Genomic DNA, 491,502 nt, shown 5'->3' with positions numbered 1-491,502 from the left:
AGAATTTATCAAATGTGTCTATATTTCTACGCATATAATTCATATAAAGAACATGTAGTTTAAATCATTGCACATTTTATGCTTTTAATCAGTTGTGATGGTCATTAGTATTTTTATCGCATTTCCCCAAAGATAGGCTAATCACTGTTATTATTTTCAGCTAGAAATATAAAAGGTATTTTCTATTTTTGATGACTTTGAAACATAACCCTTGGAATATAATATATGTGTATAATATCTGTGGAAAGCATGAAAGTAATATTCAAACAGTATGCATTTTTTCCAGAATGAAAATTTCCTCTACAATAACATTCATCCTTTTTTCCTGATGGACACATAACAGTCAACATTTCTAACATTGCTGGATGTTATTTACATTAAACTTCCTCAGCTTCAGGTGTTGCAGAAACTGGGCAAGAGGCCACAAGGTACCCAATACACACACACAAAAAAAAACTTGTATTATTATACTTACCTAAGTGTCTAAAGAGGTGGATAAATATATTAGATTGCTCCAGAACAAGGATTTTTATGGGGCCTATTGGAAAATATGACTGCAGTTTGAGTGAGATGCCTGTAAGAGATTCAATTTGGCCACTATTTATTGAGTATCCAATTTTAAAAGTACTGACAGAAGGCTCATGAGATAGAAATTTTCACCTAAGTCTATTGGAAATGTGCTACTGGATGCTGTAGTAAAGAGTGGTGTGGTAATTGTAAAACACATCTGATATCTAAACCTTTGTTTGTTTTTTACCTGAAATCTTTATGGGGGTGATTGTGTATGTCAATTTGAATCTTCCCGTCAACAAGATAAATAAATAAATAGCCAGCCTACCTCAATAAATTAGTTCACCTTTTCGGCAGTGCTTCTCCTCCTTTGACAGCCACAAGATTCGCCCGGGGATCTCCTTAAAATGCAAAACCATAGACCACACTTTGACTAGCTTGGATAAGGGGCCAGAGCATTGAAATGAGTGTGTAGGTAACTGTGCTAAGATTCTCCTGCTCATTTGGGAACTGGCTCACCATATAAATAAAGCTTAGGACCTCTAGTCCTTGCTGGAAAAGAAATACACATACATAGGATGTGACTGTGCATATGGAATATCTGTTGTGTTCTGGACATTGTGCTAGACAACAGAGATAAGGAGTCAAATAATCCCTTGTCTGTATCTGAAAAGAGCTTCTGACACAGTGGCTTCTGAGGTCTTTGAAACGAGATTCACTTTCAGATTTGATTATTTTATTTACGATTTGATATTTTCATTGAACCCCATGATATGATAAAGTTTTCCAGAACCTGCTAGAACAATTGACTTTGCTTTCAGCATTATGAAGCCACTGGGGCATATAAGTAGTTCATTTATGTTTGTATTTAACCAGACAGGAACAAGTTGAGCTACTTTTCTGGCCACCTTCGTTTAGACCTGTTTTTTTTAGTTATTTTTGTTTGTTTGTTTTTGAAACGGGTCTCACTCTGTCACCTAGGCTGGAATGCAGTGGTGTGATCAGAGCTCACTGCAGCCTCTACCTTCTAGGCTCAAGCAATCCTCTCACCTCAGCCTCCTGAAAAGCTGCGACCACAGGCTCATACCACCATACCCAGCTAATTAAAAATATATTTTTTTGTACAGACAGGGTTTTTCCATGTTTCCTAGACTTGTCTCCAACTCCTGAGCTCAAGCAATCTGCCTGCCTCAGCCTCCTAAAGTGTAGAGCTGTGTTTTTAGTCTTTTTTGAGCTGTTTTACAATGCAGTTTTGAATTGATAAGTTTGGATTCATTCTGATATTTACAGATTTAACATCCTACTTCACAAGATGCTCATAGCCTTGATCCATTACAGTAGCCACCTTGTCCATCTCTGCTCATAGCCTAAACTAACAGAAGCCAGAGGGAAGAAATGGAAGCCAACATGAGTCCAGAACACACATTTTATAAGAGCATAAGAAATTTAAAAATAGCAAAGTATATCATGAAGTTTTTAATAGATATGCGTGGCTAAAATTTATTCTCAATCAATATATTCTATAAACTGGGAGAAAATATTAAACACATGAAAAGTAAGGAACTTGGGCTGGGCGCGGTGACTCACGCCTGTAATCCCAGCACTTTGGGAGGCTGAGGTGGGCGGATCACAAAGTCAGGAGATCAAGACCATCCTGGCTAACACGGTGAAACCCCGTCTCTACTAAAAATACAAAAAATTAGCCAGGCATTGTGGCGGGTGCCTGTAGTCCCAGCTACTCGGGAGGCTGAGGCAGGAGAATGCTGTCAACCTGGGAGGCGGAGCTTGCAGTGAACCAAGATCGCGCCACTGCACTCCAGCCTGGGCAACAGAGCAAGACTCCGTCTCAAAAAAAAAAAAAAAAGAAAGAAAAGTAAGGAACTTTTATCATTATTATATAACTAATATGGGTAAGCTATTGATTATTGCCACAATTTCAGATCCTGTTATTGTCTATTCAGAGATTCAACTTCTTCCTGGTTTAGTCTTGGGAGAGTGTACGTGTCGACGAATTTATCCATTTCTTCTAGATTTTCTAGTTTATTTGCGTAGAGGTGTTTGTAGTATTCTCTGATGGTAGTTTGTATTTCTGTGGGATCGGTGGTGATATCCCCTTTATCATTTTTTATTGTGTCTATTTGATTCTTCTCTTTTTATTAGTCTTGCTAGCGGTCTATCAATTTTGTTGATCCTTTCAAAAAACCAGCTCCTGGATTCATTAATTTTTTGAAGGGTTTTTTGTGTCTCTATTTCCTTCAGTTCTGCTCTGATTTTAGTTATTTCTTGCCTTCTGCTAGCTTTTGAATGTGTTTGCTCTTGCTTTTCTAGTTCTTTTAATTGTGATGATAGGGTGTCAATTTTGGATCTTTCTTGCTTTCTCTTGTGGGCATTTAGTGCTATAAATTTCCCTCTACACACTGCTTTGAATGTGTCCCAGAGATTCTGGTATGTTGTGTCTTTGTTCTCGTTGGTTTCAAAGAACATCTTTATTTCTGCCTTCATTTCGTTATGTAACTAGTAGTCATTCAGGAGCAGGTTGTTCAGATTCCATGTAGTTGAGCGGTTTTGAGTGAGATTCTTAATCCTGAGTTCTAGTTTCATTGCACTGTGGTCTGAGATATAGTTTGTTATAATTTCTGTTCTTTTACATTTGCTGAGGAGAGCTTTACTTCCAAGTATGTGGTCAATTTTGGAATAGGTGTGGTGTGGTGCTGAAAAAAATGTATATTCTGTTGATTTGGGGTGGAGAGTTCTGTAGATGTCTATTAGGTCCGCTTGGTGCAGAGCTGAGTTCAATTCCTGGGTATCCTTGTTGACTTTCTGTATCGTTGATCTGTCTAATGTTGACAGTGGGGTGTTAAAGTCTCCCATTATTAATGTGTGGGAGTCTAAGTCTCTTTGTAGGTCACTCAGGACTTGCTTTATGAATCTTGGTGCTCCTGTATTGGGTGCATATATATTTATATAACTAATATGATGAGAATGTGGTTTATGTTTTTATCTTTGCAAGATTTAGGAACATTTAGTGCAAAGAGGAAGAATTTATAATCATGGGGATCATGTATGATACTGGAGGGACCCTTCTGACAAGGGGGAAATGGCATCACGAGACATGCTATGGTCATAGCTTTGTGGGAGCACAGCTAGCTATGATCTCCCTCATCAAACCCATTGGGCAGTGTTCAGTTACCAACATTGAGATAGAGCTCACCCACCCAGGACAGAAAAGAACATATACACTGCAGTCAGAAGCCACTGAGTAGGAAGCTCCTTTCAGATAGAGGCAAGGGATATTTGACTTTTTATCTCTAGTGTCTAGTACAATGTCCAGAACACAACAGACATTCCATATGCACAGTCACATCCTATGTATCTGTATTTCTTTTCCAGCCGGGACTTGAGGTCCTAAGCTTCGTTAATGTGGTGAGCCAGTGCCCACATGAACAGTAGCATCTTAGCACTGTCACCAAGACATCCATTTAAATGCTCCTATCTTCGCTAGTCAAAGTGTGGTCTATGAGTTTCCATTTTAATAAGATCCACGGGTGAATCTTGTGCATATTACAGAGGAAGCACTGTCCTACATCATATGTGACAGGCTCTCATACTCACCATCTTGTACATGTTACAGGGAAGCACTGTCCTACATCATATGTGACGGGCTCTCATAGTCACCATCATCACGGGAATCTTCTGCATGTTACAGGGAAGCACTGTCCTACATCGTATGTGACAGGCTTTCATAGTCACCATCATCACGGGAATCTTGAGCATGTTACAGAGGAAGCAGTGGGGCCCTACATCATATGTGACAGGCTCTCATAGTCACCATCATCACGGGAATCTTGTGCATGTTACAGAGGAAGCACTGTCCTACATCATATGTGAAAGGCTCATAGTCACCATCATCATGGGAATCTTGCGCATGTTACAGGGAAGCACTGTCCTACATCGTATGTGACAGGCTTTCATAGTCACCGTCATCACGGGAATCTTGCACATGTTACAGGGAAGCACTGGGGTCCTACATCGTATGTGACAGGCTTTCATAGTCACCGTCATCACGGGAATCTTGCACATGTTACAGGGAAGCACTGGGGTCCTACATCATATGTGACAGGCTCTCATAGTCACCATCACCATGGGAAGCTGCATTTAGAGCATTTTAACTATATGGGCTCTGAAATCAGATGACCTAGGTTTAGACTTCCTTCTACTTCTTACTAAGCAGAGAACTCTGGGGTGAAAACTTTACGAGGCCCAGTTTTATCATGTGCAAATTGGAGGTATAGGGAAATTATAGCATTTTGCATGGAATATTGTTTTAAGTATAAAATGAAATAGTACAGAGGAAGCTTCTGCCATACCTTAACTACACAATAAATATTAGTTAATATTAACTCATTTAATCCTAAGAAGAGGTCTATAAATTTGTACACAATAATTTTTTGTGGCTACTCAAATTTTCATAATTAATCTAGATTTAAAATCAAGGAATATTCTTACTTGTAGTTGGCAATCAATATGACATGCCAAAATTATATGTAAGTATTTTATTGTTGGTGAGGATATAAGAAATTTACCATCAAAAGAGAGACGATAATCTATGCTTGCAGACTCCGGAAAGCTGTCTCTCACATAAGAATTTGCAATTTCTGGGGGAAAAGAAAAAGTTGATTGTGCAAATAAACATTACCATGGAGTCTTCTCTATGGCAACATCAAAAATGGAAGCTAATTCTCATCTTCCTAACAATCTGCAAAGACGAGTGAAACACAACCTACTGAGCATCAAGTTAAAGAAGGAGAGAAATTTGAGTGGCACAGGAGGAAATCATGTCACCGCTAGCGAAATCAATATGACGAGTGCTCCTCTGCCCTCCTCCGAGGCTAAGGATGGGTTAAATATCAGTGGCTGACCTCAGGTAATGGAATAAGCAAAAAAGCTATAAAAATGCATGCATTACGTAATTAAGAGGGTGGGAAGGTATTTTTTTAAAAAGGCAATTCCTACTTGGGTTCCTTCCTGTTCACCCCGTTGGCAAAGAAGCTAGTCTTGTCCTAGAATTCTGGGAATGGCTGCAGACAAAACAAACACTGAGCAGACGAAATTCCCAGTAATTTAAACAAAACTCATGATATCCTTGTGTACAAGATGGAAGAAGAGTGGACCAGATGACAATATTTAGATGGAGTCATTCTTAACCCCCGTTGCTCTCCCAGTGGTCTAGCTGGGGTTTGTATAAAGTGGAATGGGAGGAATAGGGAAGGAGCCCCCACCTACCCTCTCCCCTTGTCCACTTGTCCTCCTTCACTAGTGGATAAAGTCCACGGGAACAGGCAAGTTATTTTAAATCTGTATCTTCTGTTGTCAAGATCTATAATCAGTTCTGCTTGCTGGACTGGGGACAGGAACCAAGGGAACATGAGGGTTGACGTGGAGTCCAGGAACACACTGTGCCTACATGCAGAATGTTTGTGCCAGGAAAGCCAGTCAGCACGCAGATGGTCTCAGATACCAAGCTAGTGTTGGGAAGCAAGATTCAGTCTCTTGAAGGCGGTGTTCCTCATTCTGTGGTTTGTATCACTTGCTTCAGAATGACCTGGAGTACTTGTTAAAATGCAAATTTTGAGCCCAATCCTAGACCTCCTAAGCCTGCATCTCTACGGATGGGTCTCAGTAGTCGATATTGGAAACGTGCAGGTCCCTAGGAGATGCTTATGCATATAGATTTGAACTGTTGTGTTTAAGGGTTAGGGAGCTGGCAAAAGCAAGGAATAGACCAAGCCCTCGGGTGGGAAGGCTCCATAACCTTGGCACTGTTAGCATTCTGGGCGGAACAGGATTCTGCCACATGCTTCGCAGCATCCCTAGCCTCTACTCTCTAAGACCGTATTCCAGTTGTGAAAACGAAAATGTCCCCTGGGAGGCAAAATAGTCACCAGTTGGGAACTGGAACCACTGCTTTGTGAGATCAGAGTGGTTACTTTGTTCCCAATCCAAGGATCAGAACACACGATGAGAGAAAGTCCAGCTATTGGAACTGGAGTGCCAAGTTGGAGCTAGACCTACAACAAAAGCTCCAAAAGCTCCTTTATAGAGCTGATCCCATGCCTCAGCTACCTAGCTTGTACAGATGCCATGTAACTCTAGATTTGGTGACAGAAGGAATTTAAAGGCTAGAACTAGATAGGGTCTTTCAGGTTAGGCCAGCACACAACGTGGACTTTTGACGTCATCCAGATGCTTGAACCAACCTCAGTCCTGAGGCAGAATTTCCCGTGGCATCTGATACACAGCCTGGATTTGGAGCACTCACTGGGATTAGATGCCACGGGAATATTGTGTTTAGGAACTCTGAAAGAGACATGCTTCAACAAAGCAGACCTAAGCAACACGTAGCGTCTGAACTTCTTTATCAGCTTCCATTCCAGCCCATGAGGACAAAAGCATCACATACATATCCACTGTGGCAAACCTGTCCTCAGTAGGGAGTTTCCCCAGTATTACTCTCCCCTCTGTTCTGAGCCTACTTGCTCCTTTGTAATGTTTCCACTTTCTGTCCCACTCCCTAATAGATGATTTGTCCTCTCTGCCCAGCCCCCTAGTTCTGATATTTGGATTGTCTGTGATCTGGGTAGTACTTAGGAGGTAGAATCAAAGCCTTGTTGATTGGATTGGGAGTTTCTAACTTCCTATTAAAGGCACTGATTAAGCATCTATTGTATAAAGTAAAGTAAGATTATGATCCAGTAAGAAAGATTCCACAAGTAGCGCAGGAAGAATTGGTTTCTAGTACACTTCATGCTTCAGGACCAGAAATCCAGAAAAAAATTCTGTGGTACGTTAAGTGTTTACTGTAAGTTTCATTTCCATGTGAAAAACTGTAGTTAGCTAAAAAGTACATCCATGAAGAATCCTGATTAAACTTGTTTAATCCTGGTTAAACTAGCTACTAGCTAAACAATAAGTTCACAACAACTCAAGAACTCTGTAAAAGCATTTCCTCTGAATATTTTATTCAGAAAAAAAACACAAAAAGATAAGGCAGAAACAAAAATCCCAGTCATTTGCAGTATCTGTCAGCTTTCAATTTGGTTCTCTTGTTTAAATAAAGAAAAATAGTAAAATTAATCTATGTAAAACATGTCATATATATTCAACTGCTACTAAATATAAAAAGCTTTAAAACTGTGTGTTCAATTTTGGTTAGTGTATTACCACAACACTTATATTAAAATATGTATACTTTTAAATTTGGTTTCTATAAAAAATGGATTCTAATCTTATAAAAGTTATTTCCTAATATTCAATAAATGTTGCCTAAGGGCTTTTTCAATCCAAATAGCAATTTTAATTATTCTGGAATTTAAGGGTGCTCTAAATTTCCATTTAACAGGGTGAGAACACTGTATTATTACAAGTGAAAAAAGTTACAGGACATAGAGCTTATTCCGTTTTAGACTCCACATCCTGATTATATTTTATATCCTCTTCTTGATTTCTTACAACTAGATACATACTCATTTGCTCAGCTGGAAAAAGTTCTTAACGTTATTTACTGACTTTAGGTATGAACTCTACCAGCTAGTTAACAGGAAATACGTAATTAAACATTGACTTTATCAAGTAATGTAAAAAAAGGGTAAGAGTAACTTTCCAACATAGGACTTGAATGAGCGGCTGGTGATTATCAAAATCTGGCACTTAATTGATTTATACTTGTACACTCACAGCTAAACGTCTCTACCTGTTTTTCTATGTTGTAAATCTAGGACATCACTTATCTACATAGGAATAGTAATAAATATTAATAATGTGCTATGATAAACATCCTGCACTCTTCCAAATCTTACAGTAAAACTGCTTCAATTTCACTTGTTTAGCTTTTATACTTAGTTTTTTAGTTGATCTATGCTTATTTTAAGGAACCTGAACTACTCTAACAGAATCCACATAATTTTTATATTAGTCAAACTGCTTCTTTCTAACTCTGGTTCTAATAGTTATAAAAAGATAATGATAAATTTATGAAGTAGATACAGTCAAACCTGAATTTCTTAAAGTATATGTTTAGAATCGGTTATAATTTTTAGATATTCTTTCTTGAAAGTCTTTTCCCAAACTCATGATGTCCTCTCTAGGTAATATTGCCACACTCATAAATTAGAAATAAAGACAAAAATGTGAAAACTACAGTAATTTAAGAGAATGTAGGTTTTCTATATGCCATTTCTATTGGCTACTGAAAATAGTGGAAATAAGTACATAAATAGCTACCTGTCCAGAAGCGTCTCATGCAAAAATCCATCTTTCTGCGTCTTTTTAAGAATTTTACTGCTTCTTGACTTATTTTAAGTTTGTGGTCTTGGAAGCTCTGAAATTTCTTTCTGCAAAGAAAATGCCTTCATTGAAAAAACCTCAAACTCTGATTATACATATTTACTATTAAATTTATAAATACTGTTAATTTCTTTTTCACTTATTAAAAAAGTCTAATTGTAGGCCAGGCGCAGTGGCTCATGCCTGCAATCCCAGCACTTTGGGAGGCCAAGGCAGGCAGATCACTCGAGGTCAGGAGTTCGAGAACAGCCTGGCCAACATGGTGAAACCCCGTCTCTACTAAAAATACAAAAATTAGCCGAGCGTAGTGGCGTGTGCCTGTAGTCCCAGCTACTCGGGAGGCTGAGGCAGGAGAATCACATGAACCTGGGAGGTGGAGGTTGCGATGAGCCGAGATCATGGCACTGCACTCCAGTCTGGGGGACAGAGCGAGACTCCGTCTTGGGGGAGAAAAAAAAAGTCTAATTATATTTTTTTAAATAAGCTGGAGCTTTTGAACAACAAAGGTGACCTCTCAAGAGGAGGGCCACTCATTGACTGGGTAGCACAAGGCCCCATTTCTATTAGGGCATGCTGGCTGGAGTCCCCTGTGTCCTGGCCATAGCACAGCCTTTGACTGGCATCACTCCCATTGTATGAATGAATAGAGAGATTGACTAACCCGACTGACTAGTTTTGGGAGCTGGTAGGATGATTAGGAAAACTGAACCCTCAAGAAAAGAAAAGCATTTAGCTCAGTGCTCTGTCCCAGAGGCTACATTGTGTTGCCTCTTCTTGTCCATCAGTTTTCATTTTTTCAGACGGGGTCTTGCTCTGTCACCCAGGCTGGAATGCAGTGGTGATCAGAGCTCACTGCAGCCTTGAACTCCTGGGCTCAAACAATCCTCCTGTCTCAGCCTCCCGAGTAGCTGGGCCTACATGCATGCACCACCATCCCCAGCTAATTAGGTAATTTATTTTGAAAGCACTTTGAGAAGCACTTCACTGTCAAATCTGTAGGTCTAAAAGGAAAAGCATACATACACATAATTGATTTCACATTGTTTTACATTTCCTTTGTCTTCTTCTGGAATGTCATCTTTTTTCTTGGTTTCTCTTTCAGCACAGGATCTAATCTAGATATTGGAAAAGAGAATCCAATGGGTTATATGTTTATCTTCCACCTTCCCCACTTTACGTATCACATAAGAACATTCGAGATGATTTCTTATGCAGAAGAAAAAATTAACTGAGCAACTATATTCAGAAAAAGACAGGTTCTGGCTATGTGTTTTTACTTCATATATATAATCTATATGAGTAAGTGCTATCACATGCTTCCTCCACAGCCCTTGTGTCAGAAACACTACAGACAAAATTATTTCAGAAACATTTTACACATCAGATCTGTTAGGCAGTAAAGCAATCATTAACTAATTTAATTTTGTCCTCCAAGTCAATACACTAGGATCAAATTATCCCTAGTAGACAAGTGTTCATTTGATCAGATTGAAAGCTTAATAGCTATTTTAGATTGCACAGACTATTACCAAAGTATTAAAACTTTTAACATTACACAACTTGTTTTTAATTAATTGGAACCCACCTCTTTTACTAGCTTCTTATATCCTCCTAAGTTTGGATAGATGTTTACTATCACATGTCATAAGTTAATTGATCTGCATTCAACAATTAGGATCGCCCACAGAACAGGTAATTGGCAATGGTAAGGACTCATGTCTCCTAAGGGATCTCTGTGGCCAGAGTCTAGTTCCAGGGCTGCTTAGAAAGTGATGACAAATAACGTGTTTGTGCCAATGACATCTTTGTGACAGTTTTGATTAGAGGGGTCCCAGACCTGAAAACATTCCCTGCTAGAGCCTGTAGCACAATGCTACCTTTAGTAAGAGGGATCTGTGTTCTGGTAGATAAGGCAAGGTCATAAAGGTGAAGGGCTGACAGAGATTAGGAGAGCCTGCAATTAAATGGTACGAAAAGAGTCCTAAATAATCACTGTTCAGAGCTTCCAAGTACTTGACTAACCAAAGAGACCCAGAAAACTTTGTATTTCATCTGAAAATTGCTTTAAATAGTGAAAAATGCAATCTTTGTGTAAGTATCTTTGTATCTTTGTATAAGTGCAAAGCACTGCACATATATTTGCAATTGTTGCCTTCAATAACACTTTTGTGATGATATCCAGATGAAAAATAATTTAAACATGATACAATAAAATATAAATAAATTAAATTAAATGTAAGTCACAAACCCATCTGCATTTCCTCCATGACCTGTTTCCTGAGAAGCAATGTGCTATGAAATACTGAGACTGGCCTCTGGAGTCAGCTGGGCCTGGGTACACATCCTGTCTTGCCACACCTTGAAATCACTGTGATTTCCATGAACTGACTGACAAAAACCACGAGGATGTAAGGAGGGTCAGAGGCTGTCTTACTGTCTGTAAGGCTGAGCTCACATCCACCTCACAGGAGCATTATGGAAATTCAAGACTGCAACGCATGTGCCGGATGCATGCAACGAAAAAATATAACACTTCACTTCTCTAACTGTAAGAAAATACCTACATTTTAGATTGAAATTGTTTGAGCTTTAGATTTGAAATTATCTGAAATCAAGACTATTCTAAAAAGAAAATCAAACATATGACCGGAAATCTAACATGAAGCACATACAGAGAATTGATAGATGCTTTTAAATTACACTGGTAGTAGAGAAAAATGTAACATAAATTTTTATGCTCTGATTATAAGAACAAAGGCCGTTTTAGAAAAGGCATTTGCCCCCTCTCTTAGAGCCTTCCACTCTGGCCCCCACAATGCCTGACAGAGTAAATCTGGGTCAGACTGGATGCAACCTGTGATTCCCAAAAGAGACAAACAAAGCAAGGTTCAGGATGCTCAGTACTGCGATGGAATGCCAAGACACAGAAAAGCCATGTGTCAAGAAGGGGGGAGTTATTCTTTAGACACATCCTGATATATGTTTATCATTAAAGATCAGTGGCTTTTGTGAGTCTAAAAAATTAAGCCTTAAATGTTTTCATCAAATTCCAGTTAACTACCTGATTTATCTAGGTTATATTAACAGTATTATTTAGAATTTCACCTTGATATGAAGATGTCTGTGTAACTTTTACAATGATGTAAAACAAAGAGTAGGATTAGGGAGGGCACAGGCCACTGGTGTAATGGATAACGCGTCTGACTACGGATGAGGGAATTTAGCCTGGAATAAGGAACTTTTATTTCCAGCTTAGTGACGCACACAAATTTTAAAAATAAAATAAAAATCATGTTTTATGTGATTCATGTTTCTCCTAATGCAAAGAAGATGGGTACTATTACTAAAAATATTTTTTAAATGTAAGGGCTAAGGCCCCAGAAGTTCTGCTATGATTTTTTATGTTTCATAGAGTGATTATCATCACAGAAGCTCAAGCATTACATAAATACAAATGCGTATACCCCGACCTGGTAATTCTGCTTCTTGAAATTTATCTTCAGGTCCACCCGCACATCTACAAATTGATGCATATTCAATGTTATGTACTGCAGCACTGTTTATAAGAGCAAAAGACTGGAAACAGCCTAAATTTCCATCTATAAAAGACTAAATAAATAAAGGTACATCCCTAAAATGGAATATTATGTGGCGTTAAAAAAGAGAGAGAGAGAAAGAGAGGAGAAGCAAGAAAAAGAGAAAGCTTTCTACATTCAAACTAATAGTAGAAAACTCTCCAAGATACAATTTTAAAGAAAAAAAAATCAAAGTCGAGAAAACTATAGAGGAGGCTGCCTTTAGTGTAAGACAGTTGAAAATTATAAATATATTCATATGTTTATAAAGAAATTTTAGGAGGCTATAAAAAAACAAAACAAAGGGAAAGAGGAACAGGAGCTGGGACACAGGTGAGCAAGATGCATGGCAGGCATATGTCTTCATCTTCGTATGCTTTTATTTAAAAATGTTGGACCATGTGTACATGTTATCTATTTTAAAAATTAGATTTTAAAATACAAGCAAGAAAACAAGAAAATGAAAGCATAAAAAGAGCATGTGGAACTACCAGTAAAAGATACTAATCCATGGAGATAATGGCAAGGTAGCTCCTAGATGCACTGATTTCTCTACCACATTGTATAAACAAGCCATCAACTATGCGATTTGTAATTAAAAATGAGTCTATTTGAAACACCACATTATAAAAAGCTATTAAGTAAATCTTCAAAGTGACAGTAAATGATGACTTAACATTTTAAAGAGATACAGTCACATCGCATGTGTGAATGCAGTCATCTGTATAAAATGTCATCATTACCTTCATCATTTCTTCTTCTCCTGCTGTTTTACTTTTTGCTTCTATGTCCCCTGCTTCATTGCATCTAATAAAGCAGCTATTTGAGGCCAACAAATCCATTTTCCCCTAAGTGAAACGAAATAACAAAATAGCCATGAGGATACTTCTTGTAGAAGAAATATTAAGTGTTTAGACTGAATGAATTTTTCCTCCCTGATTTAAAAATCACAGAAAAGAACTTAGAGAAAAACCTGAAAAATATAATACAAGAACATATAGAAAAGGAAACCAAAATCACCTTTCATTTTGCTATTCAAAGATTGCCACAATAAATATTTGTAGTGTATCTTCCTAGTAGGACTAAACTCTAATTAGATGAGGTAGGATTGCTTCCTTTCTAAAAGATCTACTGAAGATAAAACTGATTTAGTTCTGTTTGAAAAATTAACTTTAAAGACAAGAACATAATTATGAATGCATACTTTATTCAAATATTAGCATTTTAAGTAAAATTTATTTTCCTCACAATTAGAAAACATGAAAAGGCATATACAATGCCTTTGGTGTTTTGAATTTAAGAATCAATGTCTGAGGGACTTTTGTGTGTGAAAATAAATATTCATGGCCGGGCGCGGTGGCTCACGCCTGTAATCCTAGCACTTTGGGAGGCCGAGGCGGGTGGATCACGAGGTCAGGAGATCGAGACCATCCTGGCTAACATGGTGAAACCCCGTCTCTACTAAAAATACAAAAAATTAGCCGGGTGTGGTGGCGGGCACCTGTAGTCCCAGCTACTCGGGAGGCTGAGGCAAGAGAATGGCATGAACCAGGGAGGCAGAGCTTGCAGTGAGCCAAGATCGTGCCACTGCACTCCAGCCTGGGCGACAGAGCCAGACTCTGCTTAAAAAAAAAATAATAAATAAATAAATAAATATTCATACACATTTTTCGTTGTTTAATGTTTGATGTATTACACTGCTTTCTATTAAACAAAACTTTAAAAACTGATTTTCTTGTGTATCTAAATCTGGGTTATAAATGTGGTTAGCTTAACTCCCGTAACAAATATAGTGTTTATTTATAACTTGTATTTGGTTGATTCTTTTGGAAAACTTGGAATACAATAACATTTAGACAAAATATTTATAAATACAATGATTACAAAATATGTTAACCTTATATCACATCCAGTTAAAAACGTGCTGATAATATGGATTTAATTTCTTAGTCAAGTCACAAGGGCTGGGTGGTCTCTCATCTCGATGGCTCCTGGTGAGCCCTGGAACATGGCGGTGTGGTCCAAGGCGATTTAAACCTGTGCCACAGATTATTCAGCTGAGTCCTTTTTGCAACAGAGATTTAAGACCCTCTTTCATTTAAATTTAAATTTTTGAAACTTAGTGTCAAATGCTAAAATATCATTGGAACATTACTTTAGATTAGAAAATATTTTATTAATAATTCAGACAGAGTGTGATATGGTTTGGCTGTGTCCCCCCCAAATCTCATCTTGAATTGTAGTTCCCATAATCCCCACATGTTACCCAGTGGGGGGTAATTGAATCATGGGGGCGGTTAGCCCATGCTGCTATTCTCATGATAGTGAGTGAGTTCTCATGAGATCTGATGGTTTTATCCAGGACTTTTCCCCCTTTTGCTCAGCACCTCTCCTTGCTGCTGCCATGTGAAGAAGGATGTGTTTGCTTCCCGTTCCGCCATGATTGTAAGTTTCCTGAGGCCTCCCCGAACTATGAGTCAATTAAATCTCTTTCGTTTATGAATAGCCAAGCACTGTGAGAATGGACTAATAAATACGAGTGTCTTAATCCATTTTGCATTGTTATAAAGGAATATCTGAGGCTGGGTAATTTAATAAAATAAGACATTTATTTGACTCACGGTTCTTCAGGCTCTGCAAGAAGCATGGCACCAGCATCTGCTTCTGGTGAGGACCTCATGAAGTTTCTAACCATGGGGGGAGGCCAAGAGAGAGCAGGCATGTCACATGGCAAGGGAGGGAGCAAGAGAGAGGGGAGGAGTGCCATGCTCTTTTAGGCAGCCAGATCCCACAGGAACTAAGAGTGAGAATTCACTCAATCCTAACATAATGACACCAAGCAACTCATGAGGGATCTGCCCCCCTGACCCAAACACCTCCAACTAGGCCCCACCTCCCACATTAGGGATGAAATTTCAACATGATATTTGGAGGGAACTAATATCCAAACTATGTCATAGAGGTATGTGTGTAACCTCATTCATTTATGCATTCATTCAACAAAATATGTAGTGAGCACCTGCTATGTGCCAGGCACTGTGCTAGGCTGTAGATATGACTCATAAATAAGATGAATATTGCCACAGTCCTTAGGAGCCTAGTGTAGTTGGGGAGTAAATAAGCAAACAGATAATTTCTATACCTGGTAATTACTACTTTGATAGGGCAAAGAGGATTCTGTTTGTGCTGTAAAAGCACATGAAAAGTACAAAGTCAATCCTTGGGAGGTCATGGAATCTTTCCTAGGAAATGATATATAAGGTGGATAAAAAGGTAACCAGATACAGATGAGAAGAGAAGGTGGGCCAGAAATTTTGAAATACTGAACCAACTGGATGTCATTCACTGACATAGGGTAATAGTATAGATGACTGGATTGGAAAATGAAAAAGGAACTAAAAGTAATTAAATGAGCTGCAGACATGAAAATGAACACTTGGGAAGTCCTGGCAGGAAGTCATCAATAAGACAACATAATGAAGTGGAAAGTGGTTGGGAGTAAGGCTGACTTGGATTCAAACCCTAGTTTCACCACTTAATAGACGTGTTAAGTTGAACAAATCCTTTAACTTTTCAGAGCCTCAATTTTCCTCTTTGTAAAATACAGATAATAACATGGACACTATAAGGGTTTTGTTGTTGTTGTTGTTGTTTTGAGACGGAGTCTTGCTCTGTTGCCCAGGCTGGAGTGCAGTGCCTCAATCTTGGCTCACTGCAACCTCTGCCTCCTGGGTTCAAGCGATTCTCCTGCCTCAGCTTCCAGAGTAGCTGGGACTACAGGCGCACGCCACCATGCCTGGCTAATTTTTGTATTTTTTGTAGAGACGGGGTTTCACCATATTGGCCAGGCTGGTCTCGAACTCCTGATCTCAGATGATCCGCCTGCCTTGGCCTCCCAAAGTGCTGGGATTACAGGTGTGAGCCACCGCACCTGGCCCAGACACTGTAAGTTTTGGGGAGGATTAAATGGGATCATCCATGTAAATGCACCTATCCCAGTCTCTAGCACACACTGAACACTCAAAAGTGGGAGGTTTTGGTATTTCAGAAGAAAATCAGGTGTCGTGGAGTGTTAGTCGTAACCTTGAACTATATGCAAAGACTAAAGCTAGGAAGATAGGAAGAGTTTTACAAGATCCTTTTGGCTATATAGTTAAAGTTATTAGCAGTTAGAGTTTCCCTTACAGTTGACAAGTGAACCATAAAAGTGAATGACTTGTGGTTCCTCAGATAAAAGCACGAGTCAGAGTTGTAATTTCTGTTTTGTGGACGTAATTGTTGACCAAGTGCACTGAAGGTAGGGATGGCCAGTAGCAAAATTATAAAGCAGGCCTGTTTGTCTTCAAACACTCCTGAGTAAACTTGTCATTTCCTTGTAAAAATGCAAAATAGACTACTGAGTAGAGGTGATCAATTACAGAAATGCACTTACTTTGGCTTTCTTCTGAAACCTAATAAAATGACAGTAAAGGGATTATTTTTTTAAGGCAGAAACCCACAATGATGATGAAATTAGAAAGGAAGACAAGAACAACAAGGTTGTGGAATTCAGAAGCCATATAGACAAGAGGTAACACACCTGAGAAAGATGATCCCTAAATTTGTCTTGGAGAAAACTCAGAAGTACCTGACTACATCATAGACCTCCCAAACAGCTTCCAAATGTCCAGATACCACTGAAAATGGGGATAAAGGTAGGGTCAAAAATAGGAGGATTGGGTTATAAGTCTGTATAAGAAGTTGTTAGATCCCTACATCCTCTCTTCAAACCTGTATAGCCAGATAATGGTCCCTCTCCCAGCCTGGCAGAGGCTGGAAAAGGTAAATAGAGAAAGTTACTTCCTGGAGAACATTTGGCACATTTGGGGATGGAGTTCAGTAATATAAATGAAGGGGTAGTGAAAATTTATGGGAACATTTATAACCTAACAGAACCCCATGTCTTTTACCCCATTCTAATTCCAGACCACTAGAGATTAGAAAATTATTCTCTGGGGTATCTGACCACTTCCAGAGGAAAGACATAAAGATGCTGATGTCGAGAATGACCCAACTAAATGGCCCAGCCAGATGACCCAGTTGAAGCTGGTGGACAAGAAGTTTCATTCATGGAATCAGAACTTCCAATAAGGTCTTTTAGTACCTCACTCCTAAATTTGAATAGACTACCAAAGATTATCAGACATCTAAGGGGAACTACCAGCATGAAAGGTAGAGACCAAAGCAAACAAACAAACAAAGAAAATAATTTGGAACTAACCAAGACTATGCTGGGAGAAGAAAACTATTATTAATATCCACAGAGCGTAGTACAGCCACTATGGAGAACAGTATGGAGGTTCCTCTAAAGACTAAAAATAGAACCATCATATAATTCAACAATCCCACTGCTAGATATATACCCCAAAGAAAGGAAATCAGTATATTGAAAAGATATCTGCACTCTCATGTTTACTGTAGCACTATTCATAATAGCCAAGATTTGGAAGCAACTTAAGTGTCCATCAACAGATGAATAGATTTTTTTAAAATGTGGTACATATACACAATGGAGTACTATTCAGCCATAAAAAAGAATGAGAAATGTCATTTGCAACAACATGGTTGGAACTGGAGGACCTTATGTTAAGTGAAATAAGCCAGGCCCAAAAAAGCAAATTTCACATGTTCTCACTCATTTGTGGGACCCAAAAATGAAAACAGTTGAACTCAGGGAGATAGAGTAGGATGATGGTTACCAGAGGCTGGAAGGGTAGTTGTGGTGGGAGGTGGGTGGTTAATGAGTACAAAAATATAGTTAGATAGAATGAATAAATCTAATAGTTGCTAGCACAACAGGGTGACTACAGTCAACAATAATTTACCGTACATTTAAAGTAACTAAAAGAGTATAATTGGCATGTTAGTTACACAAAAAAAGGATAAATGCTTGAGGCAACGGATATACCATTTACCTGGATTTGGTTATCACACATTGTATACTTGCATTAAAATACCTGCCGGGCACATGGCTCATGCCTGTAATCCCAGCACTTTGGGAGGCTGAGGTGGGCAGATCACCTGAGGTCGGGAGTTTGAGACCAGCCTGACTAACATGGAGAAACCCGTCTCTACTAAAAATACAAAGTTAGCTGGGCATGGTGGCTCATTCCTGTAATCCAAGCTACTCGGGAGGCTGAGGCAGGAGAATCACTTGAACCTGGGAGGCGGAGGTTGCAGTGAGCCGAGACCGCACCATTGCACTCCAGCCTGGGCAACAAGAGCACAACTCCGTCTCAAAAAAAAAAAAAAAAATCTTATGTTCCCCATAAATATAAATACCTATTATGTACCAATAAAAGTAAAAAGTAAAAAGTTTCAATTGATTCACAACTTTAAAAAATATCCACAGAGGTGTAAGAGGAGATATTGTATTGCACCCACGAACCAGTCTTATGCTATTTCAGAAAGGGACATTCAAGAAACAAAAAGGGAGCTCTGGGAAATTTGAACAATAAATAATAGTAGAATAAAAAATTCAGAGAAAGTTTGGATGATAAATTTGAGCCAATCTCCCAGTAAGCAAAGCAAAAATATAGAAAATGAGTTAGAAAAGAAAAAGAAAAAAATTAAAGGACTAAAATAAGAAGTCCAACATCTAAATAAGAGGAGATCCACAAAGAGCAACAGAGATAAGAGAAGAAAGGAAATAATCAATAAAATAATTCAAGAAAATCCAAGGACATGAGTTCTCAGATTGTAAGAGACTACTTGAGTGAAAAAAAAAAAAAAAAAGAATGGAGTTAGACCCATCCCAAGGCACATTATTTGTGCGATTTTAAAATACTGATATATTAGTTTGCTAGAGCTGCAGTAACAAAACACCACAGACTGGGTGGCTTGAACAGCAGAAATTTGTTTTCTCATGGTTCTGGATGCTAGAAGTCTAAGATCGAGGTGACAGCAGTTTCGTTTTTTCCTGATGCTTCTCTCCTTAGCTCACAGATGGCTGCCTTCTAGTTGTGTCCTCATACTGTCTTCCCTTGGTCAGTGTTGTCTGTGTCCTCGTCTCCTCTTCTTAAAGGGACACCAGTCATATTAGGTTAAGAATTGCCCATTAGACCTCATTTTACCTTAATTACCTCTTTAAAGGCCCCACGTCTAAATACAGTCATATTCTAAACTACTGGGGGTTAGGGCTTCACTGAGTGAATTTTGGTGGAAAGTGGGGCAGGGGACACAATTCAGCCTACAAAAACTGGAAACAAAGTGAAAATCCTATGTGTTTCTGTGCTCAGAAGACAGGAAGTAGTCATACCCAAGAGTCAATAATTAAACTGGTTTCTCACCAGCAATTTGGGAGACTGGAAGTCGGAAGACACAGAGCAGTGCCTACCACATTCAAAAGAGAAAAGAGGCCGGGCATGGTGGCTCACGCCTGTAATCCCAGCACTTTAGGAGGCGAAGAGGATGGATCACCAGGTCAGGTGTTCAAGACCAGCCTGACCAACATGGTGAAATGCTGTCTCTACTAAAAATACAAAAATTAGCTGGGCATAGTGGAACACGCCTGTAATCCCAGCACTTTGGGAGGCCACAGAGGGCAGATCACCAGGTCAGGAGTTTGAGACCAGCCTGACCAACAAGGTGAAACCCCATCTCTACTAAAAATACAAAAATTAGCCAGGCGTGGTGGCGCATGCCTGTAATCCCAGCTACTCAGAAGGCTGAGACAGAAGAATCACTTGAACCCAGGAGGTGGAGGTTGCAGAGAGCCGAGATCATGCCACTGCACTCCATCCTGGGTGACAGAATGAGACTCCGTCTCAAAAAAAAAAAAAAAAAAAGAGAGAGAGAAAAGAATTCCAACCCAGAATTCTCAACTTCACTGTGTCAGAACATATGAAGTAAACAAATATTCATCTCTACATTTGCCAGTCCCTGTGGACTTAGACCAGATAGTATAAATAATAGTCACAAAAGGAGTATGAATGGGATAAGAAGCCACTTCTAGTCTGAGACAATTAAGAGTAGTAGTGCCTTCTCTGCACTCTCACCGCCTCATTCTGACAGCTGGAGTGAAGGACTCCCAACTTCTGGAACTGCCCAATGAAAGTAGCCTTGTGTGAGTGTTAGCTGGCCTGCTTTGGTCTGGGATGCAAGTAGAAATAAACTCCTCTCATATTAAGCCACTAAGACTTTAGGGATATGTTGCTGTAGCATAGCCTAATGTAGCCTGATTACTGAACGAGCCACCCCATCAACTGAATCTATGTATATACTAAAAACATTTTAAGATATGCAAGGTCTCAAAGAGTTCACTCGATGCACACTTTTTCTCAGGAAGCTACTAGAGGATGTGCTCCACAAAAAATAAAGGTATAAATTGTGAAAGAGGAAAACATAGGATTTAGGAATCAAGGGAATTCAGCACAAGACAGAAGAAAAGGGAATCTGCAGCAAGATCCCTGAGCTGTGCATGTAACATAAAGGGCAACAATTTCCAACACAGAGCAGATCACAAGACCCTAGGATAGATTTCTTGAAGAAAATGAAATTAAAAGAATACTGGATTCATCTGAACATACGAAAAGGAGATTTAAGCAACTTTTTAAGAGCTTGGGAATGAATTAATGATAAATATATGGTATTATGCAACCAAAACTACAATAAAAACATTAAAAATTATAACTCATAAAATTATTAATTTCAGGGAAAATAAAAAGTTGAGTAGGAATGAAAAAAGAATCAGAGGATACTATAAAGCTTATCTGTGGATATTGTTTACATAGTCATGATAATGAAAAAGAAATAATCTAACCAAAATTAAACGTTGGAAGTGTGGGGAGATAGAAATGGTAGTGTATTCGCTATTTATGTGTTGGGGAGGATACCTGTAACTTTAACATTAGTGAGCTTTACTTTACTAAGGCTAAATAAACAAACTCAAGTGTCCAGAAAGGCTAGAGAAGGAGCTTATAAGAATGAAGCTATTGTGGTGTGATTCAATAGGGAATAGGTGGGGCCTTGGCAACATCAATTTGTAGTATCCCTGCCAATTGATACTACAACATCAATTTGTAGTATCCCTGCCAAAATTTAACTATGGAAAATAGTTAAATTTTAATATGCACACATCTGTGGTTGTGGTTATACAGATATATATATATATATATATATATATATATATAAAATAAAAATTTATATATAAATAAATACATAAACAAACTCAAGTGTCCAACAGGGCTAGATAAGGAGCTTACAAGAATGAAGCAGTTGTGATGTGATTCAATAGGGAATAGGTGGGGCCTTGGCAAACCAAAGAACATATTCTATCTAAAGTGGATGGCCACAACTTGCTCCAGCTGTGGAAACTTGGGCCATGTACTGCTAGATCTAAGGATTTTCTTTTGAGAGATGCTAGATATATACATTTTTTAAAAATAAAATTATCCTGATTTTAACAACATTGCCTTATTATATAAAACATACCTTGGAGGGTGTGGGTAAGACACAATGTCCTTGAAATTATATTTCACTGGGTTAATAAAATTGGCTCCGGAAGAAAATAATTTTAAACAGCAAACCAAAAAGTGAAGGCCTTCAAAACTAACAAACCAAAGGAAAACAAAACAAAATGACAACAAGAAAAAAACAAAGAAACAAAACCCCTGGACCTTACCATTTTTCTAAGGCATGTTGACATGATAAAATCAAAATTGCTTTGTGCTTATAAGGATCAAAGGTTATGCTTTTGACTTTATAAATTCAGAGAAAGAATTTAATTGGAATTATTTTTATGAATTAACTGAAGATCTAAGGCAACTGGATAATTTAGGTTCTGCTAGTATCTAGAATATTCAAAGTTTATGTTTAGTCTGACACTAAAGAATCCATTATTTCTCTTGACTTCCAGGCTGGTCAGTGTCTTTCCTGTGTCATATACCAAACAATGTGTTAGAAATTGTCTTCTCACTCATAAACTAATATTTGTTCAGAGTAAAAAGTCAAGCAAGTAAATAATGAGAAAAAATTCAGTGTATTGTATAAACAAAGACAGAAGGCAGACCAATGGTTACCTGGGGCCTAAGCTAAAGAGATTAATTGTACACAGTCACAAAGGAATTTTTTGGGATGGTGAAAGTGTTCTAAAACTGGATTGGGATGATTGTGGCACAACTGTATAAATGTTATTAAAACTCATTGAGTTGTACACTTAAATGAGTGGCTAAGTTGTGCCTTAATAAAGCTGTAATTTTGAAAAAGAATAATGGATGATCAACTGTGAGCTAGAGTATGATGAAAACACAAGACATTTACATAGCTTCAAAGTATCTCCCCATCAGGTACTTATTAACTGCATCAGGGAAACAGTAATTTTATTGTGGCAGAACCCTGCTGACAAAGTTAACATTCTAGTAAAAGCACAGGTGGATGTCATGTGCCTCCTGAAGTGATGCACAGAGAAGGATGCAACATCAACTTGTAGTATCCCTGCCAAAAATATATAACCTGAATTTAACCATGCTGAAACATAAGACAAATCCAAGTGAAGGAACATTCTACAAAACAACTGACCAGTACTCCTCAAGAGTGTCAAGGTCCTGGAAGACAAAGACTGAGCAATGCTTCTGATTAAAGTAGACTGAGAGGTGACAACTGAATGCAATGTGGGATTCTGGATTAGGTCTTGGCCCAGAAACAGGTCTTCGGTGGGACAACTGGCAAAATGTGAATAAGGTCTCTGGTTTTGTGAATGGTAGCGTATCGACACTCATTACCTGCTTTTGAACATGGTAGTGATAGTAAGATATCAACATTCAGGAAAGTACAGTGAAGGGTATATGGGAATCTCTACTATTTTTGTAACTTTTGTAAGTTGAAATTGTTTCAAAATGAGTTAGAAAATTAAAAGGAAGTTTTCTCTTTCAGCTGGGAAAACAGCAATGGATTAATAAGAAGAAATTAATGGTGAAGTGGTGACGAAAATTCTACATTGCTTAGAAAGCAAGTAAGAAAATCAGTGGTTGTAGAGAAGTTCTTACATGAAGTAATAAAAATAAAAATTGTTATGTTAAGCATTTTCTATTTTCTTTTCCTCCCCTCCAAATGAAACAGCATACTATTCTGCATGTTTTTCTACCTAACAATGTATCTTTTTAATGACTCTTGTATTTTAAACCTAAAATTTTGATTAAGCTTCACTTAATATTAAAAAAGATAGTATAGGTCACGATGTTATTTGATGCAAACGTTGGAAAGACAGAATCTTCTTGATCCAAGAGCTTTTAGAATTCAAAGTCTGATTCTGGTTATTACTCTGCTCATTTAAGATAGTGAAATGAACATTTACATTCTGGCAACCTCAGAAGTACAAAGAACAAAGGACACCAGCCAGGTAGGGCAAAGGCCTGTGCACCCCCTTTTGCTGTTACATGTTTATCAGATGCGTGCTCTGTTTCTGTTATATTACATTACTTTTCTCTTCAATGTTTACTGAGGAAGAACAAGTAGCTCCTCAGGCAAATCAACTGTTAACTTTGCTGTTTTTATTTAATCTCCCAGGAATGTAACCCTTAACTTTAAAGAATGTAGTGACCATAAAACTTATAAAGCATGTTTCTTAAGGAAATTGTACCTGTTTATTTAATCTATCAGATATGAATGTTATAGAAAATTTAATTTGTCCACTTAAGCTGTAGATGAACTTTTCACCTTTCTGATCAGAAATTCACCATCTTATAGTATAGGTTCTGTTATTAATCAGAATATTTCATTTAGACTCTTTCTATCCAACTTTTTCTTAGAGGCTATTCAAAATAAAGGTGCTTCTAACAGTTTCATATCGAAATACGATGCAAAGCCTTGCTCTTCCATGGTATCCTTTGAGTGAGCCAAACTTATTTAGCCATTCCCCTATAGTTAAATAGCTAGGATGTTTCCAACATCTCACCTTTAAAACAATAGTGCTATGAATGTCATAAATGTTTGTATATGTAAATATGTGGGATAAATCCCTATCAGTAGAATTTCAAAAGGTATACGCAATCAGTATTTTCATACATATTTAAAATTTTCCATCCATACAAAGGTTGCTAACATATTTATTTAAAATTTTAAAAATAATTTTATATGCCTCTTGTAACCAGTAATAGGATGCAAAGTTTTTTTTTAAGGTAACATTGCTCCTCTTCCCCCATTGTCTCTGTCATCTACAGTACTCCCTGAGGTAGTTCATGTTATTGCAAGGGTGTGTATCATCACAAACATATTGCTTCCACATACATATATCAGCATACATATATATATATATATGTATAGCATATATATATATGAGCACATATTAATATATGCCCATGCACATACAAGCATGTTTTTGTTAATTTTTACTGAAATGGAATCATACTACATACTTATGAACAAATTGCTTCTTTCACCTTATATCACTTATAATTGTTATTCTACAAATCAGTACATATAAAAAATACATATTTACATATGTAATACTCTATCTTTCTGTTATAATTTTCTGCATGCACATGTATGCATATACATATATTCATAAACATAAAACTTAATCTAAACGGGATTTTTTTTTGGGGGGGTGATATGGTTTGGCTGTGTCCCCACCCAAATCTCATCTTGAATTCCCATGTGTTGTGGGGGGACCCGGTGGGAGGTAATTGAATTATGGGGGCAGGTCTTTCCTGTGCTGTTCTCGGGATAGTGAAAAAGTCTCACAAGATCTGATGGTTTTAAAAAGGTGAGTTTCCCTGCATAATCTCTCTTCTCCTGTCTGGTTCCATGTGAGATGTGCCTTTTGCCTTCCGCCATGATTGTGAGGCCTCCCCAGCCATGTGGAACCGTAAGTCCAATAAACCTCTTTCTTTTGCAAATTGCCCAGTCTCAGGTATGTCTTTATCAGCAGCATAAAAATGAAACAATACAGTAAATTGGTACAAGTAGAGTGGGGCGCTGCTGAAAAGATACCTGAAAATGTGGAAGAAACTTTGGAACTGGGCAACAAGCAGAGGTTGGAACAGTTTTGAGGGCTCAGAAGACAGGAATATGTGGGAAAGTTTGGAGCTTCCTAGAGACCTGTTGAATGACTTTGCCCAAAATGCTGATAGTGATATGGACAATAAAGTCCAGGCTGAGGTGGTCTTAGATGGAAACAAGAAACTTGTTGGGAACTGGAGCAATGGTGACTCTTCTTATGTTTTAGTAAAGATACTAGGGGCATTTTGCCCCTGCCATAGATATATGTGAAACTTTTAACTTGAGAGAGATGATTTAGGGTACCTGGCAGAAGAAATTTCTAAGCAGCAAAGCATTCAAGAGGTGACTTGGCTGCTGTTAAAGGTATTCAGTTTTATAAGGGAAGCAGAGCACAAAAGTTTGGAAAATTTGCAGCTTGACAATGTGCTAGAAAAGAAAATCCCATTTTCTAAGGAGAAATTCAAGCTGGCTGCAGAAATTTGCATAAGTAACAAGGAGCTGAATGTTAATCCCCAAGACAATGGGGAAAGTGTCTCCAGGGCATGTCAGAGTTCTTCATGGCAACCCCTCCCATCACAGGCCCAGAGGTTTAGGAGGAAAAAGTGGTTTTGTGGGCTAGGCCCAGGGTCCCTCTGCTGTATGCAGTCTAGGGACTTCATACCCTGCATCCCAGCCATGAATGAAAGGAGCCAAAGTACAGCTCTGTCTGTTGCTTCAGAGGGTGCAAGCCCCAAGCCTTGGCAGCTTCCACATGGCTTTGAGCCTGCGGGTGCACAGAAGTCAAGAATTGAGGTTTGGGAAACTCTGCCTAGATATCAGAAGATGTAGAAGTTTGCTGTAGGGGTGGGTCCCTCATGGAGAACCTCTGCTAGGGCAGTGTGAAAGGGAAATGTGAGATTGGAGCCCCCAAACAGAGTCCCTACTGGGGCACCATCTAGTGGAGCAGTGAGAAGAGGGCCACTGTTCTTTAGACCCTGGAATGGTAGATCCATGGACGGCTTGCACTGTGCACCTAGAAAAGCCACAGACACTCAATGCCAGCCTGTGAAAGCAACCTGGAGAGAGGCTGTACCCTGCAAAACCTCAGGGGCAGAGCTGCCCAAGACCATAGGAACCAACCCCTTGCATCAGCATGACCTGGATGTGAGACATGGAGGCAAAGGAGATCATTTTGGAGCTTTAAGATTTGACTGTCCCACTGGATTTCAGACTTTCATGGGGCCTGTATCCCCTTTGTTTTGGCCAATTTCTCCCATTTGGGATGGCTGTATTTACCAATGCTGTACCCCCATTATATCTAGGAAGTAACTAACTCGCTTTTGATTTTACAGGCCCATAGGTGGAAGGGACTTGCCTTGTCTCAGATGAGACTTTGGACTTCGGACTGTGGACTTTTGAGTTAACACTGAAATGAATTAATGCTGAAATGAATTAAGACTTTGGGAGACGGTTGAGAAGCCATGACTCATTTTAAAATGTGAGAACATGAGATTTGGGAGGGGCTGGGGTGGAATGGTATGGTTTGGCTGTGTCCCCACCCAAATCTCATCTTGGATTCCCATGTATTGTGGGAGGGACCCGGTGGGAGGTAACTGAATCATGGGGGCAGGCCTTTCTCATGCTGTTTTTGTGATAGTGAACAAGTCTCATGAGATCTGATGGTTTTGAAAAGGGGAGTTTCCCTGCACAAGCTCTCTTCTCTTGTCTGCTTCCAGGTGAGACATGCCTTTCACCTTCTGCCATGATTGTGAGGCCTCTCCAGCCATGTGGAACTGTAAGTCCAATAAACCTCTTTCTTTTGCAAATTGCCCAGCAATGTGAAAACAGACTAATACAGTGGGAGATTACTTCTCCATACCCTCTTTGTCTGCCAACCATATCACCTCTGCTGTTTCCTCTCCCCAAAAGGTAACCCATGTTAACCTCTGATTATGATCAAATAATTATATGTATTTATTTATATAAATACCATTTCTTTATATATTTTGAACATATTAATGCATACACAAGTGTGCTAAAATTTATATTTCTACTGCTGTCACCATCTGTAGCTTGTATGATTTACAGAATTTCATGAACAAAAATACATGAAGTAAAAGGAACCATTATGATGTAAAAGCATATAGATTAATAATATTCTGCTTACTAACAGTTTCTTTTTTCTTTTTTTTTCCTTTGGAGATGGAGTTTCTCTGTTATTGCCCAGGCTGGAATGCAATGGCATGATCTTGGCTCACTGCAACCTCCATCTCCTAGGTTCAAGCGATTCTCCTGCCTCAGCCTCCCGAGTAGCTGGGATTACAGGAGTGTGCTATCACACTCGGCAGATTTTTGTATTATTAGTAGGGACACGGTTTCACCATGTCGGTCAGGCTGTTCTCAAACTCCTGACCTCAGGTGATCCACCTGTCTTGGTCTCCCAAAGTGCTGGGATTACAGATGTGAGCCACCGTACCCGGCCTACCAGTGGTATTACCCAGGGATATGAATAGCTAAGCTATACTTTAGGCACAAACCAGCACTATTATCAAGATGCAATATGTGAACTCATCTTTCTTCTAGCATCAGTTCAGAATTAATTTTAATCTGTGTATTGTATACTGCTGCCAAAAACTCATTAACCACAATTAAATTATGAAAGTACATGTGTAAATTTATGGATAGCAATACACAATCCAAAATATGAGTTTGCTATAAAAATAAAGCATATGGGTAGAATCATATTAATTATAAGTAACCAGAACTGTTAATAAGAAATTAATATTAAAATATATTGAATTTGATATTTCCATAACTGAAGTAAACTAATTTAATAAGCGAAGCTAACCAGTCTAAAATATCAAAGGAGAATAAGAATAAAGTTTATTATTAAACATACAAGCTATGGCTAATCAACATACTTTCTTATATTTCTTGATAATATGTTGAATTTACTTTCGAGCATGTTTTGAAGAGGTAGTTAGTCAATCTTTATGTCCCTTTTGAAGATATGATGAAATAGTTACATCTCTATTATGGAATAACATGAAGTGGTTTAAAAAATGAGTGATGTATGATCTGGCATGGTGGCTCACACCTGTAATCCCAGCACTTTGGGAGGCCGAGGCAGGTGGATTATCTGATGTCAGGAGTTCAAGACCAGCCTGGCCAATGTGGTGAAACCCCATCTGTACTAAAAATACAAAAATTAGCCAGGCGTTGTGGCGGGTGCCTGTAATCCCAGCTACTTGGGAGGCTGAGGCAAGAGAATTGCCTGAACCTTGGAGGCAGAGGTTGCAGTGAGCCAAGACTGCACCATTGTACTCCAGCCTGGACACCATGAGCAAAACTTTGTCTCAAAAAAAAAAAAAAATGATGAATGATGTATTTCTAATTCTAGTGAGAAGGAAAGAGTATCAGTGCATATTGTCAAGTGAAGAAAGCAAGCTCCAGAACAAAGCCTATGTATGTTCCTATTTATTAAAAACAAAAGCCACATATGTATACAAATGTACTCTATCTTTCTGTTATAATTTTATGAATGCACATGTATGCAAATACATATATTCATATACATAAGACTTAGTCTAAACAGGAATATTCTTTCAGGAGGGAATCTTGCTTCTCCTACAGAAAAATACCTAACATGGCAGGGGCAAAGGTAATATTGGACCAAAAAAATCTGGACCTACGTCTATTAAATTGCTCACAGTGTTTATATAATATCGGTGAAGGGAAGTAAAATTGAGGTTAGTGAAAGATACTCCACGTTTTACCCTAATACTTTTCTACTGTTTGAATTTTTTATAGTTATAATACATTCAGGTATAATACAAAATTTATATATAAATACTATATATATACACATACACACACATATATATATATGTGTGTGTATATATATTTTAATAAGAAACAAGGTCTTTCTCTCTCACCCAGGCTGGAGTGCAGTGCAGTGATCATAGCTCACTGTAACCTCAAACTCCTAGGCTTGCGTGATCCTCCCACCTCAGCCTCCTGAGTAGCTGGGACTACTGGTGCATGCCACCATGCCCAGCTAAGTTTTAAAATTTTTGTAGAAACAGGGTCTTGCTATGTTGCCCAGGTTGACCTTGAACTCCTGGCCTCAAGAGATCCTTTCCCCTCAGCCTCCCAAAGTGCTTGTATTACAGGCATGAGCCACTGTGCACAGCCTACTTATATTATTTAAAAAACAATTAATCAAATAAGTTGGTTAGGATTAGTTTCAGTGGCATAAACAGAAACTTAAACAATGTGAAAGCTTATTTCTGTCTCCTTCTGCCAGGTGAACACACATTGTTCATCCCCTCAGGAGGACACAGCTTTTGAGATACCATCTTGGAAGCAGAGACCAGCCCTCACTAGACACAAACTTCCTGGCACCTTGATTTTGGACTTCATAGCCTCTAGAACTGTGAGAAATAAATTTTTATTATTTATAAATTACCCTGTATTGGATATTTTGTTATAGCAGCACAAAAGGTCTAAGACAATGACTGAAGGACGGAGCTATAGGACTCAAAAGACCCTGGTCTTGAAGCCAGAAAGACCTGGCTTTGCCAGTAGCATGGTATTTCAATTAAGTATGATTAAACACTCTTCGAGGGAATAGAAAGGGGAAGGAAGAATGGAGATGGATCATTTGTTTCATGCCTTTTACTTACGTGTAAGGAATTATGAGCAGGTGCCTATGGATTTTGGAATATGCTTCTCTAACACTATAAAAATTAGAAAGTGAAACTTGTAGCCACAAATGTCCATTTAAAATTTCTAATGACAATGGAAGAAATTATTTAGACTCTCTCCTAAACTATTACACCATACATCATTGCAAAACATTTTTTTTCATTTTGCCCAACCTCCACTCCTGTCATTCCACCACTCCTATAGTATCTAAAATATAGTTTCTTTTAGAGAGATTGGTGCACCACTCAACTTGTCAGCTTGAGGGCTTTGAATGGTGTTTTCTTTTTTTTTTTTTAATTTCATGGCAAGCTGACTTACAAGTGACTCAACTGTAAGCTAAGACTTATTAATAGCATGGTTTAACCACCAAAGATAATGAATTCAAACAATGTTACTTACAGCCTTTAATGTCACAGCCCCTAAAAACATTGAAATGTACATTTTTCACCTGCTAGTCATCTTCAATATTCTGGAGAGGAAATATTCTTTCCTGTCCTTACAGTGGTTGTATATCTTAAAAGACGACTATATGACACTTGAATATTGATATTCAACCTTAACCAAAGCAGTCACAAGAATACAAGCCATTGACCTCTGGCCTTTTAGATATGTTCCCAACAAGTTCATGTGTACCCAATGAAAAATGTTAAATAAACTGATAAACTTTAAACATTTAAAAATATTTTATTTATTTACTTGCCACAGCTAGATAAGAGGAACTGGGTTAATTTTGAAACTCTCAGCTTCCTTTCCTCTAAACCAGTAGCTATTGCTGGCCACTAGTATGTTGTTTCCTTTGCAGGAAGTTGCAAAAATGAGAAAGAAAAAAACGAAAAACAAAACCAAGTTGGTATTATTTTTAGCTTTCTTCTTATTTGGATATAGCTACAGTTCTTTTTCTTATGGTGATTAACATAACTATTCAAGAGAGAAGAACCAAGCAAAGGGGAGTAGTAGGGAATTAGTAGGGAATTGTGCCAAAGGACATATGGCAAGGTTATTGTCAGAAAGCTGAGCTGCTGAAATCCAGACAGTTTAAGAGCTTATCTGCTCTGCTCTGCTCCCACCTAGGAGGACTCCTACTACAATGCAAAGACTCAAGTTTCACCTTAATTAGGTCTTTCCCAGGCCAGGTATTAGTGACCTTGGGAAAAAAGTTTAAGCTTCTCAGCTTCAGATCTTCCTCTGAATATTAGCACTGTGGTAATTGGCACAGTGGTACCTAACCCTTTGAGGGTCCAGGATTGTTTTAATGGTGAGTGATTTACAAACTGAGTTTAAAAGAGCAAGGAGGATCCAATTTCTCAAAATTTCATTAACTCTGCTTAAGAAAACAGTATATTATATTAGCTTAGATCAGGAGTTGGGAATCTATAGCCTGCTACCATTTATTGTGTAGCCTGCAAATGGTTTTTACATTTTTAATACATTGGAAAAAAAATTAAAGAAGATTATTATTTCGTGATGTGAAAATTATACATGTTGAAAGGAAAACTTTAGAGTTTAATTGAGTAAAGAATGATCTGTGAATTAGGCAGCCCCCAGAACCAGAGTAGGGTTGGTTACAGCTGAGCATTTGCCTTATTTGAACCTGGTTTGAAGAGTTGGCTGCCTGTGGTTGGCTGAAGTTCAGCTGCTGTGATTGGCTGAGACTCACTACTTGTTACAAGAGTAGGTTACATATCAAGTTTTACATATCAAGTTGAAATATAGTTTTTTATGTACTGGGAAACCTTTAGGGTAAACTTAAAATATGTAAGGAGGCAGCTTTAGGCCACAATGAATTTAACAATTCCTCCTTTTGGTCAACCTGTCAATTTTGAGAGGATGATTAATTTTGAGGTTGCCCAAAACTTTAGGCATTGACATCACTTTTTATCATCATAAATAGAGTTATTTGGTCTCTAATCCCATTGGAAAATAGCAGAACACTGGATTTTGTAAGGTGGGAACAAGGAAACAGTATAGAAAAAAAAACTGATTGGTTAACATCAGATTACTTTTTTATTTTTTTGTCACCCAGGATGGAGTGCAGTGGCACAATCTTGGCTCACTGCAACCTCACCTTTCGGGTTCAAGCAATTCTTCTGCCTCAACCTCCCAAGTAGCTGGGACTACAGGCGTGTGCCACCACACCCAGCTAATTTTTGTATTTTTAGTATAGATGGGGTTTTGCCACGTTGGCCAAGCTGATCTCAAGCTCCTGACCTCAGGTGATCCACCCGCCCTGGCTTTCCAAAGCGCTGGGATTACAGGCATGAGCCACTGTGTCTGGCTGAGATTGCTTTTTTGTAAGTAATCTGTTGTTACTTTGGGTTACTTTTCTGTAAGGGATAGAGCAGAGGGGACTTCCTTATTATACTGGAATCTTCTGTCTTCAGGAGAAGAAAAAAAAAACTCGTCTATTTTGGGACCTGTTTTTTAAAGTTTTAGTTTGATTTTGTGGTGCTTAGCATGAGCGACTCCATTTTGGTTTGGTCTGGTCTGCTTGGGATTAGTGCAGGAGCTCAGTCCAAAACAATGGCCTCTCATAATTTTGTTTAATACATGAAATTCAAATTTCAAACTTGTAGACATTTGCTCTCTCTCTTATTATATAAGTACCTACACAATGTCCTCAAATTTGCTTTTTGATCTGTAAAGACTAAGATATTTATCATCTAGTTTTACAGAAGAGTTTGCAGATCTTCTGGTTTAAAAGAGCAGGAGATTTAGTGTCAGGCAGGTTTGGATTGAGCCCAAGGGCTGCCATTTACTGATTGTATGACTTTGAGCAAGGTATTTATCTTTTCTAAGCCTCAATTTCCTCATCTATAAAATGGGCACACAAATAGTATTTACCTTGGAGAGTTAAATGGGATAATGCATTTAATGTGCTTAACACAGTGCCTATCAGATGCTTAGGGGCTCAAAACATTACTATTGTTGTTGTTGTTGTTGTTTTACCCTAAAGTAAATGAGACAAAATAGCAAAGCTAAATGAGGAGGAATTTTTAAGTTACATCAGAAACTGCAATAGATTCTAAAATATTATAATTAAGAAATTTCATACTTATTTAAAAAGGCATTTTCAATTTAACAATTTAACAATTTAACCCTCTTATAAGTTAAAAAAAAAAAAAAAGCCCGGCACAGTGGCTCACGCCTGTAATCCCAGCTCTTTAGGAGGCTGAGGTGGATGGATCAGGAGGTCAGGAGTTCAAGACCAGCCTGGCTAACGTGGTGAAACCTCGTCTCTACTAAAAATACAAAAATTAGCTGGGCGTGGTGGTGCATACCTGTAATCCCAGCTACTCAGGAAGCTGAGGCAGGAGAATCGCTTGAACCCGGAGACAGAGGTTGCAGTGAGCCAAGATCGTGCCACTGCACTCCAGCCTCGGCAACAGAGCAAGACTCCATCTCAAAAAGAAAAAAGAAATAAAAATAAAAAGTCAAGCCCAGCTATTTTGGGAGAACTGAAATTACAACTCTATCTGAGAAAATAAAATGACAGGACTCCACAGAATCCATAGATAAAAATTTAACTGAAGAGGAATATGGAACAGACTAAAGGAAAAATTTTATCAAGCTGTAATCTTTATACTTGTGCCTAAGGCCAGAACTTGAAACTGCTGAAGACAGTGTTTCTCTACAAATGCACACAGGCACCCCATTTTGATGCACAGATAGGTGTTTATTTCTTTTAAGAATAGCAGCTTTATTGAGATAAATTTCACATATGATACAATTCACCAATTTAAAGTGTACAAGTCAATGGTTTTCAGTATAATCAGAGTTGTACTACCATCACCATAATCAATTTTAGAACATTTTCATCACCGCCCAAAAACCACTGTAGTCTCTCCCCAGTCCTCTACTCCTGGGAACCATTAATGTACTTTCTGTCTCTATAGATTTGCCTATTTTGGTTATTTTATATAAATGGAATCATACAACATGTGGTCTTTTGTGAATAGCTTTTTTCACTTACCATAATGTTTTCAAGATTGATTCATTTTGTAGCAGGTATCAGTCCTTTTTCCTGTTTATTGCCAAATAATTTTCCATTGTACGGATAGATCATATTTTGTTTATCCATTTGTCACATTTTGGTTGTCTATCAGTTGATAGATATTTGTGGTGCATTTAATTTTTGGCCAATGTGTAAAACTTATTTTGCTCTCATTGAGGCTACATACTGTTACAACAATGCTATTTGGTCAACTTGACTGAGCTGGCCTCATAGGTTACAGGTTGTTCATTGTTAGAGATGAGACTTTAGACCAGACTGGACAACATAGTGAGACCCTGTCTCTACCAAAAAGAAAAAGAAAAATTAGCCAGATGTAATGGCATATGACTGGAGTCCCAGCTACTTGGGAGGCTGAGATGGGAGGATCACTTGAGCCCAGGAGTTTAGGACTGCAGTGAGCTGTGATCGTGCCAATGCAATCCATGCTGGGCGACAGAGTGAGACCCTGTCTCAAAAAACAGAAAGAGGGATTTTAGTATAACATTCAGCCAGTGCCATATTGGGAACCCACAAGAATGTACTTTTAAAAATATGTCAAAGAAGATGGTGAGGGCTGTAATAGCTGCTATTCAGGCAGTAATGCAGTGCTGAAGGGACATCAAGCAAATAGTGTGATGCCTGTGGGTGCAATGTTACTCCTTCCCTTAGGTTGCCAAAAAAATCAATACTTCATAGCATTCCTGAAACGAAAAAGCTTATGAACCATTGTGTTTAGGGCGTAAGCTATCTATTTTGGGCTACCCATCACAGCTTCTCTCCTTTGGCAGAATACAGTGAACTGAACCACCACGCCTAAGGTATTTGCCTTATTTCTTCCTCAGCTGGTTCATGGTTACATTGTCAAAGCTGGCAAAACATTCAAGACCTGATTTCTCAGACCGAGTGTATGTGTGAATATAATATACTCATTTGCACAAATATAAACCCTCTGTCTTAACTGTGTTCTGCAAAAGGCGTGATAAATACTTTAAAGTTATATGTACTTATCAGTAGAACTAATGGAATACACACAGTATATTTTATGGGGAATTTCAGAGAAGGAAGGAAAAGTCAACCTTTTATTTGGCATCAGGATAGTAGTAAAACATTCTACTTGTGCATCAGATAGATTTTTATGACCTAACCTGGACAAGTAACTTAACTCTTGGTGCCTCATGTTTGAAAGAGGGATAACACTCTACAGGGTCATTCTAAGAATTACATATTGCCAAAACACATGAAAAGATTCTCAACCTTGTTAGTAATCAAGGAAATGCAAATGAAGATCACAATGAAGTCTTCTTTTGTACTCAATTGATTGGTGAAAAATGCATGCCTGATAATATTGACATACAGACCAATGAGATCTCTTATAATTTGCTGGGAAAATGTATCAATTTGTACAAACATTTTGAAAAATAATTGTGCATTTTCTTGTGAAGTAAAACATTTGAATAATCTAGGACCCAGCAATTCAACTCTTACACAGACACTCAAGAGGAAGTTGCACACACATATGTCAGGAAAAATGTTCATAGCAGCCCTGTTCATAAGAGCAAAACCTGGAACAATTGAGAGGAAATGAATAAATTGCCGTGTAGCCACACAATAGAATACAAGACAGCAGTGATGCTGAAAAATATAGCAAGCCTCAGGAGTTTATATATTATATGGATAATTTTATGAAGCTCAAAAACACCCAAAATTAAACAACATATTCTCTAAGTACATACGTGGGATATGTGATAAAACTAAAAAGAAAACAGGGAATGATCAGCAATCCAGAACCAATTCATGACTGTTGTTACTATCTTATGGGGCAGGCTGTGGATTGGAAGCGGGGGCGGTGCACATAGGTACGTGTAGCTTACTGGTAATGCTTTTATGTTAGGAATGAGGTCAAAGGAGTTCACTATAAATTTATATTAGAAAGAAGGGCTATCTATGGATTAGTGATGAGAGTGTCATGCACCAGCAAATATGATTAATGAACTTAGGTTACCTGAGGTCCAAATAAATAATGAGAAAAAAGTAAATAAAAGTGATGCATGAATACTAAAAATTTGGAATTACATATATAATATGTAATAATAAAAAAAGAAAAAATTGTCACTGGTTATCCTTCAGGTATAAAAATTACAATTAAAATTGTAATGTTATAACCTTCCATTCTTTCCCCTATGAATTAAAACTTTTTTTTTTAACGAGACTAAAAAATCAAGTTGATAAAATCTATGCCCTGTGGGAACTGGTTAGGTCAGGCTACCCACTCCAGATTTCCAGCAGGCTGGCCTCAGCTCTACCTACAGCCAGTAGCTTATTAAGGCTCTAGGCGCCAGTGACACCTTCAGACAGGTGGTTAGTGCGCCCTAAGGACTCTCCGCAGCGTCGCTCAGGTTCACAGAACACGCCCAGGGGCGTGTCCAGCTGTCGTCGGGGAGAGCCCACCTCCCCGGGGGGTGTGGCTAAGGGACGAGGCAGTTCTCGTCCAGAGCCCAGGTAATCCGGGCGGGATCAGCTAGCGTCGCGATGTGATGACGTCAGGCCCCGGCCAGGCCGGGAGTGGCGTGCTGGGCGTGCGCGGCTGCGGTACGGCGTGTTGGTCCCAGCGGTTCAGCTGAGGTAGGGACGTGCTGTAGGCCGGAATGTTACCGGCTGTTGGATCTGTGGATGAGGAAGAGGATCCTGCGGAGGAGGATTGTCCTGAATTGGTTCCCATTGAGACGACGCAAAGCGAGGAGGAGGAAAAGTCTGGCCTCGGCGCCAAGATCCCAGTCACAATTATCACCGGGTATTTAGGTAACTAACCATCCCAGTCACAAAATGCCGTGAACTCTGGTGTCATGGGATTTTGCGGGCTGCCGGTGCCTCTTCTCCTGAGGCATTGGGGCCTCATGATCAAGAGCAAATGTCTTTGAGGTAGGGGCTGGGTCACTTGCTTCTCGTATGGGTTACCTCTCATCTTGGGAGTTAATGATGCCCGGTCCCCTCTGCGTTAGATTCCCATTTCTCAAGTGAGATGGAAAGTTAGCCTTTGAAACAAGGCTTTGAAGCTAAGACACGCCCCCCTAATTGTCTCTGTGACCTCTTACCAAGTTATCTTACCTTCCTGACGCTCATCTACCTCACCTGAAAATGGAAAAATACCTGTCACCTGTGAAATAGGGCCGGAACAACCTACCTATTGCCATTAAAGGATGTCCCGTCTGTAAAATGCCCGACACGTGGGGCTTTCGTCAGCAGATTCCCCTTCCCCAGGAGCCAAAGTCCTCCAGCCAGTTGGCAGGAAGTGCTCCTATCTTAAACACTTTTCTTTTGAGGTCTGTTTGTAAACCACTGCGTAGGAAGTAAGAATAAAATCTCTGTCCTCCAAGACTATTTCTCAAACTAAGAACGTTTAGAGTGTACAGGGATACTCGAAACCACAAGTTTGTGAACTTGGTAGTTTCGTGAAGGGCGGTTTATGCACTTACACTAGAAGTTTCTTACTGGAAAAGTTTGAGAAATATATTTTTAAACCTTACAGTTAAATAGAAGGGCTAGAACAAATATATGACTGTATTAGAAGTTTGGAAAAAGTTAAGAAATGTAAATAAAATAATACTGTTTCCGGGAAATAATATTCCTAGTTGTTGCTAGAGACAGGTACAGACTTGGGCCACTTCGTGACCTTTTATGTAAAAATAAGAAATAACTGCTTTTGTTTTTTTAAAAACTTTGTAGACTGTAAGTTTATTCCCGTTTTTTGCTCGGAAGTAATTTTATAAAGGAATTTATTTTTGGCGTTTCCCCACAGTTATTCAGAGGCTGCTCTACTGAGAAGATGAACAAATTTCTTGTCCAAAACAATGTATTTCAAACGTGCCCCTCGGGCCTTTCCCGTGTTGCTCACTGGTAGGTCAGTAGATCATTGGAGAAAATGATCTGAAGCTCAGGAGTGAGAATTAATACCAGCAACCTTGTTGCTGAATCTAGGGATAGTTTCACTCCTATCCCTGACCATTTTCCCTTTTTGAAACACTGTTCCTTTGGCTTCTATTACATTTTTCTTCTGATTTTTCCACCTGCTTCTCTGGCTTCTTTTTAAGGCTCCCTCCTCCTTCCCCCTTTGTCCATCTTTAGCTACACACCTGTGTAATTTCTATTTTGATGTCCTACAACTTAAAACTTAACATGTCTGAAACTTCGTCTGTTACCATCCCCCCAAATCCTGCTTCTGTGATCCCAACCATTTGGAATACTCTAAAAGCCTCCTGACTAATCTGGAGTCTTGCTGCCCTTTAATTTATTAGTTGCATGTTAGCCTTAATGATCTTTATAAATGTCAATCTGACTGCGTCACACCTTTCAGTGGCGTCCCTATGGGTTAAAATTCAAATTCCTTAACATGAATTACAAGGACCTGTAGGATCTGGATCTTGCCAACCTTTCCAGCCTGCCAAATTGGCCCCGCACAATAAACTAAGGTTACTTCAAAGGTGCCAAGTGTTTTAGCCCCTTGGAATAGGTACTTTTTTACTGTGACTCCTCTGGCTAGATGTCCCTCTTAGGTTCTCCATAGCATTTTGTGCATCTCCTATTGAATATGTCACCCTGTGACATAATTGCCTCCTTATTCACTGAATTCCCCTCCATTCCCCCCTTCCCTTAATATTTCTAAGCTCTATGAAGGCAGAGACTATCTTGTTCACTTTTTCACCAAGGCCCAGCATAAATCTGTAACGTATTAGAAACCTTTGAATGAATGAACTATGTCTTAAAGTGTTTTTTTTTTCATAATATGGTTAAAAAGCCCTAGTAAATCTTCTCTTAGAAGATTTCTTACATTCACCCTTTCCTTTCAGTTTTCACATCACTGCCCTGCGAAACACTCATGTTCAGGGCCTCTGTCTCAGGCTTGGACTGGTTTTAAGATCTTCCTCATTGCCCTAAGTCTCTCTCTTCCATACTATACTTCATATTTTTGTGATGTTGAGCTTCCTAAAGTACTCTAAATATAAGCCTTCATCTCTTAAAAAGCTTTGAAAGGAATATGACCTAAAAGATATTAATACCCTAATACTCCGTAAAATCTTCCTAGTTGTAGGAAGATCTAGTTATATACTAGAAAACTTTATTTCAGAAGACATGTATAGCCTACATGTAAAAGTTTTTAGCAGCACTGTAATAGTAAAACACTGGAAACAAACCAAATGTCCAACAAAAAAAAGATAAAGAAATGATATAGTCATACAATTGAACTACAATACTATGCAGTTAGGATTTTCTTTTTTTCCTCTATGAATTTTAGTGTGTACGGTTCACAAGACTTTTTTTTCTACTGGAGATTGACATATTGGGTTTCATATGCCACCTGCTGGATAAAGTTGGTATAGCTTTATGAATTTATCTTAACTGAACATTCTGTTCATTGTTGACACTACCTGGCTCTATTCCCCATTTCATAAAAACTTTTATAGATTGTTTAAAGCATACTATAAGTAGCCATATAGTCAGCCTGAAGTTGCGTCTCGTTAATGTTGAAATAAAAGGTCACTATAAATAAAAGATTGTGTGTCAATTTTAGGGAAGGTTAGGCTAGGTTGAAGAAACTGTTTCAACTTGTAGGAGTGTTTGTAAATATTTATAAAATTTTATGTCTACATAAAGTATTTTGCAACAGGTTTCAAAGGATGCTTTAATCTTATCCTCTAGGATATTCTATACTAAAATAATATATGAAAAATAGCATGCAAATTCTCAAAAATGTTAGGATTCTTTATATGTTTTTTGTATCTTTAAAATTATTTTGAATTTTTTTATTTACAAAAAATATGTTTTATAGGTGCTGGGAAGACAACACTTCTGAACTATATTTTGACAGAGCAACATAGTAAAAGAGTAGCGGTCATTTTAAATGAATCTGGGGAAGGTAAGTAAAGTTCAATAAATGTCATGTTGCAAGATTTTGTGTGACTGTTTATTCCTCTGGTGAATTGATATTCCATATTTAAAAATGAAAATGCAAGGTATTGTATTGATGTGGATAGCTTTAGAAAAATTAGATTAATTTCTGTTAAGATTTATATGGGTTGAGATACTGAAATTAGTTTTAATAAAATTTTATTTTGTATAACTTTGGAATTCTTATTAACAGAATTAAACTACATTTTTACATGAAATAAATGACTCCAGAAGTAAAAATCTAGACATATGAAAAAACGTTTATTTTTTATTTTATTTTATTTTTTTTGAGATGGAGTCTCTCTCTGTTGCCAGGCTGGAGTGCAGTGGTGCAATCTCAGCTCACTGCCACCTCTGTCTCCCGGGTTAAAGTGATTCTCCTGCCTCAGCCTCCCGAGTAGCTGGGACTACAGGCATGCGCCACCATGCCCAGATAATTTTTGTATTTTTAGTAGAGACAGGGTTTCACCGTGTTGGCCAGGATGGTCTTGAGCTCCTGGCCTTATGATCCACCCGCCTCGGCCTCCCAAAGTTGCTGGGATTACAGGCGTGAGGCACCATGCCTGGCCAAAAAATGTCTTTTTTAGGAATTAGAAAGGCAGTTTTGTATGGACTCTATTGCAACTCATGAAAAATATTTGAAAATGCTTCTGTTATTAGTTAACTTTGTTTAATGTTTATTATCTGCAATGCAGTTAAAACTCAATATTTTAAAAAGAAAGTAAACATATGGTCTTTATCCTCATGTATTTTATCTGTGAAAATAAGTGTGCTTAACTTCTCAACTCAAATATTAAACTGTAGTAAAAAAAAAAATAGCTCTAGACACAGTACTTCTGTTATCTTTATAGGAGTTTTTCTTCATAAGTATGAATTGTAATCAAAGCTCACTTCTAGCCAAAAAACAATATCTATTAGACGATTTCTTTTAAAATGTACTATTTTTTTCAGTTGTAAAAAGTAAAAGAGCTAGGTTTTATGAACAGGATGGGAAGCCAGTTATATTCCAGTTATATTCGATTTCTGATTTTAATAAACTAAAGAGAAAAGTGCTTTTTAGGCAAAAATCCTGAGATTTCTAATAACAGACTGTTTTTTTCATCATCTTATTAAATAACCTATTGCACACTGATTACATTTATTCTTACTATTTTCTTTATTTTTTCCTGGATCATTTTCACAATTTTATTTTTCACAGCATTCTCAATACTTTTCTTCATGTTTCATTAATGTTCTGTATATAGTCCGAATTCTGTAGCAACCTCTTTAGAAGCTCTTTATTAATACCTAGCTGAAATATAAAAAATATGTAAGTGTAAAACTACTCGATTTTATGGGAGCTCATTTGCTTAGTGGACTTTTAGAACTTCACCGTTTGGTATATTTCTTTATTAGGGGAAAAGTAAAACATTTAAAATAATTCTTATAGATAACAAGCATTTCAAATATAGTTTATTCTTTCTTAAGTAAGTATTGCTAGGAAAATATGTGAATTTGACTAAAAGTTTAGGTTTTTTTTTTTTGAGATGGAGTCTCGCTGTGTTGCCCAGGCTGGAGTGCAGTGGCACAGTCTCGGGTCACTGCAACCTCCGCCTCCCGGGTTCACGCCATTCTCCTGCCTCAGCCGCCTGAGTAGCTGGGACTACAGGCGCCCGCTACCACACCTGGCTAATTTTTTGTAATTTTAGTAGAGATGAGGTTTCATTGTGTTAGCGAGGGTGGTCTCGATCTCCTGACCTCGTTATCCGCCCGCCTTGGCCTCCCTATAAATTTAATTTTTAAATGAGCACATGGTACACTGGCCAAAAACCTTCCTCAGGATGAACTAGGGTTTTTACTCATTGGGAATATTCAGCAGTTTGTCTAACAGAAACAATTTAGAAGAAGAATGAAAAGAAAAAGATAGATAAGGCAGTCTCTTAAGAGGTTGAAGGGCATACAGAATCCAGTATATAAAACATACTAGTCGATTTAGAAAGTTTACCCTGGACAAGAAAAAAATGCCTTCATTAAGAAATGGGGGTGGCCAAGTAAGAGGCCTAAGGAGGAAGTAGGTATGTTTATCAGTTTAGGATGTGTCTTTTTCAGGGCTTAAGACATCTTAAATAAAAGCTAAAATAATGTAGTGTACTGTAATTTAGGTATCAAGGCTGCATGAATAAAGTGAAAGAATATAAGTTATAAAATATAAGTTTCTGCTTTAAGATCTCCATTATTGAGTTATCCTCATCTTTGTTTTTTGTTGGCTAATGGACATAAGCTAAAGAGTTTGTTTATTTATTGTTTGTTATTTATTCTAGGAAGTGCGCTGGAGAAATCCTTAGCTGTCAGCCAAGGTGGAGAGCTCTATGAAGAGTGGCTGGAACTTAGAAACGGTTGCCTCTGCTGTTCAGTGAAGTGAGGAATGTGTTTACTGTGTACATGGTTTACTAGAAATGTTTATTGATTATATTTCCAGCTTTAATTTTCTTGAGTAATTTAACTGAATTTACACAGTTTGCTTCATTGTATTTTCAAACAAATAGAAAATAAACTTATTAGGAAGCATTTTCTTAAAGTGTTTCTTGCTGTCTTTTCTATCTGCTCTAATGTTTTGGTCCTTTTATTGAGTTTTTATTGCTTTTGATGTCAGGGCTTATTTAATCTCTAGTGCATGAAAGTCTCATATGTAAAAAATGATTATTCTGAATTTAATCTGTCATTGGTCATACTTCTAAGTGTTCAACCTTATAAAAAAAAAAATGACTATCAAAAAAGAAAAACCTTACATTATGTTCTAGTAGTTAAGTTTCCAAGGACAGTGATCACTAGTCTACCATAGACCCTAGAAGAGTTACCCAACACATAGTAGCACTCAAATATTTGTTGAATGAATTATAAAAATGACTACTTGTATTGTTAATTTTGTGTATTCTAGTGAATTAAATCTCTTCGGCATCATTTACTCCCTTAGGTATTTGACTTTGTGTCAAATGTTTTGGCAAGGATAAAATTATAACAGACTTTCTTGAACAACCAAAATGTAATCTATTAAGGATTTTCCTTCACTTTTGATAAAATAAGAAAAAAGGAATTTAAAACCTTGCATCCTAATGTAAAATAGAATTATATGGTGTTTAATATCAGTGTCCCTTTAGCTATTATATTAAACTACTATAGTTAATAAATTTTATCATTATTTTGTATGTTGGTTTTTAAAAATTTCATAAAGCTATAAAAAGATACTTGGTCAGATAAAGTTTCCTCTGCTTTTAATTTTAATAAAGTATTATTATGTATATGATTTCTTTTTACCTATTATATATATGCATCTATTGTTTTCTCACTGGTAAATATGGGACAGACATTTTGTTAGAAGGTTAGAAGTGAGTTAAATTTTCACATTCCTAAGGATACTTTTGTCTCGGGTTGTTGAATACATTTTAAAGTGTTTATAATAATCACTTCAAAATATTTAGGTAATTAACTGTAAATTATGTTTTGGTATTCTCCAGGGACAATGGCCTTAGAGCTATTGAGAATTTGATGCAAAAGAAGGGGAAATTTGATGACATACTGTTAGAGACCACTGGATTAGCAGACCCTGGTAAGAAGTGAGATTATTAATAACCAGAATATAGTTCTGTGATATATTGTAAATAGATGTATTAGAGGAATATCTAAAATGAGTATTAAAGCTTTTGTTAGTATTAAACCAAAAACTTTTTTTGGTTTAAAAGAGGAAAAGTACTTGGTTGTCATTTTCTTTGGCAGTTGAATGAATGATCAGAGTATTTCTTGGTGCTTTTAAGCTGTTAATAGAATTTGAAGTTTTATTGATTGACTTAGGATTATTTGTAAGAACAGAAGTTGTTAAAAATAAGGACATGTAGGAAGAGCAGAGACGTTCTACCTCTAAGTACAGTTGTCCCTTGGCATCCATGGCGTATTAGTTCCAGAACCTCTGAGGATACCAAAATCTATTAATGTTCAAGTCCCTTACATAAAATGGTGTAGTATTTGCCTATAACCTATGCACATCCTCCCATATACTTTAAATCATCTGTAGATTACTTATAATACCTAATACAATGTAAGTGCTGTGTAAGTAGTTATTATACTGCATTGATAAGGTAATCATGACAAGAAACTCTAAACTCTACTATGGAAAGCTACACAGAGTCAACCTGTTTCTCACAATGGGTTTCTGTTACCTTCTTACCAAGCTCTAATTCTTGATAAAGTCTGCTTATTTTCCCCAAATAACTTTTAGATAAAATCTTTATTTTCAGTTTGCATAAAAGTTAGTGCTTATTCTGTGAATCTGACCCATACCATTATTTTCTTTTTGATCTGGGTCTCTGGCATTGGGGCGATTTGTAAAACTATATTAAAGTATTTGGGGGTAATTTACTAAACAGGTCATAGTTGTCCAAAAGAAATATTGAAGTATCCTGAGAGTTCAAATGTGATCAGTGGTTATTGTACTTAAAACAATTACGTAGTAACATCATCCCCATGTTTTCAAAGTAGTATTGAATTAGGCTATTTTGGTCCTTATAGTAGGCATGGGTTTTCATACCTTTCTGATAAATCTGACTGATGATAGGACTTGGACTAATATGTTGGCGTTAAATATTATTTGAATCTGGTAAGAAAGAATATATTGTATGCTTTTATTAGAAATAGCAAATATCAGTTTATTTCATCATAGCCAGTTTTGCCATTTTATAGACAAAAACTTGATACTTTTGAGAGTTTAATTAAACACGATTCAGCTTTTCAGAGGAAGAAAGAAAAACTAAAGATCACAGAGAAAGCTTTTATACAAATTGTAGTTATAAAAAATGTTAATGTTTCTTGCTTCTAACTTTCTTTACAATAAAGATTTTATTGTTTGGGTAAAGATGGAACATTCATTGTAAAAAAATTTAAATACCTAAAAAATACAAAGAAGAAAGTTGAAAAGTAATCATCTCACTATTGTGATATACAAGTAAGGGCTGGGCATGGTGGCTCATGCCTGTAATCCCAGCACTTTGGGAGGCTGAGGCAGGTGGATCCCTTGAGGCCAGGAGTTCAAGACCAGCCTAGCCAACATGGTGAAATCCAGTCTCTACTGAAAATTCAAAAACTAGCCAGGCGTTGTGGCGCACCCCATAATCCCAGCTACTCAGGAGGCTAAGGCATGAGAATCGCTTGAAAGCTGGGAGGCGGAGGTTATGGTGAGCCGAGATCACGCCACTGCACTCCAGCCCAGGCAACAGAGCAAGACTGTATACACACACACGCACATGCACACGCACACACACACACACACATTCATACACACACACACAAGTAGGTAAATTTTATTCCAGGGATCTCTCTATGCCAGTGCTACTTGGTAGTATGTTGAATGGCAGCCTCAGCCTCAGCTGGGAGCTTGTTAGAAATGCAAATTCTTGACCAACCCAGATCTACTGAATCGGAATCTCTAAGGGAGGGGGTCAAGCAAGCTGTTTTTAATAAGCCCTTCAGGTGATTCTTATACTGTACAGCCATACCGCAGGGATATTGTGGGCTTAGTTCCATATCACTGCAGTAAACTGAATATCACAATAGAGTGAGTCACACACATTTTTTTGTTTCCCATTGCATATAAAAGTTATGCGTTTTGGCCGGGTGTGATGTGACAGGCCTGTAGTCCCAGCTACTTGGATCACTTGAGCTCAGGAGTTTGAGGCTGCAGTGAGTCATGATTGCACCACTGCACTCCAGCCTGGATGACAGCATGAGACCCCATTTCTTAAAAAAAAAAAAAAAAAAAAAAAGCTGTGTTTATACTATACTGTAGTCTATAAAATGTGTAATAGAATTGTCTAAAAAACATACATACCTTAATTAAAAATATTTATTGCTAAAAAATGCTAACGATCATCTCAGCTTTCAGCAAGTCATAATCTTTTTGCTGGTAGAGGGTCTTGCCACAATGTTGATGGGTGCTGACCAATCAGGGTAGTAGTTACTGAAGGTTGGGGTGGCTATCGCAATTTCATAAGATAATAATGAAGTTTGCTGCATTAGTTGACTCTCCCTTTCATAAAATATGTCTCTATAGCACATGATGCTATTTGATAGCATTTTACCCACAGTATGACTTCTTTCAAAATTGGAGTCAGTCCTCTCAAACCCTGCTTTATCAATTAAGCTTCTGTCATATTTTAAATCCTTTGTTGTCATTTTGACAGTGTTCATAGCATCTTCACCAGGAGTAGATTCCATCTCAAGAAACCACGTTCTTTTCCCGTCCATAAGAAACAACTTCTCATTAGTTAAAGTTTTCTTATGAGATTGCAGGAATTGAGTCACATCTTCAGACTCCCCTTCTAATTCTAGTTCTCTTACTGTTTCCACCATATCTGCAGTTATTTCCTCCGTTGAAGTCTGAAATCCCTCAAAGTCATCTGTGAGGGCTGGAATCATCTTTCAAACTCCTATTCATGTTGATACTTTGATCTCCCATGAATCACGAATGTTCTTAATGGCATCTAGAATGATGAATCCTTTCCAGAAGGTTTTCAATTTACTTTGCCTAGATCCATCAGAGGAATCACTATCTATGGTAGCTATAGCCTTATGAAATATATTTCTTAAATAAGACTTAAAAGTCAAAGTTACTCCTTGATCAGTGGGCTGCAGAATGGATGTTGTGTTAGCAGGCATGAAAACAACATTAATCTCCTTGTACATCTCCATCACAGCTCTTGGGTGATCAGGTGTGTTGTCAATGAGCAATAATATTTTGAAGGAATCTTTTTTTTTCTAAGCAGTAGATCTCAATGGTGGGCTTAAAATAAACCATGCTGTAAACAGATGTGCTGTCATCTAGGCTTTATTATTTATAGAAAACAGGCAGAGGAGATTTAGCATAATTCTTAATGGCCCTAGAATTTTCAGGATGGTAAATGATTATTGGCTTCAACTTGAAGTCACCAGCTGCTTTAGCCTCTAACAAGAGAGTCAGCCTGTCCTTTGAATCTTTGAAGCCAGGCATTGACTTCTCTATAGCTATGAAAGTCCTAAATGGCATCTTCCAAAAGGAGGCCATTTCATCTCCATTAAAAATCTGTTGCTGGCCGGGCTCGGTGGCTCATGCCTGTAATCTCAGCACTTTGGGAGGCCGAGATGGGCAGATCACGAGTTCAGGAGTTTAAGACCAGCCTGGCCAACATAGTGAAACCCCATCTCGACTAAAAATACCAAAAATTAGCCTGGCTTGGTGGTGGGAGCCTGTAATCCCAGTTACTTGGGAGGCTGAGGCAGGAGAATGGCTTGAACCCGGGAGGCGGAGGTGGCAGTGAGCTGAGATTGCACATTGCACTCCAGCCTGGGTGACAGAGCGAGACTCCATCTCAAAATAAATAAATAAATAAATAAAAAATAAGTCTGTTGCTTAGTGTAGCTACTTTCATGAATGATGTTAGCTACATCTTCTAGGTAGTTTACTACAGCTTCTATATCAGCATTTGCTGCTTTCCCTTGCACTTTTATGTTATGGAGATGGCTTCTTTCTTTAAATCTTGTGAACCAACCTCTGCTACCTTCCAACTTTTCTTCTCTAGCTTCCTCACCTCTCTCAGCCTTCATAGAACTGAAGAGAGTTAGGGTTGCTCTGAATTAGGCTTTGGCTTAAGGGAACATTGTGGCTTGTTTGATCATCTATCCAGACCACTTCATATCAGCAATAAGGCTGTTTTATTATCATTTGTGTGTTTACTGGAGTAGCACTTTTAATTTCCTTCAAGAACTTTTCCTTTGCATTCACAACTTAGCTAACTGGCTCAAGAGACCTAGCTTTTGGCGTATCTTGGCTTTCAACATAACTTCCTCACTAAGCATAATCATTTCTAGCTCTTGATTTAAAGTGAGAAACAGGTGACTGTTCCTTTCACTTGAACACTTAGAGGCCATTGTAGGATATTAATTGGCCTAGTTTCGTGTTGATCATATTCTTTATGTTGTCATGGTTCTGTCATAATTCTTTTAGTTCTATGTTTTAATAGTTTTGGTGCTCATTACCAGTACTGTTGCTTCTCCATTCCCGAGTTAGTCCATCTCCTGATTGAATTTCATTGTCAGGCAGTCTTTTCAAGTTACAGGTACTGCATGCATTCTTTGGGTTCTTATACACTTCATTGATTCAAAATATTTGTCTTTTGTTTTTATATTACTTGAAGGATTACTTGGCTAGGTATAAAATTTATCAGTCACACTTTTTTCCCCCTCAACTTTGTAAATGTTGTTCCATAATCTCCTAGTGTTTGATTGGCTGGATTTCTTTGTCCAATGTTTTCTCCTTTTATTAGGAAGAATTTGTGAGTATTATAGTCTCTGAGTTTCAATGCTTGCTGTTTTCTTTAATGCTTGAGAATGTCTGTCTATTGCTTTCGTTCCTGAAAAATAACTTGTTTGGGAACACTTTCATTAGAACTTTGTGGTCACTGTTTTATTATTTTGGGACATCTAGTGTTACTGTAGAAAAGTCTGATTTTTCTCCCTCCCTCCTTGAAGGCACTTTTTTTTTTTTAATCTAAAATGCCTGAGAGTTTTCTTCTTTATTTTTGAAATTCAGTAATATAAACAAGGTATATCTAAGTGTCACTTATAATCATTTTTCCCTAAATTATAATATGCCCTTAGTTCTTCTAAGAACATTTTCCTTGTTTATTACCATGAATACTTTTTTTTGGTCAAATTATTAGATCCTCTACTTCATGACACCAGTTTTTTTAATACTGAATTTTCTTTTGTTCTTCGTATGTATTCTAATTGCTTTGATTTGTCTTTTACCTTTGCATTTACTGTGATCATCTGAAGCCTTTCTTTTTGTCAATAATTCTGTTTTCTCCAGTATCTGTCCTGTTTTTGATATTTTAAATGAATTAATTGGTTAAGTCATTGTGTTATATAGGCTCTAAGTTTCTTTAGCACTACAAACTGCATTTTCATCTTATTCTGCTTCTTGCTTTTGAGCTTGTTTATTATAAGGTTGTATTGTTTTCAAGTTCTTCATTATGATGAAGTTGTTGAGAATTTTCTTTAGTTTTTATTGGGTTATGTATCCTTCCAGAATGGGTTCTTTGCCACTTGTATGCCCTATTCATTTCTTCATTTTGTGTTCTTTCTTGCTTTTTATTCCCTGTATGTGTGTATTTCTTTTTGTCAGGCTGTAATACATATGCATACATGTTTCTTCTTGATATGGGAGAACTTCTATGTGGTGCTGATGGGAAATATTTTTAATACTCCACTCTCCTTACCCAAGTTTGTTTTTCTCCTGAGCCCTAGTTTGAAAGCTGTATATTGTTGGAGTGGAGGGAAGGAGAAGGGAAAAGTGGTGATTCAGAGAGCCAAATGGGGCAATGTGGCTTTTAGGCTCTGCTCTCTTGAAGTACCAAGTATTTCACTCTTGGGTCTGCCCAACTGCTTATGAATAAAATTCCTTTGCCTTGTATGGGGACATCATTCGACCTCAGACCTCTCATTTCTCTTTGTTCTGAGCCCTAGAATGTGACCTGACCTTCTCCTTCCCAAAGCATGGAGATGGTTAAAACTCACTCTTGAAATTTTTTTGTTGACTTTTCCCTCTGTTGCTTATTCATTCCTCGGCTCTACTTTTTGCCATTTTGGAGTGTATTTCTGGTAAGTGTTTAGGATTTTGTAAACTATTTCCCTACAACCTCTTACTGGAGGTAGGGGTAGAGTTGGGAATGACCATCAATCACATATAACTTTGTTTCTTATTTTGACTATCAGTCTTCAAAATTTATGGCAGGCCCTTTTATATTTGGTTGCTGCTAATAAAATGTTGGCCTTTTTGTTTTATTTTTTATTTTTATTTTTTGTTTTATTAGATTTTGAAGAAGGGAGATTCTAAAATGTAGTTCAGGTTTTCTCAGTGTCAGCACAAATAACATTTTGGGTTGGATAATTATTTGTTGTGAGGGGGTTGCCCTGTGCAGAGTAGGATATTTAACAACATCCCTGGCTTCTACCCACTAGATGCCAGTAGCATTCCCCTAGTTAAGAGAACCAAAAACATCTTCAGACATTGCCAAATATTCCCTGGGGAGAAAAGCACCCTGGTTTGAGAGCCACTAATCAATTTTGTTCATTCATCTTTACTCCTCCTAAATACCTACATCCAAATTTTAAATAGATCTTTCTCATGTAGTCTGGCAAGTATTATATCAAAGATAAATACCAGTTTTAGAATAAAGCATTAATATACTCTTACATTTCAACTTAAGAGGCAAATATTAACAGTAGGATTTGTAAACTATTTATTAGACTAAAAATCAATGAATTTTTAAAAATTACAAAATGATTTATGTATGTTAGATATTTTACTGAGTGAAAAAATTCATGCTTTTTTAAATGACTTATTGTTTGGAGTAGTGATACAGTAGATTTAATTTTCCCCCTCATTAATTAAAATCATGTTTTAGCCAAGAAAGTGAACAGAATTCTTATTGGCAATTCAGTTGTTTCCCGTTTTGGAGACTGACACTCTCCAGTTCTAAGTTAAATAATTGTCATGGTAAAGTAATTTCCTTGAAAAGAACGGACATTGATTCAGCCCCTGTTACTCACAAATCCTATTTGAGTCAAATTGGAAAACTATTACGTTTTTGGGAAAAAAATCAATAGGTATCAGGAAACCATTAGATCTTGTGGCCCTTGCTATATCTTGCATGAGTAATCACTGTAAACAGCTGACCGTTATTTCATTGTTGACACAGAGTGATGCTTGGGGGACCACATCTTGTCAGAGCAGGTGGACAGCTTTAGACTTTGGAATGAGTTTGATTATCCTTGTTTTTCTCCTACACTTATTCTTTTAGACAGCCCTGTCACTAACTGGGCCTGTGATGCTTTCAAAAATCAAATACTTTCCTTGCTGTCAGTTTTCTTTTTCTTGCGTTGTGGCATACTAATCAGGGTACGTGGTTTGGTACTGAACCAATTTCTGTCAAAAGCAAGTTTTAATTTATTATTTAGGAAAAATTTTTCCTAAGACCCAGGTTTTATACAGTCCTAAATAATTAGTGTGAGGAATAATTAGTAATGCCATAGAGTATATAATTTTACTTCTAGTTCTACACAGATTACAAGTAAATTTTTTTTGGGCAAGTGATTTTGGAATTATCTATGTTTTGTTTTCCTTTTCCTTTAGAGTGATAATTCACTATTTATGATTGAATGATTATCATATTAAAGAGGTGAGAAAATAAAAATAAGTCTGATGTGCACAAAGCCATACTGCTCAAATTGTTTGATAATATCTGTTAATTAAATTATTATGGCATCGGTAGAAGAATGATGTTTTGTTTATATGTGGTTAGAATTGGTCTTTTTTAAAGGAAATAACAAGAGAGATGGAAATGGAATGGGTATAAATAGTAAAAGGTTCTATCACTATAATTCCCTTTTGCTATAAATAGTTAAAGCTTCTATCACTATAATTTCCATAAGAAGATATATGTGTTTACCTGTTAATTTTATCAGGGCAAATTAAAACATGGATAGAATCATGTTTCTCAATGTGAAGAAATATTTTTATTTGATGAATATTATATATTTTCACGTGCAGTGGCTTCTATGTTTTGGGTTGATGCCGAATTAGGGAGTGATATTTACCTTGATGGTAAGTTAAAAAACAGTTTTCTTTTATCTTTCTTGTTTTTTTTTTTTTTTTTTTTTTTTTCTGAGACAGAGTCTCACTTTGTTGCCCAGACTGGAGTGCATGGAGTGCAGTGGCATGATCTCGGCTCACTGCAACCTTTACCTCCTGGGTTCAAGTGATTCTCCTGCCTCAGCCTCCCGAGTAGCTGGGACTACAGGCGTGCACCATCGTACCTGGCTAATTTTTGGATTTTTAGTAGAGACGGGGTTTTGCCATGTTGGCCTGACTGGTCTTGAACCCCTGACTTCAGGTGATCCGCCAGCCTTGGCCTCCCAAAGTGCTGGGATTACAGGCGTGAGCCACCACACCCTGCCTCTTTTGTTTTTTAGTAAAATCTTTATGGTTGAGCTTATTGTTGTTCATTCATATTATAACTTTAATTCCTTGCATTGTTGTTCTTTTCACACTTTAGTTTAATGATGAAATCTTTGTTCATATAGATTAAAAAACCCCAGACAGTGGTGGAACTCGATGTCACTCAACTTCCAATTTAGTGCTTCCACTAAGGTTTTCTTTAAAAAAAAAAAATGCTTTGTAGGTTTTCTGTATCCTCTGTTGTTTGATTTATGCCCTTAATATAATGTTAGAGCCTTTTATTTTAATCCTCCAGGCAATATGAGGATCATATTTTTGCTTTTATTTTCTCTTGAAGATAAGAATTAAACACTCCTCCCTTACTTTATTTACCTGAACACTTTTGGGCAATGATATGCCTTCATTTAAAATATATTAGAAACTTTCTTAGTTAAGCGACTATGTTTTCTCCCTTTCTCTTTCCCTTTTTCACCTTTTTAAAAACCAGTCGAAATTTTCTTACTTTTTCAAAAGTAATAATCATTAAGAAATTTAAGAATTATTAAGCTGGGCCCCATCATTGAGCTCTAATATATGTGGCGGGTAACTGGTTGAATTCCTTAGGCATAATTAAACTCATTCTTTTGTTATCAGCATATATTCAGAGATTGCAAAATGAATTGGTAGTTTGGAAACTTAGGCATATGTTATGTAAAACATTTATGAGTTGGATTTGGATTTGGTGAGAGATGTTAGGAATGATACCTTAAGATGTCTCATTCTTTAGGCAATAATTTAAATCTTAAGAAAAGTCTTGATTTTGATTATGTGAAAATAAACTAGAAATAACCTGTCTTATGTACTTATCACATTTGACTATGTTATGAAATTTGACTTATATTTTGGATTGTAAGCTTTTTCAGTGCCAAGGAAATCTTATTTTCTTATTTATTTAATTTAAAATTTTTATTTGTTTTATATCTTCTCTAGTGCCTTAAAATAGTGCTAGCCACTCAGGAAATGCATTGACTTATTACTGGAATTTAATTAAATGGCAGCACTGGCAAGAGAAAAAAACAGTACATTGTTTTATTGAGTAGTATTTGTGAACTGAAATAGGTTAGTTTTAATTTTCATTCTGAAGTATGGTTGCACAAGTATTAATAAGCATTCTTTTTAAAAAGTGATTAAAATGTTTTTTCCTTTGTAGGTATCATAACTATTGTGGATTCAAAATATGGATTAAAAGTAAGTTGAAAGATTGCTATGAGTGGCTCATTATTGAGAGCTGGGAATATGGGGATTGATTGTTTAATTTTCTTTATGTTTGTATCTGAAATTTTCTTTAACAAAAACCTTTCTCAAAAAGATATCCTGAACAATAGGTGAAATTTGTGTTTTAATTATTAGTTTGTGTTAAATATTTCTTTTCTATTACTCTGAGTTTGATTTGGTGATAAAATTTGGAATTATAATTTGTAATAAGCATATGGGGTTAGGATAGAGTTTGGTATGTATAGCTCTTCACAAGGATTCAACCCCAATATTGGTAAGTTTTTCTGTTCCATAGAAGAAGCTGAGCTTGATAAAGCATCTGAGATCTTATTTTTCTTGTTAAATTACTATTAAACACACACTGGAAATGAGTTTTTAAAAAATATTGAAGACCTAGGTGATGGGTTAATAGGTGCAGGAAACCACCATGGCACCCGTTTACCTATGTAACAAACCTGCACATCGTGAGCATGTACCCTGGAACTTAAAATTTAAAAAGTACATATTGAAGAAAATCAGGATATACACATAGGATTAGTAAGAAGACTCTCTCCATTAAAAGGCATCTTGCATCGCTTCTTGGTCTTTTGGCTAAGATCAAGTGTAAAAGACATCCTGCTATGAATGTTTTTGTTAACTTCTAAGGTCCTAGAATGCATTTAAATGAGGTTTAATTTATAAAATGCATTTAGTAAGATCTTTAAAAGTATGTTGTTACATACAGTAAAATGATGTTTCTCAACTTCCCAGGTGAAATACCACTAAAGGCAGAAGAGAATGAAATCATCCCACCCACTGACCCGTTCCCAATCTGAGCATATGGATAGGGCCCAAAGCAGTAAGTTCTTAGAAGTTTAAATTCAGTGTTTAAAAATTAGTGTCTGTTTTGTATCCAACCTCATATCTGAACGTGTTAATTTTTTTTTTTTTTTTTGAGACAGAGTCTCACTCTGTTGCCCAGGCTGGAGTGCAGTGGCACCATCTTGGCTCACTGCAACCTCCACCTCCCAGCTTCAAGCGATTCCCTTGTCTCAGCCTCCTGAGTATCTGGGATTACAGGTGCACACCACCATGCCCAGCTAATTTTGTATTTTTAGTAGAGACAGGATTTTACCATGTTGACCAGCCTGGTGATGAACTCCTGACCTCAAGTGATCCACTTGCCTCGGCCTCCCAAAGTGCTGGGATTACAGGCATGAGCCACCACGCCCGGCCTGAACTTGTTAATGTTTAAGTTTGCTTTTTTTTCCCAAATCTTTGCTGAAATTATGCTCTAAGGGGATATGTCAGGTTTGTCAAATAGCTACCAATACCTCTTCACTGGGCCTTCTCTCCCTCGTTGATAGAGTGCCCTAGTTTGAAAAGTTTGGAAGAAAACTCGTTTTTTAGAGTTTAAAATCTCAATTTATGAATTTATGAATATAATTTAAGAATCAAAGAATGATCCCAAATACAGTATTACAGTTTCACGCAGAAAAATTCCAATGACTGTTGGAAATCATATTTCTTGCAAAATGCTTATGGAGGTAGCAAAAAAGCCCCAAATTATTCATTTTGAATGTTTATTATAGGCATGTTTGAATCTACCTCTTCCATAAATTTATTACAAAATTTGATATACCTATGTGACAGATAACTGCTAAGACATTTTGTTTTTTTTTTATTTTGATAGACTGAAAATGCCATGCTAAAAGTCAAACTGTTTATGTATTTTATGATTATAGGAAAAATTTTATATGTATAGTTGGGTATGGAGAAGAGTTAAATAGAATCTATTATCAGCATGACGGAGGCCAAAAAAGCAAAGCAACATTCTGAATAATGCAAACACAGTAAACGTTTAACCTTCTGCTACCTTGATAAAACCTCTTAAATTATTAAATCAATATACCTACATGAAACTGACACACTGTCAGGATAATGGAAACTTTAAATTTTCTAAGTCGGATGCCAGATAAATAACTTTGCCTTGATATAAAGAATTTTCCAACTTGTCCAATTCCTCTGGTTGCAAAGCTTGACCTCAGTAGCTGCTTGTGATTCAGAGAATTCTGAGGCAGTACAAGTAATGACACTTGGATAATGGGCAGCAATTTAAGAATGTCATGCTTCACAGAGCCAGCCCATGACAAGTAAAGTTGAGAAATGGTACCCTGTGGCCAGCCAGCCAAATTGAAACTGAAGTGGTAATTGATATCATGGGGTATCACTCTAATGGGATTGTCACCCATTGATCTGAAATATTCATTTTTTAATCATAGGCAAAGAATTGGACAACTTAAAATGACAGCTCTCTATTCTGAGGACTTGACACCCGGGCTACTGACATTGTTCTTTTCAGTTCTACAAATGTGACAGCATTTAATGCAATAGAAGCAATGAATGAAGTTACCCAGAGAAGGTCAAGTGAGAGGTTTCTTCTTGGTTCCTCTGTTATATTGCACAATCTGTTGAAACAATTCAGTCAGAAAACAGTTAGCTTGGAAAAGGCCAGAACAATAAATAGACTGACATTATGCAATAATTTTTTAAAAACTAAAATAGTGTTACATCTGTAACCAATCCATTTGAAAGAAATAGTTCCTGCTGCTGCTTTTTAAAAATGACACCAGACATCTTTGACACTAGATTTATTTCCACTCTGGTCAACAGCAGTGTTCTTTCATAGCCAGTGGGTTTTAAGATAGTTTTTTCTTTTCTTTCTTTCTCTTTTTTCGGTCCGGCTTCTTTCTTTATTTCTGCAGAAAAGGACACCCTATAGCCCTTCATGAAGTTAGGTCTACAGTGGTGTTATTTCAGAGAGTTCCTTTGTTTCTCTCTCTAACCCCCCAGCTTTATTGAGGTATAATTGACAAGTAAAAACTATATATATTTAAGGTATACAGTGTGTGAATTACATTATCAAACATTATCCATCACCTCACATTGCTATTTTTTTGAGAGGGGGTGGTAAGAACAATTAAGATCTATGTTTTAGCAGATTCAAGTATACAATAGAATTAACTACAGTCATCATGCTGTAATTAGCTCTCCATGACTTATGCATCTTGTATAACAAACTTTGTATTCTTTGACCAACATCTCACACCACTCCCCTTTAATTTCCTTTGTTTCTTGTGGTAAGTTAAATTGGGGTTTTGATCCTTAGCCTTTTGAATATGTTGGATTAATTAGTATCAAAATTATTTTTGTCTTTTTTGATATATAAGCAAAAGCCATAGTTGTTAAGCAGAGATAAGGAATACTTTGGACATCTATGTAATATAAAATATTTAAAAAATATTTTGCAAAAATTTTTTCTTCATTTACTTATACAGGTGGAATAGAATGCCAAACTTTCCATTTTGTTTTATTTTATAAATGAAAGTCATCTGACTTAATGACCAAATGGTATATAATGTATTATTGGAGAATGTTCTTTTGAATAGAAGACATTGATTTTATACTTTTTGCAGAGTTTGATTTGGGAAGGTAGGAAGTCACATGAGGGAAATGCAGGGCTGATGTCTAAAGAAAATAAATGTTAAGATGCACTTATTTTTTTAAATGTTTGTATAGCTTTCCTATGGGCATAGAAGAGGACATTTATCTCTTCTGCTATAATTGTATATGATTACATATAATTTTAATACAGCTGTAAATATTGGCAGGCTCTCATTTGGGGTGATTTTCATTTATTTTTATATTTGATACTTTCTGACTGCCTGGAAGTAGTAAAACGTTAGTCTACCACTGTTAGCTTTGAGTGAAGAATTCTAATATTTTGGAGAGGTAAATGCATTTAAAACATTGCACATTACCTTGTGAAACTAACATTGTATTAGTTACATTTAGGCATGGAAATGCAAAAACAAATCTGTAATTCTTCTGTCATATCATTTTTATGCCTCACAAACTCATAGCCAAATAACCCCAATTTCATATGTTAAAAAAGCTTTCATAAGGTCAATAATATAATATCTTGAAAAATATTTCAGTTTAAAAAGAATTTTCAGTACTATAGGATCATTCAGAGGCAGATGCCTTGACAAAAATATATCATTGTTAAGTAGATTTACTGCTTAATGGGAAGAGATTTGTTGCTGCATGTTAGATGGCATTTTTCATGTAACATCTTTTATGTATCCCCACAACAGGAGGTGTTAATTACAATTCATTCAACAAATATTTCTTGAGCCTTTGTGCCAGGCACCATTCCAAGGTCTGTTAGCAGCCTCATTCTCTAGAGGCAGAGTATATAACAATAGGACTTGTAGCCTCAGGCCAAGATGAATTATGAAAAAAATATTAAACTTGATCTTTTGGCATGGAATGATTTTTGATACAATACTTGTCAAGTTCTGTGACTTCCATAATTGCAGAGTGGGTCTGCAGTTGAATTGAACAAAATTTTGCCTGAAGTAGAAGTATCATTGCCATGATTTTATTTCAGTTTTGTTTTCCTCAAAATAGAATTTGCTGAACTTTTAGAAGGAAAAAATGTTTCTTCTATAGACCTAATCAAGCTTGTTAAATAAAATTATTACCTGCTTGCTCTGAGGTTCCAAACTATTCAGATACCCCTAATGATCATCTCCCCATGAATTATGAAACTGGTTTGGCTCTGATATATGGTTATTGACATTTGTGTAGCATTGTACACAGGCTGATTTTATGTGGCATAAAAGATTTCACAAAGGCTTTAAAATTATGTTCATTTTACTTGATGGGTGTGTGTTCAATTAAAAAAAAAAGTCCCTGTGATTGCATATAAAATATAGTATCCTGTGATGATGAGGGTGTTAGATTTAGTTTCTTCCTTTATAAATGAAAATAGCCATCTCCCATAATTATTATGAAAGCTAAATGAGAAAAATGTATATAATTTATAAAGTTAGATTCAAGGATTTAATTCATTTGTAAAGTTGGCTTCAAATATAGAGTATTACTATAATCTAGTTGCCTCTAAACCTCAGTAGCCAGCTTTTTATTGTGACAGGGAACCTCTATTGAGGTTTGAGGTAATGAGGGTAAAAGTGTAATTTCCCAGAGAAGAAGCTTGTGATGTTGATGACGTTAGGGATGTAAACAGGATTATGAGGGGGAAAAAAAAAAACAGACAACAAAACTTGCCTCCAGAGAGATGGAAACTACCACTTGGGCTCTAAGTCAGTGTCAAAATATTTTTTGGAGTTAGCCTGACTCTGGAGAGGTCAGTAAAATAAACAGTTGCACTGAGAGGCCAGATTAGCAAGTATGGGTTTCTAAATGATAAACTGCTTTTAGGCTAGAATCAGGGCTGAATCAGCCTTCCCACCACTTATTTGTTTCTAGGGTGTTTGAAAGGCCTAGTACTGAGTTCACGTGGTGCATGATTGTGGGCTGGGGTGTAGGGAAGTATTTTAGATTCTAATATGGGGGTTTGGTGTGAAGGGAAGTATATTAGATTCTAAGAAACTATATTTCAGTGGTTATCCTTTTTTTAAAATAAGTAATAATGAATATTTAGAACCAGAACAGTTTTGTAAGAAGGAAAATACCTAAAATCTGAACTGTAATCTTCTATGTTTTTATGACATTATGTGAATCAAAGGGGTTTTCCTTTTAAGTAAAAGAAAAGGTCAGGAGTATGAAATCCTAAGCCCTCTTCCTCCCCCTATAAAACCCCACAGGTTCACTTGTAGAAAAAAATTGCAAATGGGGAAGAAAAATGCTTTCAGCTAGAAAAGTTAGTTTTGGATTTGTGTATTCAGTAACAGAACATGTTGAAGTTTTTATTAAATGCAAGAAAATGTCTCTAAAGTAAAATCCTTTGTGTTGACATTAGATTTTTTATTGTATTATAGTAACTTTATTCAAACTTTTTTTTGTTTAGCATTTAACAGAAGAGAAACCTGATGGCCTTATCAATGAAGCTACTAGGTATTCATATTTAAAGTATATATTGATTGCTGGCTAATCGTAAAGAGAAAAATCACTAAGATGAAAACCAAAAACAAACTAAGAAATTTTAAAACATAGTCAAGGAAAATTTGTTTTCTTTTTTTCCCTTAGTTGAATTATTGCTATCTATTTATAATGATCTCATAACTAAACTTTTACTTGAAGTCATTTTTGTCGTAGCATAAAGTGAATGCTGAACACAGGAGTTCTGTAATTTTGAGGAACTCGGGAAATATTAACATTTAAAAATATTTTCTTGTTATACAATTTCTTTGGGATTGAAGATTTTATATATATATATATATATATATATATATGTATAATAATAATTATTATTATTATTTTTTGAGACAGAATCTCACTCTGTCACCCAGGCTGAAGTGCAGGCTCACTGCAACCTCTGCCTCCCAGGTTCAAGCGATTCTCCTGCCTCAGCCTCCCAAGTAGCTGGGATTACAGGCACCCGCCACCATGCCCAGCTAATTTTTGCATTTTTTTATTTTATTTATTTTATTTTATTTTATTTTAGTAGAGATGGGGTTTCACCATGTTGGCCAGCCTGGTCTCGAGCTCCTGACCTCAGGTGATCCACCCGCCTCGGCCTCCCAAAGTGCTGGGATTACAGGCATGAATCCACTGCGCCTGGCTGAACTTAAGTATTTTTGTAACTTTTTTCCTTATGAAAATATGGTTATTATAGAAAATATAAATAAGCCAAATAGAAAATAGCCAAATTGGATTTGTGATGTACATACTGTTGAAACCTGCTCTTTCAGTGAACTAAAGTTAATTTAGTTTTGAGAATTTAGTTGTATTCTTTGAGATAAAGCATAAGACCCTGAATAATTGAGGAAAATTGAAAGAATTTCCAGTTTTACTATCCTGTTAATAGAAAATAGAGCTTCTGATTATTATCATCTACTTTGTTATCTAGCATTCAGTCAACTGGATTCTTTACAGAGATAATATACAGTATATTTATAGTGATAAAGAAGACATTTGTGCAATATCCTGATATATCTTCTGAAGTATAGCTTATTTTTTTTAAGAAATGGAGTCTTGCTATGTTGCCCAGGTTGGACTTGAACTCCTGGGCTTAAGGGATCCTCCCTCCTCAGCCTCCTAAGTAGCCAGGACTACAGGTGTGCTCTACCATGCCCAGCTCTGAAGTATAGTTTTAAAAAACCTGTTTAATACAGTTTTTAGTATTAAGTGAAGTTATTCTATTTCTTTGAAAATTTTGGTAAATATTACAGTATTTTAGTAGGTAAACTCTTCTTCTTTTTACCATATTGGATATCTGAATTTTATGCTTTTCTTCACAAAGAAAATTATGAGTTTAAAATCATCCTTTTGATTGTAAACTTTTTGAGACTTATCTTTGTAGCACAAGAGTAGCAAGTAACAGAACTTAGTAAATACTTTGCAAATGGGTAATGTGAAATCTGAACTTGCATAGTAATGAATACAATTCATTCACATTGAAAAATTAGCGGATTAGGAGTAAACTGAATCACTCCTATAGAGCACTATATAATCCTTAACTGATATATTGATCTACATGAGGTGTTTTTATTTATTTTTAATTTGTTAACATTTCTCTTTTGATGTATTAATCTGCATGCGTGTATATTATTTAAAATTTCTTAACATTTCTTTTTGTTTGCTATTTTAGGCAAGTTGCTTTGGCAGATATCATTCTCATTAATAAAACAGACTTGGTCCCAGAAGAAGATGTAAAGAAATTAAGAACGACACTTAGGTACAAAATGATGTGTGTTAAGTGCCTACAGATCCATATTGTATACACAGAATGTTTTTTACTCTGATTGTTGCCCTGTAGAAACTTAAGGTATAAGGTTGACCTGCTTCAAGAACGTTAGGGAATCACATATATTGTTGATGGCTAATTGTTATATAAATGGTAATACATAAAATTAGTCCCCAGTGCTTGCAGAATATAGTTCACAGTTAATAGACTGATATTCAGGGTCTTCGCACTCCATCTTTCTTTTCCTGTCTTCTCTTTGACTCTTTCCTAATGTCAGTCTTCCCTAACTTTACCCAGGATGGTTAATTCACTTTCCCATGGATGCATCCTGTCAGTTCCTGTCTTTACTCATAATGTATTCTCACTCTGCCAATCCCTGAGTTCTTTCTTGTTCTGTTTTTTTTTTTAATTTATTCTATAGAGCCTATTCTGTCTCTCCCCCCTTCCTATGTGAAGTCTTCCCTGACTCAAGTGGTCTCAGTTTTCCCTGAACTCTTGTTGACTTCATCTTCCTTAACTGTCAACCATGCATTGTCTTCCAGCTTGCTTGTATATCTTCTTTGTCCATAGCCAAGGCTGATCAGCATAGGACAATCAGGACAATATGAATGATGCTGAAATATGTGCTAACAGTCATTTTGCTGACTGTTCTGGAGACTCCCATTCCTTTTGAAAACAAAGATGGACTTTTCAAATGAAGTTATAGTTCAGGGACTTTGTTTTGAATTATTTTGTAAGACCTGAACTAATAAAAGCCCTATACAGAGAGACATTCGGTAGCTATTATTATTGGTTATCTTTAATGTGTACAATGCTTTGAGCGTGATGGCTCAAAATTACTATTCTTAGTATTTATAAGTTCTACTGACTAGATTTTGAATGTGTCATCTCAGTTCATATAGTATATATTATAAATTGAATCAATAAAAGTAAGGCTCATTAGGAGATTATTTGCCATGATTAATGATTGTGGAAGAAAGAAATTCATATTTTTTCCACATATTTCATCTTATTTTAATAGTAATGTCCTTAAACTTTACTATAAAAAAATATAATGTCTCCATGTGGAGGGTAGGTATTGTTGCGTAGTGTTGAAGATCACAGACCTTGGAATCTGCTTGGGTTCTAATCCTTGGTCTGTTTCTCATTGTCTTCTTAGGGAGCTTATTTACCCTTTTAAAGCCTCCTCTGTAAAAGGCATAATGCCTATCATAAGTTTGCTTTGAGTATTACATGAGACAATGTTGGTAAACTTTGCACAGTGCTGACACATAGTAAGTGCTCTGTTAGCTATTATTATGTAATTTTTTTCTTAGCTTACATAGTAAGTTCAAGGTATAGTAAAAAAGGGAAGAAAGAAAAAGATGGCTGATTTTGAAAAGGAGAAAGTGATGAATGAAGATTGCTTTTACATTTTTTGACACTGGTCTTCTAATCTTGTTTCTCTTCATAAATCTTGTGCACCATTGTGATTGCTAAGAAGAACACAATCTATTTAGCAAACGTTTTTGGCATAAAAGGAATGATAATTATTACTTGACTTTTATATCCTTATAGAGACCTAAGCTAAATCTCTGACACTGACAATATTGACTATTAGCCAGCTTGTTAACAGTACTAGAAATGAATTTGGTAGAAGCAATTTGGTAAATTACACACCCTTTTGGCTTTTACCCTCCGTTTATATCAGACTTGTGACTGACTCAGAATGATATTTGGGGAGGTGAAAAAAGGTAAACATGTTTGAGAGGAATTAGCCATCAGACTAGAGTGTATTCAAAAAAGAAGATTTAAGAATTTTGTAAAATAGTGGAGAGACTTGCCTCAGAATCATTATATGTGGGAAGCCTTACCCATGAGAACAAACTTGAACAAGTAGCAAGAATCTTGGGTAAGTAACCCTAAAGACAATTGAATTCATGATAGAGAATTGATGATTGATGATAGGCAATGGAAAAGATAAATAGATGAGGTGTACAGTGTGTTGAAAAGAATTTAACAGGTACTTTCTGGTTCCATACAAAGCCATATTCTATAGTATCAAAAGAGGGAGAACAGGCATAACGGGTAGAGAGCCTAATTAGGGAACTGACGAGGTTATTCTATAAAGGAACCTGGGATGTGTGACTTAGAATTACTGTGAATACTAAGGACAGGCTGGGGGCAAAGCAACTTACAACTAGGTTTTTATTTTTAGTGTGTATATAGCCATTTCTACCATGTATGCCTGAGGAAAAAAGTGACCACCGTAAAAATTTTGAGTATCTGCTCATTTTTAAGAACACTGGGATAACTGACTATTTATGAATGATTTTTTCTAAAGTGAAGCGTCTTTTTATTAACCACAAAGTATCCCTTAATCTGACAGTTGTGTGAATTTTTGCATATATGTTTTATTGATGTATGAGTGGAATATATGTGATTTATTGTTTGAAGGAAAATCATAATTATTTTTTAAAGCAAGTTTTGTTTTTCTGTTTTTAATTTTTTTCTGGTTCCAGATGTATTTGGGTATGCTTATTTCCCGTTTTAGAAACAATATACTTTGTATACTTTTTTAAAAAGTTAATTTTTACTTTTAAACTTTGTCTTCCTCATTTATTATTTATTTCAGATCCATAAATGGACTAGGACAAATCTTAGAAACACAAAGATCAAGGTACTTTAAAAAAGCTATTCCTATTAATAACAAATCATTTTAGTTATTAATAATAAACATTAAGTAATTGACAAATATGCTTGATTCTGATATAAGAAAGATCTAAGTGCATTTAAAAAGAATTGGATCCAAAATGTTGTTTGGAATGCTCTTAATAAGTTAGTTTGGCATATTTGGCTAGTACATTTGCCTGTCTTCAAAACTAAGATTACAAAGCCATGATAACACTGTGTAAGTGTTTGCTTAATGAGGAAGAAAAGACTTCCAAACACTCGAGAGGGTAACTCAGTACAGAAATCTGAAGTATATTGAGGAATCTTAATTTGAAGTGTTTAAATGGCTTTTTAATATTTAAAAAGCCTTCTTAGTGTTTTATAGTTGCCAAAAAATACATGGAGTCTTTACCTTGAAGTTCCTGACAAATTCTTTTATTAAATTTTGACTTTCATTTTCTCTAGGTTCTGTTCCTAAAACATCTGTGAAGTGTATTTCTGTAGATTAAATTCTGTTTTCCATTGAATGTTATCTTAATTTCAGAAAATTTCTGTGCAGGGTTATTTTATTAAGCTCATTTTTTTTTTTTTTTTTTTTTTTTTTTTGGTGAGAAAGGCTCAGCAGCTGATAGACTCAGCAACAGGCAGCCAGGAGCTCTGAGGCTCACAGCTGGCAGTCTAGTTCCACTCAGTCTCTACTTGAGAAATTCTTTCTTTGGAAGTACAGCAGAGGCCTTAGGTGAGTGGCTTGTCTGCTATGGCAGAGATTAGAGGTGCTGACAGACTGCCATAAGTATTAGGCAGTAACAGCAGCAGCTGCTTATATGCATGTGAACAGCTGGGGAATTAATTTGGTATGCATTCTCAGGAGCCACTCATCTGCTGGCAGAGGTAGCAGAAGAATGCCCTTAGTGTAAGTCCTCTACAACCATACACCAAATGTGCTCCCTGCGTTTCAAATTCCATTGTAGAGAGTCTCTGATAATCTCACTTATACCATGAGCCATTCCTCAGTATCTGTCCTCTTCCTGTTAGTGTTCTACAATTCCTTTCTCCTTAATTTTTCTCCGCTTTACAAAATGTCACACAGACAAGTGCATGATACTTAAACAAGCTTTTAAAAATAATGCTCATAAATAGCTTTGGTTCTGTCATAATATTCGTATTTATAAACATTTTAAGTCAATTCTCTTCTTTTATTTTCATTTCAGAAATATCCATGTCCTGAATAAAAGTTGTGTCTTGATTAGTTTATTATGTAACAATTTAGTGTGTTTGACATTTCTAACTTTTATTTCTAACATTTGCTTTATTATAGAACAATAAACATGCAGTGATTGATTTTTCTTACTTCAAGTGGATGAGTGAGCAAGTGACTAAAATCTTCTGTGAATTCTTCAGTGTATGGTGCTTGCCAATGCATCTGAGAATCTAGGGACTTTCTGAAATAGTACTTCCTTGCTATGAGGACTGAAGTTGGATTAGAATCCTTTTCAATGAAGATCAGATGTCCTGAGTAGAATTCTTACTATTGGGTCCTGAATCTTATATTAAATATTCTCTCAAATTCCTTGAGGCATAGCAACTTGAGCTTACCAGTTTAGAAACTGGAGATTTGGGCTGGGCGCGGTGGCTCACGCCTGTAATCCCAGCACTTTGGGAGGCCAAGGTGGGCGGATCACGAGGTCAGGAGATGGAGACCATCCTGGCTAACACTGTGAAACCCCATCTCTACTAAAAATACAAAAAATTAGCTGAGCCTGGTGGTGGGCGCCTGTAGTCCCAGCTACTCAGGAGACTGAGGCAGGAGAATGGCGTGAACCCGGGAGGCGGAGCTTGCAGTGAGCTGAGATCGCACCACTGCACTCCAGCCTGGGTGACAGAGCGAGACTCTGTCTCAAAAAAAAAACAAACAAACAAACAAAAAACCCGGAGATATGGTTAACAAAATAGTCAAAGTCACTCTTATAGAAGTTTTGTTTTATTTTTTGTTTTTTAAAATTTTTTTACCATTTTGTAGCTGACAAGTACTGACAATAAACTGCTATAAGCATGTGTAGAAAAAGGCTCACCTTGAGTAGTTAAGAGTAAGGAAAAGGAATAGTGTGTAGCATCGTCTTAGTGGTAAGACTTAAGTTGATTTAGTAGCAAATGGAAGTACTAGTGAACCACATAGATTTCAGAAGTAGGAGTAAAAGGTTAGAAGATGTGTCATTTTAATCTTCTCTAGACTTTTTCTTAATTTTTAGAAATGTAAGTGGACTGAACAGAGGAAAACCAAAACACAGCTGGTCAATAATAAGTTAAATTAATTTGACAAACTGCCTGCTATGCATTTCATAGCATTTTAAGGACTATATAAGCAATGGATAAGGCAAAAACTCTGCCTTTAAGGAGATCAGTCATTGGGGGGAAACAGAAGCAAACAAACAAAAAGGCAACATAATAGATATTAATATTAATACAAGAATTTTAAAAGCACAGAGTTCTATAATAATAGGAAAATAGAGGGAATGATTGCTCAACTTTTCTTGAAAAAGAGTCAGGAAAATATTGACCGAGAAGGCAGTCATTGACCTGAGTCTTAAAGAATGAATAAGGTTTTTACAGATGGAGTAGGGTAGGGATAACTTTCCAGGTATAAGGAAGATTTTGTATTCCAGGGACCTTTGAATATTTTAGAATGGCTAGAAAACTTGGTATTATGTAGCACAGAAAAAGTGGTATGACTGAAGAGATAGAGAACTTACCACAAAGGGTCTTGAATGCCATGATACATAGTTTGGATTTTCTTCTGTAGGGAGCAAGGAGTTAGTGAAGGATTTTAAAAGCAACATGCCTCTTGGGAGGTAGATTCAATGTGAGACTAATCTCCGAGGTATAGGAAATACAGGAAGGAGGAGCAACAGGTCGGGTAGTGGTGGAAGCAGGTTTGGAAAATGTGATTAGTTTTGTAAACGTTTTTGAGTTTGAAGTGCCACTGGGGAAGGCTTTTGGAAATTTATTTCCAGAGTTCAAGACTGAGCTATCATTGCAGTTTGCTCAGCTATTTACTGAGCTATCTACTGTCAATTTGGATAGTATCTACAGTTTGCATTGTAGATACTGGATACTTGGATTGGCTGGTGCACCCTGTTTATGAGACTCACTGGAGTTTGAAGAGATGACCACTGGAAAATATCCCTAAGCAGTAGCTGCAATTCCACCCCCACCGAGGAGAGCCAAAACCCTCTTCGTTTTCACTTTCCTGTCCTTGGTCTTAAGCTACTTAAAGCAGCCTTTAGACATAGGGAAAAATTGAAAGCCTCTCTTTTAAGAAAAACATTAGGTACTTCTGGAATAGAGAGTTCAAGAAATTAGGAGAAAAATGAACTTTTGAAGCTTTTTCTTTCCCTTTTTTGTTTACTTCATTCTCTTACTCAGTTTTAAAATGCTGGTAATGGTCTTTTTTTTCCTTTTTTTTTTTTTTCTTGGCGATTTTAATGCTTTGGAAAAGATCTCATGGTTTTATCTCCAAAGGAGGAAATTAATTTGATGCCATGGAAATTAGTTTTCTAGTCGTATGCCTTGAATGAGTGAAGAATTTCTTTTTCATGGTGGTACTAAATTTGGGGAAAGCTATAGAAACTTTCATCTGGAAGCTTACACTTTTCCTCTTTTTTGAAAATTTGGTGAGAGACTTGGATATTTTATTATTTTCTGTAAAAGAGTGTAATTTGTTATACAGGTCTAATATTGATCCTTTTTTGGAAGTATGGAAAGAATCTGAGTATAAAGCAGAATTACCTCTGGATGGCATGTATTCTCAAGGACACTGTCACAGTGAAACAGTTTATTTAGAAGCTTGTGTTTCCAAACTGTTGAATTTGATATTCACAAAATTGGCATGTGTAAACTTTATTAAACTTTAAGCTATTTCCTAAGATGAAGATGACAAACTTGGAGGGAAACTTCATTCATTTGGTTTATTTTTATTTTTATTTTTATTTATTTTTATCTTTTTGAGACAGAATCTCACTCTGGTTTGAGACAGAATCTCACTCTGTCCCCCAAGTTGGAGTGCGGTGGTGCGATCTCGGCTCACTGAAACCTCTGCCTCCTGGGTTCAAGCGATTCTCCTGCTTCACCCTCCCGAGTAGCTGGGATTACAGGTGTGCACCACCACACCCAGCTAATTTTTGTATTTTTAGTAGAGACGGTTTCGCCACATTGGCCAGGTTGGTGTCAAACTCCTGGCCTCAAAGTGATCCGCCCACCTTGGCCTCCCAAAGTGGAGCCCCCGTGCCCCTTGTTTGTGACCTGTCAATATAAATATGCTCAGTAGCGGGGGGAGGGGTGGGGGGTGAAAAAGGAAATATGTTTAATATTAAGACTTTGGCCTTTTAGTGTAAACTGATATTCAAAAATTTCTTCATAGAACATTTGCTTCTTTGCTTGATCATTTTTCTAATTCTGTACATCTAAAATGCCCAGAATTTGAGTTGCTGTTATAGTCTACTAACATAGAACTTTGGAGTAATAAGATGGGAATTTGTCTCTCTTTTGCCAAGACAAGCATTCGTAATCTAACACAGTATTGTTGCCACGAGTACGAGTATGTGATAGACTGTTGAGAATAAAGAAAGCAGGCACAGTTGGTCAGTCCTAAGATAAAGGAGATGTTTTTTCTTATATGTTTGTGCATTAAAGAAAAAAAAATCTTGAATCTGACCAATGATGTTTTTTTTCCTTGTAAGAAAATTTAACAAATGTTTGGCAAGCTTCTGGAATCTAAATTTGAAATTATACATTTGTCATTTTCTTTAAATATTTCTTCACCTTAGCTTTGATTATGAGAAATCACTGTCCTCTGCTGTTCTTTTTTTTTTTTTTTCTTTTGAGGCGGAGTCTCACTCTGTGCCAGGCTGGAGTGCAGTGGTGCAATCTCGGCTCACTGCAACCTCCACTTCCTAGGTTCAAATGATTCTCCTGCTGCAGCCTCCCGAGTAGCTGGGACTACAGGTGCGTGCCACCACACCCAGCTAATTTTTGTATTTTTGGTAGAGACAGGGTTTCACCACGTTGTCCATGGCCAGGATGGTCTTGATCTTGACCTTGTGATCCACCCGCCTCGGCCTCCCAAAGTGCTGGGATTGCAGGCGTGAGCCACCGCGCCCAGCCTGTCCTCTGTGATTTTCTGGGCTTATGTTAAAATTATAACTCAATCACCAGTCTTTATAAATTTGCTTTTTTATATTTAAACCAAACCTAATGCTAATTGTGATATGTTATTTATTCTCACCTGATTTGAATCATTGGATTCAATTAAATGAGTTTAATTATCATTAAGTAATTCTAAGAGAAATAATGTCTATTCGGATGGTGGGAATTTTCTTTCTACATGCAGCCCCATTCTGAATGAATGAAATCAAATCACGTGAAGATCAGGGTCCTAGAGTAACTTAATATTTTGTACATTGGTTATTTGACTCCTCATTTTTATATTACATGTTATATCAAGGGAGGGGGTATAAAAGAAATACAAAAATTGCAGAGGTATCTGGAATGTACCTATTTGTTAATTCTATTTGTCATTTCTTTTGTTTCATCTTTTGAGTAATAAGCTGCTTGGAAAAGTTTCTGTTCTTTAGCTGATTTTTTAGCTATAAAAATGTATTTGAAAAGCTCATAAATTTCAGCATTGAAAAGATAATTGAAAGTTTAAAAAAAACCTAATTCATTGAAGTAATAACCAAATAATTTTCAATCTTGATTCAACTGTGATTCAAATCTTACACCATTTGCCCACTTCTATGAATTTTATGTATAAAATTTTTTAAGAGTCAGAGTTTTTTTTTCTTGATTAATTGGATGTATTTCACAGAATTTCCAACTGCTCACGTTAGTTTTCTTCCTTTTAGAGTTGATCTCTCTAATGTATTAGATCTTCATGCCTTTGATAGTCTCTCTGGAATAAGGTATGTTTTGTATGATTTGGTTACTTTTATTGTTATGTACCTTTTTTCCCCATAGTTAACAGGAATGATTTGCACAATTGCATCCATGATTTAAGCTTCCTGCCATTCCTTTGGCATACAAGACCATTCTTAATGAGGTATATTCTTGGAAGTTTTACTAATTGGTTGTTTGGAAATCATATTGCATTTTCCTGTAGAAATTATAGTGTAAATGATAGTTAATTTTAGAGGCTAATCGTTAACACTTCTACACCAAACACTATGTCTAATACTCTTTCTATGAGAAAATGCATGAAATACATAGAAAATTTTAGCTTAGCGTTTTCACACAAATAACTCTCTTCACTTTATTTTTTTATTTTTTATTTTTTCTTGAGATTTTTTTAAATTTATTTATTTATTATTATTTAAGTTTTAGGGTACATGTGCACAATGTGCAGGTTAGTTACATATGTATACATGTGCCATGCTGGTGCGCTACACCCACTAACTCGTCATCTAGCATTAGTTATATCTCCCAATGCTATCCCTCCCCCCTCCCCCCAACCCACCACAGTCCCCAGAGTGTGATGTTCCCCTTCCTGTGTCCATGTGTTCTCATTGTTCAATTCCCACCTATGAGTGAGAATATGCGGTGTTTGGTTTTTTGTTCTTGCGATAGTTTACTGAGAATGATGATTTCCAATTTCATCCATGTCCCTACAAAGGACATGAACTCATCATTTTTTATGGCTGCATAGTATTCCATGATGTATATGTGCCACATTTTCTTAATCCAGTCTATCATTGTTGGACATTTGGGTTGGTTCCAAGTCTTTGCTATTGTGAATAATGCCGCAATAAACATACGTGTGCATATAGTCCTTTAGGGTATATACCCAGTAATGGGATGGCTGGGTCAAATGGTATTTCTAGTTCTAGATCCCTGAGGAATCGCCACACTGACTTCCACAATGGTTGAACTAGTTTACAGTCCCGCCAACAGTGTAAAAGTGTTCCTATTTCTCCACATCCTCTCCAGCACCTGTTGTTTCCTGACTTTTTAATGATCGCCATTCTAACTGGTGTGAGATAGTATCTCATTGTGGTTTTGATTTGCATTTCTCTGATGGCCAGAGATGGTGAGCATTTTTTCATGTGTTTTTTGGTGGCATAAATGTCTTCTTTTGAGAAGTGTCTGTTCATGTCCTTCGCCCACTTTTTGATGGGGTTGTTTGCTTTTTTCTTGTAAATTTGTTTGAGTTCATTGTAGATTCTGGATATTAGCCCTTTGTCAGATGAGTAGGTTGCGAAAATTTTCTCCCATTTTGTAGGTTGCCTGTTCACTCTGATGGTAGTTTCTTTTGCTGTGCAGAAGCTGTTTAGTTTAATTAGATCCCATCTGTCAATTTTGGCTTTTGTTACCATTGCTTTTGGTGTTTTAGACATGAAGTCCTTGCCCATGCCTATGTCCTGAATGGTAATGCCTAGGTTTTCTTCTAGGGTTTTTATGGTTTTAGGTCTAACATTTAAGTCTTTAATCCATCTTGAATTGATTTTTGTATAAGGTGTAAGGAAGGGATCCAGTTTCAGCTTTCGACATATGGCTAGCCGGTTTTCCCAGCACCATTTATTAAATAGGGAATCTTTCCCCACTGCTTGTTTTTCTCAGGTTTGTCAAAGATCAGATAGTTGTAGATATGCGGCATTATTTCTGAGGGCTCTGTTCTGTTCCATTGATCTATATCTCTGTTTTGGTACCAGTACCATGCTGTTTTGGTGACTGTAGCCTTGTAGTATAGTTTGAAGTCAGGTAGTGTGATGCCTCCAGCTTTGTTCTTTTGGCTTAGGATTGACTTGGCGATGCGGGCTCTTTTTTGGTTCCATATGAACTTTAAAGTAGTTTTTTCCAATTCTGTGAAGAAAGTCATTGGTAGCTTGATGGGGATGGCATTGAATCTGTAAATTACCTTGGGCAGTATGGCCATTTTCAGGATATTGATTCTTCTTACCCATGAGCATGGAATGTTCTTCCATTTGTTTGTATCCTCTTTTATTTCCTTGAGCAGTGGTTTGTAGTTCTCCTTGAAGAGGTCCTTCACATCCCTTGTAAGTTGGATTCCTAGGTATTTTATTCTCTTTGAAGCAATTGTGAATGGGAGTTCACTCATGATTTGGCTCTCTGTTTGTCTGTTGTTGGTGTATAAGAATGCTTGTGATTTTTGTACACTGATTTTGTATCCTGAGACTTTGCTGAAGTTGCTTATCAGCTTAAGGAGATTTTGGGCTGAGACGATGGGGTTTTCTAGATATACAATCATGTCGTCTGCAAACAGGGACAATTTGACTTCCTCTTTTCCTAATTGAATACCCTTTATTTCCTTCTCCTGCCTAATTGCCCTGGCCAGAACTTCCAACACTATGTTGAATAGGAGTGGTGAGAGAGGGCATCCCTGTCTTATGCCAGTTTTCAAAGGGAATGCTTCCAGTTTTTGCCCATTCAGTATGATATTGGCTGTGGGTTTGTCATAGATAGCTCTTATTATTTTGAAATACGTCCCATCAATACCTAATTTATTGAGAGTTTTTAGCATGACGGGTTGTTGAATTTTGTCAAAGGCCTTTTCTGCATCTATTGAGATAATCATGTGGTTTTTGTCTTTGGTTCTGTTTATATGCTGGATTACATGTATTGATTTGCATATATTGAACCAGCCTTGCGTCCCAGGGATGAAGCCCACTTGATCATGGTGGATAAGCTTTTTGATGTGCTGCTGGATTCGGTTTGCCAGTATTTTATTGAGGATTTTTGCATCAATGTTCATCAAGGATATTGGTCTAAAATTCTCTTTTTTGGTTGTGTCTCTGCCCGGCTTTGGTATCAGGATGATGCTGGCCTCATCAAATGAGTTAGGGAGGATTCCCTCTTTTTCTATTGATTGGAATAGTTTCAGAAGGAATGGTACCAGTTCCTCCTTGTACCTCTGGTAGAATTCGGCTGTGAATCTATCTGGTCCTGGACTCTTTTTGGTTGGTAAGCTATTGATTATTGCCACAATTTCAGATCCTGTTATTGGTCTATTCAGAGATTCAACTTCTTCCTGGTTTAGTCTTTGGAGGGGGTATGTGTCAAGGAATTTATCCATTTCTTCTAGATTTTCTAGTTTATTTGCGTAGAGGTGTTTTTAGTATTCTCTGATGGTAGTTTGTATTTCTGTGGGATCGGTGGTGATATCCCCTTTATCATTTTTTATTGCGTCTATTTGATTCTTCTCTCTTTTTTTCTTTATTAGTCTTGCTAGTGGTCTATCAATTTTGTTGATCCTTTCAAAAAACCAGCTCCTGGATTCATTAATTTTTTGAAGGGTTTTTTGTGTCTCTATTTCCTTCAGTTCTGCTCTGATTTTAGTTATTTCTTGCCTTCTGCTAGCTTTTGAATGTGTTTGCTCTTGCTTTTCTAGTTCTTTTAATTGTGATGTTAGGGTGTCAATTTTGGATCTTTCCTGCTTTCTCTTGTGGGCATTTAATGCTATAAATTTCCCTCTACACACTGCTTTGAATGTGTCCCAGAGATTCTGGTATGTTGTGTCTTTGTTCTCGTTGGTTTCAAAGAACATCTTTATTTCTGCCTTCATTTCGTTATGTACCCAGTAGTCATTCAGGAGCAGGTTGTTCAGTTTCCATGTAGTTGAGTGGTTTTGAGTGAGATTCTTAATCCTGAGTTCTAGTTTGATTGTACTGTGGTCTGAGAGATAGTTTGTTATAATTTCTGTTCTTTTACATTTGCTGAGGAGAGCTTTACTTCCAAGTATGTGGTCAATTTTGGAATAGGTGTGGTGTGGTGCTGAAAAGAATGTATATTCTGTTGATTTGGGGTGGAGAGTTCTGTAGATGTCTATTAGGTCTGCTTGGTGCAGAGCTGAGTTCAATTCCTGGGTATCCTTGTTGACTTTCTGTCTCATTGATCTGTCTAATGTTGACAGTGGGGTGTTAAAGTCTCCCATTATTATTGTGTAGGAGTCTAAGTCTCTTTGTAGGTCTCTAAGGACTTGCTTTATGAATCTGGGTGCTCCTGTATTGGGTGCATGTATATTTAGGATAGTTAGCTCTTCTTGTTGAATTGATCCCTTTACCATTATGTAATGGCCTTCTTTGTCTCTTTTGATCTTTGTTGGTTGAAAGTCTGTTTTATCAGAGACTAGGATTGCAACCCCTGCCTTTTTTTGTTTTTCATTTGCTTGGTAGATTTTCCTCCATCCCTTTATTTTGAGCCTATGTGTGTCTCTGCACGTGAGATGGGTTTCCTGAATACAGCACACTGATGGGTCTTGACTCTTTATCCAATTTGCCAGTCTGTGTCTTTTAATTGGAGCATTTAGTCCATTTACATTTAAAGTTAATATCGTTATGTGTGAATTTGATCCTGTCATTATGATGTTAGCTGGTTATTTTGCTCGTTAGTTGATGCAGTTTCTTCCTAGTCTCGATGGTCTTTACATTTTGGCATGATTTTGCAGTGGCTGGTACCGGTTGTTCCTTTCCATGTTTAGCGCTTCCTTCAGGAGCTCTTTTAGGGCAGGCCTGGTGGTGACAAAATCTCTCAGCATTTGCTTGTCTGTAAAGTATTTTATTTCTCCTTCACTTATGAAGCTTAGTTTGGCTGGATATGAAATTCTGGATTGAAAATTCTTTTCTTTAAGAATGTTGAATATTGGCCCCCACTCTCTTCTGGCTTGTAGAGTTTCTGCCAAGAGATCCGCTGTTAGTCTGATGGGCTTCCCTTTGAGGGTAACCCGACCTTTCTCTCTGGCTGCCCTTAACATTTTTTCCTTCATTTCAACTTTGGTGAATCTGACAATTATGTGTCTTGGAGTTGCTCTTCTCGAGGAGTATCTTTGTGGCATTCTCTGTATTTCCTGAATCTGAATGTTGGCCTGCCTTGCTAGATTGGGGAAGTTCTCCTGCATGATATCCTGCAGAGTGTTTTCCAACTTGGTTCCATTCTCCCTGTCACTTTCAGGTACACCAATCAGATGTAGATTTGGTCTTTTCACATAGTCCCATATTTCTTGGAGGCTTTGTTTGTTTCTTTTTATTCTTTTTTCTCTAAACTTCCCTTCTTGCTTCATTTCATTCATTTCATCTTCCATCGCTGATACCCTTTCTTCCAGTTGATCGCATCGGCTCCTGAGGCTTCTGCATTCTTCACGTAGTTCTCAAGCCTTGGTTTTCAGCTCCATCAGCTCCTTTAAGCACTTCTCTGTATTGGTTATTCTAGTTATACATTCTTCTAAATTTTTTTCAAAGTTTTCAACTTCTTTGCCTTTGGTTTGAATGTCCTCCCGTAGCTTGGAGTAATTTGATCGTCTGAAGCCTTCTTCTCTCAGCTCGTCAAAGTCATTCTCCGTCCAGCTTTGTTCCGTTGCTGGTGAGGAGCTGCGTTTCTTTGGAGGAGGAGAGGCACTGCGTTCCTTTGGAGGAGGAGAGGTGCTCTGCTTTTTAGAGTTTCCCGTTTTTCTGCTCTGTTTTTTCCCCATCTTTGTGGTTTTTATCTACTTTTGGTCTTTGATGATGGTGATGTACAGATGGGTTTTTGGTGTGGATGTCCTTTCTGTTTGTTAGTTTTCCTTCTAACAGACAGGACCTTCAGCTGCAGGTCTGTTGGAGTACCCGGCCGTGTGAGGTGTCAGCCTGCCTCTGCTAGGGGGTGCCTCCCAGTTAGGCTACTCGGGGGTCAGGGGTCAGGGACCCACTTGAGGAGGCAGTCTGCCCGTTCTCAGATCTCCAGCTGCGTGCTGGGAGAACCACTGCTCTCTTCAAAGCTGTCAGACAGGGACAGGTAAGTCTGCAGAGGTTACTGCTGTCTTTTTGTGTGTCTGTGCCCTGCCCCCAGAGGTGGAGCCTACAGAGGCAGGCAGGCTTCCTTGAGCTGTGGTGGGCTCCACCCAGTTGGAGCTTCCTGGCTGCTTTGTTTACCTAAGCAAGCCTGGGCAATGGCGGGCGCCCCTCCCCCAGCCTCGCTGCCGCCTTGCAGTTTGATCTCAGACTGCTGTGCTAGCAATCCGCGAGACTCCGTGGGCGTGGGACCCTCCGAGCCAGGTGCGGGACACAATCTCCTGGTGCGCGGTTTTTTAAGCCCGTCAGAAAAGCGCAGTATTCGGGTGGGAGTGACCCAATCTTACAGGTGCAGTCTGTCACCCCTTTCTTTGACTAGGAAAGGGAACTCCCTGACCCCCTGTGCTTCCCAAGTGAGACAATGCCTCGCCCTGCTTTGGCTCGCGGATGGAGCACGCACCCACTGACCTGCGCCCACTGTCCGGCACTACCTAGTGAGATGAACCCGGTACCTCAGATGGAAATGTAGAAATCGCCTGTCTTCTGCGTCTCTCACGCTGGGAGCTGTAGACCGGAGCTGTTCCTATTCGGCCATCTTGGCTCCTCTCTCCTCTCTTCACTTTAATAATGGATTAGTTTTCTGCCTTCTCCTGTGGGGAATCTTTTTGGTAAGGGAGGGAAGAAAGATTAGTTATTCTTGTGCATCAGTATCTTTTTCTTTTTTTATTGTAGTAAGAACATCTAACATGAGATCTACCCTCTTAACAATTTTTTAAGTGTACAATACAGTATTGCTAACTATAGGCATGAGGATGTGCAGCAGATCTCTGGAACGTTTCACTCTTTAGAACTGAAGCTTTATACCCCTTGAATAGCAGCTTCCCATTTCCCTGTCTTCATAGCCCCTGGCATCCACCATTCTACACTCTTTCTGTGGGGTTGACTATTTTAATTACCTGACACAAGTGGAATCATGCATTATTTGTCTTTCTGTGACTGGTTGATTTCATGTAGCATAAAGTCATCAAGGTTCATCCATGTTTTTGCATATGGCAAGGTTTCCTTTTTAAGTCTGAATAATATTCCATTTTCTACATATACCACATTTACTTTATCCCTTTTTCTGTTAGTGGACATTTAACTTGTTCTCACAGCTTGGCTATTGGAAATAATGCTGCAATGAATATCTCATAAGTCTCATATATGTCCATACAAGATCATGAAAATGGACATGTCTCTGGGTATTTTGAATTGGTGGGACAATTTTGCTTAAGGGTAGGCATAGTGGGTGGCTCTACATTTGAGAGTTCTAATTCCCATTCCTATATATATTTCTTTTCTTTTTATTTATTTTTTTGAGATGGGGTTCTCTGTCACTCAGGCTGGAGTGCAGTGGCACAAACATGGCTTACTGCAGCCTCAGCCTCCTGGGCTCAAGTGATCCTCCCATCTCAGCCTCCCAAGAAGCTGGGACCACAGGCATGTGTCACCATGCCTGACTAATTTTTTTTTTTAATTTTCTATAAGCATGGGGTCTTGCTATGTTGCCTAGGCTGGTCTCAAACTCCTGGGCTCAAGTGATCCTCATGCCTCAGCCTCCCAAAGTGCTGGGATTACATGTGTAGGCCACCACACCCAGCCTTATAAATATATTTCTAATTTTGGCTTAGCCATGCCCTTAAAAACTAATTCTACTTTCAACTAGTTTTTTTTTCCACCTTCAGTCTGTAGTATTGTTCACATTTTGAAAACAATACCTACAGTAACCTGTGAGGTAGGACATGATAGTGTTTTATTGGACCCCTTTTACTTTATGAATTGGAAAAATTAAATTTGCATGTAGTTTGTAAAAAAAAAAAAGAAAGAAAGAAAAAAGAAATTGATTGAGATTATTTCAGCAGCCAGAAGTGTGGGACAGGCAGGGCAGTTATTCCTCCTTCTCAGTTTGGAAACTGAAGCTCAGAGAGTAAACTTGTCAGTGACACAGTTATTCAAGAAGTTGTCTTCAGTTGAGAGATATGTTTTTCACCTGTAGCTTCTGGTATTGGAGGAGTACCTTTTTAGACTAAACAAATTACGGTTAAAATTATAAAGGTATTTTTGGAGTACCTGGAAAAAATCAACATTTTGCTTTTCTAGTTCCATTTAGTAGGAAGGCAGGAAAGTTTGGTATACCTGAATTACATGTGAGTTATTTCTATTTTTCTAAAAATTCTTATAAATTGTGTAAGGTAAAAATGACTACTTCTTGTTTTATGGTAAATATAGTTATATCCTTTCAAGCCACTGCTGTACAAAGTTGTGAAATCTCCCTGAGGCTTTTTCCCTCATGTCAGCTTCAGGTATCCAGTATCACTTATGCTTGATAATGATTGTATGAAAATCATTCAGAATTATACTATGTTTTTTCATATAAAGCTTTTGTTTTACTAATTTTGAAATGACTGTTCCTCCATTAAGCGAATACAGCCCTAAGCATAAATTTGGTTTGTTCATTTAAAAATGGTCTTTTTTTCCCATCTTAGTTCTGGCTTTACTAGGGAGATAGATTGGCTGAGGTTGTCACCTAATTCTGGGAGGTTAAGAGCCTTTGTCTTTTGCTACCCATTTCTGAAATAACCAGAAGTCTAGCCCATCCTAACTTTTCTCTCGATGATCCTTTTCTTCTTTTTACTTCAAGGTTCCAGCCCTTCATTTGACTATCAGTGCTGTTTCACTAGTTAGCCATGATCGCTTTCATCCGCCGTGTCTGGATTAGAACTGTATTTTTAATTTGATGCTGTGGGCAGTTTTGATAGTTACAGATCCTGTGATACATTTAAATGTGTTTACAAGGGGAACCAATGAAACAATGCTGCATGAAATTTGCCTTTCTTTTTTTTTTTTTTTCCCCTTGGAGACAGGGTCTGGGTCTATTGCCCAGGCTAGAGTGCAGTGGTGCGATGTCAGCTCCCTATAGCCTCTGTGTCCTGGGCTTAAGCCATCTTCCCACCTCAGACTCATGAGTAGCTGGGACTATAGGCACGCACTACCATGCCTGGCTAATTTTTTATTTTGGTAGAAGATGAGGTTTTGCCATGTTGCCGAAGCTGATCTTAAACTCCTGGGCTTAAGTGATCTGCCCACCTCAGCCTCCCAAAGTAATGGGATTATAGGCGTGAGCCACCACACTTGGCCTTTTCTTTTTTTCATATTTATTTAATTATTTTATTTTATTGAGACAGAGTCTCACTCTGACACCTGGGCTGGAATGCAGTGGCTATCATGGCTCTCTGCAGTCGTGAACTCCTGGACTCAAGTGATCCTCCCATCTCAGCCTCCTGAGTAGCTGGGACTACAGGCTTGCACCCATGCCTGGCTAATTTTTTTATTTTTACTTTTTTGTAGTGACAGGCTCTCGCTACGTTGCTCAGGCTCATCTTGAACTCCTGGCCTCAAGTGATTCTCCTACTTGGCCTCTCAAAGTGCTGGGATTATAAGCCTGAGCCACTGAACCCAGCAAAATTTGCCTTTCTTAAACTAATTTATCTCTGTTGGGTCCAAGAGCTTACAAGTTGGTTGTCATTTAATATGTTAAACACTAGAATATTTTTTAGTTGAAGTTTTATTTTTTCCCTTTACATATTGTATCCTTTAGTGCTTTATTTCACTAATAAGAATTATAGTATGCAATCATTTCCCACCTCTATATTCAGTATATCAATTTTTGTTTTTCCTTTCTACTTCTGTCTTTTGCTATAATTTGCTGTAATACAGGTACTTTCATCAAGGCATCCAGTTCTTTATATCATTCTATATTTTTACTTGGGAGAAATAGAAATGTTGCTAATTCCATCTTACTGACAATACCTAAATTATTGTTTGTTATAGAACATAATGATTTAAATATACAAAACACTAAACTGTTTGAGATTTTTTACATTTTATGCGTGCAGAATTTACATTTTATGTGTGCAGAGACAAAAATTGTTATAAGATTACAAGTTAATGTGCAAGATGATTTCCGATTCATGAGTTTCAGGTTTTGATAGCATATCCTTATCCACTAGATTAGTCTTTTAAAAATGTGTATGATAGGGAAAAAAATCGAGGGCATGAAATTCTGAGACTTATGGGAACTAAACTTAAATGTTCGTTGTTAGATTTTTTTTTTTTTTTTTTTTTTGCTGCGTATGAAGTTTTAGGCAGTCATTGTCCAACAACATTAAATACTGAACATAAGGAAAAGCATATGATTTTTTGAAATGTTTTTCTAAAGTAATCTCATTCTACATACACTTAAGAGCAGTTATAATGCTTTAGTGACACTTGAAGTAGCTATTTAATGTGATCTCACCACTATAGGGAAGGCCATTGCATGACTTTTTTGTGTGTGCTTAACTGCTAAACAGGAGAATCTTTTCCTGAGCAACCAGCTGGGAAGGATTTAATTTGACATTCTCCTTACTAGGACCCCCCAAAGAGACTCATTCCCTCCAATAGTTCCTACAAGTTCTTTCTCTTTCCTAAACTTGCTGTTACTAATTTACCCCTCACTGTTCTTCAAGGCAAAGCATCTGCAAGGTTTTCAGTCCTTTCCCCCTCCCGTCCTGTCCCCATCAGTGTTGAAATGTATGCTACAGTTATTATGGTTGTAATTTGTTATGCCATGTTGATCTTCTTGTGCTTTTCATATCAGAACAATGTATTTTTAACATTCTGACTTTCTTTTTCTCTCAATTGGTAACTGACTATATAGAAAATTTATATTTATGGATACTATTTCTTTTTTAATAAGTTCAAGGGAAAACATTGATAAAGGAAAATTTATCCTTTCAACTTTCTTTAGGTGCCAGCATTATTTTCATATTAGGAAGCAGGAGAAAGTTAAGGAACTCTAAACAATACTAGAATGGTTATATATATATTTAAGTTTGTATTAAACCTGTTGGAATGGTAAAGAAATTTACTGACATATTTAACCATACAAAATAGTGTTGCTAAAAGACTAGTTTTTCTCTTTATTCTGTGCATATGTATATATATGAATGTGTGTTTTTTTTTAAGAAATTTTAAAAAAACTTAATCTGCCAGCTTTTCTCTATTGGAATTTGCGAACAACTTGTAAAATTGGAATTACAGAATATTAGAATAGTCAGTTATGGAAAGTCACTTCATTATCCTTGTGTCACTAAATAACGTATAAAGTTAAATCAGAAGTGTATTCATCTCTGAATTTCTAATCAGTTGTTTTTAGTTTGCAGAAAAAACTTCAGCATGTGCCAGGAACACAACCTCACCTTGATCAGGTAAAGAAAAAAAATCTAAATCCAAAATTTCTAATCAATGTTTTTAAAGGACCTCTTTAACTAGATAGGCTATGTTTAGGACTATTTTATTATAAACTTTTTCTAAAATGGTATTTTTGAACTGTGTTGATAATTTTTGGAATCTTAAATGCTTTTGACATAGTCTAATTCTATTTCTTAACACATAATAGGAATTCATCAAACCAGATTTGTTTTAGAATCTGAGGAAACCATGCTTTCTAGCCTTTCCATTCTGTAGATTGCTTAGCATATTGGTTAGTTCTGATAGGGATTACTCCTTAAAAGCAGCCTGGGGGTTCTATAGGCAGTCTGTTTTTAAGTATGTTGAATTGTTTAAGGAAAGGTCTGATATAAGCATGGCTTATTTAAATAAAAATTGACTTGGAGTTTCACCTTCAGGTAGCACTATAAATTTGAACTCCTTAAGATGTTTTTCATGCTCTAAAATTCTAATCCCTAAGGTAAATATCTAAGATGCTAGGAACAATTTAAATATAATTTTACTGTACCTGCGTTTCTGTTAAGCAGATCATAGATCATAGAGCTTTAGGATAACTTCTTTGTTCCTCTTAAAACCCTGAGGGGTGGAGTGGGGGATGTGTAAGTGAGCAGTGTGCCTAATCTTCCTTCCTCTCTCTCAAGTGATCACTCAATTTTTGAATTGCTGTTGGTTGTAATAGGGCCAAGATAACAGCTACTTGCATTTGTATTCATTTTGGTTCACATTTATGAGCAGGTTTGCTACTATGTTTGTGGCACCTTTCCCTGTGAAACTTTTGTTAATAGGATATTCCTCTTCACTTATCTTTAAAATGAATAAATGAGAGAAATACAAGTCCTTGGAGATAGAATTTATGGTAAAAAAAAAAAAACTCAGTTCTTTATGATAGTCGGTATCTGTCATATAGTTGAACATGAAGCACATTTGAGCTTCTGGGTAAAGAACGTGATACCAAGAATCATAGGGATGAAAAGATGAAGCAAACGCAGTACTCACTTACCATGAACATTTGGAGCAGCCAGTGTCTCCATCCATAGAATCTCGAATGAACCCCTATTGTGGCAGTTATGATGCCTTGTAGTTTGGTTGAAATGCTTTTGCCTTGCATTAGTCTATAAATTCCTTAAATATAAAATCTTTATTGCTTAGTACAGGGCTTGGTGGATACTCAGTGAATATTTGTTAAAAGAATGAAAAGCTGTGTTTCTCAAATGAGGTATAAATCAGAATCACATGTGGAGCTTTTTTAAAAAAAAATCGATAATTCAGTAGTTCTCACCCCTCAGTCTCCAGGATTGGGACTTGGGTATGTGTATATTAATGTATATTTTTAACATTTTATTATGGAAGATTTCAAAGATATAAAAGAATAAACAGAATAGTAAAGTAAACCCCTTGTATGCATCACCCAGTTTAAATGGCATCAACATTTAGCTGATTTTATTTCACCTATCCTCCCAACATTTCTTTTGCCTGGAGTATTTTAAAAAAACAAATGTATTTTAATAGGAAATTTCAAACGTGCATAAGAGTAGAATAGTATAATGAGCCTGTATGTACCTATTGCTCTTGGTGTAGTGTATTAAAGCAAATTCCAGACATTATGTCACTTTACTACTAAATAGGGCATATCTATATTTTTGTAGCCTCTGTAGGAGATTCTGATGCACTGTCCTGCTTTAGATAATATAAACATAGGGAAAAATAGTATCACAGCCAAAGGGCTATGGGATTCAGAGGCAAGAACAATTTCATTTGGTTTAGTGGATCTGAGGTGTAAGGGAGGAAATTTATCTTTTCCTCGCCTATCACTAGATTCATGGCTGAGGTCTCTCTAACAGAAGACCAACTATCAAGAGAAATTTCAACATAGAAATTTATTTAGTAAGTTTTACTTGACACAGGAGCCTTCATAAAACATACCTGTGTATGTTTTCTGTTAGTTATGGTATGGAAGAGGATAGTTAATGGAGAAGCATAATTAGATAAAACAGTATGATCTAATAATAAACTGGGAAGAACTTAGCAAGGCCTGTTTGTTCAGATTTTTCTCTGTGACCCTTCATATTCAGACTTAAGGATGTTCTTTTCCTCTGTGTATAGAGAGGGCACCTCTTAAATGAGGGTCTTATGACCTGCATCAGCGGAAGGTCAGAAAATCTTTCCTAGGTTTTATGACCTGCTTCAGGAGAGAAGGTGAGAGTGACCTTCCTGATTCTGCCATTTTCTCAAATATTGAGTTGCCATATTTTGGGATAGCATGTCCTGAACCCCATCAAATGCTTCATGAGGATAGTTTTTTGTTTGTTTGTTTTGGTTTTGGTTTATTTATTTGCATAAAGCATGTAAATGTGTAATTTTAGTGTACAATTCAATGTTTGGGTTTTGTTTTTGTTTTTGTTTTTTTGGTTTTTTCTGAGACGGAGTCTCGCTCTGGCTGGAGTCTCACCCAGGCTGGAGTGCAGTGGTGTGACCTTGGCTCACTGCAACTTCCTCCTTCTAGATTCAAGTGATTCTCATGCCTCAGCCTTCTGAGTAGCTGGGATTACAGGCATGTACCACCATGCCTAGCTAATTTTTGTATTTTTTTTTTTTTTTTTTTTTTTTTTTTTTTTTTAGTAAAGATGGGGTTTCACCATGTTGGCCAAGCTGGTCTCAAACTCCTGACTTCAGGTGATCCACCTGCTTCGGCCTCCCAAAGTGCTGGGATTACAGGCGTGAGCCACTGTGCCCGGCCTCAATGTATTTTTACATATATTTGTACCTATATATCTGTCTATATGCACATTCAAACACATATCCTTCTAACTCCCACTCAGGTCAAGATACAAAAGATATCCAAAATTGTAAAGAGTTCCTTTTTGCCCCTTCCTAGTCAAAGAAGGGGTAAGTGCTATTCTGACTTACTTAACAAAAAATAACCTTGAACTGGTAGGATTTTTTTTGACGGTAGGATTTTTTTTGACAGGAAGAAGTAAGGAAAAGAGCAATATGGATGTTTAAAAATGAGAAGGTGAGAATCTTATAGATGAGTAGGTCTCTGGTACAGAAGTCTTAGTGGAGAGTTGGTACTGGAATCCTGGTCTAAGGTATTAGGTTTTAATTTGCTAGACAAAGAAAACTCAAGCAGTGCTGTCTAGGAGTGTTATGTAAGCTAGATTGGACTTTAGAGTCAGGAGACCATGCGGGAAGTTACTGTGTGATAAGGGCCTGAAACATGTTGGTTACAGTGAGACTAGAAATGGGATAAATCCAGAGCTGTTTCACCAGTAGACTTGCCTGAATATCCTGTCTGACTGAGTATGGATCAGAAAGAAAAGAAGGGGTGATGGGAAACAAGCCTAGATTGACTAGAGAAACCTAGAAATAGAAAAATCGGGACGGCAAAGTGATTTGGATGATAATGCCATATATTCAGTTGTCCCTGGTGGCCAGATATTATACTATAGATATTATACAGGCAAAGAAGAACAGAGGGATAGAGTGTGAAGGTACAGATTTTGAGTTTAAGCACATTAGGGGGCTTAGTGTTCTGGATGAAGAAAACATATAAAAGTTATTGTATGTTAGGTATTGTTTGCAAAAGAGTAGAAAATGGAGAAATAACCCAGTGGGTTAAAGAAGAAACGGACTAAATAAACAAACCTGAGTAAGTTGTTCCTAAATTTTATTTTAGAGACAATTCCTCATTTTGCTTTAGTTTTCTCAATTATTGCCTCACTTTTCTGTTTCTTTCTGTGTCAGCATACATGGAAAAAGGAGTTAATTTTAGATTCAAAACAAAAACTGGAAAAAAAAAGTCTGAAATGGGTAATACCTAGGACCTAGTATATATGTGTTATTAAGGCTCTATCCCTGAATTTTTAATGCAGTTATCTATTTTTCATGGATTCTTTGTTTATTCCCCATAAGGAACACCTGGGTTTGGAGAGCGGGAAGGTAGATGAGAAAACCCAAGTGACAAATAATGTTTAGTTTATTATTAGAACCAACTATGAGTTGTGACCCTTATCTTCTGCACTGGGAATTACAGATTTTTTCAGGGTTTTTCTAACATGAAAAGAGTTTATTGGTGTAGGAAAACATCTGGTTCCAAAATATAGATCATCCTTCTTGAGCTTTAATTTTTAAAGCCTTTTTTGTCTCATACTGGAGTTTATTGTACCCCTTAAAAATATTAAGTCAAAAATATTTAACCTGTTAAAAGCAAAAATCATTATAAAAATCTTTAGGCTGGGTGTGGTGGCTTATGCTTGTAATCCTAGCGCTTTGACAGGCCAAGGTGGGTGGATTGCTTAAAACCCAGGAGTTGTAGACCAGCCTGGGCAACATGGTGAAACCCCATTTCTGCAAAAAATACAAAAAATTAGCCAGGCATGGTGGCATGTACCTGTAATCCCAGCTACTCGAGAGGCTGAAGTGGGAGGATTGCTTTAGCTTGGGAGTTCAAAGCTACAGTAAGCCATGATTGTGCCACTCTACTCCAGCCTGGGCAACAGAGTGAGACCCCATCTCAAAAAAATTTATTCAGTTAAAATCTTTAACAATAAAGCAATTTTGAGTCGTATTTTGCGACATTCTCAATATAGTTTTCCAACTTGCATTAAAATACATTTTAAACATTTTTGAAGACTAAATTTATTTTTTTTTAACTGACAGTTATGTTTCATTTGACAACCTTTTGCTGTATATTTTTATGTGGACTTTTAGGTATTGTAGTGATTCCTTTAATGAAGAAATAAAATAATTGTCATTTAAAAATGCATATTATTATTACCTTATGCTATAAAAATAGTTTTAAAATAGAGTATGTTTATTAAGATTTAAAAATAAGTATAGTCATGCACTGCATAACAGCGTTTTAGTCAGACTGCATAAGATTATGATGGAGCTGAAAAATTACTGTCACACAAATACCATTGTGTTATTATTTCGATACACTGTTCAGTACAGTAACATATATGCTGTACAGGTTTGTAGCCTAGGAGCAACAGGCTATACAGCATAGCTTAGGTGTGTAGTAGGTTATACCATCTAGGTTTGTGTAAGTACACTATCATGTTTGTATAACAACAAAATTGCCCAACAGCTCATTTCTCTTTATGTATCCATGACTGTATATTTTTTATTGTGGTAAAAAACACTTAACGTGAGACCTACCTTCTTCCACAAATTTTTAAGGGTACAATATAGTATTGTTAACTGTATGTACATTGTTATATAGCAGATCTCTAGAACTTTTCATCTTGCATGACTAAAATTATACCCATTGAACAGCACCTCCCAATTTTCGTCTCCCTCTGACCCCTGGTAACCACCATTTTACTTTCTGATTTGATGAGTTTTACTGTTTTAGACACCTGATATTAGTGGATTCATGCAATATTTGTCCTTCTGTGACTGGCTTATTTCACTTAGTGTAATGTCCTCAAGATTCATCCATGTTGTAGTATATGACAGGATTTTTTTTAAGGATACATAATATTTGGTTGTATGTATATTACCACATTTATTTTATCCATTCAACTGTCCTGGACATTTAGGTGGTTGTTAGTGTCTTGGCTGCTGTGACAAAATAAGTACTTTTAAAAGTCTCACATTTGCAAGTTCAATTTGAATCTTTTTTTAGTCTGCTTGTACTTCTCTTATCAAGCAAGAAAGCACTTTTCCGCTTTTCCTATTACTAGTAACAGTGGAGATTAAATATCTCATGTTTTTGGGCGTTCTAGAGCCCAACACATCACCTGTTCCTTTCCATACTACCACAACTGACACTCTCTGGAAAGTGCCACCTCCCTGCAGCAGGCCAACCAGCACAAAAATAGTACATTAAACCAGCAAAGCTAAGAACCCTCAAAGAGTACATTTCACCCTCCTACCACCTCCACTGGAACAGGTGCTGGTATCCACAGCTGAGAGACCCACAGATGGTTCACATCTCCCGACTCTGTGCAGACTACCCCCCAGTACCAGCCTGGAGCCTGGTAGACTTGCTGGGTGGCTAGATTCAGAAGAGAGATAGCAATCACTACAGCTCAGCTCTCAGGAAGCCACATCCATAGGAAAAGGGAGAGAGTACTACATCAAGGGAACACCCCGTAGGATGAAAGAATCTGAACAACAACCTTCAGCCCTAGACCTTCTCTCTGACAGAGCCTACCCAAATGAGAAGGAACCAGAAAACCGACCCTGGTAGTATGACAAAACAAGGTTCTTTAACACCCCCCAAAAAATCACACTAGCTCACCAGCAATGGATCCAAACTAAGAAGAAATCCCTGACTTACTTGAAAAAGAATTCACTAGGTTGGTTATTAAGCTAAGGCACCAGAGAAAGGTGAAGCCCAATGTAAGGATATATATATAAAAAAAAAAGATACAAGAAGTAAAGGGAGAAATATTCAATGAACTAGATAGCATAAATAAAAAACAATCAAAACTTTAGGAAATAATGGACATACTTATAGAAATATAAAATGCTCTGGAAAGTCTTAGCAATAGAATTGAACAAGTAGAAGAAGGAAATTCAGAGCCTGAAGACAAGGTCTTCTAATTAACCAAATCCAATAAAGACAAAGAAAAAAGAATAAGAAAATATGAAGAAAGCCTTCAAGAAATCTGGAATTATGTTAAATGACCAAACCTAAGAATAACCGGCATTCCTGAGGAAGAAGAGAAATCTAAACGTTTGTTAAACATATTTGGGGGAATAATTGAGGAAAACTTCCCCAGCTTTGCTAGAGACCTAGATCCAAATACAAGAAGCACAAAGAACATCTGGGAAATTCATCGCAAAAAGATCATCATCTAGGCACATTGTCGTCAGGTTATCTAAAGTTAAGATGAAAGAAAGAGCTGTGAAACAAAAGCACCAGGTAACCTGTAAAGGAAAACTTACCAGATTAACAGCACATTTCTCAGCAGAAACCCTGCAAGCCAGAAGGGATTGGAACCCTATCTTCAGCCTCCTCAAACAAAACAATTATCAGCTGAGAATTTTGTATTCAGCAAAACTAAGCTTCATATATGAAGGCAAGATACAGCTTTTTCAGACAAACAGAGAATTCACCACTACCAAGCCACCAGTGCAAGAATGCTAAAAGGAACTCTAAATCTTGAAACAAATCCGGGAAACATATCAAAACAGAACCTCTTTAAAGCATAAATATCACAGGACCTATAAAACAAAAATACAATTAGAAAAACAACAAAAAACAAAAAAACAAGGTATACAGGCAACAAATAGCATGATGAATAGAGTGGTACCTCACATCTCAATACTAACATTGAATATAAATGGCCTAAATGCTCCACTTAAAAGATACAGAATTGCAGAATAGGTAAGAATTCACCAACCAACTATCTGTTGCCTTCAAGAGTCTCATCTAACACATAAGGACTCACATAAACTTAAGGTAAAGGGATGGACCGAGACATTTCATGCAAACGGACACCAAATGTGAGCAGGAGTAGCCATTCTTATATTAGACAAAACAAACTTTAAAGAAACAGCAGTTTAAAAAGACAAAGAGGGACATTATATAATGAAAAAAGGCCTTGTCCAACAGGAAAGTATCACAATCCTAAACATATGCACCTAACACTGGAGCTCCCAAATTTATAAAAGAATTACTAATAGACCTAAAAAATTAGACAGACAGCAACACAATAATAGTGAGGGATTTTAATACTCCACTGACAGCACTGGACAGGTCATCAAGACAGAAAGTCAACAAAGAAACAGTGGATTTAAACTATACCTTGGAACAAATGGAGTTAAAAGATATATACAGAATATTCCATGCAACAACCACAGAATATACGTTCTGTTCAACAGCACATGAACTTTCTGTAAGATAGACCATATGATAGCCAACAAAATGAGCCTCAATAAATTTTAAGAAAATTAAAATTATATCAAGCACTTTCTCAGACCACAGTGGAATAAAACTGGAAATCAACTCCAAAAGGAACCTTCAAAACCATGCAGATACATGGAATAACCTGCTCCTGAATGATCATTGGGTCAAAGATGAAATCAAGATGGAAATGTAAAAATTCCTCAAACTGAATGACAATAGTGACACAACCTATCAACCTCTGGGATACAGCAAAGGTGGTGCTAAGAGGAAAGTTCATAGCCCTAAATGCCTACATCAAAAAGTTGGAAAGAGCACAGACAATCTAAGGTCACATCTCAAAGAACTAGAGAAACAAGAACAAACCCAGCAGAAGAAAGAAGATCAGAGCGGAATTAAATGAAATTGAAACAAAACAACAAAAAAATCCAAAAGATAAATGAAACAAAAAGCTGGTTCTTTGAAAAGATAAATAAAATTGATAGACCGTTAGCAAGATTAGCCAAGAAAAGAGAGAAAATCCAAATAAGCTCAATAAGAAATGAAACGGGAGATATTACAACTGACACCACAGAAATACAAAAGATATTCAAGGCTACCATGAACACCTTTACATGCATAAACTAGAAAACCTAAAATAGATGGATAAATTCCTGGAAAGATACAACCCTCCTAGCTTAAATCAGGAAGAATTACCCTGAACAGACCAGTAACAAGCAGGGAGATTGAAATGGTAATTAAAAAATTACCAACAAAAAAATGTCCAGGACTAGACGGATTCACAACAGAATTCCACCAGATATTCAAAGAAGAATTGGTACCAGTCTTAAAGACACTATTCCACAAGAGAGAGAAAGAAGGAATCCTCCCTAAATCATTCTATGAAGCCAGTATCACCCTAATACCAAAACCAGGAAAGGACAACCAAAGAAGAAAACTACAGACCAATATCCTTGAACATAGATGCTAAAATCCTTAAGAAAATTCTAGCTAACTGATTCCAACAACATATCAAAAAGATAATCCACCATGATCAAGGGGTTTCATACCAGGGATGCAGGGATGGTTTAACATACACATGTGCGTAGCCAAAGCAAGACTAAGCAAAAAGAACAAATCTGAAGGCATCACATTACCTGATTTCAAACTTATACTATAAGGCCATAGTCACCAAAACAGCATGGTACGGTTATAAAAATAGGCACATGGACCAATGGAACAGAATAGAGAACCCAGAAATAAACCCAAATACTTACAGCCAACTGATCTTCAACAAAGCAAACAAAAACGTAAAGTGGAAAAAGGATACCCTTTTCAACAAATGGTGCTGGGATAATTGGCTAGCCACATGTAGGAGAATGAAACTGGATCCTCCTCTCTCACTGTATACAAAAATCAACCCAAGATAAATTAAAGACTTAAATCTAAGACCTGAAACTATAAAAATTCTAAAAGATACCATTGGAAAAATCATTCTAGACATTGGCTTAGGCAAGGATTTCATGAACCCAAAAGCAAATGCAATAAAAACAAAGATAAATAGCTGGGACTTAATTAAACTAAAGAACTTTTGCAGAGCAAAAGGAAAAGTCAGGAGAGTAAACAGACAACCCACAGAGAAGGAGAAAATCTTTCATAATATATACATCTGAAAAAGAACAAATATCCAGAATCTACAATGAACTCCAACAAATCAGCAAGAAAAGCAGTCCCATCAAAAAGTGGGCTAAGGACATGAATAGACAATTCTTAAAAGAAGATATACAAATGGCCAATAAACATATGGAAAAATGCTCAACATCACTAATGATCAGGGAAATGCAAATCAAAACCACAGTGCGATACCACCTTACTTCTGCAAGAATGGCCATAATAAAAAAATCAAAAAAATAGTAGATGTTGGCATGGATGTGGTGAACACGGAACACTTCTACACTGCTGGTGGGAATGTAAACTAGTACAACCACTATGGAAAACAGTGTGGAGATTCCTTAAAGAACTAAAAGTAGAACTACCATTTGGTCCAGCAATCCCACTACTAGATATCCACCCAGAGGAAAAGAAGTCATTATACAAAAAAGATACGTGCACACGCATGTTTATAGCAGCACAATTCGCAATTGCAAAAACGTGGAACCAACCCAAATGCCCATCAATCAATGCGTGGATAAAGTAACTGTGATATATATACATACAATGGAATACTCCTCAGCCATAAAAAGGAGTGAATTAATGGCATTCACAGTGACCTGGATAAGATTGGAGACTATTATTCTAAGTGAAAGAACTCAGGAATGGAAAACCAAACATCGCTATGTTCTCACTCGTAAGTGGGAGCTAAGCTATGAGGATGCAAAGGCATAAGAATGACACAATAAACTTTGGGGACTCAGGGAGAAAGGGTGGGAAGGGGATGAGGAATAAAAGACAGAAATTGGGTGCAGTGTATACTGCTCAGGTGATGGGTGTACCAAAATCTCACAAATCACCACTAAAGAAGTTAACCAACACCACCTGTTCCCCAGTAACCTATGGAAAGAAAGAAATGTCTCATATGTTTCTGCCTAAATTGGTCTTTAATACTTTAGCGATTCTCTTGAGTTTGGATTATAAAATAGTTTTGGTCTTTTTGTATTTTCTGCTGTAAGCCTGTATGATTATGTAATGGTGAGTAAAATTGCTAGGCCAGATACGCAGTTCTAGGAAGTTATGCAAAGATGTGCTTTAGTATATTATTTTCTACCTTTTTAAATTCATTTTGAGCTTGGCTTTTGAGCCTCTATTTTCCAAGGTGGGGTGTATGTTTTTATAATGTTATGCTTAGCCCTTGTGTATTTTCATCTCTGAGTTTGAAATTTGGGGTTATATTGGCAAAGGGAGGTTTGGGTTTTAATTAGGTGACCTGTTAGAGGAAATGTTAAGCTTCTGTTTCTTTAGGGTAGACAGTGAGAGATTTATCAAGATAAAGAAGAAAAATAAATCCTAAAGTTAATATTCAATACATGATGATGTCACCCTTACTAAAGCCAAAGAGGGCATTATCCTATCATTCTCATCACTAAGAACTCTTCTCCTCTTGGCACATGCTTATTCAGTTAAAGATAAGCCAAGCCTTTCTTTTGTATTTTTTTTTTAAGAGAACAAATTTACTTTGGTTCTGAGTTTTATTCCTGGCTCTGGGTAGCTTATTTTTTTGACCCTTATTTTCCCCAATTTATAAAATGAAATAGTTATCTTCACTCCCCAGGATTGTTGTGAAGAGTAAGTCAAAAGATACAATGAGGTGACTCAGGCAAAAGTACCTGGCCCTGTATAGTGAGTACATTGTATGTGTTACATATATTCTTATTGCTGAGAATCCACGAAAGAATGAATTAAATAATGAGGACCCTTTCATCAGGGTTTTTGAGTGAGTTTTTTAAAATACAAGGTAGTAGTTTGTGTAAATACTAAATCCATTGGTACCTGTGCAGAATGTAGGAAATGGAGTTGCTAATTCCAAAAAAACAGCACATATGCTGAGGAAAGTATAATACCTAATATATATGGTTTAAGCAATGTAAAATTCCATGAATATGTTCCTTTCATCTTAAAATTTGTGATTTAAAAAACATTGATATCACTATAAAGAATTATTATTATTTCCCTTGATTTACAGAGTATTGTTACAATCACATTTGACGTACCAGGAAATGCAAAGGAAGAACATCTTAATATGTTTATTCAGGTGAATGCAATTTTTAACTGATTAATGATTTATCAATGGTTTTGTTACATAGTTGTTGCTATTAGCGATGGTTGGTCTTATTAAAATATGTCACTTGATACAGAATCTTCTGTGGGAAAAGAATGTGAGAAACAAGGACAATCACTGCATGGAGGTCATAAGGCTGAAGGTACAGTTTACTGTTGCAGACTTTTGGACAAAGTCCTTTTCTTGGCTGTTATAAAAACTATATTTGGTTTTAAACAGAAACACTGGTTTTAGTACAAATCATCTTTGTCTACTTTCATTTTTCTTTATTATTTTCATGACTGAAAAGGAGCTTTGGAAATCACTGCATAAGGCTTGATTTATTTGCACAACTTTCTTTAGGGTTGCAGCTAGAACAAACCTGTGTGCTTTGAAATGTTACCTTCTGCTCTCTGTTCCCAAGTACAGAGAAATAATGTTGCAAATCTCACTTCTGCTGAACATTATGCTTCCTGATGCATTTAGCAGACACTAAACATTTGTTGTACTCTAAACAAAGTTACAAAGGACTAGAAGAATTCTTGTTCTGTATTTAGAAACCCACTCACATTACTTGATATTTGGGTATTTAAGTCATGAAAGGTATTTCTTCTAGGAAGCAGTGATTCTAAAGTGTATGCTTAACCAGTCAGTTGAGTGTCTACTCTTGTGTGTTCACAAGTGTGCACAAAGTTTTTGGTAAATTAAGAATATTATTTCAAATAAATTAATTTCATCCCCATAGGAGCCAGTTTATCAGATAATTCGTTTCTCATTTCTGCAAATCAATACACAATGAGCTCATATTCAGATAAATTGAGCTCATATCCAGATAAATATAATAGTTTTTCTTTATTTCAACATTGTTCATTGATTGCAACCCATTTCTAAAACAAATTATTTAATATAACCAAACTCCTTTAACTTCTCAACTTTTCCCACTAAAACTGTGAAACATTATATAAAATCTTTAATCAATAGGATATGATACATATTTCATCATTTTGTTTCAGGTTTTGGTTGTGATAAATAACACTGAAAAACCATCCTAATATATGTATTAACTTTATCATTAGAAAAGGGGATTGTTCAAAAAAAAAATCAATACACAGAAACCTTTTTTGAAAATTAAAAACATTAAGAAACTTCTTGTAATTCACAAATAATTGGAATTAAGTAATTTTCTCAGCTTAAGAGTTTGTATTTTTTAAGTGAATATCAGTAATTAATCCATTAACATTGATGCTCTATTTCTGCTTTTAAGTTTGAACTGAGGCTGATTAATGTTCAGTCAATTCTCCTTTGAGCAGGGATTGGTGTCAATCAAAGACAAATCACAACAAGTGATTGTCCAGGGTGTCCATGAGCTCTGTGATCTGGAGGAGACTCCAGTGAGCTGGAAGGATGACACTGAGAGAACAAATCGATTGGTCCTCATTGGTAAGTCTCAAAGGATTCACAGTTTTGAAACAAAGTGAAAAATATATTTGAAAGGGATATCATGTGCCACTTAAACAGATTAACCATTCAGGTCCTCTTTTAAAACTAAATAAGCTTGTGGTCAATGTTTCATCTTTGTCACGTTACAATGTTCGTAAAAGCTTGTTAGGACTTTTGTTCTTCTTCAATTTTAGAAAAGTGGTTAATCCAAGGACCAATGTGACTTTGATGTACTGACCTGGAAAGTTAAAGATGGAATCACTCAATTACTATTCTTTTTGTAAATTTTTAAACACCATAAAGCATTTAATGAACTGGAATTGATAGGTGAACTGTGTCATTTTAATAAGCATAATGTAATCACGTCATATTTTGTTTTGTTTGCAGGCAGAAATTTAGATAAGGATATCCTTAAACAGCTGTTTATAGCTACTGTGACAGAAACAGAAAAGCAGTGGACAACACATTTCAAAGAAGATCAAGTTTGTACATAACACTAGAGGCATTTCTTATCAAAAGGATTGGATAATAAAAATAAGTTTCTACTGGGTATATTTCAAGCATTTATTTATTACTTTAGTTACGAATTCCAATATACTTTAAAATGGTATTTGTTTTACAGCATACATAAAATGTAGCAAATCAGTACTGTAAAACATTTAACATTCATACAATTATATACAATATCCTTTTTTTTAAAGAATGGTATTTCACAAAAATATCTTTTGAAATTGGCTTTGGAGTTTACATATACTGAACATGAAAGTTTATAATAATGATGATACAACTTTCAACATTGTCATTTTTTCTTAGAACTTCAGCTGATTGCAGAGATATAATGATTACATTGTTATTAAATTTTTTTAACACAAGTAAGTGTCACCATTTTATGACATGAAATAAAAGGTTATGACTGTTATTGATGTTGATGTTGACGACCTGATCACCTGGCTGAAGGAGTGTTTGTCAGGTTTCTGCATTGTAAAGTTACTCTTCTCCCCCATTTCATACTGTGCTCTTTGGAAGGAAATCACTATGCACAGCCCACACTAAAGGAATGGGGAGTTGTAGTGTACTTTCTTGGGAGTGGTCTACATAATTAATTGAAATTCTTCTGCAAGGGACAGTTGTCCCTTTCGCTTTATTAGTTCGATCATTTATGTTTATCAGTGTGGACACATGAATATTTTATACTTTGGGTTACAATTTAATACTACTTTATTTTGTTGCTCAAATTATCCCAGCTTTGACCATTGGGAACTCTTTCCGTTATCTCCTGTTCCCCCCTTTGACATACCCCCATCAGTGTGGGTTTTGTGTTTTGTTTTTGAGCGCCTCCTTATTTTTCTCCTGTATTTTTAAATAACCCCAATCCCTATTGAAGCTGGCTCTAGGAAAACTAATACTCCCTTTCCCAGGTCATCCGATTCCTATGCTGATGGAGGAAATTTGCCTCACATGCTGGGGGGCGCTGGGGAGGAGGCGTCTGGGATTATGTGGTTGAATAAGACACCTGGCCTGGCCCTCCTGGAGCTTAGTTTAGTAGGTCACACAAGCAGTCATTGGTAAATTTGGGATTCAAACAAATCTGTTAGGCTCAAACCTGTCTGTTATTTGTCCTCCAAGCTTCATATAAACTGAGGAGCCTTAAAGGGTAAAAACTTCAGGAGCAGCAAAGTTTCAAAAAAAGATCAGCAAGAAAGCTCTTTTCCAGATTTTATCCTGAAGGCACTAGCTACTTTAAGCTATTTTTTATTATATTTTGCCCTTGCAGTTGGCGTTTGATTTCTCACTGAACATTCATTGTCATAATTATAGACACTATGTGACTATCAAGGGCATAATATTCTTTCATGCTGCATTTTTATTAGATGGCACCTCAAAGTTTTCCCAAGTAGGTGGGTTTTAAATTATGAATATATACCGTGGCATAGTATCTTACTTAGTATTTTAATAAGATTCTTATTTATATAACAAATTTTTTTTATTCCTCTGTAGTGCTACTTTAGTCTCTGAGCTAATTTTCATGAAGCCAATCTAAAAATCGTGTTACTTCTAAGGATGTGGAGGGAGTGAGATGAACAGTTGTGCTGTCATATTGCCCCTCCCCAGTGCAGATAGTGAATGAGGACCCACTGATTTAAAGGCAACACTGCAGCCCCTTCTTGCCTCATTGAAGTCCCAAGTTTTATTACAGTAAAAGCACTTAATGTTGACATTTCTGAAAGAATGAAGAGGCTGGGCATGGCGGCTCACGCCGGTAATCCCAGCACTTTAGGAGGCTGAGGCAAGCGGATCATGAGGTCAGGACATCGAGACCATCCTGGCTAACACGGTGAAACCCCGTCTCTACTAAAAATATTAGCCAGGCGTGGTGGCGAGCGCCTGTAGTCCCATCTACTTGGGAGGCTGAGGCAGGAGAATGGCGTGAACCCAGGAGGCGGAGCTTGCAGTGAGCTGAGATCGCCCCACTGCACTCCAGCCTGGGCGACAGAGCGACTCCGTCTCAAAAAAAAAAAAAGAAAAAAAAAAAAAAGAATGAAGAGCCAGAGCCAGGCATAGTGGCACGCCTGTAGTCCCACCTACTCAGGAGGCTGAGGCGGGAGGATCACTTGAGCCCAGGAATTCAAAGCCAGCCTGCGCAACATAGACCCTGTCTCTAAAAATGAATTGGTTATAAAGGATGAAGAAAGGAAGGAGGAAAGGGAGAGAGAGAAGCCCTTATAGAGTGGGTGCATTTCTTGTATGTGGGGCCACTTTGTAAGAACAGGATTTTTCAAACTGGGCCCATACTGGTATGTGTGAAATCAATTTAGTTGGTTATGGCCATTTTTTTTTAAAAGGAAATATCAGTGATCACTATAGTGTAAGTATATTGTTTCGTGAAACCCATCTTAGTTATGTATTATGTCTGTATGTGTGAGATTGTGATATAAAATGTATTTCTGTGGTTAAATATTCAAAGAAATTGGAGAACCATTGCTACAAGGGGACAGAGGACTCCGTGTGAGCTCTCCTGCCTTCCCTGAGTAAACTTACACAATTTAGTGCTGGGACATTTGAGCCTTTTCTGAAAATTTGAGTCAGGGAGAGCATCTTGAGGAGGTGGGAAGGAAGGTAGAAGGAGCAAAGCAACACCCCCCTGAAGCCTGGGAATATTGTCAGAACCTTAAATATAATTCAGCTCACCATTCTGGGTAAGGGCAGACTCTACCAATGAAAATGGGTGATTACCAGCTGTGAAACACAAAAACATACTTTTACGGTTACACATTCCTTTACAAACAACCGTGTACATTTCAGCCTCCTGCCCCACCATTTCTTTTCTCCAGGCGGGAAGGCTGCATGTTGAGGTGGTCATAGAATGTTGAGTATCATACTTTCCTACCTCGCTTTTATTTGCGCGGGTTTAAATGCGCCTTAACAGAACCCGTGCAAAGGCTTGCCAACTGTCTGGCTGCACCGGATGAGTAGAGCATCTTCCTTGGTGGCAGGTGGGTGCGAGGAGGAGGGGGCTGGGCTTTTCTCCGGACGGGTGTTTGCCCAGAAGACCATCATCCCTGGACTACGTTAGGAGGAAGTGGCACCGCTCCGAGGTAGGGGAAGAAGGGTTATAAAGGGGGGAGTCCACCACACATGGTCTTGAAGAAGCTTTTATAAAAGGCAAAGGCATCTTTGCCGGACGTTGTTGCAAAGGAGTAGAAACAAGCAGACGAAAACATCCCAAAGGGTAACCACTAGCGTTCCTGCTTCTTGCAACATTCATCCCAGGCTTCCAGCTCAGCCCGCCCCAGGCTAGGTGATCGGTCGCCACATCCCCTGCGACTGAAGCACCTGCTCCTCCATGAACCTGCCAAGAGCTGAGCGCCTTCGCTCCACACCGCAGCGCAGCCTCCGGGACTCCGATGGGGAAGACGGTAAAATCGATGTCCTGGGAGAGGAGGAAGATGAAGACGAGGTGGAAGACGAGGAGGAGGCGGCGAGCCAGCAGTTCCTAGAGCAGTCGCTCCAGCCGGGGCTGCAGGTGGCCCGGTGGGGCGGGGTTGCGCTTCCCCGAGAGCACATCGAGGGCGGCGGCGGCCCGAGCGACCCCTCAGAGTTTGGCACCAAGTTCAGGGCACCGCCAAGGTCTGCGGCGGCCTCTGAAGATGCCCGGCAGCCGGCAAAGCCCCCCTACTCGTACATCGCGCTCATCACCATGGCCATCCTGCAAAACCCGCACAAGCGCCTCACGCTCAGCGGCATCTGCGCCTTCATTAGTGGCCGCTTCCCCTACTACCGCCGCAAGTTCCCCGCCTGGCAGAACAGCATCCGCCACAACCTCTCGCTGAACGACTGCTTCGTTAAGATCCCCCGCGAGCCGGGCCACCCAGGCAAGGGCAACTACTGGAGCCTGGACCCCGCCTCCCAAGACATGTTCGACAATGGCAGCTTTCTCCGGCGTAGGAAGCGTTTCAAGCGCCACCAACTGACCCCGGGAGCCCACCTGCCCCACCCCTTCCCTCTACCTGCTGCACACGCCGCCCTGCACAACCCCCACCCAGGCCCTCTGCTTGGGGCCCCTGCCCCGCCGCAGCCAGTCCCGGGGGCCTACCCCAACACCGCCCCCGGGAGACGCCCTTACGCTCTGCTGCACCCGCATCCTCTTCGCTACCTACTGCTCTCGGCCCCCGTCTATGCCGGGGCACCGAAGAAAGCAGAAGGCGCGGCCCTGGCGACCCCGGCACCCTTCCCGTGCTGCAGCCCTCACTTGGTCCTCAGCCTTGGGAGGAGGGCAAGGGTCTGGCGTCGCCACCGGGAGGCGGATGCATCTCTTTCAGCATTGAGAGTATTATGCAAGGGGTCAGGGGAGCGGGTACAGGGGCTGCGCAGAGTTTGTCCCCGACCGCGTGGAGCTACTGCCACCTGCTCCAGCGACCATCAAGCCTGTTGCATCCCCAGACCGCTGCCCCTTTGCTGCAAGTGTCCGCCGCCGCCGCTGCTCGGACAATTTTGCAGCAATAGCAGCAGCATCAGGAGGAGGACTGCGCCAACGGCTGCGCTCCCACCAAGGGCGCGGTGCTGGGCGGGCACCTGTCGGCCTCGTCGGCCCTGCTGAGGTATCAGGCAGTGGCAGAGGGCTCTAGGCTGACATCGCTGGCTGCCCCTTTGGGCGGAGAGGGGACCTCACCAGTTTTTTTAGTATCGCCCACGCCCAGTTCCCTGGCCAACTCCGCAGGGCCCTCCTAGAGCCAGGTGGGAGTGGGGAGCGACCCGCAGCTGCTCACTTCACCTTGCGCGGCCCATTCAGGGCGTGTGCATCTGAATCCCGCTGGAGAGCAAACACGAACTTCTGTTCGCTGCAAAATGGTTAGAAAGAAACAGCTGGATTACGTTCCTCTAAAAACCACCTGAACGTAACCTTCGCAGGGCGTCAAGTCATCTTTTCTTGCCTTCGGTTGTGGCTTCTATGGCTGTCCCGATTTGCGCATTTCCTGGGGTACTATGAACGTGAGTGGGGTATTTTGTTCTGGCATTAAAAGAAAAACAAGCAAGCAAACAAAAACACAGCCTCCGATGCCAAACATGTTCCCCCTTCTTCACTTCCTTGGAGCTGGAAGTATTATTCCTAAGTCTAGTGCAAAATGCTTCTACTCTCTGTGTCTTCCTGATAGGGATGTTTAATGTAAGTAGGATATTAATTTCAGAACATTGATTTCTTATCTGTGTGTCTGACGTGCCATCTTTAATGTTAAAATTAAGGTGTTAAAATTAAGCCTAGTTATATAGACGAAATAAAATGCTAAGTCACTACACTACATCGTTTATTTTCTATTACATCTCATTCTTCCCTTTCTAAATGGAACTTTTTAAAACCTACGTTACTTTCCCTCAAACAATTTATTTTCACAATTCATATTTATTATAGATAGCAGAAGTAATCCATTTTAATATGGCCTTTAAAAATTCCAAATATTTGAGGTTGAAAATGTCCTGGCTTTTAAAATAGGAAATTTACTATTTATGAGACTTCTAAAAGAAAAGAATAGGAGGGCATGTAAATATATTCTCCATTTATTTTTCATCACCCCTCAACAAGCTGGAAAACCATTTGAGATCAATTTGGAATGTAGTGGCCAACATGTACTCAGAGAAAATAAAAGGCTATAAATTATATATATATATATATATTTTAAGCACTAGAATTTTCAAAACTTATTTCTTAAAAAAAAAACAACTCTGAAAAGACTTTGCAACTAGAAAGGTTTAAGTGTTACTCGGCGTCAGGGGACGGAGTGGGGGGAAACCAGACAAGAACGCCCATCATGAATTGCTCCCCACAAAGAAAACAAATTTCTAGGAACTTGGCCGTTTTCCCCTGTCCTGAGTGGGGTTCCCGATTCCGTGCCGCTTTGAGGGAAGCTGCTCCGTGAATGTGAGAAAGTTTTTCCCCCAGCCCCCATCTACTCCCCACCCCCAGCTATGAATTTCTTATTTCAGGAGGGAGGACAAACATGGAGACACACATTTTTACAAGAGTCTAATTGGCCGATTTTTCTCCGGCTTCTCTTCTCCATCCCGTCTCTTGGAATTTCTTGGCACGCCCTACCTGAGATCCCCTACGGGAGATTTCCTCTTGGCTCCTGCGGTTCTGAGGACGTTCTGAAAAGTTCCCAAGCCCCACCTTTGGTAGCTGCCCAGACCCCAGCTTCCAATTCTTCCCTCTTCTTTGCACAGGTAGCCGTCAGCCCCATAGCACCACCAGCGTCCAAAATAGACCACTTTTAGCAAATCCGGCAGGGCTGGGGCAGTCTAAGAGTTTGGAAACAAACTGAGAATAGAGGGGTCCTATTTCATGCCAGGTTCTCGCTGGTTTACGGTCCAACTCCCCTCTGTCCGTTGTGCGAAAACGTCTCCAGGCCGACCTTCATTCATTTATTGTCAACAAACGTCCTGGGAGAGCGGCTACAGCCGGCCGCTGAACCCAGAAGGGACTTTCTCTAGGCTTTCTTGGCACCCTCCCAATTATCTTCCTTCTCTTGCCCGAGGGCAGACCAACACAGCTACGAACATGGGTGACTGAGGGTCAGACCCCTTCCCGGAACCGCCTCCAAGCTCCTAATTTTTGCCTAATGTTAAACCATATCCAAAGATGAATATTTAAACAATCAATTCAGTGGCGGAGTAAATTAAACGTTATTCTCCGATCAAACAGGAGCTTCGGGTCCACCTGTTTGGAAGCACCCAGGCAGCTTGGAGAGGTCCGGCCTTCGGGTGCGACCCGCAGGGGTTGCCCTGCCCGGCTCGCGGAACGGACGTTTACCTGTCGCAGCTACGAACCCACCAACGACACCAAGCACTTGCCGGGCAGACCAGGCGTCGTGGAGGCGCCCCAGCCCCCCCACCCCCCCCGCAACGACGCGTCCCAGGGGTGCGTAGTGCTTGGCGCGGTGACCAGACCTGGCCGCCTTCCTGACTGCACAGAGCAAGAGGCCACACTCTGGATCCCAGGCCGGGTCCCTGTGGTTCTGGGAGGGAGGTCCCGGATGCCTCCCAGATCTCGGGCTTCTGTAACCCTGAGGCTGGGTTTTAAAATCACGGCTCTTCCAAGTTACACGAAGAGTCCATGGTCAAGGGTCAAGGGTGGTCTTCGACCCTCGGGGTCGTCTTCTTGAGAAATGGCTGAGAGCTAAGCCTAGAGCTGCCCAGGGAAGGAAGCCAAAGAGCTGGAGCCGAGCGCGAAGGGCTGGGAGGCGCGGGGAGGCCCCTTACCCCCGCCCGCCCCCCACACTGTCCTGGCCGCTAATAACGCTGATAATAGTAACAGTATCGGCCAACTGTTTCCCCCCTGCTCCTGGTCTGCCAGGCACCGGATCCTCCTTTAGCACTCCCAGCACTCACTGAAGAAGACACTATGGAATTCTCCGTTTTCCAGACTAGAAATAAGTAACTCGGAGAAATTAAGAAACTCGCCCGACGACCCTCAGGCAGTAGCACCTGGCCAGGTTTGCTTTCTGAACCACTAACTCCACTCGCGCACGCCACCTTTCCTGCCTGGGCCTCTTGCGGGTCGCAGGGGTGGAAGCCTGACCTGGGCCAGGGCCCGGATTTCTTCCTCCTGGCCTCTGTCCCACCGCCCCCGGTGCCAGGAAGCGCTTTTCTCTCCCCGAGACCCAGAGGCGCCGAAAGACTCGCGCGGTCAGTTCCCTACCCCACGCCCTGGGCTGTGCGTTTTCTTGCAAGCCTCTGCCGAGTGCGGGGAACGGCGCCGCCAGACTCCCCCAGACCGCGCTCCGGCTCACGCCTGACTAGAGCACTCTGCTTCACAGAGGGGCGTTCTGCGCGTTCTTCCTCCCTGGTGTGATTTTCGTTCTTTTTCCTCTCATGGTCCCCAAGAACCCAGGCACCCCTCGACGTAGGTGCCGGCGGTACCGGGAATCCCTCCCCTGGACTCCCTGCGGGCCCGAAGCCACCTTCTAATCCCAGCCGCCTTCCCAAGGCGGCGGAGGTGGGCAGCTCCGGGCTCCGCGCCGCCCCGCGAAGCCGGAATTTCTCTTCGGAGTCTTGATACAGCTCTCCACTTCGTCGCCCCGCACTGGATCCTGGTAGCGTGAAACTTGCCCAGGAAGCTGGGCTGCGCTGGCCTGGGGTGAAGGTCCAAGAGACGAGGAGGCCGGGACGCGGGGCTGTCGCAACGACTGGCCCTCTGCGAACCCTCAGGCCAGCAGGTTCGGGACTATAGGAGTGGGAGTGGAGGTGGTGGCCACTGGAGAGTAGAGAGAACGTCCAGGAACCGGTGGACTAGGGGTCCCCGGCGGCTGGCCGAGGGTTGCAAGCAGAGGGGACTATCGGTTGCCAGGAAGTCCCAAGCAGATGCCTTCTGGCAGGGCAGTCACATTCTACAGTGCCGATTCTGTGTACATTGAGTATCCAAAATGAATAAAATCTGTTTATACATTGGAATGTAGCTTATGATTCCAAAATCTCATCTCCAGGCTGCCTAGATCACACGGCCCCGTTTCATTCATTTTTACTTAATAACGGTCGTTAGACAATTTAGAGAAACAGCAGAAACCACGAGAAAAATAATGGAATCAAACGGCGATAAGGACTAACAAGGCTGGCGGGGAGATTTAGCAAATGGTGGCTTCTGAGAGTTTGCACCAGTCCTTCACCACATTTTATTGGAAGTGTGGAGAGTCATGATTCTCATTCCTCCCCAGCCTTCCGGAAAAATGCTCAGAAATTTCTTTCCACATTGACACCTGATTACAGTCTAAATAGTAACCTTATTCTGATTGTTAATGTAACCTTCTCGTAATTTCTACAAAAATACTTTAGTTTTTCTAGCTGTGTTTTCATGTAATCACTGAAATTATTTTTAATTGGTTTTAAGCATTCATTGATTCCATATACACCACCTGCAAAAAGGTTACATAGGTGATCGCTAACAATACTAGAATTCGCCCCATCCAAAGGAAACATTAGAGTAGAAAAAGAAAAAGGATTTGAGAATCCAGTATGAAATTCAGTTAATCATTACTTCCCTGTTACTCAACTACCTTAACATTGTCAGGTTTACCTGAACATAAACTTCATTTTCTTAGTTGTTCTTAGAACGAAGGGATATGTTTATTGAAATCAGTAATTAAGAATATTTTGGGACAGTTATGATTTACTTAGCCAGTGAAGCAGTTTCTATTCCCAAATCCAGGCAAAGAGAACAATAAGATTAAACGTAGCCTAAGAGATTTCCTTTTTGTCAAATAATGTGATTTTGCTATGTATAGAGGAGATGTCTATATGTAAGGGCATATTTATGACCAGTAGTTCCTAAAATTAAGGGGACTATTATTGTGTTACTCAAGGTATCAGTTGTATAGGATACATTATGTCATATTTCAAACAATGTTTATAAAGAGATTAGTATAATTAACCTGTATGTACTTCTCCTCTGGGCCAACCTTGTGTCTTCTTTATCTGCTGACAGTCCCCTCCCCACTGAATTATTTTGAATCAAATCCCAGATAGTCTATCATTGTATTGTATTTTTGAATATTTCTCTAAAAGATAATAATTCCATCAATGAGACTGGATGCAGTGGCTCCTCCCTGTAATCCCAGCTCTTTGGGAGGCAGAGGTTGGAGGATCACTTTAGGCCAGGAGTTCAAGACCACCCTGAGCAACACAGCAAGACCCCATTTATAAAAAAGAAGATTCCCATCAATGTAACCACAATACCATTATCACACCTAAATAATCCATTAATAGCATCGGTTTATCCAGGCAATATTTAAATATCTTCAATTGTCTAAAAACTTTTTGTTTAGTTGGTTGGTTTGAATTAGAATGCTAATAAGGGTTACGTATTGTGTTTGGTTGATATGGGCTATTATATCTCTTTTAGATTTCCTCAATCCTCTTTTTTTGTTTCCCTTGCATTTTTTATGGGAGAAACTGAACTGTTTGTTCTGAAGAAGTTGACATTCTGGACTTTGTAGCTGCAGGTAATAGTTTTTTGGCAAGATATTCCCAGGGATAAGGTCGTTTATTCAGACTTTTGAATATTGGCAAATAATAATATTGTTTGTAGAGGGAGAAGGATTAGTCAAGATATTTTTAAGAATCAACTATTGAAAAAACAAATTTTTATCAGAGTAAGCATGGATCTGGTAAAGATTATGTGAAATTTTCCTAAATGCAAATACAATCTAAAATTGTAATGTCTTACAATTAAAAAATAGATTATTTTCCATATATTTATAGAAATATAAATGATCAATCAACTATTTCACTGACAATTTTAAATCTAGTTTTATCTTGAGGAGAATAAAGTTTTTTATATCTTTAGTATTTTAGTTGAAGATCCAAAGACATTTTATGTTAAAACTTTAGGTTTTATATTGTTTTGTGTTTTAAAACATAAAATCTAAAATGTGGTAATATCCATGAGGTGCAGATAGAGTAATAGCACAAATTCTGTGTTCATGAAAATTCATTTTAGGATAACTTAATTAAAAGGACTCAGGATTTGAATGATATTAGATTAGACAGAAAAAAGTTCACCTGAGTGTAAGACATAAGTAATAAAAACCAAAGGTAGCTAACTTTTTTAGGCTTCTTCTTTCTTTAAAGAGTATGCATATGAAATAAAATTTCCATGTCAATGTCCATTTTTCCATGGTACATAGGGCTTCTATAATTTCGTCTATTTCATCCTGCAGTTATTTTCACGGGTTTCTGTGTCCACCACTATCTGGAATCTCTGAGATGGTGAAAACGAAATCTTATTCTTCTTTATATTTCAAACAATTCCTAGCACATTATCAAAAATACCTGATAAAATTTATTGTGTCTGTAATACTGGTAAGCATTACCACCCTTTTGGGTGGTAAATATATAGGCTTTAAGTTTAGATAGATCTAAATATTATTAAAATTACCAAATTATTGTTTTTAAAAAGTATTAGTTTCCTAGGACAAATAGAGATTTTTCGATAAGGCTGGATTTGTAATACTTTAAGCAACAGGTCACAGTGCTTAAGTATTTAATGCCGATTTGGCAAGCAGCTGATGTTTTACATAATGCTGTCGGGTATTTTATATTTGCGTGTATTTTCTGATGCACTGGATCCAGCACTTCATGTCACGTCATATATCTGTTTATAATATATACAAATGTATTTTCATATATATTTGATGTTTGATGGCTTTGAAACTTTAATCTTGAAATAGATTTTAAATTTTTATTAAAACTATTTAAATAATTACCGTAAGGAAAGAGCTCTTATTAGTTGAAAGAAAATGTAGATTCATGTTTCCTTGGAGACTAGTCTAGTTTCCAAGGATAGACGGCAGTGAGGAGTTGGGTATCTAGATGGAATTTCTGTTGGTTTGGATTCCAGCTCTGCTGCTTACCAGCTTTGTGACCTCAAGCAAACAACTTAACCTCTCCAAGCCTCAATTTCCCCATCTATATAATGGTGATATTTATAAGTTTCACCTTATAGGGCCATGGTGGGGATCACATGAAATAGTGTATGTGAAGTGCTTAGCACAGTGCCTGGCACATACTCAATGCTCTATGCATGTCAGCTAGTACTTAATGATGCTAATAAACATGTTGTGTCCCTAAGCACGGGTGGAATCTTGCCTGACGTCCTTCTCTCTGCGTCCTGGTCAGTCTTCACATGGTGGGCCTCCTTTATTTCCGGTCACACACGGGTGGTACACAGAGCATGCTGTTTCTTTCCTGCCAGAAGGTTCCTGCTGCAGCTCTCCTGCTAGTTTAGCTTAGCCTTCTGGTTTGAGGGATGAGTCACATGTACCATCACTTCCCAGGACCAACAGGACCTTTCAGGAAAGCTATCCCTGCTTACACAGAGAATTGCCCTTGCCTAACACTGAAGCCTGGCAGAGTAACATGAAATAACCACAGCAATTCTAAAATTAGAATTAGCATGCCTAGAATAACAGGTATAACCTTCTCTTGTACTTTATCACTTGCTTCATTTCTGCTCAGCCTAATTTTCACTTGATGTGTAGATTTATTTTTTGTTCACCCATCCAGAAAATGTTGACTGAGGAATTACTCTGTGTTAGGTGCTGTTGTAGGAGCAAGGGATACAATGATGATCAAGGCAGATGCAGCCGTTACCTTCAGGTTGTGGAGTCCGGATACAGACTGGAGGCAGGCAGCTGTAAGATGTGTGAGAAATGCTGCGCTGGATCAGCCCATGGTATTAGGAGAGCAGGTAAGGAAGGGTGGGGACAGGAGCGGACAACCTGGAGGAAGAGGCACCTAAGCAGAGTCCGGAAGGCTGAGGAGGAGTCAGCAGGTAAAAGAGAGGGGAATCATGACATGCCATCTCAACTGTAGGGCACGGCTAGCTGGCTGACTTAGCTGCTGTAACACCGGATTTTTGCAAGACTCCCTGAGTATTTCTCGTGGACTTGCGAACAAATCTGAGCAAGAAAACCACGTAATTTCTTTTATGCCTTCCCCAAGAAAGCCACCTGGAGGGGCAAGGGGACCTTAGCAGAAAGAAGCTGGAGGTGGGGGGAGAACAGGGTGATATTACTCTCCATATGGTGGGGGGTGGACACCTCCCTGTCATATGGCTCGTAATATCCAGCGGGGGAGAGGGGGTTGACTTTCCCCTACGTTATTGGTAATATCACCCCCCTCTCTCCCGCTAAATATTAAGTACAATATCACAGGTGGGGTGTACACCCCCGGCGATGTTTGAAGTAATATCAACTTCTCCCCCTCTGGATGTTAGAAACAATATCACAGGGGGGTGTACACCCCCCTGCGATCCTGGAAGTAACATCATCCTCTTTCCCCCGGATATTAGGAACAATATCACGGGGAGGGGGGTGCACACCCCCTGCGATATTGAAAGTCATATCATCTTCTTTCTCCCCGGATATTAGGAACAATATCACAGAAGGTGTTTACAACTTTTGCAATGTTGGGAGTAATATCATCCTCTCTCACCCTAGATATTCAGAACAACATCACATGGGAATTGTACCCTTCTGTTTATTGAGAGTAATATCATCCTCTCCCTTTCTGTATATTAGAAACAATATCACAGAGGGCTGTGTACACCCCCAGGAATGTTTTGAGTAATATTATCCTCTCTCTGCCTGGATATTTGGAACAATATGACAGGAGTTGTGTACACCCACTGTGATATTCGGTTTAATATCAACTTCTATCCCCTGGATATTGGGAGTAATATCTATCTTTAGCCCCTGGATACTAGGGACAATATCACAGGAGGGGTGTATACACACGGCGCTATTGGGAGTAATATCATTTTCTCCACCCCTTGATATTAGGTACAATATAACAGTGGGGATGTGTACCCCCTGGGATATTGGGAGTAATATTAATCTCTTCCCCTGTGGATGTTAGGAACAATATCACAGAAGGGGTGTATACCCCCAGCGATATTGGGAGTAAGATCATCCTCTCCCAACTTGGATATTAGGAATAATATCACAGGGGAAGTGTATAACCCCTGCGATATTGTGAGTAATATCATCCTCTCCCAAAATGGAGATTAGGAACAATATCACAGGAAAGGTGTACACCTCTTCTGATATTTGTGGTAATATCATCTCCTCCCCTCATTGATATTAGGAAAGATATCACAAGGTGTGTACAGCCCCTGCGATATTGGGAGTAATATTATTCTCTCTTCCCCTGGATATTAGAAATAATATCACAGGCGGAGTGTACAGCAAACCCCCTGCGATATTGGGGGTAATATCATCCTCTTTTAACCTGGATATTAGGAACAATATCACAGGGGGCTTGTACACTTCTTTTGACACTGGGAGTAATATCATCCTCTCCACAAGTAAATAGTAGGAAAAATATCAAAGAAGGTGTGTACACCGCTTGTGATATTGGGAGTAATATCATCCTACCTCACCTGGATGTTAGAAAAAATATCGGGGGGCGTTTACACCACCTGCGATATTGGGAGTAATATGATTTTCTACCCCAGCGGATATTTAGAACAATATCACAGGGGCAGTGTACACCCTCTGAGATATTGCGAGTAATATCGTTCTCACCCCGCCGCCCCCACCCCAGATATTAGGAACAATGTAACAGGCAGATTATACACCTGCTGCAACATTGAAAGTAATATCATCCTTTTCCCCCTGGATATTAGGAACAATATCTTATGGGGGGTTTACAGCCCATTCCATTTTGGGAGTAATATCAACTTCTTCATTGCTGGAAATAAGAAACAATATAGCAGTTCTGGTGTACACACCCTGTGATATGGGCAGTAATATCATAGACTCTCCCCCGGCATATTAGGAACAATATCAGAAAGGGGTGTATACCCACAGCGATTTTGGGATTAATATCATACTCTCCCCCCTGGATATTAGGAACCATATCAAAGAAGGAGTGTCTACCCCTTGCGATAGTGACAGTAATATCATCTTCTCCCTCCCTGGATATTAAGAACAATACCACAGAATTGGCGTACACCCACTACGATCATGGGAGTAATGTCATCCTCTAACCCCTGGATATTAAAAACAATATCACAGAGGAAGTGTACACCCCTCGCGATATGGCCAGTAACATCATCGTCTCCTCCACTGCGTATTAGGAACAATATCAAAGGGGTGTGTACACCTCCTGCGCTATTGGGAGTAATGTCATTCTCTTTTCCCCTGAATATGAGGAATAATATCACTGATGGGGTGTACAACTCCTACGATATAGGCAGTAATATCATCCTCTCCCAACCTGGATATTAGGAACAAAATAACAGGACATCTACACCCCCTGCGATACTGGGAATAATATCATCCTCTCTCCCACTTAATATTAGAAACCGTATCCCAGGAAGAGTGTAAACCCTCTGAGATATTGAGAGTAATATCATCCACTCCCTACCTAAATATTAAAAACAATGTCACGGGAGGGATGTACACCCCTACAATATTGGGAGTAATATCATCCTCTCCCTCCCGAGATATTAGAAACAATATAAAAGGGGTCGCGTACACCCCCTGTGATATTGGGAGTAATATCATTCTAATCCCCCCTGGATATTAGGAAGAATATTATACAGGGGATGTACACCCCTTGACATATTGTGAGTCATATCATTTCTCTTCCCTTGGACAATAGGGACAACATCACGGAGGGGGGTTGTCCCCTGTTATATTGAAATTATTATCATCCTCTCCCAAACTGAATATTAAAAACAACGTCACGGGGCTGCTGTGACCCCAGTAATATGGACAGTACTATCATTGTCTCCCTCCCTAAATATTAAGAACAGTATCACAAGAGAGGTGTACACCCCCTGCGATATGGCCAGTAATATCATCGTCTCTACCTTTGGATACTAGGAACAACATCACAGAGGGTGTGTACACCCCCTGCGATATTGGGCATAATGTTAGCCTCTCTTCCCCTGGACATAAGGAACAATATCCCTGGTCGGGGGAGGTGGAGTACATTAAGAACAATATCTGAAGGAGGTGGGTGTACACCCCCTGAGATATTGGGTGTAGTATCATCCTCTCTTTCCTAGGATATTAAGAACAATATCACAGGAGGTGTGTACAGCCCCTGCGATATTGGGAATAATATTACCCTATCCCCCTCTCGATATAAGGAACAATATCCCAGGGTGGGTGTACATCCCCTGCGATATTGGGCGTAATGTCATCATCTCCCAACGTGGATATTGGGAATAATGTCCCAGGGGGGTGTACACCTTCTTCGATATTGGGAGTAGTATCGTCCTCTCCCCTCGGGATTGTAGGCAAAATATGGAAGGGGTTTTACAGCTCATGCGATATGGGCAGTAATATCATCCTCTCCACCTAGATATTAGGAACTATATCACAGGCGGCTGTACACTTGTTACGATATTGGGAGTAATATCATCCTCTCCCATCATGGATATTAAGAACAATATTCCAAAGGAGGTGTACACCCCCTGCGATACTGAGAGTAATATGCTCTCCCCTTCGGGATATTAGGAACAATATCGCAGGAGGTGTGTACAACCCCTGTGATATTGGGAGTGATATCGCCTTCTCCCCCTGAATATAAGGAACAATGTCACAGGAGGATGTACACCCCCTGGGATATTGGGAGTAATATGATTTTCTCCCCCTCGAGATATTCGGAACAATATCACAATGGGTGTGTATAGCCGCTGCGACATTGCCACTGGTATCATCCTCTCCCTCCCAGGATATAAGGAACAATGTCACAAGGGGTGTACACCCCCTGCGATATTGGGGGTAATATCTTCCCCTCCCCCGCTGGCCATTAGGAACAATGTCACAGAAGAGGTGTCCACTCCCTGCTACATTGGGAGTGAGATCATCCTCTCTGTCCCTGGATATTAGGAACAATATCCCTAGGGAGTGTACACCTCCTGCAATATTGAGACTAACATCATCCTCTTGCCCCCTGGATATTAGGATCAATATCACAGGGGTGGTGTACATCCCCTGCGAAACTGGAAGAAATATCATCCTCTCCACCTTTGGATGATAGGGACAATATCACGGGGGAAGTCTACGCCCCCTGCGGTATTGGGAGTCATATCATCCTCTCCCACCCACGATATTAGGAAAAAAGATGACCGAAGGGATGTATACACACTGCGATATTTTTCATAATGTCATCCTCTACTCCCTGGCAATTAGGAATAACATCATAGAGGGGTGTACACTTTCTGTGATATTGGGAGTAACATCCTCTACCCCTCGGATATCGGGAACAATTGTATTAAGTATTAATATTCATAAATATAATAACAATTAATAGAAATCATCGATATAAATAATTACTATAAAGATAGTAAAAGTTAATACGGATTAAAAATATTAATGTTTACTATTAATAATTAACAGCAACCTCACTATTAATAATAACATAATGATATCGGTAATTAATGTTACTTAATTAAATCAATAAGTGATGTTGGTAATAAAACAATAATTAATATTAAGGTTAATAACGAATATTGAAAAATGACAATACTAATAATTAATTTTAACCATGCATAATCATATTTAAAATAATCATTAATGATTAATAACGTTATACTATTAATTAATATTACCATTGATAATTATTAAGACTGATGTTTAATAATTAGTAATATTATTAAGACTGATGCTTAATAATTAATCATATTATTTCTCCTAATACCGTAGGGGGTGTACACCTACCTGTGATATTGTTCCTAATATCCAGGGATGGAGAGCATGATATTAGTTTTAATACCTCAGTAGGTGTACACTCACCCTGTGACACTGATCCTAATATCCAGGGGATAGAGCATGACATGACTCCCAACATAGCAATGAATGTACAGCCACCCGGTGATATTGCTCCTAATATTCACGGAAGAAGAGTATGATATTACTCCCAATATCGCAGGGAGTGTACACCTCTTCTGTGACATTGTTCCTGGTATCCCGCCGGGGAGAGGATGATAAAAATTAAGTATCGCAGGCTGTGTTCACTCACCCTGTGATATTGTTATAAATATCCTGAAAGGGAGAGGACGATATTACTTCCTATAACAGATAGATATTACTCCCCATAATAGAGCAGGAGGTGTACACCCACCGTGTGATACTGTTCCTAATATTCAGAGGCAGAGAGGTCGATATTACTCTCAATATCGCAGGAAGTGTACACCCCCGTGTGAGATGGTCCTTAATAATATTCCAAGGCAGAGGGGGTGATATTACTACATTTATCGCAGAAAGTGTACACCCCCCCCAGGGATGTTGTTCCCATGATCCTGGAGAGAAGAGGATGATATTAGTTTAAATATGACAGAAGGTGTACACGCCCCAACTGATATTGTTTCTAATTTCAGTGTGGGAGAGGAGGATATGACACCCAATATCGCAGGGAGTAGAAACACACCTGTGATACGGTTCTTAATATTCAGGGTGGAAGAGGATGATATTACTCTCAATACAGACGGGTGTACAACCTGCACACCGAGGGTGTACACCCATCTGTCAAACAGCACATAATTTCCAGAGGGGGAGATATTACCCCCAATATAGTAAACAGGCTGTGAGTCCACCGTGGATCGTAATAACTCGGGGGGGGAGAGGAGGTGGCTCTTACTCCCCATATCGCGGGGGGTGCCTCACCCCACTGCGAGGTGGATCATAATAGCGAGGGGGGGGAGAAGGGGTGGCTGTTACTACCCATATCGCGGAGGGTGCCTCACCCCCGACATGTGGATCGTAATAAATAGCCGGGGGGTGGGGGAAGGGGGTGGCTCTTACTCCCCATATCTCAGGGGGTGCCTCACACCCCTGCAATGTGGATCATAATAAATAGCTGGGGGGGAAAGGGGGTGGCCCTTACTCCCCATACCGCGGGGGGTGCCTCAACCCCTGCGATGTGACCTGTGTCCGTTGTGAGCATTCTCTTTTTTCCTGCTATTAGGAACAATTTCACAGAGTGTGTGTACACAGCCTGCGATATGAAAACTAATATCCTCTGCACCTCCGCATATACGGACCATATCACACAATGGGTGTACACTTTTTGCGGCATTTGGGGTCATGTCATCCTGTGTTTCCCTAAATAGTCGGGGAAATATCACAGGCCTATTCGGAGGCACATCCTACTTTTGCTACTGGAAATTAGGATTAATATCTCAGATGGGGTGTAAAGCCGCTGTCATATTTGAAGTAATATCATGCTCTCCCCCACTAGTTGTGACGCACAGTATCACAGGGGGTATATACCTTCTGCGGTATTGGGAGTAATATCATCATCTCTTCCTTTACATGATAGGAACAACATCAGAGTCGGGGTGTACACCCCGTGTGTTTTTGAAAGCAATGTCATTCACTCTTCTTCTAGATTTTACGATTCATATCACAGGCGGGGTGTGCACCCCTTCTTATATTGGGAGTCATCGGATCCTTTTTCAAGCTGTATATTTAGAACAATATCCCATGGGGCTGTACATGTCTTCGATACTGGTCGTAATATCATCTTGTCCTTTCCTGGATACAAGAAAAAATATCACAGACGAGGTGTACACCCCTTGTAATATTGGGAGTAATATCACCTCTCCCCATGTGGTTATTAAGGACAAAATCACAGGGTGGTGTACAGTTCCTACTTTATTGAGAGTAATATCATCCACTCACCCCCTGGATATCAGGAGCCATATCACAGAAGAGTTGTACACCCCCTTCGATATTGTCAGCAATATCACCGTCTTCCCACCTAGATATTAGGAACAATACCCCGGGGGGGCTTGGGGGTGTACACCCACTGCGAGATCCAGAGTAATATCAGCCTTTTCCCGCTGGATATTAGGAAGTATATCACAGGTGTGTGTGCATCTTCTGCAATATTGGGAGTAATATCAGCCTCTACCCCGCTGCATATTAGGAACAATATACGGGGGGCGTGGGGGTTACACTCCCTGCGATATTGAGAGTAATGTTATTCTCTTCTCCCTGTACATTAGGAACCATTTCCGGGGTCGTGGGGGTTACGCTCCCTGCGATATTGAGAGTAATGTTATTCTCTTCTCCCTGTACATTAGGAACTATATCACGGGGTCTGTACACCTTCTGCCATGTTGGGATTAATGTAATCCTCTCCCCCCACTGAATATCAAAAACAATATCACAGACGGGCGTACACCCTCTGCGATATGGCCAGTAATATCATCGTCTCTACCTTTGGATACTAGGAACAACATCACAGAGGTTGTGTACACCCCCTGCGATATTGGGCGTGATATTAGCCTCTCTTCCCCTGGATATGAGGAACAACATCCCTGGTCAGGGGAGGTGGAGTACATTAAGAACAATATCTGAAGGAGGTGGGTGTACACCCCCTGAGATATTGGGTGTAGTATCATCCTCTCTTTCCTAGGATACTAAGAACAATATCACAGGAGGGGTGTACAGCCCCTGCGATATTGGGAGTAATATCATCCCCTCCCCCTCTCTATATAAGGAACAATATCCCGGGGTGGGTGTACATCCCCTGCGATATTGGGCGTAATGTCATCGTCTCCCAACGTGGATATTGGCAATAATGTCCCAGGGGGTTGTACACCTTCTTCGATATTGGGAGTAGTATCGTCCTCTCCCCTCGGGATTGTAGGCAAAATATGGAAGGGGTTTTACAACTCATGCGATATGGGCAGTAATATCATCCTCTCTCCACCTAGATATTAGGAACTATATCACAGGCGGCTGTACACTTCTTGCGATATTGGGAGTAATATCATCCTCTCCCATCATGGATATTAAGAACAATATTACCAAAGAGGTGTACACCCCCTGCGATATTGACAGTAATATTTGGCTCTCCCCTTCGGGATATTAGGAACAATATCGCAGGAGGTGTGCACAACCCCTGCGATATTGGGAGTCATATCATCCTCTCCCCCTGAATATAAGAAACAATATCACGGGAGGATGTACACCCCGTGCGATATTGGGAGTAATATCATTTTCTCCCCCTCGGGATATTCGGAACAATATCACAGTGGGTGTGTACAGCCGCTGCGACATTGCCACCAGTATCATCCTCTCCCTCCCAGGATATAAGGAACAATGTCACAAGGGGGCGCACACCCCCTGCGATATTGGGGGTAATATCTTCCTCTGCCCCGCTGGCTATTAGGAACAATGTCACAGAAGGGGTGTCCACTCCCTGCTATATTGGGAATGAGATCTTCCTCTCCATCCCTGAGTATTAGGAACAATATCCCTAGGGAGTGTACACCTCCTGCAATAGTGAGACTAAGATCATCCTCTCGCCCCCTGGATATTAGGATCAATATCATAGGGGTGGTGTACACCCCCTGCGAAATTGGAAGAAATATCATCCTCTCCACCTTTGGACGTTAGGGACAGTATCACGGGGGATGTCTACGCCCCCTGCGATATTGGGAGTCATATCATCCGCTCCCACCCAGGACATTAGGAACAAGATGACTGAACGGAGGTACACCCGCAGCGACATTTTCAATAATGTCATCCTCTACGTCCTGGCAATTAGGAGAAACATCATAGAGGGGTGTACACTTTCAGCGACATCGGGAGTAATATCCTCTCCCCCACAGATATCGGGAACAGTTATATTAATTATTAATATTAATAAATATATTAATAATTAATAGTAATCATCGATATTAATAATTGCAATAGAGATAGTAAAAGTGAATATGGATAAAAATATTAACAATTACTATTAATAATAGCAATATCACTATTAATAATAAAATAATGATATTATTAATCAATGTTACATAAATCAGTCATAAGTGATGTTGGTAATAAAACAATAATTAATATTAAGATTAATAACTAATATTATTGAAAAATGACATTAATACAGATAATTTTAATCATGCATAATTGTACATTTAAAATAATCATTAATGATTAATAACGTTATACTATTAATTAATATTACCATTGATAATTATTAAGACTGATGTTTAACAATTAATAATATTATTAAGATTGATGCTTAATAATTAATCGTATTATTTCTCCTAATACCGCAGGGGGTGTACACCTACCCGTGATATTGTTCCTAATATCCAGGGATGGAGAGCATGATATTAGTTTTAATATCTCAGTAGGTGTACACTCACCCTGTGACACTGATCCTAATATCCAGGGAGTAGAGTATGACATGACTCCCAACATAGCAATGAATGTACAGCCACCCGGTGATATTGCTCCTAGTATTCACGGAAGAAGCGTAGGATATTACTTCCAAAATCGCAGGGAGTGTACACCTCTTCTGTGATATTGTTCCTGGTATCCCGAGGGGGAGAGGATGATAATAATTCCAGTATCGCAGGCTGTGATCACCCACCCTGTGATATTGTTATTAACATCCTGAAAGGGAGAGGATGATATTACTCCCCGTAATAGATAGATATTACTCCCCATAACAGAGCAGGAGGTGTACACCCACCCTGTGATATTGTTCCTAATATTCAGAGGCCGAGAGGTCGATATTACTCCCAATATGGCAGGAAGTGTACACCCCCGTGTGAGATGGTCCTTAATAATATTCCAAGGCGGAGGGGGAGATATTACTCCCAAAATCGCAGAAAGTGTACACCCCCAGGGATATTGTTCTCATGATCCTGGAGGGAAGAGGATGATATCACTTTAAATATCACAGAAGGTGTGCACGCCCCCACTGATATCGGTTCTAATTTCCACGTGGGAGAGGAGGATGTGACGCCCAATCACACCTGCAGTAGAAACACAGCTGTGATACTGTTCTTAATATTCAGGGAGGAAGACGATGATATTACTCCCAAAACAGACGGCTGTACACCCTCTGCACACCGAGGGTCTACCCCCATCTGTGAAATAGTTTATAATTTCCAGAGGGGGAGATGATATCACTCCGAATATCGTAAACAGGCTGTGAGTCCACCGCGGATCCTAAAAACCAGGGAGGGAAGAGGGGCTGGCACTTACTCCCCGCATCGCGGGGGGTGTCTCAACCCCTTGCGATGGGGGTCCTAAGAGCCAGGGGGGGAAGAGGGGCTGGCTATTACACCCCGCATCAAGGGGGGTCCCGTCGATGGGGGTCCTAAGAGCTAGTGGGGTAAGAGGGCCTGGCTCTTATTCCCCGACTCGCGAGGGATGCCTCCCCCCTCTGCTATGGGGGTCCCAAGAGCCACGGGGGAAGAGGGGCTGCCTCTCAGTCCCCGCCTCGCGGGGGGTGCCTCCTCCTCCTGCGATGGGGGTCCTAAGAGCCAGGGGGGGAAAGGAGCTGGCTCGCAGTCCCTGTCTCGCGGGGGGTGCCTCCCCCAACTGCGATGGGGGTCCTAAGAGCCGGGGGGGGGGAAGAGGGGCTGGCTCTCAGTCCCCGCCTCGCGGGAGGTGCCTCCCCCCACTGCGATGGGGGTCCCAAGAGCCAGGGAGGGAAGAGGGGCTGGCTCTCAGTCCCCGCCTCGCGGGAGGTGCCTCCACCCCTTCCCATGGGGGTCCCAAGACCGAGGGAGGGGAGAGGGGCTGGCTCTCAGTCCCCTCCTCCCGGGGGTACCTCCTCCGCCTGCGATGGGGGTCCCAAGAGACAGGGGGGGAAGAGGGGCTGGCTCTCAGTCCACGCCTCGTGGGGGATGCCTCCCCCCCCTGCGATTGGGGTCCCAACAGCCAGCGGGGGAAGAGGGGCTGGTTCTCAGTCCCCGCCTCGCGGGGGATGCCTCCCCGTGCTGCGATGGGGGTCCTAAAAGCCAGGGGGTGAAAAGGGGCTGGCTCTCAGTCCCCACCTCGCGAGGGGTGCCTCTCCCCCCTGCGATAGGTGTCCTAATAGCCAGGGGGGGAAGAGGGGCTGGCTCTCAGTCCCTGCCTCGCGGGTGGTCCTTCACCCCGCTGCGATGGGGGTCCTAAGAGCAAGGGGGGGAAGTGGGGCTGGCTCTCTGTCCCCGCCTCGCCGGGGGTGCCTCGCACCCTTGCGATGGGGGTCCTAAGAGCCAGTAGGGGAAGAGGAGCTGGCTCTCAGTCACCACAGCATGGGGGGCCTTTCTGTTCTGGTTTTGCCCAAGAGTAAGCTTATTTGCATCTGGTTCTAGCAAGGGAATTGCTGCGAAGGCCCTCAAACAGGGGGGCCATCCTTTCGAATCCCTATCTAGTTGTTTAGAGATGTAGGCCACCGGCCTCAGCCAAGGCCCCACAGTTTGGGTTAAAAGTCCAGCTGCCATCTTTTCTCTCTGACGCATACAATGGAAAAGGCTTTGTGAGATCGGGTAGCCCCTCGGCTGGGGCTTTCAGAAGTTTTTCCTTTAAGTCATGAAAGACTTGCTGTTGTTGGAATCCCCATTCCAAAAGTTCCCGGTCCCCGCCCCCATTGTGACCTCATACAAAGGCTTGGCTAATACTGCAAAGTTTGGGATTCCCAGTCTACAAAACCCCACAGCTCCTAGGAATTCTCTCACCACCCTTGTGCCTTTAGGCTTCGGTAGATTGCAAATGACCTGCTTTCTTTCGGATCCCGGGCTGCTTTCGGACACCTGTCGAATAGTAAATCCCAAGTAAGGTACCTGCGGTCGTCGGCAGATCTGAATTTTCTTCTTGGACACCTAATACCCACAGTCCTCCAGGTCGGTCCTAAGGATCTTAGAATCCGCGATGGGGGTCCTAAGCCACGGGAGGAAGAGGGACTGGCTCTCAGTCCCCGCCTCGCGGGGTGTGCCTCCCCCGTGTGATGGGGATCCTCAGAGGTGGGCGGGGAAGAAGGGCTGGCTCTTAGACACCGCCTCGCGGGGGGTGCCTCCCCCGCCTGCGATGGGGGTCCTAAGAGCCAGGGGGGAAAGAGCGGCTGGCTCTCAGTCCCCGCCTCACGGGGGGTGCCTCCCCACCTGCTATGGGGGTCCTAAGAAAAATGGAGGGAAGAGGGGCTGGCTGTCAGTCCCCGCCACGCGGGGGGTGCCACCCCCCTGCGATGGGGGTCCCAAGAGCCGGGGGGAAGAGCGGCTGGCTCTCAGTCCCCGCCTCGCGGGGGGTGCCTCCCCCCCCTGCGATGGGGGTCCCAAGAGCCAGGGAGGGAAGGGGTCCCAAGAGCCAGGGGAGGAAAAGCAGCTGGCTCTCAGTCCCCGCCTCGCGGGGGGTGCCTCCACCCTGCGATGGGGGTCCCAAGAGCCAGGGGGGAAGAGCGGCTGGCTCTAATTCCGCGCCTCGCGAGGGGTGCATCCCCCCACTGCGATGGGCGTCCTAAGAGCCAGGGAGGGAAGAAGGGCTGACTCTGAGTCCTTGCCTCGCGGGGGGTGCCTCACCCCCTGCGATGGGGATCCTAAGAGCCACGGGGGGAAGAGGAGCTGGCTCTCAGTCCCCGCCTCGCGAGGGGTGCCTCCTCCCCCTGCGATGGGGGTCCTAAGAGCCAGGAGCGGAAGAGGGGCTGGCTCTCTGTATCCACCTCGCGGGGGGTGCCTCCCCGCCCTGTGATGGGTGTTCTAAGAGCCAGAAGGCTTAGGGGGGCTGTCTCTCAGTCCCCGCCTCGCGGGGAGTGCCTCCCCTTCCTGCGACGGGGGTCCTAAGAGCCAGGGGGGGAACAGGGGCTGGCTCAGTCCCCGCCTTGCGGGGGGTGGCTCGCTCCCCTGCGATGGGCATCCTAAGAGCCAGGGGAGGAAGAGGGGGAGAGGATGATAATAATTTCAGCATCGCAGGCTGTGTTCACCCAGCCTGTTAAATCGTTATTTATATCCTGAAAGGGAGAGGATGATATTACTCCCCGTAATAGACAGATATGACTCCCCATCGTAGAGCACGAGGTGTACACCCGCCCTGTGATTTTCTTCCTCATATTCAGAGACCGAGAGGTTGATGTCACTCCCAATATCGGAGGAAGTATACACCCCCGTGTGAGATGGTCCTTAATAATATTCCACGGCGGAGGGGGTGATATGACTACATACATGGCAGAAAGTGGAAACCTCCCAGGGATATTGTTCCCACGATCCTGGAGGGAAGAAGATGATGTTACTTTCAATATGACAGAAGGTGGATGAAGTGGTGGACTGCCCCTCCACACCTGTGAGTATTTCTAGTTGGGTGGGTGGGAGGAGAGACTGAGAAAAGAAATAAGACACAGAGACAAAGTGTAAAGATACAACAGTGGGTCCAGGGGACCGGCGCTCAGCACACCAAGGACCTGCACCGGCACCAGCCTCTGAGTTCCTTCAGTTTTTATTGATTATGATTTTCATTATTTTAGCAGAAAGGAATGTAGTAGGAAAGCAGGGTGATGATAAGGAGAGAGTCTGCAGAAGACATGTGAGCAAAAGAATCTATGTCATAATTAGGTTCAAGGGAAGGTACTATGACTGGACGTGCACGTAAGCCAGATTTGTTTCTCTCCACCCAAACATCTCAGTGGAGTAAAGAATAACAAGGCAGTGTTACTGCAAACATGTCTCGCCTCCCGCCACAGGGCAGCTTTTCCCCTATCTCAGAGTTGAACGAATGTACAATCGGGTTTTACACCGAGACATTCAGTTCCCAGGGGCAAGCAGGAGATAGTGGCCTTCCTCCACCTCAGCTGCAAGAGGCTTTCCTCTTTTACTAATCCACCTCAGCACAGACCCTTTACGGGTGTCGGGCTGGGGGACAGTCAGGTCTTTCTCATCCCATGAGGCTATATTTCAGACTATCACATGGGGAGAAAGCTTGGACGATACCCTGCTTTCAAGGGCAGAGGTCCCTGCGGCTTTCCACAGTGCATTGTGCCCCTGGTTTATTGAGACTAGAGAATGGCGATGACTTTTACCAAGTATACTGCTGGTAAACATTTTGTTAACAAGGCACGTCCTGCACAGCCCTACATCCCTTAAACTTTGATTTTATACAACACATGTTTTTGTGAGCTCCAGGTTGGGTCAAAGTGGCTGGGGCCAAGCGGCTAGGGCAAAGCTACAAATTAACAACATCTCAGCAAAGCAATTGTTTAAAGGACAGGTCTTTTTCCAAATGGAGTCTCTTATGTCTTTCCTTTCTACATAGACACAGTGACAGTCTGATCTCTCTTTCTTTTCCCTACAGGTGGACACGCCCCCACTGATATTCCTTCTAATTGCAGCGTGGGAGAGGAGGATATGACACGCGATATCGCAGGGAGTAGAAACACCCCTGTGATACTGTTCTTAATATTCAGGGAGGAAGAGGATGATATTACTCCCAATACAGACGGGTGTACACCCTCTGTACACCGAGGGTGTACACCTGTCTGTGAAAGAGTTCGTAATCTCCAGAGGGGGAGATGATATTACTCACAATATGGTAAAGAGGCTGTGAGTCCACGGAGGATCCTCAGAGCCAGCGGGGGAAGAGGGGCTGGCTCTCAGTCCCCGCCTCGCGGGGGTGACTCCCCCCAGTGCGATGGGGGTCCTAAGAGCCAGTGGGGGAAGAGGGGCTGGCTCTGAGACCCCGCCTCGCGGGGGGTGCCTCCCCGCCCTGTGATGGGGGTCCGAAGAGCCAGAAGGCTTAGAGGGGCTGGCTCTCAGTCCCCGCCTCGCGGGGGGTGCCTCCTCCCCCTGCGATGGGGGTCGTAAGAGCCACTGGGGGAATAGGGGCTTGCTCTCAGTCACCGCCTCGCGGGGGGTGCCTCCTTTCCTTTCTACATAGACACAGTGACAGTCTGATCTCTCTTTCTTTTCCCTACAGATGGACACGCCCCCACTGATATTGTTTTTAATGCAGCGTGGGAGGGGAGGATATGACACGCGATATCGCAGGTAGTAGAAACACCCCTTTGATAGTGTTCTTAATATTCAGGGAGGAAGAAGATGATGTTACTCCCAATACAGACGGATGTACACCCTCTGTACACCGAGGGTGTACACCCGTCTGTGAAGGAGTTCGTAATCTCCAGAGGTGGAGATGATATTACTCACAATATGGTAAACAGGCTGTGAGTCCATCGCGGATCCTCAGAGCCAGGTGGGGAAGAGGGGCTGGCTGTCAGTCCCCTCCTCGCGGGGGGTGCCTCCCCCACTGCTATGGGGATCCCAAGAGCCAGTGGGGGAAGAGGTGCTGGCTCTCAGTCTCCGCCTCGCGAGGTGCCTCCCCACCCTGCGATCGGGGTCCGAAGAGCCAGGGGGGAAGAGGGGCTGGCTCTCTTCGTGGATGATTCTTTTTCCATTCTCAGGCAGTTTTCTTTTTTCTTTCTTTCTTTTTTTTTTTTTTTGAGACTGAGTCTTGCTCTGTTGCCCATGCTTTGCTCGATCTCGGGTGACTGCAACCACTGCCTCCCAGGTTCAAGAGATTCTCCTGCCTCAGCCTCCTGAGTAGCTGGGACTAGAGGCGTGTGTCACCACACCCAGCTAATTTTTGTATTTTTAGTAGAGATGGGGTTTCACCATGTTTGCCAGGATGGTCTCTATCTCCTGCCCTTGTGATCCACCCACCTCAGCCTCCCAAAGTGCTGGGATTGCAGGTGCGAGCCACCGGGTCCAGCCTCTCAGGCGATTTTCATACCTGCATACTCTGGTCACTACTCTGTTAAACAGTCAAGGAGGGTAAGTATTATCTTCAGATTTCCAGAGCTCTGTCTCTGTACAGCCCTCTCCTCCTCAATATTCTGCCCTATGAATTCTAGCCACATTGGCCTTCCCAGGCTCACAGTTCTGTCTTCTCAACTCAGGAAGATCTCTGAGTTCCATCTGCATTCTTTCTTCCTGTGCTGTGGCCTGGAAAGTTTTCTAAGGTGTTAGGGAGGTCAATTGTGGGGCTAGCCTCATTTGTTTCTCATCTCTTGAGGATCACTGCCCTTTGATGCTTGATTCCAGTGATTGATTCCCTTTGTTGCTTGAGGGCCATAGTTTCATATATTTTGTCCAGTAGTTTTGTTGTTTTAGGTCAGAAAGTAATTTTGGTCTCTGTTACTCTATCTTGGCCAGAAGTGTAAGACCTAAGCATTTACACATCAAAATACTGCACACATAATTTTAGTTTAAGCTACTTTTTAAAAAATCTCCTTCATTTTCCATTTAGCATTCTATTTAGGGTATTACATTGGTTTTTTTGAAATTCTGTTATTGGCAGTTTCTATTGCCTATCAATCCCATTTAAAGATAGTGCATAGGGTATTCTAAAATAGCTGTTAAGCAAAGAGAAAATTGGGCCTGATAGGGTGAGAATCACAGCTCTAATACCTAGAGTGACCTTATAATGTATTGTCCAAAGGAGATATTTTTGACAGTGAAAGAGGGTGTTGTTAGTAATTATATCAGGACCATGGCCTAAACCAGGACTATCCCAGGAAGCCTGGGACATATTTGTACCCCATCTCTATTTAATGCCTTTATACAATTCTTTACTTAATTCTACCAGCCTTTATTGAGCCTGCTTTCTTTGTCTAGCTGAGTGCCACGTGCTGACGTCACTAAGATCAATACAGCAAACTCTGAAAGATGGACAGAGAGACAGGAGATGGTCCTTTATAATGCAGTGTGATCTGTGCTGCAATAGAGGTGAGCACAAGGGCCTTACGAAGGTTCAGTGAAGAGCATGCTTGACTGCAGGGGAGGGTACTTAGGTTAGAAAAGATGAGTTGAAGTATGTTCATAGGGAGCATGAGATGAGAGGTGGTGGGAAAGGTATTCCAGACAGTGTGTGTCAAGGCCAAGAGCCAGGGGAACACAGGTAGGGCTTTTTTTTTTTTCTTCTAAGATGGAAGAGTGTTCTGATCGGCTGGAAAACAACGCACATGGGAAGCTGTACAGAAATGAGTGGGGAAAGGTAATACTTAACAGCAACAGCAGTTAATATTTAGTGCCCACTTACGACATGCTGGACACAGTTCCGGGTACTCTGAACATATTTGCTCATTTAATCTTTACAACAACCCTATGAGGTAGGTACTATTATTATCCCCATTTTCAGGTGAGGAATCTGAGGCACAGAGAGAGTAAGTATGTTGCCCAGGGCCACGCACCAAGTATGTGGTAGGTCCTGGAGTTGAATGCAGAGCCCCTCCACTCTAAACTCCTGAAAGCCAGATGCTACAAGGCATTGTTATTCCAAGTGGAGGAATGCTAAGGACATCATCCTGCAGGTGACCAGGAAACCCTGAAGCATTCGAAGCAGGGGAATGGCTTAAAACAAGATGGTATAGGAAAGTGCTCCCAGAGCAGCATGAAAGTCTGGTGTAGTGGAGGTCTCCGCTAGCCACAAGAGGTGGTAAGAGGCTGAGCTGAAGCAGCTGCAGCAGGGATGCAGAGGATACATTCCCCAAACCCTTATGGGCAGAGTCCTTTGGCTTCAGTGACCACGGCCAAGGGTGCAGAGGAGAAGCCCAAGAAGATGCCAGGTGTCTGGCTTATGCCCCTGTGTGAACGTGAAGCCTCTCATTGACATGCAGGTTACAGGAGGAAAAGCAGGTTTATTTGGGAAGGAGGCTTCTAGACCATGACTTCCATTTTAGCCATGTAGTTTTTGAAGTGCTTGTACAAGTTCTAGGTGGAAATGTCCAGGAGGCAGTGGGGAACTCAAAGTAGATCTCAGGAGAGAGGCTTAGGCCAGAGGGCTTGGGGAATCATCAGCATGAGGGTGGGAGGAGAGCTGGTATTTGGATGAGATTGCAGTGGAGCATGAACAGAGTGGGAAAAGGTGGTGATGAACCCAGGGACTCCAGTATGCGGTAGCTGGCTGTGAGATTAGGAAGCAATGAAGGAGGCCGAGAAGGATGTGGGGGAGAAGCATCAATAAGGAATAAATGAGTTGCACGTGCTCCAGAGAGGCCAACTAAAGACTGGATTTGGCTCTCGCAGGTCATACACGAAAGAATCTTGGAACCAAAAGGAAAACTGTGGTGGTTTAAAGGGTATATTCTGTTTCTAGGTCTGCTGTCACAAAATACCAGAAACTGGGTGTCTTGTTAAAACAACAGAAATTTTTTCTCTCACAGTTTTGGAAGCTAGAAGTTCAAAACGAGGTGTTGGCAGCACCATGCTCTCTCTGAAGATGCTAGGAAGAATCTGCTCCATGCCTTTCCATTCGCTTCTGGGGTTTCCTGCAAGCCCTGACATTCCTTGGCTTGTAGATGCATCACCCCAGTTTCCGCCCCCATCATCACATGGCCTCCTCTCTGTGTGTGCCTCTGCGTTCCCTCTATTCTTCTTCTAAGGACACCGACACCAGTCATAGTGGATTAAGTGTCCACTCCTAACCAATTACATCTGCAACAACCCTATTTCCAAATAAAGTCACATTCTAAGATTCCTAGGGAGAACATGAATTTTTGGGGGTGTGTGGATACTGTTCAACCTGGGACATGGAGTAAATAAATGGCAAGGAAGATTACAGATGACTTTAAGCTAAAGAGGGAGATAGGGTTAAATGTAGGACTTTTTTTTTCCAGGACGGGAGAGGTTTAAACATGTTACTACATTGAATAAATGAAATAACCATGGACATGGAGTGGCTAAAGATTCTGAACTAAGTGCAAGTAATTGATAGCGCAAGCTCCCAAGGGGCTGGGGCCTGGAGCACAGATGGATGGATCCATTGTGGGCAGAACTGGGGCGTGGGAGGGGTGTGCCGATGCAGATGTGTTTGAGTGTGGGGGGCCAGAAGCTGATTGGGGCGAAGCGTGACAGTGCAGCTCCAAGCACGCTGGAGGTGTTCACCAAGCAAATCAAGAGCAGATGGCAGAACAAGCAGCTGAAATAACAGCTTGTGAAATCAACCCTACTTTGTGGGGAGAGGATTAGTTAAGGATTCTAGCCATGAGAACCAAGAAGAGGAGGATAATCTGTTCATGCCTATTATGGGGCTTTGGGGGAGCAGTTTCAGCCTCAACCTGGAGAATGTTTTAGAAGGCCAGAGAAAGGAACCCTGCAAATCATGTGAGCTGGCCCCTCACTTTGAGATGAAGTGTCCATACAGCAGTAACGCCACCCTCTGTAGTGGTTCTAGAGTGTGGCAATCTGGAGGGGTCATTATGGAAAAGGGCTGAAGCATAAGAATGTAGGCCCAATACTGAGATAGAAAGAGGATTCTCTGAGATGACTTAGGCAGGGTGATGGTGGTGGAGGTGGGTGTAAGAAGCCCTCTGCTGCCTCAGTCCGAGCATGGGATTCAATTGGTCAAGAGCAGAGCCAATCACCATTTAGGCCCCCTTGTTAGCCTTAATTTATTCCTCAGGTATGGAGAATACTCCTCAAGATGCATTCAGAGTGTAAGCTCCCTCTTCCGCAGCAGAGGACTGCCCTGCAGGTTTGCAGTTCTGTCATTTGGAAACTCCCTGATGTGTCCCTTGGCTCTTCCCATTCTTTTGCTTCAACACATTTTAAGACCAGGCACCTTAACTGCAGAAACAGCATGAAAAACAAGTAGGTTTCAGGAAAAATTATCCCAAATGGAGTCTCTACTGTGCTCTGTTTATCAGATGTAAAGCTTAAAACAGTGTAAGAGTTTTTACAGAGTGTATTCATATCACACCAGTTTTGGGTCCATAGACAGGGGCTTTTTCTAGATCAAACCGTTCAATTGTCCTGTTGATCCTGGCCTAAAATCTGAGTGGATAAAAAATATTTTAGGAGAGATGAGATTCTAACCCTCAATGGCAAAAAGCAGGGCTGAGCCCTAAGCCCACGTTTTTACACGTATTTTACAATTGAATGTGTTGCACTACCGCTAGAACACTAGTTCTCAACCAGGGGTGATTTTGCTTTCCAGGGGACATTGGCAATGTCTGGAGACATTTTTTTTTCCATTTTCAAAAATTGTGGCAAAGCACATAACATAAAATTAGCCATTTGAACCATTTTCATGTGTATAGTTCAGTGGCACTAAGCACCTTCACACTGATGTGCAACCATCACCACCATCCATCCATAGAACTCTCTTCATTTTGCAAAACTGTAACTCTGTACCCATTAACACTAACTCGCCATTTCCCTCTTCTCCCAGCCCCTGACAACCATCATTTGACTTTCTGTCTCCATGATTTTGACTACTCTAGGTACCTCAAATAAGTGGAATCATACTGTTGAGGGATTTTTGATGGTCACAACTTGGGATGGGGTGCTGCTGGTGTCTAGTGGGTAAAGGCTAGGGAGGCCACTTAACATCCTGCAATGCACAGGATGGTCCCCACAAGAAAGCAATAACTAACCCCAAACGTCAATCCTACCAAAATTGAGAAACTCTGAGCTAGAAAAATCCCATGACTAATCTTACACCATGGAGTATCAGTCAATAGAGACTAGTTATGTTGTAATAAGAAACCACCTCCAAATTTCTGTGGTTTAAAACAACTTATATTTTTGCTCTAACATGGAGCATACTTAATCAGCAATCCAGGCTGGTGGGAGTTCCATCCTGACCTGGGCTTCTACGATGACTGAAGCAGAAAAAGGATAAGTGATAAATCGTGCACTGGCTTTTAAAGCTCCCATTGGAAGTGTCCAGGTCATTTTCGGTCACACTTTCTTGGCCAGATCAAATCACAGGTCCACATCTCACTTCAAAGGGAGGAAGGAAGTGCATTTTTACTCTAAGGAAATACAACCACCACACCTAGCAATTAAAAATAAACCTCATAGTGTTATCACCTGCTTGAAGTGCTGATATCAGAGCAAGCCTACCAGTAGGAGTGGTGCAGGCTGCAGGTTTTTTGTTTTGTTTTGTTTTGTTTTGTTTTTTGAGACTGCACTCCAGCCTTAGTCTGTCATGCAGGCTGGAGTACAGTGGTGTCATCAGAGCTTATTGCAGCCTTGACCTCCCCACACAAGCGATCCTCCCACTTCAGCCTCCTGAATAGTTGAGACTACAGGCCCATGCCACCACGCCCGGTTAATTTTTTGTATTTTTTTGTAGAGATGGGGTTTCACTATGTTGCCTAGACTGGTCTTGAACTCCTGGATGCAAGTGATCCACTTGCCTCGGCCTCCCAAAGTGCTGGGATTACAGGCGTGAGCCGCCATGCCTGGCCTAGAAGCTCATTCTTATTGGCCAGAAGCTAGAGAGTGATCTAAAGGCTCCAAGCCAGGCCAGACTGGTTTCAAGCCTTAGGGCTAGTGTATTAATGAATGAGGTTCGAGCTTCTATGGCATGGGAACTGAGGGGCACCACAACACTCAGCTTACTCAAGGGACCAATTCTAGCAGCCTTCAAAGGAGTCTGAAAAAGGTAGCCTTGAATTAGTTTCCGGGTGAAAAATATTTGTCCCAATTGAAGCAAGTACTACTAGTGACTGCCTCTGCTATGGAAGCAGGGGTTACCTGCTTACCTGTGAGCAACAGGATTTCTTGGGGTTGATTTTGCAGGAACATGTACCTCCATGTGGCCAAACAAGCAGGCTTGCTTAGATTTGCACCACAGGATATTAAAGTGGAAAGGAATCTTAAACATCTAATTGAGGGATGGCAAATTGGGTTCATTGTAAGGGTCACCTCTGACCCTTTGGTTGTGGCTGCTAGGAGCATTGGGTGGGAAGAATTCCATAGTTTTTTCCAGAGAGAGACAGCCACGCTTCATTAGAGAGTCTAGTGGGCATGGAAGGGAGGGGGTGAGTTGTTGTGCCTGTAACAGGATTTTGCCATCCCTAGTTCTAATCCAACATTTTGAGAGCTGAGGCTCAGCTCCATGAGTGATTTATAGAGGTCCTTCCTTTATTGCTTTTATGTCACCACATCTAGAATTAGGTCTTCTGCTTCCAAGAAAGTCAGCTGCCTCATTACCATGTAGCTTAGTTAGATTCCCCATTTCATCTAGAAAATAAACATTTATTGAGGGCTGGCCAAGTGCGGTGGCTCACGCCTGTAATCCCCGCATTTTGGGAGGCCAAGGTGGATGGATCATTTGAGGTCAGGAGTTCGAGACCAGCCTGGCCAACATGGTGAAACCCTGTTTCTACTAAAAATACAAAAATTAGCCAGAAATCCCTTGAACCCAGGAGACGGAGGTTGCAGCGAGCCAAGATCGCACCACTGCACTCCAGCCTGGGCGGAAGAGAGAGATTCCGTCTCAAAAAATAAAATAAATAAATAAATAAATTCACAAAAATATTTATTGAGGGCCCACTTGGTTTTTAGCACTGAAATAGGAGCCGAACATAGAGCAGTGAATGAATAGGCCAAGTCCATGCTCTTCTTGGCCTTACATTTTGGGGGAGGAGACAGATTAGTAATTATTAGGAGAATTATTAGTAATTATTAGGAGAAAGCAGGAAATTTCTGCTTTCATGGGTGGGATACCAGAAGGTAAATCATTATGAAAGGATATTTTGGGACAAGTTTCTATAGCATAGATGTATTTTAGGATGATTGGTGCTGTGTGTTGTGAGCACGGGATCTCTGAGGCAGTCAAAGGGCACCAGGAACCTCATCTCTTAAGATGTGCATGCACCGTAGGCTGCCGTTTGTGTCCCTCACTCTGGCCAAGCTCCCTTCTTCATCATGGCCTTTGCACTTGCTGTTCTCTGTCTGGGGAAGAATGCTCTTTCCCTAGAGATCCAAATGGCTCACTCCTTCAGTGCCTTCAAATCTCTGTCAAATATCACCTAAACAGAGAGGCTTTCCCTGGCCTCTAGAGGACAAAGTAGCACATTTTCTCACCCACTTACCCTGCTCATCCTTCTTTATAACACCCCTCACCACCTGCTGTATTATTTGTTTATCGTTCAGCTTTCTCTCTAAAATGGAAGATCTATGAGAACAAGAACCTGTCTGCTCATTGAGGTGTTACTCTAGAAAAATGTCTGGCCCATGGCAGGTGCTTAATCAACAATTTTTGAAGGAAAAGTGGAGGAAAAAAAGATAGGAGAAAGCAAACTCATGAAGAAGAGTGCTTGGGTGGGGTGGGAGGAGAAGAGGGCAATGGATCCAGGCCCTACAGGGATTCACTGTTCAAGCAGAAAGTCCAGGGAAAGCCACATGGCCTCCTTCAATCGGATGAGCTGGAGCTGCTGACATCCCCTGCAACCTGGGAGCCAGTGCATGCAATGCTCCAGCTGGGTCTAAGGACAGAAGGAGGCTAATGAACAGCCACCTTCGGAGCAACAGGGTCACTTCAGTCCTCCCTGTTTACTTCCAAGCTGCTGGGAGTCTTATGCACATTTCCTCTTCTCACTTGCCTCTTCACATCCCTAGCTGCCGCAGGAATTTATGGCTTAATTAAAGTGGGAAGCAGGGTTTATACATGTTTATATAAAGTTATATTTTCCTCCACCTCTTTGTTGGAAGAAAACTCAAATGTTAAAATTCTTAGGAGCCCAGGAGTTCGAGACCAGCCTGGGAAACATTGCAACCCCATCTCTACAAAGAATAAAAAAATTAGCTGGGAGTGGTGGTCCCAGCTACTTGGGAGGCTGAGGCAGGAGAATCATTTGAACCCAGGAGGTTGAGGCTGCAGTGAGCCATGTTAGTGTCATTGCACTCCAGCCTGGGTGACAGAGTGAGATCTTGTTTAAAAATAAAGAAAGAAAGAAACACCTAGAAAGGACACTAGAGATAAATCTAGTTCATGCTCCTTGTTTTCTATGGGAGGACACTGAGGTCCAGGGTCACACAACTCACAAATGGCCAGCCTACGGAAACCCTGTAAGAGGCAGAGTGTGAGGAAAAGGCAGGCACTTGTGATAACCCCACTGGTGGGCAGGAGCTAAGCCTCCATAGGTGGGGAAGGGAATTAACCCCAGGACACAGGCTCCAGTCTGGGGGCTTGAGATGCTCAGGGGACACCAGTTAGAACTAAGGCAGGAGGCCAAGGCAGAAGCTGTGCTCCTCTGCCTGGATGTATGAGGGCAGCAGAGGAAGAAGAGTTGGCAAAGCAGCCCAGAAACACATGAAGAGGAGGAGTGAATGTAAGTAGAGCATGCCAGAGATGGCAGATCAAGGCAGGGAGTTAAATTGAAGGAGGAGGTGGCCACGGCCAAGGGTGCACTGTGATTCAAAGTTACAGTTGGTTATGGGCTGAGGAAACAGCTTTCTGTTTCACTGCTGTGAGAGGCAACCAGGTTGCAAGGAAAGGAGGGGAAGAGGGAGGCGTTAACATGGAGGAGTGAATGTAGACAGAACCTTCCAGATGTTGGCTGAAGATAGAAAGGAGAGGGAGGAGGGGTTCTGGAGGGAGAAAGAAGTTAAAGAGTATTTTTTTATGTGGGGAGATATGGGAGTTTTGGGTTTTATTTTTGGCTTGTGAGAATGAGCTAATCTTGTATAAAGGGATTAAAGATTTTTTAAAAAATTTATCTCTGAGCCTTAGGTCTTTCAACTTTAAAACGAAGATAAAAAATCTATGTTTTTGGCTTATGAGAATTAAAATGTGAAAGCACATTACTCCAGTGCCTGGCACATTAAAAACACATAATACATGGTAGCTATTTTAAATATTTTATTATAAACTTATGTAGTGCTCATCTGGAGGCCTAGGAAAGTGTTATTGAAAGTATTTTAAATCTTAGTATCTTATATTTATCATTTATAGGGTATAGTAGATTAAGAAATACTTCACGTATTTTGAAAGATTGGGCTGGAAACATACCCGAAGAAGCATTCTTTTTATCTCTCATGTACATGTGGACATTATACATTTTAATTAAGTGTTATTATATGAGCCAAATTCCCTCCTCATGGGTGTTAGTAGGAGTTGACCTTGAAGGAGGGAGGATTTGGTTGTGGATTTATGACTCACATCTGCGAAAGGAGTAAGGGCGAATAAGAACAGGAAACTCTCTGATAAGCAATTTTACTATGTTTTCATTTTTATCTGAAACTCTGTAATCCAAGACTGGGGTAACTTTTCATATTTTTTAAAAATACTTTTTTATAGGCTGGAGTGATCTTGTGTAAGCAAGGATAAATCATAGACGTTAGAGAGACGTTTGTCTCTGTGCTGTTTGGTGCAAATTCCATGAAAAAGAGCCAAGGCAGGGGGTGGGGGTGGTTGTCAGGAAACCAAGGGATGAGATGTTTTTCTTTTTCAAAGATGACATCTGTGATGCCAACTAGTGAGCATGGGCGAACAGAGCGGAAAGGAATTCATTACAGTCCTAAAGAGGGATAAATGCATCTGGTGTCAGATTAACTCCAGCGAACAGCCTCACTCAGTCCTAAATACTGACTCAAAAGCATGTTGATTTCAGTGTGAGAAACAGATGTGTAAAGGTGACTTCTCATGAGGTAAAATATAAAGCAACATGCCTAGGTCTTAAAATCATGATGTTGAGTGCAACTATAAGAAAAAAATGGGCTTACTGATATAATGTTATTATGTAATTTAAAGCCACATTTGCATATCAAACAACCTTGCCTATTTCTACAGAGATAGTTGTTTTTTCTTTTTTTTTTTTCTTGTGACAGGGTCTCACTCTGTTGCCCAGCCTGGAGGGCAGTGGCGCCATCTCAGCTTACTGCAGTCTTGACCTCCCAGGCCCAAGTGATCCTCCCACCTCAGCCTCCCAAGTAGCTAGGATTACAGGCACAGGCCACCATACCTCGCTAAATTTTTTTTGTTTTTTATTTTTAGTAAAGATGAAATCTTACTATGTTGCTCAGGCTGATCTCAAACTCCTGGGCTCAAGTGATAGACCCACCTCCATCTCCCAAAGTGCTGAGATTACAGCCACCGCGCCCCCGGCCAAGATATAAAGTTTAAGGACACATATCAAACATACTAGAGAGGTTGCTGATGGGATAGGGAGGATGAGTGTGAGCATCACAGACGAGGGAAAAAGCAAAATGAGACAGCGGCTTTGCCCAGATGGACAATGAAAATGTGCTATGAGTTAAAGAGCATGATTTTTAAAAGGAGAGAAATCTTTTAGTCATTGGTCTTCTCTTTGTTCTGGCTTAATGAATCTGCTGCAAAGGCAAATAGCTTTCAGGCAAACTTGCTGCCCTAGTGGTAACATTGGCTTCAAGGACTCCTCGAGCGGTTTGGGATGGCTTCCTGAGGGTGACAAAGAGGAGCTGTGTTTTCAGCCAAATATACCAACCAGGGCCACTGCCTGCCACCAAACCCCAGCGGGCACCCCTACTTTGTGTTTATCTGTGGTGGCTACACTCGCCCACCTGGGTGGGAACCCCGAGAATGACTCCAAACTTTTCCAGGGACTGCATGCCAGGGTATTTTTACAATTTATGTGTAGACTTTGTTCGGGTGGAAAAGTTATTTTATGAAGACGAAACAAGCAATTGGGGTACCTACCTTATGGCATTTTTTACATTGAGAGTGTTAAAAATACCCCTCCCCTAACCAAAACCCTGACAAATAGAGCCAGGGAAGGCCATGCAAAAAAGGATTCTTGGGCTTGTATGCCTGATAACAAAAACTTATCACAGAAGACTGCAAAAAACACAATCTTGCACAAAGCCCATCGCAACTTTGCACACAACAATGCTTCTGAAGGATATTTGTCCAACAACTGCCTGTCCAACCTGGGCCTGGCATCACCTTTGTTATTGATCTTTGTAGCCAAGGATAATCATTTCCAAATGATCATATAATCTTCCTCATTTTTTCTTTTGTCTTCCTTTACCTCCGTGAATATGCATATAGTTTACTCTGGCTTGCCTATTTCTATTGCAAGGCTCTGTTTCCAAACGAATATCTTTTTCTTGTGGAGAGCCTCTCTCTGTTTGTTATTTAGGTTGATAAGAGAAATGTGAACATTTGAGAGCTCAGGTAAAAGGCCTTAGTCTACAGTGAAACTTTTTTGCACCCTTAGATGCTTACTTCCACTACAACTTGCAGGTGGGCCTTGAAAAGTTCTTGGAATAAGTTTGAGCTTTGATCTTGTCCGGTTCATTTAGCATAGATTCTCAAAATGTGGTCCCTGGACCCACAGCATTAGCATCGCCTGGAGATTGTTAGAAATGCAAATCATCGGGCCTCATTCCAGACCCTCAGCTGGAAACTCTAGGGGCATGGCCAGACCCTCTGTAGCTGAACAAGCCATCCAGGTGGTTTTGATGCAGCTAAAGTTCTGGAACAACTAATGTAGCCCCATTTGGAAAACTTGGCTGTACAGGCCTCCCTAGCTGGTAAGCTGCTAGCATTTTTTGTTTGTTTGTTTTGATACAGGGTCTTGCTCTGTTGACCAGACCGTGACCTCCTGGGTTCAAGCGAGGACTCAGCCTCCTGAGTAGCCGGGACTACAGGTATGTGCCACCACCATGCCCAACTACTTTTTGTATTTTTTTTTTTGTAGGGATGGGGTTTTAGCCCGGGCTAGTCTCAAACTCCTGGACTCAAGCAATCTGCCCACTTTGGCCTCACGAAGTGCTGGGATTATAGGCATGAGCCACTGTGCCCGGCCCTGCCAGCTTTGTATAAGCTGAGGAGTTCTAAAAAATACCTAGACTCAGGGCAAACCCCAGACACTTAAATCAGATTCTCCGGGAGATGAAGCCCAGGCACTGGTATTTTTAAAGTCTCTACAGATGGTTCTAATGTGCTGCTAAGTTAGAGAACTGCTGATCTAGACCAGGCCTTTTCAAACTTAATGTGCACGTGAATTACCTGGACCTTGTTAAAATGCAGATTCAGTCTGCATAGGCCTGGGGTGGAGCCTGAGCTTCTGCATTTTTAACAAGTCTCTAGGGGATGCTGCTGCATCTGGGCTGCTAACTACACTTGGAGATAGGAGGTTCTGGAGAGCAGAGGAAAGAGCATGAACCATAACCTAGGTCCTGACTTCCGAGCCAAGGTTTGCCTTTATGTGGCTGGCAACTTGCTTGGACTCCTACCTCAATTCTTTGGGCCCAAGGTTTGTCCTGCCTCAGAAGGATGTCAAGAAAATTGAGTGAGTAATGCAGAATTGTTTCTTAAAGTGTGTGCAGATGCTCCATGAATTTAGAGAGTATGTGGATGCACATTACTAAATTTTAATAGTTGTGAATATGTTGTTATGAGTACTTAGAACAAGTAATAATGGCTTTTGATGTATAGTAGTAAGAAAGCTTCCTTTTAAAAGGCATGTATTTAAGTTTCAAAAGTGGGGCTATTTAAAAATATATGAAATAAATAATAGTAGAGGTAATTGACAGAGCAAAATTATGAAGGCAGGATGAGAATGACTCAAGTTTGGGAAATGCTGAGAAAGCAGATGCCCAAGGGCTATGAAAACTTAAAAAAATAGGTAGCACTTGATTTTGATTGGCTGAATGAGATGATGTGTTTGATCATTTATGGGGTTGGCATTTGGCAACATGCACTGGGTGGCTGGGATCACTGTTTATTAAAAAATATTTGAGTATCTACTTTGCACTAGATACTCTTTTAGTCTCTTGGAAAAGGGATTGGGGGGGCAGGCAGGATAAAAACAAATCATTTATGCCCATAAGAAAATTGCAGGAAGATAAAAGTCATGAAATAAACTCTGTGCTTCTAATTTAATATTTTTTTATAGATTATGAGAAAAAAGTTTTGCTCACTATCAGCTAGGAAAGCTGTCTTAGCACAACCATTCATTCTTGCACAAATCAAAATCAAGATGAGCCAGAAGGCTCCATTCTGACAGCTTCTAATGGAGAAGCTACATTTACTGGACATGGGGAAAGTTGCTGGGCTCTAAGGACTGTGCTCATTTCTTGAACTAGATAAATGGTCTTGGTGTAGCATAATACCAAAACTTCTTGTCGCAGCCTGTAAGGACAGAACTCAATCAGCCTGAAAAGGAAGTCAGTGACTCCAACTCAACACAGGAATGTTCTGTGATTCCTAAAGAAGGATGTAGGAGTGTGGCACAATTCAACCACAGTCTGTGGCCCTGTGCCTCTGCCTTGACATGAGTGGGATTTCCCAGCTGGTCATTTTCTTCTTATCTAAGACATTGGGAACAAATTACTTGACCTCCTCTGGGCTTCAGTACTCCCACTCATCAAATTAGAGGACTGGGCAGTTGCTAGGCTCTCTTTAGGCATCATATTTTAGTTTCTGTGATTTTAAATTTGAGAAGGGGTGTCTAAGGGAGAATACATAGGGGAGGGGGAAAGGCTTATTAAAAGTGTAGTTAGACACTGAATTTTTAAGAATTGCATTTTGTAATAATACCTTTACCTAATCAGGACTGACAATCTTACCTGATGATAGCACCTGGAGGAATGGCTGCATTCAAAAATAAAAATGAAATAAAACAAGACCTTATTTGAACTTAGCAATAATGCTGATTCCTCTTTTTGATTTGAGGAAGTTATAGCTGTTGTAAATGCTTGAATTGGGTCTGCCCAGGCAAAACGGAGTCAAGAGTCCATGTCTGATGAATTTTAACAATGTAGACAACAAAAAAGGGTTGCTTAAACTGCCCCTCTTTTACCAAAACACATTTACAAATGAAAGAACAACACTTCCATTTTTAAAAAACATTTTTTGAGATGAAGTCTTGCTTTGTCACCCAGAGTGGAGTGCAGTGGTGCGATCTTGGCTCACTGCAAACTTTGCCTCCCGGGTTCAAGTGATTCTCCTGCCTCATCCTCCCGAGTAGCTGGGACGACAGGCTCCCACCACCATTCCTAGCTAATTTTTGTATTTTCAGTAGAGACAGGGTTTCACCATGTTGGCCAGGCTGGTCTCGAACTCCTGACCCCAAATGATCCGCCGACCTCGGCCTCCGAAAGTGCTGGGATTACAGGCGTGAGCCAACACGCGTGGCCAAAAAATTTCCATTTTTAATTGCAGGGTCTGGGCAATTAAAATGCATCCATAATTTCTTGCATCTCTCCGCTCGGGCTTGCATGAATGCAGAGGGATGGGGAGGACTTCTTGAGGCAAGCATCCCCCTCTTGTCGCCTGCCATCTGGAGAGAGAGGGCTGTGATTTATCTCACTTTAATCAGGAAGGACCCGATGGGTGGATGGAGAGGTCTGATGGCTTTGTTGCTCCATGTGGGAAAGAAACGGACAGAGTGAATTTGTGTATGATCCCTAAGGAGAAAGCGTCTTTGTGCTCTATTTCTTTTTGACCTGGAGCCCCTGAAAGCAAGCTAGTTACAAGTTGAAATAAGCCGTTTCTAAAGTGTGATTTTGTTTGTGTATGAGCCTTGATTACAAAGGGGAAAAAAACCCGCTTAATTTACATACAGCAGATGTAGTGCAGGATCACCTGGGCTATCTTTTCAGGTATCAGGAAACTTTGATGAAAGTCACTTGTCTCATCTAGGAGTCATTTCATATTGTTTAGCAGAGCCTGGTATTAACATTTCCTTCCAACTGTTTACTGGAATCTGTGTGTTCCCTTCAAGTGATGCATACTAGGTGCACAGGCTTCCTGCCACTGTCATCCTAATCTTTCCGTGCAGACAGGAGCAGAGGGGAGAGCTCTGAGCCAGGCCCCAGCTTGCTTTTCTTTCCTGACTCAGCCCGGCTCCGCTGCACTTCTCAGCTCTTGCTGTAGGTGGTGCTGTTTGACCATTTTCTTCATGTGACCCTCCACTCGGTAATATAAATTCATTCGGAGGATGACCTGATATCAAAAAAAATTCCTTTTGATTAGTAGAATCAACTTATTTCTTCACACGATACTCTTCCCACTGAGACACATGGAGACAATTCTGACTCCAGGTTTGCAACCTTGAGATTTCTCTCAGATGCAATAAAAAAACAAAGCATTTTGAGTGGCACAGTGATGCCTAGTGCATGATCATGTTTGTCTGCTCAAACATAAAAGGGAAACTGGTGGGTTTGAGGATGCCCAGCAGCACGACAGCTGCCAATGTAAATGAGCGGTATAGAGAGAGAGGGGACGGGAGGGGACTACAAACTTCGGAATATGAGCTGATCGTTTATAAGTTAAAAAAAAAAAAAAAAAAAAAAAGTCAAAAGGGAGCCCAGGATGGTGCAGGAAAAAGGAGAAAGGAAGATTTTCCTTGCAGCTAATCAGGAGAGTTCATAAGGGCTGATTACATGTGTGGAAGCCTTAAGTTCTTTTTTTAAAAAATGTGAAAGTTTGCATGTATGTATGTATGTATGTATGTATGTATGTATAGCTTCGTGTATTACCATTATTATTGCAATCAGCAAATGGATTTACTTCCTTTATCTCATGGGCTCCTTCCCACTCACTTCTGGCAGCACATTTTCCTTTCTCCTTCATCCCAGAACACCAAAGAACAGATGCGCTTCCTAACCCTGGCTCCAGGGGACTTTATACAATGTAAACAGTACACCTCTAAAGTGGTTCACCGCTTAGAGAACGTGTGTCCCATTTTAAAACTGTGAGTCCTTTATATTTTGCAGTGCTTATTTTAATAAGAGACATTGGACTTGTGACTTATTTTTCATGGAGGAGTGAGCTTAATGGTTGAAAGTAATCGATAAACTTGTTTTTCTTCTGATGCCATCAGCCAAGATCCTATGGCAATAGTAAGAGGATGACACTGGGCTGGCACCCCCTCCATAACATATTTGGACCATTTTTTTCTCCCAGAATGCACATGCAATAGCTTTGGTTTGGTAAGAGAGAGATGGTGTACTTGGTTTCCTTCTGTCACACTTTTGGTGAAATGAATTAGACTTTTAAATCAGGAAATTCAGCGAGATGAGTTAGATTTTTACACAAGAACAGTGGAGGACTTCCAGCTGGTTGGGGGAATGATACGGAAATATCTTGCTAAATCAGGATCTGGTGGAATGCTGCTCCCTGGCAGGCTCCTCTTCACAGGGAGCAATCTGTGGGTTGCTTATAGAACAGAGCGAGCAGGAGGAATAGCATGGTCTTGCTCGTGGGAAGACCTGGTGTTCAGATGTTTGTCATTAGGAACTGAGTGTGGGCTTTTTCAAGCTAAACTGAAGCAGCAGTTCTATTAGGAAGAGCCTCCCAGATCAGCATCTTCTGTTTCTGGATACTCTCCCTTTGAAAATCCAGATTTCAGCAAAAAGCTTTGCTAATGGTGAAATTGCACAACTGAAACCCTATGGGAGCAATGGGAAAGATGGAGAAAGAGGTGGTTATATCATGTACTTCAACAGTTTATTTAGAGGCTGTTGACGTTAGAATAACAAGCCAAGACAAACAAAAATACTCATTTTGGATGAAAATATTGTCTTTTCATGTTATTATAGATAGCTGAGTCCTAAGACTTATACAGAAACACATTTTCCTAATGAGTGGCTGATTTTTCTGGTCGTGCAAGTAATATCCAAATTATTGTACAAATTTTTGGCTCAGGAGCAAACATTGTATTGCATATTGAGCTAATCACTTGCCCTTTCTAAGGTAAGCCCTTACCTCTGCTTTCCCTTCATCTTGTCATTTCTGTTTGTTGGGTACAGGTTTCCTGTTGGTTCTTTCTTTTGGCTCTGATGTAACATGAATGCAGTTCTTAACATCCTTTCAGACATAAACACAACTTAGCTCATTGTTTCTGAGTTCATATAGAGGTTTTCTTGCCCCTGAGACTTTCATGTCAGACAGCTGGATGTTGCTGTGTTCAAGGCTCTATATGTTGATTTTGTATCCTACAACTTTACTGATTTCACCTATCAGTTCAGTTCTAACAGTTTTCAAATTTTATTTATTTGTTTTTGTTTTTTAAATATTGTACGTTTCATTTTAGAGTCAGGAGGGTAGATGTACAGGTTTCTTACACAGGTATATTGCATGGTGCTGAGGTTTGGGCTTCTAATGATCCCACCACCCAAGCAGTGAGCATAGTAATCGATAGGTAGTTTTTCAACCCTTGCTCCCACCATCCTTCCCTCCCACCTTTGGAGTCCCCCAGTGTCTATTGTTCCCTTCTTTGTGTTGAGTTCTAACCTTTTTTTAGTGAAGTTTGTAGGGTTTTCTATATATAACAAGATCATGCTGTCAGTAGAGACAGTTTCACTTCTTCCTTTCCTATTAGGATGCCTTTTATTTCTTTCTTTTGCCTAATTACCCTGAGAAGTGGTGTCCGTGGGCATCCTTGTCTTGTTCCTGATGGTAGAAGAAAAGTTTCAACTTTTCACCACTGATTATGCTGTTAGCTATGGGTTTGTCATATATGGCCTTTATTTTGTTGGGATACAGTCCCTCAATACGTGATCTGCTGGGTGTTTTTTTTTTTTTTAACCATGAAAGGGTTTCAAATTTTGTCAAAAGCTTTTTCTGTATCTATTGAGATGGCCATATAGTTTCTATCCTTTATTTTTCTAATATGGTATATTATATGTATTGATTTGCTTATGTTGAACCATGACATGATCATGGTGAATGATTCTTTCAATGTGCTATTGAATTTGGTTTGCTAGGATTTTGTTGAGGATTTCTGCATCTATGTAGATCAAGGATATTGGCCTGTAATTTTCCTTTCTTGTAGTGTTCTTGTCTGGCTTTGGAATCAGGGTAATGCTGGCCCTGTAAGATGAGTTTGGAAGTATTCCCTCCACTTCAGCTTTTTGGAAGAGTTTGAGAAGGACTGGTATTAGTTCTTCTTAAAATATTTGGTAGAATTAATCTGGGAAGTCATCTGGTTTTGGGTTTTTCATTGATAGGATACATTTTCTTACTGATTCAACCTCCTTGCTTGCTATTAGTCTGTTCAGATTTTTTAATTTCTTCATGAGTCAATCTTGGTAGGTTTTATGTGTCTGGGAATTTATCCATTTCTTCTAGATGATCCAATTAGTTAGTGTGTAATTATACCTAGCAGTTTCTTAGGATCCTTTGTATTTCTGTGATATTGGCTATGATGTTTCATCTTTCATTTCTGATTTTATGCTATATTGAAAACATGAGGCATAGCAGGTAGGGGGCACTGGTCAGGACTTGGGGTATAAACTGGCAGATGTTAAGGTGGGTGATTCTGGTTAACTCAGAAACTCCGAAGTCCCGTGTGGAAGAATTAACTGCCTGTACTCACCTAGTAATGTATATCCTTGGTCAAAAAGAGATCCAGCTGAGAATGTTGGATGAAGGGACCAAATCAATATTCATCATTATATTGAAAACAAGTCAGATTGGCTGTGGTCTTTTGACAGCAGGTCAGTGGCTAAGTCTATTTGAACAAAGTTAGGGCAGGTTCAAGGGAGAATCCTGAGATCGGTATTCTTTGTTCCATACAACCTTGCCTTTCAGTTTCTTCTCCCCATGCCTCCAGGATGTCCCTGCACAGCCTGTAGGGCCCCCTCCTTCAGTACCTTGCCTTACGAAGGGGAGAAAATGAGTTTTCCAATGTTAGCATATATTTAGCCTTCCAAAATTTCTATTTCTATTTTAGGGGAGCTCTAGGAGAACAGCAGATTACTCTAAATCCCCAGGTAAAAATCTGAAATGGTGGAATTTCATATGACCAGGAGACATATTTTGGGGCAAGTGGGCTTTTCACAATCACTTGGACATGAAGGCATCTGCTTCTTCTATGCCTAAAATATTCCTTCAATTTAGTAGTTTAATTCCTCTTCCTCTTTTTCAAATTTCAAGACAATACATGTAGTGACTGAACAATTTGGATCCAAGTTTCACTATTTAACTGCCAGTGTGACCTTGGGCGAGTCACTTAATCTTTTCAAGGCTCAATTTCATCATGTAAAGTGGAAGTACAAACAATCCCTGACTTACAATATTTTGACTTATGATTTTTCAACTTTAAGATAGTTTGAAAGCAATACACATTCAGCAGAAGCTGTACTTTGAGTACCCATACAACCATTCTGTTTTCCACTTTCAGTACAGTATTCATTATATTACATGAGATATTCAAAGCCCACTTTATTATAAAATGGGCTTTCTGTTAGATGATTTTGCCTAACTGTAGGTTAATGTGAGTGTTTAAGGTAGGCCGAGCTAAGCTATGATGTTTAGTAGGTTAAGTGTATTAAATGCATTTTCAGCTTACAATATTTTCATAAGTTTATTGGAATATAACCCCATTGTAAATTGAGGGGTATTTGTAATAATGATATCTCTTCAAGGAGACTTTGTGAGCCTCTCATAGGAAAATGCATACACAGATGCATATAAATATATAATCTTTCTTTTCCATACATATGATATTCTTTAAGGATATTCAAAAATCTGGAAACAGTTGCCTCCAGGGAGATAAAAGGTAGTGGGTTGGGAAGCTTTTAACTGTATACGCTTTTGTACCTTTTGCATTTTGAATCAGATGAATGTATAATCTACATAAAATATTAAGATTAAAACATCACCAAATAACTTATCAGGAGTTTGGTGAACATAAGGGAAGGACACCTATGGTGGCTGTATTTTATTCAGTGTTGGTCACTGTTGGGCACTTCATAGAGCTTATTTCATTTCATCTTCACAAGTGCCATAGGAGGAAGGGGCCCCAGAGGGATTCATGGTTAGAATAGCAGAGTAGGAGCATTTGGCAGCTATATTCTGTGTAGGTGATAACTTTAAAGATATTTTTGTTATAAAATGTTTCAAACATACAAAAAATATAGAGAAGCAGTTTTCTATAGTTATTAAATATTCTTAATGGGTAGTCACAGAAATTATCATCCAAAGTGGGATATTCTTGAGAGAAAAAGGAGGTTCTATTTATAATTATGGTGGGATAACAAACTTAAGATGAACAGCTCTAGACAAACTGGGTTGTATGGTCCCTGGAAAACAAGGATTACTGTAAATGTGAGTCCCGCCTTGTGCTTCTCTCTGTCCCACCAAGAAAATATGATCTTGATACAGATGTTCATTGTGTCAAGGCAACCATGGCAACCATGATCTAGATACACTGTTCAAGTTTTATGCTGATCCTACCTATATATGTCTCAGGAACTTTCCAGAGTTTCCTTTGAGTGCTTCTAAATTTTGCATAAATGGTATGTTGTCCCTTGTCTCTTTTTAAAACCAGTAAGCCATTTTCCCTTATTTTCCTGGAAAATTAAAGGAACAAAGACCAGGAAATAACAATGTATTAGCTAAGGTTCTGTTGATTGAAAGCAACAGAACCTAATTCTGGCTAGCTTAAACCATGCTAGGATTTAATGAAGAATACTGCAGAATCTTAGATATCTTATGACTGGGAAAGAGGAGGTTCAGGCAGTTCCTGGGATGTCAGCAACAGGTAGCTGTCAATTAACTGCCCCCACACCACCCACTGCTGCCGTCATCAATATAGCACACCACAATGGCTCCCAGCCTCTGTACGTCTGGGTTCCGGTGTTCAAATTCTAGAGACAGCAAGAGAAATCCCATTGAGTCAGGGATCCTTCCCTGGGTCACACTCCCTGCATATGGTCAGAAATGCAGGATTATGTACTAAAGACACAGCTAAAGAGGACCCACTTCACTGTTTTGGGACCATTTGCAGGGGAGGCAAAATTAAAGAGGTGATAACCATAAGTTTGCAGGAAAAAAAAAAAATTGGAGAAGAGAAGGATAACACTATGCTACAGTTTCTTCTGAAAATGGACGAAGGGAATAGCATTTCCATTTGGAAATTCTCTCCTGGCATTTCAATATTTATGGATTCTGAATTCTGAGAAAAATCAGTTGAGAAATTAGGAAAATGGGAAGGAACATTCTAATTTTCCTGTGAAAATTACAGCTTAATAGTCAGTATAGAGAACTTACTGGCTTGAAGAAATGCACTGACTTCAAGTCAAGCAAGATGAGGAAGCACTGACACGTGGAGATGAAAGTTAAGGTGAACAGGACAGGAGCAGTAATGGAGCCTCAGTCACACTTTCTTGTATCTGTTGCTGTGTTATAAGTGTGTGTTCATGGCCTTGTCCACTGCTAACAGTGAATCATTTCTGCAAATAAATATTAATGTGTTCGTAGGCATAGTATATGTTTTACAAATCCTATGAGAGGTTTTCTAAGAAATGCCAAGTTTTAGAAACAAAATATGCCCTTAAATCGGCAATTTTGACAGTTGCTTCTTTCTAGTGCTATTCGTCTTGCCAGGAGATCAGAATGTTATGTTATTTAAATGGTATTGGAGGGGATGATTGATGCCTTGTTTAACAATGTCATGTAAACAATGATTAAAGCATTAAGTATTTGTGGTGTTACCTTTCAATCTTTAAAGGACTTTTCTTTAGCATTTATTTTGTGATAATATTCATTTCTTTTTAATGTTTTCTCTATTAATGCTATTGGATTTTATAATCTTGTTACAATATGTTGGCTCATAATAATAATAAATCATCATTTGTTATCATATCTTTTTAAAACAGAAGACTACTAAAACTTTTCATATAATCCTGTTACAGAAAAAAAACGACTATTTGCTTGTTATTATAGTCACTTATTATTTTTCAAAAACTTGTAAGTGAAGTGTTATGAAAATCATATGAATTTGGGAATTCCCAAGCATTCTCAGAAATTCTATTTCCTTGTTCCCAAATCCCAATGATTAATATCTGCCAGGAGTCGGAAAACAGTGAAAGGAAGTAACATCCTATGTTGGATACCTGGTAGGGTTAGTGAAGAAACGTTATTGCTGAGCTCTGTGTTACGCTCACAAATGATGCCATTGAGGAAGTCACACTTGTTGAAAGGAACGCAGATACACAAAGAGTTTTGCTGCTGTCTGTTGGATAAGAACCCCCTGGTCGATTTCAGCTCCTACTGCAAGTTAGAAAAATCAATCCAATGATAAATGAAAAGTGACCAGTGTGCTGGGAAATAACTTATTTTTTGGCTTCAGAGGAAATTTTAGAAACAGTGCCAAGTGAAACGTAAAAACAAACTATGAAGACGTTCATGAATTTCCCTCTGAAGCTGACAGCCGTATTTTAGCAGATGGAACTCCTACTATTAGCCCAACTCTTGGGTTGAAACAGTGTGTCCAGGAAACCCTATGTTAAAATGCAATGTGTTGGGGATATTGTTCCTCTATTTGCTTGAGTTAATTTTCAAATTAGTGTACTCTTGCTTAGCTGTGCTCTGAGGGAATGAACAAAAGATTGGTAAACTCTGATGGAGAACACTGGTCAGGCAGGGCACATAGAATCCCTGGGGATGGTGGTTCCTGACAAATGGGGGAGGAGGACCTGAGCCAGGCTTGGGCTGGGCTGGAGGAACATGAAGATGGGATCTACTCACAACCCCCAAAACTGAGGGCTCCTGATAACACATTATTTCACCCTCAGCCATGCAAGTTCATTATTTTTATGGATAAAATAGCTTTAAAAAACTAATTTACATTGAAATGTTAAAATATTTATATAGAGATTAGAAATATTTATATAGAGATTATTGGGAATCCCCTCCTAAAGCCCAAACATAAAAACTACCAAAAAAAAAAAAAAATTCCGTGTAGGCTAAGATTGCAAATGACTGATGGAATGTAATTTAAATTAAACATGGAAAATATATTTCCTCTTTAATAAAGATCTAAATTCTATTCTTTTTAGGAGCCTTCAGAAATGAAATTCAACTATTAAAAAAAGTATAGAGAAGCCTTTAGAAAAGAAACTTTTCTTTTGCTGTATTATATAATAAAGAACTTTGATGAGAATAGTTCTAAAGTGTTTAATAATCGATTACACTGATGTTTCTAGGTATTGTGGGGAACACCTAGAAATTAAATCTTCATCTTTGGCAGATCAGAGGCCTATTAATTTTAGGTAAAACAATTAAAATCTGCTTTTAATAAATCACAAATTTTGCAAGTTAGCCATTAATAGTAAGCGCTTTTCAAAGTTGGGCCCAATACATGAAAAAGCCAGAAAAACATACCTGCATTAGTTTTGCCCATCACCTTCTTAGGAGATTTATTAACAGCATTCAATATTTTAGGGAGGCTGGATGTGGTGGCTCATGCATGTAATCCCAGCACTTTGGGAGGCTGAGGTGGGAGGATGGCTTGAGGCCAGGAGTTCAAGACCAGCCTGGTCAACCTAGTGAGCCCCTCGGTCTCTCTGAAAAGAAAAAAAAATTTAGGTATCCTGTGGCTACCTCCAAAAACAAACTCCAGAGGAACTGAATTTTTTTTTTATTTCATGTGTTGGGATAATGGCTTCTTTTGCAGTTACTTATGAAGAATTTAAGGGTCAGTAAAAATATTTTTTCATCCTTAATAACATGAATTCTCTAATTTGTATGTGATATAATGCTAGATATTGTGCCAAAAGTGTTACATAGACATAATCCATGCCCATTTTCAAAGATAATACTAATATAGAGAATAAGAATCATTATTATTGTAGTAATTATTATTTTAGTAATAGTAGTAATAATCAAAACAATTACATCAAACACTTATTAAACCCTTATTATGTGACAGGTACTGTGTAAGCAATCTCCACATATTAGCTCCTTAAATGTGATCACTAACCCCATGAGGTAGGTAGCATTATGTCCGTTTTATAGATGCAGAAACTGAGCTTTGAAGAGGGAAAGCAACTTGCCCAAGGCCATGCAGGCAGTCATTGATAAGGGTGGGAAGCGAGAAGTTGAAGTCTGAGATGTAAGTTCACAGACACGAGTACGCAAACGTGTACAAGATACTCGTATGACATGTGGGGTTGCTTGAAATATGTAATTGACTTTCCCCAGCACAAGAAAGTGTTTGGACAGATTTCAAAGGGATCTAACACTTCCTCAGAGGACTGCCCTACGACATTTTTCCGTGTGCTTTTCTGCCTCTTGTCCTATACTTTTGGCATTTCTTCTGCTCTTAGAGGCAATGAGTCAACAGCATATTTTTAGCACCTCCTGTGTGCATAGAAGTGGCCCCTAACTCAATGGGAGTGTATAACTACCATGGGCCAAATCAGTGTGCTTTCCTGTCAGCCAGGGGATTATAGAAGAACACGCTCCCCTGATTCCAACAGAACTTGCTGCCACTCTGATGTCTTCATTGTAAGGCCTCTAAATGAATGTTCAAGAAATTCATGTTAAAGGCACGTGTCATATGTGTAACTTGTAAACATTTGTGTACTTGTCTCTGTGTCCTTACACCTCAGGCTTCAACTCTTGTTTTTACCTTTATCAATGACTACCTGTGTGCTGTGTGGCTTTGGACCAATTGCTCACCCCCTCTAAAGCTCAGTTTCTGCACCTGTAAAATGGATATAATGCCATATATACATAGATATAGATATACATACACAAATATATATACACACATATATATGTGTGTATATACATATATATATAATATACAAACTGAAATATATAGTTATATAAATATTTCAGTTTAAGTTTCAAAAATCACTGGAGGGTATTTTTATAATACCCTTCGGCAATTTTACCTGCTGCCTTTGCACATTCTGGTGAATTTCTAAATGGAAGTCTGATAGAGATTAATCTTTTAATGCATCATAAATAAAAAAGAAAATCACAGAATGATGTAGCTGGAGAGGACCCTGGGGATCTAAAGTGTTTCATGAGAGATTAATGTCCTTGATCTGTTTGTAAGTGTTTTGGAAAAATCTTCCATGGTCAAATAAAACTTGGCAATGTTGGATTAAAGTTAAATAGGTTTTTTTTCCGGCAGAACTTCATAGTCTTTAATATGCTAATGTGTTTTGTGAATCTACAAGGAATGAAGTGTTTCAATACTTATTTTACCCAGATTCTCATTTTGGGACAGGCTGGTCAAGCTGAGTCAGCTAGTATATTCTCTAGATGGAGATGATGGCTGATGCCTTTTTGAGAGCAAGAGAGTCCCCAGGGGAAGCAAGGGTATATCAGTTGCTCCTATTTCATGCCAAGGATCCTCAGTCTTTAGAGGCTCAGAGAAGGCTGAAAGGCTACTCTAGGCTATCAGGGCTACCATTCATTGTGACCCATGCTACAGAGAAGCTTTGAGCTCAGTGCAAATGAGTGACCAGCCCTTGAGAATCAGGAAAATTTATTTATTCCTGACCTAGTCCACTGAGGACATACAAGGAATGGGGCAGGGGAGTGTCACCAGCTTTGGTTACAAGCTAGTCTGATTCTCTTTCGTTAAGAAAACTGGTCCCTGTGAGTTTAGATTGGGAAGCACCAGGTTAAAAAATTTTTAGGCCAGGAGTGGTGGCCACTGTACTCCAGCCTGGGTGACAGAGTGAGAATCTGTCTTAAAAAAAAAAAAAAAAAGTTAAGTGATGTCTTCTGTTGAGGACCTCTCAGAACTTTTAATATGAAAGTGTGCATTGTGAAGAATGGGAGTAGAGTGTACAGGAGTTTTAAAAGCTACTTGGTCATGAAACTCTTGCTTTGTGCAGGATTCGAGGGGCACTAACATTCTGAGGAAAATATTTTGGGAAACATTGATCTAATCCAAACTTCTCATTTTACCAGCAAACAACTGTGGGGCCCTCTAAGTTTCCTTTCTCCATCATTGTGACAAATTCATTGGAATTAATTCAATTAAACCTGGGGTCAGCTTTGAAGAGATTTATTTAGCAGGTAAATCTGTTTTGTACATTTTGAGGGAGTTCTGAGTTTCCATAGTCAAAAACCACAGATCAATTTAACCAACCTTTATGGAATATCACCTATGGCCCAAAGACCCTTTAGCTACAGTGATGGTCTACGAAAATATAAACTGTAATTCTTGCAATACAGGAGATGAGTAATAATGGTAAATATAATGATGATGACATCATGAATAGCTAACATTTATTGAATGCCTTTCTATTAGTCAGGCACTTTACTAAGTATTTTAATCCTCCCAACAATTTATGAGGTAGGGATTATAATAATTCCCATCTTATAGTGAGGACACTGAGGTTAGGAAATTATCCTAGCCTAAATGTTAAGTATAAGCATGAATAGAAAGGTGTTATCAGCCTATAAGACATTCCTTTATGAGTGATACAAAGTCCTATATAAATTCAGAGAAAAGAAAAGTGGTTTTAGAAATCCTTGATCAGTGAGTGTGAAGCACGTGGTGGCCCGGTTACTGTTTGGTTGCCCATCTGTCCTCCCTCTGGGGATCAGCACCCCCTTACTTTGGAAGAATTGTTTTCCTTTTCACTGTAAGGTTCTTTCTGGCTATGCGGTGGGGCACATTGCCTCAAACTAGCCCTGTTCCAGTCTTTGAGAACCTTGAAATTGGAACCAAGGGAAGAGGATTGCCTCTTGAATGGTAATTCTCTGAAATCTAGTCTGAGGTGCTGGTGCTTAATCCCTGGGTCTGTGGAAGGAGCTGGGCTGTGAGAGGGGAGAATGATGTTGATGTCAAGAGAGAGGCAGGTGCTAGGAGCAGAGAGATGGAGGCCTGGAGAGTTTCTGGGCTTCTCTGAGGCTTAGGGTTTGGATCATTGTCTTTGTTACTGGAACAAAGGATTTACCATACCTGCTCTTCTGGGAATGAAACTGTCCTGCTTTGCAAAATAAAGTGTCATTAGAAAGAGATCTTAAAAACCCCACACCATAGACAGGTGCACAGATCCCTAGAAGTGTTAAAGTTCTGTCTGTTGGATGCTAAGCCAAGACTCTTAAGTATGTTCTAAAGAGAAACTGGTGTGTGTAGGCTGTGCACTCCCAGGGAGATAAAAAGTTAGGAACTTTATGGGTTGGGCTTGGTGGCTCACACCTGTAATCCCAGCACTGTGGGAGGCTAAAGTGGGCAGATTGATTGAGCTGAGGAGTTCGAGACCAGCCTAGGCAACATGGTGAAACCCCATGTCTACAAAAACTACAAAAATTAGCTGGGCGTGGTGGCATGTACCTGTAGGCGGGAGGATCGCTTGAGCCCAAGAGGGAGAGGGTGCAGTGAGCCATGATTGTGCCACTGCACTCCACCTGGGTGACAGGAACTTTATGGGGAATGGGATCTTGGAGACTGAGTAGAGACTAGAGGAAAAAAAAAAAAAAACTACCTCCCCAACTGGCCACACTATTCTTTTAAAAAAATGTTAATTGACAAATTAAAATTGTATGTATTTACGGAGGTATAATGTGATGTTATGATATATGTATACATTGTGGAATAATTAAATCCAGAGAATTAATAGATTCATCACCTCAAAACCTATCTTTTTTGTGGTGAGAACATTTGAAATTTATTGTCTTAGCAATTTTGAAATACACAATACTTCATTGTTAACTACAGTCACCATGCTGTGCTGTAGATCTCAACAAAATATATTCTTCCTGTCTCAACTAAAACACTGTACTCTTTGACAACATTTCCCCATTCCTCTCACCCCCTCCAAAAACACCCATTCTTTATGTTGAAGAGAATGGCTAAAAAGTCCCAGCAGGTTTCAACTGACGGCTTCAGTGGTTTTCCCATCACACTTCAATGTTATTAATAAAAAGGGGAGGGGCAATACATAATTCGGACAGGCTGAAAGTACCATTGTAACCACTTTCTTGACTTCACAGAAAAAGTCCTCTTGTTTTCATCTGTAAAATGGGAACTGCGTGAATACCATTCTTCTTTTCTTCAGCCTCCAAAGAAAAAACAGATGCAAAGCCTTTTATCAATTGCAAAACAGTATACAATGTGTGTTATTACTCACAGTTGTCTTACTGTGACCAAACACTTTATAAGCCTGCTGCAAGTCAGCCTTACTCTCAGGAAGTGGACAATATTTGGGGAAGGAGAAGCAGCAGGATATTTCAGGACAGTAGCCTTGGTGGGTCCAAAAATTCATTGAGAGAAATGGGAGATAGAACTTTCTTCCTGCTTTGGGTTTTATCCTGTTAGTCTTTTCTCTCTTCACTCCTATTTTCTATGGAGAATTTCCTGGTTTTGGAGTTTGGGTGCGTTTTATGGAGAGGAGGCAGAAAATCTTTAGCTCCAGCAGAATGAAAGGATACATGCAAAGGAACCTAGCACAGTATCTGGTACCCAGTTCTCCTTTAACTTGGCTTTATTCATTCACTCCTGGTAGGGCATTAATAAGGGATTTAGCCCCCTCCTATTGAAGACGATTAATTCAGGGAAGAGTTCAGACAGTGTGGACAGATACAGTGTAGGACAAGCCTGTTTCTAAGGCAGGAGCTGGGTAGGGAGGGTGAGAAGGGCGAGAAGAATAGGGAGATATGTGTCATCTGTGTTGCTGCTGTTGCAACCACCACAACAAACAAGCAAGTGAAAAAAAAAAAAAAATTGTCCATACCGGAAAGTGTGCTGTTTTGGAGGAGGCTGGGGAAAGTGTGGATGGCTTGAGTGGGTCCTGTTGGATTGAAGTCTGACAGTGGTGATTCCCTTCAACAAATGGTCGGGGTGGGAGGGTACGTACACACACACACACACACACACACACACACACACACACACACACACACACACACAGCACGCAGCGCCCAGCCTCCGATTTCAGCGCTGGCAGGAGATAACCATTCTTAGCTCGCCTTTCCAGGGTTATTTTTGGCTGAGGCTGTTCGCTGATGGCAAAAGGTTTCAGCCCCCTCCCAAATCCCTCCCCGTCCTTGTTCTAAAGAGAAACTGGTGCGCACTCCCAAGGAGATAGGGAGACGGGCCGGGCGCCGGAGAGGAACCCGGACTCTGCCCAAAGTCTCGCCGCCCGCCGGCTGTTTTCTGGCGGAGGGTGTGTCCCGGAGGGCGGCGAGCGCGGGTGAAGGCTGGGGCCAGGCGCGGGTGGAGGCGTCACCGGGGTCGGGCTAGCAGGCCCTGGAATCAGGCTTTTGGGACATCCCGAAAGTGAGTCCAACTTGGGGAGAAACTGAGGGCACCTCGGGCGGTCTGGCAGCGGAGAAGGTGGGCGGGAGAAAACTTTACAGGAAGGCAGAAGCAATCTCTGCCGAGGGAGTCAGCGAGCGGCCGCGCGGAGAGGAGGGGCGGGCGGTCCCCAGGCGGGCGGGCGCAGGGCGCAGGGCGCCGACCTGCTGGAGAGGGGGCCCCGGGCGCGAGGCGGAGTCCCGGCGCGCAGCCAGGCTGGTGGGGGCCCCCGGCAGGCTGCAGATTCCCTCCGGCTCCGGGAGCCGCAGCAGGACCGGCCAGGAGGCGCCATAGAGGGGAGCCCCATCCCGGTGCTGACAGTGCCCACCGCGCCCTACGAGGACCAGCGGCCGTCCGGCGGCGGGGGTCTGCGGCGACCCACCGGCCTCTTCGAGGGCCAGCGCAACTACCTGCCCAACTTTATCCAGAGCGTGCTGTCGTCCATCGACCTGCGCGACCGTCAGGGCTGCACCATGGTGGTGGGCAGCGACGGCAGGTACTTTAGCAGGACGGCCATCGAGATCGTGGTGCAGATGGCCGCGGCCAACGGGGTGAGTGTCCGGATGCCCTTCGCTTCCCGCCGCGCCGTCGCCATGCCCTCTCCTAGCCCTTGTCCCCCTGCTGCCTCCGGGCCCAGTTGGGAGGCCCCTGCCCGGCCCCAGCTTTGCTACCTCACTCCCACGTCCTCACCCTCCAGCGCCCCACTCCCGCCGCGCTCGCAGCCTCCCCGGCGCACCCCGGACACTGGGTTCTATTAGTACCCACCGCCCCCAAAAGCCTTGAGGGGTTTCCGTCGTTCCTGGAGCCACTCCGGGCGCCCTGGACTCTTCTCTGACTCTGCGCACATCCCGCACCTGCTCATTTTTCTTTCGGACATTCTCTTACCCGGCCCTGTAGATTCCAAGGCAGCTCCCAGTTTTCCATATTGTTCCCAACGCGTTCACTGCCCACAGTCCCCACACAAACTTCTTTCGCAGGCTCACAACATAGTCCTTCTGCCCCGTGCCCTTTTTGCAATAATCTGCCAGTCCCCTAAGTCTTAGCTCTGCCTATTTAACAGTAGTGGTGTGTCAGAACACACACACACACACACACACACACACACGATCCCTGACATATTTGGCAAGAGCAGGCCCTGAAGGTTTTTAATATTTTGGTTCTTTAACCCAGTGGAATTACTGAATGATTTATTTAATTAGGGTAGGGATGGAGTGGATCCATTTGTTTGATGCTAAACAGCCTGAGCTCGCAGTTCCCAGGGGGCATATCTCTAAATGGTCTGAAATGAGATTTGCAGTGGTTTTCTTAATGCAATTCCCAACTTCTCTCCAAATGCCTTTTTGACATTTGACAACATTTCATGCCTCTTCCCCTTTCGGTTTTCATCCTTGTTTTCTCTCCCTTCTCCCACGAACTCGGTAGTCTTCTGCAATCCAGATTCTCAGACTTCGGGTTTTTCTCCCTCTGCCCCTTTCCTCTCTGTCCTATAACTAGAAGCACCTTTTGGCATAGACCCATATCCCAGTTTCCTCTTTCCCAGGTCCAGCAGCATCTCAAGGACATCTACAAGAGGGATACCTAATTTCAGGGGTCTCTGAATTATATGTGGGAAACATCGTCTAAAAAAGTAATTTTATCCTTATTCATGCAACCAGACCCACACTCATAGAACTTTTCTTTAAGGGGAGTGTCTTGCAGATGTATAAATGAGTGTTAACATCTTTAAAAGCGAAACTGAACAATTCCCTGGCATTTGAATTCCCTCCTTCCTTCCCAACCCTCTCCTTTTCATTTTCTCATTTATTATTAAAAACAATTTTAAAGGATTTCCATGCTTCATATTTATCTACTATAATTCCTCCTTCTCGGTGTTGCAGGGATGGGGAAAGAGGATTTTTTTAAAAACACAATAAAAAGCAATTGGGAGAAACAGGGCCAGTGGTGTTGGGGTGGGTAGTGGAATTGTGATTTTTGACTCCAGTAGACAATGATGCTGGATATATGGGGTTTGATTTCTCTCTGGCTCCTCACTTGGGATTGATGAAGTTTGGCTAGAATCAGGGAGTTGAAGAGAGGTTGACAAATGGTCTTTCATATTTTTTGAAGCTACGGTTGTTGATTTGCATGGGAAAATTATTATGTCTTATTATTTCTTGTCCCACTTTACCATAAGGGCTCCTCAGCTTCTTACTTCAATGGGCCTTCTATGACAAACACACTTTATTAACTCTAAGAGTGGAATTTATTTTAACAGATAATTAGCATAGGTCAATATATGCTTAAAATAGAGTCAAATTAAACCTACTAGCTGTTATAAAGGACAGATGACAAATTAAAATCCACATAGAAGCATCGACTCTTAAAGAATCTGAAAGTACTACTTCTAAGAGGGGTGGGCATGGGTGAAGGGAATGGTGGACATGTTTCAGAATTTCAAACAGCCAACTTTAACCAATCTTTTCCTCATTTTGTTCACCTTCTTGGGGGCTTATGCTAAAGTGAAGTGAATAGCCATAAGGCTGGCTTCAGGAGAAAGGTGGTCTAAAAGAACTGGATAATTATAAGCAAAATTGGTCTTGAATGATTGAAAATTGATGAGAATGTGCTTGTCTCCTGATTTGGCATTCTGAGTTAGACTCAGGAATACTGAACTTGGATCCCAAAGGCTTTGGTCTTTTTTGATATCCTATTGGATAATCATAAGCAGGCTAGAAAAATAGAAAACTAGAATTTATTATTTTTGAACTGACAAATCTGACCAGTGGGCTGCATTCTCTATATCTGAACAATCTTGGTTTTGATGGAAAAAGTTAATTTTAAAAAGCAATTTTCATTTTTTAAATTAAATTTCATTTTTTTTTGAGACAGGGTCTCACTTTGTTGCCCAGGCTGGAGTGCAATGGCACAGTCTTGGCTCACTGTAGCCTTGACCTCCCCAGATTCAGGTGATCTTCCCACCTCAGCCTCCTGAGTAGCTGGGGCTATAGGTGCATGCCACTATGCACAGCTTATTTTTGTGTTTTTACTACTCATAGGGTTTCTCTGTGTTGCCCAGTCTAGTCTCAAACTCCTGATCTCAAGAGATCTGCCTGCCTTGGCCTCCTGAAGTGTCATGAACCACCATGCCCAGCCTACAAAGCAATGTTCTAGGAAAAACTAGTTACTCTTTGATTATGTAATTGCTGGAGAAGAAAAACATGGCATTTCTAAAATGATGAACTATATTACTTATATTTTAATATCTCATAAAGTTTGAAATAGACATTTCAAACATAAACATGTATAAAAATTTTTATAAATTAAAAATATAAAATCAAAAACATTTTAAAATTATTTTATTATAAAATTATTATAGAATCAAAAACATTATAAATTTAAACAACTTTTAAAAAAAATTATTTTGGGATTTCCCATGGAGTGATGGAGAATAATGAGCCTTGGGAGAGCTATGGCAGCTCTCATACTCCTTCCTGGGCCAACTTTTTTAGGAAATGGGAGAAATATACCCTGTTCAATGTTTATTGTGGGTCAGGATATTTTTGAAGCTATAGTTGTTGATTTGTTTCAAACTTTAAAAAATTTATTATAAAATTATGGGATGTAAAAAAATTTATTATAAAACTTTGAAATTTTCAAACTTTCAGAAAAGCAGAGAGATGAGATTAATGGCACTCATAGGCAAACATAGAACATAGATTGTAAACATTTTGCTATATTTGTGTCATGATTATTTTTTGCTTGTGTTTGAAAATATATTAAAGAAAATTATATTTTACCCCTAAATTCTTTAGTACAGATTTCTAAAAAATAAGAACATTTTCCTGTATAGTTACAAAATCACCTTTTCAAACAAAATAAAAAATGTTTTTTATATCATTTATTACCCAGTCCACATTCAGATTTCCTCAATTATTATGAAATGTCCTTTTATTTTTTGAGACAAAGTCTTGCTCTTTCACACAGCCTGAAGTGCAGTGAAACAATCATAGCTCATTGCAGCCTCAAACTCCTGGGCTCAAGTGATCTTCCTGCCTCAGCTTCCTGAGTAGCTAGGACTATAGGTGCACACCACCATGCCCAGCTAATTTATTGTTTTTGTAGAGATGGAGGTCTTATTACGTTGCCCAGGCTGGTCTCAAACTCCTGGCCTCAAGTGATCCTTCCAGCTTGGTCTCCCTGAAATATCTTTTGTGGCTGGTTTGTTCAAATTAGTTTCTTCTAATCAAGGGACACACATTGCATTTGATTATTTAGCTCAAGACTTTTTTAACCTGGAAAATACCCTTACTCTTTGTTTATGTATTTATTTAGTGAAATTGACTTGTTGAAAGACTAGTCAATTGTCCTGTAGAATATTTCCCCTTCTGGAATTTTCTGGTTGCTTTTTATGGTGTCATTTAACTTTTCACTCTGTTTTTTCCTGGTTAACTGGAAGTTAGTTCTAAAGGCTTTTAGGCCTGCTATAACAAAATACCAAAAACTGGATGACTTATAAAGAACATAAATTTATTTCTCACAGTTCTAGAGACTAGCAAGTTTAAGATCAAGGAGCATGCGGTTTTGATATCTGGTTAGGACCAACTTTCTGGTTCATAGATTGGCCTTCTTGCTGGGCCCTCACATAGTGGGAGAGACTAGCTAGCTCTCTGGGGCCTCTTTTATAAGGGCACTAATTCCAATCATGAAGGCTCTGTCCTTATGATCTAATGACCCCCTAAAGGCCCCACCTTTTAATACCAGCACCTTTGGGGTTAGGATGTCAACATATTAATTTTGGGAAGACATACACGTTCAGCCCATTGCAAGGTTTAGTTAGATTCAGGTTCAACTTCTTTTTTTAAAGACTATTTCATAGGCAATAATGTGTATTCACATTCCATCATTAGTGATGGTGAGATGATCGCAAGGTTAGGGTGATCACTGCCTATCTCCTCTGCTATATTCCCCCTTGGGTCAAGCCAGTAGTCTGTGATGTGAACTTTGTACCATGTGTATATTCAGTTATATTCTGTATCAATAGTTACTTGATTGTTTTAGCATTTATTAATGATCCTTGCTTGAGTTGATTATTTCATTAGGGGTTTCAAAATGGTGAATTTCTAATTCTCTAATTCTATCTACATGTTTTAGCTGGCATTTTTCTATAAGCAGACCATTTTCTTCACAACTGGGTTATTTGGCTACCCTGAAACATAGTTCCTTCTGGGAAGGCAGAACATATGTTTATTTCTGTCTTTTAAAAATTACTGGTGTTTGGAGTGAAGATTAGGTGAGGTAACTACCTCCACAGGTGACAAATGAATTTTGTTTTGTCTCACTTTTGCTTTTTTGAATATCACTGTGGATGCTTGGATTTTTATATTTAATTTGAATGGATTAGGGAATAAATGAGAAGATAGGTTTTGTCTGTTTCTGTAGTTTTTATGTGGCTGTGTGAACTTACTTTTAAAAATTCCCAGAAATATTTTAATTCCCCTTTAAAGATATAAACTATGTCATACTATAAAGCAAAAGAAAAACCAATCATGTGAAGAGTAAATAGTATCGTTTAAACGAATTGTGGTTAAGCTTAATTTGTAACTAATTAGTTTTTTATTTTCTTTCTACTTTTATCTGCTTCAGAGCCTCTTCAGTGGTTTAGATCTTCTATGTGTCAAATTATTCTAATCTCTTAAAAAGTTTAAGAGCTAAAATACAACACAATGACTACAGGAATGCCTTTGTCCTTTTCTGGGTGGGTACACCTAAGGCAATTTCTTTTTCTCTTCTTTGTTCTCTTCTTCTTTCTTATTCTTAAATCATCTTCAATATTGGACAGATGACAGCACTGTGCCTGCCTCAAGATGTTTCTGACTTTTTCTTTTTCTTTTTTTCTTTTTTTTTTTGAGATGGAGTCTTGCTCTGTCACCCAGGCTAGAGTGCAGTGGCACAATCTTGGCTCACTACAACTTCCGCCTCCTGGGTTCCAGTGATTCTCCCAACTCAGCCTCCTGAGTAGCTGGGGTTACAGGCATGCAACACCACGCCTAGCTAATTTTTTTGTATTTTTACTAGAGACGAGGTTTCACCATGTCGGCCAGGCTGGTCTTGAACTCCTGACCTCAAGGGATCTGCCTGCCTTGGCCTCCCAAAGTGCTGGGATTACACGTGTGAGCCACTGCGCCCGGCCGTTTCTGACTTTTTCTAAAGTCTTCTTTCTCTGGAGATGACATTATATAATAGCACTGTTCAATAGAAGTTTCTTTGATGATGGAACTGTTCTGTAATCTGCATTGTCCCAGCCACTAGCCATATGTGACTACTGAACACTTGAAATGTGACTAGAGCAACTGAAGAACTGAATTTTGCATTTTACTTAATTTTAATTAATTAAAATAGAAATGCAAATAACCATAAGTGGTTAGTAGCTACCATACTGGACAGCAAAGATCTATAATTCAGCATTTAAAATCGATTTTGTTTTGTTTTCAAAAATGGAGTCAGACTGTTACAACCCACAAGAACTGTAGGTTAAATTAAGGTAAATCACCAAATACTACATACACATTTGGGAAATCCAAACCAGATTTTTTCATGTGATAACCACACCCTCTTTTGACTTTAGCCTTGGAGGTAATGGAGTATGGCAGAAAAAACCCTGTATCAGCAGCTGGAAGACTCACCTTCTTTTCCTAGCTCTGCCATATATTGACCAAAAGAGTCAAAGTCCATTCAGATGGTTGAGGGGCCTTGGAATTTTGTTTTTGGTTTTCACATACAAGTTGGAGGGCAGATGTGTTAGCCTCTTGAAATACCCAGAAACCACTTGTTTCCTCATCTAAAAATCAGGTATGACAGGATCATTTAATTATCCTGGAAATCAGATGAAGCACTGCATATGAAAACACTTTGTAACATTGATAGCACTGGGAAATGTAAAGACCTTTTACTGAAATATAAAGGTGTATGGTCAACTGAATATATCTCAGATAATTATGATTTGACTGTATGTATTGAATATAACCTGTAGTGGGCCCCTTGGTAAACAGCTTACAGTTTTGTTGCAAGTTTTAGCCAAGAGAAAATTTATTTGTTGACTAGTCATGCCCTTTATTGGCCACATGATGAGCAGCAATGGTATTAACACACAGTGCACCTTGCAGAATTCAAGAATGTCTCAGTGTCTTGTGAACTAGGAAGCTGAAATGCAGTGGTATGCAGAAGGCTGGCTCAGTAGGAGCCTTGGGAGTGTCCTCCAGATAGATGTTTGTGCAGGTTGTATTTGATTCCAGTTGGCCATGAAAAGCTGGTTGCTCTAAAGAATGAGAATATACTTGGTTTTACATTTACTAGAACTATCTGGGGAACAAATCTTGGGGTGGAAGAAAGAAGGGAGGGAGGGAAAGCTGTGCTTCAATACCTAGGGCTTCTTTCCTGGAATGGATCTGAGAATCTGGGATTGGGTGGCTAATATCTCATCTCTAGAAGGGAGAAAGAACTGGGTGGTGATGGCTTTGTATTTTCTACTGGAGTTCACTACAGAATAGGTGAATGGAATGGGCTGCTATGATCCAGACATTAGGGAGGACAGGTTTGTGATACATTAGAAAACTTGAACGAGCCCTTCTATGATTCTCTCTTCCCTCTTTCTGCTTCCCTTTCTGAATCACCATCCCCAGGTTGTGGAATTAGCAAATCTATTATGTGAGCAATAGCAAACTTACAGGAGCCCTCGGCTCCATCTATCTCCCTGTTTGTGTCAGTTCATTCTGGATGCTTTTAGTCTGTGGTCTTCATTCACTCTTTTTATGGGGAAGTAAAAGGAGTGGGACAGATTATGAGAACAGCTGGGTCCTCCCAGTTGCTGGGGTGGTTATTTTAAGCTTTGTTTAATGTGTCCAGAGACCCAGATGGCATTTTTAACTAAGCTGCTTTATTAAATCTTGTGATAAAGCATAGTGATGTTTATTGAAAAGGCAGACACACATCAGCAACATTATGCATGAAACTTGCTCTAAGAATTTTCTATAAAACATCTGTTCTCTTTGAGCCTTTGTGAACTCTGGAAGTTTGCTAGTTTCTATACAGACTTGAGGACAAGAAGTTGGAACCCACTTTTGGAGATGTCCAAGCATAGGTATTGGAATCATTAATCCTAACCCTCTCAGTTTTAAGGCCCCGGATACCCTTCTGTTAGACAACAGTAACATGAGCAAGCACTGTAATAACATTTAAACAAGATTATTTGGAAATAATGGACAAGAAAAATTAGTATAAATTGTTTGGGGATTTTAAAATTAAAGATAAAAAGCTAGGGCTTCAATGACCTGTGCCAGGCTATAGCCTTAAGAGTCAATTTGCAAACACTCAAGATTTGGCCAATATGCCTCTACTACTTCTACTTAACACAGTCAAAGGGAAATTTTTAGATTCTTTCATCTGATTTGACTCTCTTAGTTACGAATAAGAGGATATCTAGAATATATATGTGACTTGTTAAAATGAAAATCCACCTTCTCTGAGTCTTCAAATATCTTTCATATCTTACATTTTTAGTAACATCAACTTTTGAAGTCATGTCCATAGTTGTATGAAAAGAAAAATTTCAGGAACATTCAACCTCAAAAGTTCTTTTTCTTAGTCTGAAGTCGTAGAAGCATTTGACTTTTACTTTTTCTTTTTAAGTTTGTACTAGTAGGTATTTTGTATAAATATAATATTTAGTTATTGCCTTTGTATTCTTTTTCTCTAGTAAACATCCTGGTTTTTAGCTATCAATATGTAGTTTTACATTTAGGGATTTCTAATGGAAAGAGAAAGGAATCTGAAATCAGAGGACAAGAGTTTATTCTACTTGACCAAACATATACAAAATACTGGAAGGAGAGTTTTACAACAAATATTTAATATCTATGACATGTAAAAAGGTTTTCCAAATCAAGAAAATTCAAACAATTCAATACAAATATCATCAATAATAACACATGAAGAGGTGGCCAACCTTATTAATAACCAGAGAAATATAAATTAAAACAATCCATCAACTTGTAAAAAAGATGAAATTACCCAGAGTTGGTGTAGGTGATGGAAAATTGTCATGTTTGTATACTGTTCATAGAAGTTAAATTGACATAACTTTTTGGTCAGGCAATTTGGAAGTATATATCTAAATTAATAGAGAAGTTTTCTAATAACCTGGGAATCTCTTAATCTAAGAATCTTTACTGTAGATTTTTCTAGAACAAATGTACAAACATCTATGTACAAGGGTACTCACTGCAGCATTTTGCTAAGGAAAAACTCAGAAAAAAATCTATATGTTCAACAGAGAACAGGTACATAATTTATGACACAACCGCACAATATACACCACTAAAATAAAGGATATAAATTTATGTATAGTATGAAAAAGATGTGAATGATAGCTTGTTGGTGAAAAACAGCAATGACTGGAATATTGTGTGTAATGTAATCCTGCTTTTCTGTATATAATGTAGGCATAGAAAATAGGATTGAAAGGACATACTCTAGTCAACAGTGGATATAGCTTGGGTGGAGGGGGTGTATAATGGGGAAGGAGAGTCCCTTTTCCTATCTATTCCATATACATCTCTGGATTTAAAAGATCATACATGCATATGCATTACCTTCAGAATTAAAATGATAAAGACAAAAGGAGAAGCTTTGTATTTGAATCATGATACTACTGTTTGCAACTTATATGACCGTGGGGAAGTCGCCTAGCCTCCTGGGGTTTATTTCCTCATTTATAAAAATAGGGAAAGTAATAATACTTGTCTACATATCTTCTAGGGTTGTTGGGAGGATTGAATGTGATAATGGGTTACAGCATTATGAATTATTTATTCATATAACACAATTATTATAAAAATATTTTGCTCTGATTAAAATAAAAGAAGGACGAGATCGTGTGTGTTTTTCAGTCCCAGTAGCTTTACTAACCAGAAAGCGCCTGCTGATGTGGTGATCACAGTTGCTTTGGTGCAGCTTCCTCTTGACTTTTGGCATTTCTCCATGCTGCTAGCTAAGGCTGAGGTGGCGACTGTGGAAGGTGTGAGCTCCTCCCCCTCCCAGCACACATTTGTGTGCGTACTCACACTCATGCACACACACACACATGCACACTCTATCACAGTACATGAGGTGGCAGCAGCTGCTCCGGCATAGACTTTCACACAACATAAAGGGCTTTTTTGCTGTGGTCTGTGCATTATTTCTTGTTAAGCATGAGCTGAGTCAGTGCCATGCTTTTCCATCTGAAACCTTTCTGAGGCTCAGGCTGTGTTAAGAGCAAACCCTCTCCCCTCCATGCCCACCCCTTGGCCCTCTACTGAAGCCAGATCTTAATCTGCTCATTTCATGAGGATTTTCAAACCGAATGGACTGGGCCATGTGAGAGATCACTGAAAGGAACAGACCAAGCAGAGGCTAAGAGACTCCACGCTAATCTGCTGAGTCGTCTGAAAATGCACAGCTGTGGGAGCTTACGGTGCTTTAAAGTACTTTGGCAGGATGTTTGTTCAGGGGGCCTGTTCCTGCAGCCCTGCTGAATGTTTGGTTAGGAGGCATAATCTTTTTTTGGACAGGATCTCCCAAATGTAAAGTGATAGATGCTAATGTGGAATATAATACAGAAGATCCAGCTTGGATGTCATAAATAACAATAAATTGTTTAATCTTGCTGAGTTGTAAATCTATGATTGCCAGAGGTCTTTAGTTCACTGGAACATAGTATGGGGGCAGGGGCACTTAGCAAATAGGCAGTTATTACTTTCCAACCAGACAGAAACTGGTCTGATGGAATTTATCTAAAAAGGCATACACATGTATTTTAATTAATTGTGACAATTACTCAGAGAAAACACATGGCCCTAAAGAGGCTGAGGGGTTTTTTTGTTCTACCTATGAATGTATATGTATATTCACCTATATTCTACCTATGTATAAGTAAGAGAATGAGTTTTTGTTTTGGGGATATATATTTATACGTATCTATACAGATAGATATACACATACTTAATTTCTGTCTACCTATTAAGGTGCAGTGCCAGATGGAAAGTATTTTTAAGCATTTAGATAGCTTATTCTATAGCATATGTGTGCATATAGCCCCCCCATAAAGCTTTGTCTCTTTTCTGGATATATTTAACAAGAGGCTAGAACAGAGTCCAAAATGTCAGAAATGTTTGAACATTCCATAGAAATGAAGGAGGTGTTTCCAAATGACCTATGTTTCTATGGCAATAAATAGAACTTGTGCTGCGTTGGATGCGTCAGGAGTAAGGAATATAAACAGTGTAAGTATGACTATTCCAGGCAGAAATCTACCTTGTAAGAACAGCTTTGTGCAGTGAGCTCAACAACATTGATCAGTTAGCAGTCTGGTTCAGTACAACATTGATCAGGTAGCAAGCCGGTTCGGCAGTGCCAGTCGGAGACACAGATGGGGACAATCAAAGAAGATGCAGGTCAGGACAAGGATGCAGACATGTACCTGTCACTACCATGGACTTCAGCACTTCTTAGTGAGCAGGTTTATGATTAAAGAAGAAAGACATCGTTGATATGTAAGCATGTTACAATTAATTTGCTGTTTAGTTATTAGCAAACTACATCCAGTTTTTAGTTTTTAGGTTTTTTTTTTCTTTTTTCTTTTTTGAAACAGGTTCTTGTTCTGTCATCCAGGCTGGAGTGCAGTCGTTATCCAAGCTCACTGCAGCCTTAAACTCCTAGGCTTAGTGGATCCTCCCACCTCAGCCTCCCAAGAAGCTGGGACTACAGGTGCACGCCACCATGGCCAGCTAATTTTTCTTATTTTTTTGTAGAGATGAGGTCTTGCTGTATTGCCCAGGCTGCTCTTGAGCTCCTGGCTTCAAGCCATCCTCCTGTCTTGGTTTCCCAAAGTGCTGGGACTATAGGTGTGACTCACCATGCCTGGCCTACATCCAGTTTAATTTATACTACACTGTGGGTTTAGTCCTCAAACATGTTTTTGTTTTACATATAAAAATTTGAGGTAAAAGAACATTTTTACATTGGTCAATAATGGTACATTTAAACAATGGACGACTATATCCATTAAAATCGTGTTGTGGAAGAATATTCAGTGACATGGAAAGACTGACTCAAGGGCAAGTGAAACGTGTCAAGAGTCTGTTAGGTACTAGACACTGTAAACTGGGTCTTGGCTGTGTTACTTGCTTACATCCTCCATCATGTGATCTTTTAGATAACAAAATCGAGATACATAGGGATAATGGGTGGGCTGATTGAAGAACAGAACTTGGGCCACACTTCTAGATGCCTGTGACTTTTCTGCATCTATTCAGATATTAGGAATTGATTATGAAATCCATGGTGGTTTGATGCTAATGAACTCTCCTCTATCTCTCCAGCATGTGTGTAAAGACTTCCAGAGGTACAGGAAGTTGAGGATGAGCTCTCTTACTTCCATCTGGTCTCCATGTAACAAATCATATAACTGCACAATTATCCAAATGCAAATGAAGGAGTCCCTTGATGTTTGGATAACCACATTCATGCCTTGAGTTTGTTATTTCTTGAAATTGCCCTTATCCGTCTCCTGTTTACCCATGAACAACACTACTTAAGGGCTGGCACTCTGCAACCCATGGCAGCTTGGCTTTTTCCGGTGTTTTGTTTTTGTTTTTAACCGAGAAGACAGGAAACAGGCATCTTTGTGTATATGGCTTGCCACAGCCCTTCGTAGATGGACATGGTGGAGGCTGTGTGGTCCCGGAGAACACTTCCTCTGTGAAGCATCAGGGAAGTTTCTGTTCATTGTGTCTTCACTCTCTCCAATTCACTTGTGGAGTGATAGGGATTATAACACAGTGAGCAGAGGATATTGGGGAATGTCATGCTTAATTTTCTTTTCTTTTTTCTTCTTAAATGACATTTAAAGCTAAAAGAGAATCACAAAGGGTAAGTCTGATTTAAGACATTTCACACATGAAAGAAATCCTGCTTTCATGCGTGTTATGTCACAGGAAAAACTCATTTAGAGTCAACATTCTGCACCTACTCCGAAATTTTAGCCTGAGGGTTTAAATATTACCTCGCTGCTCTCTAGGACTTTAATTTGAGCTAATTAGAAATGGAACTCATACTAAAACTAATTTAGGAAAGAAGCTGTTGATGTTCTGAAGAAAAACAGCTGTCAGAAATAAGATCATTAAAAAACCATAGTTGTATATGGCACAAAATGTAAAGGAATAGAAATGCTGGGAGAAAGCTTTTATAGAATAACATTTTATCTTTCTTTGGACACTGGTCTAAGGCATGTGAAATGGCATATTGATTCCCTTGGCACCTGGTATGCTCATTTATGGATGAAAAAGCCCAATGACATAATTTAGGTGAGGTTTAAGGCTTGATGGGAGGCATTGGTGCCATTAGAAGGACGGACACAAAGAGTTCTTAAGTAACGGCATCATGGGAAATGATAATTGCACACTCCTTTCTACTATGTCTTGGTTTCCCCAAGCATTTAGAAGTCATGGCTGGGTAGGAACAAATTTATCATGAGTCTGTCTGTGTGTTTGGGAATGCATATGCCTCACAGATGTGTCTGCAGGGGTCTGTGTGATAATGTTCATATATGTGATAGATGTGGACCCTGGGATCTGTATCTGTGTGGACCCTGGGATCTGTACATGTGTGTGAGTGACAGTGGACTAGGGTCCACTTTGCCCCCTTTTCCACGTGGGAGTTGAAGGAAATGCCCCTTAATGGCAGTAGCATCCACTTGGGTGTGTGCACCTTCTGGAGGACTGGGTGAGGTTGCCCTTCTTCCAGCCAAAGCCAGACCCTATGGTGTGGGACGTTCAGTGGGGAGCAACAGAATGCCATGGCTTGGTCCTCCCTGGGCTGTGGTCTGGATTTCACTCAGGAATGAAAGTCAGATATTGCCTGCTTCAATGTTGTAAACATAACTAAGGATAATTATGTAAGTAGACCATCTTTTCCTTGCAAGGTAGCGGTCTGCTGCATTGACAGAGGGTAGTATTTCTAGGACTTTTTCAGAGAGTAAAATGGTACTTTAAGGGATAATCTGTTATCTAAAGATGAATTTTAAATGTTGGAGGGGGTTGTGGGATTCGGGGAAGACAATAGAATAATTTGTGTCATGGTTAATTTAACAAAGAGTTTTTGTTTATAGAATCTGATCTTCGGTGGATTTTAACAACCCTCTTCTTCCTTGGCTTTTCAGATAAAGATGCAGAGCCTCAGAGAAGTTAAATGATTGATCCTATGTCAGGGGGTAGAGTCAAGACTCATACCTATGCCTTTTAACTTCAAGTTGAGTGCTTTTTCTTTATACAAAAGGGCTTCCAAAAGTTATATTTCTTTTTATCAATGACTAGATCTTGAAAGCCATACCTTTTCTGATGGCATTTATCCTGGGCTAATTGGTAGAGAGAGGGTGAACAGAAGAGAAGACATAGACACGCAGAGAAGAAAGTGATGTGAAAACAGAGGCAGAGATTGGAGTGATGTGAACACAAGCTCGGAAATATGTGGAGGCAACAGAAACTGGAAGAGGCAAGGGAGGATCCTCCCCTAGAGCCTTTCGATGAGGCAGACCCCCACTGACACCTTGATTTTGAACTTCTGGCCTCCAGAACTGTAAGGGAAAAAATTTTAATCGCTTTTAGCCACCAAGTTTATGGCAATTTGTTATAGCAGCCTTGTGAAGCTAATACAAACTTTGTATTAGATTACAAACTTTGTATTCATTTCCTAGGACTCCCATAACAAATTACCACATATTTGGTGGTTTAAAATCACAGAAATTTATTCTCTCACAGTTCTGGAGGCCAGAAGTCAAAATCAAGGTATCAGCATGGCCACACTCTGTAGATGCTCTAGGGAGAATCTGCTCCCTGCCTCTTCCAGCTTCTGGCAGCAGAATACATTCCTTGGCTTCCCGGGTGTGGCTGCATCACTCCAATCTTTGCATCTGTCTTCATATCTCCTCTTCTTTGTGTCTATTCTAGTAAGTACAAAGTGCTGCATCTTCCATGATGGAAGTGGCCCAAATTAACCAATCTACCACCAGGTAGCTGGCTGATCATTTGGGGAATGGTACCATAAGGAGACTCAGTGTTGGTCCCTGCTGCTGGTAGAGTAGGCACTCTGCAGTGGCCATAGCCAGGTCAGCCTTGGTGAGTGAAAGTCCATGTTGTTGAGCCCATGCATAGCCTTCATCCCTGCCATCACGGCCATGGTATTACAGCATTCTTGCATTGCTATGAAGAAATACCTTAGGCTGGGTAATTTACAAAGAAAAGAAGTTTCCTTAGCTCATGGTTCTGAAGGCTGTACAAGCCTGGTGCCGGCATCTCCTTGGCTTCTGGTGAGGCCTCAGGAGCTTTTACACATGGCGGATGACAAAGTGGGAGCAGGCATATCACACAGCAAGAGTGGGAGCAAGAGAACAAAAGAGAAGGTGCCACATACTTTTAAACAAGCAGATCTCATGTAAACTCAGAGCGAGAACACATTTATCATCAAGGGCATGGTGCTAAACCATTCATGAGGGACTCGCCCCCATGATCCAAACACCTCTCACTGGGCCCCACCGCTAACACTGAAGATTACATTTCAATATGAGATTTGGAGGAGACAAACATCTAAACCATATCAGCCACTTGGCTCATGAGCCCATTGGACAATGACAGGAATGGCTGGGGGAAAGCCACTCATTGACATCCACAGAACTGGTCATCCTATTATTAAAATCCTCCTCTGCCTAGGTCACCATTTGGTGAGTGTCCATAAGGGACACAAATATCTTCACAATTTTCCATGTCTTACCTTAGAAGCCCCATCACCCTCTCTTTCACATCTCCTCCAGTACTTATCCCCCAGATGATAGGACCATGTCCAGCAATACCTCTTCTCTCTGGTATTGATGGGTTAATGAGCAGATCTCACATAGGTAAAATTTCCAGATATCTAGAATTTAATCTTCTGTTAATTCTCCAATTATAACTAAAGTATTTCAGGTTGAAACTTCATTCAAGTGTAATTACTCACTTTAACCTTCTTAAACAGAATGTATATTACCTTTTCAAAAATAACTGAAATTTAATAAGATAAAAATGTATCTATAATCATTCCTACTTAATAACTTTACATGTTTATTTCTGCATTTTTCTAAGTCCTTGCCCCAAAGTGGACATAATTTTATACTGTAATAGCATAAAATAATTTTGCATTTGACATTTTTGATTTGGCATTAAACTATTGTTTATGTTTCTTTCGCTACTGCTTAAGAAAATGTGGGTGATTGTAATAAATAAACCTGAAATGTAGGCAATTTTTATTGCCTTAAAAACAATAGAATGTTATTTCTCACTCACACAATAGTCCAATGAGGATGTCCCTGGTGGGCAAAGACTCTTGTCTACCAAATGGGATGGGGACTCAGTTTCCTTCCCTCTTGTGACTCTGGCATTGCCTAGAGCCACATGATTACCTGTACTGAATCTGTAGAAAGAGAAATAAGCAGTGTAGAGATGATATGTCTGTTTTCTGATATCCTCAGCCTAGAAGAAACACACATTACTTCTGTTCTTATTCTCATACTAGTTTATCACCCATTGTCCAAATGCACCATGTGGCCACACCTAGATGCAAGGGTGGGGTGGAAAATGTAGCCCCTGGCTGGGCAGCTGTTCCTCAGCATTGACTCTGTGCTATGGAAGGGCTTCCTAAGTTTTTGTGGACTGCTATCCCAGTCTGTCACCACTATACAATCTTCATAATTTTCCCTTTAAATGGCTGAGAGAAAATTTTGAACAAAAGCTACAAACATTTTTCAGATTCTTGATTCTCCAGACTTATTACTTGAGGGCAGTGACTAAATTATATTCAGTTCTATATCAGAAGGTTCTTCCATATTGCCGGTTTCATGGTAGATATTCAATAAAATGAGTTGAATGACTACATAAATTTTAGCAAGAGCATATGGAAAATAATTTATCATGACTTTGGGTAATACTATAGGTGTAATTATTGTCCTTTCTCTTTCCTGACTTGATTAATAGCACCACTATCCATTAAGTTATTAAAGGTAGAAAGCTGAGATTATTCTTGACTCCTTTTCTCACTGGTCCAGTATTAGTTATTTATTGCAGTGTAAGAAATTACCATGAAACTTAGTGGCTTAGTTGGGGCTTGATGGGGGCTGGAGGATCCACTGCAAGATGGCTCAGTCACTTGGCTGGCAAGGTGGTGCTGGCTGTTAGCCTCCCATCTGATCCTCCTCTTTCCGCTCCTGCCACTCTTCAAGGTATTTTTTCCAGAGCAGCCATTCATCATTCATTTATTTTTTCCCATTAATTAATTCAACAGATATTTATTGTATACTTACCATATGCCAGATTTGTTCTAGGTTCTTGGAATATAGCAGTGAAAAAAAAAAACAGTCCTTGGATCTTATATACAGTGGGGAAATAAACATATATTGTAGAAAATTAGATGGTAATGTGTGTGAGCACATATATTTATTATTTCTCATCATTTCTGAGACAGGAGATGGGTATTCTGGCTTGGGGACTCACATGAGGTCACAGTTACATGTTGGTATTGGTTTGGTCATATGAAGGCTTGGTGGGGGCTGGAGGATCCACTGTGAGATGGCTCAATCCCTTGGCTGGAAAGTTGGTGCTGGCTGTTGTTGGCAGGCCTTGCTTCCTCTTCACAGGGCTTCTTGAGTGTCTTCATGACATGGCAGCTGGCCTCTCCCAAAATAAGCTGTCCAAGAGAGCAGGGCAGAAGTGTCCATGCCATTTATGGCCTCACCATGGAAGTCACACACAAACACTTCTGCAATATATACAGATTACCCAGATCTGCATCGTTCAGTGTGGGAGGGGACCACAAAAAGGCACAAATGCCAAAAGGCAAGGACCATTGGGGCCATTTTGGAGGCTATTTACCACAGCCCCTCTCTTCAATATTCCAGTCCACCTGCATATTCTGTTCATCCTCCTTCCAAAAATGTATCTCAAACCAAATGACTAATTTTCATTTCTGTTGGCTCTAGCCTAGTCCAAGACTCTATCAACACTCGACTTGAAGAGTGTCCCGTCTGATATTCCTCTTTCTGCTCTTGCCCCCCTTCAAGGTATTTCTCCCAGAGAAGCCATTCATCATGCATTCATTATTCTCCATTCATTAATTCAACAAATATTTATTGTACGCTTACCACATGCCAGATTTATTTTAGGTTCTTGGGATATAGCAGTGAAAAAAAGTCCTTGGGCTTTACATACAGTGGGAAAATAAATAATATGGAAAATGTTAAAGGCAACATATGTGATCCAGAAAATTATAGCAGGGTGAAGGAAATAGGAAACAATAGAAAAGTTAGGGACTTCTGGCTATAGTATTATATAGGGCTGTCAAGGGTGCTATCTCTCATTAGCTTACATTGAAACAGAAACCCAAAAGACAGTAGAGGGCAGGTATGTTAATATCTGGGCAAGTATTCTAAGCAGAGGAAAAAGAAAATGCAAGGGCCCTGAGGCAGGATCATGTTTGGTATGTTTGAGGAATAGCTGTTCTGTTCCGTTGTGGCTGGAACAGAAGAAGGAGGGCGGGAGGGCGATAGAGAATGGTACATGATGGAGGTCAGATTATGTAGGGCCTTGTAGACTACAATGAAGACTTTGGCTTTGTTTTGGGTTGGTGGGGGACAAGGAATGCTATTGGAATGTTTTAGTGACTTGATGTGACTTACTTTTTAATAGGACCATTTGGGCTGCTCAGCCCATGATGTTTAAAAATGCAATCAGGTCACTTCCACTGTTTAAAACCTTTCAATGGATTCTGGTTGTACTTAGAATAAAATCTAAGCTCCCTTAGCTATTATTATTATATTATTATTAAAATTGACGTCCTTTATTCTCTATTACAGCAGTCTAATTCCTTCCTAATATGTACCTCACTAGTAACTATTATTATTATTATTTGTTTATAATCTGTCTCCTCTACTTTAAAATATGTAGCCTGGGGATCTTGTGGATTTCCATACTAAATCATCCCAAGGCCACTTTGCTTTTGAGCTCTGTGTGTGTGTGTGTGTGTGTGTGTGTGTGTGTGTGTGTGTGTGTTTTGATCTCTTCTGTAATTTTTTTCCCCTGATCTCGCTGATTGTTATATTTGGTCAGTGACTGACCTCTAGCAATGATGGTGCCAGGGCAACTTTGTTGTTGAACTGTATGTTAAGGTTTGTTTTGGCTTGTTGGTTATATCAGTACTTATCAAATGAATTATCTGGGAAGAGAGGAGAGGATCTTATTAAAATACAGGTTCTTATTAGGTAGGCCTTGGGTGGGCCTTGAGGTTCTGCATTTCTTTCTTTCTCTTTCTTTCTTTTACTATTTCTTTCTCTTTCTTTCTTTTTCTTTTTTCTTTCTTTCTCTTTCTTTCTCTCTCTTTCTTTCCCTTTCTTTCTTTCCTTTCTTTCTTTCTTTCCTTCCTTTCTTTCTTTCCTTCCTTCCTTCCTTCCTTCCTTCCTTCCTTCCTTCCTTCCTTCCTTTCTTCCTTCAGACAGAGTCTCACTCTGTAGCCCAGGCTGGAGTGCTGTGGTGCCATCTTAGCTCACTGCAACCTCTGCCTCCCAGGTTCAAGCAATTCTCCCACCTCAGCCTCCGGAGTAGCTGGGACTACAGGCGTGCACCACCATGCTCAGCTAATTTTTGTATTTTTAGTAGAAATAGGGATTCACCACGTTGGCCAGGTTGGTCTCGAACTCTGGAGCTCAAGTGATCTGCCCACCTCAGCCTCCCAAAGTGCTGGGATTTCAGGTGGAGCCACCATGCCCAGCTGAGGTTCTGCATTTCTATCAAGCTTGCAGGTGATGCCCATGCTGCCAGCCCTTTGAGTAACAAGGGGGCTTTATTACCGAGCTTGGCTGAACATTGGAATCATCTGTGGAGCTTTAAAACTACTAATGCTGGGCTCTCAACCCCAGAGATTGCAATATCATCAGTCTAGAATGCAGTTTGAGTACTAGGATTTTAAAAAGTTTCATAAGTGATTCTATTTTGTAGAAATATTGAGAACTACTAGATTGGATGATATTGAATCCAATTTTAAAATAAGGTGTAGCAATAAATGTTCTTCAGCGCTGTGTTGCTGACTTTTTAGAAAGTCAGTTTTGTAGCTCTAGAAAGAATCTGGCTGCATCCATGGATGACCTCCAGATCTCTGCTTAGCATGACTGGGTAATTTCTCCAATGTCTCCAGCACATGCTGTCACTTAACAGCAGAAAGAGAATTCCTACTTTCAGGAGAAAAGTCATTCCTGAAGATTACAGTTAAAATATGCCCACAGATCATGAGGTTGTACTAAGTCAGTCCCCTTGCTCTCTGAGCTTGTTCTAAGTTACAGGAAGCAGAAGAAGCAGAGAAGCACTCCATTTCTTTTTTCTTGTAATCTCTAGCATGTTCACATGCATAGTTTCTGAGTCAGTAGCAAACTAAGAACTTCTTGTGTGATTCAAGCTAACCCCTCGATTATCAGAAGCAGATGTTTCAAACGACTGAAGATCAATGAGGCATATCCTATTTACAGGTTAATAATTGACTACTAGATGCAGGTGCCCCAAATGGTCTTAGAGACATTAGATAGGAGAGACAATGTCAGTGCTCCCCCTACCCTGCCTCCCCTAATCTAAAGCCTACTCTGTTTCTTTTATCAAGTGATTGGCTGTATGTTAACAGAGCCTGGGGCACTTTCCTGTTGAAATGCCTTTAATCCCAAGCAACTGTATTGATTTTTTTTTTTTTTTGGATGGTTTAGATTGGATGACTGATTATTGGACAGAATGGCATCTTGTCAACACCTGCGGTCTCCTGCATTATCAGGAAGATCAAGGCAGCTGGTGGAATCATTCTAACAGCCAGCCACTGCCCTGGAGGACCAGGGGGAGAGTTTGGAGTGAAGTTTAATGTTGCCAATGGAGGTATGTGGTTCAGTATATGCCTTAATAATCACGATTTCCTTCCTCTTATATTATTATAGTCTCACAGTGACCCTTTGATGATAGACAAGCAAGGTGCAGAGGACCTAGCTCAGAAAAATTTAGTGAGGTGCCCAAAGTGATCCAACAAAGAAGTGGCATGATGGGCTCATGAACCCATTTGGGTGGTCTCTTGGTCCCCTGTACTCTTCAGCATAAACTATTGAATAGTTGATGCTTATCTGATATGGAAGGACTCTGAATTTTAACATTAAAACATACCCTGAAGGTCGTTGTCTAAATGACAATGACCCTCATTTTACACATGAACAAATCAAAGGCCTGAGAGGCTGAGTTACTGCTGAAGGCCACAGGGTTGATCAGGGTCAGATTAATGATTTTTAGCCCAAATCCTGGGCTCTCTTTTTCCTACAGTGTTGACTTTCTCTCAAAATCATAGAATTGTTTCACTTTTTCTTATATTCACAGCAATTTATAGTTTGGGGGTCCTTAGTGGAGGGGGTGGCATATATGTATGGAGTAAATTTCTTTTAAAAATTGAACACACAAAAAAATAGGGAGAATAAGAAATAGATAACATGTACCCATTATCTTGTTTTTCTATTTTGCTTATCTTTTTTTTCTGAAGAATTTTAAAGCAAATTATAGCACAAGAACATTTCACACCCAAATATTTTTGTATGCATCTCTTAAAAAGAAAGACACATTGCTGCATGACCGTGCTAACATACCTAACAATAATAACATTAATTCTCCAATATCACCTGAAAACTAATCTATAGTCAAATTTTTCAATAATCCCAAAAATATTATTATTTATAGCTGTTTTATTCAAATCAGGATACATCTAAGGATGCCATGCATTTGCCTGGCAAGTCTCTTAAATCTCTTTTAATCTAGAACACTGAGTTTGCATGAATGTGGGTAGGAGCCAAATTTTAACCAGCAACAGTTACCATTATAAATTATTCCTCATCCCAGGCAAAGCAGTGCATTCTGAAGGGAAAACTTATTATCTATCCCTCCTTGTAGACGTTTTACATGTTATCCAAACAAGAAAGTGTATTCATGTTGAATATTTAAAAAACAATATTGTAACCACAAAGCAGAAAACTAAACCACCAAACCACAAAGGTAGACAACAATAGAGGAAGAAGAGAACAAATTATCTACAAAGTAACCAGAAAACAATTAGCAAAATGGCAGGAGTAAGTCTTTTACTATCAATAATAACCTTGCTGGTACATGGGTTAAACTGTCCAATCAAAAGATATAGAATGGCTGAGTGGATCAACAACAAGATCCAACTAGATGCTGCCTACAAGAGACCCATTTTTAAACTTTAAGAATAGGCATATACTGAAAGTAAAGGGATAGAAGGAGATATTCCATGAAAACAGACAGTTACCAAAAGAGAGCAGGGATGCCTATACTTATATCAGATAAAACAGACTTCCAGTAAAAAGCTGTTCCAAGAGACAAAGAAGGTCATGATTTAATGATAAAGAGGTCATCTTATCAAGAGGACATAACAATTGTAAACATATATGCATCCAAAATTGAAGCACTTAAATATGTAAAGCAAATATTAGTGGACATGAAGGAAGAAATATACAGCAATATAACACTAATAGGGGACTTCAGTACTCCACTTGCAACAATGGAGAAATCAACCAGACAAAAAATTAACAAGACAACACTAAATTTGAACTATACTTCAGACCAAATGGACCTACCAGACCTACATTCATCCAACAACAGCAGAATATACATTTTTCTCTAGCATACATAGAACATTCTCCAGGATAGACCATATGTTAGGCCACAAAATAAACCTTAACAAATTCAAAAAGATTGAAATCATGTCTAGTATTGTTTCCAACCACAATGGTGTGAAGCTAAAAATCAATAACAGGAGGAATCTTGGAAAATTTACAAATATGTGGAAATTAAAGAACATGCTTATGATGAACTAATGGGTCAAAGAAGAAATCAAGAGGGAAATTAAAAAATATTTTGAGATTAATGACAATGGAAACACAATGTATCAAAACCTACAGTATGCAGCAAAGTCAGTTCTAAGAGAGAAGTTTATAGCAATAAATGCCTAGATTAAAAAAGGAAAAAGATATAAATAAGTAGACTAACATTATGCCCCAAGGAGCTAAAGAACAAACTAAACCCAAAGTGAGCAAAAGGAAGGAAATAATGAAGATCAGAACAGAAGCAAATAAAATGTAGTATAGTAAAACTATAGAAAATATAAATAAAATCAAAAGTTGGTTCTTTGAAAAAATAAAATCTACAAACTCCTAGCTAGATTCACTAAAAAAAGCAGACTCAAATAAATAAAATCAGAAATGAAAGTGGAGACATTGCAATAGATACCTCAGAAATAAAAATGCTCATAAGGGATTATTATGAACAATTTTATGCCAACAAATTGGAGGACCTAGAAGAATTGGATAAATTTCTAGAAAAACTAACCCATCAAGATTGAATTGGGAAGAAACAAAAAGTTTGAACACTCCAACAACAAATAAAGAAATTGAAGAAGTGATTAAAAACTTTCCAAAATAGAAAAGCCTAGGACCAAATGGCTTCATGGCTGAATTTTATCAAACATTCAAAGAATAATTATTACCAACACTTCTTAGACTCTTCCAAAAATTAGAGCTACAGGGAATACTTCCAAACACATTTTGTGAGGCCAGCATCACCGTGATACCTAAAGCCAGACAAACATATTGTAAGAAAATAAAACCACAGGCCAATATCTCTGATAAATATTGACGAAAACCAAATTCAACAACACATTAAAGAAATTATGAATCATGGCCAAGTGGGATTTATCCCTGACATGCAAGACTGGCTAAACAGAATGAAAGATAAAAGCCACATGATCATCTCAATTGGTGCAGGAAAGGCATTTTACAAAGTTCAGCATTCTTTCTTAACAAAAACTCTTAACACTTTAGGTATAGAAGGAAAGTTTCTCAACATAATAAAGGTCGTTTATAAGAAACCCACAGCTAACATCATAATCCATTGGGGACAACTGAAAACTTTTCCACAATTTAGTACATGGCAGGGATGCTCACTCTTGCTATTTCTATTCAACATAGTTTTGGAAGTACTAGCAAGAGCAATCAGACAAGAAAAATAAATAAAAGTCATCCAAATTGGAAAGGAGAAAGTAAAATAATCTCTATTTACAGATGATATGATCCTATATATAGAAAATTCTAAAGATTCTACACATGCACACACACACACACACACACACACACAAACACACACACAAATTTTTAGAACTAATAAATGAATTCAATAAGTTGCAGGATACAAAATCAACATACAAACATCAGTAGCATTTCTATACATAAATAATGACCCAGCTGAAAATAATCAAGAAAACAATGCCATTTATGATAGCATCAAAAAAATACTTAGGAATAAATTTAACCAAGGGGTGAAAGTATACTGAAAACTATAAAACATTGATTGAATAAGACACAAATAAATAGATATCCTGTGCTCACTGATCATGGATCAAAAACATTAATATTATTAAAACATTCATACTACCAAAAACAATATACTGATTTAACACAACCCCTATCAAAATTTCAATAACATTCTTCATGGAAATAGAAAAGCAATACTAAAATTTGTATGGAGCCACAAAAAACCAAAGCAATGTTGAGGGGAAAAAAGTTGGAGGTACCACACTTGCTGATTTAAAATTATATTACAAAGCTAAAGTAAAACCAAAACAGTATGATACTGGCATAAAAACAGAAACGTAGACCAATGGAACAGAATAGAGAGCCCAGAAATAAATCAAGACATATATAGTCAACTAATTTTGGAGCAGGGCACCAAGAGGACATAATGGAGAAAGAAAAAAACCTCTTCAATAAATGGTGCCTGGGAAAACAAAAATGTAAAAGAATGAAATTGGACCCTTATCTTACACTATACACAGAAATAAACTCAAAATGAATAAAAGAACTAAACATAAGATCTGAAACCATAAAAATCCTAGAAAAGAACATAGGGAAAAAGTTATTTGACATTGGCCTTGGCAATGATTTCTTGGATATCACATCAAAAGCTCGGGCTACAAAAGCAAAAACAAATAAATGGGACTACCTCAAATTAAAAAGCTTTTTAGCTTTTCCATTTTTCATTTATTTATTTTATACACTTTAAAATCTCTGGGTATTCTTTTTTAGCATCTTAAAATTTATTTTTATATGAGTGCCTGTAGATTTGCCGTATCCTTTAAAAAACAATTATTTTAATATATATTATAATTGTACATATTTTCGGTGTGCATATGGTGAAAGTCATTGGAGTGGAAGATAGCAAGGAGCTTGGAAATTGAAAAGGAATTCAGAAGTTGTTGATGAACTCTGAAGTTATCAGCATGGATGGTTGAATGGCATCATAGACAACTATCTAGAGAGACAGTACTTGCTTTACTTTTGGAAATCAGTGTGCTGGCATTAAAACTCAGGGACTTGAAAATGATGGACACAGCCAAAGAATATAGTATGGTGCCTGGGGTGTAGGGAGTGGAGGGAGATATTCATGCATTCTGTAATCTGGCAAGCATAAAATAATGCAAAAATGAAACAAGACTACCTATTCTTTAAGTTTTGTGAAGGGTAAAAAATGGTAAGGAGTGAAGCAAAGGGCTATTTTTATTTCTTTGAGGTCTTCACTTTTCCCACACAACAAGAAAATTGTTGGTAAAATCTTCTGGGCTGTCTTCTCTCCCACTTACTAGAATAGGACTATTGCTATTCTTTTTTATGAGCATTTATTGGAATACAGTGATGGTGCTACACTCTAAGGCAGCATTGTCCAACAGAAAAATATTGTGAGTCACATACATACTTTACATTTTTAGTAGCCACATTAAAAAAGTGAAAAGAAACAAGTGAAATTCACATTGTGTTTTATTTAAACTACTATATCTAAAATATTATTATACCATGTCATCGATATAAAAATTATTAATGCAATCGATTGCATTTTCTACTAACTCTTCAAAATTTGGTGTGCATTTACAATTGCAGCACACCTCAACTTGACTAGCCACATTTTAAGTGCTCAACAGCTAAATGTGACTAGTAACAATTGTATTGGACAATGCAGTTCTAAGGATTGAGATATTTTAAAAATCAAGAAACAATTTTTGTTCAGTAGAAAGTTACAGTATAGTTGACAAGTAAGATTCATACAGAAAACTATCTATACATCTAGCAATCATTTATACTTTAGATCTTTCAATCTACTTATTTGTTTCTCAACCTTGTTGCAAAAAAAAAAAATCTGAAATGGCTTGCATTAAGATATACAAGGTAAAAAAAAAAAAAAAAAAAGCAAAACCCCAAAAGGTGAACAATTATTGATTTCATGTTCAATTTATTTAAAGTCTAATACTACTTGTCAATTTGGCCTTCCGAGGAAATGCATCATATATTTTTAGTTGAGCTTCATTTTAGAAGTGATTAGAGATTGTGAGTTGGGGAAAATAATTAACTTACCCTGCTAAGCTCACACATCAATTAGGTAGCAGAGCTGGGAATAGAAAGCATAGTTTCCTCTTCTAGATGCACTGGGGAAGCTGCATGGAAATCTGGAATCCCTCACTTCTGTCAAATGCATATCCTGTTTGTGTCTCATAACCTGAATAAAGCTGATTACATAACCAGGTTTCCCTGGCAGGTGTGAAACTATTTTTAGGAAAGATGTGTCATTGCTTAGAAGTGGATTAAAACAAACAAACAAACATATGGGTTGTTAGTCTACATAGAACAGGTGAGGCTGATCAAATTTCCCCCATAGTGGATGAGTACAGTATAAGAAATATCAAGGCTAATTGAACTGTGAACCATTGATCATTGTTTAGAGAACAAATGAATCTTTCTCTGCCTGGTGGAGGAGGATGGTAACATTTCACTGCTTGAAACTCACGAGACTTTTAAAAACATGTATTTTTGGTGTTCAAATTTTAGGTCCTGCACCCGATGTTGTCTCAGACAAAATCTACCAAATCAGCAAAACGATTGAGGAATATGCTATATGTCCTGATCTCCAAATCGACCTATCTCGACTAGGAAGACAAGAATTTGACCTAGAGAACAAATTCAAACCATTCAGAGGTAACAGAGATTTTATTTTGAAGAAGTCAGAGTAACTATGTGGATGGGGCTGACTGGTTTCTGTAGGGAAGTAAACTCATGAAAATTATTGCATTGTTAATCTCAGGGGTGACTCGATAAATGTGTGTAAACTTAATATGGTGTAGAGAGAAGACATGAGAGCAGCCAAGATATTCAGAACTGGAAACTTTCAAAAACCACTTCCCAAACTCGATATCATTTTCAACATAGGAAAAGTTTTATGGTTGACTTCATTATAGCATTCCAAAAATAGGCTGTGAATTGCCAAAACTTGTCTAAGCAATTAAGGTGAAGATGCTGGAATGCCTTAGTTAAGAAGAAACCTAACAAGTCAATGGGTTATTAAATTTCTCATGAAAGGTAGGAGTTTCTTTTCCAAGCCATAACCAAGCTTGGAATAATTACGCATCAGCTTATTGAATGCATAATTATTGATCACTTGCCCTATACCAAGCACCGTGTTAGGAGATTTTACAAAGGAATTCAGTAACTACCAAATATATTTAGGCAAGTGATTCAAAAATTAAAGAACCAAAATGAGATTGTCAAAAATATTATCTTATATTGTAAAGCAAATATAACTTCTACAGTATTCAGAAGATAGCTTTTTGTTTTATAGATTAATTTTAGACCATATGACAACAACATTAATAACATGTATGTATACAACATTTTCCCCCTATATTTTATCATATTGCTTTTTCCTAGAAGGCATAGAATAGCAATAGATCTAATATGTTTTACTTTTTTAGTGCTTCTATAAGCTTGAATGCAGTTTGTGTTAAGATGGTATCCTCATTTTATAAGTAATTTAACTTAGCCCAAAAGAGGAAATACCTGGTTTGTGTCCATGTGATATTTTAGGGATAGAGAAAAGATTAAAATGGATTGTGTGGGGGTCACAGTATTTGCCCAGTGTTACCAAATCTTTCTTGAGAAGTTTTGAGTCAGTTGTTTGCTTAGGTAATGAGCAGAAATTTACAGAGAGCCATGATACTCACTGGAAGCAACAGGGCCTGCTTTTGCTAATCTAGCTGGGAGAATGCATAGGCATATGTGTGCACACGCATGGGATGGCTGGACAATTAAAGGCAAGGGGTACATTATATTAAGCAAAATGATTTCAATACGCTGATTACATATGGTTGGAAGGACTAGGCTTATTTTTGGCATCTTCACAATTTTTATAGTTGTCCAAGAGACCCGAATCTTCGTGGGCTCTCATTCAGGCTCATTGCTGCAGCCACATTGCTAGTTGAATGAGTTTTCTAAAAATGTTACTGATACCAGGAGATAGGTAGAGGGATTCCCTGGCTTCCAAGAATTTGGAGATAATCGTTTGGGATAATTTATGTGCTGTATTCTTGCTGGTTCAAGTGTTGAGCAAAGCTTGAGTTAATTAGGAACAAATAATTCCTTTGCATTTCACTTTAAAGTGTCAAGAGCATGAACTATATGATGTGAACTTTCAATTTTTACTGACTTCTTGTTCCCTCGTTTTTCACATTTGTTTGGTACTGTGTGTTACCTATTGTAAATACCAAATGTATTTAGGCAAGTGGTTCAAGAATTGAAGAGCCAGAATGAAATTGTCAAAAACATTATCCTATAATGTAGAGTGAGTAAAACTTCCAAAGTACTCAGGGCATAACCTTTTGTCTTACAGATTAATTTTTTTATGGCAGTAAAATATACATAACAAAATTTACCATTTTAACCACTGTCAGGTGTACACTTTATACAGGTTAATTTTTAATTACTTCGTAGATTATTATGCTCCTCATGTAAAAAGATAATTTAAAAGTATCCATGTTACAAATATAACTATATTTGAATGAACACATAGATTACATTGACTTAAGTGTAAGAAAAAATATTTTTAGATATGTATTTGATCAGATGAAGGGATAATATATGGCATATTAAGATCTCATCCATTAAATATCACACCTGGATTTACTAAAAATTATTGAAAGTGGGTTGGTAATATCTTCAGTGCAAGTTTAAAAGTATTTCAGGGTTTCAAAGTAGTATGTATTTGAAAAATCTGAAAACAATATACATAAGTTTCAAAATTTAGCTAAGAATTTAAAAAAGCAGGGCTCCTGGACAAATTTTAGCACCTAAAGAATTGATTTACTACTTCTTGGAAAAGTACTTTCCGAGCATTAATTATACACTGATTGACAAGTATGAAAAATGTATTCTGAGCTTTTTGGTATGTCACATAAATGAATAAAACTTTTTGGATTCTTGGTTACTGGGTGGTGCTAGATACTGGAAAGCATTTGTGTTTAATGAGAACTTCTAGATATTTGCCATTCACTTGGAAATTGGGTGCTAGATTGGGCATGAATGAGATTTCACGCAAACCCAGGAATATATTCATCACCAATTCTGCACTCGAATCTGGTAGGCACAATGGCATTTGGAAAACAGGGGTCACTACTGAGGTCACTTGCTGATTTGTTTCATACCAGCTGAGTCAGTCTTTGGCCAGCCCCCACAAGAAAGGCAACTGGATATGCCAAAATGCCTCTAAACATTGAGATGTGTGCTGTGTGCATTTTTTTGGGAGGGGAAGTGGGAGCAGGAGTAACAGGGCACATTTTAATCTTAATTTATTCTTGTGGTTGATATTTTCCTTGCAAAGAATAATTTATAACTTGGTATCATTTGTACCCATTGAGCACCTGAAAAGCTTGTAGTATCTTGATTGTGCCCTGATTTGTGATTTTTGTCAACAAATGGGCACTTCGCTTCCCACGTCATGTGTAGGGATATGATGGGCTTGTGACCAGAATTTCATGCTGTTAAGGTAGTGATTCTTTTTATGCTTCCAAGTATCTTTCATGGGTACAGTCAATGACATTTTCCTTTGTTTTTCTATCTTTAGTGGAGATAGTGGACCCAGTGGATATCTATCTTAACCTCCTTCAGACCATCTTTGACTTTCATGCCATCAAGAGTTTGCTGACTGGGCCCAGCCAACTGAAGATTCGCGTTGATGCAATGCATGGAGGTAAGCTTGTGATTTTCTCCAAATCAGTGGGCAGGAAATATTGAGACCTCTACACCTGTTGGGTTTCAGAGGTTAAGAGGAAAGTTGGATTCATAGATATTCACACAACATGTGTATGTTCAGATATTTGGAATGCTCTGGAAAACTTCAGGACCCTTATTTCTGTCTTTGGATGTAAATGAAAACAAAAGTTGAACAAATGAGTTTGAGGCTATGCATGTTCAAGTGTGGAGTATAGTAAAACTGTTATTTATTTGATCATATGCATGGCATAGTTTAAACAGTCAAATAAATAGTTCAAGATTTATTGTGAAAAAAATCTGTACCCAACTCCTATCTTCCCCCAATTTGTTACCTTCCAGAGTTAAATTTTTCAATTTTTTCAGCTGTTTCTTTTTGTATTTATCTCCCTATCATTAAATATTATGAATATACAGACCCTTGTTGATTTTTCAGTTTTGAGCATTACTGAATTCATACTACAGGAACTGGAGCTGCAGCTCTTTTTCACCCTCTCCACCCACCACCCACCTCTCCACCCACCCTTTCCACCCACCAGTTAGGGAATCCTAGCATGCTTCCCTAATTATATCACCAGTTTGGTAAGATCATTATCTAGTGTTTACATTACCACAACACTGCTGAGCCATGCAATATGCTATAATTATATTTCCTTTACAGTACAACTTTTTGATTTCCTTGGAAACAGCAATTATCTTGTTTTCTCATTGCTTGCTTTTAATCAAGTATGTTTACCACTCTTAATCCTCAAGCTCTCCGCTAGTGTCTAAATCTTCCTTCACTTCATTTTCCTGGAGACTTTGATCTGCCCCACTCTGCCCTGGTTGCTCTCTGAGCATGCTGTCATCATGAAATCTCCCTTTATCACCATGGTAGTAATTCTTTTTACACATCTCTTATGTTAAATGTCCTGTCCCCTGGTTTCTTTGTCTGACACCTTGATTTACTGGTACATTTTGGAGGAACACATTCTCCAGGAACTCAGTGAGAGAAAGCTCATGGTAGGTAAATATTTTGTGTATTGTATATCTGAAAAGGCCTTTTATTCTACACTTGCCCTTGATTAATATTTGACTGATATGGAAATCTATGTTGGATATTATTTTTCTTCAGAAGTTTGAGGGCATTGCTCTACTGTGTTTTAGCTATTATATTAAACTTGAGAAATCCAGTGCTATTTTGATTTTTAATCCATTGTCTTTCCTTTTTCTTCTCTGGAAGCTTTTAGGACCTTTGACTTATCTTCAGTGTTCCTCTGTTTTACAATAATGGATCTTAGTGTGGGACTCTATCTTTATTATATCGGACACCTGATGGACCCTTTCAGTCTGAACACTTGTGTCCTTTAATTCTGGAAAAGTTTTTGAATTACTATTTAGTAACCATTCTGGTTATTTTTACTACTGAATTGATCCTTTAATTATTCTATTTCCCCTTCTCCTCCCCAGTTTTTCATCTCTTTATTTTGTTCTACTTTCTGGGAAATTTCCTTGACTTTATCTTCCAGTCCTTTAGTTCTACCATTATATTTTTAATTTCCCAAAACTTTTGTTTGTATTTTCCAAAGATTCTCTCTTGTAAAAATACATCCTAGTTATGTTTCATGGATACCGTATCTTTTTAAACTTAGGTTTACTGAGGTATAATTTATACACAATAAAACTCACTCCTAGTAGATATACAGTTTGATAAGATTTGACGAATATATACAGCCATGTAACCACTATCACAATCAAGATTGAATATTTCCATCACCTCAAAGAGTTTTTTGCAGCCCTTTGTAGTCAAACCTCTCCCCTTATCCCCAGCCCCTGGCAACCACTCATCTGCTTTCTGCTCCCATAGTTTTGCATTTTCCAGAAAGTTATATAAATGGAAGCATACAATATGTCACCTTTTGCTTCAAGCTTCTTTCACTCAGCATAATAATTTTGATATACATTCTTGGTGTTGCATGTATCAGTAGTTCAGTAGTTGTTCCTTTTACTGCTGAGTACAATTTTATTGTGTTGTCGATATACCACCATTTGTTTATCTATTCACTGGTTAATGAAAATTAGATTTTTCTTCTAGTTGTTGGCTATTGTAAAGAAAGATACTGTGAACATTCGTGAACAAGTCTGTACGTTTTCATTTGTCTTGGGTAAACAGCTAGGAATGGGATTGCTGAGTCATATGATACGTGTATGTTTACCTTTATAAGAAATGGCCAAATCATTTTCCAAAATGCCTGTTCCATTTGCACCACTGGCAATGCATGAGGGCTCCAGTTTATCTGTATCTTCACCAATACTTGGTACTGTCAGTCTTTTCCATTTTAGCCATTCTACTCTATCTTGTTAATCTCTATTAGGATATTACTGATATATTTTAAAAAGTTTTCTTCTCCCTGTATAATTTTTGTTTCCTCCAGGTTTCTCTTTACTTTTTGTTTATTTTCACCTCATCTCAAATACATTCCTCAAAATTTTGGTGATCCTTGGCTTTCTGGCATATTTAAGAATGAGGCACTAAAAATCTGCTGGGAGCTCTGAGCCTGCTGTGGGTCTTCTCCATGGGCCTTACTCTAAGGGCTTCTGGCTAGGCTGTTCTGTTCTTTCTTGTTGGGCTGATCATATTCCTCAGGAAAAGAACTTTCAGGTTCTTGCCTTAGCATTATCTGGCCTACAGGGAAGACAGCTTTGCTTTTTTTCCAAATAGTATGAGCAATGATTCTGGGTTTCAGCCTCATTGCCTGGTTTATACTGTATGTCCATCTTTGAATCAATTGCTCTGGCTAGAAGATGGAGGACGCTGATTGCGCAGACCTAGGTCACCTCCTTAGCCTTGGGGAGGTGGGATTTAGCCATACCCAGACCCCATGAACTGAGATGGGGAAGGGAGTTTTTCTCCAATAGAAATCCCAAATGCTGTATCCAGAGGAAGAGGAAATGTGTGCTGGGCAGGCACAATCAAGAGATGTTCACTATTGGAGGATTGTGTGTTGTATTGGTGGAAAATAAGTGGAAAGCAATATCTTTCAGATATTTCAGCTAGGAGGATTACATGCTGTTCCACAAATGTGCCTTATGTTCTACCTCAGGCTCTGTTCCCTTGCTCATAATGTTCCTTCGATTTAGATGGGCTTCCCACTCCAAACCCAAACACTTGCCAACTTTATATTATTCTGTCAAGTTCCACCAGAAATGCTGCTTCTTCCTTGAAGCCTTATGTGTGGTTATTGCTTCTCTGAAGCCATTGGATATAATTATTTCATCAATGTGCATTGTTTAGTCTTACCACTGCAGTCATTCATTTGCAGCTTTGACTCATCCCACTACTAGATTACAAGCCCAGGAATGTAGAAACTATGTGCTTTGCATCCCTTCAATATGATCCCTTCATTTCCTAGCAGAGCAGCTCCATATTGCATACTCCATAATGTTCATTGAACTGGAAAATACTATTCCTTGGCATGTATTTTGGTAAAATGTGCTTGTTTTTATATGCTTCAGTGGTTTATAGTGTTTAATTATATACTTGGCAAAGTCCAAATGATTGCAGAAACAAAGAACATTGCTAGAGCCCTTTAATGCTTTTGCATATATTCAGCTAAAGCTTTTAATACATGAAAAGCAACAGGCAATGAATCATTATTATGTAGCTGATTTCTTTCTGGCAAACTTTTAGAAAAATTTCAGGTGAAAAAATGTATGTAACTAGATGATTGAATACATCTTCTGTATTCCTACCACAGTAACTGGCACATAGTAGATGCTCAATAAATAGTAGTTCAAGCAAATATTGTTCTATATTGTATCTTTAAAACGATTGTAAATTTATATTTTTCTTCTGGGTTATTAAATGGTGTTTCCTGTACTATTCAGAACAAAATACTCTGGGGAGAAGGTTCTGCAAATATTTAATATTGCTGTGTATCTATTTTTAGTTATGGAACCTTATGTGAGAAAAGTTCTGTGTGATGAGCTGGGGGCCCCAGCCAATTCTGCAATAAACTGTGTTCCCCTGGAAGACTTTGGAGGGCAGCACCCTGACCCAAACCTGACATATGCAATGACTCTTCTGGAAGCAATGAAAGGAGGAGAATATGGATTTGGAGCTGCATTTGATGCTGATGGGGTAAGTAGGAAAGCTCTCTGTCTGCTGACCCTTTGATCATATAATGAGCCATGCACTGGAAAGCAGAGAATTAATGAACACATCTGGAGCTAACATGTATGGGGCATGTGTGCCCTAACTGGCTCTGCATCTGCCCTTCTGTTTAATGACTAAGTATTGCAATTAAATAGCGATTACTTTTCTTAGTTCCAGATTTACATTATGGCATACAAAGGTTGTTTATTTAAAAATATATATTATTCAATAAATCTTTATTTATGGCTGGTGTTGTTGAAAGCACCAAGTTAAGAAATCAGCTATTTCTGCAAGAAGCAGTGTTCTCCATTATGTTTGGGAGAAAGAAAGAATTAGGTATTTGGGGGCTTCTAAAGCTTGAGCCACATTTCAACAGGTGGAACATATTCCTGGTGTGTCAAGAATCTGGGCCCTTGGTACTCAGAGATTTTGAAGAATGTTTCCCATGTTCTCTTTGGCCTCATTCAAGTTGTTAGATTGTTAAATATAAGATGGCAGTAAAGTGGATTGTGATGATTATGGGAATGGGCTGCTAGCAGATGCTTCTGTCCGATCATTTTTACGCATTCCTTCCTACAGGACCGTTATATGATCCTAGGCCAAAATGGCTTCTTTGTGAGCCCTTCTGACTCCCTGGCCATCATTGCTGCCAACCTCTCTTGCATTCCATATTTCCATCAGATGGGGGTCCGCGGGTTTGGGAGGAGTATGCCAACCAGCATGGCCCTGGACAGGTAAGCAAGGATGTCACCGTGAAAAACTTTATGGTAGACCTTTGGCGTCGATGTCTCCTTTGTTGGTTGCTGGCGCTTATTCTCCCCTGCTCCATTTGGGAATGTGTTGAAAACATGGGAACACGGTATAGTGTATTGGGTAGAAGCTGGAGAATCAGGTGGCCTGAGCTTAATTCTTGGCTCTGCCACTTACTAGCTGTGGGAATTTAGATTTATTTAGTCTCTGTGCCTCAGTTTTCTTATCTGTAAAATGTGGATAATAATAGTGGTATCTTTATATGGATTGTCATGAAGTACAAATGAGGTGCTTCATGTAGAACATTTAACATGGTGCCTGGTACATAGTAAATACTACATAAATGTTTAGCAACAGAACTTATTAACCTGAAAGTATGTATGTATAAGTGAGGGAAAAAAAGCATGGGTTTTGAGGTCAGATTATATTATGTTCAAATGCTAACTTATAGCCTTATTAGCGCTGTACAAATAGAAAAATGATACTTCATAGGTTTATTGTAAGAATGAAACGAGACAGTGCATGGAAAATACCCAACAAGAGATTCACTCAGTAGGGCTCTAACTAACCCTATTAGGTTTCATTCTTCTTGCTCTATCCATCCCTCTTGTCTATCACCCTATATTATAAAACATTGAATTTCAGAGTCTGACATTTTCAACCAGCACGTGTTATTATAGAAACAGTGTATGTGCCTGGTGGAAAGTTAGAAAACACAAATAAGAGAATGTAAACATCTTATCCCCTACCTTGGGTTACCTATGTTAATAGAAAAACTTATATTCCTTACTGTATCTCTTTCTATACATATACGTTATACACATATAATTAAAATACATAATATAATATACATAATATATATACATATATAATTTATTTGCCTGTGATAATACCAAAGACATCAAAAAGTACATTGCTTGTAACCTGCTTTTTCTTTTCCATCAACAATTGCCAACTACCAATTAATAAATTTTGGCCGGTCGTGGCGACTCACACCTGTAATCCTAGAGCTTTGAGTGGCTGAGGTGGGAGGATCACTTGAGGCCAGGAATTCAAGACCAGCCTGGGCAATAGAGCAAAACCCTGTCTCTACAAAAAATTTTCTTTAATCAATCAGGTGTAGTGGCATGTTCCTGTAGTCCCACACCAAATGTTGATTAGGATAGGAAGCAACCAGAACTTTCATACATTGCAAACAAAAGTGTAGAATGGAAGACAGTTTGGCAGTTTCTTGTAAAATGGAGCCTACAGCTGACCAACATTCCATTCCTAAATATTTACCCAAAAATAATGGAGATGTGTCCACAAAAGACCTGTATAATAATATACATAGTTGCATGATTCATAATAGCTAATAACTGGAAACAATACAAATGTCCATCAACAGGAGATTGCAAAAATAGTGATATATTTATATATTCGTATACTACACAATAACAAGAAGGAATGAAATACTGACACATGCAGTGGGTGTGGATGAATAAAAAAAAATTAAATGATAAAAAGCCAGTAACAAACAAATACATAATATATAATTCCATTTCTGTGAAGTTTCAGAACAGGTAAACATATATGTGGCAATAGAAATTATTACAATGTTACTGTATGAGGGGTAGGAAGAAGGCACCGGGAAACATTCTGAGGTGACGGGAATGTTCTGTGTCTTAATCTGGGTGGTGGTTACATGGATGTGCACACTTTTCAAAACTCATTGAATTGTACCCATAAAATGCATTTCACTGTATATAAATTTTACCTTATGAATGAATCAACACCATGAAAAAATAGCCACAAAATCCAGAAGATGAGATTCTATGGGACAAATTAGCTAGGTATGATGACGCATGCCTGTAATCCCAGCTACTTGGGAGGCTGAGGCAGGAAAATCGCTTGAACCCAGGAGACAGAGGTTGCAGTGAGCCGATACCATGCCATTGCACTCCAGCCTGGGCAACAAGAGAACAAGAGTGAAACTCTGTCTCAACAACAACAACAACAAAAAAATACTGAAGGGCCATAACACGTGGTTCTAAATGAGATACTACATTGGGCAAACCATTCAAAAAAGACATTCTGGAGACACTGAGGGAAAATTTCAGTATGATCTTAGTTTCAGATGACATAAAAATTATTTATTTGTTTATTTTAGAGAAAGGGTCTCACTCTGTTGCCCAGGCTGGAGTGCAGTGGTACGATCATAGTTCACTGTAACCTTCAACTGCTGGGCTCAAGCAATCCTCCCAACTCAGCCTCCTGAGTAGCTAGGACTACACATGCGCCATCATACCCAGTTAATTTTAAAAACATTTTTTGTAGAAATGAGATCTTGCTATGTTGCCTAGGCTGGTCTCAAACTCCTGGCCTCAAGTGATCCCCCTGCTTCAGCCTCCCAAAGTGCTGGGATTATGGGCATGAGCCACTGAACCTGGCTACTTTTAATCTTATTAGTATCTTTTGATGAGCAGAAGTTTTAAATTTTGATGAAGTCTAGTTTATTTTTCTTATAATTAATGGATTATATGATTATTATATATGTCTTTGTCAACTACAAGAAATTTTTGCTTCCTCCAAGGTCAGAGAGATATTTTCTCTATATTTTCTTCTAGAGTCATTGCAGTTTCAACTTTTACATTTATGTCTAGAATGATTTTGAATTAATTTTTGAGCACGGTATAAGGTAGGGGTCGAGGTTCACTTATTTCCCTTATCCAGTTTTTCCAATCCCATTTTTAAAAAAGAATTTTCTTTCCCCTGAATAGCCTTGGCACCATTATTAAAAATCTGTTGGCCATATATATGTAGATCTATTTCAGGATTCTCTATTCTATACCACTGATCCATTTGTTGATTCGTATGTAAATATTACACTGAAATTAGGTGAGCTTCCCAACATGTTTTTCTTCTTTGTCAAATTAAAGGGAAATTATATATTCTAGGTCCTCTGCATTTTATTTCATTTTAGAACCAACATCTCAATTTCTACCAAAGCCTACTGGGATTTTGATTGGGATTATGTTGAATCTATAGAGCCATTTGGGGAGAATAGTATTTTAATAATCTTGAATCTTCCAATCCATGAATGTGGTATATCTCTCTATTTAGGTTTTCTTTAATTTCTCTTACATGTATTTCATAATTTTTAATGTAGAGATCTTATACAATTTTTGTCAAATTTATTTCTGAGTATTTTCTTTTTTTTGACGCTATTATAAATGTTTTATGAATTTAATTTTCCAATTATTTGCTGCTGGTGCTTTTTTGTAAATTGACCTTGTATTCTTCACTAGAGGGGAGAAGAATCACCTACCTTTTGGATGCCTCCCACTCTACTTGTCTCCCTGAGGTGATATGGACCTTAAGTCCACGATGGTGACCTAAACTCAGTTTAAAATTCTTGCCTAGCAGCACCAAAGAGTGGTATGTGATTCCATGTTTTCTCCCATTTACCTTTGCCTACACCCTTCCTTTAAAAAAAAAAAAGACTCCGTAGAATTGTAGGGAACAAAGTAAAAATGGGACCATTTCTAGAAATTGAGAACTCAGAGTCATATAGAATCCTGAGTGATACGTAGGGTATTTAATAATATGGGAGTATATTTAACCCTTCCACTTATACAGAATCTTATAATTTAGAAATAATTTGTAACATATCAACTCACTTGATCTTTGCAATAATTTTATGAGGTAATTGAGATAGGCATTACTCTCCTCATATTAAAGATGTTGAACCAATGATCAGAGAGCTTAAGTGACTTGTACAAGGTCACACAGTGAATTAGAAGTTGACTCAGGATTTGAAACTAGGTCTTCTGATAATAGGGTACTACTGTATCTGCCCAATAACTATAATTGGATCAAAAGGGTCCCTGATAAACCAGTTGAGAATATTGTCCCCTGTGGGCTAGCAAATAACTTTCCAAACCATGGCTAGGGGAGGCTGGTTTTACTCTGACAACAAAAACCATTTGTCCTTGTTTCTTGTGGAAATTTCCCAGCAGTTCTTGATTTCACTTTACCCCTCCTTCTCAATAAATCTCTGTTTCAGTCAGAAACCAGAGGCCTTGCTTAGAAATTTCACAAAGGACCTGTTCTGATATGTAAGTGACCATTTAAAAGGATTACTCATGCTTGTTGGTTGGGAATCAGAATTCTGTGGGGCTCTGACGTGGTGATTTGTTCTGGGTATTTGATCTGTTGTGTAGGTCCCAGGTGGATTCTCATGATGGACACTTTATAAGCTTCTTTCTTCCTAGGTAAAATCAATGCAGCTTCAAAATTTTGACCTTGACAGTGGTTTCCCATATAGCTTATTTTTTTTTAATTAGTAAAATTATAGGAATGTGCCCATAAATGCCAGGCCCTGGAATAATAACAACTGAGGACACAGTTGAGACCCATTAAATGACACACTTGCCTAAACTCCTGGGATTCCAGAATAAGGGGAGGCCTGTACCCTTGAGGCTGATGAATTATTCAGACAAACTTTCATTGTTCACAGATAATTGTGGTTCCCCAAGGGAAGATTTTCAGTGTCTTTAATTTCTACTCTTACAGTGTCACTAAAACAAGGATTCCATTTAGCCCAGAATAATACAGTTTCAGCCTTGAAAATGGCATTCTTTTGGGGCTTTGTCATTCTAAATGTGTCTGATTTGTGGTTGCAGATGAATCTGTGTTGCTGAAACATTCTGGTTCAAATGATTTCAGAAGTAAAACACATTGAAAGTATGTTTGTGGCCTGAGGTCAGAGGTATTAAATAATCCTTTGTGTCATCATCCTTCAACAATATTTATGAAGCACCCATCTGTGCTTGGGGCTGTGCCGAATTCTGTGCAAAACAAGGCAAACACACACAGCCTGAAGCCCTATTCACTAGACATATTTACAGTCTCAAACACGGCTAGCATCCTTGAATACATCCCAAGAAGGCAGATCTAAAAAGTATGTTTTGACTATGAAAAAGGCCATCCAAGGTCCACCACCCATAAACAGGGTGGTGAATGGATTAGTGCTCATCTACCCTCTATTTGCTCTTATGCCACCCCTATGGTTCACCATTTATCCACTCAAGAAATATTTATTAAGGACCTCCTATGTCCTAGACACGGTCCCCGTGGCGGTGCTTTCAGTCTAATGGGGAAGACAAAGAATAACAAGTAAGGGAAACATACAGAAACACAAATTGTAACACAGGCTAGTGGAAATGAACTTGGTGCAGTACTCATTGGTGGGCATCGAGCATCTTGCTTAGATAGGAGATCCAGGGAAGGACTCTTGGAGGAGATTAGGCATAGGACCAAAGATCAGAAACAGGTATCTGGACCTGACTGTGATGCTGGGATTAGAAATGACACCCACACATGTGAAAACACTTATTCCTCAGAAGGTAGTCTACAGCTATTTGTTGCCAATTCCCAATCTAAAATATGTACTATAGCTTTATCTTGAACATACTCAGCTGATCGTTGGAATCCAGACAGTGTTAATCCTCCAAGTATGCAAGTATCTACTGATCTCTGGTGATCTCGATTCTTACCACGTCCTTTAGATCTGTGCTGTTTCATCTCCCAGATCAGTCATGATGGATGACAGTGGTGGAAGAGATAGTGATGTGAGCTCATATGTAATTACTCAGTCTCCCATACATTGCTTCTGCTATAGAATGATGGGAAACATTTCGCTTTAGCAGATAAATATGTTCAAATGTAACCTATATTAACATAAAAGAAAAAAAGAAGAAAGCCCTTCATCCTGTAAGTTATTGCCCTGAAACTCTGTATAGCTGATTCAGTTAGGATCAAGGCAGGAAAGAGATGGCACCCTCAAAAAGGTCTTACTAAAGAGAATTTAGTAATTGTAACTTAATAACCTGGTCTAAGGAACGGATGAGGTTAAGGAAACCAAAAAACACAAGAAGGAATGGGGAGGTACCTTAGCAACAGCAATAGCAGGAAGCTGTTAACACCCCTAGGACTAAGAAGGGTCCAGGGGAGAGGTCAGGGTGACCACAGCCTAGTGAGATCTGGAGTTGTGAAAAGTGGGCGGTCAGACAAGAGCTGAACTTGGCAGGGGGGAGAAATGCCCCAACTTGTCTCTTCTCACCCTCCAACCTCCTGCTGGTGCCTCCTATAACCAAACCGCACTGGAAGCCAGAGGGCAGCCTATGGAGTTCTGCCTCCTGGGGAAGAGAACAGGGCATTTGATGAAGTGGGGATTTTGGGGTAGAAGGGGACAAAAAGCCACCAGCATAAATGGCACAATGGCCCATCTTTTTGCTTATTTCTACTTGCTTATCTCCTAGTCTCATCCTCTTCCCTCTTTTTTGGACTTCAGGCATAGAGAGTCGACTTAATCATACTCATCATTGAACAATCCTTTAATAATTGGTCTGATTGAAGGCTCATTTCTTATTACTTTAAAAATGATAATGCATTTCTTTTCTCTCTGTTTGACTGCCCCACCATAGACAACCACAAAAAATGTGTTTATTGGGTTTTGTGTATATATTTTTTGCATATATTTTTACTTAATATGACTAGTACTATATAAGAGATTGTATTTGATTTCTTACCTTTTTTTCCACTAAAGACCACACTTTAAGATCCTCTTGATGGCTGTACATCCATCTAGGGTGTTGCTTCAAACTGCTGCTTATTTGTCCATGAGTGCATCCATGATATTTTGCCCTTGATTCCCTCAGCAATGAACACTCAGACTGCTTCTCACTTCCTATCACAGTGAATACTGCTGCACAGGCACCCTGTGGATATGTGTGAGAATCTCTTCAACACGTGTATTCAGAAGCAGAATTATTGGGCCAGAGGGGGTGTCTATACTTAATTTAGTCAATTTTAACCAAATACTGTCAGATTGCACTCCAGAATGCCCATCTCTTGCCTGCTTCTCCAACCGGTCTCTAAGTTCCTGCATCTTCAAATCCAGGCCAACACTTCATGTTGTCTAACTTTCTAATTTTTATCCAGTAGACTAGATAGAGAGTAACATACCATTGCAATTTTAATTTTTCATGTCTCACATTACTAATGAGCTTAAGCATCTCTTCATATGCTTGAGAAATTTGGGAGTTTCCTTTTCTATTAATTGCCTATTCCTGTCCTTTGACCATTTTTTTTTTTCTATTTAGGGTTCTTCTTTTTAGTCTGATGAATTTGCAGAAGTTCCTTGGATGATCTAGATACTAGACCCGTTGTCAGTTTTAGGCACTTCTAATTTTCATCTTTTATCTTTAGACAAAATTTTACTCCTGATTTCGATAGCCAAATTGATATCAGTAGACAGATCTGTTATAGACAACTCAAATTTAACATGTATAAATAGCAACTTTTCTAATTTTTCCTGAAAATTGTTTTTCCTGTGTTTAGTCTCTGCATGAGTCACCTATTATCTAAATAATAAACCTTGGAATAATCCCTCATTCCAGATGTACCACTAATCACTGGGTTTTGTTAGAAGGATCCCTTAAATGTTTTTAAATCATTATTTCTTCTCCATTCCTACTTTTCCTTTCCTAATTTACGTTCTCATTATCTTTTGCTTGGACTATTGTAATAGTCAATAAACTGTTCCCACTTCCTCTAGACTTCCTCTTCTTCATTTCCTCTTCTGTACTGTCCCAAGGGCAGTTGTTCTAAAGCAGAAAGTCGTGCATTTTCTTCCCTTGTTTAAAATGGGTTGGTGGGCTTTGAATGCCTGCAGGAGATTCCGTCTCCTGATTATACAACATGCATAATCTCCTGATTATAGAACATGCATAATCTCCTGATTATGAACACTTCACTCCTGCAGACATTCTTATCCTACACTCTAAACATGTCATGCTGCTTACAGTTCCCCAAATTCGATGCCCTCACATTTCTATGCCTTTGCATGCACTTCTGTCCCTGAAATGTATTCCCTTTGCCCCACCTCATTCCACTTTGTTCTTCTTTATCTTTTATGGCTTGAGTCAAGCATCCCCTTCTCAGTAAGTCCTTTGATACCATGTTCCCTCCACCCCAACAGATATTTCAAAAAGTTAACTACTATGAGCTATCAACATGCTTCTTTTGACTTTGGTACAGAGAGACATCTGGTGATACTATCTGTTGATTGCAAAGAAAAATATACCCGACTAATAAGAAGAAAATGAATGGTGCATAATGACCCAATCTCCTTTGGATATAATAAAACTATGCCTGATTTGTGGTCTTCATTTACATTTAGGTGAGTTTGTAATGAGTTGGATTTTTAGTAATGATATGTGGGTACTGACGCTCTTAGCAAATACAGCTTAATCAATGTGAGATGAAAGGAAGCAACTGCATTGTAGTTATTTCCTAGTCGATAATGAAAAACTCCCCACAGCCTGAACTTAAGCGCAAGGTTGTTTATTCCCTGCCCTGGCAAATTGAATGAGGACTGGATTCACTACCAAGGCATTTACAAGATGCATAAGGTGGCCTTCCTTTATGGTTTGTGTGTTGACCTACTGGAAAGGATGCTGAGACTGGTTCAAGTCTGTAATTGTGTGTTTCTAAGAGTTGGTGTCTAATGGGAAAGTGATCTCAGGCCTGTAGTTAGTAAAAAGCATTTATGTATTAACTGGCTAGAGTGAGAGGAATAAATTTTTAACACTTAAGACTATAAACTGTAGGAGATTTGGAGATAGTGGCTAAATCCTCTTGGAAATGCTGGATGCATCATCTTTTATTCAATTTTTCTGAGCCATCTTGGGTTTCTGCTATCTGAGTTAGTCAGAAAAACACTTAGATGAATGTTAAGTAACCCAAGTGCTAAAATATATAGTCGTCATCACTCTCCCATGAGAACTGAAAGACGAACCTTTTTTGGAAGTCAGCTCTCTTTTATCTGCTGTATTTGTGAGGACTCTTTGATACTCAGATTCTGTCTCGGGAAGGGCATTGTCATTATTTAGGGTGTCCAGCAGCCTATTTTCAGCCCTCCCACCGATGTGGCCCTTCTTGGTCTAAACAAGTCACTTTGACCAGTGGTGGATGGATCCAATACTGAAAGAAGCTCCTTAGAATCGCCCTGTCTGATTAGGGATTCAAGGCTACTTTAAACTGGGGTTTCAATGCCATCCAGTCTCAGTGCCACCCAGTCTCGAACATGTGGCGTGCTGTTGTTCTCCAACGGGAACATTAACTTCATGGCCTGCCTTTGTAATCTCAATTTTGGTCTTCCGAGGCTACATTTGGTTAAATAACCTCTCTCTTTTATTCCTTGTGACTTAAAATATTTATTCAATTTAAAAATCAATCCCATTGATTACTGCAAAGAGGCATGAGGTATATATTTTGAGCTGATAAAAATGTTCCATATCTTGATTACAGTGGTAGTTACACAGCTATATATATATATGTGTGTGTGTGTGTGTGTGTGTGTGTGTATATATATATTTGTCAAAGCTCATGAAACTGTACACTTAGAAGTGATGAATTTTGGCTGGGCGCGGTGGCTCACGCCTGTAATCCCAGCACTTTGGGAGGCTGAGGCAGGAGGATCACTTGAGGTCAGGAGTTCAAGACCAGCCTGGCTAACATGACGAAGCCCCTGTCTCTACTAAAATTGCAAAAATTAGCTGGGTGTGGTGGCGCAGGCTTGTAATCCCAGCTACTTGGGAGGCTGAGGCATGAGAATCGCTTAAACCTGGGAGGCAGAGCTTGCAGTGAGCTGAGATCCTGCCACTGCACTCCAGCCTGGGCGACAGGGTGAGACTCCTTCTCAAAAAAAAAAAAAAAAAAAAAAAAGAAGTAATGAATTTTATTTTATATAAACTATACCTTGATAAAGGTGATAAAAATAATCAAACTCTATTTATTTAAAAATAAAACAAAGCTTCTCTCTTGGAACTTCTTTTCTGACTAGGGGCAAGAATCATTGCTCTCTTTGAATGACTCTAGTTCCCAGCATAGAGGTTTGTATTTACTAGACCACCAATAAACATTGGTTAGGTTCAGGTGAGTTGAATTGTCTCTGGAATCACTGTTTACTGCTTTCCTTTTTGTTTGAACCAGGACATAAATATATGGCCTGCAATCTTGTCTTTGGAAAAGACATAACTTACACAGTTGGAGGTTCTCAGATATCAGTCATTAGTCAAATTTATTGGTGATATAAAAGATATAAGGAAGGTAGTTTAGCCCGGCCTAACTCTCAATCATATGCTTTGTCAAGCCACCAGAGAAGTTTGGTGCTTGACAACGTTTTAAAATGAAGGAGGATAATGTTAAGTCATCTTAGGCCTGAAGGTACTTCTGGAGTGAAAGAGCATTGCAGTTCTTGTGTGTGCTTTATATTTCAAAATGTATTTTGTAGCTCTCCCCACCAAAAAAGTTTTAAAATGGATTTCAGCTTCAACTTTCTAGGGTAGTGTTGAGCTGGGTCTATTGAAATACTGCTTAAATGCTTGCTAAATATCACTGATTTCACTTTACCTGTCATGCTGAGGGAAAGATAGTATCTAAGATAGATGTGCAGGGTGAATCAAGATGCTGCCTGAAAGTTTTGTGTGCTCAGGAAAGCATTTTTATTTACAAGTGAACTCTATTACAGCAGAGATCCCCAACCCCAGGCCACATAGCAGGTGAGTGAGCATTACTGCATGAGTGCCACCTCCTGTCAGATCGGTGGCAGGATTAGATTCTCATAGGAGAGCAAATCCTACTGTGAACTGTGCATGTGAGGAGTCTAGGTTGCATGCTCCTTATGAGAATCTAATGCCTGATGATCTGTCACTGTCTCCCATCATCTCCAGATGGGAACCATCTAGTTTCAGGAAAACAAGCTCAGGGCTCCCACTGATTCTACATTATGGTGTGTTGTATAATTATTTCAGTATATATTACAACATAATAATAATAGAAATAAAGTGCACAATAAATGGAATGTTCTCGAATCATCCCCAAATCATCCCCCTCCCCGAGTCTGTGGAAAAATTGTCTTCCATGAAACCGGTCCATGGTGCCAAAAAGGTTGGGGACCACTATGTTATATAGTATGTTGTTTGATTGTCATACAAACCTTCAGAAGTATTTGAGGCAGGCACTATTATTGACATTGTATTTACAGAAAAATATGATGATGAGACGTTAAGTAATTGCCCAAGGTCACACAGAATAAATTAGTCAATATTGGTACCAGATAATCTGGCTCAAGCCTCATAATCTCTTCACTATTCCTTATTTGTGAGGGCAGCAAAAGTTCTGATTATACTCCGAGTGAAAGTCATTCGTGTGGGTTGGTGTGGGGGTAGGGGTGGGGGTAGGGAGAGAGACCTGTATTACCCCCAAGGTGGTAGATAACATCAGATAAGCAGAATTAATTTCAACCCAATACGTCTGTAACTTTGACGTTGAATATCACTACTGTTTAGTAAAACTCTGGAAGAAGCAGTCCTGGCTTTAACTTAAGACTTCCAGGAAAATGTTGACCGTAGTTCAAGGTAAGGTTGGAAATTTACATCTTTGCCTCAGGATCTGCTTGAAGATCATCAGCAGCAGCTGCATTAAAAAGTATTTATTAGGCTTCAGCAGCTTTTCTCCCTTATATTCTGGGTAAAGTGGGTTAAGCAGGTATGATTCCTTCTAGAGGTTGTTTTGTTTTGTTTTGTTTTGGAGATGAAGTCTTGCTGTGTTGCCCAGGCTGGAGTGCAGTGGTGCAGTCTCGGCTCACTGCAACCTCTACCTCCTAGGTTCAAGCAATTCTCATGCCTCAGCCTCCTGAGTAGCTGGGATTACAGGCATGTGACAAAATGCCTGGCTAATTTTTTTGTATTTTTACTAGAGACAGGGTTTTGCCATGTTGGCCAGGCTGGTTTTTAACTCCTGGCCTCAAGTGATCCACCCACCTTGGCCTCCCAAAGTGCTGGGATTAGAGGTGTGAGCTACTGCACCCAGCCTAAGTTTTAAATCTGAGATAGACAACACTGATGACCAGAAACATAAAAGATATCGATTAAGTACAATGAGATCCTCTAGTAAATAATGTGTTAGCAGTTGGATATGAGATGCCCGAGCCTAGGAAAAAATGAAAACAAATCTTGTCAGCCCTATCTATATGCCCTACACAGGTGAGGGCGGAATCCAGACCTGGGAATCCAGTCATCTCATCTCTGATCAAGTTGCTGCCTGACGGTTAAATTTGTCATTTGGAGTTCCAAGTTCTTTTAGAGTCCCTGATGGCATTGGTGGTTTATATTCTGGCATGAGGGAAAACTCCTTGTAAGTTGATGCCTGTATTTAAGAATGCAAGATCCACCAGGACTCACAGAGAGATCATATCACTTGGGATCTTTGTGCAGCAAATTAGAGAAAACTAGCTGAAATGGGGCCTAAATAGCAAAAGGAATGTGTTGGCCCACGTAACTGAAGTAGATTGGCCTCAGGTGAACCGTGATCCAGCAGCTCACATGATACTACCATTTGACCTGGTATTCCCTCTTGTCTGCTTTGCCTTAGATGGTATCACTCTTATCCCTAGGCTCTGAGCCTCTGACTGTCTGGTCCAGATAGCAAGTGTCTGCAGGATTTCTAGACCCCATGCTCTTACACCAGCTTGTCTATGAAGATGGAAGACAAAGCTTTTCTTTCCAAGAAAAAACTGAAAACATCAACTCAAGTCTTGACTTTGGTTGGGGTTTGTACTTTATCTGACTCATTGATTCTCTGGGGCTATAGACGATGGGATAGACTGACAGTCTTAAGCCTCCTTCCCCTCATTAGGTAGAGCTAGGAGGAGGGTCATTCCTTCCCAAACTAAGTGACTAAGAATGGATACGTTTGTCCTCCAAAGCAAGATCTTTCTTTTTTCCTTCCAGAAAGAGTAACTGCAGTAATTAGGACCCAATTGATGGCAAAGGGATATGATCTAGGTGAGTCCATTGGGGTGCAGTTCTGGAGGGGGAATTCAGGACCTTCTTCTTACCTCCTCCTACCCCTGCAAATAGTCTGAGACTCACTAATAACTGACAGTGGTATTCAAATTGGAACAGTGGTTCTTGCCTCTGACCTTTGCATATGCTCAAGTAGTCATCTGTCCTTCTTTCTCATCCTCTCCTCTTTATTCCTTTCTTCCTTCTTCCCCTTTCCCTCCATCTCTATTCCTCCCTCCTTCCCTTCGCTTCTCCTTCCCTTCTCCCTCCTTCCTTCCTTCTTTTCTTATCTTCCCTTCCTCCCCACCTTGCCTACCTCTCACATTTCCATTTTCCAAAAAACCTTTTTTAGCCCCTTTTGTGTGCCAAGCACACTGCATGGTACTGGATATTCCTGATGGAGCTCATCTTCCCTTCCATGTTCCCTTTTCCTTTAGCAAACTTCACTGCCAACAAAATGTGTTAATATTCTCTGTGTAAGGTGTTCTGCTAGATTCAGGGAGGTCCGTGGCTTCAGCGTGAATCTGAAGGATAGAGCTGGGGAGTGTTTTTAAATCATGATGACATTGTTCATAAAGATTGTGTCACACAGATTCTACTACCTATATTTTGGGGTGGGAGGGAGAGACAGGGAATGTAGTTTAAGAAAAGCAAGCATTTATGTCTGCCAGTGTTCTCAAATGAGCTCATGTATGAAGTGGGACATGGAACTCGCTGACCTTTATTGGCCTCTGCATTCAGACTACCTGGGGTTGAATTCTAACTCCTCTGCCTTCTGACTTTATGAGCTTGGGCTGTTTACCTAACTTCTCAGGGTGTCTTAGTCTATTTTTGGTTTCTTATAACAGAATACCTGAAACTTGGTAATTTATGAAGAAAAGGAATTCATTTCTTACAGTTATGGAGGCTGAGAAGTCCAAGGTCCAGGGGCATAACAGGTGAGAGCCTTCTTACTGTCGAGGACTCTGCAGAGTCCCAAGGTAGTACAGGGGGTGAGGGGGCTGAGCATGCTAGCTCAGGTCTCTCTTCCTCCTCTTATAAAGCCACCAGACCCACTCCCATGGTAACTCATTAATCCACTAATCCATGAATGAGTTAATCCATTCATGAGGTCAGAGTCCTCATGACCAAATCCCTTCTTAAAGCCCCCACCTCTCGATACTGCCACACTAGGGATGAAGTTTCAACAGAAATTTTGAAGGGGATAAACATTCAAACCATAGCATGGGGTCTCGTACTGAGGATTAAATTAGGTTATATATATATATATATATATATATATATATATATATATATATATATATATATATAGTGCTTAGAGCAGTGCCAGTCCACAGTATGCGTTCAATGAAGTTAGCTATTATTGTCATGGCGATGGGGCTTTATGGATAAGAGAGTGAAGCATAGGCAGTGGATTCTCATGAGTAGTCTCCCGTGCTTCCACATTAAGGACTAAATGTTGGCCAGTGGCTGTGCTCAGGCCCCGTCTTCCACATGTGGATGCTAGTGAGGCAGGGGTGCTTTCTTGCTGTGTATATTCACATTTCAGAGTCCCTCAGAGCTTCCAGAGGACTCTGCTGTGTGAACCTCACATATCTCTATTTTATAGTTTTTCAGATTACTTTGTAAATAATTATTGTTAATTTTCTTTAGCTTTTTAAAAATATGTATTAATATATTGAGCCTTTCAGTTATGACCTAGGAATAGACCTACGTTTTTTTGGGGTGGGGAAGGGGTCTGTCTGTTGCCTAGGCTGGAGGGCAGTGGCACAATCACAGCTCACTACAATGAACTTCCAGGCTCAAGTGATCCTCCCATCTCAGCCTCCCAAGTAGCTGGGAACACAGACATGCACCACCCTACCTGGCTAATTTTTTATTTTTATTTTTTGTAGAGACAAGGTCTCACTATGCTGCCTAGGCTGGTCTCAAACTCCTGGACTCAAGCAATCCTCCTGCCTCAGCCTCTCAAAGTGCTGGGATTATAGGCGTGAGCCACCATGCCCAGCCCCTATTGCCTTTTGATCCGTACTTTTTGATTAATATCCTCTAAAACACATGAAAATTCATTGTTCCCTCTGTTAGGTGCTTCCATAGAACACATATAGGACCCTAGAAGTCCCATCTCTTTAGAAAAATTATCTTTCTGGGAAAATACAGAGTTTCTTTTATAACACATCTGTGTCTCTGTATGCTGGCCAAAAGCCTCAAACCCCCGAACAGACCTGAAATGTTTATCCCTACCACTACTTCTGATAATAGGGGTTTGACTTTGTATTGCCCACACATCCCATTAAAACATATAATGTGATTTGTGCGCATATTGTGAGCATTTGTTCATTTTATAACCTGTTTAGTAGTTCAGCCAAAAGCAACAAAAGTGAAATAAGAGAAACATCCTGAGCAAAAAGAATTGCTCTTTGATATACCTGTGCACTGGCATGAGAGGACAGAGGAGAGATTTGTGAAAGTGGACTCCTTTGTTACTAATATAACATCGGCTACTTTCTTTAACAATTAACATCTCAACCCCAATTTATCGTTATTGTGGCTGTTTTTTTGCTTTCATAATGACTTCAGAAAAATTCATAACATCATCTGGAGTCCCTTTATCTGCAAAGCGATTAGTCAATTTCACTGGTACTCTAGGGAGAGACTTGGGAAGTGAAAGGTGGACATTTCCCACCAGATGGGGTTTCTTTACATGACTCTTATCAAATCAGGTGGGTGTTAGGAGCCTGAGAAATGTGAGCGTGAAGAAATGTGAAATGTGAGATTTGGATAAGGTCGTTTGGATTTAAAGAGGAAATTTCCATCAAGGGCCAACTCCTAGAGGAGATCACAGAGCAGAGGCTGGGGTGTGGCTGCAGGTAGCCATGCCATTGAGCCAAGGTGGGCTGACTCGAGGAAGAGCTCAAGCAGATGCTTTAAAACAAAGCATAAATGTCTTCTTTTGAGAAGTGTCTGTTCATGTCCTTCACCCACTTTTGGATGGGGTTGTTTGTTTTTTTCTTGTAAATTTGTTTGAGTTCATTGTAGATTCTGGATATTAGCCCTTTGTCAGATGAGTAGGTTGCGAAAATTGTCTCCCATTTTGTAGGTTGCCTGTTCACTCTCATGGTAGTTTCTTTTGCTGTGCAGAAGCTCTTTAGTTTAATTAGATCCCATTTGTCAATTTTGGCTTTGGTTGCCATTGCTTTTGGTGTTTTAGACATGAAGTCCTTGCCCATGCCTATGTCCTGAATGGTAATGCCTAGGTTTTCTTCTAGGGTTTTTATGGTTTTAGGTCGAACGTTTAAGTCTTTAATCCATCTTGAATTGATTTTTGTATAAGGTATAAGGAAGGGATCCAGTTTCAGCTTTCTACATATGGCTAGCCAGTTTTCCCAGCACCATTTATTAAATAGGGAATCCTTTCCCCGTTGCTTTTCTCAGGTTTGTCAAAGATCAGATAGTTGTAGATATGCGGCGTTATTTCTGAGGGCTCTGTTCTGTTCCATTGATCTATATCTCTGTTTTGGTACCAGTACCATGCTGTTTTGGTTACTGTAGCCTTGTAGTATAGTTTGAAGTCAGGTAGTGTGATGCCTCCAGCTTTGTTCTTTTGGCTTAGGATTGACTTGGCGATGCAGGCTCTTTTTTGGTTCCATATGAACTTTAAAATAGACATTTTATGCAGCCAAAAAACACATGAAAAAATGCTCATCATCACTGGCCATCAGAGAAATGCAAATCAAAACCACAATGAGATACCATCTCACACCAGTTAGAATGGCAATCATTAAAAAGTCAGGAAACAACAGGTGCTGGAGAGGATGTGGAGAAATAGGAACACTTTTACACTGTTGGTGGGACTGTAAACTAGTTCAACCATTGTGGAAGTCAGTGTGGCGATTCCTCAGGGATCTAGAACTAGAAATACCATTTGACCCAGCCATCCCATTACTGGGTATATACCCAAAGGACTATAAATCATGCTGCTATAAAGACACATGCACACGTATGTTTATTGCGGCATTATTCACGATAGCAAAGACTTGGAACCAACCCAAATGTCCAACAATGATAGACTGGATTAAGAAAATGTGGCACATATACACCATGGAATACTATGCAGCCATAAAAAAGGTTGAGTTCATGTCCTTTGTAGGGACATGGATGAAATTGGAAATCATCATTCTCAGTAAACTATCACAAGAACAAACAACCAAACATCGCATATTCTCACTCATAGGTGGGAATTGAACAATGAGATCACATGGACACAGGAAGGGGAATATCACACTCTGGGGACTGTTGTGGGGTGGGGGGAGGGGGGAGGGATAGCATTGGGAGATACACCTAATGCTAGATGACGAGTTAGTGGGTGCAGCGCACCAGCATGGCACATGTATACATATGTAACTAACCTGCACAATGTGCACATGTGCCCTAAAACTTAAAGTATAATAAAAAAAAAAAGAACAAAGCAAAAAAATGTGAGTGTGTGACTGAAGTGGTACATCTGACTTTGCCACTGATTCTCATCACTTCTCAGGGCCTCGCTTTCCCCATCTAGAAGGGCTGGGATAGTGGCTGTTCTGCAAAGAGCCCCCAGGGGCCACATTGCGTCTAGCTCATAGCTCTGCCTCCCTAGTAGGATGCAGCCCTTGTCCTCAGGGTTCCAGGCAGTGGGAGCTCCGGCCACCATGCCCATATTTAGGCAGCAACTAGAGAGAGGATGAAGAGGAAGGGCAAAGGACTACACTATCTTTTAAGGAGATTCATGGAAGTGGATAGTTGACACTTTTGCATATATCCTATCGGCCAGGACTTAGTGATGTGGCCACACATAGCTCCAAGGGAAGTTGAGAAATGGAGTCTTCATTCTGAATGGCCATGAGCATAGCTAAAAATGAGGGGTTGTCTTATTAAGATAGAAGGGGATGAGAGTTATAGAGGGACAACTAGCTGTCTGTACTGTGGGTTTAGATGATGTCCTAAACATTCAGTGTAGAATATTGCAGTCTTCGAAGATGTAAAATATCTTTAATATTTGATTGCTAATTTTTTTCTTTAGACTAAAGAATTTAGGATGCTGACATAAACTATGATGATGATATTTTTGATGATGGTGATGAGGATGATGATGATGAGGAGGAGGAGGAGGAGGAGGAGAGGAGGAATATCTACCAGAGAAAATAGTCCAGGGTGTTATATATGACAATTTACAACCCGATGAGAAAAGTATTTTTCCCATTTTACAAATAAGTAAATTGATGCTCAGAGTGGGCAAACCTCTGAGGCCAAACCAGGTCTTACGAATGGAGTCATGATATAGCCACAAAGATTGGGAACAAGGTTTTTGGGAAGCAATGTGGCTCTCTGTTGCAAGTAAAAAAACTGAATTCCAAATGACATAAACAACAAGGAAAAAGTTACATCTCGTATTAAAATGTCTAGAAAGGGCAGCAGCAGAGGTGGGTAATTTATTGCCTCAGCAATGTCTTCAAGGAACCAGGTTCTATCATTCTCAGGATGTGGTCTTTGACCTTGATGATATTTCCTCATGGAAAGGCCCCAGCAGTGCGAGCTATTACCCTCACATACGATGTGGTCTTATGGCAGAAAAGAGACTGCCTACTGTTTATGTGTCTTTTTAAAGTCGGGGAAACTTTTCCAGAAGTCCTCCTGTGCCATATTTGTCCTATTTTGTGTAAATTCACCTTTGCTGAGGACTAGGTACCTGAATAAAGTCATGATTCTCTTAATATGAAAAGCAGTGGGAATGATTTTGGGTGGGAAACTGTCAACACCTCTAATTCATTCATAGGTTATTTGCCCATTAGCTGGGTGTGCCTGTAGTCCCAACTACCCCAGAGGCTAAGGCTGGAGGATTGCTTGAGCCCAGGAGTTCAAGACCACCCTGGGCAACACAGAGACATACAGAGACCCTATCTCTTTAAAAAGTATATATAAATATATATATACACACATATATGTAGTGTGTGTATGTATTAAATATATAATATGTGTGTGTGTATATGTGTGTGTCTATATATATATATATATATATATATATATATATATATATATATGATTTTCCCAATATTTAAGGACAATCTAGAATTCTAGAATTATGGATATTTCCCTGAAAATGTCATTACTTTTGGATGTCACTTGCTTATTATAACTTACTCACTTGCTTATCAATAAACATTTATGGAAAACCTTCTCTGGGTCAGATAGTGTATGAATAATGAAATTCATGCTTACTGTCAAAAAACATTTTATGATTTAGTGACAGAGTCAGATATCCTCAGCAACATTTACAAAACAATGCATGGAATGCCACAATAGAGGCAATGAGGATGCTTAGAGGAAACCACTTATGTTGGCCTGGGGAATCGGAACTTGTGGCTGTAATAAAGCTTTCTTCTCTTAGATTATGAATGTTGCTCATGGGGAGCACTTAAATGAGCTCCCTGAGAACAGGGACCACAACTTCTTTGTTTTTATTTTTTAGTCTGAGTGTAGTGCTTTGACTATAGTAGTTGATCAATGTGGTGAGCAGAAAAGGTAGCTTCCCTACATTACAGCTAGTAGTGGTGTTTGCTGGACTTCAGCAGGTCTTTGTAAATTCAAAGCCCAGGCTCTCTAACACCATACATAGCACTTTGTTACTCACAATGAATGGTTTGCTACAGAATGCTTTCTCTTTTCTAATCTGCTTCTTGTCTGATTGTCATGCAAACTTGAATGGGATAATAAATGTAAAGTAATTAGCATAGAAGAAGCACTCAGTGACTATTACCTGCTATTATTACTTTATAATGTAGTCTGCATTATTTTTTTCCTTTATTTAAATCTTCAACTTTGCTGAATTGCTTATTGAAGAAAATGCTGTCTCTAAACATAACATTACTGGCAGCTGGAAGTGAAACTTACACATTATGCTTCATGGTATCTGAGAGTCATGAAGTTTACAAAGACATTTCTGGTCTTATTCTGATAAATATCACATGCTAGTATTTCCTACATTCCCATTTACTCAGTGTTCCCTACTTCCTAAAGGAGGGAAAAGCGCCGTCGAACAGTTGTCAAATTTTCTTCACAAACAGCTTGGTTTTCCTTAATGGATGAAATCACCCTTCGTTGATGGATCCATTTGCACAGGAATTTCTAGATCATCTCAGGGCTCACACTCTGGGTCCCACCTCCTGCTCTGCTACAAACGGTTAGGTATCTTTATGCATCAGTATCCAGCTGGCCATAGCGGCCCTGTGTCAGAAATTATATTTCCTCTAATTGGCTAAAGGGACCATTTTCTTAATAGTTTCTTTCTTTTATAGGGCCATGTGCTATATTCCATTTATATACACATTCTGGAACACAGTATTCCAGAGCATGTTAATTGTTCAGAGATAATGGACCTAACAAATAGAATGGTGCGGTTAAGGAGAAATCCAGTTGCATGGAGGTCCTTGGTCTTTTGTGTGGCTTGAAGAGGTTGAGGATGCTGATGTGTTCTTTGGGAAGAGATTCACAGTTGACAGGAAACATCTGCTTTAATTTGCTCCAACATCAACAAGATCGATGTGGTAGGAAACCTGTTGTTACTGTGTGAGTTCCATTTATCAAGGCAGGGCTTGGCCTGAAATCAGGGCTATTTGGACAGGTACCACAATGGGTCAAAATATGGACATAACAAAGCAGCATTACTTGAGAGTATCGTGTGGCTGTTTCTCTATTTAAAGGGAGTCATGTTCCTTCTATACCTGTCTGGCTATCTTCATTTCTTTCTATGTCTTTCTCGTTATGTTTTTCTTTTTCAGCACATTTCCATTCAGGGCCTCAATTACGAGTGTAACAGTTCTCACCCTAAATTCTGCCTCCATATCCTCTCTCCTGGGTAAGAAAGGCTCCCAGTGATGGCGACTCTCAATGGAGGGGGATTCTCCCCAAGGGTTTCCCAAATATTTTCAGAAACAGCTATGCAAACACACAGACTCACACACGCTAGTACTCACCAAACCTTGGAGATTATCCACTACCCCTAAGGTATACCTGCCTCTTCTGGCTAACCTTCAGAATCGCTTACCTAGAATTAATTAAAGATGCTCTTACTTTCAGGAAAACTGCCTTGGTTTTCATTATTTGGAAAAGTAAAGTTTGTATCTGACGCTTAAAATATGCCTCTGGAGAACTCAAAGAATTCAAAGCATTCTTATATCAGTGCATCTGTGATACTAATCTTTTAGAAAATTATTACACTGCTAATAAAATGTGCAGTGTGGATTCATGCCACTGAGCTTAGGTTATTGCCTCCACTATTTTTGAAATGCTAGTGCCCATGATGTCCTGATGCAGGAACTCATCTCTTAACAAAACAACACAGCCATATACAGAAAAAATAAGGTCCTTTTTCACCCATTCTGGTGTAGGGTAGCTCAATCAATTAAAAGAAATTGCAAAGGCTATATGCTATGGTTTGGGTGTTTGTCCTCTCCAAACCTCATGTTGAAATATGATTCCCAGTATTGAAGGTGGGGCCTAATGGGAGGTGTTTGGATCATGAGGACACATCCCTCTTGAATAAATTAATTCTGTCTCTTGGAGGTGAGTTCTTACTCAGTTCCCATGAGAGCTGGTTGTCACAAAGAGCTGGTATCTCCCCATCTTCTTGCTTCCTCTCTCTCCATGTGATCTCTGCACATGCCAGCTCTCCTTCACCTTCTACCATGAGTGGACACAGCCTGAGGGCCTCACCAGAAGCTGAATAGATGCTGGCACCAGGCTTCCCGTATAGCCCGCAGAACCATGAGCTAAACAGACCTCTTTTCTTAATAAATTACCCAGCCTCAGGTATTCCTTTATAGCCACACAAAATGGACTAAGACACCCTATCACTGGAGTCCACTCAGACTACCAGGTGAGATAAATCCAGGAGCTTCCAGGTTCTTTGTTCTTGATTCTGGCAATGGGTCCAAATAAAAGACAATGAAAGGATATGCTATTGGCTACTTTGTCATTTCATCTTCCTGCTTCCTACCTAATGACCTGAATGCACATGTGCTCCCGCTGTCAGTCTCCCCACTGTGAACAACTCTCCTTTCTCTTTACGAACCTCCTCTGCCCTGGGCAGGCTGGTGACCACACTGCTCTGGGCCAGATACTGTGCCCAGTACAGAGAGGAGGTGCACGAGGAAATGATAAGGCACATCTCTGCTTTGGAGAATCTCATTGCCCAAGAAGACATATAGACAAGTAAACCAGTTACAGAAATAATGGTTAAGGTACACTGGTGGTACGAAGAAGGGACGAATCAGTTTTGCTTAAGATTGGAGGATGCTGGGCAAAAAAGGCTTCAGAGAAGAGGAGGTATTTGGAGAGTGCATTGAAGGTTGAATAGAAGGTTTAGAGAATCAGAATTTGCCTAGTGTACAGAAAGAAAAATTGAAAGGCAGTGGACGGCCATCAGTAGAAGGGTGTGAGGCACAAGTTATTGAGGTACATGAAGAGACTGACAGTCATGATCATTATGAAGCATTAGTTGAAGGGTCACAGAGGTACGCATAAGTATACCAGTGGTAATGCTGCTGGAAGAGTAGCCAGGGGACTGGAGAAAAGAAGGCACCATGTTATGTGCTGGGACCTCATTCATTCTTCATGTCATAAGGAGCCAATTCTTCTCTGGACTTTTCCACATTCCATGCAAAGTCTGTCTGGCTTCCTGTCCATTTACTTTCTGGTCATTCAAGGCCTACCACTGTCCGGTGTCCAGTTGCTCCTCACATGCAGATGGAAAACCTGGGCCAGGTCAAAGTCTGAAGACCTAGAGAACTGGGCAGAGCTCTGGGCAGTGTGGGATCTGCCCACACCTCTCAGAGAGAGGAACTGAGGTGATTGTTCTGAGAGGCAGTGAGCAGGGAGACCCCGAAGCCAAAGGCTGGCAGGATCCAGCAGGGCAGAGGCCAGCAGGGGAATTCAGGGAAGAGCCTCAGGGCTGACAATGGGGACACCTGACTACAGTCAAGGGGATTCAAAGCACAGCCTGGAACCTGGAGGAATCCCCTGGAACATGGACACAGAAATGCGGACAGCTGAAGCCATGAACGTGACCACAGGTAGGGAGCTTGCAGTTAGGGACAGGAGCCAACTTTACTTAGACATAACTCAAATTCATTTCATTTCTGAAGGAAATGAAATTTCCTTCTTTTTCACCTGGTTGGAATTTATTGCTCTCTCCTTAATGGTGCATAGCACCTTGTTTATTTATGCTTTGAGTAATTGTAATATGCCTTGTTTTATAGTATTTTTATACATTTCTACTTCAACTCTTGATTATAAATTTGTTAAGGCAGGGAATATCTATCTATCTATCTATCTATCTATCTATCTATCTATCTATCTATCTATCTGTCTATCTTATCTATCTATCATCTACACACACTAATGGTATTTTAGCTATAGCATACATAAATACATAGGTACATTTTGTTGAATTGAAATTAAGTGAATTAATCCCATCCTCTTTCAGAATAGAAATTATGTTTTCTGGGAGCTAGAAACTATTGTGAGAGATGTTAGTATTGTTGAAATTTAAAAGGGGCTGTCCAGTTCAGTTGTGGCCTGGTGTGTACTGAATGACATCCAAATTCTAAGTAAGTGGAATTGCTATCAGATCTGAAATAAATTAGCCATGCTCGTGAGAAGATGTAGAGTGAGGAATTCCTTCCACAAATGCTCTGCTTATCTGATTATTGGTTAGCCAGTGATTTCCTGTCATCCACAAAAAAAGATGAAATAGTAAGAGAAAAGTAAATACTAGGTGAAGTGCTTTGAGCCAAAGGGAGTCCATATAAGAAGTGATGGATGGCTCTGTTGGGATCCCAGCAGTAGTGCATGATGATGTTGTTGTATAAATACGTCAGCTCCTTTAACCCTCGGGGGACCCTGAAGCATGTGTTTTTCACGGGCCCCTAGCGTGCTCATGCGGGATTAAGTTTCAGTTGCCTACTGTGGTAATTGGCTTGAGAAGCCTATCTTTATTAATTTTCTCCTCTTCCTTGTCTTATTTCTCTTCTCCCCTACCTGTGTTCTCTTCATTCCCTTCCTCCCTACAAAATAAACTCTGTGAGTTTGAATTCTTGTTTCAGGATTCAAGTTTGCTCCTGGGGAACCAAATTAAGACTAAAGAATATGTATTCTCTTTCTTCTCATTTGGCGTTGAGACATTTTAAAGCCTCAACAATTTTCCCTATATAAGCAGTTCCAATTATTTGTGCCTGACTTATAAAAAGTAGGTAATGAGAAAATTAAGGCTTGCAGACAAATCTTACACAATTGCAGCAGAATATCTCAGAAATGTGCCCAATTCTGAGATAGAAAGAAAAGAAAAAAAATCCCACATCTTTATTATGGTTTCCCAATGCCTCTTCAAAGCGCATTAAGTAGGTGTAATCCTCGCCCCTCCCATACGATAGTGGGCAGACCCCATGACTTTTACTAGCCAAGATAATAATCAAAACTCCACCTTATCTTTAATGGCAAACCTTCCTCCAGTTGGAGTGTGCTTTGGGCTGTCCACCTGTGGTGGGAAAGAGAGGAAAGGAGGTATGGTCGGTGTCTTCTCTCCACTTTGTGCCATTTCTCTTTTCTTCTCCCATCTCAGCTGGCCCACCATTTCTGACCTCTTGCTGTTGGAGGAATGGTAAGGAACAAGAAAGCTCTTACAGAATGGACACTGATGTAATCTGGTTTTGCACATTCTATGCCTGGTGGTTGTTCAAAACTGACGCTTTTCCTGGGGCTTGCTTGGGTCCTTTGGAAGACGGTTTTCCAGAAGACTTCTCTCCTACAGGTCATTGTACCTGGTTCATGCATCTCTAGTTGCATGCATTCTTGGTGTTTACTTGTGACGCATTTGTAGCCCCCGTCTAGCTTCCTGCTGGTAGGGCGCTCCGCTCTCTAAGTGATTGTACTGGACAGAACCCCAAATGACCCTTGGCTGGATCTCTCCCACATGGCACACATCTGCTCTACTGAAAATGCTCATGACTTTCCTGGCCCGAGAAGCCTTGCTGATTCCAATACCACCTTACCCTGGTGCCCCAGGCTACTTTAACATCATTGGGCCAAAGTCAGGCAGCATCCTCTGGGTCTCCCAGCTCCATTTAAGTTCATGAAAATGGTCATTTAAGCTTTCTGAAAGGTGTCTTAAGAAGCCTTGTTAGAAGTAGCAGCCCTTCCTCATTTTTCTTCCCTATAAGCAGAAGTGGGAATTCTCCTTGATAAAATCCTCCCCCCAAAAATATCTTCAAAAATCTTGTGGAATCCAATAGTCATGGAAATGGTTCTCAGAATTTTCATGATAAGGTCTGCATATGGTGAGCTGGTTTTGGAATACCCCTTTTGTTGTATTCGATTATCCCAGGGAAACTTTTTTTTCCAACATCCTGTTACTATAGTTTCAGATATCCTGCCATTAGGCCATATTTGGGGTCATAATTCAGGGCACTTTCACCTGTATGGGGGGCCTCTTGGAGAGAGGAGCATATTATTGAAAACAGTAAGCAGTTAATGCTTTATTTTGCTTTATCATTTTATTGGTAAAATTTATTTCAATGCAAAACATATACAGAGACAAGTACACGGTGGTAAATGTATAGCTCAATAAATCTAATGAAATAAACACACCAATGTAACAGATCAAGAAAGAGGACATTACTAGCTTCCAGATGCCCTATCATGTGGCTTCCCAGTTTAGTTCCCTCAAGGATAATGAATATTCTGACTATTAATGTCATAGATCAGTTTTATCTTCTTTTGAAGTTTATGTAAGTGGAATCTTTTCTGTCTGGTCAATATCATGTTTCCGAGATTCATCTATATTGTTGCCTTTAGTTGGAGACTGTTCATTCTCATTACTGGATGGCCATCCTGTGAATATACTTGGGCAGTTAATATTTGATCAATTAATTTCTTCCCTCAAGGGTAGCTCAAAAGTTGACCATGGCCTCCCTACACCGTCCCTGATTTCAATCTGAATCCACAGGAAGAGTCTCACCTTACTCTAATGACTTGCATTGAATATCAGAACACAGAAGTAGGATTTTTTCCAATTTTTAAACAATGTGCAGAGGTAGGCTTTTTCAGGGTAGCAGTTTATTATTTATTTCCATACTTTGTGTTTTATCCCATCAATCTGCTCTTTCAATTTGGCTTAGAGTTATAGAATGTTCGAGCTGGAGAAACCACATTTTCTGAGAAACATTTTATATAAATTCTGATAACAGTTGTATGAACTTCTATTTCTTCAAGAATCATGATAAGTTTTATCACATAGGTCCCAAGAAAAATCTAGGTACAGTAACAACTGGAGATCAGGAATATTTTTCTAAATATTTCTTGCATTGTACTTTTATAATGAGTCTTTTTTCAATTAAAGTGAAAAGCATCAAAGCATGATAGATTTTTTTACCTGAGAAAATGGTCTTTTCATTTATATTTGAATAAAAATTCAAATTTAAAACTTCACCATAAAAGTCAGTAATGTTGACAACTTGTCAGCACCTACTTCATAGATTGATACCCACACTATAATTTAGAATGTGGAAGTTAAAATAGTATCTACACCCTGAATAATAAATAACATGCACTAAAGACTTTTCTTTTATGGAACTCTATTAGTGTCCTTCCTAAAAATAAAATGAAATGAACTTTCCTAAAGTGTTGTAATATTAGTACTATCTAAGTCATCATCCTGGCCTTATGAAATATTGGCATTTTCTACTGGTGTAACTTTTATTAGAAGCATCTCATCATAACTAGTAGGATCATCTCAAAGGGGTTGCAACACATTAGCAGGTAATGAAATCAACGTAGTGTTTCCTGAACGGTATCGGGTGGGTGGGGGGGAAAAAGAATACACACACACACACAGAGGAAGGGGTAAAAGAGAATAAGAAATATCAAGATGCATAACACACGGATAAGTAAGTATTGTTAAGTACAACTCTTGCTTCAGTTATACATATGTGTGTGCTGGGCTGCAATGTAAAAATGCATTTCTCAATGGATTGGGTCAAAATAGTTTTCAAGTCACTGACTTAAGATTTTATCCTAGGGGATGAGGAAATTAGTCTAAGTGATTACCTCTTTCTGGTGGGATGTTTGTTTAATCTGTCATCTTAAAACACTGCTGAGTTCCTATTTTCAGTTCATTTTTGTATACTACCAAAGCTGCTACTCAAAGGCTGAGCTTCTATTTGCTTGTTCTGCATGGTGCCCACTGGTCCTTACTGTTTTTGATATAGTTATCTACTTTTTAAAGACAGTTTAGCACTCACATATTTTTGTTCAATCTTTACTTCTCACACAAACAGAAAAAGGAAATTATATATTCTGTATCAACAAAGATTTAACAAAACATCCATACACTACAACTGTCTACTTACTAAAATTAAGAATTAGTATATTATCTTTTTTCTTCTTATATTAAAACTATCTTTTCATACACTATTTTAAGTTTATGAACTGAAAGTCTTTTAGAGATAATTTACTTCAATGAACTATTATTATTTATATTTTATAAGCAAATTGTCACAACTTGGTATTAGCTAGCTCTACTGTTCGCTTACAGTCTCTAAAGTTTCTGAAAGCATCCATGATTTCTGCCACAAAGAAGATACTTAGGAACGATTCTGTTTTCCTACTCTGTGACCTAAAATTGACTGGTTCTTCAATGGAAATGAGATCCATATCGGGCACTAAGGGTATACAGAAATAATTGTGGGCAAAAGTACTAAAGCTATTTTTGTTGCACTATATTTTGAGATCTCTTTAAGGCTCTGTGTTCTTACTGATTTATTCCAATTTAATGTATTGTACTATTGCATCCTACTTTTTCTTTTTAAATATATTATTATTGACTGCTACAGACTTTGTGTTAAACTGACAGGAAGTTTTTATAAACAATAACAGCACTCACATTTTGAAAGACTGGTTCCCATTGTTCTCTTGGTCCAATTGCATCTGAACGCCAACAACAAGTTCATCTGAATTTATACTAAGATATTTTCCATAGCCAGGTTTCAGGGCGATTCTGTACATTAATAAGATAGATAAAAGTTAAAAACTAAGAGAAAATTAATTATAGGACATCAAAACAGGACATGTGTATGTGTGTGGGTGTGTACATATCTAAAATTCCAGACTGGACATATTCCAAGTGTTCAAAAGATGCATGTGGCTGAGTGGTGACTCACTCCTGTAATCTCTGTGCTTTGGGAAGCCAATGGGAGAAGTGCTTGAGGCAAGAAGTTCAAGATCAGCCTGGACAACATAGTGAGACCCCATCTTTACAAAAAATTTAAAAAGTTAGCTGGGCATGGTGGTGTGCACATGTAATACCAGCTACTTGGGAGGCTGACGCAGGAGGAGTGCTTGAGCCCAGAAATTTGAGGTTATAGTGAGCTATGATCACACCACTGCCCTCCAGCCTGGGTGACAGAGTGAGACTCTGTGCCTTCAAAAAAAAAAAAAAGCTACATGTGACTAGTTGTTGCCATATTGGACAGTACAGTTTTAAATTTAGTTTTATATTTTGCTTTTTTAATATAAACATTGTACCTTATATATTACATAATAAATATTTTCAAAATTCATCATGCTTCAATTATACCTCTTTAGTTATAAACTTCAATAATAAATTACTAAAACTTTATGTCATCAAACTGTTTTCCAGAAAATGCTGCTTCCATTTACATTCTTACCTCAAATTAACAGAGTATGTTTTGTATCATGGATTTTTTTTTTAAATGTTATGACTCTAAAAAAATACTTGAAAACCTGATATGAAAAAAACAGTATCCTATTAATTTGCATTTTAGTAGTTAACTAGAATAACAATTATTTTTCTTTTCCTTTCCTTTTTAGTTTTTAGATTATCTGGTAATGCCCCTTGTCCATTTTTCTATTCAGATCTGATTGTTCGCAATTTTTCTACTGGGGTCTTCAGTGCTATGAATTCTATACAAGATACATATGAAGAGTAAGAACTCACTGCCTATTAAGATTGTTGCAAATATTTTCTCATTTGTCAGTTTTATTTATAATCCTTTTTTGTTTATAATTGTAAAGCAGTTTAAAACTATTGAGTTTTTCTTCCTCTGCTTTTATTCTTTTTCACCCTACTTATCACTTTCAAAGAAAGTATAGAAATAATCATCTTAATGTGATTTTTTAAAATTATGATTTCTTTTACCTTACCAAGAATCTCCTCGGATGCCAGAATTGACTTTTACTCCCTTATACATTAATGATTATATAACAGAAATCATTATCATGTTGATGTAACCAATTACTAAAATATGTAAATTCACTTTCAGTATCTTTTACCCAAAGAATCATTCTATACTTCTGCACAAGGTGAGAATAAAAAATAAAATGACTGTAAAAATAGTGAGTACAAATATTCTTTTGGTCGTTATGATGCTGTAACATTCTCTGCTGGTTTCAACAATATTCCTTTTTTTTAGTCTTCCTGTTTGTCTTTGGACTTCCAAACAGTGAGTTTAAATATCATAGCAACAGTGAACCAGGTTTTGTACTATTTGATTTATTTTTTAATCTATCTTATTTGCCGTATAAAATTATTAATCTTCATCTTTTAACTTACATATCTTTTCTCCAGCCTAGCATTATATATTGAGAGGAAATCCACTAAAAGTAGATCACAAAATCTACTTTTCAAAAAAGCTATTTTGTTTTTTATATCAAAATTACCATGGGCTTAAGACAGATACTAAAATTTTTAATGAATACAATTAAATTTTTAAAATAACTGGTTACTAATTATATTACAATATAAGTTCACCTGGAATCAGATAATTTGACAGCCATAAACTGCTCTGGAGGACTAGGGCCCTCATCAACTATTGGAGAAAAAACATTTGAAAATAAATTTGACATATGCTATAAATATAAAGACATTATTTTGCTTTAAAAAATGTGGCTATTTTCTTCTGCAATTAAATGTAAGAATATTCAGATATACTGATGTCACTGTAATACTGTATCTTTGGAATCAAGATCTATTTTACCTTCTTTTAACTATAGTGCTAATTGTATACACTGAGTAAGACAGGGTGATATAATGCTTATTTAATAACTTTCGAGATAGCTTCTCTTTGTTTTAAAATACAGTCATAAATAAGCACTTATTTAAAAAAGCTAAATGCTTTCATTTATTCAATGGATGGCCTTGCTGACGAAATGATACTGCTTTTTATCTTCTAATTACTTCGTATCTCATTAGTGCTTCCTCTAATGGGCTAAAGAAAATGTGGAAACTTCAAACTGTTAAATGCACCCAGGTTAGTTTTGGTAATAGGTCTGAATAAAAAAGAAATTCAAATATGTTTGACTCAAATAGGTTTTCTTTTTTCTTTCCACTTACTATTTTAATTATTCATATTGTTTGGATTTCCAAAGATACTCTTCTGGAACTATACGGAATGTTTTCAAATGCTTATATTAGAAAGAGGGACTTGCCAATGGCTGGTACATATTAAGGAATTTAAAAAAATGGAAGAGTCAAATGCAATGGTTCCATTCCTTTGGAAAATGTTTGAGACTAGTTAGAGTTTGGCCTAAGTGAATGAATGTCCTAAAATCTACACTTGTGGCAGGATCTTCCGTTCCAGACACAAACCTTCTTTGTGTGGAGCTCCCAGGGTAAAAAGACCATTGTTGAGTGCATGTATATAGGTTCCCTCATCCACTTCAATGGCTATGGTTCCTGAAATTTCACCAAAGTTTGTTACTGTTCACCAGATTCCTAAAAAATAAAATTGATATTTCAACTTTATATTTTAGTTTTGACACAGAGTTCTTTGTTATTGTAACTGAGTTTTAAAAACTTTTTATTTTGCAGTCGTAAGAAATACTATGAAGATCTCACATATCCTTTACTCGCTTTGTCTCAGTGATAACATCTTGCATAAGTATCATACATTGTTAGAATCCGGAAACTGACATTGATATAATCCATGAAGCTTATTCAGATTTCACCAGTTTTACATGTACTTGTTTGCACGTATGTGCACAGATTCATGCGACTACCAGCACAGTCAGGATTAGGTTTTTAAAATACACAATAGCAACATACAGCCAGGCATGGGGGTGCATGCCTGTAATCCCAACTACTCGGGGAGCTGTGAAAGAGGATCACTTGAGCCCAGGAGTTCAAGGTTATAGTGAGCTATGATCATGCCACTGCACTCTAGCCTGAGTGACAGAGCAAGGTCCTGTCTCAAAAAAAAACCAAAACAAAACAAAAGGCAACATATGAAGGTACAAAGTGATATATGGAGAACGGTCTCTCTCATGATAGACCCCAGCCATCTATTCATGCCTGCTTTCCAGAGGCAATGCCTATCATAATGCTTCTTAAAAATGCCTCTACAGGAAGACTTTCTAGCATAGTAATTTTTATTTATTTATTTTTTTTGAGATGGAGTCTCGCTCTGTTGCCCAGGCTGAAGTGCAGTGATGCGATCTTGGCTCACTGCAACCTCCACCTCCTGGGTTCAAACAATTCTCTGCCTCAGCTTCCCGAGTAGCTGGGGTTACAAGAGCCTGTCACCATGCACAAATAATTTTTTTTGTATTTTTAGTAGAGACAGGGTTTCACCACATTGGCCAGGCTGGTCTTGAACTCCTGACCTCGTGATTCACCCGCCTCTGCCTCCCAAAGAGCTGGGATTACAGGTGTGAGCCACCGCGCCCAGCCAGTAATCTTAACTATGATTTTAGATTGAAAGCAAAATGAGCAGAATCTATGCCTATGTATACTAATGTCCAATTTGCCAATATAAATGTTAGACTCTAGCAACAATTATTTTAGCAGTTGTTATAAAAGTTTATATCTTAATGTTAAAAAATATCCTCAAACCTCCTCCTAATTTGTACCTTAACTAGAGTAGAAATGAGTCAATCATTAACTGGATATGACATATTAAGGAATTCTTGTTAATTTTACAAGGTCTGATAATGACATAGTATAATATAAAAGTAAAGAACAAAACAGGTGATGAGAGAAAGACATACCACGTTAATTAATGTACATTTATTTTTTTCAAAGTTTTCAACTTCTTTGCCTTTGGTTTGAATGTCCTCCCGTAGCTCAGAGTAATTTGATCGTCTGAAGCCTTCTCTCAGCTCTTCAAAGTCATTCTCCGTCCAGCTTTGTTCCGTTGCTGGTGAGCAGCTGCGTTCCTCTGGAGGAGGAGAGGCGCTCTGATTTTTAGAGTTTCCAGTTTTTCTGTTCTGTTTTTTCCCCATCTTTGTGGTTTTATCTACTTTTGGTCTTTGATGATGGTGATGATGTACAGGTGGGTTTTTGGTGTGTGGATGTCCTTTCTGTTTGTTAGTTTTCCTTCTAACAGACAGGACCCTCAGCTGTAGGTCTGTTGGAGTACCCTGCAGTGTGAGGTGTCAGTGTGCACCTGCTGGAGGGTGCCTCCCAGTTAGAATAACTAATATAGAGAAGTGCTTAAAGGAGCTGATGGAGCTGAAAACCAAGGCTCGAGAACTACAGGAAGAATGCAGAAGCCTCAGGAGCCGATGCGATCAACTGGAAGAAAGGGTATCAGCAATGGCAGATGAAATGAATGAAATGAAGCGAGAAGGAAAGTTTAGAGAAAAAAGAATAAAAAGAAACGAGCAAAGCCTCCAAGAAATATGGGACTATGTGAAAAGACCAAATCTACGTCTGATTGGTATACCTGAAAGTGATGGGGAGAATGGAACCAAGTTGGAAAACACTCTGCAGGATATTATCCAGGAGAATTTCCCCAATCTAGCAAGGCAGGCCAACGTTCAGATTCAGGAAATACAGAGAACGCCACAAAGATACTCCTCGAGAAGAGCAACTCCAAGACACATAATTGTCAGATCCACCAAAGTTGAAATGAAGGAAAAAATGTTAAGGGCAGCCAGAGAGAAAGGTCGGGTTACCCTCAAAGGGAAGCCCATCAGACTAACAGCGGATCTCTCGGCAGAAACCCTGCAAGCCAGAAGAGAGTGGGGGCCAATATTCAACATTCTTAAAGAAAGGAATTTTCAACCCAGAATTTCATATCCAGCCAAACTAAGCTTCATAAGTGAAGGAGAAATAAAATACTTTACAGACAAGCAAATGATGAGAGATTTTGTCACCACCAGGCCTGCCTAAAAGAGCTTCTGAAGGAAGCACTAAACATGGAAAGGAACAACCAGTACCAACCGCTGCAAAATCATGCCAAAATGTAATGACCATCGAGACTAGGAAGAAACAGCATAAACTAACGAGCAAAATAACCAGCTAACATCATAATGACAGGATCAAATTCACACATAACAATATTAACTTTAAATGTAAATGGACTAAATGCTCCAATTAAAAGACACAGACTGGCAAATTGGATAAAGAGTCAAGACCCATCAGTGTACTGTATTCAGGAAACCCATCTCATGTGCAGAGGCACACATAGGCTCAACATAAAAGGATGGAGGAAGATCTACCAAGCAAATGGAAAACAAAAAAAAAAGGCAGGGGTTGCAATCTTAGTCTCTGATAAAACAGACTTTCAACCAACAAAGATCAAAAGAGACAAAGAAGGTCATTACATAATGGTAAAGGGATCAATTCAACAAGAAGAGCTCACTATCCTAAATATATATGCACCCAATACAGGAGCACCAAGATTCATAAAGCAAGTCCTGAGTGACCTACAAAGAGACTTAGACTCCCACACATTAATAATGGGAGACTTTAACACCCCACTGTCAACATTAGACAGATCAATGAGACAGAAAGTCAACAAGGATACCCAGGAATTGAACTCAGCTCTGCACCAAGCAGACCTAATAGACATCTACAGAACTCTCCACCCCAAATCAACAGAATATACATTTTTTTCAGCACCACATCACACTTATTCCAAAATTGACCACATACTTGGAAGTAAAGCTCTCCTCAGCAAATGTAAAAGAACAGAAATTATAACAAACTGTCTCTCAGACCACAGTGCAATCAAACTAGAACTCAGGATTAAGAATCTCACTCAAAACCACTCAACTACATGGAAACTGAACAACCTGCTCCTGAATGACTACTAGTTACATAATGAAATGAAGGCAGAAATAAAGATGTTCTTTAAAACCAAAGAGAACAAAGACACAACATACCAGAATCTCTGGGACGCATTCAAAGCAGTGTGTAGAGGGAAATTTACAGCACTAAATGCCCACAAGAGAAAGCAGGAAAGATCCAAAATTGACACCCTAAAATCACAATTAAAAGAACTAGAAAAGCAAGAGCAAACACATTCAAAAGCTAGCAGAAGGAAAGAAATAACTAAAATCAGAGCAGAACTGAAGGAAATAGTGACACAAAAAACCCTTCAAAAAATTAATGAATCCAGGAGCTGGTTTTTTGAAAGGATCAACAAAATTGATAGACCACTAGCAAGACTAATAAAGAAGAAAAGAGAGAAGAATCAAATAGACGCAATAAAAAATGATAAAGGGGATATCACCACCGATCCCACAGAAATACAAACTACCATCAGTGAATACTGTAAACACCTCTACGCAAATAAACTAGAAAATCTAGAAGAAATGGATAAATTCCTTGACACATACACTCTCCCAAGACTAAACCAGGAAGAAGTTGAATCTCTGAATAGACCAATAACAGGATCTGAAATTGTGGCAATAATCAATAGCTTACCAACCAAAAAGAGTCCAGGACCAGATGGATTCACAGCCAAATTCTACCAGAGGTACAAGGAGGAACTGGTACCATTCCTTCTGAAACTATTCCAATCAATAGAAAAAGAGGGAATCCTCCCTAATTCATTTTATGAGGCCAGCATCATTCTGATACCAAAGCCGGGCAGAGACACAACCAAAAAAGAGAATTTTAGACCAATATCCTTGATGAACATTGATGCAAAAATCCTCAATAAAATACTGGCAAACAGAATCCAGCAGCACATCAAAAAGCTTATCCACCAAGATCAAGTGGGCTTCATCCCTGGGATGCAAGGCTGGTTCAATATATGCAAATCAATACATGTAATCCAGCATATAAACAGAACCAAAGACAAAAACCTCATGATTATCTCAACAGATGCAGAAAAGGCCTTTGACAAAATTCAACAACCCTTCATGCTAAAAACTCTCAATAAATTAGGTATTGATGGGACATATTTCAAAATAATAAGAGCTATCTATGACAAACCCACAGCCAATATCATACTGAATGGGCAAAAACTGGAAGCATTCCCTTTGAAAACTGGCACAAGACAGGGATGCCCTCTCTCACCACTCCTATTCAACATAGTGTTGGAAGTTCTGGCCAGGGCAATTAGGCAGGAGAAGGAAATAAAAGGTATTCAATTAGGAAAAGAGGAAGTCAAATTGTCCCTGTTTGCAGATGACATGATTGTATATCTAGAAAACCCCATCATCTCATCCCAAAATCTCCTTAAGCTGATAAGCAACTTCAGCAAAGTCTCAGGATACAAAATCAATGTACACAAATCACAAGCATTCTTATACACCAACAACAAACAAACAGAGAGCCAAATCATGAGTGAACTCCCATTCACAATTGCTTCAAACAGAATAAAATACCTAGGAATCCAACTTACAAGGGATGTGAAGGACCTCTTCAAGGAGAACTACAAACTGCTGCTCAAGGAAATAAAAGAGGATACAAACAAATGGAAGAACATTCCATGCTCATGGGTAGGAAGAATCAATATCGTGAAAATGGCCATACTGCCCAAGGTAATTTACAGATTCAATGCCATCCCCATCAAGCTACCAATGCCTTTCTTCACAGAATTGGAAAAAACTACTTTAAAGTTCATATGGAACCAAAAAAGAGCCTGCATCACCAAGTCAATCCTAAGCCAAAAGAACAAAGCTGGAGGCATCACACTACCTGACTTCAAACTATACTACAAGGCTACAGTAACCAAAACAGCATGGTACAGGTACCAAAACAGAGATATAGATCAATGGAACAGAACAGAGCCCTCAGAAATAATGCCGCATATCTACAACTATCTGATCTTTGACAAACCTGACAAAAACAAGAAATGGGGAAAGGATTCCCTATTTAATAAATGGTGCTGGGAAAACTGGCTAGCCATATGTAGAAAGCTGAAACTGGATCCCTTCCTTACACCTTATACAAAAATCAATTCAAGATGGATTAAAGACTTAAACACTAGACCTAAAACCATAAAAACCCTAGAAGAAAACCTAGGCATTACCATTCAGGACATAGGCATGGGCAAGGACTTCATGTCTAAAACACCAAAAGCAATGGCAACCAAAGCCAAAATTGACAAATGGGATCTAATTAAACTAAAGAGCTTCTGCAGAGCAAAAGAAACTACCATCAGAGTGAACAGGCAACCTACAAAATGGGAGAAATTTTTCACAACCTACTCATCTGACAAAGGGCTAATATCCAGAATCTACAATGAACACAAACAAATTTACAAGAAAAAAACAACCCCATCAAAAAGTGGACAAAGGGCATGAACAGACACTTCTCAAAAGAAGACATTTATGCAGCCAAAAAACACATGAAAAAATGCTCACCATCACTGGCCATCAGAGAAATGCAAATCAAAACCACAATGAGATACCATCTCACACCAGTTAGAATGGCAATCATTAAAAAGTCAGGAAACAACGGGTGCTGGAAAGGATGTGGAGAAATAGGAACACTTTTACACTGTTGGTGGGACTGTAAACTAGTTCAACCATTGTGGAAGTCAGTGTGGCAATTCCTCAGGGATCTAGAACTAGAAATACCTTTTGACCCAGCCATCCCATTACTGGGTATATACCCAAAGGACTATAAATCATGCTGCTATAAAGACACATGCACACGTATGTTTATTGCGGCATTATTCACAATAGCAAAGACTTGGAACCAACCCAAATGTCCAACAATGATAGACTGTATTCAGAAAATGTGGCACATATACACCATGGAATACTATGCAGCCATAAAAAATGATGAGTTCATGTCCTTTGTAGGGACATGGATGAAATTGGAAATCATCATTCTCAGTAAACTATCGCAAGAACAAAAAACCAAACACCGCATAGTCTCACTCATAGGTGGGAATTGAACAATGAGATCACATGGACACAGGAAGGGGAACATCACACTCTGGGGACTGTTGTGCGGTGGGGGGAGGGGGGAGGGATAGCATTGGGAGGTATACCTAATGCTAGATGATGAGTTAGTGGGTGCAGCACACCAGCATGTCACATGTATACGTATGTAACTAACCTGCGCAATGTGCACATGTACCCTAAAACTTAAAGTATAATAATAAAAAAATAAATAAATAAAAAAGAAATGTCCATTTATGTACTTATGGATAAAATGATGTAATATCTGTGATTTTACTTAAAATTTTTTAGGAAAAAACGTGTGTGGGGGTGTGTATGTAAATGAAACGAAATTGGCAAAATATTGATAATTAATGCTGGGGCCTGGGCACATGGGGGACTCATTATATTCTTCTATGTATGGATTAGTTTGGATATTTCCATAATAAAAAGGTTTTAAAGATTCAGTTAATTCCACTGCACAAAATTTTCTATTCAACTAAACATTTCATGCTTTTCATAATCAATTTTAAAATACATAAAATTTTAGCTAAAATGAAGTTGGACCCTTATCTAACACCAAATACAAAAAGTAACTTAAAATAGACCAAAGACCTAAATGTAAGAGCTAAAGTTAGAAAACTTTTAGAATAAGATGGAAAAAGCTTCACGACAATGAATTTGGCAATGATTTCTTATATAGAACATCAAAGGCACAGGCAACAAAAGAAAACACAGACAAACTGGACTTCATCAGAATTAAAAACTTTTGTGCATCAAGAACCACTGTCAGAATAAAAGGCAACCCAGAGAATGGAGAAAATATGTGTAAACTACATACATTATAAGGAATTAATATCCAGACTATGTAGAGAACTCCAAAAGGACAAATACCACAATTCAAAACTGGGCAAAGGATATATACGGACATTGCTCCAAAGATGATATACAAATGGCCAATAAGCACTCGAAAAGACGCTCAACTTCACTAGTCACTAGGGAAATATAAATCAAAACCATAATGCAATACCACTTCACACCCATTAGAATGCTATTATCAAAACAAATAAAAAACAGAAATCAAGAAAACCAGAAAAACAAATGTTGGGCAGGATGTGGAGAAACTGAAACCCTGTGCAATGCTGGTGGGAAGGTAAAATGGTGCATGTATTTAAATGCCACTGAAGTGTACACGTAAAAATAGAAAAACTGGCAAATTCTATATTCTGTATATTTTACCTCCACAAACACACGAAACCAATGGAGAAAAAGAAAATTAATCAAAATAGACAATTAAAAAGAAATAAAACTAATAAGCAATTTAGATGATTGAGTTATAGCTACAATTGTTTTCAGGAAAAGAAATAATGCTTTATTCAGAATCATTATCAACAGTGTTATGATTAGCAAGTCTTTCTTATAAATGTAATAGTTAATAATTTTAAATTAGTTTTATTTTGTATGTTCTATGCCACATTCACCAAGTACACTTAATATTAAACAAAATTATTTAAATATAATATCTCATTAATGTTTTGCAAATGAAGAAGAAATTTCTGGCAGACAAGCTCCTCAAAATTTTCACACTCTGTCCAAGTAGGGAAATGATACAATAACATTACTTATAATATTGTCAACTGAAAAAGAAATTACTTTGAACAGATGCCAGTATTTCTTCTCAATGAGATTTCAAAGAATAAGAAAGCTAAACACAGTATTATCAAGAATTAAATGTGAGCATTCTGCCTACTTTCTGCAAGTGGCCTACATTCAACCTTTGGAGGTATGCTTATACGTTTAACGACTAAAGTAACATAACATAATACTTAACAGTGCCACTCAGGGGTTTTAGCTGTGAAAAAGCAGTGGATCCTAAGAACAGTGGGCACTGAAGTTGCCTGTCTCTATGTCAGGTTACAGCTCAAGCTGTGTATATGCTGCAGACGCACAAGCTGAATTTAAGAGAATCCGCTCTAAAACATTACTTCCTATTTAGACACATGCTTAAAGTTATTTCCTTTTAAACCTTAGGCAGATGGTGAAATATTCCTGCTGTATTGTCTCACAATGCATAACAAAGCTTTTCACGTATTTTCAGATAGTTGAGAATGTTTCCATATGTCTGGCATGCCTGTAATCCAGCACTTTGAGAGGTGGAAGCAGGAGAATCACTTAAGCCCAGGAGTTCAAAATCAGCCTAGGCAACAAAAGGAGACCCCCATCTCTACAAAAAAATTAAGAAATTAGCTGGGTATGGTGGTACAAGACTGTGGTCCCAGCTACTCGGGAGTTCGAGGTGAGAGGATTGCTTGAGCCTACGAGGTCAAGGGTGCACTGAGCCATGATCGTGTCACTGCACTCTAGCCTGAGTAACAAAGCAACAGCCTGTCTCAAAAAAAAGAAAAAAAAACAAACCTGGCCCGATGCACCAGTGTCATGGCTGATAAGACACTATCAGGGCACCCTCATTCTAGCATCAAGGCTGTGTGACAGCTCACCTCACCTTCTGACTAACCCAGTGCTTCTGTGCTAAGGGCCCCCTTAAACCTCTACCTTCATTATGTGCTTGGCACAAAGGAATGATATATCTTAGATTTGGAAATGGAATTTTCTTCCCCAATCTTACTGTAGTCTAAGTACCCTTCACAGACCTTCTATTAACCCATAGCTTACTCAGCTTTAGTTCCTGGGTAAATCAAATCTGTGTTTTGCAAACTACGATGTAAGTTCAGTTGCTTCTGATTCTAGCAGAGCTCAGTGAAACTCTTTGCTTACAGACATGCTCATTTTTATTAATGTCACACACGGTATTCTCCATGTGAAAGACAGAATTTCTTTCATCCTATTTACCAATCCCTTCAGATCCTTGTGAGGAACCAACAGAACAGCTTCAAAAAATTAAAAGGGTTTTTTCTTTCCCTTCACAAATAGGCACATGCTTACTTATATGGCAAGTTTAGAAAATCCACAATGCAAAAGAAGGTGGAAGGACAAGGAGAAAAAGACGCAGAAGGACTTCCTCTTCCAGCCAAGATGAACTTGCCCTCCCACCATGACCAACGACTGAAGCTGGATAGAATATTTGAGAAAACTGTTTTCAGGGATTGGAACACAGGCAGAACAGGACTGTGATATTTGAGAACAGGAAAACACAGGAGGCAAATCTCACACACACTTCTGTTTTCTGCCCAATGGCAGTTTCTCGACCACACAGAGAGAGGTAGAGACCTCCAAAAATGAGGCAATGTCACTGTCACTAAGCTGAGAGTCTTGCAGTGCTAACGTGTTTGGAGTTCATAGAATAAGGTACTGGAGAAGAGGGAACTACATACAGGTGAGGCCTCAAAAGAGAATGCAAAAGTTCTCTGCAGGTCTGGGGCCAAGGGCTGGGGGGAGTGCATACAGCAGGCAGGCTCCACAAGGCCTCTGCAGAGTGGCTGGCACTTCTGAGGGCTGACTGGAGATGCCAGAGAGCACACAAATTTGGGACATAGCAGAGTGGAGAGAACTCATCAAGTATACCTAGAACATGTGGCTGAGGCCCATGAGGATGAACCTTTCCTAGAGTAAGAGTCACTGTCTAAGTCTACAGGCAAAAACCTAATAAATAAGCACAAACTAACAAAGGCCCAGGCTTGACAGGAGCAAAAGGGTGGTCAAATAATATAACTAGGCATCAAGACATTTAACAGAAATAAAGGTTAAAATGTTATGAAAATGAAAGACTGAATTTATAAGGAAGAATTAACAATCCTAAATGCGTACACATGACAGCTTCAAAATACTTTAAGCAAAAACTGCTCAAGTAGACAGATCTAGAATTACAGCTGGAGATTTTAACATAACTCTCAATACATTGTAGGATGAGTAAAAAATCAGTAAGGACACAGAAGATGTGCATAGTCACAAGCTCCACCAGTTGATCTAACTGACATCTAAAGAACACTGAACCACCGGGCACCACGGCTCACGCCCGTAATCCCAGCACTTTGGGAGGCCGAGGCGGGTGGATCGCCTGAGGTCAGGAGTTTGAGACCAGCTTGGCCAACGTGGTGAAACCCCGCCTCTATTAAAAATATTAAAAAAATTAGCCAGGCGTGGTGGCAGGTGCCTGTAATTCCAGCTCCTCCAGAGGCTGAGGCAGGAGAATCACTTGAACCTGGGAGGCGGAGGCTGCAGTGAGCGGAGATCGTTCCACTGCACTCCAGCCTGCTGGGCAACAGAGTGCGACTTCATCTCCAAAAAAAAAAAAAAAAAAAAAAACCCTGAACCAACATCTACAGAATACACATTCTTTTCAAGTGTACATGGAAATTCACTAAGAATGTATGTTCTCCAACTATACTATAAATGAATTAGAAATCAGCAACAATAACATACCTATAATATCTCTATGTAGTAGAAATTAAAAAAAATACACTTTTAAATAACTCAAGTGTCCATGAAAAGAAAAATCACAAGGAAAACTAGATGATATTTTGAATGGAATGAAAACGAAAGCAAAATGTGTTGACTATAACTAAAACTAACGTGGAATGAAGAGATCTAACTCTCTTCTTAAGAAGCAATAAAACAAGAGCAAAGTAAACTGAAAATAAGTTAAAGGGAGGAAAAAAAAAGACTGAAAATAAATGAAATAAAAAATGAAAAAAAGAAAATAAGTAATACTGAAACAGGCTTGTCCAACCTGAGGGCTGCATGTGGCCCAGGCCAGGTTTGAATGCAGCCCAACACAAATTTGTAAACTTTCTTGAAACATTATGAGATTTTTTTTCCTTTTTTTTGGCTCATCAGCTTATCGTTAATGTATCCTATGTGTGGCCCAAGACAATTCTTCTCCTTCCGTTGTGGCCCAGGGAAGCTAAAAGAGTGAATACCCCTGTACTAAAAGATCATTAATGATCTAAAATAAGTGATCTTATAAAGAATTGATAAATCTCCAGCTAGACTGACTGATCCAGGAAAAAATAGAAAAAACACAAATTACCAATATGAAGAGACTGCAATACAGATTAGATTCTACAGACATTAGAAGGATATTAAAGGAATATTCTGAAAAATTTTATGCCAATAAATCCAACAACTTGGATGAAATGAAATTTTCCTAAAAGACACAAATTACCAAAACTGACAACAGAAAAATCTGAAAATATCTCTTAAAAAATCTTAATTCTCCCACAAAAAACTAAAACCAAACCAAACAAAACCCTCTAGGTTCAGATGACTTCACTGGTAAATCCTATCAAACATGTAAAGAAGAAATCATACCTATCTTACACAGCTATTTCCAAAAACAGGGAAGGAGACAGCACTTCCCATCTAATTTTATGACACCCAATATCACCTTGACACCAAAATCAAATAAAGACATTACAAGAAAAGGATACAAAAGTCCAATATCTCCATCAACACCAATATAGAAATCTTAAAAAAAAAAAAAAAACCTAGAAATCAACTCTAGCAATATTCCAAAGGACAATGCACCACAACCAAGTGGGGTTTATCTCAGGGATGTAAAGTTAGTTTAAAAGTTGAAAATGAAACCAATGTAATTCACTGGCAGAATGAAGAAAGTTGTATAATCATCTCAACAGATACAGAAGGAGACATTTGACAGCATTAAACATCGTTATGATAAAAACTGCCGAGAAACAAAGTTTAAAAGGAATGTCCTCATTTTGATAAAGGTTTTCTCTGTAGATCGTACAGACATCATACCATATGGTGGACTACTGAAACCTTTCTGCCTAAGCTTGGAAACAATGCAATTATGCCCATTCTCGTGACTTCTGTTCAACACTATGGAAGTCCTGGACAGTATAATAAACCAATAAAAAGCAAGACAAGACATTAAGATTCGAAAGAAAGAAGTAAAATGATAGTCACAGGAAACATAATTGCAAATTTCTTAGTTTTCTATATAAACAAACCACTAGAAGTAATAAGTGAAACAGACTTATCAGACTATAAAGTCACTATACAAAAATCAATTGTATATCTACATACTGACAGCAAACAACTGGAAAGTCAAATTCAAAAGTTCTACACAGTAATGTAAAATTATAAAATACTTAAGAATAAATTTTTAAACAGGCATGCAAGACTGCTACATTGAAAATTATGAAATATTGAGGCCCAATATTAAGATGTTGATTCTCCCCCAAATGATCTGGACTCAATACAATTCTCCGAGAAAATCCAACAGGCTTCACTGTAGAAATTAATAAACTAATAGTAAGTACAAAGTTGGAGGACACACACTACCTGATCTCAAGACTTCATGAAATTATAGCAATCAAGAGAAATATACCAAAAGAAAAACAGACAATCGATAGAACAGAGTCCAGAAATAGACCAATACATAGAAAGTTAATTGACTTTTTATGAAGATATGAAACTGGATTAATGGAAAAAGGAAACACCAGTGGTGCTGGCACAAATGGCTATCAAGATGTTAAAAAAAAAAAAAAGTAAATCTTGAAACCAAACTCACACCATGCCAAAAATTAATTTGAGATTAATGACAGATTTAATGTAAAAACTAAAACTATGATGCCTCTAAAAGACAATGTAGAATATCTTCCTGACTTTGGGGTAAGCAAAGATCTCTTAGATCAAAGAGATAAGGCAGTAACCATAAAAGAAAAAAAAATAAACTAAGCTTTATAAAAATTAAAAGCTTCTGACCATCCTGGCTAACATGGTGAAACCCTGTCACTACTAAAAACACAAAAAATTAGCTGGGCGTGGTGGCAGGTGCCTGTAGTCCCAGCTACTTGGGAGGCTAAGGCAGGAGAATGGCGTGAACCTGGGAGGTGGACCTAGCAGTGAACGAAGATTGCGCCACTGCCCTCCAGTCTGGGTGACAGAGCAAGACTCCATCTCAAAAAAAAAAAAAAAAAAAAGCTGTCCATCCAAAAACCACCATTAAGAAACTGAAAAGGTAAAACTCAGACTGGGAGAAAAGACTGATAACACCATCAACTCTTGGCAAGGATGTAACTGGAGAACTAATTCATTCTTGTTGGGAGGATAAAATAGCACAACCACTTTAGAAAATTTTTGACAGTTTCTTATATAGTTAAACATTCAACTATCCTTTGACACAGCAATTCCACATCTACATATCTACCCTAGATATTTACCCTAATTTTAGAATTGTTGATTTGCCATTTCAAAAGCAATGATCTTCCAGAACATTAGCTTTACACCATTCCATATTTTATATATTTTTTAAGCTACCATAATTTATGAAGATTCAAAATGCAACTTGCCAAGTTTTAAAAAAGAAAAAAAAGTATGGAAACAGCTAAACGGAAAACAGGCTGGTTAAGTGTGTTTGGGTCAGTTTATTTCTAGTATCATTTACAGGCCACCCTGATATTGTATTTAAAATTTTCATTCATTTCAGAGTTCACAAAATAATGATTTTTCCTGTGAAGATACTTCGTTTAAGAGACAACTGACTTCTACAACTAAAATGTACAGATGTTCAAAGAAAATAGCTTGTAAAATATATTTGGTTGAATAACATTTACATTAAGCCTTTAAAATTATGTATCAGAATCTCCGGCTATTAAGCAGTCTAATGGTGCCTACTAAGTCAGAGTGTTGTAATTCTTCTCTCCTGTGCTCTGTTCTGATAATGAAGTAAAGGCATCAGTAGCATCTACTGTGCTAAAGAATAAATGGAATTTACAACTGTAGGCAATATTTAAGCACTTTAAGACAAATATGAATACATCATAAATTTCTAACTAGGAAAATATTTTCAATGAGATCTCAAGAAATGTTAACTTTTTTCAGAATAAAGCACTGAAAACTGACTCACCAACATATCAAGCTGGGTTTCTTCATCTTCTCTTTTTCTCTTCTTATCTTTGCTCTTTTTCTTCTTACTACAGGAAATAATTTATATAGATGAGTTTAAGTATATTGATTTGTGTGATAAATAAATATCGTAAGATTGAAACTTGGAAGTCTTTTAAGTTGTTTCATTTATAAATTATTGATTTAGGAAGACTTACATTGCTATGCCCTCTTAAATACAGTACTGAGAATTTGCTTCAGGCTTTGTACATATTATGTTAAAGTTCAAAGCAGATTGTAGAGCCACACCGCCAGATTTTAAATCCCGATTCTGTCACTTCTTAGCTCTGCAATTTTTGGAAAAGGTACTGAATCTCTCTGTGAGTCAGTTTCCCCACTTAAAAAATTAGGATAACAACTTAACTCTTAAGTCTATTGTGAGGATTAAGAGGTAATATGTATCTTCACACATTGCTGGTGGAAATGTAAAATGGTGCAGCATCTACAGGAAACAGTTTGGGGTTCCTCAAAAAGTTAAAGAGTTACCATATGACCCAGCAATTTTACTCCTAAGTATGTATACCCAAGGGAAATGAAAACGTACACCCACAAAAATACTTACATAAGAATATTCACACTAGCATTAGTCACAATAGTCAAAAAGGGGAAACAATCTAAATGTTCATCAACTGATGAATGGATGAACAAAATATTACATCCATACAATGGACTACACTACGCAGCCATAAAAAGGAACAAGTGCTACAACAATGATGGACCTCAAGAATGTTGTAAGTGAAAGAAGCCAGATACAAAAGGCCACATGTTACATGATTTCTTAGGAAATATTCAGAATAGGCAATTTCACATAGATAGCAGACTAGTGGTTGCCATGGACTAGGAGAGGGGGAAGATGGGATGTGACAGCTTTAATGGGTAGGAAGAGATTTCCTTTTGAGATGACAAAAATGCTGAGCAACTAGACAGTGGTGAACCTCTTGGATATATACTAAAAACCACTGACTGTACAAAAGGGTGAATTTTATAATTATGAATTACATCGCAATAAAAAAATAAAAACCCAAGAGGGATTTGAAAAAAGTTAATGTGCAAAATGCCTACAATTTCTTGGCGCATTGAAAGTGCTATATAAGCATTAATTATGATTATTACGATAATCTTAAGATACTCTTGTCTGCATTTTCATCATAAAGTTTTCAGAAGATAACTCACCACTCCTCACAGGAAATTCACAGAGTAAAAATCTCACATTCATTCAGGATATACCTGCCATTTATTCTGGCATCTTCATGAGGCCAGACTCCTCGAGAGGGTTCTCAAGGGCAGTGGCTTCAGCTCACTCCTTGATACTTTCTTTCCATCTCGCCTAACAATATCAAAACTTCTGTTTATCACGGAGGCCAGGAGGAAAGCTCAATATTTGCATGTACAGTCAACCTCAGGCAAATCTGCCAGTTAAAAAAGAAGCGGGGATATGAATGCACAGGTATTTTTCTCCTAAAGAGCTAATAAATTACCACTACAACCTCCTCCTCACATTTGGCTCAATTTATTTACTGCATGTATGTTCTCTCATTTAATCCTCACAGTCTTCTAAAGGTATAAAAAATGGTCTGAAAGTATAAATGTGTAAACGGAGGTTCAAAGATACTTGATCTCTTAATGAGTAAATGGAAGTTCAGACATATTAACCAATTTGCCACAAATTACAAAATTAGTAAATGACAGAGTGCAGGTTCCAGCCCATATCCCTATCAAAGTCCATATACACCTCAACCACTGTGTGATTCATCCTGGTTTCACTCTACATATTAGCTTAGAAAAAAATTAATAATTTTTCCAGGAAGAGACAATGGAGAAAAGAATAATTCCTAATAAAGGAAGTTATTATAATGAACTACAAGATCAGACTAACGCAGACCCACCAGGCAGAGGCCTGGAGAGATGCCTCAAGGGACCCAAACTCGTGGGTACGGGGTCACGGGTCACCCGCCCGTCTATCCTGTTTCCAGGGTCGTCCGCGCAGGAGGCTGCCCCTCTCTGCACAGGCGCCAGGAAGGGCGGTCCGGCCTCCATCCAGCCCAGACAGGGTCAGAGCGAAGCCTGGGAGGCCACGAAGCCGGCTCTCCGCATCACGGCTTCCACCGGATTCGCGGGGGTGGAGTGCGTCCGAAAAGAACTGAGGAGGCTCCCGCCGGAGCTGCAGGACCCAGCTCTTCACCTCGGTTCCCTTGAGCACAAGCTTGGTAGACTTCACATAAGAATACTAGGCCATGGCTCCGGGAGACTTCTGCGCGGAGAGGCTGAAGCCGGCTCAGGAAGAGTATGTGACCTGGAGCAGCACCAGGGCGGGGAGGAACAGAAGTGGAGGCGAAGTAAACACTCCCCGACAGCGTAGGTCTGTCCAGAACCCGCCTCCGTCTTCACCCAAACACTGAATGGCTGAGATTTCCACTTCCGGGTTTCTGCTGGGGAGCTATGGCGGCTGCAGAGGGCCGAAAGGTGTCTGCGCGCATCTGCTCCCTGGCGCCCTCTCGAGGAGCCCCTGAGGATTCGTGCCTCCCAGAGGTGGGGAAAGCCCGCCCGAGGCGCCGGTGCTGACGGTGGCGGGGCTGCCGGGCACGCTGTGGAACTGCCTCCCGCTAGAGCTGCGGGCTGGCGACGGTCCCGTGGGGGCGGGAAGCGGCTCAGGGTGCCCTCGCCGGCCTGCGGCGGCGCGTCTGGGAGCGCAGGCCACTCGTGCGCGGGTCACTCGGGGCTGTGCCTCGCGCGACTGTGTGTGCAGGAAACAAGGAGGAAATACCCTAAAATGGAATGAAGCGCCATGTTGAGGGCCGCGGATGTCGCGAGTGCTGTGGGAATGTGGGCTGAGGTGGAGAGTTATGGTGGAGGAAGCTAGTCCTGTCTGATGGAGGAAACAGGGCAGAGGCGTGGAGGGAGACGCACAGTGCTGGTGTGAGGAGCCGCGAGCAGGCCAGGCCTGTAAAGCAGCGTGATGGGAACCAGGATAGAGAAGGCAAGTCGGGGTCCTGTGGTCGCTGAAGAATTTGAATGAAATCAGTAAACAGGTGAGAGGGATCCATCGCAAGAGCATGGGATGAAACGAGCAGTAGTCCACGGTGATTCCTCTGCAGCGGTGGGTATTATTAATCGCGTATGTGACACCAAAACGTGGGTATTATTGATAGCTTATGTGACACCAAAACCACCCCATTTAAGCTGTGGCTCTTTCCCTAAAGTAGAAAACAGAGATCAGTTGGGTTCCAAGCATCCACGAAGATCTTATTAAATTCGTGATCCCTGGTGGCACCATGGAGTCAGGATTGGCTCATCTCAAACCTGACTCAGAAACAAAACCATCTCAATGGGCAGAGATGAGCGTCCTTACCCGCTATCATAACGTATTTTCTGGTGTTTTCACAGTGCTGCGCTTCCTAATCCCCATTCTAGGGCAATCTACATGCCATGATGCCCAGAGGCATTAACAAAGGAGACACACAGGGGCTCCTCACGTTGGCTTTCCATGGTTTTGATGAAAATCTGTTTCCTCATCTCATACAATGTGGTCCGTAATAGTATCATTTAGGGTTGAAGAATTAAATGGTACAAATTATATAGGGTGCTTATGATAACCTACATGGAAAATGCCTAGGATATGTTAGCTATGCTCATCACCAACATCGTTATATGATGGTAATAATCAGATAGTCAGGAAGGCTGACACCAAGAAAATGGATACATGCTCTGAGGGAATGAATGTGGAGAGATCAGAAGGTCAAGAACAAAGCCTTACAACATGTCTGCAGTAAAGGGATAGAGAAAAGAAAGGCTATAAAAGAAGGAATGAAACAGAGTAAAATTATAAAATCAAAGCTAAGGAGAATTTCCAGAAAGGGTAATATCATTTAATATCATAGAAGTTTAGGAACACAAGATGGAAAAAAGGCCTCTGGGTAACTGACATTGAGGCAGTCTTTAGGGAAGCTCCATTTCTGACAGAGTAGACACCAAGTCAGCTTGAAGCAGGGACAAGTTGAAGAAGCTGTTGGCTGGTCGCATGGGGAAATAAATAAGGGATGGCATATGCCATATTTCTGGATTTCTTTCTTTCTTGCCCAGCCTCTATATATGCATAGAGTTTGGTGAAAACTTACAAAAAATAAAAATGAAACCAATTTTGTTTGTTGACTCAAATACAATGCTTTGTGTTAGAATCAAGATAAATTCATGCCTCTCCCTTCTATTGTCACCGTCAGTTTTGAAATTAAACATCAGCTTTTCTTCTTCATTAAAATCATTTTCAACTCCTCCCAGGTGTTGGTGGTTTGGGGGAGTTACATAAGCAGTCAGGTCTTGATGAGTAGAGGAGGAGGGAACAAACACTTTCAGCAAAGGTAGAATTCTGAAATTCTGCTCGTATTTTTCTCCAGTAACTTTCCTATGTTTGTGAGGTTATTCAGTCATAATGATCCTAGTGAAATTTTTTTCAAGCTTGACTAATCGTAATCACTGTGGACGTTTGTTTAAAATGTGTATTCCCAGGCCTCTCTCCTGCTGATTCTGATTCAGGAGATCACGGATGGAACTCAGAATACATGTGTTTGACAAATACCACAAGTGGTTCTTATGGTCAGGGAAATTTGGGACTCTAACCAGAAATTTATGTTTTTATGACTGGCAGCTAGAAAAGATTCCTAGAGTCTTTGCTTTTTGAAAATAAAATATTTCTTTTTTAAAAGGAAAATTGTATGACTAGATACAACATTTATACATGTGGCACATGTACTGTACTGTGTGCTTTTGTCATATTTACAGTTGAAGATGTGTAAGAACACTCTGAGAAAAATTATCTATTAAATGCAAAGAGGGGTAAGTCAGGGTGGGGGAGAAATGGGAAGGGTGTGCTTATTGTTGCTAAAAGGTAGAAAAGCCAGAATGATAGCATCTAGGGTTGCAAATAGCACATTGTAAGTTGAGGGAGCTTCATAATCATGTCTGAAACCTTCTTTGATATACTGAGTTGTAAACAGTGGCTTTGGACAAGATTTGAGGGAGAAACCAACTATGCTTTAAAGTGTTCATTTAAAAGGCTTTAATTAAAGGAAAGTCTTTATATTTACTTGAGCTAATTTAACTTCAGGACTTTAACAAATTACTAGCCCTTAACCTCTTAAAAATTGTCTTTCATTTCAAATGAAAGTTTAAGGTGGCCTTTATGTTTGATTGGTATACTTATGCGAAGACTTAACAGCAAGGTACTGTACATTTCTAAATGTTTACTTCTTAATTTTGCTGGAAGAAATATACTACTCAATTGATTATTTTTAAAGCAAAGTAAAACAATTTATTTTGACAAGCGACACTGTATTTTCCCAGTTTTCTGGTGGCAAAGATTAGGCTTAACATCACTAATCATCAGAGAAATGCAAATCAAAACCAAAACGAGATACCATCCTACACCAGTCAGAATAGCTACTATTAAAAAATCGAAAAACAGCAGATCTTGGGAGGCTGTGGAGAAAAGGGAACATTTACACATAATTGGTGCGAATGTAAATTAGTTCAACCACTGTTGAAAGCAGTTTGGAAATTTCTCAGAGAATTTAAAATAGAAATTCCTTTCAAGCCAACAACTCCATTACTGGTATATGACCCAAAGAAAGTCAGTTATTCTACCAAAAAGAGATATGCACTTGCATGTTCATCGCAACACTATTCACAATAGCAAAGACATGGAGTCAGCCTAGGTGCCCATCAACAGTGGATTGGATCAATAAAATGTGGTACATCCACACAGTATTATTAGGCCATTCTTGCATTGCTATGAAGAAATACCTGAGACTGGGTAATTTGTAAGGAAAAGAGATTTAATTGGCTCATAGCTCTGCAGGCTGTACGGGAAGCATGGTGACGGCATCTGCCTGGCGCCTGTGGAGTCTCCAGGGAGCTTTTACTCATGATGGAAGGCCAAGAGGGAGTAGGTACTTCACATGGCCAGAGCAGGAGCAAGAGAGAATGGGAGTAGGGGTAAGTACCACACACCCTTACACAACCAGATCTTGAAAGAATTCACTATCACAAGGACGGCATCAGGCCATGAGAGATCCACCCCCATGACCCAAACACCTCCTACCAGGCCTCACCTCCAACACTGAGGATTACATTTCACCATGAGATTTATAGGGGCCACCTTCCAAACCATTTCACACACCATGGAATACTATGCAGCCATAAAAATTAACAAAATCATGTCCTTTGAAGCAACTTGGATGCAGCTGAAGGCCATTATCCTAAGTAAATTAATGCAGGAATACAAAATGAAATACCACGTGATCTCACCTATAAGTGGGAGCTAAACACTGGGTACTCATGGACATAAAGATGGAAAGAATAAACACCGGGACTACTAGAGGGGAGAAGGAGGAAGGCAAGGTTTGACAAACTATTGGGTACTATGCTCATGTATTAATCTGTTCTCACACTGCTATATAGAACTACCTGAGGCTGGGTAATTTATAAAGAAAAGAGGTTTAACTGACTCACAGTTCCACAGGCTGTACAGGAAACATGGCTGGGAGGCTTCAGGAAACTTATAATCATGGCAGAAGGTGAAGGGGGAAGCAAGGCACGTTCTACCATGGTGGCAGGAGAGCAAGTGAGCCAGGGGGGATGTGCCATATGTTTAAACCATCAGATCTCATGAGAACTCACTTACCACCTAAGAACAGCAAGGGGGAAATCTGCCCTCATGAGCTAATCACCTCCCACCAGGTCATTCCCCCTACTTTGGGAATTACAATTCAACATGAGATTTTTATGGGGACACAGAGTCAAACCATACCAAATCAGCATCTGGATGATGGGATCATTCATACCCCAAAACTCAGCAATATGAGATATACCCATGTAACAAACTGGCACATGTACCCCTGAATGTAAAATACAAGTTAAAATTATTTTCAAAATAAATTAATTAATTAATAAATAAATATGATTAAATGAAATTAAAATTTTGAATTAAAAAATTTGAGAGTGATTTCAGCTTGACAGTTATGTAAGTTATGTAAATTGAAACAGTGAGTTCTATAGGGTTTGGATCAATTGCATTATCTGTACTAAGTTGATGACCAGTTGTTTGGATGAAAAGAAAAGAGGTGAAACATATAGATCTAACAGGAAAAAAATGGACCAGTTTTTATGATAGCAAAAAGAAGAATGGAGGAAATAGGACTGAGGTTATAGTGATTGATAGATATTAATAGACGACTAAGTCAAAAGCCATTGGCTGCAGAAAATATTGATTAATTTTGTTTTATTGCAGTCAGACAAAAAAATCCTATAACCTGCCTCTAGAGAAAACCCTTTTAGCCCTATAATTATCTTTATTCCAAGCACCATTCCATTCATTAAGTAGTGTATAGGGTGATTAATAAGTGAATTATTCATAGAATTAAGACAAAATTTTTGAGTATTACAGGATATTAATAGTATAGCCAATGAACTAAAATAAAATTTGACTAGAGGTATGATCACCATGAATGCCATGTTGGTCTCTTGTTAGATTTGGCAACCTAAAGTTGACAAATTTATTAATAAATAAACATTCCTTGATGATTAATTTACATTTAGTAGACCTGCTCTTTCTTCTTCCTTCCCTTTCTTATTCATTCATTCATTCATTCCTACAGAGCAGTGACTTTCATTCTAAGATTCCCAGAATCCTAAGGAATTCTTGAATGTCATCATAGGGAGCCAGGTGTGAGGATTCCTAAAAATTGTACTTAATACTTGAAAAATCTCAAAAAGTTATATATTTACACCAGAAAAATCTATACAGGTTTTAAGTTATATGTATATAGTTGAATACTTTTTATTTCTATCCAGTACTAAGTCATTAGAGTTAATAATGTTGATTATTTCATACTGACCTAATGGGTAGCCTTTATATATCATTGATTACTTATTAGTAAAATAAGAACCCCCCCAAAATTACAAAATAAATATATTTTGTGGGTTTTTCTTAAGGCTTTTGAAACATAAAATCAGAGGAGGGGATTAAAAGTAATCCTTGATTATTAGAAAGGCAGCGAACTACTAACTTAGAAAATTGTATGAAAACAGCAAGATATATACATGGCCCTCAGGCCAGCTGCCTGTTTTAATAAAGTTTTATTGGAGCACATCCATGGATCTATGGGGCTTTCCTGCTACAATGGTAGAGTTGAATGGTTGCTATAGAGACCGTATGGTTTGCAAAGCCTAAAATATTTTTCATCTGGTCCTTTATAGCAAAAGTGAACCCAGTTTTAGAACATTCACTTTACAAATTAAGATACAGTGGATGCTGCCTTAACTGACCTCCACTTAACTGATTTACAATCAGCACTTTCTTGTACCCCTGTACAACTTATTGACTGATGTCCACTGCAAATGGAAAGCCTTTGAGCTACTTTTAATGCCTGTACATTTCTCCTTCCATCACAGAAACTGTACAGTTTCTAAGAGGAAGCTGTGTTCATTCCTAAATATGTTTACGCCATTTGTTCTTGTTCTTGTAGTTATGCAATTTAATTAAATATGATGTTGAGAGGCTGAGATGGGCGGATCACTAGGTCAGGAGATCGAAACCATCCTGGCTAACTCGGTGAAACCCCGTCTCTACTGAAAATACAAAAAAAATAGCTGTGCGTGGTGGCGGGTGCCTGTACTCCCAGCTACTGGGGAGGCTGAGGCAGGAGAATGGCAAGAACCCGGGAGGCGGAGCTTGCAGTGAGCAGACATCGCACTACTGCACTCCAGCCTGGGTGACAGAGCGAGACTCCGTCTCAAAATAAATAAATAAATAAATAAATATTACGTAAACTGAGAAAATGAGTATAACAAGAGTAGTATTGTTGTTTCTCTGAGAAATAAACTAAATATGTTGGAAAAATGAGAAACTCAACAGTTGCTGTCAGCTTAACTGTTGGCAAGACAACTAGAAACAAATGGGAAAAATTGTGTAATCTAGGATTTCAGATTGCTTTACCCCAGTTGTCTTCACAGAAAGTGAACAAGAAATCAATGACAACATATCATTGGCATAGTTTCCACAAGAAACTCCACTCCGAATCCGTGCAAGGGTTTGACCTTGTCATCAAAATTCTGGCAAATTTATTTACACATGTCTTTTAAATTAAAGTTAAGTTTTAAGGACTTACATCTAATACTTCTTATGATTCCTCCAGCTAACTTAAATTTCTGATTAATCTGTTTATTACTGGTCCCAATCTGATTGAATAAGGGGGTTTCTACCGTTTTTGCTAACCAAAAGTTTACTTTGATGAAGATGGAATTATAAATACAATAATTTAAGTTTAAATAATTAGAATGGTAATGGTTAATACAATTTAGTATGCCTAAAAATCACTTGAAAAGCTTACTAACAATGTAAATTCTTGTGCCTTAGGCCTGAGATTTTGATTCAATAGGTCTAGCATGGGGCATAGGAATCTGTATTTTTAGGAATGATAAAGGAAAATTGCTTAAAATAGGGTAAATTATAACTTACAAATATAAAATGAACACTTGTCTAAGATTTTTGTTTAACTCGTTTGTTTAATGAGGGAGCCAGTAAGATGTTATACTGAGTTTTATGGAAAATTAAAAGAGCCACACATATCTAGGCACTAAGGAACACTGAAATAAATTTGCTTGATAGGTTCAAAACTGAATTCTTGATGGAAGGTGGGAAAAGGAAAATTAATTATACTTCCACCAAAATCAATCATTTGCCTGTCTATAAACATGAATATTTGCATTACTATCAGTAATCTACAACTAACAGAATTGCAAATAACAAAGAAAACAAAAGGCACAGAGACCCCATAGAAACAGATAACTCAGGTTATTCTAGACAAGGCTGAGATTTCCATTAAAGACACTCAGTGGTAATTTCGTTGGTCCATCTTAAAATCTTTCCATTTTCTCCTGAAACAAATTGCTCAAGCAATTCAAATACAATGAATGTGGTCAGTGGGTCACACCTGGAGAAATCATTTTCTAACCTGTAATCAAGACTGAATTACTCCCTTCACTGGAAAGAATAAAATATTACCACATAAATTCGTATTATGATAATGGCCCACTATGAATGCTTTGGTGTTCTTAATTTTCTTAAGATTTATTAATATTTCTGAAGTAACTACTAAATGCCAAGCAATATATTTTCTAATTTAATCTTTCATTGACTTTTACTTTCACTTCAATTGAGCTACTCACTTTCATGGCTATAAACTTAACTTTTCAATCACTTAAAAATTGATTTCTAATGTTATAAACTTTAATGTTCCACTCTGTGACCTGCTCTTTCAGACTCTTCCTTACTGTCAATTCACCTTCTCTTCTATCTCTTCCAGTGCCTCAGTATCTTGACTCTTCCATTTTCTTTTTTCTTTGCTTTTATTAAGTAGATACATGATAATTTCACATGTTGATGGGGTACAATGTGGTATTTTAATACATGACGCATTGTTAAAACCTCTCCTCCCTATCTTTCCCAGTCTGGCAACCACTCTTCTATATTAGATCAGTGTTTCTGGTAACCACTCTTCTACTCTTTATTAGATCAGTGTTTTTAGATTTCACATATAAATGAGATCATGTGATATTTGTCTTACCGTGGTTAGCTTATTTCACTTACCACAATGTCGTCTATGCTCATTCATGTTGTCACAAGTGACACGATTTTACCCTTTATTATGGCCAAATGTGCATATGATATAGTTTGGATATTTGTCCTGACCCATATCTCATGTTATATTGTAATCCCCACTGTTAGAGATGGGGCCTGGTAGGGGGTGTTTGGGTCATGGAGGTGGATCCCTCATGGCTTGGTGCTATCCTCATGATAGTGAACGAGTTCCCAAGCTTCCTGACTAGTCAAGCAGATGTTGGCATTATGCTCCCTGTACAGCCCATGGAACCAGGAGCCAATTATGTCTCTCTTCTTATAAATTATCCAATCTCAGGTATTTCTTTATTCTTGCAATGCAAGAATGACCAAATACAGCATATATGCCACATTTTCTTTCTCCATTCATTCATTGATGGACACTTAGGTTGATTCTAGGCTATTGTGAATAGTGCTGTAATAAACATGAGAGTCCAGAAATCTCTTTGACATACTGATTTAATATTCTTTGAATATATACCCAGTAGTGGGATTGCTGGATTATGTGATAAGTCTATTTTTAATGTTTTTGGAAGTTATATTGTATTCCATAACAATTGCTCTAATTTACATTTCCACCAACAGTGTATGAACATTCCCCTTTCTTCACATCCTTGCCAGCATTTGTTATTTTTTGACTTTTTCATAACAAGCATTCTAAGCAGGGTGAGATGATATCTCACTGTGGATTTGGCTTGCATTTCTCTGATTATTAGTGATGGTGAGCATTTTTTCATATACCTGTTGGTGATTTTTTTGTCTTATTTGGAGAAATGTCTATTCAGCTATCTTGACTATTTTCTAATCCAATTATTTGTATTTTTGCTATTGAGTTGTTTGAGTTTTCTATAAATTTGGGGTATTAACCCCTTATGAAGTGAATAGATTGCAGATATTTTCTCCCATTTTGTAGGTTGTCTCTTCACTCTCATGATTGTTTCCTATGCAGTGCAGAAGTTTTTATTTGGTGTTATCCCATTTGTTTATTTTTGCTTTTGTTGTGCATGTCTTTTGATGTCTTTTCTAAAAAGTCCTTGCCCAGACCAATGACATATAACATTTCACCTATGTTTTCTTCTACTAGTTTCATAGTTTGGGGTCTTACATTTAAATATTTAATTTATTTTGAGTTGATTTTTTTATATGATGAGATATAGGGGTCTACTTTCATTCTTTTGTATGTGGATATGCACTTTTCCCAGCACCATTTGTTGAAAAGACTGTCTTTTCCCAATTGAATGTTTGCACCTTTGTCTAAAATAAGTTTCATGTAAATATGTGCATTTATGCCTGAGCTCTCTATTTTTGTTCCACTGGTCTACATGCCTGTTTTTATGCCAATACCATGCTGTTTTAGTTAGGATAGCTTTGTAATATATTTTGAAATTAGATAGTGTAATACCTCTAGCATTGCTCTTTTTGCTTAAGATTTATTTGGCTATTTGGGGTGTTTTGTAGTTTCACATGGATTTTAAGATATTTTTTAATATCTGTGAAGAATGAAGTTGGAAATTTGATAGAGATTATATTGGATTTATAGATTGATTTGAGTAGTATGGTCATTTCAACAATATTAATTCTTCTAGTCCATGAACATGGGATATCTTTCTATTTATTTTAATTTTTTAAATTGCTTTTATCAATGTTTAATAATTTTCATCTTTCTGTGGCTTAATTTACTTATAGGTATTTTGGTTTTTTATAGCTATTTTAAATGGGATTATTTTCTTGATTCCTTTTTCAGATAGTCTGCTATTGTTGTAGAGATGTTACTGAATTTTTATGTAGCTTTTGTATCCTGAAACCTTATTGTATTCATTTACTATTTCTGATTCTCAGTGGTGTATTTAGGGTTTTTTACATATATGATCATGTCGTCTGCAAAGAGGGACAATTTGACTTTTTTTTCCAATTTGGATGCCTTTTATTTCTTTCTCTTACATAATTGTTATGACTAGGACTTCCAGTACTATGTTGAAAAAAGTGATTAAAGTGAACATCCTTGTCTTGTTCCAGATCCTAGAGGCAAAGCTTTCAAGTTTTCACCATTCAGTATAATGTTGCCTGTGGGTTATCACATATGGTCTTTATTTTATTATGTTGTTTTATAACTAATTTGTTAAAAGGTTTGATCATAAAAGGATGTCTAATTTTGTCAGATGCTTTTTCTGCATCTATTGAAATGATTATATGCTTTTTATCCTTCTTTGTTTAATGCGATGTATCACATTTTATTGATTTACATGTATTAGACTATCCTTACCTCCCCGGGTAAATACCACTTGATTATGGTGAATAATCTTTTTAATGTGCTTTTGAATTATCATTGCTAGAACTGCTGGTTTTGAATGTTTGCATCTATGTTTATCAATGATATTGGCCTGGAGTTTTCAAAGAGTTCCCTCCTTTTCATTTTTTTGAAATAGTTTGTAAATAATTTGTATAAGTTTTTAAAATGTTTTGTAGAATTTGTCAGCAAAAACCACCAAGTCATGAACTTTTCTTTCTTCCTCTATTTTTTTAGAGACAGGGTCTCACTCTATCACTGAGGCTGGCATACAGTGGTGCAGTCATAGCTGACTGCAGCCTCAAACTCCTGGTCTTAAGTGATCCTCCTGCCTCAGCCTCCTGAGTAAAAGTACATACCACTATACCTGGGGAATTTTTATTTTTATTTTTAGAGATGCAGTCTCATTGTGTTGCCCAGGCTAATCTTGAACTCCTGGCCTCTAGTGATTCTCCTGCCTTGGGCTACTAAACTGTGAGATTACAGATGTGAGCTACTGTGTAAAGTCTTTTGGATTTTTCTTGACTGAGAGCCTAAATCACTCCTTCAATCTAATAATTTTCATTGGTGTGTTCACATTTTCTACTTCTTCTTTCTTCAATTTTGATGGGTTATATGTGTCCAGAGCATACGTATTTCTTCTAAGTTTTTCAATTTATTGACATATAATTGTTTGTAGTACTTACTCACGATTCCTTATATTTCTCTAGAGTCTATCATAGTATATCCTTTTTCATCTCTGATTTTATGTGAATTTTCTCTTTTTTTCTTAGTCTGACAAAACATTTGTCAATTTTACCTTTTCAAAAAAGATTCCTTCATTTAATGACTCATTTGTATTTTTTGTCTTCATTTTGTATATTTGTGCTCTGATCTTTATATTCTTTAGCTAATTTGGGTCTTAGTTTGTTCTTGATTTTATAGTTCCTTGAAATACATTGTTAGATGCTTTATTCATTATCTTTCTTCTTTATTGATGTTGAAATGTATTGCTATAAACTTCCCTCTAAGAACTGTTTTGCTGTATTTCATAAGTTTTCATATGTTCTGATTTCATTTTTATTTGTCTTAAGACGTTTTAAAATTAAATTTTTTTCATTGACCCTTTGGTTGTTTAGGGATATGTTGTTTAATTTGTATGTATTTGCACAATTTCTGAAGTTCCTCCTGTTGTTTATGTCTAGCTTTATTCCATATGGTCAAAAAAACAAGTGATATGATTTGATTTTTTGATTAGCTAAGACTTGTTTTGTGCTCTAACATATCTATCATGGACAATATTCCATATGCAGGTGAAAAGACAGTGAATTATGCAATTGTTGGATGAAATGTTATGTAAATAACTGTTAAATTCTTTTGATCTAGAGTGCAGTTTAAATGTTTCTTTGTTGACATTCTCTCTCAATGATCTGTTCATTGCTGAAAATGGGATGTCGAGGTTTCTTACTATTATTGTACAGTTTTTGGTCTCTCCTTTTAGATCTATTAATGTTTGCTTTATATATTTAGGTTCTCCAATGTTGAGGGCATTATATATTTACAATTATTGTATTCTCTTGTTGTACTGACCCCTTTATTATTACATAATGGCCTTGTTTGTCTGTGTTTACAGTTTTTTATACTTGAAGTCTATTTTATTTGATATAAATATAACTACTTCTGCATTCTTTTGATTTCCATTGTCATAAAATATATTTTTCCATCTGATCACTTTCAATTTATGTGTGTATTTACAGGTGATGGGAGTCTCTTGTAGAAAGAATATAGTTAGGTCTTGTTTTTAATCCATTTACCCATTCTCTGTCTTCTTACTGGATAATTTAATCTATGTACATTCAAGGTAATTATTGATAGATAAGGACTTGTACTGCCATATACTGTTTTCTTGTTGTCTTTTAGAATTTTTGTACCTTTTTGTCCCTTTGCTGTCTTCCTTTGTAGTTAAGTGATTTTCTCTGTGTGTTTTTGTTTCTTGTTCTTTTATTTTTAGTGTATCTAATAAAAATGTTTGCCTTTTGGTTACTATGAGGCATGCGAAGAATATTTTATAGTTTCAATAGGTAATTTTGAATGGATAACAACTTAATTTTGATAATAAGAAATGGGGAAAAGCAATCACTCTGCTCTTTAACTCAATCACTCCCCCACATTTTGCATTTTTGATGTCTTAATTTACATCTTTTATATCACTTATCTCTTAACAAATTATTGTAGTTGTTATTATTTTTGTTTTGTATTTTAACCTTCTTACTAAAAACATGTAAGTGGTTTACATTCAATTATTACTATATTAGAGCATCCTGAATTTGTCTGAATATTTATTTTTACCTGCAGATTTATACCTTCCAATTTTTTGTATTACAAATTAGTGCCCTCTTCTTTCAGTTTGAAGACTGTTCTTTAACATTTCTTTGGTATGATTTGGCATAATTTTTTCCCATTATTTTAAATTCTTTGTTGAATTTCTCATAAATTTCCATATTGTTTCTCTGTACTTTGTTGAAGTGCACAGATTTTTTTTTAAAAAAAAACAGCTATTTGAATTTTTTTGTCTGCCCCATCATTCATTTGCATGTCTTTAGGTTCAGTTGCTGACACCTTGTTTTCTCCATTTGGTGAGGCGGTTTTTCCTAGGCTATTCTTATTTTTTGTAGATGTACATCTCTTTCTACACATTGATGAATTAAATATTTATTTCAATCTTCTCAGTCTGGGTTTGTTTTTGACTGTTTCTCAGTGGGCTTGTTTAGAAATTCTATGTGGATTTCCATTATATTCCATTTTAGCATTAGGAGGTGCCCAAAGCAAAGGTTAGACATAAGTCTTGCAATAGGGCTTCACCACTGATACAATGTAAATGGATGGGCCCATGGGTGATCCACAGAAAGGCTGCTGTCTGTTGGGGGAGAACAAGTCAGGCCATCAAATCTGGACAGTCTGTGTATCATGTTTCCCACAATGTGGTGCCCATAAACAACCTGTCTGGTATAATGTTTCCTCTGGTAGGAATGGCTAGCCACTGCTAAGTTTCATATAGTAAGTATCGCTAACCCAATCCCTTCTCTATGTCCCTAGCATGCCTCTGGTGGTTCAGCTCTGTTGACACTCATGGTGCTGCTTGTGGGCTGATGCAGGAGTGAGTCTACTGTGAAGGCACTCAGTATGGTGGAAAAAATATTCAACTTCTGCTCACTTTATTCAGTGTAAGAACTGTGAGTTCAGGAGGACTTTGTGCATATAATACCTTTATGTCCAGGGGGAAAAGTATCACAGTCACAGAGTACTGTTTCCCTTACTGTCCAAGCATGGTTTTACTCCTCTTTGCAGTCCAAAGGGGCTTCATAGACTCACTCATGTATTCAGGGTTCATTAGCTCTTGTAAAGGTAATTTCATATGTGGATAGTTGTTCATATAGATGTGTCCATAGGGGTATGATTACTGGAGAGATCGACTCCACTACCTTGCTCTGCCCAAATCCTTCCCCTTTCCAACAAGAGTTTGCCACCTCCTAGTTTTCTTTTTTCTTAACCAAACTAAGTTTAGCCTTTTAATCCTTCACCCTCCTCCACTTCTAATGCCATTGCTTCTCTGTATGCTTATTGTATTTTCCATGCTATATGACTTTCAGCTGGTTATTTACAGTATGTAAGTTTTAATATCCTGTAAAAGGGGGATAATAATAGCATCCGTTTGATAAAGATGTTAAAGATACTAAATGACACTGTCCATGTTAAATAACTTTTTGAGATATATTGAGATGTTTCTGCACTTCCTTGTTCTGGCCTTCCTGTAGAACCAGAGGAATCTATTGCCATGAAAAGCAATAAAACTGTGATAGTAGAAATTAAAAGTGAGTAGGAACTTATTTAAAAATCATCATTCTCCTTTTCAACGCAAAAATAAGAACTAGAAACTTTTAATAAGCCAATAGTCTGGAGAAATAATTTATGGAAGATAACATGGGTTTTTTAATCTTAAAGGGTTCTTTTACATATTCAAGGGTCGAGATTGGCTGCCTTGAATCCTACTAAAATTTCAATGTAAGTTTTAGAGAGGGAGGAAAGAGTCAAAGAAAAAATTGCACTGGAAAAAGTTAAATAAGTAAGGAAGATATTATTCAGGCTATTGCAATACAGGAGAGAGGCCAGACCTAGTCTGAACTCAGCTCCCCTGATACAAAGGGCCGTGGAGTTTTTGAAAGTGAGGGTAAGGGGGCGATCATAGGCCACCTGTCTTTGCTAACTGTCTTTTCTCAAAGGAAAAATAAACTTTCTTTTATCTTTATGATATAAGGTAATTTTTACAACTTGGAGCAAGATTAGGCTCTTACTCTCTCATGGAGACTGGGAAATAAGGTATTATCTTTCTGGAGGATTACATTTGAAAGGGATGGCTCCCAGATCCTTGAAAAAGGAAATTTTCTGCTTACAAGTTACACATGCCACTTCTACCTGCATTTCAGTGGCCAAACAGGTCACATATCTAAATCTGACCCTTCCTTCAATAGGACAGAAATGTATAATCTTCTAGGAGATAGGGTTACTGCAGTAGGAAGACCAGATAATGGGAGAATGATAATATAATCTACCACAATGACCACAGTGAAAACACTAGTAATCCTCAGGGTTAAACCAAGACTTCTTGGACACTTAGGTTGATTCTAGGCTATTGTCAATAGTGGAATAGTAAAAAATAAAGAGAATAGCCCATTTATTTTTTGCAGAGAAGCTAGACAATTCACAGTAACTTATGGCCTAGACAATTTTGTTTCTTGATCAACACAACTCTTTATAGATGCCTGTGGTCCAAAAATGCGGATTCCTAATCGTCGCCAAAATGAAGGGATCCTCTGCAAGGCAACCTGGGAGGGAGTTTAGGATTGTTCTGAAGCAGTGAAAGTCATTGAGATTCACATGTAAGAGGGTAGAGAAAGGGAATCCACATGTTTTGATCCCTCCATGTGCTGGATATAACTTGGTCTTCATTATATTGCACCACCTTTGGTGTCAGAGAGAACTGGATTTGAATCCCAGTTCCATCACTCATTATGATTTGATGGTGAATGTGTTTTTAACTCATCTGAGCCTCAGTTTGCTCATCTATAAAAGATGGGATTGTTATGAGACTTGCATAAGGTAAGTGTTTAAAAATCTGGGAATAACCCCTGTAATTTAAAAGACGGGGTTGTGATGAGGCTTCAATAAGGTAAGTGTGTAATATCTGGACACAATGTTACTAATTTTGTAGGTTTTCAATATATAGAGAAGGAGGATTATTTTTCTCTCATTTAATTTTTAGAACAAGTTTATAAAATTGGTATTATTCATATTTTTGAGATAATCAAAGGATCACTAAGTTTAAATAAATCACCATAGTAACAAAGCAGTTCACAATATATTGACTGGATAATTGCTAGTGAAAAGTAGCAATGATGATCACATTGAAAATCTTGTGTTAGGTGGTGGTTTTCTCTTGCATAAGCCTCTTCATTTGTTGAAACCATAGATTCTAAGTTTGCTCTATCAAAGTGATCATTAGAAAAATATAATGTACTTAGTGTATAAATTTTAGAAAATTTCCTTTTTAGTCCTGTTATTTTGATTGAATATGTGCATTTTGAATTATGAATATAAATATGAATATGTATGGCATAAGAAATATGACTTGACATCACAGAGTAACCTTAGATCGTGGCAATGTTTTTTTCTGAAAGCACCTGCAGAAATGTATCTTCTTTCTAGTTTCCAAAAAACTCAGAGGCCATGGGGGAAGAGGGGACTTTGGTGGTCAGATAGTGCATGAGGTACATTAGGATATAGTAATTGCATCATAATTCATATCCATAATTCACAGTGAGGAAACCTGAAATTTGCTACCAGCTACCAATAAATGAAAGGTGGGGCGGGGTCGCTGGGGGGCGCGGCTTTGTGAGCCAGTGCCTGGACTCCCACGTCACAAATGGAAGGGCAGCGCGTGGAGGGAACTCAAGGCCTGATTGGTTCTTCCTAAGCAGGACACGATCAGGTTGGCACGGCAACCGGCCTTCAGTTGGTGGCCTTCAGTGGGTGCCTTAAGTTGGTGGCATTTGGTTGCCTTTCCTGGGGAGAGGCGGCAGGTGCTCAGCTCTGCAGACGTAGGGGCAAGCGAAGGCCCAAGCTGCCTCGAGAAGAGCAGAGATGCCCCATGGGGACCACGATGACGGGTCGCATGTGCACCAAAGCCAGCCCCCAGCAGGGCCAGCGCAGGGGTTCTGCGGGGCCGTCCTGTGGCTCTGATATCTATGAGTCGTCGGCCAGCAAAGGCACAGGCACCAGCAGAAAGGAGCAGAGATGCCCAGAACATGCTGTCCCCCAATGCCAGCCCCAAGCGGGGCCAGCTTAGGGTGCGGTGGGCAGAGCCATCCTGCAGCTCTGAGATCCACGAGGAGGAGGTGGGAGTAGCGCCAGGCTCCACTGCGTTGGAGCTCGCACAATTTGAGCCCAATTTGATTCCGGAGCCATGACTTGCAGCACATTGAAGACCAGAAGACGCCCAAAGGTAGGGAGGCGACAGATACCGCTTGGCCTCAGGAGCTCCTCTGGCCGTTGCTGAACCAAGGTTCCCCCAGAGACATCCACAGCCTGGGGCTCCTCCCTTCTTCACCTAGTTCCTTTCCTAGGCCCAGGCCCCAAGCATGAGGACTGGCACTGCCTGGCGTCTCCATCCCTTGGTCTTTCCCTGTTGCATCCAGCTGGTTTCTTTTCTCCTCCCTACCCATATGCCCAGTTATGGGCCCTCTTCTTCTTCCTAGAGGCTGGCCAAAAACTAAGTTTTCAAAGTACAAAATGGATGCTACAGATTTCGTTGCTTTAGAGGAAATGTCTGACGGTTCTTGTATTTAAACTTAAGTAGCTACACTGGGACTCACAGTTTCATATCTTGAGTTCTAGACCAGAGCTATCAACCCTAAAGCAACGGCAAGGGGTTAGAGGTACTCTTCTTGATTCGAATAATAAAAAATGATTTTTTTTTTGTAGGGACAAGGTCTCACTGTGTTGCCCAAGCTGGTCTCAAACCCCTGGCCACACACTGCTGGGATGACAGGCAAGAGCCACCACACCTGGTCATTGGAGGTGCTCTTGCTTTGTGTGTTTCGGCTGGTCTTCAGGTGCAGCTGTCTGTAAGATGCTTCTGCAATATAGTTCTATGTCTTTCTGCACAGATTCAGTGGATCCTGTGTTTTTTTTACATGGAATAGCCCCTTTATTTTTTGCAGAGAAGCTAGATAATTCACAGTAACCTATGGCCTAGAAAATTTTATTTCTTGATCAACACAACTCTTTATAGATGCTTGTGGTCCAAAAATGCAGATTTCTAATCATCCCCACGAATAAGGGGGCCATTGCAAGGCAACCTGGGAGGGAGTTTAGGATTTCTCTGAGGCAGTGAAAGCTATTGAAATTCCCACATGAGGGGGCAGAAAAGGGAATCCACATATTTTGATCCCTCCATGTTCTGGCTGTAACTTGGTGCTCGTTAAATTGCACCATTTTTGGCATCAGAGAGAACCGGATTTGAATCCCAGTTCCATCCCTCATTATGATTTGATGGTGAATGTGTTTTTAACTCATCTGAGCCTCAGTTTGCCGATCTATAAAAGATGTGATTGTTACGAGGCTTCCATAACGTACATGGGTAAATACCATGGCAAAATGCTTGTAATTTAAAAGAGAGCATTGTTAGGAGACTTGTATCCGGTAAGTATATAAAAACCTGGACACAATGCCTATAATTTTGTAAGTGTTCAATATATGGAGAAGGAGGATTATTTTTCTTTCATTTAATTTTTAGAGCAACTTTATAAAATTTGTGATACTCATATATTTGAGATAATCAAACCAAGGATCAGAAAGACTAAACAAATCACCATAGTCACAAAGCAGTTCACAATACATTTACTGGATAATTTCTAGTTAAAAGTAGCAATGATGATCACATTGAAAATCTTGTATTATCTGGTGGTTTTCTCTTACATAAGCTTCTTGGAATTTAGTAAGATAAGTTGCAGCTCAAAAAGCAGATCTGTAGAATATTTTATTCCAGAGATTGTAGTGGGGGCCAAAGTATTGCATGAGTTTTGTTGGGAACAAGGTATAGGCTGAGAATCTAAGCATACTTCAGTTGGTGGTTTTCAGTTGGTGGGCAGTGGAAGAAGGAGGAGGAGCTCCGTCTGTGCTCTCTCTTCCCCCAGTCACAGCCCTCAGGCTTGTTGCATCCAGGCCCTTCTAAGTTAAAACAGACAGGTTGACAGGTTTATTTATAATTTAGCAGACAAGTCAGCTCAGGGTAGGCAGGTGAGGTGGGGTGTGGGCTGCTAGTACAGTGCCGCCCTTTGACCCAGGGCTACCCATGCCCATGGGGCTATGCCATATATTATATATATAGTATTTTATATATATGTATATAAGCCTGTTGGTTTGTTAAAACCATGGATTGCTCTATCAACGTGATCTATCAACATGATCAACGTTGCTCTGTCAAAGTGATCATTAGAAAAATGTGATGTACTTAGTGTGTAAATTTTAGAACATTTCTTCTGTTAGTCTGTTAATACTCAATTCTTTTCTAAAACACCTAGCCCAAATCTCCACAGGTTTTAATCGAATTATATTATAATTTGGATTTTCTGGTCTGCCTATCTTCCAAATAATAAAGTTCTTAAAATTAATTTTCTATTGCTGCCATAACAAATTTCCACAACTTTGTGGCTTAAATCAAAGACTTACGACCCTATAGTTCTGTAGGGCAAACCTCTGACTGTGGTCTTACTGGGCTTAAGTCAAGGTGTTGTCAGGGCTGTATTGCTTTCTGGAGGCTCTAGAGAGAATCCATTTCCTTTTCCAACTTTTAGATGCTGTCCCTATTCCTTGGATCATGGGACCATCCCTCCATCTTCAAAGCTAGTAATGTGGGATGTCTGTGGCCATTGTTCTGTAGCCATATCACCTTCTGACTGTAGCTAGGAAAGATTATCTGATTTTATAGACACATGCAATTAGATTGGCTCCCAAGATAATCAAGGATAATCCCCCTAACTCAAGGGTTAATCACATCTCCAAAGTCCCTTTTGCCCCATGTAAAGTAATATGGTCACAGATTCCAGTGACTAGAACATCTTTATGGGGTCATTATTTTGACTGTCACAAAGGCAAAGTCTTGGACTTATGCATATCTAGATTTTCTTTGCTTAATTTCAGAGCCTAGAACACATTAGACTCTAAATAAATGTGAGTGAGTGATAAATATTATATTTACAGATTGCTGCCACATTGCAATTCTGTCCTCCCACTGGTGGTGGAATCCTATGTACTTTTTACCATCTCCGTTTTGCATTCAGACTGAACATGGCTGTGTTACTCCTTTCACCTGGGTGATTTCAAACCATCTCTCTATTTCTATTTGTAGAGATCTTATCTATCAAGCCCTTCTCAAATGCCACTTCAAAAAACTTTTTCTAATCCCCAATTGTCTTAGTCAATTTATGCTCTTACAACAAAATAACACAGACTAGGCAATTTATGAAAACCAGACATTTATCTGTCATAGTTCTGGAGACTAGGAAGTCCAAGATCAAGGCATTGGCAGGTCTGATGTCTGGTAAGGGCTGTTCTCTCCGTTCAAGATGGTGTTTTGATGCTGCATCTTCCAGAGACAGGGAACACTGTGTCCTCACATGGTGGAAGGCGGGAGGGCAAGAGGGATGAACTCCCTCCATGGAGCCCTTTCATGAGGGCTCCTAAACCCATTCCTGAGGTAGGAGTCCTGATGGCCTAATCACTTCCTGTAGGCTCCACCTCTATCAACACTATCACATTGTCAACGCTGAATCTTGGAGGAGGCACAGTGAAACCACAGCACCAATCAAGTATGATCTTTCTCTCCTCAGAAACCCCCTCATATGTTTATACCTCCCATGCACTTTTATACATTTTGTCTCATGGTTTCTTCCTGTACAAATAAGGTGCTATAAATGGATAGCTATAGTTTCGGGTTTCATTTCAACAAAACACCCTTCCTAGTTTTTTGAACCCCAAGCGAAATATGAGGACAGGCCCCACCTTCCATTACAAAAGCTGAAAGGAGTGCATGATCCTTTTTCCAGTTTCTTGGCCACTCATGTGTGGGCACATATCTAGGCCCAGCCAACTGATGTCTCTTTATTAGAACTTGGAACCCGATGAAATGATGCAAAAGACCTGAAAGAATCAGAGATGATTCTGAGACATTGAGCAGAGATGCAGGTCCAGGAATGTGGCAGCAAGGGCCTAGGTTCAGCAGAGCCCAGCTACATGGTGACAAGTGTCAAATGGCAACATCCTAGTGGTGGCATCCCAAGATCTGCTTCCATCGAATGAACTTGGCTGTGCTGAGTTTCCCTCAGTTCTTACCTTGCTTCTCCAGCATCTTCAGTGATTTTGTGAACTATTCAATATCCTTTCATCGAATTCCTATTTTGCTTAAGTTGTCTAGAATTTGTTATTTTCAGTGAAAAATATAAACCAGTTATCCCCTCACATTAAAACACACTCCACTTAGGCATCTCCTGTGATCTCACTGGAGAAAAGTGTGGACGTTATTTGTAATTTGACTCAGAATGATAGGATTAGTTTGGTACTAGTAACAATGGAGATAAGTAACTAACTTTTTGTGAAACTTCTTCCTGGGGTGAAACAAAATCTATTGTGGAAACTCTTTCCAATCATCTCTGGAAATTTATTAAGTGACCTAGTATATAATGATAATTTACCATGATACTTGATAAAATAGTTTTGTGTGTTCAGAATAATTTCTTTTTTCTTTACCTTTGAAAACAATGCATCGATAGTTAATTTTCTCCTAAATTGTCTGTTTTTATTTCCATAAAAGGTATTTATTGAATATCTCCTTTTAATATAACTAGGCATTGTGTGATCAAAGTAAAATAAATATGTTCTTGTTTCTGGAATTACTAAAGCTTTGAAAATGGACTTATCGACCTCAAACCAATGGGACATATTCCCATGTGGCCTGCTCCCCTGTTAGGGTTCCCAGGGTAAGTGGCGATTCCTTTTCTGTCTTTTTAAAGATTTTAGAAATGCAGCTTCTGCTGTGGGCCACTAGGCGGAGTACTTCAGAGCAGGGTTTGTGGGAGTACAAAGCTAACTTCTGCTGCTTTTGCTTGATGCTTCTGAAGCTTCCTTGACTACTGTGGATGATAAGTAACTATTTTCTTCCACTTCTTTCTTTTTTCCCCTCACTCTTTGAAGTGAACTTGAAACATTTAGGAAGTTTGTTGATCAACATATACCGTGTTTATGAAAATCCGGCTAAGATAATATGGCAGGACTCCTTTGGTTATAAATAATAGAATTCAAACTCAAACTGGTCTAAGCCAAAAAAAAAATATTAATTTGTGGACTCGTATAATGGAAAAATCCAGGGTGTAGCTTCAGAATGGCTGAATGTAGGGACTCAGGACTTGGCTCCTCTCAGCTTCCTTGCTTTTTTCTTCCCCATTGATTTTATTCTCAGACAAGTTTTCCCTTTGTGCTGCAATGTGGCCATCATCACTCCTCCAGTTTACATTTCCTTAGTTCCACAGCCCCAGAATAAAGCAAAAACAGAAACACTTCTAATAGTTTCAATAAGAGACTAGAGATTGACTTTGGGTGTGAGGCTTGGATTTCATGTCCATTTCTAGTTTCATCTGTGCCAGGATTAGAATTATATTCATTGGCCAGGCCTGTGTCACGAGGTCATACAGGGTTTCCACTGTCCACACAGTGCCTTTGCAAGTATTAGAAAATGGCTCCCCTTTCTCCAGTTAGATGCAGCCCTGTATCAGGGCATGTGGCTTGGAGAAGAGCATGCAGGCTGGATTTCAACCCCCCTTTCTCCCTTAGCTGGGTTTCTTCCTTGAGTGAACAACATACTTGTTAGTAGCTGTCCTGTGCTTATTCCTGAAACTGGGGGTGAAATCAGCCACCACGCCAAAACTGAAGGATAGAAGATGGCTTCATCTAGGGTATCAGATAATGGCTAATAACAAAGGGAGGGGACAGTGGGTGCTGTGTGGGCAAAAGGAGCAAAAAATAATCCTAATCTGTCTAGACTTCATCTCAGAAGCCATATACAACCTTCTTCAATGGAAATATTTAACACTTCAGGAGTGCCAAGAAGGCTATGAGGAGCATATCTCTTAAGGACTTAAGTTAGGGCATTCTAGAATGTATGCTTTATGGATTTACCTTATAAATATATAACTGACTAATACACACAGAAAATATATTGCAGAGTAACATAGATGACAGAACTTGAAATACATGACATTCTACTGCAGTCTATCATTATTTTCTAACTTATCAAAAGACTCAGAGGATCTTTTTTTTCGTATTGTTAAATTTTTAACTAGAGCCCTATTTACTTGTGTCTTGAAAAACAGTATTTGCAAATATGTCTGAAGAGGAAACAGAAAGAAAATGATTCCAAAAAAGCTGATAACATTAAGACATCTGTTTATAGAAGATGTAAATTTGCAACCATTAAAAGCTTATAGGATCTACACAGAATGTGAAGAAAAATAAATGAAACCAAACCGCTACAAGAAATAACCAAACTAAGAAGACAGCAAGAGAGGGAAAAAAAAAAGAACTGCAAAACATATGAAAAACAATTAACCAAACGCAAGTTACTCCTTACCTATCAACAATGACTTTAAATGTGAAAGGATTAAACTATCTAATTAAAAGACATAGAGTGGCACAATGCATAAAAGATACTCATCAGTACATATTTATAAGGGAGTCACTTTAGATATAAAGATACATAGAGGCTCAAAGTGAAGGGATGGGAAAAGATACTGTACGCAAATGGTAAACAAAAAAGAGCAAGGGTATCTATATTTAGATCAGAAAAAATAGACTTGAAATAAAAAACTGTCACTAGAGACTAAGAATGTCATTATATAATGATAAAAGTTCAATCCAATGGGAAGATTGAAAATATATATCCACCCAACATTAGAACACCTAAATATATAAAGTTAATATCAACAAAGCTAAGGGGAGAAATCAGTAACACTAAAATAATAGTAGCCAACTTCAGTACCCCAAATTCAATAATGGATAGAACATCTAGGAGGGAATAAAAAAAGCGGAAACAGCTGACTTGAACAACACAGTAGATTAAACACTGACAGATACACAACTTTCCATCCAACAGCAGCAGAATATACATTCTTCTCAAGTGCACACAGAATCTTCTCTGAGATAGATCAAATCTTAGGTCACAAGGCATACTACAAATTTAAGAAGTTTGATATAATGCCAAGTATCTTCTCATTCCACAATGGAATAAAATTAGAAGTCAATAACAAAGAAAACAGAAACATTTACAAAAATGCAGAAACTAAATAACACATGCTTAAACAACCATTGGGTAAAAGAAGAAATCAAAAGGGAATTTTAAAAATATCTTGAGACAAACAAAAATGAACATACAACTCAACAAAACTTACAGGATTCAATAAAAGAAGTGCTAAGAGGGAAATGTTACAGTGATAAATACCTACATTAAAAAATAAGAAAGATCTAACTCGAACAACCTAACTTTACAAATAAACAATTAGAAAAAGAGAAACTAACTAAACCCAAAGTTAGCATAATGAAGTAAATAATAAAGATGAGAATATAAATAAAATAACTATAAAATAGAAAACAATAGAAAAATCAACAAAGTTAGAGTTGAATTTTTGGAAATACAAACAAAAATAACAGACCCTTAGCTACACTAAGAAAAAAAGAGAAACTCAAGTAAATATAATCAGAAATGAAAATGGAGACATTATAGGAAATGTACAGGAATACAAATGATTATAAAGGACAATTAAGCGATTATATGCCAATAAATTGGATAACCTAGAATAAATGGATAAATTCTTAGAAAGATGCAATCTACCAAAATGGAACAAAAAAGAAATAGAACAGACCAAAAGCAAGCAAAGAGATTTAATCAGTAATCAATAATTTCCCAACAAAGAAAAGCCCAGGTGCAGATGCTTTCATGGGCAACTTCTACCAAACATTCAAAGAAGAACTAACACCAAAACTTCTTAAACTCTTCAGAAAAAATAGAAGAGAGAATACTCTCAAACTCATTTCATGAGGCCGATGTTACCATGACTTAAAAGCTAGACGAAGACAACACAAGAAAAAATAATTACAGACCAGTATCCTTAACGAATATAGATGCAAAAATTCTCAGTAAAATACTAACTAGCAAACTGAATTCAAAAGCACATTGAAAAGGTCATACACCATGACCAATTGTAACTTATCTATGTGATACAAGGATGTTTCAATGTGTAAAAATTAATAATGTGATATACCACATTAACAGAATGAAAGATAAAAATAACATTCCAATGGATGCAGAAAACACATTTGACAAAATTCATTATACTTTCATGATAAAACTCTCAACAAAATAAGTATACAAGAAACTTACTTCAACACTGTAAAGGCTGTATATGAAAAACCTATATCTAATATTATAATCAATGGGGAAAAACTGAAAGCTTTTTCTTAATATCTGGAACAAGACAAGGATGTCTACTCTCATCACTCCTATTCAACATAGTACTGGAAATCCTAGCCAGAGCAATCAGGCAAGAGAAATAAAAGGCATCAAAATTGAAAGGAAAGATGTAGTTACCTCTGTTAACAGAAAACATGATTATTATACATTGAAAACTGTAAAGACTCCACAGAAAATGGTTACAAATAATATAGTCAGTCTTTCATATCTGCTGGGGATTTGTTTCAGGACCCCCTCAGATAACAAAATCTGTGATGATCAACTCCCTCACATAAAATCATGTACAGTTGGCCCTATGTATCCATGGGTACACATCTGTGGATTCAAACCACCACAGATGGAAAATGTGTACAAATTTTGTTCATAGTTGATTGAGTTCATGGTTGCAGAACACATGGATATGAAGGACTGACTATATAATAAATTTACTAAAGTTGTAGGATACACAATCGACATACAAAAATCATTGCTATTTCTAAACACTAACAATGAATTGTCTGAAAGGGAAATTTAAAAAACAGTATCAAATAAACTACTTTGGAACTAACTAACCAAACAAGTGAAAGACTTAAACACTACAAATTATAAAAGATTGATGACAGAAATTTAAGCCAAAGTAAATTGAAAGACAACCCATGGATTGAAAGAGTACTGTATTATTAAAGTGTCCATATTACTCAAAGCAATCTACACATTTAATATAATCCATATCAAAATCCCAATGGTATCTCTCACAGAAATAGAAAAAAAAAATCCTAAAATTCATATAGAATCACAAAAATCCCTGAGTGGCAGAAGCAATTTTGAGCAAGAACAAAGCTACAGGTATCACACTTCCTGACTTCAAATTAAATTATAAAGCTGTAGAAAGAAAAAACACTATGGTACTAGCATAAAAACAGACACATAAACCAGTGAAACAAAATAGAGAACCTAGGCATAACCCACACATTTGCAGCAATTGATCACCCTGGAAGGTGACAAGGAGACACTATAGGGAGAGGATATGCTCTTGACCAAATGGTGTTAGGAAAGCTGGATGTCTACATGTAAAAGAATGAAATCGGATCCCTAGCTCACGCCTTATGTAAAAATTAACTCAAAATGGATTAAACGTTTAAATGTAATCACTGAAACCATAAAACTCCTGGAAGAAGACAAGAGAAAACATTCTTGATATTGGTCTTGGCAATAATTTGTTTAGATATGATGCCAAAAGCACAGGCAACAAAGGCAAAATAGATAAATGAATTACATCGAACTAAAAAGCTTCTGCACAGCAAAGAAAACAACTAATGAAATGATAACGCAACCTATGAAATGGGGAAAATGTTTTAAACCATATCTCTTATAAGGAGTTCAAAAAGTAAGAAGGACACATACACATCAATTCCAAAATTATGAATAACCTAATTTTATTTTAAGGCAAAGAACCTAAATAAATACATCTCAAAAGAAGAAACTCAAATGGCTAACAGGTATATGAAAATGTTCGCAACATCTCTAAACTTCAGAGTAATGCAAATCAAAACCACAATGAGATATCATGTCACACCTGTTAAAATGGCTATTATCAAAAAGAGAAAAGATAAGTGTTGGTAAGAATGTGGAGAAAAGAAAACCATTATACACTATTGACGGGAATGCAAATTAGTAAAACACAGAAAACAGTATTGAGGTTCCTCCAAAGAAAATTGAAAATAGCACTGGCCTGGTGTGGTGTCTCACACCTGTATTCCCAGGATTTGGGGAAGTCAAGGCAGGAGGCCAGGAGCTCCAGACCAGCCTGGGTAACATAGCAAGACCCCATCTCTGAAAAAAAATTAAAATTAACCAGACATGGTGTTGTATACCTGTAGTCCCAGCTACTCAGGAGGCTGAGGTAGGAGGATCGCTTGAGCCCAGGAGTTCAAGGCTGCAGTGAGCTATGTTCTTGCCACTGGACTTTACCCTGGATGACAGAGTGAGACCCGGTTTCAAAAATAAAAACAAAGAACTACTACATAATCCAACAATTTCACTTCTGGATGTATGTCCAGTGAAATTGACATAAGAGTCTTAGAGAGGTGTCTGTCATCCCCTGTTCATTGCAGCATGACACACAATGACCAAAATATGAAAATAACCTAAGTGTCCTTTGGCAGAGGAACAGATGAATGGGTAAAGAAAATGTGACGTGTATACATAAAATGAAATATTATACAACCTTAAAAAAGAAGGAAATCCTTCTATTTGTGAAAACATGGATGGAGCTGGAAGATATTGCGCCAAGCAAAAATGCAAGGCACAGAGACAACTACTTCATGATCACACTTACATGAGGAATCTACAACAGTCAAATTCATAAAAACAGAGAATAGGACAGTGGTTGCCAGGGGCTCAGGGAGGGGAAACGGGGTGATGTTAATTAAATTGTGCAATGTTCAAGTTATAATAATTTCTGGAGATATAATGTACAACATGGAACAACACTGTATCATATTCTTGTGTTCTGCTAAAGGACTAGATCATAAATTAATTACTGTCAACACACACAATGGTAAATATGTAGAGATAATATGCTAATTTGCTTGATTGTGGTGATCATTTCAAAAAGTATAGAAATATCAAAACATTAAGTTACCTTAAATTTATACAATTTGTATATGTCATGTTATCATCATAAAGCTTTGTTAAGAAAGATTTAGTGAATCATGTCTACCACCTGGGAACTTTCTCATGACAGGGAGGGCTGGAGTAGGAAAATGGAATTTTGCAACAAGTATAGGGTGAGGGACATGGGAAATGATTGATCAAGTATTTAAGAAATGACCTGGGTGGAAGCTACATCAAAGGGTATGAGCTTTAGAGCATCAGTCCTCAAACTTTTTGGTTTCAGGAACACTTTACATTTTTAAAAGTTATTGAGGACCCCAAAGAGCATTTATTTATTTGGATTCTATCTATCTATATTTATCATGTTAAACATTAAAACTGAGAAATTAAAACAAATAAAATAATATATGTTTACAAATAAATCACATTTTTATTTAAAATTATCATTTTTAAGCAGTAAAGTTGGTGAGAACAGTGACGTTGTTTTATATTTTTAGGTATGTCTTTAAAGTCTGGTTTAATAGAAGAAAACTTGGTTCTCCTTTCTGCTTCTATGTTTAATTTCTTGTGACATCCCATGTCAGGTAGCCTCTGGGAAAGTCCAATTATACTTGTGAGAGAATAAAAGTGGAAAAGGTAAACAAAAACCTGTGTATTTTTATGAAAAGACTTTTGACCTTGCAGAGCCCCTGGAAGGGACTCAGGGACTTCTCAGGGTTCTCTGGCTCATGTGTTCACAGAGTAGAGGTTAAGTCCGCAAGAGAAAGCAGTGATTGGCTGTGGGAGGTCTTGCTGAGAGGTGGTAGAGAAGAGGTTGGATGTGTAGAAAGTATGGTCGTTCTTTTCATTTCTTTTCCCTTTCCTTTGGCCTCTTGTTGCTGGGATCTCCTCTTTAGATGATCGTATCATAAATTAGAAATAGCATTAATGAACATTCTTGATACTGCCTAATGAAAGTTTTTGTTTTGTCTTCCTGAGTCTTGATACATTTCAAGAAGTCTTCTATCTCATTTATTTTTCCCACCGAAATTTGGAATTTAGGAAGAGTCGATATAGCTATATTTAGATGATTTATCTCCCTGAAGACATTTTGGGATCATTTATACATCTCTATAAACAATGCTCTGATGTTCCTTTATTTTGTTTAGAGACTGGGTCTTGCCGTGTTGTCTGGAGCGGAGTGGCTCGATCGTAGCTCATAATACACAATACAATCAAACTCCTGTGCTCAAAGTGATCCTTCCACTCAGCCTCCACAGTAGCTAGGTCTGCAGGTGTGTGCCAGCACGTCTAGCTTTTGATTACTATTATTATTTTTGTAGAAATGAGGGTTTCATTATGCTGTCCAGGCTGGTCTTCCAACTCCTGGCCTCAAGCGATCCTCCTGCCTTCTGCCGTCTGAGGAGCTGAGATTACAGGTGTAAGCCACCGTGCTGGTCCTGATGTCATTTAAATACAAACATGATACTGTATTCCTTGTAGAAAGTGCTACATAAATATAATTTTTTTGAAATAGGGTCTTGCTGTGTCACCCAAGCTGGAAGGCAGTGGTATGATCACACTCACTGCAGCCTTGACCTGCTGGGCTTAAGTGATCCTCCCATCTCAGCCTTCCAAGTAGCTGGGACCTGAGGTATGAGCCAGGAAGCCCAGAGAATTTTTCAATTTTTGGTAAAGATCGGCGTGTCACTGTGTTGCCCAGGCTGGTCTTGAACTCTTGGGCTCAAGTTACCCTCCGCCCAGGTCTCCCAAAGTGCTGGGATTACAGGCCTGAACCACTGCACCGGGTCCTAAAAATTTATTCACTTTATTTGTTTGTCCACAAGGTGCTGCTGTTTCCCTTCTAATAACATGAGACCGCTCACTCAAGAACACCAAGAACACGACATTCTCTAAAAAAAATCATAGTAGTTACTTTTCCATAACTATTAAGTTTTCAAGATGTTATCAGGTTTATCTCATAGAAAGAATGTGTAAAATTTTTCATGTAGAAACATAATCTTTTAGCAATGAGTTAGTTAAAAAATTTGGCATTGTCAGAATGATTTCATTTTCCCTATAATTTTATTTATTATAGTTATATTTTTAGTGATATCAATTACTTTATAAAAACTCATTGCATTATATACCCAATGACTGTGAAATCGTCTGCTTTGAAGCACAGTGAAGTCATCAATCAGCATACTGGGTCTAACACGGTCCCTTTCATTTTAAGAAAGCTATTTACACTCCAATTTGCAAGTTGGATTTTACAAAAATTAAAACATTTAGAAAATATACTAACTATGATTGTTTTAAAAAGTAATGGTTTTTTATGTTAGGGAAATAAATTGAAGCTCTGTTTTGGAAAGTGCAGAAAACAAATCAGCATCTTTATAAATAGATTTTACTGCTGGTTTAGAAATTACCTTATGTGCTTTGTAGATGATGGAAAATGAAATCAGCTGCAGTTAGCAGTGTGCATGCATCGTACTTGCTGTGTCACTTTCAGAAAGATTATGGAACATTGGCAGGTCAGGATTCTCAAAATGATAAGTTCTAAGAAGAGGCTAAATGAAAAAGAATTTTAAAAGCAAGGCTAATTGTTTAATATATACATGGACGAGTTATGGGGAAATCCTGGACTGGGAGCTAGCAGATCTATGTTCTGACTTTTACTAAGTCATTGGCTGCTACAGCAGGACAAGCAAACATAACTGCCAAGGCTGCCTGGGAGTTGGGTTGATTGGCAATTGGCACAGGGAGAAAGGACAATTGACAGAATAATGGCCAAATAGGGTTTCATGTTCAGTGAAGCAGGACGTGCATTTGTATCCCAAGGGCAAAACTGACGCTAGAATCTGGGCCTCCTGGCTGAATCTGAGTCCACAGTCTGATGAGTAGGATGAAGTAGTCTCAGAAATCCAAGCCAGCCAGAACCCATGAGGTGTGCTCTGCAGATATTGGCTGGCGAGCTGCATTAAGACGTTTCATTCCATTGAGCAAATATTCCTTGATTGGTTAGGTTAGCATCCCACAAGAGCAAAGACAAATTCTTCAGAATTTGTCCATGAAGCTATAGTTCCAGAGCTTATATTTCAAGGGAGGAGGGAGGAAACAGCATCTCAGGATGGTAGGTGATTACAGCTAAACCGAATTCTGAAAATAAAAGGAACCCTATGTCTTTGTCTGCTCAGGCTGCTTCTACAAACAACTGTAGACTGAGTGGCTTAAACAGCACATACTGTTTCTCACAGTTGTGGGAATTCAAAGATTAAAATCTGGGCCAGCAGAACCAGTGTCTGGTGAAGGCCCTCTTACTGGTTTGCAGGTGTTCTTGTTGTATGTTCACATGGCTGAGAGAAGAGGGCTCTAGTCTCCTACTCTTCTTATTAGGATGCTAACCCCATTGTGGGAACTCCATCCTCATCAAAACCAAATTACTTCCCAAAGGTCCTCCTTCTAATGCCATTCTATTGTTAGAGTTTCAACATGTGCATTTGTTGATGCAAACATGCAGTGCACAGCATCTTATCTAATCAAGTCAGTTGTCCCTTGAATAAAATTTTAGCTCCTATAACAAGACTTCAAATTATGACTTGGTTGTTGCCAAAACTATCTATCTGGATTTGCTAGAAATCAAACATACTTGAATATTTCCTCTAAAGATTTTCTCATTCCTACCCTATTGTGTATATTTACAGAATTCTTAAATAATTACATACTCAAGGCTTCTATTAGCTCTGACGAGAGCTTCTATTAGCTTTGACTATTGCAAGCAGCTTTATAGCACTGTAGGTAAAAGCATGTGCTTTGAAATCATACAATAAATTTATTGAATGCTAAGCACTTTATATTCACTATTTAATTTTATCATCTTAATAACCTTCATTATTACCTCCATTAAACCCTATTTGTTGGCTAATTATATTATTCTGATTTTGCAAATCTAAATTTGAGAGGCTTTCCCAATGTCACATAAGTTAATAAGTGGCATAGCTGGGGTTTGAATTAAAGTCTACCTGATTCCAAGATCTATTTACCATTGTTCTACAGTATGTACTTTTTAGGTCCCTGAGAATGCTAACAGCCTTTCTTTTGAAATCTGCCTTATTTCTGGATAGCAGCTTTATTAATATGTGATTATGGCACCATATTTCAGGCAACAAAATTCTTTGAAATCTTTCATTTCCATAGTGAGATAAGGATCAGTTCTGTGGCATTGTCAGCCAGAAAACATCATTTGGAGACTATCTTGTACAAGAAGTAGAAGACACAGCTGGGGTCCTGCGGAGGACAGAAAGTTCACATCCATACCCCTTTCACTTCCTCCTCAAGGAGATGGACCTCTGTGGTTGGTCAAGCTTAAGGATCGTTTATGGGCCACAGCTAATGGTGAAATCTTCCTAACTCTAGGTGAAGATTAATGGGCAAGTTGGAGAGTTAAGGTAGCTTATGGCTGCTCCTTTTAGAAAAAGTCTGATCATTGCTCTCTTATTTGTGAAACCCCTCTGTTCCCCCAAATGCTTGGTAAGACATTCCTGAAGACCAATCCTGTGTCAGTAGACTTCATATCTACTCTCTTCTACCAATCATACAACTACAGACAAATAAGAAAAATAAAGCAAAGCTTAGACACACTCCCCTGGCACGGAGGTCACTCTCTGGCTGGCTGCTTTTCTCTACCATGGCGCCTCCTGGGCATTTGGCTCTTTCTTAGATCAAACAGAGACATGGGTTTGGGATTAAAGAGAAGTAGGTGAAAGGGGTCTCTGGCCTGTTTTGGCATTAGACCAAGTAAATAACAGAGTTCTGGCTTAAGCTCAGCTCTGTAGAGCTTTCTCTGTGTTTGGGGAAAATCTCCCATAGTAATGAAGAGGTATTTTACTGTGCTTTGTTTTCTGTACATATATCTCTTTCTTAGGTATGTTGTGAGGAGATTCATTCCCTGGACAAATGCCATCTTAATCACCTTCATTATTACCAATTTTATTTTATTTGCAGAATAAAAATTTAAATAGACATTCAGGAAACAAGTCTGGTGAGAGAATTATGTTATGAGGTTAATCTTTCAGCATCTGCCTTAGGGACATTGATTATTTTCCCCCTTGTTTTTCACCAAGCTCCAGGCTTGCTAAAGAATTGTGATGTGGTCTGAGGCAAACTTACTGATTGGCTAGTGGTAAGTTAAACCATAACCTGTAGAACCACTGGGAACCATTGCTTGTCACCGGCCAGAAATCCACTGTTTGGAGGTGTGCGCTGGGAAGGCTGTTCATACTTATTGATACATGCTTTGTTCTTGGCACTATGTTAAGTACTGGACACATGCAACAATTTGGAATATCGTTACATTCAACCCTCACAATAGTCTGATGTATATGTTATTAGTCCCGTATTAGAGACGAGTAAACAATATTAGAGGAAGAGAAGTACACAGCTGGAACCACACAGGCGGCACTGGGACTGGAAGCAGTTCCTTCTCACCCTGGACCACCATTTCTATGCTGTGTCTCCACTAGAGGATCCTTTCTTTGGTTCTTCTGAGTCATTAGTCATCAATAATTTATCTCCAAACTGTAGGTTTCACAGGAGGAGATGCCACTTGAAGGTTCATGGCTTAAAATGGAGATGGAATGTGGAACATGGTGGGAAGCACCAGGAGGGGTTTATTGATAAATTTCAAGTACTTTGTGGGGCTCTGAAAGACTGTCTTCAAATTCTTTGTCCTACTACCTCTTTCATATTCAAATGTCATATGGGTATATCTTTTGGGTTAAATTAAGGAAAATCTCCATGAAAAGTAAAAAACAAACAAACAAAAAAAACCCCAAAAGAATAGAAAGAGGTACTACGAAAAATCAACTCAGATTTCTCAGAGTTTTATTAACTCAAAGAAGCCTTGGTCCAGTTGGAAGAAGACAGAATTGATTTTGACAATCTCTAGCAAACGCTTTAGTGTTCAATGCACTCTAGACCATGAGTATAAAGAAGTTCACTTAATAGGTTCACCAAATTAGTTAGTTTGTGTAGTTCAAAGGGAAACAGACACACAGGACTGTGAGGTTTTGACAGCTGCGAAAGGCAAGTCTGGGTCCAGTGAGCCCAGGCAGGCCATGAAGGGGCAGGGCAGGAGAAGGACGGTGCTGGGAGGCTAGGGAACTGGCCACCTCTGTGCTGGCTGAAGATCACAAAAATCAACACAGCTTTCTGCAAATGCTGCCTGTGCCTGATGGAATTAAACAGAGCTCTGAGAAAGACAGCACCAGGGCCGAGGATGGGTCTTGAGCTGCCTACAGTCATCAATATCTTGGCCATTGGCTATGCACTCAGAGGCAATTTGACTAGCTTTCTTGATCCACACCAGAAAACTCGCTTTTGAAGTGGTTTGGAAAGCTCCAAAAGGGAAGTGCTTCATGCTATTGGTATTGCTGCCAAAAAGAAAAGATTCTGCTTTTCATCAGCTGCTGATTTTTGCTCTCTGTATTCCTCTAGCATCTGTTGCTGGTGGCCCTGGTTATGCTAACAAGTAGATAGTGTAGCTGCAGCAGCAGAACAGAAAAGACTCTCCTGGATTCTCAGTTCCAGGCTGGCCTAGGAGCAGGCTTAGGGATGTTTCAATGTTTGAATGCAGGTGAGCTGGAGATCTGTGGCAATTCTTTTGACATGAGGTTGGGCATTCTTTATAGCTTCCCCAGACACAGGAATTGGCAGGGCTTGAAAAAGAATCACTGGCAGGAGGTTCATTTTCTTCATTGCTACCTCTCCAGCCATAAAATTAAAAGCTTTTTACCTAAATCACGTTAGCCATCTCGTGGGAGTAGGAGATCATTTCCTTCAGAGTCTTTCCCGATTGGAGCCTAGTCCTAGGATGGTTTGAACGGTCCTTTTGAATTTGAAGAGCTTTCTAATTGATGCTTCTCATCCCCTCTCCGACCAGTCTTATTTGGTGTCATCTGCCTTTCCCCTTCCTCCCTACAAAACCTCAGAGTCTTGAAACAAAAATCTTTGTATTGTAAACTTCATCCTGCTAATTTCATCAATTCAAACGAACCTTCCCTTGTTTGAGTTTCCTCCAACTGTGTGACTTAGGGCTGTTGAACTCTTTCAAATACACAGGAAAATGGAAACCTCTTTTTGTGTCTAGTGATTGTATAATAAAACATTTTCAGATGCTAATCACATGCTTTGTGCTTTGTTAATGAATTCCAAGGATATTCTTATTTGAAAGGTTTAAAAATATAATAACTGTCATTATATCTAATTCTGTCTACATTTCTGGTGTGAAATGAGAAGTCAGTAGCCCTGCCATCTACACAGTGCATGGTTCTACCAGCTATTTCTGTGTCACTTCAAGCAAATCACTTCTTTTCTGCCTTTTCTTTCTTTTTATGTAAAATGTGGATAACTATCTGTCTCACTGAATTCATAGAGTGACTGTATTATGTACAACAAAATTTATTGAAAAGCGTAAAGCTCTATAATTAGGTAGAATGTTACCTGTGATTTATAAGCTTTTTAAATCCTGGGGCCAGTGGAGGAAGTATTCCTCTTACTGTAAAAGGACATTCCTCTTACTGTAAAAGGACATCCCTCTAATAATCTCCCTTCTTTTCCTGACTTTTCAGGGATTCTGTTCATTGCTTTTCCATTTGTCATCTGCATCTTCATTCTCTCTCCTTCTTGATGCATTTGGTCAGCATTTAAATATAAATTTTTCATTTAAAAAATCTTCTATCTTGGAGGAACCTTGATTTTGACTCTGTGTGTCTTTCTAGCTATCAAGCCATCTCCTCCTTTCTTGGCAAATTTTTCTCAAGGATTTTCCACATTTACTATCTCCTTTTGCTCATTTTCCTTTCACTCTTTATTCAGGTCAGTTTGGCTTTCACTTTCATCAAGCCTATGAAACTGCTCGTGCTAAGGTCACCGTATAAGAGTGCTAGGGGCTTCCATCACAAGCTGCCACAGATTGAGTGGTTTATCTTCTCACAGCTCTGAAGACTGGAAATCCAGGATGGAATGTCAGCAGGTTTGCCTTCTTCTGAGAACTGCTGCCTTGCAGATGCCTCCCTTCCTGCTGTGTCCTCAGGCTGTGTTGCCTGTGTCTCAATCTCTTTTTACATGGACACCTGCCATATTGGTTTAGGGTCCACCCATATGGCTTCATTGGACCTCACTTACCTCTTTGAATGCCTTCTCTAAATCAGTCCCTCTGAGGCAGTGGGGATCAGCTCTTCAACATAGGAATCTGGGGGGACACAATTCAGCACCCCCAGAATTGGTGATTCCTAAACATCATGAACACTATTCCTCTTTCTCTCTTTCTTTCCCTTTCTTTCTTTCTTTCTTTCTTTCTTTTTCTTTCTTTCTTCTCTCTCTCTTTCTTTCCTCTTTCTTTCTTTCTCCCTTCCTTCCTTCCCTTTCCTTTCCTTTCCTCGCTCTCCCTTCATTTTTTCCTTCCCTTTCCTTTCCTTTCCTTTCCTTTCCCTTCCCTTCCTTTCCTTGCTCTCCCTTCCTTCTTTCCTTTCCTCGCTCTTCCTTCTTTCTTTCTTTCCTTCCTTCTCTTTCTCCCTTCCTTCCATTTATTTACTTTTGTTTATATAAAATTTATGGGATACATGTGCAATTTTGTTCCATGCATAGTGGTCAGTTCAAAGCTATTAGGATATCCATCACCCAAGTAACATATATTGTACATTTTATGTAATATATAAGTCCAATGGGGTCTCAGGAACATTCAGTAGAGTAGACCCCTGACCTCTTCCTCTAGCTTGAACTATTTTCTTATCAGCTTCTCCCTCTTTGCCCAAACTTTAAATGTTGAAGTTCCTAAATCCTGGGTCCTCTTCTGTTCTTATCCCATACTAGGCTTGTCCAACCCATGGTCTGTGGGCCATGTGTGGCCCAGGACAGCTTTGAATGCAGCCCAACACAAATTTGTAAACATTCTTCAAGCATTATAAGATATTTTATGATTTTTTTTAGCTCATCAGCTATTGTTAATATTAGTATATTTTATGTGTGGCCCAAGACAATTCTTCTTATTCGAATGTAGCCAGGGAAGCCAAAAGATTGGACACCCCTGCCTACACAGACTCTAGACAAGGTTTTATTAATTACTATGGCTTTAGATACATTTATATGCATATGACTCCTACAGACCTCTCCTCCCAAGCTCCAAAACATTATGTGCACCTGCCATCTTGAAATCTCCACTGGGATTTTCACAGGCATGCCTAAAATCAGAATTCAAAACTCGAGTTCTGCCCCCACATCTATGCCACTTCCTCAATCATTTCCCTTTTGTTAGTTTATTTCTTTTTCAGCCTTACCATTCTTCATAAAAATTATCTCCATTTACCCATTTGCTTCTTCCAGAAAGCATCATCATCCTTGATGCTTTCTTCTTCCTGCAACCCCCCCTACCATCACAATTTGCAACCAATTACTGTTATTTCACCTGCAAAATATGTGCTAAAATTATCCGCTTCTGTCATCTGCATCTTTCACCTGGTCTGCAAACATATACTCCTCTTTCCAACTTTTTGCCTCTCCAATACCTTCTCTATGGCACACCCAGAGAGGTTCTTCAAAAATTTCAATTACATCATGTCTCTCCTTCGTTAAAAAATATTTAATGATTTTCTACCCATGAAATAATTCTGCTAGACTGCAAGCTCTAAAGATGCAAGGACTAGGTTTGCCTTATTTGTTTTTGTTTATGCAGAGCCTAGCCTTGCATGTAGTAGGAACTTAACACATTGACCTAGATCTTGTCCACCTTCTCAGCCTCACCTCTCATGGAAGCACTCATAGACCTCAGTCCAGTTACTCTTTTCTCAGATCCCTGAGCTGGCCTGGTCCAGGGCTGCCTGGGCCGTGATGCGTTCACTCCTGATTTGTTGGCTGGTATCTGCTTATATTCTTGCTACTATAACTGATGTCCAAGGAAGTCACATAGGCATCCCTGGGAGCTTGCTAGAGCTCAGGCACCACCCTAGATCCAATGAATCAGAATCTGCATGTTGACAAGGTCCCCAGGTGGTTCATATGTACATTCAAGTTTACGGTGCTTTGCTCTGGATCCCAGCCTGAGTGTTAGTTCTTTAAAGAGACCTTTCCCAACTGGCCAAATCTTATCAAGTCATGTGATGGATTCACCCACACGGTCTGTGATACAGAAGGGAAAAGAAGTTGAGACCTATTGATCAGAAGCTGCTCACTTTAGAGTTTTTCCTAAGGGTGATCCTATCAAAAGTTCTGGATTTTGTAGAGAAGCATACAAAGTATGTGAATAGTTTGATTTGAGCACATTGAAAATTGCCAGTTTTCTTTGCTTTAACCAATGTTTGCTTTCCCTCTGGAAATCCCTTGTTACAGGTCCTTAGTTTTAGTTTGCCACATTATGACACGATGGGAATAATGCACAGCAGTGATCCTCAGTTGGTTTGGGTTTTCAATACATAATTGATCCATGGTTGTGGCATGCATTGTAGCATGTCCAACTAGAATACCTATTCTTTCAATTACTTTCATTACTTTCAATGGCAAAACCACAATTACTTTTGCACTAACCTGATAGCTTTGCTACAAGTCAGTTGTTCAGTTTTCTTTTTTTGTTGCTGTTTGTTTTTATTTTTGCAAACACTTTAGATACTGCATAGTGGATGGATTAGTTTGTGGTTCCTGGGATCTTCTGTGTATTCTGTTGAAGCTCAATAATCACATTACTGCGGACCTCCAAAATTTTACAAAGGACTGCACAGTGAGTATTCAGCCGATAAACTAAACCACAGCTTAATACTGTGAGATGAAATAAAGCACACCAATTAAAAGTAAACACTGTTTAAACCTACCTCAATGAATTTCTAAAGTGTCATACATTTATTATATTCTCTACTTGTAAAATATTTTGTTGTGTGTATTGCCAAGTATTTCAGGATTTTATGGGTATAATGTATTCTATTAATTTAACTGGAAAACTTGTAGTTATTCAACAAACAAACTAAAAGTGTTGGCAGAGATGTAATTTTAAAGCACAATCCCACTCATTCGTTCAGTGTTACAGCTGCTCCTTGTTTGTTTAATAATAGAACTGATGAGTAGTTAATTTGAGAGGAAAGCTGGTGCAGGTGTAGTGCTATTTGGATGTCATGGAGGACACATGTGACATCTGCAGCTAGCTATATGGTAAAAGCAAAACAGAAGTTAAAATCAGCCCTGTGTCAAATCTGCATAGTTTTAGGCTTCAGGGAGTGTCTCTGTATGTTGAGGCAGGAAGTTTAGTAGAATTCCAAGGAAGTAAGAGAGGAACAAACATTTGTAGATTTTGCCTTCTATGGGGGAACTCATTCAATCATCAGGAGAACTCTTCAATAGGTTTTATTTGCTCCGGTTTACCTAGATGAAAAATTGAGACCCAGAATCCATGCTTTTCTTTCCTGGTTACACATTAGAATCACCAATGTGACATTAAAACACACACACACACACACACACACACACACACACACACACACTGCACACCCATTAGGATGGCTGCTATCAAAAAAGAAAAAACAAAAAAATCAGGGGCCAGGCACGCTGGTTCACACCTGTAATCCCAGCCCTTTGGGATCACCTGAGGTCAGGAGTTTGACAGCAGCCTGGCCAACATGGTGAAATCTCATCTGTACCAAAAAATAAAATAAAATAAAACAAAAAACAACACACACACACACAATTAGTCGGGCATGGGGGCACACATGTGTAATCTCAGCTAATTGAGAGGCTGAGGCACGAGAATCGCTTGAACCTGGGAGGCGGAGGTTGCAGTGAGCCGAGATCACGCCACTGCACTGCAGCCTGGAGACAGAAGGAGACTCGGCCTCAAAACAAATCAAAACAAAAACACCCAGAAAATAACAAGTGCTGACAAGGATGTGGAAAAATTGTAACTCTTGTGCATTGAGGGTGGGTATGAAAAATAGTACATCAGCTGTGGAAAACATACCATTCCTCAAAAATTTAGACATAGAATTACCATATGATTCAGTAATCCCACTCACATCTATAAATCTCTATATCTGTATCTTTATCTACCTATCTCTATCTTCAAAAGAATGGAAAGCAGTTACTCAGATACTTGTACACCTGTGTTCTCTCCCCACCCCCCCTTTTTTTTTTAATAAATGGGCTCTCACTGTGTTTCCCAGGCCGGAGTGCAGGGGCTGTTTATAGGCACGACCCCCTGCTGCGGGGCTGTCCACCGGCATGAACCCCTGCTGCGAGGCTGTTTATAGGCATGATCCCCCTGCTGCGGAGCTGTCCACAGGCACGGACCCCTGCTGCAGGGCTGTCCACAGGCACGACCCACTGCTGCGGGGCTGTCCACAGGCACGACCCCCTGCTGCGGGGCTGTCCACAGGCATGACCCCCTGCTGAGGGGCTGTCCACAGGCACGATTTCCCTGCTGCGGGGCTGTCCACAGGCAGGATCTCCCTGCTGCGGGGCTGTCCACAGGCATGACCCCCTGCTGGTCAAACTGGGAGTTGTGCCCTGCTTTGTCTCCAATCCATGCCGGTTCGCCCCTCCTTAGGCAACCTGGTAGTCCCTTATCCCATGAGGTCACTGTACTAATGTCTAATTTCGTGCAGATGTCTGATCAACACTGCACACTGCAGCTCAGGACCCCTGGGCTCAAGTGATCTGAGTAGCAGGAACTACAGGCGCATGCCACCACACCTGCCTGCTACACCTGTGTTCATTGCAGCATTACAGCAGCCTTATTTACAGGAACCACAAAATGGAAACAACCTAAAAAGTCTATTGAGGGATAGATGGATAAACAAAATGTGGTATAGATGTAAAATGGAATATTAGTGATCTTTGAAAAGGGAGGGAATTCTGATACTTGCTACCACATAGATAAAAACATTATGCTAAGTGAGACATCAAACAAAGACTACCTGATTCCATCTATATGAAGAACCTGGAACAGGCAAATTAATAGAGACACAAAGTAGAATAGAGGTTTTCAGGAATGGCAGGAGGTGGAAATGGGCGAGGTTAGTGTCTAATGGGCACAGAGTTCCTATCTGGGATGATAGAATGTTTCGGAAATGGATAGTGGTGATGACTGCACAGCATTGTGAATGTAGCTAATGACGTTGAATTCTTTACCAGAAAACAAAAACAAAAACAGAAACACATTGCTTAAGCTTCTCAGTCCGACAGGTGACGTGCTTGGTGTGAGCTGGGGCCTAAGCCCAGGCTGCCCTCGCCAGAGCTGCTTCAAGACCCCTCTTGGTTGTACTTAGGCCTGATTGCTCTGGAGAGTCCCATACATGAAAGCCAGCTCTGGTTCTATCTCTTCTCACTCCAGTCCTCCCTGCCCCCACCATCCCCCAGCTGGGCATTATGAGAAAAGCAAGATGACTATGAGTTTTTTGATTATTTATATGACCAAATAATCTCAAGGACTATTGCTAACTAACCCATGGGACTCCCACTACCTTCATGAGGCTCGGATGAGGTGAAGGGTCCCTAAAATCGTGCCAACTAGTCAGGAACTCAGTTGTCAATAATTTCTTTATTTGTGATACAAGCAGGCGTGGGGAAAGAGAAATGAACAGACTTGGAAGCTTCTCCGAGGCCCTAGAGAAGACCTCTGGGTTCCGAACACCAGACACCAGGAGTAAGGAGGGTAGTTGATGATTTCCCACTCTTTCTCCAGCCCCTGCTCCTCTGTTTCTCCCCTTCACCCACTGCAGCTTCCTCAGGTCCTGGGTCCCGCGCCATCATCTCTTCGAATGACCTCCCTTCTATTCCTGTTAATAAAGGAGCATCAGCTAAGTGAATATGGTGATTTGCATACACTTACATTGATTCAGAAATTGTGTTTAATTCCACACAAGAAAAAGAATGTGGATCTTTTTCACTGGGAAAAAAAGTCGCCATGTATCATCTTAATCATGTTTTCCTGGGATATAATCTATACGTGACGCCCATTTAAGCCTTCATTGCATCTATGCACGTGGTTTGCTTTCCTCTTGTGTGAAATAGTGTTGGACCACACGGGTTTGGGCCACAGCCCAGGAAGACACAATCCTGAACGTCATAATCCCAAATGTTGAAGTCCCATAAGATCTAAATCTGTACAGTCTAAAATCCTGAAAATTACAATCCTAAAAAAACAAAATTCTCAAAATACAATTCTGGAAAAAAATTATTAACACATTCTTTAAGAAGCATTTATTGGGCAGCACATGGTGGCTCATGCCTTTAATCCCAGCACCTTTGGAGGCCGAGGCGGGTGGATCACAAAGTCAGGAGATGGAGACCATCCTGGCTAACACGGTGAAACCCCATCTTTACTAAAAATACAAAAAATTAGCCAGGCATCATGACGGGTGCCAGTAGTCCCAGCTACTCGGGAGGCTGAGGCAGGAGAATCGCTTGGACCCAGGAGGTGGAGGTTACAGTGAGCCGCAATCGCACCACTGCACTCCAGCCTGGGCGACAGAGTGAGACTCTGTCTAACAACAAAAACAAAAAACATTTATTTATATTTTTAAGATGGAATTTATTTGAGAAACTTATAAAAACACAACAGAACCCTTCCTAGGCCACTTTACACAATCAATAGGCAATAATAACATGCATATATTTGCAAGCGTAAAACTCAGGTATGCTAACGATAGTCTCACGGGTATAATGGTAATGAGCAGATGAGTTGTATTTGTAAAGAAATGGGTCAAAAAGCAAAATGTATAAAAGCGTGGTTGGTAACTGGGTGAACTCAGCTTTATAACTTAGGTCATCTGGAATACTGTGACAGACAACCTAAGTCTTTTGACCAGATTCATCAAAAGCTGGGATGGGTCACCATGTAATATTCAGTCAAAGAGCTGAGATCCTAAGGAATTTTCTCTTTCCCAAATGCAAATGTGCAAAAGGATATCTTCTCATTTATTGAGGAAATTTTAATGTTTTTATGTACATGTACAATGCTTACACACAAAGTCAGTGTTGTGATAATACACTGTTGTGGAGTCAAATTTGCAAAAAAAAAAAAAAAATGCATAAAACAAATTAGAACTCTCTAAAAGTCTTTGCAAAATTTATACCTCCAGTATTGGAAATGATACTAAGATGAAATACATAGCATAGCAAGTTGTAAAAAATAATGCTGACAATTTAAAATAGTGGAAAAAATGGAAAAAGAAACACTAAAAAGAAAATTGACATATAAAAAGTATATTACATGGATAGATTATGAGCAATTGCAGAGTTCATCATAGCTCGCTGACTTTCATGATCATTAACTATATTTTGAAGTCTTGCATCACGATGAATTGTTGCCTTTTTTGTTTTTAGGATTTGACTCTCCTCATAAAATACATTCACATTCATTTTCTACGTGGCACTGCTCTTTTTGAAATTCTTCTGTAATTTGATACACACTGACATGAGCATTTCCTGTTACATTTTCCAATCTTCTATGCCTTTCTTGTCTATTGTTTTGAGTATGTGGAAATCCATTTTGCAGGCCCTCATATACAGGCCACTCATTTGGCAGAAACAATACTCTTGATTGAACAGCAACACCATTGCCTAAATGACTCTTATCCTACCTTGCACATCATTATTTTCAAACCAGTATGTAATATTTCTGGCTTCTTCAGGCAATTGTGGTTTTAATTTATCAAAAGCTCCTGGAATTTTATCAGGTGGAAGGAATGCCAATACAGACAAATGACACATTTTTAAACTAAAATTTTCATCATTGCCATATGGCCTGGCCAATCCACTCACCTGAATTTTCTGGCAAATGAGCTGGGCTGAATGGAAGATATAAATTTTACTGGTAACAACTTGCAATTCACTTTTAGAAGCTTTGATCACACCTAATTAAAAACTTGTCATTATAATTTGGGGATCCAATTGAAATCTATTTTCTTCTGCAAAGCCATCCAAATCTTCAAATAAGCTTTTATAAAGTACTTCACTTTTTCCAGTTATTAAACCATAAACGTGCAGTTTAAATTACAGAATTTTGTAATCCAATGGGGGCATAAACTGCATAAAGTCGATTTAAAAAACCCACTGGGGACAGTTTTGAAAGTGCCGTTCATCAGCCAAAGTGAAACATGCACCAGTTTTGTTATGTTAAACAAATATGTTTATCTTTTTTGACAGTCAAATCCCTAATCAAGAATAGTTCATGATTTAATATATCTTGTAGCACTGGAGGAAGCTCTGTGCCAGAAGGTGTCTGGCTCAGAAGGCCACTGAATTTGTTGAACTATTTTTATTATCTGACAAAAGGCATTTTGTGAAGGCAAGCATGGTGCTACGTGTAGAGGTGCTTGGTACATGATTACATAATTTGGCAGACAAGATTTTGTTCATTTTTAACTTTCATTTTAACTTCTTCTGTGATATTCAAGACATTCAAAACAGTGACAGCAGATCTTCCCCACCTAGTCTGCTCAGACCCACACACTGATCTCTTCTGAGAAAACCATCACAGTCATACCCAAAATAATGCTTTCCCAGCTTTCCAGGGATTCCTTAATCCAGTCAAGTTGACACCTGAAATTAAGTCTGCAAGTCCACCCCTTGTAGATGTGGCACCCATATGGACCTCCTTAAACCATACATAATTTCCAAATAAAAAGAAAACAAAGCAACAGTTGTACCTAACATGATGCAACTAACGTGGTACAACTCTCCTGTGATTGTGATTTTCTGGATTTTAGATGTTAAGAATTTAGACTTTAGGACTGGGCATGGTGGCTCATGCCTGTATTCCCAGCACTTTGGGAGGCCAAATCAGGAGGATCACTTGAGCCCAGGAGTTTGAAATCAGCCGGGGCAATAAAGTGAGACCCCATGATATGGTTTGGCTGTGTCTCCAACCAAATCTCATCTTGAATTGTAGTTCTCATAATCCTCACATATCATGATGGGGACCCAGGGAGAGGTAATTGAATCATGGAGGCAGTTACCCCCATGCTCTTCTCATGATAGTGAGTGAGTTCTCACAAGATCTGATGGTTTTATAAGGAGCTTTTCCCCCTTTGCTTGCGCTTCTCCTTCCTGCCACCTCGTGAAGAAGGTGACTTGCTTCCCCTTCACATTCTACCATGCTTGAAAGTTTCCTGAGGCCTCCCCAGCTATGATGAACTGTGAGTCAATTAAACCTCTTTCCTTTATAAATTACCCAAGCTTGGTTATGTCTTTATTAGCAGCATGAGAATGGACTGATACAGTAAATTGGTACTGAGGTAGTGGGGCGTTGCTATAAGGATATCTAAAAATGTGGAAGTGAATTTGGAACTGGGTAACAGGCAGAGGTTGAACAGTTTGCAGGGTTCGGAAGAAGACAGAAAAATGTGAGGAAGTTTGGAACTTCCTAGAGACTTGCAGAATGGTTTTGAGGAAAATGCTGATAGTGACATGGACAATGAAGTCCAGGCTGAGGTGGTCTCATATGGAGATGAAGAACTCGTTGGGAACTGGAGTAAAGGTGACTCTTGCTATGCAAAGAGACTGATGGCATTTTGCCCCTGCCCTAGAAATCTGTGGAACTTTAAACTTGAGAGACATAGTTTAGGGTATCTGGCAGAAGAAATTCCTAAGTAGCAAAGTGTTCAAGAGGAAGCAAAGCATAAAAGTTTTAAAAATTTTGCAGCTTGATGATGAGATAGAAAAGGAAAACCCATTTTCTGGAGAGAAATTCAAGCCAGCTGCAGAAATTTGCATAAGTAAAGAGGAGCTGAATATTAATCACCAAGACAATGGGAAAATGTCTTCAGGGCATGTCAGAGACCTTCAAGGCAACTCAAACCATCACAGGCCAGGAGGCCTAGGAGGAAAAAATGGTTTCATGGGCCCAGTGCAGGGACTTGCTGCTCTGTGCAGTCTCAGGACTTGGTTCCCTGTGTCCCAATCATGGCTAAAGGGCCAATGTACAGCTCAGGCCATGGCTTCAGAGGGTAAAGGCCCCAAGCCTTGGCAGCTTACATGAGGCGTCGGGCCTGCGGGTGCACAGAAGTCAAGAATTGAGGTTTGGGAATCTACGCCTAAATTTCAGAGGATGCATGGAAACGCGTGGGTGTTCAGGCACAAATTTGTGACAGGGACGGAGCCCTCATGGGGAACCTCTGCTAGGGCAGTGACTGCAGAAGGGAAATGCGGGGTCAGAGCCCCCACACAGTCCCCACTGGGGCACTGCCTAATGGAGCTGAGAGAAGAGGGCCACCATCCTCCAGACTCCAGAATGGTGGACACACTGACAGCTTGCACCGTATTGTCTGGAAAAGCCACAGACACTCAGCACCAGCCTGTGAAAGCAGCCAGGAGGAGGGCTGTACCCTGCAAATCAACAGGGGTGGAGCTGCCCAAGGCCATGAGAGCCCACCTCTTGCTTCAGTGTGACCTGGATGTGAGACACGAAGTCAAAGGAAATCATTACAGAGCTTCAAGATTTGACTGACCCATTGAATTTTGGACTTGCATGGGGCCTGCAATCCCTTCATTTTGGCCAATTTCTCCCATTTGGAACAGGTGTATTTACCCAATGCCTATATCTTCATTGAATCTATGAAGTAACTAACTTGATTTTGATTTTACAGGCTCATAGGAAGAAGGGCCTTGCCTTGTCTAAGATAAGACTTTGGACTTGGACATTTGGGTTAATGCTGGAATGAGCTAAGACTTTGGGGGACTGTTAGAAAGGCATGATCATGTTTTAAAATGTAAGGACATGAGATTTGGAAGGGGCTGGGGGCAGAATGATATGGTTTGGCTGTGTCCCCACCCAAATCTCACCTTGAATTGTAGTTTCCACAATCCCTACATGTTGTGGGAGTAACCCAGTTGGAGGTAATTGAATCATGGGGGTGGTTACCCCATGCTGGTCTCATGACAGTGAGTGATACCTGAAGGTTTTATAAGGGGCTTTTCCCCTTTCGCTCAGCACCTCCTGCTGCCTTGTGAAGAAGGTGCCTTGATTCTTGTTTGCATTCACCATGATTCTAAGTTTTCTGAAGCCTTCCCAGCCATGCTGAACTGTGAGTCAATTAAACCTCTTTCTTTTATAAATTACCCAGGCTCGTGTATGTCTTTATTGGGAGCATGAGAATTAACCAATTCACTCTGTCTCTATTAAAAAAAAAAGAATTTAGACCTTAGGAATTTTGATCTTTCAGGATTTCAACATTCAGGGTTATGGTGTTTGTCACTGGGTCTTCTGGGATTATGATCCTCACCTAGATTAACAGCCTCACAGCTCTCTTCAAACTATGACCCTATTCTCCCACTACCTCCTGAGTTCAGCCTCTTTCTTCAACTTGGCTAAGCCTGCCTTTCTTTTCCTATCTGTCTGCTTTCTTCCCTCTGATTGATCCAAAGTAAAATTTGACTTTTTTTTCATTCCAACAACTCCATCTTCTATCACATATCTCCTTTCATGAAGTTGGCCCCGATAATGTTTCTGTTAACAACAGTATAATATAGACAATATTGCATATAGTTAAAGTACGTATTTTATTTATTTGGTGGCAGCATTCTAATAAGAAATTAAAACTATTTCTTTTAAAATCATAATTTAATCACCAGGCAGAGCAAGTAAAGAGAAATAAGTTCCAGAATCTCACATCTGTCAAAAGTAAATGCTGATTTTTATTGAGGACTTCCTTATTTCTGCCACCAGTTGACTCTCATACAGCTTGTTCCCAATAGAATCTAGTGTGGAATTGGCAAATGGGGTGTCATACATGCAGCACTCTACTGGAGCTGATAATTAAGTACCCAGAAATTTTGTGAAGTGTTTGTCAAACCATCAGTAGAAATATTTACACAATGGAAATTAGCAAATGCTACAAATCTGGGCTTCTCCCCACCCAACCAATAGGTTTACTAGCATACAACTTTTATTCATCCTGTAAACGTTCAGAATTTCTATAAATATTCATAGACTCTCCTATACTCAGTGTCTCAGAATAACTCAAAGTTCTAACAATAGCCAGTGAGGCTGAGTGTGAGTTGACCCACCCCAGTCCCTCTCTCTGACCTGTCTCCTGTTAGCCTTCTGACTCCCAGTATTCTCTACTTCATGCACATGGGCTACGCACCCTGCTGTTTGCCTGCCTTTTCTTCTTCGAGTGCTCTTCCCCAGATATCTGCATAGCTGGTGCCCTCACCTCCTTGGAATCTTTGTTCAAATGTTATCTTCTCTGTGAGACCTTCTATATAAGTTTTCTATGATTGCTGGAATAAATTAGCACACCTCTAGTAGCCTAAGAGAACACACACTCTCTCTAGGGGAGAGAGAACACTTTCTTACCTTCTCCAGCTTTGAAAGGATGCCTGCATCCCTTGGCCCCTGGCCCCCTTCCAGGCAGCAACCACATCATTCTGACCCTAGCTGTCATGCGTCTTGCCTCAGACTCTCCTGCCTCCCTCTTTTGCTTTTAAGTACTCTTGTGATGACATTGGGCCAACCTGGGTAATCCAGAATAATCTCCTCATCTCATGATCCATAACTTCATCACATCCACAGGTCCTTTTTGCCATATAGGGATATGGACATGTAGAAAGGCCATTCTTCTGCCTATTACTCCCTCCTTGAGCATTCTAACTACCTTCACATCTACCCGCTCCCAGCATTCCTGAGCTCCCTTCCACACTTAATTTTTCTCTGTGCCACTTATTACCTTCTGGCATATTATATATTTTCCATAGTTATTTTATTAATGATCTGTCTTTTCTCACTGGAATATAATTTGCATGAGGGTAAACATTTTTGTTTTAAATCATTGCCATATTTTCATTATGTTGAACAGTGCCTTGCTCTTAGTAAAGATTCAAGAAATATATAAGTTTTGGCTGAATAAATTAGGTTGAGAAGTTTGGGGGAAAATCCTGGCATGATACAGAAGATGGTTCCCAGTGATGGGAAAGGGCCATGTGGTGGGGCCTCTACAGGAAGCTGGGATGCTCCAGAGGTCCCCCAGGGCAGAGCTGCTTTGCTCACGTTGAACTCTTTGCCCAAGCTCTGATTTCTAATGTTTTCTTTCATATTTGTTTTTGCTCTGCCTTTTTTTAATTAATTTTTTATAGAGATGAGGTTTTACTATATTTCTCAGGCTGGTATCAAACTCATGAGCTCAAGCAATCTTCCCACCTTGGCCTCCCAAAGTGTTATTACTGCAGGTGCAAGCCACCACACCCGGCCTGCTTTTGCTCTTTCTTTGAAATATACTCAAAATGCTTATATTGGTTTCTAACTATAGATCATGAACTCCTGAAGCAAAGTAACCACTTTGTTCTTCATTATTTCTTTCACTCTTCTACTCTGCGCGGTGCCAGATATTGGATATGTAGGTGCCTAACCTTTGCTTTTCTGATTTCTTACATTTTATTTCATAAAAATCAGCCTAACCACGTTGTAGAGAGGGATGATTTCCTTCCTTTGTTTTGAAAATTTGTGCATGCCCAATGCTTACATTGTGCGGTTTAATGTTGCTTCAGTTTTTTTTTTTTTGTTTGTTTGTTTCTATTTTTGCCAGACTTCCGAAACTCTTAAAACTTGTTTGTGGTCAGCATAGCAAGGAACATGCTTTAGCTTTGAACAACTCTTTAACATGAAAAAATGCACTGACATTGTTTTTAATGTAACATAGGCTAGAATTTTTCTATGTTTGCCCATGCTGAGAATTGTCCCACCCGGCTGATGTGTTCACCTCTTCAGCTTGGATCCTGTTGTGTATTTATTTACAAACATCAATTGCCTTCAAGCCATCATTTCTGCTGTATGTTTTGCAGCCTTCTATAGTAGATACACAACAGATAATGTGAAGAGAAAAGACATAAGAGGAGGAAGGTAATGAGAGACTTTGTCAAGGTTGTAAACTTCTTGGTTTCTTTGAAGAATTTGTTGCCTTTCTAATAAGACAGTAAAGCAGAATTTTGTTACTGACAGCCTAAAACCACTTAATCTCAGGTGAATGCATCACTTGCCAAGCTGTTGGAATGCTATTTGTGTTTTGTTGCACGATTTTTTGGTTGTTTATTTGGTTGGCTTTTTGGAAGACAAATTTGGAAAGGGGACCTACACAGAAGTGCTGACCCACCCACATTCCCTTATTATCATTACAGACAAGAAGGAATTAGCAGAGCTAAGAATGGAGTGAAGAAAGGCAGTGTGATAAGCACCAGCAAAGAGTTGAGAGCTGTTGCTCTCTAAATTATTATTTGATTATTTTAAAAGTATGGAAGTTTTCTAGTCACTGAAGAAAGGAGGGGAAAGTGCACTTATTTTTATATGGAGTTACTTAACTACCACCTAAACACATATGTGGAAATTGTTTTTGCTGGTGCAAAGTATTTTAATTAGCAAGAATTCATATATTGAGATTATAATTAGAGAGCTCAATTTATATATTTGCTATCCTGCTCAAGCCTGACATGGCAAAAAATAAAAATAAAAAGAAAACCAAGTTCCCTCCAAAATATATAGCTTCAAAATAAAAAACACTGGAAAGTTTGCTGTGATAACTATTTTGTACTTTTGTACAAAAAACCTAAAGAACAAATTACCTGAAGAACAATTTGCTAAACATGAGAAATTGCTCCCTTTGAGTATATACAGATAAGATAGGAAGAGTGTTCAGACCAGAATATTATAGTTTATATTGAAGATAATATTCAGTTGACTCATAACTAGTAACCACCATTCATGATAACATTTCAGCATTTCCAAGGTGCCAAGTGTACTGATTTTTAAAAATATATTTTAGAAGGAATTTAGAACTGGTGTTTTTAATGAAAACCAGCATCTCTGATGTTGCAACATGTATGTGAAATGGGTGTTACATCTATCCTGCCCTTTAACTCCACTGTTAACAAAGTGGCTGAAAATAACAGTAAGAAAAAATCAGTCTAAGGGAGAAAGCCACTAATGCTCTCAATTCTCTCTCTCTCTCTCTCTCTCTGTGTGTGTGTGTGTGTGTGTGTGTGTGTGTTAAGGGGGATGTCGGGAGGTGGTCTTAACTCTTGAAAGAAAACTTCTTTGTATAGGAAGCATATTTTGGTTTAGGTACAATGATAAGAAAGTTTAATTTTATAATCCATAAGACCAGATACCTTCAGAAATGATTTTTCCTGTGGGATTTCTATGACTGGTATTCTGACTAGTGTGAAATGACAGCTTTGGATGTCTATATCTACACCCATCAAAACCTCAGAGCTTCATGCACTGCTATAACTTTTCTGTTAACTCTGGGTAAATTCGGAGGTTGGTACAAGGAATAATTTTAACTTCAGATTTTACAGCTTGTTTATGTTAAGGGCAGAAAGATCTACTTTTCAATGATCTGTATTTTAAGATATTGACTTTTCCTGGTGCTATTTTATGATTATGGAGAAAATAGAATTCTTATTAGAAATCTCAACTCCGAATTAAGAGTAGATGTTTTGATACTTGTCCTGCTGTGGCCTGAGACTTGGAATCATGAATTAAAAGAGACCTTGCTGTTTATCTACAGATTAGAACACACAAATAAACATCAGTGTAACATCCTCATTAGCATTCTGGTAGTTACATGTACTTATTCCAGAGCAAAATTAATATATGATAAGAAGTGGAATATTTTCTGTTGTTATCTAGGATATTAAGACAACAACCTTCCTTAGAAAAGAAACAGCGTATTATGAGGACAGTGGATGCTACAACGTTATTTGCCTTCAAGGCATTGCAAACAACTGGAATCAATTGTATAACCTTCTCAAGCACAAGCCAACAGTGAAATGAGAGTCATTTATCTGAAACAGCAGGCAAGAGCTTCATTGGTACACTCGGAAGGTGGCTCACTAACCCTGCCGAAGTTTTGCTTCATCTGATCAGGGCATAAATGTTTCATTGGCCCAATAACCAAGGTCTTAGAGTTTCACAGTGTTTTCTCTCCAATAGCTAATACAGGGAGCATTGCTGATATCCTGCCCCTGGTTGCCAAGGCTGAAATCAAACGTGCTTTGAATAATACTATAAAAACTTTGAAATCAATCTTTGCTGTAGGAGCCAATGTTCAACTGTGGGCTCTATACAAAGCCGCTTAAGGTGGGAGGGAGCAAACTTTTCTAGTTGGTTTTAGGTAACAGAAACAGATGTCTTTATTGGATTTGTCTGGAAAAAAAAGTAAGGAAAATCCCAACATTATCTGTTCTGGTCAAGAATTATAAGGCTCAGTCCCATTTTATTTCTGTCCTCCTTTGGATCCTTTTTTCTTATTCTTGACTCTATACATGGAGAAAAAGTTCAAGTGCATCTAAAGCAGTAATGCTGGGAACTTGCCAACTTATTCCCATGATGCTACTGTTGGTTATAAAGCATTTTGAGGATTCTTGTGTTCAGAGATAGTGATAAGCCACAAGAGGAAGTCAGTCTTGCTGGTGTACAGCTGCATTTTGGGCCCATGTATAGAAGAGCTAACATGGATTTCAGAGTCTTCCAGGTGTTTGAAATCCAGGGTCTGCTCTCAGGACCTGTGAGGTCTTAGATAAGTTGCTCAATCTCTTTGAGCCTCAGTTTTCTGAGTACAGTGGCACATAACTCACAGGACTGCGGTGTGGATGAATTGCGATGATGTGTATGAACCCAGCTCAGGGTCTGCTTTCCTTCTTTCTTCCCTGCCTCTGAATTTACACCAAGCTGTACTTCTGAGGTCTGACTCCTGAGAGGCTAGACATACAGTGAAGCTTGATGCTTGCTAGAAACTGAGGGGCTAGACTTGAGTGTTAGGGAACCTGGGAATGACATCTGTCATTCATCCGGGAAGGCCGAGGAGGAAAGCGAGGCAGGGCAGCAGAGCAGGAGGTGGTGCCCATAGAGGCCACTTTTGGACTGGAGCCTGCTCAAGGCACTTTAGTGCTGAGTCATTTGGGGCCCAAGGTAGGGGCAGATAGAAGAGAAGGACGGCAGTTATCGCCTAGTCACAGGGGCAGATAGAAGAGAAGGATGGCAGTTATCGCCTAGTCACAGGGGCAGATAGAAGAGAAGGACGGCAGTTATCGCCTAGTCACAGGGGCAGATAGAAGAGAAGGACGGCAGTTATTGCCTAGTCAGGAATTTAACAATCTCTATTTCCTTTCAAACCTCGTTTCATCCCTTCCATCCCAGTCAAATTCACAGGCAATTAGACTTCCTCCTGCATCTCAGAGCAGGCCTCTGCATCATCATTTCTCCTCTGCAAGTGTATCTTCTTCGGGCACGTCGGAAGGTCTTAGTGAACCTGCGGTATTTAGGGACTGGATCCTCTTTCCTCTTTATTGTCAAAGTTGTGGCTTGCCGAGGTCAGGACAGAGTATGATTATGACATGTTAGCAATCGTCACCTCTCATTTTTAAGTAAATATACTTTTATGCAGTTTGAGCTTTCATTCATGTCATTTATTAATTTGTTCTTTCGTTAACACATTCATTTGTGGAGCATTGGCCTATAAAAGCGAAGAAACACTTCCTTAGCATTAAGGAAGGACAGAAAACAAAATGCACAGAGGCACATGCTTTGTTTTGTATAACTTTGAAAGTTTCTAAATTAAAATAATGTCTAACTTGGAAAACCAAAACCTATCACTGAGATATTTTCATAATCTAAAAAGTCAGTTTCAAAAGAACTTCCAAAATGTTTTAAAAAATGATTATCCTTAAGAATAATGATGTAGCATTCCAAGGTTTTAGTGTTCAATCAGCATTTATTACCACCTGCTGGGTGCCTGAGGCAGGACATTTGTAATGAGAGCCACAAACATGAATTGAAAATCCGCTGCCCATAGGTTCACAGTTCCTGTCAAAGCATAGACCCCCCTGTAGATACAGCCCCCTGTCTAAGATGCCCTGTGTTCTGGGCGAGAGGATACACTAGGTCTGCAGGTATATCTGGTGGGCAGAACAGGAAAGGTGTCACTGAGGAGGTGCTATGTGAGTTAGTTGTGAAAAATGAGTACGGGTTTATGAGGCAGAAATGAGAGGCACTTTGCTGAAGTTACAACTCCTACCAGGCACTCGTTTGAATTTTCTGTTTCATTTGCTCTTTGGAGGTTGCTTGTTGGTACACTTACATCTTCTATGCCAGTCTTAAAAGAGAGGAGTGAGTGTGTGTGTGTCTGTGTTTAGTATTTTTTGCAGAGTTTCTTTGTGTTTCCAAGCTTACATTAGAGCTGAAGCTTGTCAGAGTTCTCATAACAAATGCGTGATTGAACTAAATTCCAACCTGCCGCCTCTGGCGTTGGAGACTTACAGCACCTCAGTGCATTCATGGGGTGTGCTCTACCCTCTACCTTCGTGATTTATTTAAAGACCAAATATAATGAATAACAATTCTTAGGCTTAAACCTATAGCAGGCGTAGGAAATAGTTCAAACCTTCTGACATACATGAACAAATGCAATCTTCAAAAACTACTGTTTTTGAATCTGCGTGAATGTACTGAACTCGTTGCTACCTTCATTTAAATGTGATGTATCAAAAGTGCTTTGTAAACTGTTAAATTCCAATGTTGACATTGTTATAGACACACTTTATTAAATACTGGATGATGATTTTATAAAGTACAGGGTTTTTAGCTGTGAAATTATTCTAAAATATGTAGACAAAATTTTGAATAATCTTCCCATTTTGAACACAATGATTGGTTTTAAAATTCCCTTGATTTATATGTTTGTATACTGTGGATTCTCAATTGAGTGAATTAGTGTCTTTGCAATATAGTAAGATTTTGGTACAGTTTTTTTTTTTTAACTCATCCACTTTATTTTATTTATTTTTTTTCACTTTCTCTTTCTTTTTTTTATTATTATACTTTATGTTTTAGGGTACATGTGCACATTGTGCAGGTTAGTTACATATGTATACATGTGACATGCTGCTGCGCTGCACCAACTAACTCGTCATCTAGCATTAGGTATATCTCCCAATGCTATCCCTCTCCCCTCCCCCCACCCCACAACAGTCCCCAGAGTGTGATATTCCCCTTCCTGTGTCCATGTGATCTCATTGTTCAATTCCCACCTATGAGTGAGAACATGCGGTATTTGGTTTTTTGTTCTTGCGATAGTTTACTGAGAATGATGATTTCCAATTTCATCCATTTCCCTGCAAAGGACATGAACTCATCATTTTTTATGGCTGCATAGTATTCCATGGTGTATATGTGCCACATTTTCTTAATCCAGTCTATCATTGTTGGACATTTGGGTTGGTTCCAAGTCTTTGCTATTGGGAATAGTGCCGCAATAAACATACGTGTGCATGTGTCTTTATAGCCACATGATTTATAGTCCTTTGGGTATATACCCAGTAATGGGATGGCTGGGTCAAATCTTATTTCCAGTTCTAGATCCCTGAGGAATCTCCACACTGACTTCCACAATGGTTGAACTTGTTTACAGACCCACCAACAGTGTAAAAGTGTTCCTATTTCTCCACATCCTCTCCAGCACCTGTTGTTTCCTGACTTTTTAACGATTGCCATTCTAACTGGTGTGAGATGGTATCTCATTGTGGTTTTGATTTGCATTTCTCTGATGGCCAGTGATGGTGAGCATTTTTTCATGTGTTTTTTGGCTGCATAAATGTCTTCTTTTGAGAAGTGTCTGTTCATGTCCTTCGCCCACTTTTTGATGGGGTTGTTTGTTTTTTTCTTGTAAATTTGTTTGAGTTCATTGTAGATTCTGGATATTAGCCCTTTGTCAGATGAGTAGGTTGTGAAAATTTTCTCCCATTTTGTAGTTTGCCTGTTCACTCTGATGGTAGTTTCTTTTGCTGTGCAGAAGCTCTTTAGTTTAATGAGATCCCATTTGTCAATTTTGTCTTTTGTTGCCATTGCTTTTGGTGTTTTAGACATGAAGTCCTTGCCCATGCCTATGTCCTGAATGGTAATGCCTAGGTTTTCTTCTAGGGTTTTTATGGTTTTAGGTCTAACATTTAAGTCTTTAATCCATCTTGAATTCATTTTTGTATAAGGTGTAACGAAGAGATCCAGTTTTTAATCTATCAAGGAAAAGACTAGATTAGTAGGATCTCATTTGTTTCATAGCCCATTATTTGAAGGATGATTTAAGATGATAGGAAATACTGACTCACCTTTTCTAAAAAGACAACTGCTTTTCTTATTCTTTTAAGTTCAAATTTGTCTTGTCTCCTTTTGATTAATTAAAACAAGTTATCAAAAGCCTTAACAGAAAATATTATTTATTGAATCAGAAGAGAAACAGGAAATATTGTGCTTTCTTGGGCCTGTTTCCTATACCCCAATATCATAAGAATTGTTGTTGCTTCTATAATGTTCAGCTTCAAATTCTTTTGCTTAATCAATCCAAATGAATTACCTGAATTTTCTCCTCTTGTTCAAAATGGAACCACATTCATCCACCTACCCCCAGCCATAGGACTGTTTCTTTTATTCCGATAGTTTGTGATATCCTTGACTTCACAGCAGAAAGCTGTGAATCTCCCAAACCCCTTCACTCAGGTCCCATGGGGACTGCCCTCTAAAGTCTCTTCAGTCTTCTTTCTTTGAATGTTCATGGCTACCTTGTCGTTTAGACTCTTATCCCTGACTGTATGAGATCCCTCAGGTCTTCCTGCCTGTGGCCATGCCTAATTTATACCCTTCCTAAAATGTGATGTGATCATGTCACTGCCTTGCTTAGAAGCCCTGCACTGGCGTCCAACACGTGTAGAATCAAGTGCTTGCTGTTTAACATGGTCTACCCAGTCCTCCAGATTCTGGCTTCCAGTTATTTCTCAGCCTCAAAAAAGCACCTAACTCTCCAAACATATCAAATAGCTTGTGCCCTCCTGCCTCCCGTTCACACCTCCATTCCTTCCCCTCTACCTGGATGCTCCCCCCTTCATCCGCCACCCCGCTGTAAGCTCCCATGGATTGACTGGTGCTTGAGTGTTTTATTGCACTTTGGACCTCCCGTCTCTCACTCCTGGCTTCTGTCTGTCTACCTGTCTTGACCGGCCACTTGCACTGCGTCTGGCTTATCTGCCTCATTCTGGTTGACAGTTTTATTTGTTAGCTTCATATCTACTAGTTTTCTCAATTATTTATCAGCCTCTCCACACCAGGCTCCTTGCCCCGTATTTGTAAGCTGCTATTGGCTTGAGGGTGACTGTGCCTTTCTAATAAAACTATTTTATAGACTGATAGTTACAAGGGTATAGTAGAACAGAAATTAATCTACCTTTGAGTGTATTTCAACATATCTAGTGATCCATGAATATTTCTTCTTATTATTATCATTATTGTTATTTTTAAATAGACGATCAGGAAGGCAGAGGCTAGGTCACCAATGTGAACTTAGGCTTTCATCTTTATGACGATATTTGGGATCACTGCAAGTATTCTGAATTTTAAATGGCATTCAGTGATTTGATAAAATAGGAATTTTGTTACTCTGAACTGGGTAGTGTTTCAGCAACTGGCTACTGTGTCATTATTTCTATAAATTCAAAATGTAGAAGGAACATTTACCTTTTAACAAGGGAGTATCCCAGGTCTCAGTTCTCAACCGTTTTTCTAGGTGCACTCATGCTTCTGTGATCTCATGAAGCCCAATGGCATTAAATTCTATGTATATGTGCATGGTCCATGAACACATATTTCCAGCTCCTACCTCTCCTCTAAAATTTAGACTCATATCTAATTATCTACCAATTATCACCAATTGGAAGACTAATAGACAACTCAACTATCACACATCCATAAGGGAAATCTTGATCCTCCACCTTCAACCCCTGGGCCCAACACTCCTCGGTCATCTCCATCTCAGTAAATAGCACCTCCAGCGTACCAGCCATTAGGCCAGAAAACTTGCCTTGACCCCTCTTTGTTTCTTGCACCTCATATCAGCATACACTGTTGAACTGTATTAAGAATCTGAGCTTCCCTTGTCACACCCATTGTGTACAACCTGCTTCACTTTACGTCATTGTTTTCATAGATTACCAAAATAGCCTCCTAACTCCTCTCCTACTTTCTCTTTCTCCCTGTACTTTGTTCTTCACTGAGCAACCAGAGTAAGTCTTTATTTTATTTTTTTTGAGACAGAGTCTCTGTCGCCCAGGCTGGAGTGCAGTGGTGCAATCTGGGTTCACTACAACCTCTACCTCCTGGGTTCAAGTGATTCTCCTGCCTCAGCCTCCCAAGTAGCTGGGACTACAGGCATGCACCACCAAGCCTGGCTAATTTTTGTGTTTTTAATGGAGATGGGGTTTTGCCATGTTGGCCAGGCAGGTCTCGAACTCCTGACCTCAGGTGATTCAGAGTAAGTCTTTTTAAAGCATAAGGAAAATAATGTTTTCATCTGCTTAAAATCTTCCATGGCTAGGAATGTTTTAAACCATCTTGTCCCCTGACACTTCTCTGATGTCTAGTCCAATCAGTCTCCCCTGTATTACTGCAATCTTCAAAGACACCAGGCAGATGTGCTTCTGCATCAGGGCCTTTGCATGTGTGGTCCCCTTTGCCTGGAATGCTTTCTCATTAGGAAACAGGATGGCTTACTTCCTCTCTTTTTTTATTTTTATTTTATTATATTATTATTATACTTTAAGTTTTAGGGTACATGTGCACAACGTGAAGGTTTGTTACATATGTATACATGTGCCATATTGGTGTGCTGCACTCATTAACTCGTCATTTAGCATTAGGTATATCTCCTAATGCTATCCCTGTCCCCTTCCCCCAACCCACAACAGTCCCTGGTGTGTGATGTTCCCCTTCCTGTGTCCATGTGTTCTCATTGTTCAATTCCCACCTATGAGTGAGAACATGAGGTGTTTGGTTTTTTCTCCTTGTGATAGTTTGCTGAGAATGATGGTTTCCAGTTTCATCCATGTCCCTACAAAGCACATGAACTCATAACTTTTTATGGCTGCATAGTATTCCATGGTGTATATGTGCCACATTTTCTTAATCCAGTCTATCGTTGTTGGACATTTGGGTTGGTTCCAAGTCTTTGCTATTGTGAATAGTGCCACAATAAACATACGTGTGCTTGTGTCTTTATAGCAGCATGATTTATAATCCTTTGGGTATATACCCAGTAATGGGATGGCTGGGTCAAATGGTATTTCTAGTTCTAGATCCCTGAGGAATCACCACAGTGACTTTCACAATGGTTGAACTACTTTACAGTCCCACCAACAGTGTAAAAGTGTTCCTATTTCTCCACATCCTCTCCAGCACCTGTTGTTTCCTGACTTTTTAATGATCGCCGTTATAACTGGTGTGAGATGGTATCTCATTGTGGTTTTGATTTGCATTTCTCTGATGGCCAGTGATGATGAGCATCTTTTCATGTGTTTTTTGGCTGCATAAATGTCTTCTTTTGAGAAGTGTCTGTTCATGTCCTTCACCCACTTTTTGATGGGGTTGTTTGTTTTTTTCTTGTCAATTTGTTTGAGTTCATTGTAGATTCTGGATATTAGCCCTTTGTCAGATGAGTAGGTTGCAAAAATTTTCACCCATTTTATAGGTTGCCTGTTCACTCTGATGGTAGTTTCTTTTGCTGTGCAGAAGCTCTTTAGTTTAATGAGATCCCATTTGTCAATTTTGGTTTTTTTTTTGTTTTGTTTTTTTTTTTTTTTTTTTTTTTTTTTTTTGAGACGGAGTCTCGCTCTGTCGCCCAGGCTGGAGTGCAGTGGCGGGATCTCGGCTCACTGCAAGCTCCGCCTCCCGGGTTCACGCCATTCTCCTGCCTCAGCCTCCCAAGTAGGTGGGACTACAGGCGCCCGCCACTACGCCCGGCTAATTTTTTGTATTTTTAGTAGAGACGGGGTTTCACCGTTTTAGCCGGGATGGTCTCGATCTCCTGACCTCGTGATCCGCCCGCCTCAGCCTCCCAAAGTGCTGGGATTACAGGCGTGAGCCACCGCGCCCGGCCCAATTTTGGTTTTTGTTGCCATTACTTTTGGTGTTTAAGACATGAAGTCCTTGCCCATGACTATATCCTGAATGGTATTGACCAGGTTTCCTTCTAGGGTTTAGGCTCAAAATAAAGGGATGGAGGAAGATCTACCAAGAAAATGGAAAACGAAAAAAGGCAGGGTTTGCAATCCTAGTCTCTGATAAAACAGACTTTAAACCAACAAAGTTCAAAAGAGACAAAGAAGGCCATTACATAATGGTAAAGGGATCAATTCAACAAGAAGAGCTCACTATCCTAAATATATATGCATCCAATACAGGAGCACCCAGATTCATAAAGCAAGTCCTGAGTGACCTACAAAGAGACTTAGACTCCCACACAATAATAATGGGAGACTTTAACACCCCACTCTCAACATTGGACAAATCAACGAGACAGAAAATTAACAAGGATACCCAGGAATTGAACTCAGCTCTGCACCAAGCAGACATAATAGACATCTACAGAACTCTCCACCCCAAATCAACAGAATACACATTTTTTTCAACACCACACCACACCTATTCCAAAATTGACCACATAGTTGGAAGTAAAGCACTCCTCAGCAAATGTAAAAGAACAGAAATTATAACAAACTGTCTCTCAGACCACAGTGCAATCAAACTAGAACTCAGGATTAAGAAACTCACTCAAAACCGCTCAACTACATGGAAATTGAAAAACCTCCTCCTGAATGACTACTGGGTACATAACGAAATGAAGGCAGAAATAAAGATGTTCTTTGAAACCAACGAGAACAAAGACACAACATACCAGAATCTCTGGGACACATTTAAAGCAGTGTGTAGAGGGAAATTTATAGCACTAAATGCCCACAAGAGAATGCAGGAAAGATCCAAGATTGACACCCTAACATCACAATTAAAAGAACTAGAAAAGCAAGAGCAAACACATTCAAAAGCTAGCAGAAGGCAAGAAATAACTAAAATCAGAGCATAACTGAAGGAAATAGAGACACAAAATTTGTCCCCGTTAGAGAGGGACAAACTTTCAAACAACAGCGAGAGTGTCCTGAAATCCTCTGTTATGGACAAACATTCAGACCCTCGTCCCTGTTTTCTGGAAATCTACGTGAGGGAGAAACACTCAGAACCCAGCAGCAGTGTTCTGGAATCCTATGTGAGGAACAATCATTCAGACCCCAGCAGCAGTGTTCTGGAATCCTATGTGAGGAACAAACATTCAAACAACAATGAGAGTGTTCTGGAATCCTATGTGAGGGAAAACATTCAGACACATGTTGCAGTGTTCTGGAACCCTATGTGACAGAGAGATGTTTGGACAACAGCAGCAGCGTTCTGTAATCCTATGTGAAGGGACAAACATTCAGACCCTCGTAGCAGTGTTCTGGAATCCTATGTGAGGGATAAACTTTCAGACCATAGCAGAAGTTTTCTGGAAACCTATGTGAGGAACAAACATTCAGACAATCATAGCAGTGTTCTGGAATCCCATGTGAGGAACAAACATTCAGACCCTCGTAGCAGTGTTCTGTAGTGCTGTGTGAGGGACAAACATTCAGACAATCGTATCAGGGTTCTGGAATCCTATGTGAAGGCCAACATTCAGACCCTAGCAGCAGTGTTCAGGAATCCTATGTGAGGAACAAACAATCAGACCACAGCAGGTGTGCTCTGGAATCCTTTGTGAGGAACAAGCCTTTAGACCCTTGTAGCAGTGGTCTGGAATGCTATGTGAGGGACAAACATTCAGACAATCATAGCAGTGTTCTGGAATCCTATGTGAGGGACAAACATTCAGACCACAGCCGCAGTGTTCTGGAATCCTATCTGAGGGACAAACTTTCAGACATTTTTAGCTGTGTTGTGGAATCCTGTGTGAGGAACAAACATTCAAACAACAGCAGGAGTGTTCTGGAATCCTATGATATGAAAAAACATTCAGACCCTCGTCGCACTCTTCTGGAATTCTATGTGAGGGAGCAAAATGCAGAATCTAGCAGCAGTGTTCTGGAATCCTATGTGACGGCAATACATGTAGACCCCATCAGCATGTTCTGGAATCCTATCTGAGGGACAATAATTTGGACCCCAGCAGCAGTGTTCTGGAACCCTATGGTAGGGCAATTATTCAGACCCTCATAGCAGTGTTGGGGAATTCTGTGTGAGGGACAAAAAATTCAGACCCTCATAGCAGTGTTCTGGAATTCTATGTGAGGGATAAACATTCATACCAGAGCAGGAGTGTTCTGGAATCCCCAACGAAGAACAAACATTCAAACCCTTGTAGCAGTGTTCTGGAATCCTATGTGAGGAACAAACATTCAGACCCTCGTGTTAGTGTTCTGGAATCCTATGTGAGTGACAAACATTCAAACAACAGCGGGAGTGTTCTGGAATCCTGTGTTATGGGCAAACATTCAGAACCTCGTTGTAGTGTTCTGGAATTCTGCATGAGGGAGAAATGCTCAGAACCCAGCAGCAGTGTTCTGGAATTCTATGTGACAGACATACATGTAGACACCAGCAGCAGTGTTCTGGAATCTTATGTGAAGGACAAACATTCAGAAACCAGCAGCAATGTTCTGGAATCCTATGTGAGGGAAAGTCATTCAGACCTAGTAGCAGTGTTCTGGAATTCTGCTTGAGTGACAATCATTCAGACCATCATAGCAGTGTTATGCAATCCTGTGTGAGGGACAAACATTCAGACACATCGGGAGTGATCTGGAATCCCCTGTGAGGAACAAACTTTCAGACCCTCGTGGCACTGTCCTGGAATCCTATGTGACGGACAAACATTTCCACCCCACCAGCTGTGTTCTGTAATTCAGTGTGAGGGACAAACATTCAGAACCTCGAAGCAGTGTTCTGGAATCCAATGTGAGGGACAAACGCTCATACAATTGCAGTATTGTTCTGGAATCCTGTGAGGGAAAAACAAACAACAGCAGCTGTGTTCTGGAAACCTATATTATGGACAAACATTCAGACACTCGTCACAGTGTTCTGGGACCCTGTATTAGAGACAAACATTCAGACAATCATAGCAGTGTTCTAGAATCTTTCGTAAGGGACAAACATTCAGACCCCAGCAGCAGTATTCTGGAATCCTGTGTGACGGACAAACATTCAAACAACAGCAAGAGTGTTTTGGAATCCAATGTTATGGACAAACGTTCAGAAACTCGTCGCAGTGTTCTGGAATTCTATGTGAGGGAGAAACACTCAGAACCCAGCAGCTGTGCTCTGGAACCGCATGTGAGGGACAAACATTCGGACCACAGCAGGATTGTTCTGGAATCGTATGTGAGGGACAAACACTCGGAACACAGCAGGAATGTTTTGGAATCCTATGTGAGGGACAAACATCCAGACCCTCATAGCAGTGTTCAGGAATCCTATGTGGGGGAGAAACATTCAGACCACAGCAGGAATGTTCTGGAGTCCTAAGTGAGGAGCAAACATTAAGACCCTCATGGCAGTGTTCTGGAATCCTACGTGAGGGACAATCATTCAGACCCACGTAGCAGTGTTCTGGAATTCTGTGTGAGGGACAAACATTCAGACCCTCGTAGCAGTGTCCTGGAATCCTGTTTGACAGACAATCATTCAGACCACAGCAGGAGTGTTCAGGAATCCCCTGAGAGGAACGAACAATCCGACCCTCGTAACGGTGTTCTGGATTCCTATGTGAGGGAAAAACATTCAGACCCTCATAGCAGTGTTCTGGAATCTTAAGTGAGGGACAAACATTCAGACACTCATAGCAGTGTTCTGGAATCCTATGTGAGGGACAAACATTCAAATAACAGCGGGAGTGTTCTAGAATCCCATGTTACAGAAAAACATTCAGAAACTGGTCACAGTGTGCTAGAATTCGATGTGAGGGAGAAACACTCAGAACCGAGCATCAGTGTTCTGGTATCCTCTCTGACGGACATGCATGTAGACCCCAGCAGCACTGTTCTGGAATCCTATTTGAGGGACAAACATTCAAACAACAGTTAGAGTGTTCTGGAATCCTGTGTTACGGACAAGCATTCACACCCTCGAGGCAGTGTTCTGGAGTTCTACTTTAGGGAGAAACATTAAGAACCCAGCAACAGTGTTCTGGATCCCTATGTGAGGGACAAACATTCAGATCACAGCAGGATTGCTCTAGAATCATATGTGAGGGAGAAATACTCAGAACACAGCAGGAATGTATTGGAATCTGATGTGAGGGACAAACATGCAGGCACTCGTAGCAGTGTTCAGGAATCCTATGTGAGGGACAAACTTTCAGACCACAGCAGGAGCGTTCTGGAATCCCATGTGAGGGACAAACATTCAAACAATAGTAGCATTGTTCTAGAAACCTACTTGAGGGACAAATATTCAGATTCCAGCAGCAGTGTTCTGGAATCTTATGTGAGGGACAAACTTTCCGGCCACAGCAGGAGTGTTCTGCAATCTTATGTGAGGAACAAACACTCAGAACACAGCAGGAGTGTTTTGGAATCCAATGTGACAGACAAACATTCAGACACTTGTAGCAGTGTTCTGGAATCCTATGCGAGTGAGAAACACTCAGAACCCAGCAGCAGTGTTCTGGAATCCTATGTGACGGACATACATGTACACCCCAGCAGCAGAGTTCTGGAATCCTATGTGAGGGACAAGCATTCAGACCCCAGCAGCAGTATTCTGGAATCCTATGTGAGGGACTGTCATTCAGAAACTCGTAGCAGTGTTCTGGAATTCTGTGTGAGAGACAAACATTCAGAACCTCATAGTAGTTTTCCAGAATCCTATGTGACGGACATTTAGACCCTAGCTGCAGTGTTCTGGAATGCTATGTGAGGGACAAACACTCAGAACACAGCAGGAGTATTTTGGAATTCTATGTGAGGGACAAACATTCAGACCCTCGTAGCAGTGGTTCAGGAATCCTATGTGAGGTACAAACATTCAGATTCTTGTAACATTGTTCAGGAATGCTATGTGACGGACAAACATTTAGACCCCAGTAGCAGTGTTCTGGAATCCTTTGTGTGGGACAAACATTCACACCCTCGTAGCAGTGTTCTGGAATCCCTTGTGAGGGACAAACACTCAGAACCCAGCAACAGTGTTCTGGAACCATATGTGAGGGACAAGCATTCACACCACAGCAGGATTGTTCTGGAATCCTATGTGAGGGTCAAACTCACAGAACACAACAGGAGTGTTTTGGAATGCAATGTGAGGGACAAACATTCAGACCCTCGAAGCAGTGTTCAGGAATCCTATGGAAGGGACAAACATTCAGACAACCGTAGCAGTGTTCTGGTGTCCTATGTGAGGGACCAGCATTCAGACCCTCGTAGCAGTGTTCTGGAATTCTGTATGAGGGACAAACATTCATACCCTCTTAGCCGTGTTCTGAAATCCTTTGTGAGGGACACACATTGAGACCACAGCAGGAGTGTTATGGAATCTGCTGTGAGGAACATTCAGACACTCGTAGCTTTGTTCTGGAATCCCATGTGATGGACAAACATTTATACCTCAGCAGCAGTGTTCTGGAATCCTATGTGAGGGACAAACTTTCAGAGCATCATAGCAGTGTTCTGTAATCCTAGGTGAGGGATAAACATTCTGACAATCGTAGCAGTGTACTGGAATCCTATGTGAGAGACAAACATTCAGACCCCAGCAGCAGTGTTCTGCAATGCTATGTGAGGGACAAACATTCAAACAAGAGCGGGAATGTTCTGGAATCCTATGTTATGGTCAAACATTCAGAATATTGTCTCAATTATCTGGAATTCTATGTGAGGGAGAAACACTGTGAACCCAGCAGCAGTGTTCTGGAATCCCATGTGACTGGCATACATGTAGACCCCAGCAACTGTGTTCTGGAATCCTATGTGAGGGATAAACATTCACACCCCAGCAGCAGTGTTCTGGAATCTGATGTGACCAACAAACATTTAGAACCCAGCAGTGTTCTGGAATAATATGTGAGGGACAAACATTCAGACCCCAGCAGCAGTGTTCTGGAATCCTATGTGACCGACAAACATTTAGAACCCAGCAGCAGCATTCTGGAATCCTATTTGAGGGACAAACATTCAGACCCTCGTAGCAGTGTTCTGGAATATTATGTGAAGGCAAAATATTCAGACAATCGTAGCAGTGTTCTGGAATCCTATGTTAGGGACAAACTTTGAGACCCCAGCAGCAGTGTTCTGGAATCCAACGTGAGGGACAAACATTCAAAGAAGAGCGTGAGTTTTCTGGAGTCCTATGTTATGAACAACATTCATACCCTCATCGCAGTGTTCTGGAATTCTATGTGAGGGAGAAACACACAGAACCCAACAGCAGTGTTCTGGAATCCTATGTGACAGACATACATGTAGTCCCCAGAAGCAGTGTTCTGGAATCCTACTTGAGGGACAAACATTCAAACAACAGCATGAGTGTTTTTGAATCCTATGTTACCGACAAACATTCCGAACCTCGTCACAGTGTTCTAGAGTTCTATGTTAGGGAGAAACATTCAGAACTCAGCAGCAGTTATCAGCAACCCTGTGTGTGTGACAAACATTCAGACAATAGCAGGACTGTTCTAGAATTCTATGTGAGGGACAAACACTCAGAACACAGTAGGAGTGTTTTGGAATCTGATGTGAGGGACAAACATTCATACTGTCGTAGCAGAGTTCAGGAATCCTTTCTGAGGGCCAAACATTCAGAACACAGCAGAAGTGTTCTGGAATCCCATGTGAGGGACAAATATTCAGACCCTCGTAGCACTGTTCTGGAATCCTATGTGAGGGACCAGCATTCATACAATCGTAGCATTTTTCTGGAATCCTATGTGAGGGAAAAACAGTCAAACAACAGCGAAACTGTTTGGGAAACCTATGTTTCAGACAAACATTCAGACCCTCTTCGCAGTGTTCTTTAATCATATGTGGGGGACAAACATTCATACAATCGTAGCATTTTTCTGGAATCCTCTGTGAGGGACAAACATTCAAACAACAGAGGGAAAGCCCTGGAGTCCTAAGTAACAGAAAAACTTTCAGACCCTCATATCAGTGTTCTGAAATTCCAAGTGAGGGAGAAACACTCAGAACCCAGCAGCTGTGTTCTGGAATCCATTGTGACGGACTTACAAGTGGACCCCAGCAGCCGTATTCTGGAATCCTATGTGTGGCACAAACATTGAGACCCCAGCAGCCGTGTTCTGGAATCCTATGTGAGGGACAATCATTCAGACCCTCGAAGCAGTGTTCTGGTACTCTGCATGAGGGACAAACATTCAGACCCTCATAGCAGCGTTCTGGAATCCTATGTGAGGGACAAACTTTCAGACAATCGTAGCAGTGTTCTGGAATCCTATGTGAGCGACAAACTTTCAGACAATCGTAGCAGTGTTCTGGAATCCTATGTGAGAGACAAACATTCAGACATTGGTAGCAGTGTTCTGGAATTCTATGTAAGGGAGAAACATTCAGAACCTCGTAGCAGTGTTCTGGAATCCTGTGTGAGGGACACACATTCAGACAACAACAGGAGTGTTCTGAAAAACCCTTTGAGGAACAAACATTCATAACCTCGTAGCAGTGTTCTAGAATCCTGTGTGACAGACAAACATTATGACTCCAACAGCTTTGTTCTGGAACCCTTTGTGAGGGAAAAACATTCAGACCCTCGTAGCAGTGTTCTGGAATCCTGTGTGAGGGACAAACTTTCAGACACCAGCAGAAGTGTTCTGGAATCCTATGTGAGGGACAAACATTCAAAAAACAGCGAGAGTGTTCTGGAATACTATGTTACAGAAAAACATTCAGAACCTCTTTGCAGTGTTCTGGAATTCTATGTGAGTGAGAAACACTGAGAACCCAGCAGCAGTGACCCTATGTGAGGGACAAACACTCAGAACACAGCAGGGACATTTTGGAATCCTATGTGAGCAACAAACATTCAGAATCTCGTAGTAGTGTTCAGGAATCCTATGTGACGTACAAATATTCAGAACACAGCAGGAGTATTATGGAATCCTGTGTGAGGGACAAACATTCAGACTCTCATAGCAGTGTTCCGGAAACCTATGTGAGGGACAATCTTTAAGAGAATCTTTGCAGTGTTCTGGAATCCTAAGTGAGGGACATACACTCACACCCCAGCAGTAGTGTTCTGGAATCCTATGGGAGGGACAAAAATTCAAACAACTGCAGGAGTGTTCTGGAATCCTATGTTATGGACAAATATTCAGAACTTCTTCGCAGTGTTCTGGAATTCTATGTGAGGGAGACACACTCGCAACCCAGCAGCAGTGTTCTGGAATCCTATGTGAGGGACAATCATTCAGACCCTCATAGCAGCATTCTGGAATTGTGTGTGAGGGACAAACATTCACAACCTCATAGCCGTGTTCTGAATTCCTGTGTGAGGCACAAACATTCACACCAAAGCAGGACTCTTCTGGAATCCTCTGTGAGGAACAAACATTCAGACCCTCGTAGCTGTTCTCTGGAATCCTATATGACAGACAAACATTTAGAACTTCTCAACAGTGTTCTGGAATCCTATGTGAGGGACATTCAGACCCTCGTAACAGTGTTCTGGAAACCTGTGTGAGGGACAACCATTCAGAACCCAGCAGCAGTTTTCTGGAGTCCTAAGGGAGGAACAAACATTCAAACAACAGCGGGAGTGTTCAGGAATCCTATTTTATGGACAAACATTCAGACCCTCATCACAGTGTTGAGGAATTTAAGGTGAGGGAGAAACGCTTAGAACCCAGCAGGAGTGTTCTGGAGCCCTATGTGAGGGACAAACATTCAGACCACAGCAGGATTGTTCTGGAATCCTATGTGAGGGGCAAACATTGAGACTACAGCAGGAGTGTTTTGGAATCCTATGTGAGGGATAAACATTCAGACTCTCGCAGCATTGTTCAGGAATCCTATGCAAGGGACAAACATTCAGACCACAGCATGAGTGTTCTGGAATCGTATATGAGGGAAAACATTCAGACCCTCGCCGCAGTGTTCTGGTATGCCATGTGAGTGAGAAACATTGAGACAATTGTAGCAGTGTTCTGGAATCCTATGTTATGGACAAACATTCAGAACCTCGTCTCAACGTTCTGGAATTCTAGGTGAGGGAGATACATTCAGAACCCAGCAGCAGTGTTCTGGAATCCTATGTGAGGGACAAACATTCAGACCACAGTAACAGTGCTCTGGAATCCTTTGCTAGGGACAATTATTCAGACCCTTGTATCAGTGTTCTGCTATTAAGTGTGAGGGACAAACATTCAGACCCTCGTAGCAGTGTTCTGGAATCCTGTGTGAGTTAGAAACATTCAGACTGCAGCAGGAGTGTTCTGGAATCCCCTGTGAGGGACAAACATTAAGACGGTTGTAGCTGTGTTCTGGAATCCTATGTGAGGAATGAACATTCAGACCATCATAGCAGTGTTCTGGATTCCTGTGTGAGTGATAAACATTCAGACCAAATCTGCAGTGTTCTGGAATCCTATGTAAGAGACAAACATTCAGACCCTCATAGCAGTGTTCTGGAATCCTACGTAACGGACATTCAGATAATTGTAGCAGTTTCCTGGAAACCTCTGTGAAGGACAAACTTTCAGACCCTAATAGCAGTGTTATGGAATTCCATGTGAGACACAAACATTCAGACAATCCTAGCAGTGTTCTGGAATCCTATGTGAGGGACAAACATTCAGACCCCAGCAGCAATGTTCTGGAATCCTATGGGAGGGACAAACTCTCAGAAAATAGCAAGAGTATTTTGGAATCCTATCTGAGGTATAAACACTCAGAACCTCATAGCAGTGTTCAGGAATCCTATGTGAGGGACAAACATTCAGACCACAGCAGGAGCATTCTAGAATCCTATTTGAGGAACAAACATTCAGACAATCGTAGCAGTGTTCTGGAATCCTTTTTTTTTTTTTTAGCTTTTCTTTTTTTTTATTATACTTTAAGTTTTAGGGTACATGTGCACAACGTGCAGGTTTGTTACATATGTATACATGTGCCATGTTGGTGTGCTGCACCCATTAACTCGTCATTTAACATTAGGTATATCTCCTGATGCTATCCCTCCCTGCTTCCCCCAACTCACAACAGTCCCCGGTGTGTGATATTCCCCTTCCTGTGTCCATGTGTTCTCATTGTTCAATTCCCACCTATGAGTGAGAACATGTGGTGTTTGGTTTTTTGTGCTTGCAATAGTTTGCTGAGAATGATGGTTTCCAGCTTCATCCATGTCCCTACAAAGGACATGAACTCATCATGTTTTATGGCTGCACAGTATCCCATGCTGTACATGTGCCACATTTTCTTAATCCAGTCTATCATTGTTGGACATATGTGTTGGTTGCAAGTCTTTGCTAATGTGAATAGTGCTGCAATAAACATATGTGTGGATGTGTCTTTATAGCAGCATGATTTATAATCCTTTGGGTATATACCCAGTAATGGGATGGCTGGGTCAAATGGTATTTCTAGTTCTAGATCCCTGAGGAGTTGCCACACTGACTTCCAGAATGGTTGAACTGGTCCCACCAACAGTGTAAAAGTGTTCCTATTTCCCTACATCCTCTCCAGCACCTGTTGTTTCCTTTTTTTAATTATTATTATACTTCAAGTTTTAGGGTACATGTGCACAATGTGCAGGTTAGTTACATATGTATACATGTGCCATGTCGGTGTGCTGCACCCATTAACTCGTCATTTAGCCTTAGGTATATCTCCTAATGCTATCCCTCCCCCCTCCCCACACCCCACAACAGTCCCCGGAGTGTGATGTTCCCCTTCCTGTGTCCATGTGTTCTCATTGTTCAATTCCCACCTACGAGTGAGAACATGTGGTGTTTGGTTTTTTCTCCTTGTGATAGTTTACTGAGAATGATGATTTCCAATTTCATCCATGTCCCTACAAAGGACATGAACTCATCATTTTTTATGGCTGCATAGTATTCCATGGTGTATATGTGCCACATTTTCTTAATCCAGTCTATCATTGTTGGACATTTGGCTTGGGTCCAAGTCTTTGCTATTGTGAATAGTGCCACAATAAACATACGTGTGCATGTGTCCTTATAGCAGCATGATTTATAGTCCTTTGGGTATATACCCAGTAATGGGATGGCTGGGTCAAATGGTATTTCTAGTTCTAGATCCCTGAGGAATCGCCACACTGACTTCCACAATGGTTGAACTAGTTTACAGTCCCACCAACAGTGTAAAAGTGTTTCTATTTATCCACATCCTCTCTAGCACCTGTTGTTTCCTGACTTTTTAATGATTGCCATTCTAACTGGTGTGAGATGGTATCTCATTGTGGTTTTGATTTGCATTTCTCTGATGGCCAGTGATGGTGAGCATTTTTTCATGTGTTTTTTGGCTGCATAAATGTCTTCTTTTGAGAAGTGTCTGTTCATGTTCTTCACCCACTTTTTGATGGGGTTGTTTGTTTTTTTCTTGTCAATTTGTTTGAGTTCATTGTAGATTCTGGATATTAGCCCTTTGTCAGATGAGTAGGTTGCGAAAATTTTCTCCCATTATGTTGGTTGCCTGTTTGCTCTGATGGTAGTTTCTTTTGCTGTGCAGAAGCTCTTTAGTTTAATGAGATCCCATTTGTCAATTTTGTCTTTTGTTGCCATTGCTTTTGGTGTTTTAGACATGAAGTCCTAGCCCATGCCTATGTTCTGAATGGTAATGCCTAGGTTTTCTTCTAGGGTTTTTATGGTTTTAAGTCTAACATTTAAGTCTTTAATCCATCTTGAATTGATTTTTGTATAAGGTGTAAGGAAGGGATCCAGTTTCAGCTTTCTACATATGGCTAGCCAGTTTTCCCAGCACCATTTATTAAATAGGGAATCCTTTCCCCATTGCTTGTTTTTGTCAGGTTTGTCAAAGGTCAGATAGTTGTAGATATGTGACGTTATTTCTGAGGGCTCAGTTCTGTTCCATTGGTCTATATCTCTGTTTTGGTACCAGTACCATGCTGTTTTGGTGACTGTAGCCTTGTAGTATAGTTTGAAATCAGGTAGCGTGATGCCTCCAGCTTTGTTCTTCTGGCTTAGGATTGACTTGGCGATGCGGGCTCTTTTTTGGTTCCATATGAACTTTAAAGTAGTTTTTTCCATTTCTGTGATGAAAGTCATTGGTAGCTTGTTGGGGATGGCAATGAATCTGTACATTACCTTGGGCAGTATGGCCATTTTCCCAATATTGATTCTTCCTACCCATGAGCATGGAATGTTCTTCCATTTGTTTGCATCCTCTTATTTCATTGAGCAGGGGTTTGTAGTTCTTGAAGAGTTCCTTCACGTCTCTTGTAAGCTGGATTCCTAGGTATTTTATTCTCTTTGAAGCAATTGTGAATGGGAGTTCACTCATGATTTGGCTCTCTGTCTGTTATTGGTGTATAAGAATGCTTGTGATTTTTGTACATTGATTTTGTATCCTGAGACTTTGCCAAATTTGTTTATCAGCTTAAGGAGATTTTGGGCTGAGGCAATGGGGTTTTCTAGACATACAATCATGTCATCTGCAAACAGGGACAATTTGACTTCCTCTTTTCCTAATTGAATACCCTTTATTTCCCTCTCCTGCCTGATTACCCTGGCCAGAACTTCCAACACTATGTTGAATGGGAGTGGTGAGGGAGGGCATCCCTGTCTTCTGTGTTTTCAAAGGAAATGCTTCCAGTTTTTTCCCATTCAGTATGATATTGGCTGTGGGTTTGTCATAGATAGCTCTTATTATTTTGAGATACGTCCCATCAAAACCTAATTTATTGAGAGTTTTTAGCATGAAGGGTTGTTGAATTTTGTCAAAGTCCTTTTCTGCATCTATTGAGATAATCATGTGGGTTTTGTCTTTGGTTCTGTTTATATGCTGGATTACATTTATTGATTTGCATATATTGAACCAGCCTTGCATCCCAGGGATGAAGCCCACTTTATCATGGTGGATAAGCTTTTTGATGTGCTGCTGGATTCGTTTTGCCAGTACTTTATTGAGGATTTTTCATCAATATTCATCAAGGATATTGGTCTAAAATTCTCTTTTTTGGTTGTGTCTCTGCCTGGCCTTGGTATCAGGATGATGCTGGCCTCATAAAATGAGTTAGGGAGGATTCCCTCTTTTTCTATTGATTGGAATAGTTTCAGAGGGAATGGTACCAGTTCCTCCTTTTACCTCTGGTAGAATTCGGCTGTGAATCCATCTGGTCCTGGACTCATTTTGGTTGGTAAGCTATTGGTTATTGTCACAATTTCAGAGCCTGTTATCGGTCTATTCAGAGACTCGACTTCCTTGTTTAGTCTTGGGAGGGTGTATGTGTCGAGGAATTTATCCATTTCTTCTAGATTTTCTAGTTTATTGGCATAGAGGTGTTTGTAGTATTCTTTGATGGTAGTTTGTATTTCTGTGGGATTGGTGGTGATATCCCCTCTATCATTTTTTATTGAGTCTATTTGATTCTTCTCTCTTTTCTTCTTTATTAGTCTTGCTAGTGGTCTATCAATTTTGTTGATCCTTTCAAAAAACCAGCTCCTGCATTCATTAATTTTTTGAAGGGTTTTTTTGTGTCTCTATTTCCTTCAGTTCTGCTCTGATTTTAGTTATTTCTTGCCTTCTGCTAGCTTTTGAATGTGTTTGCTCTTGCTTTTCTAGTTCTTTTAATTGTGATGTTAGGGTGTCAATTTTGGATCTTTCCCACTTTCTCTTGTGGGCATTTAGTGCTATAAATTTCCCTCTACACACTGCTTTGTATGTGTCCCAGAGATTCTGGTATGTTGTGTCTTTGTTCTCGTTGGTTTCAGAGAACATCTTTATTTCTGCCTTCATTTCGTTATGTACCCAGTAGTCATTCAGGAGCAGGTTGTTCAGTTTCCACGTAGTTGAGCAGTTTTGAGTGAGTTTCTTAATACTGAGTTCTAGTTTGATTGCACTGTGGTCTGAGAGACAGTTTGTTATAATTTCTGTTCTTTTACATTTGCTGAGGAGTGCTTTACTTCCAACTATGTGGTCAGTTTTGGAATAGGTGTGGTGTGGTGTTGAAAAAAATGTATATTCTGTTGATTTGGGTTGGAGAGTTCTGTAGATGTCTATTATGTCTGCTTGGTGCAGAGCTGAGTTCAATTCCTGGGTATCCTTGTTGACTTTCTGTCTCATTGATCTGTCTAATGTTGACAGTGCAGTGTTAAAGTCTCCCATTATTATTGTGTGGGAGTCTAAGTCTCTTTGTAGGTCAGTCAGGACTTGCTTTATGAATCCTGGTGCTCCTGTATTGGGTGCATATATATTTATGATAGTTAGCTCTTCTTGTTGAATTGATCCCTTTATCATTATATAATGGCCTTCTTTGTCTCTTTCGATCTTTGTTGGTTTAAAGTCTGTTTTATCGGAGACTAGAATTGCAACCGCTGCCTTTTTTTGTTTTCCATTTGCTTGGTTGATCTTCCTTCATCCTTTTATGTTGAGCCTATGTGTGTCTCTGCACGTGAGATGGGTTTCCTGAATACAGCACACTGATGGGTCTTGACTCTTTATCCATTTTGCCAGTATGTGTCTTTTAATTGGAGCATTTAGTCCATTTACATTTAAAGTTAATATTGTTATGTGTGAATTTGATCCTGTCATTATGATGTTAGCTGGTTATTTTGCTTGTTAGTTGATGCAGTTTCTTCCTAGCCTGGATGGTCTTTACAATTTGGCATGATTTTGCAGTGGCTGGTACCGGTTGTTCCTTTCCATGTTTAGTGCTTCCTTCAGGAGCTCTTTTAGGGCAGGCCTGGTGGTGACAAAATCTCTCATCATTTGCTTGTCTGTAAAGTATTTTATTTCTCCTTCACTTATGAAGCTTAGTTTGGCTGGATATGAAATTCTGGGTTGAAAATTCTTTTCTTTAAGAATGTTGAATATTGGCCCCCACTCTCTTCTGGCTTGTAGAGTTTCTGCCAAGAGATCCGCTCTTAGTCTGATGGGCTTCCCTTTGAGGGTAACCCGACCTTTCTCTCTGGCTGCCCTTAACATTTTTTCCTTCATTTCAACTTTGGTGAATCTGACAATTATGTGTCTTGGAGTTGCTCTTCTCGAGGAGTATCTTTGTGGCATTCTCTGTATTTCCTGAATCTGAATGTTGACCTGCCTTGCTAGATTGGGGAAGTTCTCCTGGATAATATCCTGCAGAGTGTTTTCCAACTTGGTTCCATTCTCTCCATCTTTTTCAGGTACACCAATCAGACGTAGATTTGGTCTTTTCACATAGTCGCATATTTCTTGGAGGCTTTGTTCATTTCTTTCTATTCTTTTTTCTCTAAACTTCCCTTCTCGCTTCATTTCATTCATTTCATCTTCCATCTCTGATACCCTTTCTTCCAGTTAATCGCATTGGCTCCTGAGGCTTCTGCGTTCTTCACGTAGTTCTCGAGCCTTGGCTTTCAGCTCCATCAGATCCTTTAAGCACTTCTCTGTATTGGTTATTCTAGTTATACATTCGTCTAAATTTTTTTCAAAGTTTTCAACTTCTTTGCCTTTGGTTTGAAGTTCCTTCTGTAGCTTGGAGTAGTTTGATCATCTGAAGCCTTCTTCTCTCAACTCGTCAAAGTCATTCCCTGTCCATCTTTGTTCCATTGCTGTTGAGGAACTGCATTCCTTTGGCGGAGGAGAGGTGCTCTGCTTTTTAGAGTTTCCAGTTTTTCTGCTCTGTTTTTTTCCCCATCTTTGTGGTTTTATCTACTTGTGGTCTCTGATGATGGTGATGTACAGATGGGTTTTTGGTGTGGATGTCCTTTCTGTTTGTTAGTTTTCCTTCTAACAGACAGGACCTTCAGCTGCAGGTCTGTTGGAGTTTGCTACACGTCCACTCCAGACCCTGTTTGCCTGGGTAACAGCAGTGTTGGCTGCAGAACAGTGGATTTTCATGAACCGCGAATGCTGCTGTCTGATCGTTCCTCTGGAAATTTTGTCTCAGTGGATTGCCCAGCCATATGAGGTGTCTGTCTGCCCCTACTGGGGGTTGCCTCCCTGTTAGGCTGCTAGAGGGTCAGGGGTCAGGGACCCACTTGAGGAGGCAGTCTGCCCATTCTCAGATCTCCAGCTGCGTGTTGTGAGAACCACTGCTCTCTTCAAAGCTGTCAGACAGGGACATTTAAGTCTGCAGAGGTTACTGCTGTCTTTTTGTTTGTCTGTGCCCTGCCCCCAGAGGTGGAGCCTACAGAGGCAGGCAGGCCTCTTTGAGGTGTGGTGGGCTCCACCCAGTTTGAGCTTCCTGGCTGCTTTGTTTACCTAAGCAAGCCTGGGCAATGGTGGACGCCCCTCCTGCAGCCTCGCTGCTGCCTTGCAGCTTGAACTCAGACTGCTGTGCTAGCAATCAGCCATACTCCATAGCCATAGGACCCTCCGAGCCAGGTGCGGGATATAATCTCCTGTTGCACCGGTTTTTAAGCCTGTCAGAAAAGCGCAGTGTTCAGGAGAGGGTGACCCGATTTTCCAGGTGCCATCTGTCACCCCTTTCTTTGACTAGGAAAGGGAACTCCCTGACCCCTTGCACTTCCTGAGTGAGGCAATGCCTCACCCTGCTTCAGCTCCTGCACAGTGCACTGCACCCACTCTCCTGCACCCACTGTAGGGCTGGCACTTCCTAGTGAGATGAACCCAGTACCTCAGACGGAAATGCACAAATCATCCATCTTCTGTGTCGCTCACGCTGGGAGCTGTAGACCAGAGCTGTTCCTATTCGGCCATCTTGGCTGCCTTCCAGTGTTCTGGAATCCCATGTGATGGGCAAACATTCAGACAATCGTAGCAGTGTTCTGGAATTCTATGTGATGCACAAACATTCGGAACCTCATCACAGAGTGCTGGAATTCTATGTGAGGTAGAAACATTCAAACCCTTGTAGCAGTGTTCTGGAATCCTGTGTGAGGGGTAAACATTCAGACCAAAGCAGGAGTGTTCTGGAAACCCCTGTGGGGAACAAACATTCATAACCTCATAGCAATGTTCTGGAATCCTATGTGATGAACAAACATTTAGACTCCAGCAGCGGTGTTCTGGAATCCTATGTGAGGGAGAAACACTAAGAACACAGTACGAGTGTTTTGGAATCCTATGTGAGGGACAAACATTCATACCCTCTTAGCAGTGTTCTGGAATCCTATGTGAGGGACAAACATTCAGACCACAGCAGGATTGTTCTGGAATCCTTTGTGAGGGACAAACACTCAGACTACAGCAAGAGTGTTTTGGATTCCTATGTGAGAGACAAACATTCAGAGCATCATAGCAGTGTTCTGGAATTCCTTATGAGGGACAAACTTTCACAACCTCATAGCAGTGTTCTGGAATCCTATGTGAGGGACAAACATTCAGATCAAGTCAGGAGTGTTCTTGAATCCCCTGTGTGGAACAAACATTCAGACCCTCCTAGCAGCGTCCTGGAATCCTATGTGAAGGAAAATCATTCAAACAAGGGCGGGAGTGTTCTGGAATCCTATGTTATGCACAAACATTCAGACCCTAGTCACAGTTTTCTGGAATTCTATGTGAGGGAGAAACAATGAGTACCTAGCAGCAGTGTTCTGGAATGCTCTGTGACGGATAAACACTCAGAACCTAGCAGCAGTGTTCTGGAACCCTATGTGAGGGACAAACAATCAGACCACAGCAGGATTGTTCTGGAATCCTATGTGAGGGAGAAACACTCAGAAAAAAGCATTAGTGTATTGCAATCCTATGGGAGGGACAACATTTAGACCCTTGTAGCAGAGTTCTGGAATCCAGTGTGAGGGACAAACATTCAGACCACTGCAGGATGGTTCAGGAATCCTATCTGAGGGACAAACATGCAGACCCTCACAGCAGTGTTCTGGAATCCTACATGAGGGATAAACATTCAGACCATCGTATTAGTGTTCTGGAATCCTGTGTGAGAGACAACCGTTCAGACCCAAGAAGAAGTGTTCTGCAATCCTATGTGAGAGACAAACATTCTAACAACAGCTGGAGTGTTCTGGAGTCCTATGTTACGGACAAACATTCAGACCCCTGTTGCAGTCTTCTGCAAATCTATGTGAGGTAGAAACACTCAAAACCCAGCAGTAGGGTTCTGGAATCGTATGTGAGGGACAATCACTCAGATCAAAGCAGGAGTGTTTTGGAATCTTATGTGAGGGACAAACATTAATATCCTCTTAGCAGTGTTCTGGAATCCTGTTTATGGACAAACATTCAGACCCTCGTCACCATGTTCTTTATTTCTACATGAGGGAGTAACACTCAGAACCCAGTGGCAGTGTCATGGAATCCTATGTGATGGACATACATGTAAACCCCTGCAGCAGTGTTCTGGAATCCTGTGTGAGGGACAAACATTCAGAAACCAGCAACAGTGTTAGGGAATCCTACGTAAGGGACAATCATTCAGACCCTCGTAGCAGTGATCTGGAATTCTGTTTGAGGGACAAAATTCAGAACCCAGTAGCAGTGTTCTGGAATCCTGTGTGAGGGACAAACATTCAGACACCAGCAGCAGAGTTCTGGAAACGTATGAGAGGGCCAATCTTTCAGACACTCATAGCAGTGTTCTGGAATTCTTTGTTAGGGACAAACATTGAGACCTGCGTAGCATTGTTCTGGATTCCTTTGTGAGGGACAAACATTCAGACCACAGCAGGAGTGTTCTGGAATCCACTGTGAAGAACAAACATTCAGAACCTCTTAGCAGTGTTCTGGAATCCTGTGATGGATAAATATTTATATCTGACGAGCAGTGTTCTGAAATCCTAGGTGAGTGACATTCAGACAATCATAGCAGATTCTGGAATACTATGTATGGGACAAACATTCAGACACAAGTAGCAGTGTTCTGGAATGCTATGTGCAGGACAAACATTTAAACAACATCGAGAGTGTTACGGAATCCTATTTTACGGACGAACATTCAGACCCTCGTCGTACTGTTCTGGAATTCTATGTGAGGGAGAATCACTCATAACACTGCAGCAGTTCTCTGTAACCCTATGTATGGGACAAACCTTCAGAACACAGCAGGATTGTTCTGGAATCCTATGTGAGGGACAAACACTCAGAACACAGCAGGAGTGTTTTGGAATCCTACGTGGGAAACATACATTCAGACCCTCATAGCTGTGTTCTGGAATCCTATGTGAAGGATAAATATTTATATTCGAGGAGCAGTGTTCTGAAATCCTAGGTGAGGGACAAACATTCAGAACCTAGCAGTGTTCTGGAATCCTATGTGAGGGACAAACCTTCAGACAATCATAGCAGATTCTGGAATACTATGTGTGGGACAAACATTCAGACACCAGTAGCAGTGTTCTGGAATGCTATGTGTGGGACAAACATTTAAACAACATCGAGAGTGTTATGGAATCCTATTTTATGGACGAACATTCAGACCCTCGTCATAGTGTTCTGGAATTCTATGTGAGGGAGAATCACTCATAACACTGCAGCAGTGTTCTGGAACCCTATGTATGGGACAAACCTTCAGAACACAGCAGGATTGTTCTGGAATCCTATGTGAGGGACAAACACTCAGAACACAGCAGGAGTGTTTTGGAATCCTATGTGGGGGACAAACATTCAGACCCTCATAGCAGTGCTCAGGAATCCTATGTGAGGGACAAACATACAGACCACAGCAGGATTGTTCTGGAATCCTATGTGACGGACAAACATTCAGACCCTCGTTGCAGTGTTCCGGAATCCTATGTGAGCAACAAACAGTCAGACAATCGTGGTAGTGTTCTGGAATCCTAAGTGAGGGACAAACATTCAGACCCCAGCAGCAGTGTTCTGGAATCCTATGTGAGGGAGAAACACTCAGAATACAGCAGGAATATTTGGCATCCTATGAGACGGACAATCATTGAGAACCTCATAGCAGTGTTCTGGAATCCTATGTGAGGGAGAAACATTCAGAACACAGCAGGAGGGTTTTGGGACCCTATGTGAGGAATGAACATTCTCACCACAGCAGGATTGTTCTGGAATCCTATGTGAGGGACAAACACTCAGAACACAGCAGGAATATTTTGGAATCCTATGTGAGGGACAAACATTCATACCCTCTTAGCAGTGTTCAGTAATCCTATGTGAGGGACAAACATTCAGACCACAGCAGGAGTGTTCTGGAATCCTATGTGAGGGACAAACATTCAGACACTCTCAGCAGTGTTCTGGAATCCTATACGAGTTATGAACATTCAAACAACAGCGGGAGTGTTCTGCAATCCTATGTTACGGACAAACATTCTGACCCTCGTCACAGTTTTCTGGAATTCTGTATGAGGGAGAAGCACTCAGAAACCAGCAGCAGTTTTCTGGAATCCTATGTGAGGGACAAACATTCAGACTCCAGCAGCAGTGTTCTGGAATGCTATGTGAGGGAAAATCATTCAGACCCTCATAGCGGTGTTCTGGAATTCTGTGTGAGGGACAAAAATTCAGAGCCTCATAGGAGTGTTCTGGACTCCTGTGTGAGGGACAAATATTCACAACACAACAGGAGTGTTCTGGAATCCCCTGTAAGGAATAAACATTCAGAGCCTCGTGGCAGTGTTCTGGAGTCCTATGTGAGGGACAAACACTCAGACCCCAGTAGCAGTGTTCTGGAGTCCTATGTGAGGGACAAACGTTCAAACAACAGTGAGAGTGTTCCGGAATGCTATGTTACGGAGAAACATTCAGACTCTTGTTGCAGTGTTCTGGAGTTCTATGTGAGGGAGATACATTCAGAACCCAGCAGCAGGGATCTGGAACCCCATGTGACGGCCATACATGTAGACCCCAGCAGCAGTGTTCTGGAATCCTATGTGAGGGACAAACATTCAGACCCCAGCAGCAGTGTTTTGGAATCCTATGTGTGTGTGACAAATATTCAGACCCTTGTAGCAGTGTTCCAGAATCCTATGTGAGGGACAAACACTGAGAATCTAGCAGCAGTGTTCTGCAACCCTATATGAGGGACAGACATTCAGACCACAACAGGAGTGTTCTGGAATCCTATATGAGGGACAAACATTCAGACAATCGTAGCAGTGTTCTGGAATCCTATGTGAGGGACAAACATTCAGACAATCGTAGCAGTGTTCTAGAGTCCTAAGTGAGGGAAGAACATTCAGACCCTCGTATCACTGTTCTGGATCCTAAGTGAGGGACAAACATTCAGACCACAGCAGAGTGTTCTGGAATCCACAGTGAGGGACAAACTTTCAGACCCTCGTGGCAGTGTTCTGGAATCCTATGGAGTGGCAAACATTCAGACAATTGTAGCAGGGTTCTGGAATCCTGTGTGACGAAAAAACCTTCAGACTCAAGCAGCAGTGTTCTGGAATCCTATGTGAGGGACAAACATTCAAACAACAGCAGGAGTCTTCTGGAATCCTATGTTACGGACAAATATTCAGACCCTCGTCGCAGTCTTCTGGAATTCTATGTGAGGGAGGAACACTCAGAATCCTGCAGCATTGTTCTGGAATCCCATGTGACGGACATACATGTAGACCCCTGCAGCCGTGTTCTGGAATCCTATGTGAGGGACAAATATTCAGAACCCAGCAGCAGTGTTCTGGAGTCCCATGTGAGGGACAATCATTCAGACCATCGTAGCACTGTTCTGGAATTCTGTGTGAGGGACAAACATTCACACTCTCGTAGCAGTGTTCTGGAATCCTAAGTGACGGACAAGCATTTAGACCTCAGCAGAAGTATTCTGGAATCCTATGTAAGTTACAAACATTGAAACAACAACGGGAGTGTTCTGGAATCCTTTATTGCAAACAAACTTTCAGACCCTCGTCGCAGTGCTCTGGAGTTCTATGTGAGGGAGAAAGACTCAGAACCCAGCAGCAGTGCTCTGGAATCCTATGTGACAGACACACATGTATACCCCAGCAGCAGTGTTCTGGAATCCTATGTGAGGGACAAACATTCAAACAACAGTGGGAGTGTTCTGGAATCCTATGTTACAGACAAACATTCAGGCTCTCATCACAGTGTTCTAGAATGCTATGTGAGGGAGAAACACCCAGAACCCAGCAGCAGTGTTCTGAAATCCTATGTGACAGACATACATGAAGACCCCAGAAGCAGTGCTGTGGAACGCTATGTGAGGAATATTCATTCAGACCCCAGCAGCAGTGTTCTGGAATACTGTGTGAGGGACAATCATTGAGAACCTCGTATCAGTGTTCTGGAATTCTGTGTGAGGGACAAACTTTCAGACCACAGCAGGAGTGTTCTGGAATCCTATGTGATGGACAAACACTCAGAAGACAGCTGGACTATTTTGCAATCCTATGTGAGAGACAATCATTCAGACCCTCGTAGCAGTGTTCTGGAGTCCTGTGTGAGGAACAAGCATTCAGACCACAGCAGGAGTATTCTGGAATCCCCTCTGAAGAACAAACATTCAGGCTATCGTAGCAGTGTTCTGGAATCCTGTGTGACTGACAAACATTGAGACCCCAGCAGCAGTGTTCTGGAGTGTTATGTGAGGGACAAACATTCAGACACTAGTAGCAGTGTTCTGGAATCCTGTGTGAGGGACAAACACTCAGAACCCAGCAGCATTTTTCTGGGTCCCTATATGAGGGACAAACACTCGGAACACAGCTTCAGTGTTTTGCAATCCTATGTGAGGGACAAACATTCAGACCCTCGTAGAAGTGTTCTGGAATCCTATGTGAGGGACAAACTTTCCGACAATTATAACAGTGTTCTGCAATCCTACTTTAAGGACAAATATGCAGACCCTCGTAGCAGTGTTCTGGAATCCTATGTGAGGGACACACATTCAGACAATCGTAGCAGTTTTCTGGAATCCTATGTGAGGGACAAACATTCAGACCCCAACACAAGTGTTCTGCAATCCTACGTTAAGGACAAATATTCAGACCCTCGTAGCAGTGTTCTGGAATCCTATGTGAGGGACACACATTCAGACAATCCTAGCAGTTTTCTGGAATCCTATGTAAGGGAAAAACATTGAATCAACAGCGGGAGTGTTCTGGAATCCTATGTTATGGACAAACATTCAGACGCTCATTGCAGTGTTCTGGAATTGTACGTGAGGGAGGAACACTCAGAACCCAGCAGCAGTTTTCTGGAATCCTATATGATGGACATACATGTAGACCCCAGCAGCAGTGTTCTGGAATCCCATGTGAGGGACAAATATTCAGACCTTCGTCGAATTGTCTGGAATCCTATGAGAAGGACAAACACTCGGAAACCAGCAGCAGCATTCAGGAACCCTATGTGAGGGACAAACATTCAGACAACAGCAGGATTGTTCTGGACTCCGATGTGAGGGATATACACTCAGAAAACAGCAGGAGTGTTTTGGAATCCTATGTGAGGGACAAACATTCAGATCGTCGTAGCAGTGTCCTGGAATTCTTCATGAGGGATAAACATTCAGACCCCCATAGCAGTGTTCTGGAATCCTATGTGAGGGACAATCATTCAGACCACAGCAGGAGTGTTCTGGAATCTCCTGTGAGGAACAGACATTCAGACCCCTAACAGTGTTCTGAAATCCTATGTGATGGACAAACATTTAGACGCCAGCAGTGCTCTGGAATGCAATGTGAGGGACAAACATTGAGACCCTCGTAGCAGTGTTCTGGTATCCTATCTGAGAGACCAACTCTCAGAAACAAGCAGCGGTGTTCTGGAAAATTATGTAAGGGACAAAGATTCAGGCCAAAGCAGGTATGCTCTGGAATTCTATGTGAGGAACGAACTCTCAGAATACTGCAGGAGTGTTTTAGTATCCTATGTGAGGGACAAACATTCAGACCCTCGTAGCAGTGTTCTGGAATCCCATGTGATTGACAAACATTCAGACCACAGCAGGAGTATTCTGGAATCCCCTGTGAGGATCCAACATTCAGACCCCCATACCAGTGTTCTGGAATCCTATGTGAGGGACAAACATTTAGACCCCAGCAGCAATGTTCTGGAATCCTATGTGAGGAACAAACATTCAGACCCTCGAAGCAGTGTTCTGGAATCCTATGTGAGGGACAAACATTCAGAACCAAGCAGCAGTGTTCTGGAACTCTGTATGAGGGACAAACATTCAGAACACGGCAGGATTGTTCTGCAATCCTATGTGAGGGAGAAACCCTCAGAAAACCATAGGAATGTTTTGGAATCCTACGTGAGGGCCAAACAATCAAACCCTCGTAGCTGTGTTCCAGAATCCTATGTGGGGGCAAACACTGAGACAATCGTAGCAATTTTCTGGAATCCTTTGTGAGGGACAAACATTCATTCCCTCATAGCAGTGTTTGGGAATCCTGTATGAAGGACAAACATTCAGACCACACAGTTCTGGAATCCCCACTGTGGGAAAAACATTCAGACCCTCCTAGCAGTGTTCTGGAATCCTATGTGATGGACAAAGATTTAGACCACAGCAGCAGGGTTCTGAAATCCTATGTGAGGAACAAACATTCAGATCCTCGAAGCAGAGTTCTGGAATCCTATGTAAGGTACAAACATTCAGACAATAGCAGCAGTGTTATGGAATTCTATGTGAGGAACAAACGTTCAGACCCACATAGCAACGTTTTAGATTCCTATGTGAGGGACCGACATTCAGACAATCGAAGCAGTGTTCTGGAATCATATGTGAGGGACAAACATTCGGACACCAGCAGCAGTGTTCTGGAATCCTATGTGAGGGACAAACATACAAACAAGAGCGAGAGTGTTCTGGAATCCTATGTTGCGGACAAACATTCAGACGCTCGTCACAATGTTCTGGAATTCTATGTGAGGGAGAAACAGTCAGAACCCAATAGCAGTGTTCTGGAATCCTATGTGACGGACATACATGTAGACCCCAGCAGCAGTGTTTTGGAATCCTATGTGAGGGACAGTCATTCAGACCCTCGTAGCAGTGTTCTGGAATTCTGTGTCAAGCACAAACTTTCAGACCCTCATAGCAGTGTTCTGGAATCCTATGTGAGGGACAATCATCCAGGCCATAGCAGGAGTGTTCTGGAATCCCCTGTGAGGAATAAACGTTCAGACAGTCGTAGCAGTGTTCTGGAATGCTATGTGAGGGACAAACATTCAGACAATCGTAGCAGTGTTCCGTAATCCTATGTGAGGGACAAACATTCAAACAACAGCGGGATTGTTCAGGAATCCTATGTTATGGACAAACATTCTAGACCCTCATCGCAGTGTTCTGGAATTCTATGTGAGCGAGAAACACTCAGAACCCAAAAGCAGTGTTCTGGAATCCTATGTGAGGGACAAACATTACGACCCCAGCGACAGTGTTCTGGAATCCTATGTGAGGGCCAATCATTCAGACACTCGTGCCAGTGTTCTGGAATTCTGCGTGAGGGACAAACATTCTGACTCCTGTAGCAGTGTTCTGTAGTACTGTGTGAGGGAAAAACATTGAGACCACAGCAGGAGTGTTCTGGAATTCCCTGTGAGGAACAGACATTCAGACCCTCTTAGGAGGGTTCTGGAATCCGGTGTGATGGACAAAAATCTAGACCCTAGCAGCAGTGTTCTGGGATCCTATGTGAGGGTCAAACATTCAGACCCTTGTAGCAGTGTTCTGGAATCCTATGTGAGGGAGAAACACTCAGAACCCAGCAGCAGTGTTCTGAAACCCTATGTGAGAGACAAACATTCTGACAACAGGAGGATAGTTCTGGAATCCTAGGTGAGGGACAAACACTCAGAAAACAACAGGAGTGTTTTGGAATCCTAAATGAGGGACAGTCATTCAGATCGTCATAGCAGTGTTCTGGAATTTTGTGTGAGGGACAAACATTCACACCCCAGCAGAAGTGTTGTGGAATTCTAAATGAGGGACAAACATTCAGACCCTCATAGCAATGCTCTGGAATAGTGTGTGATGGAGAAACTTTTAGACCCCAGCAGCAGTGTTCTGTAATCCTTTGTAAGAGAAAAACAATCAGACCCTCATAGGTGTGTTCTGGAATCCCATGTGATGGACAACCACTCAGAACCCAGCAGCAGTGTTCTGTAACTATATGTGAGGGGCAAACATTCAGAACACAGCAGGATTGTTCTGTAATCCCATGTGAGGGACAATCATTCAGACCCTCGTGGCTGTGTTCTGGAATCCTAAGTGAGGGACAAACATTCAGACAATCATAGCAGTGTTCTGGAATCCCATGTGAGGGAAAAACATTCAGACCCTCCCAGCAGTGTTCTGGAATCCTATGTGAGGGACAAACATTCAGACAAACGTAGCAGTGTTCTGGAAACCTATGTAAGGGAAAAACATTCAAACAACACCGAGATTGTTCTGGAATCCTATGTTACGGACAACCATTAATAATCTCTTCACAGTGTTATGGAATTCTACGTGAGGGAGAAACACACAGAACCCAGCAGCAGTGTTCCAGAAACCTATGTGAGGGACTCACATTCAGACCACGGCAGGATTGTTCTGGAATCCCATGTGAGGGACAAACACTCGGAACACAGCAGGAGTGTTTTGGATTCCTATGTGCGGAACAAACATTCAGAACCTCGTGACAGTGTTCGTGAATCCTATAGGAGGAACTAACATTCAGAACACAGCAGGAGTGTTCTGGAATCCTATGTGAAGAACAAACATTCAGACCCCCGTAGCAATGTTTTGGAATCCTATGTGAAGGACAAACATTCAGACGATCGTAGCAGTGTTCTGGAATCCAATGTGAGGGACAAACATTTAAGCTACGGGGAGGGGGCGTTCTGGAATCCTATGTTACGGACAAACATTCAGAACCTCGTCGCAGTGTTCTTGAATTCTATGTCAGGGAAAAACAGTCAGAACCCAGCAGCAGTGTTTTGGAATCCTATGTGACAGACACACATGTAGACCCCAGCAACAGTGTTCTAGGATCCTATGTGAGGGAAAAACATTCAGACCCCAGCAGCAGTGTCCTCGAATCCTATGTGAGGGACAATCATTCAGACCCTCGTAGCAGTGTTCTGGAATTCTGTGTGAGGGACAATCATTCGACTGTCATAGCAGTGTTCTGGAATCCTAAGTGTAGGACAAACATTCAGACAATCGTAGCAGTGATCTGGAAATCTATGTGAGGAACAAACATTCACACACTCTTAGGAGGGTTCTAGAATCCTATGTGAGGGACAAACATTCAGACAATAGTAGCAGTGTTCTGGAATCCTCTGTGAGTGACAAACATTCAGAATCCAGCAGCAGTGTTCTGGAATCCAATGTGAGGGACAAACATTTAAACAACAGGCGGGGGGTTCTGGAATCCTATGTTACGGACAAACATTCAGAACCTCGTCGCAGTGCTATGGAATTCTATGAGAGGGAGAAACAGTCAGAACCCAGCAGCAGTGTTTTGGAATCCCACGTGACGGACATACATATAGACCCCAGCAGCAGTGTTCTGGGATCCTATGTGAGGGACAAACATTCAGACCCCAGCAGCAGTGTTCACCAATCCTATGTGAGGGACAATCATTCAGACCCCAAGGGCCCCAAATATCCACTTGCAGATTCTACTAAAAGAGTGTTTCCAAACTGCTCAATCAAAAGAAAGGTTCAACTCTGTCAGATGAATGCACACATCACGAAGAATTTTCTCAGATTGCTTCAGTCTAGATTTTATGTGAAGATATTTCCTTTTCTACCATAGGCAGCAAAGTGCTCTAAATGTCCACTTGCAGATTCTACAAACAGAAGCTTTCTAAATTTCTCAAGCAAAAGAAAAGTTTAACTCTGTGAGATGAATGCACACATCACAAAGAAGTTTCTCAGATTGCTTCTGTCTAGATTTTATGTGAATATATTTCCTTTTCTACCACAGGCGGCAAAGCGCTCCAAGTGTCCACTTGCAGATTCCACAAAAAGAGAGTTTCCAAACTGCTCAATAAAAGAAAGGTTCAACTCTGTGAGATGAACTCACACATCACAAGAAGTTTCTCAGAATTCTTCTGTCTAGTTTTTATGGGAAGTTATTTCCTTTTAGAGCTTAGGCCTCAAAGCGCTCCATATGTCCACTTGCAGTTTCTACGAAAAGAGAGTTTCAAAACTACTCAATCAAAAGAAAGTTTTGCTTCTCTCTAGATTTTATGTGAAGACAATTCCTTTTCTACCATAGGCTGCAAAGCGCTTCAAATGTTCACTTGCAGATTCTACAAAAAGAGTGTTTCCAAACTGCTCAATCAAAAGAAAGGTTCAACTCTGTGAGATGAATGCACACATAACAAAGAAGTTTCTCAGATTGCTTCTGTCCAGTTTTTATCTGAAGATATTTCCTTGCCACCATAGGCCTCAAAGGCTAAAAATGTCCACGTGCAGATTCTACAAAAAGAGTTTCAAAACTGCTCAATCAAAAGAAAGGTTTAACATTGTGAGATGAATGCACACATCACAAAGAAGTTTCTCAGAATTATTCTGTCTAGTTTTTATGTGAAGATATTTCATTTTCCACCATAGGCCTCAAAGCGTTCCAAATGTACTCTTGCAGATTCTGCAAAAAGAGAGTTTCAAAACTGCTCAATCAAAAGAAAGGTTTAACTCCACGAGATGAATGCACAAGTCACAAAGAAGTTTCTCAGATAGCTTCTGTCTAGATTTTATGTGAAGATAATTCCTTTTCTACCATAGGCCACAAAGCACTCCAAATGTCCATTTGCAGGTTCTACAAAAACAGTGTTTCCACACTGCTCAATTGAAAGAAAGGTTCAACTCTGTGAGACAAACGCACACATCACAAAGAACTTTCTCAGAATTCTTCTGTCCAGTTTTTATGTGAAGATATTTCCTTTCCACCATAGGCCTCAAAGCGCTAAAAATGTCCACTTGCAGATTCTACAAAAAGAGTTTTGAAACTGCTCAATCAAAAGAAAGGTTTAACTCTGTGACATGAGTTCACACATCACAAAGAAATTTCTCAGAATTTTTCTGTCTAGTTTTTATGTGAAGATATTTCCTTTTCCACCATAGGCCTCGAAGCGTTCCAAATGTACTCTTGTAGATTGTACAAAAAGAGTTTCAAAGCTGTTCAATCAAAAGAAAGGTTTAACTCTGTGAGATGAATGCACACATTGCAAAGAAGTTTCTCAGATTGCTTCTGTCTACATTTTATATGAAGATATATCCTTTTCTACCGTAGGCCTCAAAGTGCACCAAATGTCCACTTGCAGTTTCTACAAAAAGAGTGTTTCCAAACTGCTCAATCAAAAGAAAAGTTGAACTCTGTGAGATGAATGCACACATCACAGGGAAGTTTCTCAGATTGTTTCTGTCTAGATTTTATGTGAAGATATTTCCTTTTCTACCGTAGGCTGCAAAGCGCTCCAAATGTCCACTTGTAGATTCAACAAAAAGAGTGTTTCCAAACTGCTCAATCAAAAGTCATGTTCAACTCTGATCAATGAATGCACGCATCACAAAAAAAGTTTCTCCAAATTCTTCAGTCTAGTTTTTGTGTGATGATATTTCCTTTTTAATCATAAGACTCAAAGCACTCCAAATGTCCACTACCACATTCTACAAAAAGAGAGTTTCAAAACTGCTCAATCAAGATGAAGTTTTAACTCTATTAGATGAATGCACACATCACAAAGAAGTTTCTCAGGTTGCTTCTGTGCAGATTTTATGTGAAGATATTTCCTTTTCTACCACAGGCCGCAACGTGCTCCAAATATCTACCTGCAGATTCTACAAAAAGAGTGTTTCCAAATTGCTCAATCAAAAGAAATGTTGAACTCTGTGAGACGAATGCATGCATCACAAAGAAGTTTCTCAGATTGCTTCTGTCTAGATTCTATGTGAAGATATTTCCTTTTCTAGCAAAGGCTGCAAAGCACTCCAAATGTCCACTTGCAGATTTTACAAAAAGAGTGTTTTCAAACTGCTCAATCAAAAGAAAGGCTCAAGTCTGTGAGATGAATGCACACATCACAAAGAATTTTCTCAGAATTCTTCTGTCTAGTTTTTAAGTGAAGATATTTCCTTTCCACCATAGGCCTGAAGACGCTCCAAATGTCCACTTGCAGATTCCACAAAAAGAGAGTTTCAAAACGCCTCAATCAAAAGGAAGGGTTAACTCTGTGAGATGAATGCACACATCACAAAGAAGTTTTTCAGATTGCTTCTGTCTGGATTTTATGTGAAGATGTTTCCTTTTCTACAGTAGGCCACAAATCGCTCTAACTGTCCAGTTGCAGATTCTACAAAAAGCGTGTTTCCAATCTGCTTAATAAAAAGAAAGCTTCAACTCTGTGAGATGAACGCACATATCACAATGAAGTTTCTCAGAATTCTTCTGTCTAGTTTTACATGAAGATATTTCCTTTTCCAGCTGAGGCCTCCAAGTGTTCAGATTGTCCACTTACAGATACTACAAAAAGAGAGTTTCAAAACTGGTCAGTCAAAAGAAAGGCTTAACTCTGTGAGATGAATGCACACATCACAAAGAAGTTTCACAGATTGCTTCTTTCTAGATTTTATGTGAAGATATTTCCTTTTCTACTATAGGCTGCAAAGCGTTCCAAATATCCACTTGCAGATTCTACAAACAGAGGCTTTCCAAACTGCTCAATAAAAAGAAAAGTTTAACTCTGTGAGATGAATGCACAAATCACAAAGAAGTTTCTCAGAATTCTTCTGTCTAGTTTTTATGTGAAGATATTTCCTTTTCCACCATAGGCCTCAAAGCGCTCCAAATGTCCACTTGCAGTTTCTACAAAAAGAGAGTTTCAAAACTGCTCAATCAAAAGAAAGGTTTAACTCTATGAGATGAATGCACACATCATAAAGAAGTTTCTCAGATTGCTTCTGTCTAGATGTGATATGAAGATATTTCCCTTTCTACAACAGGCCGCAAAGCACTCCAAATGTCCACTTGCAGATTCTACAAAAAGAGTGATTCCAAACTGCTCAATCAAAAGAAAGGCTCAACTCTGTGAGACGAATTCACATATCACAAAGAAGTTTCTCAGAATTCTTCTGTCCAGTTTTTATGTGAAGATATTTACTTTTCCACCATAGGCCTCAAACCGCTCCAAATGTCCACTTGAAGATTCTACAGAAAGAGTTTCAGAACTGCTCAATCAAAAGAAAGGTTTAACTCTGTGAGTTGAATACACATATCACAAAGAAGTTTCTCAGATTGCTTCTGTCTAGGTTTTATGTGAAGGTATTTCCTTTTCTACTGTAGGCCACAGAGTGCACCAAATGTACACTTGCAGGTTGTACAAAAAGAGTGTTTCCAAACTGCTCAATCAAAAGAAAAGTTCAACTCTGTGAGATGAACACACGTATCACAAAGAAGTTTCTCATAATTCTTCTGTCTAGTTTTTATGTGAAGATATTTCCTTTTCCACCATAGGCCTCAAAGGGCTCCAACTGTCCACTTGCAGATTCTGCAAAAAGAGAGTTTCAAAACTCCTCAATCAAAAGAAATGTTTAACTCTGTGAGATGAATGCACATGTCAGAGAGAAGTTTCTCAGATTGTTTCTGTCTAGACTTTATGTGAAGATATTTCCTTTTCTTCCACAGGCTGCAAAGTGCTCCAACTGTCAACTTGCAGATTCTACAAAAAGAGTGTTTCCAAACTGTTGAATCAAAAGAAATTTTCAAATCTGTGAGATGAAAGCACACATCACAAAGAAGTTTGTCAGAATTCTTCTGTCTAGTTTTTATGTGCAGATATTTCCTTTCCACCTTAGGCCTCAAAGCGCTCCAAATGTCCACTTGCAGATTCTAAAAAAGGAGAGTTTCAAAACTCCTCAATCAAAAGGAAAGTTTAACTCTGTGAGATGAATGCACACATCACAAAGAAGTTTCTCAGATTGCTTCTGTCTAGATGTTATGTGAAGATATTTCCTTTCTACTATAGGCTGCAAAGCGCTCTAAATTTCCACTTGCAAATACTAAAAAAAGAGTGTTTCCAAACTGCTCAATCAAAAGAAAGGTTCAACTGTGATCGATGAATGCACGCATCACAAAAAAAGTTTCTCCAATTTCTTTAGTCTAGTTTTTATGTGATGATATTTCCTTTTTAATCATAAGACTCAAAGCACTCCAAATGTCCATTAGCAGACTCTACAAAAAGAGAGTTTCAAAACTGCTCAATCAAGAGAAAGTTTTAACTCTATTAGATGAATGCACACATCACAAAGAAGTTTCTCAGGTTGCTTCTGTGCAGATTTTATGTGAAGATATTTCCTTTTCTACCACAGGCCACAAAGTGCTCCAAATGTCTACTTGCAGATTCTACAAAAAGAGTGTTTCCAAACTGCTCAATCAAAAGAAATGTTGAACTCTGTGAGATGAATGCACGCATCACAAAGAAGTTTCTCAGATTGCTTCTGTCTAGATTTTATGTGAAGATATTTCCTTTTCTACCAAAGGCTGCAAAGCACTCCAAATGTCCACTTGCAGATTTTACAAAAAGAGTGTTTTCAAACTGCTCAATCAAAAGAAAGGCTCAAGTCTGTGAGATGAATGCACACATCACAAAGAATTTTCTCAGAATTCTCCTGTCTAGTTTTTAAGTAAAGATATTTCCTTTCCACCATAGGCCTGAAGGCGCTCCAAATGTCCATTTGCAGATTCTACAAAAAGAGTGTTTCCAAACTGCTTAATAAAAAGAAAGGTTCAACTCTGTGAGATGAATGCACATATCACAGTGAAGTTTCTCAGAATTCTTCTGTCTAGTTTTACATGAAGATATTTCCTTTTCCAGCTGAGGCCTCAAAGTGCTCAAATTGTCCACTTGCAGATACTACAAAAAGAGAGTTTCAAAACTGCTCAGTCAAAAGAAAGGCTTAACTCTGTGAGATGAATGTACACATCACAAGGAAGTTTCACAGATTGCTTCTTTCTAGATTTTATGTGAAGATATTTCCTTTTCTACCATAGGCTGCAAAGCGTTCCAAATACCCACTTGCAGATTCTACAAACAGAGGCTTTCCAAACTGCTCAATAAAAAGAAAAGTTTAACTCTGTGAGATGAATGCACACATCACAAAGAAGTTTCTCAGAATTCTTCTGTCCAATTTTTATGTGAAGATATTTCCCTTTCCACCATAAGCCTCAAAGCGCTCCAAATGTCCACTTGCAGATTCTACAAAAAGAGAGGTTCAAAACTGCTCAATCAAAAGAAAGGTTTAACTCTATGAGATGAATGCACACATCATAAAGAAGTTTCTCAGATTGCTTCTCTCTAGATTTGATGGGAAGATATTTCCCTTTCTACCATAGGCCCCAAAGTGCTCCAAATGTCTACTTGCAGATTCTACAAAAAGAGTGTTTCCAAACAGCTCAGTCAAAAGAAAGGCTTAACTCTGTGAGACGAACACACACATCACAAAGAAGTTTCTCAGAATTCTTCTGTCCAGTTTTAGTGTGAAGATATTTACTTTTCCACCATAGGCCTCAAACCACTCCAAATGTCCGCTTGAAGATTCTACAGAAAGAGTTTCAGAACTGCTCAATAAAAAGTAAGGTTTAACTCTGTGAGTTGAATGCACACATCACAAAGAATTTTCTCAGATTGCTTCTGTCTAGATTTTATGTGAAGGTATTTCCTTTTCTACTGTAGGCCACAGAGCGCCCCAAATGTACACTTGCAGTTTGTACAAAAAGAGTGTTTCCAAACTGCTCAATCAAAAGAAAAGTTCAACTCTGTGAGATGAACACACATATCACAAAGAAGTTTCTCAGAATTCTTCTGTCTAGTTTTTATGTGAAGATATTTCCTTTTCCACCATAGGCCTCAAAGGGCTCCAAATGTCCACTTGCAGATTCTGCAAAAAGAGAGTTTCAAAACTCCTCAATCAAAAGAAATGTTTAACTCTGTGAGATGAATGCACACGTCACAGAGAAGTTTCTCAGATTGTTTCTGTCTAGATTTTATGTGAAGATATTTACTTTTCTTCCATAGGCTGCAAAGTGCTCCAAATGTCAACTTGCAGATTCTACAAAAAGAGTGTTTCCAAACTGTTGAATCAAAAGAAATTTTCAAATCTGTGAGATGAAAGCACACATCACAAAGAATTTTGTCAAAATTCTTCTGTCTAGTTTTTATGTGCAGATATTTCCTTTCCACCTTAGGCCTCAAAGTGCTCCAAATGTCCACTTGCAGATTCTAAAAAAGGAGAGTTTCAAAACTCCTCAATCAAAAGGAAGGTTTAACTCTGTGAGATGAATGCACACATCCCAAAGAAGTTTCTCAGATTGCTTCTGTGTAGATTTTATGTGAAGATATTTCCCTTTCTACCGTAGGCCACAACGTGCTCCAAATATCCACTTGCAGATTCTACAAATAGAGTGTTTCTAAACTGCTCAATCAAAGGAAAGGTTCAAATCTGTGAGATGAACAAACACATCACAAACAAGTTTCTCAGAATGCTTCTGTCTAGTTTTTATGTGAAGATATTTCATTTTCCACCATAGACTCAAGACGCTCGAAATGTCCACTTGCAGATTCTACAAAAAGAGTATTTTAAAGCTGGTCCAACAAAAGAAAGGTTCAACTCTGGGAGATGAATGCACACATCACAAAGAAGTTTCTCAGATTGCTTCTGTCTAGATTTTATGTGAAGATATTTCGTTTTCTACCACAGGCCACAAAGCACTCGAAATGTCCACTTGCAGATTCTACAAAAAGAGTGTCTCCAAACTGCTCAATCAAAAGAAAGTTTCAAATCTGTGAGATGAACACATACATCACAAAGAAGTTTCTCAGAATTCTTCTGTCTAGTTTTTATGTGAAGATATTTCCTTTTCCACATTAGACCTCTAAGCACTCCAAATGTCCATTTGCAGTTTCTAGAAAAAGAGAGGTTCAAAACTGCTCAATCAAAAGAAACGTTTAACTCTGGGAGATGAAGGCACACATCCAAAGACGTTTCTCAGAATGCTTCCGTCTAGTTTTTATGTGAAGTTATTTCCTTTCCACCATAGGCCTCAAAGTGCTAAAAATGTCCGCTTGCAGATTCTACAAAAAGAGTTTCAAAACTGCTCAATCAGAAGAAAGGTTTAACTCTGTGAGATGACTGCACACATCACAAAGAAATTTCTCAGAATTCTTTTGTCTACTTTTTATGTGACGATATTTCCTTTTCGACCATAGACGTCAAAGCGCTAAAAATGTCCACTTGCAGATTCTACAAAAAGAGAGTTTCAAAACTTCTCTATCAGAAGAAAGGCTTAACTGTGTGAGATGAATACACACATCACAAAGAAGTTTCTCAGATTGCTTCTGTCTAGATTGTATGTGAAGGTATTTCCTTTTCTACTGTAGGCCTCAAAGCACACAAAATGTCCACTTGCAGTTTCCACAAAAAGAGTGTTTCCAAACTGCTCAATGAAAAGAAAAGTTGAACTCTGTGAGATGAAAGCACATATCACAAAGAAGTTTCTCAGAATTCTTCTGTCTACTTTTTATATGAAGATATTTCCTTTTCCACCTTAGGCATCAAAGCATTAAAAATGTCCACTTGCAGATTCTACAAAAAGAGAGTTTCAAAACTCCTCAATAAAAAGAAATGTTTATCTCTGTGAGGTGAATGCACACATCACAGAGAAGTTTCTCAGATTGTTTCTGTCTAGATTTTATGTGAAGATACTTCATTTTCTTCCATAGGACAAAAAGTGCTCCAGATGTCCATTTGTAGATTCAACAAAAAGAGTGTTTCCAAACTGATGAATCAAAAGAAATTTTCAAATCTGTGAGATGACAGCACACATCACAAAGAAGTTTGTCAGAATTCTTCTGTCTAGTTTTTATGTGAAGATATTTCCTTTCCACCGTAGGCGTCAAAGCGCTCCAAATGTCTACTTGCAGATTCTACAAAAAGAGAGTTTCAAAACTCCTCAATCAAAATGAAGGTTTAACTCTATGGGAAGAATGCACACATCACAAAGAAGTTTCTCAGATTGCTTCTGTCTAGATGTTATGTGAAGATATTTCCTTTTCTACCATAGGCTGCAAAGCGCTCTAAATGTCCACTTGCAGATTAAAAAAAAAAGTGTTTCCAAACTGCTCAATCAAAAGAAAGGTTCAACTCTGAGCGATGAATGCACACATTACAAAGAAGTTTCTCCAAATTCTTCAGTCTAGTTTTTGTGTGATGATATTTCCTTTTTAATCATAAGACTCAAAGCACTCCAAATGTCCACTAGCAGATTCTACAAAAAGAGAGTTTCAAAATTGCTCAATCAAGATAAAGTTTTAACTCTATGAGATGAATGCACACATCACAAAGAAGCTTCTCAGATTGCTTCTGTCCAGATTTTATGTGAAGATATTTCCTTTTCTACCAGAGGCTGCAAAGTTCTCCAAATGTCTACTTGCAGATTCTACAAAAAGAGTGTTTCCAAACTGCTCAATCAAAAGAAATGTTGAACTCTGTGAGATGAATGCACGCATCACAAAGAAGTTTCTCAGATTGCTTCTGTCTAGATTTTATGTGAAGATATTTCCTTTTCTAACATAGGCCACTAAGCACTCCAAATGTCCACTTGCAGATTCTACAAAAAAGAGTGTTTCCAAACTGCTCAATCAAAAGAAAGGTTTAACTCTGTCAGTTGAGTGCACACATCACAAAGTAATTTCTCAGAATTCTTCTGTCTGTTTTTTATGGGAAGATATTTCCTTTTCCACCATAGGTGTCAAAGCGCCCCAAATGTCCACTTGCAGATCCTACAAAAAGAGAGTTTCAAAACTGCTCAATGAACAGAAACGTTAAACTCTGAGAGACAAATGCACACATGACAAAGAAGTTTCTCAGAATTCTTCTGTCTAGTTTTTATGTGAAGATATTTCCTTTTCTACCATAGGAAGCAAAGCACACCAAATTTCCACTTGCAGATTCTGCAAAAACAGTGTTTCCATCCCGGTCAATCAAAAGAGACGTTCAACTCTGTGCAAAGAAGGCACCCATCACAAAGAAGTTTCTCAGAATTCTTCTGTCTAATTTTTATGTGAAGATATTTCATTTTCCACCATAGGCCTCAAAGTACTCAAAATGTCCACTTGCAGATACTACAAAAGGAGTATTTCAAGGCTGCTCCATCAAAAGAAATATTCAACTCTGGGAGATGAATGCACACATCACAAAGAAGTTTCTCAGAATGCTTCCATCTAGTTTTTATTTGAAGATAATTCCATTTCCACCATAGGCCTCAAAGCACTACAAATGTCCACTTGTAGACTCTACAAAAAGAGAGTCTCAAAACTGCTCAATCAAGAGAAAGAGTTAACACTGTGAGATGAATGCACACATCACAAAGAAGTTTCTCAGATTGCTTCTGTCTAGATTTTATGTGAAGATATTTGCTTTTCTTCCATTGGTTGCAAAGCGCTGCAAATCTCCACTTGCATATTCTACAAAAAGAGTGTTTCCAGACTGCTGAATCGAAAGAAAGGTTCAACTCTGTGAGATGAATGCACACATCACAAGGACGTTTCTCAGAATTCTTCTGTCTAGTTTTTATATGAAGATATTTCCTTTTTTACCATAGGTCTCAAAGCGCTACAAATGTCCACTTGTAGATTATACAAAAAGAGAGCTTCAACACTGCTCTATCAAAAGAAACGTTTAACTCTGTGAGATGAATGCACACATCACAAAGAAATTTCTCAGACTGCTTCTGTCTAGATATTATTTGAAGATATTTCCTTTTCTACTGTAGGCCACAAAGAGCTCCAATTTCCACTTGTAGATTGTACAAAAAGTGTGTTTCCAAACTGCTCAATCCAAAGAAAGATTCAACTCTGTGAGATGAGCACATGCATCACAAAGAAGTTTCTCAGAAATCTTCTGTCTAGTTTTTAAGTGAAGATATTTCGTTGTCCAACATAGACCTCAGAACGCTCCAAATGTCCACTTGCGGATACTCCAAAAGGAGTGTTTCAAAACTGTTCAATCCAAAGAAAGTTTTACCTCTGTGAGATGAATGTACAGTACTCCAAATGTCCTCTTGCAGATTCTACAAAAAGAGTGTTTCCAAACTGCTTAATCAAAAGAAAGGTTCAACTGTGTGAGATGAATGCACACATCACAAAGAAGTTTGTCAGAATTCTTCTGTCTAGTTTTCATGTGAAGATATTAACTTTTTCACCATAGGCCACAAATTGATCCAAATGTCCACTTGCAGATTCTACAACAAGAGAGTTTCAAAACTCCTCTATCAAAAGAAAGGTTTAATACAGTGAGGTGAATGCACATATCATAAAGAAGTTTCTGAGATTGCTTCTGTCTAGATATTATGTGAAGATATTTTGTTCTCTACCATAGGCTTCAAAGCGCTCCAAATGTCCACTGACAGATTCTACAAAAGGAGTATTTCCAAACTGCTCAAAGAAAGTTTCAACTATGAGATGAATGCACACATCACAAAGATGTTGTTCAGAATTCTTCTGTCTAGTTTTTATGTGAAGATATTGCCTTTTCCACCACAGGCCTCAAACTGCTCCAAATGTCCACTTCCAGATCCTACAAAAAAAGAGTTTCAAAACTGCTCAATCAAAAGAAAGATTTAACGCTGTGAGATGAATGCACATATAAGATAGAAGTTTCTCAGATTGCTTTTGTCTAGATTTTATGTGAAGATATTTCCTTTTCTACCTTAGGCCGCAAAGCGCTCCAAATGTCCACTTGCAGATTCTACAAAAAGAGTGTTTCCAAACTGCTCAATCAAAAGAAAGGTTCAACTCTGTGAGATGAATGCACACATCACAAAGAAGTTTCTCAGAATTCTTCTTTCTAGTTTCTATGTGAAGATATTTCCTTTTCCACCATAGGCCTCAAAGCGCTCCAAATGTAAACTTGCAGAATCTACAAAGGAAGCGTTTCAAAACTGCCAATCAAAAGAAACTTTTAACTCTGTGAGATGAATGCATACATCACAAAGAAGTTTCTCAGATTGCTTCTGTCTATTTTTTATGTAGAGCTATTTCCTTTTCTACCATAGGCCCCAAAATGCTCCAAATGTCCACTTGCAGATTTTACAAAAAGAGTGTTTCCAAACTGCTAAATCAAAAGAAAGGTTCAATTCTGTGAGATGAATGCACACATCACAAAAAGTTTCACAGAATTCTTCTGTCTAGTTTTTATGGGAAGAAATTACCTTTCCCACCATTGGCCTCAAAGTGCTCCAAATGTCCACTTGCAGATTCTACAAAGAGAATTTCAAAACTACTCAAAAGAAAGATTTCACTCTGTGAGACGAATGCACATATCACAAAGAAGTTCTCAGGTTGCTTCTCTTGAGCTTTTATGTGAAGTTATTTCCTTTTCTACCATTGACCGCAAAGTGCTCCAAATGTCCAACTGCAGATTCTACTAAGAGTGTTTCCAAACTGCTCAATCAAAAGAAAGATTCAACTCTGTGAGATGAACCTGCACATTCCAAAGAAGTTTCTCAGAGTTCTTCTGTCTAGTTTTTATGTGAAAATATTTCCTTTTCCACCGTAGGCCTCAAAGCACTAAAAATGTGCATTTGTAGATTCTATAAAAAGAGAGTTTCAAAACTGATCAATGAAAAGAAAGGTTTCCTCTTTGAGATGAATGCACATATAACAAAAAATTTATCAGATTGCTTCTGTCTAGATTTTATGTGAAGATGTTTCCTTTTCTACCATAAGCCACAAAGCGCTCCAAATGTCCACTTGCAGATTCTTGAAAAAGAGTGTTTCCAACAGCTCAATCAAAAGAAAAGTTCAACTCTGTGAGATGAATGAACACATCACAAACAATTTCTCAGAATGCTTCTGTCTAGTTTTTATTTGAACATATTTCCTTTTCCACAATAATCCTGAAAGCGCTCCAAACATCCAATTGCAGATTCTACAAAAAGAGTGTTTCAAAACTGCTCATCAAAAGAAAGGTTCAACTCTGTGAGATTAATGCACACATCACAAAGAAATTTCTCAGAATTCTTCTGTCTAGCTTTAATGTGAAGATATTTTCTATTCCCCAATAGGCCCCACAACAGGCCTCGAAGCCCTCCAAATATCCACCTGCAGACTCCACAAAAAGAGTGCTTCCAACTGCTCAATCAAAAGAAAGGTTCAACTCTGTGAGATGAATGCACACATCACAAAGAGGTTTCTCAGAATTCTTCTGTCTAGTTTTTATGTGAAGATATTTCCTCTTCCACTACAGGTCTCAAAGTGCCCCAAATGTCCACTTTCAGATTCTAGAAAAAGAGAGTTTCAAAACTGTTGAATCAGAAGAGAGGTTTAACTCTGTGAGATGAATGCGCACATCACAAAAGTAGTTTCTCAGATTGCTTCTTTCTAGATTTTATGTGAAGATATTTCTTTTTCTACCATAGGCTGCAAAGCGTTCCAAATGTCCACTTGCAGATTCTACAAAACGAGTGTTTCCAAACTGCTCAATTAAAAGAATGATTCAACTCTGTGAGATGAACACACACATCACAAAGTTTCTGAGCATTCTTCTGTCTAGTTTTTATGTGAAGTTATTTCCTTTTCCACCATAGGCCTCTATGCACTCCAAATGTCCACTTGCAGATTCTTGAAAAAGAGAGTTTCAAAACTGCTCAATCAAAAAAAGGTTTAACTCTGTGAGATGAATGCACACATAACAGAAATGTTTCTCAGATTGCTTCTGTCTAGATTTTATATGAAGATATTTACTTTTCTACCATAGGCCGCAAAGCACACAAAATGTCCACTTTCAGATACTCCAAAAAGAGTGTTTCCAAACTTCTCAATGAAAAGAAAGTTTCAACTCTGAGAGACGAACGCTCACATCACAAAGAAGTTTCACAGAATTCTTCAGTGTAGTTTTTATGTGAAGATATTTCCTTTTCCATCACAGGTCTCAAAGCGCTCCAAATGTCCACTTGCAGATGCTACAAAAAGAGAGTTTCAAAACTCCTAAATCAAAAGAAAGGTTTTACTCTGTGAGATGAATGCCCACATCGTAAAGAAGTTTCTCAGATTAGTTCTATCGAGATTTTATATGAAGATATTTCCTTTTCTACCATAGGCAGCAAATCGCTCCAAATGTCCACTTGCAGATTCTACAAAAAGAGTGTTTCCAAACTGCTCAATAAGAAGAAAGGTTCAACTCTGTGAGATGAATGAGCACATGAGAAAGACGTTTCTCAAAATTCTTCTGTCTAGTTCTTATGTGAAGATACTTATTCTTCCACCATAGGCCGCAAAATGCTCTAAATGTCCACTTGCAGATTCTACAAAAAGAGTATTTCCAAGTTGCTCAATCAAAAGAAAGGTTCAACTCTGTGGGAGGAACACACACATCACAAAGAAGTTTCTCAGAATTCTTCTGTGTAGTTTTTATGTGAAGATATTACCTTTTCCACCATAGGCCTCAAATCGCTCCAAATGTCCACTTGCAGATTCTACAAAAAGAGAGTTTCAAAACTGCTCAATAAAAAGAATGGTTTAACTCTGAGATATATGCACACACCACAAAGAAGTTTCTCAGATTGCTTCTGTCTAGATTTTATGTGAAGATATTTCCTTTCCTACCATAGGCTGCAAAGCCCTCCAAATGTCCACTTGCAGGTTGTACAAAAAGAGTGTTTCCAAACTGCTCAATCAAAAGAAAGGTTCAACTCTCTGAGATGAACGCACACATCACAAAGAAGTTTCTTAGAATTCTTCTGTCTAGTTTTTATGCGAAGATATTTCCTTTTCCAAAATAGGCCTGAAAGCGCTCCAAATGTGCACTTGCAGATTCTACAAAAAGACAGTTTCAAAACTGCTTAATCAAAAGAAAGGTTTATCTCTCTGAGCTGAGTGCACACATCGCAAAAAATTTCTCAGATTGCTTCTGTCTATATTTTATGTGAAGATGTTACCTTTTCTACCATAGGCTACAAAGCACTCCAAATGTCCACTTGCAGATTCTACAAAAAGAGTGTTTCCAACAGCTCAATCAAAAGAAATGTTCACCTCTGTGAGATGAATGAACACATCTCAAGCAAGTTTCTCAGAATGCTTCTGTTTAGTTTTTATTTGAAGATATTTCCTTTTCCACAATAGTCCTGAAAGCGCTCCAAACATCCACTTGCAGATTGTACAAAAAGAGTGTTCCAAAACTGCTCAATCAAAGAAAGGTTCAACTCTCTGAGATTAATGCACACATAACAAAGAAGATTCTCAGAATGTTTCTATCTAGTTTTAATGTGAAGATATTTCCTATTCCACAATAGGCCCCACAATAGGCATCAAAGCCCTCCAAATATCCTCCTGCAGATTCCACAAAAAGGATGTTTCAAAACTGCCCAATCAAAAGTAAGTTTCAACTGTGTGAGATGAATACACATATCACAAAGAAGGTTGTCAGAATGCTTTGGTCTAGTTTTTATCTGAAGATATCTCCTTTTCCACCATAGTCCTAAAAGTGCTCCAAATGTCCACAAGCACATTGTACAAAAAGAGCATTTCCAAACTGCTCAATGAAAAGAAAGGCTCAGCTCTGTGAGATGAATGCACAGATCACAAAGAAATTTGACAGAATGCTTCTGTTTAGTTTTTATGTGAAGATGTTTTCTTTTCCACCAGAGGCCTCAAAGCGCTCCCAATGTCCACTTGCAGATTTTATGAAAGGAGTGTTTCAAAGCTACTCCAACAACAGAAAGGTTCAACTCTGTGAGTTGAATGCACACATCACAAAGAAGTTTCTGAGAATGCTTCTGTCTAGTTATTATGTGAAGATATTTCGTTATCCACCATAGACCTCAAAGCACTCCAGATGTCCACTTGCAGATTCTGCAAAAAGAGTGTTTCAAAACTGCTCAATTGAAAGTAAAATTCAACTCTGTGAGATGAATTCACACTTCACAAAGAAACATCTCGGAATGCTTCTGTCTAGTTCTTATGTGAAGATATTTCTATTTCCACCATAGGCCTCAAAGCGCCCCAAAAGTCCACTTGCAGATTCTACAAAAAGAGATTTTCAGAATTGCTCAGTGAAAAGAAAAAGTTAACTCTGTGAGATGAATGCACACATCACAAAGAAGTTTTTCAGACTGCTTCAGTCTAGATGCTATATGAAGATATTTCCTTTTCTACCTTAGACAGCAAAGCGCTCCAAATGTCCAATTGCAGATTATACAAAAACAGTGTTTCAAAACTGTTCAATCAAAAGAAAGGTTCAACACTGTGAGATGAACGCACACATCACAATGATGTTTCTCAGAAATCTTCTGTCTAGTTTTTATGTGAAGATATTTCCTTTTACACCATAGGCCTCAAAGTGCTAAAAATGTCAACTTGCGTTTTCTACAAAAACAGAGTTTCAAAACTGCACAATCAGAAGAAAGGTTTAACTCTGTGAGATGAATAGACACATCACAAAAAGTTTCTCAAATTCCTTCTGTCTAGATTTTATGTGAAGATATTTTCTTTACTGCCATAGGCTGCAAAGCGCTCCAAAGGTCCGCTAGCAGAATCATCAAAAAGATTGTTTCCAAAATGCTAAATAAAAGAAAGTTTCGACTCTGTGAGATGACCGCATAAATCACAAAGAAGTTTCTCAGAATTCTTCTGTCTAGTTATTATGTTAAGATATTCTCTTTTCCAGGATAGGCCTCAAACCGCTCCAAAGGTCTACTTGCAGCTTCTACAAATGAGAGTTTCAAAACTGCTCAATCCAAAGAAAGGTTTAACATGGTGAGATAAATGCACACATCACAAAGAAGTTTCTCAGATTCCTTCTGTCTAGATTTTATGTGAGGATATTTCCTATTCTACCATAGCACACAAAGCGCTTTAAATGTCCACTTGCAGATTCTTCAAAAAGAGTATTTCAAAACTGGTCCTTCAAAGGAAAGATTCAACTCTGGGAGGTGAATGCACACATCACAAAGAAGTTTCTCAGAATGCTTCTATCTAGTTTTTATATGAAGATATTACCTTTTCCACATTGGCCTCAAAGTGCTCAAAATGTCCACTTGCAGATTCTACAAAAAGAGTGTTTCCAAACTGCTCAATCAAAAGAAAGGTTCAACTCTATGAGATGAACACACACATCACAAATAAGTTTGTCATAATGCTTCTGTCTAGATTTTATGTGAAGATATTTAATTTTCCATAATAGGCCTCAAAGTGCTCCAATGTCCACTTGCAGATTCTACAAAAAGAGTGTTTCAAAGCTGCTCAATCAAAAGAAAGTTACAACTCTGTGAGATGAATGCACACATCACAAAGAAGCTTGTCAGGATGCATCTGTCTAATTTTTATGTGAAAATATTCCCTTTTCCACCATAGGCCTCAAAGTGCTCCAAATGTCCACTTGCAGATTCTACAAAAAGCGTGTTTCAAAGCTGCTCAATCAAAAGAAAGTTTCAAGTCTGGGAGATGAATGCACACATCACAAGGAAGTTTGTGAGAATGCTTCTGTCTAGTTTTCATGTGAAGATCTTTCCTTTTCCACCAGAGACCTCAAGGCGCTCCAAATGTCCACTTGCAGATTCTACAAAAAGAGAGATGCAAGACTGCTCAATGAAAAGTAACGTTCAATTCTGTGAGGTGAATGCACACATCACAAAGAAGATTCTCAGAATTTTTCTGTCTAGTTTTTATGTGAAGATGTTTCATTTTCCACCATAGACCCCAAGACGCTCGAATGGTTCACTTGCAGATTCTACAAAAAGATTGTTTCAAAGCTGCTCAAACAAAGGAAAGGTTCAACTCTCTGAGATGAATGCACATGTCACAAAGAAGTTTTTCAAAAAGCTTCTGTCTTGTTTTGATGTGAAGATATTTTCTTTTCCACCATAGGCCTCAAAGTGCTGCAAATGTCCACTTCCAGATTCTACAGAAAGAGTGTTTCAAAGCTGCTCAATGAAAAGTAAGGTTCAACTCTGTGAGATGAATGCACACATCACAAAGAAGTTTGTCAGAATGCTTCTGTCTAGGTTTTATGTGAAGATATTTCCTTTTCCATGATAGGCCCCAAAGCACTCCACAGGTCCAGTTGTAGATTCTACAAAAAGAATGTTTCAAAGCTGCTCAATCAAAAGAAACGTTCATCTCTGTGACATGAATGCACACATCACAATGAAATTTATCAGAATGCTTCTGTCTAGTTTTTTTGTGAAAATATTTCCTTTTCCACCATAGGCCTCAAAGTGCTCCAAATGTCCACTTGTAGATTCTACAAACAGAGTGTTTAAAAACTGCTAAATGAAAAGAAAGATTCAACTCTGTGAGATGAATACACACATCACGAAGAAGTTTGTCAGAATGCTTCTGTCTAGTTTTTATATGTTGATATGTCCTTTTCCACAATAGGCCAGAAAGTGCTCCAAATGTCCACTTGCAGATTCAACAAAAAGAGTGTTTCAAAGCTGCTCAATGTAAAGAAAGGTTCAACACTGTGAGCTGAATGACCACATCTCAAAGAAGTTTGTAAGAATGCTTCTGTCTAGTTTTTATGTGAACATATTTCCTTTTCCACCATAGGCCTCAAAGGGCTCCACATGTCCTCTTGCTGATTCTACAAAAAGAGGGTTTCAAAGCTGCTCAATTAAAAGAACAGTTCAACTCTGTGTGAGATGAATGCAAACATCACAAAGAAGTTTCTCATAATGCTTCTGTCTAGTTTTGTTGGGAAGATATTTCCTTTTCCACCATATGCCTCAAAGCGCTCCAAATGCACACTTGCAGATTCTACAAAAATGGTGTTTCAAAACTGACCAATCAAAAGTAAGGTTCAACTCTTTGAGATGAATGCAGACATCACAAAGTAGTTTTTCAGAATGCTTCTGTCCAGTTTTTATGTGAAGATAAGTCCTTTTCTACTATAGGCCTCAAAGCACTCGAAATGTACACTTGCAGATTCTACAAAAAGTGTGTTTCAAAGCTGCTCAATCAAAAGAAAGGTTCAATTCTGTGAGATGAATGCATGCATCATGAAGAAGTTTGTCAGAATGCTTTTGTCTATTTTTTTTTTTTTTTGTGAGCAACAAGGCTGTTTATTTCACCTGAGTGCAGGTGGGCTGAGTCCAAAAAGAGAGCAAAAGGTGATTGGATTATCATTAGTTCTTATAGGTTTTGGAATAGGCAGTGGAGTTAGGAGCAATGTTTTGCGGGCAGGAGTTGGATCTCACAAAGTACATTCTCAAGGGTGGGGAGAATTACAAATTACAAAGAACCTTCTCAAAGGTGAGGGAGATTAAAAAGAACTTTCTTAAGGGTGGGGGAGATTACAAAATACATCAGTTAGTGTGAAGCAGAAACAAAACACAATGGTGGAATGTCATCAGTTAAGGCTATTTTCACTTCTTTTGTGGATCTGGGACGTGAGGAGTGCCTCTGCCTGGACGCCCATTGTCTGGGATGTGAGGAGCGCCTCTGCCCGGCCGCCCCATCTGGGAAGTGAGGAGCTCCTCTGCCTGGCCACCCCGTCTGAGAAGTGAGGAGCGCCTCTGCCCGGCCGCCCCATATGGGAAGTGAGGAGCGCCTCTGCCTGGCCACCCTGTCTGGGAGGTCTACCACAGAGGCCAGACGCAGTGTGGGGGCTGGACGTGGTGGCTCACGCCTGTAATCCCAACACTCTGGGAGGCCAAGGTGGGTTGATCACTTGGGGCTAGGGGTTCGAGACCAGCCTGGTCAACATGGCAAAACATATGAAAATTACAACAAACCAAACAACCAATCAACCAACCCAGCAACAACAAAACAGGTCTACCCTGGAGTCATACTCTAAATTTTTCTATTTTCCTCCCTTTCTGATCCTTTATCCCACTTTCTTTTTCTTCCTCTTCCTTCTCCTTCTTGTCAAAGACATAGAGGATTGAGTTATTATCATTGATCAATACAAAGTCCCTCTCTCATTTATTTTCTTTCATTCCCACCCCCCATTTCTATTCCCCATCTTCCTGTGTGCAACCTTCCTAATATGTTTGATATGCTTCTTTTTGTATATATTTTTAGAAAATGTTAAATAAAAAAAATTTAAGAAAGCCCTGCAAAAGCAGGAAAGCTGAACTGGCTGCTGAGCCCCTTCTGGTTGGCCACACAGTACCCACAACTGTAGCCCCTGGACTCCTAGTGTGGGCTAAGGTGGAGTGGACCCTCTGGCTTGGTCACAGTGCAATGGGCCACCTGGAAACTATCCAAAAGAGAAGACCTACCAGCCCGTGCCCTAGGTGCAGCTGCCACCCGCACATCAGGCACCAGCAGCAATGGCCAGACCATCCCTGATTCTCCATGCCCTCCCCATCCCCACGTCAACAGCAAGGAATCCCTGACAGGATGCTGCAGTAGTGGCTGTCAGGAAGTCGGCTGGGCAGGTGCATAACGATAAAGATAGACTCTCAGCCCCATCCCTATGGCCACGATGTGCTCATCCCCTGGCGGCTCCTCAGCCCTATCCTAGTGGCCACGGAGTGGCATGCAGGCAGCAGCCTTGGGAACCCCGATTGCCCGTCCTCACACGTGCCCATCACAAGACTTGGGCGACGGGGAGGTGAAGTCAGACTGTGTCCCCAGCGGCACCACAAGGCCGAGAACCGGCACTCAGCCTCAACCCCGTGACTGCAGGGTGCCAAGTGCCAGGTCCTGCGCTCTGGGCATGGGTCAGGAGCAGCTGGCAAGGGCAGCACAGCCTGTGGGGCCCTTGGGCATGGCCAGCCGCAGCTCCGGGAAGCCACTGCAGCTCCGGGAAGCCACGTCAGCCCACGGGCACTGCAGCTGCAGCTGCCACCAGCACATGGAGCAGGGGTCACTGAGGATTGGGAATCCCCGACCAGGCTAGCGCCTCCAGCCGCGCAGACCCCGGGGGCCAGCCCAGCCGCGGCAAGTCAGGTAGTCTGCGGCAGGAGCGCCGGACATGGGTTTTGGCCCGGGGTGCAGGAGGCATGCACCCTCTGGCCAGATGGGTGGTGCACTCAGGGCCCAGGAGGCCATCCCAGGGGAACCCCGCCAGCCTCTGCCAGAGCTCAAGCTGAAGCTGCCACCTGCAAGTGGTGCGCTGGCTGCAGCGGTGGCAACCCCAGATCCCATCCTCCCACCTCACGCCCATCAGCGCAGACCCCAGGGGTGACGCAGTGACGAAGTAGGGCTGTGGTCCCAGTGGCAGCACCAGGCGGAGAAGCACCACTCAATCCCATCCCTGGGCTGCAGAGGGCCCAGCGTGGGGGGCTCCGAGCATCGGGAGCCAGTGGAAGAGGAGAAGAGCACGTGGGCGACAGTCAAACAGGCCCTGGGGCAGGGTGTGCCTCATGCTCCAGGGAGCCCCGCCAGCCCGAGGCACCTGAGCAGCAATCGCCGCCTGCACTGGGTGCCACGAGAGAGCTGCTAGGGCGGTTTCTCCACCTCGGGCCTGTTGCTCGGGACCAGCTAAGGTGCACATGCTCGCTGGTCCTGACCATTCTGTTGGGCATTTCTGCTGAGAGGCGGGAGGTGCTGAGAGTCTCTGCGAAGGTCCATGGACAGACTGCATTGCTTGTTGTTGTGCTTCGGAGGCGGCGATCCCCGAAGGCGAGCTGAAATATAGCTGGAGCGTTCCCAGGCTACAATTTGCAGTGACGATTATGGAAGATGAGCCGGAGTGGTGGCCCACCCTCAGGGAGCACTTGTGCTCGTATGGCTTCTCATTTCCCCAGTACCATATTAAATCATCTCATCTGAGGAGGATCCACAGAGCTGTCTTCTGTGGTAATCTGGAGAAAGTGAAATACCTTTGTCTGAGTAGTTGTCGACTTTGTTTCCACATTAACTGGCTGTTTTGTTGTGGCTGCACTTCTGTTTCATTACCTTCATCTTGCAGGACGGAGTCTTGGCCGCAGACTGAGCCTGTACCTCACCCGTCTCCCACCGACTCTTGGTACTGGCCATGGCCATGCTGGGCAGCTCTATGGAGGCCTGGTGGGCTACCTTGGGGGTTCAGTCAGTGATCCTTTCACAGCTGGGGAGTGGAGACTGGGCCTGTGGTGGTGCTGTGTGCCTCCCAGCGCCTGGGGCGGTGCTCTGCACCTCCCGGTGCCTGCGGCGGTGCTGTGCCTTTTGTCTACTTTTTATATGAAGATATTTCCTTTTCCACCATAGGCCTCCAATTGCTCCAAATGTCCGCTTACAGATTCTACAAAAACAGTGTTTCAAAACTGATCAATGAAAAGTAAGGTTCAACTCTGTGAGATTAATGCACACATCACAAAGAAGTTTGTCAGAATGCTTCTGTCTCGTTTTTATGTGAAGATATTTTCTTTTCTTCTATAGCCTTCAAAGTGCTCCAAATGTCCACTGACAGATTCTCCAAAAAGAGTGTATCAAAGCTGCTCAATCTAAAGAAATGTGCAACTCCGTGAGATGAATGCATACAACTCAAAGAAGTTTGTCAGAATGCTTCTGCTTAGTTTTTATGTGAAGATATTTCCTTTTCCACAATAAGGCTCAAGGCACTCCAAATGTCTACCTCCAGATACTACAAAAATAGTGTTTCAAAACTGCTCAATGAAAAGTAAGGTTAAACTCTGTGAGAGGAATGCACACATCACAAAGAAGTTTGTCAGAATGCTTCTATCTAGTTTTTCATGTGAAGATATTTCCTTTTCCACCATAGACCACAAAGTGCTCCAAATATCCACTTGCAGATTCTACAAAAAGAGTGTTTCAAAACTGCTCTATCAAAAGAATGGTTCGACTCTGTTAGTTGAGTACACACATCACAAACATGTTTCTAAGAATGCTTCTGTCTAGTTTTTATGGGAAGATATTTCCTTTTTCACCACAGGCCACAAAGCTCTCCAAATGTCCACTTTGAGATACTACAAAATGAGTGTTTCAAACCTGCTCTATGAAAGGAATGTTCAACTCTGTGTCTTAAATGCAAACATCACCAAGAAATTTCTGAGAATGCTTATGTCTACTTTCTAAATGAAGCTATTCCCGTTTCCAACGAAATCCTCAAAGCTATGCAAATATCCACATGAAGATTCTACAAAAAGAGTGTTTCAAAACTGATGTCTCAAAAGAAAGTTTCAATTCCATTAGCTGAGTACACACAAAACAAACAAGTTTCTGAGAATGCTTCTGTCAACTTTTTATGGGAAGATATTTGCTTTTTCACCATAGGCTTCAAAGCGCCCCAATTGTTTACTTACAGATACTACAAAAAGAGTGTTTCAAACCTGCTCTATGAAAGGAAATGTCCAACTCTGGAGCTTGTATGCAAACATCACAAAGATGTTTCTGAGAATCCTTCTGTGTAGATTTTACATGAAGATATTCCCGTTTCCGACGAAATTCTCAAATCTATGCAAATATCCACATGCAGATTCTACAAAAAGAGTGTTTCAAAACTGCTCTATGAAAAGACATGTTCAACTCCGTTACTTGAGTACACACATCACAGACAAGTTTCTGAGAATGCTTCTGTCTAGTTTTCATGGGATGATATATCCTTTTTCAAAATAGGCCTCAAAGTGCTCCAAATGTCCACTTCCAGATACTACAAAAAGAGTGTTTCAAACCTGCTCTATGAAAGGAAGGTTCAACTCTGTGACTTGCATGGAAACGTCACAAAGAAGTTTCTGAGAATGCTTCTGTCTACTTTTTAAACGAAGATATTCCCATTTCCAACGAAATCCTCAAAGCTATGCAAACATCCACTTGCAGATTCTACAAAAAGAGTGATTCAAAACTGCTCTATCAAAAGAAAGGTTCAACTCTGTTAGTTGAGTACAAACATGACAAACAAGTTTCTGAGAATGATTCTGTCTAGTTTTTATGGGAAGATGTTTCCTCATTCACCACAGGCCTCAAAGCGCTCCAAATTTCCACTTCCGGATACTACAAAAAGAATGTTTCAAACCTGCTCTATGAAAGGGAAGGTTCAAATCTGTGACCTGAATGCAAACATCAGAAAGAAGTTTCTGCGAATGCTTCTGTCTACTTTTTATATTGGCATTCCCATTTCCAACGAAATCCTCAAAGCTATCCAAATATCCACTTGCAGATTCTATAAAAAGATTTTTTCCAAACTGTTCTATCAAAAGAAAGGTTCAACTCTATTAGTTGGGTACACACATAATAAACAAGTTTCTGAGAATGCTTCTGTGTAGTTTTTAAGGGAAGATATTTCCTTTTTCACCATAAGCCACAGAGCTCTCCAAATGTCCACTTCCAAATACTACAAAAAAAGTGTTTCAAACCTGCTCTATGAAAGGGAATGTTTAACTCTGTGACTTGAATGCAGACATCACAAAGATGTTTCTGAGAATGCTTCTGTATAGATTTTATATGAAGATATTCCCATTTCCAACGAAATCCTCAAAGCTATCCAAATAACCACTTGCAGATTCTACAAAAAGTCTGTTTCGAAACTGCTCTATCAAAAGAAACGTTCAACCCTGCTAGTTGAGTACACACATCGCAAACAAGTTTCTGAGAGTTCTTCTGTTTATTTTTATGGGAAGATGTTTCCTTTTTCACAGTAGGACTCAAAGCGCTCCAAATGTCCACTTCCAGATACTACGAAAATTGTGTTTCAAACCTGCTCTATGAAAGAGAATGTTCAAATCTGTGACTTGAATGCAAACATCACAAAGAAGTTTCTGAGAATGCTTCCACTTTTTATATGAATATAATACGTTTCCAACGAAATCCTCAAAGCTATCCAAATATCCACTTGCAGATTCTACAAAAAGAGTGTTTCAAAACTGCTCTATCAAAAGAAAGGTTCAACTCTGTTAGTTGAGTACACACATCACAAACAAGTTTCTGAGAATGCTTCTGTCTAGTTTTTATGCGAAGATATTTCCTTTTTCACCATAGGCCACAAAGCGTTCCAAGTGTCCAGTTCTAGATACTACAAAAACAGTGTTTCAAACCTGCTCTAGGAAAGTGAATGTTCACTTCTGTGACTTGAATGCAAACATCATGAAGATGTTTCTGAGAATGCGTCCTTCTAGATTTTATGTGAAGATATTCCCTTTCCCAACGAAATCCTCAATCTATCCAAATATCCACTTGCAGACTCTACAAAAAGAGTGTTTCAAAACTGCTCTATCAAAAGAAAGGTTCAACTCTGTTAGTTGAGTACACACATCACCAACAAGTTTGTGAGAATGCTTCTGTCTAGATTTTATATGAATATATTCCCATTTCCAACGAAATCCTCAAATCTATCCTAATATCCACTTGCAGATTCTGCAAAAAGAGTGTTTCAAAACTGCTCTATCAAAAGAAAGGTTCAACTCTGTTAGTTGATTACACACATCACAAACAAGTTTCTGAGAATGTTTCTGTCTAGTTTTTATGGGAAGATATTTCCTTCTTCACTATAGGCCAAATAGCGCTCCAAATGTCCAGTTGCAGATACTACAAAAAGAGTGTTTCAAACCTGCTCTATGAAAGGGAATGTTCAACTCTGTGACTTCAATGCAAACATCACAAAGAAGCTTCTGAGAATTCTTCTGTCTAGATTTTATATGAAGATATTCCCTTTCCAACGAAATCCTCAAAGCTCTCGAAATATCCACTTGCAGATTCTACAAAGAGTGTTTCAAAACTGCTCTATCAAAAGAAAGGTTCATCTCTGTTAATTGAGTACACACATCACAAACAATTTTCTGAGAATACTTCTGTCTGGTTTTTTTTTTATGCTTTTATTTTTAGGGTACCTCTGCACATTGTGCAGGTTAGTTACATATGTTTACATGTGCCATGTTGGTGCTCAGCACCCACTAACTCGTCATCTAGCATTAGGTATATCTGCCGAAGCTATCCCTGCCCCCTCCCCCCACCACACAACAGTCCCCAGAGTGTGACATTCCCCTTCCTGTGTCCATGTGACCTCATTGTTCAATTCCCACCCATGAGTGATAATATGCGGTGTTTGGTTTTTTGTTCTTGTGATAGTTTACTGAGAATGATGATTTCCAATTTCATCCATGTCCCTACAAAGACATGAACTCATCATTTTTTATGGCTGCATAGTATTCCATGGTGCATATGTGCCACATTTTCTTAATCCAGTCTATCATTGTTGGACATTTGGGTTTGTTCCAAGTCTTTGCTATTGTGAATAATGCCGCAATAAACATAGTGTGCATGTGTCTTTATAGCAGCATGATTTATAGGCCTTTGAGTATATACCCAATAATGAGATGGCTGGGTCAAATGGTATTTCTAGTTCTAGATCCCTGAGGAATCGCCACACTGACTTCCACAGTGGTTGAACTAGTTTACAGTGCCACCAACAGTGTAAAAGTGTTCCTATTTCTCCACATCCTCTCCAGCACCTGTTGTTTCCTGACTTTTTAATGATTGCCATTCAAACTGGTGTGAGATGGTATCTCATTGTGGTTTTGATTTGCATTTCTCTGATGGCCAGTGATGATGAGCATTTTTTCATGTGTTTTTTGGCTGCATAAATGTCTTCTTTTGAGAAGTGTCTGTTCATCTCCTTCACCCACTTTTTGATGGGGTCGTTTGTTTTCTCCTTGTAAATTTGTTTGAGTTCATTGTTGACTCTGGATATTAGCCATTTGTCAGATGAGTAGGTTGCGAAAATGTTCTCCCATTTTGTAGGTTGCCTGTTCACTCTGATGGTAGTTTCTTTTGCTGTGCAGAAGCTCTTTTGCTGAATTAGATCCCATTTGTCAATTTTGTCTTTTGTTGCCATTGCTTTTGGTGTTTTAGACATGAAGTCCTTGCCCATGCCTATGTCCTGAATGGTAATGCCTAGGTTTTCTTCTAGGGTTTTTATGGTTTTAGGTTGAACGTTTAAGTCTTTAATCCATCTTGAATTGATTTTTGTATAAGGAGTAAGGAAGGGATCCAGTTTCAGCTGTCTACATATGGCTAGCCAGTTTTCCAGCACCATTTATTAAATAGGGAATCCTTTCCCCATTGCTTGTTTTTGTAAGGTTTGTCAAAGATCAGATAGTTGTAGATATGCGGTGTTATTTCTGAGGTCTCTGTGCTGTTCCATTGATCTATATCTCTGTTTTGGTACCAGTACCATGCTGTTTTGGTTACTGTAGCCTTGCAGTATAGTTTGAAGTCAGGTAGTGTGATGCCTCCAGGTTTGTTCTTTTGTCTTTGGATTGACTTGGTGATGCGGGCTCTTTTTTGATTCCATATGAACTTTAAAGTAGATTTTTCCAATTGTGTGAAGAAAGGCATTCGTATCTTGATGGGGATGGCATTGAATCTGTAAATTACCTTGGGCAGTATGGCCATTTTCACGATATTAATTCTTCCTACCCATGAGCATGGAATGTTCTTCCATTTGCTTGTATCCTCTTTTATTTCGTTGAGCAGCGGTTTGTAGTTCTCCTTGAAGAGGTCTTTAACGTCCCTTGTAAGTTGGATTCCTAGGTCTTTTATTCTCTTTGAAGCAATTGTGAATGGGAGTTCACTCATGATTTGGCTCTCTGTTTGTCTGTTGTTGGTGTATAAGAATGCTTGTGATTTTTGCTCATTGATTTTGTATCCTGAGACTTTGCTGAATTTGCTTATCAGCTTAAGGAGATTTTTGGCTGAGATGATGGGGTTTTCTAAATATACAATCATGTCATCTGCAAACAGGGACAATTTGACTTCCTCTATTCCTAATTGAATACCCTTTATTTCTTTCTCCTGCCTTATTGCCCTGGCCAGAACTTCCAACACTATGTTGAATAGGAGCGGTGAGAGAGGGCATCCCTGTCTTGTGCCAGTTTTCAAAGGGAATGCTTCCAGTTTTTGCCCATTCAGTATGATATTGGCTGTGGGTTTGTCATAGATAGCTCTTATTATTTTGAAATACGTCCCATCAATACCTAATTTATTGAGAGTTTTTAGCATGACGGGTTGTTGAATTTTGTCAAAGGCCTTTTCTGCATCTATTGAGATAATCATACGGTTTTTGTTGATGGTTCTGTTTATATGCTGGATTACGTTTATTGATTTGCATATGTTGAACCAGCCTTGCATCCCAGCGATGAAGCCCACTTGATCATGGTGGATAAGCTCTTTGATGTGCTGCTGGATTCAGTTTGCCTATATTTTATTGAGGATTTTTGCATCAATGTTCATCAAGGATATTGGTCTAAAATTCTCTTTTTTGGTTGTGTCTCTGCCCGGCTTTGGTATCAGAATGATGCTGGCCTCATAAAATGAGTTAGGGAGGATTCCCTCTTTTTCTATTGATTGGAATAGTTTCAGAAGGAATGGTACCAGTTCCTCCTTGTACCTCTTGTAGAATTCGGCTGTGAATCCATCTGGTCCTGAACTCTTTTTGGTTGGTAAGCTATTGATTATTGCCACAATTTCAGCTCCTGTTATTGGTCTATTCAGAGATTGAACTTCTTCCTGGTTTAGTCTTGGGAGAGTGTATGTGTCCAGGAATTTATCCATTTCTTCTAGATTTTCTAGTTTATTTTCGTAGAGGTGTTTGTAGTATTCTCTGATGGTAGTTTGTATTTCTGTGGGATTGGTGGTGATATCCCCTTTATTATTTTTTATTGTGTCTATTTGATTCTTCTCTCTTTTTTTCTTTATTAGTCTTGCTAGCGGTCTATCAATTTTGTTAATCCTTTCAAAAAACCAGCTCCTGGATTCATTAATTTTTTGAAGCGTTTTTTGTGTCTCTATTTCCTTCAGTTCTGCTCTGATTTTAGTTATTTCTTTCCTTCTGCTAGCTTTTGAATGTGTTTGCTCTTGCTTTTCTAGTTCTTTTAATTGTGATGTCAGGGTGTCAATTTTGGATCTTTCCTGCTTTCTCTTGTGGGCATTTAGTGCTATAAATTTCCCTCTACACACTGCTTTGAATGCGTCCCAGAGATTCTGGTATGTTGTGTCTTTGTTCTCGTTGGTTTCTAAGAACATCTTTATTTCTGCCTTCATTTCGTTATGTACCCAGTAGTCATTCAGGAGCAGGTTGTTCAGTTTCCATGATGTTGAGCGGTTTTGAGTGAGATTCTTAATCCTGAGTTCTAGTTTGATTGCACTGTGGTCTGAGACATAGTTTGTTATAATTTCTGTTCTTTTACGTTTGCTGAGGAGAGCTTTACTTCCCACTATGCGGTCAATTTTGGAATAGGTGTGGTGTGGTGCTGAAAAAAATGTATATTCTGTTGATTTGGGGTGGAGAGTTCTATAGATGTCTATTAGGTCCGTTTGGTGCATAGCTGAGTTCAATTCCTGGGTATCCTTGTTGACTTTCTGTCTCGTTGATCTGTCTAATGTTGACAGTGGGGTGTTAAAGTCTCCAATTATTAATGTGTGGGAGTCTAAGTCTCTTTGTAGGTCACTCAGGACTTGCTTTATGAATCTGGGTGCTCCTGTATTGGGTGCATATATATTTAGGATAGTTAGCTCTTCTTGTTGAATTGATCCCTTTACCATTATGTAATGGTCTTCTTTGTCTCTTTTGATCTTTGTTGGTTTAAAGTCTGTTTTATCAGAGACTAGGATTGCAACCCCTGCCTTTTTTTGTTTTCCATTGGCTTGGTAGATCTTCCTCCATCCTTTCATTTTAAGCCTATGTGTGTCTCTGCATGTGAGTTGGGTTTCCTGAATACAGTACACTGATGGGTCTTGACTCTTTATCCAATTTGCCAGTCTGTGTCTTTTTTTTTTTTTTTTTTTTTTTGAGACGGAGTCTCGCTCTGTCGCCCAGGCTGGAGTGCAGTGGCGGGATCTCGGCTCACTGCAAGCTCCGCCTCCCAGGTTCACGCCATTCTCCTGCCTCAGCCTCCCAAGTAGCTGGGACTACAGGCGCCCGCCACTACGCCCGGCTAATTTTTTGTATTTTTAGTAGAGACGGGGTTTCACTGTTTTAGCCGGGATGGTCTCGATCTCCTGACCTCGTGATCCGCCCGCCTCAGCCTCCCAAAGTGCTGGGATTACAGGCATGAGCCACCGCGCCCGGCCCAGTCTGTGTCTTTTAATTGGAGCATTTAGTCCATTTACATTTAATGTTAATATTGTTATGTGTGAATTTGATCCTGTCATTATGATGTTAGCTGGTGATTTTGCTCGTTACTTGATGCAGTTTCTTCCTAGTCTCGATGGTCTTTACATTTTGGCATGATCTTGCAGCGGCTGGTACTGGTTGTTCCTTTCCATGTTTAGTGCTTCCTTCAGGAGCTCTTGTAAGGCAGGCCTGGTGGTGACAAAATCTCTCAGCATTTGGTTGTCTGTAAAGTATTTTATTTCTCCTTCACTTATGAAGCTTAGTTTGACTGGATATGAAATTCTGGGTTGAAAATTCTTTTCTTTAAGAATGTTGAATATTGGCCCCCACTCTCTTCTGGCTTGTAGGGTTTCTGTCGAAAGATCCGCTGTTAGTCTGATGGGCTTCCCTTTGAGGGTAACCCGAACTTTCTCTCTGGCTGCCCTTAACATTTTTTCTTTCGTTTCAGCTTTGGTGAATCTGACAATTATGTGTCTTGGAGTTGCTCTTCTGGAGGAGTATCTTTGTGGCGTTCCCTGTATTTCCTGAATCTGAATGTTGGCCTGCCTTGCTAGATTGGGGAAGTTCTCCTGGATAATATCCTGCAGAGTGTTTTCCAACTTGGTTCCATTCTTCCCATCACTTTCAGGTACACCAATCAGACGTAGATTTGGTCTTTTCACATAGTCCCATATTTCTTGGAGGCTTTGCTCATTTCTTTTTATTCTTTTTTCTCTAAACTTCCCTCCTTGCTTCATTTCATTCATTTCATCTTCCATCGCTGATACCCTTTCTTCCAGTTGATCGCATTGGCTCCTGAGGCTTCTTCATTCTTCACGTAGTTCTCGAGCCTTGGTTTTCAGCTCCATCAGCTCCTTTAAGCACTTCTCTGTATTGGTTATTCTAGTTATACATTCGTCTAAATTTTTTTCAAAGTTTTCAACTCTTTGCCTTTGGTTTGAATGTCCTCCCATAGCTCAGAGTAATTTGATCTTCTGAAGCCTTCTTCTCTCAGCTCATCAAAGTCATTCTCCATCCAGCTTTGTTCCGTTGCTGGTGAGGAACTGTGTTCCTTTGGAGGAGGAGAGGCGCTCTGCTTTTTAGAGTTTCCAGTTTTTCTGTTCTGTTTTTTCCCCATCTTTGTGGTTTTATCTACTTTTGGTCTTTGATGATGGTGATGTACAGACGGGTTTTTCGTGTGGATTTCCTTTCTGATTGTTAGTTTTCCTTCTAACAGAGAGAACCCTCAGCTACAGGTCTGTTGGAGTACCCTGCCGTGTGAGGTGTCAGTGTGCCCCTGCTGGGGGGTGCCTCCCAGTTAGGATGCTTGGGGGTCAGGGGTCAGGGACCCACTTGAGGAGGCAGTCAGCCCATTCTCAGGTCTCCAGCTTCATGCTGGGAGAACCACTGCTCTCCTCAAAGCTGTCAGACAGGGACATTTAAGTCTGCAGAGGTTACTGCTGTCTTTTTGTTTGTCTGTGCCCTGCCCCCAGAGGTGGAGACTACAGAGTCACGCAGGCCTCCTTGAGCTGTGGTGGGCTCCACCCAGTTCGAGCTTCCTGGCTGCTTTGTTTACCTAAGCAAGCCTGGACAATGGCGGGTGCCCCTCCCCCAGCCTCACTGCCGCCTTGCAGTTTGATCTCAGACTGCTGTGCTAGCAATCAGCGAGACACCGTGGGCTTAGGACCCTCTGAGACAGGTGCGGGATATAATCTCGTGGTGAGCCGTTTTTTAAGCCCGTAAGAAAAGCACAGTATTCAGGTGGGAGTGACCCGATTTTCTAGGTACCATCCTTCACCCCTTTCTTTGACTCGGAGAGGGAACTCCCTGACTCCTTGAGCTTCCCAAGTGAGGCAATGCCTTGCCCTGCTTCGGCTCACGCATGGTGCATGCACCCACTGACCTGCGCCCACTGTCTGGCACTCCCTAGTGAGATGAACCCGGTACCTCAGATGGAAATGCAGAAATCATCCATCTTCTGCGTCGCTCATGCTGGGAGCTGTAGACCAGAGCTCTTCCTATTCGGCCATCTACACACACATCACAAAGAAGTTTCTGAGAATGCTTCTGTCTAGTTTCTATGTGAGGATATTTCCTTTTTCACCATAGGCCTCCAAGTGCTGCAAGTGTCCACTACCAGATACAACAAAAAGAGTGTTTCAAAGCTTCTCTATGAAAAGGAATGTTCAACTCTGTGAGTTGAATGCAAACATCACAAAATAGTTTCTGAGAATGCTTCTGTCTGGTTTTTATGTGAAGATAATCCAGTTTCCAATGAAATCCTCAAAGCTATCCAAATATCCACTTCCAGATTCTACGAAAAGAGTGTTTCAAAACTGCTCTATCAATAGAAGAGTACAACTCTGTGAGTTGAGTACACACATCCCAAGGAAGTTTCTGAGAATTCTTCTGTCTAGTTTTTATGCGAAGATATTTCCTTTTACACCATAGGCCTCTAAGCGCTCCAAATGTTCACTTACAGATTCTACAAAAAGAGTGTTTCAAAACTGCTCTATGAAACGGAATGTTCAACTCTGTGATTTGAATGCAAACATCACAAAGAAGTTTCTGGGACTGCTTCTGTCTAGTTTTTAAGTGAAGGTATTCTCGTTTCCAACGAAATCCTCATAGCATTCTAAATATCCACTTGCAGATTCTACAAAAAGGGTGTTTCAAAACAGCTCTATCAAAAGAAAAGTTCAACTCTGAGAGTTGAGTACACATATCACAAAGAAGTTTCTGAGAATTCTTCTGTCTAGTTTTTATGGGAAGATATTTCCTTTTTCACCATAGGCCTCAAAGGGCTCCAAGTTTCCACTTACAGATTCTACAAAAAGAGTGTTTCAAAACTGCTCTAGGAAAACGAATGTTCAACTCTGTGAGTTGAATGCAAGCATCACAAAGTAGTTTCTGACAATGCTTCTGTCTAGTTTTTATGTGAAGAGATACCTGTTTCCAACGAAGGCCTCAAAGCTGTCCAAATATCCACTTGCAAATACTACAACAAAAGTGTTTCCAATCTGCTCTATCAAAAGAAAGATTCAACTCTGTGAGTTGAATGCACACATCACAAAGAATTTTCTGAGAATGCTTCTGTATAGTTTTTAATTGAAGATATTCCTGTTTCCAGTGAAATCCTCAAAGCTATCCAAATATCCACTTTCAGATTCTACAAAAAGAGTGTTTCAAAACTCCTGTCTCAAAAGAAATGTTCAACTCTGTGAGTTGAGTGCACACATCACAAAGAAGTTTCTGGGAATGCTTCTGTCTAATTTTTATATGAAGATGTTTCCTTTTTCACCATAAGGCACAAATCGCTCCAATTGTCCACTTCCAGATACGACAAAAAGAGTGTTTCAAAACTGCTCCATGAAAAGGAATGTTCATCTCTGTGAGTTGAATGCAAACATCACAAAGAAGTTTCTGAGAATGCTTCTCTCTAGTTTTTATGTGAAGATATTCCCGCTTCCAATGAAATACCCAAAGCTATCCAATTATCCATTTTGAGTTTCTCCAAAAAGAGTGTTTCAAAACTGCTGTATTAAGGAAAGGTTCAACTCTCTTTGTTGAGTACACACATCATAAAGAAATTTCTGAGAATGCTTCTGTCTAGTTTTTATGTGAAGATATTTCCTTTTTCACCATAGACCTCAAAGCGCTCAAAATGTACACTTCCAGATACTACAAAAAGAGTGTTTCAAAACTGTTCTATGAAAAGGAATGTTCAACACTGTGAGTTGATTGCGAGCGTCACAAAGAAGTTTCTGACAATGCTTCTGTCTAGTTTTTCTGTGAAGATATTCCCGTTGCCAACAAAAGCCTCATAGCTATCCGAATATCCACTTGCAGATTCTACAAAAAGAGTGTTTCAAAACTGCTGTATCAAAAAAAATGTTCAACTATGTAAGTTGAGTACACACATCACGAAGCAGTTTCTGAGAATACTTCTGTCTAGTTTTCTGTGAAGATATTTCCTTTTTAACCAAAGGCCTCAAAGCGCTGCAAATCTCTACTTTCAGATACTACAAAAAGAGTGTTTCAAAACTGCTCTATGAAAGGGAATGTTCATCTCTGTGAGTTGAATGCAAATATCACAAATTAGTTTCTTAGAATGTTTCTGTCTCGTTTTTATGTGAAGATATTCCCACTTCCAAGGAAATACTCAAAGCGATCCATATACCCACTTGCAAACCCTACAAAAAGAGTGTTTCAAAACTGCTCTTTCAAAAGAAAAGTTCAACCCTATAAAGTTGAGTACACACATCACAAAGAAGTTTCTGAGAATTCTTCTGTCTAGTTTTTATGGTAAGATATTTTCAACATAGCCCTCAAAGCGCTCCAAGTTTCCACTGACAGGTTCTTCAAAAAGAGTGTTTCAAAACTGCTCTATGAAAAGGAACGTTAAACTCTGTGAGCTGAATGCAAGCATCACAAAGAAGTTTCTGAGAATGCTTCTGATTAGTTTTTATGAGAAGATATTCCCGTTTCCAACGAAACCCTTAAAGCTATCCAAATATCTACTTGCAGATCCTACAGAAAGAGTTTTTCAAAACTGCTGTATGAAAAGAAAGGTTCAACTCTGTGAGTTGAGTACACACATGACCAAGAAGTTTCTGAGAATGCTTCTGTCTCCTTTTTATGTGAAGATAATTCCTTTTTCACTGTAGGACCCAAAGCGCTCCAAATGTCCACTTGCAGATACTACGAAAAGAGTGTTTCAAAAATGCTCTATGAAAGGGAATGTTCAACTCTGTGAGATGAATGCAAACATCACAAAGACATTTCTGAGAACGCTTCTCTCTAGTTTTTATGTGAAGATATTCACTTTATCAACGAAATCCTCAAAGCTATCCAAATATCCACTTGCAGATGCTACAAAAAGAGTGTTTCAAATCTGCTCTATCAAAAGAAAAGTTGAACTCTGTGAGTTGAGGACTCACATGACAAAGAATTTTCTGAGAATGCTTCTGTCTAGTTTTTATATGAAGATATTTCCGTTTCCAACGAAAGCCTCAAAGCTGTCCAAATATCCACTTGCAGATTCTACAAAAAGAGTGTTTCAAAACAGCTCCATTAAAAGAAATGTTCAAATCTGTGAGTTGAGTACACACATCACAAGGAAGTTTCTGAGAATTCTTCTGTCTAGTTGTTATGGGAAGATATTTCCTTTTTCACCATAGGCCTCAAAGTGCTCCAAGTTTCCACTTACAGATTCTACAAAAAGAGTGTTTCAAAACCGCTCTATGAAAAGGAATGATCAATTCTGCGAGTTGAATGCATGCATCAAAAAGTAGTTTCTGAAAATGCTTCTGTCTAGTTTTTATGTGAAGATATACCCAATTCCAGCAAAGGCCCCAAAGCTGTCCAAATATCCACTTGCAAATTCTACAAAAAGAGTGTTTCCAACCTGCTCTACCAAAGGAAAATTTCATCTGTGTGAGTTGAATGCACACATCACAAAGAAGTTTCTGAGAATTCTTCTCTCTAGTTTTATGTGCAGATATCCCCGTTTCCAACGAAATCCTTTATGCTGTCCTTATATGCACTTGTAAATTCCACAAGAAGAGTGTTTCAAAACTGCTGTATCAAAGGAAAGGTTTAACTCTGTGAGTTGAGTACGCACATCACAAAATAGTTTCTGAGAATACTTCTGTCTACTTTTTATGTGAAGATACTTCCTTTTTCACCATAGGTCTCAAATCGCTCCAAATGTCCACTTGTAGATTCCATAAAAAGAGTGTTTCAAAACTGCTCTATGAATAGGAATTTTGAACTCTGTGAGATGAATGCAAGCATCACAAATAAGTTTCTGAGAATGCTTCTCTCTGGTTTTTATGTGAAGATATTCCCTTTTCCAACGAAATCCTCAAAGCTATCCAAATATCCACTTGCACACCCTACAAAAAGAGTGTTTCAAAACTGCTCTATCAAAAGAAAAGTTCAAATCTGTGAGTTGAGTACACTCATCACAAAGAAGTTTCTGAGAATTCTTCTGTCTAGTTTTTATTAGAAGATATTTCCTTTTTCAGCATATGCCTCAAAGAACTCCATGTTTCCACTTACAGATTCTTCAAAAAGAGTGTTTCAAAACTGCTCTATGAAAAGGAATGTTCAACTCTGTGAGTTGAATACAAGCATCAAAAAAAGTTTCTGAGAATGCTTCTGTCTGGTTTTTATGTGAAGACATTCCCGTTTCCAACGAAAGCCTCAAAGCTATCCAAATATCCACTTGCAGATTCTACAAAAAGAGTGCTTCAAAACTGCTCTATCAAAAGAAAGGTTCAACTCTGTGAGTTGAGTACACACATCACAAGGAAGTTTCTGAGAATTCTTCTGTCTAATTTTTATTGGAAGATATTTCCTTTTTCAGCATATGCCTCAAAGAGCTCCAATTTTCCACTTACAGATGCTTCAAAAAGAGTGTTTCAAATCTGCTCTATGAAAAGGAATGTTCAACTCTGTGAGTTGAATAAAAGAATCACAAAAAAGTTTCTGAGAATGCTTCTGTCTAGTTTTTATGTGAAGACATTCCCGTTTCCAACGAAAGCCTCAAAGCTACCCAAATATCCACTTTCAGATTCTACAAATAGACTGTTTCCAAACTGCTGTATCAAAAGAAAGGTTCAACTCCATGATTTGAGTACACACATCACAAAGAAGTTTCTGAGAATGCTTCTGTGTAGTTTTTATATGAAGATATTTCCTTTTTCAGCATAGGCCTCAAAGCGCTCCAAATGTCCGTTTCCAGGTACTACAAAAAGAGTGTTTCAAAACTGCTCTATGAAGGGGAAAGTTTAACTCTGTGAGTTGAATGCAAACATCACAAAGAAGTTTCTGAGAATGGTTCTGTCGAGTTTTTGTGTGAAGATATTTCCGTTTCCAACAAAAGCCACAAAGCGCGTCAAATGTGCACTTGCAGATTCCACAAAAAGAGTGTTTCAAAACTTCTCTAAGAAAAGAAAGGTTCAAATATGTGAGTTGAGTGCAGACTTCACAAATAAGTTTCTGAGAATGCTTCTGTCCTAGTTTTTATATTATTTCCTGTTTCACAATAGGCCACAAAGCACACCAAATGTCCACTTGCACATTCTACAGAGTGTTTCAAAACTGCTGTATCAAAAGAAAGGTTCAACTCTGTGAGTTGAATGCACACATCACAAAGATGTTTCTGATAATGATTCTGTCTAGTTTTTATGTGGAGATATTCCCGTTTCGAACGAAGGCCTCAAAGTGCTACAAATGACAACTTGCAGATTCTGCGAAAAGAGTGCTTCAAAACTGCTCTATGAAAAGAAATGTTCAACTCTGTGAGTTGAATGCAAACCTCACAAAGAAGTTTCTGAGAATGCTTCTGTCTGGTTTTTATGTGAAGATATTACCATTTCCAACGAAAGCCTCAAAGCTGTCCTAATATCCACCTGTGAATTCTACAAGAAGAGTGTTTCAAAAGTGCTCTATCAAAGGAAAGGTTTAACACTGTGAGTTGAGTACACACATCACAAAGCAGTTTCTTAGAATGCTTCTGTCTAGTTTTTATATGAAGATATTTCCTTTTTCACCATAGGCCTCAAAGCACTCCGAATGTCCACTTCCAGATACTGCAAAAAGAGTGTTACAAAACTGCTCTATGAAAGAGAATATTCAACTCTGTGAGTTGAATGCAAACATCACAAAGAAGTTTCTGTGAACGCTTCTGTCTAGTTTTTATGTGAAGATATTCCCGTTTCGAACGAAGACGACAAAGCACTCCAAATGTCCACCTGCAGATTCCAGAAAAAGAGTGTTTCAAATCTCCTCTATCAAAAAAATGCTTAAACTCTGTCAGTTGAGTACACACATCACAAAGAAGTTTCTGTGAATTCTTCTGTGTAATTTTTATGGGAAGATATTTCCTTTTTCACGATAGGCCTCAAAGAGCTCCAAAAGTCCACTTGCAGATACTACAAAAAGTGTGTTTCAAAACTGCCCTATGAAAAGGAATATTCAACTCCGCGAGTTGAATGCTAACATCAAAAACAACTTTCTGAGTATGCTTCTGTCTAGTTTCTATGTGAAGATATTCCCGTTTCCAGCGATGGTCTCAAAGCTGTGCAATATCCACTTGCAAATTCTACAAGAAGAGTTTTTCAAATCTGCTGCATCAAAACAAAGGTTCAACTCCGTGAGTTGAATGCACACATCACAAAGAATTTTCTTAGAATGCTTTTGTTTAGTTATTATGAGAAGATATTCCCGTTTCCAACGAAAGACTCAAAGTTGTCCAAATATGCACTTGTAAATGTTTCAAAAAGAGTGATTCAAAACTGCGCTATCAAAAGAAAGAATCATCTCTGTGAGTTGAGTACACACATCACAAGGAAGTTTCTGAGAATGCTTCTGTCTAGTTTTTATGGGAAGATATTTCCTTTTTCACCATAGGCCTCAAAGCACACAAAATGTCCACTTGCTGATCCTACAAAAAGAGTGTTTCAAAAATGCTCTATCAAAAGAAAGGTTAAACTCTGTTAGTTGAGTACACACATCACAAACAAGTTTCTGAGAATGCTTCTGTCTAGTTTTAATGTGAAGATATTCTCGTTTCCAACGAAAGCCTCAAAGCTATCCAAATATCCACTTGCAGACACTACAAAAAGATTGTTTCAAAACTTCTCTATCAAAAGAAAGGTTAAACTCAGTGAGTTGAGTACACACATCACAAAGAAGTTTCTGAGAATGCTTCCGTCTAGTTTTTATGTGAAGATATTCCCGTTTCCAATGAAGGCCACAAAGCGCTCTAAATGTGCACTTGCAGATTACACAAAAAAAGTGTTTCAAATCTGCTCTATCAAAAGACAGGTCCAAATACGTGAGTTGAGTGCTCACATCACAAATAAGATTCTGACAATGCTTCTGTCTAGTTTTTATGTTAAGATACTTCATTTTTCACCATAGGCCTCAAAACACACCAAAATGTCCACTTGCAGATCCTACAAAGAGAGTGTTTCATAACTGCTCTATAAAAAGACGGATTCAACTCTGTGAGTTCAATGCACATATTGCAAAGATATTTCTGATAATGATTCTGTCTAGTTTTTATGTGAAGGTATTCCCTTTTCGAACGAAGGCCTCAAAGTGCTCCAAATGACCACTTGCAGATTCTACAAAAAGAGTGTTTAAAAACTACTCTGTGAAAAGGAATGCTCAAATCTGTGTGTTGAATGCAAACATCACAAAGAAGTTTCTGAGAATGCTTCTGTCTAGTTATTATGTGAAGATATTCCCGTTTCCAACGAAAGCCTAAATCCTATCCAAATATCCACTTGCAGATTCTACAAAAAGAGTGTTTCAAAACTGCTCTATCAAAAGAAAATTCAACACTGTGATTTAAGTACACACATCACAAAGAAGTTTCTGAGAATACTTCTGTCTAGTTTTTATGTGAATATATTTCCTTTTTCACCATGGTCCTGAAAGCGCTCCAAATGTCCAATTCCAGATACTACAAAAAGAGTGTTTCAAAACTGCTCTATGAAAGGGAATTTCCAACTCTGTGAGGTGAATGCAAACTTCACTAAGATGTTTCTGAGAATGCTTCTGTCTCGTTTTTATATGAAGATATACCCGTTTCCAACGAAGGCCACAAAGCACTCCAAATGTCCACTTGCAGATTCCACAAGAAGAGTGTTTCAAATCTCCTCTATCAAAAGAAAGGTACAACACTGTGAGTTGAGTACACACATCACCAAGAAGTTTCTGAGAGTTCTTCTGTCTAGTTTTTATGTGAAGATATTTCCTTTTTCACTATAGGCCTCAAAGCGTACCAAAAGTCCACTTGCAGATACTACAAAAAGTGTGTTTCAAAACTACCCTATGAAAAGGAATGTTCAACTCCATGAATTGAATGCAAACATCACAAGGATGTTTCTGAGTATGCTTCTGTCTAGTTTTTATGTGAAGATATTCCCGTTTCCAGCGAAGGTCTCAAAGCTGTCCAAATATCCACTTGCAAATTCTACAAAAAGAGTGTTTCAAATCGGCTCTATCAAAAGAAAGTTTCAACACTGTGAGTTGAATGCACACATCACAAAGGAGTTTCTGAGAATGCTTCTGCCTAGTTTTTATGTTAAGATGTTTCCTTTTACACCATGGGCCTCAAAGCACACAAAATGTCCACTTGCAGATCCTATAAAAAGAGTGTTTCAAAAATGCTCTATCAAAAAAAGGGTTCAACTCTGTGAGTTGATTGCACACATAACAAAGGTGTTTCTGATAATGATTCTGTCTAATTTTTATGTGAAGTATTCCCGTTTCGAACGAAGGCCTCAGAGTGCTCCAAATGACCTTTAGCAGATTCTACAAAAAGAGTGTTTCAAAACTGCTCTATGAAAAGGAATTTTCAACTCTGCGAGTTGAATGCAAGCATCACAAAGAAGTTTCTGAGAATGCTTCTGTCTAGTTTTCATGTGAAGATATTTCCTTTTTCACCATAGTCCTCAAAGCGCTCTAAATCTCCACTTACAGATACTACAAAAAGAGTGTTTCAAAACTGCTCTATCAAAAGAAAGGTTCAACTCTGTGAGTTGAGTGCACACATCACAAATATGTTTCTGAGAAGGCTTCTGTCTAGTTTTTATGTTAAGATATTTCCTTTTTCACCAAAGGCCTCAAAGCACACCAAATGTCCACTTGCAGATTCTACAGAGTGTTTCAAAACTGCTCTAGAAAAGAATGGTTCAACTCTGTGAGTTGAATGCACACATCAGAAAGGTTTTTCTGATAATGCTTCTGTCTAGTTTTTATGTGAAGATAGTCCCATTTTGAACGAAGGCCTCAAGGCGCTCCAAATGAACACTTGAAGATCCTACAAAAAGAGTGTTTCAAAACTGCTCTATGAAAGGGAATTTTCAACTCCGTGAGTCGAATGCAAACATCAAAAAGAAGTTTCTGAGAATGCTTCTGTCTAGTTTTTATGTGAGGATATTCCCGTTTCCATGGAAATCCTCAAAGCTATCCAAATATCCACTTGCAGATACTACAAAAAGATTGTTTCAAAATTGGTCTATCAAAATAAAGTTCAACTCTGTGAATTGAGTACACACATCACAAAGAAGTCTCTGATAATTCTTCTGACTAGTTTTTATTAGAAGATATTTCCATTTTCACCATAGGCCTCAAATCGCTCCAAATGTCCACTTCCAGATACTACAAAAAGTGTGTTTCAAAACTGCTCTATGTAAGCGAATTTTCAAATCTGTGAGTTGAATGCAAACATCACAAAGAAGTTTCTGAGAATGCTTCTGTCTAGTTTTTATGTGAAGCCATTCCCGTTTCCTACGAAATCCTCAAAGCTATCCAAATATCCACTTGCAGATTCTACAAAAAGAGTGTTTCAAAACTGCTCAATCAAAAGAATAGTTCACCTCTCTGAGTTGAGTACACACCTCACAAAGAAGTTTCGGAGAATTCTTATGTCTATTTTTTATGGGAAGATATTTCCTTTTTTATCATAGACCTCAAAGCCCTCCAAGCTTCCACTTATGTATTCTACAAAAAAAGTGTTTCAAAACTGCTCTATGAAAAGGAATGTTCAATTCTGTGAGTTGAATGCAAGCATCACAAAGAAGTTTCTGACAATGCTTCTGTGTAGTTTTTATGTGAAGATATACCCATTTCCAGCGAAGGCCTCCAATCTGTCCAAATATCCACTTCCAAATTCTACAAAAAGATTGTTTCCAATCTCCTCTATCAAAAGAAAATTTCAACTCTGTGAGTTGAATGCACACATCACAAAAAAGTTTCTGAGAATGCTTCTGTCTAGTTTTTTGTGAAGATATTCCCTTTTCCAAAGAAATCCTCAATGCTGTCTTAATATCTACTTGTAAATTCTACAAGAAGAGTGTTTCAAAACTGCTGTATCAAAGGAAAGGTTTAACTCTGTGAGTTGAGTACACACATCACAAAGTAGTTTCTGAGAATGCTTCTGTCTACTTTTTATGTGAAGATATTTTATTTTTCACCATAGGTCTCAAATCGCTCCAAATATCCAATTGCATATTCCTCAAAAAGAGTGTTTCAAAACTGCTCTATGGAAAGGAATGTTCAACTCTGTGAGATGAATGCAAGCATCACAAATAAGTCTCTGAGAATGCTTCTGTCTAGTTTTTATGTGAAGATATTCCCGTTTCCAATGAAATTCTCAAAGCTATCCAAATATCCACTTGCACACCCTACAAAAAGAGTGTTTCAAAACTGCTCTATCAAAAGAAAAGTTTAACTCTGTGAATTGAGTACACACATCACAAAGAAGTTTCTGAGAGTTCTTCTGTCTAGTTTTTATTGGAAGATATTTCCTTTTTCAGCATATGCCTCAAAGAGCTCCATGTTTCCACTTACAGATACTTCAAAAAGAGTGTTTCAAAACTGCCCTATGAAAAGGAATGTTCAACTCTGTGAGTTGAATACAAGCATCAAAAAAAAGTTTCTGAGAATGCTTCTGTCTAGTTTTTATGTGAAGACATTCCCGTTTCCAACGAAAGCCTCAAATTTATCCAAATATCCACTTGCAGATTATACAAAAAGAATGTTTCAAAACTGCAGTATCAACAGAAAGGTTCAACTCTGTGAGTTGAGTACGCACATCACAGAGAAGTTTCTGAGAATGCTTCTGTCTAGTTTTTATGTGAAGATATTTCCTTTTTCAGCATAGGCCTCAAAGCGCTCCAAATGTCCTTTTCCAGGTACTACAAAAAGAGTGTTTCAAAACTGCTCTATGAAAGGGAATATTCAACTGTGTGAGTTGAATGCAAACATCACGAAGAAGTTTCTGAGAATGCCTCTGACTAGTTTTTATGTGAAGATATTCCCGTTTCCAACGAAAGCCTCAAAGGTGTCCAAATATTCCCTTGCAGATCCTACAAAGAGAGTGTTTCAAAACTACTCTAAAAAAAGAAATGTTCAACTCTGTGAGTTGAGTACACATATCGCAAAGAAGTTTCTTAGCATGCTTCTGTCTTGTTTTTATTTGTAGATCTTCCGGTTTCCAGTGAAGGCCTCAAAGCTGTCCAAATATCCACTTGCAAATTCTACATAAAGAGGGTTTCCAATCTGCTCTATCAAAAGAAATGTTCAACACTGTGAGTTGAATGCACTCATCACAAAGTAGTTTCTGAGAATGCTTCGATCTAATTTTTATGTGAAGATATTTCCTTCTTCATCATAGGCCTCAAAGCGTTCAAAATATCCACTTCCAGATACTACAAAAAGAGTGTTTCAAAACTGCTCCATGGAAAGTAATGTTCAACTCTGTGAGTTGAATGTACACATCACAAAGAAGTTTCTGAGAATGCTTCTGTCTAGTATTTATGTGAAGATATTTCCTTTTTCAACAATGGCCTCAAAGTGCTCCAAAAGTCCCCTTGCAGATACTACAAAAATATTGTTTCAAAACTGCTCTATGAAAGGGAATGTTCAACTCTGTGAGTTGAATGCACACATCACAAAGAAGTTTCTGAGAATGCTTCTGTCTAGTTTTCATGTGAAGATATTTCATTTTTCACCATAGGCCTCAAAGCACTCCAAAAGTCCGCTTGCAGATACTACAAAAGGAGTGTTTCAAAACTGCCCTATGAAAAGTAATGTTCAACTCTGTGAGTCGAATGCAAACATCACAAAGAAGTTTCTGAGAATTCTCATGTCTACTTTTTATGTGAAGATATTCGCGTTTCCCATGAAAAACTCAAAGTTATCCAAATATCCACTTGCAGATTCTACAAAAAGAGTGTTTCAAAACTCTCTATCAAAAGAAAGTTTCAACTCTGTGAGTTGAGTACACACATCACAAAGAAGTATCTTGGAATTCTTCTGTCTAGTTTTTATGGGAAGATACACCCGTTTCCAATGAAAGCGTCAAAGCTGTCCAAATATCCACTTGCAAATTCTACAAAAAGAGTGTTTCAAATCCGCTCTATCAAAAGTAAGTTTCAACTCTGTGAGTTGAATGCACACATCACAAAGATGTTTCTGAGAATGCTTCTGTCCAGTTTTTATGTGAAGATACTCCCGTTTCCCATGAAAGCGTCAAAGCTGTCCAAATATTCATTTGCAAATTCTACAAAAAGAGTGTTTCCAATCTGCTCTATTTAAAGAAAGTTTCAACACTGTAAGTTGAATGAACATATCCCAAAGAAGTTTCTGAGAATGCTTCTATCTAGTTTTTATATGAAGATATTCCCGTTACCAACCAAAGCTTCAAAGCTGTCCAAATATCCACTTGTAAATGCTTCAAAAATAGTGATTCAAAACTGCTCTAGCAAAGGAAAGATTCATCTCTGTGAGTTGAGTGCACACATCACAAAGAAGTTTCTGAGAATGCTTTTGTCTAGTTTTTATGTGAAGATATTTCCTTTTTCACCATAGGCCACCAAGTGCTCCAAATCTCCACTTGCAGATTCTACAAAAAGACTGTTTCAAAACTGCTCTATGAAAAGGAATGTTCATCTCTGTGAGTTGAATGAAAGCATCACAAAGAAGTTTCTGAGTATGCTTCTGTCTGGTTTTTATGTGAAGATATTCCCATGTCCAAGGAAAGCCTTAAAGGTGTCCTAAGAGCCACTTGTAAATTCTACAAGAAGAGTGTTTCCAAGCTGCTCTATCAAAAGAAGGGTTTAACTCCGGGAGTTGAGTACACACATTATAAAGATGTTTCTGAGAATGCTTCTGTCTAGTTTCTATGTGAAGATATTCCCGTTTCGAACGAAGGCCTCAAAGTGCTCCAAATGACAACTTACAGATTCTGCAAAAAGAGTGTTTAAAAAATGCTCTATGAAAAGGAATGTTCAACCCTGTGAGTTGTGTGCACACATCACAAATAAGTTTTTGAGAATGCTTTTGACTAGTTTTTATGTGAAAATATTCTCGTTTCCAACGAAAGCCTCAAAGTTGTCCAAATATTCCCTTGCAGATCCTATAAAGAGAGGGTTTCAAAGCTGCTCTATGAAAAAGAAATGTTCAACTCTGTGAGTTGAGGACACGCATCACAAAGATGTTTCCCAGAATGTTTCTGTCTTGTTTTTATGTGAAGGTATTCCCGTTTCCTGTGAAGGCCTCTAAGCTGTCCAAATATCCACTTGAAAATTCTACAAAAAGAGTGTTTCCAATCTGCTCTATGAAAAGAAAGGTTCCACTGTGTGAGTTGAATGCACACATCACAAAGAGGTTTCTGAGAATGCTTCTGTCTACTTTTTATGTGAAGATATTACCTTTTTCACCATAGGACTCAAAGCGCTCCATATATCCAATTCCAGATACTACAATAAGAGTGTTTCAAAACTGCTCTATGAAAGGGAATGTTCACCTCTGTGGGTTGAATGCAAACATCACCAAGAAATTTCTGAGAATGCTTCTGTCTAGTTTTTATGTGAAGATATTCCCGTTTCCAATGAAGGCCACAAAGCACTCCAAATGTCCACGTGCAGATTAAACAAAAAGGGTGTTTCAAAACTGCTGTATCAAAAGAAAGGTTCCACTCTGTGAGTTGTCTGCACACATCACAAATAAGTTTCTGACAATAATTCTGTCGAGTTTTTATATTAAGATATTTCCTTTTTCACCATAGGCCTCAAAGCACACCCAATGTCCACTTGCAGATACTATAAAGAGAGTGTTTCAAAACTCCTCTAACAAAAGAAAGGTTTAATTCTGTCAGTTCAATGCGCACATCACAAAGATGTGTCTGGTAATGATTCTGTCTAGTTTCTATGTGAAGATATTCCTGTTTCAAAAGAAGGCCTCAAAATGCTCCAAATGACCACTTGGAGATTCTACAAAAAGTGTTTCAAAACTCCTCTATGAAAAGAAATGATCAAATCTGTGAGTTGAATGCAAACATCACAAAGAAGTTTCGGAGAATGCTTCTGTCTAGTTTTTATGTGAAGATATTCCCGTTTTTAAGGAAAGCTTGAAAGGTGTCCTAATATCCACTTTTAAATTTTACAAAAAGAGTGTTTCAAAACTGCTCTATCAAAAGAAAGCTTTATCTCTGTGAGTTCAGTACACACATTACAAACCAGTTTCTGAGAATGCTTCTGTCTAGTTTTTATGTGAAGATATTTCCTTTTTCACCATAATCCTCAAAGCGCTCCAAATGTCCACTTCCAGATATTACAAAAAGAGTGTTTCAAAACTGCTCTATGAAAAAAAATGTTCAACTCTGAGAGTTGAATGCAGACATCACAAAGAAGTTTCTGAGAATGCTTCTGTCTAGTTTTTATGTGAAGATATTTCCTTTTTCAACATAGGCCTCAAAGCACAACAAATGTCCACCTGCCGATTCTACAAAGAGAGTGTTTCAAAGCTTCTCTATCAAAAGAAGGTTTCAACTCTGTGAGTTGAATGCACACTTCACAAAGGTGTTTCTGACAATGCTTCTGCCTAGTTTTTATGTGAAGATATTCCCGATTCGAACAAAGGCCTCAAAGCGCTACAATTGACCACTTCCAGATTCTACAAAAAGAGTGTTTCAAATCTGCTCTATGAAAAGCAATGTTCAATTCTGTGAGTTGAATGCAAACATCACAAAAATTTTCTGAGAATTCTTCTGTTTAGTTTTTATATGACGATATTTCCTTTTTCACCATAGACCTCAAAGGGCTCCAAGTGTCCACTTACAGATTCTACAAAAAGAGAGTTTCAAAACTGCTCTATGAAAAGTAATGTTCAACTCTGTGGGTTGAATGCAAACATCACAAAGTAGTTTCTGAGAATGCTTCTGTCTAGTTTTTATGTGAAAATATTCCCATTTCCAGCGAAGGCCTCAAAGCTGTCCAAATATCCACTTGCAAATTCTATAAAAAGAGTGTTTCAAATCTGCTCTATCAAAGGAAAGTTTCAACTCTGTGAGTTGAATGCGCACATCACAAAGAAGTTTCTGAGAATGCTTCTCTCTGCTTTTTATGTGAAGATATTCCCGTTTCCAACGAAAGCCTCAAAGCTGACCTAATATCCACTTGTAAATTCTACAAAAAGTGTGTTTCAGCACTGCTCTATCAAAAGAAAGCTTTTACTCTGTGAGTTGAGTACACACATAGCAAAGTAGTTTCTGAGAATGCTTCTGGCTACTTTTTATGTGTAGACATTTCTTTTTTCACCATAGGCCTCAAATCGTTCCAAATGTCCACTTGCAGATTCTACAAAAAGAGTGTTTCAAAACTCCTCTATGAAAAGGAATGGTCAACTCTGTGAGTTGAATGCAAACATCACAAAGATGTTTCTGAGAATGCTTCTGCCTAGTTTTTATGTGAAAATATTCCGTTTCCAATGAAAGCCTCAAAGCTGTCCAAGTATTCCCTTGTAGATCCTACAAAGAGAGTGTTTCAAAACTGATCTATGAAAAAGAAACGTTAAACTCTGTGAGTAGAGGACACACATCACAAAGAAGTTTCTTAGAATGCTTCTGTCTTGTTTTTATGTGAAGATATTCCTGTTTCCAGTGAAGGCCTCGAAGCTGTCCAAATATCAACTTGCAAATTCTACAAAAAGAGTTTTTCCAATCTGCTCTATGAAAAGAAAAGTTCAACTCTGTGAGTTTAATGCACACGTTTCAAAGAAGTTTCTGAGAATGTTTCCATCTGGTTTTTATGAGAAGATATTTCATTTTTCACCATAGGCCTCAAAGCGCTCCAAATGTCCACTTCCAGATGTTACAAAAAGAGTGTTTCAAACCTGCTCTGTGAAAAGGAATGTTCAACTCGGTGAAATGAATGCAAACATCACAAAGAAGTTTCTGAGAATTCTTCTGTCTATTTTTTTGTGTGAAGATATTTCTTTCCCACCATACTCCTCAAAGCTCTCCAAATGTCCACTTTCAGATTCCACAAAAAGGGAGTTTCAAAACTGCTCTGTCAAAAGAAAGGTTCAACTCTGTGAGTTGAGTGCACACATCACAAACAAGCTTATGAGAATGCTTCTGACTAGTTTTTATTTTAAGATATTTCCTTTTTCACCATAGGCCTCAAAGCACACCAAATGTCCACTTGCAGATTCTACAAAGACAGTGTTTCAAAACTGCTGTATCAAAGGAGCGGCTCAACTCTGTGAGTTGAAGGCACACATCACAAAGATGATTCTGATAATGATTCTGTCTAGCTTTTCTGTGAAGATATTCCCTTTTTGAACGAAGGCCTCAAAGCGCTCCAAATGACCACTTGCACATTCTACAAAAAGAGTGTTTCAAAACTGCTCTATGAAAAGGAATGTTCAACTCTGTGAGTTGAATGCAAACATCACAAAGAAGTTTCTGAGACAGCTTCTGACTTGTTTTTATGTGAAAATATTCCCGTTACCAATGAGAGCCTCAAATCTCTCCAAATATCAACTTGCAGATCGTACAAAGAGTGTTTCAAAATTTCCCTATCAAAAGAAATGTTCCACTCTGTGAGTTGAGGACACACATCACGAAGAAGTTTCTTAGAATGCTTCTGTCTTGTTTTTATGTGAAGATATTCCCGTTTCCTGTGAAGGCCTCAAATTTGTCCAAATACCCACTTGTAAATACTACAAAAAGAGTGTTTCCAATCTGCTCTATCAAAAGAAAGGTTTAACTCTGTGAGTTGACTGCACACATCTCAAAGAAGTTTCTGAGAATGCTTCTGTCTAGTTTTCATATGAAGACATTTCCTTTTTCACTGTAGGTCTCATAGCACAACAAATGTCCACTTGCAGATTCTACAAAGAGAGTGTTTCAAAACTGCTCTATAAAAAGAAAGGTTCATCTCTCTGACTTCACTACACACATCACAAAGAAGTTTCCGAGGATGCTTCTGTCTAGTTTTCATGTGAAGGTATTTCCTTTTTCGCCATAGGCCTCAAAGCCCCCCAAATATCCACTTCCAGATACTACAAAAGAGTGTTTCAAAACTGCTCTATGAAGAGGAATGTTCAATTCTGTGAGTTGAATGTAAGCATCACAAAAAGTTACTGAGAATGCTTCTGTCTAGTTTTTTTGTTAAGATATTTCTTTTTCACCGTAGACCTCAAAGCACACCAAATGTCCACTTGCAGATCTACAAAGAGAGTGTTTCAAAACTGCTCTATCAAAAGAAGGGTTCAACTCTGTGAGTTGGATGCACACATCAGAAAGATGTTTCTGATAATGATTCTGTCTAATGTTTATGTGACGATATTTCCTTTTTCACCTTAGGCCTCAAAGCGCTCCAAATGTCCCCTTCCAGATACTACAAAAAGAGTGTTTCAAAACTGCTCTATCAAAAGAAAGGTTCAAGTCTGTGAGTTGAGTGCACACATCACAAAGAAGTTTCTGAGAATGCTTCTGTCTAGTTTTTATGTGAAGATAGTCCCGTTTCCAAAGAAAGCGTCAAAGCTGTCCAAATATCCAATTGCAAATACTACAAAAAGAGTGTTTCCAATCTGCTCTATTAAAAGAAAGTGTCAACACCGTGAGTTGAATGCACACTTTACAAAGAAGTTTCTGAGAATTCTTCTGTCTAGTTTTTATGTGAAGATACTCCCGTTTCCAATGAAAGCCTCAAAGCTGTCCAAGTATCCACTTGGAAATGCTTCAAAAGGAGTGATTCAAAACTGCTGCAGCAAAAGAAAGGTTCAACTCTGTGAGTTGAGTACACACTTCACAAAGAAGTTTCTGAGAATGCTTTTGTCTCGTTTTTATGTGAAGATATTTCCTTTTTCACCATAGGCCACCAAGCGCTCCAAATGTCCACTTGCAGATTCCAGAAAGAGTGTTTCAAAACTGCTCTATAAAAAGGAATGTTCAACTCTGTGAGTTGAATGCAAACATCACAAAGAAGTTTCTGAGAATGTTTCTGTCTGGTTTTTATATGAAGATATTCCCATTTCCAAGGAAAGCCTCAAAGCTATCCTAATATCCACTTGCAAATTCTACAAGAAGAGTGTTTCAAAACTGCTCTATCAAAGGAAAGATTTAAATCTGTGAGTTGAGTACACATATCACAAAGAAGTTTCTGAGAATGCTTCTGTCTAGTTTTTATGTGAAGATATTTCTTTTCACCATTGGCCTCAAAGCGCTCCAAACGTCCACTTCCAGATTCTACAAAAAGAGTGTTTCAAAACTGCTCTATGAAAGGGAATGTTCAACTCTGTGAGTTGAATGTCAACATCACAAAGAAGTTTCTGAGAATGCTTCTGTCTAGTTTTTATGTGAAGATATTCCCGTTTCCAACGTAGGCCACAAAGCGTTCCAAATGTGCGCTTGCAGATTCCACAAAAAGAGGGTTTCAAAATTTCTCTCTCAAAAGAAAGGTTCAACTATGTGAGCTGAGTGCACACATCACAAATAAGTTTCGGAGAATGCGTCTGTCTAGTTTTCATGTTAACATATTTCCGTTTTCACCACAAGCCTCAAAGCACACCAAAAGTCCACTTGCAGATTCTACAAAGAGAGTGTTTCAAAACTGCTCTATCAAAAGAAGAGTTCAATTCTCTGAGTTGAATGCAGAAATCACAAAGATGTTGCTGATAATAATTCTGTCTAGTTTTTAAATGAAGATATTCCTGTTTCGAACGAAGGCCTCAAAGTGCTCCAAAGGACCACTGTAGATTCTGCAAAAAGAGTGTTTCAAAACTGCTCTATGACAAGGAATGTTCAACTCTGTGAGTTGAATGCAAATATCACAATGAAGTTTCTGAGAATGCTTCTTTCTAGTTTTTATGTGAAGATATTCTCGTTTCCAACGAAGGCCACAAAGTGCTCCTAATGTCCAGGTGCAGATTGCACAAAAATAATGTTTCAAAACTGCTCTATCAAAAGATAGGTTCAACTCTGTGAGTGGAGTGCACACATCACAAATAAGTTTCTGAGAATGCTTCTGTCAACTTTTTATGTTAAGATATTTCCTTTTGCATGATAGGCCTCATGCACAACAAATGTCCACTTGCACATACTACAAAGAGAGTGTTTCAAACTGCTCTATCAAAAGAAGGGTTCAACTCTGTGAGTTTAATGCACACATCACAAAGTTGTTTCTGAAAATGCTTCGATCTAGTTTTTATGTGAAGATATTCCCGTTTTGAAGGAAGGCATCAAAGCACTCCAAATGACCACTTGCAGATTCTACAAAAAGAGTGTTTCGAAACTGCTCTATGAAAAGGAATGTTCAACTCTGTGAGTTGGCAGCACACATCGCAAAGTAGTTTCTGAGAATGCTTCTGTCTGGTTTTTATGTGAAGATATTCCCTTTTCCACCATAGGCCTCAAAGCACTCCAAATGTCCAAGTGCAGATTCTACAAAAAGAATGTTTCAAAACTGCTCTATGAAAAGAAATGCTCAACTCTGTGAGTTGAACGCAAAAATCAAAAAGCAGTTTACTAGAACGCTTCTAACTAGTTTTTATGTGAAGATACACCCGTTTCCAAAGAAGGCCTCAAAGCTGTGCAAATATCCACTTGCAAATTCTACAAAAAGAGTGTTTCCAATCTGCTCTATCAAAAGAAAGTTTCAACTCGGTGAGTTGAATGCACATGTCAGAAAGCAGTTTCTGAAAATGCTTCTGTCCAGTTTTTATGTGAAGATACTCCCCATTCCAATGAAATCCTCAAACCTGTCAGAATATTTAATTGTAAATTCTACAAGAAGAATGTTTCGAAACTGCTCTATCAAAAGACGGTTTAACTCTGTGAGTTGAGTACACACAACACAAAGGAGTTCCTGAGAATACTTCTGTCTAGTTTTTATGTGAAGATATTTCCTTTTTCAACATAGGCCTCAAAGCGCTCGAAATGTCCACTAGCAGATACTACAAAAAGAGTGTTTTAAAACTGCTGTATGAAAAGAAATGCTGAACTCTGTGAGCTGAATGCAAACATCACAAAGAAGTTTCTGAGAATGCTTCTGTCTAGTTTTTATGTGAACATATTCGCGTTCCCAATGAATGCCACAAAGCTGTCCAAATATCCACTTGTAATTGCTTCAAAAAGAGTGAATCAAAACTGCTCTAGCAAAAGAGAGATTCATCTCTGTGAGTTGAGTACACACATCACAAAGAAATTTCTGAGAATGCTTTTGTCTAATTTTTATGTGAAGATATTTCCTTTTTCACTGTAGGCCTCCAAGCGCTCCAAATGTCCATTTGCAAATTGTACAAAAAGGGTTTTTCAAAACTACTCTATGAAAAGGAATGTTCAACTCTGTGATTTGATTGCAAACATGAGAAAGAAGTTTCTGAGAATGCTTCTGTCTGGTTATTATATGAAGATATTCCCGTTTCCAACGAAAGCCTCAAAGCTGTCGAAATATCCACTTTAAATTCTACAAGTAGAGTATTTCAAAACTGCTCTATCAAAAAAAAGGTCTAACCCTGTGAGTTGAGGGCACACATCACAAAGAAGTTTTTGAGAATGCTTCTGTCTAGTTTTTATGTGAAGATATTTCCTTTTTCCCCATAGACCTCAAAGCGCTCAAAATGTCCACTTCCAGATATTAGAAAAACTGTGTTTCAAAACTGCTCTATGAAAGGGAATGTTCAACTCTGTGAGTTGAATTCAAACATCACAAAGGAGTTTCTGAGAATGCCTCTGTGTAGTTTTTATGTGAGGATATTCCCGTTTCCAACGAAGGCCACAAAGCGCTCCAAATGTCCTCGTGCAGATTCCACAAAAAGAGTGTTTCAAAACTGCTCTATCAAAATAAAGGTTCAACTCTGTGAGTTGAGTTAACACTTCACAAATAAGTTTCTGAGAATGCATCTGCCTAGTTTTTATGTTAAGATATTTCCTTTTTCACCATAGGCCTCAAAGCACACCAAATATCCACTTGCAGATTCTACAAAGAGAGTGTTTCAAAACTGCTCTATCAAAAGAAGGGTTCAACTCTGTGAGTTCAATGCACACATCACGAAGATGTTTCTGATAATGCTTCTGTCTAGTTTTTATGTGAAGATATTCTCCTTTTGAACGAAAGCCTCAAAGAGCTCCAAATGAACGCTTGCAGAGTCTACAAAAAGAGTGTTTCGAAACTGCTCTATGAAAAGGAATTTTCAACTCTGTGAGATGAAGGTAAACATCACAAAGAAGTTTCTGAGAATGCTTCTGTCTAGTTTTTATGTGAAGATATTTCCGTTTCCAACGAAAGCCTCAAAGCTATCCAGATATCCACTTGCATTTTCTACAAAAACAGTATTTAAAAACTGCTCTATTAAAAGAAAGGTTCAACTCTGTGAGTTGAGTACACACATCACAAAGAATTTCTGAGAATTCTTCTGTATAGTTTTTATGAGAAGATATTTCTTTTTTCACCATAGCCCTCAAAGTCCTCCAAGTGTCCATTTACAGATTCTACAAAAAGATTGTTTCAAAACAGCTCTATGAAAAGGAATATTCAACGCTGTGAGTGGAATGCAAACATCACAAAGCAGTTTCTGAGAGTGCTTCTGTGTAGTTTTTATGTGAAGATATACCTGTTTCCAGTGAAGGCCTCAAAGCTGTCCAAATATCCACTTCAAAATACTACAGAAAGAGTGTTTCAAATCTGCTCTATCAAAAGGAAGTTTCAACTCTGTGAGTCGAATGCACACATCACAAAGTAATTTCTGAGAATGCTTCTGTCTAGTTTTTATATGAAGATATTTCCTTTTTCACCGGAGGCCTCAAATCGCTCCAAATGTCTGCTTGCAGATCCTACAAAAAGAGGGTTTCAAAACTTCTCTATGAAAAGGAATGTTCAACTCTGTGAGTTGAATGCAAACATCACAAAGAAGTTTCCGAGAATGCTTCTCTCTAGTTTTTATGTGAAAATATTCCGGTTTCCAACGAAAGCCTCAAAGCCGTCCAAATATCCACTTGCAGATCCTACAAAAAGAGTGTTTCAAAACTGCTCTATCAAAAGAAATGTTCAATTCTCTCAGGTGAGGACACACATCAATAACAAGTTTCTTAGAATGCTTCTGTCTTGTTTTTATGTGAAAATATTCCCGTTTCCATTGAAGGCCTCAAAGCTGTCCAAACATCCACTTGCAAATTCTACGAAATGAGTGTTTCCAATCTGCTCTATCAGAAGAAAAGTTCAACTCTGGTTGTTGAACGCACATATCACAAAGAAGTTTCTGAGAATGCTTCTGTCTAGTTTTTATTGGAAGATATTCCCGTTTCCAACGAAGGCCACTAAGCGCTCCAAGTGTCCACTTGCAGATACCACAAAAAGAGTGTTTCAAAACTGATCTCTCAAAAGAAAGTTTCAACTCTGTGAGTTGACTTCAGATATCACAAAGATGTTTCTGAGAATGCTTTTGTCTAGTTTTTATGTGAAGATATTTCCTTTTTCATCATAGGCCTCAAAGAACAACAAATGTCCACTTGCAGATTACACAAAAAGAGTGTGTCAAAACTGCTCTGTAAAAGAAGGGTTCAAATCTGTGAGTTAAATGCACACATCACAAAGAAGTTTCTGAGAATGCTTCTGTTATTTTTTATGTGAAGATATTCCCGTTTCGAATGAAGGCCTCAAAGCACTCAGGATGACCACTTGCAGATTCTACAATAAGAGTTTTTCAAAACTGCTGTATGAAAAGGAATGTTCAACTCTTTGAGTTGAATGCAAACATCACAAAGATGTTTCTGAGAATGCTTCTGTCTAGTTTTTATGTGAAGATATTTCCATTTTCTCTATAGGCCACAAAGCTGTCCAAATGTCCACTTGCAGATACTACAAAAAGAGTGTTTCAAAAGTGCTCAATGAAAAGGAATGTTCAACTCTCTGAGTTGAATGCAAACATCACAAATAAGTTTCTGAGAATGCTTCTGTCTAGTTTTTATGGGAAGATACTCCCGTGTCCAGCGAAGGCTTCAAAGCTTTCGAAATATCCACTTGCAAATTCTACAAAAAGAGTGTTTCAAAGCTGCTTTATCAATAGAAAGTTTCAACTCTGTGAGTTGAATGAGCACATCACAAGGAAGTTTCTGAGAATGCCTTCAGTCTGGTTTTTATGTGAAGATATTCCCGTTTCCATCGAAAGCTTCACACGTGGTCCTAATATCCACTTGTATATTCTACAAGAAGAGTGTTTCAAACTGATGTATCAAAAGAAATGTTTAACTCTGTGAGTTGAGTACACAGATCACAAAGAAGTTTCTGATAATGCTTCTATCTAGTTTTTATGTGAAGATATTTCCTTTTTCACCGTAGGCCTCAAAGCGCTCCAAATGTCCACTTGCAAATAATATGAAAAGAGTTTTTCAAAACTGCTCTATGAAAAGGAATGTTCAACTTTGTGAATTGAATGAAAACATCACAAAGAAGTTTCTGAGAATCCTTCTGTCTAGATTTTATGTGAAGATATTCCCGTTTCCAATGAATGCCTCAAAGCTGTCCAAATATCAACTTGCAGATTCTACAAAGAGAGTGTTTCAAAACTGCTCTATCAAAAGAAGGGTTCAACTCTGTGAGTTAAATGCACACATCACAAAGAAGTTTCTGACAATGCTTCTGTATAGTTTTCATGTGAAGATACTCCCGTTTCCAAAGAAGGTCACAAAGCACTCCAAGTGTCCACTTGCAGATTCCACTTAAAGAGTGTTTGACAACTGCTCTATCAAAAGAAAGGTTCAGCTCTGTGAGTTGAGTACACACATCACAAAGAAGTTTCTGAGAATGATCCTGTCTAGTTTTTATGTGAAGATATTTCCTTTTTCACCATAAACCAAAAACACACCAAATGTCCACTTGCAGATTCTACAAAGAGAGTGTTTCAAAACTGCTCTATCAAAAGAAGAGTTCAAATCTGTGAGTTGAAAGGACACATCAGAAAGAAGTTTCTGATAATGCTTCTGTCTAGTTTTTATGTAACGATATTCCCATTTCGAGCGAAGGCCTCAGAGCGCTCCAAATGTCCACTTGCAGATTCTACAAAAGGAGTGTTTCAAATCTGCTCTATGAAAAAGAATTTTCAACTCTGTGAGTTGAATGTACACATCACAGAGAAGTTTCTGAGAATGCTTCTGTCTAATTTTTATTTGAAGATATTTTCTTTATCACCATAGGACTCAAAGTGCTCCAAATGTCGACTTGCAGATACTATAAAAAGAATGTTTCAAAACTACTCTATGAAAACGAATGTTCAACTCTTTGAGTTTAATCCAAACATCAGAAAGATGTTTCCAAGAAATCTTCTGTCTAGTTTTTATGAGAAGATACTCCCGATTCAAGTGAAAGCCTCAAAGTTGTCGAAATATCCACTTGCAAATTCCACAAAAGCAGTGTTTCAAATCTGCTCTATCAAAATAAAAGTTTCAACTCTGTGAGTTGAATGCAAACATCGCAAAGAAGTTTCTGAGAATGCTTCTGTCTAGTTTTTTGTGAAGTTATTCCCGTTTCCAATGAAGGCCACACAGCACTCCAAATGTCCACTTGCAGATTCCACAAAAAGAGTGTTTCAAAACTGCTCTGTGAAAAGAAAGGTTCAACTCTGTGAGTTGAGTGCACACATCACAAACAAGTTTTTGAGAATGCTTCTGTCTAGTTTTTATGTGAAGATATTCCCGTTTCCAATGAAAGCCTCAAACCTGTCCAAATATTCATTTGCAGTTTCCACAAAGACAGTGTTTCAAAACTGCTTTATCAAAAGAAAGATTCAACTCTGTGAGTTGAGTACACACATCACAAAGAGGTTTCTGAGAATGATTCTGTACAGTTTTTATGTGAAGATATTCCCGTTTCCAACGAAGACTTCAAAGCGTTCCAAATGTCCACTTGCAGATTCTACAAAAAGACTGTTTAAAAACGCTCCATCAAAGAAAATTTTCAACTCTTTTTGTTGAGTGCGCACATCACAAAGATGTTTCTGATAATGATTCTGTCTGGTTTTTATGTGAAGATATTTCCTTTTTCTCCAGAGGCCTAAAAGTGCTCCAAATGTCCACTAGCAGATACTACAAACAGAGTGTTTCAATACTGCTCTATTGAAAGGAATGTTCAACTATGTGAGTTGAATGTAAACATCACAAAGATGTTTTTGAGAATACTTCCGTCTAGTTTTTATGTGAAGATACCCCGGTTTCCAGCGAAGGCGACAAAGCTGTCCAAATATCCACTTGCAATTTCTACAAAAAGAGTGTTTCAAATCTGCTCTATCAAAAGAAAGTATCAACTCTTTGAGTTGAATATACACATCACAAAGAAGTTTCTGAAAATGCTTCGGTCTAGTTTTTATGTGAAGATATTCCCTTTTCCAAGGAAAGCCTCGAAGCTGTCCAAATATCCACTTGTAAATGCTGCAAAAAGAGTGTTTCAAAACTGCTACAGCAAAAGAAAGGTTCATCTCTGTGAGTTGAGTATACACATCATGAAGAAATTTCTGAGAATGCTTCTGTCTAGTTTTTATGTGAAGATATTTCCTTTGTCACCATAGGCCTCCAAGCGCTCTGAATGTCCACTTGCAGATGCTACAAAAAGAGTGTTTCAAAACTGCTCAATCAAAAGGAATGTTCAAATCTGTGAGATAAATGCAAACATCACAAAGAAGTCTTTGAGAATGCTTCTGTCCAGTTTTTATGTTAAGATATTTCCTATTTCACCATACGTCTCAATGCACACCAAATGTCCACTTGCAGATGCTACAAAGAGAGTGTTTCAAAACTTCTAGATCAAAAGAAGTGTTCAACTCTGTGAGTTGAGGACACACATCAGAAAGAAGTTTCTGAGAGTGTTTCTGTCTAGTTTTTATGTGAAGATATTCCCGTTTCCAACGAAAGCCTCAAAACTATCCCAATATCCACTTGCACATTCTACAAAAAGAGTGTTTCAAATCTGCTCTATCAAAATAAAGGTTCAACTCTGTGAGTTGAATACACACAACACAAAGAAGTTTCTGAGAATGCTTCTGTCTAGTTTTTATGGGAAGATATTTCCTTTTTCAACATAGGCCTCAAAGCGCTCCAAATGTCCACTTGCAGAATCTACAAAAAGAGTTTTTCAAAACTCCTCTATGAAAAGGAATGTTCAACTCCGTGAGTTTAATGCAAAGATCACAAAGAAGTTTCTGAGAATGCTTCTGTCTAGCTTTTACCTGAAGATACTTCCGTTTTCAGTGAAGTCTTGAAAGCTGTCCAAATATCCACTTGCAAATTCTACAAAAAGAGTATTTAAAAGCTGCTCTGTCAGTAGAAAGTTTCACCTCTGTGAGTTGAATGCGCACATCACACAGAAGTTTCTGAGAATGCTTCTGTCTGGTTTTTAGGTGAAGATATTCCCGTTTCCAACCAAAGCCTCAAAGCTGTCCAAATATCCATTTGCAGATTCTACAAGGAGAGTGTTTCAAAACTGCTCTATACAAAGAAAGGTTCTACTCTGTGAGTGGAGTACACACATCACAAAGAAGTTTCTGAGAATGCCTCTGTCTAGTTTTTATGTGAAAATATTTCATTTTCCAAAATAGGCTTCAAAGCGCTCCAAATGTCCACTTCAGATTTTACAAAAAGAGTGTTTCAAAACTGCTCTATGAAAAGGAATGTTCAACTCTGTGATTTCAAGGCAAACTTCACAAAGAAGTTTCTGAGAATGCTTCTCTCTAGTTTTTATGTGAAGATATTCCCGTTTCCGACGAAAGCCTCAAAGATATCCAAATATCCACTTGCAGATTATACAAAAAAGGGTTTCAAACTGCTCTGTCAAAACAAAGATTCAAATCTGTGTGTTGAGTACACACATCACAAAGAAGTTTCTGAGAATGCTTCTATCTAGTTTTAATGTGAACACATTTCCTTATTCACAGTGGGCCCCAAAACCCTGCAAATGTCCACTTGCAGATTCTACAAAAAGTGTTTTTCAAAACTGCTCTATGAAAAGGAATGTTCAACTCTGTGAGTTGAACGCAAACATCACAAAGGAGTTTCTGAGAATGATTCTGTCTAGTTTTTATGTGAAGATAAACCCGTTTCCTGCGAAGACTTCAAAGCTGTCCCAATATCCACTTGCAAATTCTACAAAAAGAGTGTTTCAAGCTGCTCTATCAAAGGAAAGTTCCAACAGCACACATCACAAAGATGTTTCTGAGAATGCTTCTGTCTACAATTTATGTGAAGATATTCCAGCGAATATCTTCAGGATTACCAACGGAAGCCTGAAAGCTGTCCTAATATCCACTTGTAAATTCTACAAGAAGTGTGTTTCAAGACTGCTCTATCAAAGAAAGTTTTAACTCTGTGAGCTGAGTGCACACTTCACAAAGAAGTTTCTGAGAATGCTTCTGTCTAGTTTTTATGTGAAGATATTTCCTTTTTCACCTTAGGCCTCAAAGCGCTCCAAATGTCCTCAGACAGATTCCACAAAAAGAGTGTATAAAAACTGCTCTATGAAAAGGAATCTTCAACTCTGTGAGTTGAATGCAAACATCGCAAAGAAGTTTCTGAAAATGCTTCTGTCTAGTTTTTATGTGAAGATATTCCCATTTCCAACGAAAACCTCAAAGCTGTCCAAATATCCATCAGCACATTCTACAAAGAGAGTGTTTCAAAACTGCTTTATCAAAAGAAAAGTTCAACTCTGTGAGTTGAATGCAAACCTCACAAAGAAGTTTCTGAGAATGCTTCTTTCTAGTTTTTATGTGAAGATATTCCCGTTTCCAAAGAATGCCTCAAAGCGCTCCAAATATCCACTTGCAGGATTCACAAAGTGTTTCAAAACTGCTCTATCAAATGAAAAGTTCAACTCTGTGAGTTTAGTGTACACATGACAAATAAGTTTCTTAGAATGCTCCTGTCTAGTTTTCATGTGAAGATATTTCCTTTTTTACCACAGGCCTCAAAGCTCTCCAAAGGTCCACTTGCAGATTCTACAAAAAGAGTGTTTCAAAACTGCTCTATGAAAAAGAATGATGAACTCTGAGAGTTGAAGACAAACATCACAGAGAAGTTTCTGAGAATGCTTCTGTCTAGTTTTTATGAGAAGATATTCCCGTTTCCAACGAAAGACTCAAAGCTGTCCAAATATACACCTGCAGATTCTACAAGGGAGTGTTTCAAAACTGTTCTATCAAAAGAAATGTTCAACTCTGTGAGTTGAGTACACACATCACAAAGAAGTGTCTGAGAATGATTCTGTCTAGTTTTTATGCGAAGATATTTCATTTTTCACCACAGGCCTCAAGTCACTCCAAATGTCCACTTGCAGATTCTACAAAAAGAGTGTTTCAAAACAGCTCTATGCAAAGGAATGTTCAACTCTTTGAGTTGAATGCAAACCTCGCAAGGAAGTTTCTGAGTATCCTTCCGTCTAGTTTTTATGTGAAGATACTCCCGTTTCCAGCGAAGGCTTCAAAGCTGTCCAAATATCCACTTGCAAATTTTACAAAAAGTTTGTTTCAAAGCTGCTCTATCAAAAGAAAGTTTCAACTCTGTGAGATGAATGCGCATAAAACAAAGATGTTCCTGATAATTCTTCTGTCTGGTTTTTATGTGAAGACATTCCCGTTTCCAACAAAAGTGTCAAAGCTGTCCTAATATCCACTTATAAATTCTACAAGAAGAGTGTTTCAAAACTGCTCTATCAAAAGAAAGGTTTAACTGAGTCAGTTGAGTACACACATCAAAAAGAAGTTTCTGAGAATGCTTCTGTCTAGTTTTTATGTTAAGATAATTCCTTTTTCTCCATAGGCCTCAAAGCACACCAGATGTCCACTTGCAGATTCTCCAATGAGAGTGTTTCAAAACTGCTCTATCAAAAGAAGGGTTCAACTATGGGAGTTGAAAGCACATATCCCAAAGTAGTTTCTGATAAAGCTTCTGTCTAGTTTTTATGGGAAGATATTCCCGTTTCGAATGAAGGCCCCAAAGCATTCCAAATGTCCATTGGAGATTCTACAAAAAGAGAGATTCAAAACTGCTGTATGAAAAAGATTGTTCAACCCTGTGAGTTGAATGCACACATCACAAAGAAGTTCCTGAGAATGCTTCTGTCTAGTTTTTATGTGAAGACATTTCCTTTTTCACCATAGGCCTCAAAGCGCTCCAAATGTCCACTTGCAGATACTACAAAAAGAGTGTTTCAAAACTGATGTATGAAGAGGAATGTTCAAATCTGTGAGTTGAATGCAAACATCACAAAAGTTTCTGAGAATGCTTCTGTCTAGTTTCTATGTGATGATATTCCAGTTTCCAACAAAAGCCTCAAAACTGTCCAAATATCCATTTGCAGATTCTACAAGGAGAGTGTTTCAAAACTGCTCTATACAAAGAAAGGTTCTACTCTGTGAGTGGAGTACACACATCACAAAGAAGTTTCTGAGAATGCCTCTGTCTAGTTTTTATGTGAAAATATTTCATTTTCCAAAATAGGCCTCAAAGTGCTCCAAATATCCACTTGCAGATACTACAAAAAGAGTGCATCAAAACTGCTCTATGAAAAGGAATCGTCAACTCTGTGAGTTGAATGCAAACATCACAAAGAAGTTTCTGTGAATGCTTCTGTGTAGTTTTTATGTGAAGATATTCCCGTTTCCAACGAAAGCCTCAAAGCTGTCCAAATATCCGTTAACAGATTCTACAAAGAGAGTGTTTCAAAACTTCTCTATCAAAAGAAAAGTTCAACTCTGTGAGTTGAGTACACACATCAAAAAGAAGTTTTTGAGAATGCTTCTGTCTAGTTTTTATGTGAAGATATTCCTGTTTCTAAGGCCTCAAAGCACTCCAAGTCTCCACTTGCAGATATTACAAAAAGAGTGTTGCAAAACTGCTCTATGAAAAGGAACGTTCAACTCTGTGAGTTGAATGCAAACATCAAAAAGAAGTTTCCTAGAATGCTTCTGTCTAGTTTTATGTGAAGATACTCCCATTTCCAGCGAAGGCTTCAAAGCTGTCCAAATATCCCCTTGAAAATTCTACAAAAAGAGTGTTTCAAACCTGCTCTATCAAAGGAAAGTTTCAACTCAGTGAGTTGAACGCACAAATCACAAAGAAGTTTCTGTGAAAGCTTCTGTCTGGTTTTTATTTGAAGATATTCCCATTTCCAACGAAAGCCACAAAGCTGTCCAAATATCCACTTGTAAATTCTACAAGAAGAGTGTTTCAAAACTGCTCTATCAAAAGAAAGGTTTAACACTGTGAGTGGAGTACACACATCACAAAGAAGTTTCTGAGAATGCTTCTGTCTAGTTTTTATGTGAAAATATTTCCTTTTTCACCATAGGCCTCAAGCGCTCCAAATGTCTACTTGCACATACTACAAAAAGATTTTTTCAAACTTCTCTATGAAAAGGAATATTCAACCCTGTTAGTTGAATGCAAACATCACAAAGAAGTTTCTGAGAATGCTTTGTCTAGTTTTTATGTGAAGATACCCCCGTTTCCAGCGAAGGCTTCAAAGCTGTCCAAATATCCACTTGCAAATTCTTTAAAAAGAGTGTTTCAAAGCTGCTTTATCAAAGGAAATTTCAACTCTGTGAGTTGAATGCACACATCACAAAGAAGTTTCTGAGAATGCTTCTGTCTGGTTTTAATGTGAAGATATTCCCGTTTCCAATGAAAGCCTCAAAGCTGTCCTAATATCCACCTGTAAATTCTACAAGAATAGTGTTTCAAAACTGCTCTATCAAAGGAAAGGTTTACCTTTCTAAGTTGAGTACACACATTACAAAGAAGTTTCTGAGAATGTTTCTGTCTGGTTTTTATGTGGAGATAATCCCGTTTCCAGTGAAGGCCTCAAAGCTGTTCAAATATCCACTTGCAAATTCTACAAAAAGAGTGTTTCCAATCTGCTATATCAAAATAGAGTTTCAACACTGTGGGTTGAATGCACACATCACAAAGAAGATTCTGAGAATGCTTCTATTTTTCACATGAAGACAATCCCGTTTCCAATGAAAGCCTCAAAGCTGTCTAATATCCACTTGCAAATTCTACAAAAATAGTGTTTCAAAACTGCTCTATCAAATGAGTGGTTCAACTCTGGGAGTTGAATACACTCATCACAAAGAAGTTTCTGAGAATGCTTCTCTCTAGTTTTTATGTGAAGATATTTCCTTTTTCACCATAGGCCTCAAAGAGCTCCAAATATCCAGTTGCAGATTCTACAAACGGTGTGTTTCAAAACTGCTCTATGAAAAGGCATGTTCAACTCTGTGAGTTGAATGGAAACATCACAAAGAAATTTCTGAGAATGCTTCTGTCTAGTTTTTATGTGAAGCTACTCGCGTTTCCAGCGAAGGCTTCAAAGCTGTCCAAATATCCACTTGTAAATTCTGCAAAAAGAGTGTTTCAAAGCTGCTCTAACAAAGTAAAGATTCAACTCTTTGAGTTGAATGCGCAAATCACAAAGAAGTTTCTGTGAATGCTTCTGTCTGGCTTTTATGTGAGGATATTCCCGTTTCCAGCGAAAGCCTCAAAGCTGTCCAAATATCCAGCTTGAAAATTCTACAAGAAGAGTGTTTCAAAACTGCTCCATCAAAACAAAGTTTAACTCTGTGAGTTGAGTACACATATCAAAAAGAAGTTTCTGAGAATGCTTCTGTCTAGTTTTTATACGAAGATATTTCCTTTTCCACCATAGGCCTCAAAGCGCTCCAAATGTCAACTTGCAGATTCTACAAAAAGAGAGTTTCAAACCTGCTCTATCAAAGAAATATTCAAATATGTGAGGTGAATGCACACAGCCAAAGGAAGTTTCTGAGAAAACTTCTGTGTCGTGATCATGTGAAGGTACTCCCGTTTCCAATGATGTCCTCAAAGTGGCCCAAATAACCACTTGGAGATACTACTAAAAGAGTGTTTCAAAACTGCTCTAGGATAAAGTATGTTCAACTCTGAGAATTGAAGGCAAACATCACAAAGAAGTTTCTGAGAATGCTGCTGTTTAGTTTTAATGTGAAGATATTTCCTTTTCCACCATAGACATCAAATCGCTCATAATGTCCACTTGCAGATTCTGCAAAAAGAGTATTAAACCTGCTCTATCAATAGAAGGGTCAACTCTCTGAGTTGAATGCACACATCAAAATGAATTTTCCTAGAATGCTTCTGTCTAGTTTTTATGTGAAGAAACTCCCGTTTCCAGGGAAGGCCTCAAAGCTGTCCAAATATCCACTTGCAAATTCTACAAAAAGAGTGTTTCAAATCTGCTCCATCAAAAGAAAATTTCAAATCTGTGAGTTGAATGCACACAGCACAAAGACGTTTTTGAGAAAGCTTCATTGTGTGAAGATACTCCCGTTTCCAACGAAAGCCTCAAAGCCGTCCAATTATACACTTGCAGATACTACTAAAAGAGTGTTTCAAAACTGATCTATGATAAAGTATGTTAAACTCTGAGAGTTGAATGCAAACGTCACAAATAAGTTTATGAGAATGCTTCTGTCTAGTTTTTATGTGAAGATATTTCCTTTTCCTCCATAGGCCACAAAGCGCTCCTAATGTCCACTTGTAGATTCCGCAAAAGAGTGTTTCAAACCTGCTCTATAAAAAGAAAGGTTCAACTCTGTGAGTTGAATACACACAGCACAAAGAAATTTCTGAGAAAGCATCATTATGTAAAGATACTCCCGTTTCCAATGAACTCAAAGCCCTCCAATTATCCACTTGCAGATACTACTAAAAGAGTGTTTCAAAACTGCTCTATGATAAAGTATGTTAGACTCTGAGAGGTGAATGCAAACGTCACAAATAAGTTTATGAGAATGCTTCTGTCTAGTTTTTATGTGAGGATATATCCTTTTCCACCATATGCCAAAAAGAGCTCCAAATGTCCACTTGCGGATCCTGCAAAAAGAGTGTTTCAACCCTGCTCTACGAAAAGGAAGGTTCAACTCTGTGAGTTGAATGGACACATCACAAAGTAGTTTCTGAGAATGCTTCTGTCTAGTTTTTATGTGAAGATATTCCCGTTTCCAACGAAGGCCTCAAAGTGGTCCAAATATCCACTTGCAGATTCTACGAAAATAGTGTTTCAAAACTACTCTATGAAAAGGGAGGTTCAACTCTGTGAGTTGAATGCAAACATCACAAAGAAGTTTCTGACAATGCTTCTGTCTAGTTTTTATTTATAGATATTTCCTTTTCCACCATAGGCCTCCAAGCTCTCCAAATGTCTGCTTGCAGATTCTACAAAAAAAGTGCTTCAAACCTGCTCTATCAAAAGAAAGGTTCAATTCTGTGAGTGAAATGAACACATCACAAAGAAGTTTCTGAGAATGATTCTGTCTAGTGTTTATGTGAAGATATCCCCTTTTCCAACGAAGGCCTCAAAGTGGTTCAAATATCCACTTGCAGATTCTACAAAAAGAGTGTTTCAAACCTGCTTTATTAAAGGAAAGCTTCAACTCTGTGAGTTGAACGCACACATCACAAAGAAGTTTCTGAGAATGCTTCTATCTAGTGTTTATTTGAAGATATTCCCGTTTCCAATGAAGGCTTCAAAGCGTTCCAAATATCCACTTGCAGATTCTGCAAAAAGAGTGCTTCAAAACTGCTCTATGAAGAGGTATGTTCAACCCTGTGATTTTAAAGCAAACATCACAAAGTAGTTCCTGAGAATTCTTCTGTCTTGTTTTTATATAATGATATTTCCTTTTCCACCATAGGCCTCAAAGCTCGCCATTTGTCCACTTGAAGATTCTACAAAAAGAGGGCTTCAAACCTGCTCTATGAAAAGAAAGGCTCAACTCTGTTAGTTGAATGCACACATCACAAAGAAGTTCCTGAGAATGCTTCTGTCTAGTGTTTATGTGAAGATAATCCCGTTGCCAATGAAGGCCTCAAAGCAGTGCAAATATCCACTTGCAGATTCTACAAAAAGAGTGTTTCAAAAGTACTCTATGATAAGGTATGTCCAACCTTGTGATTTGAATGCACACATCATAAGAAGTTTCTGAGAATGCCTCTGTCTAGTTTTTAATGGGAAGATATTTCCTTTTCCACCATAGGCCTCAAAGCGCTCCAAATGTCCACTTGCAGATTCTAGAAAAAGAGTGTTTCAAACCTGCTCTATCAAAAGAAAAGTTCAAATCTGTCAGTTGAATGCACACAGTTCAAAAAAGTTTTTGAGAAAGCTTCTGTCTAGTGATTATGTGAAGATATTCCCGTTTCCAACAAAGGCCTCAAAGCGGTCCAAATGTTCACTTGCAGATTCTACAAAAAGAGTGTTTCAAAACTGCTCTATCAAAAGAAAGGTACAACTCTGTGAGTAGAATGCACACATCACAAAGTAGTTTCTGAGAATGCTTCTCTCTAGTTTATATGTGAGATATTTACTTTTCCACGATAGGCCTCAATGCTCTCCAAATGTCCACTTGCAGATTCTACAAAAAGAGTGTTTCAAACATGCTCTATGAAAAGAAAGTTTCAACTCTTGGGGTTGAATGCACACATCACAAAGAAGTTTCTGAGAATGCTTCTGCCTGTTTTTGTGTGAACATATTCCCGTTTCCAACAAAGGCCTCAAAGCGTTTCAAATATCCACTTGCATATTCTACAAAAAGAGTGTTTCAAAACTGCTCTATGAAAAGGTATCTTCAAATCTGTGAGTTGAATGCAAACATCGTAAAGAATTTTCTGAGAATTCTTCTCTCTTATTTTTATATGAAGATATAACCTTTTCCACCATAGGCCTCAAAGCTCTCCAAATGTCAACTTGCAGATTCTACAAAAAGAGTGTTTCAAAGCTGCTCTATGAAAAGAAAGGTTCAACTCTTTGAGTTTAATGCACACCTGAAAAAGAAGTTTTTGAGAATGCTTCTGTCTAGTGTTTATGTGAAGACATTCCCGTTTCCAACGAAGGCCTCATAGCGGTCCAAATATCCGCTTGCAGATTCTATAAAAAGAGTGTCTAAAAACTGCTCCAAGGAAAGGTATCTTCAACTCTGTGAGTTGAATGCAAACATCACAAAGACGTTTCTGAGAACGCTTCTGTCTAATTTTTGTGTGAAGATATTTCCTTTTCCACCATAGGACTCAAAGCTCTCCAAATATCCACTTGCAGATACTAAGAAAAGAATGTTTCAAACCTGCTCTATGAAAAGAGAGGTTCAACTCTGTGAGTTGAATGCACACACCACAAAGAAGTTTCTGAGAACGCTTCTCTCTAGTTTTTATGTGAAGATACTTCCTTTTCCACCATAGGCCTCAAAGCTCTCCAAATGTGCACTTCAGATTCTACAAAATGAATGTTTCAAACCTGCTCTATCAAAAGAAAGGTTCAACTCTGTGAGTTGAATGCACACATCACAAATAAGTTTATGAGAATGCTTCCGTCTAGTTTTTATGTGAAGATATATCCTTTTTCACCATAGGCCTCAAAGAGCTCCAAATATCCACTTGCAGATCCTGCAAAAAGAGTGTTTCAACCCTGCTCTATGAAAAGAAAGGTTCAACTCTGTGAGGTGAATGCATACATCAAAAGTAGTTTCTGAGAATGCTTCTGTCTAGTTTTTATGTGAAGATATTCCTGTTTCCAACGAAGGCCTCAAACAGTCCAAATATCCACTTGCAGATTATAAGAGAAGAGTGTTTCAAAATTGCTCTATGAAAAGGGAGGTTTAACTCTGTGAGTTGAATGCAAACATCACAGAGAAGTTTCTGAGAATGCTTCTGTCTAGTTTTTATTTATAGATATTTCCTTTTCCACCATAGGCCTCAAAGCTCTCCAACAGTCAACTTGCAGATTCTACAAAAAAAGTGTTTCAAACCTGCTCTATCAAAAGAAAGGTTCAATTCTGTGAGTGGAATGCACACATCACAAAGAAGTTTCTGAGAACGATTCTGTCTAGTGTTTATGTGAAGATATCTCCTTTTCCAATGAAGGCCTCAAAGTTGTTCAAATATCCACTTGCAGATTCTACAAAAAGAGTGTTTCAAACCTGCTCTATCAAAAGAAAGCTTCAACTCTGTGAGTTGAATGCACACATCACAAAGAAGTTTCTGAAATGCTTCTATCTAGTGTTTATTTGAAGATATTCCCGTTTCCAACGAAGGCTTCAAAGCATTCCAAATATCCACTTGCAGATTCTGCAAAAAGAGTGCTTCAAAACTGCTCTATGAAGAGGTATGTTCAACCCTGTGATTTGAAAGCAAACATCACAAAGTAGTTCCTAAGAATTATTCTGTCTGGTTTTTATATAATGATATTTCCTTTTCCATCATAGGCCTCAAAGCTTGCCATATGTCCACTTGAAGATTCTGCAAAAAGACGGTTTCAAACCTGCTCTATGAAAAGAAAGGTTCAACTCTGTGAGTTGAATGCACACATCACAAAGGAGTTGTTGAGAATGCTTCTGTCTAGTGTTTATGTGAAGATAATCCCGTTGCCAAGGAAGGCCTCAAAGCAGTGCAAATATCCACTCTCAGATTCTACTAAAAGAGTGTTTCAAAAGTGCTCTATGATAAGGTATGTTCAACTCTGTAAATTGAATGCACACATCATAAGAACTTTCTGAGAATGCTTCTGTCTGGTTTTTATGGGAAGATATTTCCTTTTCCACCATAGGCCTCAAAGCACTCCAAATGTCCACTTGTAGATTCTGGAAAAAGAGTGTTTCAAACCTGCTCCATCAAAAGAAAGGTACAACTCCGTGAGTTGAATGCACACAGTACAAAAAAGTTTTTGAGAAAGCTTCTATCTAGTGATTATGTGAAGATATTCCCGTTTCCAATGAAGGCCTCAAAGCGGTCCAAATATTCACTTGCAGATTCTACAAAAAGAGTGTTTCAACACTGCTCTATCAAAAGGTATGTTCAACTGTATGAGTTGAATGCAAACATCACAATGTAGTTCCTTAGAATTCTTCTGTCTGGTTTTTATTTAAAGATATTTCCTTTTCCACCATAGGCCTCATAGCTCTAAAAATGTCCGGTGCCGATTCTACAAAAAGAGTGTTTCAAACATGCTCTATCAAAAGAAAGTTTCAACTCTTTGAGTTGAATGCACACATCACAAAGATGTTTCTGAGAATGCTTCTGCCCGTTTTTGTGTGAACATAATCCCGTTTCCAACGAAGGCCTCAAAGCGTTCCAAATATCCACTTGCAGAATCTAGGAAAAGAGTGTTTCAAAACTGTTCTATGAAAAGGTACGTTCAACTCTGAGTTGAATGCAAACATCACAAAGAAGTTTCTGAGAATTCTTCTCTCTAATTTTTATATGAAGATATAACCTTTTACACCATAGGCCTCAAAGCTCTCCAGATGTCCACTTGCAGATTCTACTAAAAGAGTATTTCAAAGCTACTCTATCAAAAGAAAGGTTCAACTCTTTGAGTTTAATGCACGCATGACAAAGAAGTTTTTGAGAATGCTTCTGTCTAGTGTTTATGAGAAGATATTTCCATTTCTAAAGAAGGCCTCATAGCAGTCCAATTATCCACTTGCAGATTCTACAAAAAGAGTGTCTCAAAACTGCTCCATGGAAAGGTATCTTCAACTTTGTGAGTTGAATGCAAACACCACAAAGACGTTTCTGAGAATGCTTCTGTCTAGTTTTTGTGTGAAGATATTTCCTTTTCCACCATAGGCCTCAAAGCTCTCCAAATGTCCATTTGCAGATTCTACAAAAAGAGTATTTCAAACCTGCTATATCAAAAGAAACCTTCAACTCTTTGTGTTGAATGAACACATCACAAAGTTGTTTCTGAGAATGCTTCTGTCTAGTTTTTATGAGAAAATAATTCCTTTTCCACCATAGGCCTCAAAGCTCTCCAAATGTCCACTTGCAGATTCTACAAAAAGAGTGTTTCAAACCTGCTCTATTAAAAGAAAGGTTCAAATCTTTATGTTGAATACACACATCACAAAGAAGTTTCTGAGAATGCATCTGTCTAGTTTTTATGTGAAGATATTCCCGTTTCCAATGAAGGCCTCAAAGCGGTCCAAATATCCACTTGCAGATTCTACTAAAAGAGTGCTTCAAAACTGCTCTATGACAAAGTATGTTCAACTCGGTGAGTTGAATGCACGCATGACAAAGAAGTTTTTGAGAATGCTTCTGTCTAGTGTTTATGAGAAGATATTTCCATTTCTAACGAAGGCCTCATAGCGGTCCAAATATCCACTTGCAGATTCTACAAAAAGAGTGTCTCAAAACTGCTCCATGGAAAGGTATCTTCAACTTTGTGAGTTGAATGCAAACACCACAAAGACGTTTCTGAGAATGCTTCTGTCTAGTTTTTGTGTGAAGATATTTCCTTTTCCACCATAGGCCTCAAAGCTCTCCAAATGTCCAATTGCAGATTCTACAAAAAGAGTGTTTCATACCTGCTCGATGAAATAAGGTTAACTCTGTGAGTTGAATGCACCCAGTACAAAGAAGTTTTTGAGAAAGCATCTGTCTAGTGATTATGTGAAGATAATGCCGTTTCCAACGAAGACCTCAAAGCGGTCCAAATATCCGCTTGCAGCTTCTACTACAAGAGTGTTTCAAAACTGCTCTATGATAAAGTATGTTCAACTCTGTGAGTTGAATGCAAACCTCACAAACTAGTTTCTGAGAATGCTTCTCTCTAGTTTTTATGTGAAGATATTCCCGTTTCCAACGAAGTCCTGAAAGCTATCCAAATATCCACTTGCAGCTTCTACATAAAGAGTGTTTCAAAACTGCTCCATGAAAAGTTATGTTCAACTCTGTGTGTTGAATGCAAACATCACAATGTAGTTTCTGAGAATGCTTCTGTCTACTTTTTATGTGATGATATTTCCTTTTGAACCGTAGGCTTCAAAGCTCTCAAAATGTCGAATTGCAGATCCTACAAAAAGAGTGTTTCAAACCTGCTCTATCAAAAGAATGGTTAAACTCTGTGAGTTGAAAGCACACATTACAAAGAAGAGTCTGAGAATCCTTCTGTCTACTGTTTATGTGAAGATATTCCCGTTTCCAACGAAAGCCTCAAAGCGGTCCAAATATCCACTTGCAGATTCTACAAAAAGAGTGTTTCAAAACTGCTCTAGGACAAGGTATGTTCAACTCTGTGTGTTGAATGCAACCACCCTAAAGAATTTTCTGAGAATACTTCTGTCTAGTTTTTATGTGAAGATATTCCCGTTTCCAATGAAGGCCTCAAAGCATTCCAAATATCCACTTGCAGATTCCACGAAGAGTGTTCCAAAACTGCTTTATTAAAAGGTATGTTCAACTCTTTGAGTTGAATGCAAACATCACAAAGATGTTTCTGAGCATTCTTCTGTCTAGTTTTTATATGATGATATTTCCTTTTCCACGACAAGCCTCAAAGCTCTCCAAATATGCACGTGCAGATTCTGCTAAAAGAGTGTTTCAAAGCTACTCTATGATAAGGTACGTTGAAATCTGTGAGTTGAAAACAAACATCAAAAGAAGTTTCCGAGAATGCTTCTATTTTTTATGTGAAGATATTCCCGTTTCCAACGAAGGCCTCAAAGCGGTAAAAATATCCACATGCAGATTCTACTAAAAGAGTGTTTCAAAACTGCTCTATCAAAATGTATGTTCGAATCTGTGAGTTGAATGCACGATCACAAAGAATTTTATGAGAATTCTTCTGCCTGCTTTTTATATAAAGATACTTCCTTTTCCACCATAGGCCTCAAAGCTCTCCAAAAGTTCACTTCAGATCCTCCAAAAAGATTGTTTCAAACCTGCTCTATCAAAAGAAAGGTTCAACTCTGTGAATTGAATACACACATCACAGAGAAGTTTCTGGGAATGCTTCTGTCTAGTGTTTATGTAAAGACATTCCCGTTTTCAATGAAGGCCTCAAAGCTGTCCTAATATCCATTTGCAGTTTCTTCAAAAAGATTGGTTCAAAACTGCTCTATCAAAGAAAGTTCAACTCTGTGAGTTGAATACAAATATCACAAAGAAGTTTCTGAGAATGCTTCTGTGTAGTTTTTACGTGAAGATATTTCCTTTTCCACCATAGGCCTCAAAACTCTCCAAATGTCCACTTGCAGACTCCACAAAAAGAGTGTTTCAAACCTGCTCTTTCAAAATAAAGGTTCAACTCCCTTACTTGAATGTCACAGCACAAAAAAGTTTCTGAGAAAGCTTCTGTCTAGTGATTATGTGAAGATACTCCCGTTTCCAACGAAGGCCGCAAAGCATTCCATCTATCCACTTGCAGATTTTACAAAAAGAGTGTTTCAAAACTGCTCTATCCAAAGAAACGTTCAACTCTCTGAGGTGAATGCACACATCACGAAGAAGTTTCTGAGAATGCTTCTGTGTAGTTTTTATGTGAAGATATTTCCTTTTCCACCATAGGCCTCAAAGTGCTCCAAATGCCCACGTGCAGATTCTAAAAAAAGAGTGTTTCAAATCTGTTCTATCAAAAGCAAGGTCCAAATCTGTGAGTTTAATGCACACATCAGAAAGAAGTTTGTGAGAATGCTTCTGTCTAGTTTTTATGTGAAGTTATTCCCGGTTTCCAACGAAGGCCTCACAGAGTTCCAAATATCAACTTGCACATTCTACAAAAAGAGAGTTTCTAAATTGCGCTATGAAGAGGTATTTTCAACTCTGTGAGTTGAATGCAAACATCACAAAGAAGTTTCTGAGAAAGCTACAGTCTAGTCTTTATGTGATGATATTACCTTTTCCACGATAGGAATCAAAGTGCTGCAAATGTCCACTTGCAGATTCTACAAAAAGAGTGTTTCAAACCTGCTCTATATAAAGAAAGTTTCAACTCTGTGAGTTGAACGCACACATTACAAAGAAGTTTCTGAGAATGCTTCTGTCTAGTTTCTATGTGAAGATATTTCCGTTTCCCACGTAAGCCTCAAAGCATTCCAAATATCCACTTGCAGATTCTATGAAAAGAGTGTTTCAAAACTGCTCTATGAAAAGATATGTTCAACTCTGTGAATTGAATGCAAACATCACAAAGATGTTTTGGAGAGTTTTTCTGTCTAGTTTTTATATGAAGATATTTCCTTTTCCACCACAGGCCTCAAATCTCTCCAAATGTCCACTTGCAGAATCTACAAAAAGAGTGTTTCAAACCTGCTCTGTCAAAAGAAAAGATCAACTCTGTGAGTTGAATGCACACATCAATAAGAAATTTCTGAGAATGCTTCTGTCTAGTGTTTATGTGAAGATATTCCTGTTTCCAACGAAGACCTCAAAGCGGTCCAAATATCCACTTGCAGATTCCACTAAAAGAGAGTTTCAAAACTGCTCCATGATAAGGTACGTTCAAATTTGCGAGTTGAATGCACACATCCGAAAGAAGTTTCTGAGAATGCTTCTGTCTAGTGTTTATGTCAAGATATTACAGTTTCCAAAGAAGGTCTCAAAGCCGTCCAAATATCCACATGCAGATTCTTCAAAAAGAGTGTTTCAAAACTGCTCTATCAAAAGAAAGGTTCAACTCACCGAGTTGAATGCACACAGTACGAAGAAGTTTCTGAGAATGCTTCTGTCTAGTGTTTATGTGAAGATATACCCCTTTCCAAAGAAGGCCTTAAAGTGGTCCAAATATCCACTTGCAGATTCTACAAAAGAGTGTTTCAAAACTGCTCTATAATAAAGCATGTTCAACTCTGTGAATTGAATGCATCCATCAAAAACAAGATTCTGAGAATGATTCTGTCTATTTTTTATGTGAAGATATTTCCTTTTCCACCATAGGCCTCAAAGCGCACCAAATGTCCACTTTTATATTCCACAAAAACAGTGTTTAACACCTTCTCCAGCAAAAGAAAGTTTCAACTCTGTGAGTTGAATGCACACATCACAAAGAAGTTTCTGAAATGCTTCTGTCTAGTTTTTATGTGAAGATATTCCCGTTTCTAACGAAGGCCTCAAAGCGGTCCAAATATCCACTTGCAGAATCTACGAAAAGTGTGTTTAAAAAATGCTCTATGAAAAGGAAGGTACACCTCTGTGAGTTGAATGCACACATCTCAAAGACGTTTCTGAGAATGCTTCTGTCTAGTTTTTATGTGATGACATTTCCTTTCCCACCGTAGGCCTCAAATTTCTTCAAACGTCCACTTCCAGATTCTACAAAATGAGTGTTTCAAACGTGCTTTATCTAAAGGAAGGTTGAACTCTGTGAGTTGAATGCACACATCACAAATTAGTTTCTGAGAATGCTTCTGTCTAGTGTTTAAGTGAAAATACTCTCGTTTCCAACGAAGGCCTCAAAGCGGTCCAAATATCCACATGCAGATTCTATGAAAAAAGTGTTTCAAACCTGCTCTATCAAAAGAAAGGTTCTACTCTCTGAGCTGAATGCACACAGCACAAAGAAGTTTCTGAGAAAGCTTCTGTCTAGTGATTATGTGAAGATATTCCCATTTCCAATGAAGGCCTCAAAGTGGTCCAAATATCCACTTGCAGATTCCACAAAAAGAGTGTTTCAAACCTCCTCTATCAAAAGCAAGGTTCAATTCTGTGAGTTGAAAGCACACATCACCAAGAAGTTTCTGAGAATGCTTCTCTGTAGCTTTTATGTGAAGATATTTCCTTTTTGACCATAGGCCTCAAAGCTCTCCAAATATCCAATTGCAGATTTTACAAAAAGAGTTTGTCAAAACTGCTCCATCAAAAGCAACGTTCAACTCTGTGAGTTGAATGCACACATCACAAAGAACTTTCTGAGAATGCTTCTGTCTAGTGTTTATGTGAAGATATTCCCGTTTCCAATGTTGGTCTCAAAACACTCCAAATATCCTCTTGCAAATTCTAGTAAAAGAGTCTTTCAAAACTGTTCTATTATAAGGTATGTTCAACTCTGTGAGTTGAATGCAAAGATCACGAACAAGTCTCTGAGAATGCTTCTGTCTAGTTTTTATTTGATGATATTTCCTTTTCCACGGTAGGCCACAAAGCTCTCCAAATATCCACTTGCAAATTCTACAAAAAGAGTGTTTCAAACCTGGTCTATCAAAAGAAAGGTTCAACTCTGTGAGTTGAATGCACACATCACAAAGAAGTTCCTGAGAATGCTTCTGTCTAGTTTTTATGTGAAGATATTCCCGTTTCCAACGAAGGCCTCAAAGGGGTCCAAATATCCACTTGCTGATTCTACTCAAAGAGTGTTTCAAAACTGCTCTATGATAAAGTGTGTTCAACTCTGTAAGGCAAACGCAAACATCACAAAGAAGTTTCTGAGAATCCTTCTATTTTTTATTGGAAGATATTTCCTTTTCCACCATAGGCCTCAAATCTCTCCAAATGTCCACTTGCAGGTTCTACAAAAAGAGTGTTTCAAACCTGCTCTATCAAAAGAAAAGTTCAACTCTGTGAGTTGAATGCACACATCACAAAGAAGTTTCTCAGAATGCTTCTGTCTAGTGTTTATGTGAAGATACTCCCATTTTCAAAGAAGGCCTCAATGCAGTCCAAATATCCACTTGCAGATTCCACTAAAAGAGGGTTTCAGAACTACTCTATGATAAGGTATGTTCAACTCTGTGACTTGAATGCACACATCACAAAGAAGTTTCTGAGAATGCTTCTGTCTAATGTTTATGTGAAGTTATACCCGTTTCCAATGAAGTCCTCAAAGCAGTCCAAATATCCACTTGCAGATACTATGAAAAGAGTGTTTCAAAACTGGTCTATGAAAATGAAAGTTCAACTCTGTGAGTTTAATGCAAACATCATAAAGAAGTTTCTGAGTATGCTTCTGTCTAGTTTTGATATGAAGATATTTCCTTTCCCACCATAGTCCTCAAAGCTCTCCAAATGTCCACTTGCAGATTCTACAAAATGAGTGTTTCAAACGTGCTCTATCTAATAAACGTTCAACTCTGTGAGTTGAATGCACACATCACAAAGAAGTTTCTGAGAATGCTTCTGTCGAGTGTTTATGTGAAGATGTTCCCATTTCCAACGAAGGCCTCAAAGCGGTACAAATATCCACTTCCATATTCTACAAAAAGAGTGTTTCAAAACTGCTCAATCATGAGATAAACTCATCCCTGTGAGATGAATTCACACGTCACGAAGTAGTTTCTCAGAATGCTTCTGTGTAATTTTCATGTGAGGATATTTGCTTTTCCACAGTAGACCTCAAAGGGCTCCAAATATCCACCTGCAGATTCTGCAAAAAGAGAGATTCAAAACTGCTCAATCAAAAGATACTTTCGACTCTGTGAGTTGAATGCACACATCACAAAGAAGTGTGTCTGAATGCTTCTGTGTAGTTTTTATTTCAAGATATTTCCTTTTCCACTGCAGGGCTGAAAGGGCTCCAAATATCCACTTGCAGATTCTACAAAAAGAGAGATTCAAAACTGCTCAATGATAAGATAAGATCAACTCTGTGAGTTGAATGCACACCTCACAAAGAAGTTTCTCAGAATGATTCTGTGTAGTTTTTATGTGAAGATATTTCCTTTTCCACAATAGTCCTCAAAGCTCTCCAAACATCCACTTACAGATCCTGAAAAAAGAGAGATTCAAAACTGCTCAATCGAAAGATAGGTTCAACTCTGTGAGTTGAATGCACACATCACAAAGAAGTTTCTCAGAATGCTTCTGTTTAGTTTTTATGTGAACATATTTGATTTTCCACAGTAGGCCTCACGACGCTCCAAACATCCACTTGCAGATTGTGCAAAAAGAGAGATTCAAAACTGTTCAATCAAAAGATAGGTTCAACTCTGTGAGTTGAATGCATACATCATGAAGAAGTTTCTGAGAATGCTTCTGTATAGTTTTTATTTGAAGTTATTTCCTTTTCCACAGTAGGCCTCGATGGTCTCCAAATATCCACCTGCAGATTCTGCATAAAGAGAGATTCAAAACTGCTCAAACAAAAGATAAGTTCACCTCTGTGAGTTGAATGCACACATCACAAAGCAGTTTCTCTGAATGCTTCTATGTAGTTTTTATTTGAAGATATTTCCTTTTCCACCATAGGGCACAAAGGGCTCCTAATATCCACTTGCAGATTCTACAAAAAGAGAGATTCAAAACTGCTTAATCAAAAGATAGGTTCAACTCTCTGAGTTGAATGCACACATCACAAAGAAGTTTCTCAGAATCTTTCTGTATAGTTTTTATGTGAACATATTTGATTTTCCACAGCAGGCCTCAAAAGGCTCCAAATATCCACCTACAGATTCTGCAAAAAGAGGTATTCAAAACTGCTCAATCAAAAGATAGGTTCAACTCTGTGAGTTGAATGCATACATCAGAAAGAAGTTTCTCTGGATGGTTCTGTGTAGTTCTATTTGAAGATAATTCCTTTTCCATGATAGGGCACAAAGGGCTCTAAATATCCACTTGCAGAATCTACAAAAACAGAGATTCAAAACTGCTCATTGAGAAGATAAGTTCAACTCAGTGAGTTGACTGTACACATCACGAAGAAGTTTCTTAGAATGCTTCTGTGTAGTTTTTATTGAAGATATTTCCTTTTCCACCATAGGGCGCAAAGGGCTCCAAATATCCACTTGTAGATTATAGAAAAAGAGAGACTCTAAACTGCTCAATCAAAAGATAGGTTCAACTTTGTGAGTTGAATGCCCACATCACAAAGAAGTTTCTCAGAATGCTTCTGAGTAGTTTTTATGTGAAGATGTTTCCTTTTCCACAATAGGCGGCAAAGTTCTCCAAATATCCACTTGCAGATTCTACAAAAACGGTGTTTCAAAACTGCGCAATGAAAAGAAAGGTTCAACTCAGTGAGATGAATGCACACATCACAAAGAAGTTTCTCAGAATGCTTCTGTGTAGTTCTTATTTGAAGATATTTAGTTTTCCACTGTAGGCCTCAAAGCGCTCCAAATATCCACTTGAAGATCCTACAAAAAGAGTATTTCAAAACTGCTCAATCATAAGCTAGGTTCAACCCTGTGAGATGAATGCACACATCACAAAGCAGTTTCTCTGAGTGATTCTGTGTAGTTTTTATTTGAAGATATTTCCTTTTCCACCATAGGGCGCAAAGGGCTCCAAATATCCACTTGGAGATTCTACCAAAAGATAAATTCAAAACTGCTCAATGAGAAGATAAGTTCAACTCTGTGAGTTGAATGCACACCTCACAAAGTAGTTTCTCACAATGCTTCTGCATAGTTTTTATGTGAAGATATTTGCTTTTCCACTGTAGGCCTCAAAGGGCTCGAAATATCCACCTTCAGATTGTGCATAAAGAGAGATTCAAAACTGCTCAATCAAAAGATAGGTTCAACTCTGTGAGTTGAATGCACATATCACAAAGAAGTTTCTCTGAATGCTTCTGTGTAGTTTTTATTTCAAGATATTTCCTTTTCCACCATAGGGTGCAAAGATCTTCAAATATCCACTTGCAGATTCTACAAAAAGAGAGATTGGAAACTCCTCAAAGAGAAGATAATTTCAACTCTGTGAGTTGAATGCACACCTCACAAAGTAGTTTCTCAGAATGCTTCTGTGTAGTTTTTATGTGAAGATATTTCCTTTTCCACAATAGGCCTCAAAGCTTTCCAAACATACACTTGTAGTTTCTGCAGAAAGAGAGATTCAAAACTGCTCAATCAAAACATAGTTTCAACTCTGTGAGTTGAATGCAAACATCACAATGGTGTTTCTCAGAATGCTTCTGAGTAGTTTTTATGTGAAGATATTTCCTTTTCCACAGTAGGCCTCAAAGGGCTCCAAATATCCAATTGCAGATTTCACGAAGAGAGTGTTTCAAAACTGCTCAATCAAAAGAAAGTTTCAACTCTGTGAGATGAATGCACACATCACAAAGGAGTTTCTCAGATTGCTTCCTTCTAGATTTTATGTGAAGATATTTCCTTTTCTATCATAGGCCGCAAAGCGCTCCAAATGTCCACTTGCCGATTCTACAAAAAGGGTGTTCCCAAACTACGCAATCAAAAGAAAGGTTCAACTCTGTTAGATGAACGTACACATCATAAAAAAGATTCTCAGAATTCTTCTGTTTTTTTTTTGTGAACATATTTCCTTTTCCAACTTAAGCCTCAAGGTGCTTGAAATGTCCCCTTGCAGATTCTCCAAAAAGAGAATTTGAAAACTGGTTCTCCTAAAGAAAGTTGGAACTCCAGGAGATGAATGCAGACATCACAGAGAACTTTCTCAGAATGCTTCTATCTACTTTTTATGTGAAGATATTTCCTTCTCCACCACAGGCCTCAAAGCGCTGCCAAATGTCCACTTGCAGGTTCTACAAAAAGAGAGTTTCCAATCTGCTCAATCAAAAGAAAGGTTTAACTCTGTGAGATTAATGCACGCATCACAAAGAAGTTTCTCAGATTGCTTCTGTCTAGATTTTATGTGAAGATATTTCCTTTTCTACCATTGGCCGCAAAGAGTTCCAAATGTCCACTTGCAGATTCTACAAAAAAAGAGTGTTTCCAAACTACTCAATCAAAAGAAATGTTCAACTCTGTGAGATGAACACACTCATCACAAAGAAGTTTCTCAGAATTCTTCTGTCTAATTTTTATGTGAAGATATTTCCTGTTCCATCATAGGCCTCAAGACGCTCTAAATGTCCGCTTGCAGATTCTACAAAAAGAGAGTTTCAAAACTGCTCAATCAAAAGAAAGGGTTATCTCTGTGAGATGAATGCATATATCACAAACAAGTTTCTCATATTGCTTCTGTGTAGATTTTATGTGAAGATATTTACTTTTCTACCATAGACCGCAAAGCTCTCCAAATGCCCACCTGCAGACTCTACAAGAAAGAGTGGTACCAAACTGCTCAATCAAAAGAACGGTTCCACTCTGTGAGAAGAACGCACACATCACAAAGAAGTTTGTCAGAATTCTTCTTTCTAGTTTTTATGTGAAGATATTTCCTTTTCCACCATAGGCCTCAAAGCGTTCCAAATGTCCACTTGCAGATTCTACAAAAAGAGAGTTTCAAAACTGCTGAATCAAAAGAAAGTTTAAACTCTGTGAGATGAATGCACCCATCACTAAGAAGTTTCTCCGATTGCTTCTCTCTAGATTTTATGTGAAGGTGTTACTTTTTCTACCATAGGTCGCAAAGCGCTTCAAATGTCCATATGCAGATTCTACAAAAAAGAGTGGTTCCAAACTCCTCAATCAAAAGAAAGGTTCAAGTCTGTGAGATGAACGCACACATTCCCAAGAAGTTTGTCAGAATTCTTCTGTCTAGTTTTTATGTGAAGATATTACCTTTTCCACCACAGGCCTCAAAGCGCTCCAAATGTCCACTTGCAGATTCTATGAAAAGAGAATTTCAAAACCGCTCAATCAAAAGAAAGGTTTAACTCTGTGAGATGAATGCACACATCACAAAGAAGTTTCTCAGATTGTTTCTGTCTAGGTTTTATGTGAAGATATTTCTGTTTCAACCATAGGCCGCAAAGCATTGCAAATGTCCACTTGCAGATTCTACAAAAAGAGTTTCCAAACTGCTCAATCAAAAGAAAATTTCAGCTTTGTGAGATGAACGCACACATCGCAAAGAAGATTATCAGAATTCTTCTGTCTAGTTTTTATGTGAAGATATTTCCTTTTCCACCATAGGCCTCTAAGCGCTCCAAATGTCCACTTCGAGATTCTACAAAAAGAGTGTTTCCAAACTGCTCAATCAAAAAAAAGGTTTAACTCTGTGAGATAAATGCACACATCACAAAGAAGTTTCTCAGATGGCTTCTGTCTAGATTTTATGTGACGATATTTCCTTTTCTACCATATGCCACAAAGTTCTCCAAATGTCCACTTGCATATTCTACAGAAAGAGTGTTTCCCAACGGTTCAATCAAAAGATAGGTTCAAATCTGTGAGATGAATGCACACGTCCCAAAGAAGTTTCTCAGAATTCTTCTGTCTAGTTTTTATGTGCAGATATTTCCTTTTCCACTGTTGGCCTCAAAGAGCTCCAAATATCCACTTGCGGATTCTACAAAAAGAGAGCTTCAAGACTGCTCAATCAAAAGAAAAGTTTAACTCCATGAGATGAATGCACACATCACAAAGAAGTTTATCAGATTGCTTCAGTCTAGACTTTATGTGAAGATATTTCCTTTTCTACTACAGGCCACAAAGCGCTCCGAATGTGCACTTGCAGATTCTACAAAAGAGGGTTTCCAACCTGCTGTATCAAAATAAAGTTTCAACTATGAGAGATGAAAGCACGCATCACAAAGAAGTTTTTCAGAATTCTTCTGTCTAGTTTTTATGTGAAGAGATTTCCTTTTCTACCACAGGCCTAAAAGGGCTCCAAATGTCCACTTGCAGATACTACAAAAAGAGAGTTTCAAAACTGCTCAATAAAAAGAAAGGTTTAACTCTGTGAGATGAATGAACACATCACAAAGAAGTTTGTCAGATTGCTTCTGTCTAGATTTTATGTGAAGATATTTCATTTTCTACCATAGGCCGCAAAGCGCTAAAATTGTCCACATGTAGATTCTGCAAAAAGAGTGTTTCCAAACAGCCCAATGAAAAGAAACTTTCAACTCTGTGTGATGAACGCACGCATCACAAAGTGATTTCACAGTATTCTTCTGTCTAGTTTTTATGTGAAGATATTTCCTTTTCCACCACAGTTCTCAAAGAGCTTCAAATGTCGACTTGCAGATTGTTCAAAAAGTGTTTCCAAACTGCTCGATCAAAAAAAGTTTAACTCTGTAAGATGAACGCACACGTCACATAGATGTTTCTCAGTTTTCTTCTGTCTAGTTTTTATGTGAATGTATTTCATTTTCCACAGTAGGCCTCAAGGGGCTTGAAATGTCCACTTGCAGATTCCACAAAAAGAGTAATAAATAACTGGACCATCAAAAGAAAGATTCAAATCTGGGAGATGAACGCACATATCACAAAGTAGTTTCTCATATTGATTCTATCTAGTTTTTATGTGAATATATTTCCTTTTCCACCGTAGGTCTCAAACCGCTCCAAACGTTCACTTGCAGAATCTACAAAAAGAGAGTTTCAAAACTGCTCAATCAAAAGAAAGGTTTAACTTTGTGAGATGAGCGCGCACATCACAAAGAAGTTTCCCAGATTGCTTCTGTGTAGATTTTGCGTCAAGATATTTCCTTTTCTACCATTGGCTCCAAAGTGCTACAAATGTCCACTTGCAGATTCTACAAAAACAGTGTTTTCAAACGGCTCAATAAAAAGAAAAGTTCAACTCTGTGAGATGAACGCACACATCACAAAGAAGTTTCTCAGAATTCTTCTGTCTAGTTCTTATGTGAAGATATTTCCTTTTCCACCATTGAACTCAAAGCACTGCAAATGTCCACTTGCAGATCCTACAAAAAGAGAGTTTCCAAACTGCTCAATCAAAAGAAAATTTTAACTCTGTGAGATGAATGTACACAACACACAGAAGTTTCTGAGATTGCTTCTGTCTAGATTTTATGTGAAGATATTTCCTGTTCTTCCATAGGCCACAAAGCCCTCCAAATGTCCACTTGCAGATTCGACAAAAAGAGTGGTTGCAAACTGCTTAATCAAAAGAAAGGTTCAAATCTGTGAGATTAATGCACGCATCACAAAGAAGTTTCTCAGAATTCTTCTGTCTGGTTTTTATGGGAAGATATTTCCTTTTCCACCATTGGACTCAAAGGGCTCCAAAAGTCCACTTGCAGATTTTACAAAAACAGAGTTTCAATACTCCTCAATCAAAAGAAAGTTTTAACTCTCTGGGATGAATGCACATATCACAAAGATGCTTCTCAGATTGCTTCTGTCAAGATTTTATATGAAGATATTTCCTTTTCTACCATAGGGCACAAAGCACTCCAAATGTCCAGTTGCAGATTCTACAAAAAGAGAGTTTCAAAACTGCTAAATCAAAAGAAACTTTTAATTCTGTGGGATGAATGCACACATCACAAAGAAGTTTCTCAGATTGCTTCTGTCTAGACTTTATGTGAAGATATTTCCTTTTCTACCATTGGCCGCAAAGCTCTCCAAATGTCCACTTGCAGATTCTACAAAAAGAGTGTTTCCAAACTGCTCAATCTAAGGAAAGTTTCAACTCTGTGAGATGAACGCAGACATCTCAAAGAAGTTTCTCAGAATTCTTCTGTCTAGTTTTTATATGAAGATATTAACTTTTCCACCACATGCATCAAATCGCTCCAAATGTCCACTTGCAGATTCTACAAAAAGAGAGTTTCAAATCTGCTCTATCAAAAGAAAGCTTTACCTCTTTGAGATGAATGCACACATCACAAAGAAGTTTCACAGATTGCTTCTGTCTACAATTTATGTGAAGATATTTCCTGTTGTAACATAGGCCTCAGAGCGCTCCAAATGTCCACTTGCAGATTCTACCAAAAGAGTGTTTCCAAACTGCTCATTCAAAGAAATGTTCAACTTTCTAGATGAATGCGCACATCATAAAGAACTTTCTCAGAATTCTTCTTTCTAGTTTTTATGTGAAGATATTTCCTTTCGTACCGTAGACCCGAAGGCACTCAAAATGTCCACTTGCAGATTCTACAAAAAGAGTATTTCAAAACTGGTCCCTCAAAGGAATGTTCAAATCTGGGGGTTGAATGCACACATCACAAAGTAGTTTCTCAGAATGCTTCTATGTACTTTTTATGTGAAGATATTTCATTTTTCACCATAGGCCTGAACGCCCTTCAAATGTCCATTTAGAGATTATACAAAAAGGGAGTTTTAAAACTGCTCTATCAAAAGAAAGGTTTCAATCCGTTAGATGAATGCACACATCACAAAGATGTTTCTAAAAATGCTTCTATTTATTTTTTATGTGAAGATATTTCCTTTTCCACCGTAGGCCTCAAAGCGCTCCAAATGTCCACTTGCAGATTCCACAAAAAGAGAGTTTCAAGACTGCTCAATCAAAAGAAACGTTTAACTCTGTGAGATGAATGCACACATCATAAAGAAGGTTTTCAGATTACTTCTGTCTACATCTTATGTGAAGATATTTCCTTTTCCACCATAGGCTGCAAACAGCTCCAAAGGTCCACTTGCAGATTCTTCAAAAAGAGTGTTTCCAAACTGCTCCATCAAAAGAAATGTTCAACTTCGTGAGCTGAATGCACACATCCAAAGAAGTTTGTCATAATTCTTCTGTCTAGTTTGTATTTGAAGATAATTCCTTTTCCACCATAGGCCTCAAAGCCTTCAAAATGTCCACTTGCAGATTCTACAAAAAGAGAGTTTCCAAAGTGCTCAGTCAAAAGAAAGGTTTACTTTGTGAGATGAATGCACACACCACAAAGAAGTTTTTCAGATTGCTTTTATCTAGATTTTATGTGAAGATATTTTCTTTTCTACCATAGGCCACAAAGCGCTCCAAATGTCCAGTTGCAAATTCTACAAAAAGAGTCTTTCCAAACTGCTCAATCAAAAGTAAAGTTCAACCCTGTCATATGAACACACACATCACAAAGTAGTTTCTCAGAATTCTGCTGTCTAGTTTTTATGTGAAGATATTTCCTTTTCCATCATAGGCCTCATGGCGCTCCAAATGTCCACTTGCAGATTTTACAAAAAGGGAGTTTCAAGACAGCTCCATCAAAAGAAAGTTTTAACTCTGTGAGATGCATGCACACATCACAAAGAAGTTTTTCAGATTGCTTCTGTCTAGATTTTATTTTAATATATATCCTTTTCTAACGTAGGCGACAAAGTGCTCCAAATGTCCACTTGCAGATTCTACAAAAAGAGTGATTCCAAACTGCTTAATCAAAAGAAAGGTTCAACTCTGTGAGATGAATGCACACATCACAAAGAAGTTTCTCAGAATTATTCTGTCTAGTTTTTATCTGAAGATGTTTCCTTTTACACCATAGGCCTCAAAGCGCTCCAAATGTACACTGGCAGATTCTACAAAAAGAGAGTTTCAAAACTGCTTAATCAAAATAAATGTTTAACTCTGTGAGATGAATGCACACATCATAAAGAAGTTTGTCAGACTGCTTTTATCTAGATTTTCTGTGAAGATATTTCCTTTTCTACCAGAGGTCGCAAAGCGCTCCAAATGACCGCTTGCAGATTCTACAAAAAGAGTGCTTCCAAACTGCTCAATCTAAAGAAAGGTTCAACTCTGTGAGATGTAAGCACACATCACAAAGAAGTTTCTCAGAATTTTTCTGTCTAGTTTCTATGTGAAAATATTTACTTTTCCACCATAGGCCTCAAAGCGCTCCAAATGTCCACTTGCAGATTTTACAATAAGAGAGTTTCAAGACAGCTCAATCAAAAGAAAGTTTTAACTCTGTGAGATGAATGCACACATCACAAAGAAGTTTCTCAGATTCATATTATCTAGATTTTATGGTAATATATTTCCTTTTCTAACATAGGCTGCAAAGCGCTCCAAATGTCCACTTGCAGATTCCACAAAAAGAGTGTTTCCAAACTGCTCAATCAAAAGAAAGGTTCAACTCTGTGAGATAAACGCATGCATCACAAAGAAGCTTCTCCGAATTCTTCTGTGTAGTTTTGATGTCAAAATATTTCCTTTTCCTCCACAGGCCTCAAAGCGCTCCAAATGTTAACTTGCAGATTCTACAAAAAGATTCAAAACTGCTCAATCAAAACAAAGGCTTAACTCTGTGAGATCAGTGCACACATCACAAAGAAGTTTCTAAGAGTGCTTCTGTCTAGTTTCTATGTGAAGATATTTCCTTTTCCACCATAAGCCTCAAAGCGCTCCAAATGTCCACTTCCACATTCAACAAAAAGAGAGTTTCAAAACTGCTCAATCAAAAGTAAGAGTTAACCCTGTGAGATGAATGCACACATCCCAAGGAAGTTTCTCACATTGCTTCTGTCTAGATTTTATGTGAGGATATTTCCTTTTCTAACTTAGGCTGCAAAGCGCTTCAAATGCCCACTTACAGAATCTACAAAAAGAGTGCTTCCATAATTCTCAATCAAAAGAAAGGTTCAACTCTGTGAGATGAACGCACACATCACAAAGAAGTTTCTCAGAATTCTTGTCTCTAGTTTTTATGTGAAGATATTTCCTTTTCCACCATAGGCCTAAAAGCACTCCAAATGTTCACTTGCAGATTCTACAAAAAAAAGAGTTTCAAAACTGCTCAATCAAAAGAATGCTTTAACTCTGTGAGATGAATGCACACATCACAAAGAGGTTTCTCACATTGGTTCTGTCTAGATTTTATGTGAAGATATTTCCTTTTATAACAGAGGCAACAAAGCACTCCAATAGTCCACTTGCAGATTCTACAAAAAGAGTGTCTGCAAACTGCTCAATCAAAAGGAAGTTTTAACTCTGTGAGAAGAACGTGCACATCACAAAGAAGTTTCTCAAAATTCTTCTGTCTAGTTTTTATGTGAAGATATTTCCTTTCCCACTGTAGGCCTCAAAGCACTCAAAATGTCCACTTGCAGATTCTACAAAAAGAGAGCTTCAAAACTACTCAACCAAAAGAAAGGTTTAACTCTCTGAGATGAATGCACACATCACAAAGAAGTTTCTGAGATTGCTTCTGTCTAGATTTTATGTGAAGATATTTCCTTTTCTACCATAGGCAACAAAGCACTCCAATAGTCCACTTGCAGATTCTACAAAAAGAATGTTTCTAAACTGCTCAATCAAAAGGAAGGTTCAACTTTGTGAGATAAACGCATACATCACAAAGGAGATTCTCAGAATTCTTCTGTCAAGTTTTTATGTGAAGATATTTCCTTTTCCACCATAGGCCTCAAAATGATCCAAATGTCCACTTGCAAATTCTACAAAAACAGAGTTTCAAAACTGCTCAGTCAAAAGAAAGTTTGAACTCTGTGAGATGAATGCACACATGCCAAAGAAGTTTCTCAGATTCCTTCTGTCTAGATTTTTTTGAAGATATTACCTTTTCTACCATAGTCCTCATAGCGCTGCAAATGTCCACTTGCAGAATCTCCAAAAAGAGTGTTTCCAAACTGCTGAATCAAAATAAACTTTCAACTATTTGAGTTGAAGGCACACATCACAAAGAAGATTCTGAGAATACTTCTGTCTAGTTTTTATGTGAAGATATTTCCTTTTCCACTATATGCCCAAAAGCGCTCCAAATGTCCACTTGCAGATTCTACAAAAAGAGTGTTTCAAACCTGCTCTATCAAAAGAAAGGTTCAACTCAGTGAGTTGAATGCAAACATCACAAAGAAGTTTCTGAAAATGGTTCTGTCTAGTTCTTATGTGAAGATACTTCCTTTTCCAACATAGGTCTCAAAGGGATCCGAATGTCCAATGCAGATTCTGCAAAAACAGTGTTTCAAACCTGCTCTATCAAAAGAAAGGTTCAACTCTGTGAGTTGGATGCATACATCACCATCACAAAGAAGTTTCTGAGAATGCTTCTGTCTAGTTTTTATGTGAAGATATTTCCTTTTCCACCATAGGCCTCAAAGCGCTCAGAATGTTCACTTGCAGATACTACAAAAAGAGTGTTTGAAACCTGTTCTATCAAAAGAAAGGTTCAACTCTGTGAGTTGAATGTACATAGACAAAGAAGTTTCGGAGAAAACTTCTGTCTAATGTTTATGTGAAGATATTCCCGTTTCCAACGAATGCCTCAACGCATTCCAAATATCCACTTACGGATTCTACAAAAAGAGTGTTTCAAAACTGTTCCATAAAAAGAAAGTTTCAACTCTATGAGTTGAATGTACACATCACAAGAAGTTTCTGAGGATGCTGCTGTCAGTTTTTATGTGAAGATATTCCCATTTCCAACGAAGGCTTCAAAGCGATCCAAATATCCACTTGCAGATCCTACTAAAAGAGTGTTTCAAAACTACTCTATCATAAGGTATGTTCAACTCCATGAGTTGAAGGCAAACATCACAAAGAAGTTTCTGAGAATGCTTCTCTCTAGTTTTTGTGGGAAGATATTTGTTTTTCCACCATAGGCCTCAAAGCGCTCCAAATGTCCACTTGCAGATTCTACAAAAAAAGTGTTTCAAATCTGCCCTGTCAAAAGAAAGGATCAACTCTGTGAGTTGAATGCGCACAGAAAAAAGAAGTTTCAGAGAAACTTCTATCTAGTGATTATGTGAAGATATTCCCATTTCCAACGAAGGCCTCAAAGCGGTCCAAATATCCACTTGCAGATTCTACTAAAAGAGTGTTTCAAAACTGCTCTATTATAAAGTATGTTCAAGTCTCTGAGTTGAATGCAAACAGCACACAGAAGTTTCTGAGAATGCTTCTGTCTAGTTTTTATGGGAAGATATTTGTTTTTCCACCATAGCCTTCAAATCTCTCCAAATGTCCACTTGCAGATTCTGCAAAAAGAGTGTTTCAAACATGCTCTATCAAAAGAAAAGTTTAACTCTGTGAGTTGAATGCACACATCACAAAGATGTTTCTAAGAATGCTTCTGTCTAATTTTTATGTGAAGATATTTCCTTTTCCACCACAGGCCCAAAAGTCCTCCAAATGTCCACTTGCAGATTCCACAAAAAGAGAGTTTCTAAACTGCTCTATCAAAAGAAACGTTTAACTCTGTGAGATGAATGCACACATCACAAAGAAGTATCTCAGACTGCTTCTGTCTAGATATTATGTAAAGATGTTTCCTTTTCTACCATAGGACACAAAGCACTCCAAATGTCCCCTTGCAGATTCTGGAAAAAGAGTGTTTCCTAACTGCTCAATCAAAAGAAAGTTTCAACTCTGTGAGATGAATGCACACATCACCAAGAAGTTTCTCGGAATTCTTCTGTCTAGTTTTTATGTGAAGATATTTCCTTTTCCACTATAGGCCTCAAAGCACTTCAAATATCCACTTGCAGTTTCTACAAAAAGAGAGTTTCAAAACTGCTCATTCAAAAGAAAGGTTTAACTCTCTGAGATGAATGCAGACATAACAAAGATGTTTCTCAGACTGATTCTGCCTAGATTTTATGTGAAGGTATTTCCTTTTCTACCATAGGCCGCAAAGCTCTTCAAATGTCCAATTGCAGCTTCTAAAAAAAGGGTGTTTCCAAACTGCTCAGTCAAAAGAAATGTTCAATTCTGTGAAATGAATGCAGGCATCACAAAGAAGTTTCTCAGATAGCTGCTGTCTAGATTTTATGTGAAGAAACTTCCTTTTCTACCACAGGCAGTGAAGCCCTCCAAATGTCCACTTGAAGATTCTTCAAAAAGAGAGTTTCAAAACTGCTCAATCAAAAGAAATGTTTAACTCTGAGAGATGAACACACACATCACAAAGAAGTTTCTCAGAATGCTTTTGTCCAGTTATTATATAAAGATATTTCGTTAACCACCATATGCCTCAAAACACTTCAAATGTCCACTTGCAGATTTTACAAAAGAGAGTTTCAAAACTGCTCTATGAAAAGAAAGATTCAACTCTGTGAGATGAATGCACACATCACAAAGAAGTTTGTCAGGTTTCTTCTGTCTAGATTTTATGTGAAGATATTTCCTTGTCTACCATAGCTCACAAAGCGTTCCAAATGTCCACTTGCAGATTCTACAAAAAGAGTGTTCCCAAACCGCTCAATCAAAAGTAAGGTTCAATTCTGTGAGATGAACGCACACATCACAAAGGAGTTTCTCAGAATTCTTCCGTCTAGTTTTTATGTGAAGATATTTCCTTTTCCACCACAGGCCTCAAAGCGCTCCAAATGTCCACTTGCAGTTTGTACAAAAAGGGAGACTCAAAATTGCTCCATTAAAAGGAATGTTTTACTCTGTGAGATGAATGCACACATCACAAAGATGTTTCTCAGATTGCTTCTGTCTAGATATTATGTAAAGATATTTCCTTTTCTACCATAGGCTGCAAAGCACTCCAAATGTCCACTTGAAGATTCTACAAAAAGAGTGTTTCCAAACTGCTCAATTAGAAGAAAGGTTCAACTCTGTGAGATGAACACACACATCACAAAGAAGTTTCTCAGAATTCTTCTGTCTGGTTTTTATGTGAAGATATTTCATTTTCCACCATAGGCCTCAAGGCACTCGAAATGTCCACTTGCAGATTCTACAAAAAGAGTATTTCAAAACTTGTCCACCAAAGAAAGTTTCAACTCTGGGACATGAATGCAAGCATCACAAAGAAGTTTCTGAGAATGCTTCTATCTCGTTTTTTTTTTGTGAAGATATTTCCTTTTCCAACATAGGCGTCAAATTCCTCCAAATGTCCACTTGCAGATTCTACAAGAAGAGAGTTTCAAAATTCCTCAATCAGTAGAAAGGTTTAACTCTGTGAGATGAATGTACACATCACAAAGAAGTTTCTCAGATTTCTTCTGTCTAGATTTTATGTGAAGTTATTTCCTTTTCTACCATAGGCCACGAAGCGCTCCATATGTCCACTTGCAGATTGTACAAAAAGCTTGTTTTGCAAACTGCTCAATCAAAAGAAAGGTTCAACTCTGTGAGATGAAAGCACGCATCACAAGGAGTTTCTCAGAAATCTTCTGTCTAGTTTTTATGTGAAGATATTTCATTTTCCACCATAGGCCTCAAAGCGCTGCAAATGTCCACTTACAGATTCTACAAAAAGAGAGTTTCAAAACTGCTCAATCAAAAGAAAGGGTTAAACATGTGAGATGAACGCAAACATCAGAAAGAAGTTTCTCAGATTGCTTCTGTCTAGATTTTATGTGAAGATATTTCCTTTTCCACCATAGGCCTCAAAGCGCACCAATGTCCACTTGCAGATTCTCCAAAAAGAGTGTTTCTAAACTGCTCAATCAAAAGAAAGGTTCAACCCTGTGAAATAAATGGACACATCACAAAGAAGTTTCTCAGAATTCTTCTGTCTGGTTTTTATGTGAAGATATTTACTTTTCCACCATAGGCTGTAAATCGCTCCAAATATCCACTTGCAGACACTACAAAAAGAGTATTTCAAAAGTGCTAAATCAAAAGAAAAGTTCAACTCTGTGAGGTGAATGCACACATCACAAAGAAGTTTCTCAGAATGCTTCTTTCTTGTCTTTATGTGAAGATATTTCCTTTTCCATTCAGAAACTCGTAGCAGTGTTCTGTAATCCTGTGTGAGGGACAAACACTCAGAATCCAGCCACTGTGTACTGGAGTCCTATCTGAGGGCACACATTTAAAATCCAGATGTAGTCTCCTTGCTTTAGTGAATACACTTATCTCCTTTTCCTGCTATACATTTAGGCAAATTATTTTTCTGTATCTTAAATAAATGGTAAATACCTGAAATTTCTTACTTTTTCCAGGCAGAGTGTCTTCACTATTTAGCTGTAGAAGTATAACTATTTTTGTCTGTGTCACAATTTTGTACTCAGGAACCCTGGCCATGTCACTAGCCAAACGGACATAACTTATGGAATACATGGACAGCATCCGGTTGATATGCTCTAGAGAAAAATAGCAGCTACCATAGACTTCAGGAAAGACACATCGAGCCAATGACAAAAATGTGGGTTTCCTACCTTCAGGGAGTCTAAGAATGCAGTAGAAAGTGATGTGGAGAAAACATCTTTCAAATGGAAGGAAGGGATAGGGAAAGGAAGACTGTTAGAGGCTCTTTTGAATGTTAGAGGCAACATAAAACATATTTGGATGTGTATTCTAAATAAAATGCAAATGTCAAGAAGGATGTCAGCTGTGAGTGGGACTCAGAGAAAGAGAAACGTTTTGGACTACAGAGGCCTGCAGTACAAGTGGATCTACAATTTTGTTTAGGGAATCCAATGCCTCAGGTATCTATGTGAGGCAGAATTTTCCTATGGAGCCAGCGGCAAGGCTCCAGAGGAGAAATACAGTACAAGCCACTTTATTTTGGAGTAAAAGCCTTTTGTACAAAAATTACCCGCCCCCTCCTTTTTTGAGAAACAATTTCACATTGGGATACTAATAAGAAGGAATGCTCAGTCATGAATAAGGGTGACCCCGTTGTGATCTGAGCATTATAGGATCATAGTAACTACAACCAGTCTTCCATCATTCCATGGAAATTGCATGTATGCCACGTTGCCTTCTCAGTTTCCAAGGGACCAATTAATGAACAGGCTACTCACATTTTCAACATCCTACTCCTGACACACTCCCACCCTTCTTTCTATTTATCTGTGATTCATAGAGATTTGCCTATGACTGGATTCCTGAGGAGAAAAAAGTCTGGATTACAGATGGCATTCCTTGTTATGGAAGGCCCTTCCTTCTGAAAGTCTATTTCTATCACGTTCTTTCCCTGTGCTGTCAAAGGGTCACCCCTTTGTACAAAGGAGAAGAGAAATCCATCAAGTAAATAAAATTTCATTTACCTTTGTAAAAAATATTTCTACCAATTCACATGGAGGACCTTATTGTTTGGTCCAATAATCAGAGATTTGAAAGAACCTGATATTGTTGGCCAGCAGATTAGAAAAGAGTTATTAGAGAGAGATGGCTCAAGTGATAATAACTGTATGCCTTGTGAATACTCACCTAAACCAAAGATCACTGAAGATAATGTATTTTACCATAATGTTTTAATCTCAGGTAAATGCCAATCAGGAGACAAACACTTCTTTATCTCCTGATTGGTATTGATCTGAATTAAGCTGTCTGCCATTTGGAGAAATTTAAATGCTATTTTAAACACACAGTCTTGTTATTTGAGTTATTTATGATCTTAAGCGGCTCCCCTCCTTTTGTGGGTTAGATTGTGTCTTCAAAAAGAAAATATATATATTAGAGTTCTAGCCCCTGATGTCTGTGAGTATGACTTAATTTGAAATCAAATTATTTGCAGATGCTGTATAATTATGATATGCTAGATGAGCTCATAATGCATTAGAGTAGGCCATAATTCAATATGGTTGATATCCTCATAAGAAGGGAAGAGGAAACAGAGACGCAGGGAGGAGATGGCCATGTGAGGATGGAGGTAGAGAATAAAGTGAGGTATCCTCCAGCCAAGCAATGACAATGAAGCTCAGTGATCACCCGGTGCTAGAAGAAGCAAGAAAGGATTTTTTCCCAGGTCCTTCCGAGAAAATTGCAGCACTGCTCACTCCTTCATTTAAGATTTCTAGCTTCCTGAACCATAAAAGAATAACTTTATCTCATTTTAAGCGACCTAATGTGAACCAGTTTGTCACAGCAGATATAGGAAATTACACCTCCTTAAAGAATGCAGAATCCTGGCCCGTGCTTGCCTCATACCTATTGAATGAGAATCTAAGGGCTCTAGAATCTGCATTTTGAAACTAATACATAATACGCAAAGAGAACTCACTAAGTACTCTACATGCACTTCATCCTCACAAGCCATGAAGTAGTTTACTATTATAATTCTCATTTTACATATGGGAAACTGGAACATTAAAAGATTAAGTAATTTGCTTACAGTCACTCACATAACCAGAAAGTGGAAGAGCTGGGATTCAATCCTAGTTCCAGACATCCTGATATCCTGGGTTCAGACACCACACACTTAGCAACTATTACACACTTAGCATTATTATTATTATTATTATTTTAATCACCATCTCCACCTTCTTAAGCACTCAAAAGTTGAAATCCAGTGGTGTGTTGCTGTTTCCATTCATAGCAAGTTATAGCCAAAATCATAAATTACACTTCCTCCAAAACAGTATACTGACTTCTCATCTCTTTTTAAAATCCCTTCCGTCCTTCTTTTCTTTCTTCTCTTCTCTTTTCTTTTCTCTTTTCTTTCTCTTGCTCTGTCACCCAGGCTGGAGTGCAGTGGCATCATCTCGGCTCACTGCGACCTCCACCTCCCGGGTTCAAGCGATTCTCCTGTCTCAGCCTCCCAAGTAGCTAGGATTACAGGCGCCCAACACCATGCCCATTTAATTTTTGTATTTTTAGTAGAGATGGGGTTTCTTCATGTTGGTCAGGCTGGTCTCAAACTCCCAACCTCAGGTGATCCGCCTGCCTCGGCCTCCCAAAGTGCTGGCATTACAGGCATGAGCCACAATGCCCAGCCCGTGCTTTCTTTTTAATAACTCCTTGCTGTCTAGTTTTTTCATGTCCACTGTGTAAGTACTAGTCTTAATGGGTATTTCTTTTCTTACTATTCTGCACCAATGTTTCCCTGATTGACAATAGTTTTCCTGAAATGTATTCTTGGAATGGATTTCTATGATACGCTTAGAAAATTCTGCATACCTTATACTTCAGAATGTGTATGTAAAAGACTCCAGTAAATGATCCAGGGAAGAAAAATATTTGTGTGTTTTGCGAGTTGTATTCATATGTGTATAAAATTCCCACAGCACTTTGGGTAACAATGCTCTGCACACTTTTCCTGTGCTCCTTTTATCCATTCCCACACTTCCAGCATTTCCTTTGACGTTTGATTTTCTTTATTTTTTTTTACTCCAATATTTTCCTGTAGGTTTCAAACCTATATTTTAAAATGTCAACTGATTCTCCCCCCCGTCTTCACCACCTGCATCTCAAATTTGACATAGCCATAAACACATTTTATATTTTGGCAAATAAATCTATTTCTTTTAAAGCATTGCCCATCTCAGCTAATGATGATAATATCAAGCCAGTCGCCAAGAAAATTTAGAGTATATATACCTTGACTCTTCCTTCTAAATGAATTATTAAGTTCAGCTGTTTCTACCTTGAATTACCTTTCTATTCTGCCATTTCTCTTCTGTGTTGCTGCTGATGTTTTAATGTAGTCATTCATCACATCATGCCTGTACTGCTGGAATAATCTTGACTATTCTTTCTGACTTTTTCTTCTAACTGCATCTCAAAAATTTCTATCTAGAATGAAAATAAGTATGTATATATACTATATATACATATATACATACACACTATATGTATGTATACAGTATAAGTATAGACATGCTATATACTATATATATATGCTATATATTTATATACACACACACCCACTATGCTTTCAAAAATTGTTTACTTATGTCCCATCATTGAAGGGTAAAATACAAAATCACTGATATTGAGAGACATTCTCCTCAATCATTTAACATTTTCCTTCACAAAACTGTGCTGTAGCCACACCCAGAACAGGTTATGTTCCTTCAAAGGCACACACACTTTTCTATTACTCTCCTTTTACTCCTTCTATTCCATCTGCTTACACCATTTTTTACTTGTTTTCTGTCTATCTTCATTCATTTTTCAGGATCCAATTAAAATATTCACACAAAGGCTGAGATCTTTATATCTTCTCTTATTTAAATTCCTGGAGCACCGGATAACTTCCTCTATTATAACTCTTACTGTATACAACCATAACTCTCATTTGAAAACAATGAATACATAATTATAAAATCAGATATATCATAAAATGATTGGTATCAATATGTGAAAAAAAAATCTTCAATGTTGAAAGTACAAGATTACAAGCCATCTGAAAGTAACTAAACATCAATCAGAGAAAAATGCTCATCATTTTTTGATGAAACCAAAAGTAAGAGAATTTGGTATTAATCTACTACATCATTGGTAAATTACATATTAATTATTGTGAGAAAGAAATAATTGATGGAATTTAAAGAAAATCAGTTTTCCTTTATTTTTATTTTTCTACCTAAAAGTATTATAACTAATTAAAATAATGATTTTACAATTATCCCATCAAGTATGTCATCACACTAAAATCCATTGTATTTAATTTCTCGACTGAGAAATTGTATTCAATTGTATTCAATTTCTCTACTGAAAAATTAATATGAAAGCAATCACATAACATTCAGAAATTAATAAATATTTAAAGAAATTAAACAGCATTAGATTTTCTTGTTGTAAAATTTTTTTCTTCTCTCAGTATGGCTTATGTCTCATTGCTTCTATTGAACATAGCACAATTCAAGTATTAATACAACGCCTTTATAAAAGTTGTGAATCTCAGAAATGAACAAGCTTACCTCCCTAGTTATTTATTAAAAGTTACAAGTCACTTTTTTTTTAACTTCCTAATAATCTTAGAGGGGTATATTTTGTGTTTTTTTTGCTATATCTTTTATAAAGAATATCTCTAATGATTTGAAAGTTAGAACCAATTTTCTGAAGGATTGAGCCTCGCTCCTTGAACTTGTGTGTTTGTGGGTGGCACACTATGTCTTTTGCAGACCCAGTACCTACCCCTTGGTCTAGAACATATTTTCCTCCACCTGCCTTTTAAGTTTTTATTTCAGCAGGGGTGGGTGGTTTGTGGTTGAACGAAAATAGAACGGGCTACAAAAGCCCTTCCTGTTTGATATTGAATCTGCTATTTGAGTCACCCTTACATTATGAACTGACTGTTAATTAACACATTTGATAAGAGAATATCCTGATCTGCTTTGCATGTGAGGCTCTCCCAGTAATAAACAAAGAAGCATAATCAAACAATATTTTAATTTCTCTATGCCCTGTTAGAAATTCAGATACAATTCAAGTCATCTTGGAAATTTTAAGTTGCATTCCGATGTCGTCTCTGTTCTGGCCATTGTGCAATGGGCCTTCAAATGTTGTAGTAGAGGCCAACTGACATTCCATTGTTATTCATTTATACACAGTTATATATATGGTGTGTGTATGCAAATATATATATGAATATTCATATATGTGTACATGTGTACATACACACATATGGAGGTAATACAAGTTTGCATTGTTTTTAAAAATTTTTTAACCAAATTAACAATGACTCTATTGCATATCTTTATTGGTTATATCACATTTATATAAATAAATTTATATCAGTGAGAATTTTCAAGTAAGTGAAATTTGAATTGGATTCAGGGTTTTATTTTTTTGAAATTTCCGATTAAAATTACTTGATTTTTTAAATTTTATCTTAAAGTATTCAAGTCCCATTTGTAAAAAAAAAATAGAGGATAAAAATGAAGTGTGTCTTTATGAGTCACAAATTTTTATTTTACCTTAATAATTGTTAAAATAATATTTTTTCCATGAGGCATTTTATAATGCCCTCTTTATGTATTCTTTTGGTGATGTACTTTATTTTATTATTATTATTATTATTATACTTTAAGTTTTAGGGTACATGTACACAATGTGCAGGTTAGTTACATATGTATACATGTGCCATGCTGGTGCACTGCACCCACTAATTCGTCATCTAGCATTAGGAATATCTCCCAGTGCTGTCCCTCCCCCCTCCCCCCACCCCACAACCGTCCACTGAGTGTGATGTTCCCCTTCCTGTGTCCATGTGTTCTCATTGTTCAATTCCCACCTGTGAGTGAGAATATGCAGTGTTTGGTTTTTTGTTCTTGCGATAGTTTACTGAGAATGATGATTTCCAATTTCATCCATGTTCCTACAAAGGACATGAACTCATCATTTCTTATGGCTGCATAGTATTCCATGGTGTATATGTGCCACATTTTCTTAACCCAGTCTATCATTGTTGGACGTTTGGGTTGGTTCCATGTCTTTGCTATTGTGAATAATGCCGCAATAAACATACATGTGCATGTGTCTTTATAGCAGCATGATTTATAGTCCTTTGGGTATATAGCCAGTAATGGGATGGCTGGGTCAAATGGTATTTCTAGTTCTAGATCCCTGAGGAATCGCCACACTGACTTCCACAATGGTTGAACTAGTTTACAGTCCCACCAACAGTGTAAAAGTGTTCCTATTTCTCCACATCCTCTCCAGCACCTGTTGTTTCCTGACTTTTTAATGATTGCCATTCTAACTGGTGTGAGATGGTATCTCATTGTGGTTTTGATTTGCATTTCTCTGATGGCCAGTGATGGTGACCATTGTTTCATGTGTTTTTTGGCTGCATAAATGTCTTCTTTTGAGAAGTGTCTGTTCATGTCCTTTGCCCACTTTTTGATGGCGTTGTTTGTTTTTTTCTTGTAAATTTGTTTGAGTTCATTGTAGATTCTGGATATTAGCCTTTTGTCAGATGAGTAGGTTGCGAAAATTTTCTCCCATTATGTTGGTTGCCTGTTCGCTCTGATGGTAGTTTCTTTTGCTGTGCAGAAGCTGTTGAGTTTAATTAGATCCCATTTGTCAATTTTGGCTTTGCTTGCCATTGCTTTTGGTGTTTTAGACATGAAGTCCTTGCCCATGCCTATGTCCTGAATGGTAATGTCTAGGTTTTCTTCTAGGGTTTTTATGGTTTTAGGTCTAACGTTTAACTCTTTAATCCATCTTGAATTGATTTTTGTATAAGGTGTAAGGAAGGGATCCAGTTTCAGCTTTCTACATATGGCTTGCCAGTTTTCCCAGCACCATTTATTAAATAGGGAATCCTTTCCCCATTGCTTGTTTTTCTCAGGTTTGTCAAAGATCAGATAGTTGTAGATATGTAGCGTTATTTATGAGGGCTCTGTGCTGTTCCATTGATCTATATCTCTGTTTTGGTACCAGTACCATGCTGTTTTGGTTACTGTAGCCTTGTAGTATAGTTTGAAGTCAGGTAGTGTGATGCCTCCAGGTTTGTTCTTTTGGCTTAGGATTGACTTGGAGATGCGGGTTCTTTTTTGGTTCCATATGAACTTTAAAGTAGTTTTTTCCAATTCTGTGAAGAAAGTCATTGGTAGCTTGATGGGGATGGCATTGAATCTATAAATTACCATGGGCAGTATGGCCATTTTCACGATATTGATTCTTCCTACCCATGAGCATGGAATGTTCTTCCATTTGTTTGTATCCTCTTTTATTTCTTTGAGCAGTGGTTTGTAGTTCTCCTTGAAGAGGTCCTTCACATCCCTTGTAAGTTGGATTCCTAGGTATTTTATTCTCTTTGAAGCAATTGTGAATGGGAGTTCACTCATGATTTGGCTCTCTGTTTGTCTGTTGTTGTTGTATAAGAATGCTTGTGATTTTTGTACATTGATTTTGTATCCTGAGACTTTGCTGAAGTTGCTTATCAGCTTAAGGAGATTTTGGACTGAGACAATGTGATTTTCTAGATATACAATCATGTCATCTGCAAACAGGGACAATTTGACTTCCTCTTTTCCTAATTGAATACCCTTTATTTCCTTCTCCTGCCTAATTGCCCTGGCCAGAATTTCCATCACTATGTTGAATAGGAGTGGTGAGAGAGGGCATCCCTGTCTTGTGCCAGTTTTCAAAGGGAATGCTTCCAGTTTTTGCCCATTCAGTATGATATTGGCTGTGGGTTTGTCATAGATAGCTCTTATTATTTTGAAATACGTCCCATGAATACCTAATTTATTGAGAGTTTTTAGCATGAAGGGTTGTTGAATTTTGTCAAAGTCCTTTTCTGCATCTATTGAGATAATCATGTGGTTTTTGTCTTTGGTTCTGTTTATATGCTGGATTACATTTATTGATTTGCATATATTGAACCAGCCTTGCATCCCAGGGATGAAACCCACTTGATCATGGTGGATAAGCTTTTTGATGTGCTGCTGGATTCGTTTTGCCAGTATTTTATTGAGGATTTTTGCATTAATGTTCATCAAGGATATTGGCCTAAAATTCTCTTTTTTGGTTGTGTCTCTACCCGTATATTGCCCTCTTTAAAGGCTCAAAATCTCAAATGCAGAAAGAATGACTTTTAAGTATTCTACATATTTAAACCATTTATTTTATACAACAATCCCATAGATGCAAAACTACTACTAATAAACAAGTAACCTAAGCCGAATTAAATAAAAGTATACAAAGAAAAAATTAGCCGTCTCTGGTGGTGGATGCCTGTAATCCCAGCTACTCATGAGGCTGAGGCAGGAGATTTGCTTGAACTCGGGAGGTAGAGGTTGAAGTGAGCCGAGATCCCGCCACTGCACTCCAGCTTGGACCACAGAGAGAGACTGTCTCAAACAAAAAATAAAAAAAAAAGAAAAGAAAAGAAAGAAAGAAATTACTTCTTTTACACTTGCTCTTCTGTGTTTAGTTTTGAAATTATCATCTTCATGCAAAGTATTTAGCACAGTGCCTGGCAGATAGAAGAAGTTAGCTATTATTTATTTATTTATTTATTTATTTAAGACGGAGTCTTGCTGTGTCTCCAGCCTACAGTGCAGTGGCGCAACCTTGGCTCATTGCAACCTCTGCCTCCCGAGTTCAAGCGATTCTCTTGTCTCAGCCTCCTGAGTAGCCAGGATTACAGGCACGCACCACCACACCAAGCTAATTTTTTTTTAAATTTTATTTTTTAAGTAGAGATGGGGTTTCACCATTTTGGCCAAAATGGTCTATGTCTCTTGACCTTCTGATCTGCCCGCCTTGGCTTCCCAAGGTGCTGGGATTACAGGCGTGAGCCACTGCACCCAGCTGCTAGCTATTATTTCTAATCCTTTGCCATACTCAGGTATAATCTTCCCAAATCCAGAAGTAATTTTATAACTTCAGCTAGTTGCAGGGATAAATTATTGAAATATTTTCCTAAAGAAAATACACAAATGAAACCTTAAAAATACAAGGACTGGGCTGGGCACGGTGGCTCGCGCCTGTAATTCCAGTACTTTGGGAGGCCGAGCTGGGTGGATCACCTGAGGTCAGGATTTCGAGACAAGCCTAGCCAACATGGCGAAACGTCGTCTCTACTAAAAATACAAAAATTAGCTGTGCATGGTGGTGGGCGCCTGTAATCCCAACTACTCGGGAGGCTGAGGCAGGAAAATCGCTTGAACCTGGAGGCGGAGGTTGAAGTGAGGCTAGATCTCACTGCTGGACTGCAACCTGGGGCAACAGAGCAAAAACTGTCTAAAAAAAAAAAAAAAGGCTGGGCGCGGTGGCTCATGCCCGTGATCCCAGCACTTTGGGAGGCCAAGGCGGGCAGATCACGCGGTCAGGGGATGGAGACCATCCTGGCTAACACAGTGAAACCCCGTCTCTACTGAAGATGCAAAAAATTAGCGGGGCATGGTGGCGGATGCCTGTAGTCCCAGCTACTCAGGAAGCTGAGGCAGGAGAATGGTGTGAACCCGGGAGGCAGAGCTTGCAGTGAGCCGAGATCGCACCACGGCACTCCAGCCTGGGCGACAGAGGGAGACTCTGTCTCAAAAAAAGAAAGAAAAAAAGAAAGAAAGAAAGAAAGAAAGAAAGAAAGAAAGAAAGAAAGAAAGAGAGAGAGAAAGAAAGAAAGAAAAGAAAGAAAGAAGGAAAGAAAGAAAGGAAAGAAAGAAAGAAAGAAGGAAAGAAAGAAAGGAAGAAAGATGAAGGTATAGTAAATTATGAAAAAGAGAGAATAAGCATCTTCAACAAGAAAAATGGAAATAATAAAAACTATACAATTGCAAAACAATAACTCTTGTTAAAATATTTTACATGTCATATTGTAAATAATACACCCTCAGTGTATGCAGAAATGATTACATTAGTATAGGAAACAGCTGTGATTGTAGATATATAAACTAGAGAAATGCGAATCAGAAATAAGTTTATCAACTAGAAGAGAGAAGACATTTTTATTTGAGTAAGTCTACTGTCTATAATTTAAAAATACACAATGGTATTTCTTTCATTAAATAGCTTTATTTAAATATAAAAATAAAAGCTTATACATAGGCCAGAAGAAATATTGCTGGTTTATAATAAGGTTCATAGGAACTAAAACAGGGTAATTAGATAAGACGGTGTGTAAATAATTATGTTATTTTAGTAAAAATATCCAACACTGTACCTTTCAAATAAAAATATAGTTTTTTAAAGGTCAACAAAAAGTTTTTGTGCTTCAAATTTTAACATTTATCCTCCAAGTGAAATTACTATAAGAAGAAACAACTAACCTATAAATAAATAATCTACTTTTTGGAAAAGTTAACAAACCTCTCTACACACAATATAATTAAGAAAGATAATAAGAAACATATATAATTTCAAGATTTTCAATTTTTTTTTTACTAAGCCAGAGAAGATAAATGAGTTAATCATTCATGTCAGTAAGTAAATACAGGATCAAAAAACATACCTAATGGAAGGAAATTAATAACAGAAAAGTAAAAATTATAATCTAGAAAATGAAAGATATAAATCGATTCATAAATGGATAAGACTTTTAAGACTTTTTTTGAAGAAATCATTTGAAACTAGAATAAGCAAGAGGAATAGATCAAAACAAAAAGGAAAACAGTGAAGGTGATATACACATCCTCTTACTGAAAATTAATTTTAAAGAACTGCTTTGTAAACACTAAAATTCAGAGTCATCAATGTGTCTGGATATGGATTCATTTTTATTTCTTCTGCTCAGCACTTGTTTTATACTTTAAATTAGAGTCCTCAAGTCTTTCCTCTGCAATGGAAATTTTATGGCATCATGTCAAGTATACAAATAGTGAAGGCATTGCCAGTGTTTTCTTGTGTATAAGTATTCTCTACCATTAGAATGGAAACGTCATCAAAGTGGGCCCTTAGTGAGAGTTTGCTGAGTGGATGAATACTGTCCTTAAATATGGCTTCTCCATTCTCTTTGGACTCCTTTTGGAACTCCTATCATACATGTATTGGGGACTTTCTTGACTGGTCTTTCTGACTTTTAAATCCTTTTATCTGGATAAATTCATCATTATCTCCCAATTGACTAATTCTTTGTGTTTATTGCATTTACACTTTTTTTTATATATAATTTTCATTTCTAGAGCTTTTATTTTTTTTTTCCTTTTTTGAGATGGAGTCTTGCTCTGTCACCCAGGCTGAAGTGCAGTGGCATGATCTCAGTTCACTGCAACCTCCTACTCCTGGGTTCAAGTGACTCTCCTCCTGCCTCAGCCTCCTCTCCTGCTTCAGCCTCCTGAGTGGCTGGAATTACAGGCATGCGCACCACACTCGGCTAATTTTTGAATTTTTAGTAGAGACGGGGTTTCATTATGTTGGTCAGCCTGGTCTAGAACTCCTGATATCATGATCTACCCGCCTCAGCCTACCAAAGTGCTGGGATTACACGTCTGAGCCACCACGCCTGGCTGCTTTTAATTTTTTATATCAATCTTTACTTTGTTCTTTTTTGCCTGCTTTTTTTTTTTCCCCAGAGTCTTACTCTGTTGCCCCGGCCAGAGTGCAATGGCATCATCTCTGCTCACTGCAATCCCCCAGGGTTCTATCAATTCTCTTACCTCAGCCTCTGGAGTAGCTGGGATTGCAGGCACCCGCCACCATTCCCAGCTATGGTTTCACCATGTTGGCCAGGTTGGTCTTGAAGTCCTGACCTCAGGTGATCCACCCACCTTGGCCTCCCAAAGTGTTAGGATTACAGGTGTAAGCCACTACGCCTGGCCTTTTGCCTGTTTTTATTTATATTTTTTCTTTTCTTTTTTTTTTTTTTTTTTGAGATGGAGTCTAGCTCTGTCGCCCAGGCTGGCGTGCAGTGGCGTGATCTCAGCTCACTGCCAGCTCTGCCTCCCAGGTTCACGCCATTCTCCTGCCCCAGCCTCCCGAGTAGCTGCGACTACAGTTGCCCGCCACCATGCTGGGCTAATTTTTTTGTATTTTTAGTAGAGAGAGGGTTTCACTGTGTTAGCCAGGATGGTCTTCATCTCCTGACCTCGTGATCCACCCAACTCGTCCTCCCAAAGTGCTGGAATTACAGGAGTGAGCCACCACATTCGGTGTCTGTTTTTATTTTTAAGTCTTCTATTCTTTTTGATGAATTTTATTCTTTTTTTTTTTTTTTTTTTTTTTTTTTGGCAGAGGCTCACTCTGTTGCCCAGGTTGGAGTACAGTGATGCCATCTTGGCTCACTACAAAGTCCGCCTCCTGAGGTCAAGCAATTCTTCTGCCTCAGCTTCTTGAGTAGCTGGGAGTACATGCACCCACCACCGTACCCTGCTAATTTTTGAATTTTTAGTAGAGATGGGGTTTCATGGTGTTTGCCAGGCTGGTCTTGAACTCCTGACCTCAGATGATTTACCCATCTCAGCCTCCCAAGGTGCTGGGATTACAGGCGTGAGCCACCATGCCTGGCCCTGGATGTTTTCTTCTTAAAAAGCCAGTTGAGAATTCTAAGTGTACTCACTTAAAAGGAAAATTTAGTTTGCTATAATATTTCTCATATTTGCTGTGGTGAATTCATCTCTAGGAGGTTTCTTTGTATAATTATTTCATTATCTCTCTAATAGTTAATTCTCCACATGTTTTGTAATATTTTTTCACACTCACCTTGAATGAGAAGTTCTCTACATGTCATAGTCATATAACAAACAGAATTCACCCTCCTTCACCACTAATCACACTTCTGTATATTCAATAAAATGTGCATTTCTTCATGGATACTCTTTGAATCATCTAAATGGAGACTCTTTATAGAAATATTGAATCATTAATTCTTCCATCTACTGTACTCCTTTCCAACATACTGTCTTACTGATTTTTCACTTTTTCCTATTTATATCCATTTTGTTCTACTAACCCGTCTGTCATTGGCCTTCTTCTATAGCCAACCTCAAATTTCAGTTCACATTAGCTGTGAACAGCACTCAAATTGCTGCTGTATTCTTAAAATATAAATTTACTTCATAAAGCAAAAGTGAATTATATGCATGTTACAAAAAATATTCCTAGCAGAGATAAGATGGGATGGTATTTGCTGGGATGTGCAGCATCGTTTTTTCCAAATTAATTTCTCTCAGAATTCTCTCCTCCCTACTGCCAGGCAGAGCTCACCACTCACATGTCATGAATGACATTTTTAGTCATTTTTCATCATATCTGATCATATGACTTGAATTAATGTTTAGATCTGCTAAGGGCAAACACCACCATGGAATTAAATTTGCAAGAGGGAGGAAGGAGGAAGCAGGAGAAGGTGGGTAGAGTCTTCAGACTAGGGTGCAGATCTTACACCTGTAGAGGGAAAGAGGGAAGGAAGGCTGGTTGGGGTAGAAAGAGACTGCAGCATGGTTCCAAGAATGCTTTGGCCTAGGTCACTGCAGACTCCTTAAATTAAAGTTACTCATTGGAGACTCTCACAACTCACTGGAAACGTCCTCACATACAATCCCCATGTAGCTCTATGACTGTTGGAAACATGACTGCTGCACAAGTGTAGAAGTGCTTCCAGAGACAGAGGGCTAAAGCCAGGCTGTCGCTGACTTATGCTGTCTGATTCAGGATATCTGCATTGCAAATTTCCTTGGTCATTAAAATCCATTACCCTCACCTCCTAACCCCACCACAGCACACACATATTTGTCCAAACAGGTTCTTCATACCAGCTCTTCCAAGATTCCCATGATCCTCTCTTTTCCAAGGGGAATCTTAGAAAAGGAAGGTTAATGAGACCAACTCTAGCCCATGCTATAGCAGTTGGTCTCAGAACTGCCTTTGAATGCCCAGTTGTGTGAGGGGGAGAGAAAGAGAGAGAGAGTAAGGGAGTGGGGAGTGTGTGTGAGTGTGAGTGTGTGTGTGTGTGTGTGTGAGAGAGAGAGAGAGAGAGAGAAATTATCTCTGCTTCTTTTGTAGAAAAGTATCCCTACCTCCTCCTGCTAATCAGGGTGTATTCATCCTGCCCCAGTGGTGACGTATTTCTTGTCCTTTGGTTACTGGACCTAAGGAATCTAAAGCACCCAACAGATAACCTTCTTTAGAGAGCAGGACTTGCCTGCCTTCCAGATCCCAGAGCTGCAGTGATGAGAAGCACAGGAAAACCTGAGAAGATTATTGGGAGCATTTGTAATTAGGGACATTCCTGTTTCTACCTCTTGTTTTCTGAACCTGTAGATTCTTCCTATGGAAGAAGAACTACTATATAAAGATCTGTGATAGAATATGTATAAAAGATGGTGCCCCCTGCATTCAGAATGTCTCCTTTAGCATAGTGCATCAGTTGCATCTTTAGAGTGTTTCTCCAGGGCTCCATGAGTCTAGCTGCTTCTTGAAGAGTGTATGTAATACAAATAGTAGATTACATGGTCATGGACCCACTTCTGCCCATCCTTTGCTGTGAACAAGAAACCCTGGTCAGATGCTATACCATGTGGGATTTTATGCCTGTGGATCAGGAATTCTGGAAGCCTCAGAAAAGTGGTCCTGGCTCAGGCTCTGTGAACAGAAGTGCCAAAACCAGCCCTGGAATAAGGATATATCCCTCTGAGGATGAAAAGGTGGTCATTCAAGGTCAAAAGACTTGCCATATAAGAGTCTCATTATTGATTTATGCTGTTGAAAAGTAGGACAGTCAGAGGCAGCAGTAGTTAGATAAACCTTGATACATAGAAGTCCAGGCTGTGGGGCCCATATGTATCGTCCAACTCTGCCAACATGGTCATATGAGTGATTGCATATGTGTGACTGTTGTTCTTGTTGTGGGAAAGCCAATCTCCAAGGCTGGCAGCTTGTTAAGTCATTTTGTCTGATTGGTTATTGAGTGCCTCTTCTGTGGTGAGTGCTTTCTTGTGAGTGTTAACGTGCAATACAAGATTCTTTACACTCCGTGCCTGCTCCTGCATGTCCACTCATATGCTTCTAACCCAGCTTCCTTGTCTCAGATATTTCAGTTCTTTTCTGTCTAAGCCTCTGCCCAGATGATTCACCCACTGACTACGGCAAAGAAATCTGTTTATATTCCTGCCTTAGGTCATGCTTCTTCTATGTAAAGTAGATGGCCAGGGCCACTGCTCCCAGTGCTGCTAATAGGGAATATTTTAATTTCCTTCTGTCTTTCAGAGTCATTCTTGCATTGGGCTGCAATGCAACTACACCTTTAAACAGAGATTGCCCCTTTCTCCCTCCTTCAGATGGCCACAGGGACACAAATGCAGGCACAGGTGTGAGCTGAAGGAAGGTTGCTGGTGCAAACATGGTGGGTGACATGAGGATCTGGGTTACCTGCTATTCAACTTATCCACTTGCTCTCATCTTGCTTGGCCTTTGTCTCATACTTACTATTTCCACCTCATGATGAACTACTTCTTTTCCCTTCTGGTGTCATGACTTGGTGGTTCCAATAGAACTCAGCCTGCAAGAGGTAGCACCAGAAGCATGGTAACTTATCAAGCACAGCATCTCTCCTAGGTCCAACATATAATTCTCTGCTATAGAGGGCATGGCTTTGTTTCAGAATCCCAGGAGCTGGTGTTGTAATTCTTTTACTGAGAATTGCCATGTGTGCCACACTGTGACCACCATTGACACCTGCAAGAATACAGGTCCTGCAAGATCATATGACCCAAGCTGCAGGGCTGTTCACAATGGAGCCTGGACATGCTGTGGAGCCCTGTCCTGCCCTGCACTCTTCAAACCCTGTGGTCTTCCTATCTCCCTGACTTGTCTTGTGGCTTACTTGTGTTATGTTGCTTAGGGTTTCTTGAGTTTTATGAGTTTGTATTTTTATAACTGTATAGATACAGATGGATAGATATAGATATGGTCAAAGAGGAAGAGTAAGAGAGAAAGAAAAATAATTTTACAAAAGACTTTACTGGACATGTAGAAAAAAAATCAAAGTCCACCTCTATTTCCAGCACTTTGGAAGGCCAAGGTGGGTGAATCACAAGGTCAGGAGATTGAGACAATCCTGGCTAACACGGTGAAACCCCATCTCTACTAAAAATATACAAAAAAATTAGCCAGGCGTGGTGGTGGGAGCCTGTAGTCCCAGCTACTCAGGAGCCTGAGGCAGGAGAATGGCGTGAACCCAGGAGGCAGAGCTTGCAGTGAGCCGAGATCTTGCCACTGCACTCCAGCCTGGGTGACAGAGCGAGAATCCATCTCCAAAAAAAAAAAAAAAAAAATCAAACTCCATAGTGAGAAGTCAAACAACACAATAACAAAATGGGCAAGAGATTTGAGTAGATGACAATAACCAAAGATATATGAATGATTGATAAACACTGAAAAATGCATCATTAACCACCTGGGAATGGAACTTAAAAATCAAAATGCAATAACACTGCACAGAAACTATAATGGATCCAAAAAAATGTCAATTCTGAATGTTTGAGAGGACATACAACACCCTGAATTGTCATATTTAGGTGGGAGTATAAAGTGGATAATCAGTTTGGATTGCAGTTTGGCAGTTAAACATACACTTACAATTTGACCTAGAATATTCCATTCTTACTTACTCAAGAGAAATGAAAACATGTGCATACAAATGAACATAGCAGCTTTACTTGTAATAATCAAGGAATAGAAACATTTGTAAATGGTTCACCAACAGGCTAAAGGATAAACATATTGTAGTATTTCCATACAATAGAATAAAATAGAAAGAACCACTGATTTTGCAACATAGGTGATCCTAAAATATATTGAGAGAATGAAACAACAGTAGGCATATTATAAAAGTTTATTATTACAAAATTCTAGAAACTGAATTTATAGTGGTAGGTTGCAGATCAATGGCTGCTTGGAGCCAGAGGTTTTGGTAAGGAGTACAAGAGAACTTTTGAGGTGATAGACAGCTTCAATATCTTCATTGGTGATAGCCACATAACTTTATATGTTTGTACTTAATTTGGATGTATTTTATTGTATTGAAAGTAAACCTCAGTTAAGTTGACTTTTAAAATTTATTAGATTCTAAAACATTAATTTGCTTCCATCCATTATATGTATTCACAAATCCTACAATAGTATGTTCTGGAAGACCTGTAATAGACACAGTAACTGGCATATTCATAAAGGAAATTTCCTTATGTAGGATAGTTTTTAGGGGAAATGCCTGAAACAAAAAAATCTGCATCTGCTTATCATAATTCGCTGCATAAAAGATCTAAATGTGTAACTGGCAATCAGCTTTAGCTTTGATTGTCTTTCATAGCAGCATGGATCAATTATGTTTACCCAGTTGGCTATTTCTCCATGCTAAACTCATATTGCATACATGCCTCTGAAATTCCAGTCATGTATAGTCTATAATATATACCTATATTACACAATTTGTATACTTTTCCACTTTAAAGGGGGGATTTATACCTGCAAAGGGACTTGACCTACAAGTATCATCCAATTCTGTTCCAAATTTTGGAAACTATGACTCTATCCTGGAAATGATTCAGTAGTTTTGTTTCATTTGACTCTTCCTACAGACATAATGTGTTGAAGTAAACCTATTTTTTATGTTTGGAAAGTAGCCTTTTGATGGGTGTTTTCTAGCTTTTGGAAAACATGTACTCGAAGCAGAAGTAACTAGTTGTTGAGGGAATAGAACCACAACATTTCTGACCTAGGCAAATTGAAACCTTGTCATCCTTGATGACAAACATGACATGACACATGATTGCCTTTTTCAGGGAGTTCTTATGTAAAAGATTTTATCCCCAACTAGTTGGTATCATTCAAATCAAATTTTATAATTTTACTCTGTATTAGGAAGCAGTTTTATAATGTCCAAAGCATCTTTATGCATATTTTTTCTCAAATAAATCCTACAGCAACTGTGTGAGATACTCAAAGGTGAGAATATTATCCCCATTTTACAACTGAGCAAGCAGACTTCAAGATTTGTTAACTTTTTAGAGCTGAAGTTTAGTCCACTATTTTATGTTATCAACCTTTGATTTGCTGTGCTATACCCAACAATTTAGAAAAGAATTTACCCAAGATTGTAACATATAATACAATTAATTTATTTTTTTTCTCTCCGCTTGAAAACAGAAACAGTGGTGATTATGGAGTATCTACTGATTATTTTGCTGGGACAAGTTGATGTCACTAAATTTATAAACTGAACTGAACTGATAACCTCAGTTACTTTGCCAAAATTCCTTCTTTTAATATTACATAAACTGTAGAATGCAGAAGAGGTACTTTTAATTTCTAATTATTTAAGTAGAGAAAGACTCAACACTTCCTTTTAGGCTCACACATAAAATTTCTGGTTGATACATCACCAGCGATTGTGTTTCAGCATGTATGTAAATGCAGCTTTCTGAATAGGCAAACTTACAGGAAATATGGAATATCATTGTATTTACATACAGCAGTATCTCAGACATCATTCCAAAAACTAAAGGACAATGAGGAAATATTTCCAAAAGCCATATTACAGTGCTTTGGGGGAGGTAAAAGAGAGAATGCTGCAATATGTTTTCCTGTTTGACTGACTCAAGCTACATTCTAGGAGATATTTTAAAAAGTGAATAAAATCTCTATGTCATAGTCAAAAGATGTAAGGCAAACCACAATTATCCAAGGAAATCTGAAATGAATATTACTAAATACAACCTTCTGGATTTGGTTTTACTTACCTAGTATGTTGACTATGTCTGCTTATGGTTTTCTTACTTATGCCTACCTACACCATCTTTTAATCAAATGTGCCGATAAAATTTCTAAGTGCAGAATTTCCTTTGCTTGACACAAACACTTTGTTCTACTGTGAATCAACTTCTGGGGCTTTCTATTGTATGGATGTCTACAAAGGGATGTGCTGTAACTCAAGTATAAGCAGATGGTTCTTTCATTGTTGTAAATCAAATTGGTATAACCTGTGACTGGGTTCGATGTGGCCCCAGTTTCCTGAGGCCTGTGAAAATTGCTAGGTTGCTCATTTTCATTTTTTCTTATCACCTTAACTGGAGTTGGAGGCCCTTGCAAGTCCAGGACAATGACGTCTTAGGCAACCTCAGTTGTCTAGTGTGACTTAATAAGCCTGATGTATGTAGTAGAACCAATCTTTTCTTTTATATATAATGCCATTTTAAGTGATGTGAACCTTATTCTCTAGGTTACAGGTATTGGATTACTTTCGTTCTTTATTATAATAAGCAAGGTGTTAATTTGTTGTTGTTGTTGTTTTTTGGAGACAGAGGCTCGCTCTATCGTCCAGGCTGGAGTGCAGTGGCGTGATCTTGACTCACTACAAGCTCCACCTCCCGGGTTCACGCCATTCTCCTGCCTCAACCTCCTGAGTAGCTGGGATTACAGGCACCTGCCACCATGCCCGGCTAATTTTTTGTATTTTTAGTGGAGACAGGCTTTCACCCTGTTAGCCAGGATGATCTCCTGATCTCATGATCCGCCCGCCTCAGCCTCCCAAAGTGCTGGGATTATAGGCGTGAACCACCATGCCCTGACCGCTAATTTGATTTTTTAACTCCTAAATTCTACTATTTTCCTTACTCGCTTTCTAATGAAAATTGATGGAGGAAATAAACTGAAAATATCACAGTTCTAAACATTCCACTATTTTGGGATTCTAAAATTATTGGCTTTCGGTGTTCACTGATTCATGTCGGATTTTTAGTAGCATAATCAAACCTTTTTTTGGCAATGGTATAGAGTGCAAAATGCAAAGCCATTTGCCATGGTGTAGATGCTCACAGTATGCCCCTGCGTCTAAAGAGATACTATTCTTCAACATAAATCAGACATATAGAAAATACTTACAGCACAGAAAATATGAACTATGGCATAGAAATACATTAAATTAGCTAAATGACATCCCTAATAAAAATCTGAATCTGGCCAGGCACGGTGGCTCACGACTGTAATCCCAGTACTTTGGGAGGCCAAGGCAGGCGGATCACCTGAGGTTAGTTCGAGACCAGCCAGGCCAACATGGTCTACTATAAAAATTACAGAAATTAGCTGGGCATGGTGGCAGGCGCCTGTAATCCCAGCTACTTGGGAGGCTGAGGCAGGAGAATCACTTGAACCCGGGAGGCGGAAGTTGCAATGAACTGAAATTGTGCCATTGCACTTCAGCCTGTGCGAGAAGAGCAAAACTCCATCAAAAAAAAAAAAAAAAGAATCTATTCTAAAACTGGGAATTTTATGTTTAAGTAGATTCACTTAATTTTTTCGTATAATCTCCTGGGACAAATAAATGTTTTCAACAGTTGCGCTTAACAAACTGAAGAACTGGAAGGAGAAACATTATTAATAATTACTTCCAGAGTGGGGCATGGCTCACATCTGTAATCCCAGCACTTTGGGAGGCCGAGGTGGGCTCATCACGAGGTTAAGAGATCGAGACCATCCTTGCTAACACGGTGAAAAGCCGCCTCTACTAAAAATACAAAAAATTAGCCGGGCATGGTGGCGGGCGCCTGTGGTCCCAGCTACTTGGGAGGCTGAGGCAAGAGAATCGCTTGAGGAAGCCCGGCCAACATGGCTAAACCCCATCTCTACTAAAACTACAAAAATTAGCTGGGCATGTTGGGGCATGTCTGTAATCCTAGCTACTCCCAGAGGCTGAGACAAGAGAATCCCTTCATCCTGGGAGGCGGAAGTTACAGCAAGCTGAGATCACACCACTCCACTCCAGCCTGCTCTACAGAACAAGACTCCGTCTCTAAAAAAAAAAAAAAAAAAAAAAACTTCCTACAATGTATGACTAGATTACAAAGTTTTCTATTCTTTTCTTTTAAAAATAAATATCTTAGCTGCCTGTTTTCATTCTGGCCATCAAAATTGCCTAAAGTCTTTGTGGGCAATATCATCAACCCCTGAGGGAAATTCAAGATATTCCCAACACAGAAATATTCTTAGCTGAAAAGAGTATGGGATGACAATTTTCAACCTGGCACATATAAAAAGAAGAAAAATGTTGGGTAAATGAACAGCAAAAGAAAGATGACATTCATATGTCCTATGCAATTCTGAATACTTATTTTATGTAGGTGAATATTTTAATGAAAGACATTTATTGATCCAAAATATTTTTTAACTTAACGAACTTTGGCAAAACAATGCCCTTCAGTCAGTGACTATATTATCAAGTTTCATCTACCTCTGATCAAGGAAACAAAAATAATAGTAATTCCATACTCAGTATGTGTGAGAAAATAAGAGCTGTGTTTAATTCTAAATATTTTGAGTTATGCCACATAACAGTATACATTTATTTTGAGTTCGTATGTAGAATTAGACTACTTTTTAATTTTGGGAACATGGAGAACAATATTATAGGATTATATTAGTAAGGCTATGGTAAATACTAACATTAAGCTCTCCTTATGTGCCACACACAGTTCCTTCACCAAAATGGGCAGAATTTTAGCTGAAGACTAATAGTGAAGCCTAGACATTCATGCAGAAATTAAACAACTCGACCATTATTAGAATATAGTAAACATATACATGTTCAATACCAGCCTCTTCTTTTCTCACTTTATGTTTTTTGAATGTCATTAGATTTACATATCCTGCTAACATAACATAAAAACAAACCTTAAGTTTCAAGAAATTAACAATTCTAGTTACATACTATTTACATGTTTTTCTTATTAACTATTAGTTATTTCAAAATTTACCTTTTATGTTTGGAGATAAAAAATATCTAATAGAAAGGTAGTTTTTTGAGAAGAATTCATTTTTATTATTTTTATTTTTATTTCTTTATCTTTTTTTTGAGACAACTTCTTATTCTGTCACCCAGGTTGGAGTGCAGTGGCGTGATGTTGGCTCACTGCAACCTCTGCCTCCCAGGTTCAGGTGATTCTCCTGCTTCAGCCTCCTGAGCAGGTGGGATTAGAGTAGCTTGCCACCATGCCTGGCTAATTTTTGTATTTTTAGTAAACATGGAGTTTTACCATGTTGGCTAGGCTGGTCTTGAACTCGTGACCTCAAGTGATCCATCCTCCTCAGCCTCCTAAAGTACTGGGATTACAGGCATGAGCTACTGCACCTGGCTCTTTTTTAATTATTTTGAAAGGCTACTTTAGTTTTCCTAGTAATCCATGTGAATGTATTCTCTATGAACTATAGTGTGTGTGTTTACTTTTTATATATAGAATACTACTGAGGAACAAGCTGTTTCTGTAAATCAAATGGGACTGAAACTCTACGTTGGTTGTGTTCTACATGTTACAGAGACCTGGACAGAGACAGTATGATCATCTCATGAACATCACATAATCTCCTGTCACAGTCCCAAGACAAAACATTTCCTTAAAATCAAGACTTGCTTTAATAACCATCACATTTATTACAATAATACCTTCCCACTATAATCAATATGGATATAAACAGCCTTTGTTCTATTTTTCTCATACTTGGAAGACTTTTGCTTTCATTCTGTGAAAATCTTGTATTTCTCCTCAATTATTCTAATTAGAAAACTAGTGCTGGGGGAGAAAAAATAAAACAGCACAGAAAGGAAAGGGCCTCCTGCAATGCACTGTTTAGACAGATAAGGTAGCCAGGCCAGGCGATGGTCAGGTAGGGACTGCCTTCTTCTCTCTGGTGGTGATAATTGAGAATTGCTGCGAGGTGTGGAAGTGGAGCTGATTGAGCCAGAGCACAGTCCAGCTTTGTTCCATGTTCTCTACATAAAATAATCCATAATCTTCAGCATTAAGACCTCATGATCTCATGTTTTGAGAAGGAGAGTTGAGAAACACCTACTAGTCTTATGATAGGTTGAGTACTTTAAAGAGTTTTGGGCCAGGTGCGGTGGCTCACGCCTGTAATCCCAGCACTTTGGGAGGCTGAGGCACATGGATCACGAGGTCAGGAGATCAAGTCCATCCTGGCCAACACAGTGAAACCCTGTCTCCACTAAAAATACAAAAAATTAGCCGAGCATGGTGGCCTGCACCTGTAGTCCCAGCTACTCGGGAGGCTGAGGCAAGAAAATCGCTTGATCTGGGGAGGTGGAAATTGCATGAGCTGAGATTGCACCACTGCACTCCAGCCTGGGTGACAGAGTTAGACTCCATCTCAAAAAAAAAAAAAAAAAAAGAATTTTGAAGCTTCTTAATTCCATTTATTTAAGACATTATTCTCATTGGGATTAGGGGGGAATCCCTGAATTTTGGTAAAAACAAATCCAAGTCACAAAATCAGAAAAAAAAAAAAGGGAAGATATAGGATGATGCGTTTCATTCTTCATATGAATATGCATTTTACACATATATAACTAAGACCAATTTTGGATTTATTTCCAGGCTTGGGGATAACTTATGGAAACTTTTAACGTTAAAGTTAAATTTGCAATTCAGAATTAATCCATACATTATTTCACTGTTTTCTTGTTGATATTAAATGCTGCTGACTCAGTAAAGTTTATTATTTGAATATAACAAGAATGTGTGAGTTGTAAATTCCATGCTAAAGTCTGGAACATTTCTACAAAATTCAGTTTAGCAAATATTTGTTAAGACTTCAGTCAAAGCCTTTTACAACTGCACTGCTCTAGGTTTTGAGGACTCAAAATAATATCTGCTCACAAACCAGACATGCAGACAAATAAGGTTCTATGTATTAAGGTCAATAATAGAATTTTGCTGAAGACAAAATATTATCGCAGACACAAAAAAATTAGCCAGGCATGGTGGCAGGTGCCTGTAATCCAAGCTACTCAGGAGGCTAAGGAAGGAGAATAGCTTGAACCCAGGAGGCGGAGGTTGCAGTGAGCCAAGGTCACATCACTGCACTCATCTTGGGCAACAGAGTGAGACTTCATCTCAAAAAAAAAAAAAATCTTGATTCATTTATCCCCTGTGCTTCATAGCATTCAGAGTCTTCCATATTTTCTGGGAGTTTCTTGGTTAGTTGGGCTTGGCCTCTCCTCACTTACTGTTGGTGCCTGCCCTCTTCTCTGTGCTCCAGAGCAGATCATGTTTTCTCTACTCAGTTCCCTCTAGTGAGGAGACTCATCCCACTTTCACCCCCACCTTAGCACCAAGCACCATTAATTCAAGACCACCATGTGGAGGAGATAAGGGAGAATTACATCCCATGAAGAGCAGCAAAATGCATAAACATGCATATATATACACATATATGCATGTATATGCACACATACACACAGATACATATATATGCATATATACATACACACATATATACACGTATACACATATATACACACACACATATATACATACATATATTGCCACCACTATCCTGAATCTCCTCATTTATTCCCATCAGAAGGAATTTCTCCACCCCACCCTACCATTTTCTTGGAACTTCTAGTCTCTCTCACATTATTAATTCTACACCTGGGGCTGCCTTGCCCCCTCTTGCTAACTGCCTGGTGGTAACTTGGCACTCCTCTTAGTTACTGCTTAACATTACAGCTCACCCTTTTTTACGTCATATTTATGAAGCATTAAATATTCTAAAAGTGGTCGGGCGCAGTGATTCATGCCTGTAATCTCAGCACTTTGGGAGACCAAAGCGGGCAGATCACGAAGTCAGGAGTTCAAAACCTCCTGACCAACATGGTGAAACCCTGTCTCTACTACAAATACAAAAATTAGCTGGGCATGATGGCACATGTCTGTAATCCCAGCTGCTCAAGAGGCTGAGGCAAGATAATCACTTGAACCTGGGAGGCAAAGGTCACAACGAACCGAGATTTGTCACTCCAGCCTGGGTGACAGAGCAAGACTCTCAAAAAAAAAAAAAAAAAGCTACTTTGTCTAGGGTACCCTATTATACCAAGGAATTTAGTGCCTCATGAAAAAAGACTCTCAAAGATGTTTTTCTAAACAATAGAACCTTCTACCTTAGAAATCATTTATGATATTATCCAACATCATTATTTTTTATTTTATATATATTTTTCACTACAATAAAAATCTTTCAAATATATCAAAATACAATTTTATTAAAACGGAAAAGTTGTTTATTAGATAATCTTTTAATTTTAACATATTAATTTATCTGTCGGGGTTCTATGTCATTCACTCAGGAAGAGAATTCAATGAATAATGTGGTACCTTCACATATCAGTAGAACTTTTTCACAAAAATGGGCAATTTTTCATTTTTCGGAGTGAACACTGAGCCACCACCTGAGGAAAAATAAATGATCATTTTTAACAATTAAAGTTACTATTTTTTTAATCATCTGGTATTTTAAGATGTTTTTAGACTTATAGATCAAGATAAGAAGTTAGCATGCATTTATCCTTCTTTCAATTTGTATCCATCCCTAACTTATTTCTTCCTATTGTGCAATAACTCATTATTAAGCTGAGCTTCCATTTTACTCATTCATGTTTATTTATGGGTCAAGCAAGTGAACTGCATACAAATTCACAAATTTTCTTTTTCTTTTTTTTTTTTTGAGATGGAGTCTTGCTCTGTCGCCCATGCTGGAGTCAGTGGTGCAGTCTTGGCTCACTGCAAGCTCTGCCTCCAGGGTTCATGCCATTCTCCTGTCTCAGCCTCCCGATTAGATGGGACTACAGGCACCCGCCACCACACCTGGCTAATTTTTTGTGTTTTTAGTAGAGACGGGGTTTCACCATGTTAGACAGGATGGTCTCGATCTCCTGACCTCGTGATCTGTCCACCTCAGCCTCCAAAATCCTGGGATACAGGCTTGAGCAACCGCATCCAGCCTACAAATTTTCTTTGTAACTTACTTTATTATTAAATTGTTCTTCCTAATTCTTTTTTATTTTTTATTTATTTATTTATTTATTTATTTATTTATTTATTTTTTGAGATGGAGTCTTGCTCTGTTGCCCAGGCTAGAGTGCAGTGGTGCAATCTCAGCTCACAGCAACCTCCTCCACCTCCCAGGTTAAAGCCACTCTCCCACCTCAGCCTCCAGAGTAGCTGGGATTACAGGCATGCACCACCACACCCGGCTAATTTTGTATTTTTGGTAGAGACAGGGTTTCTCCATGTTGGTCAGGCTGGTCTCAAACTCCCAACCTCAGGTGGTCTGCCTGCCTTGGCCTCCCAAAGTGTTGGAATTACAGGTGTGAGCCACCGCACCCAGCCTGGTCTTTTAAAATTTGACCTAAACAGTTCATCCTCTCATGTTCTTCATGAGCGAGGAAGGTCCACTATTTTTCCCTTGTTATTTTAATAAAAACAACTATTTACCTTGAATATACTGAATATACACAAAATACATATTCATTTACACACCATGGCTTTTTAAAAGGGTTGTCCTTAGATGTGGCCTCCAGGGATAGTTAAGCTGTAAATGGAAGGCTTCATATGTAAAGACATTTTCCTTTTGACCTTGTCTCTTATACTGAGTGTGTGTGTGTGTCTGCTTTCAGTGGTAGAAGTTAAGGGGAATCTCTATGATTGTTTTTCTTTCTCTCCATTTATCCCTCACTTTCTTCCTTTTTTTTTTTTTTTTTTTTTTTTGAAACAGAGTCTTCCTTTGTCAGTGCAGTGGAGTGATCTCGACTCACTATGACCTCTCCCTCCTGGGTTCAAGTGATTCTCATGCTCAGCCTCCCAGGTAGCTGGGATTACAAGCACCCACCACCACGCCCAGCTAATTTTTGTATTTTTAATGGAGACGCAGTTTCGCCATGTTGCCCAGGCTGGTCTCAAACTCCTGATCTCAGGCAATCCGCCCACGTCGGCCTCCCAAAATGCTGAGATTACAGGCATCAGCCACCACGCCCAGCCCCATTAATCCCTCATTTTAATATTTTTTTTAATTTTTTTTTTCTTTTTTTGAGACGGAGTCTTGCTCTGTCGCCCAGGCTGGAGTGCAGTGGCGGGATCTTGGCTCACTGCAACTTCCGCCTCTCAGGTTCAAGCAATTCTCCTGCCTCAGCCTCCCAAGTAGCTGGGACTACAGGTGCCCGCCACCACGCCCGGCTAATTTTTTGTATGTTTAGTAGAGATGGAGTTTCACCATGTTAGCCAGGATGGTCTCAATCTCCTGACCTCATGATCCACCTGCCTCAGCCTCCCAAAGTGCTGGGATTACAGGCATGAGCCGCCTTGCCTGGACTATCCCTCACTTTATAACGTTAATCAAGTTCTTTTATAATTTTATGTTAAAGATTTTTGAATTTTGTTAATCTATTTTATTTTCCTTCATAAAATGATCAAAGCTAGAAATAACATTACAAAGTATATCATAATCATTAATAGAAAGAGATCTATAATCAGCTTAAATTTCTTTTCTCTCTTTTCTAGTTATGTGATCTTAGGCAAGTTACATAAATTACCTGTGTTCAGTTTATTTACTCGTGAAATGGGGAAAATAATGGTGCCTGTCTCTGGGTAAGATTGTAGTGAGGGTGAATAACAGATTTATCAAGCATAAAGCAGTGCCTGGGACACAGGAATTGCCCTCTCTGCATGCCCCTGCATATGTGTGCATACAGGCATGAATCATTTGATGATGGAATAAATTTGGAGAAATATGTCTTTATGCAGTTTTATTATTGTGCAAATATCTCAGAGTGTACTTACACAAACATAGATGGGATAGCCTACTACTCTGCTAGAGTATATGGTAGAGTATATGTAGCCTGTTGCTCCTAGGCTACAAATCTATACAGCATGTTATTGTACTACATACTGCGGCAACTGTAACACAGTGGTAGGTATTTTGCATCTTATCATAGAAAAGGTGCAGTTAAAAAAAAAAAAAGGTACACTTGTAGAGGGCACTTACCATGAATGGAGCTTGCACAGCTGGAAGTTGCTCTGGGTAAGTGAGTGAGTGGTGACTGAATATGAAGGCCTAGGACATTACGGGCACTGTTGTAGACTTTAGCGGTACTGGATGTACACTTAAGCTATGCCAAATTTATTTTTAAATTGTTTTCTTTTATCAGTAATAAATTAGCTTTAGCTTACTGTAATGTTTTTATTTAATATACTTTTTTTTAACCTTTTGGCTCCTTTGTCACAACTCTTAGCTTAAAAGGTAAACATATTGTACAACTTTAAAAAAATATTATTTTCTTTATATCTAAGTCTATAAGCTTTTTGCAATTTTTAATTTTTGTGTTACTTTTTAACTCTTTTATAAAAACAAACACAAACACGCACATTAGTTTAGGCCTATAGAGGGTCAGGATCATCGGATCATCAACATCATTGTCTTCCACCTTCACATTCTGTCTCAACGGAAGTTCCTTGGGGCAATAACACACATGAAGCTGTCATCTCCTATGATAACAATCCCTCCTTCTGGATACCTCCTGAAGGACCTGCCTGAAATTGCTTTACTGTTCAGTTTTCTTTTTCTTTTTTAATAAGTAGTACCCTCTCAAAACATGATAAAAAGGGCCAGGCATGGTGGCTCATACCTGTAATGCAAGCAATTTGGGAGGCTGAGGTGGGAGGATCACTTGACGGCAGCAGTTCAAGAGCAGCCTGGCCAACATGGTGAAACCCTGTTTCTACTAAAAATACAAAAATTAGGCAGGTGCAGTGGTGGGCACCTGTAGTCCCAGTTACTTGGGAGGCTGAGGCAGAAAAATCACTTGAAACTGGGAGGTGGAGGTTGCAGTGAGCCGATATCACACCATTGCAACTCCAGCCTGGGCAACAGAGGGAGACTCCATCACAAAAAAAAAAAAAAAAAAAAAAAAAAAAAAAGATAAAAAGAATTGAGTAGTAAATATATAAACCAGTAATATTGTCACTTATTATCATTATCAGGTATTATGTTCTGTAAGTAATTATATGTGCTAGAGGCCTGGCAGCACGATAGGTCTGTTTTCACCAGCATCAGCACAGACATGTGAGTAATGAATTGTGCAATGATATTACATTGACAATGACATCACTAGGAAACAGGAATTTTTCAGCTCCATTACAATCCTACAGGACCAATATGTGGTCCACCATTTACTGAAATGTATTTACATGGTGCATGACTGTAAAATTACTAGTCTTCAAAAATCAGTTGTATCTTCAACATTTCCTACCTCTGCAAAATGCATCACCATTCTCCCAGTTACCCAGGCTTAAAACCTCAGAATTCTATCAAATTATTTCATTTCCTTACATCTCATGTTTAATTAGTCACTGATTCCCATCAATTTTCCCCTATCATGTTTAATAGTACCAACACATTATTTCTCTTAGAAAAACATGTTTCTAGTTTAGGTTCTTAATGTAGCCTATTTTTAAAATATCTCAAAGTTTGCCATACAGTCTTTATTTCTTATTTCTTAAAATATTTTCTACATTTTGATACAACTAACCTTTCTAAAGCATAAATATCTCACTTTGTCACTTGTCTGCCCCAAAAAAAACATAAAAATATCTTCTTGGTCTAGAAAGTAAAATTATAATGCTTGGCATAATGTAGACAGAAATAGAAATTCCCATTTATCCTTTTTCTCCTTTGCCCCCACACTTTTCTTCCATGTTCACATCAGTACCTAATGTCCCAGACATATGGAATTCATTGTTTCATGAATAGAGCCAACACATTCTAACTACCATGCATTTAGTCAAACCATCTGGCCACCTGGAATTTCCTACCATCCCCCATAAAATTTAAATTAAAAAATTCCACTGTTCTGTCCTCTCTGAAGATGTCCCTGAACCCTTATTGAAACTCATTGACATATCCTTTGGTTCCCGCAGCCTTTATTGTATATGTCATAATTTAGCACATACATTACTCTGCCGTACATTTTAGTAAGTTAATGACCTGTCTCTTTTCACTGATAAAACAGTGTCAGGATTTTTTCATTTTTGTATTCCCTACTGGTCCACAGAGTGGTATGAACATATAATTTGCTAAGTTAATTTTAAATTGACTTAAACTTACTGGTAACTTCACCAATTAACTGTTCTTTTCCAGTATTACCCTTAGAAATGTCCTTGCCTTGATATATTTTATGTTCTAAAAAATTAATTTCATTTTAAGAATCACATCCTCCAAAACAAAAGAAACAAAAGCTCCCATACAATTCTAATGCTAGTTATAGGTAACATTAAAAAATGGCATACCAACTGTAAAAAACAAAAACAAAACAAACAAAAACAAACAAACAAAACAATTCCCATGAAAGCCAGAGGCAAACAATGCAAATTTTAATGTCAATATTGTCATTTTTTCCTAGGTTAGGGGACAATATAACCACATTTATAAACTTGTTCTTTTTGTCTCTCCTCATGTTGACCTCACACATAGCATATTATGCCATTAAAACAACAAAAAAAGGAGAAAATGCTATATTGAAATCCAGTATTTTCTTACAACAATTCCTTACTGTGAATTGTGAATGAAAATTAAATTCTTTAATCACTAGGAAAGACTCTGAGTGTGCGAGTGTTTCTTTCAGCTGATATAAACATTGATAAGATCAAAGCTTGCTCTACATTATCTGTCTTACCAGGTCTTGACTGAATCTCAGAACAAAATCCTGTAGTTTCTCTTTATTTCAGATAAACCTTTGATCTTTTAAAAATATAGGCACAGCTGGGCACAGTGGCTCAGGCCTGTAATCTCAGCAGTTTGGGAGGCCGAGGTGGGCAGATAATGAGGTCTAGATATCGAGACCATCCTGGCCAACATGGTGAAACTCTGTCTCTACTAAAAATACAAAAATTAGCTGGGCGTGGTGGTGCACACTTGTAGTTCCAGCTACTCAGGAGGCTGAGGCAGGAGAATCGCTTGAACCTAGGAGGCTGAGGTTGCAGTGAGATGAGAACGTGCCATTGCACTCCAGCCTGGGCGACCAAGCGAAATTCCATCTCAAAAATAAAAAGATAAATAGGCACATCTGGCTAAGGAAATGGCAAAAAGGCAAAAAGATATGCACAAAAAAAGTTAGCCACTACTTGCATTGAAAATGGGTTTAAGTTTAAGGTTTTGGCAAGTGTTTGAGAAAAATATGAATTAAGCTCATTTTCTGTGAAGACAAGTCTCTAGGCGTTTAGTTTTGGTTAAGTTAAATACTTAAATCTATTTAAAATTTTAAAGACCTTAGTAATGTAAACAAATGGTGTTGAGTTTGGACTTCTCTACAATATCTATGTGGAATCTTAGGAAAGGAAGAATGAAAGGATACAATACATTTTAAATGGTAGTTCAGCCTAAATCCTAAGCATAAGCATAATACACTGCTGCATTTTTTTTTTGACAGAGCCTAACTCTGTCCCCCAGACTGAAGTGCAGTGGTGCCATCTTGACTCACTGCAACCCCAGTCTCCTAGATTCAAGCTATTCTCCTGCCTCAGCCTCCCAAGTATCTGGAATCACAGGCAGACACCAGCCACGCCCAGCTTGTTTTTTGTTTTTATGTTTTTTCTTTTTTTAGAGACAGAGTCTTGCTCTGTCACCCAGGCTGGAATACAATGGCACAACCTCGGCTCACTGCAACCTCCGCTTCCCATGTTCAAGTGATTCTCCTGCCTCAGCCTCCTGAGTAGTTGGGATTACAGGCACACGCCACCATGCCCGGCTATCCACCTCCCAGGTTCAAGCAATTCTTCTGCCTCAGCCTCTTGAGTAGCTGGGATTACAGGCATGTGCCACCATGCCTGGCTAATTTTTGTATTTTTAGTAGAGACAGGGTTTCACCATGTTGGTCAGGCTGGTCTCGAACTCCTGACCTCCTGATCCACCCGCCTCAGCCTCCCAAAGTGCTGGAATAATAGGCATGAGCCACCGTGCTCAGCCCATTTTTTGTATTTTTAATAGAGGTGAGGTTTCACCATGTTGACCGGGCTGATCTCGAACTCCTGACCTCAAGTGATCTGCCTGCCTCCACCTGCCAAAATGCTGGGATTACAGACAAGAGCCACTATGCCTAGCCAATATGTTACTTTTAAAAAATAAGTTATTCGTTTTAGTTTTCTTCTGTTGCTAATGATCATTTCTATTTTGTAGAGAAAAGGAAGAGGGATCAGACTGTTACTGTGTCTATGTAGAAAGGGAAGACATAATAAATTCCATTTTGACCTGTACCTTGAACAATTGCTTTGTGTCCTGAGATTCTGTTAATCTGTAACTTTGCCCCAATCACTTTGCCCCAACCTCTTTGCCCCAACCTTGAGCTCACAAAAACATGTATGGAATCAAGGTTTAAGGGATCTAGGGCTGTGCCTTGTTAACAAAAGGTTTACAAGCAGTATGCTTGGTAAAAGTCTGCCATTCTCTAGTCTCGATAAACCAAGGGCACAATGCACTGCGGAAAATGGCAGGGACCTCTGCCCTGGAAAGCCGGGTATTGTCCAAGGTTTCTCCCCATGTGATAGTCTGAAATATGCCTCATGGGATGAGAAAGACCTGATCACCCCCCAGCCCAACACCCATAAACGGTCTGTGCTGAGGTGGATTAGTAAAAGAGGAAAGCCTCTTGCAGTTGAGATAGAGGAAGGCCACTGTCTCCTGCCTGCTCCTGGGAGCGGACTGTCTCGGTATAAAACCTGATTTTATATTTGTTCAATTCTGAGATAGGAGAAAAACCACCCTATGGTGGGAGGCAAGACACGTTGGCAGCAATGCTGCTTTATTGTTCTTTACTCCACTGAGATGTTTGTGCAGAGAGAAACATAAATCTGGCCTACGTGCACATCCAGGCATAGTACCTCCCCTTGAACTTAATTATGACACAGATTCTTCTGTTCACATGTTTTTTTGCTGACCTTCTCCCTATTATCACCCTGCTCTCCTACCGCATTCCTCTTGCTGAGATAATGAAAATAATAATCAATAAAAACTGAGGGAACTCAGAGGCCGGTGCCGGTGCAGGTGCTTGGTATGCTGAGCGCCGGTCCCCTGGGCCCACACTTCTTTCTCTATACTTTGACTCTGTGTCTTATTTCTTTTCTCAGTCTCTCATCCCACCTGACTAGAAGAACCCACAGGTGTGGAGGGGCTGGCCATCCCTTCATATTTTCACTTAATTTACTCTGAATCCATGCCACTTTTGCATTTGAGGCTAATGTTTGTATTGAAGGAAAGGATAGCAAGTCAATTTACAATTGGATTTTTTCAATGTATAGAGTTACATGTTTACTAAAAGGAGTAGCCCTTAATTCTTTTTAAAAAGCCCATAGCAAGCAAGATGATTAACAATTTTTATATGAACAAATGTCTTACAATATTTTAAATATCTAGAGAACACTGATACCGTCTTCACTTACTGACAATGGCATATTATCAATTCACTTTTCCAAAGAGATAGAAGTTACTTCTTTTGACTTAGATCTGACTTCTTAAACTGTCAAATGAAGTATCTGAGTATAACTCACCACCTACAACTTGATATTTAGCCTCCTCTCTTCATTTGCTTTGTATTATATGTACTGTAGCCCTTACTTTAATATTTCTATATCTTACACATCTTTCTCTCTTAAAAATGTGCTTTCATTTAGATGAGAAATACAATTTTAAGGGAGAAGTTGACTCATGCCTAGTTCTGTATTTTTTTTTAATTGGTGGTCTATCCTGAGGAAATTAATGTCGCCCTACTGGGTATGATGCTGTCCCTCTGGAGAGATTCCTGCAAGTTATGACCACTGGGGATTTTATAGGTGTCCACATTAAGCCTTTCACTGAGAGTAGAGATTAACTTGCAGTTGCCTCTCTGACACAAATATATCTAAGAAATCAACATAATCTTTCAAAACCCTTCCAGCTAATACTAGTTTGTAGCCACTATTAATATAGTGGTTCTAAGTTTGTTCCAGGGTCTCAAAGCCTTAAATAATTTCATGATTATACTCAGTTATAACTCAGTAGCTGAGTTATACTCAGCTACTTCATTTGACAGTTTAAGAAGTCAGATCTAAGTCAAAAGAAGTAACTTCTATCTCTTTGGAAAAGTGAATTGATAATATGCCATTGTCAATAAGTGAAGATGGTAGCAGTGTTCTCTAGATGTTTAAATGTCTAGATGCAAATGTCAACATATAAAGCTTACAAGGACATAACTGGGTGTTTCACACTATTATTTTAGTTTTAACCCACTTGATCTATCAAGTTATCTGTCATAGAACAAATGAAAGGCCCCTTTAGAGAAGTCTCAGAATAAAAAATAGGCCTAGTTATGTTCGTTGGGAGAGAAGTAAATAAAGCATGGGTTTACATTTTCTGTCTATAAGAAATTGTCATTGTAGCTGTTGTTTGTTTCAAAATCTATGTACAGTTCTGACCCACCAACTGACAATGGCTGCCTGACTCTAACACTCTGGTGTGTTATTGTAAATTCCCTGAGTCTTCTTTATAGCAAGAGAAAAAATCAGGACATTCTGAAAGTAATACACTGTGGATATTTACATGGCCAGAGTATAATTTTCTCTGCTTAATAATAAAACTTAATAATGAGCTTAATAATAAAACTCACATACAAATACAAAATAAACCTGTGTCAAAATTTATTTCACTTATTCCTGAAGAAATCAGTAGGTGGGAAAGCTGGTTCCAAGAACGAGTTAAAAAAAATTACAGATTTTCTTTCCCCAAAAACAAGAAATGTTAGAATAAGACAACTATGTTAGAAGCAAAACTGGGCCGGGAGCGCTGGCTCACACCTGTAATCCCAGCACTTTGGGAGGCTGAGGCGGGCGGATCACGAGGTCAGAAAATCGAGACCATCCTGACTAACATGGTGAAATCCGGTCTCTACTAAAAATACAAAACCAAAATTAGCCGGGCGTGGTGGCCTGTAGTCCCAGCTACTCAGGATGCTGAGGTAGGAGAATGGCGTGAACCCAGGAGGCGGAGCTTGCAGTGATCCCAGATTGCGCCACTGCACTCCAGCCTGGGCGACAGAGTGAAACTCCATCTCAAAAAAAAAAAAAAAAAAAAAAAAGAAGCAAAATTGATTAATAACAACAAATAGTACTGGGTAAACTGGATATCCACAGGCAAAATATAAAGTTTGGGCCCTTAACTTACATAGTATACAAAAATAAGCTAAAATAGATCAAAGACTTAAAAGTAACAACTACAACCCTTAAACTCTTAGAAAAAAAAACATAGGAGAAAATATTCTTTATGTTAGATTTAACAATGATTTCTTAGATATGATATCAAAGGTACAGGGAATGAAAAAAATAACAAAAAAATTAGTTTCATCAAAAGTAAAAGTTCTGTGCATTAAAAGTCACCGTTGACCAGGTGTGATGGCTCACGCCTGTAATCCCAACACTTTGGGAGGCAGAGGCAGGTGGATCACAAGGTCAGGAATTTGAGACCAGCCTGGCCAATATGGTGAATCCCCATTTCCACTAAAAATACAAAAATTAGCTGGGCATGGTGGTGTGCACCTGTAATCCCAGCTACTTGGGAGGCTGAGGCAAAAGAATCACTTGAACCTGGGAGGTGGAGGTTGCAGTGAGCTGAGATTGTGCCACTGCACTCCAGCCTGGGCGACAGAGGGAGACTCCATCTCAAAAAAAAAAGCCACCCTCAAGACAGTGGAACAACAGCTCAACGAATGGGAGAAGATGTCTGCAAATCACATATGTGATATGACATCAGTATATGTGGATATAATATGTATAATAGAATAAAGAACTCCAGCAACTCAACAATAATAAATGGTTCAATTTGTTAAATAGGCAAAGGACTTGAATAGATAATTATCTAAAGAAGATATACGAATGGCCAACAAGCACATGAAAAGAGGCTCAATATCACTAGCATTAGAAAAACACAAATGAAAATAATGATGAGATATAATTTCACACCTATTAGGATGATTACAAAAAAGAAACTCCAGAAAATAACAAGGGTTAGTGAGGATTCAGAGTCAATGGGAACCCTTGTGCATTGCTGGTGGGAATGTAAAATGGTGTAGCTTCTGTGGACAACAGTTAGGTGGCTCCTCAAAGGTTAAACATAGAACTACTATATGATCCAGCAATTCTATGCCTATATACATGCCCAAAGTAATTGCGAATAGAGACTCCAACAGATATTAACCACCAATGTTCACAGTACCATGATTTACAGTAACCAAAAGCAGGAAGCAACTCAAAGGTTCATCAATAAATGAATGAATAAACAAAATACAACATATTCACATAATGGAAACTTATTCAGCCTTATTAAGGAATGAATTTCTAATATACACTACAGAACTTCAATGACTACAACATATGTAAACTTTGAAAACATTATGCTTACTGAAATAAGCCAGATGCAAAAGGATAAATATTGCTTGAAGTACTTAGAATAAGCAAATCACAGAGACAGAATAATCATTACCAGGGACTAGTGTGGGTGAGAAGTTATTGTTTAATGGGTACAGAGCTTCTATATGGGATGATTAAAGAGTTCTGGAAATGGACAGTGGTAAAGGTTGTGCAACTTGGTGAATGTAATGCCCTCTGAACTGTTCATTTAAAATTCATTAAAGTGACAAATTTTACAGTATGTGTATTTTACCATAATTTAAAAAAGAAAAATAAAGAAAAAATATGTATTCCCAATTGCACTGTATTTTTGGTTATTAAGCATAAAATTTAAACTTTATTAAACTTATTAGAAAAAGGGAATTGGAAATGTGATATAATGCAGTAATTCACAAAAATGCATACAGTAAATGCACTCAAGAGCAGTTTTTCTGATGCTTGATGAACTCCTATCAGTTGTGAATTAAAACTGATTAATATCCTTCATGGAAACAGATCCATAAGGTCTGGCATTGTCTTTTTCTACTAGAGAGAAACCTAGAAGTTATCACATAATTGCATAGCGTCTAGGATCAAATCAACTAATACATAGCCAAGTCAAAAGAAAATGAAGTAATCTTTGGGTTGGCCTTTTAGATGATAGCTTTTAATAATGTAATATTACACTAAATATACATGTGTTATGTCAGAGTTTTAGATACTTTTCCTTAGCAGTCCCCTATCACAAATATGTCCTCTGTTAGTGCTAATCCATAACTAACTCAGTTCCTTATTTTCATGTCAATAATCTTCAAGTGTTATTCTCTTTTTTATTTTTTTATTTTTTTGAGACAGAGTCTGGCTCGGTCTCCCAGGCTGGAGTACAGTGGTATGATCTCGGCTCACTGCAGGCTCTGCCTCTGGGTTCACGCCATTCTGCTGCCTCAGCCTCCGGAGTAGCTGGGACTACAGGCGCCCGCCACCATGCCTGGGTAACTTTTTGTATTTTTAGTAGAGACGGGGTTTCACCATGTTAGCCAGGATGGTCTCGATCTCCTGACCGCGTGATCCGCCCGCCTCAGCCTCCCAAAATGCTGGGATTACAGGCGTGAGCCACCGGCTCGGCCTCCAAGTGTTATTCTTAATCAAAAAAAGAAAAAGTTTATCTGACTATAGTTGACCCTGATTATTTATGTAGCTTCAGAAAGAGGAGTTAAACACATAGGTGAAGTCTTCCCTCCACCAGGTTTTAAAATGTAAGATTCATGGCCTTCTGAAAACACTCCCTTACCAATGTGAGGCTGGAACCATAGAACAGGTGGAGGAGTTAGTAGGTATTGGCTCAACATTTAAAGTACAATCTTGTTCCTTAATAGGTATTTTCATACCTTATAAACACATGTATGGCCTTGGATGTCCAATTAAATCCCAAGAGAAAAGGACAGATTCTTGATGAAACTATGCAAATAATAAGAAAGCAAGTAAAAAGGGCTCCTCAGCAGAACCTCCGACCAGCTTGCACACTGACAGGAGTGCACAATGAGGTGGTGCCTCGGGAAGTTTGCAGCAGGGAGGAGCCTGGCCTCTTCTGTTCCAGGGCGGAGGCTGGGATTCAATCTATGAGGCAGGAAGCTGGGAAGCAGGACTCACTTTACTGACAGTCTCTGTTTCCCCTTTTTTCCCTTTCGCCCAATAAATTCCATTTTTCTCACCCTTCAAAGCATCTGTGAGCCTAATATTTCATGGCTGTGTGACAAGAACGCAGCTTTTAGCTGAACTAAGGAGACAGTCCTACAATAATAATATGTTGACCTACAAGCATGGAGAGTCAGTACAAATATATTGTTCTGAATTCTCAGAGAAAAATAGAAATTAGACAGTGTTTGAATGATGTATTTCACTTACCAGGTGTAGTATATAAAATTGAGGATCAGAGCTAGAAAAAGAAACTGTAATTAATACTCCTTCTACTGGATGTTGAGTCAGTTTTTTGCTTTGATAAAATTATCTACCAATGAGGCAAAAAGATAAATCCTTAAAACAATGTGATTTAAAAGTAAGTTATTATGCTCAGTACTTTATAGGAGAACATTCAAGTAAGTGTCAGAGGAAAACAAAAACCACCTAGAGATGCAACTAAATGGCTGTTTAATTTATATAGTAAACAATAATATAAAAATGGAGAAGAATAAAATTCTGCATTAGGTTCAATACTATCTCATAAAGACTTGACCAATGTTTCACCTGGGGGCATATACCTCTCCAATTTCCTATTACAATCTCTAATCTATGAGTTAAATGTCTACAGTTCCTAAACCATTCACCTCTTTTTTTTTTTTTTTTTTTTTTTTTTTTGAGACAGAGTATCCCTGTGTCACCAGGCTGGAGTGCAGTGGTGCCATCTTGGCTCACTGCAACCTCTGCCTCCTGGGTTCAAGTGATTCTCCTGCCTCAACCTCCTGAATAGATGAGACTACAGGCATGCACCACGATGCCCAGCTAGTTTTTGTATTTTTAGTAGAGATGGGGTTTCACTATGTTGGCCATGATGGTCTCGATCTCTTGACCTCCTGATCTGCCCACCTCAGCCTCCCAAAGTGCTGGAATTACAGGCGTGGGCCACCGCACCCCGACACCATTCATCTTAATATGTAAGATTATGTAAAATGAACTGAGAAGGCTGAGCCCTTTAGAATTGACCTCATGCAACTCACGCAGTTGTGTAGAACTAATGAAGAAATATGGGGCACACCAAAGAAGCCCAATTTATTTTAGTCTCACTCATGTTATAAGGCAACAATTGTCACAGTTTTTCTAGAGGTCACCTAGGAAATCTAAAAAATACTTATTTTTCCCTAAAAATCAGAAAACATTTACTTTTTGGAATTTAAGATATAATTTCAGATGGGCAAAAATTAAGTGTTATCAGAGGAGATTTGGTCACTGTGATAAAGATAGGAATACAGGTGCAGAGAAGAAAATGGGGGCAATAATCCCAATAACAATATAATATTCTAAAATAAGCATAGAAAAAGATATCATAATTGTTAGAAAATGTATCCCTTTCATAATTAATTATGATGTACAAATGTTTTTTTCTTATTTTTCTTTTTAGCTACATTGAAGTAAGATTGATAAATAAAAATTGTACATATTTAAGTTATATAATATGATGTGATGTGTGTATACATTGTGAAGTAATAGCCACTGTCAATTAACATTTTCATCAACTTACAAAGTTACACTTTCTCTGTGTGTGTCTATGTGTGCTTGTATGGAAATACGTAAGACCTACCCTGTTAGCAAAATTCAAGTATACAATGCATTCTTATCAGCTGTAGCTACTATGCTATATATGTTAGGTATCCAGAATTTATTCATCTTTTAACTAAAAGCATCTCCCCCTTTTTCCTACCTTCTAATCCCTAGCATCTAATGAGTTTAAATTTTTTAGATTTCACAGATAAGTGAGATGATGCAGTATATTTGTCTTTCTGTGTCTCACTTATTTTACTTAGCAATATGTTCTCTCAGTCCATCAATGCTATCACAAATTTTAGGATTTCCTTTTTTCTAAGGATGAATAATATTCCATTGTATGTATATGCCACATTTTCTTTATCCACTAATCTGTAATAAAGGCTATTATTCAAAATACACAAGAAACCCTTCAAATTTCACAAGAAAGCAAACAATTCAGTTAAAAATGGGGAAACAATATAAATGGATAAGTCACCAAAGGAAATATAAAAATGGCAAATAAGTATTTGAAAATATATTCAACAGCATATGACTTTAGGGGGATAAAGCAATTCTATATATTGAAATTTCCTTTAACAAAGAAAGCAAATAGAAAACTTTCTCAGAAAAACAAAATTTAAGTGATTGTCAGCTGACCTGTCTTGCAAGAAATACTAAAGGAAGTTCTTCAAGGGGAGAGAAAATGATGCAAGTGAGAAATTCAGATACACAATAAAGAAGAAATAAATGAAAAAGAATAAATTAAAGTTAAAAACTTTTTTTATTCTTATTGATCCATAACTGTTTAGTAACAAAAAATGGGTAATTATAGAATGTGGAGAGATGAAATGAACAATAGCAATGTCATAAGGTACAGGAGGTACAATCTGGTAGTATTTTTATGGGATACCTACACTACATGTGAAGTAACAATTTTATTTGAAGACAGACATAAAATGTATATAATCAATTCTACTTAATTTAAAGATAGACTTAAAATGCATATAATCAATTCTAAGATAACCACCACAAGTTTTTAAAAGAAGTGATGAGATCACATCTCATGAGGTGATGAGATACACCAAGAGCTGAGATAAAAATACAATCATAGAAGATGCTCAATTAAAATAAGAGGAGGCAGGCCAGGCACGGTGGCTCATGCCAGTAATCCCAGCACTTTGGGATGCCAAGGTGGGTGGACCACCTGAGGCCAGCCTGACCAACATGATGAAACACGTCTCTATTAAAAATATGAAAGTTAGCCTGGTGTTGTGGCACACATCTGTAATCCCAGCTACTCTAGGCTGAGGTGGGAGGATCACTTTAACCTGGGATGTGGAGGTTGCAGTGTGCCAAGACCACCACTGCACTCCAGCCTGGGTGACAGAGTGAGGCTCTATCTCAAAATAAAATAAAATGAAATAAAAATAAATGAATATAATTAATGTTTATATTCTACTTCAACAAAAGTAGAATACACATTCTTCTCCAGTTTGTACAAGACACACTGCATTATGGGCCATAAATGTCTTAAAATTTTTCAAAGAATAAAGTTCATACAAAGTACACACTCAGACCACAATAAAAATTAAAGTAGAAATAAATAGCAGGAAGAGCTGAAAAATTTTTCAAATATTTGAAGACTTAAAAAACATCTAAATGCATCCCAAAAGAAGACTAAAGAGTAACTAAAATATTTAGAATTAAAAGGAAATGGAATCACAACTTATTAAAATATATGAGATACAGTAGAACTAGTACCTAAATTTATAGCATTAAATGCATATTATTATGAAAAAGGAAATAAAAACAATAACCTAAGCTTCTGCCTTAAGAAACTAGAAAAAGAAAATCCAAAGTAAGTAACAAGGGAAAAAATATATAAAGTATAGCAGATATCAGTAAAATAGAAAACAGGAAAACAATAGAGAAAATCAATGAAACAGAAAGCTGTTTCTTTGAAAAGATCCATAAACTTGCTAACATTTAGACAAACTAATAAAGAAAAAAAGAGAGAATGCACAACTTACAAATATTGGAAGTGAAAGAGGGATATGGGTTATGACTCCTGATTTTGTGGACATTAAAAGGATAATATATTTACTATATTAAAACTCTATACTCACAAGTTGAATAACCTATATAAAATGGACAAATACCTTGAAAGACACAATATGCCAATACTCACAAAAGAAAAAATAAATAACATGAGTACTCTTATATCTATAAAAGGAATTGAATAAATAGTTAATAACTCGCCCCCCCACCAATGGTTCCAGGCCCGAATGTCTTTAGTGGTGAGTTCTATCAAGCATTTAAAGGAGAAATTATACCAATTTTCCACAGACTTTTCAAGAAAATGGAATTAGAGAGAACACTTCCTAATTCATTCTATGAGGTAAATATTACCCTCTTACCAAATCCAATAGGCATAACATGAAATAAAATCAATATATCAATATCTCTCATGAACAAAGATTCAATAATCCTTCACAAAATACTAGACAATTGAATCTAACTATGTATTTATTCTAGGTAAGACTGTATGCAAGACTGATTCAATATTAGAAAATTATCTGCAGAATTTCCTAAATCAACAGGTTAAGGAAGAAAAATCATGTGACTGTATCAACCGATGTAGAAAAAGCTTATGGCAAAATCTATCACCCATCTATAATTTGAGAAACTCTCAGAAAACTAGGAATTGAGGTGAATTTTCTTAACTTGAAAAAGAACATCTACAAAAACCCTAGAACTATCATACTTAATGATGAGAAATGGGATGCTTTTTCCCAAAAACCAGGAGCAAGAAGAATTTTGTTTTTTGTTTTTTTTCTTTCACTGCTTGCAAAATGAAACCACCACTTTGGAAGACAGATGGGCAATTTCTTATGCCCATAGTTGCTATACTACATGTAAAAAAAAGTCTTAAATATAATATAGCAATTGTGGTTTTTTTGTTTGTTTTGAGATGGAATCTTGCTCTGTCACCCAGGCTGGAGTGCAGTGGTGCAATAGAAGGATACTGCAACCTCCACCTCCTGGGTTCAAACAATTCTCCTGCCTCAGCCTCCAGAGTAGCTGGGAATACAGGCACCTACCACCATGCTCGGCTATTTTTTTTTTTTTTTGTATTTTACTAGAGGCAGTATAACCTGCTGATTTGGGAAATTTTACCATGTGGCCCAGGCTGGTGTCCAACTCCTGAGCTCAGGCAATGCGATCGCATCGGCCTCCCAAAGTGCTAGGATTACAGGCGTGAGCCATCGTGCCTGGCTGCAAATGTGTTTTTAGGTGTTTATCCACCTTATTTGAAAACTATGTCCACACCAAAACTGGTACATGAATATATATATATAGCAGTTTGTTTATAATTCCCGAAACTGGAAGAAACCAAGAGGTCTCATAATTGATGAATGGAAAAAAAAAAACAACAAAAAACACTGTGATACATCATATAAGGGAATATTACTTCCTAAAAAAGTAAATGATCTGGCAAAAGATTCAGTGAGGAGGTTTAATAGGTGAAGCACATGGGCATTATTTGGACCAGTCAAAGTATTCTGTATGATACCACAACTGTGGAAACATGAGAGTATGCATTTGCGTTTGTTTTTTTTTTGTTTTGTTTTTTGAGATGGAGTCTGCTCTGTCGCCCAGGCTGGAGTGCAGTGGCACGATCTCGGCTCACTGCAAGCTCCGCAACCCGGGTTCACGCCATTCTCCCGCCTCAGCCTCCCGAGTAGCTGGGACTACAGGCGCCTGCCACCACGCCCGGCTAATTTTGTTTTTGTATTTTTAGTAGAGACGGGGTTTCACCATGTAGCCAGGATGATCTCCATCTCCTGACCTCGTGATCTGCCCGCCTCGGCCTCCCAAAGTGCTGGGATTAGAGGCGTGAGCCACTGCACCCGGCCTGCATTTGTTAAAAAACAAAGAATCTCACAGCACAAAGAGTGTCACTTAATATATGCAAATTTTAAAACAACAACAACAACAACAAAGTAGGTGTTCTGGGGATCCTGGGATGGAATGCAGAAAGTGATAAAAAATCTAAAGTACTACAAATGTATAAAGCCACTTCACTCTAGGGAGTGGGAAAAACGTGCTGACATAAGCATCTTAGAAAATGGATGGGCCTTCTGTGGTGGCTCACACCTGTAATCCCAGCACTTTAGGAGGTCAAGGTGGGCGGATCACCTGAGGCTGGGAGTTTGAGACTAGCCTGGCAAAAATGGTGAAACCCCGTCTCTACTAAAAAGACAAAAATTAGCTGGGCATGATGGCAGGTGCCTGTAATCCCAGCTATGCAGGAGGCTGAGGCAGGAGAATTGCTTGAACCTGGGAGGTAGAGGTTGCAGTGAGCCGAGATCATGCCACTGCACTCCAGCCTCAGCCTGGGCAAGAAGAGCAAAACTCCATCTCAAAAAAAAAAAAAAAAAAAAAAAAAAGAAAGAAACAAAATGCATGAAGACTGAAAGGAAGAGAAACTGCAAACAACTCATGTGATCTGGTTGGTATAGCTGTTTCCTACAGGAAATGGGATAATGATTCTGATATTGATAGAGAATAAATGTATATTGGAACTAGACAGTTAAGCAAATGGATGACAAATGACAGGAGTCTAGTTTCTCACTATTAAAGTGGTAGGTTACATGTAAGCAAAGGGAGAAGGCCAGAATGATCATGTGATAAAAGAATTGAGTCGTAGACATCAGTATGAACTAACACTTACACACATTACATTTAGAAATATTTATAGTTATGTCTATACACAGCTTTGTATACACACATTTATTTATTTGCTCTGTAAGCTAAGACAGTCTAGAACCAATGATATCCCAGCAGAAATGAGCACATCTAACACTCAAGTCTTCAATTCTTGGGTTTTTGTTCATGACCCGGGATCCAGGAGTTGGGCCCTGGGGCTGGGCATTGTGTAGCCTCCGGGGTGGTGCTGAGCATCCATTCCCACTCTCCTGCAGCTGAGGACCCATCCCTTGACTTGGGCCCCCTGGAGGCAAGAACATGGTCACCCACTTTAATCACATGGTCCCTATCACATAATCAGAGGGTGCTGTGGGTTTTAACTCTTCAAGCTTGATGTGTAAAGAATTCGACATAAATATGATATAGTGACTAGAAGTATTTTATTTATTTATTTTGAGAGAGAGAGTCTCTGTTGCCCAGGCTTGGAGTGCAGCGGCACAAACAATCAAACAATAACCAAAATCCAGAAGACTGAAAAAGTCAAATGCTGTCAAGGATGTGGAGCAACAGGACCTCTCATTCCTTGTTTGTGGCACAATCAGTTTACTGTACCCACGAACTCCCGGGTGCAAGTGATCCTCCCACAATCTATCTCCCAAGTAGCTGGGGCCACAGACATGCACCACCATGCCTGGCTGATTGGTTTTATTTTTACAGAGATGAACGTTCTCTGTGTTGTCTAAGCTGGTCTCAAACTCCCGGGATCAAGCGATCCTCCTATCTCGGTCTCCCAAAGTGCTGTAAGTACAGGCATGAGGTCCTGCACCCAGCCTGGAAGTCTTTATAGATAAGTTCAATTTAACTGTTTCTCCATCTGCTCTACTCAGCCAAGTTTCCCTCTCAGTCCAAGGGACTGACCAGGATGGCTGCAGATTACCCAGCGCCACCGCCATACTCCAGATGCTGCTCAACGAGGAAGGGATCCTGAGGCCTGGCAGCTGGCGCTCTCAGCAACCTTGAAGCCCTCTAAACGGGACGGGCCATCCGTGCCTGTCAGAACTGTAGCCACTACCTGCACTTGGCACACAGGCAAATACGGCCAAGCAACCCCAAACTCCCCTCTTCCCCTCTGGGCCCAGGCAGCGCTGAACCTGCCACTCAGCTCCATCCTGGCGACTGCACAGTCCCCAGAGCCTGCAAACCAGCACTCAGGGCGCGAGCCAAGGAAGAGCAGGGCCTAGAGTGGGAGGGCGTGTGCCACTCAGTGACCCTCAGGCCATCGGGCCCAGCCCTGCAGCCTCTACCATGGGCTCAGCTGCAGCTGGCATTTGAAGGTGGCAGCAGCAGTGGCAACCCCAGAACATGTCCGCCCCACCAGCAGGCGAACCCCAGGGTCGGACAACGCCACTGCACCTAAGTCAGGCAGTGGGACCTCAGTTGCAGGAGGGTGGGAACCTGCCGCAAAGCCTCATGGCCGCAGCTGTACAGGGCCCAGTGGTGGCGAGCCTGCACTGCCAGCGCGAGCTGAGGAAGAGCAGAGCCCCGGGTGGAAGGGCGATGTACTCGGCAATGCTCAGTGGTCTGGGCCCAGCTCTGTAGCCTCTACCATGGGCTCAGCTGCAGCTGCCACCTGGCAGCAGAGGCTGCAACCCCGACCCTGCCAGCGCCACCAGCAGCATGGATACTTGGGCCAGAAGCCTCCAGGGCGCCTAAGTCAGTGGTTGGGTCCCTGGCTGCAGGAGGGCGGGAACCGACGCTCAGCGCCACCCCAGAGGCTGCACGATGCCCAGCACCAGGGCCCAGCTCCTGGATCTCAGGTTGAGGAGGGGCCAGGGGCGGCTCTGTCAAGCAGGCCGTGTGGCAGGGAGCCCCCCACGTTCCGCTCCAGGGAGCCCCGCCAGCCCGACAGCACCTCAGTGGCAGGTGTCACCTGCACGCGGTGCTGGGCGAAGCGTAGCCCGGGCGGTTTCCCGCCTCGCCTGTCTCCCCGGTCTGCTGAGTTGCGCATGCTCTGTTGCCTAACGGTTCTGCTCAGCTGCCTAAAGGTTCTGCTCAGCTGCCTAACGGTTCTGCTCAGCTGCCTAATGGTTTTGCGCAGCGATTTTCTCCCAGGAGAGGCTGGAGTGTCCAAAAGCTTGGCCCGACTGAGATTTCTACTGGTGTCAGGGCGGGTGCGGGGACTGAAGAAGGGCGAGGGCGAGCGGCGGGGACTGGGGAAGGGCGAGCAGCGGGAGGTGCGCGCTCTGTCTAGCAGGTGGCTGCAGCCATGGAGAGGCTCTCTGCCGCCGCTGTCAAGGGCCAGACGGGCCCGGAGCGCCGGAGCCCCTTCAGTCAGCTGGTCTACACCAACAATGGCTCTTACGTGATTCACCATGGGGATCTCAGGAAGATCCACAAAGCTGCCTCCCGTGGCCAAGCCTGGAAGCTGGAGAGGATGATGAAGAAGACGACAATGGACCTGAACATAAGAGATGCGAAGAAGAGGTACCAGACCGTGCCTGAGCCGGGGCTGCAGGAGGAGGAGGCGGCTGTGGGAGGATCGCCCCTTCAGAGTGGGGGCTGGGGGTCCTGGGGACGAGGGGAGCAGGTGGAGGAGTGGCGGGCAGCGGGGCGGCTGTCCTGGGCCCCGAGGTCTTGATCTTCTTCCCGGGCAGGCCCCCCAGGCCTTGGATGGGGGCGCCCTGCAGGGTGGAGGGCCCAGGCCACCTTAAAATCAACCTCAAACTTTAGTTAGCTGCTTTCTCCTTCACTCCCACTTCCTCTCACAGAGCACTGTGTAGAGAATTTTAAAGTGATTTAACTTACAAAATTAAGTACATACAGGGTTTTACTTTTAATGTACAGGTTTTAAAAGATAACGTTAGATACATTATGAAATGGTGCATAATGAAATAATTCCCATAATATATTAACTTCTTGGCTAAAAATTTTTTGGATAAAGTCCAGTATCCATTTCAATATCAATGAATGTCTATGTAAATATAATCTTTGCTGAGGGACCTTAGAAGGTAACTTTGAGGTGGGAAGATGGTTTATGTTTTCGAATTTAAGAAGACTCATTTTTCTCAAGATGCAAGTTCTTTATCAGTTTTACATAAACCAAATAAAATCATCAACATTTTAACATTTTTAAAATTACACACTCTGTCTTTTACTACTGTGATGACATTTAAAAATTTTTCTAACGGAGTAGAAAAGTCTTGCTCTTCTAGATTTCAAAATGTGCTATTAATTTGCACAAAATGGGCCACGGCCAGGCACGGTGGATCATGCCTGTAATCCCAGCACTTTGGGAGGCCGAGGTGGGTGGATCACGAGGTCAGGAGATCAAGACCATCCTGGCTAACACGGTCTCTACTAAAAACACAAAAAATTAGCCGGGCATGGTGGCGGGCACCTGTAGTCCCAGCTACTCGGGAGGCTGAGGCAGGAGAATGGTGTGAACCTGGGAGGCGGAGCTTGGAGTGAGCCGAGATCGCACCACTGCACTCCAGCCTGGGTGACAGAGCGAGATTCCGTCTCAAAATAATAATAAATAAATAAATAAATAAAATTTGAAAAAAGAAAAAAAAAAGTCCAGGCGTGCTGGCTCATGCCTGTGGTCCCAGCACTTCGGGCGGCCGAGGCGGGTGGATCACCTGAGGTCAGGAGTTCAAGACTAGCCTGGCCAATATGGTGAAACCCCGACTCTACAAAAATACAAAAATTAGCCAGGCACGATGTCGGTAGCCTGTAAGCCCATCTACTCGGGAGGCTGAGGAGCGAGAATCGCTTGAAACTGGGAGGTGGAGGTTGCAGTGAGCTGAGATCCCATCACTGCACTCCAGCCTGGGCGACAGAGTGAGACTGTGTCTCAAAAATAAATACATAAATCACAAATTCTTTGATAACAGCTGAAAAGACAGGTAAATGAATACAACAGAGTAGAAAATCCAGAAACACCCGAATATCTAAGAATTTAGAACTTGATAATGCTCACACTTTATACTAGTAGGGAAAGAATAGTTTCATAAGGGAAATGCCTGCTTTTTGGAGAAAACTAGATTTTTATGCCACAAAGTAAATTTCTAACGGAATATAGATTAATTTTTTTAATATACAAAATGATAAAAGCACCAGAAGAAAACATAAATGCCTATTTACACAGGTACATTTTTATGTTGACAACACCTTTCTAAGAAGCTCAGAAGCAAGCAGTCTGAAGGATAATTAAGCAAAACAAAATTAAATTAAACTGTAATGAGAAAAAATAAAAGGCCGCATACTTGTAAAATATTTACTACACATGTATGTGCGTGTGTGTATACATATTAGATTTAAAAATCGTCCTTTTATAGATAATTCACTTAAATCAACAAAAAACCCTCATTTAAAATTGAGCAATTTAAATTAGAGATCTAAATTGCAGGTCTAAAAATAGTACTTTGCTTCTAATTTAAAATTGGAAAAGTATTTTCTTAAGATCTGCAAGTGACCTATGCACACAGAAAACAATATTTAGTGTTCCTGGTTACAGAAGGCATTTAAGTTAAAAGAGGAATCAAACACTGCTTTCTATCTACAAAGTTTATGAGGAAAAAGAGCAGTGATATTTACACTGCTGTTTAAAGTTTAAGTTGCAGATAACTTTTCAAATAGACAATTTGGTGGTAAGTACCATATTATTAAGAAGAATCCATATAATGACTTTTATAAATACATTTCAGTGAATTTACAGCATGGGATAATATGTGACCACTGAAGGTAGAAATATGTAGAGAAGTAGGTGACATTTGAAAATGTATTTTGGTGTATCAAGTGAGGGTAAAGTTCAGTTTGATTATACATACACACAGACTACAGTCTTGTGTTATCTGAAATTGTGTATGAAACCTGATAAAATTTGTTATTTGAGGGCATTTGTTTTAATATAAAATGTTTTTCCTTTTTATTATCTTTGATTTCCACATTGAGCATGTACAATGCTATTAGAAAAAGTTTATTATTAATGAAATAATTTTTGGGAAGAGCAGGAATATAATTTTGCACCAATGAAAATAATTTCTCACTTTCCATACTTTAATTTTTATTTTTTGTGAATTAGTATATTCTGTGAACTTTTAGCATCTTCAAAAGACAATCTTTTTACCTGTGCTTGTTGATTTACATATACATCTTATTAGACACATATTTTTATTATATATAGATTTATTACATATATGTCAATAATTATAGATTAATTAGTGTAGTTTTATTATTAAGAAAATAAAATAGAAAATATAAGTGCTTTATTTATAGCAGTTTTTTTAAGGTATTGAACTTCTCAACTGTATTTATCCTTTTAATCAATTTATCACATGTAAGCTGAATGCCTATTATGTAGAAGATACATTAACTCTCAAAATCCTTTCATCCTTAAAAATTTTACATTTACCTGCTCAGCCTTAGCAAAGTGAGAGATTTAAAGTTGGAGTACTAGGACTGAATCTCAATTGAAGCTTTTCCTCTCATCTTTAAAACAAAAACACTTCTGAAGTAAGAAACTAGTAAAAGATAACTACCAACCATGATTTTGGAAATTTATAACAGCTTTAAATAGTAATATTAATCATTGGAAATACCTAATTTACATGCATTCTATAAATTTAAATATGAATTTACATACATTCTATAAATCTAAATATGGAATAAAATGATCCATACCTACTTTAATCCCAAGTTTTCTTTGGCTTGAAGTTTTAAAAATATTAAAGAAGTACTTTGTTTTAACAGTTTGTTTTTATTTCAACTCTCCTTTTGTGTAGCACTCTTAAAAGCTAAAATTTCTTTAAGTGTTAATCCTATGACTAGGACTGCCATCATCCTGTTGTATATACCATATGCCACTTCATGGAAGGCACCATGAATTGTGTGATGCCTCCTTATTTATGTAACAATAAAAGATTGTTTAAATTTCTGCAGAATATACTTGTAACAAATAATGACTTATAAGTGGCATTTCAATGTCAGAGATGTTAAAATATGAGAAATAGAGTATCTTAGAATTATTAAACTACAGGTTTATCTCTAACCTTTAAAACATACCACAAAGTAGGCATAATTGTACCATTTTACTTAAAATGTTTTCTTTGTTAAGTAGTAGAAATAATTACAATATCTAACAATTACTGAGCTGTTACATGTGCTAGGAATTCTTTGAAAAACGTTGCACAGATTCTCATGAGGCATCACAGTGATGTCCTGTGAGATAACTGCTGTATTCATCTTCACTTTATTGATGAGAAAATTGAGGCACAGAAAGGTTAAGTGATAGCTAGAAGGTGAAAGACTTTAAAGTAATATTCAAGCCCATGTTGAACTGAATCAAAGGCCAAGCTCTTTCTATTCAAATAGGCCACTCTTTCATTAATGTAGTGAGTAATAAGAGCGAATGAATGTTGTACTTTCTTCAGGAGAATATTAAATATTTGTTTTGAAGGCAGAGAAAGAGCATGATATTTAATGTTGACAATTACATAAATCATTATATGTTTTGAGACAGTGGACTAAAATTTCCTAAAAAGTCCTCTCACTCTCGTAGGACTGCTCTACACTGGGCCTGTGCCAATGGCCACGCAGAAGTAGTAACACTACTGGTAGATAGAAAACGCCAGGTTGACGTCCTTGATGGTGAAAACAGGACACCTCTGATGAAGGTAAATTGTAGCCAGTTCTTTCAGCAGGAGATGGATTTGGTTTAAATACATAGAATAAAGATGAATTTATCTCATTGAAATATAATTAGTTTGTGAAACCTGTGGAATATTTATTTATATTTCCTATAATTTATAATTTACTTCTTGCTTTAATACTAACAGGCTCTGCAATGCCAGAGGGAGGCTTGTGCAAATATTCTCATAGATTCTGGTGCTGATCCAAATATTGTAGATGTGTATGGCAACACAGCTGTCCATTATGCTGTTTATAGTGAGAACTTGTCAGTGGTGGCAAAATTGCTGTCCTAAGGTGCAGACATCGAAGTGATGAACAAGGTAGACGTTAACCAATGCTATTTTCAAAATATTTGAAATCCATTTGTTTTAACATTAACATATGTAAATTGTTTTATATTTGGAAGCTCAAACATTCCTATTTTTCTATGAAAATAGTTTGACAAAACTTAATTGTCTAGGATTTTGCTTTAAATATTAATATTTTTACAAGAACTATTAGTATGGCTTTTCTGTGCATTATGATAAATATTTGAATTTGTTAAAGGTAAAACATTTTCAAATATTCTTTAGCACCCAAGTTTTTTTTTCTTTCCAGTTAGTGTAAAACTACAGGAAATTAAAATTTGCCTGCATAAATTGAGTCAACATGTAAAATTTCAGAGACATGCAGAAATCTGGATTTCTTCTTAAAGGATTGAATCTGGTGTCTCTTGAGCCCATATGACTGTTTGGTATGCTATGAAGACATTCTAGCTTTACATAAAGCATATGTTTCCAGTTTGCTACTGTGCCCACCTAGTTACATCACTTATTCAACTGACCTCTTTTGCCTCTGTAAATATTTCAGTTATCAATTCCTCTCTCATAGTATATTTTGGTAAAGATTTCAAGTTATCAAAGACAGTTTATAGGTGTTTATAATATATAGTTTATATTTTACATTAATTCATTAATAATGGGGTAGTCTTCTAGAATTTAGAATATTTTTTAAATGATTATTTTTCTTCATATAAACCATAAATAATCATCTTCTATTAGAAGGCCTTTAAGCCTTCTTAGATTAATCATGGTTATATTTGAATAGGTTATGCATATTGCAGAAAATATTATATCTTTCTCCGCAGAATTGTCCCTTAAAATTCAAGTTATTTAGTGGCTTCTATTTTGCTAAGCCATATACATGAGTTAGAACTTTCATTAATAAGCCATTTTATTCATGCTTCTGATATTTTGCCAAAAAATAGTATCAATTACAATAGAAACCAGAATAAAAATGGATTATTGCATTTTAAGAAGTAGATATGCATTAGGATCCTAGGAGTATCATTATAATAGAGAATAAAATTTTATACTGAATTTCTTTCCTTTCTTTCTTTTTTTTTTTTTTTTTGAGACGGAGCCTTGCTCTGTCACCAGGTCGGAGTGCGGTGGTGTGATCTCGGCTCACTGCAATATTTGCCTCCCTGGTTCAAGCGATTCTCCTGCCTCAGCCTCCTAAGTAGCTGGGATGCAGGCATGTGCCACCATGCCCAGCTAAATTTTTTGTATTTTTAGCAGAGATGGGGTTTCACCATGTTGACCAGAATGGTCTCGATCTCCTGACCTTGTGATCTGCCTGCCTTGGCCTCTCAATGTGCTGGGATTACAGGCATGAACCACCTCACCTGGGCTTTTATACTGAATTTCTAATAGCTGAGATAAAATCCTATTGTCTGGTAATAGGATAAACCCCATGGACCATTTAATAATGAGCAATCAAAGTTTATTTGAAGCCAACCTCTTTTAATTTAGAGCCACTTCCTTATTGACCCATTTAGAGCAGAAGTGCCTGACATTGGCATTTGGAATCTTGGGATCATTGACAGAAGAGAATCAAGTGAGTTTGTATCACCCAGAGGAAACCTCCATTTTTGGGGGGAAGCTTTCAGAACTGCATCCCTGAAATTCTATTTGTCAAATGTTAATGTTTGCCACAAAAAATACTGTCAATAGGGATTAGGTAAAGTTCAATTCATTTCTTGAATAATGAACATTTAATTCACAGTTTTATAACATTTCTTGAACATAGATAATGGTGGAATCTGTTGGGGTACAGTGCTTCTGGTAAGGTAATTATTCTTTGGAATATAGTTGAAGAAACACTGTTCTAGAGGTAATAATTTAGATTACTAACTTAGTAAAAAATAAAATATTTACTACTATGTCTTAGGGTTTAATTATATAGAGGTAAAAGATACAGACCCTGCCCTCAAGAAGCTCTTGGTTTACATGGGAAACAATAAAATCATTACAGTATAATGATTTTTGGAGATAACCAGAGTTGATGTAGTGATGCAGAGGCTGAATGTTTACAAGAGAAGGTGCAGTACTACTATGCCATGTCCCAGTGAGACATGAGTCTTTTCACCCCTTCCTTTTAGCCTTGGTCGTGATTTACAAAGATAAACACTTGAGCACTCAAGATACTTAACATTTGTTAATACATGTAAATGGTTAATTCTACACTGACAGGCACATATTAAACTGGTTCTGTTCATAATAATGAAGTTATCTCTTTGTTATTTTAGCACAGCCCTCATGCTTGCCATATGCCATGGATCATCAGAGATAGTTGGCATGGTTCTTCAGCAAAATGTTGACATCTGTGCTGAAGATACGTGTGGAATGATTGCAACGTTATGCTGTTGCTTGTGGGTTTAATCTGTAAGTGTTTACATTTAAAGACTAGGTGAGATTTTATAGTTTGTTTCAGGTAGTTTTTGAATGACAGTGAGTTAGTTCACTTCATCAGCCAGAAACCAGGCAAAAAGCTATACTAGTTAGAAGGAGTAATGGCTCCAGGATTCTTTATTTTAGGGCTTTAGGGATGCTAATGTTGTCTACTTGATTTGAAGTATAACCCCTATGCATGGGATAAACATAATGTCACAATTTTGGTTTTTCTAATTAGTTATTTGGGTCTCAAAATGTCCACTTTAAGCAGAAAACCTGACAGTGTCCCCTGGGGGCTGTCTTCCATACCTTCATTCTTGAATCTTTTAAAAGAATCTGAACCTAAGTCCAAGGAAGACATTCTTTTTGTACAAGTCAGAAGGATTGGGGGGTTGGGAAATGGCCATTCTCTTTATTTTGTTGTTTCCATTGATTCTGTTGCTGCATCATTGCCATTGAAACTGCTTCTGCAGTCTGGTAATGATTGACCTTTGTGACCAGGATGCCCTTAGTAACGCAGATCTCTCAGCCTTCATGGTGTAGACTTCGAAGTTATTACATGTTTTTAAAGTTCACGTACATATTCTCAGCCATTGTTTCCAAAGTACCAGCACCCCACTCTGGCAGCTAGAACTTTTAGCTTTAGCCACACACATAGTGAGCAAATTGACCCTTCTTCTCACACTCAAAACCTGACGTGAAACCCACATCTTAGCCTGGATATGGCCTAGACCTTCATGGTAAGTTATCCTTTGATTGGCTTTTTTCTATTTTCTCTAGCCAATATTAGTTGTGGTAGTTTGAAACTGTAACTCAGGTTGAAATAATGTTACAGGAAGAAATTAGAGATCCATTTTGTCTTTGTTACCAGATCTATATCTCTGGTCCTTTATATCCTGTGTAGCACCATTTTGTAGGTAGTGGAAGGTCTCACCTTATTCTGTAAAATCCCATGTCATCTTTCCCAAGTTGTAGTGGGTTCCAACTTGTGGTTGTCCCTTCAAGTGATTCTTTTTTCCTAAAAGTAAAAATCTCCCATGCTACTTACATCTCTACCTCGAGTTTTTTAAATATTTTCAAATGCTGCATCACCATGAAGCCATTCAATAGACTTCACTAAATCTCAAGTAAGTTGGTTAGATTTAACAGAGCTAAGCCTCATCCATCACTGATCAGTCTTCATGTATAAAAGTAAGGATTTGTGCTGGCTTCAGTGGTACATATAGTAAAATTGAAACAACGTTGAGAAGACCAGCATGGTCCCCGCACAAGGATGACATAGAAATCTGTAAAGTGTTGCATATTTCTTGCAGTCCCCAAAAGGACATTTTACTCCTTTCTAACTAGCTCCAAGGAAATGGTGTGAGTCAAAGCAAAATGGGTGACACCCAGTATTGCAATTGTGATTTTCATACAAAAAAATATTTATGTAAGGTGATCTATGAAATGAGATGTGGTAACACATAGGATCTTGTGTGCAATATTTTGTTAGTAGGGATCTCAGAAATGAGAAAATACCAACTTGCATCTTCTTTGTGGAACTTACAAAAAATAAAGGTAGCGTTTTGTCTTCCACAGCAGCTGGAAATGAACATAGTGACTAAGCATCATTCTAACAAAGATTTGTTGGTTCAGAGTTTAAGGAGGTAGATAAAGAGTAGCAGTAGTCCAAGCCAGATGCTGACATCTATTATTTTCTGCCCTTGGTGTGGTTGATGAGCTCAGTAATAGAGTATAATTAGGTTATCTGATTTAATGATTTAATATATTTATAAATAAATTTCATTACAAAATATAAAATAGCTTAGATGCTCTGAATTACAAGCCACAAAGAATAGAACATCTAATATCCAAAAGTAGGAATTAATAACAGAAAATTGCAATATTTGAATATTATAACCTATGAAGAAACACATTTGTTTTTTCTTTTTTTTGTAATTTAATTTTTGTAAAGACATGGTCTCCCTATGTTGTCCACGCTGGTCTTGAACTTCTGGACTCAAGCAATCCTCCTATCTCAGCATCCCAAATTGCTTGCATCACAAGCATGAGCCACTGCACCAGGCCAATATATTGGGTTTTATTGGGAATTTTAAAATAGTTTCAGCAATAAGGTTCAAGAACAAATTATGTTTTTGCTTCACTTTTTATTTTAAGAATTTTAAAAATGTTATCTTGTTAAATCTTTATAATAACATAGTGAAATAAGGCCCTAAAATCCTCATTGTTAGAAGACATTGAGTCTAAGGAAGCAACTTGTTCAAGAAAAAATACCTGTTGGTAGCCATGCTAGGATTTATTCTGAGTTAAGGACATTTTTCATATGTCAAGCTACCTCTAGTTAATTTACTAAGTTACACTGCCCTCACTTCATGAGTGTTTTATCTTTCTTCTTCTTTAATTAGAAGCTTAATAAGTTCATAGAGCTTACAAACTTAAAGTCTATGGAAAAAGTAATGTTCTGATGTTAGATCTAATATTGTCTGAAATACTCTAAGAACTTAATAAATTTGGTAAATGTTTTTTATATCAATGTTAAAATAGTAATTTTATTTATTTCATTTTTATACATAGCATTGATCAACAACTTTTGGAATATAACAAAAGGTATCTAAAAATTCTCAAAATAGCAATCCAGGTAAGACCTCTGATAGTAAACTACACTTGGTGGTGCTACCATGAGATTATAGGAGTGTTGATCACAAAAGAACTATTAAAAAAGCAATGTGTAAGTAGCATGTGTTTACATATATACCTATATGTAAGTGTTTTTATATATACATAGCTTTGATTTAATTTTTTAGTTTATAATTCAGAATTAAGAATTTAGTTGGGCAACCCGCTCGGGTCCCCTTCCACACTGTGGAAGCTTTGTTCTTTCGCTCTTTGCAATAAATCTTGCTAGTAAAAAAAAAAAAAAAAGAATTTAGTTTTAGGTGGTTTATAATCTCAAAAATATTATCTGAAAAAATATTTGTTTAATTGTGGTCCCTAATATCCTATATAAAACTTTTGTATAAATGAGTAAAACAATTTTTAAGTTTATATATTGTATGTTTCCTCAACTGTCATAACAATTTATGCTTGTTATAAAATGTATAATCCTTGGTGTGATTGATGAGCTCAGTAATAGGGGTTTATCAGCTTATCCAATTTAATGAATTAATATATTCATAAATAAACTTTATTACAAATTATAAACTAGCTTAGATGCCTTGGATTACAAGCCACAAATAATAGAACATCTAATAATGAAAAGTAGGAATTAATAACAGAAAACTGCAACATTTGAATATTATAACCTATAAAGGAACACAGTTAAACAAACTGTTAAATAAACAAGTGTTTGTTTGTTTATTAAACATAAACAAACATATAAAATGATTATTTGTTAAATAAAAAATAAATTATTTGTTTGTTTCTTTATTGTAGAGACATGGTCTCCTTATGTTGCCCAGGCTGGTCTCGAACTTCTGTGCTTTATTTAATTTTTACAATAAATGATTTGCATTTAGAGAATTAGAATTAATTACAGTTGAGTCTTGAGCAACATGAGAGTTAGGGTGCTGATCCCCTCATGCAGCTGAAAATCTGCTTTATATGAAAATCTGTTTCTTTTGACTCCTCCAAAACTCTACTAATTTTCTACTGTTGACCTGGAGCCTGAAAAAAGGTGAAAGCATAAGCAGTCAATTAACCCATAGTTTCTATTTTATATGTACTATATATTGTATTCTTAGAATAAAGTGAGCTGGAGAAAAGAAGCTGTTATAAAGAGGAAGAAATATATTCACTATTTATTAGATGGAAGTGAATTATTATACATAAAGGACTTCATTCTCATTGCCTTCACATTGAGTAGGCTGATAAGGAGGAGGCAGAGGAGAGATTTGTCTTGGTATCTTGCAGTGGCAAAGGAAAAGAAAAATCTGTCTATTAGTGGGCTTCTAGAGTGAAAACCCTTATTCAAAGATCAACTGTGTGGCATAGTGACTTGTGTCACTAAAAAAGTAACTATCTTTAGAATTTGGAACTCAAAATTCTTGCACCATAAATGAATGTCAATAAGAATTAACATAACTTAGTGAGGGTGCATCAGTACCAATAGGAGATTATTTTTCAAAGATACCTACTGAGTGCAGAAGTCAGAAAAGCAATTCTTTGTTGAGAAGCGCAGGTTATGTTACATAGTCTTGTACCAACAAGGTCTCACTATTATCAAATTCATTCCCTCTAAGTTGAAACCAAATAAGATATATTTACTTCATTAGAACAAGATGTGTTGTTCTATCTGCTGGATAATTAGTGTGTTAATAGTAATTTTGGTACAACAAGTTACTCTGTTCCTACTAGCCAAAATAGTATCATTATAAATATTCAACTAGCTCAACTCTAGGCTCAACAAATTATAATAAAAGTGGAAAAAATTTTCACAATAACAAAAGTGCTACTGTGATACATAAATGTGAAACAATACATTGTACAATATGAACTGTATGAGCACATCTTTAATTTATTACATATTTATCAAAGGACTTCTATAAGTTAGATTTTGCAAGTGGCAGGAGACCAAGATGGAATACACATAGTCTGGGTCTTTAAGGTGCTCATAATACAATAGAGCTGTCTCTATTGAATTTCTGCATTTTTCCAACAGAATTTCCTAACTATGTTTTTTATTTGTTTATCCACTTGTCCACTTAACAAATAACTGTCAGGTATCTTTAAGGTACTAAGCATCTTTCTTGTTATTATCATTGTCATTTTTTGTTATTTACTACTTTATTAAGGTACTAAGCATTTTTCTTGTTATTATCATCTTTTTTATTATTTACTACTTTATTTAGTGCTTACTCTGTGCCAGAACCCCTTTGGGAGCTTATAATTATCACTTATTATGTCATTATCATATTCAGTCTGTGTCAGACATTTTATATCCAACGTGAAGAATTTAAGCTTTAAAAAGTTTGGTAGTGTCCAGGAGCGGTGGCTCACTCCTGTAATCCTAGCACTTTGGAAGGCCAAGGCAGGCGGATTGCTTGAGCTCAGGAGTTTGGGACCACCCTGACTAACATGGTGAAATCCCATCTCTACTAAATACAAAAAATTAGCTGGGCCTGGGTGGCATGCATATGTAATCCCAGCTACATGGGAGGCTGAGGTAGGAGAATTTCATGAACCCAGGAGGCGGAGGTTGCAGTGATCTGCTGAGATCATGCCACTGCACTCTAGCCTGGGCGACAGTGCGAGGCTCTTGTCTCAAAAAAAAAAAAAAAAAGGAGAAAACAAAAGTTTGGTAGTGTTTAAGGAAAGCAAGCTGAATGAGTAGAAGTTTTCCAGGTAAAGAGTCAAAAGGATGATATTTAGCAGAAGGAAAATTTAACCAGACTGTGTGTTTGGCAGAAGGAACATCTGAAGGAACACCTGACGAGGCTGCACCCTTGGCGTAAAGAACACCTGACATGGCTGAAAGCTTGGTGGAAAGAACACCTGAGGAATAGGATACAGCGAATTCCTTTTCAAAGATTTTAGCCTGTAAAAATCCTTTAAAATTCAAGAGGGGGAAGATTAAGTACAATGAGTTCTGAGTTCCTCATCAAAGAGTAAATATGTCAGTATGTTCAGCTTCTCTGTTCTTTGTTCTCCGTTTTAAAGTTTAACTTCCTCATTATTTATGCCTCCTTGCCCCTAGTTTCATTAAACAACCCCCTTCTAACCTCTAACACCTGTTTTGTCTTTAGTCATTCTTAGTCACCTGCTCTGTCCTCAGTCATCCTTAGACACCTGCTCTGTAACTGTCTTTCCCGCTGAAAGTACTCACCCTGCCACTCCAGCTCATACTCCTGCTCTCTTTGAAATAGCCCATCTGAATTAGCTAAGAGTGTGCAGTCCAACCCTATCCAATAGGGAAAAGACACAACAGTAGGGACTAGCTGCATTAGGAATAAGAACACTTTCCCCTCCCTTGTTCAGTATGATCTTGCCATTGCTCCATCTGCAAGACCACTCTTTCATAGAAGTAAATTTGCCTTGCTGTAAAAACTTGTTGCTGGAGTGCTGACTGTTCTTTGTTTCACTGAAAATTTATTTTCCACAAATGTGGGGGCCCACCCAGCATTCCCATTCTCCTCTGGGGGAGGGTCCAGTCCTCTCCTGTGAGGAGGCGCACCCCGCTGCCTCGTTGCAGTGGCCATAAAGGTAAGGAATCAAGACTCAGCTGGTGCAATTGATAAACCTGGGCTCTCAGCAACGTGGAAAGAAACAGGCCAGCATCTTTGGGGAAAGGATCTTCACATACCGTGGCGACCAGGTAACTGTGCACAGACCGAGGTAAGAAATGTAGCAGGGGTGACAAAGTATTTCCTTGGTGGTCAGGATATTCTGGAGGTCGAAAGTGTGTGTGAATGATCACAAGCACTACTGCTTGTGTTGCTGTTTGTGTAGATGATACTAAGCATTATTGCTGTGAGGAGTGAGTGGGTCCTATCTGCGGTTTTTTTATTTGAACAAAAAACCTTTGAAGAGGAATTCAGTGTATCCTCATAGGGCTCAGGGCAGATCCTGCTGTGAGGTTTATACCATGATGCGAATGCTAAGAGGGACCTAAAATTCCTGGGAGAGAAGCAACCAGAGTGGATGAAGCGAAAGAAGCGTGCAAGGAGCCTCCAGCAGGTGGCGTTAAAGGATAGGGAAGAAATCTCTAGCATGTGGGATTGAGCCTAACCAGGACCTAACATGGGAAAAGCCCCAAGAAAGACAGGGCGCAAAAAAGAAGAGGATAGTAACAAAGACATGCCCCCTGATAGTCCCCTGGGTCTCATGTTAAAATATTGGAAGCATAATGAGAGGACTAAACATAAGAAAAAGCATTAGAGGATAAAATATTGCTGTTTCATTTGGACCCAAGGTCCCATTTTCAAACCCTCAATCTTCTGGCCAAAGTTTGGGTTGAATGAGGATGTAATGTGTCAACTTCTAATTCAATATGTTAATGATAAAAATCTGGTTTCTCAAGAACTAGATTATGGAGACAGGGACCTGTCTTTATTCCCTTAAAGACAACTAGGGAAGAACCCGATCCAGCTCTCAAATTGAAAAGTCAGATGAGCTGACTCCCACACCTAAAGCCAGCACATGGGATTCCCTATACCATTTTGCCCTGCTCAGTGCCTCTGTCCCTTCCCCTCGGGCAGCTGTTGCCACCCCAGATCCCACCCCAGATCCTTCTCCTGCTCAAGCTGTTCCTCCTCCTTACATCTAATTCTTGGGAGTTATCATCCCATGAGCCTGTCCCCTGTCAACCTAAATACCTCTCCCTAAAGGGACTCCAGCATGAGGTACAGCAATGTAAAAAGGACATTCAGAACTTCCCTTTTCTCTCCACACATAAGGAGTCAGCCCCAACTCTCTTCCCCTTAAAAGACATGCCACTAGGAGGAGGAACCATTGTATTTGTGAATGCTCTCTTGACCAGTTCAGAAGCCTGAAGTTTGAAAAAGGAAATTAAGCCATTGTTAGACGACCCTTATGAGGTGGCAAATCAGGTTGATCAATTCTTGGGACCTCAGTTATACACTTGGGTCGAGTTTATGTCCATCTTAGGCATCCTCTTTTCGGAGGAGGAAAGACGAATGATCTGATCTGTAGGGCTGCTAAGGCAATTTGGGAATATGAACACCCTCCTTGTCAAAACGTTCCTACCACGGACCAAAAATTCCCTGCCCAAGATCCCCAGTGGGATAATAAAAACACAGCTCACCAAGAAAACATGCAAGACATAAGGGAAATGATAATGAAAGAAACTAGGGATTCAGTACCCCAAACTCAAAATCTCTCTAAAGCATTTGATATACAACAGGAGAGAGATGAGTGGACTATGAAATTCCTAGACAGACTAAAGGAGCAAATGAGACAATATGCAGGCCTAAATTTGGAAAATCCCCTGGGACAGGGAATGTTAAAGCTCCATTTTGTCACTAAAAGTTGTCCAGATATTTCCTTTTATTTTTTTGAGATGGAGTCTCTCTCTGTCACCCAGGCTGGAGTGCAATGGTGCGATCTTGATTCACTGCAAGCTCTATCTCCCAGGTTTGCTCCATTCTCCTGCCTTAGCCTCCCGAGTAGCTGGAACTACAGACGCCCACCACCACGCCCAGCAATTTTTTTGTATTTTTAGTAGAGACGGGGTTTCTCTGTGTTAACCAGGATGGTCTCAATCTCCTGACCTCGTGATCCACCCACCTTGGCCTCTCAAAGTCCTGGGATTACAGGCATGAGCCACTGTGCCTGGCCAACATTGTCCAGATATTTCAAAAAAGTTACAAAAATTAGAAGATTGGGAAAACTGACCTCAAGTGAACTTCTCAGAGAGACTCAAAAAGTATCTGTAAAGAGAGACGAAGAAAAGCAAAAACAAAAGACAAAACTTATGTTATTCACCTTCTAACAGATCGCTCCAAACCCATGTACCCCTAAACAAAGCTTCCAGTGGGCCAGAAACTATAAAGGTTCCAAACCCTCCTTTAAAGGACCCAAGCCTCCATTGGGAGGTTCAAGGCTCTCATCTACCAGGCCATCTAAATAGTATGGGGGAGTAAAATCAAAGAATCCCAGAACTGAGAGTGAGGAAGGGCAAGGTAGGCACTACAAATGTGGAAGAACAGGCCACTTCAAGAGAGAATGTCCCAAATTAGAAAAGGAAAAAGAAGCCCTTCCACTCATGGCTTTTGAGGAAGAATAATGGGGTCAGGGGTTCTGTCTCTTTTATCTTGAGTTCCACCAGGAGCCCTTGATAAGTCTAGAAGTGGGACCTAAGCATGAGTTTATAACCTTTTTAGTCAATTCAGGAGTGGCTCGATCCTCTGTTTGTTTTCCCCCCATCTAAATTGCCTGCTCTTCAGAGGAACTTTTGGTTTGTGGGGTAAAGGGAGAAGGATTTAAAGCAAAAATTTTAGAAAACACAGCAGTCAGATACCAGGCTCAATCAGCTCATATTCAGTTTTTGTTAATCCCTAAAGCAGGGACTAATTTACTAGGGAGGGATTTAATGTTGAAGTTAGGCATAGACCTGCAGCTCAGCCCAAGAGGATTCCTCACTTCATTAAAGCTACTCACCACTGCAGATGAAAAATATATTAATCCTAATGTCTGATCCAAAGAAGGAAACTGAGAGAAACTCTGAGTCCCTCCAAGCACATGAAGCTAAAAATCCCCAGGGAAGTAGTAAGGAGGAAACAATACCCCATTCCCCTAGAGGGCAGGATAGGGTTGAAACCTATAATTGAAGGTCTTATTAAAGATGGGCTTCTTGAGCCCTCTATGTCCCCTTATAACACCTCAATATTGCCAGTCAAGAAATCACATGGGTCATACCGGCTGGTACAGGACCTTAGGGCTATTAACCAAATAGTCCAAACTACCCACCCCATTGTCCTCGATCCTTACAGCATTCTCAGCAAGATTCCATATAATAATCAATGGTTTACTGTAATAGATTTGAAGGATGCTTTTTGGGCATGTCTCCTGGCAGAAGATAGGCCAGATATATTTGCTTTTGAGTGGGAGGATCCCCATTCAGGGTAGAAACAACAATATCGATGGATAGTCTTACCCCAAGGGTTCACAAACTCCCCTAACCTTTTCAGTCAAATTTTAGAACAAGTATTAGAAAAAGTTATCATCCCAAACAAATATGCCTGCTCCAATACGCTGGTGAAGATATAGAGAAGGTAGCTGGCTTCTCTACACATATTCTCAACCATCTGCAGTTCGAGGGGTTATGAGTCTCAAAGGGAAAGCTTCAGTATGTAGAACCTGAAATTAAATATTTAGACCACTTGATAAGTGCAGAGAAGTGAAGAATAGGGCCTGAACGAGTTGAGGGAATCGTGTCCCTACCCTTGCCTCAAACTTAAGAACTCAGGAAATTTTTAGGGTTAGTTGGATACTGCTGCTTATGGATTAACTCACATGCACTAAACAGTAAAATTCTATATCCAAAACTTTCCCAGGGGAAGACTGACCATTTCCTGTGGATTTCTGAGGAAGTCGATCAGGTTGAAGAGCTGAAAAAAAGGCTTATAACAGCCCCTCTCTTAGCCTTACCTTCCCTAGAAAAGCCATTCCACCTTTTTGTCAATGTGGATAATGGGGTAGCTTTAGGAGTGCTCACTTAAGAACACGGAGGCCATCGGCAGCCCATGGTGGCCTTCCTGTCAAAAGTCTTAGATCCAGTTACTTGTGAGTGGCCTCAATACATCCAATCCATTGTGGCTACAGCACTAATGGTCAAAGAAAGCAGGAAGTTAACCTTTGGAGGAAAATTGACAGTAAGAATGCCCCATCAAGTTAGAACTATCTTAAACCAGATAGCAGGGAGGTGGCTTACTGACTCAAGAATCTTAAAGTATGAGACTATTCTGTTAGAAAAAGATGATTTAACATTAACCACTGATAATTCCCTTAACCCAGCAGTTTTTCTAATAGGGGATCCAAATCTAAAGAGATAGCACACATGTTTAGATTTAACTGATTACCATACAAAAGTCTGACCAGACCTAGGAGAAACTCCCTTCAGGATGGGATGACACTTATTTATAGATGGTTCTTCCCAGGTGATTGAGGCAAAAAGATGCAATGGGTATTCAGTAATTGATGGAGAAACTCTTGAAGAAATTGAGGCAGGAAAATTGTCTAAGAATTGGACTGCCCAAACTTGTGAGCTGTTTGCACTCAGCCAAGCCTTAAAGTACTTGCAGAACCAGGAAGGAGCCATCTATACCAATTCTAAGTACGCCTTTGGAGTGGCTCATACATTCGGAAAAATTTGGACTGAACGAGGTCTCATTAATAGTAAACGTCAAGATCTTTTTCATAAGGAGATATTCACCCAAGTATTGAATAACCTTCAGTTGCCAGAAGAAATAGTGACTGTCCATGACCCAGACACCAGAAAAGTCTTTCTTTTGACAGTCTAGGAAATAACCCAGCAGATTACATAGGCAAACAGGCTGCCATTTCTTTTAAAACATCTATTTTTCACTGAACTCTTTACCTTCTTCCTCCTAACATAATCTCCATTTTCTCTTCCACTGAAAAGAGAAACTAATAAAAATAGGTGCTAAGGAGAATTCAAAAGAAAAATGGATATTGCCAGACCAGAGGGAAATGTTGTCCAAACCCCTTATGAGGGAAAACTTGTCCCAACTGCATCAAGGGACCCACTGGGGGTCCCAAGCCATGTGTGACACTGTTCTGAAAGTTTTTGGGTGTATAGGAATTTATACTCTGGCCAAACAGGTTACAGAGAGTTGCTTAGTATGTAAGAAAACTAATTAACAAACTATAAAAAGATTACCCCTTGGGAGAAGGAGTCCAGACTTAAAGTATCCAGATTGATTACACAGAGATGCCTCCAATAGGTCGTCTAAAATATTTACTAGTGACAGTAGATCACCTTACTCACTGGGTCAAAGCTATTCCCTTTTCAAATGTGATGGCCAATAATGTAGTTAAGGCCTTAATTGAAAATATAGTGCCCAGGTTTAGGCTAGTAGAAAACATTGACTCAGAAAATGGAACCCATTTTGCCTCAAACTGTTACATTTGATGCTTGCCTTGTTATACCTTGTGGAGACTTGTCAGGTCAAAGACAGCTCTCCAATTCAGAAAAGTACCTCTGTACTTCCTGGCTGTCCTCAGACTGGACATTAGTGAATTTGGATCATTTAGTCTGGGAAAGTTTCAATGAAGACCCCAGTGTCAACTGGGAGTTTTGCCCCCTTGACACAGAGCTTTTATGACGTAGTTGGTCCAACTACATGCAAGTGAGAGCAAGGATGGCTGCCCCAACCAGTAGTTGTAATTTCTAAAACCATACCTTCATTTTACTAAAGATATAGCTCCCCCTAACTTTCAGGTAAACTAGTGCAACTCAATACAGGTTATTATTTCAAACCTTCAAAGTTCTTCCCCTTCTCTAAGCGAATTCCCTTCTTTAAGCTGGTTTTATGATATGGGAGCTGAGTTTTCAGAAACAGACCCTATTGGTTCTTTGAAATATGCTTCATTTCTCCCCTACTGCTTACAGCTTCCCCTAAGTCTTCTTCCAAAAACTCTCACAATGAAACTGTTGTTCCTCCTCCATCTAATGAGAAGACCAAGGTAGCTATTGTAAAAGTTAAAGACCTAAAACAAACTTTGGCAACTGAGACAGGATATCAAGATGTGAATGCCTGGTTGGAATGGATCAAATACTCCATTCGCACTTTAAACAAAAGCAATTGTTATGCTTGTGCACACAGCAGACCAGAGGCCCAGATTGTTCCCTTTCCACTAGGATGGTCCTTCAGTCAACGAGGCATGGGCTGTATGGTAGCTCTTTTCCAGGGTTCCACAGCCTGGTGTAACAAGTCATGTCAATCTCTCTCTCTGCTCTATCCCAAAGTTCAACACCTTGCAGGTCAGCCCCCAAGGACCATCCAGCTTCCTTCTCCTGACACTAAGTTCACTTCATGTCTCTCACAACAAGGAGGAAACTTAGCTTTGCTTGGAAACCTAAAAGATGCAGTAAGCTTAAGACTTTCCAAGAGCTTACCAATCAGTCAGCCCTTATACAATCCTGAGCAGATTTATGGTGGTATTGTGGTGGATCTTTACAGGACACTCTGTCAAGTAACTGGAGCAGCGCTGGTGCTCTAGTCCAGTTGGCTATACTTTTCACTCTGGCATTTCATCAACCAGAAAAAGGGAAAACACAACATAGTAAAGCAAGGGAAGTCCTTTATGGGTCTTTTGACTCCCACATTTATTTAGATGCTATTGGAATCCCATGAGGAGTACCAGATATATTTAAGCCCAAGTTCAAATAGCTACCGGATTTGAATTGATATTTTGGTATGTGACAATAAAAATGTAGATTGGATAAATTAAATCTATAATAATCAACAGTGGTTTATTAATTACACCAGGGGTGTTGTCAAAGGAATAGCGGAACAATTGAGGCCCACTAGCCAGATGGCCTGGGAAAACAGAATGGCCCTAGTTATGATATTAGCTGAAAATGGTGGTGTTTGTGTTATGATTAAAACTCAGTGTTGTACCTTTATCCATTGGGGGCAAACAACACTGCCCCCAATGGGAGCATAACAAGGGCCCTACAAGGATTTACCACTTTATCCAATGAATTAGCTAAAAATTCTGGAGTCAATAACCCTTTCTCAAGATGGCTAGAAAGGTGGTTCAGTAAATGGAAAGAAATTGTAGCCTCAATTCTTACTTCTCTTACAGCAGTAATTGGTGTACTCATTCTTGTTGGGTGTTGTGTCATACCATGCATCCATGGGCTAGTGCAAAGGCTTATAGAAACAACACTTTCTAAAACCTCCCTTAGCTGTCCTCCACCTTATTCAGATAGGCTTTTCCTTTTAGAGGATCAAGTTGAAAAAAAAAATCCAAGACATGCTAAAAAGGTTTGAAGAGGAAGGGCTATAAAAATTGAAAGAGGCAATTGTAGAATACAGTGAATTACTCTTCAAAGGTTTTAGCCTGTTAACATCCTTTAAAATTCAAGAGAGGGAAGATTGTTAAGTACAGTGAGTTCTCATTTCCTCTTCAAAGAGTCAATAAGTCAGTATGTTCAGCTTCTCTGTTCTTTGTTCTCCATTTAAAGTTTAACTTCCTCATTCTTTATGCCTCCTTGCCCCTAGTTTCAGTAAATGACCCCCTCCTAGTCCCTATCACCTACTCTGTCCTTAGTCATTCTTAGTCACTTGCTCTGTTCTTAGTCATCCTTAGTCACCTGCTCTGTAACCATCCTTCCTGAGGAAACTACCCACCCCGCCACTCTGGCTTGCACCCCTGTCCTCTTTGAAGTAGCCAGTCAAAATTAGCTTAGAGTGTGCAGTACAACCCTATCCAATAGGGGAAAGATACAGCAGTAGGGACTATCTGTATTAGGAATAAGAACCCTTTCCCCTCCCTTATCCAGTGTGCCCTTGCCATTGCTCCATCTGCAAGACTCACCCTTCTATAGAAGTAAATTTGCCTTGCTGGAGTGTTAACTTGTTGTTGGAGTGCTAACTCTTCTTTGTGGCACCAAAAAGTTATTTCCAACACGAAGCTGCACCCTTGGTGGAGGGAACATCTGACGAAGTTCAATGTTTGGGGAAAACAATATCTGGAAAGATTGAAGAGTCAGCAGGAGAAACACCTAGGAAAATTACAAGGCCTGTGAAAGAAACATCTGAGAAATTTGCATGGCCACAAGAAAGACCTACAAAGACCACATGGGAGGAAAAAGAAACATCTGTAAAGACTGAATGCGTGGCAGGAGTAACATCTAATAAAACTGAAGTTTTGGAAGAAGGAACATCTAAGATGATCACATGTCCTACAAAAAAACAGCTACAAAAGCAAGTACACATGGTAAGATGCTTGAGTGAACTTTGTAGAGTTTATTGGCACTTTGGGTTCCCTAGTGGAAATAGTGTGGTATGGGAGTAGTCGGGAATGGCTTGAATGTCTAGATAAGGCAAGCTTGGGCAACACATTTTAATAGTGTAGAAATGAGTAGATCTTATTCTATAGGCCCTGGAAAAATTCCCAGAATACTTCTGGCTGTAAATATTAGATGAACTAACTAACAATTGCTAAAACCATAGAAACCAAAGTTTTTTTGGTGGTACAGGGATACTATAGGATCTCACTCTGCCCCCCACCCCCATTATTAGTTGTGCTATCGGCAGTGTTTTGTCCATGTCTCCTTTCTTGGTTGGCTAATTAGCAACAGCTCCAATCATCATGCTAACTCAAGACAATATCTGAAGGCTGGGGGTGCTGCTTTTGTTCACATTTTTTTTTTTAAATAGGAAGAAAACTTGGAAGCTTGCAGTAATCTTCCTGTAACATTTTATTGGCTGGATTATACCACATGCTTATTTCTATACCAATCACTAGGAAAGCAAATGTAATTACTGTGATTAGCTTAGAATAATGATTTTTCTTTTAAGATTGGATGGGGGTAACGGAATAGTAAATATCTAAATGAACTTGTGTTTCTACAGCAATAAAGAATAAATAATGACTATGCATAGGAAGCCAGCAATGTTTTCTGCAGGAACACAGTGGAAAAGTTTGAGCAGGGGAATCACAAGATTAGATTTGAGTATCAGGGCATTCTGGTCATGGTATAAAGCAGAGATTGGCAAACTTTTCCTGTAAAGTGCCAGATAGCGAATATGATGGGCCATGTGGTCTCTATTACAGCTATTCAACTCTGCCATTGTAGGGTGACAGGAGTCATAGATAATGGATGGGCAAAGAGGCATGATTGTACTCCAATAAAAGTTTGTATAAAAAACCATTTAGAAAGCTGAATTTGGCCTGTGGCCTATAGTTTCTGGCCCTTCATATAGAAGATAGATGGAGGATAATCACATAAAAAGATTTAAAGATGAAGTTTTTGTAGTAGTTCATGCGATGGTCTTTTTTTTTTGTAACAAATCTGTGGCCTAGTATCAATCTATTATGAAAGTTTGATCCATCAAGGGTAAAATGAATCAAGTTCAGAAGCTCAATTTACACATTTAAACATGTAGGTCCTTCTTTGGCATTATTTTATTTTGATTAATTTTTTTAACTTAAAAAATAAGAACAGTAATTTGTAGGGTTTCTTTTTTCCCTGTGAAAGCCATCAGTTAAGGGGCCACATTTAACTAGGAAATATAAATATAAAATAAATAAGTATGTATTTCCAGTGGCACTGGAAAGATAAAGCAAAGGCAGAAAAGAGGTGCAGTTAATATGGCTTAGTGATAATTGAGTTTAAAAAGCTAGGGGACAGATAAAATCTCAGGTCATTCATAAGTTTTCAGATTGTGCACAAGCATTTACAATGATCATGGGGAAGGAGTAGGAATTTCTCAGGTTAACAGAGAAGTGCAAACAGTCATGAGACAGACCAACAGTTTTCTTTACATATTGAGTTCAACGAAACATTCTTGTGGGATACTTTCAGTAGGCAATTGGATTATATGCATTTCTAGCTGGAGATAGAACTCTGCTTGAAGATGCAGGCTTAGAATACTTTTATTATAATTATTAGGCAAAGCCATAGATCTCAATGAGCTTATCCATGAGGCAGTAGATGTAGAATAAAAAGAAAGCCATTGACAAAACCCTGGGAATATCAACATTTCACAAGAGTCAAAGGACTTGGTAAAGGAGACTGAGCAGTGGTTAAAGAAACGTAGAAGAGGAGTCTGAGAAAGTGATGTTACAAATTTCTTTTAAATGTGAGAATTTCAAGCAGTAAAATTACTCAAAAGTCTACTGGATTTAACTTACAAGTTCTTCAGTGGTAATCTGTTCAAAAGAATTATTTTAGAGTTGTTAGGTATACTTTTGATGTGGTTGATATTTCTGGTATCCAAGAAGAAATCTCCCAAGATCCTACCTAACTTTTTGTAACTAAAGCAGCATACATACACAGGGAGTGGGAAAATGTCTAGACTGGTGAGTACACATGCCAACATTTTTCCAGAATTTTCTGCCTCCCTATACGGCTTGAGTAAGGGGTTTAGAGATTTTAGACTATACTTGGGAATTTGTCTATTTCTTTTGCAGTTCTGTCAATTTTTGTATCATGTATTTTGAAGCATTTATGTTATTATGTACATAAATATTTAGGACTGTTATGTTTTCTTGATTAATTGAACCCTTTGTCACTATAAAATGACATTGTATATTGCTGGTAATATTTTTGCTATGAAATGTACTTTGGTATTAATACAACCACTCTTCCTCAGCCTTCTTTTGTCAAGTGTTAGTGTGGTATATCTTGTTTCATCTTTTAACTAATTTTTGTCTTTATATTTAAAGTTTATTTCTTATATGCATTATACAGGTAAGACTTGCTTTTTTATCCATTCTGACAATCTGCCTTTGAGTAGAGGTTTTTAGAGCAGTTTAATTTATAATGTAATTATTGATATGATTAGAGTTGTCTGTCATCACACTGTTTGATTTCTATTAGTCCCAGATCTTCTTTGCTTTGCTTTTTTCCTTTTTCTGCTTCCTTCAGACTAGTTTAGTAATTTTTATGATTTAGTTACATATCTGTACATGCATAACTTTTTTAGTTATTAATCTAGTGTTACATTTCTTTATGATTTAGTCATATCTTTTTTGGTATAAGTTTATTTGGTATTAGGTATAACTCTTTGCTGTCCTAGTAGTTGCTTTGGGATTTATAGTGTATGAATTTACCTCATCACAATCCACCTTCAAGTAATATTATATCATATCATAGACGGTATAAGAAATTACAACCATATTTTCATTTCTTTTCTATCAGCCAGATCCCAGCCTAGATCTGTGGGATTATGGCTGTCGTTAAGTTTAAAACATATTTAGCCAATTTTTTTCTCAAGTTTTTTATTCTGCCTCTCCTCCTACCTCTTTGGGGACTTATATATTACCTGCTGGAAGTTTGCTCATAGTTCACTAGTGTCTCAAATTTGTGACTCTTTTATTTCATGATGGCGAATTAATCTATGCTCATATCTACTCAGTGCAGCTTTCATCTCCAGCATTGTAACTTGTATCTCTACAAGTGTAATTTGATTTTTAAAAGTATCTTCTACTGCTTTACTTATCTTCTTGAATTTTATGGTAGAATAGAGTTGAGTTACTTATAAAGAGCTTGATCCTTTTCATTTTTCTTTTTATGGTATGAGCTAACTCCCCATACCTGAGGCAAGGCCTTTCTGAGTATTCATTCTCCTGTGAAGTCTCAGTTTTCCCAGGCAAATCTATAAAAATAGATGCTCTTCTTGGCGCTGTGTGAACACCAGTTGTGATTTCCTATAATTTTATAGGCCACCCCCCACCCCCACCTGGTTTGTTCTTAGGTAGTTTTCTAGCTCACATGCAATTTCCAAAATTTTGCTAAATATTGACAGGGGGTTTCTTGCCATTGATTCTGTATCTCTCTCTCCTCCTCAGTGTTTGTTCTGTAATATCTGTCTGCTTTGGTTTTACCAGACTCTAAGCTTCATCAATGTAACCAAGAGAGTCTGGTAGATCCCACCTCAGTTTTTTCTTCCTGTGTCATGTCTCGGAATCTCTGTCAAGGCAGGAAGCTGAAACATTCATAAGGTTTGCTTTCTTTCGTGTTTTTTTTTTTTTCTGTTTTTCAGGGATTATTATCTCTTTGCCCAATGTCCAGTGTCTGAAAAATTGTTTACTGTATTTTGTGTGTTTTGATTCTAGTTATTTTAGCTATGAAGAAAAATCATACCTGTTGCTCTCCCTTGGCTAGAGGCAGACTACACTAGAGTTTCAGCACATGCCACAGACTGGCTAAAATGCTTTCCTTCCCTGTTTGCTCAACTGCTTCCTTTTCATTCTTCATTCCTCAGTGTAGCTATACATTCCTCGGGGGAATTTTCCATGAGCCTAGTATAGATCTAATTCTTAGCAATCTGTTTTCTTACAGTATCTATCTGAATTTATAACTGTCACTTTTCTGGGGCTTCGTCTTTTAGTACATTTTAAGTTAAACAAAGGCAGAGGTTTTTGTTTTTTTCTGTTTAATCTGCAGAGCTTAGTATAATGCCTTCCACGAGGTAGGCAAACAATATATATTTGTTCAGTGTATGAATTAGTGATTTTTAAAATATGCAGTTCTTTATATCCCAAAAGTACTTATATATTTTATTTCTATCTCCTCCTGGAGACAGATTCAACTAGCCTATCAAAATTCTTGGATGCAATTCTTTCTTGTGAAAGAGCAAGGGAACTTAAAAAATATCCCTGTGAGCCAGGCGCCGTGGCTCACGCCTGTAATCCCATCACTTTGGGAGGCCAAGGCCGGCAGATCATGAGGTCAGGAGATCAAGACCATCCTTGCTAACACAGTGAAACCCCGTCTCTACTAAAAATACCAAAAAAATTAGCCGGGCGTGGTGACGGGTGCCTGTAGTCCCAGCTACTCAGGAGGCTGAGGCAGGAGAATGGCGTGAACCCAGGAGGCGGAGCTTGCAGTGAGTGGAGAACGCGCCACTGCACTCCAGCCTAGGCAACAGAGTGAGACTCCGTCAAAAAAAGAAAGAAAAAAAAAATCCCTGTGAACAACTTACAGCAAAAATGAAACAAATGAAAAAAAAGCTTCGTGTACTACAAAAGGAACTATCAGAACCAAAAGAAATAAAATCATAGAGAATCAAAAAGTTAAAAGAGAACAAGAGCTCTGCAGTGTGAGGTATGACATACTAGTATATAGGATACTTTTAGTACTAGCTGACTTACCTTCTGAGGTTTAACTAGAGAAAGAAATCTCTGTCTTGTAGTGTCAAATCCATTTAAATAATACAAGTTATTAACTGTGAATACATCTCCTGATAATTAAATGCATATTTATTTAAATCACAATTTTAATGGCTACATAGAAGGCCATTATTTGGAAACCCCATTATTTACTTAAAAAATTATTTTTTTTATTTTTAATTTTTTTGTGTTATAATAAGTGCTGCAAGGCATAATTGCATGTAAATCCTTTTCTACCATTCTAATTATTGACTTGGAATAAATTATTCAATATAAAAATATTTGGTTAAATTATAGGAAGTTTTAAGAAGTTCTTTGTTCATTACTTCTAAATTGTTCTCAAGAAAATTTATATTCATTTATAGTTCAACAAAGAGAGTGTGAAACGGCCATTCCTCTACCCCCAATAATCATTTTCCTTTAATTATACACTTGAAATCTTAATATGCATGGAGTATAAAGAAAAATATAGAGTAATTTATGACTAGTATATTCAACATCTCTCTCTCTCCTACATAAATAAAATCAATTCAGAATTCTATGTTAAAAACACTTATTATTTTTATTTTTTAATTAAATATAATATTCTGTCTTATTCTAAAAGAGATTTAAAATTTGTTGATAAAATATAAAATAATCAACAAGATACATTTAAAGTATTACTAAAAAAAGAAACAAAAGATATATGGGATAACAGATATTAGATTCTTCAGCCTAGTCTCAGATTTTAATATTATAATTATGTTTAAGGATATTTGCCTTATTTTTTAAAGATGAATATTTATGTCTAATAAATATGTAAACTTGTTTATAAAAAGTAACGTCATTTTAATTAGTTAACTCTAAATGATCTGTCCTCATTGAGGAGTAATTTTGACTGTTATATTTTTAAAATAATAATTTTCAACTTATAACTTTACTGGATAGCTTCCAGTATTCTTTTCTGTAACAGTTGTTGAAGTTACTAGTAACAGAATCTTTCTAACTAGAAGATGTTTTTTTTTCACTATTTTTCAAGTATGTGTATCATTTGGAAGAGAGTTCAGTAATAAATTAAATACCTCAGAACTAGAAAGGAAAAACGTATTCAAGAATATAGGAATTTTATTGGAATAATAAACCAATATAGGAAGAAGTAGATCTCAAAGTGAATTCTATTTTCTAACAAAATGAATTTTAAGATAAGTATATTTAATGGCAGAGTGACTTTAAAACAAGAAGAGAAGAGAAGAAATGCCAATACATTAAATGAAAAAATTAGGGAAGAATTAGGAAAATTCGAAGAGCAGCAAAAGAAAAAGTTAGAAGTGAAGCAACTTGAACTCACTCTCTGAATGTACAAAATGTGGAATTGAAGACTGTAAGAAGTAATTTGAATCAGCTCAATCAATCACTGGTAAAAATTTTATATATTTCTAATTTTATTTCATCAATATTACTTTTAATATCCCTTCGATTTAGTATGTATTATTCAGAATTATGATAATGCCGCTATAATATTTAGGTACAAACTTTTGTATATTTCATTCAAAAGTTTTCATTTCTATTGGGTATGTACCTAGGAATGGAATTGCTGGGTCGTAAGGTACCTATGTATAACCGTTTCAGCAATCACCTCACAGATTTCCAAAGTGTGCACTATTTTACTTTCCCACCGGCAATGTATGAAAGATCTAATTTCTCAATGGCCTCACCAGGCTGGAGTGCAGTGGTGCACTCTCAGCTCACTGCAAGCTCCACCTCCCAGGTTCACGCCATCCTCCTGCCTCAACCTCCTGAGTAGCTGGGACTACAGGCGCCTGCCACCACGCCCGGCTAATTTTTTGTATTTTTTAGTATAGACGGATTTCACCATGTTAGCCAGGATGTTCCGGATCTCCTGACCTCGTGATCCACCCACCTCAGCCTCCCAAAGTGCTGGGATTACAGGCGTGAGCCACCGCACCCAACCATTTGTCATTTTTTATTGTAGGTACACTAGTGGGTGTTAAGTGATATCTGCTTGTGGTTTTGATTTTGCGTTTTCTTGATGGCTTGTGATGTTAGGCTTTTTCTTCATGCCCTTATTGGACACTCTTATATCTTCTTCACAAAAATGTCTATTTAAATATTTTGCCTATTTTTATGTATTTTTCCTTTTTACTGTTGAGCTGTAAAATTTATTTGTGCATTTTGGATACAGATTTCTAATCAAATATATAAGTTGCAAACATTTTCTTCACTTTTCTGGTTGTCGTTTTATTTTCTTTGTTACGTCCTTTGAAACACAAATGTTTCTAATTTTGATGAAGCCCAGTACATTTTCTTTTAACACTGTGCTTTTGGTGCCATATCTAAGAAACTACTGCCAAATCCAAGGCCATAAAGATTTATTGTTATTTTTTATTCTAAGAGTTTTATAGTTTTGCAATTCAGAAACATAAAATCAAATACTGCATGTTCTTACTTAAAAATGGGAAATACATAATGCGTAAACATGAACAAAGAGTGTAAAATGATAAGACACTGTAGACTCAGAAGGGTGAGAGGGTGGGAAGGGGAAGGGTGATGAGAAATTACTTAGTGGATACAGTGTACATTGTTCCAGTGATAAACACACTAAAAGCTCAGACTTCACTCCTACCCCATATACCCATGTAACAAAATTGCACTTGCACTCCTTAAATTTATACAATTTTAAAAAATGGTTTTAGAGTTTTGGTTCTATGATTAATTTTATAATGTTTTATTGTGGTAAAGCCTATGTAATAAGCTTTGCCATTTTAAACATAAAATTCGGAGGCATTAATTACATTCATAATGTTGTGCAATCATCAAAACTATGTATTTCCAAAAAGTTTTTTCACCCCAAACTGAAACTCTGTACTCATTAAGCAATAACTCCTCATTCTCCCTTTCCTCCCAAGTCCCTGGTAGGAATAAATTTTATGGTATTTTAATTAATTTAAATGTAAAAAACTAAATGCATCTGGTGGCTATCATACGGGACCTCACAGTTCTAACACCACCAGTATCAACCCCTGGACAGATATAATCATTTCTAAGCTGCCTTTGCATTTCTTATTATTCTATTTATGGTAATCTGTAATCTATTCTCCCACAAAGCTGGACTATTCCTGTAAGAACATATCTTATACCATTTCATTCCCAGCTCTGAATCCTCCAGTGGTTACCTATGACAATTAACAAAGAAATCCAAGCTCTTTACTATGGTCTGTATTTATCTGCTCCTCAGAGTGTGCATTCTCCTTTCCGCCTCCCAGTGCCTGCAGCCTGACTGGTCTTTGTAGTGATCTTTGAGCTCATCAAGTGCTGTCTGTATTCAGACTCTGCACAGTGTCTCTTCTCTCTGCCCTCTAGACATTCGCTTAACTCACTCCGTCATACCATTCTGACCTGCTCAAGTGTCATCTCCTCAAAAAGATTGTTCCAGAGCTCTCTATCTAAAGTAGCAGTCCCTGACACCCTGAATGTGATTACCCTACCTTATTTTCTTTGTATTATTATACTTTTTATTTAGACAGGGTCTCACTCTGTCACCAAGGCTGGGGTGCAGTGGCACAATCATGGATCACTGCAGCCTCAAACTCTGGGGCTCAAACAGACCGCCTGTCTCAGCCTCCCAAGTAGCTGGGACCACAGGTGAGCACCACCACACTTGGCTATTATATTTCTTCATAGCGCTTAGTACATCCATCACTTTAGTGTGCAACTGTTTGTGCATTTATGTTCTATCTCTGTCACTATACTGCAAGCTCCATAAAGACAGACCTTCTCTCTCCAGTTCCCATAATACTACCCAGCATAAAATAGGCTGTAAGTAAACATTTATTGACTACATAAAAGAAGAATCTTATTCATGTCAAGGCTGTAATCTATGTTAGACTCAAAGAGATAGTCTCCTGACTAAATAGAAGTGTTTCTTTATTGAAGCATGCCTTTAAAAAAAGTATTGCACATGGTGGATAAGCTTTTGTATGTGCTGCTGGATTCATTTTGCCAGTCTTTTATTGAGGATTTTCACATCAATGTTTATAAGGGCTATTGGCCTGAAATTTTCTTTATTTGTTGTGTCTCTGCCAGGTTTTCCTATCAGGATGATTCTGGCCTCATAAAATGAGTTAGGGAGGAGTCCCTCTTTTACCATTGTTTGGAATAGTTTCAGAAGGAATGGTACCAGCTCTTCTTTATATCTCCAGTATAATTCAGCTATGAATCCATCTGGTCCCGGGCTTTTTTTGGTTGGTAGGCTATTCATTACTGTCTCAATTTCAGAACTTGTTATGGGTCTATTCAGGGATTCTACTTCTTCCTGATTTTGTCGTGGGAGGGTGTATGTGCCAGGAATATATCCATATTTTCTAGATTTTCAGGTTTATTTGCAGAGAGGTGTTTATTGTATTCTCTGAGGGTAATTTGTATTTCTGTGGGATCAATAGTGATACCTCTTTTATCATTCTTTTTTTTTTTTGAGATGGACTCTCACTCTGTCACCCAAGCTGGAGTGCAGTGGTGTTATCTCGGCTCACTGCAACCTCCACCTCTGGGGTTCAAGCAATTCTTCTGCCTCAGTCTCCCTAGTAGCTGGGTCTACAGGCACACACCACCACACCCAGCAAATTTTTGTATTTTTAGTAGAGGGATTACAGGCATGAGCCATCACACCCAGCCCCCTTTATCATTTTTTATTATGTCTACTTGATTCTTCTCTTTTTTCTCTGTTAGTCTAGCTAGTGGTCTATTTATTTTGTTAATCTCCTGGATTCACTGATATTTTGAAGGGTTTTTCGTGTCTCTATCTCTTTCAGTTCTACTCTGATCATAGTTATTTCTTGTCTTCTGGTAGCTTCTGAATTTGTTTACTCTTCTCTAGGTTTTTTAATTGTGATATTAAGGGGTCGATTTTAGATCTTTCCAGCTTTCTGTTGTGGGCATTTAGTGCTATAAATTTCCCTGTTAACACTACTTCAGCTGTGTCTCAGAGATTCTGGTACGTTGTCTCTTTGTTCTCACTGGTTTCAAACAACTTTGTTATTTCTGCCTTAATTTCGTTATTTACCCAGTAGTCATTCAGGGGCAGGTTGTTCAATTTCCATATAATTGTGTGGTTTCAAGTGAGTTTCTTAATCCTGAGTTCTAATTTGTACATGTACAAATTAGAGTACACCATGGAATGTTATGCAGCCATAAAAAATCATGAGTTCATGTTCTTTGCAGGGACATGGATGAAACTAGAAGCCATCATTGTCAGCAAACTAACACAGGAACAGAACACCAAACAGTGCATGTTCTCACTCATAAATGGGAGTTGAACAATGAGAACACATGGACACATGGAGGGGAACATCACACACAGAGGCCTGTCAGGGGTTGGAGGGGAAGAGGAGGGAGAGCATTAGACAAATACCTCATGTATGTGGGGCTTAAAACTTAGATTACAGGTTGATAGATGGAGCGAACCACCACAGCACATGTATACCTATGTAACAAACCTGTACATTCTGCACATGTATCCCAGAACTTAAAGTAAAATTTTTAAAACAGATATAAATATTGTATACATAAAAAAGACACACAATGTTTATGAATAGAAAGATTTTATATTGTAAATAAGTCATTTCTACTCATTAAATTATGGTTGAATGCAATCCTACTCAAAATCCTATCAGGTAATTTGAAAATTGACAAGCTAATTTAAAATTTTTTTGAAAATTTAAAAGGACAAGAAGAACCAAGAAAGTCCTGAAGAAGAACAGAGCTCAAGAATGTATACCATCAGATGTCTCCAACTTTATTACAATTAAAATAAGATGGTATTAGCAGGACATACAAATAGAGAAACAAAAAACAAACTCATACTTACACCATCACCTGATTTATGACAAGGGTGAAACTGCAGTGCAGTGAGGAAATAATAATCTTCTCAATAAATGGTGGTAGATAATTTGGATATCAATATGGGAGAATAAAAGACTTTAACCCTTGTCTTGTGTCACAAACAAAAGTCAATCGTAGGTGGGTTATAAAGCTCAATCTGAAATGTTAAAAATTTTTAAAAAAAGCTTCTGTAACATAGAAGAATATCTTTATGACAATGGGGTAGACAAAAATTTCTTAAGCAAGACTAAATAAGCGTTAACTACACAGAAAAAGTCTGATAAATTGAACTACATTAAAATTAAGAAATTGGTATTAACGAAGTCACCATTAAGAGAAAGAAAAGACAAGTTAAATTGGGAGAAGATATCTGCAATGTTTAGGTCCAATCAAAAACCTATATCCAGAATATATAAAAATTTCCTACAAATCTTCATGTATTCTGGATATAAATTTATGATTGGACATAAACCAAAAAAAGTCCAGGACCAGATGGATTCACAGCTGAATTCTACCAGAGGTACAAAGAGGAGCTGATACCATTCCTTCTGAAACTATTCCAATCAGTAGAAAAAGAGGGAATCCTCCCTAACTCATTTTATGAGGCCAGCATCATCCTGATACCAAAGCCTGGCAGAGACACAACAAAAAAAGAGAATTTTATACCAATATCCCTGATGAACATCAATGCAAAAATCCTCAATAAAATACTGGCAAACCAAATCAAGCAGCACCTCAAAAAACTTATCCACCATGATCAAGTGGGCTTCATCCCTGGGATACAAGGCTGGTTCAACATACGCAAATCAATAAATGTAATCCAGCATATAAACAGAACCAATGACAAAAACCACATGATTATCTCAATAGATGCAGAAAAGGCCTTTGAGAAAATTCAACAATGCTTCATGCTAAAAACTCTCAAAAAATTAGGTATTGATGGGATGTATCTCAAAATAATAAGAGCTATCTATGACAAACCCACAGCCAGTTTCATACTGAATGGGCAAAAACTGGAAGCATTCCCTTTGAAATCTGGCACAAGACAGGGATGTCCTCTCTCACCACTCCTATTCAACATAGTGCTGGAAGTTCTGGCCAGGGCAATAAGGCAGGAGAAAGAAATAAAGATTATTCAATTAGGAAAAGAGGAAGTCAAATTGTCCCTGTTTGAAGATGACATGATTGTATATTTAGAAAACCCCATCGTCTCAGCCCAA

General features: G+C 39.0%; 2 protein-coding genes, 4 long non-coding RNA genes, 1 other non-coding gene and 5 pseudogenes across 44 annotated transcripts, besides 27 other annotated features; 8 read left to right on the top strand and 4 right to left on the bottom strand.

Annotated features, from left to right (window-relative positions):
• LOC105376057 (protein FRG1B-like) lies at nucleotides 7,513-13,276 on the bottom strand (annotated as a pseudogene).
• Nucleotides 20,252-94,678, top strand: ZNG1F (Zn regulated GTPase metalloprotein activator 1F). 29 transcript variants are annotated; one of them, XM_017015028.2, is made up of 16 exons: nucleotides 20,252-27,180; nucleotides 29,692-29,820; nucleotides 39,908-39,994; nucleotides 42,327-42,423; nucleotides 43,521-43,612; nucleotides 53,238-53,275; nucleotides 59,157-59,203; nucleotides 60,900-60,986; nucleotides 63,610-63,654; nucleotides 69,548-69,604; nucleotides 80,655-80,706; nucleotides 83,697-83,741; nucleotides 92,245-92,313; nucleotides 92,417-92,482; nucleotides 93,630-93,759; nucleotides 94,147-94,678. In XM_017015028.2, exons 5-16 carry the CDS (start codon nucleotides 43,552-43,554, stop codon nucleotides 94,251-94,253), a joined length of 804 nt encoding a protein of 267 aa, XP_016870517.1. In that variant the 5' UTR covers nucleotides 20,252-27,180; nucleotides 29,692-29,820; nucleotides 39,908-39,994; nucleotides 42,327-42,423; nucleotides 43,521-43,551; the 3' UTR covers nucleotides 94,254-94,678. The 29 variants fall into 29 exon arrangements, 24 of the variants coding, with proteins under 24 accessions (XP_016870517.1, XP_047279678.1, NP_001426223.1 ...); XM_047423722.1 differs by lacking the exon at nucleotides 20,252-27,180 and having other exon boundaries at nucleotides 28,758-29,820; NM_001439294.1 differs by lacking the exons at nucleotides 20,252-27,180; nucleotides 29,692-29,820 and adding an exon at nucleotides 36,670-36,882.
• Nucleotides 36,414-36,985: an enhancer, noted in NCBI's record as "H3K27ac hESC enhancer chr9:69262231-69262802 (GRCh37/hg19 assembly coordinates)". NCBI's record gives its function as "activates a minimal SCP1, AML or CMV promoter by ChIP-STARR-seq in primed H9 embryonic stem cells {active_cell/tissue: H9 hESC(primed)}" and the evidence as "EXISTENCE:reporter gene assay evidence [ECO:0000049][PMID:30033119]".
• Nucleotides 36,986-37,559: an enhancer, noted in NCBI's record as "H3K27ac hESC enhancer chr9:69261657-69262230 (GRCh37/hg19 assembly coordinates)". NCBI's record gives its function as "activates a minimal SCP1, AML or CMV promoter by ChIP-STARR-seq in primed H9 embryonic stem cells {active_cell/tissue: H9 hESC(primed)}" and the evidence as "EXISTENCE:reporter gene assay evidence [ECO:0000049][PMID:30033119]".
• Nucleotides 94,679-97,305: 2,627 nt separating the features above from the next.
• FOXD4L6 (forkhead box D4 like 6) lies at nucleotides 97,306-99,552 on the top strand. The gene has a single exon (NM_001085476.4). The coding sequence runs from the start codon at nucleotides 97,604-97,606 to the stop codon at nucleotides 98,855-98,857; it is 1,254 nt and encodes a 417-aa protein (NP_001078945.1). The 5' UTR covers nucleotides 97,306-97,603; the 3' UTR covers nucleotides 98,858-99,552.
• A 1,620-nt stretch (nucleotides 99,553-101,172) lies between these two features.
• On the top strand, nucleotides 101,173-125,020 carry LINC03025 (long intergenic non-protein coding RNA 3025). Of its 3 annotated transcripts, NR_147036.1 has the most exons (8): nucleotides 101,173-101,744; nucleotides 104,241-104,246; nucleotides 106,341-106,492; nucleotides 118,246-118,393; nucleotides 119,599-119,822; nucleotides 120,828-121,519; nucleotides 123,146-123,256; nucleotides 124,693-125,020. It is a non-coding gene; the product is annotated as a long intergenic non-protein coding RNA 3025 (long non-coding RNA). The 3 variants fall into 3 exon arrangements; NR_147037.1 differs by lacking the exons at nucleotides 101,173-101,744; nucleotides 104,241-104,246; nucleotides 106,341-106,492 and adding an exon at nucleotides 123,456-123,524 and having other exon boundaries at nucleotides 117,057-118,393; nucleotides 120,828-123,256; NR_015361.2 differs by lacking the exons at nucleotides 101,173-101,744; nucleotides 104,241-104,246; nucleotides 106,341-106,492 and having other exon boundaries at nucleotides 118,175-118,393; nucleotides 120,828-123,256.
• Nucleotides 118,207-118,981: an enhancer, noted in NCBI's record as "H3K27ac-H3K4me1 hESC enhancer chr9:69180235-69181009 (GRCh37/hg19 assembly coordinates)". NCBI's record gives its function as "activates a minimal SCP1, AML or CMV promoter by ChIP-STARR-seq in naive H9 embryonic stem cells {active_cell/tissue: H9 hESC(naive)}" and the evidence as "EXISTENCE:reporter gene assay evidence [ECO:0000049][PMID:30033119]".
• Nucleotides 118,982-119,757: an enhancer, noted in NCBI's record as "H3K27ac-H3K4me1 hESC enhancer chr9:69179459-69180234 (GRCh37/hg19 assembly coordinates)". NCBI's record gives its function as "activates a minimal SCP1, AML or CMV promoter by ChIP-STARR-seq in naive H9 embryonic stem cells {active_cell/tissue: H9 hESC(naive)}" and the evidence as "EXISTENCE:reporter gene assay evidence [ECO:0000049][PMID:30033119]".
• Nucleotides 125,021-134,040: 9,020 nt separating the features above from the next.
• On the bottom strand, nucleotides 134,041-145,499 carry LOC105376058 (uncharacterized). Its single transcript, XR_929659.4, has 3 exons — nucleotides 145,362-145,499; nucleotides 144,092-144,248; nucleotides 134,041-138,640 (listed from the first exon to the last, which is right to left on the bottom strand). It is a non-coding gene; the product is annotated as an uncharacterized LOC105376058 (long non-coding RNA).
• Nucleotides 145,500-149,565: 4,066 nt separating this feature from the next.
• On the bottom strand, nucleotides 149,566-151,478 carry LOC124902161 (uncharacterized). Its single transcript, XR_007061510.1, has 2 exons — nucleotides 150,686-151,478; nucleotides 149,566-150,011 (listed from the first exon to the last, which is right to left on the bottom strand). It is a non-coding gene; the product is annotated as an uncharacterized LOC124902161 (long non-coding RNA).
• On the top strand, nucleotides 151,362-218,976 carry PGM5P2 (phosphoglucomutase 5 pseudogene 2; annotated as a pseudogene). Its single transcript, NR_002836.2, has 9 exons — nucleotides 151,362-151,799; nucleotides 172,088-172,250; nucleotides 178,298-178,444; nucleotides 181,362-181,487; nucleotides 185,437-185,627; nucleotides 186,222-186,376; nucleotides 194,475-194,616; nucleotides 200,134-200,223; nucleotides 218,453-218,976. The product of NR_002836.2 is annotated as a phosphoglucomutase 5 pseudogene 2 (transcript).
• Nucleotides 151,372-151,481: a silencer, noted in NCBI's record as "silent region_19920". NCBI's record gives its function as "represses an Ori minimal core promoter by ATAC-STARR-seq in GM12878 lymphoblastoid cells {active_cell/tissue: GM12878}" and the evidence as "EXISTENCE:reporter gene assay evidence [ECO:0000049][PMID:35858748]".
• Nucleotides 186,884-233,726, bottom strand: FRG1HP (FSHD region gene 1 family member H, pseudogene; annotated as a pseudogene). Of its 2 annotated transcripts, NR_156730.1 has the most exons (7): nucleotides 233,212-233,726; nucleotides 231,288-231,354; nucleotides 216,981-217,106; nucleotides 214,257-214,370; nucleotides 192,965-193,153; nucleotides 191,930-192,048; nucleotides 186,884-188,338 (listed from the first exon to the last, which is right to left on the bottom strand). The product of NR_156730.1 is annotated as an FSHD region gene 1 family member H, pseudogene, transcript variant 2 (transcript). The 2 variants fall into 2 exon arrangements; NR_034006.3 differs by lacking the exons at nucleotides 186,884-188,338; nucleotides 191,930-192,048; nucleotides 192,965-193,153 and adding exons at nucleotides 211,848-212,206; nucleotides 232,553-232,734.
• Nucleotides 233,320-233,389: an enhancer, noted in NCBI's record as "active region_28426". NCBI's record gives its function as "activates an Ori minimal core promoter by ATAC-STARR-seq in GM12878 lymphoblastoid cells {active_cell/tissue: GM12878}" and the evidence as "EXISTENCE:reporter gene assay evidence [ECO:0000049][PMID:35858748]".
• Nucleotides 233,400-233,459: an enhancer, noted in NCBI's record as "active region_28425". NCBI's record gives its function as "activates an Ori minimal core promoter by ATAC-STARR-seq in GM12878 lymphoblastoid cells {active_cell/tissue: GM12878}" and the evidence as "EXISTENCE:reporter gene assay evidence [ECO:0000049][PMID:35858748]".
• Nucleotides 233,480-233,829: an enhancer, noted in NCBI's record as "active region_28424". NCBI's record gives its function as "activates an Ori minimal core promoter by ATAC-STARR-seq in GM12878 lymphoblastoid cells {active_cell/tissue: GM12878}" and the evidence as "EXISTENCE:reporter gene assay evidence [ECO:0000049][PMID:35858748]".
• Nucleotides 233,870-234,079: a silencer, noted in NCBI's record as "silent region_19919". NCBI's record gives its function as "represses an Ori minimal core promoter by ATAC-STARR-seq in GM12878 lymphoblastoid cells {active_cell/tissue: GM12878}" and the evidence as "EXISTENCE:reporter gene assay evidence [ECO:0000049][PMID:35858748]".
• On the top strand, nucleotides 234,156-280,567 carry LOC107986997 (uncharacterized). The gene is made up of 2 exons (XR_001746463.3): nucleotides 234,156-234,422; nucleotides 272,129-280,567. It is a non-coding gene; the product is annotated as an uncharacterized LOC107986997 (long non-coding RNA).
• Nucleotides 234,230-234,419: an enhancer, noted in NCBI's record as "active region_28423". NCBI's record gives its function as "activates an Ori minimal core promoter by ATAC-STARR-seq in GM12878 lymphoblastoid cells {active_cell/tissue: GM12878}" and the evidence as "EXISTENCE:reporter gene assay evidence [ECO:0000049][PMID:35858748]".
• Nucleotides 234,230-234,972: a biological region, named in NCBI's record as "NANOG-H3K27ac hESC enhancer GRCh37_chr9:68725219-68725948".
• Nucleotides 234,243-234,972: an enhancer, noted in NCBI's record as "NANOG-H3K27ac hESC enhancer chr9:68725219-68725948 (GRCh37/hg19 assembly coordinates)". NCBI's record gives its function as "activates a minimal SCP1, AML or CMV promoter by ChIP-STARR-seq in naive H9 embryonic stem cells {active_cell/tissue: H9 hESC(naive)}" and the evidence as "EXISTENCE:reporter gene assay evidence [ECO:0000049][PMID:30033119]".
• Nucleotides 247,034-247,702: an enhancer, noted in NCBI's record as "OCT4-NANOG hESC enhancer chr9:68712489-68713157 (GRCh37/hg19 assembly coordinates)". NCBI's record gives its function as "activates a minimal SCP1, AML or CMV promoter by ChIP-STARR-seq in naive H9 embryonic stem cells {active_cell/tissue: H9 hESC(naive)}" and the evidence as "EXISTENCE:reporter gene assay evidence [ECO:0000049][PMID:30033119]".
• Nucleotides 250,412-250,913: an enhancer, noted in NCBI's record as "H3K4me1 hESC enhancer chr9:69048303-69048804 (GRCh37/hg19 assembly coordinates)". NCBI's record gives its function as "activates a minimal SCP1, AML or CMV promoter by ChIP-STARR-seq in primed H9 embryonic stem cells {active_cell/tissue: H9 hESC(primed)}" and the evidence as "EXISTENCE:reporter gene assay evidence [ECO:0000049][PMID:30033119]".
• Nucleotides 264,202-264,703: an enhancer, noted in NCBI's record as "NANOG hESC enhancer chr9:68695497-68695998 (GRCh37/hg19 assembly coordinates)". NCBI's record gives its function as "activates a minimal SCP1, AML or CMV promoter by ChIP-STARR-seq in naive H9 embryonic stem cells {active_cell/tissue: H9 hESC(naive)}" and the evidence as "EXISTENCE:reporter gene assay evidence [ECO:0000049][PMID:30033119]".
• Nucleotides 285,801-286,001: a silencer, noted in NCBI's record as "peak7256 fragment used in MPRA reporter construct". NCBI's record gives its function as "represses an SCP1 promoter by STARR-seq MPRAs in K562 erythroleukemia cells {active_cell/tissue: K562}" and the evidence as "EXISTENCE:reporter gene assay evidence [ECO:0000049][PMID:32103011]".
• Nucleotides 296,895-296,977, top strand: MIR1299 (microRNA 1299). The gene has a single exon (NR_031629.1). It is a non-coding gene; the product is annotated as a microRNA 1299 (primary transcript).
• Nucleotides 323,992-324,493: an enhancer, noted in NCBI's record as "NANOG hESC enhancer chr9:66854522-66855023 (GRCh37/hg19 assembly coordinates)". NCBI's record gives its function as "activates a minimal SCP1, AML or CMV promoter by ChIP-STARR-seq in naive H9 embryonic stem cells {active_cell/tissue: H9 hESC(naive)}" and the evidence as "EXISTENCE:reporter gene assay evidence [ECO:0000049][PMID:30033119]".
• Nucleotides 334,674-335,415: an enhancer, noted in NCBI's record as "OCT4-NANOG hESC enhancer chr9:66843600-66844341 (GRCh37/hg19 assembly coordinates)". NCBI's record gives its function as "activates a minimal SCP1, AML or CMV promoter by ChIP-STARR-seq in naive and primed H9 embryonic stem cells {active_cell/tissue: H9 hESC(naive and primed)}" and the evidence as "EXISTENCE:reporter gene assay evidence [ECO:0000049][PMID:30033119]".
• Nucleotides 343,757-344,592: an enhancer, noted in NCBI's record as "OCT4-NANOG-H3K27ac-H3K4me1 hESC enhancer chr9:66834423-66835258 (GRCh37/hg19 assembly coordinates)". NCBI's record gives its function as "activates a minimal SCP1, AML or CMV promoter by ChIP-STARR-seq in primed H9 embryonic stem cells {active_cell/tissue: H9 hESC(primed)}" and the evidence as "EXISTENCE:reporter gene assay evidence [ECO:0000049][PMID:30033119]".
• Nucleotides 344,593-345,428: an enhancer, noted in NCBI's record as "OCT4-NANOG-H3K27ac-H3K4me1 hESC enhancer chr9:66833587-66834422 (GRCh37/hg19 assembly coordinates)". NCBI's record gives its function as "activates a minimal SCP1, AML or CMV promoter by ChIP-STARR-seq in naive and primed H9 embryonic stem cells {active_cell/tissue: H9 hESC(naive and primed)}" and the evidence as "EXISTENCE:reporter gene assay evidence [ECO:0000049][PMID:30033119]".
• Nucleotides 345,429-346,265: an enhancer, noted in NCBI's record as "OCT4-NANOG-H3K27ac-H3K4me1 hESC enhancer chr9:66832750-66833586 (GRCh37/hg19 assembly coordinates)". NCBI's record gives its function as "activates a minimal SCP1, AML or CMV promoter by ChIP-STARR-seq in primed H9 embryonic stem cells {active_cell/tissue: H9 hESC(primed)}" and the evidence as "EXISTENCE:reporter gene assay evidence [ECO:0000049][PMID:30033119]".
• Nucleotides 355,062-355,876: an enhancer, noted in NCBI's record as "OCT4-NANOG-H3K27ac hESC enhancer chr9:66823139-66823953 (GRCh37/hg19 assembly coordinates)". NCBI's record gives its function as "activates a minimal SCP1, AML or CMV promoter by ChIP-STARR-seq in primed H9 embryonic stem cells {active_cell/tissue: H9 hESC(primed)}" and the evidence as "EXISTENCE:reporter gene assay evidence [ECO:0000049][PMID:30033119]".
• Nucleotides 359,531-360,115: an enhancer, noted in NCBI's record as "OCT4-NANOG hESC enhancer chr9:66818900-66819484 (GRCh37/hg19 assembly coordinates)". NCBI's record gives its function as "activates a minimal SCP1, AML or CMV promoter by ChIP-STARR-seq in primed H9 embryonic stem cells {active_cell/tissue: H9 hESC(primed)}" and the evidence as "EXISTENCE:reporter gene assay evidence [ECO:0000049][PMID:30033119]".
• Nucleotides 369,296-369,859: an enhancer, noted in NCBI's record as "OCT4-NANOG hESC enhancer chr9:66809156-66809719 (GRCh37/hg19 assembly coordinates)". NCBI's record gives its function as "activates a minimal SCP1, AML or CMV promoter by ChIP-STARR-seq in primed H9 embryonic stem cells {active_cell/tissue: H9 hESC(primed)}" and the evidence as "EXISTENCE:reporter gene assay evidence [ECO:0000049][PMID:30033119]".
• Nucleotides 394,190-394,691: an enhancer, noted in NCBI's record as "NANOG hESC enhancer chr9:66784324-66784825 (GRCh37/hg19 assembly coordinates)". NCBI's record gives its function as "activates a minimal SCP1, AML or CMV promoter by ChIP-STARR-seq in primed H9 embryonic stem cells {active_cell/tissue: H9 hESC(primed)}" and the evidence as "EXISTENCE:reporter gene assay evidence [ECO:0000049][PMID:30033119]".
• Nucleotides 410,459-410,960: an enhancer, noted in NCBI's record as "NANOG hESC enhancer chr9:66768055-66768556 (GRCh37/hg19 assembly coordinates)". NCBI's record gives its function as "activates a minimal SCP1, AML or CMV promoter by ChIP-STARR-seq in primed H9 embryonic stem cells {active_cell/tissue: H9 hESC(primed)}" and the evidence as "EXISTENCE:reporter gene assay evidence [ECO:0000049][PMID:30033119]".
• On the top strand, nucleotides 457,702-471,125 carry LOC100132004 (ankyrin repeat domain 30B pseudogene; annotated as a pseudogene). Of its 4 annotated transcripts, none has more exons than XR_007061504.1 (5): nucleotides 457,702-458,159; nucleotides 462,235-462,349; nucleotides 462,512-462,685; nucleotides 464,935-465,070; nucleotides 470,483-471,125. The product of XR_007061504.1 is annotated as an ankyrin repeat domain 30B pseudogene, transcript variant X2 (transcript). The 4 variants fall into 4 exon arrangements; XR_001746457.2 differs by lacking the exon at nucleotides 470,483-471,125 and adding an exon at nucleotides 467,654-468,000; XR_007061505.1 differs by lacking the exon at nucleotides 462,512-462,685 and having other exon boundaries at nucleotides 457,922-458,159.
• RNU6-156P (RNA, U6 small nuclear 156, pseudogene) lies at nucleotides 466,281-466,387 on the top strand (annotated as a pseudogene).
• Nucleotides 470,801-470,910: an enhancer, noted in NCBI's record as "active region_28422". NCBI's record gives its function as "activates an Ori minimal core promoter by ATAC-STARR-seq in GM12878 lymphoblastoid cells {active_cell/tissue: GM12878}" and the evidence as "EXISTENCE:reporter gene assay evidence [ECO:0000049][PMID:35858748]".
• Nucleotides 471,126-491,502: the final 20,377 nt, after the last annotated feature.

This window comes from Homo sapiens, chromosome 9 (genome assembly GCF_000001405.40).
Source record: "Homo sapiens chromosome 9, GRCh38.p14 Primary Assembly".
NCBI lineage: Eukaryota > Metazoa > Chordata > Mammalia > Primates > Hominidae > Homo > Homo sapiens.
The sequence above is the reverse complement of the archived record's forward strand: the minus strand, read 5'-3'. Positions and strand labels throughout refer to the sequence as shown.

Bases quoted from the DNA above. Each gene is read 5' to 3' on its own strand.
- ZNG1F (NM_001085457.2), top strand. From the start codon at position 36,729: ATGTTACCGGCTGTTGGATCTGTGGATGAGGAAGAGGATCCTGCGGAG. The intron at 60,987-63,609 runs GTACAAAATGAT...TATTTATTTCAG, and splicing joins AAATTAAGAACGACACTTAG to ATCCATAAATGGACTAGGAC. The intron at 92,483-93,629 runs GTACAGTTTACT...TCCTTTGAGCAG, and splicing joins TGGAGGTCATAAGGCTGAAG to GGATTGGTGTCAATCAAAGA.
- FOXD4L6 (NM_001085476.4), top strand. From the start codon at position 97,604: ATGAACCTGCCAAGAGCTGAGCGCCTTCGCTCCACACCGCAGCGCAGC.